Source organism: Ambystoma mexicanum, chromosome 12, assembly GCF_040938575.1.
Source record: "Ambystoma mexicanum isolate Mex_15411 chromosome 12, UKY_AmexF1_1, whole genome shotgun sequence".
Taxonomy (NCBI): Eukaryota; Metazoa; Chordata; class Amphibia; order Caudata; family Ambystomatidae; genus Ambystoma; species Ambystoma mexicanum.
Window position 1 is genome coordinate 1042648502 of NC_090936.1, and position 487587 is coordinate 1043136088.

The following is a 487587-nucleotide window of genomic DNA, read 5'->3' on the forward strand; positions in this document are numbered from 1 at the left end:
GCAAACAAATCAAAATGCAATTACTCTGCAGAATGGAATAAAGCTCAATCCCCGACAACACAATATCGACAACTCTAGGTCCTACGGCACCACTTATTTTCAGACAGAGGTGTATACCTCAACCCAGATGACACTCGAATATTTAGTGAGGAAGGGAGAGAAGAGATAGGCAGGTAATGAAGTCAACACGGTTCGTACTGAAGCAGGTAAAAATGCAAGGCAAGAAGGCATTAATCACACTAGATCATACAGTTCGGCGGCCAGGCCCACTCAGTGAGAGGTATGGCACGATGTCCTGGAAAGTCTCTATGGGTGATGCGTTCAAGTCTCAGTTAGCAGTTTGGTTAGCGACAGGTTGAACCAGTTCAGAACAAAGAGTGAATAAAGCTTGGAGGCAACCCAACGGAACGGAGAGGAATCAAATACCTCACACGGACCGATCGATAAGGGAAGCCAGGTGGTTACGGTACCTTGTTGTGGAAGACCACTCCAGCGGGGGCAGTTGTTCCTGGTGGTGGATGCACGACGGGTCTTGGCCAAGAGAAGAGATGCTCTCGTCGTCGAAGAGAAGATGTCCGGTGCACCACCAGGGAAGAAACCAGCCGCGGAGGGCTTCGTCACAAGGCACCACCTTTCGATCACGATGCCGGAGTAGTGGCTATCCGGTTGCCGGGTGCTCTGCACGGGCAATTCGACCACTGCGTCCAGGGCGATCAAAAAGCACAAAGAAGAAGAAGACTGGTTGTTCCCACCAGCCAGGGAAAGAGCCTCTCCGGCAGGGAGATCTCTTCTGTCGTCGGGAGATTGTAAGACGGTTCCGCAGGGCTCCACCGGAGGTGTCGTCGTGCAGGTCGGCTCAGCGTTACCCTCGTCGGATTTTTTAGGTCCAGTGGCGACGTTTCTAAGATCCAGTCCCAAAAAGCCCTGCTTTTATGCAGACGTCCCCCATTCATTCAGCCTAGCTTGTCAATCAATACATGCTAAGTGGTGAGCGGGAAGGCTCACCACCTGGGCCAATCACTCCAGAGTGCGACCTGAGTTGGCAAGGCAACTCGGTCCAGGGTGCCTAAACCCCCTCCCACACCCCTGAGGTAACCCAGACAGAATGGCGCCACTTTGGAGGGTCTCTGTCCAGAGGCCCGCCAAAAGTGGAACAAAGGGCTCAACCTTTGGTTTAGGAGTCACAGAGAAAAACACAGACGCCATTTTACAACCCGAGTTCTGGCAGAAAATACCACTCGATAAACCTATTTAAGATAAGTAGATCGGTGGTACGTTGGAGATTAACGAAAAACAGTATCAATCTTCAACAATGGGACGAATCCCATAGGGTTATGCTCGGGGTCGAACATAACAAGTAGTTTCCACTGCCACCAGCCAAAACTCGACGAGGAGGGACGGGACAGTGCCCCCTCGAGTAACAGATCCAGGAGTAATCGAATTACCCCTACTAGCACGTCCACAATAAGATGGTTGGTACTAGTTCTGTTAGCAAATTTAGGTCTAGTAAAGCCAATGGTGACTTTACATGCCCGGGGAGACGGTAGTCAGTCCCCGGGTATGGAGTCTATGGTGGGGGGACCAGCTAGGGTGCCCCCGCGTCACGACACGTAGGGTGCGGAGTGACACACATAGAAAAACTTATGAGACCCTATGGAGTAAAGGACCCCATAGCCCATCGAACACATTGACAACTCAAAGGAATCACACACATACATGTCCAAGAGTGAGAGGAAAAGGGTCACACTCTTGGCAGGATGGAAAAAACAAACTCCAGAAATCCAGCAAAGCTGCTGGGGGACTCACTAGGTTAGGAAATTCAGCCTAAACAGAGAATTCTCCCTAACAACATGGCACTGTCCTCTTGTTGCATTTTGCAAGTGGGTATTCATTTTAGCTGCTTGAATGTGTTTCTTCACAAAACTGCATTGGTGGTGTCTGTGTGGGTAGGGATGCACACATTGTAACACTTCCAGGTGAACAATCTCAGGCTGATATGGTTTTCACGGTTGATTCTCCAGACATTCAGGATCAGTGTCAGGTTGAGTCATCATTGATTGTCAGATGGAATGTGCCAGGGCAGTGTGCACTCCACAGGGGTGTCATTTCTATGTGAAGTAATTAGCCACTAGCTGTGTACGGGCTGCCTCCCCCGTGCCCTTTCCCCTCCCATGCGCAGCGGCTGTGCATGTGGTTGGGGATGTGGGGCCACCACCATGTCCACGGCCAGGCCCCGGCGTGTTGCAACGTTGTGCAGGACACATGCTGCCACTATGATCCTGCACACTACTGGGGGAGTGTACAACAGCTGCCCGCCAGAACGGTCAAGGGAGCGAAAGCGTGACTATAGCACTCCGAATGTGCGCTCCACTATGCCCCGGGTTGTAATGTGGGCTGTGTTATATCTTACCTGGGGTGGCGTGGTGGGGTTCCGAATTGGCGTCATCATGTGGGGGCTGAGAGGGTAGGCACTGTCCCCTGTGGAGGTGGTGATTGGTATCATTGGTGGGGTTGTGACTTTGCTCAGTATCTGACATGCATGCATGTGCAGTGGCATTCATACTCACCAAGCAGCCATGTATCGCCATGCCGCCCAGCTTCTAGGTCCCGGTTTAGGGTGGACATTCGGTAAATGAAGCTGTCGTGGGTGGACCCAGGATAGTTGGCATATACTGAGGTGATGATTCCCTTGGCATTACATACTACCTGCCTACTACCTACTACTAATGCCAGTGCTTGCGGTTCCTATAGATGTGCTCTGATGCCCTGGGGGTACGTAGAGCCACATGGGTGCAGTCGATGGCACCTAGCACTTTGGGGAATCGTGCCACACCGTAAAAATCCAGGGCGGCAGCATGCCTTTCTGCAGGTGTTCTGGGCAGGTATATGTGCCTGCGGACTGATGGCCGTGCAGTGATGATGTTCAAGACCTGGTCTAGGCAGCGTGACTGGGTGGCCTGTGATACCCCACCCACTATGGCACTTGTCCGCTGAAATGATCCAGTGGCTAAGAAGTGCAGTACATTGAGGACCTTCTCCAGGGGGCTGAGTGCTTGGGAGCACAGGGTGGGTGATGTGAGGTCATCCTCCCACTCACTCACCAGGTCCAGTATTATGTGTGGTGGAAACCTGTACCTCCCATACACCTGGTCATCAGGCATCCCGAAAAGGCTGGTTCTGGGTGTGAATATTCTGGCCCTGACTATCCTCCTCCTCCTCCTTTGGTAGCCCACGCCCACTGCTGCTAGAAACGGTATGTTCATCCTGGGTCTGAGCTTGTTATTTAGTTAGCGCGCAAATTTATGCGTTGCGCGTGTTGTAGGCGAGCGTGTGACCCGCGCACCCCTGAAATCCAGTACCCAGTCCAATAGCATGTGGAAATTCCCGCGCACCCCGGGCTACAGGTGCGCTGACGTACTTGCGTGTGTAAGTGCCCGCGCACCCCTGAAATACACGTACATAGGCCAATCGCCTGTACGCGCACTTTTGTCCAATTACACGCGATGACACTCTGACGTGCAGTCTTTCCACGTGTGCTCCGTCATCACGTGCTGTGTGGGAAACACCTGTGCGGGTCACGTCACAGACGCGCTTACGCGCTGAGGGCCTTTGGTCCAATAGAATCGCGTATGCGTGCTGACGCGCTTACGCGCTAAGGGCCTTTCCTCGAATTTCACGCTGACGTGCAGGATTTTCACGTGCCAAATCACTCCGTATCAAGCTGGCCACGCGAAAACACACGGAAGACCACGCTCCTGCCCAGAAGGCCGAATTACTGCCCCCCAGTGCCCCGAGCAGCCTCCCACGTGCCATCTGCTGCTGCCTGCCTGCCTGCCTGCCTGCTGCCACCGTGCCCTGCCATTTGGTGGCTGCACATCAGCCATCTGCAGGGGTCCAGTTGCTGTGTCCACCCCTGCTGGAACTGAAGACTCCCGACTGGGATTACATCGCTCCACAGCCCAGCCCCAGGACCCAGTTGCCCACCCACACCTGCCTCTGGGGTTGCCATGTCGGGCACTTCCACATCTGGCACCAGTGGCAACCCCAGGCCAGAGGGGCAGAGGGGCACCAGCTTCACTGCCACCGAAGTTGGTGTCCTGGTGGAGCATGTCCTGGGGCAGTATGATGCCCTCTTTGGATCATCCCGCGCCAGCAAGGAAGGACGGGAGAGGATCTGGGCCGACTGTGTGGTTGCCAGCAACGCGGAGGGGGTGGCAACCCGCGACGTCCAGAAGATCAAGAAGCGCTGGGAGGACTTGAGGTCCAGGACCCTCGTGAAGGCCCGGCGCCTCGTGGACGGGGGCCGGGGCCGCATGAGTTCCATCCAGATAAGGGTCCTGGAACGCGTACGCCCAGCGCTCCACGCCCAGATCCTTGAGAGGGAGACCCGTCTGGAGTTGAGCGGTAAGTGTCCAAGCATTGCTGTGTGAGACAGGGCATGTTGCGGTGTGCTGGTTCTCTGATACTTGCCTGTATGTGTGACATAGGCCATGTATGCATGTATGTGTGCAGGGACATCATGGTAATGCATGTGCGACCAGTGATGTGTGAACCACATGGTTGTTGCATGTGTTTAAATGCCACATGGGGAGCCCTATGCAGATTTTAAACATGAGAGCATGCCACTCTCTGTTCCTGGACATGGGTGGGGGTGAGGGATGGGTGCTGATGGCAGGTACATATATGGTAGCCATGTCTGTGTGCCTGACCTGCGTGTCTGTGACTTGTGCATGCCATGGATGCATGACACATGTGTGTGACAATGCACAGATTCACTGATGCAGCCTAGTTACCCTTGTATCCGCTGTGTTTGGGGTGTATGGGGCCAGATGGATGTGACTGAGGTGAAGTGTGTGCATGTGATAGGCATGGCCCATGATGCATGTAAATTCCATATCATTGTATGTTTCAAGAGTCCATTGGACATGTATGGAAATGTCCATGGCATGCACCATGCCTGTTACTGTGTGTGTTTTGCCTGGACTGACCCATGTGTTGTGGAGGGACATGATGGAAGTGTACTTTGACAGTGGTACTCATCTGCTATTGCTTCCTGTCTAGGGGACCCTCTACGCAGCGGCTAGTGAAGAAGAGGGCGGAGACGGCGCTGTGGAGCAAGGCGGCAGGGATGCCCCCACGGCTGCAGCGGAAGGGGTGGGTGAGCCCCCACAGGGGCCTGCTACGGTGGAAGACAGTGAGGAGCCATCCAGGTTGGTGGTTTCCACGGAGGAGGAGGCCGCCACAGGGGCACACATGGGGCCTGGTGGGGGCATCCCTGCTGGTGCAAGTGGTGCAGTCCAGGGCCAGGGGCAGGAAGCAGCACAGGTCACCATAGAGGGGCCTGTGCATGTCGCTGTACCTGACCCTGTGAGTGCACCACCATGCACCAGCAGGGTTGCCCCGTCCCAGGCCCTTCCGCAGGTAGAGGGGATGTCCATGTCACCTGACTCCCCTCCACCTGCGGACGAGGGGACCTGTGTCTGTATGGAGAAGGTCCTGATTTGGGTTGCGATGCACGCGGGTGCAATTCGTGATGACGTGCGTGCTTCCCGGGAGGAGCACGCACATCATCACGAAGAGCACCGTGCCAACGTGGCCCAATTGGGATCTTCCATGTTCGGGGGTTTCCTGCATGTGTCGGCCAATCTGGCGGCCCTCTCCTCCTCTGTGGAGGCTATACGCCGGTCGTTCTCCTTGCCGTCTTCCGGCCCAGATGCCACCAGGGCCCCCTGTGGACCTGCCCTGACCTATGCAGCCAGCTCAGTGGGGATCCCATCCCTGCCACAGTCGGGAGTCGGAGGTCAAGCAGGGGTGGACACCACAGCAACTGTACCCCAGCAGATGGAGGATGTGCCGGCATCATCAGGCAGGGCATGTGCACGACGGCGTCGGTGGATTCCATCAGCCTGGATGCCGTCGTGCTGGCAGAGGCAGTTGCGTCGGAGGCAGCAGCAGAGCCAACGTGGGAGGCATCATGGCTCGGGGCCATCAACATCGGAGGGGCAGGCATCGGCCGGAGGGCAGGAGGACCCAGGACAGGAAGTGTCTTCCATGTGGCTGCGGTTGGGCCAGCAGATAGGTGCGGAGCGGCGGCGGGCGGAAGAGGAGCGGCTCACGATGGTCAGGGCGGAGAACTCCATGCGGAGGGCCCTGAGGCGGGCCGAGTGCCTCGAGGCAATCCGCAGGGGGTTGGAGGAGCAGATGGTGTCGTCCCTGCGGACCCTCGGGGCCATGGAACAGGGCCGCCTCCGGGACATAGACGAGGAGTTTGATGATGCCCTGGCCAGGGACACTACGGAGTGAGCCGCTGGACTTGCCCGCCGCCTTTGTATATAGTTCTTTAGTTTTAGGTTTCATTTGTTTATTCTTATGATTTGGAGTCGACGGACACAGCTCCACTTTTTGTATATAGTTGCATTTTTGTTAGGGTTTTTTGTAGGTTTCCTTTGTTCAGTTGGGCTCATGGACCCTTGGATATTTTGTACATAGTTCTTCATTGGATTGTTTTATATTTTTATTTTTTATTTCTTCTCCATGGAGCAATGGTGTTTGGATTTATTTTTTTTCTGTCGGATTGATTTCATTTTTAATGTGACTTTGAAGTACATTTTTTTTGGATTTGGTGTTTTTGTTTTTTTGGGACGGACATGCACCTTTTCTTTTTTTCATTGGCATTGTAGTTTGTTTCATTTCATTTGCATTCATATTTTTTTAATACAATTTTGTTTTCATAATTCACTGTGTGGTATCATCTCATTGGTTTCATGCATGTCATGTTGGGTGTTTTCCAATTCATTTGCAACCATTGTGTGTGACAGACATGGGTTCATTTGCTTTATGTACGTTGGGGGTGTAACATGTAATTTCCATTTCCATGTGGGTGAATGGGTTACTTGGTAGGGCCTTTTGGCTGTGGAGGCTGACCATTACGCACATGGTTGGTGATTGTGAGGACCTGGGTGCAGGGGGACATGAGTGGGGGCCTGGTGGAGGGTGCCCCTGGTGGCGGGGGGTGGGGTGGTGGGAGACATGAGTGGGGGCCTGGTGGAGGCTGCCCCTGGTGGCGGGGGGGTGGGGGTGGTGGGAGACATGAGTGGGGGCCTGGTGGAGGCTGCCCCTGCACTGCTGGGGGGTGGGGGTGATAGGGGACATGGGTGGGGGCCTGGTGGAGGCTGCCCCTGCACTGGTGGGGGGTGGGGGTGGTGGGAGACATGAGTGGGGGCCTGGTGGAGGCTGCCCCTGGTGGCTGGGGGGTGGGGGTGGTGGGAGACATGAGTGGGGGCCTGGTGGAGGCTGCCCCTGGTGGCTGGGGGGTGGGGGTGGTGGGAGACATGAGTGGGGGCCTGGTGGAGGCTGCCCCTGCACTGCTGGGGGGTGGGGGTGGTGGGAGACCTGGATGTGGGCCTGGTGGAGGGTGCCCCTGGTGGCGGGAGGGTGGGGGTGGTGGGAGACATGAGTAGGGGCCTGGTGGAGGCTGCCCCTGCACTGCTGGGGGGTGGGGGTGATAGGGGACATGGGTGGGGGCCTGGTGGAGGCTGCCCCTGCACTGCTGGGGGTGGGGGTGGTGGGAGACATGGATGGGGGCCTGCTGGAGGGTGCCCCTGGTGGCGGGGGGGTGGGGGAGGTGGGAGACATGAGTGGGGGCCTGGTGGAGGGTGACCCTGCACTGCTGGGGGGTGGGGGTGGTGGTAGACATGAGTGGGGGCCTGGTGGACGCTGCCCCTGGTGGCTGGGGGGTGGGGGTGGTGGGAGACATGAGTGGGGGCCTGGTGGAGGCTGCCCCTGCACTGCTGGGGGGTGGGGGTGGTGGGAGACATGGATGGGGGCCTGGTGGAGGGTGCCCCTGGTGGCGGGGGGGTGGGGGTGGTGGGAAACATGGATGGGGGCCTGGTGGAGGGTGCCCCTGGTGGCGGGGTGGTGGGGGTGGTGGGAGACATGAGTGGGGGCCTGGTGGAGGCTGCCCCTGCACTGCTGGGGGGTGGGGGTGATAGGGGACATGTATGGGGGCCTGGTGGAGGCTGCCCCTGGTGGCTGGGGGGTGGCGGTGGTGGGAGACATGAGTGGGGGCCTGGTGGAGGCTGCCCCTGGTGGCTGGGGGATGGGGGTGGTGGGAGACATGAGTGGGGGCCTGGTGGAGGCTGCCCCTGCACTGCTGGTGGGTGGGGGTGGTGGGAGACATGGATGGGGGCCTGGTGGAGGGTGCCCCTGGTGGCGGGGGGGTGGGGGGGGTGGGAGACATGAGTGGGGGCCTGGTGGAGGCTGCCCCTGGTGGCTGGGGGGTGGGGGTGGTGGGAGACATGAGTGGGGGCCTGGTGGAGGCTGCCCCTGCACTGCTGGGGGGTGGGGGTGGTGGGAGACATGGATGGGGGCCTGGTGGAGGGTGCCCCTGCACTGCTGGGGGGTGGGGGTGGTGGGAGACATGAGTGGGGGCCTGGTGGAGGCTGCCCCTGGTGGCGGGGGGGTGGGGGTGGTGGGAGACATGGATGGGGGCCTGGTGGAAGGTGCCCCTGGTGGCGGGGGGGTGGGGGTGGTGGGAGACATGGATGGGGGCCTGGTGGAGGGTGCCCCTGGTGGCGGGGGGGGTGGGGGTGGTGGGAGACATGAGTGGGGGCCTGGTGGAGGCTGCCCCTGCACTGCTGGGGGGTGGGGGTGATAGGGGACATGTATGGGGGCCTGGTGGAGGGTGCCCCTGGTGGCGGAGGGGTGGGGGTGGTGGGAGACATGAGTGGGGGCCTGGTGGAGGCTGCCCCTGCACTGCTGGGGGGTGGGGGTGATAGGGGACATGGGTGGGGGCCTGGTGGAGGGTGCCCCTGCACTGCTGGGGGGTGGGGGTGGTGGGAGACATGAGTGGGGGCCTGGTGGAGGCTGCCCCTGGTGGCGGGGGGGGGTGGGGGTGGTGGGAGACATGAGTGGGGGCCTGGTGGAGGCTGCCCCTGCACTGCTGGGGGGTGGGGGTGATAGGGGACATGGGTGGGGGCCTGGTGGAGACTGCCCCTGCACTGCTGGGGGGTGGGGGTGGTGGGAGACATGGATGGGGGCCTGGTGGAGGGTGCCCCTGGTGGCGGGGGGGTGGGGGTGGTGGGAGACATGGATGGGGGCCTGGTGGAGGGGGCCCCTGGTGGCGGGGGGGTGGGGGTGGTGGGAGACATGAGTGGGGGCCTGGTGGAGGCTGCCCCTGCACTGCTGGGGGGTGGGGGTGGTGGGAGACATGAGTGGGGGCCTGGTGGAGGGTGCCCCTGCACTGCTGGAGGGTGGGGGTGGTGGTAGACATGAGTGGGGGCCTGGTGGAGGCTGCCCCTGGTGGCTGGTGGGTGGTGGTGGTGGGAGACATGAGTGGGGGCCTGGTGGAGGGTGCCCCTGGATGCTGGGGGGTGGGGGTTCTGGGTGACATGAGCAGGTGTGCAGGGTAGTCCCCTGTGGTGTGTGCTGCCTGCAGGGGCCGTGGAGGGTGTACAGGGAATACCTGGGAGCACACAGCCAACTCGCGTGTGGAACTTCACGCGCACCCCTGAAATCCATGTACACGGCCAAATCGCGTGTGGAACTTCCCGCGCACCCCTGAAATCCACGTACCCTGACAAATCGCGTGTGGAACTTCCTGCGCACCCCTGAAATCCACGTACCCGGCCAAATCGCGTGTGGAACTTCCCGCGCACCCCTGAAATCCACGTACCCGGCCAAATCACGTGTGGAACTTCCCGCGCACCCCTGAAATCCACGTACACGGCCAAATCGCGTGTGGAACTTCCCACGCACCCCTGAAATCCACGTACCCTGACAAATCGCGTGTGGAACTTCCCGCGCACCCCAGAAATCCACGTACCCGGCCAAATCGCGTGTGGAACTTCCCGCGCACCCCTGAAATCCACATACACGGCCAAATCACGTGTGGAACTTCCCGCGCACCCCTGAAATCCACGTACCCGGCCAAATCGCGTGTGGAACTTCCCGCGCACCCCTGAAATCCACGTACCCGGCCAAATCGCGTGTGGAACTTCCCGCGCACCCCTGAAATCCACGTACCCGGCCAAATCGTGTGTGGAACTTCCCGCGCACCCCTGAAATCCACGTACCCGGCCAAATCACGTGTGGAACTTCCCGCGCACCCCTGAAATCCACGTACACGGCCAAATCGCGTGTGGAACTTCCTGCGCACCCCTGAAATCCACGTACCCTGACAAATCGCGTGTGGAACTTCCCGCGCACCCCTGAAATCCACGTACCCGGCCAAATCGCGTGTGGAACTTCCCGCGCACCCCTGAAATCCACGTACCCAGCCAAATCGCGTGTGGAACTTCCCGCGCACCCCTGAAATCCACGTACCCAGCCAAATCGCGTGTGGAACTTCCCGCGCACCCCTGAAATCCACGTACACGGCCAAATCGCGTGTGGAACTTCCCGCAAACGCCTTGAATTCACATGCCCTGCCAATTCGCGTGTGAGACTTCCCGCGCACCCCGGTATACACGCACACGTATATTTTTGTCAGCGGGTGTCCGTTTTTGTGGGTACCCCTTTGCACGTCATTTGTCCTGGAGGGCCACAGTATAGGACATTCATCATGGCTGTATATAGGTGCTATTTGTTGGCGCACCTTTTGGCGCACATTTCTTCCAGGCGCACAGATGCTACCGCCTGCTTTCTTGTGGCGGTCGTGTTTGTGCCTGTGCGCTGGTTTGAGCGTGCGCTTTTTTGCCCTATTCTATTCCATGAATACGTGTTGTAGGCGAGCGTGTGGGCGTTCCGCGCACTTGTACCCTGTACTTCCCCCGTGACGCCCACATTTTGGCAAGTTGTTCCCCATTCCGAGTGTTACGCCCCGTGTTCCGCCTACTTTTGTTGCGTGCGCCGCGCTATGTGCGATTTTCGCTGTGGCCTGTGCGATTTTCGCTGTGACCTGGCGCACGCAGTTAGATGGCCTGTGCGTCAACGTGCGCCGCGCACTTTTTTATCGCACATCCGATGGTTTTCTCGCGCACGGCCTTCCATGAATCGATGTGCGCTGCTTTTCGTGCGATTTTCGCACTTGCACTGCGATTTTCGCTATTCCACTGCGATTCGCACGTTTTTGGCCACTTGCGCCGCGCTAATTATTCCATGAATCGGCTTCTTAATGTCATATTTCTCAGTTTCGAAAATCTAAATATCTAATGTATGCTGGACAGGGGTCAAGTCCTAAAAATTAAAGTGAGGGGACTCATCAACAGACAAATGGGATGTGACATCGCCAGAAATTATCATAGCAAGGTGAAATATGCACATTTCATTAAATTGGCTTTGCATAACCATCCAAATTGCACATGACAAATGGCATTTGGGTTTTTATAAAATCAACACATACACAAAACCAAGAGAGGATATTTTCTTCTAATAGTGTTTTTCAAAAAGTTAAAAGGTGTGCATGTTTTAAACTACAAGAACCAATACAAATGTTTTCCCTGGGACATGCAGAACCGAAATGAGACCTTTCACCTTTAGTTGTTTGTTATTCTACACCAGGTTATGTAGTGCAGTGGTGAAGTGTCCGGCCTACAAACAAGAAGACTGTGGTTTAATCCCCGAGGTTGGCCTAAATCCAAAGAGGAGGTTGGGCTAAATCCAAAGAGGACATTCAATGTTTCTCGTTTTAGCTGGGGGGGGACTGAGTCCACCCTCTGAATAAAGTGGGTGGACTCCGTCCCCGCGTGTAACCTCGACTTGAGCCCTGATGCTGGATATTTTTGACAGTGAATTTCTCGACCTAAAGAAGTCTCTCAACATCGAGTTGCATCTCAGCAGCAAATGGGTTGCTGGTGCCCTCATTATAGTTTCCTTTGATGCAGAACTTTGCTTGTGGCGGATATGCAGTGATTGCAACGAATACAAAACAGCTAATGCAATTTTAAACGAACCCAAAACATCTACAAAAAAAGTAACACATTTTTAAAAACTATATTTATATGTAGTTTGGAATGGAAATAATAGTGTTTTTTATTGTAGATGTTTTTGGTTCGTTAAAATGTATTTGTTGTTTTGTGATTCGTTAAAATCACATGTAACCCTTGTGGTGATGATGTTGATTTGATTTGATTTATTGTTTGCTTGCTAGGCGCTTACACAATGAGACACTACTGTTTCAAAGTGCCCCCAGGGCAAGGGAGGGAGCAGGGGTGGGAGGTACATTGAAATACATAAAAACACAATTTAAGAGCAGGGTGGGAGGAAAAACAGGACAAACCTACTATTCCTTGTAAGTATTCAGAACATGAAAGTGCAGCAAGGAAGAAGGCGGGGGGGGGGTTAAGCGATGGGGAGTCTGAGCTCACGGGTGAGCCACAGATGAAGTGCTTTGGGTGTTGAGTGCAAGACGGCCAGGCGCCTTGTGGGGGGAAGTGCGAGTCTCCAGGGCGGCGGGTGTAAGTGCAAGTGCAGAGGATATACTGAAGCCAGGCCAATTGGGTGGGGATGCATAAGGGCCCAGAACACCAATCACAGCAACTGTGGGATTGGCAGGGGAGAGAAGAAGGGAAGGAGGAGATAAAGAGGAGAGTCTTAAGGAGCTTCTGGAATTTAAAAAGATCCTGCTCAAGTTGCAGAGGGAGTGGGAGGCTGTTCCATAGGAAGGAGCAAGCTGAGGAAAGTGAGCAAGTAAAATGCTTTACCCACAGAGAGTTGGAGCCAGAGGAGCGTAGTGGTCTAGATGGAGAGTATTTAGCAAGATAAAGTTGAAGATAGTGTGGCCCCCGGGCCCAGACCGCCTTGTGGATGATGCAGAGGGATTTGAATTTAATCTGTGCAGGAACCAGGAGCCAGTGAAGACGTTTTAGTAGAGGAGAGATACAGTCCATGGGCTTATGGCCAAGGATATGTCTCGCTGCCCTGTTCTGGATTATCTGGAGACGTTGCAGAGTGGAAGATGGTAGATTCAGGAAGAGGCTATGGGATGATGGAGGGTGCCAGAGGGTCGGCAGGGAATTTGGAAAAGAGCTGTGCGTCGTGTGCGTAACACTGGAAGCTGGAGGAGAAGGAGGGGATGAGGCGTGCAAGCAGAGAAAGGCAGATATTAAAGATCCAGGGGGAGAGGATAGACCCCTAGGGTACACAACAAGTGGAGTAGGAAGTAGGAGAGGAGAAGGAGCCTAGGATGATTTGAGAAGAGCAGTCTGTAAGCAAGGATGTCAGCCAGTCCAGTGCCCATTCCGAGATACGAAGTATATTGTGGAGCCTCTGAATGAGGATGGAATGGTTTACTGTGTTAAAGGCAGAAGAGAGATCGAGAAGCATAAGGACAGCGGGGATGTTGGAGTCCAGAGACACAAGCAGTTCTTCAGGGGTGTTCAGAAGAGCAGTTTCTATGCCTCAGGATGCTCGGAATCAAGATTGATGGTCGTGGAGACCACCAACAAGTTCAGTGTGAGAGTTGAGTTGGGGTAAACCAACTTCTCCAGCAATTTTGTCAGGAAGTGGGTGATGGAAATAGGGCAATAGTTGGCGGGGCAGCTAGGGTCTGACAAAGGTTTTTTCAGGAATGGGCGCACAAGCGAGTGCTTATGGGAGGGGGTGCAAGAGAGGTGATGTTTTCCTTGATGGTTCTGGATGAGCAGGGGGATACCTGCTTAGAAGAGGCCTTCATGGAGGTTCCATGTGTTAAAATCGCGGCATAAATGGCCTTGGATACAAAATATTGCACAAAAAGACCATGGTTTTGCAGCCACAATCCATGTAAGGGATGCAGGGGACACCCCTGCAAGCCCCAAACCCATTATACCATTTAAGGAAGCGGGGGACACCCCGCAACCCACGCCCCCCTTAAATGGTGTAATGGGGTACACCTTTACTGGGTCTAACCACAGCATTTTTTACGCAATTTTTTGTACAGGAGACATTTTTGCCGCAATTTTATCTGCATACCTTCAAGGAGCAGACAAGTTTGGTAGCTTCTTCAGTTGTGACAGGGGTGAAGGAGGAGGATGAGGAAGGAGGGGGGCAGGGAGGTTAGGCGGTGTGGGACGGGCTTTGAGGATGTGTTGCAAGGGTGGTGAGGAGGTCCTGGGTTTTGGAGGCAAAGTGTTAGGCCAGTGTATTACAGAGGACCTGTGAGGGAGAAGGGGAGGAGGAGACTGAGGAGGATTTGGCTAATTCCCTGCAGATCTTGAAAAGTTCAGCCATGTTATTGGATGCACCGGAAACCGGTGCCTGAATGTGGGCTCTTTTCTTGGCACAGATGGAGTGTCTGTATTGCCTTTGGAGCAGGCAGCAGGCCAGTTTGTCAGTGGATGAGCCTGAGGTTTGCCATTTTCATTCTACAGCCATGCACTTACGTTTTTGGGCCCAAGTTTGGTGTCATACCAGGTCTTACGCTTAGATGCAGGTTTCAAGTGGATCCTCATGACTGGGGCAAGAATGTCAAGAGTATTGGTAATGGAAAGGTGGAAGTTGCTGAGGGCAGAGTCGGGAGTAGAGTCAGAGGTGGGGGAGAAGGGGCATGAAGGTGGAAGCGAAGATAGCCGCAGAAACTTGTTTCATCGGGCGGATGTTAGGGAAAGAGGTTGGTGGGACTTTTGGGGTGTGTGGTAACAGGGCCAAGGGGACTCAAGTGGGTGGAGAGGAGAGCATGGTCAGACCAGGAGAGAGGGGTGACTAGTGGGGGGAGAGAGAGAGGTCAGAGTGTATGAGGGCATGCAGAGTGTGTCCAATTGAGTGGGTTGGCCCAGATGGGAGAATTAAGAGGGAAAGCAAGGTGCATAGGTCAGTGTTGAGAATGGATCCAGAGGCTGGGGAGTCCAGTTGGATGTTGAAGTCACCCAGAAGGGAAGGAGGCAGTTGGATGTGGATGAAAGTAAGAAAGAGCAGAAGTCAGCCCATTCAGAGAGGAACAGGGTGCTGGCGCCTGGAGGCCGGTAAATGGTAGCAATGGTCAGGGTGGATGAGGGAGAGATGACCAACTTGCAAACCAGGCTTTCAAAGGAAGCGTAGAGCTGGGTAGGTAAAATGGAAGCAGAAACCCACTCAGGGAAGATTCAGGCAACCCCCCCATCAGTGCGGTGAGGTTGGGGCTTGTAGATGATCTTGACGCCATCAGGGAGGAGGGAGTCAAAAGCAGTGATTCAACTGGCATTGCACTATGCCTCGGTAAGAGCAAGAATGTTGAGGTCAATGTCTTTAAGAAGGAGACAGATATCAGTGAAGTGTTTGTTGGCTGAGCGAGCGTTAAGAGTTGCAAGATGGAGGATGTCTGTGCCGTTGAAGGTTTTGTGAGGTGGCGTACAGGGGAGTGGTACATCAGTCAGAGGAGGGGGAGAGAGAGTAGAAGTTGGAGATGCAGGAGAAGGAAGGAAGTTAATCAGAGAAGGCAGGATCTGCTCAAGGAGAAGGAGGTTGGGTTGTGACCCTGAACCAGGATAGTGCCAGTGTGATAGACATTAACGAATCAACGTGAGGCTGAGAAGACGGCCAAGAGGACTTCCCACTTGGTGACACCGTTAATGGTAGAGCATTTTGAGGGAGAGAGAGTAGAAATGTGGTGCACGGTCAATATATCTGGAGATGGGACAGAGAAGAGGATATCAGTGAAAACATCTCTAGACGAAGCTTGGGGAAGCGCTGACATAGGTGTCAGCGATGGGAAGTCCAGGGTTTGCACTCAAGATATTTGTTTTGTACTTTTTCATACCGTCTTTGAGATAGAGGGGGGATAGATGATAGTGTAGCAGTTAGAGAATATGGGAGAAATTGAGAGAGGACGGCAGAGGTTTGGACAAGGTAAGAGAGAAGATTGGCTTTCACAGTACAGTTCATGCTAAACTCACCAAGAGGCTTAGTAGGCGAAGTCAAATTGGCGGCACAAATAAACAATGAAATGCAGGAGCTTCACAGATGGAAAGTAAACACACCAAAGTCTGATACAGTACAAGGATGTTCGGAGAGACCTGTGGGGTGTCACAGCAGGCCCAATAAAGACAAAGAGCATTTCCTGCCCCTTTTGGCCTTTTGATCAGGGTTGGTCCTTTTTCAGTAGTCTCTGGAGGAATCTTAAAGCATTCCAAGCAACAGTCCAAAATAGACCTGAACGGTACACCCTCTATGTCTTTCAGGCTCCTATAAGACTTGTTCTGACAAATAGGGCACACCTTTACCTTGTGAGAGTCAAAGAGAAAACCCCTGCACATGGCATGCTTATTATTCCTGGACTTTCCAGCAAAGGTGGCACACCTGTCAAACAGTGACATAGTTCACTGGTTCACTGAGGTGGACAAAGAACCCAAGCTGAGACCAAATGTGGAAAACTCATACCTTCACAATACAATGCTCCTACCAGTAAAGTACTAGTTGAATATGCAGAAAATGGCTATGAATGTTGTCAAGAACAGACGAACAACCTGTGAAAAAACAGAGAAAGTTCCACATCTTACAGGGCAGAAAAAAGAGATTATAAGAATCAGAATAGTGCATGTTGTGGGCCAACTGCAGACTACTGCCTTAAAGAGACAGTTTCACTATGTTGCATGCGTTTGCATGCTTGCCTAAATGTTTCACTGTTATCTTCATTTTCTGCTGTGTTGCAATTCGTCTTTAAAAAACACTGATGTTCTTTTTAGAGGATCCATTGGCACAAACAAACACTGAAAGCCAGATGCCAATATTTGTTGTGGTATTTAATGTTTATTAAATATGCACTCCTTCTCTTAACTGTTACAATATTTTGGGATTCCACACATAGGCAAAGATATTCAACGGTTCCAAATATCCATGAAGATCCCATGATGGACAAACTCCAGCTCCAACCACAAACATAGTATCAAGTGTCATGAATAATTATTCCACTGCAAGGGGTGGCAATGTGAAGCTTTGGATTGCTATGCACACTGCTAATCCAATGATCATTTAACAGTAGTTGGTGACTGTAATGGACATTAAGGTAGGTATTTTTCTCAATCAATCTATCAAAGAGAGTAGAGACACCATCTATTCACTTGTGTTTTTATAGATCCTCAGGTCTAGGTTCTGTGTAGCATGACCCCAGACACACATCTCAACCAAATATTAAGAGTCAGACGTGAGGATCTATAAAAACACAAGTGACTAGGTAGGGTTTCTACTCTCTTTGATAGAGTGATGTTGATATAGACCCTGAGTACGAGTAGGACCCTAAGAAGGTGTAGGCCTGTTATAGAGATCTCTAGGCAAGTATTTTCTGTTATAAAACAACTTGAAATCACGGATACAGATCACATCCTAGCGCTTTTTTAACATGTGCTTATTCAAGTTTTACAGATCAACAATAGGACACTCAAGACATAACATAGGACAAAAAAAATCCAAAAGCAAAGTGTAAGGGTGCACTCCTTGATGATTTGTAAGAAAATGAAATTATTTCGGAATGTCTATATAAAGGATTTAAAAAGTCGGGGTGCTGCAGAGGTAATACAACCCTGGCACAAAGGTAGATGTATAAAGCAAAAAGTAATAGTATCCTAAGCTGTAGGATACTCTTGTCCCATGCATACCTCTTTACTGATAGTAGTCAAAATGTAAATGAAAAAAAGGAGAAAAAATAACCAAAAGAGAACGAAAAATAAAATTGATCATTGATTCCGGCCCATTTCTAATTGCACCACTTGTTCCAAGATTGCAGAATATTTATTTGCTAGTTTGTCATGTTCTTGTAATCATTTAAAAAAAAAAATATAAACTGAATTATTCTGGATAGCTATATTTTAGCAGTCACCTTGGGATTCATTTAAATCTTTTTTCACTTTAGCCAGAATACGGCCGACCCATGAAGCATCATATTCCCTCCATTTTTTGTAAAGCATTTCCACTTTCTCCTCTGTGTAGTGGAACACACCTTCATCATCAGTGATCCTCATTACAATCTTAAGCTTGGGTCGCTCCTGTTGTAAATCTCTTATTTTGTTTATTTCGTCGTCCCCAAATAAGTTCATACACAAGCTGAAAAAAATATATAACAGTCTTTTTAAATGAAGAAAAGGTCAGTTGACTGCATCAGGTCAATCAATGTTTTAAATTAGATCAATTTATAAAAAACATAGTGCTCCACCAAATTATACATTTATTTTCAGTGAAAATCAATATGTTATGAAAGTAGACAAGGATATATTTAATAAAACAAAAATTAATGTAGCAAAACCACAACACTGAGAAGCAAGACATCAGCTTCTGGAACCAGCTCATTGGTACTTCTGGAAATAGAGAGAGAGCAGGTGTACAGAGGAGCAGGGATACAAGTATGTACCAATGTTGTCATTACACTAAGAACATCAATAGTGGCCAAAGGGCACTACACAAGACCACTTACATTACATTACTACAGTGCCAACATCCCATCCAGTCCCAGGTCTGCCTGAGAGTAGGCCTGTCAGAACCAACACTGAATGATTCCCAGACCTCCTGAGAGAGCAACTAGTTAGAAACAACCAGGTCCCAAAGAAACAGGGTTTTCGTTACTGTATCGCTCAAGTTGCATTAGGTTTAGAGATCCATAACCCTGATCAGATTCTGGAGTGTCTTTAAGGGATTCAGTAAAGCTTATGCTATGGGGAAACACTAGCATGCGCAGAGAGACCCCTTTTTCGACAGCTGCAGTTCCAGGAAGGAAAGAATCTAACGTATGTGAACCGCCTGGCCCCTCCCCAGAAGCTGTGCCTGTGAAGGAGAATGTTTTTATCCCTCCCCTGCACCTGCAACATTTAAAAAGAGAACATCTGCCTTCCCCTTGTTTGGGATTGTAAGCCTATTGACCAATCAATTTAAAGATTTGCCTCAGCCAATGGGAGAATGGTGAAGGCTTTATAACTGGGTCTAAGAAACACAGACATTGGGCCTCATTACAACTATGGCGGTACGGTATCAATGGTGCTGGTAATGCTACCGGCACCGTTGCTACCGTACCGCCATAGTACGAGTTGTGCTCGCGGGTCTTGCCCTGCACTCCAGGTCGGACCTGGCAGGCAGTGCGGCACCCGCAAGCACAACTCGTGGATGCACTGGCACTGTTATGAATGGTGCTGGTGCACCCACTCTCCCCATTCCCATTCAGCCCTATGTGGTCGAATGGGGATGGGGAGCCCCTTATTACCGGCATCCGCAAATGGGCAATTATGGGGTCCGCTAAACTCGGCATGACCCAGGAATTGCCCATTTGCGTGTGCTGGTAAAATCACGGGATTGGCGGCAGTGTTACAGGCATGGCTGCGCCAAACTCGTACTGGGGCCCATTGGCTTTTGGGCTAGTAGATGGGTAGAGGAGTATGCCGAGAAAGTGGAAGAGCAGGGGAGCCGCATGAGCACAGAGGTAGAGAAGAGCATCCTGAACCTCAGAAGAGGGTTGTGCTCCAGTGAGGGGGAGAAGAGCACCCTGAAACCCAGATGATTGTCTGCTCCAGTGAGTAGTAGCTTGAACTCTGTGAACCACAGAAGAGAGTCATGCTTCAGTGAGGGGGAGAAGAGCCATCAATGAACCCCAAAAGTGGAGTCTGCTCCAGTGAGAGGGAGAGGAGCCACCTGAACCCCATAAGAGCATTGTGCTCCATTGAGGGAAAGAAGAGCCCTCAATGAACCCCAATAGAGTGGTCCTCTCCCGTGAGGGGAATACAATCCCCTGACCCTCAGAAGAGGGGGGTGAAACAGGGTAGGGGAGAAGAATCCACTGAACCGCAGAACCCCCTTGTGCTCCAGTGAGATGGAGAAGAGCACATGGATCGTAAAAAGGTGTTGTGCTCCTGCCTCTTGTGAGGAAGCGGGGAGCCCTTGGACACCAAAATAGAGGTGTGCTCCAATGAGGGGGGTGGGAGGAGTTGAGAGTCCCTTGAAACCAAAAGAAAAATAACCTGACTCAAGAGAAGAGGGAGGCTGAAACAAAAGAGACAAGCTCCTGGAATACAGGAGAGCAGCGTGATACAGTGAAGAAAGACAGAGAGAGAGAAAGAGGTAACTTTATCCCTTGGAGAGTGAGGGGGGACCTATATCACTTGGTGTGGATTAGTGGGTAGGGCACTATACCATTGGAGTGGAATGGTGAGCTTGGAACCATATGGCTGAGCAAAAGAACAGAAGGAGAGAACCCAGAGCTTCTTGACCCCAGTAGAGGGGAATGCGTTACAGGGAAGAGGGTCAACGTGAAGGAGAGGACTTTTAGGGACACCTGGCAAAGGGAGGAAGCCCTGATTCTGAGAGAGGCGGACCAGCCTTCTGGTCGCCAGAAGTAGGGATGAAGACTGAATGCTAAAGCGACCAAAACAGGATAACTTTCCGTCTGGAACCTTCTCACTGTCTTTTTGTTTGCTGTCCTTTGTTTATAATCCTGAGTTCAAGGGCTACTACTTCCCCCAAGAATGTTTAGTTTATAGAGATTCTGATCCAATTTCTATGCAATAGACTTCTGTTTTTTAAAAAATTATTTATTTAAAACCCTTTAAACTTGTTTTGGTGTCTGTATTGTGTGTTCCCTCTGCCATATGACATTTGGTGTCAACCGTGGGATTGCAGAACCGGATACAATGTTTGTCCAATGCCCCTAAAATGTTTCCCCTCCCCCTAAAGACCTAAAGACCAGAGATCAGGTTAGGTATGCCCACCTTTATTATGCCTCCCACTGACATCTTAAGTGAGCTTCCCCAAACCCAACCCTGGATAGGCATTGAGACTGCTGGGCTAGGAGAGACATCTAGAATACCTGCATTAATGTTTCACTTCCTGACCTTGCAGGCCAACATCCAAACCTTTAGCTTGTCCTGGAAGGACTGGAAGGGCTGTTATAACATATGCAGTGCTTATGTACCCTGGAAAACAGGGCCTGAAAACTGACCTGAATGAAGAGCTGCCCACCAACTTCTGCAGATATCTCATGCCTTCAGTGTCCGCTACTCTTGATAGAGGTTGTAAGATATCAACTGTATTGGTGTCTACAAACTATCTGAGCAACCAAGCTGTTCTCACTGTAAATTATTCCTCCATCCAACAGAAGATTAAGTTGGGAGATATTGCCTAATTCTACTAATACACAGTATGGCATACAGAGCCCTCCGAAAAGATGAAGGAAGAACCAAGAGGAGAAAACACTTCATTTCAGAAGGTCTCCAAACCAGAATGGAGCCAGCAGAGTCCCACTATCCAGCAGATGGCAATGAAGGAGTCCACTATTTCCTTAAGAAATTCCATCGAAAAAACTCATCAACTTTATTTTAGGGCCCCTCCCCCAACCATCCCTTTCCCTGTTTTCCTTCTTCCCCCACCCCTCTCCAACTCTTTTCATCCTGCCCCTTATATTTTGAAATTAGATTTTTTGGCAAACATTCCATCGAAAAAACACCTGTAGGCCAAAGAACAAGATACCATATGAAATGATGCTCAAACCTCTGGCATATTGGCTTAAAATTAGGAATTCTGATGCACTAACTGTTTATAGAGAGGGCATATATTATGTGCTTCATTCCAATAGTGGTAAATCCCTTACTTGGTTTAAATATGTAGAGCGTATGCTCTCGAATATAGGCCTCGAAGCACTATGGAATGACCAAACAAATAAGGTGGTCAATACAAAATTGTCTCAAGAAATGGGGGGACGCTGCTGAACAGCAAAGAACATGGCCGCCTGAGACCGCAGCTCTGCATCTCATATTATCCTCTCCTGACAAGATCATTCTATTTTGGCACAGTGGTGTGCGGCGAACCACCTGCCTGATTCCTGGGTGTAGCAGCATCACAAGGTAGACGTTTCGGGGTGAATCGGCCCTCCTGGATTTGGTTTCAGCTGCGGCAGAGAAGACTGCATCAAATCCTGTTCTGGCCCAGCAGTGTCTGCAAGACGGCGGAGCGGGGCAGCAGAGCTGTGGAGAGGGGCGGCGGCGAGAGGGGGCAGGTGTCAGACCGGCCCTGACATCCATCTCTTTGCCGGCGCTCATCCGTGGCTTTGCTATCTGCCCAGGTAGAGTGCTGAAGGATTGCCGCGGACCACATCGGCCCCTTTGCGGCCGCTATTTTGCTTATTACATAATGCCAGGTACCAGAGGGCTCCAAGGCTGGTGCTGCGGCAGAGGGACATGAGGTGGTCCCACTCCTGTACACACTAATAACAGAGCCCCGGTGCTCCTTCCCTACATATTAAATATCCAGAGGGGTTGCCAACCTCTGCTTCAGCCCACACTGACTCTACAGTTCCTGCAAAATTGTTGAGCTGGGATCTGGCGGTAACACCACACATTTTATGCCCGGAACCTGGGGCTGTGACCTATCTGCTTTGCCTGTTAGGGCTGTGGCCAGCTCTGTTTCCCCAGTATTTTTGGGCTTACACTGCTGGGGGCTGTTGACACTGCATCTGTATCGAGCTCCCATTTGATCTGGACCCCATTGATCCTTAGGCTTGCTGCGCTGCAAGCTTCTTTCATTAGTGACCCTTGAGAGTGAGACTCTCCTGAGTGGAGGTGGTGCCCCTTCCCTTCGTCAACTCCCGGTCAAGATGCCTCGAGGCAATGGGAAGGGCTTGGTGGGCCCCATGGACTCCTGTACTAGCACCCCACAAAGGGATGCCATGACATGCCACGCCTCATTGGAGGATACTGAGGGGGGTCCCCAAGCACTCCCATCATGGCCCCTTACATGTCAGCGATGCAGGCTGGCGTTGCGTCAGTGAACTCCAAACTTGACGACATTGTATCGGACATTAACTCCCTCCGAACGAAACCTGATAAGGAGAGCGGTTGGATCCCGGTGGTGGAGAAATGGGTCAGTGATCTGGAGGACATGGTTGGGGGCCATGCCCAAGATCCACAAGCCTTCAAGAAGGAGCTCCTGGCAGTACACTTGAAATATGAGTCACGCTCCCACCGAAACAACATCAGAATGGTGGGAGTTCCTGAGAAGGCTATCCATGGCCCTGTGGAAAGCATCCTACAGTATATCTCTGGTGAGGTGCAGAGCTCTGTGCAGTTCTTGGTGGAGAGGGCACACCGGTCGTTAGCGCCGGCCCCAAAGCCTAGGGGTCTTTCACGTACAATAATTGCCAGGCTTTTAAGTTATTGTGACCGGGATCGTATCCTTAAGCTGGCGAGAGAGAAGGGAACACTCAAATTTGAATCTGCGAGAGTGCACATTTACCCAGACTTCTCAGCGGGAGTCCAGACAGCGAGGAGAACCTTCGACCATATAAAACACCTCCTTCATGATAGACAGGTCCATACGCAATGATGTTCTCAGCCAAATTGTGCATACAGCATGGGGGAAGAACACACATTTTTGAAACCCCTGATGATGCTGTGGCATATTCCGAGAGGTCCTTACTCTGGTCGGAATGGTCAGGGCTCCACAGTGGCACAGCCTGCATCGGGTTATTGACTTTTGGTTCGATATACCTGGCGCTAACCCATATGGCTCCTTGTTATTCACTGCTGTGCTGCATTGGATGCTATGCTGAACATTTCTAACATTTGCAGTTTCAGTTGATGTTTGGAGTGCGCTCCCTGATGTTGCATAAGTTGAGTTGCTTGGGGTCACTATCAAGTTGGGGTGGATGGTGAGGGGAGGCCAGGATGGGAGAAGAGTTCAAAAGTTAAAATGTTTCGACAGTCATTTGGGGTGTGGCAGGACGTGGGTCACTGCTGCGGTTCATGAGAGCTTTGGTACCAGAAGTCATAGATGCCATGTGATGGGACGGGCAGGGGAGGGCTCCCGCTTTCTTTTTTAACATGGAATATACAGTGGTTGAATAACCCTGTTAACGGTCGAAAAGACCTCTTGTATATTGAAAGACATGGGCCTAAGACTATAATTTTGGAGGAAATGCATGCACTTGGGAAGGTCCATGAGACGTTTGCACACCGGTGGGGGCCCTTGCGGTTCTACACTGATTACTCCTCAAAATCGCAGGGGGTCCTTATATTAATACATCACTCCATGGGATTCAGGGTTTCCAGGAATACTGTGGTTCCCCTGGGCCTATACGTTATAGTCTGGGTAACCCTGGCAGGACATCTGGTAATGCTGGTCAATACATTTGGTCAAAATTGGATGACCCTGAGTTTTACCAGCAAATCTCTAATTTGCTGACTGATACCAAAGGGGCGATGACAATCTTGGGTGGGGATTTTAATACAATCCTAGACAACCACTTGGACAGAATGTCAGGTACTCCTCGCGTTCTGGCTAAGGCTGCTAAGACATTGCCCCAGTTGATGTTGTACTTGCCACTGGCTAATGCATGGTGACAAATGCACCCACATGAAAGAGAATACATCTACACCTCCTCAGTCCATCACTCTGGATCACAAATATATTTTTGGTTACTAACCACTGAGATGTCATCTATGGTTCAAGACTGCAGTATTTACCCTCGAACACTGTCTGATCATTCACCAGTAGTTTTGTTGTTGGTGATTGTGGATTGCCTCAGACCACACCCTCTTTGGAGAATGGCACCGGCTATGTCACAAGACTCAAATATTGTTTAAACACTACACAATGACATTGTCGGATTCTTTGCTTTAAACAAGGGCTATGTCCAGCTGCATTCTACACTGTGGGTAGCATTTAAAGTGTGGATGAGGGGGGTGCTCATGTCCACATCCATGGGAGCTCTTAGGAAGCAAGACCTGCCGGGGGTGAGTGCATTGCATTAGAGCACCTGCTTCCTGAAAAGATGGCTGCCACTGTGTCAATTAATTCAGCAAGGCCTTGCCGGCGCGAATACCCCGCCTTGCCATTACCCTGATTGGCCTTGCCAGGTCTCTAATGAAAGAGTGAGAGGGAGCCGGCAGGCAAAGCCACCCGCCTTCCAAGGACCTATTACAAGGATTGTGAATCCTGTCAGGCCCCACACCGAGATGCAGGCACTACCATTGTGCCACTACAGCCCTCTAAAACCAAGACCTACCCTGAGGTGGGTGCATCCAGATTTAACTGCCCAAGAAAAAACATCTGATGGGAACTGTTAGGGAGATTATCAGAATCTCTCTTGAGGTATTTCAAATTACAAACCCCGTCAAAACAGTGTGTGTCCACCAAGTTAGTCCAAACCTTCTAGATTGATAGTGTCCCAGAGTAAAAAGGCTTCACTGTCGGGAGGGAAATGGTCTGGATTTAAAGTAAAATTAGGCCCAGAGACATACACAATAGACTACACTACACACACACTATGCTGTACAAAATGTAAATATCACTTATTTAGTATTGTATTAAAGTTAAAAACATGTGAAGTGGCTGGAAAGTGTCTGCAGTCAGCAGGCGTTCTTGGTGGTGCTCCGTTTTTCTTACTTGCAACGTACCTGGTGTTGAGGCTCCACCCCTACCTCTTAAAACTTGGATTCAGCCACAAAGTGGCTGGGTAGTGACTGCAGTCGGCAGTTGTCTGCCAGCTGTGAGTCTTGGAGTGTCCGCTAGACTGCATATTCTGGATCACTGGGTTCATAATTAGTGTGAAGTGTGAGATGAGAGTTGGTGCTAGTAGCAGGGGCGACAAGGTTTGCGCTGAATTTCTGGAACAACCGCCTGGCACAGCTCAACCAGGGAAAGGAAACATCAATCTGATATGCAGCCCCAAGCCCCCCGCCCCCTCAATTGTCCCTGATCATGCGGCACAAGCTGAAATGCTTTCTGCAGCCCCCAGCCCTTCCTCGAGTGGCCCATATCATGTGGCACAGGCCACAATGGCATTTGCAGCCCCAACCCCCCCCCCCCACCCTCGAGTGGCCCTGATCATGCAGCACAGGCTGCAATGCTATTTGCAGCCCCCAGCCCCTCCATTGAACCACCACATCAAGTGGCCACTCCTGCTGCGATCAGCGTAACACCATTTTGGTTGCCTAAGTCCAGTCTAACTCAGGCACCCACTCGCACTATGGACACGGAAACAAATCAAGAAACACGTGTCTCCTGCATCACGTGTCTCCTGCATCAATTCACAACTGGTCACTCACCCAACGAGCACTGCCCAAAGAAACATTAGGCTCAGGCTGAGGACCTGCCCCCCCCACAGTAAGCTACCTACCTAGAACCAACAGAAACACAAATCTAGCTCACGACCTTACATCCTTCTAAGACCAGGGTATATCAAGCCATGCCCCAATACCCCTGCAACCTGAAAACCTTCATATTCAAGAAAACATTTAGGATATCCCTCCACATGACTACTCACTCACACACTAATAGCCAAAACAGACTGTCAGACCAGCTACGAATTCTGATATACCGACCCCCCTAGATGTAGTCCCTCAACTGACACCTAGCCTCTGCATGCCAAAACCACACCTATTCCTTTAAAAGGGGCCCTACTCAATGTCAGGTCCATCCATGCACATGAGCTCGACATTAACAACTTTGTTATCACCCACAACTTTGACTTTCTTGCTGTCACAGAAACCTGGCTCCATGCAGCCTCCCGTCCAGCCTTATCCCTTGCTATACCCTCGGACTATGCCATATACAGAAACAACCGACCCAGAGGAGATGTTTCCCTCATAGCAAAAGGGTCCCTCTCCATTAGACCCACATCTACACACATGGAAGGGAACTGCAACCTACTCTCTGCCAAACTGACCTTCTCACACAATGGCACTATCTCCATCCACGTTGTGTACCGCCCACCAGGTCCTATCCTCACTTTTGAAGACGATCTCCTGCACATTTTGGGACCCAACATTAAACCTAACTCAAAATCCATTCTTCTAGTTGACTTGAATCTGGGCCTGAATTACCCTTCCTACCACAATGCCACTGCAGTAGCCCACACGCTTAGCTCTCTGGGCTTCAAACACAACATTAACGACCCAAAACACTCTAAAGGCCGTACACTAGATTGGATTGCGGGCATGAACTGCCAGATACCTATCTCACCAATACTCCCTGTCCATGGTCCAACCATCATATTGTGCCCTTTACCGCTCAGTCCTCTAAGGACACAACCCACGTCGCTGAGACCATGCTGCCTGTACTCGCCTGCAGCACCCCTAAAATCACCAAGGACAGCATTGAATCCCTGCTTCCTGCACTCCAGCCGCAGTACCTCCACACCAATGACCCTAGCCTACTTGCTGATCTATATATATAAGGACACTAACCTCAGCTGTAAAAACTGTCACCCCTCCTCATGCCACAAAATGCCAAAATGACTAGGCACAACAACTGCTGGTTTACTCCAGCTCCTAGAGATGCATAAAAAAACACCTCGCTGAAGCCTGATGGAAAAATCCCCCACTAGCCCCAACAAGCATCCCTTCACTGCAGAAGCCAGACTTTACAGACAAGCCATCATCTTGGCTAAATCTGTTTCCTATAATGTAAGAATTGCTAGTGCCAACTCCAACACAAGTGAGATTTTCCCTATCCTGAAGGAACTAGAAACCCCAGCCATGCCCCCCCAACCACCATTACCAGAAATGAGCTACGGTGCACCAATATCCAAAAGGCCATGCTGGATGAAATAGACACCCTACACAAAAAGATTTACATCAAGAAATCTCTTCTCAGCTCACCCCTTATTCCTCCTCCAGCATGCTCACCATCACACCCTGCAGACTCTCCTAGCCAAGTCCATGTGTTTCACTTCAGCTTGATCTCTGAAGTCAAAACAACCACCATCCTGAAGAGCCTTAAACCGTCTAGGTGCAAAGGTGACATCTGCCAAGCCAATATTATTAAAGACTGCTCAGAAGCACTGATCCCCTTTATTACCAGAAGTATCAATGCCTCCTTCTCCTCAGGCCTAGTACCATCCAGCGTTAAAGCAGCCTGGGTACTCCCATTGGTAAAAACCTGTGCTTGGCCCCTCTATTCCCAACAACTAACAACCCATCACTACAGTCCCCTTCCTGCTGAAAATACCGGAAAGAACAACATTTTAGGAACACGCCAGTCGGGTTTCCGGCCCTGCCATGGCACAGAAACCCCACTGCTCGACCTCAAGAACCAGCTTGATGAGTACAGAGATCTTATGTCACTACCTCTGCACAGCTGCTAACTTCTCACCTGAAGTGACTAATTGGATAGCATCCTTCCTAGAGGTTAGATCCATGAGAGTTTGTGCTGTAAACGCCAGCAGCCGCCCAGACCCCATTTCCTGTGGAGTGCCTCAAGGCCTGTGTGTTTCCCCCACCCTCTACAATATCTGCACTAGGCACTTATTTGACTTGCTGAACTTCATTGGCATATCATACACCAACTATGCCGATGACACTCAAATCCACCTGCCCCTGTCCGGTAACGATTTCGAGGATGCTTGCTCACTAAACAAAGTTTACACCACGATCCAAGCCTGGATGGATAATCACTGCCTCTGCCTAAACGAAACAGAGATTCTCCTGGTTGGCCCCCCGGCAGTGATTAAGACACTCGATTACCAATATGAGTCCTTCCAGATCCAAGGCAACCTAATCCCGGTCTCCTCCTCAAAAAAGACGCTTGGAGTGTATCTGGACGCTACCCTAGCACTCACGTGCCAAGTGAACATCATTGTCTGCTCTGCCGCATACTCGTCCAAATTGATCAATGCATCAGACCCTTCCTCTCACAGGACAGTTGCATGACCATCGCCCGAGCCACTATTGGATATAAAGGTTTATAGTCATAAAATCGAAAGGAATAATGTCGAAAGTCAAAAAATCGAAAAAATATTGTCAAAAAATAGAAGTCGAATTTCTTTTTTATTATGTTTTTTATTTGAAATGGGGGGGTTCCCCCCAACCCCCTTTTTTTTCTTTTTTTTAATCTTTTTTTTTACATGCGGAAACCAAAAACAATATATAAATAAAAAAATAAAACATTTGACTTTTTTTTCTACATTATTTTTTCGAATTTTTTGTAATTCGACATTTCTTATTCGATTTTATGACTGCACACTGGATATAAACTAGACTAATGTAATGCCCTATTTGCTGGCACCTCTCTTCATAACATCCAGAAGATGCAGGTGATACAGAATAACGCTATCAGAGCTGCTCTTAACATTCCCAAACGAGAGCACATCACAGCAGCAAGAAAATCTGCCCACTGGCTACCGATTCGTGAACAAATCACCTTCAAGACCCTGTGAATCATAGATGCCTCTCCAACACAGCCCCTTCCTACCTGCCTATCCAATCAGATAGACCCACGAGAGCGGCTTACACCAATAGTGTTACAACCGAAATGTAAACGAACAAATGCTGGTGTGGCGAGCTTCCCTACCTTTGCAGCCAAACAATGGAACTTGTTCCCACCCACCATACGAGCTGAGCAATCATACTGGGTGTTCAGGAAAAGTCTGAAAACCTGGCTGTTGACATACCTGCAAACCTGCTTCCCCACACCAGCCAGCAGACTGACGGTATTCACTATGCTGTGTCCTCTAACTATGCGTCTGTGTACCTGGAACCACAACAGCGCCTTGATGCCTCTGGGTAAATAAAATAAATATCTGCGCCGATTTGGAACATCTCCCAAAAAATTACTTGACGGAGCAGTTGCATACTCTGGTGATAAAGCTTTTTAATTCAAATTCTCTTCCTCATCATGTATAATTCACGAAGTACAAATCTTCCTGATGACCCCTTTGCATAGTAGGCTATGTTAGAGATCCTGGGAGGGGGGCCACAAGTCTAGCACAGCACTTTGATGAATACATACTACTCCTGTGCAACACCATGAGAAATCTCTCAACCTAGTATCCAGTCATGTTGCAGGTTCCATACATCGTAGTGTCCTCACAACAGTTCCAAATGACTATACGTTCTCATCCACTAAAATTAAAAAGAAAATAACTGCTGTTTTCTTTAAAGGTCGCAGGATTAGTCTGGGATATTTGTGCACAGTTGCCGAGCCGATAGCTACTCTGGTAAACTTCGAAGCAGATAATGCATATTCTTTTGATCCAGCTTCCATGCAGCAGGATATCTTATTATCACTTTCGGATCCCGTGAGTGACCTAACAATTAGTGCATTATCTGTGACTCCAGCAATCTTTGACAATGAAGAACAGTCTGCTGGAGAATACAGTAGTGAGGAGCCACCTTTATTAACTGATTTTGCACCTGCCACGCACTATCAATCAAAGTAGGCTGCTAGTGAGAGCACCTTGACTGTCCTCAATGTTGTTCTTAAATCATTGGTAAAGGTATTTCAAGTATTGAAGGGTGATGCTCATGAAGATTCGGGCATATTATTAGAAATGACAACCAAACTCGGAAATAGTGACTCCTCCTTGGTTGCCTTAAAGGAGGTGATAAATAATAACATCCTCGGGGGACTGGCAGAGATGAAAGCCGAATTGTTACAACATTCAATATTAGTGTCAGATCTTAAGCAATAAGTAAAATCACAAGCAGGACATGTAAAGTTGACGATACCTGTAATCCCAATTCGAGCCATTATCAGTTTGAGCGAACCCTTAATTATACAGTGACGAGGAGAAAGATTACAATGCTTCGGATGATATGCAGCTGTTGCAATCAATTTTGGAGGAATTCTCCCTGCTCGCAAAACTTCCCTGTGAATCTGATGGACATGAACATCCTTTTGAGACTGTGAATGAACAAATAACTTTCAAGTATAAGAAGGGAAGGGGTGGTCAAAGGAAAAAGGGAGCTGATTACCAGGCACAAAAACCCAGAAATATGATGGGAGAAAGACCAAGAAAAGTTCATCTTCAAAATGCTTGCATGTACTATCATTATCAAGGAAAGAAGAGGGAGAAGGAAACAAGGGTTGACTCCATTGAAGTTATTGGTGATCCTACGAATCAATCAATCTTGGCACACATTTTTAGGAAGGCCTCCAAGGTCTCTGAGCCTGGAAGGTCTAGTAAAAAGTGCACAAGTAGTCCAGTCGAAGGGGAAGGGGAAGTGGCTGGCCAGACAGAGTCAACTCTAAGGCCCTTTGTGCAAACTCTGACAAAATAGAGGAGCCCATTAAGGAAAACATGTGTGTGGCAGTAAAGGTGCCCCAGGTTTTTGTTATTTTAACTGCAGAACTGCAGGGTAGGAATACTGGTTCTACTAGATCTCAGAAGAATGTGATGACCCAGTGTGAGACCAACTGGATGCACTCATAAGGAGCAAGATTCGGGTGAGAGATGGATCCAATTGCATATACTGCAAACCCCATTCCCATGACTAAACAACAAGACCCTGTTGATTCCAAACTTCTGACAGTGGTATGCAATCAGTTCATCATAGAAGCTGTCTTCCCTGGAGAGGATGACTTCATTATGAACCGAAGCACAATATTATCCTTGCTGCATGATATCCCGGCTTTAAGAAACATCTCAACAAAAGACATCTCGCAAGTGGAACTCATATCAGACAATAGATTGCATATTGCCGTGCTGAATATGCCCTCTAAGTTGGTGCAAGATCATGTATAAGACTATGTGGATTAATTATAGCAAAGAGGTAATGATTTAAGCACAAATGGAGTTAACAAGGCTGTGTCTGTAAATTCCTTGTCAATAACATGTACAGAGAGTAACAATCTGCCTCGCAATGTAACTCTAGATCACAATTATTTGAGCCCTTCTGTGACTCGTGGTTGGACATGGGTACCTGAGGCATTGGCAGAAAAAGACTCAAGGGCTTGAATTACTAAGCCGGGTTTTTAGCATAGCTTGTTGGAATACCCTAGGTTTTATGCATTTTACCTATGAAAAAAATGCCATCTCAAAGCTAGGAGTCATTGAGTTAATGTTTACCATGAAACAGTTTTGATAGACAAAATGCTTTTGGATAGTTTTATAGTGTGCCAACAAATGGCATTGAAAAATCACAAGGGTAGGCCTCGGGGTGGTGGGGAGATTTTGGGGACTTTTGATTGCAGCAAAGAATGATTGGGCACAATCAATTGATATCTTGATTAGTTATCCGCCATGTATTCTAGTCACTAGGGTTAAGGCCCACTGTGATTTCGGATCAATGTTGGTTATAAATGTATATTGTAACTATATATAGATGAGTCAAGATGTGCTGTTCGAGCACTTGGACTCAATCCTTTTAAGTAAACTGGTCTCTGGCGACATTAATTACGTGGTTATTGCTGGTGACTTTAACACAGATTGTTTAGCTAATCATTACACTATGGCAGCAGATGTTTGTGTGATAATACACACAGTAGTAGGGGATCGTAATGGCATAGCTATTTAAGCATTGGGACATTGTTCCTTTGAATGGAAGTGTGATGGGTGATCTGTAGTAGGCAGAACTCGAGGATCAACTTCATTTTGGTAACAGCAAAAATGTTCCAGTGCTGTGAGCATTTTAACATATGTGATGGAGATCCCAGTGTCCATTCTGTATTATTGGGGCACTTTATGTGTCCCTATTTTGTAAATTCTATATGCAGAGTCCCTTGATTGAACGTTAACAACTCAAATAATAGGTTAGGATGGAATGAAAAGAGCAATGACTAGGTTTATGAATACATTCAGAGAGGTTTGATCAGGAACGTCATTTCACCAAAATGCCAGGGGTAGCGGATGTGACATCACACGACCCATGACCCCCTTGATGACATCACAGGAAGTGATGAAAAAAGAGGGGCGAGAGTGCACAGCTTCTTTTCTTGGTAATGTATTATTCTTTCTGGTGGTTTAAAGATCTCGAAGTTTATCAATTAGTAGGGTGCAGCCCACTATCATGTGCCACCGTGTAGGGCACAGAAAGTGAACATGGAGAAAAAGAGACCTAGGCAATTGTGCCTTCGGTGTGGGCCGCACACCCAAAATTCCCACTAAGGGTTAATCAATTCCTTATAGTTTGTTGTTCAATTAATAAATTCAACTTCAATAGTGATTCAAAAGTATAGTCTTTTTTAATTTTTCAATTAGTGCGTTCCTAAACATATATAGTGCTTTATTGGTTAAACTTCACCAACAAAGCTATTTATCTCTGTTGAGGCAAAACAGAAAACCCATCCGGCTAATGCATTTCGGATTATATCCTTCATCAGAGCCAGGTTAATCCTGCACACATAATTATACGTTATTTGTTCAATGTACATTCAACAGATTCACAATGTTTAAATCATGATTTGACAGTGCAACAACGAGATTATCAATAAAAGAATAATTGTTAAACAGGGCGCCCACAAGGACAAACAAATATTTACCATAAATGTGAGAGAGGGAAGAGAAAAAAATAAAGAAAGAAATAAATGAAACAAATAGACATACATCATTATACATATTCCAAATGCAGTTTGCTCCAGGTAAATGGTTATATTCTATAGTTCATACTGTTCATAATATTTATCATCTACATTTTCTTAACAAGTTTAGCACCGTGGTCCCTCGTGTTGTCTCAAGTTTCAAAAGGTCTGACTAGCGGTGTGAACGTACTGTGCTCGGGAGTTAGATAAATGTTATTCTTAGTGCGGATAACTGTGGCTGTTTGACACTGTGTGCCTCTTATCACTAACCTGTGAGCCAATTTAGCATCAACACGTGCTGTTCGTGTGTGGAATACCTCTATGAAGCGCTACCTGGTGTGGAGAAAGCAAGAATATAAACTACTGTTAACTTTTACTATTGCAGCTGTCAGTCTATTCGCGATCGTACTCCGCATTTCTCTGTAAAGACTGCATCTCTTACCTGGAGTGTAATGAGCAGCGACCTGCTCGGTCTCCTCCAAACAACGTATGATGTTCGCGGTTCGTATCGTTGCCATCGGCAACGTTTTATAAACAATATGGCCGTTCGTATACTAACAGGACGGCCATATTGGTTGTGGCAATAATAGGTAATAATGTTTCCAATTAGTGTGCGTGTAACACAGACTATATAGCGTCCTGTTATGTGTATTATTTTCTTGAGATTATCTATGTGTGCTGCGCATGTAAAGAAATTCAAAACCTCAACGCGTCAACGCGCATGTAAAGAAATTCACAACCTCATAGCGTCAACGTGTTGTTGATGTGATAGTTAAGCGCAAATAGTATAATGGTATTTTAAGGGTCAAGTGTCTGACTGGTGAAACTAGGCTGCATAATTGGTTGTGTCTGTGGAAGTATATATGTTGTATATAGATGTACCAAAACACGATAAATAACTCATGAAAAACTAAATAAAAATAAATATAAGATATAAAAATAAAAATAAAAAATAGAAAATAAAAAATAAAAAATAAAAAATATATCCAAAAATAGATCATGACCCGACCATGGGGATACTAAAAGATCTTGAAGAACTCCTCACGAAAGCAGAAGAAAGAGACATGATAACACACAAAACAAAGACTTTTCTACTCAACTTGAAACACAACATACCCCACTTTTACTTGCTGCCCAAAATTCATAAGAGTCTCATCAATCCACCTGGAAGACCAATAGTAGCTGCCAAAGGCGGGATTTTACAACAATTAGGAACCTACATAGATTTTTTCCTAAAGCCTTTAATACAGAAGACACCTACGTATGTAAAAGACAGCACACACTTCTTGAACATTATAGAAGTTCGACTTACAGAGAATGATATCCTCTTCACCATAGACGTGGTAAATCTCTACACAAGCATCCCACATGACTTGGGACAGGAAGCCGTAGAGTTGCTCCTGCTACAAGAAGAAGAGATAGGAGCAGTAAAAGAATGTATTCTATCACTACTCTCCTTTATTGCAATGAACTCATATTTTGAATATAAGAACGAATTCTACATTCAAACATCCGGAACAGCCATGGGAGCAACAATGGCACCAGTTTACGCGAATGCATTCATGTACCAATTCGAGATGACCCATATCTTGCAAAAACCCGAATGGCAGAACAAATTGAAAATATGGGTACGCTATGTAGACGATATTTTTGGTATCTGGCAAGGCACAAGAGAAGCACTTAATGGGCCTCATTACACGGTAGGCGGTAGGGATATACCGTTACCGGTAAGGGATTACCGGTATCGGTAAATCCCCTCCCCAATTACGACCCGGACATACCGATATTAGCGGCACCGCTAAGTACGGTGGCACTATTAGCAGCAAGTCCGTGAGCGCGCGCCCCCTCAGACCGGAAATAGCGGCATAGCGCTAATATCACGCCAACACGAGCCATGCGGACATGGCAATACCGGCATGTAGTAGACCCAAAAACCCCTTACCGGCAAGGCGCTAATACCGGCATCGCGAACCACACGTTAAAAGAGCACAGCAGAGTTCCTACCTGCCACAGGTGGACAAAATCAGCACAGGTGGAGGCAATGGAGACTGGCAGCACAAAAGAGCACACCACATCCCTTCCCACACCCATTCCCACACCAAGATGGATGCAATACTAGCAGCATTACATGGGCTAGAGGACATGATTGCAGTGCAGCAGCTACAACAACAGGCAGCACAGAGGAGACGCAGGAGGAGGAGGAGGAGGAGGAGGGCAAGACAGGCGCAGCAAGCACCACCAGTGCACCTAGTGATACCACAGAGGCAGCCACCAATTCCCAGGATCAGAGCCAGTCCAGTCAACCTAACCCCTGAGCAGATACACACCCTGTACCGTCTGGACCGGGATACCATCACCACCATTGTAGACATGATATACAACGACATTGTGAGTCTCATTGACATCCGTACTGCCATCCCCCCTCTACTGAAGGTGGTAACAGTGCTCCACTTCTTGGCCACAGGCACATACCAGCATACGGTAGGTCAGATGCATGGCATATCACAACCAGTATTCTCACGCACACTGAACCAGGTGCTCGATGCCCTCCTGAAGCACACAAGTCAACACATATACATGCCACGGACTGCCCAGGAGATCTCCAACACCAAAGTTGGCTTCCATTCACTGGCAGGCATCCCAAGTTGCATCGGGCCATCGACTGTACCCATGTTGAACTGGTGGTCCCACATGCCAATGAGGTAGTGTACCGTAACAGAAAGCAATACCACTCCATCAACGTCCAAATGGTATGTGACTCCAACAAGATCATCACACATTGCTGTGCCCGATATCCCGGTTCAACCCATGATGCAATGGTCCTGCGGAACTCGACAATACCACGATACATGGAGCGACATGCTGGACAACGTTCGTGGCTACTTGGTGAGTAGCAGGCCAACCACATGTCAGTGTGATGTGGATTGTGAGTGGGGGGGGAGATGCATACTCCAACTGGGCGTGATTGGGGGGGGAGATGCATACTCCAACTGGGCGTGATTGGGGGGGGGAGATGCATACTCCAACTGGGCGTGAACTGGTGTCAGGAGAAGAATGGACATACATATTTGCATCACTGTACAGTGAGGCAGCCCACAATGGACCAGACACAAAACCACATGCTGGAAGTGGGTGCCACGACAAACATATCAATCCATTACGCCAAACAGGCCATTCCAAACAACATGCACACCGCACAACACACCATTCCCCCCATTACACAAATCAGCAACATGCATATCAAAATCACATATGAAATGTACGCTGAACAACATCAGAAATGATCCGCGCACATGAGTGCATACAAATGGATCTCCTGTAGCCATTGTAGTGAGCCACACCCGTACCCCACCACTGAATTGCCATTGAACAGCATGGGGACATCAACTAAGGAATGGCAGTGTACTAGCAGTGTGGCACTAACGTTGCCAGGGCCAGGAAACACAAATTACTTAAACTCAGGCGGGACATGGCAATCCCTGCCGTATGCATGCATGGTGCATGTCCACTTGCAAGGACCACCTCACCTTCCCACATTGCAGTTACCCTGATTGCCATGCGTGCTTGGATCAGTGGATGTCGTTGAAAATGCTATGTTTGTTTGTGTGATATGTGCAGGCTCCACTTTATGTAGACACTTACACATACCCATTGTTGCACCCATGCAGGTGATGCAGGTTATCCCCTGAAGAGGTGGCTCCTTACCCCTGTGCGGAACCCACAGAACAGGCACGAAGAGGACTACAATCATGCACACACCCGTACCCGCATGGTGATCGAGCAGACATTCGGCCTATTGAAGGAACGCTTCCGGTGCCTCAGCAGGTCGGGCGGGGCACTCCTGTACGGGCATGAGAAGGTGGCCAAGATCACCATGGCATGTGTCATGCTGCACAATATGTGTATCAGACGGAATGTGCCAATGCCCCCTGACATTGAACTGCAACCACCGTCTGAGGATGATGACGGGGATGAGGATGGAGGAGAGGGGGCTGCAGGTCATGCAGGTGGCGATGCCCATGAGGGACGTGCTGTGCGGCAGCACCTGATAGACCATTGTTTCTGATGCACATGGATTAGGAGGGTGCAATTGATGTTGAGCTCAGGGCACGGGGTGTATGGAGGACATTGACACAGTGCACCCTTCAACAATAAAGCACACATACACAATAATCAATGTCCAGTCATGTGATTATCCATGCCATTACGTGTGTATTGAGCATTATGTCATTCAAACGTGCATGTACCCTCCACCCCAAACACCCTCACCCCCCTCCCCCCACAACTCCACCAAACACCCTCACCCCCCTCCCCCCACAACTCCACCAAACACCCTCACCCCCCTCCCCCCACAACTCCACCAAACACACTCCCCCCCCTCCCCCCACAACTCCACCAAACACCCTCACCCCCCTCCCCCCACAACTCCACCAAACACCCTCACCCCCTCCCCCCACAACTCCACCATACATGGTGTGCACATCAGTGCTGCATTAGTCTCCAAGTGTCAACAGGGACAGGCTGGCCCTACTTCCCTCCTCCACTACCACCATTGGGGGGTTGTGAGTCTGACCGCCGCAAGGACCGGCTGGACCGGCGCAGGATGGTTGTTTGGTCGGAGCTAGTAGACGAGGGGGTGGCTGGTTGATCTGCTACCTGTGTGTGACGCATGCTCTCCATCGCCTCAGCAATGCGCGTTAGGACCTGCCTCACAGCGACCATCTCGTCACATAGGCGCGTTGTGTTGCTGTCCATGGCAGCTTTCATGTCCCTTGATAACCCCCGGATCTCCTCCCTGGTCGAGGCAGCCTCGCTCACTTGCCGGGCAACCAGGGCATTGAGCTTCTCCTGGCGCTGTCGTATCAGGCTCATGCTGTCGTCTGCGGCCCTGCCCCTGTTACTCCTCGGCGCAGCTTGCTGCATGTGGCCGACATCAGGTGAGCTCGCCACGGGACTGAATGACCCATCCATTAAATCTCCGGCATGCACCTCATGGATGCTGCCATTGGATGTGTTGCATGGGCTGTGGTGTGGGGACAGCTGGGTGCTGGGTGTACACTGCCCTTCCGGTGTCGGACATGGGTCGTCCACATCACTCATAGGTGCCGTGGCTGCTACTTCCCCGACGGAGCTATTGGCTGCGGACGGCGTGCCTTCTGTCACTGGCTCCTGAGTGGTGGGGGTGGGTGGTGGGGGTGCTACCACAGTGTCGGATGGCATTTCGACCCTTGGTGTGGTCGGTGCGTGTGTGGCTTTTGAACGCTGGGCTACTCCAGATATCCCAGTGCCCCTCGATGTACTGGGCCTGGTGCCTGCATCCTTTCCCTTGGCCTGCTTTTTGGGTGGTGGGGCCTGCGTTGCAGAGTCCAGCTCCTCACTGTCAGAATGTGACCATGTGGGGGAGCAAGACAGGGATAGCATCAGTGATGGGTCAACGTGCATCATGCATATGTTGTTGTTGCTGCAGTTCTTTGGATTTGGACATCTAGTTTGGGCATGCAGGTTGTTGGCCAGATGGGTGGGTCATCCGGACATGAGTCAGGGTGACACGTGTGTGAGGTGCTGCATGCATGTGGTTGTGTGGGGATGTGCACGGCATATATGCAGGGTTGTGTACATGTGTGTGTGATGACCCCATCCATTAGCTAATTCCCATTTCACATTTGGGGGAGGAACTCATGCTTTGCATTGCAGTGTTTTGCGTGGTCACTCACCTCCGTCTGACGTTGTTGCCACACCGCACTCCATTCGGCCCACTCCCTCGATGGATTCTATGCCAATGGTGCTGGCACATGTCTCCTCCCACTCCTGCATCTTCATCAGGGATCCTCCTCTGCCTCCTGTGCCCACGGCCAGGTTCCTGTTGGCCGATAAAATGCTGCGTACACGGAGGCGCAGATCATCCCACCGCTTGCGCACGTCCTTTGCGGTGCGGGGGGTGGAGCCCACCGCACTGACTTTCTGCGCCACCTCAGCCCAGATCTCCTTTTTTCTCAGGAGTGCAGGGCACTGCATGTCGCTAGCAAACACTACGTCTGCATTTGCAGCCAGGGTGTCTGCCAGCATTTTCAATTCCTCGTTTGAAAAGCGTTCTTTGCGCTGGCGCACATCGGCTTTCTTTAGGGCCTTGGGCATTGTTTGTTATTGTGGGAAGTGGTTTTGCCAGTTGTGGTGTTGCTGCAGGTCCTGAGTGCAGGGGATGGCAATGGATTGTGTTTTTAAAGATGGCCGCCGGGCTCTTTCCCGTTCCTGTGCGATGACGCTATTTCCAGTTCCGGTGTTTTACGGTGACCGCTAATAGCGGTGACCGCTAATAGCATGCAGCATGAGGGCAGAGGTGCTATCAGCACTTTGGTCGGAGCCGGAAAGGTGCTTTTGCGCCAAGGCGGTAGGGTCATTTACCGGCATGGCCCTATGCGCGTGTCCGCTTACTCGTAATGGGACGCTATTAGCGGTCTCCTGCGATGGCGGACACGCTAATAGCGCCATGACGGTAAATCGCATTTTTTACCGCCTACCGTGTAATGAGGCCCATTGACTTTATGATTCACATTAACAGCATCGATCCGCGGATTCAGTTTACCTCGGAAATTGACAACCCTGGAATACATTATCTGGACATCCAAGTTAATGTACACAACCAACAGATCACTACCTCCTTGTTCACTAAACCTACAGATAGAAACAATCTATTACATCGCATAAGTTTCCATCCACAGAACACCCTGAAGAACTTACCATACGGACAAATGTTGCGACTAAAAAGAATTATCAGTGATGAAAGAGAATACCAACAAGAACTTGAAAAACTAAGCAAAAAACTCAAAGAAAGAGGATACCCGAATGAAGATCTACAGACAGCGAAATCGAAAGTACAAGCCATAACAAGAGCGAGTACCTTAGCACCAAAGGATAAAAAAGAATCCCCAACACTGGTATATGTGTCAAAATATTCGTCCCAAAGTATGCAGATCAAAAGATGCATAAACAAACATTGGACAATACTGAAAAGTGACGAAAGAACTAAAAATCTCTTCTTGGAGACTCCAACGTTCGCTTATCAAAGATCCAGCAACCTAACAGACCTTCTTGTTAACACAAGAGATACTGGAACCAAAAGGACCAAACCTAGAAAAACAGGAACATTTCCATGTTTGAATTGCAGTAATTGCAACAATATTATCAAAGGGGGACTTGTCCAACACCCATACACGGGAGAGAAAATCATGATAAAAAGCTATGGTACTTGCAACACTGAAAATGGTATCTACTGCATACGTTGTCCATGTGGACTTTACTATGTAGGTGAAACAGGACGCAAACTGAGAATCCGGATGAATGAACATAAATCATGTATACGTAACAAAAATATCAACTCAGCAATAGCAAGACATTTTAATGAAAAACAACATAATATCTGTCAAGTCAAGTTCCAAATTTTGGAAACTCTGGAAGTGCGTAATACATATGCAGATTCGAAAAAAAGAAGGCAACAAAGAGAAGCCTATTGGATAGATCGTCTTGAAGCTTTGGCACCGCGAGGACTGAATGAGGAATTCGATCTTAACTGCTTCCTGTGATAACGCAACCATTTGTCATCCATGCAATGCCAATAATGACCATGTCATAAGGTTGTATGCTCATAATTCAAGCATATATGTACCACATAACATTTCGGTGTAATTTGGAATAGGACAGTCTGTTTCAGACCTGAAAAGGACAATTTAAATTGAGATATGTACAAGGACTACATACAACTTTTTTTTATAAACATAGTTTTCTTTGGATATTTTTTATTTTCTATTTTTAATTTTTATTTTTATATCTTATATTTATTTTTATTTAGTTTTTCATGAGTTATTTATCGTGTTTTGGTACATCTATATACAACATATATACTTCCACACACACGACCAATTATGCAGCCTAGTGTAACGCTCACCTGATTCCCGTAGAGGCGCCGGTCTTGACTGGGCGTATACCGTATCTGCAAAGGTGATGTGTAACACACGGCTGGCTCTTTGGGCTGGACCTCTGTGCACTGTATGTCTGACTTGAAGGGTAAGATGTCTGCAGATAGAAAATATGGGATTAAGGAACTGGGTTATTGAATGTCTCTCTCTTCTTCCCTTTCTCTTCTCCTGTAGAACCCCAAAGGTTAACGCTCTCACCTTAGGTAAGTGAACGCCGTGCTCTCCATCTGCCTCTGGGCAGGGTGCTGTAACCAGTTTCTTCACTGGATAAGGGGAGCAGGCCTCTTGACTTCAGAGGACTGCTGTCCGTCGTTTACTGCACGAACGGTAAGTTTCGAGTAATTCTAATGTCTTTAAAGTCTTTAGTAATGATGTTTCTTGTTTTGCAGGGTTCCGGCGATGGCGGATGACGGGCTGAAGTGAATTGAAGATGGAGCCCGTGTGATGAATAGAAGCGCCTGGAAGCACGTAAGTAAGCGCTTGTTGCCTGCTTCACGATGCGCTCTAACTGTCTTTTTATTTTGCAGGTACAAGTTCGGAGCGGCTGCAGGGTGCCGGAATACCCACTGGGTTAGATGTGGAAAGGAGTAATGGCACGTGAGTATTAAAGTTCCCCAATGTCTTTAAACGCACCTTGTTTTGTCTTTCAGATGCGGGATGCAGCGCCGAAGGCCTCCGGAGCGTGCGAAGAGTTGGTAAGCTTTTGTCTTTCAGATGCCGGAATGCAGTGTGAAGACCTCCGGAGCGCACGAAGAGTAGGTAAGCCTTTGTCTTTCAGATGCCGGAATGCAGCGTGAGGCGTTGGTGACAGCCGATGGACCAGGTAAGTGAAGAGCTGTCACTGAAGACCGTAATGCTAACCTGTTCTTTCTTGTCTTTATAGGTGTTGCTGAAGACTGGATTCAGGATGGTAAGCCTTTTTCCTTAGGCCCAGGATCAGATGCAGAAGACACGATGAGCGTTCTGCTGCAGAGGATGCAGAATAACGCAAAGCAAGATTCATCCATCGGGTGTGGTTTAAATAGCCTCCTGTAGTGCTTAGGTGTCTCCTTCCACAGCCACACCTAGGAAAGAAAAGAGTTCCTGCTTTCCAGAAGAGTTCCAGTGTTCTGAATCTAGGGAGTGGCTCCTGCCCCACCCAACAGGGAAAGTAGTTCCAAACAGAAGAGGATCAGAGGTTCAACTGGCAGGCAAGTAAGCAGCATGGTCTGCTGCAGGTAAGTCCACCCAAGCATTATGAGCCCGGCGCTTCCAGCGCTGGGACTGGGCATATTTATGAGCCTGGTGCCACTGGCGCCAGGACTGGGTCCAAAAGGTCCCAATTGGGACTGGTTGGCACTCGGAACCTGGGTTATGGATCTGCTTCCAAGGGAGTTGGGAAAACCCTGACCTTTTGGAAGCAGAGATCATGACACCTAGTTTCACGAGTAAGACACTTGACCCTTAAAATACCATTATACTATTTGCGCTTAACTATCACATCAACAACACGTTGACGCTATGAGGTTGTGAATTTCTTTACATGCGCGTTGACGCTATGAGGTTTTGAATTTCTTTACATGCGCAGCACACATAGATAATCTCAAGAAAATAATACACATAACAGGACGCTATATAGTCTGCGCTACACGCACACTAATTGGAAACATTATTACCTATTATTGCCACAACCAATATGGCCGTCCTGTTAGTATATGAACGGCCATATTGTTTATATGACGTTGCCGATGGCAACGATACGAACCGCGAACATTATACGCTGTTTGGAGGAGACCAAGCAGGTCGCTGCTCGTTACACACCAGGTAAGAGATGCAGTCTTTACAAGAGAAATGCGCAGTACGATCGCGAATAGACTGACAGCTGCAATAGTAAAAGTTAACAGTAGTTTATATTCTTGCTTTCTCCACACCAGGTAGCACTTCATAGAGGTATTCCACACACGAACAGCACGTGTTGATGCTAAATTGGCTCACAGGTTAGTGATAAGAGGCACACAGTGTCAAACAGCCACAGTTATCCGCACTAAGAATGCGGTGCTAAACTTGTTAAGAAAATGTAGATGATAAATATAATGAACAGTATGAACTATAGAATATAACCATTTACCTGGAGCAAACTGCATTTGGAATATGTATAATGATGTATGTCTATTTGTTTCATTTATTTCTTTCTTTATTTTTTTCTCTTCCCTCTCTCACATTTATGGTAAATATTTGTTTGTCCTTGTGGGCGCGCTGTTTAACAATTATTCTTTTATTGATAATCTCGTTGTTGCACTGTCAAATCATGATTTAAACATTGTGAATCTGTTGAATGTACATTGAACATATAACGTATAATTATGTGTGCAGGATTAACCTGGCTCTGATGAAGGATATAATCCGAAATGCATTAGCCGGATGGGTTTTCTGTTTGGCCTCAACAGAGATAAATAGCTTTGTTGGTGAAGTTTAACCAATAAAGCACTATATATGTTTAGGAACGCACTAATCGAAAAATTAAAAAAGACTATACTTTTGAATCACTATTGAAGTTGAATTTATTAATTGAACAACAAACTATAAGGAATTGATTAACCCTTAGTGGGAATTTTGGGTGTGCGGCCCACACCGAAGGCACTATCACAGGAAGTGATGTCATTTGACCCCACCCCCGAAGTGATATCGCAGGAAGCGATGGAACACGACCTTTCACCCGTTGACAAAACAGGAAGTGTCATCACATAGCATTGTACACTACGAAAAATATGGTTACGATATCACTATAATGTGATGTACATTTCATACAAGAATGGATCACCAAATGTATTGTTAAGATCAGTGTATAAAGGCCCATATTACCAAATTACTGTGAATGGAAGCAGACGTCCATGACCAAATGATAATGATGTGTTATTATATAGCACTCACGCTTAAGCGCTTTACATAGAAGAAATATACACCCAATACACCCAATATCACCCAACCTGTATTGGTACCCATTTATCGACCTCAGAAGGATGAAAGGCTGAGTTGAGGCGTTTAAGAACAGACTAAATCAGTGACTCACCCTTTGAAGTGTGCCTGAAATAAACCTTTAATGAATCTAGCAATTATTGTATAGAATTCCAGAAAGACACATTTTTTGGCATTCCTATTCTTTCTTATTTAGGGTCATTGCAGAAAGTGTTAGACTTGTGGCACTCCTGTTCCTATTTTTCTTATTTTTTAAAGGGGCCTGAATAAGAAAGCTTGCCACTCCAGAATTAAAGAGCCACATGGTGCTGGCCACAGCCCAGGAGCTTGCATTGCATTGCATTACATTTTTTTTATAGAGGTCGCAAGGGAGACCTCAGAGGTCGCACTTGCGACCTCTGGCGACCACCCAAATGGTGTCCTTGGGTTTGATTTGGAATCCCGGCTTGGTGATATAATGCTATCAATTACCACGCGCTTTTAAAAAAAATATTGCAAAACATTATTCTGGGCTTTAATGTTCCTGACATTAAAGCACATGTCAGGAGCAGAATCTATGTCCCTGAGATTCAGTTGATTAAGTGGGAGATGCAAAGGAATATCAGGGGGTTTAAGAAAATGGGATTGAAGGATACACAATGCTCCACCTTAATAAGACAAGACAATCTGAAATATATGTATACAATAAAAGGGATGAGAGCTATGAAGCACCAAAAGCAGGAGTAAATAAGAAATCAGACAAGCGTTTTTGGAAGTTAATCAACAAGAATGAGAAACCCTGAGTTTAATTACAGGAGAACCCTATTGCTGAGGATACCTGGGTAACCCATTTCTCTCAGTTATATTCCTCAAGGGCCGAATCAGTCCCACATGAATCAGTAGACTATCCTTGTGATCTTAATTTTGATTGTATGACTATCGAAATAATTATTAGAAAGTCTAGCCAATCTAGAGCACCATTTTGTAACGGGATCATCAAGATCGACCCAAGCATTTGTGCCTCACTATTGTGCAAAGTGTTTAGATCAGCTTTAGACAAGCTTTGGATAACTGGGAGTTACCAACTTCTTGGCACACTGATATCATTGTACCCATTTTTTAAAAAAGGTGATACGTACAATTTGCTTAATTACAGGCCAATAGTGCTTTTAGACACAGATTCTAAAATATTTGCACTTGTTCTTGCCGAATGATCATCTTGCGGGTGTGCTTGAACCTAATCAAATTGGATTAAGAAAGGGGGTGGGGACTTCTACTGCTGGTCTCATTATCGACCACTTGCAACATTCTACTTGGAAAAAGTGAAATCTATGCCGTGTCTATCCTTCATCTGGATTGTAGTAGAGTGGGGATTTCTCAACTCCTAGATGCCTTTGTTCATTATGCAGTTAACAAATTGACTATAAACACTGCATAATCTAAATCACTGGTGTTAAGTGCCCGCTGTAAGAGGGCTGATACAATCTGGAGGCTAAATTCACAACGAATAAAAGAGGCCTTTTACATAAAATATCTAGGTTTCAACATATATGGAACGTAATCGAAACAATGTTTGACTGAACATTTAATTATAAAGGCTAAGCATATGTTGTGTCAAATGAAGGCCCTTCATTACCGCTTTGGAAGGTTTTCCATTGAACCGGTGAAAACATTTTACGAATCCAAAGTGATTCCAGTCGTTTATTTTGGGCTGGAAGTGCACCACCAGATAAATGATTATACTTTTGATCTTATTGAGGGTCTTTTGTGGAAGGGCACCCTGGCCCTTCCACTAGCAGTCCCAATGATTGTTATACGGCACGAGCAGGGCCTTACTTATATCTTTAAAAACAGAGATTATGTGGAAGAAAATTCAACTATACAAAATGCCCTGTCAAACAAAATGAATGGACTTCAGACCAAAATAGCTGACAAAAGGTCACAACTCGCAGTAAACACCCCTGCACCACCCTCTACCGCACACATCAATTCAGGTTTCATGTTTAAAAAAGTCACCATACCTGAAGTTCAAAAAATCATTGCCTCTCTTAAACCTTCTAATTGTAAGGGCGATAGCTGTCCGACTCAGATTATAAAAGACACAGCTAGAGACCTAGCCCCATTCATCACCAAACTCATAAATTCCTCCTTCTCTAGTAACTCTGTCCCAAGCAACCTCAAACAGTTGTGGGTTCTACCGCTACTAAAGAAACAGACCCTCGACCCAGCTATACCCACTAACTAGACCTATTACGACGGTCCCCTTTTTGCTGAAAATCTTAGATAGAACTGCCTATCTGCAAATTCAAGATTATCTAGAAACGCACAAATTACTTGGAATCCGGCAATCCGGCTTCAGACCTCAGCATGGCACAGAAACCACCCTTGTTGACCTTAAAAGCCAGATCGATGAACTGAAAGATAAAGGCAAGATGGCCATCCTACTCTTAGTGGACCTTTCATCGGCTTTTGATTTGGTGGACCATACAACACCTTGCGAACACCTATCATCAGCAGCCCATTTCTCCAGCTCTGCAGTAACATGGATCCAATCTTTCCTCGCAAACAGAACAATGCGTGTATTCTCACTCTCAGCAGCTGCCGATCCCATTCCTATCACCTGCGGAGTCCCTCAAGGATCCTGTATTTCGTCTACTTTGTACAACATTTTTACAAAGCCTCTATTTGACAAACTGGACCATCTGGGTGTCACCTATACAAACTATGCGGTGATGATAAGACAGAGTTGCTCCTAGTTGGCTCTCCTAACAACCTTCTGAAACTAAGTCCTCACTATTCAAGCATCCTTATTGATGGAAATAGTATACCCGTAGCCAAACATGTGAAAACATTAGGTTTTTACCTCGATGCCCAGTCTAACTTAACCAAACAGGTGAACATGACCTTATCCGCCACTGCCTACTCCGGCAAGCTGATCAGAGCCTGTAGACCTCTATTATCACCCACTGGTTGTCTTACATTGGCGAGAGCGCTCATACAATCGAAATTGGATTACTGTAACAGTCTCTACCTAGGTGCCAATAAAACCATTTAAATAAATTACAGATCTTGCAAAACAATGCGCTTAGAGCAAGCAGCATTAAATATCTCCAAAAAAGAGCACATATCAGAAACTAGAAAGCAACACAAGTGGCTCTCTATACATAATGAAATTGATCTAAAAACCATTTGCCTCACTCATAAAGCGCTCAACTCACAAGCCCCTCCATATCTCACCGACAAGTTTTCATGGAAAGTGTGCCATAGAATCACCAGATCATCCAATACACCTTGCTTGGCGGTGCCCAGATACAACCTAAAAAGAGCCAGTGGCTCTAGCTTGCCGGTACTAGCCGCCCAGCTTTGGAACACACTCCCGCAGAACATTCAATCTATTCAAGTATTTGACAAATTCAGAAGCCAGGTCATCACATGGTTACTCAACAAAACATAACAATCACAGCTATTAGCCACAACGGCCCCTTTGTTGGGACTGCATAATGTGCCTGCACTATTACTATGACCCTACGCTATGACTGTATAACTTATATAATATGTATATTCCTCCGCACATATATTTCCCATACTGTAACCTTACCATAATTGTGTATACTGTATAACTGTATAACTTGTATAATATATATATTCCTCCTGTCGTATATTTTCCCATATTGTAACCGTACGTTAACTGTGTATACGCCTTGTAACCATTAATGTCTACTAGCGCCCAATTACCCTCGGGTCAGGTGCGCGTTATAAATAAAATAAACAAACAAACAACTCTGTAGGATGTTTTATCAACATCCAACAAACTCTATTTGTGAGTTGATGAATAAAGATCAAACCAGAGTTAAGAATTCCTTTGTCCAAACTTGCAGGGCCCAGCTGGATAACATTGTGTGGAGTATTGAAGAGGTTGTTAGTAATGTCTTGCGGTGAAAAAAAAGATTGTGGCATAATGATTGGGCCTTGATGTTCAAAAATGTAAACCGCTTACAGATAAAGACCTTTGTAAGAGTATTCGGAAATTTGGCAGTAGTGCACCGTCTTTACTATTGTATTGATCCTGGAAATTTGCCAGAACTATACTGCGATTCCGGTTGAACCTGTTACTGAACATGGAAAACAGGTTCTTATGGAAGGAAGATGATCTGAAAGGGCCAACTTGCCGTCATTGTTACAAACATTTGGAATCTTTCAAACATTGTTTGCTTGACTGTCCAGATTTGGTGAATATGAGAAATAATATTTTTGGTTGTGCTATTGAAGGGATCAGATTGAATCTGTGGGAATTTTTATGGGAGCGATTTTATTTGGATCATTGTCCTAGATCAATTTTAATTTCTTTATATCATTTTCTGGTACACATTAAACTTTTTTAACAGTGTTTATAAACATTTATAATGTAAAGGTAGATAGGGAATTAAGAAGATTGATGTATGTTTTGTGTCATGTTTGCTTTATCATGAAAGAATATGGATTTTATGTGATATTTCGTATTTGGTGTTAAGGTTTGTTTAGACCATGTAACACAACACAAAAAAGTTAAAAACACTGTCAAATAAGTACTTAAACAAATATACCAACACACGCATAAGCCTAAGGGAACACGACATGGGTTAATATTGATTCCTAGTCCCTCCACAAACCTAAGATAGAGAACAAACACTCAAAGGGAAGTACTAGACTTATATGTGGTTTTAGATTAGAGCGAAGTAAAAAAGTTAAACAATTCAGGAAACTGACTCAAAGAAGCAACATGTTAGGTATGTTTTCCTAGAGTCCAATTGGTATTGGACTCTACAAGACTTATCCCTCGGTTTTAGGGCCCTAACTTCTAATATAGGCCTGCACTACCCAAAGTTGGTACAGTGCCATAGCAGCCAGGCGTATCTTAGGAGGAGTACAAAAAAGGTAGCAGGCGCCCCTCTCTCGAAAGAACACGGCATGATAACCTGTTCAGTGGTTTTTAACCACTTTGAGAGTTCGCAGCCATCTGCTTTTTGCTCACTGTACATTTCACAGATGGGAAATATTCATTTGTATATCAGTCTTTGTCCCGCCCACATGGGCAGTCCAGCACCAAAATGCTATGACAATTCCCTTCTGAACAAGAGTACCAACAGCAACCCCATACACGTGTTTCAGCCTTGTTGGGCCTCATCAGTGAGGTGAAGCTGTGCCTCTGATATGCAAATGAATATTTCCCATCTGTGAAAGGTACAGTGAGCAAAAAGCATGTGCTGCAAACTCTCATCTCCGAACAGGTTATCATGCCGTGTTCATTCTGGAGAGGAGTGCTTGCTACCTTTTTTGAAGTATTTTAGGAGGAGAAATGTTATCTGTAAATCAGTACAAATAAACCAGAATATACATAGATCCAAAGAAACACTTACACACATGCAGTTATATACAAAATAGTGATTTATTTTACATATAGACAAAGCAGTTATAAAAGAAAGGAATATTGTATCAACTAGCAACAGCAACTGTACATTTAAAATATTAAGGAAGAATAAAGCAGGTGAGTAAAATGATAAATGCTTTTCTTATCCACACACAGAGTGACTTCAGTTCAGGTCAGCAAAAGTGCTTATTTTAAATTAACCCTGCATTATTAAAGTATAGGTAAGTTCAAGTACATAAAAAGCATCAATTGCAGGTAAGCAATACTTGTAGCAATTCTTACAAGGTTTAGGCAGTCTTTTCCGTAACAAGAAAGACATTTTTCAGTTCAGGTCCCTGGACGGAAATGAGCAAGGCCAAAGCAAAGAGAGTTAGAAGATTTACTGTAAGGGAACCAGCAATGCCAAAGTCAAAAGTAGAGCAATAGTTCTGATGCACGTTTGTTGGTCTTGGTAAGAGCACAGGATCTTAGGAGAAGCTTTCCTGCAGGACACAAGTTGTTAGGTCTGGGCAACTGAAAATGGATGAAGACCCTAATAGTAGAAACAGTGCTCCAAAAGCAAAGTGGTGACAAAAATTGGTAAAACGTCCCACTCACTCAGGAGAGTAAAGCAAAACATCCCAGAAGGTCAGCAAAAGTGCTGGGGGTCTCTCAGGTTGAGGGGAATTGGCACATGAAATGAGAATTCTCCCTAACACTCGTCCCCCCAGACTAATGGACAGGAAGATGTAATACACTCCTGAATGAATCTCTTATTCCAGTCAGACTTCCTGGAGAGACCATCGGCATTCTGATGATTGGTACCTGCTCTATGCTCAATGGTGAAGTCAAAGCCTTGGAGGCGTATGGACCACCTGAACAGTATATGATTCTCCCCATTCATCTGCATTAACAATCTCAAGGGTTAGTGGTCTGTTTCAATTTGGAAAGTAGTCCCATACAAGTGTGGTCTAAACCTCTTCAAAGTGCACACAATGACAAAACACTCACGTTCAATGGTTGCCCACCTTGTTTCTCTGTCTTTTAATTTGTTACTAAAAAAGCAGATGGGGTGCTCCCTGCCTTGCTCATCCAGTTGGCTTAAAACTGCCCTAATCCTGTGTTAGAATCATCAGTCTGCACTATTAAAGTCTAGGAGGTCTCAGCACTGGAGCCTTACAGATGGCATCTTTCATCCCCTTAAATGCTTTTCCACAATATTCAGTCCACTTCACTTTTCTTAGGGAATTTCGGAGCAGATATGACATTCAGAGGGGAACCTATGGACACATAGTTCTCAATGACATTTATGCATTAGCCTGTGAGGCCAGAAAGGCTCTCACCTGTGTTTGAGTAGTAGGGGTGGCCCAATCTTGTACAGCTTGTACTTTGCTGGGTAAAGGCTTGATCTCACCTCCTCCTACCTCATGCCTAATGTCAACCACTTTACTCTAACCAACTTGACATTTGCTAGCCTTGATGGTCAGATGGGCCTGTTGCATGTCCAGGGTGGTAAATATGGTCTTCCCAAGTGGGGCCGAACACTGCAAGGCCATCCAAGAATGCCATGCAGAAGTCCTCTAGCTCATTCACAACATGGTTCAACATCCTTTGGAATGTGGATGGTGCATTTTTTATTTCAAAGGGCGTGACCTTAAACTGGTACATGTCTTCAGGGTTTGAAAATGCTGTCTGTTCCTTGGCATGGTCTGTCAGGGCTATTTGTATGGCAGATCCAAGTTTGTCCACCAGCTCATCTGTCCCAGGTAATGGATAGACATCAGTCTTGGTGACTGCATTTAATGCTATACAGCCCACATAGAACCTTCACTCCTAGGTACCTGTGTTTGGTACTAGTACAACTGGACTAGCCCATGGACTTGTGGAGTAATCAATTACTCCAAGGTCAAGTATTTTGTTTACCTCTTCTTTAATGTGATTCCCCACGTGGGCTGACATTCTGTAGCCCCTGCTTTTCACAGGGACACTGTCACCAGTATCAATATCATGCTAACCCCAAGGGGCCAAGCCTGGTGTAAGTGAAATCAGAGAGGCAAACTAAGTTAACAGAGCTTTGCACTCCTCTTGCTGCTGCAGTGTCAGGTTAGAAGAGAGCCTGACTCCTTCTATAGATCCATCTGAGGGGTGTGCCCAAGATCAAGGACAGTTTCTCTCTCGTCCCCCTTTTGTTCAGAGCAAAGCTCCCATATCTGGTCTGGAGACATAAGGTGGTTGGTGTGAAAGACCCTAGCGGCCTCATTAGGGTTGCCCAAGTCCACCAAATAGTTGATCTCTCCAAGTTTGCCTACAACCTTGAAGGGACCTGTCCATTTGTCCTGTAAAACTCTTTGTTTTGTTGGGTCCTTTACAAGAAATAGCTGCCCTGGAGTAAACTCCACCATGTTATCTTTCTGGCCATGCCAATGCTTGACCAGGGCTTGACCAGATTTCAAGGTTTCTGAATCTTCAGTCATCGTCTGTTCCATCCTCTGTTTGAGGCCTAGCACAAGGTCAGTAACTCAGACTGTCTTTAAGGGAGGAACACTCTACAGCCCTTCTTTAATCAGGGCCAAGGGACCTCTGTCTGGATGACCATAGAGGAGCTCAAAGGGGCTAAAGCCCACTCAATCTTAAGACACATCGCTGTAAGCAAACAGAAGGCATGGCAGTCGAAGGTCCCACTTTCTTCTAAGAGCTTCCTCTAAAGCACCTTTCACGCTCTTTACGGTTCTATTAAACTCGTTGGTTTGGGAATGGTAGGATGTTGAGAACTTGTAGGCGACCTCACAGTTTTCCACATGGCTTGCATGTAGTGCGACCTAAAGTTTGACCTCCTGTTGGATACTACCTACTCAGGAATATCTACTCTGGTGAAAATACCAAGTAGGGCTAGGGTGGGAAGGGAAGAACAGGGTAAAAGGAGGGATATAAATAAAAGGGGGAGTTGAGGAGGGGGGGAGAGGGCAAGGGGCTAGGCGAGTGCTAAGTGGGGGCCATGAGGGCAAGTGCCAGGGATTGCAAGGGGTGCGGGGGTGAGGGACCAAATGCTAAGTGCAAGGAGAATGGTAGACTAGGTGGGGGCCTAGAACCCTGTAGAACTCATAGGGAACCAGACAGCCAGTCACTGCGGGAGACAGGGGTGTTAGCAGGGGAGGGGGAGAGGGAAGGAAGAAGAGAAAAGGAGGGTCTTGAGGAGCTTCTGAAACTTAGGAAGATCCAGCTCAAGCCTGAGAGGGGCAGGGAGACCATTCCAAAGGGTGGTTCCTGCGGAGGAGAGAGATCAATCCCCCACTCTCTGCTTAGAGAAGCGTCTCGTCTGCAGAGAGTTGGAGCTAGAGGACCGAAGGCTCTAGCAGAGAGGTATTTAGGGAGAGAGAGTTGGATGTAGTGGGGTCCCAGGCCCCAGAAAGCCTTGTGGATGATGCAGATGGGCTTGAACTTGATCCTAGCAGCAACTATTTTAGGACTGGAGACATGCGGTCCCTGTGCTTGAAGCCAAGGATAATTCTCACAGCCCTATACTGGATTAGTTGAAGGGAGCGGAGGGAGGATACGAAAGATTGAGGAAGTGGCTGTAGCAGTAGTCCATCCAAGAGAGGACCAGAGCTCTGGAGACAATGAGTTCCTGAGGGAAGGTGAAGAAAGGGAGAATGCCTCTGAGGAGGTGCAGCTTATAGTGGGCCTTCCTGGCAAGGATCGCGATGTGAGGAGAGAAGGAGACAAAGATGACAGCAAGGTATTTTGAGTGAGGGGACTGTTAGGTACGATTTTCATAGATAATGATAAATCTTCCTGAACTGTCAATCCCAGAACATTTTGCTTTACTGGTGGATTATTTTTCCTTATACCTCAGTGAGAGGGAACCTTTTTCCACACTCACAGTTATTTACTCTTTGTGTGGGTATCATTTTTTAAGTCTCTCCATAGTGCCTTTTTAATGTTATCCTCTTTGACAACTTTTTGGCGCATACTGCCTATTGTTGCTGGGTTGCCCTTTTGGCTCCCCTTTTAACTTTCTCTGGCTAACCTTGTGAGAACTGCAGTTCCCAATGGTATAAAGGATGTTTGGATCCCTTTTACATATTATTTGTTGAAACCAGCACACCCCACCTTATGTGGAGTGCTGGGGAGATACAATGTATGCCCTTTCACACTAAAACTGTAACAATTCTGTTACAGGGACAAGCTTACCTTTAATGGCTGGTGGCAGTGATACATTTTATCAATTTGGTGCACCTTTACTGCGGGCTGAGTGCCCCGGTCTTGTTTTAGTGTACCTTGTGCTTTCTTGTTCCTTCCCCTGACATCCAGGGTGGGAAATTCTTTTGTGTGATTTTTATCTTCGACGGGAATACCCTGTACTTCCCACCCAGGCTCCAGTCTGTCTGTGAAGGCAGGAAGCGAGGGAGGAGTCCAAAACTCCACAGCCCTGTGTCTTCCTCCTTGCCTGAATGGGAACAAATCCCACTGGTGGGCTGGCTGTCCTGACTGGATAACCACTCCGCCACTAGTTGTAAAATGCAGGGAGAGAATGCAGACGTTGTGCTGTAGCTCCTGTTAAAAACTCTGAACCTGGAAGCTGAAGACAAGTCGACCACTGGAACCAAAACTGAAGACAATGGTGAAGGAAAAGTGGCTGAGATGATTTCCAGCGACCGGAGAGCCTGCTGTGTAACCGGAGCCTGCTATACCCCTTCCTTCCAATCGACCTGGAGACTCCAGTAACAACGACCCTGATGCAGAGCCTGGTGAGACCCACTAGACTCAAGAACCCCTGAATTTTGAGCCATCCCACGCTGTGCTGCGACCTTGCAGGGCTGCATTACCCCAATACCCTGGGACCTCAAGCCATTGTGCGGTTCACGTTTTTCTGAATTCCGAATCTCGCTGAAACTTTGTGGGCATCCTACTGGATCTTCAGAGGCACGATTCCAGTCCAAAAAAGTCCCCTCACCAGAGTGCTGATCCTTTGTAATGACGAGAATCCGACTGCCGATAATCAACTTTTTCTGTACTCCTGAAAAGGCGCCAGATCCACAGAGCTGCATCCAGCCACGATGACAACCTTGCCTAGATCCTTCCCTGCTGCAAAGTCCCTTCCAAGATCCTGTTTTTAGTCACAATGACAAGGAATCCACCAACCAGATTTTTGGCTGTAGATCCTGAAGTCCTCTTGCTGCAACATCTTCTTCTGTCCTGAGGTACTGTGCTGGCTTGGGTATTTACTTACCTTAAGTGTCTTGTGATTCCTGTGTAGTTTTGGAGTGTTTTCTGTGATTTGGCCCCACTTGTCCAGTTCACCCAGGCTCACTGCTGGAATCCTCCTAGGGTGTCTTCTGTGAATCCCCTGGACCCTCAACTAACTCTAAAGTAAAATACTCACCTGTTTGAACAGTCTTCCTTACGAACTAAGACTTTTGCAACTTAATAACCTATCCTGACACTGCCTGTTGGACACTAGATCCTAGTGACCCCCCTTCTGCCACTGGGAACACTCATGCTCCAAGAATAAGGGAAAGACTTTTACGGGATTCTGCCTTTTGCCTAGAAAAGAGAATACTTGTTTAAAAGTTACTTACTTATAAAAGATTTGGTTGGTAACTGTAACTCTGAGAGTGAACAGTTACAAACGTTATTACTTACCTTAGAAATGTTGTGCCATTCTGAAAAGTAGACATAAGTTTGTTTTACTTACCTCAGAAATGTTGTGCCATTCTTAAAAGTATATGTAACATCTTTCTTTCCCTAGAAACTGTTTCGCCATTCTAACAGAAAGTAGATGTAAGGGTAAATTACTCATCTGTGATTTGGTTGTGCCTCTTCCCAAAAGTAACGCTGTTGGTTTCACTTCACTATTCATGTTAGGATATATGTATGAGTGTTCCCCAACTGGGTCTTGCTTCCCCTGACTTGCTGTTAGCCTGTCCAGAATAAGTCTGCATTCGTTTTTACCTACCTAGTACAACTTTGAGTCATTCATAAAGTGTAACACTGGGTTTTGCTTTTCCTGTTCTGTTTTAGACAGACACAAACACAGTCAAAGGTTTATACCTGCTCCAAGTTGCTGATAGCTCCTTGAAAAAGTATATAGGTTTTATTTACCTTGAGTTAGCTGTGTGCCATCCTTTGGTTTTACTCCCCACGAATAGGTGTGTCCTACACTGAATGTGTTTTAAAAGGTTTGACTTCCCTAGAAATACTGTTAGGTGTTCCAAATAAGGTTATGTGCTTTGTTCTGTGTACCTTCAAGCATTGTGTTGTGTTTATAATGTGTTTATGACTTTGACCAGTAGTTACCCCAAAACTTAACTTGGCATAATTGGATTTAAAATAAACCTTTATTTTTATAATACTTCTGGTTGTCAGTGTTTCTATTAATTAATTTGTGTGTTATAGATTCTTTGTACCTGTCAACAGCCCTCTCTCCTTCCTAAGATAAGCCTGGCTGCTCTTTTTATGCCACCAACAAACTCAGGTGGTACAGCCTTATACTAAGAGCCGAGTCTTGTACTGTCTCAGTTTAATGGTTTTGATGAACTTGGGTAGAACGTCAGAAAAACTGCTCTAACACAAACCCATAGAGGGCAGCCAGAGGGTAGGAGGCTCAGAGGGAGCGGGGTTCCCAATGAGAAGCATCTCAGTCTTACTGGCATTAGGGCAGAGATCATTGGCAGCACACCATACCTGAATAGCAGTCCGTGAGGGATAAGAGAGGAGAAAGAGGAGGCAATAGAGGGAAGCTTGAAGGAGAGCTGCGTGTCATCTATGAAGCAGAGGAAGTGAGAAGACAAGGAGGAGATCAGGTGGGCCAGATGTTGAAGAGCCACGGCAAGAGGATAGAGCCTTGAGGCACACCACAGGTGGAGAGTGAGATAGGAGAGAGAGAAAAGGGCTCAGTTGAACCAGGGAAGGCTGGTCGGAAAGGAATGAGGTGAACTAGTCTGCGCTTGACAGCCAGGCTGTGTGAATGGGGGATTTTCGCATAAAAGGCAGGACTCTAGGGCTAGAAGTCAGAGTCGCCACTGGAACTACAAGGAACTGAAGAGAAGCGGAGAAGAAGTCGGCTGTGTCAACTATCCCGTCCCGGTGAAGCCCTGCTGCAGTCCTGAGCTATCTACCCTTCAACGACCAGAGAAGATCCAGACCGGAGTCTTCTTCCCTTTAGCCTGGTGGGGATAACCTGCTCATCTTCTAAAGCCAGAGGATCCTCTTTGTGGTCGAAATCGCTGCACACTGCTGTAGTGGTCCGGATAGCCATCTGAAGAGCCTCTCCTGTTTTTACTGAGCGCACCTTTTATTCACTGTCGCTGCTGCCGGCTTCAGCCCTGTGTGGTGCAAACCCCTCCAGACGTCCTCCTTCTTGCCAAAGCTCCAGAGACCGTGGGTCTGCAGGAAACTACCAGGAACAACTGCCGTGGCACCAGCGTCTTCATTGAATAAGGTACTGTGTTCTGCTTGAGGAATTCGGGTGAATCCCTTTTCCTCCTCCTACAAGGCTTGTCCTTATCTTCCCTCCTTCTTATAACTTTTGCTTCCTCCATTGACAATATTTAAGTACTCCTGGCTACGTTGAATCGTGAACTGTCCGACTGTGTGATCCTCGACAACAGGAACCCGATTCCACTTGACACTGGCTCCGGCCTATTCACTCTTGAATTTCTGTCCATGAGTGTTCTCTGATTCTGTCTGCCTTGACAAAAGTATTGCCTATGATTTTTGCCCCCCAACTCTCTCTGGGTATCTCGGTGCTAAGTCTGTTTTTGCCCCGGTAACATTTCTTGCCGCGGATACGCGTTTATTTAGTAAGACCGAACTGTCATTACTGTCAAAAAGTGATTGCATATGTATTCCCGGTAACGTTTCTTGTTTCACAACACCGGTCCGTTAAAACATAGGGTACTTACCTTGAGTTATACCGTACAAAGTGAATTGGTTAGTTGTAGTTTATTTTACGTGTGGTTTTGAATTAATAGAAGTGTTGTGTTTATATTATAACAAAAGGTTTAAAAATAAATGTACTTATATGTTTTTACCTGAAACCTTGAGTCTGCTACTGCTCATATACTCTTGAGATAAGCCTGGCTGCTCCACTACTGCTACCACTTTAACATAGTAGTACAGGCTTGTACCAAAGGTAAAACCTGTATTGCCACCTGTAGTCTTAATTGTGCATAGTGGTCCCTAAGGGCACTGCACGGGATTCTGCCTAACAGTGGTCTACTGAGATGAAAGCATCCAAGGTATGTGCGGCTCAGTGCGTCAAACCAGAGGGATGAATGGTAAGGTAAAGAAAGTCACAGAGATGGCAGAAGAGTCCAGTGGCTGAATCAGGAGAGTCAAGGTGAATATTGAAGTCTCTGAGGAAAATAAGCTTGGAGGAGGAGGCAAGAAGAGAAGAGGTGAGGTCAGACCATTCAGAGAGGAAAAGTGAGACCAGACCAGGAGTCCTGTAGATGGTGGTGAGAGTCAACGAGAGGGTTGGAGAGACACTATGCCTGCAGCTGAGGAATTCGAAGGAAGAGTAGGTCTGAGTGGGAAAGAGAGAAGCAGGGACCCATTCAGGGAAGACAGGTTTGGCCTGGGCTTGGAGAGGAGCTTGTAGCCCTCAGGGTGGAGTGTGTCAAAATCAGTGACAGAGCTGGCAGTGAACCATGTCTCAGTGAGAGCGAGAATGTCAAGGTCAAAATCTTCAAGAAGGAGACAGATATCAGAGGAGCGTTTAACAGCAGAGCGAGAGTTGAGGGTAGCTAGGTGAAGCTGGCTGCCACCCTTGAAGGACTTCAGAGGAGGGCTACAGGGAAGTGCTACACCTGTCGGTGTTGGAGAAGGAGCAAGAGGGGTGGCAGACAGAGGCATAGCAGGAGAATGGAGGAAATGAATGAAAGACGGAAGGCAGCTGTCTAGAAGGAGGACGTTGGGCTGGGAGCCCTGGGCCATGACAGTGCCATTCAGATAGATATGAAAGATGCACCTAGAGTTTGAGAAGCATGCCAAGGGTACTTCCCATCTGGTGCCATCTTTAATGGTCGACAAAGAGAAAGGGGAGAGAACAGAGATCATGTCGGGTGTCCATAGGTCCAGAGAGGGAGTGACAAAAAGGATGTCGATGAGAGTCTGTCTGGAAGAAGTCTTGACGTAGGTGTCCGCGATGGGCAGGCCTGGATTGGAGACCAGGGGATCTTTTTTGAACTTTTTCCTTCCAGGCTTCGAGAGAGAGATTGGATAGGTGAGATAGTAGAAATTAGAATAAATAGGGGAGATGTTCAGAACCATTGACAGAGGGGGCAGCGAGATGGAAGGAGAGAGGGGATGGAGAAACTGCACAATGCATGAGGAAATCACCAGGCTGCCTAGCAGCAAGACAGGCGCAGACGAATCAGGTGCACAACATCACACAGGTAAGGAAAGTGACACAGGAGGGATGGACCCATTCCGGAAAACAAGTTCAAGTAGATACTTGCTTTCAAGATCTGCACAATGCTCATGTCAAGTTCCATGGTTATAAAATACCTTGGCAGTGAAAACTAATGTTAACCGCACACTTTTATTTTAACTGGCTGAGCTGTAGGCACAGTATGTCTCCAATCCCACCTCTACCACCAATGTGATTAACTGGATTCTTCCCCACAGGATACAAGGATGAGTAGGGATACAATGGCCCACTCATGTAACGCTCACCTGACTCCCACGGAGGCGCTGGCCTGGTTCGCGCTGCTGTGACCTCTTCTAAGGTGATGCGCAGGGTTTGGAAGATGGACTGGACCGGGCCCCCAAATCTGGCTTGTCTGGCTCGCAGAAGTATCCTTCTTAGGGTCTGGAAGGACGAGCTCTCCATCCTGCTTCTGATGCAGGGGCGCGTTGGTATCCAGTTACTTCACTGGATTTTCGGATTGGTGAGAACCAAACTTGCTTGGCTTCCAGGTAAGTTTTTTGATAAGAGGTTCCCCTTGTGTCCATGCATTAATGTACTAATGCTAGTGTCTTTTTCCCCATAGGGGCCGGGGTACGGAATGCCGGGGAACAGGCACCGACCCGAGATGAGAGGTGAAATCCTTGTAGAAATCAGGTAAGTCTTTAATGAGCGTTTTTTGGTAATGTCTTTTCATTCGCTCATTAACGCTGATGTCTCTTTTTCCCCTTAGGCGCCGGGGTCCGGAAATGCCAGGATGCGGCGCGGACCCGAAATGGAGAGGGAATGAATCAACAGGTAAGTCTTAACATGGAGATTTAGCTTTCCTTATTCCCTTCTCCCTCTCACCTTTTGTTCTGGTCTTTTTCTCCCTAGGCGCTGGGGCGTGACTGCGAATCCGGATGATCGCTGCTGAACATGGAGGCGCTCTGTAAAGGTGAGTGGAATGCGGCGCTGCAGCAATCGACGCGATAAGCTTTTAAATAAAAGTCTTCCTTTTCAGGATTGTCGGCGAGATGTCTCCGGGATGCGGTTTTAGCAGGTAAGGACTTTTCCTTCTTCTGTTCTCTTCTTCTCTTCCTTTGCAGGTGATCCAGGATGCTGGCAGGCGTGGCAGAAGTCAGGATGCAGGAGCAGACACGGTGAGCGTCCAGCTGCTAGATGCAGAACAACGCGAAGCACGTGTGGCTGTTCGGGTGGGGTTTAAATAGCCTTGGAAGAAGTTCCAGGTATGTATCCTTCCTCCAATCAGGTATGTATCCTTCCCCGACCACGACCGGATGGTAAATTAGTCCCACAGGTAAAGTAGTTCCTTTCAGGCCTCAAGGAGGCCGGGATCCTGCAGCATGGTCTGCATCAGGTAAGTGCACCCAAGCACTCCCATAATGAGCCTGGCGCCTATGGCGCCAGGACTGATGTCTTTTATGAGCCTGGCGCCAAAGGCGCCAGGACACTGTCCAAAGGGCCCCTATATGGGGTTGCTGGGTCCTTCCTTGGGGACTGGATGTCCGCTTTCGGGGACGCAGGGCTTGAACCGGCTCCCCGGGAGCGGGCATCATGACAGCACTCCCCCCCCAAGGCCCCTCCCAAGGTTGTTCCCTCCGGGGGTTTTGGTCTGTCTGGGAAGAGTCGATGGAATTTCCTGACTAATTGAGGTGCATGCACATGGTCGCTGGGTTCCCATGACCTCTCCTGAGGTCCGTACCCCTTCCAATCAATTAGGTAGAACAGTTTTGACCTAAACATTTTTGAGTCTAAAATGTTCTTCACTTCGAATTCGGGCTCCCCATCTATTAGAATAGGTTCTGGAGGTTTGATTAGTCGGGTTCCGGGTACCACTGGTTTCAGAAGTGACACATGAAAAACAGGGTGAATTCGCATACTAGCTGGTAAATCAAGTTTAACAGCCACTGGGTTAATTATTGCCGTAATAGAATAAGGTCCCAGATATTTTGGGTTAAAAGTTCGAGGCCCTTTGAGTGGTAAATGTCTGGTAGCTAACCACACTTGATCCCCAATCTGATACGGAGGTGCTTCACTCTGATGTAGATCAGCATTCTCCTTGTATTTTCTCTTGGCTTGTTGTAAATGCGTAGTTGCCTCTTTAAAGGCTTGGGTAATTGTAGAATGCAGATGTTCTACTGCAGGCATTCCAAGGTTCTGAGGTGAGTCAAGGTTTGAGGTTCGAGGGTGATGCCCAAACAAATTATAAAAAGGACTGTGGCCAGTTCCAGAGTGTACCGAATTATTATATGCGTATTCGGCTATCCAAAGAATGTCTTTCCAGTTGCTTTCAGATTGCTGTAACATACACCGTAAGTACTGCTCAAGGGTCTGATTTGTCCTCTCGGTCTGACCATCGGTCTGAGGGTGGTGACTGGTCGATAATCTTACGTCGATCTGCGCCATTTGACAACATTTGCGCAAGATGTGGGAAATGAATTGGCTTCCCCGGTCAGAGATTAGTATAGATGGGAATCCATGTAGCCGAACAATATTTTCGAGGAATTCTTTGGCTAGGACAGAAGCTGAAGGTAAACCTTTCAAAGGAATAAAGTGGGCCATTTTGGAAAACAAATCCACAATTACCAGAATAGTATTGTACCCCGAACAAGGAGGCAGGTCTGTAATAAAATCCATTGATAGGGTGTGCCAGGGTGCTGGCGGTATGTCTAGAGGTTGAAGGAGACCGGCTGGTCTTTTCTTTTGACTTTTATTTTGGGCGCAAACACCACAGGACATCACAAAAGATTTAACATCTTTTCGCCAAGAGGGCCACCAAAATTGTCGTTTCACCTTTTCCTCTGTCTTGGCAATACCGGGGTGTCCCTCTATTAATGTATCATGATAACCGGAAATAACTAGTTCGTGTAATTCCTTATGTGGCAGGAATAAGCGTCCTTGGAAATAAGGTAAACCATTATCTATGGTAAAGTCTGATCCCTTTTGTATCCAATCCTGTAAGGTTGTAGGGTCCAGGAGTTGTTTCACTCTGGCTTGAATGTCTTCAAGCGTCTGTAACGAAGTCATGCCTAGAATCCTCTGTTCGGGAATTATTGGTACTGGTTCTGAATTTGTATCAGATTCTCCCATTCCAATTCGGGATAAGGCGTCTGCTTTGCCATTCTTGCAGCCAGGTCGATGGGTAATCACGAAATCAAATTCAGCGAAAAACAAAGCCCATCGGAGCTGCCGTGATGACTGAGCCTTGGCGGTTTTCAAATACTGTAAATTCCGGTGATCAGTGATCACTGTGATGGTATGTCGAGCGCCAAGCAGATAATGCCGCCAGGCTTTAAAAGCGGACTTAATGGCTAACAGTTCTTTGTCCGTGATTGCATAATTAACCTCGGGTGCTGAGAATTTTGTGGACCAAAATGCTACGGGATGCAGTTGGTTGGTTTCGGATCTCTTTGGGACAGGACAGCTCCCATGGCTAGGCTGGATGCGTCAGTCTCGACGACATAAGGGAGATCTGGACGCGGGTGTTTCAATATAGGTGCGGAGGTAAACTTAGCTTTTAAATCCTGAAAGGCCTGCTCGGCTTCTTCAGACCATTCAAAACATTTATTTTTCCTCAAGAGTGCAGTAATGGGTTGTACCACGCGTGAAAATTCCGGGATAAACCTGCAATAGAAATTGGCAAAGCCGAGCATGCTTTGAACCCCTTTTACAGAGCTAGGTGATGGCCATTTGAGGATGGCATCCACTTTTCTTGAGTCCATTCGGACTCCTTTGGGTGTCAGGATGAAACCTAGAAACTCGACTTCTGTGGTATGGACAACACATTTCTCCAATTTAGCAAATAGTTTGTGTTGGCGCAGTTTTTCAAGTACTGCCCTGACGTGTTTTCTGTGATCAGATTCTGAAGAGGAGTACACCAGAATGTCATCGATATATACGACAACACAAACATCGATGAGTTCCCGAAGGACATCATTCATGAAGTATTGGAAGGCAGCCGGCGCGTTACACAATCCGAAAGTCATCACCTGGTACTCGAATAATCCGTATTTAGTACGGAAGGCAGTTTTCCATTCGTCGCCTTCTTTAACTCGTACCAGATGATAAGCCCCCCGGAGATCTAACTTGGTGTATATGCAAGCGTCCTTCACCTGGTCAAGGAGTTCAGGGATCAGAGGCAGAGGATAGCGGTTTTTAACCGTTATCTGGTTCAATGCGCGGTAATCGATACAAGTTCTAAGGTCGCCTTCTTTTTTGGGCACGAAGAACAAAGCCGACGATGCCGGGGACTTTGACGGGCGAATAAAACCATTAGCTAGGTATTGATCCAAATATTGTCTCAAATGCAGATTCTCAGGTTCGGTAAGGGCATAAATCCTGCTACAAGGGGGTTGTGCACCGGGCACCAGATCGATTTGGCAATCGTACGATCTGTGAGGAGGTAACGTGTTGGCCTGTTCCTTTTGGAAGACGTCCTGAAAGTCTTGGTATTCCGGAGGTAGTTGCATGGAGGCAGAGGTTACAGATGCTAGATTAATCTTCAGGTTTTCTGGGTAGCAGGTGTGTGTACAATCCGGGAAGGTTATTCTCTTAGCTCGCCAATCAATTCGAGGATTATGTGTCTCTAACCAAGGGATTCCAAGAATAACCTGAAACTGTAGAGCCTTGATTACATCAAACACAACACCCTCCCGATGGCCGTCGGGACCAATAAGAGTCACCTCAGTAGTGGAATGTGTTACCGGTCCAGAGGCAATTTCAGTTCCATCGACTGTGGTGATGACATCTTTGCTGGTTTTAGGACGGAGAGGGAGGTTAATCCTAGAGACCAATTCACGATCCACATAGTTTCCAATAGCCCCACTATCGATGTATGCCTTTATTGCATGCAACCGCTTAGGCTGTTCTGGATCTACGAGAACCATTGGCACAATGAAATGCGAGGTCTGAGAGTTAGTTTTCAAGCTCGGCAAGCGGACCCCTACACTTGTCGGGCGGAGTCGTTTCCCGAAACAGAGTCTTCATGGTTTTTATCAGCGGCTCCTACCACCTTTCGGGGCGGTTTTGCCGGGCAATCTCGTAGAAAGTGTCCAGAATTCCCACAATAAAGACATAATTTTAACTGCCGCCTCCTTTCACGTTCCTTTTCAGTTAAGGGTCCTTTAACCCCTCCAATTTGCATAGGCTCAGAGACATCAACTCCCTTGGGATTAGCATGGGTCTTGACCAACACCCGGGTCTCAAACCTGGACCGATCTGCTTTTCTGTTTTGAAGTCTGTGATCCAATTGGACCACTAAGTCTATATACTCTGTGCATTCTTGGGGCGGATTTACAACTTGGGCCAAGACATCTTTAAGTTCTCCGCGTAGGCCTCGATAAAACAACGTGACTCTTTTATCCTCTGGCCATCCCGTTTCCACAATTAGTCTATTAAAGATTGCAATATAGGATAGGAGGTCCTGATTGCCCTGTCGCAGGGATAGAAGTTCGGCATCCAGAGCCTGCCCCTGAGACTGTCGAGCAAATAACCTTTCCATGCTTGCTTGAAACCTTTGAAAATCACGGAGAATCGGGTCATCTTGAGTAACCAGTGGAACTGACCAATCGGCAGCGCAGGCGCTGAGATATGACAATACAAAGGCTACCTTGGTCTGATCATTAAGGAAGGCCCCAGGTCTGCATAGGAAGTGCAAACGACACTGATTCATGAATACGGCGAATCGTTTGGGGTCCCCAGCAAAGCGTTCGGGTGGGGCCAGCGGCATGTTTCCAGGTAGATTAATCTGCACAGGGTTACTGGAAACCACAGGAGCGGGGTTCCCTCCGGAACCGGGTAGAGGAGTTTGCCCAGCTTGACCTTGCAAAAGCTGTCTGGCCAGGTCATCAGTTCTTTCCTTTGATATTATTAATTCCCTCCTGAGGGCATTAGTCTCTTGACGAGCGGCATGTACTTCGGCCCGTAATTCCCCCAGTAATTGGGCCAACTGATTAGTCTCAGAACTTTCCATAGCGCCTGGGTGGGAATTTGCAGGAAGGCTTTGCGTTCTGTAACGCTCACCTGACTCCCACGGATGCGCTGGCCTGGTTCGCGCTGCTGTGACCTCTTCTAAGGTGATGCGCAGGGTTCGGAAGACGGACTGGACCGAGCCCCCAAATCTGGCTTGTCTGGCTCGCAGAAGTATCCTTCTTAGGGTCTGGAAGGACGTGCTCTCCATCCTGCTTCTGATGCAGGGGCGCGTTGGTATCCAGTTACTTCACTGGATTTTCGGATTGGTGAGAACCAAACTTGCTTGGCTTCCAGGTAAGTTTTTTGATAAGAGGTTCCCCTTGTGTCCATGCATTAATGTACTAATGCTAGTGTCTTTTTCCCCATAGGGGCCAGGGTACGGAATGCCGGGGAACAGGCACCGACCCGAGATGAGAGGTGAAATCCTTCTAGAAATCAGGTAAGTCTTCAATGAGCGTTTTTTGGTAATGTCTTTTCATTCGCTCATTAACGCTGATGTCTCTTTTTCCCCTTAGGGGCCGGGGTCCGGAAATGCCAGGATGCAGCGCGGAGCCGAAGTGGAGAGGGAATGAATCAACAGGTAAGTCTTAACATGGAGATTTAGCTTTCCTTATTCCCTTCTCTCTCTCACCTTTTGTTCTGGTCTTTTTCTCCCTAGGCGCTGGGGCGTGACTGCGAATCCGGATGATCGCTGCTGAACATGGAGGCGCCCTGTAAAGGTGAGTGGAATGCGGCGCTGCAGCGATCGACGCGATGAGCTTTTAAATAAAAGTCTTCCTTTTCAGGATTGTCGGCGAGATGTCTCCGGGATGCGGTTTTAGCAGGTAAGGACTTTTCCTTCTTCTGTTCTCTTCTTCTCTTCCTTTGCAGGTGATCCAGGATGCTGGCAGGCGTGGCAGACGTCAGGATGCAGGAGCAAACATGGTGAGCGTCCAGCTGCTAGATGCAGAACAACGCGAAGCACGTGTGGCTGTTCGGGTGGGGTTTAAATAGCCTTGGAAGAAGTTCCAGGTATGTATCCTTCCTCCAATCAGGTATGTATCCTTCCCCGACCACGACCGGATGGTAAATTAGTCCCACAAGTAAAGTAGTTCCTTTCAGGCCTCAAGGAGGCCGGGATCCTGCAGCATGGTCTGCATCAGGTAAGTGCACCCAAGCACTCCCATAATGAGCCTGGCGCCTATGGCGCCAGGACTGATGTCTTTTATGAGCCTGGCGCCATAGGCGCCAGGACACTATCCAAAGGGCCCCTATATGGGGTTGCTGGGTCCTTCCTTGGGGACTGGATGTTCACTTTCGGGGACGCAGGGCTTGAACCGGCTCCCCGGGAGCGGGCATCATGACAACTCAGCCCTGACACGTCTAAAAACCAAAACCCAATGTAATCATAAAGGTAAAACAGGGACAGTTAAGATGTATACCGCCTTCCCCTTTTCTGGTAACATGGGCCGAGTGTCATGGCCACGGGCCCCAGAACACAAAAACCACACCATCTAGTGACAGAGGCAATGGGTCACTTGACTCACTTATGTCCCTTTGGGACACATAAACACAGGGGGCCCTGGCTGGACTCAGTCCTGGCACCTTTGGCGCCAGGCTCATATAGAGATGTGAACAGGAACACTTTATTTCAGTGCAGGAGTGCTTTTATTTTACTTCAGTACACACTTTATTTCAGTGCACGAGTGCTTTTGTTTTACTACAGTGGTGAAGTGCTTTTATTTTACAAGAACTTTCCAGGTGCTGGAAGCCTTTATTCCAGAGAACATCCCCATGTGCTGACTCATCAGGCGTGGCTCCCTAGGCCTGGTCTTCAGGTGCTGACTCATCGGGTGTGGCAGGGCGTGGCAGCAGGCAGGACAGAGCTGCTGGAGGTGGCCGGGAATAAGACTATATAAACCCACTGATCCCTCAAGCAAACGCTTTGCGTTACTTTGCACCTCCATGCAACGTGACGCTCACTGCTGCCTGGACCAGCCACTTACCTCATGATCCTGCAACAACAGCATCCTTACATGGACCCTGGCTTGCATCTCACAGCAATGCTCCATCTTCTTGGCAGATCCCGAATCGATGCTGCAGCACCTGCGCTCTCTGTCCCACGAAGCCGAAGTCCTAAAGCGATAAAAGAAGACAAGACAAGGTTAGAACTCCCGAAAACACCCAACCCAGGGTCGCGCCGCATTTAAAACCCAACGCGCACCCTAAGGCACCATTAAAGGCTACTTACCAGCTGTTGGACCATCTCAGCCCTACTCCTCTGTACCACCGGCTCCGTTTCTTCTACCGCAGCTACCGCCGGCACCGCTATACTATCTGCAAGGGGAGGGAGCAGAGAAAAGAGACATTACATACAAAAGACAGAGAACGAACTTTACAAATACAATTACAACAGTGGGAAGACAAGTAGGCAAGTGGAAACAAGGGAAGTGGACTAGTCGCAGCTGGCCTGGACTTCCACAACAAGGGACCAGTGAAGAAACTCGGTTCCCTTCAACAAGCGCGCCTGCCAGAAGCAGCAGGACGGAGAGCTCATCATCATCATTCAGCAGGAACCGCACTGCTCATCACTGCAGTTCCCCACACAGACGCAGAGGGAGGAACAGACAAGAGGAGTTTCATCCCTGGGAGGGCGGCGACCGTCCTCCAACGCCTCTGCAGAGACCAGGTGAGCGTAACAGAACGCGAGGCCTCCTATGAATCTCTGCCTGGGCATTATGGAAATTTCAGAAACTGACCAGTTGGCCCAGTTACTGGGAGAGTTACAGGCTGAAGTTCATGCCTCAAGACAGGAAACCAATGCCTTAAGGAGGGACCTCATTGGGAACAAGAACGCACGGACGATTTAGCAAGGCAGATGCTCCAAGCTCAGGCTGGCCAAGCCCCATTACCGGGGCTGGCCCACTCTATTCCGCCACCACAGTCAACACCAACGCCCATACGGGTGCTTCTTCCAGGGGCGGTTCCCTTAGCTCCGCCCGAACGCTTCACTGGTGATCCAAATAAGTATGCTGTATTCATGAATCAATGCCGCCTTCATTTCCTGTGCAGACCTGGGGCCTTCCCCAACGATCAATCTAGGGTGGCATTTGTACTTTCATATTTGGGAGGAAGTGCGGCGGACTGGTCTATACCCTTGGTAACTCAAGATGACACCTTGCTTCGGGACTTTGGGGGTCTTCAGCGAGAAATGGAGGAACTACTTGCACGGCATGCCCAAGGTCAGGCTCTGGACAACAAATGATTGTCACTCCGGCAGGGTAACCAAGATTTGTTAACCTACATCGCTTCCTTCAACCGTTTTATAGTCCAAACAAATTGGCCAGAGGGAAAAAGAACTATGCTCTTTCACCGTGGATTACGAGGGGAGCTTAAGGACGTTCTAGCCCAAGTAGTAAATCCCCGACAGGGGTGTGCTGAATATATTGACCTAACAGATCAACTCGATCATAGATTGCAGAATCGGAAAATGGATAGAGCCAGAGCTGAAGGGTGTCGGTCTATGTGAGACCCCGCGAGAATCAGGCCAAGCCGCATGAACGGTCGGAACCAAAGCAATCGGGGGCTTGAGGAGCCCTCTCACCAAGGCGGGAAGAGAAAGAAGAAGACAGCAACAGCTCAGCTTGTATTGTGGCAAAGCAGGACACTTTCTCTGAGAATGTCCGGTGAAACCACCCAGGAGAACAGTCGTAGCAACTGACAAGAGTGAAGAAGAAGAACTGGACTCGGGAAACGCCAACACCCGGCAAGCGAAGGGGTCCACTGGTCGAGCGGTGAAAAGGAACCAATACAGACCTCACACCTAGGCATCCTGGTGTTCTTGGTAGACCACAAACACCCATCGAAAATGCATGCTTTAGAAGAATATATTGACAGTGGAGCCGTGGGGAATTACATTGACCAAGATTTGGCTATCCGGATAGGTCTTCCTCTCCGACAGAACAGATCGGAAAATGTTACAGCGGTTGATGGATCTCAGCTATCATCTGGCCCAGTGACGCATTATACCGAAAAAGTTATGCTTCTGTTTCAGGGAAGTCACCAAGAGGACATCATCTTCGATCCGGTTAAGCCGGTGTCCAGTCATTATCTCGAAAACAAAATGTCGAATTACAATAATGTCGAAACAATAATGTCGAAAACAAAAATGTCGAATTGTTTTTTTTTTAATTTACATGTTTTTTTGGGGTTCCGGTGGTAAAAAAAAGGGGTAAAACATAAAAAATAAATTAAAAAAGGGGGTTTGGGGGGGGATCCCCCCCATTTCGAATAAAAATCAACAAAAAAAAGAAATTCGACATTTTTGTTTTCGACTTTATTTTTTCGACATTATGACTTTCGACATATTTGTATTCGAGATTATGACTATAAACCGGTTAAGCCCGGCTGCGGTGACAAGGGCGGTGTGTTTCAGACTCCTGTGCTGTTTTGCTGCTGTTTGGCTCTGGAGGCTGCAGAGGAAAGGAGACACAGTAACAGCTAGCCTCCACTCCTGCATATCTTTACATTGAGGACTTGATCTGCCTTTTACCGCGGTAAGCAAATCACTCAGTTCTTTAGAATAAACTAGGGAAAAAGAAAACTGTGCATTTATATGTCACGCTAACCGTGGCGTTAAGGCCGTTAAGGGCGTCTGTGCAACTTGGCTCAACTCTAACATTTGTTTTGACGGAGGTGCCCTGAAATTCACTCTACTGAGTTTAACTGTACATGTTGCACACAAGATAAGGCTGTTCCTATATGGCCTGTAAGGAGTCTGGTGCTTCTGTTTGCCAGTAGCTCCTTGGCCCGTGCGGGAGTCTGTTGGAGGTCTGTCTTCTTTGATCCTGCATTTTTACTTGGGGGCTGTGGGGAACTGCTCTGTGGCATTTCCCTTTGACCCAAGTTGGATTTGGTGCTTGATTTACTTCTAACTTTCAAGGGACACAGTGCCTGTGGGCTTTTTGCCTTTGAGCTGTGTCTTTTGTTTGAAATTTGCTGCTTTAAACATTGACTTTCTTCTTTTTTATTTTATCTGCTATGGTTACCCTGCGAAGTGGTTTCGGGGCGAGTACCTGCAATATGGAACATGAACCAGTGCAGAATTTGGGACATATTACACACCTTAATGTTGAAATAACACAGGGGGCCTTGCCTGTACGTTTATCTGTGGCCAATGACAGTACAAGGACCCCAGATGTTGCTAAAAAGATACTAGCCGGAGGTAATGTGTCTCCAACTGGTGCTACAATCAACCCTGTACAGGCGGATGTGCCTATGGCTGAATTACCTCTAACTTTACTGCCTTCACATGATGGGACTCTGGATACTTCAGTTAATGCTCCTTTAGATGTTGGCTGGAATTAACTGATGCTGAGTGCCTCCAAGAAATTGTTGAGATGGTAGCTCCTCTGGCAATGAGGAAAATTGTTAGATTTCATGCTTCCACTCCTCAAGCCATTGGGTCCTTTAAGAAGTCTAGTGCCCTTATTGAAAACCGTGGAATTACTGGTGGGTTGGGGGGATCATTTTCGGGTTGGGTGCCTCCAAAAATTCATCTAAATGTTCTGGATCTAATGTGTTTGTTTTTGGAAAGTCTAACAAGGGTGTACCCGCTAGTAATGTGCATCATCTTTTGCCTGTAAGCGATGGAGGTTACCTAAATCAACATGGCCCTTTAGGAGGCTCTTTTGTTACTTCACAGCAGGACTTAACTCAGGAAAGCTGTTTAGAGGATTCTTTCCATAGGGCGGTAAATACCACTAGGGAGTTGATGCGTGATAATATTGATCTGGACTCATCACCTCCCATGCCTTTTCATGGGAAAGTCTTCCCTAGTTCGATTACAACAATGAACTCCCCCATTGGACCGTGTGTTCCCAAAATAGGGTTACCCTCTGAATCTCAGCCTATGAAGGAGGTTCCTATTGGGGTGTCTGAGAAGGGGATTTGTGAACTAATTTCCCCACTTTTGTCTAACCTACACATTAGTCTAAACTGGCACTTAAGGTCTTATGCGATACTCAGGAAAATCTGGGGGGAGACTATGGCTGCTCAGCAGAAGGCATTTAATGATCTTACTTTACGCATGGCTGGATATGAGAATCTACTCAATAATGTGAATTTAATGAATAGGTACGTTGTTGTGGGAACCAACTCTCATGATGATTTCAATTCTTGGTTGGAGAGGTTGGATGAGAAAATGTCTGTTATTTTGGAGGCACTCTCAGTCAGACCCCAGGGAGACCCTGTAGAGAACTGGCCCAATGTTGGGATATGTGATCAAGCTGAAAGCAGTGTCAATCCTTTGCCAATGGATAAAAGGGCTGTGGAATGCTCAGACAGTCCCTCAGTTCTGATAGAAGCAATGCAGAACAGGAGGCAATTCTGGGTGATGATTTCAATATTTCGATTATTGAAAATTATTTGGATATACATTCAGTGACCACTAATCCTATTAGGGGTAAAAGGCGTAGGAAGAAAGCATCAAATAATTTTACAAAATCCAAGAATATTCCCTCTGTGTAGACCAGGGGGAGTAATTCCAACCTCAAGGCTATTCGTAAATTAAACCATCACGAGATAGCTGATAAAGTGGGTTGTGCTGAACAGGCTGATGAAGGATCAGTGGCTGAAGTATTGGAGAATTGCGCCGGACAGGTCCAGGATACTACTAAAGCAGATGGATCTCCCTTGGAGATCAAGGTACCTTTAGGGGACCTAAAAAGGGGGTCCAGGGTAAAAATGTGTTAGAATGGGTGCAAACTAAACAGACAAAAATGACAGCATTTGGTAAAGTGATTAGGACCATGCATGCTCGTACGTCCACTGGCCATTTACAATCTGCTGCACCTACCAATGTTAAGTCTACTGGTCATTTACAACCTACTGCACCTACCAATGTTACCAATCGGGTGGCGGCTACAGGTCTTTCTGTGTTTACTCAGGAAGATATACAAGTGGAACAAACTATGAGAGGTCTGCTAGTGCCCAATGTGGGGGTGGGGCACTGCGGTTCTCTGGCGGGTAGTACTGCCCCCCCCTCCAGCTCTGACACAACATTTTGGTGGAGTAGCCCCTGCTCAAATCTTGGATGGAGCAGTACCGGTGCCTTCTGTTCCAGGTTTGGGCCTACAGGCTAGTGTGGGGTCCTCTCAGGGTGATACTGGGGCTGAACCACGTCCTGGCAGTAAAATCATAGGTTGGATACCTACTGAGAATGGCATAAAGGGGAACAGCCTTAATAGAGTCAAGTTACTGGCTTTTTGTAAGGGGATTCTACTCCTCATATCAATAACTACTGATGAATTAGATGCCATATCTCTCCCTAGAGTTGCTAATGGCAGAGTGGTTAGCTTTTTTCATTCAGGTATGGTTGCTTCCATGGTTTGGGACCAACAGTGCAATGTAATATCCATGGGATTTGACCTGGTGGAATTGCATGATTCTGCAGAAGCAAAAATATTTCTTTCCTTTGTACAACCTGTGTTGACTACCCCTGAAATAGGTGTGGGGATTATCCCTGTGCCTATGGTTGACTCTGGAAATGCTGTATCTCTTATTTCTAATCTCTTGGGTAGTGGCCAGGATTGGTCATGATACAACCTGCACTTAGATCTTTACAGAGTCTAGGGCTAGTTACGATACATGCATGACAGGATAACTATTGATGTCACATCTTGGAATACTTGTGGCTGTTCTAACCTGTATAAACTATTCCATAATTTGTCCTGTACTAGTATTCCTAGAATATATTTACTACAGGAGACTATGCTGATGGTTGAACCTTCTCTAGCAGGGTATAATACTGTTTCCTGTCCTGCGGTTAGGGGGGATGAAGGGCGTCCGAGAGGAGGTCTTACTACTGCCATAGATTGCAGTCTGCGGTTTTCATGGGAAATTCGGTGCTGCCTGGAATGGCTCTTGGCTATTGAGTTAAATTTGGGTCCTGATTTCTCTCCGATATTGATACTTAATCTTTATTGGAACCCTATCCGAGTTAATTTTGAAACCGTTGAGGCGGGGAAAGGAGAGATTTTGTTTGACTGGGTACAGAGGGGCTGTGGTTTTCAAGTCATCTTGGGAGGGGATTTGGAGTGCAATAACAGGGGGAAAAGAGTTAAGTGGAACAAGAATATTGTATTTAAATTCAATTAACTTCTTTCTATGTTGCTCCAAAGTTCTGGTGGTGTTCTCTATGGCCATGATACTGAGGTCGGTGATGGTATCTCCTCTTATAATATCATCTTGGCCTGTAGTCGTAAAATTAGGTACTCTATTGGCTCTGTGAATCCCCATAAGAAATGTGTCATAAAAGATGACAGAATTCTATCTTCTAAGGCCCGTAAAAGAAAAGAGCTTGATGCTTTGAGGAAGGGTGGTCTTAAACCCGCTGACTATGGGAAACTCAAACGTTCTATTATTTTGAGGCATAAGGATTACGTCAAATCCCTTAAAATGCACGCCTATTCTCTCTGCCATCAAAATATGTTGGAGCTTTTGTGTAAGGGGAAAGATGGCCATTTCTGGTCAACTGTTAACAGGCTTTTGGGGAATGTTAAAGGGAGTATTGATTGCCCCATAGATTCTGCTTCTTGGGTATCCTTTTATACTAAGAAATATGCCTTGCCTGATGCCTTTAGAGTATTGAAGGATTTTGATTTGGGTTCATCTGAGAAGGGTATCTGCAATTGGAACAAGGAGGATATTGCATGGGCGATTGCCCAATTTAGGGCCCCTGGACCTGACAGGATTCCCCCCTTTGTTCTTAAAGAGAACCCTGGAATTTGGGTTGAACTGTTAAAACCCATGTTCGACCACATCTTTTTGACTCACACAGTGCCTGTTTCCTGGTCTAAATCCATTATTGTTCTCATCTTTAAAAGGGGCGATAGATTGGATTTGTCCAATTACAGACCCATAGCTCTAACGGAGCTACAAGTAAGGTTTTTTCTATTCTGTTATTAAGGGACCTCAATCTTGTTATCAGGGAACATAATCTTCTGAGTAGGTTCCAGGTGGGGTTTCGTGTTGAGCTTGGTACCTCTTTGAAGGCGTCTATTCTTTCCCATTTTAGACATTATGTCCACCACTCGCATGTTGGGGACGTGTATTTGGCATCACTGGACATGTCTAGTGGCTTTGATGGGGTGATTAGATCTAGGCTCTGGAACAAAATGATTATTCTGGGCATTCCCTGTAATATGGTCCAGTTGATTGCTTTGTTGCACTCTAATGCATCCATCTGTGTATGTCTATCCGAAGATGGTGTTCTTTCCTCTGAGATACCCACCTTCACAGGAGTTAAACAGGGAGGCACTCTGGCCCCTACACTCTTCAATCTCTATACGTGCGATGCTGAGGGACTTTGGCAGGCCCTTCCATTGCACCAGCAAGATTGGGGAGTGTAGGGCTGGAGTGAATGGCCTATCCGGACGACTTCATACTGTTCGATAAAACTCTGCGAGGACTTAGGCTTAGGATGCAGCTTTTCTATGAATATGCAGTGGCAACCAATTTGTTTCCTAATGCCTCCAAATCTAAAGTCCTGGTTCTAACTAAAAGGAAAAAGGATATCCAATATACATGGACTATGGGAACAGATACTGTGGAGCAGGTCAAGACCATAGTGTACTTGGGATACTACTTGGCTAACAGGGTCAGCATCGAAAATTGGAAATCTAGTCTATATGATAAAGCCAAGAAACGTACTGCCCATATGAAACTTCTAAAGCAGAAAGTATGTAAATTCTCGCATATTCCACTGAGGCGATACTATTTGCCCAAATTTGAGGCTATTATCCTCTACGGACTTGACCTCTGCTCTCAGAAATGGGTGACCTTCTGAATATTATTCAGGGAGTTTTATGGAAGAACGTACTTGGTCTTTCTATGGCCATTCCAAACGCCATCATTAGACACAAGTTGTGTCTGGTTTCTTTAAAGGCTAGGTATGTGTGGAGACAGCTGTCTCTATTTAGGAGAAATATCGCTCCGCCCAAAAACTCCCTCTATGAGAGTCTAAAGGCTGCCATGTTTGCAGGCTCAGTACCATCTCTAAGAGAGTTTAACGAACGGATGTGCTCTGTGTTGGTCCATATTTGTTCATCTGAAGAGGACTTGATCCTCAGACCGGGGCATGTCAAAAAGATCTTGTTCAGGTCCGACTGGGCCGAGACGGTTGACTGCATTGATTCATGTACAGGATTTGTGGAGTATTCAAGGTTTATACATACTAAGGAATGTCTTCCGCTATATATTCAAAAGTTTCCTTGTCCTATCATACGCATGAATTACATGTGTTTCAGGTTAAACCAACTACCTGATTTTGAGAAAATTAAAAGCTGGAAACCATGAATATGAATGAGGGGCCAAGCGTAATGGATAAGGTATGTAGGTTTTGTAGGGTAGGCAATACCCGCGAGACTCTGAAACACTTGGTAGTAAAGTATACATTTTCTGGTGCAGAACGACTTAGGTTTTTCAAGGACTACACAACTGATTGTTCAGAATCTAGAAATTTGTTTTGGTGTCGTTGTATGTGGGGTTCTGCTATTTCCTTGGTTTTATCTCTGAATCGTTTTCTTATATTGCTTATTTCTGAGTTGAATAAGAAAAAATTCGTTTTGGAAGGGAATTATTCTTTGTAAACTGAAGTTTTTTCTTGCTCTACTTATATTTGGCTTTTTTTTTCTTCCCTTCCTTCTGATTTTTTATAATATGAAATTTGATTAATTGTTTTTATATTTTGCTAAGTGTATTTTGTTGTGTATGGTTTTTTGTAAACTGTAAATGCAACAATAAAAAAAAAAGAAGCAGAGATTGGAACATGTTACAGCGGTTGATGGATCTCAGTTATCATCTGGCCCAGTGATGCATTATACCGAAAAAGTTACGCTTCTGTTTCAGAGAGGTCACCAAGAGGACATCACCTTCGATCTCGTTGGCGCTCCTCAGTTCCAAATGATATTAGGGATGCCTTGGCTGAAAACCCATAATCCCAAAATTGACTGGTGTAAAAGAGTTCTGACTTTTCCCCCAGACTGTGCTAACGCCTGTTTCAACAAAGAATTCTTAGTGAAAGATCACACTAAGCCAAGTTCAAAGAAAGGAATCCTATTAGGTCTCACCAGTTCTTTACCCTCTGAATACATGGATTACCAAGATATATTTCAAAAGGAGCAAGTGAATACCTTACCCCCGCACAGAATGTACGACTGACAATGACAAATTGATCTTGTACCCGGAACCCAGGTTCCTTGCAGTCGGATTTACGCCCTAACGGAGCAAGAAAACCAACATTTAAAAACATACTTGGATCAGTATTTAGCCAACTGCTTCATTCGCACATTTAAATCCCCTGCTTCCTCTGCCTTATTTTCGTGCCTAAGAAGGAGGGAGACCTGAGAACTTGCATTGACTACAGAGTCCTCAATCAGATCACGGTAAAAAAACGGTACTCGTTGCCACTCATTCCAGAACTTCTGGATCAAGTAGAAAACGCGCAAATTTATACCAAATTAGATTTACAAGGGGCCTACCATCTGGTAAGAGTCAAAAAGGGGGATGAGTGGAAGACAGCCTTTCGCACAAAATATGGCCTTTACGAATATCAGGTTATGCCCTTCGGGCTGTGTAATGCCCCCGCAGCGTTTCAAAATTTTATGTACGACGTGCTCCATGAACTATTGGACGTGTGCGCACTTGTCTATATTGACGACATCCTCATTTACTCAACCACCAAGGAGGATGATGTCAGACATGTCCGGGCTGTTTTAGAAAGACTTTGACAACATCGGCTGTACGCCAAGTTGGAGAAATGCTTCTTTCACGTGACAGAGGTTGAATTCCTCGGGTTTAAACTCACACCACGAGGGGTAACCATGAACACGCACAAAATAAATACTATCCTCCAATGGCCCTCACCAACTTCCACAAAAGGTGTACAAAGTGTGCTTGGGTTTGCCAATTTTTATCGTCGGTTCATCCCAGGATTCTCTCAGATTGTTCACCCCGTCACATCCCGGCTCCGAAAGAACAAACGATTTCAGTGGACCACAGAAGCAGAAGAAGCCTTCCAGACCCTAAAACGAGCATTCACATCAGCACCCATTTTACGGCATCCCAGACCCAAATTGCCATACATCGTCGAAACTGATGCTTCCAACATAGCAATGGGAGCGGTTTTGTCTCAGCGAGATCCCGAAACAGGACAATTACATCCCGTGGCTTTCTGGTCTCATAAGTTCTCTGCTCACGAATTGAACTATGTGATCACAGGTAAAGAACTGTTAGCAATAAAAGTGTAATTCAAGGCATGGAGGCATTACCTTCTTGGAGCCAGACTCACAGTCACCGTCATTACGGACCATCGTAACCTACAATATCTGAAAACCGCAAAAGCACAATCATCATGTCAACTCCGCTGGGCTCTCCTTTTTGTGGAATATGACTTTGTCATTACCTACAGACCCAGAGTACGCAATGGAAAAGCGGACGCCCTATCATGAATAAAAGACGAAAAGGCGTTCACCACACCAGATCCCGTGGCATCATCCCTTAAGAACGAATCCTGAACATGATTGCAGCAACTGCCACTTTGGATGACTTAAAAATTTACCTTCAACACTTGATGAACCAATGAGAACAGCAGGAATGGCTGTCAAGAGGAGACCAATACACTATCGTGAACAATCTACCACACTTTCAAGGGAGACTGTACGTTCTGGATAAAGACCTGCAAAAACCAAATCATAGCAAACTACTATGACTCTTTAATAGAACGACATCCAGGAATGGCTAAAACCCAAGCTAAGATAAAGAAAAATTACTGGTGGCCCACTTGGCGAAAAGATATTGCCCAGTTCATCACGACCTGTGGTGTTTGCGCTCAGCACAAGTCTCAAAAACAAAGTCCTGCAGACCTTCTACATCCTTTGATGGTGGCCCCGGCGCCTTGGCATACGCTTTTTATGGATTTTATTTATTGTGGACCATCGACCTTCGATTGTCCACAGGTCATCATCCCCAAACCGATGGCCAGACCGAACTGACCAATCAAACTCTAGAGCAGTACTTAAGGTGCATGTTAAAACAAACCGAAGATACCTGGAAGGACATACTCTGGTTGGCTGAATATGCATACAACAATTCCATCCACACCAGTACAGGACAAACGCCATTTTACACAGTATATGGTCGACATCCACAAACATCTGTCTTTGATTCGCTTAAAGCACTGGAGATGCCAGTGGTAACAACCTTACATGAAACCATCACTCGAGTCTTTACGCAGGCAGCAGAACATTTGACCAGAGCCAAAGAAAAGCAGAAACAGTTTGCAGACCAACACCGAAAGGAGGCTCCAAATTATCAGGTCGGGGACAAGGTTTGGTTAGCTTCCAAAAACATTTCTCTGAAGGGGCCACAAATCTTCCTTCGCAAATACCTAGGACCCTATTCCATCAAAGCCGTGATCAACCCTGCGGCCATGAAATTAGAATTACCGTCCCACATGCGGATCCACCTGGTGTTTCATGTCTCCCTCCAAAAACCATTGAGACCAGGTACACGGATCGATACTCCACCGGATCCCGAAATAGTTGAAGGAGAACCGGAATACAAAGTTAAAAGGATCCTAGACTCTAAGATGGTCCAGTCCAAGCTATACTACCTTATAGGCTGGAAAGATTATGGACCCCAAGATCAGACCTGGGAGCCCAGTGAACATGTCCATGCTCCACGATTAATCAGGCATTTCCACCGCAATAACCCCACTAAACCAGGGCCAAGGGGAGAACCCCCCCTTGAGAGGGGCCTTGAGGGGGAGTGCTGTCATGGCCACGGGCCCCAGAACACAAAAACCACACCATCTAGTGAGGGGGGCAATGGGTCACTTGACTCACTTATGTCCCTTTGGGACTCATAAACACAGGGGCCCTGGCTGGACTCAGTCCTGGCGCCTTTGGTGCCAGGCTCATATAGAGATGTGAGCAGGAACACTTTATTTCAGTGCAGGAGTGCTTTTATTTTACTTCAGTGCTGGAGTGCTTTTATTTTACAAGAACTTTCCAGGTGCTGGAAGCCTTTATTCCAGAGAACATCCCCATGTGCTGACTCATCAGGCGTGGCTCCCTAGGCCTGGTCTCCAGGTGCTGACTCATCGGGTGTGGCAGGGCGTGGCAGCAGGCAGGCCAGAGCTACTGGGCATGGCCGGGAACAAGACTATACAAAACCCACCGATCCCTCAAGCAAACATGACGCTCACCACCGCCTGGACTAGCTACTTACCTTTTGATCCTGCAACAGCAGCATCCTTACCTGGACCCTGGCTTGCATCTCACGTCAATGCTCCCTCTTCTTGGCAGATCCCGAATCGACGCCACAGCACCTGTGCTCTCTGTCCCACGAAGCCCAAGTCCTGAAATGAGAAAAGAAGACAAGACAAGGTTAGAACTCCCAAAAACACCCAACCCAGAGTTGCGCCGCATTTAAAACCTAACGCGCACCCTACGGCAACATTAAAGGATACTTACCAGCTGTTGGACCATCTCAGCCCCGCTCCTCCATACCGCCGGCTCCGCTTCTTCTACCGCAGCTACCGCCGGCACCGCTACACCACCTGCAAGGGGAGGGAGCAAAGAAAAGAGACATTACATACAAAGGACAGAGAACAAACTTTACAAATACAATTACAACAGTCGGAAGACAAGCGGGAAAGTGGAAACAAGGGAAACACTTACCCACAAGAGAAGTGGACTAGTCGCAGCTGGCCTGGACTTCCACGTCAAGGGACCAGTGAAGGAACTCAGTTCCCTTCAACAAGCGCCCCTGCCAGAAGCAGCAGGACGGAGAGCTCATCATCATCATTCAGCAGGAACCACACTGCTCATCACGGAAGTTCCCCACACAGATGCAGAGGGAGGAACATACAACAGGAGTTTCATCCCTCGGAGGGCTGCGACCGTGCCCCAACGTCTCCACTGAGACCAGGTGAGCATAACACCGAGGGAAGGCTATGCTCTTAGGAGGGGTGCAAATGTGATATATAGTGACCAAACAACAAAGTAACACAGTCCAAAACAAAGGGAATGGCCGATCAAGGTTCTATAAAAATATATATACTTTAATTAAACACACCATCTACAATTGAACAAAAATAGAAATACCGTACAAAAAGCCACCCCTGTGAAAGACAAAGAGAAGCAGCAGAGTGGAGAAAGTAGCCTTCTGAGCATAAGTACAGCAAATACCAACCACGAAAGAATATGTCTTAGGTGAAAGAAGGTACTGAGGAGACCTAATCAGTGTCGAGGGTCCCAGTGAACCGAGGAGTCGGTTTGTGGTCAACAGCACCTGGTTTTGGTTCTTGGGTGGGTTCAGGGATGTTGAACCTGGTGTCGAAGGTAGATGTGAGCGGATCAAGCTCAGTTCGGGCATGTTGGATCGTGTGAGCCCAAGCAGAAAGAGGGCATTGAGTAGGAGCAAATTGAGTCGCTCTTTGCAGTTTAAGGGGGACGCTCCACGCTGCAGTTCCCAACATCTCTTTGCAGTTGTGTCAGACCGAGTCAAGCTTTAGCCACTGGGAGGGGTCGATGCATGATGCTCCGGCGGTTCTAGTCGGCGGGCAACAGTGATCGAATTGGTGATCTTGGGGATGTCAATTTGCAGGTCGGTGAGGTGGCCGTTCGAGGGCTAGCTGGGTCGAGCCATGGTTGTAACCCCTGGTCAGACTTGGCGTGTGATGCGAAGTTCGGTTCGAGTCCCGCCCATTGAGCAGTGGATTGGTGCAGCTTAACAGGGAGCTTCCGCTGGTTTGTTCCTTCTGGCTGCTGTCAGGCCTACTCAGAGGCACTCAAGGACTGAGGGGTTCTGTTCAGGATCTTCTCTCCCAGCTATAGGAGATTCTGATGCAGAGTGGTAGGTCGTGGTCCACAGCAAAAAGTTACCCACAATGTTATGTTATAATTTTTCACAACCTCGACAGATGTGTAGCGCAACCAACCCCCAAGGCAACTTGGCGCTAAAACTGAAACCAACAACTACATGAAAAGGACGGAAAGGGACACAGAAAACCAAATAATGTCCAGTGGGAGTGGGTAGGGGGTAGATCTCTCTTCTGCCTTGGATGGCTCCTCCTTTACCCGAGGCTGAAGGCTTTAGAAAGTGCAAAATTCCCAAAGGAAGTCCAGTGAGTTCTTCTCAGGTGCTTCAGAGTGAATCTTAGTGTCTACAGAGGATCTGGGGAACGGGTGGGTAACTCCTTCTTTTAAAGGCAAAAGTCTCCAGTTGATTGCACTAAAGATAGCCTGCCTTAGTGGTCCAATCCCTGCTCTTGAAGAGAGAGGACTTTGACCTTCTGAGGTCACACACAAAGTGATTTGCTCCAGAAGAAGAGAAGGGGACATTCACCAGAGCACTTCTGTCTACTCTAATACCACCCCCTTCCCAGCTCACTGAGAACAAAGGCCTTCAGAGATGAAGCACCCTGGTGTGAGACTACTCCTTTTGAATGGGTGTGCGCCTTTGATGCCAGGGCACAGGAAAGTTGCCTGTTGTGCGGCTGTCTCTGGCGAAGGGTGTTACCTGTTCTCACAAAGAGATCAAGGAAGAAGCCCGGTCCTCCAGGTTCCGGTTCTGCCATTTGACATACTCCACCCGGCTGACCAGAATACACATCACCTTCCACAGCACAGCTGACTCACAGGAGCTGACACATGTGCGATATCAATTGTCGTCCATGATCATAAGTAGTATCATGCACCATGCCTAAACTCAGGAATAGCTTTATTTAGAGATTTCCCTGCCACCAGCATGGGTTAGTTATAATCATTGTAGTTTCGGTACAAGGGGGCATACCTTAAATTCCTCCCTTGCGCTGCAGAGGCTTGGCTGTCGCTGCAGCTGTCAAGTGGTCCTCTTGTGACCTTTGAACCTGCTCTGCACCAGTAGAGCAGGTGCTGCGGATCAGGCTGCTGATGCAGCAGGGCATGACTATTTATTTATTTATTTGTACATTTGTAAATCACACTAAACCCATAGGCATCAATGCGCTGGTTGCTGTACATGTTACACAGTGGGCACTCACATAGTCAAAGCAGTACTTTCGCCTAGTTTGCTAAGTGAAGAGCCAAGTTTTCAGAATTTTGCAGAAGGACCAGTATGATTGCCGGGATTTCAGGGCTGGAGGTAAAGTGTTCCAGAGTTTCACTGCAATGACAGGGGAATCTTGAACTGCATGCTTTTGGCATTGTGTTGAGGAAAATGGGACTATGGTTAGCAGCTTAATCTTTTGGAGATGGAATTACCCACATCATTTTATTTATCAATACAAACCAAAAAAGCCAGTGCTCTGCACCCTTGCCAAATGGCAATTTCTCGCAGTGTGTGTTATAAATGTGCCCTAACAGCACATCTGATGGCAGCACGCGCAATAAAGGTTTGTATCATATAAGTGTCGTAAGAGTGTATTGTAAGAGTGTGTCATAAGAGTATGTGTCGTAAGAGTGTATGTTGTCAGAGCAACTGTCAGAGGAACATGAGTCGTAAGTGTGAGTGTCATAAGGGTGTGTACTGTAATTTCCAGTGTCGTAAAAGCAAGTGTCTTAAGAGCGTGTGTCGGAGGTGTGTGTTTTAGACGAGTGTGTGTCATAGCAGCATATGCTGTATGTGTCATTGGCGTGTAAGTGTCTGACATGCGAGTGTGTGGTGTATAAGTAGCGTGAGTGTTTGTTATGTTTTGTTTTATTACTCATGGGGTAAAATGTATCTATTTGACAAATAAAGAAAGTTAAAGAGTGAGAGAGCGAGAGAGAGAGAGAGAGACAGAGATGTGGCCTTGGGAGCTAGAGAAATGGGACCTAGCTGCAAAGGCCAGAAGTTGTTTTGCCTTCTAAGGCCTATTCCCGCCTTCCCCCAACTAACCAACTATCCTCTAAGATCTCCTTCCACCTTACTCTACACACACAGAATCCCCACAGAAGGCCACCATAGGCTTATCCATTAGCATATCAACACTATCTGAGCCCTGACTAAGCTCTTCTCTTTACCCCTGTCGCACTCTCCCACATCAGCGGCTAACCATACTCAAAAAGGTGTAGTCTATCAAATCCTGGGCTCTTCCCTACAGATAACATACTGCGAAGTTTCTTCCGCAAACCCATAGAAAGCAGATTGGAACTGAAGAACTGTGTACTTCTGACAAACAGGTTTTGCATCTGCCTTTCCCACTTTACCACTCAGGAACACCAACCCCCATTTTTGTTACAGAGCCATGTGCGCAAGGCTACCAATAGTGGCCGACAGGCACTATTTAAGATCATTTACATTACATTAAAGTCATAAAATGCACATGTCAAATATGCCTCCTATATGCATGAAAACTTACATTGAAGTCAGGTTTGACATTGATGTGAGTTTCAATATGTACAATATATTATTATGTATGAGCTGTACAGTTTGTACATGTACACTATCTACATATCAGAGTCAGTTCTGACTTTCAAGTGAGTTTTCAGACGTGCATTAGCTTACTTGTATGAAATTTACATTTCCTGCACATACTTGTAGAGTTTGCATAAACAATTTACATTTGTTCTGCTAATGTATTGTATCCCTCTTATACATATGAAAGCTCACATAAAAGTGAGCGGTAACTTTGATGTGAATTTTCAATACGTACATGATGGATATATGAAATGTACAGCTCCTACCAGAATGCAATTTATTTCTCTTGAATTTATTGTGAGTTTTCATACGTATAGTTGTGAACATGTGTGTCATGTACATTATCTACATGTACACTTTGTATAAAAACTCTACACTGATTTTGAGCGTGTGCAATATACATATTGTACATGTACATTTTGTATATTGTATAAACCAAATCATAGCAAACTACTATGAGTCTTTAATAGAAGGACATCCACGAATGGCTAAAACCCAGGCTAAGATAAAGAAAAATTACTGGTGGCCCACTTGGCGAAAAGATATTGCCCAGTTCATCACGACCTGGGGTGTTTGCGCTCAGCACAAGTCTCAAAAACAAAGTCCTGCAGACCTTCTACATCCTTTGATGGTGGCCCCGGCGCCTTGGCATACGCTGTCTATGGATTTTATTTATTGTGGACAATCGACCTTCGATTGTCCACAGGTCATCATCCCCAAACCGATGGCCAGACCGAACTGACCAATCAAACTCTAGAGCAGTACTTAAGGTGCATGTTACAACAAACCGAAGATACCTGGAAGGACATACTCTGGTTGGCTGAATATGCATACAACAATTCCATCCACACCAGTACAGCACAAACGCCATTTTACACAGTATATGGTCGACATCCACGAACATCTGTCTTTGATTTGCTTAAAGCACTGGAGATGCCAGCGGTAACAACCTTACATGAAACCATCACTAGAGTCTTTACGCAGGCAGCAGAACATTTGACCAGAGCCAAAGAAAAGCAGAAACAGTTTGCAGACCAACACCGAAAGGAGGCTCCATATTATCAGGTCGGGGACAAGGTTTGGTTAGCTTCCAAAAACATTTCTCTGAAGGGGCCACGAATCTTCCTTCGCAAATACCTAGGACCCTATTCCATCAAAGCCGTGATCAACCCTGCGACCATGAAATTAGAATTACCGTCCCACATGCGGATCCACCTGGTGTTTCATGTCTCCCTCCCAAAACCATTGAGACCAGGTACATGGATCGATACTCCACCGGATCCCGAAATAGTTGAAGGAGAACCGGAATACAAAGTTAAAAGGAACCTAGACTCTAAGATGGTCCAGTCCAAGCTATACTACCTAATAGACTGGAAAGATTATGGACCCCAAGATCAGACCTGGGAGCCCAGTGAACATGTCCATGCTCCACAATTAATCAGGCAGTTCCACCGCAATAACCCCACTAAACCAGGGCCAAGGGGGGAACCCCCCCTTGAGAGGGGCCTTGAGGGGGAGTGCTGTCATGGCCACGGGCCCCAGAACACAAAAACCACACCATCTAGTGAGGGGGGCAATGGGTCACTTGACTCACTTATGTCCCTTTGGGACTCATGAACACAGGGGCCCTGGCTGGACTCAGTCCTGGCGCCTTTGGTGCCAAGCTCATATAGAGATGTGAGCAGGAACACTTTATTTCAGTGCAGGAGTGCTTTTATTTTACTTCAGTGCTGGAGTGCTTTTATTTTACAAGAACTTTCCAGGTGCTGGAAGCCTTTATTCCAGAGAACATCCTCATGTGCTGACTCATCAGGCGTGGCTCCCTAGGCCTGGTCTCCAGGTGCTGACTCATCGGGTGTGGCAGGGCGTGGCAGCAGGCAGGGCAGAGCTACTGGGCATGGCTGGGAACAAGACTATACAAAACCCACCGATCCCTCAAGCAAACATGACGCTCACCACCGCCTGGACTAGCTACTTACCTTTTGATCCTGCAACAACAGCATCCTTACCTGGACCCTGGCTTGCATCTCACGTCAATGCTCCCTCTTCTTGGCAGATCCCGAATCGACGCCACAGCACCTGCGCTCTCTGTCCCACAAAGCCCAAGTCCTGAAATGAGAAAAGAAGACAAGACAAGGTTAGAACTCCCAAAAACACCCAACCCAGAGTTGCACCGCATTTAAAACCTAACGCGCACCCTAAGGCAACATTAAAGGCTACTTACCAGCTGTTGGACCATCTCAGCCCCGCTCCTCTGTACCGCCGGCTCCGCTTCTTCTACCGCAGCTACCGCCGGCACCGCTACACCACCTGCAAGGGGAGGGAGCAAAGAAAAGAGACATTACATACAAAGGACAGAGAACAAACTTTACAAATACAATTACAACAGTCGGAAGACAAGCGGGCAAGTGGAACCAAGGGAAACACTTACCCACAAGAGAAGTGGACTAGTCGCAGCTGGCCTGGACTTCCAAGACAAGGGACCAGTGAAGGAACTCAGTTCCCTTCAACAAGCGCCCCTGCCAGAAGCAGCAGGATGGAGAGCTCATCATCATCATTCAGCAGGAACCACACTGCTCATCACGGAAGTTCCCCACACAGATGCAGAGGGAGGAACATACAACAGGAGTTTCATCCCTCGGAGGGCTGCGACCGTGCCCCAACGTCTCCACTGAGACCAGGTGAGCATAACACTGAGGGAAGGCTATGCTCTTAGGAGGGATGCAAATGTGATATATAGTGACCAAACAACAAAGTAACACAGTCCTGAACAAAGGGAATGGCCGATCAAGGTTCTATAAAAATATATATACTTTAATTAAACACACCATCTACAATTGAACAAAAATAGAAATACCGTACAAAAAGCCACCCCTGTGAAAGACAAAGAGAAGCAGCAGAGTGGAGAAAGTAGCCTTCTGAGCATAGGTACAGCAAATACCAACCACGAAAGAATATGTCTTAGGTGAAAGAAGGTACTGAGGAGACCTAATCAGTGTCGAGGGTCCCAGTGAACCGAGGAGTCGGTTTGTGGTCAACAGTACCTGGTTTTGGTTCTTGGGTGGGTTCAGGGATGTTGAACCTGGTGTCGAAGGTAGATGTGAGCGGATCAAGCTCAGTTCGGGCATGTTGGATCGTGTGAGCCCAAGCAGCAAGAGGGCATTGAGTAGGAGCAAATTGAGTCGCTCTTTGCAGTTTAAGGGGGACGCTCCACGCTGCAGTTCCCAACATCTCTTTGCAGTTGTGTCAGACCGAGTCAAGCTTTAGCCACTGGGAGGGGTCGATGCATGATGCTCCGGCGGTTCTAGTTGGCGGGCAACAGTGGTCCAATTGGTGATCTTGGGGATGTCAATTTGCAGGTCGGTGAGGTGGCCGTTCGAGGGCTAGCTGGGTCGAGCCATGGTTGTAACCCCTGGTCAGACTTGGCGTGTGCTGCGAAGTTCGGTTCGAGTCCCGCCCATTGAGCAGTGGATTGGTGCAGCTTAACAGGGAGCTTCCGCTGGTTTGTTCCTTCTGGCTGCTGTCAGGCCTACTCAGAGGCACTCAAGGACTGGGGGGTTCTGTTCAGGATCTTCTCTCCCAGCTATAGGAGATTCTGATGCAGAGTGGTAGGTCGTGGTCCACAGCAAAAAGTTACCCACAATGTTATGTTATAATTTTTCACAACCTCGACAGATGTGTAGGGCAACCAACCCCCAAGGCAACTTGGCGCTAAAGCTGAAACCAACAACTACATGAAAAGGACGGAAAGGGACACAGAAAACCTAACAATGTCCAGTGGGAGTGGGTAGGGGGTAGATCTCTCTTCTGCCTTGGATGGCTCCTTCTTTACCCGAGGCTGAAGGCTTTAGAAAGTGCAACATTCCCAAAGGAAGTCCAGTGAGTTCTTCTCAGGTGCTTCAGAGTGAATCTTAGTGTCTACAGAGGATCTGGGGAACGGGTGGGTAACTCCTTCTTTTAAAGGCAAAAGTCTCCAGTTGATTGCACTAAAGATAGCCTGCCTTAGTGGTCCAATCCCTGCTCTTGAAGAGAGAGGACTTTGACCTTCTGAGGTCACACACAAAGTGATTTGCTCCAGAAGAAGAGAAGGGGACATTCACCAGAGCACTTCTGTCTACTCTAATACCACCCCCTTCCCAGCTCACTGAGAACAAAGGCCTTCAGGGATGAAGCACCCTGGTGTGAGACTACTCCTTTTGAATGGGTGTGCGCCTTTGATGCCAGGGCACAGGAAAGTTGCCTGTTGTGCGGCTGTCTCTGGCGAAGGGTGTTACCTGTTCTCACAAAGAGATCAAGGAAGAAGCCCGGTCCTCCAGGTTCCGGTTCTGCCATTTGACATACTCCACCCGGCTGACCAGAATACACATCACCTTCCACAGCACAGCTGACTCACAGGAGCTGACACATGTGCGATATCAATTGTCGTCCATGATCATAAGTAGTATCATGCACCATGCCTAAACTCAGGAATAGCTTTATTTAGAGATTTCCCTGCCACCAGCATGGGTTAGTTATAATCATTGTAGTTTCGGTACAAGGGGGCATACCTTAAATTCCGCCCTTGCGCTGCAGAGGCTTGGCTGTCGCTGCAGCTGTCAAGTGGTCCTCTTGTGACCTTTGAACCTGCTCTGCACCAGTAGAGCAGGTGCTGCGGATCAGGCTGCTGATGCAGCAGGGCATGACTATTTATTTATTTATTTGTACATTTGTAAATCACACTAAACCCATAGGCATCAATGCGCTGGTTGCTGTACATGTTACACAGTGGGCACTCACATAGTCAAAGCAGTACTTTCGCCTAGTTTGCTAAGTGAAGAGCCAAGTTTTCAGAAGTTTGCAGAAGGACCAGTATGATTGCCGGGATTTCAGGGCTGGAGGTAAAGTGTTCCAGAGTTTCACTGCAATGACAGGGGCATCTTGAACTGCATGCTTTTGGCATTGCGTTGAGGAAAATGGGACTATGGTTAGCAGCTTAATCTTTTGGAGATGGAATTACCCACATCATTTTATTTATCAATACAAACCAAAAAAGCCAGTGCTCTGCACCCTTGCCAAATGGCAATTTCTCGCAGTGTGTGTTATAAATGTGCCCTAACAGCACATCTGATGGCAGCACGCGCAATAAAGGTTTGTATCATATAAGTGTCGTAAGAGTGTATTGTAAGAGTGTGTCATAAGAGTATGTGTCGTAAGAGTGTATGTTGTCAGAGCAACTGTCAGAGGAACATGAGTCGTAAGTGTGAGTGTCATAAGGGTGTGTACTGTAATTTCCAGTGTCGTAAAAGCAAGAGTCTTAAGAGCGTGTGTCGGAGGTGTGTGTTTTAGACGAGAGTGTGTCATAGCAGCATATGCTGTATGTTTCATTGGCGTGTAAGTGTCTGACATGCGAGTGTATGGTGTATAAGTAGCGTGAGTGTTTGTTATGTTTTGTTTTATTACTCATGGGGTAAAATGTATCTATTTGACAAATAAAGAAAGTTAAAGAGTGAGAGAGCGAGAGAGAGAGAGAGAGACAGAGATGTGGCCTTGTGAGCTAGAGAAATGGGACCTAGCTGCAAAGGCCAGAAGTTGTTTTGCCTTCTAAGGCCTATTCCCGCCTTCCCCCAACTAACCAACTATCCTCTAAGATCTCCTACCACCTTACTCTACACACACAGAATCCCCACAGAAGGCCACCATAGGCTTATCCATTAGCATATCAACACTATCTGAGCCCCGACTAAGCTCTTCTCTTTACCCCTGTCGCACTCTCCCACATCAGCGGCTAACCATACTCAAAAAGGTGTAGTCTATCAAATCCTGGGCTCTTCCCTACAGATAACATACTCCGAAGTTTCTTCCGCAAACCCATAGAAAGCAGATTGGAACTGAAGAACTGTGTACTTCGACAAACAGGTTTTGCATCTGCCTTTCCCACTTTACCACTCAGGAACACCAACCCCCATTTTTGTTACAGAGCCATGGGAGCAAGGCTACCAATAGTGGCCGACAGGCACTATTTAAGATCATTTACATTACATTAAAGTCATAAAATGCACATGTCAAATATGCCTCCTATATGCATGAAAACTTACATTGAAGTCAGGTTTGACTTTGATGTGAGTTTCAATATGTACAATATATTATTATGTATGAGCTGTACAGTTTGTACATGTACACTATCTACATATCAGAGTCAGTTCTGACTTTCAAGTGAGTTTTCAGACGTGCATTAGCGTACTTGTATGAAATTTACATCTCCTGCACATACTTGTAGAGTTTGCATAAACAATTTACATTTGTTCTGCTAATGTATTGTATCCCTCTTATACATATGAAAGCTCACATAAAAGTGAGCGGTAACTTTGATGTGAATTTTCAATATGTACATGATGGATATATGAAATGTACAGCTCCTACCAGAATGCAATTTATTTCTCTTGAATTTATTGTGAGTTTTCATATGTATAGTTGTGAACATGTGTGTCATGTACATTATCTACATGTACACTTTGTATAAAAACTCTACACTGATTTTGAGCGTGTGCAATATACATATTGTACATGTACATTTTGTATATTGTATAAACCAAATCATAGCAAACTACTATGACTCTTTGATAGAAGGACATCCACGAATGGATAAAACCCAGGCTAAGATAAAGAAAAATTACTGGTGGCCCACTTGGCGAAAAGATATTGCCCAGTTCATCACGACCTGTGGTGTTTGCGCTCAGCACAAGTCTCAAAAACAAAGTCCTGCAGACCTTCTACATCCTTTGATGGTGGCCCCGGCGCCTTGGCATACGCTGTCTATGGATTTTATTTATTGTGGACAATCGACCTTCGACCCAAACCGATGGCCAGACCGAACTGACCAATCAAACTCTAGAGCAGTACTCAAGGTGCATGTTACAACAAACCGAAGATACCTGGAAGGACATACTCTGGTTGGCTGAATATGCATACAACAATTCCATCCACACCAGTACAGGACAAACGCCATTTTACACAGTATATGGTCGACATCCACGAACATCTGTCTTTGATTCGCTTAAAGCACTGGAGATGCCAGCGGTAACAACCTTACATGAAACCATCACTCGAGTCTTTACGCAGGAAGCAGAACATTTGACCAGAGCCAAAGAAAAGCAGAAACAGTTTGCAGACCAACACCGAAAGGAGGCTCCAAATTATCAGGTCGGGGACAAGGTTTGGTTAGCTTCCAAAAACATTTCTCTGAAGGGGCCACGAATCTTCCTTCGCAAATACCTAGGACCCTATTCCATCAAAGCCATGATCAACCCTGCAGCCATGAAATTAGAATTACCGTCCCACATGCGGATCCACCTGGTGTTTCATGTCTCCCTCCTAAAACCATTGAGACCAGGTACACGGATCGATACTCCACCGGATCCCGAAATATTTGAAGGAGAACCGGAATACAAAGTTAAAAGGATCCTAGACTCTAAGATGGTCCAGTCCAAGCTATACTACCTAATAGACTGGAAAGATTATGGACCCCAAGATCAGACCTGGGAGCCCAGTGAACATGTCCATGCTCCACGATTAATCAGGCAGTTCCACCACAATAACCCCACTAAACCAGGGCCAAGGGGGGAACCCCCCCTTGAGAGGGGCCTTGAGGGGGAGTGCTGTCATGGCCACGGGCCCCAGAACACAAAAACCACACCATCTAGTGAGGGGGGCAATGGGTCACTTGACTCACTTATGTCCCTTTGGGACTCATGAACACAGGGGCCCTGGCTGGACTCAGTCCTGGCGCCTTTGGTGCCAAGCTCATATAGAGATGTGAGCAGGAACACTTTATTTCAGTGCAGGAGTGCTTTTATTTTACTTCAGTGCTGGAGTGCTTTTATTTTACAAGAACTTTCCAGGTGCTGGAAGCCTTTATTCCAGAGAACATCCCCATTTGCTGACTCATCAGGCGTGGCTCCCTAGGCCTGGTCTCCAGGTGCTGACTCATCGGGTGTGGCAGGGCGTGGCAGCAGGCAGGCCAGAGCTACTAGGCATGGCCGGGAACAAGACTATACAAAACCCACCGATCCCTCAAGCAAACAAGACGCTCAAAACCGCCTGGACTAGCTACTTATCTTTTGATCCTGCAACAACAGCATCCTTACCTGCACCCTGGCTTGCATCTCACGTCAATGCTCCCTCTTCTTGGCAGATCCCGAATCGACGCCACAGCACCTGCGCTCTCTGTCCCACGAAGCCCAAGTCCTGAAATGAGAAAAGAAGACAAGGCAAGGTTAGAACTCCCAAAAACACCCAACCCAGAGTTGCGCCGCATTTAAAACCTAACGCGCACCCTAAGGCAACATTAAAGGCTACTTACCAGCTGTTGGACCATCTCAGCCCCGCTCCTCTGTACCGCCGGCTCCGCTTCTTCTACCGCAGCTACCGCCGGCACCGCTACACCACCTGCAAGGGGAGGGAGCAAAGAAAAGAGACATTACATACAAAGGACAGAGAACAAACTTTACAAATACAATTACAACAGTCGGAAGACAAGCAGGCAAGTGGAACCAAGGGAAACACTTACCCACAAGAGAAGTGGACTAGTCGCAGCTGGCCTGGACTTCCACGACAAGGGACCAGTGAAGGAACTCAGTTCCCTTCAACAAGCGCCCCTGCCAGAAGCAGCAGGACGGAGAGCTCATCATCATCATTCAGCAGGAACCACACTGCTCATCAAGGAAGTTCCCCACACAGATTCAGAGGGAGGAACATACAACAGGAGTTTCATCCCTCGGAGGGCTGCGACCGTGCCCCAACGTCTCCACTGAGACCAGGTGAGCATAACACCGAGGGAAGGCTATGCTCTTAGGAGGGGTGCAAATGTGATATATAGTGACCAAACAACAAAGTAACACAGTCCAAAACAAAGGGAATGGCCGATCAAGGTTCTATAAAAATATATATACTTTAATTAAACACACCATCTACAATTGAACAAAAATAGAAATACCGTACAAAAAGCCACCCCTGTGAAAGACAAAGAGAAGCAGCAGAGTGGAGAAAGTAGCCTTCTGAGCATAAGTACAGCAAATACCAACCACGAAAGAATATGTCTTAGGTGAAAGAAGGTACTGAGGAGACCTAATCAGTGTTGAGGGTCCCAGTGAACCGAGGAGTCGGTTTGTGGTCAACAGTACCTGGTTTTGGTTCTTGGGTGGGTTCAGGGATGTTGAACCTGGTGTCGAAGGTAGATGTGAGCGGATCAAGCTCAGTTCGGGCATGTTGGATCGTGTGAGCCCAAGCAGCAAGAGGGCATTGAGTAGGAGCAAATTGAGTCGCTCTTTGCAGTTTAAGGGGGACGCTCCACGCTGCAGTTCCCAACATCTCTTTGCAGTTGTGTCAGACCGAGTCAAGCTTTAGCCACTGGGAGGGGTCGATGCATGATGCTCCGGCGGTTCTAGTCGGCGGGCAACAGTGGTCGAATTGGTGATCTTGGGGATGTCAATTTGCAGGTCGGTGAGGTGGCCGTTCGAGGGCTAGCTGGGTCGAGCCATGGTTGTAACCCCTGGTCAGACTTGGCGTGTGATGCAAAGTTCGGTTCGAGTCCCGCCCATTGAGCAGTGGATTGGTGCAGCTTAACAGGGAGCTTCCGCCGGTTTGTTCCTTCTGGCTGCTGTCAGGCCTACTCAGAGGCACTCAAGGACTGGGGGGTTCTGTTCAGGATCTTCTCTCCCAGCTATAGGAGATTCTGATGCAGAGTGGTAGGTCGTGGTCCACAGAAAAAAGTTACCCACAATGTTATGTTATAATTTTTCACAACCTCGACAGATGTGTAGCGCAACCAACCCCCAAGGCAACTTGGCGCTAAAGCTGAAACCAACAACTACATGAAAAGGACGGAAAGGGACACAGAAAACCTAACAATGTCCAGTGGGAGTGGGTAGGGGGTAGATCTCTCTTCTGCCTTGGATGGCTCCTTCTTTACCCGAGGCTGAAGGCTTTAGAAAGTGCAACATTCCCAAAGGAAGTCCAGTGAGTTCTTCTCAGGTGCTTCAGGGTGAATCTTAGTGTCTACAGAGGATCTGGGGAACGGGTGGGTAACTCCTTCTTTTAAAGGCAAAAGTCTCCAGTTGATTGCACTAAAGATAGCCTGCCTTAGTGGTCCAATCCCTGCTCTTGAACAGAGAGGACTTTGACCTTCTGAGGTCACACACAAAGTGATTTGCTCCAGAAGAAGAGAAGGGGACATTCACCAGAGCACTTCTGTCTACTCTAATACCACCCCCTTCCCAGCTCACTGAGAACAAAGGCCTTCAGAGATGCAGCACCCTGGTGTGAGACTACTCCTTTTGAATGGGTGTGCGCCTTTGATGCCAGGGCACAGGAAAGTTGCCTGTTGTGCGGCTGTCCCTGGCGAAGGGTGTTACCTGTTCTCACAAAGAGATCAAGGAAGAAGCCCGGTCCTCCAGGTTCCGGTTCTGCCATTTGACATACTCCACCCGGCTGACCAGAATACACATCACCTTCCACAGCACAGCTGACTCACAGGAGCTGACACATGTGCGATATCAATTGTCGTCCATGATCATAAGTAGTATCATGCACCATGCCTAAACTCAGGAATAGCTTTATTTAGAGATTTCCCTGCCACCAGCATGGGTTAGTTATAATCATTGTAGTTTCGGTACAAGGGGGCATACCTTAAATTCCGCCCTTGCGCTGCAGAGGCTTGGCTGTCGCTGCAGCTGTCAAGTGGTCCTCTTGTGACCTTTGAACCTGCTCTGCACCAGTAGAGCAGGTGCTGCGGATCAGGCTGCTGATGCAGCAGGGCATGACTATTTATTTATTTATTTGTACATTTGTAAATCACACTAAACCCATAGGCATCAATGCGCTGGTTGCTGTACATGTTACACAGTGGGCACTCACATAGTCAAAGCAGTACTTTCGCCTAGTTTGCTAAGTGAAGAGCCAAGTTTTCAGAAGTTTGTAGAAGGACCAGTATGATTGCCGGGGTTTCAGGGCTTGAGGTAAAGTGTTCCAGAGTTTCACTGCAATGACAGGGGAATCTTGAACTGCATGCTTTTGGCATTGTGTTGAGGAAAATGGGACTATGGTTAGCAGCTTAATATTTTGGAGATGGAATTACCCACATCATTTTATTTATCAATACAAACCAAAAAAGCCAGTGCTCTGCACCCTTGCCAAATGGCAATTTCTCGCAGTGTGTGTTATAAATGTGCCCTAACAACACATCTGATGGCAGCACGCACAATAAAGGTTTGTATCAAATAAGTGTCGTAAGAGTGTATTGTAAGAGTGTGTCATAAGAGTATGTGTCGTAAGAGTGTATGTTGCCAGAGCAACTGTCAGAGGAACATGAGTCGTAAGTGTGAGTGTCATAAGGGTGTGTACTGTAATTTCCAGTGTCGTAAAAGCAAGTGTCTTAAGAGCGTGTGTCGGAGGTGTGTGTTTTAGACGAGTGTGTGTCATAGCAGCATATGCTGTATGTGTCATTGGCGTGTAAGTGTCTGACATGCGAGTGTATGGTGTATAAGTAGCGTCAGTGTTTGTTATGTTTTGTTTTATTACTCATGGGGTAGAATGTATCTATTTGACAAATAAAGAAAGTTAAAGAGTGAGAGAGCGAGAGACAGAGATGTGGCCTTGGGAGCTAGAGAAATGGGACCTAGCTACAAAGGCCAGAAGTTGTTTTGCCTTCTAAGGCCTATTCCCGCCTTCCCCCAACTAACCAACTATCCTCTAAGATCTCCTACCACCTTACTCTACACACACAGAATCCCCACAGAAGGCCACCATAAGCTTATCCATTAGCATATCAACACTATCTGAGCCCCGACTAAGCTCTTCTCTTTACCCCTGTCGCACTCTCCCACATCAGCAGCTAACCATACTAAAAAAGGTGTAGTCTATCAAATCCTGGGCTCTTCCCTACAGATAACATACTCCGAAGTTTCTTCCGCAAACCCATAGAAAGCAGATTGGAACTGAAGAACTGTGTACTTCTGACAAACAGGTTTTGCATCTGCCTTTCCCACTTTACCACTCAGGAACACCAACCCCCATTTTTGTTACAGAGCCAAGTGAGCAAGGCTACCAATAGTGGCCGACAGGCACTATTTAAGATCATTTACATTACATTAAAGTCATAAAATGCACATGTCAAATATGCCTCCTATATGCATGAAAACTTACATTGAAGTCAGGTTTGACTTTGATGTGAGTTTCAATATGTACAATATATTATTATGTATGAGCTGTACAGTTTGTACATGCACACTATCTACATATCAGAGTCAGTTCTGACTTTCAAGTGAGTTTTCAGACGTGCATTAGCGTACTTGTATGAAATTTACATCTCCTGCACATACTTGTAGAGTTTGCATAAACAATTTACATTTGTTCTGCTAATGTATTGTATCCCTCTTATACATATGAAAGCTCAAATAAAAGTGAGCGGTAACTTTGATGTGAATTTTCAATACGTACATGATGGATATATGAAATGGGGAAAAAAAGGGGTTTGTCAGCTTGCCAATCAGGGCAAGACAGAACAACTAATGGAAATGCTTGAGCGGTGGTCCTGCTCTCTTGGACACAGGGTAGAAAGCTGATCTGGTGTTCTGTTGAGACACCCAGGCCCCACCGGTCGAGAGCCGGGGGGTAGGGGGAGGTGTCGTGTGGGATATCTAACCACAGGCGATGATGGACGTGCTGCTTGACTGGAGGGCAGTCTAGCTGGTGTAAGTGGTTTTTTGATCACCAACAGCCTGACAGATGGAAGGGAGGGGGGGCAGGAATGGGGGTGGGGCAACCAGCACTATTATATAAAAGAGTGCGAGAGGGGGATTAAATCTCGTGATCTTGGATCTAGATGACTAGGAATGACAAGTGCAGAAATGGAGGCATCAGGATTTTCTTATGATTTTATTCACCCTTGTGACTCGAAAGTTCCTTGCAGATGGATGGTTGCCCGAAGGGTGGATTGAGTGATACCAAATTTTTACTAAAAATGCACTGTCCCACTAGCTAGGGGATGTGCTGGAAAAACCCATGCTTTCTGGTTTTTTTTGCAATTTCGTGCAGTAGCCCTTGTGGTTTTGGGGGTATCATAAAATGTTGTGGTGGAGCCACAACAGGTGAGGTCGACCGGTTGCGATGGTTTGTTAGTGATTACCGACCATCTTCTTCAGGACAAGATTAATCTTCATGTGCTACTGAATAGTGTCTGTCCTCATAGTAGGGCAGCGGTGGCAGGCTGCATGGGGATCCTGGAATAGGAGACACAAGAAACACATTGCAGAGAGGGCATGAGTGTACCTTTAACCGCAATGTTGCAACAATGGTGCATCCAGAACACAGCTTGAGAACCTGTTACAAAGCAAGTGAATCCTATCACAAAAAAGGAAAGGTTGCTCACTAATTGAGAGCAAAAAACCACTACAATGGTGGCTAAAGCGTAGACAAATAAACCCCAGTGAGGGGAAGGAGAGGATAGAAGGAAAGGAGGTGGGGAAGTAGGCAAGGACCTGTGCATGTGAAGGAGAAAAGGGGGGGGTGGGAAGGTGGGGGGGGGGAGCGAGCCGTGGGATGTGCTGGAGGAAAAGCCAGTTGCAGGAGCCTACCTGGGTAGGGTAGCTGTACTGTCCAGGAGGTCCGCTGGGAGCGAAAAATGGGCTCTCTGCAGGAGCGTGCCTGTAGAAGAAAGCGTGAGCAGAGCGGTGAGAGGCTGGATACGCCTGTGTTGGGAGACGACACTAAATGGGGAGAGAGGGATCACATACCTGAAAAGGTTCAGGGCGGACACAAACGCTGCAGCCTGCTCAGTCCCAACGCTGTAGGCATAGTGAGCGGCTGCAGCGGTTGTTAAATGCCGCGTATGACGCGGCATAGGGGCGTGGCAGCACCCTGTCACAGGCGCATGGGCCAATCAGGGGTTGCCACGTAGCAGTTGTGTCAGCTTGCATGCGGCCAATCATAGCGCGGCCCATACGGGTGTGTGCGCCGCGTTAGGCCAATCAAGGCACACACATCAGTGGGTGTGTGTGCTGCAGGGCTAGGGCCAATCAGGGGTTGCCACATGATGAGTGAGGCAGCTGGCATTTAGCCAATCGTAGCGCGGCCCATAGGGATGTATGGGCCGTGCTTGTCCAATCAAGGCACACGCATCAGTGGGTGTGTGTGCTGTCGGGGCTAGGGCTCGTGTCGGCGCGAGCAGGGGAAAAGGGGTGTGGGGAGACAAATCCCTGGATGGAAAACGCAAGGGAATATTAAAAGCGTGAAAGGGGTTCCCGTGCCAAAAGAAATATGTTGAATATATGTATGTATATATATGCTGGGTCAGAGCAGGCTCAGGAATGGAGGGGGGAGGAGGAGGTTTGGGGTTGCCACATGAGTTATGCATGGTCAGAGCAGGCTCAGGAAAGGGGAGTGTGGGAGGGGGAGGCAGAGAGGCACAAAAGGAATGAACAAAAAATGTTGTGTATGGAATACACAGTAAAGCAAAATAAATGAAACGAGGCAAAGGACAGAAAAGATTTCATAAAGAAGGATAAAGTAATGGAAAAATGAAACGAGTATAAAGAACAATAACAATAAATGGAGAAGATGAATGGAAGAGAAAAACATCTTTTGATGGAACAGAAGAGCATATAGAAGATGAAAGCGCATCAAGTGTTTCATGTGTAGTCCTGTTCATCGCACAGGTACATCTGCCAAAGGCAGTGATTTGTGGGATGTCAAGGTTCAATGCTGTAGCACTGCAAGTTCTTGCCATTGCATTGCTTCATTTAACCCTTGCTTGCAGGTATTCAAGTGAAAAATCCACTTCTGTTCTTGGGTGAAGAGTATTGCGTGATAATTGCCTCCTCGCTTCAGGCGCTTGATTTTTTCCAAAATGGTCCATTGGAAAACTCTGCTGTGTGGCCTTCCGCCAGGAAATGGGGAACCATGGGTGCTGTTAGTTTCTTGGTGCGGATGCAAGATCTATGTTCAATCATCCGTTTTTTTACTTCTCGGGCAGTCATCCCAATGTATCGCAAGTGACACGGACAGGTGATCATATATATTACTCCTTTGGTATTACAGTTAGTGAAGAATTTCTGAACCCATGGAGTGGTCCAGCCAATGTCCAAAGTGGTGCTCCGAGCCGTCTGGATACACATTGAACACAAGCCACAGGGACTATGACCCACAGGATGGGTCTGGTTCCATAGGGTGACCTGTGTGTTTTTAACAGTGTCAGTATCTGGACGCACCGTATTAACGAGGGCGTCTCTCAGGTTGCGTCTTCTTTTTAGTGCAAAACGCGGCATGGGCATGTTAGATGCACCAGTGTTGAGGATAGGCCATAAAGACTTTATTTCCTTTTTGATTTTGTTAAGTAGAGGGGAGTAACTCAGTACTGCCGTGATGGTTGTGGCATCTGAGTCCTTCTGATGTTGTTCAAGGGTACACGCACGTGGGATGCATTTGGCCCTTCTGTATGTATTCTGGACAATCCTCTGCGGATAACCCCGCTGGATGAGTTGCTTTTTGAGAGTCTTGGACTGAGCAGTGTAGTCTTCCGTCCTACTGCAGAGACGTCGGTAATGCAGAAATTGTCCAAACGGTAGGTTGTCTCTGAGAGATTGAGGGTGGTAACTCGAGTATGTAAGGAGGGAGTTCTTATCGGTGTCCTTGCGGTAGACTTTGGAGATGAGCCCGCCTTGTGAAGCCATAATGGCTAGGTCGAGAAAGTGGGTTTCTCTTCTATCTTGTTCCATGGTGAAATGCAGATGGATGTTACGTGTATTGAGCCATTCGTGAAATGCCAGGAGTTCTTCGTTGGAGCCTCTAAAGATGATGAAAATATCATCTATGTAGCGGCGCCAGATGAACAAATTGTCACGAAAAGGGTTAGTTGGAGGATATATATGCTGAAGCTCGAAAGAGTTGACATAAAGATTAGCCAGACTGGGTGCGAAGGTGGCACCCATTGCGGTACCAGAGTTCTGTTGGTAAAATTGATCGTTGAACATGAAATAGTTATTCGTGAGGGCTATTTCAGCCAAGGAGGATATGAAGGTGGAGGGCACCTCATGGAGGTCAATGCCTGAGTCCAGAAGATCTTTCAACATGGTAAGAGTTTCTTGTTGCAGAATCTTGGTGTACAGAGATTCGATGTCAATGGTGACTAGCCAGTCAAGTTCAGGGTTGAATTGCACAGAGTCAAGGAGAATGAGCATTGCTGTAGAGTCTTTTACATAGGATTGCATTTTCGGAATTTCGTCCTTAATAAAAAAGTCTACGTATTGGGATAAAGGTTCCAAGATCGACTGGATCCCTGAGACAATAGGACGGCCCGGCGTGGGCAGAGTGGCTTTGTGTATTTTTGGTAGGGCGTACATGGCTGGAGTCCTTGGATGCGATGGCATCAGGAAAGCTGCTTCCCTTGAGCTCACGTATCCTTCTGCTTCCGGTTGTTCAATGATGGTGCTATCAAGGCCTGCAGGGAAGCTGTTGGATCGCTGCGGAGGAGGTGGTAACTTGAAGTGTCACAGACCAGGGCTTCCACCATATTGATGTAGTCATTAGTATTCTGAATGACAATAGCTCCCACTTTGTCTGCCGGTTTGATAGTTATAGCTTGATTTTTGGCAAGAACAGAGAGAGCTTCAAGTTGGATTTTAGTACAGTTGTTGTGAACGAAGGGAATGCCAGCTTCAATTTCTGAGAGTTTCTTCATGAGTGCTTGCTCAAAGGTAATAGATTCGGCCCTGTAGGCACTTGAGGGTACGCAGAACTGAGAGGTGGATCTCAAGCCAGTGACGTCCTTTTGTGGATTAGATTTTTCTTCAAAAAATTGCTGTAGATGTATTTTCCGAAGGAGTTGGTTACATTCAATCCGGGTTTGGAAAGGATCGTATCTGGCTGTGGGTATAAATGAAAGGCCCTTTTGTAGGATCTCTTCCTTCGGTCGAGTCAGTTGATATGATGATTTATTCATAATCAGGGAGGTGGAAGGATCGTTGCCTGTCCTCTGCTGCGTGTTACAACCTGTCAGGTTCCATAGTAAATAGGTGGTAATTAAAGAATTATTATCCTTATGTTCTTTGTTTATTTCATTGTTAGGTTTAAAAACTAAATATAGTCCTTTCACTGTTAAAATGGTTGGGCCTTAACTTCCATATTCAGAGTACTGCAGATACCCCAAGCCAAGATGGAGGGCAGAGGCAGGAGTTCTGATTGGGTGGCAGGTTGACAATGGTGTGACTCCCAACATTCTAAACTGCCTTTCATTAGTTTAGTTTCCTGAGCTGGTCATGTTTCTGTTTATCTCCTATGTTTTGGGCCTTGGAAATCTCTTAAGAAAATATCTTCAACACTAAAAGAAAAAGAAACAACTCATTCAAGTTACATCTACTCTAAAGAAATTAATTTTCCCTGTGGAAGAAAACGCTGAGAGGTCTTCTAAAGCAAAAAATAAGCTAAGTACTTTTTATGTAATTAATCTAAATGAACTGCCAAAGTTAGCCTTATCTTCTGTTATTTTCTCCTCTGAAGTGCAAGGATTAAAAGACGTTGTGTTGTGAAGCCAGTGTTTTTACATGGCAAACTCATTCATCAGAGATTAAGTCATGAAAACATGATATTTAAAGGCTATTAAAGTTAATGACTGCACAGGCAACCTTGTTTTTTAAAAGCAGCTCCTGCGTTGGATGTGGATATTACCAGCCTGACAGAATGAAAGGCCCAAGTAGTTAACTTCGCCTGAGCTGCTGAGACCACTTCCCAGAATAATTATGGAAGCCTTGGGGGATATGATTAAGGAGTTGAGGGAAGAATTAAGGGTTTCTATAAATGAGAATGTCCTTTTAAATAAAAAGATTGAGGAGTTAAATATTAAGGTAACACATATTCAGGAAATGTCAGAAGAAAGGTTGGTAGGTAGGAGAGAAGAACAGATTTTGGAACCTCCAGTTCTGGAAAGGGAAGGTTCTAGACAGAGAGGAGATTCTGGGTTAGGAGCAATTGGAGGTTTAAAGTCTTTAATTTTACCGGTGCCTCTGGCACCACCTGAACGTTTTTCTGGTGAGGCTAAAAGATTTCAAACATGTTTCACTCAATGTGAATTACATTTTTTAAGTAGGCCGGAAGTGTTTTCTTCTGATATGTCAAAGATAACATTTATGATATCTTATCTTTCAGGGGAGGCTGCTAGTTGGGCAGGAGTGTTGGTTAAACAAAAAGATTTAGCTTTGTATGATTTTAAATTATTTAAGGAGGAGTTCAGTAAGTTATTTGATAAACGTCAGGAATCCTTACAAGTTGATGGTGAACTGCTTGAGTTAAAACAGGGGAATCGAGAGTTAGTAAGTTATATTACCCAATTTAAGACTCTAGTTGTTGAAAGTAACTGGCCAGAAGAGAAGAGAGCATCCCTTTTTTACAGAGGTTTAAGGGATGAATTGAAAGACGCCTTGTCTGGGGTGGTAAATAGACCAACTTCTTGTGACGCCTTGATGGATTTAGTTGTACAGTTAGATTTTCACCTCTATGAAAGAAGATTGGAGCGTAGGAGGGGAGACAATAAACAAGAGAATAAATCTAATCCTAGATTTGATAGACCTAGGCTGGAGTTTGTAAATAGAGATTTTAGGTAAAAAAATTCAGAAAGTTCAGGAAGAATTAGAGGACCTCTTTCTAAGGAGGAAAGAGATAGGCGAAGAAATAATAATCTCTGTCTTTATTGCGGAAGGAGTGGACATTTTCTTGGGAACTGCCCTTACACTCCAAAGAAAGTACAAAATCCTGACGGCAAGAATCATCAAGTAGCCAATACTCTTCAGGCGGCAGTTCCTCACATAACAATTAATGTATCCTTGATTTTTGAAAAGAAATTGGTGGGTAGTGGTCCTGTGATTTTTGATTCAGGAGATACTGGGAATTTTATGGATTGGGGAGTAGCAAAGAGTTTAGGTATTCCCTTAGTGAAGAAGGTTTTATCTGAGCAGTTTAGTTCAGTGGATGGATCAGAATTAACTTCAGGACCAATCACACATGAAACTTCTCCCTTACTAATGATTATGGCAGGGAACCATGGAGAGGAGTTGATTTTTGAGATTATCGATGCTCCACAATTGAAGATTATTTTAGGCATGCCCTGGCTTACACATCATAATCCTTTGATTGATTGGGGCAGAAGGGTGATTGAATTAAATTCCAATTTTTGTAAGGAACATTGTTTTGAAGGTAAATCCCTTGAAGATACTCAGATTGATGATGTTAAGGGTGCAAGGTTCTTAGGAGAGGTTGGAGCTCTTTTTCACTCTCATACTATTGGAGCTGTTATGGGAGAGTTACCTGATTGCTACAAAGAATTCAGTGATGTCTTTGATGAGGTAGTGGCAGGTGGTCTTCCTCCTCATAGACCATTTGATTGTAAAATAGAACTTGAACCAGGAGCCACTTTACCTTGTAGCAGGGTTTATGCACTTACTGAAAAGGAAAACGATTACCTTAAGGAGTATTTAACTGAAAATTTAGCAAAGGGTTTCATTAGACATTCCAAGTCCCCGGTGGCATCTCCTTTATTTTTTGTGCCTAAAAAAGAGGGAACATTGAGGACTTGTATTGATTATAGAGCTCTAAATAAGGTAACCATCAAAAACAGATATCCACTTCCTTTAATTTCAGTTATGTTAGATCAGATACAAGGAGCTGAAATATTTTCTAAATTGGATTTGAGAGGTGCTTATCATCTTGTTAGAGTAAAAGAGGGAGATGAATGGAAGACAGCTTTCAAGACTAAGTATGGATTATTTGAATATTTAGTGATGCCTTTCGGATTATGTAATGCCCCAGCTTCATTTCAGTTTTTTATTAATGAAGTTCTACGTGAGTTTCTGGACATTTTTGTTGTAGTCTACATCGATGATATTTTGATTTATTCACAAGATTTGAAACAACATCAAAGTCATGTAAAATTGGTCCTACAAAAATTGAGAGAAAACCATTTATTTGCAAAATCGGAAAAAAGCCAATTTCATACTTCTTCAGTTGAATTCCTTGGTTTTGTGATTACTCCTGGTGGGTTGGAGATGGATTTAAAGAAGATTAAGGCTGTCAAAGACTGGCCATCTCCGACTAAAGTTAAGGAGGTGCAGAGTTTTTTGGGCTTTGCCAATTTTTATAGGAGATTTATCGAAGGATTCTCTCAAATCATTACTCCTATTACTAAACTTCTTAAGAAAGGAGTAAAATTCATTTGGAGTGAAGAAGCTGAAGAGGCTTTTCAGGTTTTGAAAGATCGTTTCATTACAGGACCTGTGCTTTTACATCCTGATCCTTCTAAACCTTTTTTTGTTGAGGCAGACGCCTCCAATCTGGCTATGGGAGCGGTTTTATCTCAAAGGCATGAAAACACTGGACAATTGCATCCAGTTGCTTATTTTTCCAAAAAATTTTCTTCAGCTGAAATCAATTATACCATCATGGATCGTGAGCTTTTAGCGATCAAGGCAGCCTTTGAGGAATGGCGCCATTATTTAAATGGAGCTAGACACACTGTGACAGTTTTGACTGATCACCGAAATCTTTTATTTTTAAAATCAGCTAAAACTTTAACACCCAGACAATTAAGATGGTCAATATTCTTTTCAGATTATGATTTTGTAATTACTTTTAAACCTGGAAGTCAAAATGGAAAGGCAGATGCTTTGTCTCGTCACTTTCCTGGTAGTGAACAATTGAAGGAGATTGATCAACAACCTGTGATTTCCTCTGAATATTTTATTGTGGCGGGAGTTTTTGATGAAGGAAGTTTTTCTAAAGAAATTCAAGACTGTATGACTTCTGAACAAATGGATGAATGGGTGAGACAGGACCCAGTGAGAAAAATTAAAAATGGTTTACCATATTTCGACACTAGATTATATCTTCCTTCAGAGAAGCTCCGTGAAAAAATTTTGATTGATTGTCATGAATCAAAACTCTCAGGTCATCCAGGGTTTAGAAAAACTTTAGAGTTGGTCAGGAGGGAATTTTGGTGGGATACAATGAGAAGTGACATTTTAAACTTTGTTAAGACTTGTGAGACTTGTATTAGAGCCAAGTCACATGTGGGTAAACCAATGGGTTTATTAGAACCTCTTCCAATTCCGCCGCATCCGTGGCATACTATTTCTATGGATTTTATAGTTGATCTCCCTAAGGATCAGGGTTGTTCTACAATTTTGGTTGTTGTTGATTTACTTACTAAAGAAAGTCATTTTATTCCAATTAAAGGGGAAGTTACTGCAGAAAGTTTGGCACAGCATTTTTCTCAAGGCATTGTTCGGCTGCATGGTTTACCTAGTCAGGTGATTTCCGATAGAGGTTCTCAGTTTATTTCAAAATTTTGGAGGGCCTTTTGTAGAACTCTTGGTGTGGAAGTTAAATTAACATCTAGATATCATCCCGAGACTAATGGTCAAGTGGAACGTGTTAATCAAGAGTTGGAAAAGTACTTAAGATGTTACTTGCAAGCAGGAGACAGTTGGGTAGATCTAATTTGGATAGCAGAATTTGCATATAATAATTCTATGAAGGATTCTACTTCTATGTCACCTTTTTTCTGTAGTCGTGGTTTCCATCCTCGTTTCCTTAGAGAACAGATAGAGAAAGACATTGGTAGTCCAGCAGTTGAGATTAGATTACAGACTATGAAGGAAAATTTGGTACGAGCAGTCAAGGCACTTCAATTAAGCAAGGCTAGTTATAAGAGATTTGCTGATGTTAAACGAAAGCCTGGGCCAGAATTTTGTGTTGGGAATAAAGTCTGGTTGTCTACCAAGAATTTGAAAATCAAGTGTCGAACTAAATTTAGTCCAAGATTTATAGGTCCTTTTGAGATTGAGACTGTGATAAATCCAGTTGCAGTTAGATTGAAACTTCCCGAAAATGTAAAAGTACATCCAACATTTCACATTAGTCAGTTAAATCCATTTGTTGATGGAACTAGATTAGGAGTTCCTCCTAGTCCAGTTTTAGTGGAGAATCAATCTGAAGAATTTGAGGTCAGAGCAATTTTGGACTCTAGAAGAAGTCGTGGAAAACTTCAGTATTTAATAGACTGGAAAGGTTTTGGGCCTGAGGAACGCTCTTGGGAATTTGCTAGTGATGTCCATGCTCCAATTTTTGTCGCCAAATTTCATAGGAAGTATCCTTTCAAGCCTGGTCCGGGAGGGAGGGCTTGGAGAGGGGGTACTGTCAGGTTCCATAGTAAATAGGTGGTAATTAAAGAATTATTATCCTTATGTTCTTTGTTTATTTCATTGTTAGGTTTAAAAACTAAATATAGTCCTTTCACTGTTAAAAAGGTTGGGCCTTAACTTCCATATTCAGAGTACTGCAGATACCCCAAGCCAAGATGGAGGGCAGAGGCAGGAGTTCTGATTGGGTGGCAGGTTGACAATGGTGTGACTCCCAACATTCTAAACTGCCTTTCATTAGTTTAGTTTCCTGAGTTGGTCATGTTTCTGTTTATCTCCTATGTTTTGGGCCTTGGAAAACTCTTAAGAAAATATCTTCAACACTAAAAGAAAAAGAAACAACTCATTCAAGTTACATCTACTCTAAAGAAATTAATTTTCCCTGTGGAAGAAAACGCTGAGAGGTCTTCTAAAGCAAAAAATAAGCTAAGTACTTTTTATGTAATTAATCTAAATGAACTGCCAAAGTTAGCCTTATCTTCTGTTATTTTCTCCTCTGAAGTGCAAGGATTAAAAGACGTCGTGTTGTGAAGCCAGTGTTTTTACATAGCAAACTCATTCATCAGAGATTAAGTCATGAAAACATGATATTTAAAGGCTATTAAAGTTAATGACTGCACAGGCAACCTTGTTTTTTAAAAGCAGCTCCTGGGTTGGATGTGGATATTACCAGCCTGACACAACCATAGATTGTGGCGGTGTGCGCCATCTGGGTCCGCGTTGCCCTCTGCCTCGCTGGCCTAAAAAAGGTACCGCAGGGGTGTTGTGTGGTGCGGCGATGTTGTAGTAGACTCTTTGGCCTTGGCGTCCATAGCTGCCAGAGCTGTTGCGGGAGTTAGAGCTGGAATTGGACCATGACCTGTTTTGGCCTCTCTGAGAGTTCTGAAAGCGCAATTGTGCTGCATCTCTCCTTGATTGTCGTGCCTCATCAGTGAAATACTTGTCAGCGACATATTTGGGTAGACTTTTACATGTGTAAAATTCTGCAAGTCCTTTTTGAGTTTCAGAATTTTCCTGTTTAGATTGATGTCTTTAAATTCTTTCAAAGATGTTTCCAGAAGAGTTAGTTTCGCTGTATATATGTCTATTGCAATTTTAGTCTTGAGAGTGTCGCTTTTAAGCGTGAGTTCTGCTATCAATTTATCAGTGACTGATTTGGCTGTGTTGATGATTAGAATTAGCCAGTCTCGAGTGCACTTGTTCGCAATGAAGGACCAATCTTTTCTGAACTGAAGGTTATCTAAGAAAATCCGTGGTTCTATGCGGATGATTAGTCCATTTGGGGCGGTATGGGCCCTCAGGTATTCTGTCATGAGAGCTCCATGGAGTTCGGAGCGGATGATCTTCTTTTTAAGGATTTCTATTTCGTTCCATTCATCGGTGTTACCATTGATGTTTGGTGCCAAGTCGATCCCTAGCAGGGATGGATTGGCCAAGATGCCGTCAACTAATTCTTCGGCAAAAGCTAGGTAATGACCTTCTGCCATGGTGTGCTAGGGGTAGGTGAAGTGGACGGAAGGGAAAGGGGGTTTTATTTGTCTAAAGGCGATGGATAAACAAAGATGTCGAAGGGCTGGAGGTGGTCCTGCCTTTCTGCTACTTGAATAAATCAAACCCAACAACTGCATCCAGGTGTGCGAAAATCAGAAAATAACAACAGGGTAAATTAAAGCTCAAAGAGCTGGAGTGGCAACTGCCTTCCCAAACCGTAGGGAGATACTAGTACACAGGGGACGGTTTGCTGGGAAAAAAAGGGGTTTGTCAGCTTGCCAATCAGGGCAAGACAGAACAACTAATGGAAATGCTTGAGCGGTGGTCCTGCTCTCTTGGACACAGGGTAGAAAGCTGATCTGGTGTTCTGTTGAGACACCCAGGCCCCACCGGTGGAGAGCCGGGGGGTAGGGGGAGATGTCGTGTGGGATATCTAACCACAGGCAATGATGGACATGCTGCTTGACTGGAGGGCAGTCTAGCTGGTGTGAGTGGTTTTTTGGTCACCAACAGCCTGACAGATGGAAGGGGGGGGCAGGAATGGGGGTGGGGCAACCAGCACTATTATATAAAAGATGCGAGAGGGGGATTAAATCTCGTGATCTTGGATCTAGACGACTAGGAATGACAAGTGCAGAAATGGAGGCATCGGGATTTTCTTATGATTTTATTCACCCAGGTGACTCGAAGGTTCCTTGCAGATGGATGGTTGCCCGAAGGGTGGATTGAGTGATACCAAATTTTTACTAAAAATGCACTGTCTCACTAGCTAGGGGATGTGCTGGAAAAACCCATGCTTTCTGGTTTTTTTTGCAATTTCGTGCAGTAGCCCCTGTTGGTCTTGGGGCTATCATAAAATGTTGTGGTGGAGCCACAACAGGTGAGGTCGACCGGTTTCGATGGTTTGTTAGTGATTACCGACCATCTTCTTCAGGACAAGATCAATCTTCATGTGCTACTGAATAGTGTCTGTCCTCATAGTAGGGCAGCGGTGGCAGAACTCACGCTTAAAAGCGACACTCTCAAGACTAAAATTGCAATAGACATATATACAGCAAAACTAACTCTTCTGGAAACATCTTTGAAAGAATTTAAAGACATCAATCTAAACAGGAAAATTCTGAAAATTCTGAAACTCAAAAAGGACTTGCAGAATTTTACACATGTAAAAGTCTACCCATATGTCGCCGACGAGTATTTCACTGATGAGGCACGACAATCAAGGAGAGATGCAGCACAATTGCGCTTTCAGAACTCCCAGAGAGGCCAAAACAGGTCATAGTCCAATTCCAGCTCTAACTCCGGCAACAGCTCTGGCAGCTATGGACGCCAAGGCCAAAGAGTCCACTACAACATCCCCACACCACACAACACCCCTGGGGTACCTTTTTTAGGCCAGCGAGGCAGAGGGCAACGCGGACACAGATGGCGCACACCGCCACAATCTATGGTTGTAACACGCAGCAGAGGACAGGCAACGATCCTTCCACCTCCCTGATTGTGAATAAATCATCATATCAACTGACTCGACCGGATAAAGAGATCCTACAAAAGGGCCTTTCATTTATACCCACAGCCAGATACGATCCTTTCCAAACCCGGATTGAATGTAACCAACTCCTTCGGAAAATACATCTGCAGCAATTTTTTGAAGAAAAATCTAATCCACAAAAGGACGTCACTGGCTTGAGATCCAACTGTCAGTTCTGCGTACCCTCAAGTGCCTACAGGGCCGAATCTATTACCTTTGAGCAAGCACTCATGAAGAAACTCTCAGAAATTGAAGCTGACATTCCCTTCGTTCACAACAACTGTACTAAAATCCAACTTGAAGCTCTCTCTGCTCTTGCCAAAAATCAAGCTATAGCTATCAAACCGGCAGACAAAGGGGGAGCTATTGTCATTCAGAATACTAATGACTACATTATATGGTGGAAGCCCTGGTCTGTGACACTTCAAGTTACCACCTCCTCTGCAGCGATCCAACAGCTTCCCTGCAGGCCTTGATAGCACCCATCATTGAAGAAGCGGAAGCAGAAGGATACGTGAGCTCAAGGGAAGCAGCTTTCCTGATGCCATCGCATCCAAGGACTCCAGCCATGTACGCCCTACCAAAAATACACAAAGCCACTCTGCCCACGCCGGGCCGTCCTATTGTCTCAGGGATCCAGTCGATCTTGGAACCTTTATCCCAATACGTAGACTTTTTTATTGAGGACGAAATTCCGAAAATGCAATCCTATGTAAAAGACTCTACAGCAATGCTCATTCTCCTTGACTCTGTGCAATTCAACCCTGAACTTGACTGGCTAGTCACCATTGACATCGAATCTCTGTACACCAAGATTCCTCAACAAGAAACTCTTACCATGTTAAAAGATCTTCTGGACTCAGGCATTGACCTCCATGAGGTGCCCTCCACCTTCATATCCTCCTTGGCTGAAATAGCCCTCACGAGGAACTATTTCATGTTCAACGATCAATTTTACCAACAGATCTCTGGTACCGCCATGGGTGCCACCTTCGCACCCAGTCTGGCTAATCTTTATGTCAACTCTTTTGAGCTTCAGCATATATATCCTCCAACTAACCCTTTTCGTGACAATTTGCTCATCTGGCGCCGCTACATAGATGATATTTTCATCATCTTTAGAGGCTCCAACGAAGAACTCCTGGCATTTCACGAATGGCTCAATACACGTAACATCCATCTGCATTTCACCATGGAACAAGATAGAAGAGAAACCCACTTTCTCGACCTAGCCATTATGGCTTCACAAGGCGGGCTCATCTCCAAAGTCTACCGCAAGGACACCGATAAGAACTCCCTCCTTACATACTCGAGTTACCACCCTCAATCTCTCAGAGACAACCTACCGTTTGGACAATTTCTGCGTTACCGACGTCTCTGCAGTAGGACGGAAGACTACACTGCTCAGTCCAAGACTCTCAAAAACCAACTCATCCAGCGGAGTTATCCACAGAGGATTGTCCAGAATACATACAGAAGGGCCAGATGCATCCCACGCGCGTGTACCCTTGAACAACATCAGAAGGACTCAGATGCCACAACCATCACGGCAGTACTGAGTTACTCCCCTCTACTTAACAAAATCAAAAAGGAAATTAAGTCTTTATGGCCTATCCTCAACACTGGCGCATCTAACATGCCCATGCCGCGTTTTGCACTAAAAAGAAGACGCAACCTGAGAGACGCCCTCGTTAATACGGTGCGTCCAGATACTGACACTGTTAAAAACACACAGGTCACCCTATGGAACCAGACCCATCCTGTGGGTCATAGTCCCTGTGGCTTGTGTTCAATGTGTATCCAGACGGCTCGGAGCACCACTTTGGACATTGGCTGGACCACTCCATGGGTTCAGAAATTCTTCACTAACTGTAATACCAAAGGAGTAATATATATGATCACCTGTCCGTGTCACTTGCGATACGTTGGGATGACTGCCCGAGAAGTAAAAAAACGGATGATTGAACATAGATCTTGCATCCGCACCAAGAAACTAACAGCACCCATGGTTCCCCATTTCCTGGCGAAAGGCCACACAGCAGAGTCTTTCGAATGGACCATTTTGGAAAAAATCAAGCGCCCGAAGCGAGGAGGCAATTATCACGCAATACTCTTCACCCAAGAACAGAAGTGGATTTTTCGCTTGAATACCTGCAAGCAAGGGTTGAATGAAGCAATGCAATGGCAAGAACTTGCAGTGCTACAGCATTGAAACTTGACATCCCACGAATCACTGCCTTTGGCAGATGTACCTGTGCGATGAACGGGACTACACATGAAACACTTGATGCGCTTTCATCTTCTATATGTTCTTCTGTTCCATCAAAAAATGATTTTCTCTTCCATTCATCTTCTCCATTTATTGTTATTTTTCTTTATACTCGTTTGATTTTTCCATTACTTTCTCCTTCTTTATGAAATCTTTTCTGTCCTTTGCCTCGTTTCATTTATTTTGCTTTACTGTGTATTCCATACACAACATTTTTTGTTCATTCCTTTTGTGCCTCTCTGCCTCCCCCTCCCACACTCCCCTTTCCTGAGCCTGCTCCGACCATGCACAACTCATGTGGCAACCCCAAACCCCCGCACCCCCTCCCCCCTCCATTCCTGAGCCTGCTCTGACCCAGCATATATACATACATATATTTAACATATTTATTTTGGCACGGGAACCCCTTTCACGCTTTTAACATTCCCTTGCGTTTTCCATCCAGGGATTTGTCCCCCCCCCTTTTCCCCTGCTCGCGCCGACACGAGCCCTAGCCCCGACAGCACACACACCCACTGATGCGTTTGCCTTGATTGGACAAGCACGGCCCATACATCCGTATGGGCCGCGCTACGATTGGCTAAATGCCAGCTGCCTCACTCATCATGTGGCAAACCCATATTGGCCCTAGCCCTGCAGCACCCACACCCACTGATGTGTGTGCCTTGATTGGCCTAACGCGGCGCACACACCCGTATGGGCCGCGCTATGATTGGCCGCATGCAAGCTGACATAACTGCTACGTGGCAACCCCTGATTGGCCCATGCGCCTGTGACAGGGTGCTGCCACGCCCCTATGCCGCGTCATACGCGGCACTTAACAACCGCTGCAGCTGCTCACTATGCCTACAGCATTGAGACTGAGCAGGCTGCAGCGTTTGTGTCCGCCCTGAACCTTTTCAGGTATGTGACCCCTCTCTCCCCATTTAGAGTCGTCGCCCAACACAGGCGTATCCAGCCTCTCGCCGCTCTGCTCATGCTTTCTTCTACAGGCACTCTCCTGCAGAGAGCCCATTTTTCGCTCCCAGCGGACCTCCTGGACAGTACAGCTACCCTACCCAGGTAGGCTCCTGCAACTGGCTTTTCCTCCAGCACATCCCACGGCTCGCTCCCCCCCACCTCTCCACCCTTCCCCCACATTTTCTCCTTCATGTGCACAGGTCCTTGCCTACTTCCCCACCTCCTTTCCTTCTATCCTCTCCTTCCCCTCACTGGGGTTTATTTGTCTACGCTTTAGCCACCATTGTAGTGGTTTTTTGCTCTCAATTAGTGAGCAACCTTTCCTTTTTTGAGACAGCATTCACTGGCTTTGTAACAGGTTCTCAAGCTGTGTTCTGGATGCACCATTGTTGCAACATTGCGGTTAGAGGTCCACTCATGCCCTCTCTGCAATGTGTTTCTTGTGTCTCCTATTCCAGGATCCCCATGCAGCCTGCCACCGCTGCCCTACTATGAGGACAGACACTATTCAGTAGCACATGAAGATTGATCTTGTCCTGAAGAAGATGGTCGGTAATCACTAACAAACCCTCGAAACCGGTCGACCTCACCTGTTGTGGCTCCACCACAACATTTTATGATACCCCCAAGACCAACAGGGGCTACTGCACGAAATTGCAAAAAAACCCAGAAAGCATGGGTTTTTCCAGCACATCCCCTAGCTAGTGGGACAGTGCATTTTTAGTAAAAATTTGGTATCACTCAATCCACCCTTCGGGCAACCATCCATCTGCAAGGAACTTTCGAGTCACCAGGGTGAATAAAATCGTAAGAAAATCCCGATGCCTCCATTTCTGCACTTGTCATTCCTAGTCGTCTAGATCCAAGATCACGAAATTTAATCCCCCTCTCGCACTCTTTTATATAATAGTGCTGGTTGCCCCACCCCCATTCCTGCCCCCCCCTTCCATCTGTCAGGCTGTTGGTGACCAAAAAACCACTCACACCAGCTAGACTGCCCTCAAGTCAAGCAGCACGTCCATCATCGCCTGTGGTTAGATATCCCACACGACACCTCCCCCTACCCCCCGGCTCTCCACCGGTGGGGCCTGGGTGTCTCAACAGAACACCAGATCAGCTTTCTACCCTGTGTCCAAGAGAGCAGGACCACCGCTCAAGCATTTCCATTAGTTGTTCTGTCTTGCCCTGATTGGCAAGCTGACAAACCCCTTTTTTTCCCCAGCAAACCGTCCCCTGTGTACCAGTATCTCCCTACGGTTTGGGAAGGCAGTTGCCACTCCGGCTCTTTGAGCTTTAATTTACCCTGTTGTTATTTTCGGATATATGAAATGTACAGCTCCTACCAGAATGCAATTTATTTCTCTTGAATTTATTGTGAGTTTTCATACGTATAGTTGTGAACATGTGTGTCATGTACATTATCTACATGTACACTTTGTATAAAAACTCTACACTGATTTTGAGCGTGTGCAATATACATATTGTACATGCACATTTTGTATATTGTATAAACCAAATCATAGCAAACTACTATGACTCTTTAATAGAAGGACATCCACGAATGGCTAAAACCCAGGCTAAGATAAAGAAAAATTACTGGCGGCCCACTTGGCGAAAAGATATTGCCCAGTTCATCACGACCTGTGGTGTTTGCGCTCAGCACAAGTCTCAAAAACAAAGTCCTGCAGACCTTCTACATCCTTTGATGGTGGCCCCAGCGCCTTGGCATACGCTGTCTATGGATTTTATTTATTGTGGACAATCGACCTTCGATTGTCCACAGGTCATCATCCCCAAACCGATGGCCAGACCGAACTGACCAATCAAACTCTAGAGCAGTACTTAAGGTGCATGTTACAACAAACCGAAGATACCTGGAAGGACATACTCTGGTTGGCTGAATATGCATACAACAATTCCATCCACACCAGTACAGGACAAACGCCATTTTACACAGTATATGGGGCCACGAATCTTCCTTCACAAATACCTAGGACCCTATTCCATCAAAGCCGTGATCAACCCTGCGGCCATGAAATTAGAATTACCGTCCCACATGCGGATCCACCTTGTGTTTCATGTCTCCCTCCTAAAACCATTGAGACCAGGTACACGGATCGATACTCCACCGTATCCCGAAATAGTTGAAGGAGAACCGGAATACAAAGTTAAAAGGATCCTAGACTCTAAGATGGTCCAGTCCAAGCTATACTACCTAATAGACTGGAAAGATTATGGACCCCAAGATCAGACCTGGGAGCCCAGTGAACATGTCCATGCGCCACGATTAATCAGGCAGTTCCACCGCAATAACCCCACTAAACCAGGGCCAAGGGGGGAACCCCCCCTTGAGAGGGGCCTTGAGGGGGAGTGCTGTCATGGCCACGGGCACCAGAACACAAAAACCACACCATCTAGTGAGGGGGGCAATGGGTCACTTGACTCACTTGTGTCCCTTTGGGACTCACAAACACAGGGGCCCTGGCTGGACTCAGTCCTGGCGCCTTTGGTGCCAGGCTCATATAGAGATGTGAGCAGGAACACTTTATTTCAGTGCAGGAGTGCTTTTATTTTACTTCAGTGCTGGAGTGCTTTTATTTTACAAAAACTTTCCAGTTGCTGGAAGCCTTTATTCCAGAGAACATCCCCATGTGCTGACTCATCAGGCGTGGCTCCCTAGGCCTGGTCTCCAGGTGCTGACTCATCGGGTGTGGCAGGGCGTGGCAGCAGGCAGGCCAGAGCTACTGGGCATGGCCGGGAACAAGACTATACAAAACCCACCTATCCCTCAAGCAAATATGATGCTCACTACTTACCTTTTGATCCTGCAACAACAGCATCCTTACCTGGACCCTGGCTTGCATCTCACATTAATGCTCCCTCTTCTTGGCAGATCCCGAATCGACGCCACAGCACCTGCGCTCTCTGTCCCACGAAGCCCAAGTCCTGAAATGAGAAAAGAAGACAAGACAAGGTTAGAACTCCCAAAAACACCCAACCCAGAGTTGCGCCGCATTTAAAACCTAACGCGCACCCTAAGGCATCATTAAAGGCTACTTACCAGCTGTTGGACCATCTCAGCCCCGCTCCTCCGTACCGCCGGCTCCGCTTCTTCTACCGCAGCTACCGCCGGCACCGCTACACCACCTGCAAGGGGAGGGAGCAAAGAAAAGAGACATTACATACAAAGGACAGAGAACAAACTTTACAAATACAATTACAACAGTCGGAAGACAAGCGGGCAAGTGGAAACAAGGGAAACACTTACCCACAAGAGAAGTGGACTAGTCGCAGCTGGCCTGGACTTCCACGACAAGGGACCATTGAAGGAACTCAGTTCCCTTCAACAAGCGCCCCTGCCAGAAGCAGCAGGACGGAGAGCTCATCATCATCATTCAGCAGGAACCACACTGCTCATCACGGAAGTTCCCCACACAGATGCAGAGGGAGGAACATACAACAGGAGTTTCATCCCTCGGAGGGCTGTGACCGTGCCCCAACGTCTCCACTGAGACCAGGTGAGCATAACACCGAGGGAAGGCTATGCTCTTAGGAGGGGTGCAAATGTGATATATAGTGACCAAACAACAAAGTAAAACAGTCCAAAACAAAGGGAATGGCCGATCAAGGTTCTATAAAAATATATATACTTTAATTAAACACACCATCTACAATTGAACAAAAATAGAAATACCGTACAAAAAGCCACCCCTGTGAAAGACAAAGAGAAGCAGCAGAGTGGAGAAAGTAGCCTTCTGAGCATAAGTACAGCAAATACCAACCACGAAAGAATATGTCTTAGGTGAAAGAAGGTAATGAGGAGACCTAATCAGTGTCGAGGGTCCCAGTGAACCGAGGGGTCGGTTTGTGGTCAACAGTACCTGGTTTTGGTACTTGGGTGGGTTCAGGGATGTTGACCCTGGTGTCGAAGGTAGATGTGAGCGGATCAAGCTCAGTTCGGGCATGTTGGATCGTGTGAGCCCAAGCAGCAAGAGGGCATTGAGTAGGAGCAAATGCAGTCGCTCTTTGCAGTTTAAGGGGGATGCTCCACGCTGCAGTTCCCAACATCTCTTTGCAGTTGTGTCAGGCCGAGTCAAGCTTTAGCCACTGGGAGGGGTCGATGCATGATGCTCCAGCGGTTCTAGTCGGTGGGCAACAGTGGTCGAATTGGTGATCTTGGGGGTGTCAATTTGCAGGTCGGTGAGGTGGCCGTTCGAGGGCTAGATGTGTAGCGCAACCAACCCCCAAGGCAACTTGGTGCTAAAGCTGAAACCAACAACTACATGAAAAGGACGGAAAGGGACACAGAAAACCTAACAATGTCCAGTGGGAGTGGGTAGGGGGTAGATCTCTCTTCTGCCTTGGATGGCTCCTTCTTTACCCGAGGCTGAAGGCTTTAGAAAGTGCAACATTTCCAAAGGAAGTCCAGTGAGTTCTTCTCAGGTGCTTCAGAGTGAATCTTAGTGTCTACAGAGGATCTGGGGAAGGGGTGGGTAACACCTTCTTTTAAAGGCAAAAGTCTCCAGTTGATTGCACTAAAGATAGCCTGCCTTAGTGGTCCAATCTCTGCTCTTGAAAAGAGAGGACTTTGACCTTCTGAGGTCACACACAAAGTGATTTGCTCCAGAAGAAGAGAAGGGGACATTCACCAGACACTTCTGTCTACTCTAATACCACACCCTTCCCAGCTCACTGAGAACAAAGGCCTTCAGAGATGCAGCACCCTGCTGTGAGACTACTCCTTTTGAATGGATGTGTGCCTTTGATGCCAGGGCACAGGAAAGTTGCCTGTTGTGCGGCTGTCTCTGGCGAAGGGTGTTACCTGTTCTCACAAAGAGATCAAGGAAGAAGCCCGGTCCTCCAGGTTCCGGTTCTGCCATTTGACATACTCCACCCGGCTGACCAGAATACACATCACCTTCCACAGCACAGCTGACTCACAGGAGCTGACACATGTGCGATATCAATTGTCGTCCATGATCATAAGTAGTATCATGCACCATGCCTAAACTCAGGAATAGCTTTATTTAGAGATTTCCCTGCCACCAGCATGGGTTAGTTATAATCATTTTGGTTTCGGTACAAGGGGGCATACCTTAAATTCCGCCCTTGCGCTGCAGAGGCTTGGCTGTCGCTGCAGCTGTCAAGTGGTCCTCTTGTGACCTTTGAACCTGCTCTGCACCAGTAGAGCAGGTGCTGCGGATCAGGCTGCTGATGCAGCAGGGCATGACTATTTATTTATTTATTTGTACATTTGTAAATCACACTAAACCCATAGGCATCAATGCGCTGGTTGCTGTACATGTTACACAGTGGGCACTCACATAGTCAAAGCAGTACTTTCGCCTAGTTTGCTAAGTTTTCAGAAGTTTGCAGAAGGACCAGTATGATTGCCGGGATTTCAGGGCTAGAGTTATAGTGTTCCAGAGTTTCACTGCAATGACAGGGGAATCTTGAACTGCATGCTTTTGGCATTGAGTTGAGGAAAATGGGACTATGGTTAGCAGCTTAATCTTTTGGAGATGGAATTACCCACATCATTTTATTTATCAATACAAACCAAAAAAGCCAGCGCTCTGCACCCTTGCCAAATGGCAATTTCTCACAGTGTGTGTTATAAATGTGCCCTAACAGCACATCTGATGGCAGCACGCGCAATAAAGGTTTGTATCATATAAGTGTCGTAAGAGTGTATTGTAAGAGTGTGTCATAAGAGTATGTGTCGTAAGAGTGTATGTTGTCAGAGCAACTGTCAGAGGAACATGAGTCATAAGTGTGAGTGTCATAAGGGTGTGTACTGTAATTTCCAGTGTCGTAAAAGCAAGTGTCTTAAGAGCCTGTGTCGGAGGTGTGTGTTTTAGACGAGTGTGTGTCGTAGCAGCATATGCTGTATGTGTCATTGGCGTGTAAGTGTCTGACATGCGAGTGTATGGTGTATAAGTAGCGTGAGTGTTTGTTATGTTTTGTTTTATTACTCATGGGGTAGAATGTATCTATTTGACAGATAAAGAAAGGTAAAGAGTGAGAGAGCGAGAGAGAGAGACAGAGATGTGGCCTTGGGAGCTAGAGAAATGGGACCTAGCTGCAAAGGTCAGAAGTTGTTTTGCCTTCTAAGGCCTATTCCCGCCTTCCCCCAACTAACCAACTATCCTCTAAGATCTCCTACCACCTTACTCTACACACACAGAATCCCCACAGAAGGCCACCATAGGCTTATCCATTAGCATATCAACACTATCTGAGCCACGACTAAGCTCTTCTCTTTACCCCTGTCGCACTCTCCCACATCAGCGGCTAACCATACTCAAAAAGGTGTAGTCTATCAAATCCTGGGCTCTTCCCTACAGATAACATACTCCGAAGTTTCTTCCGCAAACCCATAGAAAGCAGATTGGAACTGAAGAACTGTGCACTTCTGACAAACAGGTTTTGCATCTGCCTTTCCCACTTTACCACTCAGGAACCCCAACCCCCATTTTTGTTACAGAGCCAAGTGCGCAAGGCTACCAATAGTGGCAGACAGGCACTATTTAAGATCATTTACATTACATTAAAGTCATAAAATGCACATGTCAAATATGCCTCCTATATGCATGAAAACTTACATTGAAGTCAGGTTTGACTTTGATGTGAGTTTCAATATCTACAATATATTATTATGTATGAGTTGTACAGTTTGTACATGTACACTATCTACATATCAGAGTCAGTTCTGACTTTCAAGTGAGTTTTCAGACGTGCATTAGCGTACTTGTATGAAATTTACATCTCCTGCACATACTTGTAGAGTTTGCATAAACAATTTACATTTGTTCTGCTAATGTATTGTATCCCTCTTATACATATGAAAGCTCACATAAAAGTGAGCAGTAACTTTGATGTGAATTTTCAATACGTACATGATGGATATATGAAATGTACAGCTCCTACCAGAATGCAATTTATTTCTCTTGAATTTATTGTGAGTTTTCATACGTATAGTTGTGAACATGTGTGTCATGTACATTATCTACATGTACACTTTGTATAAAAACTCTACACTGATTTTGAGCGTTTGCAATATAAATATTGTACATGTCCATTTTGCATAAAAGCTGTACATTTATTCTTAACATGTGTAATGTACATATTCTACATGTACATTTTGTTTAGAAGCTGTATATTTATTCTGAGTGTGTGTCAGAATAGCGTAACAGAGCTTTATGTAAGTGTAGAAGTCGTAAATTTGTGCCGTAAAAGCATGTGTGGTAATAGCGTGTGTTTGTGTGTGTATGTCGTAGGAGCGTGTGTTGTAAGAGTGTGTGTCACAAAGAGTGTTTGTTGTAAGAGGATGTGTTGTAAGAACATGTGTCCTAAGTGTGAATGTTGTAAGTGTGTCATAGGTCGTAGGGACGTCACGCATGTCGTAAGACCATGGTGTAAGGCATATGCACATGTACATTTTGTATAGAAGCTGTACATTGATTATGAGCATGTGTAATATACATACTCTACATGTACATTTTGTATAAAAGCTGTACATTCATTCTTAACATGTGCAATGTACATTTTCTACATGTACATTTTGTTTAGAAGCTGTATATTCATTCTGAGTGTGTCAAAATAGCGTAATAGAGCGTTACATAAGTGTAGAAGTCGTAAATGTGTGCCATAAAAGCATGTGTGGTAATAGCATGTGTTTGTGTGTATGTCGCAGGAGCGTGTGTCGTAAGAGTGTGTGTCACAAAGAGTGTTTGTTGTAAGAGGATGTGTTGTAAGAGGATGTGTTGTAAGAACATGTGTTCTAAGTGTGTTATTGGTCATAGGGACGTCATGCATGTCGTATGACCATGGTGTAAGGCATATGCACATGTAAATTTTGTATAGAAGCTTTACATTGATTATGAGCATGTGTAATGTACATATTCTACATGTACAATTTGTATAGAAGCTGTACATTGATTATGAGCATGTGTAATGCACATATTCTGCATGTACATTTTGCTAAGAAGATGTACATTGATTTTGAGCATGTGTAATGTAAATATTCTACATGTAAATTTTGTATATAAGCTGTATGTCGATTGTGAGCATGTGTAAAGTAATGTACATATTCCACATGTCCATGTGCATTTTGTATAAAAGCTTTACATTCATTATGAGTGTGTGTTGTAATAGCTCACCAGAATGTGGCATAAGTGTATGTGTCATAAGTGTGGGTGTAGTAAAAGGGTAAGTGGTAAGACCGTTTGTGTGTGTGTGTGTGTGTGTATGCGCGCACGCCATAGGAGGGTGTGTCATAGGAGCATGTATCATAAGAGTATGTGTCGTGGGAGTGTGCATTGCAAGAACATGTGTCATATGTGTAAGTATTGTAAGGGTATCGTAAGCCCATGTTTTGTAAGACTGCAGTATAAGGCATATGGAATGTATATGTACCTTTTGTATAGAAGCTGTACATTGATTCTGAGCGTGTGTAATGTATATATTCTATATGCAAATGTAAATTTTGTCTAGAAGCTGTAATTTGATTCTGAGAATAAGTAATGCACATATTCTACATGTACATTTGAATAGAAGCTGTACATTGATTATAATCATGTGTCGTAATAGCGTAACCGCATGTGGTGTATGTGTCCATAAGTGTGTGCTGTAAGAGTGTGTGTGGTAAGAGTTTGTGTTGTTTGTTTGTGTGTGGTAGGAGTTTGTGTCATAGGAGCTTGTGTCACCGGAGTGTGTGTCATAGGAGCATGTGTCTTAAGTGTGACAGTCTTAAGTGTGTTGTAAGGCAGATGAGCATGTGCACGTGCATTTTGTATAGAAGATGTACATTGATTCTGGGCATGTATAATGTGCATATTCTACACGTACCTGCTTATTTTGTATTGAAGCTGTACATTTATTCTGAGCATATATTGCAAAAGCATAACATCACATGGCATAAGTGTATGTGTCATAAGTGTGTGTTGTAAGAGCATGTGTGGTAAGAATGTGTGTTGTCTGTGTCTGAGTTTCATGTATTAAAGTCCTTCTATATGTATGAATTTTCACATTAAAGTGACCTCTAACTTTGATGTGAGTTTTCAATACGTGCAAGAGGAGCATATGAGTTGTACAGTTCATACATGTATGCAATTTACATCTCGTGAAAACGGACATAAAAGACTTAGATGTATGTTTTCAGATGTATTAGTGTACATGTATGAAATGTACATCTACCACATGTACATTTAGAATTAAAAAATGAATGTTCATTCTGTTCTAGTACTATAGGTCAACTGTATGTAAAAAAAGCTCATAATGATGTTTTATGTAGTGCTTTCACCAAAGTGCTTTACATAGAATATATTTACATACAATACCACCAAACAGAAAATGGGACTCATTTATCAACCTTGCCAGGATTCAAACCTGCGACCTGCAGACCGCACACAGATGGCAGTAGCAAGCAATTAACCTGCTGACCTAGGGGGCTTCAAGTACTTTTACATTGCATACATGTATTTAATTTAAATCTCTTATATATCTTATATACTAACATCAAATTGAGTCCTAACATTGATGTGATTTTTCATAAATATAGTAGCGTACATTACATCTTCTACACGTATGAAAGAAGCACATTTGTTCTGTGCATGCATCAAATATAGATCAATCTTAAAATGTTACTTTCTCAAAATGTGGCCGGCTCAATTTTCAAATTAATTATTATATCTAAGTGCAGGCCAAAAATCTTGGATCCAAGTTGCCAATTTTTATATAGTAGGGCCAAACAAATAGTTCTTACTATTATAAACCCCATTTTAAAAGTTGTTTGAAACACAATCAAAATAAATTACTTTAAAAATATAAAGCTATCCATGAAAAATTCTGAAATTTTTCAAAAAGGGGCTTCTATTTCGAGATTTTACTGTGGAATTTGTAAAGTTTTTTCATAGAAGGGTACAATGGTTATTAAGAAAATGTATTTTGTGAAACTTCAAAGGCAATCCCTCTTAACTTTAACTACGCTATGCACTAGTCCAATGGTATATATACGGGTACGTTGCGAAACGCATCATAGTTGTGATGCCACCATTCCTTGGCTATACTTTGGGATCCAAAGATTTGAATAAATAAAGACTTTATGTTTACTTTGTGACTGGGACTCTGGTCAATTCATGTGCAAGAAAGCCTTGCTGGAGTGCAACCCAATCGCTGGTGATGCTCACTGGTTGGATGAAGACATGATGTGAATGGCAGAAAGGATTTGGCAAAAAACCAAATGACGACGGCACTCGCTTCAGCTGTTATTTAATAATGGTCCCACTCTTCCGGGCCTTAGTTTATCTGCTTTATTGGCTTTAAGGTAAATGTAGATGACAGACCAGAACAACACTTCGTTTCACCCTGAACGGGCTTCGTCAGATTGTGTGGATAAAAATTACAAAGACACATTTATAATATATATATTTCTGAGGTTTGTGGAATCTGCTTAGATCACATGCTGTGCATAGGCCGACATCTAGTGGAAGCTGCAGTGTATTACAGTTGTTGTTTTTTAAACTCGAAAATGGACGTCGAATAGAGCGTGCCAGTAATACTATCCCTAGTGTGACGTCCCCTGTAGCCATGATCGCTCACGCGTGTAGGTCCCTCAGATTGTTTTTCCGCCTTACTAGTCCGACGCATGTGTGCAGAGTTCCTTTCAGCATGTAGCCTTATCTATATTTCAATTACTGTTAGATCTCTTCCTATCCTTTATTCACCGAACGCAGAAGAGCGACGCCGGTGACGATCGGAGAGACTTCTGTCGAAGACTGCTACGATGGACCCCAGGCCTTGGAAGGCCACCCCGGGCCTCGACCCGGTCAGTAGGGAGAGTGGGGGGAGGTCATACATATATAGATATTCCCCTTTTCCTACATATATTCGCCCCGCTGCCATAGCTTGACCTTATGGAGAGTACTCTGTTTAAATTCTGCCCCAAATGTAACAAAAAGTTCCCCTTGCTGGATAAACATACTGTTTGCAATTTGTGTCTCCCTCGGGACCACTTTGAGGCCTCTTGTCGGGCCTGCCTATTATTTGAGCCTAAAAGACCGCTCCACTAAGCGCTGGGCCCTCTACACCAGGCAGCTTGAAGCCATGGACGTAGAGGGAACATTCAGCGATGGCAGCAACGCCGCCGAATCGGATGGCGAGGGTGACAGGGCGGCTTCAGCTACCCAGGTGCAGACTCCTGATCCCAGATGACTGGCCAGCGGCCATGTTGTGGGGACCACATCCGGCAGCAAAAGCACAACACGTACATCCACCACCAAGTACATTAGCGCCAGCCAAGACTCGACACGCGTGTCGAGCAATCGGCAATGGTCGAAACCTACAGAGCGGTCCACCGAATCCTTGTTTGCGTTCCTGATCACAGTCGCCTCATGACGATACCCACCCATCCTCGGATGGAAAAGGTGTCGTTCATCAAACCACCACCGAGACCTGGCCGTCCGATGACGACACTGTGTCTCGACCCACTACCGAAACTGGACACTCTGCGTCTAACCCTACACCCGAAATTCGATGCTCCTCGTCGGATCATGCCTCTGGGAGTCAATGCAATGCATCAGACCAAGCAGAAGGCCACAAAAAGTCTAGTAAGACCACTTCTAGCCCCCTCTCGGGGGAGGGGGTGAACACCTCAAAAGCCATCTAAAGATACCCACACTCCTAAAGAGAAGCATAGGGAGGACAAGGCTGCTAAAAAATCTAAAAAACCTCAGTCAGCCCCCAAGACCAAACTTACACCTCCCACAGATGAGGACATGGGCCTTACCCCTCATTCTGTTATTATACCAAGCTCCAAAGAATGGAGCTCTCAGGATATAGACAATGAAATGTGATAGAAAAGGATATAGAGTAATGAAAAGGATGACCTTTATGGCAGATTTGTATGAAAAAGATCCAAACTATTTTCAGAGTTATAGGAACACCCCTCCCACCTCAGCTCCTTCTGGTTCCAGTGCCACTCCTGTGTCTTCTCAACCCCTTCCTAAGAGGGCTTGCTCTGATACTCCCTTTCAGGACTTATAGACCCCTTTGTAGTGGAGCCGTATGACCCAAATTTTTACCATGAAGAACCTGACCCTCAATTCAAGGAGGAACAGGCTTCCGAGCCTTACTACGACAGGGATGATGAGGACCAGGATGCTGAAGATGAGGCGGAAGCTTACACCTTAGACTCCAAAATTCCTAAGGACCCTCCTGTTAATGATTCTCCAGTCGATAACAAGCCTCTCCTTAAAGAGGTGTTGGCTAAGGCTGCTGAACACTTCTAGATAGATACAAAGGAAGTTCAAGAGGACAGGGATTTCGCAGAGCAAATCCTGGCAGACAAAAGGGCAGTAACTCAGTCCATCCCGTTGCTAAAATAAGTTCAGCGCAGAATTCTGCCTTCTTTGCAGACACCTAACCTCACACGTGCAGTAAATCCATGTGTTGAAAAGTTACTTCGCGCTGCCCCTCTGACCCTTTATATATCAGGGGACAACTAAAACCAGATTCTCTGGTTGTTACCACCACTAGAAAGAGAGCAGGAACCCCATTTGCTTCCTCTGAGGGTCCTCCAGAAAAGGAAAGCAAAAGAATCTATGGTCTAGGGAGAAAAGTCACTTCATCTGTGACATATCAGGCTAGGATAGCCAACAGTGACACCCTCTTAGCAAGTTATAATTGCCATAAGTGGGAGGAAGTATCTGCTTTGCTTTCCTCCGCACCTGAACCTAGTTAGCGCAAGTGGCAGCTGAGGGGAGGGCAGTGTCTGGCTGCCTCCTGAAAACTAACTTTGACGCGGCTGAGAGACTTCTGTCGAAGACTGCTGCGATGGACCCCAGGCCTTGGAAGGCCACCCCGGGCCTCGACCCGGTCAGTAGGGAGAGTGGGGGGAGGTCATACATATATAGATATTCCCCTTTTCCTACATATATTCGCCCCGCTGCCATAGCTTGACCTTATGGAGAGTACTCTGTTTAAATTCTGCCCCATATGTAACAAAAAGTTACCTTTGCTGGATAACCATACTGTTTGCAATTTGTGTCTCCCTCGGGACCACTTTGAGGCCTCTTGTCGGGCCTGCCGATTATTTGAGCTTAAAAGACAGCTCCACTAAGCGCTGGGCCCTCTACGCCAGTCAGCTTGAAGCCATGGACGTAGAGGGAACATTCAGCGATGGCAGCAACGCCGTCGAATCGGATGGCGAGGGTGACAGGGCGGCTTCAGCTACCCAGGCGCAGACTCCCGATCCCAGAGGACTGGCCGGCGGCCATGTTGTGGGGACCACATCCGGCGGCAAAAGCACAACACGTACATCCACCACCAAGTACATTAGCGGCAGCCAAGACTCGACACGCGTGTCGAGCAATCGGCAACGGTCGAAACCTAGAGAGCGGTCCACCGAATCCTTGTGGGCGTTCCTGATCACAGTCGCCTCATGACGATGCCCACCCATCCTCGGACGGAAAAAGTGTCGTCCATCAAACCACCACCGAGACCTGGCTGTCCGATGACGACACTCTGTCTCGACCCACTACCGAAACTGGACGCTCTGCGTGTAACCCTACACCCGAAATTCGATGCTCCTCGTCGGATCACGCCTCTGGGAGTCAATGCAATGCATCAGACCAAGCAGAAGGCCCCAAAAAGTCTAGTAAGACCACTTCTAGCCCCCTCTAGGGGGAGGGGGTAAACACCTCAAAAGCCATCTAAAGATACCCACACTCCTAAAGAGCAGCATAGGGAGGACAAGGCTGCTAAAAAATCAAAAAAACCTCAGTCAGCCCCCAAGACCAAACTTACACCTCCCACAGATGAGGACATGGGCCTTACCCCTCATTCTGTTATTATACCAAGCTCCAAAGAATGGAGCTCTCAGGATATAGGCAATGAAATGTGATAGAAAAGGATATAGAGTAATGAAAAGGATGAACTTTATGGCAGATTTTCATGAAAAAGATCCAAACTATTTTCAGAGTTATAGGAACACCCCTCCCACCTCAGCTCCTTCTGGTTCCAGGGCCACTCCTGTGTCTTCTCAACCCCTTCCTAAGAGGGCTTGCTCTGATACTCCCTTTCAGGACTTATAGACCCCTTTGTAGTAGAGCTGTATGACCAAAATTTTTACCATGAAGAACCTGACCCTCAATTCAAGGAGGAACAGGCTTCCGAGCCTTATTACGACAGGGATGATGAGGACCAGGATGCTGAAGATGAGGCGGAAGCTTACACCTTAGACTCCCCAATTCCTAAGGACCCTCCTGTTAATGATTCTCCAGTCGATAACCAGCCTCTCATTAATGAGGTGTTGGCTAAGGCTGCTGAACACTTCTAGATAGATACAAAGGAAGTTCAAGAGGACAGGGATTTCGCAGAGCAAATCCTGGCAGACAAAAGGGCAGTAACTCAGTCCATCGCGTTGCTAAAATAAGTTCAGCGCAGAATTCTGCCTTCTTTGCAGACACCTAACCTCACACGTGCAGTAAATCCATGTGTTGAAAAGTTACTTCGCGCTGCTCCCTCTGACCCTTTATATATCAGGGGACAACTAAAACCAGATTCTCTGGTCGTTACCACCACTAGAAAGAGAGCAGGAACCCCATTTGCTTCCTCTGAGGCTCCTCCAGATAAGGAAAGCAAAAGAATCTATGGTCTAGGGAGAAAAGTCGCTTCATCTGTGACTTATCAGGCTACGATAGCCAACAGTGCCACCCTCTTAGCAAGTTATAATTGCCATAAGTGGGAGGAAGTATCTGCTTTGCTTTCCTCCGCACCTGAACCTAGTTAGCGCAAGTGGCAGCTGAGGGGAGGGCAGTGTCTGGCTGCCTCCTGAAAACTAACTTTGACGCGGCTGATAATGCTGGTAGAATAATCGCTGAAGGTACGATCATTAAGAGGCATGCATGGTTAAGACAATCAGGATTCAAGCCAGAAACTCAGGCGACACTGATAGACATGCCGGTGGAGCCTAACGTATTATTCGGCAAAGCCGTTGAAGATGTACTCAAAATGGCGAAAGATGAGTACGACAACTTAAAATCCCTTGGTCAACTCACCAACAAACCCTCTGGACAGAGGGGAAATAGTAATTTTCGCTGCTTTTGAGTCCAAAATTCCCAGAGAGGGTCAAACTATAGCCAAAACCAGGGCTCATCGTTGGGGAATTACCAGTCACAATCTTCCCAGGGCTACCTAAGAGGGCACCGCAGTGGTCGTGGGCGTGGAAGAGTCAGCCCCGCTAGAGGTGGTACGCCACCTGCCAAACAGTGACATTCCGCTTCAGGTCCCCTCCCATGCATCCCCAGCAGGGGGGCGCATTACCAACTTCACCCACGCATGGGAGGGGAACACCTCAGACAGATGGGTGCTGTCCACAGTGTCCCGTGGCTACTGCATCGAGTTACTAGAGCGCCCCCACAACTATCTTCCATGACAGAAAGTACACTCGCAGGAACATTAAAAAATCCTCCTCGAGGAGATCGCAACTCTGCTATCAAAGGACGCCATAGAGGTCGTCCCGGCAAATTAGGTAAACAGGGATATTTATTCAACCTACTTCCTTGTGCCAAAGAAAGATCTCACAATGCGCCCAGTATTAGATTTGCGCCCTGCAAACAAGTATGTCAAGCCACTAAAGTTCTGCATGACTACGCTACAAGAGGTAATCCCCCTACTAAAAAAGGGGGATTACATGGCAACACTGGATATGAAAGATGCCTATTTTCATATTTCAATGTTCCCAGCGCACAGAAGATTCTTGCGTTTCAAGATAGCGAACCAGCACTACCAATTCAAGGTGCTGCCCTTCGGAATAGCCTTGGCTCCAAGGGTATTCACCAAGGTACTGGCGGTGGTGGCAGCGCACCTGCGCAGGGAGGCAATCCCAGTGTACCTATACCTGGACAACTGGCTCATTACAGGAGAGTCCCCCCTAATCTGCAGACAAAACATCCAAAGAACCATCAACCTCCTCTTTCAATTGTGCTTCCCCATCAATGAGAAAAATTCAAGCCTCGTGCCAAGCACCTCCAAACAGTTCCTAGAAGCTGTCCTAAATACTCAAGAAAAGTTGGCCTTTCGGTCAGAGGAAAGAATTCTAAATTTGTTGCTGCAAATTCCTCAATATCAAGCCGGTCGCCAAATAAAAGGTGCGCAAAGCAATGCGTTTGCTAGGCATGATGGCGTCTTGCATTTACCTGGTTCCCCATGCGTACCTGCGCATGCGACCCATGCAGGAGTGGTTGGCGAAACAGTGGTCTCAGGCAAGTGGTCAGTGGGATGATCTAGTGGCCGTTTCGCCAACACTAGTACAGAATCTTCACTGGTGGATGAGAGAGAATCTAACGAAGGAAAACCCTTCTATGACCCAGAGGTTCAGGCCTTCGTCACAACAGACGCCTCCTTAACATGATGGGGAGCTCAATACCTTCACCACACAGCTCAGGGTATGTTGTCTCGCAAGGTTGCTCAGACCACATCAATCTGCTGGAACTTCTAGCAGTATTCAGAGCGCTTTGGACATTCAAACCCCTCTTATCGAACCAGTCAGTGCAGGTCCTTACAGACAGTACAACTGCCATGTGTAACATAAACAAACAGGGGGGCACTCGTTCTCAAAATCTGTCCAGGCTTGCCCAACAAATTTGGAAATCGGCACTCAAACTGAAGATTTACCTGTCAGCCCAACATGTTCCAGGGGAACTCAACTCGCTAGCAGACTCTGAGCAGAGATCCCCTTCCAGAGGAACATGAATGGCGACTACCCAAAGACGTCATAGAACACCTCTTCTCTCAGTGGGGTTTCCCCACAATAGACCTATTTGCCACAGCCAGGCTCCAAGGGGAACGCCCTATGGATGAACTGGTTAGGGATATTTGCCTACGCTTTTCCAGCAACCCCTCTAATGAGGAAGGTGGTGAACAAGATACACAAGGAACCGATGACGCTTATCCTAGTTGCTCCTATGTGGGCAAGACAACCATGGTATCCACATCTGCGCAAACTGGCGATGTGCGATCCCATCAAACTACTCACACAGCACGAGGGACTAACAGCATGGCTCCTGAGGTCACTGTTACTTTGACAAATGGAGAAGATTCGTAATTTGGTGCCATACTAAACAAATCAACCCTATAGAATGTACTCCATCACACATTCTAACTTACATGCTCCATTTGCTAGATGCAGGGTTAGTATTTAACTCCCTAAAGGTCCACCTCCCGGCTTTGTCAGCCTACACAACCTCTCACAATAAGATCTCATGGTGGAAAGTACCAGTCATCAAAGCATTTATGGAAGGGGTAAAGAGACTCCACCCTCCAATTTCTAACACGCCACCAGGGTGGTACCTCAATGTGGTACTCGCTAAGCTCATGGGACCGCCTTTCGAGCCTATGCACAAGTCTAGTCTCAACCACCTGACTTATAAAACTGCCTTCTTAGCGGCTATCACTTCCATAAGAAGGGTCAGTGAAATTCAAGCTTTGTCAGTGCAGGATCCTTTCTTTGTTGTACACAAAGACAAGCTGGTTTTTACGTACTCACCCGAGATTCTCACCTAAATTCATCTCCAAATTTCATGAAACCAGTCGATTGAGCTACCGGCTTTCTTCCAAGAACCCAAAAGATCAGCTGAGGTAAAACTCCACACACTAGATGTGAGGAGAGCGGTCAACTACTACGTAGACAAGACCAGACTGCTAAGGAAAACAGATCAATCAATCAGGCAGAGAAGGTGACCACATTTCTAAGAATGCTATCTCTAGGTGGATAGTCAGATGTATCCAACTGTGCTATTCCCTATCAGATAAAGCATTGCCTTTTACACACAGGGCTCACTCCACAAGAGGTACAGGAGCCACTCTGGCCTTCATTGCAAATGTCCCCTTAGACAGTATTTGCAAAGCAGCTACATGGAGTTCTGTACATACCTTCACTCAGCACTACTGCATTGACACTCATTCCAAGACAGATACACAAGTGGGACAAGAGGTTCTAAGACATTTATTCGCTCATGAACCTCCTCATATCCCACCTCCTTCTTCTTCCACTGCTCGCTAATCTATGCACAGCATGTGATCTAAGCAGATTCCACAAGCCTCATAAAGGATACATTACTCACCGTAATCGTATTTCTGATGGTTGTATCTGCTTCAATTCACATGCGCCCGCCCTTCCTCCCCTCTGAGAGAAGGCACATAAACTTGTGAGCTTGTCTATCGTATCTGCTTGGATACTTCTGTACTCACGCTACTCCTCATGCTACCTCATGTCAGAAAAATACAATCTGAGGGACCTACACGCGTGAGGGATCATGGGTACAGGGAATGTCACACTAGGGATAGTATTACTGGCACGCCCTATTGGACATCCCTTTTCGAGTTTCGAAAACAACAACTGTAATACTCCGCAGCTTCCTCTAGATGTTGGCTTATGCACAGCATGTGAACCTAAGCAGATACAAGCATCAGAAATACGATTACGGTGAGTAATGTATCCCATATTTGTGTATGTATGTATATATATGTAGGATAATCCATTCGAGCCAAACCACACGTGCCAGAATACCACCTAGCAGCCAACGCTGGAAGTTCACCTCCAGTCCAGCGAAACAAATATAGTTATTAATCAATGAACTATTTCACAATTAATAAAAAATGGATTAGGGAACAATTGTCTTTGGAACATTGGTATATGCACTATGTCTAAGCATTTCAAGGATCTGCTATACGAAGAATCATTTATGCACAAAAGCACTTTTATTATACGGAAAAGACATGAAGACCCCAATATCAAAATCATGGAATGATTCAGTTGAAAATCTTATATTTAATGTTCTATTTCTAGAAAACATAATGCAAGCAATAAAATATATTGCTTTCTTTTTACACGAACTCTACAAATGTGTTGCTCAATTTGTGAAAAAACAAAAGAATTGCTATATAAATTCTTAATGAAATGTGTATTAACATCCACACAATTTGGTAAATTGGCTTTGGTGATATTTTTGGGGTATGGGTCTGGGTCACGGTCCAGTTCCTCGAGTGAGGTGAGCTTTTACCTCTGGTTCAAATGGGCTTGCCGTATTTCGGGGCTCCAGGTGTGTTGGCAGCAGAGGAGTTTGAGAAAATACCGGGGAAGGTGAGTCAGCATTTTAATGTACTGCAGCTTCTGGGCCCCACAAAAGATGACAACCTTACAATAGCACTGTAGCAGCATTTATTACCCCCAGTGCACGATAGAAAAATAGCAATTCTGGGACACAAACAGAATTCCAGCAAAGGTATAAAAGAGATGAGCTAACAATGCAATGCTCTGTGCCTTCTTCTTGGACAGCTATATGAAATTTGAGGATGATCCCCTTGTGTAGGGGACCTGTATGCCCAGGGGTCAGCTATTTCCAAAAGCACTATTTACATGATCCGTGCTGGGTTGACACAGGGTTTAAACCTTACCCCCTTCCTAATAAATGACTATACAAACGACATCCCCACAAATATCCACAACACAGACCTGTGTAATCTACACTGATTATGTTGCAGTTCTCTCTCAGTGAAAAGGAAAAGGCTATGAACCTTCCGTCATGTCCTGATAATCTCTTTGCATAGGTCATTGACTGGCAGCTAACACAGAACTCTAGCAAGACCACAGCTAGTCGGCGCACCCGAAAAACATCAAGGTGAACCCTCAAACCCCTCTCAACGGAGAAGTAATCAGATGAGAAAAAATGTATTCCTACCATGTCAAGAAGCCACATTCGGAAGACTTAACCGAGGGTTTCGGACTAACTTGTGGCTCTAACACACCCTTAAAGAGAAACGTCATTTCTATTCTCAGCAGCAACAACGTCATCAAGGTGATTAAACGACACATTTTTTCAAATGACTCTTCAGTTTGATGTACCTGTCTGGAGCAGCATGAAATGTCTCTTCAAAAAGTGCAGCAAAGGCCCTATGGAGAGCAGCGGGCACGCAACGCTCACATGAAATCCACAGAGAATTGTGCTCCAAACTATATAGGGTTGATCACAAAACATGGTAGTTTTAGGCTCTAGGGTTGGAACCTGCCAGTGCTGAGCTCCAGTTATATTGATCATGAGCAAGATCACAGGAGTAATTGTGGGGGTTTAGCCCAAGCCCCTGTTTGGTTGGATAAGAAAAATGGTGGTCTCCTGGTTATCTCGCTTGGAAGTTAGTGAAGTAATTACTGTGACACTTTGGGGCCGATTCATGGAACAAACGTGCGCCGAAAATCTACGCGCAAGCAGGCGCAAGGAGGCGCAAGCAGGCGCAAGCGGAAAAAAAGAGGCGCACGCGCACGCGTGCGATACATGGAAGTCCCTGCGCGTGTCTTCCTCGGGATGTGCGCCAAACCCGTGCATGGCGCACACGTCACTGCAACATCCCGAAAGACGTGCGCGACGCGCACAGTGAAAGCGCACAACCTCTGCGCATACACTAGAAAGTGGGCGGAACACGGGGCGTAACGCGCGGAATGGGGAACAACTTGCGAAAACAAGGGCGTAACTGGGGATGTACTGCAGGGAAGCAGAGGGAACGCCCACACGCACCCGAACCACACGTATTCATGGAACCGAATAGGGCAAAGCCACGCACAGCGAAAGACACGCACAAGCCGATACACGTCCGCCACACGAAGGCAGGCGGTAGCGTCCCTGCGCATTACAAAAGTGGCAACATACAGCAATTGTGCGAGCGGGGCACGTGTATTTCGGGGTTGCGCGGGAAGTTACACACGCGATTGAGCGGGATACGTGTATTTCAGGGGTTCGCGTGAACTTTCTCACGCGATCGGGCCTGGGGGAGCGTGCTACGTGTATTTCAGGGGTTCGCGTGAACTCTCTCACGCGATCGGGCCTGGGGGAGCGTGCTACGTGTATTTCAGGGGTTCGCGTGAACTTTCTCACGCGATCGGGCCTGGGGGAGCGGGCTACGTGTATTTCAGGGGTTCGCGTGAACTTTCTCACGCGATCGGGCCTGGGGGAGCGGGCTACGTGTATTACAGGGGTTCGAGTGAACTTTCTCACGCGATCGGGCCTGGGGGAGCGGGCTACGTGTATTTCAGGGGTGCGCGTGAACTTCTTCACGCGATCGGGCCTGGGGGAGCGTGCTACGTGTATTTCAGGGGTTCGCGTGAACTTTCCCACGCGATCGGGCCTGGGGGAGCGGGCTACGTGTATTTCAGGGGTTCGCGTGAACTTACCCACGCGATCGGGCCTGGGGGAGCGGGCTACGTGTATTTCAGGGGTTCGCGTGAAGTTTCTCACGCGATCGGGCCTGGGGGAGCGGGCTACGTGTATTTCAGGGGTTCGTGTGAAGTTTCTCACGCGATCGGGCCTGGGGGAGCGGGCTACGTGTATTTCATGGGTTCGCGTGAACTTTCCCACGCGATCGGGCCTGGGGGAGCGGGCTACGTGTATTTCAGGGGTTCGCGTGAACTTACCCACGCGATCGGGCCTGGGGGAGCGGGCTACGTGTATTTCAGGGGTGCGCGTGAAGTTTCTCACGCGATCGGGCCTGGGGGAGCGGGCTACGCTTATTTCTGGGGCTCGCGGGAAGTGACACACGCGATTGAGCGGGGTACGTGTATTTCGGGGGTGCGCGGGAAGTTACACACGCAATTCCATCAGGGTACGTGTATTACAGGTGTGCGCATATCAACAGGGTACGTGTATTACAGGGGTGCGCGGGGAGCAGCACACTTGAATTGCACGTGTGGGTCCTCCCAGGTGTACCCTCTACACCCTCCACGGCCCCTGCAGGTGGCTCACACCACAGGGGCCTACCCAGCACATGTCATGCAGGCACCCCACCCACCATGCCCATGCCCACCAGCCAACCCACATGTCAACTTGCACTACTCCCCCCCACTGCATGTGACCCTGCACCCCCAGCCACCAGGGGCAGCCTCCACCAGGTCCTCACAATCCCCAACACACATGCACGTCAGCGTGTAATACGAGGAAAGGGCCATGCGCGTAAGCGCGCATACGAGGAAAGCCCATGCGCGTAAGCGCGCATGGAAACTGCACGTCCGCGTGTAATACGAGGAAAGAGCCTATGCGCGTAAGTGACGTGACGCGCGCGTGCGTTTCCCTCAGCACGGGTTAAAGGTGAGCGGGCCCAGCAGTTCGCTGTACGTGCCTTTCGTGGAGACCGACGTGTGTTGCTGCTTCCTGTTGTTTCGCGCGCCATCACAACTTCACAGCTCTCAAGGACGTATCTCTTCTTTTGGCGGGGGTATTGGCTACGCGTGTTTTTCTGCATCGCGCTAGTCAGACGGTGAGTCACACACGCTCTTTTTCCCACTGCGGGTGCCCCTGTGTATCGCACCCATTTTTGATGTCATAGTAGCCTGCGTGTCCCATGCGTACGCGTTATTCGTGTTACTGGGTGCCACCGCGTACTGCGGGAGGTCCAATCCACGCACGTAGGCTGCAGGGTTGCGTGCACGGTTTTACTGCAGTTTTGGGGTGCCTGAGCGTTGCGTGACCCGTCACCACATCACCGGGGTCACATACAGCCTTGCAGGTGCAGGGGGGCTGTTAACATCTTGCTTCCCACCCCCTTCACCCCAATTGCCCAGGTCAATTGTGGTGTACACCTCCCATTGGCACCACTCCATCTGTGCCAGCACTACTACATCTGTGCCATGGTTGGGAGGCCACCAAAGGTGAGGGGCGCCTCAGCTGGGCGTACTCCTCGTGGCGGGCGTGGTCGGGGACGTGGCCGTGGTGACCAGGGAGTAGGGGGACTCCAGGGTGTCCAGGGCAGCCACAGAGGGGGAAGAGGCAGGGGTGCGCCACTTGAGCACAATGTTGTGCCATGTGTCGGTGCAGCCATGCCACCACCTCCTGTGGTTCCGGGGGATGCAGCTCCTGCATCTGGCACTGGCACCCATATGACCCGGCAGTCCGTTCCATCGACTGCCACGGGCCCAAGGGTGGTGGTAGCTGCAGGTGGAGCTGTGGACACCGCCACCCAGGCTCAGGGTCTGCCAGCGCAGGCTGCGTTGGCACTTGAAGAGCCCTTGGTAGATCTCCAACAGGCCAGGGGGGAAACCATAGGGGCACGCTGGGCTGCTCAGACCAAGACACGTGTCCCTGGGGCAGTCATGTCATCTGCTGCCCCGAACAGCCGGGTGTTGGCAAGTGCAGGGGCAGATGCACCCAACAGCACCCCGGTTGTGAGCCTGCCAACCAGGACCGTTGCGGCCAAGCACCCTGCCACAGCTGATGTTGCTGCGCAGGGTCCATTAGTGGGCACCCAGCTGCCACTGACACAAGTCAGGCCTCTGGTCATCCCTCCACCTGCCACTCCCTTGGCTCAATCCACCGAACCCACTGGCCATGCTGGTCAGGGCGGCATTAGCCAGCCAGGGTCTGCGCCACAGTCCAAGAGGAGGAAGGTTGCACCTGCAGCACAGGCTGCGACCCCACACACAGCCACGACCTCCTGCACGTCGAGGAAGAAGCCTTTCTGTAAGCAGGAACTGGACTTCCTCGTGGACTACGTGCGGGGCCACAGCCGTGACATGCTAGTGGGTGCCAATAGTCAGACCACGGCTGCCCAACGTGACACCCACTGGAAGCATGTTGCGGAACATGTCAGTTCATTCGGCCATGAGGTGCGCACGGCGCAGGAGTGCAAAAAGCGTTGGAATGACATCAAGCGCAGCACTAAGGCCAAGCGTGCCTCAAATTACAACTTGACTCTGGTGACTGGCGGTGGGCCTGCACCAGAGGAGGAAGAACTCACTCCGCATGAGGCTCTCGTTGCGGAGTTCATACCACCTGAATTGGTCGAAGGAGTGGGAGAGAAGCTGGACTTCGATGCCCAGTCCAGTGAGTGTTGATGCGTGTTTGTTGAGGACGTGTGTGGTTCACTTGTGGGATGTGTTGTGCATGATTGCTGCTACATGTGACGTGTACATGGTTCTGATGTGTAAGTAATGCAATGCTAACGTCATGCATGTCTCCTCTGCCTGCATGCGGGACTCCATGTAGGCATGCTCCCTTGCCCCTCCTCCGCCACTCTGCACCCCAGTTCCACCTTTGCACTGGTCTGCTCCAATCTTGCCAATGTGTAGTTTCTTTTCCATGTGTCCTGTGTAGATGCTAACTTCCAGCGTAGAATCTGCCAGACATATGCCATGTCGTACAGCCTTAGTACTCGATGCAGGGTATCTCACTTGTACTGTGCATGGGTCAGATGTCCCGCAGGGACATGAGTGCCCATTCATGCTCCATGTGCATTGCACGCATGCCCCTATGTGTCCTTGACTGGATGATCACTGTAATATCAGTCCTTGGTTACATACATTGCCTGCCATCTCATCAGCCTTCCCATGTCAACTGTGCCTCAGTCCTGCGTTGCACACATGTTTAGGCTCTGACAATCTGTGTGGCTCACAGGCCTCAGCCTGTTCAATGGCCAATGACTCTGTCCAACTCTTGTTGTGTCTTCTTCACACGTGGGCGGCCTCCGGAGTTTCCATCATGTGTCCTGCCCACTGTCCCAGCATCATTTGCAGTGTTGTCATTTGAATCACATGAAGCTGTTGATGCCAGTCAACACTGCCTGTCAATACACAGGTGTATGGTCAGCCTTTTGATACCATGATAGGCATCCCTGCTTTGGTACTGGGGTGGAGGGGTGCTTGGCTTCTGGACATGGTACACATTGAATGCACAATGCACGTGATGTCTGATTTTGACATTGCACTGCCTTCACATTTCCTGGCACACACCATGTAGTGCTTGTACATGTAGGTAGTGAGTGGCGTACACATTTTCTGCACTGCATAGACCCACTTCCATGGAAACTGCCACCTTTCAACAGGTCTGATCACAGAAGCTATTCAAAGTAGACCCAGCATGCATGCCAGGTCATATGTTGTGTGTCACATGTCTGCCTGATGCCTTTGCTGTCGGTGTGTGTGTGTGTCGTGTGCTTCTGACATGTGTATTGACCTTTTCCCCTCTATTTTTCAGGTGATGACGCAATGGAGGCAGAGGATGGTGTTGTCATGCCAGACACAGGGTTGGTAACGCCACATCAACCCGGCACTAGTGTGGGTCGTGGGGTGGTAGGCCACGAAAACCCCCAAGTGCTGCAGTCCATCTTGTCTCTGGCTGCCTATGAGTCCAGCCTTGATGACGACTCTGACGTCCATGTTGAGTTGGATGACCATCAAGTCCATGTGTCAGGGGTGAGTGATTCTGATGTGGACACTCCTCTGTCTGCGACACCTGCACTGAGGGATCAGACAGTCTTGGTTCCTCCGCCCGTGGTGGATCGGGACGCAGGGTCACCCTCCACACCAGTCACTGATGTGCCTGGGACATCACGTCGACGGGGGCATGTAGTCGTGCAGCCGCAGGCGGTGCCAACACAGCGAGGACCCCCGGTCCTTGGGTCCCGCAGGGGTCAAGCCCGGCAACGCGGTCGCCGCGCGCAACCGCTGTATACTGAGTGGGAGCAAGACATGACTGCCAATTCCGAACGGCAGGGGGCAGCAATGGAGAACATCGCTGAGAGCATGGAGCGTGTGGCCCAATCTGTGCTTCCCCCTGCTAGGCAGGTGCTTCTCCAGCAGCAGGCGGCACGGTCCACGGCCCGCTCGCTCAGGCTGGGCATGGCGGCCTCAGACAGGGCACGCCAGGCTGAAATGTCGTCTCTGCGTCAAGCAATTGCTGCTCACGCAGAGGTGCACATGGATGCCTTGAGGGAGGAGTATGCTTCCCTCAGATCCACTCTGGGTGTCCTTATGATGTCCCAGAGGCAGCGGGCAGAGGAGCGGTTTGCACAGCTTGAGTGTACCATCTCGGCTGAGCTACAGGCTTGCCGGGAGGTGCAGCGGTTGTCAAGCCAGGCCTTGCAGGAGGAACTCCGTGTTACACGTGCTACCTTGCAAGAGGAAGCACGTGTATCACGGGAGGTTCTGCATGCAGACCTACGTCACATCGCCACACAGAACCAGGCTCACCCATCCGGCAGACTTGCTGCCGACGAGGGGCAAGCTGCGGCTAGGCGTGGCCAGGCTACTGTGCCACGTCCTCCTTTCCAGGATGAGCCAGACTCGGACGACCATCTATCTCCCACATAGGTCGTGCTGTGCAGGCGTTGAGCCCATGGAGGTATTTTTTTTTGGCTCAGCATCATCGCATGTGGATGTTGAGCAGCACCCTGTACCTCCCCCCTCCTGGGTGCCTCCCCTCCCCCCCGGGTCGTATGTGGCCATTTTTGATTTTTCTTCTAGTTTAGTTAGTTAAGTTTCTGTTTGATAGTTAGTTTAAATAGGTAATGTAGGTTTTCCATAGTTAGTGTAATTAGTTAATAGTTGAGTTAGTTTAAAATTGCTAGTCTATTGTGCTTTCATGTGACGGTGCGGTGCTTTGTGGCTTTTGAAGGCATCCACTGTCTGTTCCAGCTGGGCCCTTCATGGTTGTCTTGTGTATGTGTTTGCTGCTTGGGTTCCTTGACTCACATATGCCACTCCTGCCTCCCTTATCCATGGGCTCGCAAGGATGGTTCGGTGTTACAGCATTTTACACAAGGGCATTGGACTGTCATATCTGTGGCATGTCTGGTGCTGTGTGACTTGTGTTGACACCCCTAGTGGGGATGATTTAGGTGTCATTGTCCACTGTTCAGCTTTTGCTAGATGGGGTGTATCATGATTAATGTGGACATTGATTGCTATGCATTGTGTAGTATGTTTCATTTCTTTCCTGTACATGTGCGTGTTGCTATTCATGCTGTAGATAGTGTTCCACACTTTGTAGGTGAAAGACGGACTGATGGTGTGATTTGTGATGTGACTCTCTGACATGGTCAAGTAATGAGATGCCTGATGAGACACACACAGATTACTTTGAAGCATTAATCATGTGTTACATGCCCTTTCTGCAGGGGGATGAGCCTCCAGAGCACCTTTGCCAGCAGACATGTCCCATTGGACGACGGAATTCTGGACCCGTTTGTTGGTGCCCACATGCACATGTGTGCAGGAGCAGAGGCACAGTGATTGCAGACCCACATCCTAGTACTGCTGACATGTTCCAAGGAACTCCAGGCAAGGTGAGCATCACAGGGGGGCCACGACACAGCAAAGCTTGCACCAGGCGAGTTGCACATGCAGGCTTAGTCACAGCACTGAGGGTGAGCTTAGACGAATATTGGTGTTGAAGCACACAATGCAGCTCAGATGTGTTTGTGGACTGATGGCTGCTGATAGTAGGGTTGTCTGGGACACATGCAGGGGCAGTGGCACATACCCTCCGGTACACCAAGGTCCATTGAGCCACTTGTATCAACCATGTAGCCTTCCGAGACATGGAAAGGGGCAGCTCACAGGGACATGCAGCAAGGGACATACTCGGGTGCAGTGCATGTCTTTTCCACGTACTTCATGATAAATGCACTGCCAACTTTGTTTCGGTCATGGTGGTACACAACTTGCTCTGTAGTCATGGCTTGCAATATGGGTCTGTCTGCTTACCCAGGGAACATTGCATGTTGTGTGAATTGTGACACATTGGTGTTCCATTTGCCACGCACCCAGCAGCGGCTGCCTTACTGCATTGACTGTGTATGACCCGTCACAGGGGTGATGTTATATATGGGTACGAAGCATCAACCACAGATTGTCTGTTTGTAGAGTAGTCTGTTGCTATGGGGCATGTTTGGTGTTGTGTTTTTGTGCAATTGGCACATACAGGTTGTTGACTGTGTCTCTCTTTGCAGCATTGCAGTGCTCCTGTAACCGGACCTGAGAGTGCGCAGGCAGGAGGCCAGCACTCAAAACCAGAGCTAAGTGTCTTGTTGTTTTTCTTACAAACTGCTCTGCATAGGCTTGCTGGGGAGTGTACTGATGCATGGATGTATGTGTGGTTCAATTTGGTATGTTATTTTCTCCCTAATCACCCGTGATCCTATGCAATTTTGAAACCTGTACCCTCTACCCGGTGTTCCTGCTTCCCGTGCCTATCCAAGCAACGTTCCCTGACCCTCTTTCCCCACTGGGGTTGCGGATGCCTGTGTAAGCCCCGAACTTGCAGGCGCCAAAACCCTAGAGGGGGTGGTGGGTTCGTACCACTCCTGAGCCTGGACTACAGAAGGCCATGACAATGATGTCCAAGTCTGTTTGGATTGTGTATGTGTTCATGCAGGTTGTACATTTTCGTGCATTCCCTAGTTTCATGTGTCATTCCACCTCCCCTCTCCTGCCGCTCATTCCAGTCATCCAGTGTGTCAACACCTGTCCCGACTGCATATCCCTGAACCTCCTTCCCCACCAGGGTCTCAGGGGCCTGTGTGAGTTTGACCTTGCAGGCACCCGGGACATGGTGGGGGTGGTTGTTTCGTGGCACTCCCGCGCCTGTACAGGGGACCTGTGACAGTACACATCCATTCATGGTGCATCATCCGATGTCATGTACCACACATGTCTCACATCCTGTCGTGACATTGTTTTGCTGTGCTACCTTGGTTGTTGCATCATTGTGGTAGTACTTGGCCTTTGTGAGGTACTGCTACGTCAAGTCATCTACTGGAGGGTGTTTGGGTTCGTTTTTATGCCTTGGATTTTGTGTTTCGGAAATGAGTGTGTATTCAGGGGGTTCAGGCATCTTTTTACACACAAGGTGGGAGATGATGACGAAGGGTAAAGGTGATCCTGTGGCCAGGTGGAATTGAGGTTTGGGGGCTCCATGACCCAGGTGCAGTTGTTCAGTGGGTCATGGTCATTTGTGAGGGAGGGGGGGGTTGTTGTTGATTGTTGCCTTGCCCTGCAGTGTGATGGGAACTCTGACATAGTAATGGTGGTATCCCATGTACATGTTGTGTTCTGCTGATCAATGCCTGTTCATGTGTTGTGTTTTCCTTTCAGGTGCGAGGGGATAGTTGAGGTTTGACATGCTGGGGTGTACACATGGTGGATGTTCACATGTGATGTGTAGGGAACACTGATGGTCACTTGAGTGCACATGCATATGTGGAGTGCATGTCCTTGCAGAACCACACACTTGCACTCTGATGCACTACATGTACTCCCACCCTGGCATATACACATGTACACTGTTTGCCTTCTGGTGCCCACTGTGTCCCGGCAGCACATGTTCTGTGACCGATCATGGATCCAGTACATGCCTGATTTGATGTTTGACGTGGTCTGTCACTTAGATTTGATGCTCAGGGTGTGCATCACACACAATGGCTGTTCACTGTGCTGTGCGCTGAGCAGTGTGATGCAGGAGTAGGACACTGCACACATGAGCTGCAGTGTTGATTTTGCAATGCATGATGTGCATGTAGACAGGCATTCATTGTGATATTACGTCTACGACTGTTGTAATGCATTTTGAAATGACTTATTTTGGGTGGGAGGTTGTTGGTCTGTCATTTCATCTGATTCCGGGTCAGCCAGCAGTGTCCGATGCCACTGTGCATTTAGGACATGGCAATGTGTACCTTATCGTTACTGCATTGGTGTATGGGTATTGCGTGCCATGACATGTTGATGTTTGGGAGGGTTTGTGTGACATGACAGTGATGGCCATGGCCTGGTTTGCAGGTGTGTGTGATGCACACCTTGCATGTCCGTGTCATCCGCTTCTCAGAGCAACTAGCTGGGGGTAGATTTCTCTCCGCAGCAGGGCCCTCCCCCTGGAACAGACTTCCGGCCTGACTTGAACTTGAGGGGAATCATCTCCAGTTCTGGAAGCACCTCATGTCCTTCCTCTTTGCTTCTGCTTACTCTCTGCCTCTCCCTTGCAGAATTCTCCACTGGAACTGCACAGGAGCTGCAACTGGGCCACTCTCACCGACCTTGGTCCCTGGCCCAGCCACTCTCCACTTGCACTGCCTCCCTGGCAACCCCTGCACTGCAGTACTGTCTCTCTATCCCTACAGCCCTCCCTTCCCAGCACTTGAATGCACTCACCTTTGTAGTTGCCACCAGGTGACCTATGTATTATTTTTTCGGGCTACTTCCCCTGTACTGGACTCCCCCCCACCCTTCCCCTTGCACTTTTCCCATTCCCCCTACCCCTGCACTTGCACGATCCCAATGACACCTGGCCTAGTAGTACCGTTCTCTGTGTTCCCTTGTTCCCCCCTCCCTGCCTCATTGCGCCTTGGAATACTTGTGTATGGCCCATATCATGTCATATGTCATATGTGTGCCTTTTGGTCACACAGGATAGCTTGTGTTTAAGTAGCTAGGGATGCAGACGATGTGGCACTTCCATGGCAACTATCTCAGGGTGGTAAGGTTGTGACAGTTGACTGTCTCTTTGTCATCATCGATTGTCACCTGGTATGTGCCAGGCCTGTGTGCACTCCGCAGGGGTGGGAGTTTAGGTGAAAAATGTGGCCACAAGCTGGGTCCGGGCTTCCTCGCCACGTGCCCTGTCCCCTCCCATGGGCAGCGCCTGTGGTTGGGGATGTGGGGGCACCACCATGTCCACCGGGACGCCCTGCCGTGTTGCAACATTGTGCAGGACACATGCTGCCACAATGATCCTGCACACTACTGGTGGTGCATAGAGTAGTTGCCCGCCAGAGCGGTCAAGGGAGCGGAAACGTGACTTGAGCACTCCGAATGTGCGCTCCACTATGCCCCTGGTTGCAATATCGGCGGCGTTGTATCTTACCTGGGGTGGTGTGGTGGGGTTCCGGATTGGCGTCATCATGTGGTTGCTCAGAGGGTAGGCACTGTCCCCTGGGGAGATGATAATAGTTGAGATAATTAGGGTTTGGATATTTGTCTGTGTGTGACTTGCATGCATGTGCAAGGGCATTTGTACTGACCTAGGAGCCATGTGTCGCCATGCTGCCCAGCTTCCAGGGCCCGGCTCAGGGCGGACATTCTGTATATGAAACTGTCATGGGTGGAGCCAGGGTAGTTTGCATAGACAGAGGTGATGATTCCCTTTGCATCACATACCACCTGTACATTGATGGAATGCCAGTGCTTGCGGTTTCGGTAGATGTGCTCAATGGCCCTAGGTGGACGTAGGGCCACATGGGTGCAATCTATGGCACCGAGCACTTTGGGGAAGTGTGCCACCCTGAAAAAATCCAGGACAACGGCCTGCCTTTCTGCGGGTGTTCTGGGCATGTATATGTGCCTGCGGACTGAGGGGCGCGCTGTCATGAGAGACCCCCCCCACTATGGCAGTGGTCCGCTGAAATGACCCAGTGGCCAGAAAATGCAGGACATTGAGCACTGTAGAATTGTTTTACCCCTGACGCTCCAGCGCTAGCACCAATCCAAACGGCCATCATGGGCCTGGGGAACACAAGAACTTCAATCAAGCGCTTGATGTTCATCCAAACCCATCCTTACTCATTCAACGTCTCATCTCGGATAATCCATCATACAGATAAAACGACCCAAGCAGTATAAAACACACATGGCCATGGACAACGGCACGTGATGTGATTTTCATATTGCACTGCCCATCAAAAGGCAACCACAACACAATTAGGAGCAGACTCGGCACGGGTGGGATTGTCCATGGACCCAGGAGACTTAGCACAGGGCACTATCTGTATCCGCTGAGCCGCAGTACAAGCTCACTACTTTTACTTTCCTGCAGGGCCCAACAGGAGCCTGGACTGCCGTAGGGACAGTCCACATTCCAACAGAACCCCACAGAGGGCACACACCAGAATTAAATGGTAAGGGGTTATCCTCCCCCCCCCCAATTTTTCACATATTAAATGAAGCTTTCATTCTCTACCAGTTGCTCACCTCTCCTTTCTCTTCCTTTCCTCCTACAATACAATGTAAAAATGTTTTGCCTAAACATCAATGTTTTTGATGTCAATGTCATATATTGTCACAATACTTACACATCACTTTCACACCACAAATGAATTATTGCAATATGTCACTATATTGTCACATAACACCCCACACTTGGCACCATGACCATTGCTCAGCCTTGAGAAAGACCGTACGGGTCGAAACACGTGTCGGCTGACCTAACTTGCTTATCTAGGTTGAAACAGTGTTTCTCAAAAACAACTATGAGTATGTAATAACTCAATGCAAGTACAACCACCACTAATAAAAACGAACCAATTCGTATGGAATAAAGTGTCACAGTAATTACTTCACTAACTTCCAAGCGAGATAACCAGGAGACCACCATTTTTCTGATCACAAAACATGCTGCCGTTGACATGGCTCTGACACTCTAAAACAACTTAACTGTGAAAATGTAACACGGATGAAGATGTAAATTAACTGTGTGCACTCAACTTCGTGTAATGAAGTTTAAACCTTGGCATCCAAAATTTGTCAATGCCAGAATGAAAATGGCAATGGAAACAAACTCTTGCTACCATGTGCACTGCAATGATATTCTCAGGAAACAATTCAGTCTTTGTTCCTGTTTTCTTGCCTTGGATGTGAATGTAAATCCTGAGCACTAGGTTGTGTGCCATTCAGGGACGTCATTTCACCAAAATGCCAGGGGTAGCCGAAGTGACATCACACAACCCTTGACCTCTGATGACATCACAGGAGGTGATGTCATTTGACCCACCCCCCAAAATGACATCAAGGGAAGCGATGGAACACAACCTTTCACCCCTTAACAAAACAGGACGTGGCATCACATAGCATTGTTCCTAAGTACACTATGAAATATATGGCTATGATATCACTATCATGTGATATACATTTCATACAAGAATGGATCACCATATGTATCGTTAATATCAGTGTGCATAGGCCCATAATACCAAATTACTATGAATGCAAGCATACGTCCAAGCTCAAATGATAATGATGTGTAATTATAAATCTATCACGCTTAAGCGCTTTATATAGAACAAATTATGGAAGTGATAGCCGCTAAGAAGGCCGTTTTATAAGTCAGGTGGTTGAGACTAGACTTGTGCATAGGCTCGAAAGGGGGTCCCATGAGCTTAGCGAGTACCACATTGAGGTCCCACCCTGGTGGCATGTTAGAAATTGGAGGGTGGAGTCTCTTTACCCCTTCCATAAATGCTTTGATGACTGGTACTTTCCACCATGAGACCTTATTGTGAGAGGTTGTGTAGGCTGACAAAGCCGAGAGGTGGACCTTTAGGGAGTTAAATACTAACCCTGCATCTAGCAAATGGAGCATGTAAGTTAGAATGTGTGATGGAGTACATTCTATAGGGTTGATTTGTTTAGTCTGGCACCAAATTACGAATCTTCTTCATTTGTCAAAGTAACAGTGACCTCAGGAGCCATGCTGCCAAGTTCATTGAGTGCGGCTGCGGGTGCACTGTTAGTCCCTCGTGCTGTGTGAGTAGGTTGTACCGGTACGGGAGTTTGATGGGATCGCACATCGCCAGTTTGCGCAGATGTGGATACCATGGTTGTCTTGCCCACATATGAGCAACTAGGATAAGCGTCATATCACCCAACCTGTGTCGGTACTCCATTATCGACCTCAAATGGTTGAAAGGCTGAGATGAGGTGTTTAAGAACAGACTAAATCAGTGACTCACACCCTGAAGTGTGCCTGAAATAAACCTTTAATGAGTCTAACAATTATTGTATAGAATTCCAGAAAGATAAATTATTTGTTATTCCTATTCCTTCTTATTTAGGGTCACTGCTCAAAGTATTACACTTGTGGAATACCCTGTTTTTTTAAGAGGCATGAACAAGAAAGTCAGCCACTCCAGAAACAAAGAGCCACATGGCGCCTTCCACAGCCCAGGAGCTTACATTTAAAAAATTATACCAATCTTCTCAATCTTGTACATGCAGATTCCAGTGCCTTAGGCCTGCAGTATGCCTTGCACCTTCTGACTTCTTTTTTCTCAAGTGTCACCATTTCTTTTCCTCTATGAAGTTGTAGTTTGCCACCTATACTGGAAACACTTGCTCCCCTTCCCTTTTGTTCTATGATAGGCAAAGTGTGACTTCAAGAGGCGAAAAGTCATTTCTCATTAAATCCAAACTTTAGACAAGCATTCTTGCGAGATCTGCAATTCACAGATTGGCTGATGTGTGTGTGGAATCAGGTATTAAAAAAGGTCTCCATGCAGTGGAGGGGAGTATGTACAGACATATGTATGTATTTTGATTTTTATAGTGTGCAAACCTCGATAACATGCAATAGAGTTCTGTTTTGCCTGAGCGGGGAACCATTTCAAATTGTGTTCAGAGGCAAATAAAGACAACATAAAGATGAAGAGAAGGGAGAAGCAGATGGCAAGGTCATGGTGCACGAGTGGGTCATTGAGCACAAGTTACCAGTGGCATTGCTAGGGCAGGGCTGGGGGGGCTCTGGCCTCCCCAGAAAAATGTTGTATCCCCCCTTGTGCCCCGCTTACCCAGAGACAGATGTCTGAGGACCTGCCCTGAGAGTGTTGCCATGTCCGCTTAAAGTGGGCTTGTTGACTTTGCAGCAAAGCCCATTACATCTCGCAGCTGAACAGAGCTCCTTGACTGTCCTGCACATAGCCCTGCCCTTTATCGGGGCCTTAATGGCCTGCAATTACTCCTTTCTCTTATGTCTTTTCTGATGGTTTCTGTATTCCATCTGAGAGACTCCTAGCAGCTGGCGTACCTAGTACATGGGTGTACACTTACAAGATAATTAAAGTTACACAAAAATGCTTACTTTTTCAAAGTTAGTAACTAAATATACTACTTTAACATGGAAACATAGGCTTTTTTCAGGCTTGCATTATTTTGCATTCTGCTATTTGTATTTTTCCTTTCAGGATGCGGAAAAGAAAACTAAAACAATATTCTTTTGGCTTAACATGTTTCACTAAGGATTTGCATATTATATGACATGATATGATATGATAAGGGTTTATAGTCATAGCATCGAATGCCAAAGCATTGAGTGCCTTACCATCTAAAAAAAGCATCGAAAACAAAAGCATCTAATGCATTTTTTTTTATGGCTCCCCCCAACCTCCCTTTTTTTAACCTGTAAAACCCCAATACAATTAAAATAAACCCTTTACCTTAAAAAAAAACTGCATTAGTTGCTTTTTTTTCGAAGCTTTTTTTTTTAGATGGTAAGGCATTCGATGCTTTGGCATTCGATGCTATGACTAGATACCTATGATAAGTCATTTATAACAAGCCTGTACACATGTTTTTTAGGCGCGACAAGACAAAGAAGGGAGGACAGAGGGAGAACAAAACAACAATCTTACTAGGCCTTGTGTCATTCAGAACGTGCAAGTGCGTGGGGGAGGGAGGGGTATTAGTGCGGGGGGTGTGGGGGGAAAGTGCAGGTAGCTCATAAGTGCTGCCGGTAAGTGGCTCATGAGTGCAGAGAGTCTGGGGGACTGTAGGGCAGCAGATACAGACCCGTAGTTCAGAGGGTGGCCAGGTGACCAGTGTGCAGAGCAGTCAGGGACATCAGCAAGGGAGAGGGAGAGAGAACACAGAAGTGAAACGGAAGGTCTTGAGTTGCTTCCGGAACCGGAGGTGGTCCTGCTCAAGTTTGAGAGAGGCAGGGAGGCTGTTCCAGAGGGAGGCCCCAGCAGATGAAAGAGATCTACCCCCACTCTGCCTGGAGAAGTGTCCGACCCTCAGAGAGTTGGAGATGGAAGAGCAGAGGGATCGAGAAGGAAGACGCTTAGGAGGAGAAAATTGGAGGTAGTGCAGTCCCTGGCCCCAGGAAGCCTTGTGGACGATGCAAAGGGTCTTGAACTTGATCCTTACAGTCACAGTTAGACAGTGGACAGATTTCAGACCTGGAGAGATATGATCCCTAGGCTTGAGGCCAATGACAAGTATTGCAGTCCTTTTCTGGATAAGTTGTAAAGGGTGAAGAATAGAGGGAGGTAGATTTAGAAAGATGCTGTTATAGTAGTCCACCCTAGAGAGCGACCAGGGCTCTGGAGACAGTGAGCTTCTGGGGGAAAGTGAGCAAAGGAAGAATACCTGTGAGGAGTTGCAACTGATAGTGTGACTTTTTAGATACATCGGAAATGTGAGGCGAGAAGGAGTGGGTGGAGTCGAAGGTGGCCCCAGGGTTCCTAGACCTCACAGGAAGGAGCAGGAAGAGGGTCCAGTGTGGGCAACCAGAGTGAGTGAGAAAAAGGAGGGAGCAGGTGTACCAATGAGAAGGATATCAGTCTTACGGGCATTAAGGCAGAGATCATTGGAGGCACACCATTCCTGATTTGCTGACAGGAAGTCTGATAGGAGAGAAGGAGCAGAAATGGCTGTGGGACCCTGAAGGAGAGCTGAGTGTCAACCGCATAACAATGAAAGTTAGAGCAAAAGGTATAGATGCAGTAGGCAAGGGGTGCCAGATAGTTGTTGAAGAGCCAGGGAGAGAGGTTAGACCCCTGGGGAACACCACAAGTGGAAAGAGAGATAGAAGAGAGGAAACACCCAAGTTGTACATGGGAGGGTAGATCAGTGAAATAGGAGGTCAACCAGGCCAGGTCCTGACCAGAGATACCCAGGTTGTCCAGGAGGTGATTGAGCAGGATGGCGTGGTTGACTGTGTCGAAAGCAGAGGATAGATGAAGGAGAATGAGGACAAAAGGAAGGTTATAGTCAAGATTAGGAAGTAAGTCCTCACAGGTGTTCAGGAGAGCCGTTTCCATGCTTCTGGCTGCTCTGAAGCCAAACTGGTGGTTGTGGAGACAACCAACAGATTCAGGATGTAGATTAAGCTGGGAGATGGCCAGCTTTTCGAGGGGTTTGCCAGGAAAGGTGTGATGGAGAATGGTTGATAGTTTGCTGGATAGGAAGGATCAGCGGATGGCTTCTTAAGAAAGGGGTGCAGAAGGGAGTGCTTAAGGGGGAAAGGTAATGTTCCAGTGGCAAAGGAGTGATTGCAGAAATCGGCCAAGGCTGGAACAAGGGTGTTGATGTAGTCCATGATGGTTCTAGAAGAGCAGGGGAGCACCTGCTTTGATCAGACTGATCTATAAACATCGTCAGGGGTGAACAGAGGAAAGGAAGAGAAAGGAGTAGGAGAAACGGCCGAAGAGGGGCCAGAGGTGGTAGAGGGAGAAGAAGAGGGGGTAGAGGAAGAGAGAGTGGACATGATGTCCTGAGTTCTAGTGGTGAAATGAGATGTCAGAGCCGTGTAAAGGGCCTGGGAAGGAACACGAGAGGTAGAAACTGCAACAGGATTGGCCAGCTCCTTGCAGATTTTGAAAAGTTTGGTTGAGTTGTTTGAGGCCGCCGAGAAGCAGGCTTGGATGTAGGCTATTTTCTTTGACAGGACATCGATTCTGTGATGCCTTTGACGCAGGTGGCAGGCCAGTATGTCAGAGGGTGCACTTGATGTCCTCCACTTCCCCTGAGCCCCCCTACACTTGCGCTTAAGAGTGGCGAGGTCGGAATCGTACCAAGAGTTGCACTTGGATGCAGGCTTCAAACAGATCCTCATGACAGGGGCAAGGACATCAAGAGTGTTAGAGATGGAGAGATGAAGGTTGGAGAGGGCTGTGTCAGAGGGTGAGTCAGCCAATGGTGTAGGAGGAGAGAAAGTGGTGACAAAAGCCTCCACTGACACACGCTTCATGGGCTGAATGACTGAGAAGGTGGGTGGCACTGCTAGGGTCGGCTTAGCCTGAGGAGTAGAGAGAGAAAGGTGGGAGGAAAGAAGAAAGTGGTCACTCCAAGAGAGAGGAGTGATGAGAGGGTTGGAGAGGGGGAATTCTGAGGAGATCAGAACATCCAGGGTGTGCCCTGTAGAATGAGTCTGACCAGAGGGAAAAACAGAGTGAGATAGAGAGTCGCAGAGGTTGCGTAAGAGCCCCGTAGAGGGGCTAGTAGCTTCCAGGTGGATGTTCAGGTCTCTGAGGAGGAGAAGTTGAGAGGTAGAGGCAAGGGGGGAGGAGGAGAGGTCAGCCCACTCAGAGAGGAAGAGGGCGACCTGGCCAGGTCACCTATAGAATGTGGCCACAGTGAGGGAGAGATCGGGAGAGATGAAGAGCCTGCAGACCAGGCATTCAAAGGAGGAGTAGTCCTACATTGGAATGACAGAAGCAGGGATCCACTCTGGGAAAATCAGAGCTACACCACCGCCGTGACAGTTGGTTCTGGGTTGGGAGAGGATCTTGTAGCCATCAGGAAGGAGCGTGTCAAAACCTGTTCCAGAGCTGGTCGTGAACCATGTCTCGGTGGGACCGAGTACATCCATATCAAGCTCTTCCAGGAGACAGCAGAGGTCAGAGGAGTGTTTAACAGCAGAGCGAGAGTTAAAAGTAGCGATATGGAACAGGTTGCCACCTTTGCAGGACTTCTGTGGGGTGGTACAGGCATGAGGTACGCCCTGTGGAAATATTAGAGGTGCCCCAGAATGGGCAGAGGAGGAGGGAAGAGAAGGCAGGGTAGTCAGAGAGGAAGAAGAGAGTGCCAGAGAGGTTCGCTGAAGGAGGAGACTGAAGAGGGAGCAAGAGAGGTGCTGTAGGACAGAGGCAACAGGGCAGCCAAAGAAGCAGCAGAGGGTGCCAGAGAGGTGGTGGAGGAAGGAGGTGGCAGAGGAGCCAGAGAGCGGTAAATAGGGATAGCAGGAGACGAAAGGAAGTTGATAAGGCGCGGGAAGCAGAGATTGGCATGAGGGCCCTGGCCCATTTAGGTAGACATTAATGATGGTCTTAGAGGAGTGGAAGGGGGTCAGGAGGGCCTCCCACCGGATGCCACCATTAATGGGAGAGGAGGAAAAAGGAGAGAGAACAGAGCCCATATGTTGGGTCCATAATCCTGGAGAGGGAGCAACAAAGAGGATGTCGGTAAGGGTCTGTCTGGAGGAAGCACTGATGTCGGTATCAGCTATAGGGAGACCTGGGTTAGAGACCAGGATGTCTGTTATGAGCTTCTTACTGCCAGACTTAGTGAGAGGGATAGGGTAGTCGATAGAATAGCAGTTATAGAAGATAGGGAAGACAGAGAGCACCATAGAGGGTGTGGGCGGAAAGTAGAGGGGAGGGGCGGGGGAGCCCTAGCAGGAGGGTGGGGTCACACTCAAGGGGCAGACAGGAGGAAGGTACATGGGGGGACACAAACAGAGAGGGGGAGCAAGCACTATAGATGGTGCGAGGCATAAAGTAGAGGGGGCAGGGAGGTTATAAGGTTACCAAGTTATAAGGTTACCAAATTATAAGGTTATTTTAATTTGAGATATATGTATTTTGCAAGTAAACTATCAGAACTCTCAAGTTTCCAGTGCCAATGCATGAGAAGTGTTAAGAAGTGACTCTCATACCTTCTTAAATGTACTTGTAAGGTTTATTCCAGTTTCTTGTGACACCTTGACAAGCAGTTACATAAATTCTTAGATAAGTTACATAAAGGACATTAACACTGGCAGCCCATCACCCAGGCAGGGGGTTCACCAACTGACCAAGGCTGGAACCTTCACTCACACATTCCAACACTCAGACATCAACACTCCACATGACATCACAACATTCCTGCTCACCCAGGCCAGACATATACAACACATCTCCCCACCCTTTACATTAACACACTACACACATTAAGCACTACACACAACACACCTCCCCTCCTTGCACTTATCCACAACATGCAAAACACCACGGGACACACCTCCACTCATACCAACACACCCCATCCACACAGACTCGTATGACCAGGGCAGGCACACCGCAAGTGCTCAAACACTCTGACTCTCATCTTATTCCAGTGCACTGGCCAGGCACACCGAGACCTAAAAACTAAATACAGGCACACTCAGGACCCTGAAAGATGGAGCGATTCTTCATTAGGCATGCAGTGCAGCCAGGAACAACAGCCTGCGCGCAGTGAAAGAAAAACATTAGTGGTACACAACCACAAGATAGAAGTACATGTGTGACCTTTCATGCCCATCACCAACAAACATGCTCCTACAAACACTGGGGGCGCTACCACCCGCACACATACCTCTTTACCCATGTGTGACTGTAATACAGTCACACCCCATCCAACTGGGGGCGCTACCGCCAAGCACAATAGCTATAACTCAAGCAGGACTGTACTCACAGTTGCACCTTGTCTGGATGGGGTTACTACCACTCAGAATAGCTATTAACCCTGCATTACTATAAACACAGTCACGCCCTCACTGTAATGGTGGCGCTACCACCATGCACAAATATACGTGGCCTCACCATGCATCTCAATTATTGCAGACACTTCCACACAGAAGGCGTGGCGCTACCACCACAATCCAATGTATACCGCTAACCCATGTACGCCCCTACCACAGACGCACCTATACCATACTTAAAACAATGCTGAGATCATAACCCATCTCAGCATATGGTAGGTCAAACATGTCAGCTAGGCACATTCACCATCAGCCAAAGCATACTCCTATCATGTCAGCCAGGCACACTCACCATCAGCCAAACTATGCTACTAACATGCATATAAGCACCATCCACAACCAGGATTGAAAGCACTCATAACCACTCCCACCCATGCCAAACCCAACCGTACATAATATAACACAATTGCGTGTCAATTAAACCATGACAAATGACGAGCACATACCCAATCCAACCCAAACTTAAAAGACCATGTCACGGATATGTGACTTAACCACTGAAAATTCCTCAAACTGGTCATTCTAGGCACTGCATCCATATGTTATGAGACCCATTCCAAAACCATATTGCACTTGTCAAGCATAAATGACTGCAAAAACCTAAGAGTCCATGTATATAAGGTATAAGACCCTAACCAAGTCCCATCCTAAAAGTCCATGTTGCATCAACCATCTTAAAATATAATTCAATAAAATTGAATACACCTATACGTCCCTGTTGCATCGTTGCAACATAAATCCCTGCAAATCCTCAAAAGGGTTAGAACTACAACCTGCATGCATTTTCACGCACTACGCCCTCCTTGCAGCCCAACCAACATCATTTACTGCACACTAAAAGTCCATGGGTAGTCCGTACCCCCTATCCTGCAAATCCTCAAGCAATTATGGCTAATGCACAAAAAGTCATAACACATAAACTGTCATACTACACAACTGTGTATTCCACTCTGCACTTTACCAACCATGCTTTGTATTTCATTGTGGAGTAAACATTGCCCTTATCTCAATCACAGAAAAAGGATATGTCCACGTAGTCTCTGCTTCGCGAAGCCAGATCTTTGCCATAATACTCTATCCATACCATCTTTTGCAGGAAAGCCCTGATCATACCACTATCCACTTACCGCAACATTCCCGCTATAATTACCCTGTGCGCAGGTACTACTGTAAGTTTTACAAGTGTTCGACCTTTCCATCCTGCCGGCAGAACCGTTGCACCTGCTCTGCTTGCTGATCCGACCTCGGTTAACAGAATGTTCAGCTCCCACCATCCATTATGTACAAGTGTAACCCTTCGTGTCATCCCGTTCAATCCATGCTCCAAAGAATCTCCTACGGATGTCATAAAGGGGCATGGCTCCTTTACGCGACATGAAAAGCCTTTGCACCCATTCCCCTCTATGAGCATGCGACACTCGGAGAACTTATTATTCAGCGATGCACCTCCACACTTCCTGGTCACGTTCAGCAATGTTTTCGCAGGTTCTTTCCTCGAACGCGTCCTGATAATACTACGGCAACAGCCTCATACAGCACAGGTGCCGTAGCAGAGTTCTAACTACAGCGGTGTTCGATTACAATCGCTAACACCCCCTGCAGCAGGGTAAACGTCATCATTTACTCAGCTCCCGCCGCACCTCTAAGAGCTCTGCAAGTCCAACCGCCATCCTTGGGCGAGCGCTCATCTCACCCTCAATGTTCAAAGGTGCTTGCTCATTTCAACTAAAGTGAATAACGGGGACATCTCTTCCAATGCCCATAGGAGAACTGCCCATTCCTGGCACTTCTGATTCACAAGCTCAACCCTTCCTGCCATAGCGCTCGTGTGGAGCTTACTTTGCACAATTCCCTTACGGCTTAACACCTGCTGTCTTTGGCCGCCAAACTCTCTGCTCCATAATATTACAGCGCAGTCAGCTCCATATATGTGTGCCTTCTTAGGTAATATTTGCCCATCTGAACAGGTGATCATGCTGAAAGCACCTCCCTTTCTGTGGCTGAGTTAAACCAAACATAATGGGGCTATTTCTTTCTCCTTCCTCTCCTTCCCCTTCCTGCCCTGGGCGATGGGCCTTACTTGGTGTGGGGGCAGTGTTGTCCTTCCCCGTCCTCCTGCATCCCCCGGAGCAGGTTCACCAGCTTTCCTTGCGCAGATTCTTTGGAAGACCGCCTCGTCGCCATTGTTAAGAAGTGACTCTCATACCTTCTTAAATGTACTTGTAAGGTTTATTCCAGCTTCTTGTGACACCTTGACAAGCAGTTACATAAGTTCTTAGATAAATTACATAAAGGACATGAACACTGGCAGCCCATCACCCAGGCAGGGGGTTCACCAACTGACCAGGGCTGGAACCTTCACTCACACATTCCAACACTCAGACATCAACACTCCACATGACATCACAACATTCCTGCTCACCAAGGCAATACATATACAGCAAGAAGGCCATCCAGTCCTATTTTTCCTCCTCTGGATTCTGGGACGAAATTTAGGAAAACTACACATCTCACAATTACAAGCATAAACAGAACTGGGTCGCCTTCTCACGCATGGCCATGGGGAAACTTGAGCACTCTGTCTATCAGGCAGCATTATTGTAGACTTTGAAATCCTAAATGTACATATTTGTAACAAGTGAAGCTTGAAAGTTATGTGTTCAAATGCCTAAACTGTAGATTGGATTAAGATCCCAGTTTTACTGTTTAACCCTAGTGTGTGATCCTTGGCAAATAATGTAATCTCTTCATGTATAGTGGACTGACCTCAGCAGAGGCAACAATTATAACCTCCTCTGTTGCTGCCTTTCACCAAAATGGTGTGGGCCGTCCATAGTATGGCCCCAGAGGAGAAGAAGTGAAACATTTTGCTATGCCCTGCTATGCTATATTATTGAGTTTTGTATAATACACAGTCCACCATTTTCACGGTTTCTTTGATTTTTAGGAACTTCAAGAGGTGGGGTAGGAGAGTAATGCAGAAGAAGGGGAAGGTTGTTTTGTTGCCATATTGATGTGTGCATGATCTGAAAATGTAGGATTTTCTGTGGTGTGCAAGTTTGATATATGTTGCGAGTTGTCTGGAGCATTAGTTAATATGCGCTGCAGGTTGGCAACTTAAAGTGTTTATGTGATTATTGTGTCTGTCCTTGTGGTATTTAAGGAGAGTGGGGAGCTGTATAGGTGTATCTGTGGTAGGTTAGTGTGCTATTTAGGGCATTTCTTCAGGGCGTAATGTCTATTAGTACCCAGCGAGGGCGCAATCAGAATGAAAGAGCCATTCTGATGGGCCCTCGCCGAGTCATTACCAGGCCGGGAATCCCTCCGTCGGGATTCCATGGCCTTTGTCCCCGGCGGGGTGCGTGGCTGCCCCTCAGCCAATGAGGTGGCTCAAAGCGGGTCCAATCCCTGCTCCGAGCCTCCCCAAGGCTGAGAGGCTACCTTCGCCCCCCCGCCGGGGACTCGGGTAAGTCTTTTTTGTTGTGGGGGAAAGGATGACAGATTTGGGGCTTGTGGTCTGGCCTATGGCTGTTGAGGAGGCAGTATTCCAGGTAGGGGGCTTGGGTTCTGGTGGTGGGGAAGCAGAATGGCAGATATGGGGCCTGGGCTATGTTGATGGGGAGGCAGGATGCCATGTACAGGTCTGGACTATGGTGGTGGGGAGGCAGGATGCCAGGTATGCAGCTTGCCTGCTGGCCTCTGGCTGTTGAGGAGGCAGGATGCTAGGTATGAGGCCTGGGCTATAGCGGTGGGGAGGCACAATGACAGGCATGGGGCCTGGGCCCTGGGTAATGGGGAGGGGAAATAGACCAGGTATGGGGTCTGGGATGTGGTGATGGGGTGGCAGGATACGAGGTATGGGGCCTGGGCCCTGGTGGTGGGGACACAAAATGCCAGGTATGTGGCCAGGGCTCTGGGGAGGTAGGATGCCATGTATGGGGCCAGGGCTCTGGGAAGGCAGGATGCCATGTATTGGGCCTGGGCTCTGCATGGTGGGGGTAGAAGGATGTTAGGTAAGGGGTCTGGGCTCTGGCAGTTGGGAGGTGGGATGCCAGCTATGGTGTTTGGGTCCTGGCGGTGGGGAGGCAGGATGGCAGGTATGGGGTCTGGGGTCTGGTGTTAGGGAGGCAGGATGCCAGGTATGGGGCCTGGCCTCTGGTGGAGGGGTAGCAGGATGCCAGGAATAGGCCCTGGGTTCTGGGTGGTGGGGGGAAGGATGCCAGGTGTGGGGCCCGCATCAATTTGGAAAATGCATATTAATAGCACTTTTATAGGCTGCCCCCTTTCCTTTGCATGTGGCCCCTTCTGTGCCCCTCCTAAATTTGATTCCTGGAGATGCCACTGCAAGTTAATAGCAGGTAAATGTAGGTATAGTCTTCATTTCTTTTCTAAATTGTAGCAGTTTGGGTGCTACTGGGAAATGTTGGGGGCAGGTTGGTATATATTGTTAGGGGTGTCACAAAACTGAGTGCAATCAACACCAGACCGATAGATAAATAGATTAAACAGAGGTTTGTTAAGGGTAGTTGCAATGTGGGCCCAAAACTAATATACTGCTCTACAATCACTTCGCAGATAAAGATGGCTTTTCTGGAGTAACTAACACGGGAAATCAGCAGCATGTTTTCTCTTGGGCCAATTAAACTCTGTATTTAAGAACCAGATTGGCTTCTACTTAAATTTTAAGCATCAAGTATCTGTATTTTGTAACCCTTCTCAGGCGGTGCTGTTACTTCACGCAAGTGAAAATGTAGCTCAACAACAGGATTCTTTCATCTTGATGTAACAAAGCCTTCGGATGGTCGTAATGTTCAATCTGGGAACCCCTTCTCAGGATATGCCCTCACTTCTCACTTACAGTCTTGGGGATTGAGTGTCCTTGGACTTTTTTCTTAGCTCCTTGTTCCATTTGATCAGGTCCAGTGAATCTCATCCTGGACTCCTGGAAGACTCATCTGCCTGGGTCTCGTGCCCACTGTGTGCCTGCGCAGTAGGCCTGACTGATGGAAGGGCGAAGTAATACCAAGTTCAGCCTCAGAGCTTCCACCAGAATGCCAGCCACCTGTGGTTCTCTACACATTAGCTCTGGCTATGTTCTTATCCTTTCTGTCTTGCGGTCCTGGCCACTCCTCCTGTCCTCTCCTCTCCATTTTGCTCCTCTATCAACTCCTCTTCCACCACCTCAATGTTCTGCCTCTACCCCCCTCAACTTCCTCTGTTATGCTTCAGGTTTTCCAGCTCCTTTTCCACAGATCCTTCAGCCTCTTCTATGCTGTTCCACCGCTTCCTTTCTTTGCATTGCTCTTCTCTCAACTTCTTATTATCTCCCAACTTCTTCATCCTGGTGTCGCCTCTGTCAGCCTCCTCCATACTCCCCAACGCCTTCCTCCAGATGTCTTTCCCAACCTCCGTCTAACCATCCTCCACCTCTCCTCCCATGATGTTTCATCCAACCTCCACTAGAATACACTTGGTGCCTCCTACCTTGCTGCTCTCCAACCTCCACTATATTCCTATCTCCCTCCCTTCCTCCTTTAGCTCACCCTCCCATCTCCTCACTTCTGCTGATGTTCTGCTTCACTGCGTCCTCATCCTTGTAACCCTCCTTATGTTCCACTACCTCAAACCTCCTCTGGCCTCCTCCCTCCTACCTCCTCACACCTGTTTCTGCTCTAAAACCTTTTAATATCCTCCTGTGCCTACAAACACTCCCTCCATTATGGAAAGCAAGTAGATTATATAGTGGCCCAGCCTGTGCCTAGGGAGCACACTCATTTAACCCCATTCAGAGGTCTGTGTTTCTCAGACTGAAAATTGGCTTATGTGGTACTCGTACATGGTTTATAAACCATCTCTGTGGCACCACCCCTTTCTGCTTAGAAAAGTGGTCCGAGCCATGATGCTGGATGTCATTTTTGAACTCCACCTTCTGCATGCACAGAGTGAGCTGCTGCTGCAGATCTCCCTGCTTTGCAATCACATACAGGATTTGTGTGAAAAGACCGAAGAAAAAAGACTGTGACCCAAAAGCCTGAATTGTCTTTTTCTTTTTTCCCATTTGTCCACAGATATATATCCAGGGGGGAAACTCCCTGCGGCCCCCACCTTACCCCTATACGTTTTTTATTAACTTTACCCCTCAACACGCATATATATATATATATACATATATAACATATAAAAAACTTTGTTAACGGGACGTTATGGTTAAGTTGCGCTAATAAAAACCCATGAAATTCAGTAAAAAAACTTTGTTAAAGGGACGTTATGGTTAAGTTGCGCTAATAAAAACCTATGAAATTCAATGAAAAAACGTTGTTAAAAGGGACGTTATGGTTAAGTTGCGCTACTAAAAACCTATCAAATTCAGTAAAAAAACGTTGTTAAAGGGACGTTATGGTTCAAAGTAAAACCGAAAACCCCCTGAAATTCGGCAGTTATGGTAAGATAAGCAACCATAACTCGCGCCACCGTGCACTGCTAACACTAACACTCAGGACATCAAAGATGACATCACAAATGTCATTGATGACATCACTGATGACATCACATGTGCATTTACTTTTCATGAAAACTCTGTAGGAGGGATTCTTATAATGTTGACCAAAAAGTGTCAAGGATCATTTGAATAAATATCATGAGCTAATTAGTGCATTAAGCAATGCATTGATATAAATAGCATTCTATTATGAAGTTCTATCCAGTATACTAAGCAACTCATGCAGAAACTTAGGCAGTGTGTGCAGTATACATGATAAACGTGCAATATTCATAATCTTGCCATGTAGAATAATGAAATGATAACTGCTCTCTTATTAGAGTTTTGCGTGCTGTGAAACATGTAATAAGTAGCTAATAAAACCCGCTAAATACATAATTACACTTAATACAAACAAAACACAAAGAGACAACAACACATACAAATATGAGTATATACAGGGACAGAGAAGTAAGCAAACAAGCAGAAGTAGTAGCAGAAAGAGTTCATGAACGAACGGATTATCTTTATGCAGAGAAATGATTGCTCTGTTTCAAAGCTGCTACTTACTGTATGTATGTGTATCAAATGATGTCAGTGAACCCTAAGGAAAGGAGTGTGAGTACAATGTATACAAATATGAGCATATACAGGGAAGGTATAGTAATACAAATAAAACTATGAGAAAGTGCTGATAACTCTAATGATTATCTTCATGCACAGAAAGGATTGCTCTCTTTCAAGCCTGTGTCTTCCGCTATATATATGTTTCATATGATATGACTTGACCCTAAGTCTACAAATATAGTACCTTTTCAATTTTTACTTCCTGACTGTTACTGAAGAAAACTATGTGGCTTAGATATGTCAGTAAAGGAAAAAAAGGGAGAGCCAGCCATGTGATGTCATCAGTGATGTCATCAATGACATTTGTGATGTCATCTTTGATGTCCTGGATGTTTGTGTTAGCAGTGCACGGTGGCGCGAGTTATGGTTGCTTATCTTACCATAACTGCCAAATTTCAGGGGGTTTTCGGTTTTACTTTGAACCATAACGTCCCTTTAACAAAGTTTTTTCACTGAATTTGATAGGTTTTTAGTAGCGCAACTTAACCATAATGTCCCTTTTAACAAAGTTTTTTCATTGAATTTCATAGGTTTTTATTAGCGCAACTTAACCATAACGTCCCTTTAACAAAGTTTTTTTACTGAATTTTATAGGTTTTTATTAGCGCAACTTAACCATAACGTCCCGTTAACAACGTTTTTTTACTGAATTTCATAGGTTTTTAGTAGCGCAAATATACAATATACAAAGATGGAGTGTAAAAAGCAATTTCTCAGGGATGGCTTTACACAGAATGTTGCAAAGTAAGAATTTATGCTCGTTCACAGTGAAGGTCAGCTGCTTCCATTTTTTGCTCGCGGGCCGGAGTGGCCCACGACTCGCACTATAAGGTTCTATTGTTTTTTGACCTTGACAGACAGGGATCGTGCCAAAAGACTTCTTTTGAAGGAGGGGTGCAAAAACGTAAGAGACGATAAGGATGAAATTTCTGAAACGAAACCGCTTTTATATATTATATCACTATGAGAAAGATCGTTGGCACAGACGGAGTCGTATTTAGGGACTGCATTACGCGTAGACAATGGAAAATGGCAATATAATGTAAGTAACCCTTTAAATTATTTTATACCGGAATATAATAACAATAGCGTGGCGTTAAAGCCCGGTTAAGTTGTACTTGTTCGTTCAATGTGGCATATTGTTTTGTACCGCACACTATCACCGCCGAAGTGGTTTGCTGGCGCTCAGACGGCTCTGCAAAAGGCACAGGAGAGAGGGTGGGTTAGTGGGAATAAGTTAACATACTCCGTTGCACTATCCTCGCTAGCAAATAGTTTCACGCCCTAATAAATAAAACTAATATTTTTAATGAAGATCGGCTTGTGAGACTAATTTATGTTTTTAAAACAGGTACATCCTTCCCTACTGTCAATGCCACGATTTTCAGACCCCGGCCGATGCATTTTTTAACTGCCAGGTGCAGCTCCTAGTAAACAACTTCATGACCCTCACCATTTTATGGGACAATCGCCAAGGACCAATATGCCCTTACGCGGTACTAGCGGCTAGAAGCAACCTACCAACCGTTATGGTGGTCTAATGCCTCGTTGTTGGAACAGCCTTCCGATTATCAGTGCGACCACAGTCCTTCTTTTATCATAAACCAACACCCTGTGTAACGCAAAGGAACAGCACGTGACTCAAGATGAACTTTTGCAGATTGACAGCAAAGACAAATGCAAATCGCTGAATATTCTCTAAACATTTGATGTCAAATAAATGTACTTTACGAAATGTACAATCTTGCTGTTTGCTTTTAAATCACAGTTTCATATTCCGAATTGTGGCGCGCTGTGTTGTGAGATGATCTGTGTTGTTTTCCAGATTCTGTATGAAGTTGCGTAGGAGCAGTGTTGGCAACTCCTTAGTAAGAAAAGTAGCTATTGGCCGTCATAAAAGTAGCTAGAAGTAGCTAAATGACGTCATAACCTAATTTGCATAATGCACCAGGTGCATGATGGGTGATTGCCGAGGGCATGGTTGTTATAGCCTCTCATTGAGCGCACCCCTTTTTTGTAATGAAAGTCACGAATGCACAGATTCAAACTCATTACATACATATGCATACATTCACATGCAAATGCACTAGTATTTAAATAAACCCCACAATGATTAGGTTGTTCTGTTGTCGCTTCTTAAACGTGTACTGCCATTTTTAATATGCTAGTATTTTATAATCCATAATGCCTCGTTGTTGGAACAGCCTTCCGATTATCAGTGCGACCATAGTGCTTCTTTTATCATAAACCAGCACCCTGTGTAGCGCAAAGGAACAGCGCGTGAGTTAAGATGAACTTTTGCAGATCGACAGCAAAGACAAATGCAAATCGCTGAATATTCTCTAAACATTTGATGTCAAATAAATGTACTTTACGAAATGTACAATCTTGCTGTTTGCTTTTAAATCACAGTTTCATATTCCGAATTGTGGCGCGCTGTGTTTTGAGATGATGTGTGTTGTTTTCCGGGTTCTGTGTAAAGTCGCATAGGACTGGAGACGACTGGGCGCGTTAGGCTACGCACCCTTTAACGTCACGGAGAGAGGCGGGGAATATCAATGCTTTAATAATGTCAGGCTTAGGGGCGGGAGATATGATTTAGTGTCGCCAAAACAGGTCAGCCAGTTCGATGGGGCAAGTGATAGGATTATCACATAATGTCGGCGCACAGCAGCCTGATTTATCATTTGTTTAGTGGACAAAAAGTCGGGTAAGGCCCATAGGAAATTGTAATGTCAGCGGACATAAGGAGGGTTCTTAGAACACTTTCAACCTGACAACGAACAATACGAACAGCATTCTCAGAACACCCCCATTTAGTTTAATTGCAAACATTTCAGCACCGCGAGTGTTCTTAGAACACATTCAACTTGCCAGAATACAATACGGACAGCGTCCTCAGGACACCCCCATTTTGTTTATGTACCAACATTTAAGGACACCGCGAGTGTTCTTAGCTCAATTTTAGCTTGCTTACGGACAAACAAAACGGACACATACTCTGTCCTCGGAACACCCGACCATTTAGTTTATATAGAAAATTTCAGAACAGCCGTGTTGTCCGCAGACAAAGCGAACACAACAAAAGCGTCTAGCACATAAAAAAAACAGAACATTGAACCTATCTCATACTCCCCCACCCTCCCCAAACACTTGTACACACCAACACACTCCACTAAATACAATTTTTAATCCAAGTATCACTGCGCTGTCTGCGGTCGTCGGCGAATGCAAGATGGCGGGCGCCACAAAAAATCTGACGTGCTTCACGCACCACGCTGTCCAATCAGCGAACACGTCGCATGTCCGCGTACATCACGCAAGCCGCTTGGCCAATCGGGGCGCTGTCCGCGGAGTGAACAGGGAAGTCTGTCTGCGGAGCGAACGGAGATATCACACATTTTTTTGCCTTACATTTTGGTCATTTTTTAAAAAAAATGACTGGACGGATTTACACCAAATTTGCAAAAGCACGCTTTCGGGACCAAGCCCCCGCTCCTGCCGCAAATTTGGTGTAAATCCATCCAGCGGTTTGGGTGTAGACGTGCGCAAAGTTTTGGGACCCCCCCTATAACTTTGCCCCCCTGGACCAACCCTCTCCAACCTTTGCAAAACAATTCAGAGTGGGCCGTATACTTTTATTGCAAAGTTTGGTGAGGATTCGTCCAGAGGGAGCGAAGTTATAAGCCACCCAAAAAATGCTCTTCCTATGGAAACACCAACTTAACCATAACTACATGGACGCTACCGCGTCCATGTAATATATATATATATATATATATATATATATATATATATATATATATGTATATATATATGTGTGTATATATATATATATATATATATATATATATATATATAGACAAATGGGGTCGGGCTTTTAGGCTTCGGCCTTTTTGCCCTCAGACTTTTCGCACACCTATGGTCACAAACACTGCAGTGCATCCTGCCGGGTCCTCATAAGCCTCTTAAACTCCAGGGGGTTTGGCCAGGTAATCTAACTCGCAGGATGTCTACTACGGCGCCAAACAGCCTCCTGCGGGGTCCTCACAGCTCTTTTAAGCTCCATGGAGCGTGGCCAGGTAATCCAACTTGCAGGATGTTTCCTATGGCACCAAACACCGTCCTGCAGGGTCCTCACAGCTCTTTTAAACTCCAGGGAGCGTGGCCAGTAATCCAACTCGCAGGGTGTTTCCTGTTGTCATGTGACCCTCCTATGTGTGTTGCCCCTTTAAGGGGATCTGTCCCTCCCACGTGTATGGCCCAAGCTAATAAAAGGAGCTCCTGCAGGCACGTGCAGTAGAACGGCTGCAGACTCCAAGATGGAATGACCTGAATCTGTGTCTCATTTTAGGCCTGCAGGCCCACACCGTACCAACACGGGCCTGCAGGCCATGTTGCCATGGGGCCTGTTAGACAGAATCCACTGCAGTTCCCTTGGGGTGCACTACAGCAGATTAAGACTACAGGTATATGCAATAAATTCCCTTTGGTATCAGTCTGTACCACAAAGATGTAGTTGGTAGCTGTGGCTGAGCAGTCAGACTTATCTCAAGAGGAAGATGAGCAGTATTCAGGGTTTACACATCACGACTACAGTACTATGGTACAAGGAAACACTGACCAAAGCTTTGTATTAAAAAGAATATATATTTATTTTACACTGTTAGGGAGAGTTCTCATTTTATGGCTAATTTCCCTTACCTAAAGAGTCCCCCAGCAGCTTTGCTGGATTTGAAGGGTTTGTTTCTTTTTACCTGCTAAGAGTTAGACTCTTTTTACCACTCTTAGGCATTTTTGCTATGTGTGTTCTAGGCTTTTTTTGTGTTTAATGCTTATGGGATCTTTCTCAACCCCATAGGAACCATCTTTATTCACATGTGTTACACAGCACCCTCAGTGCAGTGACACAGGGGTGTCGTAGCGACCCCCAAACATAGACTCCATACCCTGGGACTGACTACTGTCTATCAGGGCATGTAAAGTCCCCATTGACTTTACTAGTAAAATCCTATGAACTAAACTAGTACAACCCATCTTACTATGGAGGTACTGGAAGGGGTTAATAGTTTTTCCCTTATGTTCATTTTCGAGAGGGTACCCTACAGTCCCTCTCTCAAAAGTTTCTGGGTGGTGGCAGTGGTTACTACCATAAATATTGACCGTGAATATTTCCCTATGGGATTTTCCCATTGTTCGAGGCTACCACTTTTTCTGACAGCCTCTAACATACTGCCGGTGCACTTTAATATTAACTTTGCTCCGGTAGGTTTTATTTGCCAGAACTTTAACATAACTTCTTTCTCGTGTCTTTCTCTAAACTCCTAACCCAGGTCGGGGATCTTTTGTTCGTCCTTTTGGCGGGCTTCTACCGAGAAGCCCTCCTTTCGGCGCCACTGAGTCTGGGGTGGGTCCATTGTGTGGAAGGGGGAGTAGGACCCCTGGACAGGGTTGATTCAGCAACCCATGTCGCACTCTATCCTGATAGGCTGGAAGGTCTCCCGCCAAGATGACCACTCTACTGTGTGAGTGACAGCTAGGCTGTATGAATGGGGATCTTTTTGCATAAAAGCAGGGTCCTGAGGACTGGAAGAGCAAGACGTCGCCACTGGAACTAAGAAGCCAAAGAGAAGAGAAGCCAAAGACATCTGCAACGACTGAACCACCGGTGAAGCCCTGCTGCAGCATCTCACCACATTTCTCCACACGACGAGAGAAGATCTTCACCTGCAAGAGCCTTTTTCCCTTGAGCTGGTGGGGCCAACCAGTTTGCCAATTGCCTTCCCGGACCTGCCTTGGTCGAATCTCCCGTACCCTGTACTCAGAGGCCGGATAGCCAGGCACCAGTCCACCCGGACCGCGATTTAAAGGAGCGTACCTTTTATTCGTCGGGCAGCACCGCGGCTGGTTTCATCCCTGGGTAGTGCAGTAACTCGAACCTTCCTCCACGATGAGATCATCTCTTCCTCTGCTGGATCACCCGAACTGCAGGTACTACCAGGAACAACAGCCACCGCAGGAGCCACTTCTTCATTTTAAGGTACATTGTTCCGCCAGGCCATCCTTTCTTCGCGGTAGTGCTAAAGGTGTTTTAAATCCTTTACCTACCTGTTGGGTTGGCCACCCCTCTCTCTTAACATTGTCTTTTCAACTCCTGCAACCACCTTTTCAAATTCGTTAACCAAAGACTTGACTGCAGCTACAAGAACATTTTGCTCCTGGGCCCTTGCCCTGTACCACTGACTCTGGCGCAGGCCTACTGGTCACATTTGTTAGATCTGCTTTCGTTAGATTGATTCTCATTGAGAACTGTTTGGTGCACCTATTTCTTTTAACTACCCTTTCCTTCCCATTCTTAAACATTGTGAAATGCCATTTTGCTCAGTTTTCATTTTAACTACTGCCTATACTGATGCACTGTCTTGCTGAGCTGGTTCACAAACTGATGGGAAGTGTTACTAGGGTGTATAAGAAACTATTTCTAGATAACTTGTGTTTTCCCTCCCTTGTGAGGAATTGTTAGAGAATCCCTTGTGTGTAGTTTTCACTGTGCCGTTTTGCTCAGTTTTCACTCTGGTTCACTTGGTCTACAATTCAACTTGGGAGTGTGTATATTTTTCCTTGGACTTAATTTAACTTGCTTGATGACTGTGATACATGTGTTTTATTAGAAGTGTATAAAATAAATATATATATACTTTTTAAATACAAAGCTTTGGTCAGTGTTTCTTTGTACCATAGTGCAGTAGACCTATTGTGTAAACCATGAATACTGCTCATCTCCCTCTTGAGATAAGTCTGACTGCTCAGCCACAGCTACCAAGTAAATCTTTGTGGTACAGACTGATACCAAAGGGGATTTATTGCTCTCACCTGTAGTCCTAATCTGGTGTAGTGCTCCGTAAGGGAGCTGCACTGAATTCTGCCTAACACTGGTGGCAGAAGTGGGATAAAAATATTGGATTTACATTTTAGAGTTCTGCCAGTGCGTTGGTTCAAATAACCACAAGGCTAACTATCACAACAAGTTTATTTTAAACAAAAGTCAAAATTATGGAAAGTTACAGCCAGGAGACCCTCCTTACTAATACTGCTGATTATTTAAGGGATCTGTGTAGACAGAAAGGTCTTCCTGTCAAAGGCAAGAAACAAGAAATGGTTGATAGACTGTTAGAGAAACAAAGTCTGGATAGTGGTGCTGTAGTGCCCACTACTCCAGCAAATGTAGAAATCAGTAATGAGGATAATGTTGAAGATGTTATTGTTGAGACAGATGAGGAAGAGAAGGATAACAATGCCACCCCCTCTTGCCCTTTACCTGCTCAAATGCCTCAACCTGTGGCTACTGAACCCTTACCAGGTCCCACATTAAGTCCTGAATTTATCTCACTAGAAATAATGAGACTTGAACTTGAATTCAAAAGAATTAGTGCCCAAACTGATCAGAGACATCAGGAACTAAGGCTCAGAGAAATGGAGCTCAACCATGAGCTTGAGATGAAGAAATTGTCTTTGGAAAATGCTTCTCTCCCCGAATCTTCTAGATCTTCCAGTCCAAAAAGACCCCAGATGCCTAAAGAGATTGTGGGTATGTATGAACCGAAGTTGGATGTATTAGATTTTCTTGCTATGTTTGAATATAATCATGGGCTCCAGGATATCACAGGGAATCAGTTGATCCCCCGGTTATTCTCTAGGCTCCCCCCTGTTGCATCTGATGTGGTAATGGAGTTGGGGGAGTTGGATAGGATGGATTATGAATGTGTAAAGCTAGCTTTGATAGCTAGATTTGGGAAGACTCCTTCACAGTACCTTAAGAGGTTTAGGAGCCTCATAAAGCATGATAGTACCCCATGGGCTACTTGGGTGAATGAGTGTTTGAAGAACTTAGAGGGATGGATTAAGGGTTATAGAGTTAACACTTATGAAGGAATGAGAAATCTTGTCATGATGGAGTCTATCTATGATGCCTGCTCTCCTGAGCTCAGACAGCACTTGGCTGATTCAAAGGAACTTGATTCTAAGAAGTTAGCTCAGGCTGCTGACTTGTGGGTTGCCAACAGGGCTACTCACAAGGATTCAGGGGTAACTCAAAAAAAGGATGAGGGAAAGCAGCCAAAGAAAGACAACAAACAGAATTCAAATAATTCCAATTCCAAAGAGGGCCCCAAACAAAATGCTAAGGGTAAGCCACAAGGGAAACCTAATCAGGCTAGTGAGAGTAGTCAGTCCAGGATATGGAGTCTATGTTTGGGGGTCACTATGACACCCCTGTGTTACGGCACTGAGGGTGCTGTGTAACACATGTGCAAAAAGATGGTTCCTATGAGGGTGAGATAAACCCCATAGACATTAAACACAAAAAATAGCCTAGAACACACATAGCAAACATGCATAAGAGTGGGAAAAAGAGTCTCACTCTTAGCAGGAGAAAAAAACAAACCCTTCAAATCCAGCAAAGCTGCTAGTGTACTCTATAGGTAAGGGAAATTAGCCATAGAATGAGAATTCTCCCTAACACTCGCCGCCCCCAGACTAAGGGACAGGAGGATCTAATCCACTCCTGGATGAGTCTCTTACCTCTTGTCGGTTTAAAACATCCTAGAGAGACCATCAGCATTTTGGTGGTGACATCCCGACCTGTGCTCATTGGTGAAATCAAAGGTTTTCCTTTGAAAGCTATAGGACCTACATACCCTTTGAGAAACATCTTTCGTTTTAAATCTATAGGGGATCTGGTTGACCAGTCCCTCAGAAGTTGGTACAACTCCGGAACCTGTGATAGGCTTTTTCAAGAGGTCCCTATAAGGGATCCTCTTAGATCTAGGGGGTCTCCAGGTTTCCTCACCACCTCCCTTTTGGGAGCAGGTTGGGTCTCAGGCATCTTGGTTGGAGGGGCTGGGGATAAGCAAGGTATATGCTTCCCCTTCCTCTTAGATATAACCTTACCTACTTTATGAGTTTTCCTCCTAATATTAGGATTTTGGTTGGAGTCTTCTGTAGAAGGTCCAACAGTCTGAAGGTTTTTGGCCTAAGACTTTTCTTTTCTGGTTTAACACCAGCACTGAGAATTACCAGTTCTCTTAGGCCTAGAGAGGGGCCCAGTTGGTCTATCCACCTCTTCCTCAGAAGCAGGGGGAGTCAGAGACTTTGAAACTGGGGGAACAATGATGGAGCTTGGTTTGGGCTCCCATTTCCCAAACATACTAGCCTGAAATTTGCCTGGGTTAGAGGTCAACTTTCGAAAACCAGGACTTGTAGTGGGGTTCTCTGTAGAGGTTCCAACAGGCTCAGAGGGGTCACTTAAGGTTGCCTCTCTAGCCAATTTGGTTTGGTCCTGTGTCTCTGTACTGAGAGGCCTGGGGGTACTGGATACTACTCAGAGTTTTTAGATCATTCCCCAACAGGACTCTCCCAGGCACCTCAGTCTGAACACTGACAGGAGTTCTCACTGTCATGGTATTACACTGCATGAGGGCTGGTAGAATAGGAACCAACTGGACAGGACCTCCAGAAAATTTAGTGGGACCTTTGGGTGCCTTAGCAACATCCTCAGGTTTGAAAAAGCTTTCATCCACTACTGTTTTGCTGGCCCAGTGTTTCTCCTGGCAGGAGTATCCTGGCCATTGACAAGAACACTGTCCATGTAATATACTTTAGAGTTTTCTGGAAGGGAGTCATACACACCCTTATTCTGTTTGCTACCAGACCCATGGATCTAAGGATACAGTTGCTTGAAGACCCAAGGGTTCTTCAGCAAACAATTAATAATGTGCACTAGCCATTTGTACTTCCTCCTCAGGAGCGAAGGCTAAGGAGACTGTGCTGATCCCTGCAGGTTTATCCTTGCATCTGGGATCACCCTTTACATGATCAGTAGACCCCCCACAAACATGGCATTTTCCAAATGCTCTCAGGAATGGGGGTTTCTGCTTACCTACATCTGGTTGGGCCCCAGAGGGTTCACTAGCCCTATTTGGTTTCCCAGGTGGCTTTCCCTGGCTATTTTGTTGTTTGTGGCCCTCTTTGGGATGGGAGGTATTAGAATTCCCTTGGTTCTCTTTAGGTGGCTGTTTTCCCTCATCCTTTTTCTGAGCGACCCCAGATTCCTTGTGAGAAGCCCTGTTGGCAACCCACAAGTCAGCAGCCTTGCCTAACTTTCTAGGATCCATTTCCTTAGAATCAGCCAAGTGCTGTCTGAGCTCAGGAGAGCAGGCATCATAGATAGACTCCAACATGACAAGATTTCTCATTCCTTCATAAGTGTTTACTCTGTAACCCTTAATCCATTCCTCTACGTTTTTCAAACACTCATTCACCGAAGTAGCCCAAGGGGTACTATCATGCTTTTTGAGGGTCGTAGACCTTTTTAGGTACTGGGAAGGAGTCTTCCCAAATCTAGCTATCAGAGCTGGTTTTACACATTCATAATCCATCCTATCCACCTCCCCCAACTCCATTACCACATCAGATGCAACAGGGGGGAGCCTAGAGAACAACCAGTGGATCAACTGATTCCCTGTGATGTCCTGAAGCCCATGATTGTATTGAAACATAGCTAACCAATCTAATACATCCAACTTAGGTTCATACATACCCACAATCTCTTTAGGCATCCAAGCTCTTTTTGGACTGGAAGATCTAGAGGATTTGGGGAGAGAGCATTTTCCAAAGACAAGTTCTTCATCTCTAGCTCATGTTTGAGCTCTATTTCTTTGAGCCTTAATTCTTGATGTCTCCGTTCAGTTTGGGCACTAATTATTTTGAATTCAAGTTCAAGTCTAATTTTTTCTAGAGTGATGAATTCAGGACTTAATGTGGGACCTGACAAAGGTCCAGTAGCCATAGGTTGAGGACTTTGAGCAGGCAGAGGGCCACAGGAGCTGACATTGTTATCCTCCTCTTCCTCATCTGCTTCAACAATAACATCATCAACATTATCATCCTCAATGTTTGCTACATTTGCTGGAGGGGTAGGCACTACAGCCCCACTCTCCAGACTTTGTTTTTCTAACAATCTTTCAATCATTTCTGCTTTCTTGCCTTTGACAGGAAGACCTTTCTGTCTACACAGATCCCTTAAATAATCAGCAGTATTATTAAGGAGGGTCTCCTAGCTGTAACTTTCCATACTTTGAATTTGTTTAAAATACTTTTTGTGATGGTTAGCCTTGTGGTAATTGAACCAAGGTACTAGCAGCACTCTAAAATGTAAATCCAATACTTTTATCCTCACCGCTGTACACCAGTGTTATACAGAATCCACTGCAGCTCCCTTGGGGAGCACTACAGCAGATTAAGACTACGGGTATATGCAATAAATTCCCTTTGGTATCAGTCTGTACCACAAAGATTTAGTTGGTAGCTGTGGCTGAGCAGTCAGACTTATCTCAAGAGGAAGATGAGCAGTATTCAGGGTTTACACATTAGGACTACAGTACTATGGTACAAGGAAAAACTGACCAAAGCTTTGTATTAGAAAGAATATATATTTATTTTACACACTTCTAGTTCAACACATAAATCACAATTATAAAAGTAAGTTAAAACTGTCAAGAAAGTATATATAACTCCCTATTTAAATTATAGACAAGTTTGAGCAAGAGTGAAAACTGAGCAAAATGGCACAGGGTCAACCAAGCAAAAATGTCACTCTAGTAATTTCTCAAAAGGGAGGGAAAGGACAAGTTATACAGAGTTAACCTCTTAGACACACTAGCAACACTTCCCAAGTGGATTGTGAACAAGTTAGGCAAGGTAGCACTTTAGCAATTGTCATGCATAGGTGAAAACTGAGCAAAATGGCACTTCAGCAATACTTAAGAGGGAAGGAAGAGTGGTTATAAGAGTTTTGGTGCACCAACACAGTTGAGGGCTAAAAAGCAATCTAGTGAAGGCAGTTGTAACAGATTTAGCCAAAGTCAGTAGTCCTGTGCCAGAGTTAGTGGTACAAGGCAATGTGCCCAGGATCAAACTGTTCTAGTAGCTGCAGTCAAGTCTTTGGATTATCGATTTGAAAGGAGGGTGCAGAAGGTAAAAGATAATGTTAGTCGATAGGGGCGGCCAACCCAGGAGGTAGGTAAAGGATTTCAAACACCTTTAGCAGTGCCCCACGAAACGGGAGGCCTGGCAGAACAATGTACCTGAAAAAGTGGAAGCGGCTCCTGCGGTGGCCGTAGTTCCTGGCAGTTCCTGCAGTTCGGGTTGTCCAGCAGAGGAAGAGAGGCTCTCGTCGTGGAGGAATGTTCGAGTTACTGCACTGCCCAGGGAAGAAGCCAGCCGCGGTGATGCCAAAACGGATTAAAAGGTACGCTCCTTTAATTCGCGGTCGTGGTGGACGGGTGCCTGGCTATCTGGTCTCCAAGTGCAGGGCACTGGCGATTGGACCAAGGCAGGTCCTGGAAGGCGATTGGCAAATTGGTTGGCCCCACCAGCTCAAGGGAAGAAGGCTCTTGTAGATGAAGGTCTTCTCTCATCGTGTGGAAAGAAGTGGTGAGACACTGCAGCAGGTCTTCACCAGTGGTACAGTCATTGCAGATGTCTTTGGCTTCTCACCTCTTCGGCTTCTTAGTTCCAGTGGCGACGTCTTGCTCTTCCAGTCCTCAGGACCCTGCTTTTATGCAAAAAGACCCCCATTCATACAGCCTAGCTGTCACTCACACAGTGGAGTGGTCATCCTGGCGGGAGACCCTCCAGCCTATCAGGGCAGAGTGCGACTTGGGTTGCTTAGGCAACGCTGTCCAGGGGGCCTACTTCCCCTCCCACACAATGGGTCTACCCCAGACTCAGTGGTGCCGAGAGGAGGGCTTCTTGGCAGAAGCCCGCCAAAAGGACAAACAAAGGATCCCCGACCTGGGTTAGTATCATAGAGAAAGACACGAGAAAGAATTATTATAAAAGTTCCGGCAAAAAAAACCACTGGATTAAAGTTAATAAAAATATAAAGCGGCGGTTCGTTAGAGGCTGCCAGTAAAAGTGGTAGCCTCGAGCAATGGGAAAATCCCATAGGAAAATATTCGTGGTCGAATATTTATGGTAGTAACCACTGCCACCAGCCAGAAACTTTTGAGAGAGTGACTGTACGGTACCCTCTCGAAAATAAACATAAGGGAAAAATTATTAACCCTTTCCAGGACTTCCAGAGTAAGATGGTTTGTACTGGTTTAGTTCATAACTATTGACTAGTAAAGTCAATGGGGACTTTACATGCCCTGTGAGACAGTAGTCAGTCCCAGGGTATGGAGTCTATGTTTGGGGGTCACTATGACACCCCTGTGTTACGGCACTGAGGGTGCTGTGTAACACATGTGTAACAAGATGGTTCCTATGAGGGTGAGATAAACCCCATAGACATTAAACACAAAATATAGCCTAGAACACACATAGCAAACATGCCTAAGAGTGGGAAAAAGATTCTCACTCTTAGCAGGAAAAAGAAACAAACCCTTCAAATCCTGAGGCACTGGGCATCCGTGGTGCTGGTGTTCCATAGCACCCACAGGGTGCCGGCTTGATGCCAATGGCCGGCCTCCACAACATCTCCTATGGTGCCAAACTGCAGTGCTCCCTTGACACTGCGGGCTACGAAGTGTTGTATGATATTCTGCATCCCCATGGCAGAATAATGGAGTTTAATCAAAAAAAGTGCCATGTGCACTTTAAAAAATAGATGATTAAAAATGTGCAAACATGTTTTTGAAACATGATGGGGAAAAAATCAGCTTTGTCTCCGCTACTGCCCCTGATCTCGGCATACACACACCCTTCTCCTGCAGACCGCAATTTATTTCACGCGGTGTCAATCGAAACTAGGTTCTGAAGGAGGGCAAGGCTACCCTTTGCCAAAAGCCTATCTGGTAGCCTCACCCACCTTTGCGACACGCCTACCTGGTAGCCTCGCCCACCAGGGCCAGGGCGAATGGGCAAGCATGGCTGCAAGACTGCCGAACACCAGTCCATCATTCTGCCATGGGGATGCAGAATATCATACAACACCGGAAAAACTTGCTTCCCTTCCCTTTTAATCTGGGTTCTGGGACAGGCAAAGGGTGACTTCAAGAGGCGAAAAGTCCTGTCTCATTAAATGCAAACTTTAGACAAGCATCCTAACGAGATCTGCAATAAACAGATTGGCAAATGTGTGTGCAAACATGTATCAAAATGTGTCAGTGCAGTGGAGGGGAGTATTTAAGGACACGTGTATGTATGTCCTTTTGTATTTATCGTGTGCAAACCTCGATAGCATGTAGTAGAGGCAAATAAAGAATACGAGAGGGGAGAAGCAGATGGCAAGGTCATGCTGTCCGAGTGAGCCATTGAGCACACGTTACTAGTGGGGAAATGTCAGGCGAGTCTTCATTTCTTTTCTGAATTGTAACAATTTGGACGCTACTGGGGGCAGGTTGGTATATATTTTTAGGGGTGTCACAGAACTGAGTGGCATCAACACCAGACCGATACATACATAGATTAAGTGAAACACTTGTGTATAGGCGCGTTATAAATGCCATATCATATCATGTAGAGGTTTGTTAAGGGTAGTTGCAACGTGGGGCCAAAAGAAATATACTGCCCTACAACCGCTTCCCAGAAAAAGATGGCTTTTCTGGAGTAACTAACACAGGAAATTAGCAGAACATTTTTTCTTGAGCCAATTAAACTCTAATTAAGAACCAGATTGGCTTCTCCTTAAATTTTAAGTATCACGTCTCTGTTTTTTGTAACCCTCCTCGGGAGGTGCTGTCACTTCTCACAAGTGCAAATGTAGCTCAACAAGATGCTTTCATCTTAATGTTTATCCGACATAGTCTCTGGGTGGCCGTAATGTTCAATCTGGGAACCCCTTACCAGGATATGGCCTCATTTCTCAGTTACTTATCGTCTTGGGGTTTGAGTGTCCTTCTTGGCACCTTCCTCCATTTGATCAAGTCCCCGGAATCTCATCCTGGACTCCTGGTAGACTCCTCTTCCTGTGTCACGCCCCCACTGTGTGCATGCGCAATAGGCCTGAGTGATGGCAGGCAGAAGCGTGACATAGTGCCATGTGGAGCCTCAGGGCTTCTACCAGAATTCCAGCCACCTGTGGTTCTCTACAGGTTAGCTCTGGCTATGTTCTTATCCGTCCTGCCTTGGGGTCCTGGTTGTATTTCCCAACACCCCATCCACATCTATTGTCTCAAAGAAAAGCAGTGGTCTGGTGCCTAAGGAGATCTCTCCTACTCCTCCTGTCCTCTCCTCTTGCACCATCTCAATTTTCTGCCACATGCTCGTGCTTCTAACCCCCTCAACTACCTCGCTATTAGGCTTCATGTTTTAGAGCTCCTTGTCCTCAGATCCTTTAGACTCCTCTATACTGTGCCGCCTCTTCCTTTCTTTAACTTCCTCTTCTCCCAACTTCTTCATCCTGGTGTCTCCTCTGACAACCTCCTCGATACATACACCCCAACACCTTCCTCCAGATGTTCTTCCCATCCCCTTTGGTATCAGTCTGTACCACAAAGATTTAGTTGGTAGCTGTGGCTGAGCAGTCAGACTTATCTCAAGAGGAAGATGAGCAGTATTCAGGGTTTACACATTACGACTACGGTACTATGGTACAAGGAAACACTGACCAAAGCTTTGTATTAAAAAGAATATATATTTATTTCACACTGTTAGGGAGAATTCTCATTTTATGGCTAATTTCCCTTAACTAAAGAGTCCCCCAGCAGCTTTGCTGGATTTGAAAGGTTTGTTTCTTTTTACCTGCTAAGAGTGAGACTCTTTTTACCACTCTTAGGCATTTTTGCTATGTGTGTTCTAGGCTATTTTTGTGTTTAATGCTTATGGGATCTTTCTCAACCCCATAGGAACCATCTTTATTCACATGTGTTACACAGCACCCTCAGTGCAGTGACACAGAGGTGTCGTAGTGACCCCCAAACATAGACTCCATACCCTGGGACTGACTACTGTCTACCAGGGCATGTAAAGTCCCCATTGACTTTACTAGTAAAATCCTATGAACTAAACTAGTACAACCCATCTTACTATGGAGGTACTGGAAGGGGTTAATAGTTTTTCCCCTATGTTCATTTTCGAGAGGGTACCCTACAGTCCCTCTCTCAAAAGCTTCTGGGTGGTGGCAGTGGTTACTACCATAAATATTCGACCGTGAATATTTCCCTATGGGATTTTCCCATTGTTCGAGGCTACCACTTTTTCTGACAGCCTCTAACATACTGCCGGTGCACTTTAATATTAACTTTGCTCTGGTAGGTTTTATTTGCCAGAACTTTAACATAACTTCTTTCTCGTGTCTTTCTCTAAACTCCTAACCCAGGTCGGGGATCTTTTGTTCGTCCTTTTGGCGGGCTTCTACCGAGAAGCCCTCCTTTCGGCGCCACTGAGTCTGGGGTGGGTCCATTGTGTGGAAGGGGGAGTAGGACCCCTGGACAGGGTTGATTCAGCAACCCATGTCGCACTCTATCCTGATAGGCTGGAGGGTCTCCCGCCAAGATGACCACTCTACTGTGTGAGTGACAGCTAGGCTGTATGAATGGGGATCTTTTTGCATAAAAGCAGGGTCCTGAGGACTGGAAGAGCAAGACGTCGCCACTGGAACTAAGAAGCCAAAGAGGAGAGAAGCCAAAGACATCTGCAACGACTGATCCACCGGTGAAGCCCTGCTGCAGCGTCTCACCACTTTTCTCCACACGACGAGAGAAGATCTTCACCTGCAAGAGCCTTTTTCCCTTGAGCTGGTGGGGCCAACCAGTTTGCCAATTGCCTTCCCGGACCAGCCTTGGTCGATTCTCCCGTACCCTGTACTCGGAGGCCGGATAGCCAGGCACCAGTCCACCCGGACCGCGATTTAAAGGAGCGTACCTTTTATTCGTCGGGCAGCACCGCGGCTGGTTTCATCCCTGGGTAGTGCAGTAACTCGAACCTTCCTCCACGATGAGATCATCTCTTCCTCTGCTGGATCACCCGAACTGCAGGAACTACCAGGAACAACAGCCACCGCAGGAGCCACTTCTTCATTTTAAGGTACATTGTTCCGCCAGGCCATCCTTTCTTCGCGGTAGTGCTAAAGGTGTTTTAAATCCTTTACCTACCTGTTGGGTTGGCCACCCCTCTCTCTTAACATTGTCTTTTCAACTCCTGCAACCACCTTTTCAAATTCGTTAACCAAAGACTTGACTGCAGCTACAAGAACATTTTGCTCCTGGGCCCTTGCCCTGTACCACTGACTCTGGCGCAGGCCTACTGGTCACATTTGTTAGATCTGCTTTCGTTAGATTGATTCTCATTGAGAACTGTTTGGTGCACCTATTTCTTTTAACTACCCTTTCCTTCCCATTCCTAAACATTGTGAAATGCCATTTTGCTCAGTTTTCATTTTAACTACTGCCTATACTGATGCACTGTCTTGCTGAGCTGGTTCACAAACTGATGGGAAGTGTTACTAGGGTGTATAAGAAACTATTTCTAGATAACTTGTGTTTTCCCTCCCTTGTGAGGAATTGTTAGAGAATCCCTTGTGTGTAGTTTTCACTGTGCCATTTTGCTCAGTTTTCACTCTGGTTCACTTGGTCTACAATTCAACTTGGGAGTGTGTATATTTTTCCTTGGACTTAATTTAACTTGCTTGATGACTGTGATACATGTGTTTTATTAGAAGTGTATAAAATAAATATATATATACTTTTTAAATACAAAGCTTTGGTCAGTGTTTCTTTGTACCATAGTACAGTAGACCTATTGTGTAAACCATGAATACTGCTCATCTCCCTCTTGAGATAAGTCTGACTGCTCAGCCACAGCTACCAAGTAAATCTTTGTGGTACAGACTGATACCAAAGGGGATTTATTGCTCTCACCTGTAGTCCTAATCTGGTGTAGTGCTCCGTAAGGGAGCTGCACTGAATTCTGCCTAACACTGGTGGCAGAAGTGGGATAAAAATATTGGATTTACATTTTAGAGTTCTGCCAGTGCGTTGGTTCAAATAACCACAAGGCTAACTATCACAACAAGTTTATTTTAAACAAAAGTCAAAATTATGGAAAGTTACAGCCAGGAGACCCTCCTTACTAATACTGCTGATTATTTAAGGGATCTGTGTAGACAGAAAGGTCTTCCTGTCAAAGGCAAGAAACAAGAAATGGTTGATAGACTGTTAGAGAAACAAAGTCTGGATAGTGGTGCTGTAGTGCCCACTACTCCAGCAAATGTAGCAATCAGTAATGAGGATAATGTTGAAGATGTTATTGTTGAGACAGATGAGAAAGAGAAGGATAACAATGCCACCCCCTCTTGCCCTCTACCTGCTCAAATGCCTCAACCTGTGGCTACTGAACCCTTACCAGGTCCCACATTAAGTCCTGAATTTATCTCACTAGAAATAATGAGACTTGAACTTGAATTAAAAAGAATTAGTGCCCAAACTGATCAGAGACATCAGGAACTAAGGCTCAGAGAAATGGAGCTCAACCATGAGCTTGAGATGAAGAAATTGTCTTTGGAAAATGCTTCTCTCCCCGAATCTTCTAGATCTTCCAGTCCAAAAAGACCCCAGATGCCTAAAGAGATTGTGGGTATGTATGAACCGAAGTTGGATGTATTAGATTTTCTTGCTATGTTTGAATATAATCATGGGCTCCAGGATATCACAGGGAATCAGTTGATCCCCCGGTTATTCTCTAGGCTCCCCCCTGTTGCATCTGATGTGGTAATGGAGTTGGGGGAGTTGGATAGGATGGATTATGAATGTGTAAAGCTAGCTTTGATAGCTAGATTTGGGAAGGCTCCTTCACAGTACCTTAAGAGGTTTAGGAGCCTCATAAAGCATGATAGTACCCCATGGGCTACTTGGGTGAATGAGTGTTTGAAGAACTTAGAGGGATGGATTAAGGGTTATAGAGTTAACACTTATGAAGGAATGAGAAATCTTGTCATGATGGAGTCTATCTATGATGCCTGCTCTCCTGAGCTCAGACAGCACTTGGCTGATTCAAAGGAACTTGATTCTAAGAAGTTAGCTCAGGCTGCTGACTTGTGGGTTGCCAACAGGGCTACTCACAAGGATTCAGGGGTAACTCAAAAAAAGGATGAGGGAAAGCAGCCAAAGAAAGACAACAAAAATAATTCAAATAATTCCAATTCCAAAGAGGGCCCCAAACAAAATGCTAAGGGTAAGCCACAAGGGAAACCTAATCAGGCTAGTGAGAGTAGTCAGTCCCAGGGTATGGAGTCTATGTTTGGGGGTCACTATGACACCCCTGTGTTACGGCACTGAGGGTGCTGTGTAACACATGTGCAAAAAGATGGTTCCTATGAGGGTGAGATAAACCCCATAGACATTAAATACAAAAAATAGCCTAGAACACACATAGCAAACATGCATAAGAGTGGGAAAAAGAGTCTCACTCTTAGCAGGAGAAAAAAACAAACCCTTCAAATCCAGCAAAGCTGCTAGTGGACTCTATAGGTAAGGGAAATTAGCCATAGAATGAGAATTCTCCCTAACACTCGCCCCCCCCAGACTAAGGGACAGGAGGATCTAATCCACTCCTGGATGAGTCACTTACCTCTTGTCGGTTAAAAACATCCTAGAGAGACCATCAGCATTTTGGTGGTGACATCCCGACCTGTGCTCATTGGTGAAATCAAAGGTTTTCCTTTGTAAGCTATAGGACCTACATACCCTTTGAGAAACATCTTTCGTTTTAAATCTATAGGGGATCTGGTTGACCAGTCCCTCAGAAGTTGGTACAACTCCGGAACCTGTGATAGGCTTTTTCAAGAGGTCCCTATAAGGGATCCCCTTAGATCTAGGGGGTCTCCAGGTTTCCTCACCACCTCCCTTTTGGGAGCAGGTTGGGTCTCAGGCATCTTGGTTGGAGGGGCTGGGGATAAGCAAGGTATATGCTTCCCCTTCCTCTTAGATATAACCTTACCTACTTTATGAGTTTTCCTCCTAATATTAGGATTTTGGTTGGAGTCTTCTGTAGAAGGTCCAACAGTCCGAAGGTTTTTGGCCTAAGACTTTTCTTTTCTGGTTTAACACCAGCACTGAGAATTACCAGTTCTCTTAGGCCTAGAGAGGGGCCCAGTTGGTCTATCCACCTCTTCCTCAGAAGCAGGGGGAGTCAGAGACTTTGAAACTGGGGGAACAATGATGGAGCTTGGTTTGGGCTCCCATTTCCCTAACATACTAGCCTGAAATTTGCCTGGGGTAGAGGTCAACTTTCTAAAACCAGGACTTGTAGTGGGGTTCTCTGTAGAGGTTCCCACAGGCTCAGAGGGGTCACTTAAGGTTGCCTCTCTAGCCAATTTGGTTTGGTCCTGTGTCTCCGTACTGGGAGGCCTGGGGGTACTGGATACTACTCAGAGTTTTTAGATCGATCATTCCCCAACAGGACTCTCCCAGGCACCTCAGTCTGAACACTGACAGGAGTTCTCACTGTCATGGTATTACACTGAATGAGGGCTGGTAGAATAGGAACCAACTGGACAGGACCTCCAGAAAATTTAGTGGGAACTTTGGGTGCCTTAGCAACATCCTCAGGTTTGAAAAAGCTTTCATTCACTACTGTTTTGCTGGCCCAGTGTTTCTCCTGGCAGGAGTATCCTGGCCATTGACAAGAACACTGTCCATGTAATATACTTTAGAGTTTTCTGGAAGGGAGTCATACACACCCTTATTCTGTTTGCTACCAGACCCATGGACTCTAAGGATACAGTTGCTTGAAGACCCAAGGGTTCTTCAGCAAACAATTCATAATGTGCACTAGCCATTTGTACTTCCTCTTCAGGAGCGAAGGCTAAGGAGACTGTGCTGATCCCTGCAGGTTTATCCTTGCATCTGGGATCACCCTTTACATGATCAGTAGACCCACAAACATAGCATTTTCCAAATGCTCTCAGGAATGGGGGTTTCTGCTTACCTACATCTGGTTGGGCCCCAGAGGGTTCACTAGCCCTATTTGGTTTCCCAGGTGGCTTTCCCTGGCTATTTTGTTGTTTGTGGCCCTCTTTGGGATGGGAGGTATTCGAATTCCCTTGGTTCTCTTGAGGTGGCTGTTTTCTCTCATCCTTTTTCTGAGTGACCCCAGATTCCTTGTGAGTAGCCCTGTTGGCAACCCACAAGTCAGCAGCCTTGCCTAACTTTCTAGGATCCATTTCCTTAGAATCAGCCAAGTGCTGTCTGAGCTCAGGAGAGCAGGCATCATAGATAGACTCCAACATGACAAGATTTCTCATTCCTTCATAAGTGTTTACTCTGTAACCCTTAATCCATTCCTCTAAGTTTTTCAAACACTCATTCACCGAAGTAGCCCAAGGGGTACTATCATGCTTTTTGAGGGTCCTAGACCTTTTTAGGTACTGGGAAGGAGTCTTCCCAAATCTAGCTATCAGAGCTAGTTTTACACATTCATAATCCATCCTATCCACCTCCCCCAACTCCATTACCACATCAGATGCAACAGGGGGGAGCCTAGAGAACAACCAGTGGATCAACTGATTCCCTGTGATGTCCTGAAGCCCATGATTGTATTGAAACATAGCTAACCAATCTAATACATCCAACTTAGGTTCATACATACCCACAATCTCTTTAGGCATCCGAGCTCTTTTTGGACTGGAAGATCTAGAGGATTTGGGGAGAGAGCATTTTCCAAAGACAAGTTCTTCATCTCTAGCTCATGGTTGAGCTCTATTTCTTTGAGCCTTAATTCTTGATGTCTCCGTTCAGTTTGGGCACTAATTCTTTTGAATTCAAGTTCAAGTCTAATTCTTTCTAGAGTGATACATTCAGGACTTAATGTGGGACCTGACAAAGGTCCAGTAGCCATAGCTTGAGGACTTTGAGCAGGCAGAGGGCCAGAGGAGGTGACATTGTTATCCTCCTCTTCCTCATCTGCTTCAATAATAACATCATCAACATTATCATCCTCAATGTTTGCTACATTTGCTGGAGGGGTAGGCACTACAGCTCCACTCTCCAGACTTTGTTTTTCTAACAATCTTTCAATCATTTCTGCTTTCTTGCCTTTGACAGGAATACCTTTCTGTCTACACAGATCCCTTAAATAATCAGCAGTATTATTAAGGAGGGTCTCCTGGCTGTAACTTTCCATACTTTGACTTTGTTTACAATAAACTTTTTGTGATGGTTAGCCTTGTGGTAATTGAACCAAGGTACTAGCAGCACTCTAAAATGTAAATCCAATACTTTTATCCTCACCGCTGTACACCAGTGTTAGACAGAATCCACTGCAGCTCCCTTGGGGAGCACTACAGCAGATTAAGACTACGGGTGTATGCAATAAATTCCCTTTGGTATCAGTCTGTACCACAAAGATTTAGTTGGTAGCTGTGGCTGAGCAGTCAGACTTATCTCAAGAGGAAGATGAGCAGTATTCAGGGTTTACACATTAGGACTATAGTACTATGGTACAAGGAAACACTGACCAAAGCTTTGTATTAGAAAGAATATATATTTATTTTACACACTTCTAGTTCAACACATAAATCACAATTATACAAGTAAGTTAAAACCATCAAGAAAGTATATAAAACTCCCTATTTAAATTATAGACAAGTTTGAGCAAGAGTGAAAACTGAGCAAAATGGCACAGGGTCAACCAAGCAAAAATGTCACTCTAGTAATTTCTCAAAAGGGAGGGAAAGGGCAAGTTATACAGAGTTAACCTCTTAGACACACTAGCAACACTTCCCAAGTGGATTGTGAACAAGTTAGGCAAGGTAGCACTTCAGCAATTGTCATGCATAGGTGAAAACCGAGCAAAATGGCACTTCAGCAATACTTAAGAGGGAAGTAAGAGTGGTTATAAGAGTTTTGGTGCACCAACACAGTTGAGGGTGAAAAAGCAATCTAGTGAAGGCAGTTGTAACAGATTTAGCCAAAGTCAGTAGTCCTGTGCCAGAGTTAGTGGTACAAGGCAATGTGCCCAGGATCAAACTGTTCTAGTAGCTGCAGTCAAGTCTTTGGATTATCGATTTGAAAGGAGGGTGCAGAAGGTAAAAGATAATGTTAGTCGATAGGGGCGGCCAACCCAGGAGGTAGGTAAAGGATTTCAAACACCTTTAGCAGTACCCCACGAAACGGGAGGCCTGGCAGAACAATGTACCTGAAAAAGTGGAAGCGGCTCCTGCGGTGGCCGTAGTTCCTGGCAGTTCCTGCAGTTCGGGTTGTCCAGCAGAGGAAGAGAGGCTCTCGTCATGGAGGAAGGTTCGAGTTACTGCACTGCCCAGGAAAGAAGCCAGCCGCGGTGATGCCAAAACGGATTAAAAGGTACGCTCCTTTAAATCACAGTCGTGGTGGACGGGTGCCTGGCTATCTGGTCTCCAAGTGCAGGGCACTGGCGATTGGACCAAGGCAGGTCCTGGAAGCCGATTGGCAAACTGGTTGGCCCCACCAGCTCAAGGGAAGAAGGCTCTTGTAGATGAAGGTCTTCTCTCGTCGTGTGGAAAGAAGTGGTGAGACACTGCAGCAGGTCTTCGCCAGTGGTACAGTCATTGCAGATGTCTTTGGCTTCTCACCTCTTCGGCTTCTTAGTTCCAGTGGCGACGTCTTGCTCTTCCAGTCCTCAGGACCCTGCTTTTATGCAAAAAGATCCCCATTCATACAGCCTAGCTGTCACTCACACAGTGGAGTGGTCATCCTGGCGGGAGACCCTCCAGCCTATCAGGGCAGAGTGCGACTTGGGTTGCTTAGGCAACCCTGTCCAGGGGGCCTACTTCCCCTCCCACACAATGGGTCTACCCCAGACTCAGTGGCGCCGAGAGGAGGGCTTCTTGGCAGAAGCCCGCCAAAAGGACGAACAAAGGATCCCCAACCTGGGTTAGGATCATAGAGAAAGACACAAGAAAGAATTATTATAAAAGTTCTGGCAAAAAAAACCACTGGATTAAAGTTAATAAAAATATAAAGCGGCGGTTCGTTAGAGGCTGTCAGTAAAAGTGGTAGCATCGAGCAATGGGAAAATCCCATAGGAAAATATTCGTGGTCGAATATTTATGGTAGTAACCACTGCCACCAGCCAGAAACTTTTGAGAGAGTGACTGTACGGTACCCTCTCGAAAATAAACATAAGGGAAAAATTATTAACCCTTTCCAGTACTTCCAGAGTAAGATGGTTTGTACTGGTTTAGTTCATAACTATTGACTAGTAAAGTCAATGGGGACTTTACATGCCCTGGGAGACAGTAGTCAGTCTCAGGGTATGGAGTCTATGTTTGGGGGTCACTATGACACCCCTGTGTTACGGCACTGAGGGTGCTGTGTAACACATGTGTAACAAGATGGTTCCTATGAGGGTGAGATAAATCCCATAGACATTAAACACAAAAAATAGCCTAGAACACACATAGCAAACATGCCTAAGAGTGGGAAAAAGAGTCTCACTCAGGAAAAAGAAACAAACCCTTCAAATCCTGAGGCACTGGGCATCCGTGGAGCTGGTGTTCCATAGCACCCACAGGGTGCCGGCTTGATGCCAATGGCCGGCCTCCACAACATCTCCTATGGTGCCAAACTGCAGTGCGCCCTTGACACTGCGGGCTACGAAGTGTTGTATGATATTCTGAATCCCCATGGCAGAATAATGGAGTTTAATCAAAAAAAGTGCCATGTGCACTTTAAAAAATAGATGATTAAAAATGTGCAAACATGTTTTTGAAACATGATGGGGAAAAATGCAGCTTTGTCTCCGCTACTGCCCCTGATCTCGGCATACACACACCCTTCTCCTGCAGACCGCAATTTATTTCACACGGTGTCAATCGAAACTAGGTTCTGAAGGAGGGCAAGGCTACCCTTTGCCAAAAGCCTATCTGGTAGCCTCACCCACCTTTGCGACACGCCTACCCGGTAGCCTCGCCCACCAGGGGCAGGGCGAATGGGCAAGCATGGCTGCAAGACTGCCGAACACCAGTCCATCATTCTGCCATGGGGATGCAGAATATCATACAACACCGGAAAAACTTGCTTCCCTTCCCTTTTAATCTGGGTTCTGGGACAGGCAAAGGGTGACTTCAAGAGGCGAAAAGTCCTGTCTCATTAAATGCAAACTTTAGACAAGCATCCTAACGAGATCTGCAATAAACAGATTGGCAAATGTGTGTGCAAACATGTATCAAAATGTGTCAGTGCAGTGGAGGGGAGTATTTAAGGACACGTGTATGTATGTCCTTTTGTATTTATCGTGTGCAAACCTCGATAGCATGTAGTAGAGGCAAATAAAGAATACGAGAGGGGAGAAGCAGATGGCAAGGTCATGCTGTCCGAGTGAGCCATTGAGCACACGTTACTAGTGGGGAAATGTCAGGCGAGTCTTCATTTCTTTTCTGAATTGTAACAATTTGGACGCTACTGGGGGCAGGTTGGTATATATTTTTAGGGGTGTCACAGAATTGAGTGGCATCAACACCAGACCGATACATACATAGATTAAGTGAAACACTTGTGTATAGGCGCGTTATAAATGCCATATCATATCAAGTAGAGGTTTGTTAAGGGTAGTTGCAACGTGGGGCCAAAAGAAATATACTGCCCTACAACCGCTTCCCAGAAAAAGATGGCTTTTCTGGAGTAACTAACACAGGAAATTAGCAGAACATTTTTTCTTGAGCCAATTAAACTCTAATTAAGAACCAGATTGGCTTCTCCTTAAATTTTAAGTATCACGTCTCTGTTTTTTGTAACCCTCCTCGGGAGGTGCTGTCACTTCTCACAAGTGCAAATGTAGCTCAACAAGATGCTTTCATCTTAATGTTTATCCGACATAGTCTCTGGGTGGCCGTAATGTTCAATCTGGGAACCCCTTACCAGGATATGGCCTCATTTCTCAGTTACTTATCGTCTTGGGGTTTGAGTGTCCTTCTTGGCACCTTCCTCCATTTGATCAAGTCCCCGGAATCTCATCCTGGACTCCTGGTAGACTCCTCTTCCTGTGTCACGCCCCCACTGTGTGCATGCGCAATAGGCCTGAGTGATGGCAGGCAGAAGCGTGACATAGTGCCATGTGGAGCCTCAGGGCTTCTACCAGAATTCCAGCCACCTGTGGTTCTCTACAGGTTAGCTCTGGCTATGTTCTTATCCGTCCTGTCTTGGGGTCCTGGTTGTATTTCCCAACACCCCATCAACATCTATTGTCTCAAAGAAAAGCAGTGGTCTGGTGCCTAAGGAGATCTCTCCTACTCCTCCTGTCCTCTCCTCTTGCACCATCTCAATTTTCTGCCACATGCTCGTGCTTCTAACCCCCTCAACTACCTCCCTATTAGGCTTCATGTTTTAGAGCTCCTTGTCCTCAGATCCTTTAGACTCCTCTATACTGTGCCGCCTCTTCCTTTCTTTAACTTCCTCTTCTCCCAACTTCTTCATCCCGGTGTCTCCTCTGACAACCTCCTCGATACACCCCAACACCTTCCTCCAGATGTTCTTCCCATCCTCCTAACTATCCTCCACCTCACCTCCCATGATATTTCCTCCAACCTCCACTAGAATACACTGTGTGCCTCATCCCTTGCTGATCTCCAACCTCCACTATATTTCGATCTCCTTCCTCTCACCTTTAGCTCGACCTCCCATCCCCTCACTTCTTCTGATGTTCTGCCTCACTACCTCCTCATTCTTGAATCCCTCCTCATGTTCCACTCCCTCTAAGCTCCTCTACTGTTCTCTGGCCTCCTCCTTCCCACCTCCTCATGCCTGCTTTTGCTCTAAAACCTTTTAAAGAACTCTCCTCCTGTGCCTACACACGGTCACTCCAGCCTGTCCCCAGGGAGCACACTCATTTAACCCCATTCAGATGTCTATAATTCTGAGACTGAAAACTGCCTACCACGTCTATGGCCCCACCCCTTCCTGCTTAGAAATGTAGTCCGAGCCCTGATAAAGGCTAAACGTCACCTTCAAACTCCACTTGTGGCATGCAAGGAGTGATCTGCTGCAGCGGATCTCCGTGCTTTGCAATCACACACATTATTGCTCATGCATGTATGCAGATCAGAAAACTGAAGGTTTGTTATTGTGAGGTTGCATGCGCATGTGGACTGACTGCGAGCGCCAGACTCCTCTATACTGTGCCGCCTCTTCCTTTCTTTAACTTCCTCTTCTCCCAACTTCTTCATCCCGGTGTCTCCTCTGACAACCTCCTCGATACACCCCAACACCTTCCTCCAGATGTTCTTCCCATCCTCCTAACTATCCTCCACCTCACCTCCCATGATATTTCCTCCAACCTCCACTAGAATACACTGTGTGCCTCATCCCTTGCTGATCTCCAACCTCCACTATATTTCGATCTCCTTCCTCTCACCTTTAGCTCGACCTCCCATCCCCTCACTTCTTCTGATGTTCTGCCTCACTACCTCCTCATTCTTGAATCCCTCCTCATGTTCCACTCCCTCTAAGCTCCTCTACTGTTCTCTGGCCTCCTCCTTCCCACCTCCTCATGCCTGCTTTTGCTCTAAAACCTTTTAAAGAACTCTCCTCCTGTGCCTACACACGGTCACTCCAGCCTGTCCCCAGGGAGCACACTCATTTAACCCCATTCAGATGTCTATAATTCTGAGACTGAAAACTGCCTACCACGTCTATGGCCCCACCCCTTCCTGCTTAGAAATGTTGTCCGAGCCCTGATAAAGGCTAAACGTCACCTTCAAACTCCACTTGTGCCATGCAAGGAGTGATCTGCTGCAGCGGATCTCCATGCTTTGCAATCACACACATTATTGCTCATGCATGTATGCAGATCAGAAAACTGAAGGTTGCATGCGCATGTGGACTGACTGCGAGCGCCAGTATTTATGCAGCTGGACTCTATTTCCTAGAATGTAGCACCTCTGATATCATTCTAACTTTGTGGGGAGAATTTGTCAAACCCGCATGCCAGAGGTAATGACATATCACCAGAATTTACCTTGGGAGATGGGGGTGCACTATTCCCATATGGAATGACTTTTAGGCATCATTATGCTGAAAGAGCGCTCTGTCAAAGATGGTCTATTCTTGCTGAGAGCTTCCTTTAAAAGGACAGGAACATGTTCTCGCTCCTTGTGACAAGACCCTGACAATGATCGGGGCACAATGGGTAGGTCAGGGGATGCTCCCTACAGAACCCCAGGATCACAAAGGGAGTGGAGGCACCCATCCCCCTGTGTTTACTGCACTCTTTATCCCAAGGGTCACGCAGGGGACCGTATCATAGTGGGTAGCTCCAGAAGGTCTATCTCCATGTTTTTTTTTAGTTTGTGCACTTTTTGATTTCAAGCCAGGTTATGTTGCTACTTCCTGTGCTGCATTAGCCTCCTTAGATAATTAAGCTGTCTGCTAAGTAGGAAGATGATTTCCTGAAGATGTCTTTATAGATTGATTCTAATGCGAGTATGGCTATTACAGGCCCTGATAGGAGTTGCAGAACGTGCAGCTCCAGAGAGACACCATTCGACAGAACCCTAGCAAGGAGCAATGGCAGCACCGTAAGTGAGCATCTCCGGGCACTAGAAGCTCAGGGGATTAACTTTGCATTAGCAGCCGGAGTGAGGGGAGCAACCAATCAGGTTGCTTGGATCGCGGGCTGAATCTACCAATCCAAGCCCACATTCCATGCAACCTGATGGCTGCTTCCCCTGCCCTGCCATCTTACCCCTACCCCACCTTCATTTCCCTTCACATTTTCCATCCCTCCGACCCCCACTAACGTGATTACTTCAGTGGCGGCAGTGTATGCCACTTCCTGATCCATGGTGGCCATCTTAAGTAAGTGTTTTGATTCAATGAACAAGTATGCTGCGAGGCCGTTCTGTTCATTGAATCAAAATACTTTCCTTTTAGCACCCCGGTTTCCAGATTACAAACCCGGGGTGCTAATAGCAATAATACCCAATCTCACGTGCCGGATCGGGTGGTAACGGCACCGGGGCCCAACCATAAGATGCTTGCTGAGCTCGGGCCTGTACCTTCGGCCCTGGGCCGTTACCAGCCGGATTGGGTTTTATTGCTAAAGTGAGCTAGTAAAATGAAACCCCTCTGAGTCTAGAAGATCTTGCAGTGCTGTAAAGGCGGTGCTAGGTGAATGAGCAGAGCAGACGGTCAGTGCGATGCATTCTCTGGGCCATGTGGGGAGTAACTCTGAGTGTTTTGGAGAGTAGCAACCTGACCCTGGCTTGTTCAGGTATACAGATTCAGAGGCTGACCTGGGGCAGACTACCAAGGAAGGCTGTGAATGTTATCAGAGGTGCTTTTCTAAGTCAGGCGAGGATTCCCATCAGCCTGGAGATTGATATTTTCTGCTCCATTCATACTTCATGCTCTTCCACGATTTCTTTACAAATGTGGTCTGGAGGTCAGTGAACGCGGCAGTGCTCCTTTTTCCTGCTGGAGAGACTGGCTTGTAGTCTACTGACCTTAAATCTCAACTAGCAAGGTGGAGGCACTGTACATTGGGTCCTTAGTCTAGTTTAAAAGTGAGGGGTACACCAGGCCATAGCTTGCCAACCAGCAGGTATGACCTCCCAGATCAGTCAAATCCCCACACGATTCCGAGCCATCTAACCTAAACGTCCATGGATACATGTACTCTGCTAGACGTAATGCTTTAAAGAAAATCACTATGATGAGCTGGGGAAAGGGATGATTTATTTTGGAGAAACCACTGGCAGTCACAAGGTTTCTGTAGGTGTAAATGAAGATCCCCTGGTATCACCAGGGTTCTTGATTCAGGAAGCTGTGTTCTTTAGAGAAACTGTGTTGTTTTCCATGTGTTGTTATCTTGCCACGCAATGTGTCCTATTCCAATGTTGGCATCTCCTCCTAAGAATCCTGCCCAACTTGTTATTAACTACCTAATGCGCTTTGCAAACTGCCTCGCATAACCACATCAGACAAAAAGAAACGGTTGCTTAGCAGCTCTCAATGACTTATCAAGCAATTGGAATGCTTAAATGACAGTTCACAAGCATAGTTATGCATTTGCATTTTACAAGCCGTTCATGTATCCTCTATCCATTAGGTTAACGTCTTAGAAATGTTGACTGACTGTTTATTTAGCTAATTTACATTTATTTGTTCCTGCCCTGTGGATGCCTAGGTATGGATTAGCAATGCTTGATTAGGGCATTTTGGAAGCAGTGCGCATGCTCAGTCATTGCTTAAGAAATGCCTTTCATTTTTACTAGGGATTAACTGCAGTCACATAGATTTGGGTGTAGGGAGGGTGGTTGGGATGTGCGTTTTAGTGCTGAGGAGAGGGGAAGCATGACTGCGTCAGCTGCCAATTGGCAAACAACATTGATAACCCACTGTTACTGGACTGTTTTGATCTTGTGGTGAGGCCTGTAAAACTTCTTTGTGTAATATTTGATTGACGCATTGTTTCTAGTAAGATCGCTAATGAGTGCTCATTTTTGTAGTGAAAATATAAATGTGTTTCATACCTTGAGGTGTTTGCCTCTTCTACTTGCTCAGCAGTACAACAAATATTGGAGGTCCAAGAACTATTGCAAAAAAAACAGACAATAACAAACACAGCACCGATCTGCTCCCATCTTCCCCTGCAAAACACACAAACACAGTGTTGGTACATTATTGCCTTCAAAGATTATAACACTTAATGTCACACAACTGTAAACGGGCCTGCCAGCCTTCAGCTGCCCCCTCCCCGTAGCCCATCAGGTACCCTGCCCTTCTTTCCCAAGCCCGCTCATCAGTAATCTGCCCACATCACTGAGAGGAAGCACTTTAAAATGCTCACTACCACCTTGCTTCGAAGCCTCAGCCAGGAATACAGGGCTTGAATGAGCTCTGGGGCTGAACATGTGGGTGATGCTGAGGCAACGGATATGGCTGTGGATTTTTGCTATCAGTCACCTTTTATGGCCTATGCATTTGCACCTTAGAAATGCACACATGCACATTGACACGTTGACTCGTTGACTGATACAGTTCAGTGTGTTCTGTGCAAAGTATGCCTCACACTCTCATTCACTTAATATAGTGCAATCCCCTCAACTTTGAGCACTTGTCTGGTGGTAAGTAAATATGCACATGGTGAGCGAGATGACGGCAGCAGTCTTTTTATGGGACAGGACAGGCTGTTTCAGGCTTGCGGCCTATATCTGCAATGGGTTTTTGTGCATCTTCGGAACCTCTATAAAGAAAGTTGCAGTGGTGATTCAGCTCCCGCTCCCTGCACTGCACCATCATCCCTAAATCTCTCTGCACATGTGCAGGCGCCACCCTAAAATCTACAATCTTTCCCTACATCCTCACCCCTCTGTTTCCTTCTAACCACTGTCCTCGCTTTTGCCTGTTTGATATGGGGCCATACAGCTACAAAGCACTTTGTGACAATGTAAATATGCAGAAATGTAGAACGAAAATAGTGAGATCATAAAAAATGCACATGCGCAGAAATACACAAGTTAGTTGCCTCGCTGGAGGTTCATTAAGAGATTTGTATTTTCCTCTGAATTACTGAGGTAAAATATAGTGAATTATGATAGAAGATGCAAAAGTAGATATTAAAAAGTGAGCTTCTTGATATGTTGAGTTATGGTACTATCATGCAAAAATGCAACAGTAGATTTGCAGAGAAAAGGTACAATCACAACTTACTCAAGGATTCCCTGAATAAACACACATGCATTTTTGTTAACTATTCGGAAGTTTTATATACAGCATTATTAGAGCACTTGACTTTGTGCATACCACATGATGGTAGCAGCTGCAGATGAGGGGGGCCACACCTTACTATATGGTAACTATACACCGATAAGGTGGTATAATAAGGGCATTTGAGGCCTGCTCTTGACATATGACAGCCAAAACCTAAATATTTGCCATCGCTTGTTTTAACATTTTCATAGTTTTTTCATTCATAAGTATAATTTATGTTAGTTCTGGACCAAATTGATAAGAGGTTGATGTGAATTTGCTATGGAAATTATCTTGTAATTCACACTATATGAAGTAATGTCCTATGGTCGCTAGTGGTAAATACTTCTAAGGTTCCACATCATCTGTATTCTTCTTGTTTTGACCATTGCTTGAATATCCGTGGAACAAGGTCATCTTTTATAAATCGTCCTAATGATATGAATACTAAAATGAACTGTTTGCAGGTTGGTACGTTTCCTCGTTTTATCAATAGAGCCCAATCACTTGGGTCCCCACTATAGCTTGCCTCAGCAGGTAGGGAAGCAGTTGTTGTTTACGTCATGAAACAGAGTTCTCGCTACAGTTGTTGCATCCCAAACATCGATGGGTGCAAATGAGATGGAGCAAATATTGCTGCCTCTTTAGTTGTCCAGGAATCCGATGAACATAGCTCAAGAAACTCCCAAACTCAACATAACATGATAAACCCCCTTGACTATGGTCTACTGATTAACAATGACATTAAATTTACTTGAACAGAGGTCTTCATTTTCAAAAATATTCACGGGCAGAAGTGAATTACTGGAAATTAATAAACAGGCAGGAGAATTTGCAAATTAACTGCCAGGAAAACCCAATCTTGGAATCCATATTGGTAGTGCATTTTTCATCTTTGTTTAAACAACCAGTTTGTGGGAAGAATGAGGTATTGAGTAGTGTACCATGGGCTCTCTCTTTTGGCCGGCAGGATGTTGTGTTGATGATTTAACAAAGTAATGATTACTGAGCCCCAGGCCATCGCAGCCTTTGTAACCATTCTTTAAAGATGATCCTAAATTGTGGGCCATTTACTTGTACACCCTAGTTAAACAAATATTAGTACTCCAACAGCTCCTGGAAATTTGGCACTGTGCACATGTAATTCCCATTTACAAAAAGGGAAAAAACTTGATCCTTTTAACTATCGTTCAATTGCTTTTTTGGACGCAGATGCAAACATTTTTGCATCCCTGGTTTTGAGAGATCTTAACCATTGGGCTCAGCAAAAAGGGATTCTAATGCGCTTGCAAACGTAATTAGGAAAGGGGTGGGGACCCCCTTGCCAGGAGTAGCAATGGACTGTTTGAAACATATGCCAGTTAAAAGGGCTTCTTCCCCGATATATGTGGCCAGTATCGATCTGTCCCTCGCTTTTGATACTGTTAACCGACAGGACCTGTGGTAGAATCCTAAATTGTGGAACATTTCAACTCCTTTCTCAGCATATTGAACAGTGTACATAATGATCCAATAGTAAGACTTAGGCTCAACCTTCAAGGTGATCTCTCACAGCCTGTGAAAACATTTAACTGTTTAAGGCAAGGATGAATCTGAGACCCACTTGCATTTAATGTCTATCTATCAGACATGAGGCAGCATTTAACCCTTGTATCTCTTATATCCCCACAGATATTTGATGTAAAGGTTTCCTGCCCCTTATGCACAGATGCTATTGTTCTGTTGGACTGTACATGTCTGAGGCTACAGAGACTCCTCAATGCTTTTTCTTTCTACGCCCAACAGCATAATCTCGCCATTAACCAAAATAAAACACATATTTTGCAGTTTACTTGATATAAGAGCAAACAGCCAAAGAATTGGAGGCTGATGGAACAGAAATTGGACAATGTGGACGAGCTCTCATATTCGGGACTTAAAATCCAGTCCCGACCTAATAAAAAAACTATGATGATATCGATTAAAAGGAAAGCAAGAGCCTTTGGTTATGAAATGAGACATTTTTTAAATAAATGTGGGTAATTTACTATTTTATAAGTAAACATTTTTTTACATGGGAAAAGTTATTCCAGGTCTGTTATACGGTCTAGAGACATACCAGTCTCTCTTTTATAATGATGTTTACTCCCAAAGAGAGACTTTTAAAATTATTTTTATTTGTATTTGGTTTGTACCAAAACCTTTACAAAATAGTAGAATTGTAGTAACAAAAAAATAGAAATAGATACAATTCATCTACATAACAATACATCTTACATATTTACATTGCGATTATTGCAAAAGATTGTCACATGGTTCCATGTTATAAACCGAGTTTAAGCAATTCCACAACAAAAGCTTCATTTCCTCCTTGAGATTAAGCAAGATTTCATGCACCATATATAATTAAAATGTAATTCATCAAATAGACCTTTACAATTTGCGATTTTACTCATCCTCAGCCTTCGATCGACGCAATTCCATGTTAATGATTGTCAAAAAGTGAGTAAGAGCAAGTATCATCAACTGGTTTTAACCCCACATGGACCTCAACCAGAAGAAAATCCTTGAGTATTCTGTTTTACTGACATTCTCTAGACCAAATGTTTTAGCCTTTCAAATTCAAAATGAGGACATGTGGTGTTGAGATGTTTTAATGTTTCCATTTGAGTCACATTCGAGAAAAATCTTGGCCCTTTCACCATTGAGGCCCAATGTTTTGTCTGCTCTTTTGTTTTAAAATGATTGAATTTAAACCTCATTTAAGCGCACATGCTTTGTTGCATGGAAATCGCATCAGATATGTACAACGCTGAGATCATATGCGTGGAAAGCATGCGTATTCTTGATGCAAACTATAGTTACCCAAGGAATAACTATAGTTACAGACCAGTCATAACTGTATCTTTTTTTTAACACTCACAGGTCTTGTAATTAGTTCTTCATTTGCTTCAATATTGATCAGTAAGGATTGCATTCTTAACTGACATTTTCCTACAGAAAGAGGGGGGATGTCCCTTAACATATCATTGAGATCTTCATATAAAGAGTGACTGGGTGGGTCTAGAAATTTGGAGTTATTAAGCAGTAGCCTCCATAGATATCCAGATTATAATGAGTTTAACCCCAGTTTATGCCTAGCAATCACATTAGGTAAGAAACTAGAAAAACATAGGACCTCCATCCAGATGCACCCTTGAATACCATTCCAAAATTCCCCCATGTCCAAGAGGCACATCATACCTTACAACAGTATTGGTTCAACCTTGGAAATATAATATTCAATAGCTGGCATCAGAGAAAATTTACAGTTTGTTAAAAATAAATTTCATCTGTGACAGCAATGGCCTTAATTTGTGTGTTAAGGAGTCCCTCCACATCAACTGAGAGGAGATGTTACACAAGTTGTAGCCAAGGTATCATAGTTGCGATACATGTTCGATGTGTTCACCTCCCATGGATCAGGTCATAGTTTTTCTTTTTTTACAATCCGAAAATACAACAATTTTCGATTTCTCTGCATTCGCCTGTAAATTATGTTTTAAAGCGTAAACCGTAAAGAGCTGTAGTTTAGTGTGTGGCCCATATGTCATTCTATCAAAGAGTATGAGGTCGCAATTGCCTAATCTTACGGGAGTGATCCCCTGACCTTGCCATATTTCATCAAGATCACACAAGTAGAGATTAAACAAGGTGGACGCCAAGTTACATCCCAGTTTGACCCCAACATGTGTATGTATAGCACCTTTGAGCGAGCCCTCCTGGTTGATGCGTCCTCTATATGTTGTATTCTGATGCAACACGGACACAAGCAAGATATAGTTAGCAAGTATACCATATTTTCCCATCTTTTGCCATAAAATGGCATGAATAACACAATCGAACACAGATGTCATATCCAAAGAGGCCATAAATATTGGCCCAATTTAGCTGCGTTTGACAGTTTCTAGCAAATGGGACAGGATGGTGGCATTTAGTGCGGTGCACATTCTCTTCCGAAATCCGACCTGGAATCAGGAGAGAATGGCAGATTTTCAAATAATATTTTCAAAATCGTTTAAAGGAATAGTGTTCGGGCATGTGTTTTTAAGCATACGTTGATCGATCGTAAAAACATTTTCAATGCACCTTACCGTAGTTTTCCTCTTTTGTACACATGCGAAATCAGGCAGCAGGGTGCGGCCATCTTGTGATAATCTGACCCGTTGCCGCATCGCCCAAGGTGGACTGCCCTGGCGGCACTAAATCATATCCCCGCCCCTGAGGCTGAGATCACTAGACGCGTACCGCCCATTTCACAACGCCAATGCACGTCTCGTGTCAACATTCTCTGCGCTTCAGCTAATAACGTGTCTCCATGGAAATGGCAGGACGCCTCTTTCCTCAATAAGTATAAACAGACTGCTTCACAACAGACATCAGATTTGCTTTTCCATTCCTTTCACTGTCTTTTTTTGAGTATTCTGTGCCCCATTTCTGTGCTCTGGTCAGCTACCTTTTTTCCCCATAATGGGAACAATACAGCCCTACCAGTACGAGCTGCAGTATTCCGAGGCAGAATTACTCGAAAGAGAAAGATGCGCAAACGATGGGGCTTCGGACGACAGTTGGGAGGACGATTCAACAGATCAAGCCTAGTCACATGGATGGCGTTTCCACCTGGTGTAGCTGCAATCGGTGCACGCTAATGCCAACCGAGGAGGAGAACTCCTGCTGCCAAGAAAACTCTGGATGCTTGTCCTACATATTGGAAGGCGAGACACGGCCGCAATGCGTTACCAAGCTGCCAGACTTCAGGGCAGCCTGCCTCACACGGTCTGTGTTGAGGATTATGATGGTGCTTATGCACGAACTTCGCGCAACAGTTTGCCCTCGCAATCCAAGCAACGAGTAAGTGTACTCTAGTTGGGATGTCACTTAGGCCACTACCATTTCATGATTGTCTCCTATATTGTCGTACCTTTGATCTATCATTGCCAAACGAATGTAGTCTTGCAATTCTATACATCACTCGCAATTTGGGGAAATCATAGTGGTCTCCTTATGTTTATTTCATGTACAGCCATGAAGCAATATTTCTTTGTGCCCCAAATGTAATGAAGTACATAGACGTTCAATATTGTACAGTGTCTAGGTAACATTTGTACTGGCAACAATGCCATTGGATACAAGAATTGTCATTGGCAACTAAGGTTTAATACACTTATCTTGTTCATTTAAAAACAGTTTGTATCTTTCTTTTTCACAGGTGGTACAGGCTGGTGGCCTATCGTTCGTTTACATGGTGGCTTCATGGGAGGCTTGGACACCGCGTCGACGAGTAATACCCGCCTGTGTCGTTGGTGCCATTAGAGAAACTTTCCCCAGTGACAGTGGTCAGTTCAGGGGATTTTCCCTCACTGTGCTGCAACCAGAACTTTATAATGTGTAGTACATTTGTGCCATCAAAATCAGCAACAAAATAAAACACAACAGAACTATCATCAATGGTTGTTTCAATTTTTCAGTGATTCAAGTGTGTCTCCATTCAGCAGTGTTCCGGGCCTTGTCTGCACGCCTCAGGCACATCCATCCCCCTCCATTATCAAAAGCAGTTCGCACCAGTGGATGTGCGTTGCCAAAGGGGGCTGGCAGGGGTGGGAACGGCCAAGGTGCCAAACACCATGTACACTTCAAAGGTATCTTACGCGCAGGGGTCATTGTTCACATGCCCTCCTCAGAGCCCGTGTCCCCAGGCAGGATCCCCTGAAACAGGCCGTGCATTTACAATCCACATAAGTGTGTCTCTCTTTCAGCACTGTTCCGGGCCTTGTATGCACGCCTCATGCCCATCCATCCCCCCTCCATTATCATAGGCAATTCGCACCAGTGGATCTGCGCTGCGAAAAGGGGCTGGCAGGGGTGGAAACGGCCAAGGTGCCAAACACCATGTACACTTCAAAGGTATCTTACGCGCAGAGGCCATTGTTCACATGCCCCCCTGTTAAGACGGATTTCTGAACTCTGTCCTGGTGGCGCAGAAGTTCAGAAGGCCAACCTAATTACTTGGAACAGGGTAACCTCTGGACGAGCCAGACCAATCAAGGTAGCGATCGCGGCGGTCAAGACTAGGTCTCAAGAGGGGTGAGGGTGACTGAAAGCCCGCAATGAGCACACAAAGCAAGAGCGCTTACAAACTACTCCAAACAGTTGTTATATCAAAAATATATACACATTTATTTTAAGGCCTTTAAAACAATGACCGTAGCGAGAAAATCACAATATCACAATATTAAACCAACACATACCATATCAACACAATATATATACAAATACAACAGTCGCTAGCGTTATAAGCACGAAATGTGTAGTCCACCTGAAAGGGAAGGAAAACAGGCAGTGCGATAACGCTTTAGACTCAGTTCGCCTTCAGAGGCACCTAACTAGATGGAAGTCCGAGCCCTGCGAAGAGTGGAGCCTTGTGCTCAAAGTACCTGCCACGCCGGTGCCAACGGGCAAAAGGGGAAGCTCTTCGGAGGAAGTCAGGCAGTTCGGGTTAGTGCCCAGCAGAAGGAGAACAGGTTCCGCAACTCAAGCGCAGCCTCCACAGCAAGCAGAAGCAGAGCGCGAGTACGGACAAAAGGGTGCTGTTTTTACACAGCGGGGAAAAGCAATGGGCTACTGCAGGAGGGCGACCAGATCCTAGCTAAACTACTCACCGGTCCCCGAAGCAAGCAGACCCAGGCTTCTCCACGTTAGTTTCAGCAGCTGGCAGGTTCAGAAGAGCAGGGAACGCCTCGTAGTCGTGTAGAGCAAAAAGACGTCCCAATCGACGAAACCAGCACAGTTTGTTGCCGCAGCAGGACAACGGAGCGGCCGTGGGTATCCGAGCCAAATGTACACTCCTCCCTTCAGACTTGGGAACGCCAAGTGTACGAAGCGTGGGAGAGTGACCAGGACTCGAAATACAACACAACCTGGCGGCGGTGACAGAGCAGGACTCCCTTGTAAGCTGGTCAGTCAACTGGATGGCCCAGAGACACTTCCGAAGGCTTACTTGGCAGGAGATGATGAAGTCGCCGGGAATAGCTGTTCCTGCTATTCCAAAGGTCGAAGCACCAGTACAGGCCTTCTGGTTCGATCAAAGGAGGAAAGGGTTTCACAGGACGACAGCAGTGCAAAGGAGGATTCCTTCAGCGGGTCACCAGCGATTCCTCGGTCCAGCCTCTTGGTTGCAGGATACTTGGCTCCTGTATTCCTTCGTTCGTGAGAACTCAGGAGATCGACATGGTAGTGGTGTTTCCAGCCCCCTCTTATCCACGGTTCCCTTCGCGCCAAAACGGAGGGGAGCCAATGGGAGATCCGCTCATCAACACACATACCATACGTGGACCAATCACGGACCACGGTGGTCCCAGGCATTCACACTACCCTAGACTCTCTGGCACCCAGGATGTGTATTGGGACCAGACATCCCAGCCCACACCCTGGAGGCACACAAACGACATGTAGAAGCCCGCGAAAGCAACCACGTTTCGCGGGAAAGTACATGCCCAAATAAGGAAGGCCCCGGGTCTCTCGACCTGGGGAAGGTGAAGGGAGCAAGACGGTCAGTGGACAAGACAAAGGAGCCTCGTGGTCTGGCCATTTTGGGAGCCAGGCCACCATTTTGGGTTCAGTGCGAAAAACGTGCTCAGAACGCCAAAAGGAGCTCAAAATAAACAAAACGATCGCTGCCACCATTCGAGTCCCTGAATGACTTGCACCGATCAAATACCATCCTAAAAGAGTATCTAGGGCCTGTAGAAGGCTAGAGACCCAAGAGAGCTGTAACTTAGCTTACAGTGCCCTCTTGTGTCATGTTGCACGAAAGTCGCAACACGATAAAAGAAACTACGGGAAACAGCGTTCCCCGGTACTGACTGTCTTAAGGGCATGTCAGTTTCCCCGTAAGAAGGAGCGAAAGCCCAGAGGAGTGCAGCAGAAGGCTGCACTTCTCTGGCAAAGTCAAGAACAAGGTGCAAAACAACAGCAAAAAGTTTAGGGGTTGCCACATGGAAGGAAAATTACCTACAATTATGAAATCTTTCCTAACACTCGCCCCTCCCAGACTATGGACAGGGGGAACTAATCCACCCCTGGATGAGTCTCTTGTTCAGGTCGGTTAAACATTCTGGACAACCCATCAGCATTGCTATGTTGGACACCTGGCCTATGCTCAATAGTGAAGTCGAAGCCTTGTAGACTTATGGACCACCTAAGCAACTTTGGATTCTCCCCCTTCATGTTCATTAGCCACTTTAACGGCTTATGGTCAGTCTGCACAGTGAACTGGGTCCCATAGAGGTAGGGCCTCAGCTTCCTTAGGGCCCACACAACAGAGAAACATTCTTTCTCTACCGTGGACCATCTGAGCTCTCTGTCCTTAAGCTGGCGACTAATAAAACCGATAGGGTGTTCCTTACCCTTCTCATCTACTTGTGATAGTACAGCTCCTATCCCAGTGTCAGAGGCATCCGTCTGCACGATAAAAGGTCTTTGATAATCAGGGGCCCTGAGGACAGGGGCCTGGCACAAGGAGTCTTTTAAGCCATTGAAGGCCTTCTCACACTCGTCGGTCCAAGTTACCTTCTTGGGTTTCTTCGGAGTTGTGAGGGCAGTCAGAGGAGCAGCTATGGTGCCACAGTCTGCCACAAAATTGCGGTAATACCCCGTGAGTCCTAAGAAGGCTCTCACTTGGGTTTGCGTAGTGGGGGTAGGCCAGTCTTGTACTGCTTGTACCTTACTGGATAGAGGCTGTCTCCTCCCTCCACCTACTTCATGTCCAAGGTAAACCACTGAGCCTTGTCCATTTTGGTGAGGGGCCACTCGGACACCCTCAAAAGAGCTTTCTGAAGGACTGCTTTTGAACAGGTCGGGGAGAGGTTCAGACTCCTCTTCCTCAACGTCTGAAGCCAATAGCAGTGCTGCGATTTCGCCGCTTGGGACGAAAGCCTTCAGCCTATTCACGTGAAACACTTTTGGAGCCTGTCCAGGCCTTCCAAGGTCCACTGAATAGTTAACCTCACCCAGGGGCTCCACCACTGGGCAAGGGCCTGACCATTTGTCCTGTAAAGCTCGAGGCCTTATGAGATTCATGATCAGGACTTGCTGACCAAGTGTAAAGTTGATGAGGGAAGCTTTCTGGTCGTACCAATGTTTCACCAGCGCTTGCCCTGCCTTCAATTTATCACTAGCCAAGCCCATCAGAAGTACCATCCGTTTTCTGAGCCCTAGCACATAATCAACTACATTGGTAGTAACAGGGGGAGTGGGCATCTCCCATCCCTCTTTGACGATGGCTAAGGGTCCCCGCACGGGATGACCGAACAGAAGTTCGAAGGGGCTGAAGCCAACACCCTCCTGTGGTACCTCTCGGTAGGCAAACAGTAAGCATGAAACAAGAAGAACCCATTTTCTTCTCTGAGGCTCCTCCAGAGCCCCAATCATGCTCTTTAACGTCCTGTTGAAACGCCCCCCCAGACCATTGGTCTGGGGGTGGTATGCAGAAGAGAACCTGTAGGTGACCCCACATTCTTTCCACATAGCCTGCCTATACTTCGACATAAAGTTGCTGCCATCATCCGGCACAACTTCTTTAGGGAAGCCAACCCTAGTAAATATGCCGAGTAAAGCTTCTGCAACTGACTTGGCAGTTACAGTTTTCCATGGGATGGCCTCAGGATACCTGGTTGCATGGTCGACCAGCACCAGGATAAACCTATTGCCCGAGGATGTTTGCGGGTCAAGGGGACCAACCATGTCGATCCCTACCCTTTCAAATGGTACCCCCACAACTGGGAGCGGTACCAACGGAGCTTGGATTGTCGCGCCAACCTTACCAGACAACTGGCAGGCGGCACAACTCCTGCAGTGACTTTCTACTTGCTCCCCCATCTTGGGCCAGTAGAAGTGCATGGATAACCTTTGCTTGGTCTTCCTCATACCGAGGTGACCAGCAAGGGGAACTTCATGCGCCAACTGCAGGAGGAAGGGCCTAACAGCAAGGGGAACCACCAACCTCCTATGGTCTCCTTCTGTAGACTCTGTGGGCTCACTATACAGGAGTCCACCTTCCTGGTAAATCCTATGCATCCCAGGAGGCTCACCCTCAAGGTGGGAGCAGGCCTGTCTCCTTAGGCCTTCCAGAGATGGGCACTCACGTTGGCCTTTACTGAATTCATCCCTATCAGGACCTCCTTCAACTAACAAGTCTTTTAGTTCAGGATGATCGTTGGGGTCGAATACTTCAGGCATCGCCACCTCCTCGTCAGGCCCAGGCGATTGACCAACTTCCTCCACCGCAGTGGTAGGCGAGCTCGGGGGAATATTCTCTTTCCCTCGTTTTGACTTGTAGACTCCTTTCGCCTTGGGTTTCCCCTTTGGCTGGGGCGGCGTATTGGACTTGGCCAATGCTGCCCGTGCTTGAGACCGTGTGTAGGGTCTTTCGGCAGTGTCTCCTACGAGCCCTAAAGCTCTGAGATCATTACCCAACAAGACCTTTCCCGGGACGTTTCTCTGAATGCTCACTGGAATCCTGACTGCTGTACCATTTAAAGTAAGATTTACAGGTATTACTGGAAACATACGGAGGGGGCCGTCAGCCAACTTAGTGGGCATCAGAGTAGCTCTGGCAACTTCCTCTGAGTCTACCAAGGTAGAATCCACTACAGTGCGGCTGCACCCACTATCCCTAAGAGCTGGAGTATCCACTCCATTGATCAGCACACTGTCTTTAAAGTAGTGCTTGGTATTATCCGGAATCCTAGCATAAGCCTCTGCGACTTTAGGCTCCCAGGAACCCAGGGACACTAAAACTACCTCAGCCTCTATTCCGCTGGGAAATGAGTCTGAGGAGAAGGATGCTCCTGTAATCTCTTCTTCCTCGTAGGAGGAGAAGGCCAGATTAGCGGAGTGGACCCCCAAAGGTCTAACCTTACAACGGGGATCCCCCTTCACGTGGTCAGTTGCTCCACAAGAAAAACAAGCCCCAGTGGGTCTGTTTACGTAGGGAGGCTTATTGTAACCAGAGTTCTGTTTCGGAGGCTGACCTCCACTACCCTGTGAGTTCTCTTGTGTCGTACCCTTGTTTTTCTTTTTGTGGCCCTTATGGGAAGAAGATTTAGCAGATTCCCCACCCTCCATATCTTTGGACTTTTTCCCTTCCTCCTGCTTACCAGGATGAGTTTTGTCCTTATGGGACACTCGATGTGACACCCATAAGTCTGCTGCAATGGCCAGCTTCTTAGGATCTATCTCCTTCGAATCGGCCAAATGCTGCTTAAGCTCCGGGGAAGAAGAAGCAAAAATGTGTTCCAGCATGACAAGATTTATCATGCCTTCGAATGTAGAAACCTTATAACCTTCGACCCAGCCAGTTAAGTTTTTCAAGGATTCAGCGACATAAGATACCCAAGTACCACCTTCCTTTTTCTTATACTCTCGAAAACGCTTTAAATATTGGGCCGGAGTCTTCCCAAACTTTAAAATGAGAGTTTGCTTTAACATTGCGAAATCAGCTCGCTCAGCCTTTGACATTTCCATAATGGCACTACAGCCAGAATGGGGCAGTCTACTGAGCAACCACGCAATCTTATCAGCATTGTCAACTTCTTGAACCTCGCATGCATACTCAAACGCATTCAGCCAGTCCATAATGTCATTCCTCTCTTCATACACACTGAGCAGATCTTTTGGAAACCGTGGATGAGAGGAAACCCCAGACCCATGTCCAGGACCCTTGGACCCATTTGCAACCTGAAGCTTGGCCAGTTCCAACTGGTGATCCCTGTCTTTCTGTTTTTCTGCCTGTTCGATTTTTAGTTTGGCTATGCTGAATTCAAGCTCCTGCTGCCTAAACCGCAGCTCTTGCTTCTTGAATTCAAGCATAGCCTCCCCATCAGCACTGGCAGAGGAAACATTAGACATTACATCCTCCCTGTCCTCGTGGTCGCGATGGATCAGTGCAGCGGCAGAACCGTCGGTTCTACCAGTGAGAGCAGCCCCACCACCTTCTGCACTGTCCTCAGAAGTAATAGCGTCAAGCTGCGCTTCTTGCCACGCCACGATTCTTTGGATCATTTCCAATTTAGTGCCTTGAGAGGAAACCCCTCTCTCCGCACACATCTTCTTCAATGTTTCTGATTTGGAAGCATTTAAAGTTAACAAGGTATTTGTTTCCATACTGTTTGATAGGACTATGGCCTTTTTAAAGTTATACTACAACAATTCACTACGTGTACTGGTTGGAATAACCTGAAATGCCTTAGTTCGAGCGCAACACTGGATACCTTCAGTCGTATCCCACCGCTGTACACCAATTTGTTAAGACGGATTTCTGAACTCTGTCCTGGTGGCGCAGAAGTTCAGAAGGCCAACCTAATTACTTGGAACAGGGTAACCTCTGGACGAGCCAGACCAATCAAGGTAGCGATCGCGGCGGTCAAGACTAGGTCTCAAGAGGGGTGAGGGTGACTGAAAGCCCGCAATGAGCACACAAAGCAAGAGCGCTTACAAACTACTCCAAACAGTTGTTATATCAAAAATATATACACATTTATTTTAAGGCCTTTAAAACAATGACCGTAGCGAGAAAATCACAATATCACAATATTAAACCAACACATACCATATCAACACAATATATATACAAATACAACAGTCGCTAGCGTTATAAGCACGAAATGTGTAGTCCACCTGAAAGGGAAGGAAAACAGGCAGTGCGATAACGCTTTAGACTCAGTTCGCCTTCAGAGGCACCTAACTAGATGGAAGTCCGAGCCCTGCGAAGAGTGGAGCCTTGTGCTCAAAGAACCTGCCACGCCGGTGCCAACGGGCAAAAGGGGAAGCTCTTCGGAGGAAATCAGGCAGTTCGGGTTAGTGCCCAGCAGAAGGAGAACAGGTTCCGCAACTCAAGCGCAGCCTCCACAGCGAGCAGAAGCAGAGCGCGAGTACGGACAAAAGGGTGCTGTTTTTACACAGCGGGGAAAAGCAATGGGCTACTGCAGGAGGGCGACCAGATCCTAGCTAAACTACTCACCGGTCCCCGAAGCAAGCAGACCCAGGCTTCTCCACGTTAGTTTCAGCAGCTGGCAGGTTCAGAAGAGCAGGGAACGCCTCGTAGTCGTGTAGAGCAAAAAGACGTCCCAATCGACGAAACCAGCACAGTTTGTTGCCGCAGCAGGACAACGGAGCGGCCGTGGGTATCCGAGCCAAATGTACACTCCTCCCTTCAGACTTGGGAACGCCAAGTGTACGAAGCGTGGGGGAGTGACCAGGACTCGAAATACAACACAACCTGGCGGCGGTGACAGAGCAGGACTCCCTTGTAAGCTGGTCAGTCAACTGGATGGCCCAGAGACACTTCCGAAGGCTTACTTGGCAGGAGATGATGAAGTCGCCGGGAATAGCTGTTCCTGCTATTCCAAAGGTCGAAGCACCAGTACAGGCCTTCTGGTTCGATCAAAGGAGGAAAGGGTTTCACAGGACGACAGCAGTGCAAAGGAGGATTCCTTCAGCGGGTCACCAGCGATTCCTCGGTCCAGCCTCTTGGTTGCAGGATACTTGGCTCCTGTATTCCTTCGTTCGTGAGAACTCAGGAGATCGACATGGTAGTGGTGTTTCCAGCCCCCTCTTATCCACGGTTCCCTTCGCGCCAAAACGGAGGGGAGCCAATGGGAGATCCGCTCATCAACACACATACCATACGTGGACCAATCACGGACCACGGTGGTCCCAGGCATTCACACTACCCTAGACTCTCTGGCACCCAGGATGTGTATTGGGACCAGACATCCCAGCCCACACCCTGGAGGCACACAAACGACATGTAGAAGCCTGCGAAAGCAACCACGTTTCGCGGGAAAGTACATGCCCAAATAAGGAAGGCCCCGGGTCTCTCGACCTGGGGAAGGTGAAGGGAGCAAGACGGTCAGTGGACAAGACAAAGGAGCCTCGTGGTCTGGCCATTTTGGGAGCCAGGCCACCATTTTGGGTTCAGTGCGAAAAACGTGCTCAGAGCGCCAAAAGGAGCTCAAAATAAACAAAACGATCGCTGCCACCATTCGAGTCCCTGAATGACTTGCACCGATCAAATACCATCCTAAAAGAGTATCTAGGGCCTGTAGAAGGCTAGAGACCCAAGAAAGCTGTAACTTAGCTTACAGTGCCCTCTTGTGTCATGTTGCACGAAAGTCGCAACACGATAAAAGAAACTACGGGAAACAGCGTTCCCCGGTACTGACTGTCTTAAGGGCATGTCAGTTTCCCCGTAAGAAGGAGCGAAAGCCCAGAGGAGTGCAGCAGAAGGCTGCACTTCTCTGGCAAAGTCAAGAACAAGGTGCAAAACAACAGCAAAAAGTTTAGGGGTTGCCACATGGAAGGAAAATTACCTACAATTATGAAATCTTTCCTAACACCCCCTCAGAGCCCGTTGTCTCCAGGCAGGATCCCCTGAAGCAGGCCGCGCCCCTGCAATCCACATAAGTGTGTCTCCATTCAGCAGTGTTCCGGGCCTTGTCTGCACGCCTCAGGACCCTCCATCCCCCTCCATTATCAAAGGCAGTTCGTACCAGTGGATGTGCGCTGCCAAAGGGGGCTGGCAGGGGTGGGAACTGTTAGGCAGAATTATATGCAGTACCCTTTGGGAACACCACACACAATTAAGACTACAAGTGACAGTACAAATTCACCTTTGGTACAAGCCTGTACTACACAGTAAAGTGGTAGCGATGGCTGAGCAGCCAGACTTATCTCAAGACCAAGTGAGCAGTATCAATAGTTACACAAAGGACAGCAATTACTATGATTCAAACAAACAGTAAAAGAATATACATTTATTTACACATCAGTTGTATAACATCTCACTAAAGTAAAGCAGTCGAAAAATCAAACTCTTAATACACCACACCCCTCCCAATAGATTCTGGACAAGTTAAGCTCAAAAATGAAGTGTGAGCAAAATGGCACTTCAACAATTTAAAAAGGGAGCGAAAGACAAAGTTAGATACAAATTGAGCAGCACCAACAGATAAGTAAGCAGGGTAATCTAGAAAGAGGAACTACAGTGATGGAATCAAATCAAAAAGACTTAGGGCCCAAGTCAATAGGACAAATGTCTTTTGCTCAAGATCACACAGTTCAGGGTAGTTCGCGGTTAAGTCTTTGCCAAGAGTTCCGGACGAAGTTGGTCGGCAGAAAAGTTAGTTTAAAGAGCAGAGAAGGACAAGCCCTTGGATTGGCGAAAGGTTTCACACACCTTCTCCGCGGCTGTCCGAAACGAACAACCGGATTTGCACAGTACCTTTAAATGGAGAAGAAGCTGTAGCTGAGGCGGACGTTCCTGGCAGCTCCTGCAGGCTCATGGTTCCTGAAGCGACTGTCGGACTGACATGAAGTAGGAAGGTTGGAGGGTCTTGCACTGCCCAGGGAAGAAACCAGCAGCAGAGCAAAGCAACGAATAAAAGGTGCGCTCCTTGAAACCCAAGCAGGGTCCGACCTTCCTGGCTATCCGGTTCACTGTAGCTCTGTACAGCAAATTCGACCAGAGGAGGGAGTCCTGGCTTGCAGTTTGGGAGAACTGGTTGGTCTCACCAGTTCAGGGGAAGAAGATTCCTGGTAGATCTTCTCTCTCGTTGGACGCTGAAGATTCGGACCTGCAGCAGGGCTTCACCGGGCGGTTCAGTCGTTTTAGGGGTCCTCTTCTGTCAGCTCCTCATCGGTTTCTTTCGTTCCAGTGGCGACTCTGCCTTTCCAATCCCAGAGACCTGCTTTTTATGCAGTTTTCCCCCATTCACACAGCCTGGCTGTCAATCACACAGCAGGGTGGCTGTCCTGGCGGGACAGTAACCTAGCCAATCAAACAGGAGTGCGACTTGGGTTACCAAGGGAACCCATGGCAGCGGTCCTAAAACCCCTCCCTCACATCCTGCCTACCAAGACTTTCAGGCACCTAAGGAGGGCTTCTGCGGAGAAGTCCGTGAAAAGACGGTGAACAAAGGAACCACAACCTGGTTTGGGGCGCAGAGTAAAAGACGAGAAAGACATTTTCAAAAATAAATGGCTAATAAACCCAGCCAGAACCGTATAAAAACGTATATGGTCCAGCGGGTTTAAGTTCGAGGCTACCAAGATAGCCTAAAACAATACCAAGGTAATTTAAGATAACCGTGGTAGGAAAAATAGGGTAGTTACCACTGCCACCAGTTGAGTCTTGATGAAAAGGGAGCGAAACAATGCTCCAAGAGAAACAGACAAAAAGGGATAAGTATTAACCCTTTCCAGTACTCTATGTAAGATAGTTTGCACTGGGTCTGTGGATTTTAAACAGACTAATAAAGTCAATGGCAACTTTACATATTCTGGGAGACAGTAGTCGGTCCCAGAAAATGGAGTCTGAGTTGGGAAGTCTAAAATACAACCCTGTGTCACTACACTGAAGGTGGTGTGTAACACACAGTAAAAAGATGATGCCTATGGAGTAGGTGAGGCTCCACAGTCTATGAACACAAGAATGTTAAAACACATACAGCAAAACACATGTAAGAGTGGGAAAAAAAGGCTCACACTGTTACCAGGTGAAACAAATTAATCCTAGAAATCCATCAAAGCTGCTAAGGGACTCAGTAGGTAAGGGAAATTAGCCATTCTGGAGAATTCTCCCTAACACTCACCACCCCCAGACTAAGGGACAGGAGGATTTAATCCACTCCTGGATGAATCTCTACCTCTAGTCGGTTAAAAACATCCTAGAGAGACCATCAGCATTTTGGTGGTGTCAAACTGCTCTGTGCTCAATGGTGAAATCAAACCCTTGCAGGCAGATTGACCATCTCAGAAGTTTTGGGTTTTCCCCTTTCATTTGCATTACCCATCTCAAGGCTTGGTGGTCTGTCTGAATCACAAAAGTAGATCCATACACGTATGGTCTAAACTTCTTCAGAGACCACACAATGGCAAATCATTCACGCTCTATGGTTGCCCACCTTGTTTCTGGTTCCTTCAGTTTCCTACTGATGAAGCAAATGGGGTGCTCCCTACCTTTCTCATCCAGTTGACTAAGGACTGCACCTATACCTGTATTGGAGGCATCTGTCTGCACAATGAAGGGGTGGTGATAATCAGGTGCTCTTAGGACTGGAGCTTGACAAAGGGCTTTCTTCAGGTTTTCAAAGGCTTGAGTGCACTTCTCACTTCTCACTTCTCACTTCTCACTTCTCATTCCATCTAACCTTTTTTAGGGAATTTTGGAGAGGAGATCAAATTCAAGGGAGAAGCTATGGTCCCATAGTTCTCTATGAAATTTCTGTAGTACCCAGTGAGACCTAGGAAATCTCTCACCTGTCTTTGAGTAGCAGGGGTGGCCCGGTTTTGCACAGCTTGTACTTTGCTAGGCAATGGCCTTATTTCACCTCCTACTACCTCATGACCAAGGTCAGAACAAACCCCCATTCATCAAGACATTTGGGAAATGTTATGTTTGTGGTTCAACTGACCATGGGAAAGGGGATCCTAGATGTAAGGGTAAACCTTCTGGGGTCCACACTGTCTCCTTAGTCTTCTCCCCAGAGGAAGAAGTACCTATGGCAAGTGGAAACTTTCACCTACTGGCTGATGAACCCATGTGAGTCTCAGCTAGTGTTTCTTTAGTGTCCCTGGGCTTGTGGGAACAAAAGAATTTAGATGTCTATAATTCCATCCCAGATAATACTAAAGAGAATTATAAAGATAGTGTTCTTGTGAATGGCCAGGAGACTCCTGCCATCAGAGACACTGGAGCCAGAAAAACTGTGGTGGATGAATAATTTTTCAAGGTGGAGGATGTTGCTAAGGCACCCAAACGCCTCACCAATTTAGCTGGAGTCCCTGTGCAAATGCTTCCCCAGTTACCAGCTCTCATCCAGTGTAATGATATGACTGTCAAAATACCTGTTAGTGTGCAGAGTGAAGTGCCTGGGAGAGTTCTGTTGGGTAAAGACCTGAAAACTCTTGGAGTTGTGTCGTCCCAGTAAGAGGAGACAGGAGCTCACTAGGCCTGTCAGGGAGAGGACCTTAAGAGGCTCTCCAGAGGAGTTGATAGAGGAAACTATCACTTCCACTCCACAGGAGTTGCTCAGTGATATTTCTGGAATGAAAGAGGTAAAGGGGAAACCCAAGACCTCAAGGAAAAAGTCAGACAGCACCCCTGTGCTACCAACAAGGACATCCCAAGATTGTCCAAGATCACACCTGTGATCCCTCCAACTGCTGAGGCAGAGAGTGAGGTACAACCTTGTGTGGTTGAGCCAGTTTCTTTAGAATCAGATCTGGAAGAAGACCCTGTTTTGGTTGGAGATCTTGACCCTGTTGACCATCCTGAGCTGCAATCTTTACTGGCAGAAGGTGAACACAACAGGGCAGACTTCAGCAGAGGACAAAGAGAGTGTCCTACTCTCGAAGGTCTTCGACAACAGGCTGCTAACCAACTTGATGGGCAAGAAGTTGGAAAGCACAGGTTAAGCTGGGAAGATGGCCTCTTCTACAGTGAACTGACTGAGTCCATCCCTGGGGACTGAAAAATAACTGTAGTGCCCCTTGCCAACAGACTCCAGTTCCTACAGTTGGCCCAGCAGATACCTTTTGCTGGTCATTTAAGTTTCAAAAAGACCAAGGAAAGGCTCTCCTTATACTTCTACAGGCCTAAAATGGGTTCAGAAGTTGACAAATTCTATAGGAGGTGTCACACTTGCCAAACCTCTGGCAAGAGTGGAGCCAAGAATGTGGCACCCCTGGTGCCTCTCCCAGTGGTGGGAGTTCCTTTTGAGAGGGTGGGCATCAACATTGTTGGTCCCCTTGACCCTCCCACATCTTCAGGGAACAGGTTTATCCTGGTTGTAGTAGACCATGCTACAAGATACCCAGAAGCTATACCTATGAGAACTGTTACGGCTCAGGCTGTGGCTAAGGCTCTACTTGGTATTTTTACCAGAGTAGGGTTTCCTAAGGAAGTGATATATGACAGGGGATACAATTTTATGTCCCACTACATGCAAGCCATGTGGAAAAATGGTGGTGTCACTTACAAGTTCTCTACAGGCTACCATCCACAGACAAATGGACAGGTAGAGAGGTTTAATCATACTATGAAGAGCAATATAGGTGCTTTAGAGGAACCCCTTAAAAGAAAGTGGGACCTTCTACTGCCATGCCTTCTCTTTGCTTATAGAGAAGTCCCTCAGTAGGGAGTTGGTTACAGTCCATTTGAGCTTCTCTATGGCCATCCAGCAAGAGGTGCATTGAACCTGGTTAAGGAGGGGTTGGAGAGTGCTCCTTCCCCCAAGCCAGTCAGAGTGACTGACTATGCGATAAGTCTCTGGAGGAGAATGTCACACATGATGGCAGAAGCTAGTGATAACTTAAAAGCAGGTCAGGCTCTGGTCAAACATTGGCATGGCCAGAAGGCCGGCATGGTTGAGTTTACTCAAGACCAGCTTGTATTAGTTATGGTGCCAACAAGGCAGAGGGTCTTGCAGGACAAATGGATAGGACCCTTCAAGGTTGTGGGCAAATTTGGAGAGATGAACTATTTGGTGGACTTAGGCAGACCTAAGGAGGCTCCCAGAGTCTTTCACACCAACCGTTTGAAGGCATATGTCTCGAGACCAGAAGTGGGAGCTTTGCTTCTAGCTTCAGCTCAAGAGGAGGAGGAGAGTGAACCTCTACCTGACCTCGTCAGAGGCCAACCTTTGGATGAGAAAATAGAAGGAGTTAATCTCTCTTCTCAACTGACTTCTGAGCAACAGGAGGAGTGAAAAGTTCTGTTAAATCAGTTTGCCTCCTTGTTTTCACTTTCACCAGGCCTGACCCCTTGGGGCCAGCATGATATTCTCACTGATGACTGTTTACCTGTGAAAAGCAGAGGTTACAGAATGTCAGAACATGTGAGATCACACATCAAAGGAGAGGTCAACAAGATGCTTGATCTCAGGGTTATAGATCCATCTACAAGCCCATGGTCTAGTCCAGTTGTCCTAGTACCAAAGGCAGGATTCAAAGAGTTGAGATTCTGTGTGGACTATAGAGCTCTAAATGCAGTCACTAAGACTGATGCCCATCATTTACCAAGGACAGATGAACTGGTGGACAAACTTGGTGCAGCCAAGTACCTCAGTATATTTGATCTGACATCAGGCTATTGGCAAATAACCCTGACAGACCATGCCAAGGAGAAAACTGCATTCTCAACCCCAGCAGGCCTCTACCAGTTCAAGGTTATGCCTTTTGGACTAAAGAATGCACCTGCTACATTCCAGAGGATGGTCAATCAAGTTCTGAATGGGATGGAGGACGTCTGCATGGCATACTTGGATGACATTGCAGTGTTCGACCCTACATGGAAAGAACATATTGACCACTTAGGATATGTTTTGCAGGCTCTTGAGCAGGCCCATCTGACCATAAAGGCAGGCAAATGTCAAATTGGTCAGAGCAAAGTGGTCTACCTTGGTCATGAGGTAGGAGGAGGTGAAATAAGGCCATTGCCTAGCAAAGTACAAGCTGTACAGTACTGGGCCACCCCTACTGCTCAAACCCAAGTGAGAGCTTTCCTAGGTCTAGGTCTCACTAGGTACTACAGAGAACTAGGGGACCATAGCTTCTCCCTTGAATGTGATCTCCTCTCCAGAATTCCCTGAAAAGATTAGATGGAATGAGAAGCGCACTCAAGCCTTTGAAAAGCTGAACATAGCCCTTTGTCAAACTCCAGTCCTTAACTTTATTAGCCTCTGTAAAACCACAGACCCAGTACAAACTATCTTACCTGGAGTACTGGAAAGGGTCAATACTTATCCCTTTTTGTCTGTTTCTCTTGGAGCATTGTTTCACTCTCTTTTCATTAAGACTGGGCTGGTGGCAGTGGTAACTCCCCTATTTTTCCTACCGCGGTTATCTTAAATAACCTTGGTATTGTTTTAGGCTATCTTGGTAGGCTCGAACTTAAACCCGCTAGACCATATATGTTTTATTACGGTTCCGGCTGGGTTTACTCGCCATTTCTTTTTGTAAAAGTCTTTCTTGTGTTTTACTTTGCGTGCCAAACCAGGTTTGATTCCTTTGTTCACCGTCTTTTCGCAGCCTTCTATACAGAAGCACTCCTTAGGCGCCTTTATGTCTGGGGGGGACAGGATGTGAGGGATGGGTTTAGGACTCCCTGCACAGGGTCTCCTTGGAGACCCATGTTGCACTCTGAAATGATTGGCTGTGGGACCGGTGGGACAGTCACCCTGCTGAGTGATTGACAGCCAGGCTGTGTGAATGGGGAAAACTGCATAAAAAGTAGGTCTCTGGGTCTGGAAAGGCAGAGTCGGCACTGGAACGAAAGAACCGATGAGGAGCTGACGGAAGAGGACCCCTACCATGACTGAACTGCCCGGTGAAGCCCTGCTGCAGTTCCGAATCCTCGAACTCCAACGACAGAGAAGATCCTCCAGGAATCTTCTTCTCCTGAGCTTGTGGGACCAACCAGTTCGTCCAAACTGCAAGGCAGGACTCCCTCCTCTGGTCGAATTTGCTGTACAGAGCTACAGTGGGCCGGATAGCCAGGAAGGTCGGACCCTGCTTGTGTTTTAAAGAGCGCACATTTTATTCATTGCTTTGCTCTTCTGCTGGTTTCTTCCCTGGGTAGTGCAGAACCCTCCAGTCTTCCTACTTCGTGTCAGTCTGACAGTCGCTTCAGGAATCCGTGAGCCTGCAGGAACTACCAGGATCGTCCGCCTCAGCTACAGCTTCTTCTCCATTTAAAGGTACTGTGCAAATCCGGTTGTGCGTTTCGTTCAGCCTCGGTGAAGGTGTGTGAAACTTTTCGCCAACTCGAGGGCTTGTCCTTCTCTTCTCTTTAAACTAACTTTTCTGCTGACCAACTTCGTCCGGAACTCTTGGCAAAGACTTAATCGCGAACTACCCTGAGCTGTGTGATCTTGAGCAAAAGACTTTTTTCCTATTGACTTTGACCCTAAGCCAATTTGATTTGGTTCCATCACTGCACGCCTCAGGCCCCTCCATGCACCCCTCCAAAGTCATTGACTGTCAGCACCTGGTCAAAGGTATCTTACGCGCAGTGGCCATTGTACACATGGCCTAGCCAGACCTGTGTCTCCATGCAGGCTCCCCTCGAAGCAGGCCACGCCCCTGCTATCCACATAAGACCACACCATACACACGTCATTCATTCACATAGACACACACTTTTCTAATTCTTAATAAACCACTTGATATTTATCATGAGAACATCTTTGAGCACTGCAAGTCAACTCGTGAACGTGCCACCTGAGAACTTCTGTGACCACTGTGAGTCAGCTCCTCATCGTGTGTTAGGGAGAATTCTCCAGAATGGCTAATTTCCCTTACCTACTGAGTCCCTCAGCAGCTTTGCTGGATTTCTAGGATTTATTTTTTTCACCTGGGAAGAGTGTGAGCCTTTTTTCCCACTCTTACATGTGTTTTGGTATGTGTGTTTAACATTTTCTTGTGTTCATAGACTGTGGAGCCTCACCTACACCGTAGGCATCAACTTTTTACTGTGTGTTACACAGCACCTTCAGTGCAGTGACACAGGGGTGTCTTTTTGACTCCCCGTCTCCGACTCCATTTTCTCGGGCTGACTACTGTCTCCCAGGACATGTAAAGTTGCCATTGACTTTATTAGTCTCTTTTTAAAACTCACAGACCCAGTACAAGTTTAGTTTAGTTTATTCATTTATATTGCATTTATACAAACTATCTTAAAGAGAGTTCTGGAAAGGGTTAATAATTATCCCTTTTTGTCTGTTTCTCTTGGGGCATTGTTTCGCTCCCTTTTCATTAAGACTTGGCTGGTGGAAGTGGTAACTACCCTATTTTTCCTACCGCAGTTATCTTAAATAGCCCTGGTATTGTTTTAGGCTATCTTGGTAGCCTCGAACTTAAAACCGCTAGACCATATACGTTTTTATACGGTTCCGGCTGGGTTTATTCGCCATATCTTTTTGTAAAAGTCTTTCTCGTGTTTTCCTCTGTGCGCCAAACCAGGTTTGGTTCCTTTGTTCGCCGTCCTTTCGCGGGCTTCTACACAGAAGCCCTCCTTAGGCACCTGTATGTCTGAGGGGGACAGGATCTGAGGGAGGGGTTTAAGACTCCCTGCACAGGGTCTCCTTGGAGACCCATGTCGCACTCTGATCTGATTGGCTGTGGTGACTGTCCCGACGGGACAGCCACCTTGCTGTGTGATTGACAGCCAGGCTGTGTGAATGGGGGAAAACTGCATAAAAAGCAGGTCTCTGGGGCTGGAAAAGCAGAGTCGCCAATGGAACGAGAGAACCAAAGAGGAGCTGACAGAAGAGGACCCCTACCACGACTGAGCCACTCGGCGAAGTCCTGCTGTAGGTCTGAATCTTCATACTCCAACGACAGGGAAGATCTGCAAGGAATCTTCTCCCCTTGCGCTGGTGGGAACAACCAGTTTACCAAACTGCTTGCCAGGCCTCCTTTCTCTGGTCGAATTTGCTGTATAGAGCTACAGTGAACTAGAGAGCCAGGAGGAGCCGCACCTACTTGCGTTTTAAGGAGCGCACCTTTTATTTGTTGCTTTGCACTGCTGCTGGTTTCTTCCCTGAGCAGTGTAGGACCCTCCAGTTTTCCTACTTTGTGTCAGTCCGACAGTAGCTTCAGGAACCGTGAGCCTGCAGGACCTGCCAGGAACATCCGCCTCAGCTACAGCCTTCTTCTCCATTTAAGGCACTGTTCAAATTCGGTTGTTCGTTTCGTCCAGCCGCGGTGAAACATGTGAAACCTTTTGCCAATTCGAGGGCTTGTCCTTCTTCATGCTTTAAGCTAACTTGTCTGCCGACCAACTTCGTCCTGAACTCTTGGCAAAGACTTAACCGTGAACAACCCTGAACTGTGTGATCTTGAGCAAAGACTTTGGTCCCTTGACTGTGGGCCAGGACCCTTGAATTTGATTTCCTCACTGTAGTTCCTTTTTCTAGATTGCCCTGCTTACTTACTTGTTGGTCCTGCTCAATTCTTGTCTAACATTGTTTTTCCCTCCCTTTTAAATTGCTGGAGTGCCATTTTGCTCACACTTTATTTTGAGCCTAACTTGTCCAGAATCTATTGGGTGCGGTGTAGTGTATTAAGAGTGTGATTTTTCAACTGCTTTACTTTAGTGAAATGTTTTACAACTGATGTGTAAATAAATGTATATTCTTTTACTCAGAAACCTTGAGTCAGTGTTTGTTTGAATCTTAGTAATTGCTGTCCTTTGTGTAACTATTGATACTGCTCACTTACTCTTGACATAAGTCTGGCTGCTCAGCCATCGCTACCGCTTTAATGTGTAGTACAGGCTTGTACCAAAGGTGAATTTGTAATGCCACTTGTAGTCCTAATTGTGTGTGGTGTTCCCAAAGGGTACTGCATATAATTCTGCAGAACACCTGTTCTCCTGCTACTAACTACCCTGCTTGCTGAATCTAACTGTTTGTTGGTCAAGGTAAGGGCAGGTCACCTAATCATATCTCCTTGATCTTTACATTTCTATCTATTTCGAACGAACGTACCCAGTAGTGCAATGTTCATTCATCTCATTGCCATTGACTTGATTTTAATTTGTTATGTTATCGATATATAGCAATTGTCATCAGTGTCAATTGGGATCGAATTGCATCCTTCGCGGACAGTGGCCCTCATTACGACCCTGGCGGAAAGTGACTGACCGGACCGCAACAGCGTAAATAGCGTTTCCGCCATTGCACGAAGGAGCAAAGTGCGGCTAATCACGACCCATCGGGCACGAGCATTACGCCATGGCGGAATCCGAAAGGCTGCGATGGCGGAAATGACCCCAAAACGGCCCTTACCGCCGCCGTACGCTGCACCAGGTGCAATACCGCCACCCATCTTAGCGGTCACCGTAATGAGCGGTCACCGTAACGAGCGGGCACCGCAAATTACGGCCACCGTAAATATACGGAAACGGAAGTAAAAGCATGTGGCCGGAACGGGAAACAGCACGCCGCACAACTATAAAATCCGAATCCCAACACAACCATTAAAAATCCGACCCTGACACACATCCCAACCCGTTAGCAACCCCAGTTAAAAAAATAAATATGGGAAAGGTAGCCAAGAAAGCGTGTGACCGCAAGCGGCAGGTACACTTCTCCCGAGAGGAACTGACCGTGCTCACCGAGACCCTCCAGGAAAATGCCGCCGTCGTCTTCTCCAGTCAAATGACCAGGACGGCCCTTGCCAACAAGAAGGCCATATGGGCCCTGGTGGCACAGCGCGTAAGTGCGGTGGGGACAACACCCCGCACGCCACAGCAATGTCGCAAGCGGTGGGACGACCTGCGGATCCGCGTACGCAGCATACTTTCTGCGAACAGGAACATCGCCACAGCTACCGGGGGGGGTTCAGAGTCGCCCATCAAGTTGACCCCCTGGGAGGAAATCTGCGCCTCCACCATAGGAATGGAGAGCATAGAGGGAGTCGGAGGGATGGAGAAAGGAGTGCCGACATCCGGAGAATCAGGTAGGTTGGCCAAGAGAAACAATGCGAAATCCACAAACCACGAACATGTGCAGTACCATGTGACCCCATAGTGCAATACATACTTTGCCCTGACAGCGCCCTCTAAAAGTCAGAATGAACAAACAAATCAATCAAGAAGCCATAAACAACCCCTACATGTGCAGCATGCACCCCCTAACTGCAGGCAGCCAAATGAATGCATCCTCAATCCACACGAAAATGAGACCACCTCCAAGGCCCAGTCCCAAATCAGCCTCATGTACCACCCCAATGCATTTGATACGTTGCCATTCCAAATCCGACAGACCCATAACTAACGCTCGCCCCTCTTTACTCCACCACAGGGTCCGATACCAACGACGAGCTGCAGGACACCCCTACCAGCACGCCTGCAAAGAGGGCCAGGACCAACGTCCCAAGAGCCTCCACCTCAGGTGCAAGGATCAAGACACGGCAGCAGCAGGAATCAAGTGGCAGCACACTGGAGGGGACTGCAACAGGCACCCCAGCAGCCAGCAAGTCCACAACCCCAGCACCACAGGTCCCCCCAAAGAACGTATCTGATGGCACTGCCTCTGGTGGTAGCAGCACCATAGGTGACACAGCTGTCATGCCAGCATGCTCCGACACGGAAAACAGTGCTGGCGACGTAGGTACCATCCATGACCTTTCCCAATCCCCCTGCATGTTCCATCCCCTACACCATGACGAAACCACGCAGGGGCACCCTGAAGACGACGACTGGCCAACCCCCACAAGTCCTGTGCCAAGGCAACATGTGTTGAGCAGCCCCCCTGTCACACCACCGCAAATGTCCATGGCCCAGCAGAGGCAACAGTCCCTCGACCTGCTGATCGAGCAACAGCAGGAAGTGTCCACGCTACTCAAGGACCATGCAAATGAATGCGGGGGTTCCAGGGCAGCCATGGAAACATCCACCGAGACACTCAGGGCACAAATAGAGAAAAGTAGTGAGAGCCTCAGGGGAGAAATGGAGAGAAGCACCGAGAGCCTGAGAGCACAAATGGAGAAAAGCACCGAGAGCCTGAGAGCACAAATGGAGAAAAGCACCGAGAGCCTGAGAGCACAAATGGAGAAAAGCACCGAGAGCCTGAGGGGGGAACTGCATGCGACGTCCAAAGACGTTTGTGCTGAACTTGCTGCTGTGCGCCGTGTGCTCTCGGAGCTCTCACAAACCCTCAGAGACATGCATGGACGCGAGCAGGCAGAGACATCATCCGTGGCAAGTTCCGTCCAGGGCAGCCCCCAACGCAGATCTGGCAGGAACCTGCGCTCCACGGGCAGGGGTGCCCCTGATACCCGTAGAGGGGGCTTGCAATAGCGTCCAACCACGGACAGCATGCATATTTGGACACTGGTGTTGGGGGGTGAGGTAGTAGGGTGGAGGGGGTGTGTTGGGCTTCACTGGGTGGCGGGTCCATAGGGTGTATAAATCAAATCACATTAACAATACAGCATCTCATAATCATCCAATGACATGTGTGGACATTGATATTTGCGTACGAGGCCTTCATAGGCGTACAGTCCACAATGTGCCTGTACTACACACACACAGTGCCACAGGTCCCCTTTCCGTGTAATAGGCACCATGCGTGGTTGCTAGAAGCATGCATCTATGATGCTCTGTCGGATTGCACGTGCATCCTGTGCCTCATGGACTCCTTGAGGTGCCTCCACATCCCCACCCTCATCATCATCATCATCTTCAGGTGCATGCAGTACAGCGTCAGGGGGCATGGGCACATTCCTACGTATGCACATGTTGTGCAGCATGACACATGCCATGACCATCTTAGAAACCTTCTCATGGCTGTACATGAGTGCCCCGCCAGACCTGCTGAGGCTGCGGAAACGAGCCTTCAGTAGGCCGAATGCCTGTTCAATGACCACACGGGTACGTGAGTGGGCATGGTTGTAGTCCTCCTCATGCTCGTTCTGTGGGTTCCGGATTGGTGTAAGGAGCCATCTCTTCAGTGGATACCCGGCATCACCTGTATGAGACGAATAAAGGGTGTCAGTGGAATGATAGTGCTAAGTAGCCCCCCCCCCCCCTGCAAGGTCATTGACGCATCAAATGGGCCACGATGTCATGCATGGAATGAGACTCACCGAGTAGCCAGGATCTGTGCCCTGCGTGTCGCTCCATGTAGCGTGGTATTCTTGTGTTCCTCAGGACCATAGAATCATGGGTAGATCCTGGAAATCTGGCACAACAATGCGTAAATATCTTGTTGGAGTCACACACCATTTGCACATTGATTGAATGAAATTGTTTCCGGTTGCGGTACTGGACCTCCATGGCATGTGGGACAACCAATTCAACATGGGTGCAGTCGATGGCACCAATGCAACCCGGGATGCCGCCAAGTGCATGGAATCCCACTTTTGCGTTGGTAATCTCCTGGTACGTGCGTGGTAGTGTGATGTGGTCGTCGGCGTGCTTCAGGAGGGCATCGTGCACTTGGAAGAGTGTCCGTGAGAACAGTGGCTGTGAAATGCCATGCAACTGTCCCACTGTGTGCTGGTAGGTGCCTGTGGCCAGGAAGTGGAGTGCAGACACCACCTTCAGTAGGGGTGGGATGGCGGTTGGGCTATCTATCATGCTCACGAGGTCAGCATGTGTCATGTCCACAATGGCGATTATGGTGTCCCGGTCCAAACGGTAGAGGGTGTGGATCTGCTCAGCAGTGAGGTTGAACGGATCGGCTCGGAGGCGTGGGATTGCGGGCCGCCTGCGTGGTGGTAGTGGCAGTGCTTGTGGGCCTTGCTGACCCTGCCTTGCCCTCCTCCTCCTCCTTCTCCTCCGTCTCCCCTGTGCGCCCGGTTGTTGTACCTGTTGTTGTTCGTCGTCTTCTTGTAGTTGTAGCACTTGCAGTGCTATCTGGTCCCCCAGGCCCAACATCGCTAGTCCTGCCGGTAGCATTTTGGAGTGGGAGTGGTTGTGGGAGGGGTTTGGGTCTGCTATATATGTGCTGTCGGCCTGTATGGCCTCCACCTGTGCTGATTGAATGATTCTGTGGCAGATGCTATCCCTTCTGGCCGAGCACGTCCCGCACGTAAGGCTGCATTTGGCCGCATGGCATCTTGGGATTGGAATCATGTATCTAATCCCGATGGCAGTGTGATGTACTTTGACTGATCTTCATGGTATGCTCCCATTGTTACACATGCTATGATTGCAGCCGCTTACATACCTGTGAAGAGTCAGTGGTATGTAGGGCTCGATCGATGGCCGACCCTCATGCAGCACAGTAACGTACTTCACCGACGGGCGTGGCGTCCCATTTGTGATTGCAGCCAGTTAGCATCATGACACACAGCCGCACTACATTGATGTAATTGTGAATGCAAGCGTTCACAGAAGCCTTTTCGACGTAATGTTGCAAGTGAGGAATTCGAAGGCCAGCATTTTGGGTTTTGAAGTAGCGGCGAGGATACGCCCACAGGTCTGGCTGGAAATGTAACGTTCTATTGTAGAATGTCCTTGGGACATGGCCCATAACGAGCAGGCAATGAATGATATGAATTGAATGGGATGCGCAATAGCGTAGTGGACGATAAGGCAGGACGTTCCCAAATCCATCTTGCTTCACAACACTACAGATCCGGCCAGGGGCACAGTGGTTTTTGCGGACTGCATTACGCACAGACGCGATGGAAGTTTCACATATTATGTGAGTGAATATTCATGCGTTTTCATTGCGGGATGAGGGAATGATGAATGGATGCATGGACTGATGATTCCGTTTAGGGTCTGCCATGTACATGGGTTTTTTGATTCACTCCCCTTCCCCTGCGTTATGTGATGCAAGGCTGCCATAGTGGGACATACGTCTATCTGCCCTTGTCGGATCCTCCCTGTCTCAACGCGCCTTCATACACTTGTGTCTAGGCACGTTACTAATCCCATGTCATGGGTTCTATCTTGACGGACGCATGCACAGTAACCGACGTTGCCAATGGTGTATTTAGCTCGATTGGTTTCGTTATGATTCGATACTGATTTAGGGGTGTGTATATTCCTTTGGAGTGGGCTAGCATGCATATGGGTGTGGATTTGGTGTGTTGAATGAAGATTGTAATGCATCATGAGTCCCGTAATGCAATCGGTTAATTTGTGTTTCTTTTGGGTGACAGGTATCTCCTGCCCTATTGCAGATGCCATCTCTACGCCACTCCTCCAGATGGTTTTTACTCTCGACTCCTGCAGCTTCGGGTGAATCAGTGGAGCACCATTTCGATCTTATGGGACGATCGCCAATGGGCCACATGCCCTTACGCTGTACTGGTGGCTAGGTGCAACATTTCGGCCTTTCAGCTCGACTAGTGCCTGCCTCATGGGACGGACCTGCGGTTCTTGCCGCTTCCATGTTGCCTTTTGGAACGTTGATGTAGGCCCTGTGTGCCATGATGGTACAGGGCGTCACACAAGTGGAAGCCGGTCAATTATTGCAGATGCAGCCCTCGGTGATGATGGTTGTTTTGGTGGTATTTTGCAAATTGCTGTGGGGCCTTTGTCATTTGGATGTGCATTTAAATTGTATTCCGATATTTGTCGTGTTGCGTTGTTCTTTGCAGGTGATGTGGCGATTTTCGCTTTGTGGCGGTATGTATTGCGAGATGATCTGCATTGTGTTCCGCCTTCTGAGTTGAGTTGTGTGGTACAGTACTGGCCGCGTTTGCCTACGTAGCACAGTATGGTCACGGATAGGGGCTGCCATTGTGTCTGTTTACATGATGTGCTGTTCAGGGGCGGGGGATTGGCTTTTGGCCGACTGGTGCCTGTCAGCCAGGTCGATTGGTGGAATGATGGGTTGTTCAGAATGTGGCTGGTCACAGGTGACTGTGTTTGCGTGCGTTTGTTGGAGGGGGACTGGGGTCATGTCCATTGGAATAGCTTCTGTATTGATGCCATCTGTGCCCTGCAGCTCCCATCGGCCCCTCTTGGGATGAGCCTGGCTGCTCAGTCACTCTGCCAACTTGTGTGGTACATGCTTCTGCTGATGGTTGGTTTGTTTACTGGCATGAGTACAGGGCTGGTGCAATCCCCCTCAGGATGCTGTTTTGGATGTTGCCTTGCGCTGGTGGCAAGCGATGGGGGACTACTGTTGTTTTGTGTCATGTGTTCTTGATTTTCATTTTGATGTATTGTACCTTCACATGCCTGTGCTGCGTCAGTACGGCTATGGTGACATGCCGTACATGGATGCCCACTCACGGGGCGCTTTGAGCCCCTGCATGCTTTTCTACGTTGGCATGCATGGGTGAATTGTGGATTTCACTGGTTGCATAGTGTGAGTACATTGCGCCTGCCAGGAGTTGTGCAATGTGGCCAGGGAGTGGAGTACAGGCACTCAGTGGGCCATTTACGGTTGGTTCACGTTGCCGTATTTCTCGCCATGGCGGAATGGTACTTTACGACGTGCTTGATGGCGTTCAGTACATGTCCGCTAGGGTCAGAATTCGCGTACCGTTGCGCCATGGCGGTGATTCCGGTTTTGCAAGGCGCGCGTGCGCGTACTTGGTGCAGTTAGCGTTGCCGTTCACTGCGGTGTCGCTAATGGCATCGTACTTTACGGTGACGGGTCATGATCGCAACGAGCGGTGTTCGATGGCGGTATTGCATTTCCGCCATCATTTTTCCATTTCCGCAAGGGTCGTAATGAGGCCCAGTGTCTATAAGCTTGTTTCCTTTTGATTCACGATAGTACATTGCGTCACATCAATGAATTGTTTATGAAAGTTATCCTATAATAGAGCCGGCTACGCTACATTGGTTTTGCTTTGATGACCAAAACATAGATTGCATAGAAAAAAATGTATGGTATAATTCCATCTTTCTCACGCTTTTATGCAAAGTAATTTTCTAATAATGTTGACCTTATTTTTTACAGAATTTCCAACAATGCCTACATGTACGGTTTACGGTTGCCGTTCTAAGACCCATAACAAACCTAAAGGCACTACAATGCATGTATTCCTGAGGAATATAGATCTAATAAGAGAATGGGTCAGATATTGCGGATTTGCGCCGGAAGAGCTTGAAAGTAAAGCCCATGAAGTCTTGGGGGACTCGAGGGGTGATCGATTCCGCATCTGCAGCCTGCACTTTGCCACGAATATGTACGACCAATCGAAGTACACAAAGAAGCATCGACTCACATCGTCTCGTAAATTGCTTCCAAATACAATTCCCACTCTATTCATGCACAGGCCGCCTCAGGTGAGTCATGGTTCTTGATTTAGCTGATTTATCCGGTTGTGCGTTTCGTTCAGCCTCGGTGAAGGTGTGTGAAACTTTTCGCCAACTCGAGGGCTTGTCCTTCTCTTCTCTTTAAACTAACTTTTCTGCTGACCAACTTCGTCCGGAACTCTTGGCAAAGACTTAACCGCGAACTACCCTGAGCTGTGTGATCTTGAGCAAAAGACTTTTTTCCTATTGACTTTGACCCTAAGCCAATTTGATTTGGTTCCATCACTGCACGCCTCGGGCCCCTCCATGCACCCCTCCAAAGTCATTGACTGTCAGCACCTGGTCAAAGGTATCTTACGCGCAGTGGCCATTGTACACATGGCCTAGCCAGACCTGTGTCTCCATGCAGGCTCCCCTTGAAGCAGGCCACGCCCCTGCTATCCACATAAGACCACACCATACACACGTCATTCATTCACATAGACACACACTTTTCTAATTCTTAATAAACCACTTGATATTTATCATGAGAACATCTTTGAGCACTGCAAGTCAACTCGTGAACGTGCCACCTGAGAACTTCTGTGACCACTGTGAGTCAGCTCCTCATCGTGTGTTAGGGAGAATTCTCCAGAATGGCTAATTTCCCTTACCTACTGAGTCCCTCAGCAGCTTTGCTGGATTTCTAGGATTTATTTTTTTCACCTGGGAAGAGTGTGAGCCTTTTTTCCCACTCTTACATGTGTTTTGCTATGTGTGTTTAACATTTTCTTGTGTTCATAGACTGTGGAGCCTCACCTACACCATAGGCATCAACTTTTTACTGTGTGTTACACAGCACCTTCAGTGCAGTGACACAGGGGTGTCTTTTTGACTCCCCGTCTCCGACTCCATTTTCTCGGGCTGACTACTGTCTCCCAGGACATGTAAAGTTGCCATTGACTTTATTAGTCTCTTTTTAAAACTCACAGACCCAGTACAAGTTTAGTTTAGTTTATTCATTTATATTGCATTTATACAAACTATCTTAAAGAGAGTTCTGGAAAGGGTTAATAATTATCCCTTTTTGTCTGTTTCTCTTGGGGCATTGTTTCGCTCCCTTTTCATTAAGACTTGGCTGGTGGAAGTGGTAACTACCCTATTTTTCCTACCGCAGTTATCTTAAATAGCCCTGGTATTGTTTTAGGCTATCTTGGTAGCCTCGAACTTAAAACCGCTAGACCATATACGTTTTTATACGGTTCCGGCTGGGTTTATTCGTCATATCTTTTTGTAAAAGTCTTTCTCGTGTTTTCCTCTGCGCGCCAAACCAGGTTTGGTTCCTTTGTTCGCCGTCCTTTCGCGGGCTTCTACACAGAAGCCCTCCTTAGGCACCTGTATGTCTGAGGGGGACAGGATCTGAGGGAGGGGTTTAAGACTCCCTGCACAGGGTCTCCTTGGAGACCCATGTCGCACTCTGATCTGATTGGCTGTGGTGACTGTCCCGACGGGACAGCCACCTTGCTGTGTGATTGACAGCCAGGCTGTGTGAATGGGGGAAAACTGCATAAAAAGCAGGTCTCTGGGGCTGGAAAAGCAGAGTCGCCAATGGAACGAGAGAACCAAAGAGGAGCTGACAAAAGAGGACCCCTACCACGACTGAGCCACTCGGCGAAGTCCTGCTGTAGGTCTGAATCTTCATACTCCAACGACAGGGAAGATCTGCAAGGAATCTTCTCCCCTTGAGCTGGTGGGAACAACCAGTTTACCAAACTGCTTGCCAGGCCTCCTTTCTCTGGTCGAATTTGCTGTATAGAGCTACAGTGAACTAGAGAGCCAGGAGGAGCCGCACCTACTTGCGTTTTAAGGAGCGCACCTTTTATTTGTTGCTTTGCACTTCTGCTGGTTTCTTCCCTGGGCAGTGTAGGACCCTCCAGTTTTCCTACTTTGTGTCAGTCCAACAGTAGCTTCAGGAACCGTGAGCCTGCAGGACCTGCCAGGAACATCCGCCTCAGCTACAGCCTTCTTCTCCATTTAAGGCACTGTTCAAATTCGGTTGTTCGTTTCGTCCAGCCGCGGTGAAAGCATGTGAAACCTTTTGCCAATTCGAGGGCTTGTCCTTCTTCATTCTTTAAGCTAACTTGTCTGCCGACCAACTTCGTCCTGAACTCTTGGCAAAGACTTAACCGCGAACAACCCTGAACTGTGTGATCTTGAGCAAAGACTTTGGTCCCTTGACTGTGGGCCAGGACCCTTGAATTTGATTTCCTCACTGTAGTTCCTTTTTCTAGATTGCCCTGCTTACTTACTTGTTGGTCCTGCTCAATTCTTGTCTAACATTGTTTTTCCCTCCCTTTTAAATTGCTGGAGTGCCATTTTGCTCACACTTCATTTTGAGCCTAACTTGTCCAGAATCTATTGGGTGCGGTGTAGTGTATTAAGAGTGTGATTTTTCAACTGCTTTACTTCAGTGAAATGTTTTACAACTGATGTGTAAATAAATGTATATTCTTTTACTCAGAAACCTTGAGTCAGTGTTTGTTTGAATCTTAGTAATTGCTGTCCTTTGTGTAACTATTGATACTGCTCACTTACTCTTGACATAAGTCTGGCTGCTCAGCCATCGCTACCGCTTTAATGTGTAGTACAGGCTTGTACCAAAGGTGAATTTGTAATGCCACTTGTAGTCCTAATTGTGTGTGGTGTTCCCAAAGGGTACTGCATATAATTCTGCAGAACACCTGTTCTCCTGCTACTAACTACCCTGCTTGCTGAATCTAACTGTTTGTTGGTCAAGGTAAGGGCAGGTCACCTAATCATATCTCCTTGATCTTTACATTTCTGTCTATTTCGAACGAACGTACCCAGTAGTGCAATGTTCATTCATCTCATTGCCATTGACTTGATTTTAATTTGTTATGTTATCGATATATAGCAATTGTCATCAGTGTCAATTGGGATCGAATTGCATCCTTCGCGGACAGTGTCTATAAGCTTGTTTCCTTTTGATTCACGATAGTACATTGCGTCACATCAATGAATTGTTTATGAAAGTTATCCTATAATAGAGCCGGCTACGCTACATTGGTTTTGCTTTGATGACCAAAACATAGATTGCATAGAAAAAAATGTATGGTATAATTCCATCTTTCTCACGCTTTTATGCAAAGTAATTTTCTAATAATGTTGACCTTATTTTTTACAGAATTTCCAACAATGCCTACATGTACGGTTTACGGTTGCCGTTCTAAGACCCATAACAAACCTAAAGGCACTACAATGCATGTATTCCTGAGGAATATAGATCTAATAAGAGAATGAGTCAGATATTGCGGATTTGCGCCGGAAGAGCTTGAAAGTAAAGCCCATGAAGTCTTGGGGGACTCGAGGGGTGATCGATTCCGCATCTGCAGCCTGCACTTTGCCACGAATATGTACGACCAATCGAAGTACACAAAGAAGCATCGACTCACATCGTCTCGTAAATTGCTTCCAAATACAATTCCCACTCTATTCATGCACAGGCCGCCTCAGGTGAGTCATGGTTCTTGATTTAGCTGATTTATCCGGTTGTGCGTTTCGTTCAGCCTCGGTGAAGGTGTGTGAAACTTTTCGCCAACTCGAGGGCTTGTCCTTCTCTTCTCTTTAAACTAACTTTTCTGCTGACCAACTTCGTCCGGAACTCTTGGCAAAGACTTAACCGCGAACTACCCTGAGCTGTGTGATCTTGAGCAAAAGACTTTTTTCCTATTGACTTTGACCCTAAGCCAATTTGATTTGGTTCCATCACTGCACGCCTCGGGCCCCTCCATGCACCCCTCCAAAGTCATTGACTGTCAGCACCTGGTCAAAGGTATCTTACGCGCAGTGGCCATTGTACACATGGCCTAGCCAGACCTGTGTCTCCATGCAGGCTCCCCTTGAAGCAGGCCACGCCCCTGCTATCCACATAAGACCACACCATACACACGTCATTCATTCACATAGACACACACTTTTCTAATTCTTAATAAACCACTTGATATTTATCATGAGAACATCTTTGAGCACTGCAAGTCAACTCGTGAACGTGCCACCTGAGAACTTCTGTGACCACTGTGAGTCAGCTCCTCATCGTGTGTTAGGGAGAATTCTCCAGAATGGCTAATTTCCCTTACCTACTGAGTCCCTCAGCAGCTTTGCTGGATTTCTAGGATTTATTTTTTTCACCTGGGAAGAGTGTGAGCCTTTTTTCCCACTCTTACATGTGTTTTGCTATGTGTGTTTAACATTTTCTTGTGTTCATAGACTGTGGAGCCTCACCTACACCATAGGCATCAACTTTTTACTGTGTGTTACACAGCACCTTCAGTGCAGTGACACAGGGGTGTCTTTTTGACTCCCCGTCTCCGACTCCATTTTCTCGGGCTGACTACTGTCTCCCAGGACATGTAAAGTTGCCATTGACTTTATTAGTCTCTTTTTAAAACTCACAGACCCAGTACAAGTTTAGTTTAGTTTATTCATTTATATTGCATTTATACAAACTATCTTAAAGAGAGTTCTGGAAAGGGTTAATAATTATCCCTTTTTGTCTGTTTCTCTTGGGGCATTGTTTCGCTCCCTTTTCATTAAGACTTGGCTGGTGGAAGTGGTAACTACCCTATTTTTCCTACCGCAGTTATCTTAAATAGCCCTGGTATTGTTTTAGGCTATCTTGGTAGCCTCGAACTTAAAACCGCTAGACCATATACGTTTTTATACGGTTCCGGCTGGGTTTATTCGTCATATCTTTTTGTAAAAGTCTTTCTCGTGTTTTCCTCTGCGCGCCAAACCAGGTTTGGTTCCTTTGTTCGCCGTCCTTTCGCGGGCTTCTACACAGAAGCCCTCCTTAGGCACCTGTATGTCTGAGGGGGACAGGATCTGAGGGAGGGGTTTAAGACTCCCTGCACAGGGTCTCCTTGGAGACCCATGTCGCACTCTGATCTGATTGGCTGTGGTGACTGTCCCGACGGGACAGCCACCTTGCTGTGTGATTGACAGCCAGGCTGTGTGAATGGGGGAAAACTGCATAAAAAGCAGGTCTCTGGGGCTGGAAAAGCAGAGTCACCAATGGAACGAGAGAACCAAAGAGGAGCTGACAGAAGAGGACCCCTACCACGACTGAGCCACTCGGCGAAGTCCTGCTGTAGGTCTGAATCTTCATACTCCAACGACAGGGAAGATCTGCAAGGAATCTTCTCCCCTTGAGCTGGTGGGAACAACCAGTTTACCAAACTGCTTGCCAGGCCTCCTTTCTCTGGTCGAATTTGCTGTATAGAGCTACAGTGAACTAGAGAGCCAGGAGGAGCCGCACCTACTTGCGTTTTAAGGAGCGCACCTTTTATTTGTTGCTTTGCACTTCTGCTGGTTTCTTCCCTGGGCAGTGTAGGACCCTCCAGTTTTCCTACTTTGTGTCAGTCCAACAGTAGCTTCAGGAACCGTGAGCCTGCAGGACCTGCCAGGAACATCCGCCTCAGCTACAGCCTTCTTCTCCATTTAAGGCACTGTTCAAATTCGGTTGTTCGTTTCGTCCAGCCGCGGTGAAAGCATGTGAAACCTTTTGCCAATTCGAGGGCTTGTCCTTCTTCATTCTTTAAGCTAACTTGTCTGCCGACCAACTTCGTCCTGAACTCTTGGCAAAGACTTAACCGCGAACAACCCTGAACTGTGTGATCTTGAGCAAAGACTTTGGTCCCTTGACTGTGGGCCAGGACCCTTGAATTTGATTTCCTCACTGTAGTTCCTTTTTCTAGATTGCCCTGCTTACTTACTTGTTGGTCCTGCTCAATTCTTGTCTAACATTGTTTTTCCCTCCCTTTTAAATTGCTGGAGTGCCATTTTGCTCACACTTCATTTTGAGCCTAACTTGTCCAGAATCTATTGGGTGCGGTGTAGTGTATTAAGAGTGTGATTTTTCAACTGCTTTACTTCAGTGAAATGTTTTACAACTGATGTGTAAATAAATGTATATTCTTTTACTCAGAAACCTTGAGTCAGTGTTTGTTTGAATCTTAGTAATTGCTGTCCTTTGTGTAACTATTGATACTGCTCACTTACTCTTGACATAAGTCTGGCTGCTCAGCCATCGCTACCGCTTTAATGTGTAGTACAGGCTTGTACCAAAGGTGAATTTGTAATGCCACTTGTAGTCCTAATTGTGTGTGGTGTTCCCAAAGGGTACTGCATATAATTCTGCAGAACACCTGTTCTCCTGCTACTAACTACCCTGCTTGCTGAATCTAACTGTTTGTTGGTCAAGGTAAGGGCAGGTCACCTAATCATATCTCCTTGATCTTTACATTTCTGTCTATTTCGAACGAACGTACCCAGTAGTGCAATGTTCATTCATCTCATTGCCATTGACTTGATTTTAATTTGTTATGTTATCGATATATAGCAATTGTCATCAGTGTCAATTGGGATCGAATTGCATCCTTCGCGGACAGTGTCTATAAGCTTGTTTCCTTTTGATTCACGATAGTACATTGCGTCACATCAATGAATTGTTTATGAAAGTTATCCTATAATAGAGCCGGCTACGCTACATTGGTTTTGCTTTGATGACCAAAACATAGATTGCATAGAAAAAAATGTATGGTATAATTCCATCTTTCTCACGCTTTTATGCAAAGTAATTTTCTAATAATGTTGACCTTATTTTTTACAGAATTTCCAACAATGCCTACATGTACGGTTTACGGTTGCCGTTCTAAGACCCATAACAAACCTAAAGGCACTACAATGCATGTATTCCTGAGGAATATAGATCTAATAAGAGAATGGGTCAGATATTGCAGATTTGCGCCGGAAGAGCTTGAAAGTAAAGCCCATGAAGTCTTGGGGGACTCGAGGGGTGATCGATTCCGCATCTGCAGCCTGCACTTTGCCACGAATATGTACGACCAATCGAAGTACACAAAGAAGCATCGACTCACATCGTCTCGTAAATTGCTTCCAAATACAATTCCCACTCTATTCATGCACAGGCCGCCTCAGGTGAGTCATGGTTCTTGATTTAGCTGTAGGCCTTGGGGTAGTGAACAGGTAACTAAATGGACGGATTGGTGTTTTATGTGTAAATGTCCCTTATAATACTTTTCATATTTACGAGATTGTATTGCTTTATAACTAAACCCCATTTTGCTAAACATCTGTCCTTGGTTTTAGGAGCATCATAGAAAACGATTTATGGGCACAGAGTACCATGCTCTAGTGCTATTTGAATTAAGCATCATCTTTTCGTAATCTGTCTCTTTACATGCCAATTTTTAAGATTGGCATTTCTAAATCAAATCAAATTTTCCCTTTACAACTCCATGACTATGCACTGAATATGAAGGAGCAAGATTCTGCATCCATGTCTTGCCTGGAGTCAACAACAACTTCGAGCGCGTATCAGGTAGTTTTATTTAGCTATTCAGTTCCAGAAATGTTTTATGCATGGATTTTGAGATAATATGATCAAATTTATGTATTGTGTCGTTCGTTTACACAATGTTTAATTTATGGTTTTTTACTGATATGTACCATTGTCTGCGTCACATTGTGTGTGTTCAATTTCAATTTTTTCATCCATACTAAAACAAGTACTGTGTTACAGGGAGATGCTGATACTTCGACTACAATGACATCATCCCTCATAGTTGATCCAGAGCCAGAGGTATGCGTACTGACAGTTCCCTAGAATGAAAGAAAGTAGGTCCTAGATCTCATACTATTAGACAGTGACATTATTATAAACGAGCAGCTTTTGCAAATTGCTTGAGTGCAACATTTCAATCAGTGTGTTTCGCACAGTCATCTTTGATCGAGTAAACTAGCCATCAATCAGGTGAAATTCGAAATGTATATTTTTACTAAATGACCTACACGGTGTACGAGTGTATCTGTGTAAGCCATGTGTGCGATGGAATAATTTTGATTTAAAAAACAAATTACTTATTTTTAATGGATACTCTTTTCTAGGGATGTATAAAAGATCGGGATATAGAAGAGGAGGCATGTGGATCCGAGTCGGTGGACCAGCTTGCTGATGCTGTTGTTACAGTAAAGAAGAAGGATTCACAGAAAAGCAAGAAAGATACAGTAAGTTATAAACGATTTCATTTTCAAACAGTGTTTTGTGCTGGTGCCTTCATAACATGCTTTTAAAAAAATCTAAGTTGTCCAATACTGTATGTTGGATTAACATTGAACATGTTTTTCCAACGTGTCTTCTAGTTGCCCGATGCTGTACGAACTATGCAGACACAGACAGCGACAGAAATCAGAGATGCTGCTTGCCAAACTGATTTCACCATGGAGCAACTATTATTTGAGGCGCAGCTTGTTCAGATCAATAAGCAGACTCGAGATGCTTTTGCCCAATTGCCAGAAAATAAATTTCATGTGACCGGCGTAGCCAGCAAAGTGTTGTTGGACCATTGCTACAATGTGACTGCTCCACCAGATGAAGATGAAACTGAATGTAATAAAGATGCTTTTGAATTAGTCACAGACCACTTGACGCAATCGACACCCGCCAAAAAAGGGGCACCAAAAAACCAATCGACATTGATGTTTTCTCCGATTCATGTTCAAGTAACAGACGCTAAAATGACAGAGACTGAAGCATCAATACAATTGCCCGAGGAACTAGACAAAGATTTCGACTACAGTATGTCCAGTTTGGCTGATATGTCAACCACAGTTCAGTCAGAAACAACATTAATGCAGGATGATAGTCTAATAAAGGAGCCCAAATACATTGTATTCAACAGCTGCTTGATTGAGATTATAACGATGCTGAAATGTGTGCATTCAGTGAGAGGGGAAGTATGTGGGAAGCCATTGGTGAATGTAACTTGTGCATCACAAGGCAGTAACCTCAAAATACATGCCCCCTGTGAGATGCTCCATGAAAAACTTTCATGGTCCGCTCAACCGATGCTGGGCAAACTGCCAGCTGGGAATCTACTGTGTACAGCTGTTTTACTTTTCAGTGGCTCTAGTTTCAGTAAGTTGTCCAGTTTCTGTCAATTTGTGGGACTCCATTTCCTTTCTAAAATGCAGTAGTATAAATATCAACGTCAATATCTATTCCCTGCCATTTGTGAAGCTTGGAAAATTGAACAAATGTCTATTCAAAGTACAGTCTCCGAAAAACGGTTCAGGCTAGCTGGCGATGGACAGTGTGACAGCCCCGGATTTTCAGCAAAGTACTGCACATACCACTTTCAGGAAATGGAAACTAAATAAATTGTGAGTTCGGTGGTCGTGCAGGTGTCCGAATGTAAATTCTCAGTGGCCATGGAGAAACTTGGTTTTATAAAATCACTGGAAGATCTCCAATCGAGGGGAATGCAAATAGACCTCATAGCCACGGACAAACACGTTTCAATAGCAAAGACGATGAAAGAGCAGTTTCCAAATATTCACCATCAATTTGATGTATGGCACGTTGCCAAATCAAACAATAAAAAAATCTCAGCTGCAGGGAAAAAAAGGTTCTGAAAATATTTTACAGTGGTCCCAGTCTTTCAGCAACCATCTTTGGTGGAGCTCCAAAACTTGTGATGGGTCTGTGGAAATTCTACTAGAAAAATGGCGGTCGCTAATGCACCACTGTTCCAATGTTCACTCTTGGACAGAAAACCAACATTTCCACCAATGTGAAAATGGCCCTTTGTCGCCGGAGCAGGAACGGAAGAAGAAGTGGTTGATTCCATCTAAATCTCCACACAAAGCCCTTGAGAAGATTGTGTTTGATAAAAACTCTATCAAGAGATCTGAAGGGACTCACAGAATTCTGTCACACAGGAGATGTGGAGGTGTTGCACAATATGTGCCTAAAGTACAGGCCAAAGAGATTGCATTTCGGCATAGACGGGATGAAATATAGGACATTACTAGCGGTATTAGCGCATAACGAGAATGTAGGGCGTGAACAATCGAGGACTGCGGGAAACATTGGGATACTTCGCTACACAATGGCCTTTATGAAAAGAAGCAAAAAATGGGTGGTCAAGCCAATATATTAGGAAATGGAGTTCGATTTTGTGAAAGATCTTATTATGACTGTCTTGGAGATACATACTCACGGAATCACGCGCAATTTTGTTCCGAGGACACATACATTGCCACAAAATATTGCCAACGTGCCATGTCCACCTAAAGCAGAGCTTGTGGAACAGTTCACTTGCAGGTTCAAATGATTACCATCTGTTTTTTTGATCAACAATGTTTTTATTAAGTGTCCAAATAAAGCATCCAATTTGTCTTTTGAAATCTATCCTCTTTGTCAATTTTTTTTTCAACAAATACCATTTTTACGAATGCCATACAATGTAACGCTGTGCTTTCACGCTTCCCAGTTTTGTCGAGCTACTGTGGGACCTTCACTGATCGTGGGAGGGCCAGATGGATAACAGTATGAAAGCAACTTTGGGGTTCTGCAGTTGCCTTACCAAACAGTTGCCCAAATAGCTGAATAACTACTCGTCCCACAAAAGGGATGAGACCTAGGCTAGATAAGATACTCGGCACGCAAGAACTACTGACTGTGAGCAAAACATTTTCTGTAACCTCGACTCCAACTTTGGACTAGGCCACATTCTGTCATTGCGAAGTTTCCTCTACCACTCAGCAGCGCCGCAAACAGCGAGCACTGACAGTCCCCACAATTTTCCTCCTGTTCCTGTGCCTCACATGTCCCTTTCTCATGGATGCACTGAGACAAGATGTTGCAAACTAAGAATGTATCTTCATTCTGAGTGAAGGTCAGCAGCTTTGAATTTTTGCTTGCGAGCTCAGCAAGCCCACGCATCGCACACAGTATAAGGTTCAATTGCTTTTTGACCTTGATTCCGAAAATATGATAAGGTACACCATTCCAAAACTGGACAAAGGAACATGTACTTTCATTTCATTAAAAATCGTTGATCTGAACGGAGTCTCTGCGTTACTCCAAGAGAATGGAAATGCCGAATATAATGTAAGTTTTACTTTCGCCGATTTTATAGACCAACGAGTCAACTTATCATTAGCCAACCATTATTTCTGGGTTACATTGTACTGGGTTGTTCTTTGTGGCATATTGCAATGAAACGCAAGTACAACCTGTGTGTGTACTTGTCTTTGTTCCCGGGCACATGGGCAGTCCAGCGTCGAGATACATGTAGACCACCACTCGGTTCCCCCAGGTTCAACGCTAATATTTAATTAAAATGCCGTTTATGTGTTCTTCGAATTGTAGCGTCAGCTTCCGCTTCCCATTTGGAGCTGAAAATAATCATAGCACTAACCTCTGAAGCAAATTGTAGACTACTTTCCACGTTGTTTTCTCTGTGTTCCCAAATTTTCACATCTGTGTTCATCATTAGTTTTAACACGGGGCCGAATTAATGGGTAAAATGATAAATTGTAATAAAGATCGGCTACTGAGACACATTTCTGTTATTATTTTCAAACAGCTACATCCTGCCTTTCTGTGATTGTCATCGATTCCAGGTACCAACAGACAGGTTCTTTAACCGCCAGCTGCAGATACTTTTGAATGGCTGGATCACAATGACCCTTTTTTGGGATGATCGCCACGGGCCGATATGCCCTTACGTGGTACCAGCTATAAGGAGCAACCTGACATCGTTTACGGTGGCCTAGCGCCTAGCTGATGCCCAAGCCTTGCGATTCACGGTGCGTCCGATGCGCTTCTTATACCTACCCAAACGGAACACCGCGTGACTCACGAGAAACATTTGTGGACGGGGAAAAAGAAAAAAATTACCCATTTGAGTGAATATGTCAATCGCCGGATGTTCTCGGAGCGTTTATTGTGAAATAAAAGTACTTTACAAATTGTACAGTTTTGCTATTTCCTTTTAAAGTATAGTTTTATATTCCGAATTGTGACGCGCTGTGTTGTGAGTTGATGTGTATTGATTTTCGGGTTCTGCGTCACGTGACGTAGGTGATGACGGGGTATAACGCTCACCTGACTCCCACGGAGGCGCTGGCCTGGTTCGCGCTGCTGTGACCTCTTCTAAGGTGATGCGCAGGGTTCGGAAGACGGACTGGACCGGGCCCCCAAATCTGGCTTGTCTGGCTCGCAGAAGTATCCTTCTATAGGCGAAAATAGGGGATTAACTGTCTGCGGGGTAATGCAATCAGCCTCCCACTTTCCCCTCTCACCCTCCTCGAAACCCTTCTGTGATTCCTCATAGCGTCTCACCTTAGGGTCTGGAAGGACGAGCTCTCCATCCTGCTTCTGATGCAGGGGCACGTTGGTATCCAGTTACTTCACTGTATTTTCGGATTGGTGAGAACCAAACTTGCTTGGCTTCCAGGTACGTTTCCAGGTACGTTTTTTGATAAGAGATTCCCCTTGTGTCCATTTTTTTTTTGGTAATGTCTTTTCATTCGCTCATTAACGCTGATGTCTCTTTTTCCCCTTAGGGGCCGGGGTCCGGAAATGCCAGGATGCGGCGCGGACCCGAAATGAAGAGGGAATGAATCAACAGGTAAGTCTTAACATGGAGATTTAGCTTTCCTTATTCCCTTTTCTCTCTCACCTTTTGTTCTGGTCTTTTTCTCCCTAGGCGCTGGGGCGTGACTGCGAATCCGGATGATCGCTGCTGAACATGGAGGCGCCCAGTAAAGGTGAGTGGAATACGGCGCTGCAGCGATCGACGCGATGAGCTTTTAAATAAAAGTCTTCCTTTTCAGGATTGTCGGCGAGATGTCTCCGGGATGCGGATTTAGCAGGTAAGGACTTTTCCTTCTTCTGTTCTCTTCTTCTCTTCCTTTGCAGGTGATCCAGGATGCTGGCAGGCGTGGCAGAAGTCAGGATGCAGGAGCAGACACGGTGAGCGTCCAGCTGCTAGATGCAGAACAACGCGATGCACGTGTGGCTGTTCGGGTGGGGTTTAAATAGCCTTGGAAGAAGTTCCAGGTATGTATCCTTCCTCCAATCAGGTATGTATCCTTCCCCGACCACGCCCGGATGGTAAATTAGTCCCACAGATAAAGTAGTTCCTTTCAGGCCTCAAGGAGGCCGGGATCCTGCAGCATGGTCTGCATCAGGTAAGTGCACCCAAGCACATCCATAATGAGCCTGGCGCCTATGGCGCCAGGACTGATGTCTTTTATGAGCCTGGCGCCATAGGCGCCAGGACACTGTCCAAAGGGCCCATATATGGGGTTGCTGTGTCCTTCCTTGGGGACTGGATGTCCGCTTTCGGGGACGCAGGGCTTTAACCGGCTCCCTGGGAGCGGGCATCATGACACTGGGTGCGTTTGGCTACGCTGCCCAGTAACGTCATGGAAATAGGCAGAGAATATCACTAGGTTTGGTGATGTCAGCCTCAGGGGCGGGGGATATGATTTAGTGCCGCCAGGGCAGTCCACCTTGGGTGATGCGGCAACGGATCAGATTATCACAAGATGGCTGTGCCCTGCTGCCTGATTTCGCATGTGTACAAAAGAGGAAAACTATGGTAAGGTACACTGGAAATGTTTGTACGTTCTATCAACGTATGCTTAAAAACACATGCCCGAACCCTGGGGACAATATTATTTCTGAGCGCACTATTCCTTTAAGAGTATGATGGAGAATACTTTTGATGTGGCGTCAGTTAGGGAAATAGGTCTATAGTTTGAGGCATTCAATGGATCACCTTTTTTTTAATAAATTGGCACAATAAGAGATTGCGTCTAAGATTTAGGAACACAGTTGGTTTGGAAAATAGTCTTGTATTTAATTTTTAAGATGGAGGCCTACAGGCTAGGGTCAGATTTTAGTACACATGCAGGTATGCCGTCAGTCCATTGGCTCTTGAATTGTTTCATTTTGAGATAGCCCACTCAATGTCTTTGAGTTCCCAAGTGCACACGCCAGGAATAGATCTTCCCATATGAGGATTTATTATATGCATGAAAGATGTGGGCAAATGATATTTTTGTGTAAAGAATTTAATCCACGCCTCCTCAGTGATTGAGGTGTTGGGGACAAACTCCCAGGGAGGTTCGAGGGCTACTAGGAGTTCGCAGACTCAGACCCTTGGAAGGCCCAACACCTTCCCCCAAAAGGAACGCAGGCCCATTCAGACAGCAAGTTCAAACTGCAGTTTATTACAGCCAAAACCAACAGGGATCAGTACGAGGATCGTAGAAATCCAAGAACCACTCAATGTTTCCTGGCTCGCAGGCCAGTTTTGTGCCCTACTGACATCAGAGTGAAGCTACAACCTGGGTCCCTCTCCAGAAAACCTATCATCATCTGGGATTGGACATTGAGTGATAGTCCACCTATAATGGACCCTATACATGTTAGTCAACTGGCTCGCGCATGTCAGGTGGCTGGCCTGGTCCATCCCCTATTTTGCGGTGTGAGGGTTTTACCATTGGTTCTTGCCCATTGCTACCCACCCCTAGGATGCTGAACTGTGGTTGGCCAGAGCTGACCTCCCCAGGACTGGGACCCAAAATGATTCCCAGCTCTTGGCGTACCTTTTCAAGGTAATGAGAATAACTATGTGTCTGCATTGTAATTTGTGTGTACCACCATAGTCTATGAGAGTGCCCGTTCACATTGTGCAACATTTGTCTCTCGTTGTAACAACTTTGTTGCAAGCTTCTGTCTGGCGGCATGAGACTGACTCACTTTCCCAGCTGTGGTTTTGATTCATCATCCGAGTCGGCCGGGTCACGTGTCCGGAGACCGTGATTTAGTCTTCTGTAGCTCTGAATTACTCTGAATTATGAAGAATTATTCGCATTTTCTGCAACCAGTGTTACTGTCATTCAGGGAATGGAATGTTGTTCGTATCTTGTGGCCTTGGCAGTGGGCTCTGTCTCACACGTTTGCTCTGTGTTCAGTCTGAATTCACCTCAGCTCAGCTCGTGATGAGGGCTTGTGGCCTACTGTAATTTCCTAAACCATAACTCACCTTCTACATGTTTGTGCTACTCTATAGTGTCCATATATTAGTCACAGATGGCTCTATCAGGTGCCATAGGTGCTCCTGCAGTTTCATAAGGTTATTTGCATATAAGCATCTGCAAACTCGTTCAGGATCTCTTGCTTCTTGCGGTTTCTGCGTTGCTGCGTTAAGCTAACGACAAAATAATAAAAGCAATTGCGGTGTTTATATGTATCTGTCCTCTAAGTTATAGAACTGTTACACATGTGTTATTCATGTATTTGGGTGCTTGTTTATGTCCCGCTGTGTGGATGGCACGTGTGCTTCCTGTCTAACGCTGCTATGTCGTGGTGTCTCTAACAACATCAGCACATGACTTCTTAGCACTTTTATCTATATCGTCAATTGAGGTCTCCTTGTTCGCAGCCTGAGGCTCTTCGTTCTCTCTGGGCAAGGTTTGTACTGCTCCTACTCTGTAGGACTGGCTGAGTGGGTACCTCTCGACATGCTGATCAATCATGGGAGCACTGGTAATTGGTCCAAAATAGTATGGGTGATCATGGTATCTCCTGTTCTTCTCCCACATCATGTACTTAGAGGGAGGGGGAGGAGGAGGTGATTTTTTCATGCCTTGTCAGTCCCCCCTCTGGTCGACTTGTCGACCACATTCTTATATGGCCGTCCTAGTACTCTGGGCTGCCATATCTTTGTTATTCCTCTGAGGTGTCCATAATAATTTCTCATACACCTTCAGCGTTGCACCAAACCCACTTTCCTTCGTAGAACTTCAGATCCTGGGGATTATCCAGCTTTATTGTTCCCGCCGGGAGGAATAGTTTGCATTGAGTAATCTTTGCAATTAGCTTTTCTCGTGTGCAACAATCTCATCCTTTGTTCCACCTATATTCACGTCCATTAGGATCTGTATTCCGATAGCCTTTTCTGCTGTTTTCTTGCACCTTCCGATACAGATCTTTATCCCACATACTGATGCTTCTCCCAGTATGAGGGCTCCAGCTATCACCTTCGGTCCATCTGACAGCCATGATGGCATCCATTACCATATATATGCTAGCCAGCTCTTGTCCTTCCCTGTTCCTCGTGCTTCATCCTCCATCTTTGCATGCATCTGTGCCAATTGTGCTACTGCATCTGAGAGTGTTCCATTATCTTCATTGTTAGCTGGTTTAAATGTACAACATGAACTCCCTATCTTTGTGCAAACTCCTCCTTCCATCACAGTGAGGAGATCCAGAACATATCTACTCTGGAGCGCCACCAACCTTATTGCTCAAGGCTCTTGTTTTATGGCATTGAACCCATTTACTGTAGAATTAATCATTACCAGCAGCTCCCAACGAGTGATTTATAACCATTTGGCATTTGTGTATGTCTGTATTCCTGGTATGATTGATGCAAAGAACATCTGTGTTATGCTGAACAATTTGTGTTCTGCTGGGATCTCATCTAGTGCCGTTTCTGATGTTTCTGAAAAATCCCCCCCCCTCTTTTCACTCTGCTCCATGTGACCGGTTTCTCCACCTTCTCTGCCTGGGCTGTTGGTGTTATCTCAGCCGATCTCTTCTTTCGTCTGTTGTTATCCATTTTCGGGAACTCATGAAGCTTCACATCTTTCTTGGGTACGGCCAATGAAGACATGTTGATGTGTACCAGGGAGGATACTCCTCCACAATCAGGTGGCAGTTTTTCACATGCCTTTGATCCGCATGCCCAGTAGTGATCCATCAGTACTGCCGTTCCTGCTTTCATTGCTGGAAGCTGTTTAACTGTTTTGCATCCTATGTTGTCAGCAACCTCGACATCACCTTTGTTCTGATAGCACATAGGGCTGGCGTCTTCAGGGGAATAATTGGCATTTGTCCAGTTTCGTTCTCCACCCATGTTAGCAAATTTGCACTCGTATCCCACTCTTTCAGGCACTTGTCATTTTCTTCCTGCACCTTATTATCTGCCGATTGCGCCAGTTTCAGTGCTTTGCTTCCCACCACTCCATCTTGCCAGTCTTCATTAGTGTACACTTATCCATACACTAATATATGTGGTCTTTCCCAACATCCTGGCTCTCCTCCTATCTCCTTTACTCTTGTCCAGGGACATGGCAACTCCTTCAGTGTGATAGTCTTTGTCTCTCCTTTCTCAGGTCTGTCAGTATGTACTGCAATTCTTCATCTAGCTGCCAATAATTGTTCATCATGTATAGTGTCTTTATGTAGTTATCTTCATAGGGGAAGGTCCCTTTGGACATCCATCTCAATGTTGCTGTCATCCATTGGAATCGTTCTTGCATCTGCACCATCATGAGATACATCAGGCATTGTGCTGTTGCTGTGGGTATTTCAGTTGCTATGAACATTTGAGAAGCACTCATGGCGTAAGGGATTAAAGAGCAGACAAAACAGCTCTCCCCGGTGGTTTCCTTACCTACTTTGGTCATGTGTTTGTGCCACATGTTATTAGATACTCATGCTGTGTCAGTGAGATACATATCAACTCCGTGCATGTCTGTGTCAACACTGTGCTAACCTCTTCTTACATTAACAGCAGTGTCTTCTTGTCCACCTGACATGGTTGTCCCCACTGCTGAGGCCGGGGTAATGTTAGTAGGGGGTACATCAGTAGTGATAACGGCTACATAGAGTTGCCAAAACACAATTCCCATTAACCCACTGGGAAGTAATAAACACACCATGATGATACTGTTCTTTATTGTTTCCTTCATACCCACTTACGCTGATGGGTCATTATCAGCCTGATGAGATGATAAAGTTGCCCGCTTGAAATTCGTGAAGAAAAGCATTATTATGTTAGTGCTTGTCAGTACCCTCAACCTCTGCGAACGAAATAATCCATTATTGCAAAGGCAAAGACCTCCTCCCAGACTTTCCTTACTGAGGGGTCTCTCAATGTGGCCAACACTAGGAACACTCTGTGTTCAAGTTGTGGGTATGTTTGGGCCAGATATTCTCAAAATCTGAGGACACTTCCTCGTCGATCTCCTCACCTTGCTCTTCAGAGGATTCCTATGGAAAATTCACTCTTCTTCTTCCGCCGTCTGGATTCAGTCTTCTTTTCTTTTTTCTTGAAGAGATAAGGGTGAGCTCCTCCGGAGGCCACTTTGCCTGAATGACCAACACGCCAGGCAGTGTGGACTCCGATGAGCCAACCCCTGACCAGGAAAAAAACCTTAGGGCAGAAAAAACCCTAGAGGTCTTTATCAAAACTGGAAAGATCTTTGGGAGGCTTTACACTGGGAGGTTGAGGTTCCAGGTCCCAATGCAATGGGATGTGGAATTGCAGGAGAGAGGAGCGAGGTCAAAGGAATAAGCACCAGTCTGAATGGTGAGACACAACCACGGAGTGTGAATGGTAACACAGCTGTAGGAAAATGAGCTGCCTCCAAGGAGGGAGCACGGAAAGAGGAAAGAAAAACAATGCTACCAGCAAGATGGGAGGAGGCACAGCTGAATGAAGGGCAGATGCCTGTGGTAGCGTGTAGTGACAGAACAGCAGGAAACGGGGGATACCGCTATGTGCTGTGAGATGTCTGCAAAGGAGAATGAAAAACTGCTGTGCACAGAAAAGGAGCAAGCTGGAAAGGAGTACACTGCTGTGCACTGTGAGATGCCTGCAAGGGAGGAGGGAAAGCTGCTGTGCATGGCAAGGAGCCAGTGGAAGAGGAGCACCCACTGCACACAGAGTGTAGTGGGCAGCACAGGAATGCAGGGCAACAAACAGCACGGATAAACAGAGCAGGGAAAGAAGTGAACTACAAGCATCTTACCCCAGAGAGAAAATGAGGGTTGCAACGCTCCGACTGGTGGATGTGCTGCCAGTATAAGCCTGCGTCAGCCATCTTGAAAAAGACTAGACCACTGCACAATGCGGATGGGAGAAAGTGGAGTGACAAACAGAGCCCCCAACGCTTCCATAGTCTCCAGGGCTGGTGCATGACAGATATTCTACAAAGACAAGGTAATATGCTGAAGGGGATCGGGCTCCGAATCGTCTGGGTCTCCTTATATAGTGCACTAACTGATTGGAAATTGCTTTCAGCTGATGAATGGGAGGTAACATCAGGACAGTTCCCTAAACAACCCTCACAACATTTACGTAGACCTGCATGCGCGGAAATAAAAAGTAACAAATAGACAGTGTTTTATTTGTCCCTTTGTACAAGTGTTTCTATTGCACCTGCTACTTGTGATAGTCGAACCATGGGATGTTCTTATCTCCCTAACTCTGTAATGTCCACTCGCACTCATAACTCATCAAGGTCTTGAACGTTGGCCTTGTTGGTCACTGCAATTATGTTGCCAGGTGAGGCCCCTGCTTTGTATCTGCTACTGCCCCAACCACATGAGGTCTGGTAATCCGTGGTGCATTCCAATTCCGAATAAAATTCTGGAGAAGGACAATGTCCCCCACCTTCACTAACTGTTTAAATTCAAGTCATCGCAGTCAATGTCTTTGTTGTCTTCAGGCCTGCCCTGGGTCTGCTGTATCTGGTGAGATATAAGAAGCACTAGAAACCAGAGAAGTAATATATGCATACATTTTGTGACCTAGCACATTTGGTTGCGGGGGATACACACAGGCAAATGTGTGTTTAATGCCTAGCAGGGTTGTGATGTAAAGACAAGTGTGTGGAGCTACGAGCTCCATGCAAACAAAGAAAAGTGCGTGGTAGCAGGCGCCACGCAGCCCTGTAGTCAGGCAGGCCCAGCCAGGCAGTGAGCCATGCGCTTGCAAGCTGCAAGCAGAGAGAGAACAAACAAGCAAACAGATTCCCATGTCGTGACGGTGTCCAAAAAAGAGTGCCGGTGCTGCCCACCAGCCCAAATTAAGCACTGCTGTGCACTCAACTTCCTGAAATGAAGTTTAAACCTTCAGCATCCAAAATTGTTAATGCCAGAATAAATATGTCAATCGGAAACAAACTCTCGCCACCATGTGCACTGCAATGCGCTTTGCTATATTCTCAGGAAGCAATTCAGTCTTTGCTCCTGTTTTCTTGCCTTAGATGTGTATGTAGATCTTGGGCACTAGGTTATGTGCCATTCAGGGACGTCATTTCACCAAAATGCCAGGGGTAGCGGAAGTGACATCACACAACCCGTGACCTCTGATGACATTACAGGTAGTGATGACATTTGACCCGGCCCCAAAATTACATCACAGGAAGCGATGGAACACGACCTTTCAACCCTTGATAAAACAGTATGTGGCATTATATATCATTGTTTCTAAGTACACGAGGAAAATATCACTATCATGTGATATAAATTTCATATAAGAATGGATCACCATATGTATCGTTAATATCAGTGTGTATAGGCCCATAATACCAAATTACTATGAATGCAAGCATACGACCAAGCCCAAATGATAATGATGTGTAATTATAAAGCTCTTACGCTTAAGCGCTTTATATAGAACAAATATACATACAATATCAACCAACCTGTGTTGGTACTCATTTATCAACCTCAAATGGATGAAAGGCTGAGATGAGATGTTTAAGAATAGACTAAATCAGTGACTCACACCCTGAAGTGTGCTTGAAATAAGCTTTTAATGAGTCTAAGCAATTATTGTATAGAATTCCAGAAAGACACATTATTTGTTATTCCTATTCTTTCTTATTTAGGGTTACTGCTCAAATTGTTCCACTTGTGGAACACCCTATTTTGAAGAAGCTTTAACAAGAAAGACAGCCATTCCAGAAACAAAGAGCCATATGGCGCTGGCAACAGCCCAGGAGCTTACATTTAAAAAATGATGCCCTTCTCGTCATCAATCTTGTACATGCAGATTCCAGTGCCTTTGGCCTGCACTATGCCTGGCACCTTCTGCCTCCTTTTTTCTCAAGTGTCACCATTTCTTTTCCTCTATGAAGTTGTAATTTGCCACCTATCCTGGAAACTCTTGTTCCCCTCCCCTTTTGTTTTAGGACAGGCAAAGTGTGACTTCAAGGGGCAAAAAGTCATTTCTCATTAAATCCAAACTTTAGACAAGCATTCTAGCAAGATCTGCAATATACAGATTGGCTGAGGTGTGTGTGGATGCAGATATTATAAAAGGTGTCAGTGCAGCGGAGAGGAGTATGTACAGACATATGTATGTATTTTGATTTTTATACTGTGCAAACCTCGATAACATGCAATAGAGTTTTGTTTTGCCTGAGCGAGGAACCATTTCAAATTGTGTTCCGAGGCAAATAAAGACAACAAAAAGACGAAGAGAAGGTAGAAGCAGATGGCAAGGTCATGCTGCACGAGTGGGTCATTGAGCACAAGTTACCAGTGGCATCCTAGGATAGGGCTGGGGGCTCTGGCATCCCCAGAAAAATGTTGTGTTCCCCCTTGTGCCCCCCTTACCCAGGGACAGATGTCTGAGGACCTGCCCTGAGAGTGTTGCCAAGTCCGCTTAAAGTGGGCTTGTTGACTTTGCAGCAGCAAAGCACATTACATCTCACTGCTGAACAGAGCTCCTTGACTGTCTAGCACACAGCCCTGCCCTTTATCGTGGCCTTAATTGCCTGCAATTACTCCTTTCTCTTATGTCTTTTCTGGTACATTCTGTATTCCATCTGAGAGACTCCTAACAGCTGGTTTACCTAGTACACGGATGTACACTTACAAGATAAATAAAGTTACACAAAAATGCTTACTAGTTAGTAATTAAGTCTACTACTTAAACATGGAAACATTGGATTGCATTATATGGATAGTTAAATGTTCTTTAAAAGTTTTACAGCAAGCTGGAAGTTTGTGACAAATGTAATATTTAGACTAGTGACTTTACTACAAAACCTTTTTTAGTGAGTTTTAAAGTGAGAAAAGTACAGTTGTGTAAAAGGTAGGCTTTATTCAGGCTTGCATTATTTTGCATTCTGCGACTTAAATATGTTTCCTTTCAGGATGTGGAAAATAAAACTACAACAATATTCTTTTGGCTTAACATGTTTCACTAAGGAATTACATATTATATGATATGATGTGATAAGTCATTTATAACGCGCCTGTACACACGTTTTTCTAGGCGTGACAAGACAAGGAAGGGAGGACAGAGATAGGACAAAACAGCGATCTTATTAGGCCTTTTGTCATTCAGATCGCGCAAGTGAGGGGGGAAAACGGGGGTTAAGTGCCAGGGGGATGGGGGAAAGTGCAGGTAGCTCATAAGGGCTGCTGGTAAGTGGTTCATAAGTACAGAGAGTCTGGGGTACTGTAGGGTTCCAGATACAGACCTCTAAGTGCATGGGAGGCCCGGAGGCAGTGCAAGGGCAAATGGACATGCAGGAGCCAGGACCCGAAGTTCAGAGGGTGGCCAGGTGATCAGTGTGCAGAGCAGTCAGGGACACCAGCGAGGGAGAGAAAACGCAGAAGCGAAAAGAAAGGTCTTGAGTTGCTTCCGGAACCGGAGGTGGTCATGCTCAAGTTTGCGAGAGGCAGGGAGGCTGTTCCAGAGGGGGGGGGGGGGCAGCAGATGAAAGATATCTAGCCCCCACTCTCTGTCTGATTAAGCGTCTGACCCTCAGAGAGTTGAAAATGGAGGAGTGGAGGGCTTGAGAAGGAAGACGCTTAGGAGGAAAAAGTTGGAGGTAGTGCAGTCCCTGGCCCCAGGAAGCCTTTTGAACGATGCAAAGGGTCTCGCACTTGATCCTTGCAGTGACAGGGAAACAATGGACAGATTTCAGAGCTGGAGAGATACAATCCCTCAGCTTGAGGCCAATGACAAGCCTTGCTGTCCTGTTCTGGATAAGTTGTAAAGGGTGAAGAGTAGAGGCAGGTAGATTTAGAATCAGGCTGTTACAGTAGTCCACCCTAGAGAGGACCAGGGCTCTGGAGACAGTGAGCTTCTGGGGGAAGTGAACAAAAGAAGAATACCTCTGAAGAGGTGTAACTGATAATATGTCTTCTTAGAGATGTCAGAAATGTGAGGAGAGGAGGAGAGGGTGGAGTCCAAGGTGGCCCCAGGGTTCTTAGCCACAAAGGAAGGAGCAGGAAGAGGGCCCAGGGTGGGCAGCCAGAATGAGAGAGGAAAGGAGGGAGCAGGTGTCCCAATGAGGACGATATCAGTCTTTTGGCATTAAGGCAGAGATCATTGAAGGCACGCCATCCCTGAATTGCAGACAGGCAGTCTGGTATGAGAGAAGGACCAGAAATGGCTGCGGGAGCCTCAAGGAGAGGTGGGCGTCAACTGCATAACACTGAAAGTTAGAACAGAAGGTAGAGATGCAGTGGGATAGGGGTCCCAGATAGTGGTTGAAGAGCCAGGGAGAGAGGTTAGACCCCCGGGGAACACCACAAGTGGAAAGAGAATTAGAAGAGAGGAAAGACCCAAGTTGGACATGGGAGGGTAGATCAGTGACATAGCAGGTCAACTAGGCCAGGTCCTGACCAGAGATACCCAGGTTGTCCAGGAGGTGATTGAGCAGGATGGTGTGGTTGACTGTGTCGAAAGCAGAGGATAGATCAAGGAGAATGAGGACAGAAGGAAGGTTATAGTCAAGATTAGGGAGTACGTCTTAACGTGTGTTCATTAGAGCAGTTTCCATGCTTCTGGCTGCTCTGAAGCCAGACTGGTGGTTGTGGAGACAACCAACAGATTCAGTATGTAGATTAATCTGGGAGATGGCCAGCTTTTCCAGGAGTTTTCCCAGGAAAAGGAAGGATCGGCAGAGGGCTTCTTAAGAAGGGGGTGCACAAGGGAGTGCTTAAGGGGGAAAGGGAAGGTTCCAGTGGCAAAGGAGTGATAGTAGAAATCGGCCAAGGCTGGAGTAAGGGTGTCGATGTGGCCCTTAATGGTTCTGGAAGAGCAGGGGCGCACCTGCTTTGACGAGACTTTCATAGATCAGACTGGTCTATAAATGTTTTGATGGGTGAACAGAGGAAAGGAAGGGAAGGTAGTAGGAGAAATGGCCGAAGAGTGGCAGAGGTGGTAGAGGAAGAGGAGGTGGAGGAAGAGAGAGTGGACAGGATGTCCTGAGTTTTAGTGGTGAAAAGAGACACCAAAGCCGTGCAAAGGGCCTTGGAGGGAACATGAGAGGTAGAGACTGCAACAGGATTGGCCAGCTTCTTGCAGATTTTGAAAAGTTTGTCTGAGTCGTTTGAGGCTGTCGAGAAGCGGGCTTGGATGTAGGCTCTCTTCTTCGAGAGGACAGAGAGTCTGTAATGCCTTTGGAGCAGGTGGCAGGCCAATATGTCAGAGGGTGAGCTTGATGCCCTCCACTTGCTCTCAGCCCCCCTACACTTGCGCTTAAAGGTGGTGAGGTCGGAATCCTTCCAAGAGTTGCACTTGGATTGAGGCTTCAAACGGATCCTCATGACAGGGGCAAGGACATCAAGAATGTTAGAGGTAAGTAGGGGGTTGGAGGGTGGAGGTGTGGGTAGGGGTAGGGGTGGGTGGGGGTGTGGGTAGGGGTTTGGACAAGTCGGTAATGTTCAGGGGAGAAAAGATCTAAGATTATTTCAAAAAAATAATCTTCGGTCTTTTCTCCCTCGAACATTTTGACTTTGGTAAAACAACTCCAAATCACTGAGAAGGTGGGTGGCAGTGCTGGGGTCAGCTTATCCTGAGGGGTAGAGAGAGAACGGTGGGATGAAAGAAGAAAGTGGTCACTCCAAGAGAGAGGAGTGATGAGAGGGTTGGAGAGGGGAAGGTCTGAGGAGATCAGAACATCCAGGGTGTGCCCTGCAGAATGAGTTGGGCCAGAGGGAAGAATAGAGTGAGAGAGAGAGTTGCAGACGTTGCGAAAGAGCCCAGGAGGGGGGCTAGTAGCATCCAGGTGGATGTTCAGGTCTCTGAGAAGTTGAGAGGTAGAGGCAGGGAGGGAGGAGGAGAGGTCAGCCCACTCAGAGAGGAAAAGGGCGACCTGGCCAGGTGGCCTATAGAGTGTGAACACAGTCAGAGAGAGGCCAGGAGAGATAGAGAGCCTGCAGACCAGGCATTCAAAGGAGGAGTAGTCCTGCATTGGAATGACAGAAGCAGGGATCCACTCTGGGAAATTCAGGGCTATACCCCCACAGGGATGGTTGGTTCTGGGTTGGGAGAGGATCGTGTAGCCATCTGGAAGGAGAGTATCAAAACTTGTGACAGAGCTGGCCGTGAACCATGTCTCGGTGAGACAGAGTACCTCCAAATCAAGCTCTTCCAGGAGACGGCAGATGTCAGAGGAGTGTTTGACTGCGGAGCGAGAGTTAAGAGTAGCAATGTGGAACAGGTTGACACCTTTTCAGGACTCCGTGGAGGTGTACATGATGAGGTATGCCCTGTGGAAGTATTAGAGGTGCCCGAGAATGGGCAGAGGAGGAGGGAAGAGAAGGCAGGGTAGTCAGAGAGGAAGAAGAGAGTGCCAGAGAGGTGCCTGAAGGAGGAGGCAACAGGGTGGCCAAAGAAGCAGCAGATGGTGCAAGAGAGGTGCGGAGGACGGAGGCAACAGTGCAGCCAAAGAAGCAGCTGAGGGTACCAGAGAGTTGGCGGAGGAAGGAGGTGGCAGAGGAGCCAGAGACGGGTAAACAGGGATAGCAGAAGAAGAAAGGAAGTTGATAAGGTGCGTGAAGCGTCTATCAAAAAAAGGAGGAGATTGGCTTGAGGACCCTGGACCATTTAAGTAGACATTAATGATGCTCTTAGAGGAGTGGAAGGGGGCAGGAGTGCCTCCCACCGGGTGCCACCATTAATGGTAGAGGAGGAAAAAGGAGAGAGAACAGAGACCATATGGAGGGTCCATAGTCCTGGAGAGGGAACAACAAACAGGATGTTGGTAAGGGTCTGTCTGGAGGAAGCACTAGTCTCGGTATCAGGGATAGGGAGGCGTGGGCTAGAGACCAGGATGTCCCTTTTGAGCTTCTTCCTGCCAGACTTAGTGAGAGAGATAGGATAGTCGATAGAATAGCAGTTTGAGAAGATAGGGGAGACAGAGGGTAGAGGGTGCGTGCGGAAAGTAGAGTGCGGAGGGGCGGGGGAGCCCAAGCTGGAGGGTGGGGTCCCAAACAAGGGGCAGACAGGAGGGGCACACAGGAAAAAACACAAACAGAGAGGGGGAGCAAGCACCATAGAGGGTGCGGGCGGAAAGAAGAGGGGTGCGGGGGAGATTATAAAGTTACCAGGTTAAAAGGTTACCAAATTATAAGGATACTTTCATTTGAGATATGTGTATTTTGCAAGTAAACTATCAGAACTCTCATGTTGCCAGTGGCCAGGCATGAGAAGTACAGTAGAACAGAAATTGAGTCAAAAGCTACCCTAACCAGAGGTGTATTGAGCTAGCAGCCTTCTAGCTCCACTGCAAACTCGGTGACCCCATGTCACGCCTCTGGTTAGGGTAGCTTTTGACTCAATTTCTGTTCTACTGTACTTTTCAGCCTCTCGAGTCAAGCCCCCATACAAAAAAGAGGGTACACCCACCTATCTCTCATCCCTTCAGGCATGAGAAGGCCATCCAGTCCTGTTTTTACCCCTCTGGATTCTGGGACTTGCCTTTTTTTCTATCCCATTCGAAATTTAGGAAAACTACACATCTCACATTTACAAGCAGTAAAAGAGAACTGGGTCGCCTTCTCAAGCATGGCCATGGGGAAACTTCAGCACTCTGTCTATCAGGCAGTATTATGGTAGGCTTTGAAATCTAAAATTTACATATTTGTAACAAGTGGAGCTTGAAAGTTATGTGTTCAAATGCCTAAAATGTAGATTGGGTTACAATTACAGTTTTACTGTTTAACCAAAGTGTGTGATCCTGGGAAAATAATGTAATCGCTTCATGTATAGTGGACTGACCTCAGCAGAGCCAACAATTATTTTCTCCTTTGTTGCTGCCAGTCACCAAAATGGTGTGGGCCATCCATAGTATGGCCCCACAGGAGAATGAGAGAAACATTTTGCTATGCCCTGTTATGCTATGTTATAGAGTTGTGTATAGTACACAGCCCACCATTTTCACGGTTTCGTGGGTTTTTAGGATCTTCAATAGGTGGGGTAGGAGATTAATGCAGAAGCAGGGGAAGGTTGCTTTGTTGCAATGTTGAGGTGTGCATGATCTGAAAATGTAGGATTCTCTGTGGTGTGCAAGCTTGATATATGTTGTGAGTTGTCTGGAGCATTAGTTAATATGTGCTACAGGTTGGCAACTTAAATTGATTATGTGATTATTGTGTCTGTCCTTGTGGGCAGCTGTATTGGTGTATCTGTGGTAGGTGAGTGTGGTATTTAGTGCATTTCTTCGGGGTGTTATGTCTATTGTGTAATCCGTATTGGTTCAGTGAGGAGTTGTATGTGAGGATGGGTTGTTTATTAGGGGGGTGTAGAGTGATTTTCAGGTAGTTACTGTTACCATACATTGCTCAATAGACCACCTGATAAGAACTGGGAGAAACCTTTTTCACTTTGGAAAAATCACAGTGATTTATTTGCTTATATAAATGGAAAACATTATTATGTGTCTTAGACTCCGGTGTTGTGGGGGAAAGGATGACAGGTTTGGGGCTTGTGGTCTGGCCTCTGGCTGTTGAGGAGGCAGTATTCCAGGTATGGGGCTTGGGTTCTGGTGGTGGGACTGCAGAATTGCAGATATGGGGCCTAGGCTATGTTGATGGGGAGGCAGGATGCTATGTACGGGCCTGGACTATGGTGGTGGGGAGGCCGGATGCCAGGTATGCAGCTTGCGTTCTGGCCTCTGGCTGTTGAGGCGGCAGGATGGTGGGTATGAGGCCTGGGCTATGGAGGTGGGGAGGCACAATGACAGGTATGGGGCCTGGGCCCTGGGTAATGGGATGAGGGGTAATAGACCAGGTATGGGGCCTGGGATCTGGTGGAGGAGAGGCATGATACCAGGTATGTGGCCTGGGCTCTGGGGAGGCAGGATGCCAGGTATGGGGACTAGGCTCTGCATGGTGGGAGCGAAAGCATGCTAGGTATTGGGCCTGGGCTCTGGGGAGGCAGGACGCCATGTATGGGGCCTGGGCTATGCATGGGGGGGTAGAAGGATTTTAGGTAAGGAGTCTGGGTTCTGTCGGTAGGGAGGTGTTAGGGTTGCTTCCTCCATGTGTGTTTGAGGTGTGTTTGTTTGTTGTAGGAAAGGAGGTGTTAGGGTTGGCTCTTATACTTGCATGTGTGCTGAGCCAGGATTGATGTCATCATCGGAATGTAGGCTTTGAGTGTGGAGTGTGAGATTAGAATGTTTAGAGTTGAATGGGGTCTAACCCAGGCAGTTAGATTATGTGAGCCTGGGTGGTGGGAGCCAGTGGGCTACTGTCCCTGTCCCTGTCCCTTTCCTCTTCACTCCTAATAACTATGACATCTGATCCTTGTAACAGAAGAACCCTAATAAAGTAGCCACTATGCGTACCTGGCCTGTGTATCCTGAGTGTCCCTTGGAGTGAACCCTATGACCAAGAGCCGGTCATAACAGGAGGTGGGATGCCAGCTATGGTGCTTGGGTGCTGGTGGTGGGGAGGCAGGATGCCAGGAATAGGCCCTGCGTTCTGGGAAATTTGTGGGGGCAGGTTGGTGGAGGCTCTGTGCATTGAATGCTTTGTCTAGTTTAAAAGTGAGGGGTACACCAGGACATAGCTTGCCTTCCAGCAGGGTAGGGTCTCCCAGATCTGTGAAATCCCCATAGGATTCAAAGCTATCTAACCTAAACGTTCATGGATTCATGTACTGTGCTAGACGTAATGCTTTAAAGAAAATCACTATGATGAGCTGGGGAAAGGGATGATTTATTTTGTAGAAACCACTGGCAGTCATAAGGTGTCTGTAGGTGTAAATGAAGATCCCCTGGTATCACCAGGGTTCTTGATTCAGGAAGCTGTGTTCTTTAGAGAAACTGTGTTGTTTTCCATGTGTTGTTATCTTGCCACGCAATGTGTCCTATTCCAATGTTGGCATCTCCTCCTAAGAATCCTGCCCAACTTGTTATTAACTACCTAATGCGCTTTGCAAACTGCCTCGCATAACCACATCAGACAAAAAGAAACGGTTGCTTAGCAGCTCTCAATGACTTATCAAGCAATTGGAATGCTTAAATGACAGTTCACAAGCATAGTTATGCATTTGCATTTTACAAGCCGTTCATGTATCCTCTATCCATTAGGTTAACGTCTTAGAAATGTTGACTGACTGTTTATTTAGCTAATTTACATTTATTTGTTCCTGCCCTGTGGATGCCTAGGTATGGATTAGCAATGCTTGATTAGGGCATTTTGGAAGCAGTGTGCATGCTCAGTCATTGCTTAAGAAATGCCTTTCATTTTGACTAGGGATTAACTGCAGTCACATAGATTTGGGGGTATGGAGGGTGGTTAAGGATGTGCTATTTAGTGCTGAGGAGAGGGGAAGTGTGACTGCATTCATCTGTCAATTGGCAAACACCAATTATAGCCCACTGTTACTGGACTGTTTTAATCTTGTGGTGAGGCCTGTAAGACTTCTTTGCGTAATATTTGATTAACGCATTGTTTCTGGTAAAATGTCTGTGTGGCTCATTTTTGTAGTGAAAATATAAATGTGCTGAATGGATCTGTTGTAGGAGACATTCCTCCTTGAGGCACTTGGCACAGAGCCTCACAGAAGGCCACACTAGATTATGTATTTAGTGATAAGAAATTTGCGAATTTAGTTACCTCATTAACCATTAAAACAACGGAATTGAGTGACCATCATCAATTATGTCTTATGTGGACTTGGCCATCGTATCAAATGAATCAGCATCGCAACACGCATACAATTCAAGTTGCTGTTAACAATGCAGTTAATCGGATGCGGTGGACAGCAAACAAGCTTGTCCAACTGGAACAATCCCTTACAAATGCTTATGGTAGATCAAACCTTTGCGATGAAGGTTGTTATGTCAGACCGATGCAAAGGTTTGCGCAGGGCAGGGCGCCCGACGGTCAACTCACACAAACACCTGCATGCTTTTGATATAGAATTAAAGGAGAAGACGGCCCAGTTAAGGCAAACGACCCGAAGCCTCAAAAGTGAACCTTCAGCCACCAGGGCCACCTACATTAGGCACCTGAAATCTGTATATAAAAACTGGTTGCGTGGCAGAAAGGCAATTCAGTATTAGAAAGATGGTGAAAAAATGATCCACCAAATAATGACGAAGTCAACGGGGGGAATATGGGCCCTTCTGAACGAAGTGCAACATAAAATTCAGACCTCCGTTCAAATAAATCCTATTACCGAAAGAGCATGGAGAGACTATTATGGTGAAGTCTATTGATCGCCCTTCCCTGGATGTGAAGTCAATTAATAATAAATCTTGATCATGAACTCATATTTGATAAGGATGATACACTGTATATCTAAGCTGAGTAGATCCAGAGCTACAGGGCCAGACGGTTTTCATAATTGTGCTTTGAAACAAAACCCTCATGCATGGGCCTCTATTTTATATGTAGTGTACAAGCACATTATGAGAACCGGCAAAATACCAATTTCCTGGAAGAAATCAATAATCTTGCCTATATTTAAAAAGGCAGCTAGATCGGATCCAAAATCATATCGACGTATCGCCCTCCTGGATTGTCCAGGCAAGATATTTGCACAATTAGTATTGACGGAATTCAATAAATGGTTAACAAATGCATAACTCAGGGATCCCATCCAGACAGGTTTTCTTCCAGGTCTGGGATCAGCCATCAATTTGGTGACATTAACCTCAATTATACAACATGCAAAACAATGTAAACAGCCCATCTATGCAGCTTTCATAGACTTCCGCAACGCTTTTTATGCCGTCCCTAGAGAGCTATTATTAAAAAAATTATCAGGTTATGGCTGTCCAATGGCTCATTGACCTGCACTCGGACACCAGTATTCAAGTCTGTTTAAGTTGCGATCTACCTCAATTCAAACAGACTGAGGGCTAAAGCAAGGGTGCTTACTAGCCTCAGCAGTGTTTAATGTCTTCATTGCTGACATAGGTGTGTGTATCAAAGGTCTACTAACCGACGCACCGAGATCAAAGGGATCTCCTATAAATTGGCTCATGTACGCAGATGACATGATTTTGATGTCTAAAACACCAAAAGGCCTGAAAATAATGCTAACAGCGTTGGATATCTATTCCCAGAATAATTGCATAACAATCAATACAAATAAAACTCAAATTATACAATTTGGAAATTTGAAGCAAAGAAATATCTACCACTCTTGGCAGCTACAAAACATCAAACTACAAGTAGTCCCACACTACACTTATCTAAGAGTCATTGTCAACAACCATCCATTAGATAAACCATACGAGGAAAATATAAAACACAAAATATCTATCAACAGCAATATCCAAAATAAAAATCAGTATAGCAAAATATTGCAAATTTACGATTGGACCAATAATAACATACTATAAACAGAAAATGACACCGATACTACTCTATGGTACAGAAACCATATTGGTACAGAAACCATATTCCCATTGGGCAAAATTTTAAGGATTATACTGGAAAAAAGCTCTCGGTCTACCCATGTCTGAATCGATTGCAGTAATTAGGCATGAACTAGGCTTAATATCCTTATAGGCATTGTATATGTGCAAATTATGCTCATTGTATCGTAAATTTATTATGGTTGAACAGACAAATAGACTCCTATTGTTAAGGTTCCATGTAATAATGTCCCCTCAAAAATATCGCCATGCAAAAATGTGTTACGCTCACCTGGTCCCCACAGGGGCGTCGATCGGACCCGGACAGCTGCTGTCTCCACCAACGTGATGCGTAGTGCTGAGATGACTGTCTGGACTGGTCCGACTAATCTCGTCTGCTTGATCCGTAGAAATATTCTCCTGCAAGTGGAGAAAGGGATTTAACCACCCGTGGATTTCAGTACGGCCCCCTCCCACTGTTCTCCCTTCTGGTCACCTCCGATATCCCCTTAAGAGCCTCACCTTATGTTTTTGAATGATGAGCTCTCCATCCTGCATGGATTGCAGGGGCGTGTTGAATGCCAGTTATTTCACTGGTTTGTTGAAGGCGTGGAAGAGTTTCCGCCGAGTATTGACTCCTAGGTTCCTGGCAATATCCAGTAAGTATCAAGTTCATAGAGTTCAATATGTCCGATGTTCACTCTTGTCCCCCCTTCTTTGTCTTGCAGCTGAGATCGTGAGAAGATGCTCTTGTGGCAACTGGTGGCGCTCAGGTAAGAGTCTGTATTACCCGGCGCTGTCCGGTAACTGTTGCACGTGTTTGACGTGTTGTTTTATCTCCCTTTGCAGATGCGGCACATGAAGATGTGGGGAATTATAGAATAATGCCTCCGGTGGTAGATCAGGTAAGTCTATGGTGATAATAGTTATCTGTGTTGGTTTTCTCGGCTCACCTTGTTGTTTTCTTTTGTCCCGCAGGTGCCAGAGTTCGGCTAAGAGATGATGGAGGCAGCGCCTAATCGAAAGATGCTGTGAAGACTGGTGAGTCTGGCGCGGCGCTGCAGCTGGGGATGCGGCGCGTACAGAAATGATGCTCTTTCCAGGTCCGGAGGCGAGATGAATCCGAAATCAGGTGAGGAATTAGAAAATAGTTCGTTTTAACCTTGTCCTTCTCTTCCCTCTTTGTTTTAGGAACTCCAGATGCGAGGCGGGTATGGCAGAAGACTGGATGCAGACTGCAGGCACGGTGAGCGTTACGCTGCTGAATGCAGAATAACGCGAAGCATGTGCTGCTGATCGGGCGTGGTTTAAATAGCCTCCAAAGTAGTTCCAGGTAAGAAGTTCCCAAGAACCACACCCGAGTAAAAAATAGTTCCTATAACAAAATAGTCCCACCCAAGCCTCACGTTGGCTTGGACTCACTAGCAGCATGGTCTGCATCAGGTAAGTAAAGTTTATGAGCCTGGCGCCTATGGAGCCAGGACTGATTTCCATGATGAGCCTGGCGCCTAAGGCGCCAGGACTGATCCCAAACAGCCCCCAGCCGGGGCTGTTGGGGTTTTAGTAAATATCTGGATGCTTGCTCCCGGAGCTGATGGGCTTGCTCCTGATGCCCGGGGGTAGGCATCATGACAGCACTCCCCCCCAAGGCCCCTCCTAAAGTTGTTCTTCTCCTTGGTCCTGGTTTGTCTGGGAAGTCCCGATGGAATCTCTTCACCAACCGAGATGCATGAACGTGGTCACTAGGCTCCCATGACCTTTCTTGTGGTCCGTAGCCCTTCCAATCGATTAAATAAAAAAGTTTTGATTTAACCATCTTGGAGTCCAGAATATTTTTTACCTCAAATTCAGGTTCTCCATCTATCAAGATGGGGTCGGTGGTTTGGTTAATCTTGTTCCTGGTTGAACTGGTTTTAAAAGTGAAACATGAAAGACAGGATGAATGCGCATATTAGAGGGTAATTCCAATTTGACGGCCACTGGGTTGATAATGGCCTTAATGGAGTAAGATCCCAAATATCTAGGGTTAAAAGTCCGAGCTCCCTTCAGAGGAATGTGTTTTGTAGCCAGCCAAACTTGATCCCCAATCTGGTATCGTGGAGTTTCACTTCTCTGTTGATCAGCATTTTTCTTATATTTCTCTTTTGCTTGTTTCAAATGTTCTGTCGCCTCCTTAAAGGCTTGTGTAATAGTAGAGTGCAAATGACTAACTGCGGGCATTTCTAAATGCTGAGGTGAATCTAGTTCTGAGGTTCGAGGATGATGTCCATATATGGTATAAAAGGGGCTTTGTCCGGTAACTGAATGTACAGAGTTGTTGTATGCATACTCGGAGATCCATAAAATATCTTTCCAATTACTTTCGGTCTGGTGTAGCATGCAATGTAGGTACTGTTCAAGGGTCTAGTTGGTCCTCTCCGTTTGACCATCGGTCTGGGGGTGGTGACTGGTTGATAATCTCACGTCAATTTGTGCCAATTGACAACATGTCTTCCAAAAATGTGAAATTAATTGACTACTTCGGTCAGAGACCAATACGGAAGGAAATCCGTGTATTCGAACAATGTTTTTGAAGAACTCCTTGGCCAGAATTGAGGCAGATGGTAATCCCTTTAAAGGAATAAAGTGGGCCATCTTGGAAAAAAGATCTACAATAACGAGAATGGTGTTAAATCCATTACATGGAGGTAGATCTGTAATAAAGTCTAAAGATAAGGTGTGCCATGGTGTAGGTGGAATATCCAGAGGTTGTAAAAGGCCAGCTGGTTTTTTCTTCTGACTTTTATTTTGGGCGCAAATGCCACAAGACATCACAAATGACTTTACGTCTTTTCGCCAGGTGGGCCACCAGAATTGTCTCTTAATTTTAGCCTCTGTTTTTGCGATGCCTGGGTGTCCTTCCATCAGGTTGTCATGATAATTGGAAATAACGAGTTCTTGTAGTTCCTTGTGTGGTAGAAATAGTCGCCCTTGATAATAAGGTAGGTCATTGATGACTGAGTAGTCCGGGCCTTTCCTTACCCAGGCCTGCAGGGCTGTTGGATCGAAAGAGTTGTTGGATTTTTCCCTGAATATCCACTAGTGTCTGTAGAGTAGTTATGCCAAGAATTCTTTGTTCTGAAATTATAGGCACCGGTTCCGGGTTCGCATATGCTTCACCCATTCCTATTCGGAATAAGGCATCTGCCTTGCCATTTTTACAGCCTGGTCGATAAGTGATCACGAAATCGAACTCGGCAAAGAACAATGCCCATCGAAGTTGGCGCGACGATTGGGCTTTGGCTGTTTTTAAATACTGCAGGTTCCGGTGATCGATGATTACAGTAATGGTATGCCTGGCACCGAGAAGGTAATGCCGCCAAGCCTTGAAGGCGGATTTGATGGCTAATAACTCTTTATCGGTAATCGCATAATTTAACTCGGGTGCCGAGAACTTTCTGGACCAAAATGCTACTGGGTGAAGTTGACTGGTTTCAGGATCCTTCTGGGACAGGACAACTCCCATGGCTAAACTGGATGCATCAGTTTCAACTATGTATGGAAGTTCAGGGCGTGGATGCTTTAAGACAGGTGCAGACGTGAATTTTGCTTTCAGCTCTTGGAAGGCCTTTTCAGCTTCTTCAGTCCACAAGAAGCGTTTGTTTTTTCGCAAAAGTGCTGTGATAGGGTGTACAACATGTGAGAAATCCGGAATGAATCTGCGGTAGAAATGAGCAAATCCGAGCATGCTTTGTACCCCTTTAACTGAACTGGGTGGTGGCCACTTGACAATTGCGTCCACCTTTCGAGAGTCCATTCGGACGCCTTTTGGAGTCAGGATAAATCCAAGGAATTCAACTTCCGTAGCATGAAAAACGCATTTTTCCAATTTTGCATATAACTTGTGCTGGCGTAGTTTCTCAAGGACTGCACGAACGTGCTTCACATGGTCTGATTCTGAGGAGGAGTACACTAGAATATCGTCTATGTATACGACGACACAGACGTCAATGAGTTCACGAAGGACATCGTTCATAAAATACTGGAAGCATTGCACAACCCGAAGGGCATCACCTGGTATTCGAATAACCCGTACTTAGCGCGAAAGGCAGTCTTCCATTCGTCGCCTTTCTTTACACGTACCAGATGATATGCCCCTCGGAGATCTAATTTAGTGTAGATGCAAGCGTCCTTTAGTTGGTCTAGTAATTCGGGAATCAGAGGCAATGGGTATCGGTTCTTAACCGTGATCTGATTTAGTGCGCGGTAGTCTATGCACGCTCTGAGGTCACCTTCCTTTTTTGGCACGAAGAACAAAACTGAAGGTGCAGGGGACTTGGATGGCCGAATGAAGCCATTAGCAAGGTATTGGTCCAAGTATTGTCGTAGATGAAGGTTTTCGGGTTCCGTAAGGGCGTAGATCCTACTACATGGAGGTTGTGCACCAGGTATGAGATCGATTTGACAATCGTATGATCTGTGAGGTGGTAAGGTGTTTGCCTGTTCTTTTTGGAAAACATCCTGGAATTCTTGATATTCCTGAGGTAACTGCACGACTGGAGTAGTGACTGTGGCCAGGCCTTTGTTCACGGGTTTTTCCAGATAACAAGTATGTGCACAATCCGGGAAGGTTATTCTCTTCTCTCGCCAATCAATACAAGGATTATGTGCTTCCAACCAAGGTATCCCCAGTATTATTTGGAACTGCAGGGCTTTGGTTAAATCAAACACAATAGTCTCTCGATGCCCATCCTGACCCAATAGTGTCATCTCTGCGGTGGAATGAGTTACAGGCCCAGAGGCAATTTCAGTTCCATCGACTGTGGTGATGACATCTGAAGTTGTCTTTTTGCAAAGAGATAGATTCATCCTAGTAGCCAATTCGTGGTCCACATAGTTTCCTATGGCCCCGCTATCAATGTATGCCCTTACTGCGTGCAAACGTGATGGCTGCCTTGGATCCATGAGGAACATTGGTATGATGAAGTGCGAGGTCTGAGTATCCTTCTTCAAGCTCGGCAAGCGGACCTCTACGCTTGTCGGGCGTGGTCGTTTCCCGAATCAGGCCCTGTTTGATTCTTATCAGCAACTCCGACTACTTTTTTGGATGGTTTTATAGGGCAATCCCGTAGAAAATGTCCCGAGGCCCCACAGTACAGACACAATTGCATCTGCCGTCTCCTTTCTCTTTCCTTTTGAGTTAAGGGTCCCTTGACCCCGCCGATCTGCATCAGTTCTGATGCATTTGTTCCTTTGAGGGTCACATTGGGTGTAACCAATACCCGATTCTCAAACTTAGCTCGATCAGTCTTTCGATTCTGAAGTCGGTGGTCTATCTGGACCACTAAGTCTATATATTCTGCGCAATCCTGGGATGGGTTCACAACTTGGGCCAAAACATCTTTGAGTTCACCCCGAAGTCCACGATGAAATAATGTCATTCATTTTACCTCTGGCCATCCGGTTTCCACCACCAACCTATTGAAGGTTGCGATATAGGTTAGTAGATCCTGGCTACCTTGTCGTAGGGATAAACGTTCGTTATCCAGGGCCTGTCCCTGTGAATGTCTGGCGAATAGTCTTTCCATGCTCAAGTGAAAACCCTAAAAATACCGAAGAAGAGGGTCATCCTGGTTGACTAGTGGAATTGACCAATCCGCTGCGGTGCCACTAAGGTATGATAGTACAAAGGCTACTTTGGCTTGGTCGTTCGGAAAGGCTACAGGTCTGCATAAAAAGTGCAAGCGGCATTGGTTCATGAATGCAGTGAACCTTTTCGGGTCCCCAGCAAAACAATCGGGTGGAGCTAAAGGAATGCTGCCTGGTAGAACCATTTGCCCAGGATTGCTCGATGAAACAGGAGTTGAATTCCCCCCGAGTCCAGGTAATGGTCTTTGCCCAGCTTGGTTTTGCAGCAATTGCCTAGCAAGATCATCAGTGTGCTCCTTTGACACAATCAGTTCTCTCCTGAGGGCATTAGTTTCTTGGTGCGCGGAGTGCCCTACGTTCCCCTAGCAATAGGGCTAGTTGGTTGGTTTCTGAGGTTTCCATTACGCCCGGGTGGGGATTTGTAGAGAGGCTTTGCATTCTGTTACGCTCACCTGGTCCCCACAGGGGCGTCGATCAGTCCCGGACAGCTGCTGTCTCCACCAACGTGATGGGTAGTGCTGAGATGACTGTCTGGACTGGCCCGCCTAATCTCGGCTGCTTGATCCATAGAAATATTCTCCTGCAAGTGGAGAAAGGGATTTAACCACCCGTGGATTTCAGTGACGGCCCCCTCCCACTATTCTCCCTTCTGGTCACCTCCGATATCCCCTTAAGAGCCTCACCTTATGTTTTTGAATGGAAACATTGCAGGGGCGCGTTGAATGCCAGTTACTTCATTGGTTTGTTGAAGGCGTGGAAGATTTTCCGGCGAGTATTGACTCCGAGGTTCCTGGCAATATCCAGTAAGTATCAAGTTCATAGAGTTCAATATGTCCGATGTTCACTCTTGTCCCCCCTTCCTTGTCTTGCAGCTGAGATTGTGAGAAGATGCTCTTGTGGCAACTGGTGGCGCTCAGGTAACAGTCTGTATTACCCGGCGCTGTCCGGTAACTGTTGCACGTGTTTGACGTGTTGCTTTATTTCCCTTTGCAGATGCGGCACATGAAGATGTGGGGAATTATAGAATGCCCCCGGTGTTAGATCAGGTAAGTCTATGGTGATAATAGTTATCTGTGTTGGTTTTCTCAGCTCACCTTGTTGTTTTCTTTTGTCCCGCAGGTGCCAGAGTTCGGCGAAGAAATGATGGAGGCAGCGCCTAATCGAAAGATGCTGTGAAGACTGGTGAGTCAGGCGTGGCGCTGCAGCTGGGGATGTGGCGCGTACAGAAATGATGCTCTTTCCAGGTCCGGAGGCGAGATGAATCCGAAATCAGGTGAGGAATTCGAAAATAGTTCGTTTTAACCTTGTCCTTTTCTTCCCTCTTTGTTCTAGGAGCTCCAGATGCGAGGCGGGCGTGGCAGAAGACTGGATGCAGACTGCAGGCACGGTGAGCGTTACGCTGCTGGATGCAGAATAACGCAAAGCGTGTGCTGCTGATCGGGCGTGGTTTAAATAGCCTCCAAAGTAGTTCCAGGTAAGAAGTTCCCAAGAACCATACCCGAGTAAAAAATAGTTCCTATAACAAAATAGTCCCACCCAAGCCTCATGTTGGCTTGGACTCACTAGCAGCATGGTCTGCATCAGGTAAGTAAAGTCTATGAGCCTGGCACCTATGGCGCCAGGACTGATTTCCAGGATGAGCCTGGCGCCTAAGGCGCCAGGACTGAACCCAAACAGCTACCAGCCGGGGCTGTTGGGGTTTTAGTAAATATCTGGATGCTTGCTCCCGGAGCTGATGGGCTTGGTCCTGATGCCCGGGGGTAGGCATCATGACAAAATGTTGCCGAAAAATGGCCGTTTTTTGAGGGGACATTATTGCATGGAACATGCGGGGGACACCCCTGCAACCCCCAAACCCTTTTTTTAAATGTTTTCTTTTTTTTTGCTGCCCCTATCCCCATATATATGGTCACCCATATAATATCGCCACGACCTTTTCCCGGCGATATTATGTACGGCGACCATATATATGGGGATAATATTACCTGATACCATTGTTAATAGCAGATTACTTGCAAACATCAACTGATCATTTTCCAAAGTTATGGTGAAATAAAGCACAGAGAATTTTGAATGATGCAGATATTTCTACCAGCCTCTTAATTGAGAACCCGGACAAAGCCAAACAGAAGTTATGGAAGTATGACAGGATTCAAACCAGAGAGCATTGTATGCAGTATAAGAACATTAAACAAAATCCTTTTGCCCACAAAAGATTTGGAGTAACAGCAGCATATTTGATAAAGTCGCCAAACCCACAGCATCGTTCAGATTTTCTTCGCTTTAGATTGAACTTGTGGCCAACTAAAGAAATACTGTGTAAATGAAGAATTGAGCTAAGCACAAATATACTGTGTCGTTTTTGTCATCGAGCTCCTGAAACCCTAAGACACTTGATGATAGAGTGTCATGAACTGTTATCCCAAAGGTGTAATTATTTTGATGATAGACTGTCATGAACTGTTATCCCAAAGGTGTAATTATTTTAAGTCCCATTTTGAGGCATGTGTAGATTTAACCCATCATCAGTTATGGCAAGCGTTGTTCCACGCAGATAGGAGACTGATCAGATATGCTATTGTTAACTATTTACAAAAGCTGAATCTAAAGGGATTTGTATAACAACTGGCAATGAAAACTTTAAGAATATCTCAGTGCCAGTGATTTGTAAAATCATGAAGAATTTCTTTTAAGTAGTGACACCCATTGTAACCACATAGTTGAGAATTTAGATGGAACATATATGAATTTTATGCGTTATTGTTCACATTTTATTTTAAATTTTTCTCTTTAGATATGTAAATATTGTATATAAATATTGATGTATATTCAGCCAAACAACGATAACAATAACAAATAATAATAAATGCATTTCATACCTTGAGGTGTTTTACATATTACAAATGCCAACATGATTGCTAAAGGAGAGCATATTAACAAATACAGCAGCCATGAATTCTTCTCTTCCGATCTGCTCTCATCTTCCCCTGCAAAACACACAAACACAGTGCTTTGGTACATTATTGCCTTCAAAGATTATAACACTTAAGGTCACACAACTGTAAACGGGCCTGCCAGCCTGCAGCTGCCCCCTCCCCGTAGCCCATCAGGTACCCTGCCCTTCTTTCCCAAGCCCGCCCATCAGTAATCTGCCCACACAACTGAGAGGAAGCACTTTAAAATGCCCACTGTCACCTTGCTTCACAGCCTCAGCCGAGAAAATCAAGGGCTGAAAGAACCCTGGGGATGAGCGATGTGGGCGACGTGGAGGCAACGGATATGGCTGTGGATTTTTGCTATCAGTCACCTTTCATGGGCTATGTATTTGCACCTTAAAAATTCACACATGCACATTGACACGTTGACTCGTTGACTGATACAGTTCAGTGTGTTCTGTGCAAAATATGCCTCACACTCTCATTCACTTAAATGGTGCAAGCCCCTCATCTTTGAGCACTTGTCTGGTGGTAAGTAAATATGCACATGGTGAGCGAGGTGAAGGCAGCAGTCTTTTTATGGGACGGGACAGGCTGTTGCAGGCTTGCGGCCTATATCTGCAATAGGTTTTTGTGCATCTTCGGAACCTCTATAAAGAAAGTTGCAGTGGTGATTCAGCTCCCGCTCCCTGCACTGCACCATCCTCCCCAAATCTCTCTGCACATGTGCAGGCGCCACCCTAAAATCTACAATCTTTCCCTCCATCCTCACCCCTCTGTTTCCTTCTAACCACTGTCCTCTCTTTCCCTGTTTGATATGGGGCCATCCAGCTACAAAGCACTTTGTGACAATGTAAATATGCAGAAATTTAGAACGAAAATAGTGAGATCATAAAAAATGCACATGCGCAGAAATACACAAGTTAGTTGCCTCGCTGGAGGTTCATTAAGAGATTTGTATTTTCCTCTGGATTACTGAGGTAAAAAATGTGATTTACGATAGAAGAAGATGTAAAAGTAGATTTTAAAAGTGAGTTTCTTCATATGTTGAGTTATGGTACTATCAGGCAAAATTGCAACAGTAGATTTGCAGAGAAGGGGTAACTTGTCTCAATCACAACTTACTCAAGGATTCCATGAATAAACACACATGTATTTATTTTCGTATTTAGAAGTTTTATATACAGCATTATTAGAACACTTGAGGTTGTGCATACCATATGATGATAGCAACTGCAGTGTGGGGGGTCACACCTTACTATATGGCAAGTATACACTGATAAGGTGGTATCATAAGGGCATTTGAGGACTGCTATTGACATATGAGAGTCAAAACCTAATGACTTTGCCAGTGCTTGTTTTATAATTTTCGTAGTTTTTTCATTCATTATTATAATTCATGTTAGTTCTGGACCAAATTCTTAAGTAGTTTATGTGAATTTGCTATGGAAATTATCTTGTAATTCACACTATATGAAGTAATGTCCTATGGGTCTCTAGTGGTAAATACTTCTAAGGTTTCACATCATCTGTATTCTTCTTGTTTTGACCATTGCTTGAATATCCGTGGAACAAGGTCATCTTTTATAAATCGTCCTAATGATATGAATACTAAAATGAACTGTTTGCAGGTTGGTACGTTACCTCGTTTTATCAACAGGGCCCAATCACTTGGGTCCCCACTATAGCTTGCCTCAGCAGGTAGGGAAGCAGTTGTTGTTTACGTCATGAAACAGAGTTCTCGCTACAGTTGTTGCATCCCAAACATCGATGGGTGCAAATGAGATGGAGCAAATATTGCTGCCTCTTTAGTTGTCCAGGAATCCGATGAACATAGCTCAAGAAACACCCAAACTCAACATAACATGATAAACCCCCTTGACTATGGTCTACTGATTAACAATGACATTACATTTACTTGAACGGAGGTCTTCATTTTCAAAAATATTCACGGGACGAAGTGAATTATTGGAAATTGATAAACAGGCAGGAGAATTTTCAAATTAACTGCCAGGAAAACCCAATCTTGGAATCCATATTGGTAGTGCATTTTTCATCTTTGTTTAAACAACCAGTTTGTGGGGAGAATGAGGTATTGAGGTGTGTACCATTGGCTCTGTCTTTTGGCCGGCAGGATGTTGTGTTGATGATTTAACAAAGTAATGATTACTGAGCCCCAGGCCATCGCAGCCTTTGTAACCATTCTTTAAAGATGATCCTAAATTGTGGGCCATTTACTTGTACACCCTATTTAAACAAATATTAGTACTCCAACAGCTCCTGGAAATTTGGCACTGTGCACATGTAATTCCCATTTACAAAAAGGGAAAAAACTTGATCCTTTTAACTATCGTTCAATTGCTTTTTTGGACGCGGATGCAAACATTTTGCATCCCTGGTTTTGAGAGATCTTAACCATTGGGCTGAGCAAAAAGGGATTCTAAAGCGCTTCCAAACGTAATTAGGAAAGGGGTGGGGACCCCCTTGCCAGGAGTAGCAATGGACTGTTTGAAACATATGCCGGTTAAAAGGGCTTCTTCCCCGATATATGTGGCCAGTATCGATCTGTCCCTCGCTTTTGATACTGTTAACCGACAGAACCTGTGGTAGAATCCTAAATTGTGGAACATTTCAACTCCTTTCTCAGTATATTGAACAGTGTACATAATGATTCAATAGTAAGATTTAGGCTCAACCTTCAAGGTGATCTCTCACAGCCTGTGAAAACATTTAAGGGTTGAAGGCAAGGATGAATCTGAGACCCACTTGCATTTAATGTCTATCTATCAGACATCCCCTATCTCTTAAATCCCCACAGATATTTGATGTAAAGGTTTCTTGCCCCTTATACACAGATGCTATTGTTCTATTCGACTGTACATGTCTGAGGCTACAGAGACTCCTCCATGCTTTTTCTTTCTATGCCCAACAGCATAATCTCGCCACTAACCAAAATAAAACACATATTTTGCAGTTTACTTGATATAAGAGCAAACAGCCAAAGAATTTGTGGCTGATGGAACAGAAATTGGAAAATGTGGACAAGCTCTCATATTTGGGACTTAAAATCCGGTCCCAACCTAATAAAAAAACTATGATGATATCGATTAAAAGGAAAGCAAGAGCCTTTGGTTATGAAATGAGACATTTTTTAAATAAATATGGCGAATGTACTATTTCATCAGTAAACATATTTTACGTGTGAAAAGTTATTCCAGCTCTGTTATAGGGTCTAGAGACATACCAGTCTCTGTTTTATAATGATGTTTATTCCCATTGAGAGACTTTTAAAAAGAAATGTATTTGTATTTGTTTTGTACAAAATCCTTTACAAAATAGTCGAATTGTAGTAACGTAAAAATAGAAATAGATAACATTAATCTACATAAAAATACATCTTACATATTTACATTGCGATCGCAAAAGACTGTCACATGGTTCCATGTCATAATAAGAGTTTAGCCAATTCCACAACAAAGCTTCATTTCCACCTTGAGATTAAGCAAGATTTCATGCTTCGTATATAATTAAAATGTAATTAATCAAATAGACCTTTACAATTTTGCGAGTTTACTCATCCTAAGCCTCCGATCGACACAATTTCATGTTAATGATTATCAAAAAGTGAGTAAGAGCAAGTATCATCGACTGGCTTTCACCCCATGTGCACCTCAACTGGACAAAAACTTTCAGTATTCGTTTTTACCGAAATTCTCTAGACCAAATGTTTTTAGCCTTTCAAATTCAAAATGAGGACATGTGGTGATGAGATGTTTTATTGTTTCCAGTTGATTCACATTTGAGCAAAACCGCTACGTTGTATTGTGCGCCCCTTTCACCATTGAGGCCCAATGTTCTGTCCGCTCTTTTGTTTTAAAATGATTACATTTAAACCTCATGTAGAGCGCACATGCTTTGTTGCACGGGAAATCGTATTAGATGTGTACAACCCTGAGATCTTTTGCATGGAAAGCATGCATATTCCTGATGCAAACTATATTTACCCTAGGAATTAATATCTACAGACCAGTCATAAGTGTATAGGTTTTTTTAACACTCACAGGTTTTGTAATTAGTTCCTCTTCATTTGCACCAATTCCGATCAGTAAGGATTGTATTCTTAACTGAAATTTTGCTACAGAAATAGAGGGGGATGTCCCTTAGCATATCATTGAGATCTTCATATAAGGAGTGACTGGGTGGGTCTAGTAATTTGGAGTAATTAATCAGCAGCCTCCATAGATAACTAGATTATAATGAGCTTAACCCCAACTCATGCCTAATGATCACATTAGGTAAGGAACTAGAAAATCCTAGGAACTCCTTCCAGATGGACCCTTGAATACAATTCAGAAATTCACCCATGTCCAAGAGGCACATGTCCAGATCATACAACAGTATTGGTTCAACCTTGGAAATATAATATTCAATAGCTGGCATCAGAGAAAATGTAAAGAGTTTATTAAAAAGAAATTTCATCTGCGACAGCAATGGCCTTAATATGTGTGTTAAGGAGTCCCTCCTCATCACCTGAGAGGAGATGTTACACAAGTTGTATCCAAAGTATCGTAGTTGCAATACATGTTCGATGTGTTCGCCTTCCATGGACCAGGTCATAGTTTTTATTTTTTTACAATCCGAAAATACAATTTTCGATTTCTCTGCATTTGCCTGTAAATTATGTTTTAGAGTGTAAACCGTAAACAGCTGTAGTTTTGTTTGTAGCCCATATGGCGTTCTATCAAAGAGTATTAGGTCATCAGCGAACGCCAACCAGTTTATACGCAATTTTCCTATTCTTACGGGCGTCATACCCTGACCTTTCCATATCTCATCAAGATCACACAAGTAAAGATTAAACAAGGTGGACGCCAAGTTACATCCCTGTTTGACCCCAACGTATATGTGCATAGCACCTGTGAGCGAGCCCTCCTGGTTGATGCGTACTCTGTATGTTGTATTCTGATGCAAAAGGGACACAAGCAAGATCACGTTAGCAGGGATACCATATTTTGCCATCTTTTGCCATAAAATGGCACGAATACCAAAATCGGACACAGATGTCATATCCAAAGAGTCCATAAATATTGGCCCATTTTGGCTGCGTTTGGCTGTTTCTAGCTAATGAGAGAATCGTGAGAGAATCGCAGATTTTCGAATAATATTCTCAAAATCATTTAAGATTAGGATGGAGAATACTTTTGATGTGGCGCCAGTTAGGGCAATAGGTCTATAGTTTGAGGCATTCATTGGATCACATTTTTTATAAATTGGCACAATAAGAGATTGCGTCCAAGATTTAGGAACACAGTTGGTTTTGAAAAAAAGTGTTGTATTTAAATTTAAGATGGAGGCCCATAGGCTAGGATTAGATTTTAGTACACATGCAGGTATGCCGTTGGGGCCATTAGCTCTTGAATTGTTTAATTTTGAGATAGCCCACTCAATGTCTTTGAGTTCCCAAGTGCACACACCAAGAATGGATCTTCCCATGTAAGGATTATTTATATGCACGAAAGATGGGGGCAAATTATATTTTTGTGTAGACAATTTAACCCACACCTCCTCAGTGATTGAGGAGTCCATCGACATGGTTTTCTTGCCAACTAAAAAAGATTATTTATCATGACTACAGACATGTGTAATCATTGTCTGATTATCACTAATGTACATATACATTTTTAATGACTTAACTAAGTTCTTATGCGCTTGAATGATATTTTTTTTTGTTTGGTGATACTGGGCATCAGAGAGATTGTGAGCCAGTAGTTCTGTGCATTTTTTGTTTTTTTAATTGCTTGGAATCTGCAACGTGAAGATCATAAGTGTGTCTTTTATGTTTGGAATTTTTATGGCTATGTCAGACACACATTTTGAGACAGTGCGTGATGATTTGGTTAATGTGTTCAGCTCTTTCCGGAAGATTTAACTAAAAAATCAAGCTGTGCCAACTATTTACAACTCTCTCCTTATAACATAATAAAGTGAATGCGCATCCTTCCATTCCACCTGAACGAGATCCCAGATCGTTCGAGCTCCAGGAAGGCAAGAGTGGGATAAATCTCATGTACCAGGGTGTTGCTGTTAAGATTATATTGAAAGAACATATGATCTCCTAAACATGGATTAGTGATCTTTATCTTTTCACACATAGGGCCTCATTACACGGAAGGTGGTAAGGGTTAACGGTCACCGGTAAGAGTACCGGTGACTGTTAACCCTTACCGCCTTACTACGAGGTCCCTTTGCGGGACCCGACCTTAACGCCTGGTGTAGACCAGCCGTTAAAGTTGGGTCCCGCAAAGGGATCTTGGTGCTAATTACGGTACCGCAATTTGCGGTACCGTAATTAGCTCCTTCCCCATTCCCATTATGCCCTATGGGGCAAAAATGGGAATGGGGAAGGGCCATGGAGAAAGGGGGAATTACCGCCCGCCAACCTTGGAATGGGGTGGTAATTCCCCTTTTCTCCATGGTGGTAACGGTATGGTACCGGCGGCAACCATGGTGCTAATAGCACCATGGTTTACCGCCTTTCGTATAATGAGGCCCATAGTTATAATAGCAGCCGAAGCATAGAAGTGATCAATCTGAGATTTGCAACTGCCTCTTCACCAAGTGTATTACCCAGTCTCTTTGGTGAAGTCTAACAGAGTTATATCCCATTCTGAGGAAAATGTGTCCCAAACTTGTCCCATGCTGTAAGTGATGGTGTATCATTTTTTAGTCTTTGAATACTTGTTAATCTTGGCCCCCTCAGCACAGTTACAATTAAAATCCCCTCCTATAATGAAGAAATAGTTGGGGTTAGAACGAATTGTGTTTTCAAGCAGTCCTGTTATTTTTTTGAGAATACCAGACAATACAACTTTGATGGGATTCCAATAAAGATTTATAATCAGAAGAGTGGACTCCTCTGCATCCTTTAGTTTTAATTCAATGGCCAATAAATCATTGGATGATGACATTAACTTTGACCTAGCTTTGACGCTATTGTCTGGCAAAGGTCGTCCCATTACACCTCTATTAGCTAAGGAAGTGTACGTTACATAGCCTCTTAGGTTGAACTTTTTAATCATCATGGTTTCTTGTAGCAAAATGACGGAGGGTTTGGTAGCGAAGGCTTGATTAATAAACCATGAATACATATTCTTAAAGCCACAAGTGTTCCACAAGAGGAAGCTTAGTGTTTTTGCTAGGGTTGTGAATTCCCTTGTTGTATTGTCAAGAAGGTTTTCATCAGTGGTTGAACCCAGGACCAATAGTGTACAGTTTTTGCCAAAGTTGATAATTGATTAATCAACATTTCATTGGGTTCCGCTGTAGTATTGTCTTGTGATTGATTTATATTTGCACTAACAAATTCGTTTTTATAAGTTTCAATGAATAGTTGTGCTTTGTCCTTAGAATTCAACAGATTCACATGGTAATTCATAGAATTTCGCAGAAAAGTGTCGCAAGCGGCTGGCGCAGAGTGTCCGCGTGCGATTGACTGCGCCAGGCACGTGCGATAAAACCGATTTCCGCGCACAGCGTATTCATGGATTTCATGCTCCCAAACCAGCCGTGGCGCAGAGTATCGCAGCGACCCTGCAGCAGCGCCAGTAACGCCCCCAAGAACGCCCTCGCGCAAGGAAAAGCCAGCAAAATCGCTAAATCATCGCAAAGGGCTGCGCTAACCCTGGACCAGTTTACAGGGCAGCCAAACAAGGAACGCAAAGCGGGTAACGTGCATATCAGGGGTACACGTGAAGTCATACACGCGATTAGCCAGGGTACGTGTATTACAGGGGTACGCGGGAAGTTTAACACGCGATTAGCCAGGGTACGTGTATTACAGGGGTACGCGGGAAGTTTAACATGCGATTAGTCAGGGTAAGTGTATTACAGGGGTACGCGGGAAGTTTAACACGCGATTAGCCAGGGTAAGTGTATTACAGGGGTACGCGGGAAGTTCAACACGCGATTAGCCAGGGTACGTGTATTACAGGGGTACGCGGGAAGTTTAACACGCGATTGGCCAGGGTACGTGTATTACAGGGGTACGCGGGAAGTTTAACACGCGATTGGCCAGGGTACGTGTATTACAGGGGTACGCGTGAAGTTATGCACGCGATTAGCCAGGGTACGTGTATTACAGGGGTACGCGGGAAGTTTAACACGCGATTGGCCAGGGTACGTGTATTACAGGGGTACGCGGGAAGTTCAACACGCGATTGGCCAGGGTACGTGTATTACAGGGGTACACGTGAAGTCATACACGCGATTAGCCAGGGTACGTGTATTACAGGGGTACGCGGGAAGTTTAACACGCGATTGGCCAGGGTACGTGTATTACAGGGGTACGCGGGAAGTTTAACACGCGATTGGCCAGGGTACGTGTATTACAGGGGTACGCGTGAAGTTATACACGGGATTAGCCAGGGTACGTGTATTACAGGGGTACGCGGGAAGTTTAACACGCGATTGCCCAGGGTACGTGTATTACAGGGGTACGCGTGAAGTTCAACACGCGATTGGCCAGGGTACGTGTATTACAGGGGTACACGTGAAGTCATACACGCGATTAGCCAGGGTACGTGTATTACAGGGGTACGCGGGAAGTTTAACACGCGATTGGCCAGGGTACGTGTATTACAGGGGTACGCGGGAAGTTTAACACGCGATTAGCCAGGGTAAGTGTATTACAGGGGTACACGTGAAGTCATACACGCGATTAGCCAGGGTACGAGTATTACAGGGGTACGCGGGAAGTTTAACACGCGATTGGCCAGGGTACGTGTATTACAGGGGTACGCGGGAAGTTTAACACGCGATTGGCCAGGGTACGTGTATTACAGGGGTACGCGGGAAGTTTAACACGCGATTGGCCAGGGTACGTGTATTACAGGGGTGCGTGGGAATCATCACACGCGATTAGGCTGGGTGGGTCCTCACAGGTGTTCCCTGTACACCCTCCACGGCCCCTGCAGGCAGCCTACAAAACAGGGGACTACCCTGCACACCTGCTCATGTCCCCCTGCACCCCCACCCCCCCAGCAGTGCAGGGGCAGCCTCCACCAGGCCCCCACTCATGTCTCCCACCACCCCCACCCTCCCGCCACCAGGGGCAGCCTCCACCAGGCCCCCACCCATGTCTCCCACCACCCCCACCCCCCGCCACCAGGGGCACTCTCCACCAAGCCCCCACCCATGTCTCCCACCACCCCCACCAGTGCAGGGGCACACTCCACCAGGCCCCCACCCATGTCTACCAACACCCCCACCCACCAGCACTGTGGGGCACGTGGCCAGCAGGCAGTCAGGCAGCAGCAGATGGCAGGTGGGAGCGTGCTCAGGGCTCTGGGGGGCAGTAATTTCGCCTCCTGGCCAGGAGCGTGGTCTCTCGTGTGTGAACGCGTGGACAGCCTGATAGGTAGTGAAATCCCACACGTCAGCAAAGGCCCTTAGCGCGTAAACCCGTCAACAGCATATGCGCGCCTATAGTCACCTGCACGTGCAGGAAATTGTTGCGTGACACGTCCCAGTGTCAAAGCGTGTGATTGGTGAAAATGGATGTACACGTAGAAGTGACAAAGCGTGTGATTGGTGAAAATGGATCTACACGCAGGAGTGACAAAGCGTGTGATTGGTGAACGTACACGCCGTGTACGTGTGGGCCTGTATATAAGGTACATGTAGAACACCATTTCCTTGTACGTGCTTTTCGTGGAGAGCGAGTGGGTGAAATCTGTACTTCTTGTCGTTTCACACGCGATTTACTTCACGGCGTTTCCAGTTCGTATTCCCTGTTACCTCTGACAGCTTTTTCTCTTTTTTCTCTTTTACTGGTTTACCTGGGCCTGTTCCCTCAAACAGTGTCCCCTTCTACTGTTGTCCTGTCTTCTCAGACAGCGTACACATCTTCTTTTGGCGGGGGTTTAGCCAGCCAAACGCGCTCATTCTTCACGCTCTTTTACCTGGCAGACGGTGAGTCACGCACGTATCCAACTTCTGTGCTTGCCCCGTGTGTTGCCTACCCCTTCAGAGGTTATTCTAGGCTGCGTGTGACACGCATACGTTCATTCTTGTGTTACTGGGTGCCACAGCGTAGTGCAGGTTTTTCTTTCTGCACACGTGGTCTAGGAGGGGTTGCGTGCACGTCATCTCCCTTTTTTGGGCCTCCTGTGCGTTGCGTGACCCGTCATCTTTCCCCAGGGGTTACAATCAGCCGTGCTAGAGCACTAGGGTACAATTACCATCTGGTACCCAACCCCTTTGACCCCCAATTGCCCAGGACAATTGTCTACAGCCACTCCCATACGCACATTAATATCAGTGCCATGGCTGGGAGGCGAGGATTCCGTAAGGGTGGCAAAGGTGGAAGAGCCACAAGTGGTGGCCGTGGTGGATACGGTAGGGGACGTGGTCGTAACTTGCAGGGTGAGCCTGTCCCCCCATGTGTGGAGGACCAGTCAAGGGCACCCATCATCCACCCCCCCCCTCCCCCCCCCCCCCCTCCCGTTGAGGCTGAAGTGGCTGACACCATCCATGCTCAGCCCTTGTTGGACCAGCCCATTGTGGCACCAGACCTGGCTGACTCCATGGCTGACTTCCAGGTCAGCAGGGCTACGACACGTGCGCTGGTGCACGTTGATGCCATCATGCCACGTGGATCTGGGGCAGCAAGGTCATCCGCTGCACCAAGGAGGCAGGGCGGAGTGGCTGCAGGGGCAGCTGCGGCTCCATCCACCCCAGCCCTCACACACCCAGCCAGGACAGTGTCGGTCCTAGTCCATGCTGCTGACATTCCCCCTGACACCATCACACTCGAGCCAATGCCTGCACCAACTCCCATGCTGAGTGTGCAATCCCACACTCCTGATACAGAGTCCACCAGGGCTCCTGCCCCTAGTGTCCAGAGCGGCGCAGGACACTCAGGATCACCACCACCTTCCAAGCGGAAGAGGAAGAGTGCTCGTCCGGCACAGGCTGATGCCCCAGACACGGCTACACAGTCCGGCCCGTCCAGGAAGCCCAGCTTCACGGATGACGAACTGAATGCACTTGATGGTCATTGTTGCAGGATCCAAGACCACACCTGCACAACGCCAGGCACACTGGCAGACCGTTGCAGACATCGTAAGTGCCCTTGGAATCGTGAGGCGCACAGCCAATGATTGCTATAAGCGCTGGAATGACCTAAAGCGCAGGGCAAAGAGTAAGCTGGCCTCAAGTCATGCCGCAACTCTAGTGACTGGAGGTGGGTCTCCAGTAGTAGACATGGAACTCACTCCACATGAGTCAGTCGCTGGGACCTACGTCACGGAGGAACAGATCCAAGGCGTGGGAGATCTGGCTGATTACGAGGCATTGTCCGGTGAGTGCACATGCATGTGTGTGTCATACATGTGCATGGTGTGTGTGTGAGGGCTTCTGTTTGGGTGCCAGGTGAGAGTGTGTGCGCCTCAGTCGTATGGGTCAGCCATGTGCTTCATGCAATACTTCCTGCGCAGCTGCATTTGGCCATAGCAGTATCCCTTCTGCCAACAGTAGACATCTAGCACAACTGCACGCCAGTTGCCCTTGAAGTGTCACCTTGACACAACAGATTTGCTTATTTTTCACTGTTCATTCAGTCAGTTTGTTTGCATTCCACCACTTTCACTAGGCATGTCGCTGTCCACTAGTCACATGTCTGACATGGGTATGGTAAAGGGGAGTGACTTTGTTACCTGGATATCATTTGTACACACATGTCCCTGTGCAATTTGACCATTACAGACTGGCAGCTCCAGGTGAAAAATCTGACCTGTTAGAATCAGAAAAGCTATTACATGCGGGAACTGGACTGAATGAATAGGTGCTGCCCTCCTCTCCATCTTCACTCAATAGCAATGGTACATGCCATCTGTGTGATGGCATGTGTGTTTCACCTGCCAATCACAGGCCAATGTGTGATGCCACTGCCAGGCAGCATGCAGAAAATTTGTTCATCTTCCATCTTGGTGTCATCAGTGTGTGCCGTTTGCCTGCACTTCATACGCAGTGAGGGTGCATGCATGGGAGGGTTTTAGTCATGTGGGACATGTCAATCAAGTACTGGTTCTCTTGCTTCTCAGCCCTCAATGTGTGCCATGGTGCTAATGCCTGTTTCCATTACTTTGTTTTCATGTCTTTGCAGGGGAAGACGCACCTGATACTGCTGGGGTTGTGGAGATGGTGCAGACCCAGGAGGTGTCCCAGGGCCGACCAACCACCAGTGAGGGACGTGGTGTGGTGGTGGGGGAGAACCCACAAGTGCTGCAGGTCGTGCTCTCAAGGGGTGTCTCTGGCTGCACCTCCCCCGAGCTGTACTCAGGTGTTGATTCGGATGAGACCTACGTGCCGTCGCTGGTGAGTGTTCCAGGGAGGGATTCTGTTCTGTCTCACCCACCTGCACCAGGGTCATTACCCTCCATGGGGATGTCAGTGTTGGCAGCTACGCCTTCGGTGGTTACGGATGCAGGGTCACACTCCGCGACATCTGATCCTGTTCCTGGGCCAGCAGATCAGAGGGGGAATGCAGTCCTGCAGCCTCAGGCAGTGCCGGCACAGCAAGGCGCAGTTCGCCTTGCCCCAGACAGGTGTGGTGCCCGCCGACGTGGTGGCCGTACGCCACCTGGCAATACCGCATGGGAGCAATCCATTTACGGTATGGCTACCCAACAGGCTGCATCATCCGAGATGATGGCTCAGGCCATGGATAGGGTGGCCACTTCCATTGTCCCCCCAGAAAGGCTGATGGAGCGACTAGAGCAGGCAACTGACTCCATCTGCCAGTCACACAGGGAGGACATGTTGGGGTCCAACAGGGACAGGCGGGCGGCACTGGCGACTCTGCAGGAGGCCATCTCCATTGAGTCCCAGGGCCACAGGGAAGCCCTGAGGCAGGAGCTCCTACACCTCAGGACGACTCTTGTTGAGCTTGAGGCTTCAACACACCAAAGGACAGAACAGCAGCTGGAGCGTCTCACCCGTACGCTCTCAGCTGAGATGCAGGCAACGAGGGCGGAGGTCCGGGCATCCCGTGAGTTGTTGCATGGGGACCTCCGCACACTCATCCTCCAGAACCAGACCTACCACACCCGCATGCTTGCAGCCATGGAGGAGCAGACTAGGGCCTTGCGTGGGCTGCCTCCCATAGTGCAACCACCTCCGGATGCAGCTGCACAGGGTGATAATAGCGACAGCAGTGACACTCCCACAATAGGGTAGCCGTGTGGGCCATGAGCCCATGGAGGTGTTTTATTTTCCCAGGATCCACGCAGGTGGGTTCTGGTGTGCATCCTGTCCTCGGACCTCCTGGGTGGCCTCCCCAACCCCCCCGGGCCCATCAATGGCCATTTTTGATTGTTTCTTATTTTTATTTTTATTTTGATTTCTTTTATTCCCAATTTTTTTGGGAGGATCTGTTGGCTCCGATCTGTTGGCTCCGATCTGTTGGCTCCGATCTGTTGGCTCCGATCTGTTGGCTCCGATCTGTTGGCTCCGATCTGTTGGCTCCGATCTGTTGGCTCCGATGTGTTGGCTCCGATCTGTTGGCTCCGATCTGTTGGCTCCGATCTGTTGGCTTCCGTGGTTCCTGTGGGCATACGCTGCATTGTGGCTGGGCACATGCAGGCTTGTAATGTATTTGGTTCAGATGCTTGGGTTTGAGTCACACACACCCCTCCTGCTTCCCGTTTCCATGGGCTTGCAAAGGGTGTGCCCAAGTGACAGTGAATTACACAGTGACGTTGGACTCCCATGAGCTGTGTGGCCAGTCTGTAGTCAATACTGTGTATACATTCATAGTGCATATTGCTGTTGTGTTGTACACTGCATGTTGCATTGATGTGTAACTCTTCTTCTGTGTCTACCTCCCAATTTGCAGGTCCCTTCCTCAAGTCCACACAAGGACCTCAAGTCTGGCGATGGGGACCATGTTGGCAGCAGTGCACCTACAACTCTACATGGCGCCAACACTGCACAGTTGGTAGTGGTGGGAGTGCAGGCATTTCCAGGTGGTGAGACTACTAATATGTAACATTTTTGATGTCATGTTTATGGTACTACGTGCTCAAGTATGTTGTTGGTCCGGCATTGCTGTGAGCATTTCAGGTGTTGCAGGTTTCTAATAGTGCCACTGTACATAGTGAGAGTGATGTCATGTTGTGGGGATTACTTTGTTTACCTGCAATTAGCATGACATGGCACGGTGTGTCGCGTGGCAGTGCTGGGGTTGGGTTGGCTGACATGGCACTGTCCTCATGTTGCATTTTGCAAGTGGGTATTCATTTTAGCTGCTTCAATGTGTAACTTCACAAAACTGCATTGGTGGTGTCTGTGTGGGTAGGGATGCACACATTGTGACACTTCCAGGTGAACAATCTCAGGCTGACATGGAATTCCCGGTTCATTCTCCACACATTCAGGATCAGTGTCAGGTTGAGTCATCATTGATTGTCAGATGGAATGTGCCAGGGCAGTGTGCACTCCACAGGGGTGTGATTTCTATGTGAAGTAATTAGCCACTAGCTGTGTACGGGCTGCCTCCCCCCGTGCCCTTTCCCCTCCCATGCGCAGTGGCTGTGCATGTGGTTGGGGATGTGGGGCCACCACCATGTCCACGGCCAGGCCCCGGCGTGTTGCAACGTTGTGCAGGACACATGCTGCCACTATGATCCTGCACACTACTGGGGGAGCGTATAACAGCTGCCCGCCAGAACGGTCAAGGGAGCGAAAGCGTGACTTCAGCACTCCGAATGTGCGCTCCACTATGCCCCTGGTTGTAATGTGGGCTGTGTTAAATCTTACCTGGGGTGGCGTGGTGGGGTTCCGAATTGGCGTCATCATGTGGGGGCTGAGAGGGTAGGCACTGTCCCCTGTGGAGGTGGGGATTGGTATCATTGGTGAGGTTGTGACCTTGCTCAGTATCCAACATGCATGCATGTGCAGTGGCATACATACTCACCAAGCAGCCATGTATCGCCATGCCGCCCAGCTTCTAGGTCCCGGCTTAGGGTGGACATTCGGTAAATGAAGCTGTCGTGGGTGGAGCCGGGATAGTTGGCATATACTGAGGTGATGATTCCCTTGGCATTACATGCTACCTGCACGTTGATGGAATGCCAGTGCTTGCGGTTCCTATAGATGTGCTCAGATGCCCTGGGGGGACGTAGAGCCACATGGGTGCAGTCGATGGCACCTAGCACTTTGGGGAATCGTGCCACTGCGTAAAAATCCAGGGCGGCAGCATGCCTTTCTGCAGGTGTTCTGGGCAGGTATATGTGCCTGCGGACTGATGGGCGTGCAGTCATGATGTTCAAGACCTGGTGTAGGCAGCGTGACTGGGTGGCCTGTGACACCCCACCCACTATGGCACTTGTCCGCTGAAATGATCCAGTGGCTAAGAAGTGCAGTACATTGAGGACCTTCTCCAGGGGGCTGAGTGCTTGGGAGCACAGGGTGGGTGATGTGAGGTCATCCTCCCACTCACTCACCAGGTCCAGTATGATGTGTGGTGGAAACCTGTACCTCCCATACACCTGGTCATCAGGCATCCCGAAAAGGCTGGTTCTGGGTGTGAATATTCTGGCCCTGACTATCCTCCTCCTCCTCCTTTGGTAGCCCACTGCCACTGCTGCTAGGAACGGTATGTTCATCCTGGCGTCTGAGCTTGTTATTGTTAAAGTCCGCAATTTATGCTTAGCGCGTGTTCTAGGCGAGCGTGTGACCCGCGCACCCCTGGAATCCAGTTCCCAGTCCAATAGCGTGTGGAAATTCACACGCACCACGGGATACAGCGTGTGACCCGCGCACCCCTGGAAACCAGTTCCCAGTCCAATAGCGTGCGGAAATTCACACGCACCACGTGATACAGGTTCGCTGACGTACTTGCGTGTGTAAGTGGCCGCGCACCCATTAAATACACGTACATAGGCCAATCGCGTGTACGCGCACTTTTGTCCAATTACACGCGATGACACTCTGACGTGCAGTATCTCCACGTGTGCCCCGTCATCACGTGCTGAGTGGGGAACACCCGTGCGGGTCACGTCACAGACGCGCTTACGCGCTGAGGGACTCTGGTCCAATAGAATCGCGTATGCGTGCTGACGCGCTTACGCGCTAAGGGCCTTTCCTCGGATTTCACGCTGACGTGCAGGATTTTCACGTGCCAAATCACTCCGTATCAAGCTGGCCACGCGAAAACACACGGAAGCCCACGCTCCTGCCCAGAAGGCCGAGTTACTGCCCCCCAGTGCCCCGAGCAGCCTCCCACGTGCCATCTGCTGCTGCCTGCCTGCCTGCCTGCCTGCTGCCACCGTGCCCTGCCATTTGGTGCCTGCACATCAGCCATCTGCAGGGGTCCAGTTGCTGTGTCCACCCCTGCTGGAACAGAAGACTCCCGACTGGTATTACATCGCTCCACAGCCCAGCCCCAGGACCCAGTTGCCCACCCACACCTGCCTCTGGGGTTGCCATGTCGGGCACTTCAACATCTGGCACCAGTGGCAACCCCAGGCCTGAGGGGCAGAGGGGCACCAGCTTCACTGTCACCGAAGTCCTGGTGGAGCATGTCCTGGGGCAGTATGATGCCCTCTTTGGATCGTCCCGCGCCAGCAAGGAAGGACGGCAGAGGATCTGGGCCGACTGTGTGGTTGCCATCAACGCGGAGGGGGTGGCAACCCGCGACGTCCTGAAGATCAAGAAGCGCTGGGAGGACTTGAGGTCCAGGACCCTTGTGAAGGCCCGGCGCCTCGTGGAGGGGGGCCGGGGCCGCATGAGTTCCATCCAGATGAGGGTCCTGGAACGCGTACGCCCAGCGCTCCACGCCCAGATCCTTGAGAGGGAGGCCCGTCTAGAGTTGAGCGGTAAGTGTCCATGCATTACTGTGTGAGACAGGGCATGTTGCGGTGTGCTGGTTCTATGATACTTGCCTGTATGTGTGCCATAGGCCATGTATGCATGTATGTGTGCAGGGACATCATGGTAATGCATGTGCGACCAGTGATGTGTGATGCACATGGTTGTTGCATGTGTTGAAATGCCGCATGGGGAGCCCTATTCAGATTTAGAACATGAGAGCATGCCAGTCTCTGTACGTGGACATGGGTGGGGGTGAGGGATGGGTGCTGATGCCAGGTACATATATGGTAGCCATGTCTGTGTGCCTGACCTGCGTGTCTGTGACTTGTGCATGCCATGGATGCATGACACATGTGTGTGACAATGCAGAGATTCAGTAAAGCAGCCAAATTACCCTTGTAACCGCTGTGTTTGGTGTGTTTGGGGCCAGATGGATGTGACTGAGGTGAAGTGTGTGCTTGTGATGGGCATGAGGCATGATGCATGTGAGTTACATATCATTGAATGTTTCAAGAGTCCATTGGACATGCATGGAAATGTCCATGGCATGCACCATGCCTGTTACTGTGTGTGTTTTGCCTGGACTGACCCATGTGTTGTGGAGGGACATGATGGAAGTGTACTTTGACAGTGGTGCTCATCTGCTATTGCTTCCTGTCTAGGGGACCATTGTACAGTGCCCTGATGCTTGTGTTCTTTGTCTCCCTCTACGCAGCTGCTAGTGAAGAAGAGGGCGGAGACGGCGCTGTGGAGCAAGGCGGCGGGGATGCCCCCACGGCTGCAGCGGAAGGGGTGGGTGAGCCCCCACAGGGGCCTGCTACGGTGGGAGACGGTGAGGAGCCATCCAGGTTGGTGGTTTGCACAGAGGAGGAGGAGGCCGCCACTGGGGCACACATGGGGCCTGGTGGGGGCATCCCTGCTGGTGCAAGTGGTGCAGTCCAGGGCCAGGGGCAGGAGGCAGCACAGGTCACCGTGGAGGGGCCTGTGCATGTCGCTGTCCCTGACCCTGTGAGTGCACCACCATGCACCAGCAGGGATGCCCCGTCCCAGGCCCGTCCGCAGGTAGTGGGGATGTCCATGTCACCTGACTCCCCTCCACCTGCGGACGTGGGAACCCCTGGCCGTGCGGAGAAGGTCCTGATTGGGGTCGCGATGCGCACGGCTGTGATTCGTGATGCCGTGCGTGCTTCCCCGGAGGAGCACGCACGTCATCACGAAGTGCACCGTGCCGACGTGGCCCAATTGGGATCGGCCATGTTCGGGGGTTTCCTGCATGTGTTGGCCAATGTGGCGGCCCTCTCCTCCTCTGTGCAGGCTATCCACCAGTCGTTCTCCTTGCCGTCTTCCAGCCCAGATGCAACCAGGGCCCCCTGTGGACCTGCCCCGACCAATGCAGCCAGCTCGGTGGGGATCCCATCCCTGCCACAGTCGGGAGTCAGAGATCCAGCAGGGGTGGACACCAGAGCAACTGGACCCCAGCAGATGGAGGATGTGACGGCATCATCGGGCAGGGCACGTGCACGACGGCGTCGGTGGTTTCCATCAGCCTGGATGCCGTCGTGCTGGCACAGGCAGTTGCGTCGGAGGCAGCAGCAGGCTCAACGTGGGAGGCATCATGGCTCGGGGCCATCAACATCGGGGGTGCAGGCATCGGCCGGAGGGCAGGAGAACCCTGGAATGGGAGTGGCTTCCGTGTGGGAGAGGTTGTGCCAGCGGATAGGTGCGGAGCGGCAGCGGGCAGAGGAGGAACGGCTCACGATGGTCAGGGCGGAGGACTCCATGCGGAGGGCGCTGAGGCGGGCTGAGTGCCTCGAGGGTCTTCGCAGGGAGTTAGAGCTGGACACTGCGTTATCCCTGCGGGACCTCGGGGCCAGGGAACATGCCCGCCTCCAAGCCATTGACCAGGAGTTCGATGATGCCCTGGCCCATGACAACAACCAGTGAGCCGTCCGAATAGCCCGCTGCCTTTGTATATAGTTGTATAGTTAGGGTTAGGTTTCCTTTGTTTTTTTGAATTTTTTTTGGTTGCGATTGGACAATGCACCACTTTTTTGTATATAGTTCACTTTTTAGTTAGTAGTCAGTTAGGTTTAATTTGGTAGGGCTCATGGACCCAGGATGATCTTCTTAATTTCCTTATTTTAATAATTCAGAATTTTTTCTTGGACATTCTTCTTGTTTAGTTTGATTTGCTTTGTGTTTTTTCTTGTTTGCTGTTCAATACATAATATTTTTTTATTCTTCAATGTGTCGTATCATCTCATTGCTTTCAGGCATGTCATGTTGGGTGTTTTGTCATTCACTTGCAGCCATTGTGTGTGACAGACATGTGTTAAATTGCATTATTTACATTGGGGGTGTAACATGTAATTGCCTTTGATATGTGGGTGGGTGTGATAGTTGGTTGGGCCTTTTGGCAGGGCAGGATGGGCATTACGGACATGATTGGGGAATGTTGGGACCCAGGTGCAGGGGGGCATGGATTGGACATGGGTGGGGGCCTGCTGGCAGGTGCCCCACAGTGCTGGGGGGTGGGGGTGGTGGGTGACATGAGTGGGGGCCTGGTGGAGGGTGCCCCTGGTGGCTGGGGTGTGGGGGGGGTGGGAGACATGAGTTGGACATGGGTGGGGGCCTGCTGGCAGGTGCCCCACAGTGCTGGGGTGTGGGGGGGGTGGGGGACATGAGTTGGACATGGGTGGGGGCCTGCTGGCAGGTGCCCCACAGTGCTGGGGGGTGGGGGACATGAGTTGGACATGGGTGGGGGCCTGCTGGCAGGTGCCCCACAGTGCTGGGGTGTGGGGGGGGTGGGAGACATGAGTTGGACATGGGTGGGGGCCTGGTGGAGGGTGACCCTGCACTGCTGGGGGGTGGGGTGGTGGGTGACATGAGTGGGGGCCTGGTGGAGGGTGCCCCTGGTGGCTGGGGTGTGGGGGGGGTGGGAGACATGAGTTGAACATGGGTGGGGGCCTGCTGGCAGGTGCCCCACAGTGCTGGGGTGTGGGGGGGTGGGGGACATGAGTTGGACATGGGTGGGGGCCTGCTGGCAGGTGCCCCACAGTGCTGGGGGGTGGGGGACATGAGTTGGACATGGGTGGGGGCCTGCTGGCAGGTGCCCCACAGTGCTGGGGTGTGGGGGGGGTGGGAGACATGAGTTGGACATGGGTGGGGGCCTGGTGGAGGGTGACCCTGCACTGCTGGGGGGTGGGGTGGTGGGTGACATGAGTGGGGGCCTGGTGGAGGGTGCCCCTGGTGGCTGGGGTGTGGGGGGGGTGGGAGACATGAGTTGGACATGGGTGGGGGCCTGCTGGCAGGTGCCCCACAGTGCTGGGGGGTGGGGGTGGTGGGAGACATGAGTTGGACATGGGTGGGGGCCTGCTGGCAGGTGCCCCACAGTGCTGGGGTGTGGGGGGGGGTGGGAGACATGAGTTGGACATGGGTGGGGGCCTGCTGGCAGGTGCCCCACAGTGCTGGGGGGTGGGGGTGCAAGGGGACATGAGTTGGTGTTCATTAGTTCAAGGAGACATGTGCCTTTGCTGGGGGGCATGCCCATGGTGGGTGGGCTGCCTGCGGGACATGACCAGGGATGCAGGGTAGTCCCCTGTGGTGTGGGCTGCCTGCAGGGGCCGTGGAGGGTGTACAGGGTACACCTGGGAGGACCCACACTGTGAAATCACATGTGGAACTTCCCGCGCACCCCTGAAATACACGCGCCCAGGCTGTTCGCGTGTGGAACTTCCCGCGCACCCCTGAAATACACGGGCCCAGGCTGTTCGCGTGTGGAACTTCCCGCGCACCCCTGAAATACACGCGCCCAGGCTATTCGCGTGTGGAACTTCCCGCGCACCCCTGGAATACACGCGGCCAGGCTATTCGCGTGTGGAACTTCCCGCGCACCCCTGAAATACACGCGCCCAGGCTGTTCGCGTGTGGAACTTCCCCCGCACCCCTGAAATACACGCGCCCAGGCTGTTCGCGTGTGGAACTTCCCCCGCACCCCTGAAATACACGCGCCCAGGCTGTTCGCGTGTGGAAATTCCCGCGCACCCCTGAAATACACGCGCCTAGGCTATTCGCGTGTGGAACTTCCCGCGCACCCCTGCAATACACGCGCCCAGGCTGTTCGCGTGTGGAACTTCCCCCCGAACCCATGAAATACACGCGCCCAGGCTGTTCGCGTGTGGAAATTCCCGCGCACCCCTGAAATACACGCGCCTAGGCTATTCGCGTGTGGAACTTCCCGCGCACCCCTGAAATACACGCGCCCAGGCTGTTCGCGTGTGGAAATTCCCGCGCAGCCCTGAAATACACGCGCCCAGTCTGTTCGCGTGTGGAACTTCCCGCGCACCCCTGGAATACACGCACCCAGGCTATTCGCGTGTGGAACTTCCCGCGCACCCCTGGAATACACGCGCCCAGCCTATTCGCGTGTGGAACTTCCCGCGCACCCCAGAAATACACGTAGCCCGCTCCCCCAGACCCGATCGCGTGTGAAACTTCACGCGAACCCCTGTGATGCACGTACCCTGCTGAAATCGCGTGTTAGACTTCCCGCGCACCCCGGTATACACGCACACGTATTTTTTGTCAGCGGGTGTCCGTGTTTGTGGGTACCCCTTTGCACGTCTTTGTTCCTGGAGGGCCACAGTATGGGACATTCATCATGGCAGTATATAGGTGCGATTAGTTGGCGCACCTTTTGGCGCACATTTCTTACAGCCGCAGAGACGCTACCGCCTGCTTTCCTGTGGCGGTTGTGTTTGTGCCTGTGCGCTGGTTTGAGCGTGCGCTTTTTTCCCCTATTCTATTCCATGAATACGTGTTGTAGGCGAGCGTGTGGGCGTTCCGCGCACTTGTGCCCTGTACTTCCCCCGTGACGCCCACGTTTTGGCAAGTTGTTCCCCATTCCGAGTGTTACGCCCGTGTTCCGCCTACTTTTGTTGCGTGCGCCGCGCTATGTGCGATTTTCGCTGTGGCCTGTGCGATTTTCGCAGTGACCTGGCGCACGCTGTTAGATGGCCTGTGCGCTAACGTGCGCCGCGCACTTTTTATCGCACATCCGCTGGTTTTCTCGCGCACGGCCTTCCATGAATCGACGTGCGCTGCTTTTCGTGCGATTTTCGCACGTTCACTGCGATTTTCGCTATTCCACTGCGATTCGCACGTTTTTGCCCACTTGCGCCGCGCTAATTATTCCATGAATCTGCCTCTGAGTTGGTATCCCTACATCATGAGATCTTCTCGTTGTTCCCAAATGAGCTTTGTTATAATTAATGAATGAAATTGACAAACCATGCGATTATTGTTTTTCAACGGTAAAGTCACCCAGTCAATATCATCGGAAATCAACAATCTCAACCCAGGATTTTGCTTGAACATATCAAGCATATGCGATTGATTCTGCTGGTGCCATTCATTTTGATATTGCTTTCCCACCCTATGATGTTTGTGGCGAGAATGGTGATTGATTAGGTGATGGCAGAGTCATTGGTTGTACATTTTGTGTAAGATCTACTTTGCTGTCAGACTGTTCCTTCTTGTCATTATAATGGTTCTGGGTTAACAGAACATAACCTGAGGTTAACAGGCTATCTAGGTTCTGAGTGGTAGGATCTATCTTTACTACAGAGACTAAATCTCCTCGTAGAGATTTCTTTTACTTATGATGAAAGAAAACCTCAACATTGTGCTTTGTTTAATGCCTGTTCCTCCCATAAGTAACTGTGTGGGCAGAGACATGGAGTCAACTGACGGGATGTATGATTCTTTGTCTGTATTAACTGGAACTACGTTCGGTTGACATAATGACAGCAAGGTATTATTTGCCTGACTGATCCCAGGTAGGTCATTTGTGACTTTAACAACCTCATCAGACCATTTCTGTTTTTTGTTTGAATTCTGTTTGTGTTTCTCATTGAGATCTATAATCTCATCTTCTTTGGGCAAGTTGCATACGTTTTTAATTGCAGAATTATGTCCTAATATTTTAGTCGACTGCATATTTGTCGTTTTTTTTTGTTGTCAGAGTTATTCCTATTCCAATTCACTCTTTTTTTGTGCTCTCATCTCTTTTCGCTTTGTTCTATGTGAGGGTGGCGAACTTCAGAAATGTCGGACTAGCTAGGCAGACATTGCGTCTCCAGCACTAGCACTCCATCCTAAACCAGCAACAGCACCCACCCCTGTGCCTGACCTCCAGGCTGCTTACTGGGAGCCTAGCCAGCCCACCTAAGTCCCAACCAGGCAAAATGCACACACGCATCTTTAATGAACTCTTAGAATCCCACACACAGGGACTGCGGTCACCAAGGGTGTCCCAACCACAAAGCGCCTTGAGGCCATGCAAATGGGGAAAGGACACTATATACATGACAAATAAAATACAATACAATTTAGCATTCATCGTGTTAAGAAGCATTTCTTTTTGCAGTTTACCATCTATTGACATCAATGGAATCCCCTGAATTGTGCTGTGGTTTGATCCCCAACCTGACTTTTGTAAGTAAAATCTTTTTAATGTATTTACCTTACTCAACTAATCTCTTTTTTGATAGCCCTTATTGTTATCAGGGAAGGGGGGCACTGTCCCCTTTGCAAGCGTCCTTTGTTGCTTTACTGTTGTACATATCACCTTACAGTGAGGTGCTGCAGGGGTACTAAACATTCATTTTCATTTTCATTTGTAACTATATTTGTTACCTTTTTTGCAGTATCCAGGGCAGGCTGGTGGCAGTAGATATCTTGTACCCCGTTTTTAGTTTTTATCACTTTTATATTTTACTTTCATATTTTATTGCATAATGCAATTTTTAAGTGCCATATGCTCAAAATGTCCGTGCTGTGCATTTTTACGCCTATCCTTTGCGCAATTGTCCTTTGGTTTTCTTCCTGTCTTTTTAGATCAGGAAATACCATATATGATGAGCCATTTTCTGGGCTCTGGCTTGGGTTTACAAGGAAAAGTGGTGGTGTGTATCCTGCCCACATGTGGGACTGGGGACCGTCTTGTCCCAGTCCACCTTTCAGCCAGAGGATGTCTGTTGCTTAGCAGATGTGGCACAAGAGGGTGTCCATGATTGGACAACCCTTGCCAGTTTGAATAGTGCAGATCCTTGCCATTGGTGAGCTGGGGCAACTCCCAGCTCAAATACTGGCAAAAAGTAGGAGTCCTGCATTAATTCCTCAGAGCATAGGTGGGAGCCAAGACCACGGAGAAGAGCAGAAACACAATGAAGGCCTGAAAACTACCACTTAAGACTTAAGCCTTGCCTGCTCTAAAATGGGCCCCGGAAAAGAAACTTGTTACAAGGCTAGACCCTGACAACTACATGCTGCGCGCACGTGACAGACATAATTTATGTCAGCAGGCGTTATGGAACTGGTGTTCCATTTGAGTTTAACAATACTCGGATGGCAAACGATAGAGATGGCGAGCAAGAGCTTTTATTCCTGTTAAAAGTAAGAAACAAACCATGGTGTCTTTACTATAATGTAGAAGACACTAGGTGCACATTTAACGAGCATTATATATTGCTTTAAAACAAATATGCAATATATAAAATCGAGCATACATTTGTGTTATTATCGTCCGGCAGATTCAGCATTAACACGCCGATGCTTGCAATACAGAAAGAAAGATTTTTCTTCCGATGTCCACGCCCCATTGTCTGGACGTGCAGTCACGTTACTAGTAAGTGCGAGGCATCATTACAGTAAATAGTTGTAGTGAATGTACTCCTTGTTTCGACAATCACTTATTGATAAACTGTGTGGTGTCTCCTTCCCTCTATTACATTTATATTATTGCAGTAGTGTCAGATATTTTGGTGTATCTAGAAGAATTATGAATTTCGAGCTCTAGTTTCCAGTAGGTATATCTATCTAGCAGCAGTTTGCCCATATTAGAGGGAAAGAGGGTAGTCTGAACACACCGTGTGTTTATTCCGTTGGCATTTACAGGTATTTGTGTATTTGCAAGATACTTGACCCACCGTCATTTAACAGAATCAGTGGTTAGCGGTCCTCAATGTATTCGTTTTATGAGGTGTACTAATATATTACAAAAGCACGAATTGTAGCTGTTTCGGCACTGTTCCTCAGGTGATTCAACACCACAGTATTAAGGAATCTACATATACTGTTTGTATTCAAGAGCACTCTGATCAAAGAGAGTATTTTCTTTTTTTTTTTAAACACATTAACATTTTATGTTTTAACAAGTGCATAAATCATACATGTAGAAAATAAGCAGAGGACAAGTAATTCAATAGTGCATACTGTCATTTGACAGCAGATTCCGCCCTAACTGTGGACGGGGGGTTCCACCGGCGGGAAAGGTGGAGGAGGAGTGGGGGAAGGGGGAGGGGGGAGGGGAAAGAGAAAAAGGAAGAAAGGGAAGGGGGGGCTTTCATTGCTCGTCCATCCATTTGCCCCAGACCTTTTGGAACTTGCGTGTGCAGCCTCTTGCCGTGTAAATGCGCCGCTCCAAAGTGGCGCACCTGGTGACCTTGTATGACCAACGGACTAGGCTCAGTGCTGCAGCTGATCCCCAATTGGCAGCGATTAGTCTCTTGCCCGCCCCCAGTGCCACGGCCGTGAACAGTTTCACAAGCTTAGTGAGGCCCAGTTCTCCCCATATCCCGAGCAGTATCAACTTTGGTTCCAGTGGTATTTGGGATCCTACTATTGCAGAGATCGTGCGCACGCACCCCGCCCAGAAGGTCTGTACTATTGAGCACTCCCAGATTGTATGGAAAAAGGTACCCCTTTCGCATTGGCATCTAAGGCAGACCTCCACACCCTCCCCGCTCCATCTGGCCAATGTGGTACGGGAATAATAGGATCGGTGCAGTATCCTGAGCTGGGTCAGGCGAAGTCTCGCCTCAATACCGATTTGGCGAGGGAACATCAGGGCCTCCACCCATTCCTCCTGCTTCAGTCTGCCCATGTCCCTTTCCCATTTCCCCTTCAGTGTAGTAAGCTCTTTAGTGCCGAAGGAGTTGAGGGCCTGGTATAGCCTAAAGGTGATCTTGGAGGGAATGCGTTCCTCAAGGATGTTGGTTTCCAGGGGGGAGCAGGCCGGGACCTCCCCCAGGTCCGGAAATTGTGCCTTCATGGCGTGGGCCAGTTGCATGTATCTGAATCGGTCACCCGGGCCCAAATTAAAATGTTCCCTGAGAGTGTCAAACTCAACCATGCGCCCCCCCTGAATCACCTGCGCCAATGTGTGTATCCAGAGCTTTTCCCAGGGGTCCCATTTTGTGAATTTCAGGGAGGTATGCATTATGCCAGAAAGGTTGGGCCAATGTAGGCCTAGAACCCCAGCCTACATGTTTTTGTGCTTCTTCCCATGTACGGCGGATGTGGAGTGACATGCGTGGTGTTTTGGCCATTCCGTCCTGGGGGGCGTACAGCACTTGGAGGGGGGATAGCGGGTGCATACCGAACAGTTCCATGCAAATGTGGGGGAGTGCGCTGTCACGATGCAGCCAGTCGTTTACCACCCTGTTCTATGCCGCTAGGTAGTATGTGTGGATGCATGGTAGCCCTACCCCTCCCTCCCAGATAGAGTGTTTTAGTGTCATGAGAGCGTTTCTGGGTTGTTTCCCACCCCAAAGGAGAGTCCATATGTGTCTGTCTATTAATTTGAGGATTCCTGGGGGAATGGACAATGGGGCATTCTGCAGAACGTATAATAGTCTCGGGAGTGCCAACATCTTGAATAATGCGGCCTTACTCATTAAAGACAGTGGTAGGGGTTGCCAATGGGATATGTCTGTTGCGAGACTGTCAAGGACCGGTTGAAGGTTCAATTGGAGGAACTCCTCCAGCGAGGCGCTAATCCGTATACCCAAGTACAGGAAACGGTGAACCAAAACCGGATATGGACAGGGGTCAGAGATCACTCCCACTCCCCCCCTGGAATGGAAAGAACACTGTTTTCTGGGTGTTCACCCTGAGGCCGGAAAACCTTTAGTAGTCCGGGAGGATTCGGGACACCACTGGGCATGAGGCCACCGGTCTGCTGAGATAGATAAGAAGGTCGTCAGCATACAGCGAGACCCGGTCTTCCCTCCCCCCTGGCCATGCGAATCCTGACCATCCGTCGTCCCCTCGGAGCCTGATCGCCAGCGGCTCAATTGCGAGGAGGAACAACAGGGGAGAGAAGGGGCAGCCCTGCCTAGTCCCTCGCCCCAATGGAAATGATTTAGATTGTCTGACGTTCACCCTGACTTTTGCAACGGTGGACTCATATAGGAGCTTGGTCCAGGAGAGGAAACCGTGTCCGAAGTTCATTCTGTCTAAGATATCCCACAGGGCCTCACATCCCACCAAATCAAATGCTTTATCAAAGTCAACCGCTAATAACGCTAACGGGTCGGATATCTCTGAGGCGCGGTCCAGGGCCAATTGGAGTCTGCGTAGATTCATTTGTGTGGACTTATTCGGCATGAATCCACACTGGTCGGGGTGGATCAGGGATTCAATTGCTCCCAATAATCTGTTGGCCAGGGCTCGGGCTAGAATTTTGGCCTCCCCATTTATCAATGAGATGGGCCTGTCTGAGGCACATCTCTCTTGGGGACGTCCCGGTTTGGGTAGACCTGCGATGAGATGCAGGTCTCCCGGAGGTCCGGAGGGAGGGAGCCGGGTTCCCTACTCCAAAGGAACATGCGTGTAATTAGGGAACCGCCAAGCCGTTTCCAGGTGTTAGGCGGAATCCTGTGCAGTTCCCTTAGGGAGCACTACAGAAGATTAAGAATACAGGTATGAGCAATAAATCCCCTTTGGTATCAGTCCGTACCAGAAAGATTTAGTTGGTAGCTGTGGCTAAGCAGTCAGACTTATCTCAAGAGGGAGATGAGCAGTATTCAGGGTTTACACAATAGGTTTTGCAGCACTATGGTACAAGCAAACACTCACCAAAGCTTTGTATTAAAAAGAATATATAGATTTATTTTTACACACTTCTAGTTCAACACATAAATCACAGTTAATAAAGCAAGTTAAATTCAGTCATGGAAAAGTATACACAACTCCCAAATTACTTGTAGACAAGTTTGCGGTAGAGTGAAAACTGAGCAAAACGGCACAGTGAAAACCAACTACAAATGGCACTCTAGCAGGTTAACGCAAGGGAGGGAAAGCACAAGTTAAACCGAAATATCTTCAAACACACCCTAGCAATACTTCCCTGAAGCTTTGTGAACAAGTAATGCACAGTAGTACTTTAGCAAAAGGATATGTAAATGAAAACTGAGCAACATGGCACTTCACAAGTTAAAACAGTGGGAAGGAAGAGGTGTTTAGAAGATTCAGGCTCATCAACACATTTCTAGATGAAAATCAATCTAGTGAGAGCAGATCTAACAAATCAGCCAGAGTCAATAGGCCTGAGCCAGAGTCAGTGGTACAGGACCAAGAGCTTAGGAGCAAGAAATGCTCTTGTAGCTGCAGTCAATTCTTTGGTTAACGAAGTTCGAAAAAGGTAGATGCAAGGCGAAGGACAATGTTAGATGAAAGGGTGGCCAACCCAATAGGTAGATAAAGGATTTAAAACACCTTTTGGGCTACCACACAGAAAGGGAGGCCTGGCAGAAAAAAGTACCTTAAAAAAAGAAGTGGCTCTTGCGGTGGCGGTTGTTCCTGGTAGTTCCTGCAGTTCGGGGGATCCAGCAGGGAAGAGAGGCTCTCGTCGTGGAGGAAGGTCCGAGTTGGAGGAAGGTCCGAGTTACTGCACTACCCAGGGATGAAACCCGCCGTGGTGCTGCCAAACGAAAAAAAGGTACGCTCCTTTAAATCGTGGTCCGGGTGGATGGCTGCCTGGCTATCCGGCTTCCAAGTGCTTGGCACTGGCGATTCGACCAAGGCAGGTCCGAGGAAGCGATTGGTGAACTGGTTGGTCCCACCAGCTCAAGGGAAGAAGGCTCTTGCGAAGAAGATCTCCTCTCGTCGTGTGGAAAAAAGTGGTAAGACGCTGCAGCAGGGCTTCACCGGTGGTGCAGTTGCTGAAGATGTCCTTGGCTTCTCTCCCCTTGGGTTCCGTAGTTCCAGTGGCGACGTCTTGCTCTTCTTGCTCCTCTGTTGTACTCGCCAAACTCATGCACAAGGGCAGTAAGCAGGTCAGACCGCTGTGGCCCTGCGGGTGCACCTGTTGAGATTGTTGGTCCCTGCCTGTCCTGCCCAGCCTGCTCAGCCTCCCTAGTTGTCAAAATGGGACTAAAGTGCCCTTCCGTCTGCTCCTGACCAGACTGCTCCGGGGTGGTGGCGTGCTCTGTATCGAGTGATGATATTTGTGGGGATGCCGGTGGACTTGGCGTACGGACCACTTCCGATACATCGTCCTCAATGGGCACCCATATGTCGTCCTGTGGGTCCGCCACAGCCAGGGGTGCTGTGGCTGCCACCTCCCCAGCCAAACTGGACTCCTCTGACTGTAGTGCCTCGCCTGATTCGTCAGGATGGCCGATGGGTGGTGGTGGTGCTTCGCCCTCTACGGGCCTTGGTGGCACCGGTGTAATGGCTACCTGGGGTGTCTTGCCAGTTGGTGCACGGCGGCCCCTGGGTTGTCCCCTCCAGGCCGAAGGGCGGTTGGCATCATCCCGGGACCTCTTCCGGGGTTGGGACTGTGCAGGGGTTGCGTCCTGCCCATCGCTGTCATAGTCGGAGCCTGTGGGGGTCGAAGAGAGGGACGGCATGAGTGATGTTTTGATAGGCATCATAAATACATCTGGACAATTGATCATTCACAACATTGTTGGTAATAGGCATTTGTGTTTGGATGAGCACATTGTTTGATACATGGGTGGGTTATGTAGGCATATGTCGGCATCACTCATGTTGGCCAAGAGCAATGCTATCTGACATGCATGGTATTTTGGGCCTGCACGCTGTGTGACATCATGGCATTTACAACTTTGAGTGGTATGTGTGAGGTACGGCATTGCCTTGCAGCAGGCATCTGCATGTGTCTGTGATGCGTCCCCCTACTTTGCTGGGAGTGTGTGTGTGTTGGACCATGGCTTGACTCTTTGGACTGACATATTGGTTGACTTTCATCAGACTTGGCATTACAATGTTTTCTTAGGACACTCACCTCCATCGCCCGATGTTGTGGTGCCACACTCCATCTCGCCAACACCTTCGATCCCCTCCATCTCTATCATGCTGGCGCAGATGTCCTCCCATGGCGTGAGCTTGATTGGAGAGCTGGGACCTCCTCCTGTTCCCATTGCCTGGCTCCGGTTCACTGAGAGAATGTTTCGGACTCTCAGTCGCAGGTCGTCCCAGCGCTTGCGACAGTTTTTGATGGTGCGTGGGGTGTTCCCAACAGCACTGACCTTCTGAGCAACAAGTGCCCAGGTCTCCTTCTTCTTCAGTATTGCCTCCCTCTTCATGTTATTGGAGAATACTATGCCAGCATGTTCCTGCAGTGTGTCAACCAGCATCTGCAGCTCATCCTCATTAAATCTTTCTTTCCGCTGGCGGGCAGCTCCCTTCTTCAGGGCCTTGGGCATAGTGGTGTAATAGGTGAATCTATTAACGACAACAGCAGAGTCCAAAGGGTCCTGTGTGGTGAGGATGGCAATGGATTGTGTTTTTAAAGGTGGCCGCCGTGCTCCTTCCCGTTCCTGTGCGATGACGCTACTTCCGGTTCCGCTTATTAGCTGTGACCGTTATTAGCGGTGACCGCTAAAGGCGGTCACCGCTAATAGCGGTCACTGCTATTGTCGCGTTGGACCTTGTCGGTAGTGCTATCTGCGCTATGCTTGATGCCGCTAAGGGCATTTAAGGTGCCTTTAACGGCATGCCTGTAATGACCTTACCGGCATGGCGTAAAGCTCGTATCCGCGAAGTCGTAATAGTCCTCTATTAGCGGACTGATGACTGCACGGACACGCTATTTACGCCATGCCGGTAAGGACTGTTACTTACCTCCAAACTCGGAATGAGGGCCAGGTTATAAAATGTTGCTGGATGTTCATTGCCGGAGATGGGTCTGCTGCTGTTGGACATGTCTGTGAGTGTGGCCAGGGTTTGCAATTTGACCTCTGCAGCATCCAAGCAAACAATTGTAGGCAGGTGATTGGTCATGATTAGACCCCATTTTAGTCTGGCAGGTTCTGGGACTGTGTGTGAGTGGCTTTGCATACAGGACTCCATTTTTTCAATGGTGTATTTGGCAGGCTTGCATGGATGCTATGGTTTGTGCCAACGGTTCTGTGAGCTCTGAAGGTCCAGGTAGGATGTCTCGTTTGGCTTGTGGTGAATAGCAGTGTTTTGTGAATGGGGCCTGTCTGTGTTAGTTGCCCCTGGCTACGTTTTCGCAGGGCCAGCTGTTTGCAGAATGATGTGTATTTGCCGATTGATGGTGGTGTGATGGCATGAGGCACAAATCCTCTGTGTTGGCATGGGCTCTCAGAGAGGGTGGTATCGCTCGTAATGGTTGCGTCCCCTATGTTGCAGTCCTTTCTCCTTCAGTGTTGACTTCAGGTTTATCTGTTGTTAACGGTGCAAATCATATATTGTAATGTGGGTCCTTATCACACTCTTTAGGGGGATTGCCCTTGCAGATGCAGTTTGTGTGTTTGATGGCTCATTTCTGAGGGTGGAGTGTTTACCACTGTGTGTGAAAGTCCCAATTGTTTGTTGGTGCGTGGACTTCTCTTGTCTTTTGGCATTGTATAGACTATGGGCCTCATTACACTGATGGCGGTAAGGATTTACCGGTACCGGTAAAATACCGGTACCGGTAAATCCTTACCGCCTTACTACGAGGTCCCTTCGCGGGTTGTGGGATTTAACGCCTGCTTTTTGCAGGCGTTAAAAACCAACCCGCAAAGGGACCCAGGGAGCTAATTACGGTACCGCAATTTGCGGTACCGTTATTAGCGCCTTCCCCATTCCCATTATGCCCTATGGGGCAAAAATGGGAATGGGGAAGGGCAATGGTGGAAGGGGGAATTACCGTCCCGCCAACCTTGGAATGGGGCAGTAATTCCCCTTTCCGCCAAGGCGGTGCCAGTATTTTACCGGCATGAACCATGGCGCTAATAGCGCCATGGTTCTCCGCCATCCGTGTAATGAGGCCCTATGTATCTATCGTGCCTAAGACCATTGGGCCATAGTTTACTCACAGCAAGGGAAGGTTATGTTATGTTAATTACATTTATAAAGTGCACATTCGCCGAAGCATCCTGGCGCTAAAATTATCCAGGATTTTTTAAGGGCTGACACAATTGTTTAAAACAGATATGTTTTAGAAGCTGACGAAAGGCAAGAAGATTGTTGGTAGCGTGAAGTGTCACAGGCAGAAAATTCCATAACTTAGTGGCTTAGTCACTGAAAAGGAGCGCCCACCCGACCCGCTGTTGTGCATGGGGGGGGTGCGTCAATGGGGTTTGTGGGGTGCGGTGCAGGCTAGTAGGGACCATAGTTCCACTACTTCTTTTCGTACACTTCGACCACTGCAAGAAACATATAATCTGGCCGTTACTTGGTTGGCCCTGAGGGATTTTTTTCCATCGATTGGTCTAGGTAAAGTTTTTATGCTTTTCTGAGTGTTAACAAAGACTCTTGTGACAAAGCTGTTCAGTCATTCCAAAATGGCTGCGGTATTTCACTAAGCCACTGAAGGCCATTTCTCCTGCAACAACTACCAGTAGATTGGCAGCGCCGCACTACATCAGAGGAACCCCCGACCGGAGGCGGAAGCCGGCCTCTTTCCCTAAAGGGCCGCGCTCTTAAGGGCCTGTCTGCGGCTTTCCGTGGCCGGACACGGCGATCAGGGCCTGCCCATGCCACCTTTGGCACACCCGTAAGTACACTACTGCACATGCCTTACGACTTATTTATCAACGCCTGACTCGCTCAATTGCATAGTTGTCTGCTGCGACCTTCGCTGCAAGTGGGTGCCCTCCTGACACTCAGTCCTTGCATTCTGACTTTCGAGTGCCTAGTCTAATTGGGTGGGCCATACTCAAGCACATTTACAAGACATTTATTATCTTATGAGACCCTGAACCCCCCGCGAATGCCGTGGACCATACTAAGTCATATTCCCCACTACCATGGAGCTATTGAAATGACCCCAGCATAGCACTGCCTTGGTTATTCTTTAATATGCTTTATTTAGGTTGCAATACCCTGTAATTATGCCTGTCCATGCAACTATTACACATGTATTTACTGTACTGTTATAGGCCACACTATTTTCGTTGTTCCCCATATTTGCATATAATATAACGTTACTATATGTATGTCAGGCTTAAATACTAGCTGATCTGATGATGGTTTAACAATAACGTAGCACTAGCCTCATTTATCCCTAACAGGCAGACCTATGCCCTTTAGTCTTTGCAACCAAGCCCCTACTGAAAGATAGAGGTACGATCTAAGCAGGTGCAAATCATACTGTACTATACTGTATGCTACTTCCTCATTCACTGACTATGCTAGGCTTTATCATTGCCATCATGTTCCCATTTTGTGTTATACACAATGCCACACCATGCTCAAGAGGACTATTCATCTCACATGATAACGGCTTTTCTAAACTTGGTTGCCCACGCCACTTCTCTATTCCTTGCCCGACCCCATTCCTACCTCGCAAGGTGCCATTCCCCTTCCAAGCTAATCAAGAAACCAACCTCCACCCCAACATCACTTTTAGTCTAAGTCCTCCCACCGCCCTTCATTCATCGCATAACCACAAATCAATCAACAATGCCGCGAACAACAGCACCCCAATCCAGGGCGCTGATAGATACTACAGACTTAGGACCAGGACCAAAACCAATCACCTGAAACCCAAACATACACGTATCACTACTGAACACCTCAAAAGCCATTCTTCATACAAGGCCTACCAAACCAAAATGTCACCCATGCCACTAGGTAATGTACACAAAAATACCAGTGACCAACGGCCCTCAATCACAGTTGACAGTTTAGATTCAAATTCAAACTCCATCCCTAGTATGAACTGCGCATTGATAAACGCACACTCTCTCAGAGCTCATGCAATAGAAATACATGACCTTATCATTGACCAACAACTGGATATCCTGGTGGTGGTTACAGAAACTTGGCTTCATCCAGCCGCAGGTCCCCTGCTTGCCATCGCCATTCCCCCAGAGTATAGTATTCTTAGATCTGACAGAACCAGTTCCCAAGGTGGTGGAGTTGCCACAATAGCCAAATCCATCTTGCAAATCAGGGCCTGCCCCCTTGACGAAATACAGGGATATGAACTCCTGAGCAGTATCAACTTTGGTTCCAGTGGTATTTGGGATCCTACTATTGATGAGATCGTGCGCACGCACCCCGCCCAGAAGGTCTGTACTATTGAGCACTCCCAGATTGTATGGAAAAAGGTACCCCTTTCGCATTGGCATCTAAGGCAGACCTCCACACCTCCCCTCTCCATCTAGCCAATGTGGTACGGGAATAATAGGATCGTTGCAGTATCCTGAGCTGGGTCAAGCGAAGTCTCGCCTCAATACCGATTTCACGAGGGAACATCAGGGCCTCCACCCATTCCTCCTGCTTCAGTCTGCCCATGTCCCTTTCCCATTTCCCCTTCAGTGTAGTGAGCTCTTTAATGCCGAAGGAGTTAATGGCCTGGTATAGCCTAAAGGTGATCTTGGAGGGAATGCGTTCCTCAAGGATGTTGGTTTCCAGGGGGGAGCAAGCCAGGAACTTCCCCAGGTCCGGAAATTGTGCCTTCATGGCGTGGGCCAGTTGCATGTATCTGAATCGGTCACCCGGGCCCAAATTAAAATGTTCCCTGAGAGTGTCAAACTCAACCATGCGCCCCCCCTGAATCGCCTGTGCCAATGTGTGTATCCCGAGCTTTTCCCAGTTTCCCAGGGGTTCCATTTTGTGGATTTCAGGGAGGTATGCATTATGCCAGATAGGTTGGGCCAATGTAGGCCTAAAACCCCACCCTACATGTTTGCGTGCTTCTTCCCATGTACGGCGGATGTGGAGTGACATGCGTGGTGTTTTGGCCATTCCGTCCCGGGGGTGTACAGCACTTGGAGGGGGGATAGTGGGTGCATAACGAACAGTTCCATGCAAATGTGGGGGAGTGCTGTCACGATACAGCCAGTCGTTTACCACCCCGTTCTATGCCACTAGGTAGTATGTGCGGATGCATGGTAGCCCTATCCCTCCCTCCCAGATAGAGTGTTTTAGTGTCATGAGAGCGATTCTGGGTTGTTTCCCACCCCAAAGGAGAGTCCATATGTGTCTGTCTATCAATTTGAGGATTCCTGGGGGAATGGACAATGGGGCATTCTGTAGAACATATAATAGTCTCGGGAGTGCCAACATCTTGAATAATGCGGCCTTACCCATTAAAGACAGTGGTAGGGATTGCCAATGGGATATGTCTGTTGCGAGACTGTCAAGGACCGGTTGCAGGTTCAATTGAAGGAACTCCTCCAGCGAGGCGCTAATCCGTATACCCAAGTACAGGAAACCATGAACCAAAACCGGATATGGACAGGGGTCAGGGATCACTCCCGCTCCCCCCTGGAATGGAAAGAACACTGTTTTCTGGGTGTTCACCCTGAGGCCGGAAAACCTTTGGTAGTCCGTGAGGATTCGGGACACCACTGGGCATGAGGCCACCGGTCTGCTGAGATAGATAAGAAGGTCGTCAGCATACAGCGAGACCCGGTCCTCCCTCCCCCCGGGCCATGCGAATCCCGACCATCTGTCGTCCCCTCGGAGCCTGATCGCCAGCGGCTCAATTGCGAGGAGGAACAACAGGGGAGAGAAGGGGCAGCCCTGCCTAGTCCCTCGCCCCAATGGAAATGATTTAGATTGTCTGCCGTTCACCCTGACTTTTGCAACGGGGGACTCATATAGGAGCTTGGTCCAGGAGAGGAAACCGTGTCCGAAGTTCATTCGGTTTAAGATGTCCCACAGGGCCTCCCATCCCACCGAATCAAATGCTTTATCAAAGTCAACCGCTAATAACGCTAGCGGGTCGGATATCTCTGAGGCGCGGTCCAGGGCCAATTGGAGTCTGCGTAGATTCATTCGTGTGGACTTATTCGGCATGAATCCACACTGGTCGGGGTGGATCAGGGATTCAATTGCTCCCAATAATCTGTTGGCCAGGGCTCGGGCTAGAATTTTGGCCTCCTCATTTATCAATGAGATGGGCCTGTATGAGGCACATCTCTCTGGGAGACGTCGCGGTTTGGGTAGACCTGCGAAGCGAATCAGGTCTCCCGGAGGTCCGGAGGGAGGGAGCCGGGTTCCCTACTCCGAAGGAACATGCGTGTAATTAGGGAACCGCCAAGGCGTTTCCAGGTATCAGGCAGAATCCTGTGCAGTTCCCTTAGGGAGCACTACAGAAGATTAAGACTACAGGTATGAGCAATAAATCCCCTTTGGTATCAGTCCGTACCAGAAAGATTTAGTTGGTAGCTGTGGCTAAGCAGTCAGACTTATCTCAAGAGGGAGATGAGCAGTATTCAGGGTTTACACAATAGGTTTTGCAGCACTATGGTACAAGGAAACACTGACCAAAGCTTTGTACTAAAAAGAATATATAGATTTATTTTTACACACTTCTAGTTCAACACATAAATCACAGTTAATAAAGCAAGTTAAATTCAGTCATGGAAAAGTATACACAACTCCCAAATTACTTGTAGACAATTTTGCGGTAGAGTGAAAACTGAGCAAAACGGCACAGTGAAAACCAACTACAAATGGCACTCTAGCAAGTTAACGCAAGGGAGGGAAAGCACAAGTTAAACCGAAATATCTTCAAACACACCCTAGCAACACTTCCCTGAAGCTTTGTGAACAAGTAATGCACAGTAGTACTTTAGCAAAAGGATATGTAAATGAAAACTGAGCAACATGGCACTTCACAAGTTAAAACAGTGGGAAGGAAGAGGTGTTTAGAAGATTCAGGCTCATAAACACATTTCTAGATGAAAATCAATCTAGTGAGAGCAGATCTAACAAATCAGCCAGAGTCAATAGGCCTGAGCCAGAGTCAGTGGTACAGGACCAAGAGCTTAGGAGCAAGAAATGCTCTTGTAGCTGCAGTCAAGTCTTTGGTTAACGAAGTTCGAAAAAAGGTAGATGCAAGGCGAAGGACAATGTTAGATGAAAGGGCGGCCGACCCAATAGGTAGATAAAGGATTTTAAACACCTTTTGGGCTACCACACAGAAAGGGAGACCTGGCAGAACAAAGTACCTTAAATGAAAAAGTGGCTCCTGCGGTGGCGGTTGTTCCTGGTAGTTCCTGCAGTTCGGGGGATCCAGCAGGGGAAGAGAGGCTCTCGTCGTGGAGGAAGGTCCAAGTTACTGCACTACCCAGGGATGAAACCAGCCGCGGTGCTGCCAAACGAAAAAAAGGTACGCTCCTTTAAATCGCGGTCCGGGTGGATGGCTGCCTGGCTATCCAACCTCCAAGTGCTTGGCACTGGCGATTCGACCAAGGCAGGTCCGAGGAAGCGATTGGTGAACTGGTTGGTCCCACCAGCTCAAGGGAAGAAGGCTCTTGCGAAGAAGATCTCCTCTCGTCGTGTGGAAAAAAAGTGGTAAAACGCTGCAGCAGGGCTTCACCGGTGGTGCAGTTGCTGAAGATGTCCTTGGCTTCTCTCCCCTTGGGTTCCGTAGTTCCAGTGGCAACGTATTGCTCTTCCTGCTCCTCTGTTGTACTCGCCAAACTCACGCACAAGGGCAGTAAGCAGGTCAGACCGCTGTGGCCCTGCGGGTGCACCTGTTGAGATTGTTGGTCCCTGCCTGTCCTGCCCAGCCTGCTTAGCATCCCTAGTTGTCAAAATGGGACTGAAGTGCCCTTCCGTCTGCTCCTGACCAGACTGCTCCGGGGTGGTGGCGTGCTCTGTATCGAGTGATGATATTTGTGGGGATGCCGGTGGACTTGACGTACGGACCACTTCCGATACATCGTCATCAATGGGCACCCATATGTCGTCCTGTGGGTCCGCCACAGCCAGGGGTGCTGTGGCTGCCACCTCCCCAGCCAAACTGGACTCCTCTGACTGTAGTGCCTCGCCTGATTCGTCAGGATGGCCGATGGGTGGTGGTGGTGCTTCGCCCTCTACGGGCCTTGGTGGCACCGGTGTAATGGCTACCTGGGGTGTCTTGCCAGTTGGTGCACGGCGGCCCCTGGGTTGTCCCCTCCAGGTCGAAGGGTGGTTGGCATCATCCCGGGACCTCTTCCGGGGTTGGGACTGTGCAGGGGTTGCGTCCTGCCCATCGCTGTCATAGTCGGAGCCTGTGGGGGTCGAAGAGAGGGACGGCATGAGTGATGTTTTGATAGGCATCATAAATACATTTGGACGATTGATCATTCACAACATTGTTGGTTATAGGCATTTGTGTACAGCACTTGGAGGGGGGATAGTGGGTGCATAACGAACAGTTCCATGCAAATGTGGGGGAGTGCTGTCACGATACAGCCAGTCGTTTACCACCCCGTTCTATGCCACTAGGTAGTATGGATGAGCACATTGTTTGATACATGGGTGGGTTATGTAGGCATACGTCGGCATCACTCATGTTGGCCAAGAGCAATGCTATCTGACATGCATGGTATTTTGGGCCTGCACGTTGTGTGACATCATGGCATTTACAACTTTGAGTGGTATGTGTGAGGTACGGCATTGCCTTGCAGCAGGCATCTGCATGTGTCTGTGATGCGTCCCCCTACTTTGCTGGGAGTGTGTGTGTGTTGGACCATGGCTTGACTCTTTGGACTGACATATTGGTTGACTTTCATCAGACTTGGCATTACAATGTTTTCTGAGGACATTCACCTCCATCGCCCGATGTTGTGGCGCCACAATCCATCTCGCCAATACCTTCAATCCCCTCCATCCCTATCATGCTGGCGCAGATGTCCTCCCATGGCGTGAGCTTGATTGGAGAGCTGGGACCTCCTCCTGTTCCCATTGCCTGGCTCCGGTTCACTGAGAGAATGTTTCGGACTCTCAGTCGCAGGTCGTCCCCGCACTTGCGGCAGTCTTTGATTGTGCATGGGGTGTTCCCAACAGCACTGACTTTCTGAGCAACAAGTGCCCAGGTCTCCTTCTTCTTCAGTATTGCCTCCCTCTTCATGTTATTGGAGAATACTATGCCAGCATGTTCCTGCAGTGTGTCAGCCAGCATCTGCAGCTCATCCTCATTAAATCTTTCTTTCCGCTGGCGGGCAGCTCCCTTCTTCAGGGCCTTGGGCATAGTGGTGTAATAGGTGAATCTATTAACGACAACAGCAGAGTCCAAAGGGTCCTGTGTGGTGAGGATGGCAATGGATTGTGTTTTTAAAGGTGGCCGCCGTGCTCCTTCCCGTTCCTGTGCGATGACGCTACTTCCGGTTCCGTTTATTAGCTGTGACTGTTATTAGTGGTCACTGCTATTGCCGCGTTGGACCTTGTCGGTAGTGCTATCTGCGCTATGCTTGATGCCGCTAAGGGCATTTAAGGTGCCTTTAACTGCATGCCGGTAATGACCTTACCGGCATGGCGCAAAGCTCGTATCCGCGAAGTCGTAATAGTCCTCTATTAGCGGACTGATGACTGCACGGACACGCTATTCACGCCATGCCGGTAAGGACTGTTACTTACCTCCAAACTCGGAATGAGGGCCAGGTTATAAAATGTTGCTCGATGTTCATTGCCGCAGATGGGTCTGCTGCTGTTGGACATGTCTGTGAGTGTGGCCAGGGTTTGCAATTTGACCTCCGCAGCATCCAAGCAAACAATTGTAGGCAGGTGATTGGTCATGATTAGACCCCATTTTAGTCTGGCAGGTTCTGGGACTGTGTGTGAGTGGCTTTGCATACAGGACTCCATTGTTTCAATGGTGTATTTGGCAGGCTTGCATGGATGCTATGTTTTGTGCCAACGGTTCTTTGAGCTCTGAAGGTCCAGCTAGGATGTCTCGTTTGGCTTGTGGTGAATAGCAGTGTTTTGTGAATGGGGCCTGTCTGTGTTAGTTGCCCCTGGCTATGTTTTCGCAGGGCCAGCTGTTTGCAGAATGATGTGTATTTGCCGATTGATGGTGGTGTGATGGCATGAGGCACAAATCCTCTGTGTTGGCATGGGCTCTCAGAGAGGGTGGTATCGCTCGTAATGGTTGCGTACCCTGTGTTGCAGTCCTTTCTCCTTCAGTGTTGACTTCAGGTTTATCTGTTGTTAACGGTGCAAATCATATATTGTAATGTGTGTCCTTATCACACTCTTTAGGGGGATTGCCCTTGCAGATGCAGTATGTGTGTTTGATGGCTCATTTCTGAGGGTGGAGTGTTTACCACTGTGTGTGAAAGTCCCAATTGTTTGTTGGTGCGTGGACTTCTCTTGTCTTTTGGCATTGTATAGACTATCTATCTATCGGTGCCTAAGACCATTGGGCCATGGTTTACTCACAGCAAGGGAAGGTTATGTTATGTTAATCACATTTATAAAGTGCACATTCGCCGAAGCATCCTGGCGCTAAAATGATCCAGGATTTTTTAAGGGCTGACACAATTGTTTAAAACAGATATGTTTTAGAAGCTGACGAAAGGCAAGAAGATTATTGGTAGCACGAAGTGTCACAGGCAGAAAATTCCATAATTTAGTGGCTTAGTCACTGAAAAGGAGCGCCCACCGACCCGCTCAAAATGGTAGCGTGGGATCGGAAGAAGACAGGAGTCCCTACAGCATAGTGCACGAGATGGCACATACGGCCGAAACTTCTCTTGCAGAAAAGTGTAGAAGTGGTTGATAGGTGCGGATCGCATGGGAGTATGATTCTTGTTTTGCACTTGCACAGTGTTTTTTCCTGATGTACTCAGTGATGCGTGCTGGTAAATGTGCCTACATGGCGGAATCACCTTTATGCTTTGTGCCAAGAAACATATAATCTGGGCATTACTTGGTTGGCCCTGTGGGATTTTTTTCCATCGATTGGTCTAGGTAAAGTTTTTATGCTTTTCTGAGTGTTAACAAAGACTCTTGTGACAAAGCTGTTCAGTCATTCCAAAATGGCTGCGGTATTTCACTAAGCCACTGAAGGCCATTTCTCCTGCAACAACTACCAGCTGATTGGCCGCGCCGCACTACATCAGAGGAACCCCCGACCGGAGGCGGAAGCCGGCCTCTTTCCCTAAAGGGCCGCGCGCTTAAGGGCCTGTCTGCGGCTTTCCGCGGCCGGACACGGCGATCGGCGCCTGCCCATGCCACCTTTGGCACACCCGTAAGTACACTACTGCACATGCCTTACGACTTATTTATCAACGCCTGACTCGCTCAATTGCATAGTTGTCTGCTGCGACCTTTGCTGCAAGTGGGTGCCCTCCTGACACTCAGTCCTTGCATTCTGACTTTCGAGCGCCTCGTCTAATTGGGTGGGCCATACTGAAGCACATTTACAAGACATGTATTATTTTATGAGACCTTGAACCCCCCGCGAATGCCGTGGACCATACTAAGTGATATTCCCCCCTACCATGGACCTATTGAAATGACCCCAGCATAGCACTGCCTTGGTTATTCTTTAATATGCTTTATTTAGGTTGCAATACCCTGTAATTATGCCTTTCCATGCAACTATTACACATGTATAGACTGTACTGTTATAGGCCACACTATTTTCGTTGTTCCCCATATTTGCATATAATATAACGTTACTATATGTATGTCAGGCTTAAATACTAGCTGATCTGATGATGGTTTAACAATAACGTAGCACTAGCCTCATTTATCCCTAACAGGCAGACCTATGCCCTTTAGTCTTTGCAACCAAGCCCCTACTGAAAGATAGAGGTACGATCTAAGCAGGTGCAAATCATACTGTACTATACCGTATGCTACTTCCTCATTCACTGACTATGCTAGGCTTAATCATTGCCATCATGTTCCCATTTTGTGTTATACACAATGCCACACCGTGCTCAAGAGGACTATTCATCTCACATGATAACGGCTTATCTAAACTTGGTTGCCCACGCCACTTCCCTATTCCTTGCCCGACCCCATTCCTACCTTGCAAGGTGCCATTGCCATTCCAACCTAATCAAGAAACCAACCTCCACCCCAACATCACTTCTAGTCTGAGTCCTCCCACCGCCCTTCATTCAACGCATAACCACAAATCAATCAACAATGCCGCGAACAACAGCACCCCAATCCAGGGCGCTGATAGATACTACAGACTTAGGACCAGGACCAAAACCAATAACCTGAAACCCAAACATACACGTATCACTACTGAACACCTCAAAAGCCATGCTTCATACAAAGCCTACCAAACCAAAATGTCACCCATGCCACTAGGTAATGTACACAAAAATACCAGTGACCAACGGCCCTCAATCACAGTTGACAGTTTAGATTCAAATTCAAACTCCATCCCTAGTATGAACTGCGCATTGATCAACGCACACTCTCTCAGAGCTCATGCAATAGAAATACATGACCTTATCATTGACCAACAACTGGATATCCTGGTGGTTACAGAAACTTGGCTTCATCCAGCCGCAGGTCCCCTGCTTGCCATCGCCATTCCCCCAGAGTATAGTATTCTTAGATCTGACAGAACCAGTTCCCAAGGTGGTGGAGTTGCCATAATAGCCAAATCCATCTTGCAAATCAGGGCCTGCCCCCTTAATGAAATACAGGGATATGAACTCCTCCTAGCCAAACTCTCATCCAACCCCAAAACCATCATGAACCGTCTGATTGAATATAGGTCACCAAGCACAAATTCCCACCCAGAACTAGAGATCCCTTTATTACTCACACCTTTCATCAAACCTAATACTAAATGCATCATCCTGGGCGACTTAAATCTAGGATACAACGACCCGCGGGATCAGAAAGCTACATCCTGTCTTTCAACCCTGCAAGAAATGAACTTTGCTCAGTTAGTCAAAGCCCCTACCCATAACAAGGGGAGAACACTGGACTGGATCCTCACTTTAAACACTCAAGTCTCGATTGATTCCATCCAACCTCTTGACTGGTCAGACCACCATCTCATTAACTTCATCATTAATGCCCCAGCTACTGACCCCAACGTCTCAACCAAAACTACGACCTATGAAACTATAAACATTAAAAAACTAACAGAAGAAAGCCTCTCAGCCGCCTTAAAGAAAGAATTGGCTATTAACGCACCTAAAAGCAACAACCCTAGCTGCCTAGCAGACCACTACCAAAAATGCCTATTAAACACTATTGACTCATTAGCTCCTGTCATAACAAAAACCCGACGTTCCACTAAAAGATTGAGTTTCTGGTTCAACAACGAATTAGTTATTCTACGACGAACTAAAAGAACGCTAGAACACACCCACAAAAAAAAATAATATGCCTGAATTGGCCAATGCATTCAATAATGCCAATAAAGCGTAATAACTCAGAAAGCTGATGCTCTTAAGTTGCGCATCAATAATGCATCCTCTAATGCAAAGGAACTGTTTACTATACTTAGAGAGCTAGAAAGTCCATGTCAAGACACCACACCCGTCAATTCCAGTACAATCTGGTGCAACACTATCCAGAATGCATTAGCATCCAATAGCTCTCCTACAAACGAAAATAGATGACAAAAGAGAAGCCTTAGCAAATAAAATTGCGCCTACCCTCATAGAGGACACACCCAATGATAACCATGGGAAACTATTTTACTTTAATCCTGTTACTCAAGAAACTGTGTTGGACACCATCTCCAAATTAAAAGCCTCTAATTGCAAAGGAGATCATTTTCCAGCCCATTTAATAAAACTCTGAGCTCCCACATTGACACTGATTATCACCAACTGTATCAACGCCTCATTCCATTCCAATTCAGTCCCTGCTAGTATTAAAGAAGCCTGAGTCACCCCCTTACTCAAAAAGCCAACACTCGACCCATCTATACCTACTAACTACCGACCAATAACAACTGTCCCTTTCCTCTTAAAAATAACAGACAAAATAGCATATACCCAAATTCAAAACTACCTAGAGCAATATCACCTCTTAGGCGCCAGACAATCAGGATTTCGCCCAAACCACAGCACTGAAACTGCTCTTCTGGATCTGAAAATCCAGATGGACTCCTCAAGAGAAGCCGGCAAACTATGCCTATTAATGTTGCTAGACCTTTCTGCCGCGTTCGACCTAGTAGTCCACGAAAAATGATGTTCCACCCTAAATAAAGACTTTAGCTTCTCTAAAGATGCAACCCAATGGGTAAAATCCTTCCTAGCTGAGAGAACCTCACGCATCACAATAGGAAAAGAGTCGGCTGACCCCATACCAGTTCCTATCGGCGTTCAAGGATCCTGCCTCTCTCCCACCCTCTACAATGCCTATACAAAACTATTATGTGCAGCCCTAGATGCTATGGGTGTCATCTACACCAATTTTGCAGATGACACCCAGATCCTCATCCCCCTATCAGGTAACCATGAACAGGATACCCTACTCATTAATCAAATCTATGCACTAAATCAAAATTGGATGGCTCAAAATAGCCTTTGTCTTAACAACGAAAAAACAGAGTTGCTCATAGTCGGACCTCCAGCCAAAATAGCTACTTTACAACCTAAATATGGTGCCTTCAACATCGACGGCACTACTATACCAGTCTCCAAACATGTGAAAACCCTGGGTGTTTACCTAGATGCCAATCTAACTATGACTAAACAAGTAAATGCCCTCTCCTCAGCCACCTCCTACACGGCCAAGCTCATCTCCCTAAATCGGAAATTTCTCACTCCCAAAAATGGTATCACATTAGCTAGAGCTCTAATCCTCTCAAAGTTGGACTATTGCAATGTACTCCTCCTAGGCACTTCCAATTCTAACCTTGCAAAACTTTAATTGATGCAGAATAAAGCCCTACGGGCAGCTCTAGGAATTAAAAAATCGGACCATATTTCCCACATCAGGAGAGAACACCACTGGCTGCCTATCAAAGCAAGAATCATCTACAAAACCCTCTGCATCACACACAAATGTATCTTCAACAAAGCTCCCAAATACTTCAACAAAGTTGTCATTAAAAAAACATCCACCGGATCACTTAGATCCAACCCTAACTCACTCTTGGAAATCCCAAGATATAAAAATGAAAGAGCTGGAAGTAGCAGCTTTAAAGTATTAGCCCCCAAACACTCGAACTCCCTTCAGTTAAACATCAAAAATGAAGCAACTTTCCTTCCATTTAAAAAATCTCTAAAAACGTGGCTCTTTAACCTAGAGTAATCCATTTTACCCTGACTGCTTTTATCGTAACACATGCGCTACTGTAGATTACCACTACTGTATATGTATCCATTTATGTAACTGTCATTATTCTAAGTATGTATTATACTGTCTGTAACTACGCCGTGATACCTCAGGGTCTGGGCGTATTCTAAATGTAAATGTAAAAAAAAAGAAATGTAAAATGTCCATTGTCACACTTGACTCCAAGTCGCTGTTTCCGTGATGGGGCTACATACACGAATGTCTCCAAATCCAAATACTAGAATTGTATTTAGTAAATGTTGACATGGTGCCACTTGAGATTTCCCTTTGCTTGCAGTCTTATGTTATTCACCTGAAAGCAGTATACATTTAAGTTGACTGAGCTGGTAAGATGGCTCAGCGGGTTAAGCGCTCGTTGCTGTGATCTGTGTTTCAGGTTCAAATTCTGGCAAGGTTGACTCAGCATTTCAGACTTCCAATGTCATTAAAGTGAGTATCAATTTCCATTGGGTAATAATAATGTATGTGCTATGTAAAGTGCTTTGAATCAAAGTGCTATATAAATATCAAATTATTATTATTTCTATATGGTTCCTACTGGAGCAGGTTACTCACATGTATGTTTTTGTACATCCGGCCTGTGGGTTTTTGTACATCTCCTGAAGTTCTGCTAGCATAATCTATACACAGCTTACATAATAAATCCCACCTGTGCCGTAACGAGACTCTGCTGTCTCAGGTTTTTAACTTGATACCACAATATCTGATGGAAATGCAGCTTGGCCATTTCCAAATGCTGTCTACTGGCGACAGCTGCTGATATATGGGTGTTTGTGCATCTTCTGTACTCCCATAAACAAAGTTTCAGTGGTCATTCAGCTCCAGCTCCCTGCACTGCACCATCCTCTCTTAATCTGTCTGCACCTCCATCCTCACCCCTCTTTTTCCTGCTAATCACTGTCATCTCTTTCCCTGGTTTATATAGGGCCATTCAGCTACTAAGCACTTTGTGACAATGTAAAAATGTACAAAAGGTACTTGTGTCAATCAAGGATTCCCTTAATAAACACACGTTTTTATTTACCTATTCAGAAGTTTTATATAGAGCATTATTAGAGCACTTGAGTTTGTGCATACCATATGACGGTAGCAGCTGCTGATGAGGGGGTCACACCTTACTATTTGGTAACTATACAAAGCATAAGGTAGTATCATAAGGGCATTTGAGGCCTGCTCTTGACATATGACAGCCAAAACCTAATGACTTTGCCAATGCTTGTTTTATCATTATAGCATTTTTTTCATTCTTAATTCATTTTAGTTCTGGACCAAATTCTTAAAGTAGTTGATGCCAATTTTGTATTGAATTTATCTTGTAATTCACACATCTGAAGTAACGTCCTATGGCTCTCTAGTGGTGACTACTTCAACATCACCTGCATTCTTCTTGTTTTGAGCATTGCTTGAATATCCGGGGAACAAGGCCGTCTTTCATAAATCCTGCTAATAATATGAATACTAAAATGAACTGTTTGCAGGTTGGTTCGTTACCTCGTTTTGTCAACGGGGCCCAATCACTTGGGTCCCCACTATAGCTTGCCTCAGCATTTAGGGAAGCAGTTGTTATTTACGCCCAGAACAGACTTCGCTCTACAGTTGTGGCCGCCAAACATCGATGGGTGCAAATGAGATGGAGCAAATATCGCCTTTGCAGTTTTCCAGGAATCTGATGAACATAGCTCAAGAAACTCCCAAACTCAAGATACCATGATGAACCTCTGGAATATGGTCTACTTTTTAACAATGACATTGATTCAATTGACTTAAACAGAAGTCTCACTTTTCAAAAATATTCGCTGGAAGAAGTTAATATACTTTTTATGACAAGTCCTTCATTCACAAAGTCTTTCTGAAGTGCAAGAATGCCATTTCCTGCCTCAAAGGCTACACACATGTTGGGTTTTTCAGGATTAGCCCTCATGGAAATTCATGAGATGAATTTGCATGTATTTCGAATCATTGTATGTATATTAACTTCATGCACATGAATGAGGGATTGAAAACCTGGCATGTTTTTGACCCTCCATGCCTACATATTGACGCCCAAACATCAGCATATATTTTGCATGTATAAAGGAATTAACTTACTGTGAACCGCAAGTAGAACGTGCTGTGGTGTAAAGCTTTCCTATACAACACACTCAGTTTCAGAAAAGACATACAGGCCAACCAAAGGAAACCCCGGAAAACTTCAACGAGAACAAACATTCTCCGAAAATGAAAAAACAGACTGCAATTTGAGAAATCTCTGGATACCTTCTACACAAATCTGGACAACTACAACCCCCCTCGAAGATATTCTTTGGACCAACTTAATAGAATGCCGCCCCTAATAGGTACACCAACAATGCGGCCACTATCTCCACCAAAGACTAGATCATCTTCTCAAAGTCCAGCTGCACTTAAAGAAACGCAACCAAAAAAAGCAGACATGTGTACTCTGATGTCGGCAATAACGATCGCCTTAACACCTTTTACTAAATTGTACGAAACAATTGGGGATGCACTCAAAGATCATACATCGATCCAAGCAACAATGCTAACCAAACTGACCTTCCTCGAAGGTTATATTATGGCATTAGAGCTAAAGCAAAATCTCGCAGTCCCCGTTCCAGAGCAACAATTACCTTCAACTTCAAGTCCACAAGAAGACACATTGGTCATGAGACAATCACGTCAAACACGAGTTCCTTCCAGGTCAGAAGGCACCCAAACTCTTCTTTTTATCGACTTAACATCAACAGTGACTTCACCAACCGCAAAGCTGTTGACCCCTAAATAAACCATAGGAGTAAAACCAAAGCCTAGTGTGAAACCAACACTTGAACCTATCTTTAATCACCCGGGGATAGCAAAAGGTAAAACAACGCTATCTTCACCACTCCTAAGAATCTCAACGAAACAACCAAAGTCAAAAGTAACAGTAAGAGAAATCCAAGTCCCTACTGAAGAAAATGAGCCAATCAATCAATCAATCGCCTAGAGGGATTGAAGACTTCCAAGGAAATGAAGACATGATGAACATTACACAATATCTAACTGATTCAATCACAAGCTTACACCTGGAGTCTCAAGAAAACCTTGAAATTGCAAAAATGACTCCTCAACCTCAACTAACCTCTAACGACGATCTAGAGTACCCAGAGTCACCATTTCTCACCCTTGAACAGTGCCAACGTCGTGTGATTATGAAACACAACGATGACTCCAAAGCTCAAGTTCATCATTTCACTCCCGTCACACCTCCTAGGAAACACCACCGAAATCTAGACTCAGGAAAGCGAGACCAACCTAGACACCAGCCGAAGGAGCTCTATGAAGATAAGTCCTGTAGGAGAACCCGGGATCATCAATCCACAGAACGAGCTAAAAAAGAACTAATTCGAGAGCAAGAAAAAAGACCCTCAAAGGTCATCTACAAATCAAAGACAGAAATCTATCCAAAAAAAACCAGAAACTCGATGGATACTCAAGCTCGAACAGATCCCCGGAAATCACGATGATGTCATTCTAAACAGAAGAGCAGTAATTGAATTATTGCACCATATCCCAAAATTACGCTCAGTGAAATCATCAGATCTTCAGATCGTCGACCCAAGCCATGAGCGCTCAACGGCGATCTCTCACCTTTATATAACATCATCGACCATAAACAACTTTCTAAGAGCAGCAGCAGAAGATCTTCAAATTATGGGCTACGATTTAACGGAATCCTCCAGAAAAATAAAAGACAACAGAAACCTGGAAGTCAAAAAGAACTTGAAAACCAGACAAAAAAATGCTTAACTTAAACCTAATTTAGTGGAGCATTGTAGTACACCAAAGAGTACCAGAACTGCCTCAACGGTTAACGAGATCCACACTACTGATCACCACAAAACATCGACGGTGGTGCGTTCAAAGCCAGCAGCTCAACTATCGAACTTCGCCCACCAAAACCCAGCAAAAGCTAACATAAAAGGAACCCAAGACCCCCTCACAGACTTAAGTTCTCATTTTAAGAAACTGCACTCAGAAGAATCACTAAAAATTCTAAGGAACGTCCAGAACGAGACTTGTTCCACCACGACAAAACCAAATCAAAGTTCTTCACTCCAGACCATGTGGTCATGGCTCCCAAAAGCCCTGAAGATGCAACGCCAAAAATAGCCACTCAAGAACAAGGAAGACAACTCCACGAGCGACTTTCGACCGGCAAACAATCAGGACAATATAAAGATGTGCTCATGGAATACCCGCGGCTTTCTCGATCTAGCAGTCCCGGGCACCATAAACCTGAGTGACTACGATATTATATGTCTTCAGGAGACGTGGCTACTCCAACCCCCTATTCTTGATGGCTACGAGATCAACATAGCTTCAGCAAAAAAAGGTTCCACTGGGCGCCCCACAGCAGGATTATTAATTGCGATCCGCAACGGACGTGGCCTAACGGACATTCAGAAACGCAAAGAAAACCACTCCATGCTGATGGTGAAGATAAATTGGTCAACAACTGACGTGGTGAAAAATACAACCTTGACAAGGATGGTCGTTATTATCACCACTTATTGGAACCCTGCAGCTGTCGATTGTACAAAATTCATTAATATGATGGAGACCGAAATCGACTGGATCCAAGCAACCCACCAAGCAGACCACATTATTATGTGCGACGATCTTAGCATCAGCTGCCGGGATAACATTGAAGCCAATAAGAGCAAACCCAAGAGACCACTAACTGATCAGAGGGCAAGTAAATGGATGAAGTTGATGGAATCAAGATCTTTTTCCAACCTCGACCTGGTCTTTAATGACCCCAACAGACCTCCGACCTTGGAACGATCCAACTCGAAATCAACGATCGATCATATTCTTGTGACACGTTCCTTAATACCACAAATAACATCATTCGAAGTGGTGAGGACACCTGCAAGTGATCATAATCTCCTCCAAACCACCTGGTCTTCAAGTCCTCCAAACAATCCATCTATGATCTCGAACCTTGAGCTAAACTGCCAAGGCACAAGACTCAGAATGACTGAAAGGGCAATCAGCTCCTTAACGGAGGCTTACAAGGATTTAAAAAAGCGGGAAAATACTATGGTGGTGGATTACACTACGCTACTGAACACTTTCAAAGTCCCACAAGGAAAGAAAAAGCAATCAAAGATACAACAGAAGAACAAGTTACTTCTTACCTTGTAACGTTCTTTCGATGGGATGTTCCTCCGACGTATTCCTTATCTTAGATAATTCATCTCCAGCTTGCTGGCCTCGGAAATTTTTTCTGTAGAGGGCGCTGTGCATCGACGTCCGCCGAGTCGATGTCCCTCGACAGCCACCGTATCAGCGCCAACGTCACCACGTGCACAAATAGCCGCGCGCAGCGTCCGTTGCTCAGTTCCGTTTTGTAGCATAAGATATTTTTGTCTGAATTGGCTAATCACCTTGAAGGAGCGTGAGCTGCAACCACAAGGGAAGTATTACTGCGGGGATGGATGGGAGGGGTGATAAGGAATACGTTGGAGGAACATCCCATCGAAAGAACGTTACAAGGTAAGAAGTAGGGCTGTACCGAATAGTACATTTACTATTTGGCCGAATACCGAATAGTTGCAGAACTATTCGGTCGGAACCGAATAGTGAACCGAATAGTAGATGGAGGGAGCGCTGGATATTTTAAATTGGAGAAAGACAAGCGGAAGTCAAGAACTTTTAACGTTTCCCACACAAAGGTTAAGTTGCCATGTTTGTCCTTAGAGAAACATATGCAGCATGACAGCCTGATAGCATGTTTGTTGCCAAGGAAGAGAGCACAATATACAGTGAGTCTTTCTGGCACTGTGTCCCGTCAATCGTTACTCCCTGCTGTCCTGGCTGCCTGGAATCTATTTTTACAATCTGTTGTTCGTGTCTGAACAGCTAATGCCTCTGGGGTGTTTCTGTGGAATTTGTGACCTGCTATAGGAACTACCAGGCTCCAGATGTGAGGCCATGCAGCCCCCACCCTCCACAGCCTCAATCTCCTCTTGAGACTGCCCAATGACAGGGCGGAGGGTCAACAATGCCACCACCCAGGATCGTCTGCCTTGGCGAACAATGGGCAGTAGTGGCCTTGGCCATTTACATGCAAATGCCTAGCCCTGCCGAGAAGGCAGCTTTGAAATGCTCAATTTGTTTGGGACTGCTGTGGTGTTTCAGTGGGCAGGCTGTGGTCCGCCATGGGGGTTTTCTCAAGCCAGGGTGTTTCCAGACTGCACTGATCCTCTAATAAGCTGATGGCTGTGGCCATTTACATGCAAATCTGGAGCTGTGTGGAGGAGATGGCTTTGAAATGCTCATGCTAATCAATACAGCTGGTGCCTTGGCTTTGTCTAACTTTAATAGGGTGCATGGACTTCCCTTGAGAAAGGGGGGGGGTAAGAAAATGTACTACGAGATTAGAAGACCAGACGGACTGTATGTACTACGGCAGTTCCACAGTTGCAGAGTCATACCACAAAGGCCCGTGAGGTAATCACGGAACAACCGTGCTCAGGGAATTTCTCTTTTAAGACAAAGTCAGACAAGAACTAATCCCAGGAATGTCAAGGACAGCCGAGCAACAGGAGGTGACCGGCCAATGCTCTCGTGCGTGCTGGTACGTGCAAATACTGCACTCGCTCCATCGTTCATAGCCACTGCCCCCAGTTTTTTCATGAACACTGAATAGTCATTTATACCCGGCCATTGTTGATTTCAAATATGCCCGTGGTTTTCTTGTGTGAATGCTAGTACATTCTAAACATACGTTTAATAATAATATTGGCGCACCTCTCTGTTAGCTGAGTCTCAGAGCGAGGTGATGTCAGAGGGAGTTTTGGCTCATACCACTGTAGTCGCCGGGATGAATGTTTTTTTTTAAGATGAATGAAATTGATAGCGCAATCCAATGGATGTCTATCCGATGAATTTGGCTTGTTTAAATGATGGACTATCCAAGGAGGGTGACACTTTCCACACGAGATATCTCAAAGCCAGCATTGATCATTTAAAGCTCATGTAGAAATGTCTTTTGGTTGTCAAACATTTCACGCTGATCACCATCTTCCAGCGGCGGGTCTTGCAGAGGTTTCCCTTGAAACATTGCTGCAGTCATTAATGGCTATTACTGCTTTTACTCGATTCTCAGAAAAATACAGTTCTTGTCCTTTTCTCTGTGTCTTTGGTGGCAATTTGTATTGCAACTGTAACACTCTAGAAAGTGTAAAAAAAATGTGCATAAAGTTTATTTTAACTCTATCACGCGTTCATTTAAAAAAGTAAGTAATACGTGAGCACACGAGGAGCGAGAGGGAGCTTCTGCTTTTGCTGAAAGTTGTGCTATCTGAGAGGTGGCGCAGCAGTGGGTGGGTTCCATCATTCATGTATTGTAGAAAATGAAACAAATAAGACGTCTCGGGCATGCATTGGCTTTACTTGTACATGTAAATGAAGAACTGCAGGGCAGGACGGAGTCAGCCAGAAACACTCCCTTGTGTGGCAGTGTCTACACGACATATACATATGGCAATGCTGCCTTCCGGTGGCTCCAATGCAATACTGCACCCTACTAGTACCAAATAAAAATGGCAAGCAGATGTATATTGAACTTCGGCTTCGAGTAAATATTACATTAGCTATTCGGCCGAAAGCCGAATAGCTAATTTCAGCCGGAATTCGGCCGAATGTTTACTCGAAGCCGAAGTTCGGTACACCCCTAGTAAGAAGTAACTTGTTCTTCGGAGGGATTGTGTCCTCCGACGTATTCCTTATCTTAGATAGACTCCCATAGCAGTGTTGTGAAATCGGAGGTGGGAGTAAGAATGTCATGCTTCTCTTTTAGGAATGAACCGAGTGTAATACGGCTTTGCCAGATCTGGTCTCTTGACTGGAGGAGGAATCCAGGTTGTAAAATCTTGTGAATGTATGCGCGGATGACCATGTGGCAGCTGCACATATGTCTCTGACCAGTACCCCTCTCTGGAGGGCCGAAGAGGCTGCGATACCCCTGGTTGAATGAGCAGTAAGATTTTGTGGGGGCTCTTTCCCTGCCAGTTTGTAACACTCCATAATGGCCAAAATAATCCATCTGGAGATGGTTTGTTTTGTTATGGGAAGTCCCAACTTGTGACCTGAATAGCCCACGAATAGCTGGTCTGCTTGCCTAATCCTAGCAAGTCTGCTGATGTAAAAGCTTAGAGCTCACCTTGGGTCCAGCCTATGTAGCCTTTCTTCCTCTTTCCCTGGATGGGGAGGAGGGTAGAACGAAGGTAAGGTGATTTTTTGAGTGATGTGAAACTCAGAAACCACTTTTGGGAGGAAATTAGGCTTCACTTGCAAGACAACTTTGTCCTTATGGAAAATGGTATGAGGGGGTTTACAAGAGCTTGCAATTCACTCGCCCTCCTAGCAGATGTTAGTGCTACTAATAATGCAGTTTTAAGGGTAAGGAATCTCAACTAACAGAATGGAGTGGTTCGAAGGGAGTACACATTAGGACATTTAAAACTAAGTTTAAGTCCCATAAGGGAACTTGGAAAGGCCTTGGAGGATAGACATTAGTTAATCCCTTTAGAAATTGTATTACTAAGAGTAGTTTGAAATACGATGGTTCCTCCGCAGTGCGCTTGAAGATTGATAGCGCTGCGAGATAGCCTTTGACAGTGCCAACTTGAAGGCCTGAGTTTGCCAAGTAAAGTAGAAAGGATAACACTGTTGGTGTACCGCATGAGAAAGGGTCAATATTCTCTTCTCTAAACCAGCTGCAAAATTTGTTCCAACGGCAGAGGTATAAAGATTTTGTTGCTGGCCTTCTGGCCGAAAGCAACACCTCCATGACGTCATCTGGGAGGTCCCAATCCTTGTACTTCAACCTTTCAGAAGCCAAGCGTGAAGGTTGAGGGTTCTGATGTCTGGATGGAGAACCTGACCTCCCTTCTGCGAGAGAAGATTCTCTTTGAGTGGAAGACGGATTGGAGGGCAGATGGACATATCCAGGAGGTCCGGGTACCACGTTCTCCTGGCCCAGTCCGGGGCAACTAGGATCATGGTTTTTCGGAATCTTCTCAACCTCCTGATCATTTGAGGAATGACAGGGACTGGCGGAAACGCGTACAGAAGTGGAAAATCCCAGTCCACTACGAATGCGTCTCCTAGACCTCCTCTCGGGGGAAATTCCCTTGAGCAAAAATGAACACACTTCCTGTTGATACTGGTTGCGAACAGATCCACTTGAGGGGTTCCCCAAAGGGCGAAGATCTCTTGAAGGACTTCCTGAGCTATCTCCCACTCGTGAGAGAATGTGCTCTGCCTGCTCAGAGCGTCCGCTGTAAAGTTCTTCTCTCCGGCTAGGTGAATTGCCGATAGAGAGATCCCTTCCTGAATTGCCCAGAACCAGAGCTGCATCGCCTCTCTGTACAGTGGCAGTGATCCTACGCCTCCTCTTTTGTTGAGGTAGTGCATGGCCACTGTGTTGTCCGTCATTATCAGGACATTTCTCCCCTGTACAGATGGTAGAAAAGCCTTCAGCGCTAGTCTGATTGCTCTCAGCTCTAACAGGTTGATATGTAGTCTGGACTCCGATGGAGACCAACGACCGCTGATGGTCAAGTCATTGGCATGGGCTCCCCACCCTGTGAGTGAGGCATCCGTGACTACTGTTATCTCCGGCCATGGTTGCCAAAACAGTTCTCCTTTCAAAATGTTCTCCCGACAGGCCCACCACTGAAGGTCTCGAGCCACTCTGTCCGGAATCTGAAGGAGATCTGTCATTCTTCCTGAGAATTGTGACCACTGAGTTCTTAGTGCCCACTGAAGAGATCTCATTCTCAGGCGAGCCTCTGGCACAAGGAAGATGCAGGATGCCATGAGGCCTAGAAACCTCAAAAAGTCGAAGGCTGGGAGATGTTGGGCATTTTGAAACTTGGTGACCATCTGCAGAATATCTTGAGCCCTCACCTCTGGTGGCGAGGCTTTCCCCAGGGAAGTGTCCAGGACTGCTCCGATGAACTGGAGTCTTTGTGATGGTATCATCAGTGACTTCTTTAAATTGAGGGAGAAGCCCAGTTTGTGAAGGAAGTGACACACATAATCTAGTTGGGTCTGAGCTTGTTCCGAAGATACTGCTCTGATCAACCAGTCGTCTAGGTAGGGGTAGACGTGGATCCCTTCCCTCCTTAGACTCGCAGCCACTACCGACATTAGCTTGGTGAAGACCCTCGGGCGGAGGTCAGCCCAAATGGCAGTACTCGAAATTGATAGTGAGAATTGGCAATTGCGAACCTCAGGTACTTCCTGTGCTTGAGATGGATTGGCACATGGAAATAAGCATCCTGAAGGTCCAGAGATACCAGCCAGTCCTGAAGCTGGAGGGCCTGAAGGATCTGAGAGAGAGTTACCATCTTGAACTTGTCCTTCCTAAGGGAACTTGTTCAATTCTCGTAAGTCCAAGATGGGTCTCAGTCCTCTGTCCTTCTTCGGTATTATGAAGTAGGGGGAGTACCAACCCTTGTTCCTCTCCGCTACAGGTACCGGTTCTATGGCACCTTTCTCTAGCAGGTCTAGAATGTCCTGCAAAAGGAGCGGATCTGGAAACTTCAAAGAGTTGTTCCCCGGTCGATGACTCTGAGGGGTTCGTAGAAAAGACAGGCAGTAACCTTGGGCCGCTGTCTCCAGAGCCCAAGCATCTGACGTAATAGCCTGCCATTCCGCCAGATGATGAGTTAACCTGCCCCCTACAGGTGTCTTGTCAGGAGAGACCTCAGAGGGGTTTGGATGCGGCTGATGCAGATGCCGAGGGTAAAGAGGCACCTGCTGCTGCTGTTGCGGCTTTTGTATTTTTACCCCATCTACCTCGGGTGAATCTTCCTTGGCCTCTTTGAGCCAGCCGTCCTCTGCCTCTCCCGAATGCGGAATAATAGCGGAAGGACCTTCCTCTCCAAGAGGTTCCTGAGGGGCGAAAAAGAGTTTGGCGGATTGCATCTCCCAAGGATTTTGCTGCTGCTTTAGATGTTTGCAGCCTTTCCAGGCTATCATCCGCCTTTTTACCGAATAATGATGAGCCGTCAAAGGGCATATTCAAAAGTCTGGCTTGCACATCTGGAGCAAAGCCAGACTTTCGCAACCATGCATGTCTGCGGATTGTGGTACTTGCCGCCATGGCCCTGCTGATACTGTCAGCGGAATCGATGCCAGTTTGAAGAGACTCGCACATGGCATCTTTGCCATCTTTAATGATGTTGAGGAAAGCTTCCTTTTCTTCTCCTTCCGGTATGCAGTCAGCCGCTGATGAAGCACACTCCCAAAGTGTATGACTGAACTTGGCGAGCGTACAGGTGGCGTTAATGGATTTCAACGCCATACTACAGGCAGAAAAGACTTTTTTTGCCATAGAATCGTACCTCTTGTCATCCCTGTCCTGTGGAACAGTAGGATAAGGGGATCTGTTGCTTGATGAAGATGCCGCTTGAACCACTAGGCTCTCTGGAGTCAGATGTTTTGATAAATATTCAGGATCAGCAGAGGATACTCTATACTTTGCTGACAATTTTTTATTTACTGCCGGGATAACCTCAGGAGTTTCCCAGTTTGTTGAAATTTTCCTTTGTAATGCTGCATGAAAGCGAACCACAGGATCCTCCTGTGGACCTTTATCTAGAATGTCTGTAAGGTCATCCTGTTGAAAAACAGGTGAAGGCGCAGACCAACCCATGAATCCATAATTCTTGCCATCAAGACTCTATAAGGTGTTTCAGCATGTTCCCGTGGGTCTGGTTTGGCAAATTCCACTTCTGGGGAAGTGTCTAGGCCACTTGCCTCATGTAATACCTCCTGTAGGTCTTTCAACCTTCTTTCCTCAGAGGTTAAAATCTCTGGTTCAGGTGACGTGGTCCTCTGCAGCCCAAAGGGTCTTTCCTGATCAGAATCCTCCCTTTCTTCATAAATTGAAGATAAAGGTCTGGGGTACTCTGACCTATGAAATGGTGTAAAACCCATTTCTAAAGCAGAAGGAGCCAAACTTGTCATCACTGGCCTGGAAAAGGTCGATGTCGTCGACGCCGATGTAAAAGGCTTCGAAGGCGTCGAGAAAACTGGAAGAGGCCTCGAAGAACTCGAGAGGATCGGGATCCTGCTCGAGGATGTCGACGCTGTGTTCGGCGTCGTGCTGGAGGCTCTTGATCTAACCGTTAGCTGTGGAGTAGCCGTGGTTTTTTCTTTCATCGGCGTCGATGTCGACGTCGACTCGATCGACCGATGCGTCGAAGAATCCTTCGATAACGGCATTGATGGCGCCGATCTATGAGTCGAAGGGACTTTCGACGATGGAGTCGAAGATGCTTTGCTGCCCGATGGCCCCTGGCGCTCTCGGGTGGACTCTTTCACCGGGTGCTGCGACTCGCGGCGTTTAGATTTTTTGGGCTTTTCACCCAGGGTATCACCCTCAGCTGTCTTCGAGGGGGTCGAGGCCGCTTTCTCGAAGACGCTCAGCATCTTTTTCCTGAATTCCTCCCACTCAGCCTGAGAGCTGTGTTTTGTGGGGCAGGAGACCCTTTCCGGGGAAATAGAAGATGACGATGAAGGGGATCTTCTACGTCTCTTTTTAGAGTGTCTAGATCTCAACGAGTGGTGGGAGCTACTTCGAGACCTAGAATGGGAATGTTTTCGACGGTGAGATGACGAATGCCTCGACTCGATCGAAGAAACTTTCGAGGAGGTTTTAATGTTTAAGGTTTAACTTACCTCTCTCGAGCTTCCCCTTACGCTCCTTCAAGGCTTTCGCCGTCAATGACATGCAGTCTTCACACTCCGAACAATGGTGTTCGACTCCCAGACACCACAAACTGATCCTTTGAGGATCCGTCAACGACATTTTCTTTCTGCAGTGTCGACATTTTTTGAAGCCGGACCGTGGAGTCGTCGGTTCGGATGAGGAAGCCATCGAGTACGAGTTGGTTTTCTCGAGAAATATTAGGATATTATCTAACTGAACTGAGCAACGATATTCCGAGGCCCCACGAAGAGCGGAAAAACGGAACTGAGCAACGGACGCTGCACGCGGCTATTTGTGCACATGGTGACGTCGGCGCCGATACGGTGGCTGTCGAGGGACATCAACTCGGCGGATGTCGACGCGCAGCGCCCTCTACAGAAAAAATTCCCGAGGCCAGCAAGCTCGAGACGAATTATCTAAGATAAGGAATACATCGGAGGACACAATCCCTTCGAAACACGTATATGATAAACTGGTTGCAGAAAAAAAGAGGGACCTTAGAAGAATCATAAGACAGACACGAAAACTTGAACCTCAGACCACATTGACCATCGTGTGTGAGGCTCAAAAAACATACAAAGCATGGTTGAGAGGCCATCGCCACACATTATACCAACAAGACGCCGAGAACATTCTGGTAGCTGTAAACGGAAACCATGCAAGAGACTTCTGGTCTCTCTTACACTCAACATCAGCAGGCGCCCTTCCATCTCAACTGAACGGAATTGAAGAATCGTCCTGGGAGACCTACTTCAATACTCACTTTCAACGTCCTAAAATCACTCAAGAGGATACGAGTAGTTGTGACAGCACATGGATACGGTTAGACAACAAAGGAGACATCCTGGACCTAATAAGAAAATTAAAACCATCACGCGCACCTGGTCCGGATGGTATAACTAACCTTGATTTGAAAACTCACCCAGAAGCATGGTCATCTCTTCTAAGTGTAATCTTCAGGCGCTGTGCGGTTTCCAAATCAATCCATCCATCATGGAACTGTGCGCACATAGTTCCCATTTACAAAAAGAGAAACAGGGCTGACCCAGCAAACTATTGCACAATCGCCCTTCTAGACCCAATAGGCAAAGTCTTTGGGTCTCTTCTTCTTCAACACTTCACAACATGGGCCAATAAAGCCCCCTGTCAAGACCACCAACAGACCGGATTCAAAACGAATTTGGGCACGAATGCGAACATACTCTTCTTGAGTTCGTTGAAAAGTAAGATCTTAGAAGGAAACCCCAGAATATTCACCACCTTTGTCGACCTAACCCAGGCGTTTGATCGAGTCGATCGCTCGAGATTGTGGCAGAAACTTACCTCTTGGAAATGCCCAGAAGAATTGTTGGATCCAATCAAAGCCTTATACTCCAACACGACCAAGCAAGACCGATTGAACCAACAAGGGACTCTCTGGAAAGATCACCACTGCCAGAGGTGTTAAACAGGGCTTCCCCCTGGCCCCGGCCCTATTTTGGATGTATTTAGGCGACTTCCAAGAATCTGAAAAACTAATGATTTCCACCAAAGCTTGGAGGCGAGCAGATCAGTCGCCTACTATACGCGGACGACTTGATCCTTTTAGACCACACTCCAATAGGTCTTCAACGACAACTTAATAACCTACAGCAATACATGGCGGAAAACAATTTGGACATCAACCAAGAGAAAACGAAAATGATGGTAATTGAAAAATCAACCAAGAAGAACGAAAAGATTTCTCTTTGCTTGGGTCTAGTCACTGTTGAAAGAGTTACCAACTTTAAGTACCTGGGTGTCATACTGTATAGCTCGACAAAAGAAAAAGCTATGCAAGAGGTGCTTTATGAGAAAACAAAAAAACTTGCCGCCCAAGCAAAAGCCATTGATACTAAATTTGGACGCTACTCATCGATCTCGGTCAGAGACTTTTATAAAAAAGAAGGTTATACCATCTTTAACCTATGGTGCTGATGCAATGCCAAACCTCCCTTCTGACCTATGGCCCAAACTAGAAGCTATCTTCTGGAGACAATCTTCGGCCTACCAAAATCAACTTCGGTCACAGTGATTAGACGCAAACTCTGTCTTTCTTCATTGGAATCAACAGCAGACTCGAACAGCATTATGTTATACAGGAAATGCATCCTGAAAGACACTCCGTACGTCTACCGTTTGATAAACCAAGAAATCCGGCTCGGAACCTGTAAAATGCTGTCTAAATGGGAAACCAAGAACGTGGCTCTTCTACAATTAGTGGCAAGTTGTGAAGATGAGCTTGGAAACAATCCAGTCTAAGTCATAAAAAGGATCTGAGAACTGGACTGGATAAAGACCTTAGAAACAGCAAGTAAAAACAAACTTACCACACACCTTCCCCCGTTCTTCAAGAAATTGGATATTTTACAACCTTATCTCAACCTATTCCCGAGTAGGTCAGCTCGCAACTTTTTTCTGAAAATTCACCAGAATTTACTAGAAACAAATGAAGTTCTGACAATTAGAGGCTTAGCCTCGGCAAACTGTTGTCGTTTCTGCAGATCGACAACAACAAAGGAAACTATCCGCCGTCTGCTCTTGGCCTGCCCAGCAACGAGAGACATTCGTTCTCTATATCTGAATAATACCCTCTCTAACTTTACTCTTCAGGACGAAGAAAACTGTTGGAATAAACTGATTGGAGGAGATAAATATTCATCATGTTTCAGTTTTGTTAAAAAATCTGATTGGATTAAATACAAATAAAAAAAACAAAAAGCTTTCCTTTTCGTATACAATGCAATGACACGTGTAATGCCCAGCATCTGATGATCTCAGGTTTTTCAGTAAAAGGGATGCATTACCCTTAGGAAACTGCCCAGGAAATAGCTGGGTCCGCCCCTTGAACTCCTCAGCCTGATACTGCGGCTGGTCTGATCCATGGAAGTAGCTGTGCAGGACCTCATCACTGCCTGAGTGCTGCCAGTTAATGACAAGGCGGCCCGACTCGAATACCCCCGTATAGGCTCCATGGCAAGGCAGGAGCACCTCTCCATGTAAAACCCCAGTCAGTAAAGGGGTAGTGCCTAGCAAAACAACAGACATTAGATATAAGAGAGAGACATGCCAAATCAAGTGTTCATTACATTGTAGCAAAGATTGGATCAATGACTCATGAAATAGCTAAACCAAGCTGGGATTTGAAGAATGAACAAACATATATGCAAATATATTCACCACTAAAAATGCAGTGATGTGCATTTTTGTCAAACATATTCATGTTGTTATTTAGTGGGTCCAGGGGTCCAGACGTAAATATACGTATGTCTATGATTAATTAGAATAGCATGGACATTGCATTACATTTGATCTATTCTATATTTCCCATATTTTATCCCATGAACATGTATATTTGTAAACTTACCTATTAAGATGTTTTCACCTGTGATGATAGATGGGCTTTGCCAAATGCTTTCTTTTTGATCTTTTTTTCTCATTGGGTTTTAATGTTTCTTGCTTTAGTCTCACAGCTGATACTCTATTCCAGGGGATTTTAACCACGTAGCCCACAATCCACAGACTACACTTCCCTAAATAATAGTGCCGAACACCGTGCATATGACGCTTTTCAAGCTGGCACATTTTGGCCTCACTGGGCATCATCAGTGAGGTGCAGATTGGCCAATGAGCTTGACACATGTCTGCGTTTGCTTGTTGTCCTGAGGAATACATACAAGACCTAGCAGTGTAGGCTGCACTGCCCCTTTTGAGGTACAAGCCAGATTTGAAGATAATCTTTACCCTTCTGTAATGGCTTTGCAGGCTGAAAAACAATGGCCTGGAGGATTGGCCAGAGCAATGCCCGGGGTTATTATTAATTAAAAATCTTCCAATCATCACCCTTCAGTGTTGCTACTTGTTACAGACCACACAACACCTGGCGTGTACCTGTGCCAAAGTAGTAACATAACCGCCAAATCATGTGAACCATGTTTCTTGTTAAAGTGTAATTTGACAAGATCTTGCACAATAAGAAGAAAAGATCATTCACAATTTTTCACTGCATCCCAGAAAGCGTCAGCACTATATTCAGCTGTAGAACGTTCCTCAGGGGGCAATATTTGGGTTACGACATCGGACTTGTAGCCCTGGAACCTTTCTACAGTTTTCAGTCAAATCTGTTGCCCCATGTGGGAGCTGAAAAGCACAGATTGCAGAAAACATTAGTGACAGGGTTTTGGTTGACTAGTAGGGGTGGGCCCGATAGCATGTTTGCTATTCTTCAGAATACAGATTAGTTTGTGTTAGGAATGATTTTCTTTTTCAGCTTTCCCTCTATTGACATCAATGGAATCCTCTGACTTTTTGCTGTGGTTTGAACCCCGTCCAGACTTTTCAAGGTAAGTAAAATCTTTTTAATGTATTTACCTTACTCAACTCATCTCTTTTGGGGGCACTGGTCAGCTGTTATGGTTATCAGGGAGGGGCGGGGGCACTATCCCCTTTGCAAGCTGCCTTTGTTGTTTTACTGTTGTACACATCACCTTACAGTGAGGTGCTGCAGGGGTACTAAACATTCATTTTCATTTGTAACAATTTGCGTTACCTTTTTTGCAGTGTCCAGGGCAGGCTGATGGCAGTGGATATTCTTTAACCGTTTTTAGATTTTACCATGTGCCCTTTTATGTTTTACAGCATAATGCCATTTTTAAGTATTGTTGGGAACGAGAGTGGGTCTTCCCACCCCCCTAGGTGACTCTGAACAAGAACTAGGTGCTAATAGGGACATCCAGGAAGCAGGGGGTGCACATATAAGGGGGTGTGTGATCACCTTAGTGCATGCATTACAAGCTATACGGTAGATGCAGGTGTAAACGCCCTCTTGGCAAGCAGCAGCCATCTTAGAGGTTAGGCCCAAGCGCGTCAAACAGTATTTTGTGTCTTAGCATTTGGCCTCTTGCATGAGCGCGCACAACAACCCCATCCTGGCCAGGTCTGAGAAATTCACAACCTCCTCCATTGTTCAGCAAGTTACAGGCCCTCGCACCCTGGAAGAATGCGCCGTGCAAGGTCATGAGAAGGGAGCCAAGAGCCTCTTGGCAGCACCATCCCATGGAGCAGATGGCAAGGCCCTCCTGCCCCCAACGATCCCCACATGACAAATGCAGCTTTGCCAGACTTTCATCCCATGACCTTGTATGCAACAGCACCCCCCAAACTCAGACCACCGACCATAAAACCTTTACACCCCTCGATTGATCACTAAGATCAGAAGGCAAGGCTTTTGCACCTTCAGGATATGGGACACATGATTTGTGCAGTGAGGTACAGAGTGACATCAGAATTATAGCCTAAAACTAAGGTGGAGGACGTTGGGGGTTGCTGATATGTCTGGGAGCGAGTGAATTGTGTGTGAGTTAGTGTGACCTCAGCTCTCCCCCGAGTCCATCCATGCATCTGCCAGTTGCATTGTTACAATCATAAGAATAACATTGTGTGTCAGAGTAGCTAATTCATTGTTAGGTCAGCTCACCGCGAATGACGAGCCCAGCAGCACCTATGTGAACAAAGATGGACAGATGGAGATGGACCAATGGCCTGACATCCCATATGGAGCAGGCCCTACATCTATAGGCCTCCACCAATCCATATTGTAGATTTATAATATATGATGACATCATTAGAGATGCTTTTCGCGCTTGTAATGTACTGCACATGCCAACGGACCTCAGAACGTTCCGCAGCATTAGAGTTCTTTGCTGATGCATTCCTATTTTTGTAGAAATAAATACTTGTTATCCTTGCAAGAGTTTCTTGGGCCTTTTTCCCTAGAGGCTGCATTTTTTCTGGTGTGAGCATACAGGAGCATGCCTTCATTTGGTGACCAAGATGTGATCCCAGCGACTCCCACATTGATGGAGGCTTCCAGGCTGCTTCTCCCAAAGGGCCACGCCTACCTGCAGCGACCAGTCCCAAACGCGTAAAATCCCAGAGGTTTGCAGAATTCCTCTTTTCAGAATTCCTGTCTGCTCTTTGAAGCGTGCCGCGGCTGTTCCAGAGACAGTGCAGGCTGGTGTTGTAACCCCGTGACAGAGGAGTTTTGGTGAACACGCTTATTTGAGTATACCCTTGCAAGGGATAACAAGTAAGGAAGGGTATGTGGATAAGAGTGTGGGTTGTGAGCAAGTGGAGAACTAGGTTGTCTGTGTAGTGTATGTGTGCTTTTTATTATTATTGCATTTTTAAGGAATATATTTAGGGTTTCCTGTTTTAGGGGTTTCTTTTTTTTTTACGTCCCGGGGTGTTTTTCCGGTTTTTTAAAAAATGTCGGAATCTGTGTTTATCAGTGTTTTCCCGTTTGCCCCTTTCAAAAAATCGCGGACAACTGTTTTTCCAGGTGTAAACACAGAAATGTTATTTTATTGCTTCATTGCGTGCATATGTAGGGTAATCTCTCAATGCGAGATGTTCTAAACAATTTCATGTTAATCCAGTAATCTATTGCAATTCTACAAGTCAAAATTATTGTAATAAATCATGCAATACTTCTTCAAGGACTCTTTACCCATCCGTGCCCTTTCTTTTCTTCCCATAAAGACTTTTATTTGGGAAAAAGACCTTTCTGCTTTGGCACTGGACACGAACTTCGACGCAGGAGACAATTGGGCGCGCCCATTTTGTCACACCCAGTTCGGCGCTGCAACGTTTGGACGCAGGGATCTTTTGGCGCGGGATAGTCTCATTACTGTTTTTTTGCAGAGGTTTCTCCAGAGGTGTCATTACTGTTTTTTGCCCGAGGAGAGAGGTGGCATTATTTATCTTTTATTCTTTTTTTCAAAGTCTCATTTGGGACGGTTCAGTCTTTTTTATTGTGAAATGCTCTAATGCTCTTTTTTTTTTATTAGACTGGTGTATCATGGCAGTTAAATATGTAATTTTGCTGCTTCAGGCACAAGGGCACTTTGGTCTTGTGGTTAAGTTCCAAGCCTCACAATCTTGCAGGCCATGGTTCGTGGCTGAGCTAAAGCTTTTTATTTTATTGTATTTGCAAAATATCCCATGGCCTGCAAGACTGTGGGGTAGAGAACTTAACACAAGGCCAATATCTCCATCGAATTTACAAATACGCCACTCATATAAGAATGCAAGTGCCTGGAGGGGGTAAGCCCTGTGATGGGGAAAGAGGTGGTAGTGGGCGGGGGTTAGAGGTGGTAGTGGGCAGGTGGTGGGAGGAGAGAGGTGGTAGTGGGCAGAGGGTGGGGGAGAGAGGTGGCATCTTGCAGGGGGTGGAGGAGAGAGGTGGTAGCTGGCAGGGGTTGGAGGTGGTAGTGGGCAGATGGTGAGAGGAGAGAGGTGGTAGCTGTCAGGGGGTGGAGGAGAGAAGTGGTAGCTGGGAGGGGAGGGAGGAGAGGTGGTAGCTGACAGGGGGTGGATCAGATAAGTGGTGGCTGGGAGGGGGTTAGAGGTGGTAGTGGGCAGAGGAGAGAGGTGGCATCTTGCAGGGGGTGGAGGTGAGAGGTGGTAGCTGGCAGGGGGTTAGAGGTGGTAGTGGGCAGGGGGCGGAGGAGAGAGGTGGTAGCTGGCAGGGGGTGGAGGAGAGAAGTGGTAGCTGGGAGGGGAGGGAGGAGAGGTGGTAGCTGGCATGGGGTGGAGCAGAGAAGTGGTAGCTGGGAGGGGATGGAGGAGAGGTGGTAGCTGGCAGGGGGTGGATCAGAGAAGTGGTAGCTGGGAGGGGGTTAAAGGTGGTAGTAGGCAGGTGGTGGGAGGAGAGAGGTGGTAGTGGGCAGGGGTGGGAGGAGAGGTGGAGCAGAGAAGTGGTAGCTGGCGAGAGCTTTGACCAGTTTGGCGCAGCGGCCAGTTCGGTGCTCCCATTTTCTCCTATTTATTTTTTTAGGTGCAATTATTTTCTCTTATTTTTTATTTTTTTATCAGACTGTTGCATCATGACGGTTAAATATGTACATTTGCTGCCCCAGGCAGAAGGGCACTTTGGTCTTTTGGTTAAGTTCCAAGCCTCACAATCTTGCAGGCCATGGTTCGTGGCTGAGCTAAACCTTTCTTTATTTTCTACGTAAAATAAAAATAATGGGATATTTTGGTACTACAATAAAACAGAAAGCTTTAGCTCAGCCACGAACCATGGCATGCAAGACTGTGAGGCTTGCAACTTAACCACAAGACCAAAGTACCCTAGTGCCTGAAGCAGCAAAATTACATATTTAACCATCAAGATGCAACAGCCTGATGAAAAAAAAATATATAAGACAGAAATATAAGCAGAAAGAGCGGTACACCCTCTTTTGGCGTTGCTGTTTACATCAACCCAAAGCCACAATTCTTTTCAAATGCAATACGATAACATTTCCTGCCAACGTGTTGCATTTGGAAAGAATTATTATTTGGAATCCACATAAATAAATAAACCAGGCCTTGGCTGTGGCCTTTTAACTGCCTCTGCAGTAACAGTCCTTCACACGTCCTGCTCCTCTGCCACGGCTGTGTTTATTTATTTATTTGGACAATGTTTTTTGGGTCAGTGGACCCGATTCATTTATTTCCGCGATGTTGGTCGGGACCAACATTGCAGAAATAAATAAATTAATAGGATCCACGGACCTGACAAACATTGTCCAAATAAATAAATAAACAAGGCCGTGGTTGAGGCCTGTCACTGCCTCTGGCCATGGCATGCCACTTACACACCTGCAGAGAGGCAAAGCTGCCTACAATGCACGCCCACACCCCACTCCACCTCCCCTCCCATTACAACGCTGGCACAAAACAATTCAGTGACTAATGGCCCATCATTAGCAGTTTCCTGCCAGCATTGTGATGGGAGAGGCTAGTATTAGTTGCAGGGGGAACTGAAGTGCCCTTATTGTTGCGCTTATGTAGAAATAAGCCAACAATAAGGGACTAATTGACAGAGGTAAAAAAAAAGCAGTTCGCAAAAATGCACTCAATTCACCATTCGGCCACAAGGTGGCAATGGTGCATAATCACTTAAGGCATTAAATACAACTCATTCATAGAGCTGCTAGGTTAGCTCACTGGCAATGCTTGTGTCTTGAATACAAGACATCACAGCTTATAATCCCACTCTTTGCACATAAGAAATAAGTATTATTTAATGAATTACTGTGGTTTATGGAGTCCCCCAAGTAATAAATAAATATTAACAGGATCTAGATATGGGGAAAATCAGTAATCACCGAAAACCAGACTCCCTAAATGCATTATGGAAAAGGAAAACAGAATTGTAGGGAGCCCCCAGGAGTAAGGGGAGATGGTGGTACCACTTTTATTGTGTAACGTAGAAAAAGATAATAAATAGGAGCCCTGCATAATTAGTGGGCTTGGGAATAGTAGTGGTTGCTATTTTAGCTTGTTCTTTTAGCTTATTGTTTTCGTGTTTTTATTGTGTAGGGTGGAGGCCCGAGGAGGGGTGTTGTGTTAATAATAGTGTGTTTGGAGTGTTTGGAGTGTGAGACGGGGTGTGTGTGTAGGGGAATGAGAACAATGTGGGCTGGCAGAGGAGGAAACAACAAATAGATTTTTTGGTTGTGATTTATGCAGCGTGTGCAGCATGCGATTAGAATCGTAGGGATGCCTTACAGCACATGCATCACTGCAATTGGAGGGGAGACACCTTTAGAATACATGTACAGGGTCTTGCCCTTGTACAGGGAGAAGATCGAGATGTATCACAAACAGTGGGGGACAAAAACACGAGGGGGATGCCACGCTCATGGCCAGAGCAAGGCACCCATAATAAGGGAATCCTGGAACACACAACTACATTTCTAGCAGCAAAATACAAGGGTAAACAGGTGCAGAACAGAAAGGAGATTCTAGATTTGTGGAAGCTGATTGAGGATGTGGAGGACTCTAATGAGAGAAAGGCACGGAACACCATTGAAGGGGGCAAGCAAGCAGAGGTGGGTGGGGCACGGACAGAACACAATGAGGTATATCCATTGGCAGCGTCCCAGCGACAGGGTTCAGTAAACCCGACCTATGTGTCCACACGGGCAACGGTCCCGCCGTCCCATATATACCCGCTCCAGCAACCGCTTTACCGGAAGAGTGCGCAGGACAGAGGTAATTAGAAGGTGCGCTAGAGTCAGCGTGAGCAGAGCTATAGCGACTACGAACAGCACAGAGTGAAGCAAAAGGGAGAGGCCTAGACGAGTGGAGAGTGTGGGGACACTTTGTTCAGACTAGATAGCACAGCAATACAAGATGTACATGTAGAGAAAGAGGAGAATAGATGAGCAGCCAGCACAGGGTATGAAATATAAGGTCGGACAGAGGCTTAGGTGGAGACACGTGTGAAGAGGGGTGGAGTACAGTGGATGAATTTGAGGATAACAGTCAAGAAAAAGCACAGCAGGGAACGTAAAGGACACCCCAGGTGGAACGTTTATGGGATGAGAGGGTAAGGAGGTTTGGCCGGATGTCAGTAGCAAGGAAAAAGGGAAGTGACAAGAGAGGAGAAAAAAGTAGGGATATAATTGCCACTGATACACAAAGGCACAGGGAGGGCACAGTATGTGCGGCGCAGATGGATAAGAAAAATTCGATCAAGGCGCTCCCGCCATTAACAGCTGGGGCGGGAAAGTGGATATACGCATTTGAAAAACAGACTGCGGGTGTACCTCTCATTGTGGGTGATATGAAGAGTTTACTAGTGGCGATAGTGGGGGACCAAGTGGGAAATGTTTGGAATAAAGCAGGGTAGCCGGGAGTGAGGTTAGCCGACGATGCGTACAACAGCGCACCGATCAATAACATTAGAGCACAGGTGTGGGGCGCACTTCAGCACACCTACCCAGACATGCCCTACATACAATCGATCATGCAATATGTTATGGGTGAGGACAAAGACCCCGCGCAGTACATTATTAAGGTTCAGGAGCTGTGGAGAGCGGAGACAAGGGAACCATTGGGACCGATCAGTTCCTCTTTTCTATTTCGTTATCAAAAGGGGCTTACCGAAGGAAGTGCAGAAGGCGCTAGACAATATTGTGTGCATTGAAGCGAAGGGGTGGCCGGAAATTCGGAGTATAATAGTACACCACTGCAAGCGAATAAAGGAACGCAAAAAGGAAACAGTGCAACAATAACAGGAAAATTAGGCGAAACTGGTACAAAGGAAGTTAGCTAAAATAGCAGGGGCAGTGTCCACACCTGCACAGACAGAGGCAACAGGGAGCAAGCAGGGAACTGTCATGATGCCTGCTCCCGGGGAGCCGGTGCAAGCCCTGCGTCCCCGAAAGCGGACATCCAGTCCCCAAGGAAGGACCCAGCAACCCCATATAGAGGCCCTTTGGACAGTGTCCTGGCGCCTATGGCGCCAGGCTCATAAAAGACATCAGTCCTGGCACCATAGGCGCCAGGCTCATTATGGGAGTGCTTGGGTGCACTTACCTGATGCAGACCATGCTGCAGGATACCGGCCTCCTTGAGGCCTGAAAGGAACTACTTTACCTGTGGGACTAATTTACCATCCGGGCGTGGTCGGGGAAGGATACATACCTAATTGGAGGAAGGATACATACCTGGAACTTCTTCCAAGGCTATTTAAACCCCACCCGAACAGCCACACGTGCTTCGTGTTTTTCTGCATCTAGCAGCTGGACGCTCACCGTGTCTGCTCCTGCATCCTGACTTCTGCCACGCCTGCCAGCATCCTGGATCACCTGCAAAGGAAGAGAAGAAGAGAACAGAAGAAGGAAAAGTCCTTACCTGCTAAATACCGCATCCCGGAGACATCTCGCCGACAATTCTGAAAAGGAAAACTTTTATTTAAAAGCTCATCGCGTCGATCGCTGCAGCGCCGCATTCCACTCACCTTTACAGGGCGCCTCCATGTTCAGCAGCGATCATCCGGATTCGCAGTCACGCCCCAGCGCCTAGGGAGAAAAAGACCAGAACAAAAGGTGAGAGAGAGAAGGGAATAAGGAAAGCTAAATCTCCATGTTAAAACTTACCTGTTGATTCATTCCCTCTTCATTTCGGATCCGCGCCGCATCCTGGCATTTCCGGACCCCGGCCCCTAAGGGGAAAAAAAGACATCAGCGTTAATGAGCGAATGAAAAGACATTACCAAAAGACGCTCATTAAAGACTTACCTGATTTCTACAAGGATTTCACCTCTCATCTCGGTGCCTGTTCCCCAGCATTCCGTACCCCGGCCCCTATGGGGAAAAAGACACTAGCATTAGTACATTAATGCATGGACACAAGGGGAACCTCTTATCAAAAAACTTACCTGGAAGCCAAGCAAGTTTGGTTCTCACCAATCCGAAAATCCAGTGAAGTAACTGGATACCAACGCGCCCCTGCATCAGAAGCAGGATGGAGAGCTCGTCCTTCCAGACCCTAAGGTGAGACGCTACGAGGAATCACAGAAGGGTTTCGAGGAGGGTGAGAGGGGAAAGTGGGAGGCCGATTGCATTACCCCGCAGACAGTTAATCCCCTATTTTCGCCTACAGAAGGATACTTCTGCGAGCCAGACAAGCCAGATTTGGGGGCCCGGTCCAGTCCGTCTTCCGAACCCTGCGCATCACCTTAGAAGAGGTCACAGCAGCGTGAACCAGGCCAGCGCCTCTGTGGGAGTCAGGTGAGCATAACAGGAACCACAGATGTCAGAATAGCAGCATTTTGGCCAGAAAGTGGACAAGGGCAGCGGGGAGACGGACAGCAGTACCCCACCCAGATGTTGCCACCAGGAGATTAGCAGCACAGGAGGGGTGGTTTTAGGGGGTAAAGAGAGGGCTTTGGAGGTATGGGACTGAGAGGGGTGGGTATGGGTTCCTCAAAGTGTTGGAACTGCAGGAAGTGGGGACATTTTTCAAGAGAATGTAGAAGCAGGTCTGGGCTCGGGTACAACACGTACAATAATTATCACCCATCACTGCAGAATACACAACAAATACAGACACTAAGAATGACCTCAATACCCTGTGAGATACACCAGGCATATACACAGCTCCCACCCTAGCCGCCGGGGGCTAATCTCCAGCAGCAGCACCCACAACAACAGTACACACAGCAGCAGCACCCTCAACAGCAATATGCACAACAAACAATGCCCCGAAATGGAAATGGCAACATGAACGCACGCAACAAAGTACCGAATGGCACTATAGTGCCATACAGAGGGGTGAGCGTGATAGGAAACAACCCTTTCACGTTCCCAGGGTCAAACACATAACCGGATTAGGACAGCCTGCAGAGAGCGCTTGCATGCCCAGTCCCGTCTATGACAATCCACCCTGATGAGGAAAAGGGAATTTGTATGGTCGACATAGGTGCCACTAAATCATGCATCAGTGAGGGAGATTTCCCACTATCAGGCCACACTCTTGACATACAGGGATTCTCTGGGGCTGTCACCATAATTCCATAAAATAAAGAGGTTGACATCAAATTAGGGGGGAAGGTGGTGTGGGCCCCCCTACTATATTCTGAGAGTTTGCTAGTGAACTTGCTGGGCAGACACCTGTTCAGTAAGCTCAAAATGACGATATCATTCACAGACAATGGCATAGTTTGCGCAATGCCAGGTATATGCACCATCAGAGTAATGTTGATAATTCATGCAATGGGAGGAGAGGTGGTGGTTTGTGGAATTCCCATAGATCTGGACTTGTTTGTGTATGGAATAACAGTGCTTGTGGAGGCGGTGCCTCAGATTGGCAAAGGGTGTTGGCGAGTGCCCGCAGATTTCATTTTTGGCCCTGTTGTGTCCCCTGAAATGGTGGCAGGCACAATACTGTCCGTAGATTTACAAGGACTGGTGGTTTCAGCAAAGAGGATTTTGTGATAGGGACTGACCAGGACGGGTGCGAGTGACGCACAGTACTTTGCATACCTCTGAAGGAATTGACTGATGCAGAATTGTTCGAAGACAGGTCAGATGACAGAGAGATTGTACTAACAATATGTATACCCTGTGAGATAATGGTACAGCACAGAAAAGCTCAGTGTCCCATGATGGCCCTTGTGGCCCCACGCCAGTTCGTCGAGGCAGATTTGGAGCAAGTGCCAGAGAAGCTATGGACAACAAAGCCCCATGACGTAGGGCTCCTACAGGGAGTGATCCCAGTACACATCACATTGAAACAATACCCACTTTACAGGGAGGCAGAATAGGGAATTAAGGACACCATCAGTGTACTACTCAACTAAGGGATAATTGTACCATCTACCTCCCTGTGCGACATGGTTATCTACCCTATAAAAAAGGCAACGGGGGCCAAGTAGAGAATGATTCAGGATCTGCACCCCCCAAAAGATATTTTACAGCAAGAATTTCCTGTAGTTTCCAACCCTGCCACAATCTTGTGTAGCATCCCCAAAAAGGCAACACATTTTTCGGTGGTTGATCTCAAGAACGCATTCTTTTTTCATACCATTGCACCCAGATGGACAGTACCTCACTGCCTTTACTCATGAGGGGATGAGGTTCGAACATACAAGATTACCTCAGGGGCACTGTGAGAGCCCCAGTATTTTTAACAGAATACTCCATGCAGATTTAGGTAACATTCAAGTGTCAAGCACGATCATCCAGTATGTGGACGATCTGCTGGTATGCAGCGACACTAAGCAACAATGCAGACAAGACTTGATCACAGTCTTACAGCTTCTGGCTCGCAAGGGGTACAAGGTTGACAAGGCAAAAATGCAATACTGTCTACAAGAGGTTTTATATCTAGGGCAGTTGATATCAGCACATGGCAAACAAATAATACCTGACTACGCTGCCTCTGTACGTGCCACCCCCAGCCCACGACAGTGAAGGAAATGCAGATGTTTTCGGGGTTGTGCAATTACTGAAGGGCATGGATCCTTGACTATGTAGCGTACACAAGGCTGCTTTTACAGGGCCTCAAGGAGGCACAAAAGACTGACAACAAAAATGCATGGACTGAAGAGATGTTAAAACATTTTGATGAACTTAAAATGGTATTCTCAACTGCACCTGTGTTGGAGACCCCAGACTATACACAGGAATGGTACTTGTTCTCACACTCCAATAGCCAGATCATGACTGCTGTGCTCACAGAAAAGCACAATGGGCCACAAGCCACTGGCCTATTACAGTGGCACGATACATTCAGTAATGCAAGAGCAGTTCACTTGCGAACAGGCTCTTGCATCTGCAGCATTTTCTATTGAGAAAAGTTCCACAATTGTGATGGGCTGTTAAATTATGCTATACGTGGAACATGCCATTCTAGAAAGGTCGAAAATCTACCCTGACTACTCAAAGAGCATCTGCATACAAGATCACTCTTCTCAGCCCAAATATACACATCATACCGTGTAAAACAGTGAACCACATGACATTTATTACAGAAATGTGCACAGGTGAGGATTTGGACAGGCACTATTGTGTGACGTACAAGGGGCGGAGGATGATATCCCTAAAGCACAAAGCAGTCCACTCGAAGGAGGGTCCTATTCGTTGATGGGTCAGCAACAATTGACCAGGACACAGGAGTTAGGCATACTGGTGGAGCAGTGGTGCGCCTAGTGGATGGTGAATACAAGACATTGATTTTAAAAATAGTACCTATGCATTATTCAGCACAGGCAGCAGAACTCATTGCACTCATTAAGGTGCTACAATCATCCCAGGGGTGCCTCATGACCATTTATTCAGACTCTGCGTACGTCACTATGACAGTGCATGCCGGTCTATCGCGATGGAAAAGGAGGGGCTTCAGGAGGGCGGATCGGTACCCAATATTTATTTATTTATTAAAAATTCGTATAACTTCACGCTACATGGCCATAGGCCTCAGAGCACACACACATAGGACCACAGGACAAACAATCAGTACAAATATCATTAAAGGTGATGCGAGGAGAGAAAAACCAGGGGCGATGCTCAGAATCCAGATGGAAAACACCTAGTGTGGAAGCGTCCTAATCAGGCGGCAGATTGAAGAGAAGCGTCTTTAGCTCTTTTTTGAACTTGGCTGTTGTCTCGACAGCTCTAAGGTTCAGAGGCAACAGGTTCCAGAAATTGGGACCTTGCACATTGGAAGTATGCCCACTGGCCTTCATCAACCTAAATCTGGGTTTAACCAGTTTAAGGTGTTTTTGGAGTCTGGGAGAGCCGGAGGGAGCGTGAAGTTGAAGGCGCGCTGTGAGCTACTGGGGTGCCGTGTTCATCACACATTTGTGTGTGAGGGTTAAGATTTTGTGCCTGATTCTAGATTTTACAGGCAACCAATGTAATGCACACCTGGTCGCGGTAACATGGGCTCGCCTAGCAAGACCCGAAACTGCCCGCACTGCACCGTTCTACGTGACCTGTAATGCAGCTATGATGGAATTTGTGCAGCCACTGAGCAGGCTGTTACAATAGTCCAGCCGCGTGTTGATAAGGACTGAGGCCAGGGTTGCTAAATTCTCACGTGAGAGAAAAGGAAGAATATTCCACAGGAGCTTAGTGATCAACCCACAGGAAGATCTGAATTCAGCATCCAGGACCACCCCTAGAGATTTTACTTTCTCCGCCACCGGGATCAACGTGCCCAGATGTGAGAAGTGTTTATACTCTACTGGCAATTACCTCAACTTGATGGTAGAAGCTACAATTAAAAGCTCAGTTTTACCGGCATTTAGCACCAGGGAGTTAGCTGCCATCGACACATGGATGGACTTATAAATGATGTTCAGATTAGCTGCACCCTCAATGTATGAACCAGAGAGTTTTATGATCACCTGAGTATCATTTGCATAGTTAGCCAGCTGGACACCCAAGCTGATCGACAGAAGCAGAAAACGGGATCAGATAAACATTAACAATGTCGGGGAAATACAAGATCCCTGAGGCACACCCCAGGTAACCGTGGTAGGCTCAGAAAAAACATCATCTACGTTCACTCTCGAATTCCTGGGGCCCAAAAAGGAGGAGATCCAGCTGGCAGCTTTGGAGGAGCACCTGACCAAAGATTGTAATCTATCCTCAAGCAGAGCATGATCAATGAGGTCAAAAGCTGAGGATAGGTCCAACAGCATAAGGACCGATAAGTGCCCTTGGTCCATATTCTGGGGTAGATTGGTCTGCAGGTCGAGCATGGCGGTTTCAGTGCTGTACCCTTTCCTAAAACCAGACTGGTGAGGCAATAAAATGCCATTACCCTCCAAAAAGTTCTGAAATTGTAAATGTGCCACTTTATCCAATATTTTTAACAAGAATGGCACATTGGTAATGGGAGGATAGTTATCCAAGACAAATGGGTCCAAAGACTCCTTTTTTTAAAGTGAAATAACCCAAGCCTCCTTCAAGAAGAGAGGCACGCTACCCTCTGCGAATGAGTAATACACTTAGTCACCCAAGGGTCAATAATATCCTTACACTTTATAAACAGGCTAGATGGGAACACATCACTCTGACAAGAGGTTGGTTTCATCTCTGATATGGTTTGCATGATGAAGGATTCAGAGCATGAAGTGAAGTCGAAGACAGGGGACACTACATCAGATGGAACAGCCTCTTTAAGGACATTCACTGACACTTCTAAGGGGGTATAAATGTCCTTTATCCGTTGGATATTAGACTAGTGTAAAATGACCTTATTAGAAAAGACATTGTAAATAGAGTGCCACCATTCCTTGTCCTTCACTGGTGCTAAGGAGGCTGGGGATTTATTCTTAAACTCACGCAGAATGGTGAACAGTTCCTTTGAAGACAATTTTGTATTCTGGATCCTATGGTTATAGATGTCAGACCTTAATAAGGGCCTCCTTGTATTTTTTTACCATATGTTTATAATTAGCTAAAGTTGGGTCTTTATGCCAACTGCGTTCTGCTGTATGTTTTTTCTTCCTAATGACAAGGATATCCCCATTAAACCAGGATTTCTGGATGGTTTCAGTTTTTATATGATGAGTCTTAAGAGGCACCAATTGGTTAGTGGCGTCTGAGAGAGACTTGGTATAACATGCAGTGTTAATAGACAAGCTAATTTTCACACTGTTGCTGCCTTCTGTAGTGGCGGTCTTTAAATGCACCGCCCATACTAACAACACTAACAAAGTGTCACTCGGGAACGCCACCGCAGATGCAGCAGCAAAGATAGCAGCATATTTCCCAGTGCCAACCGTGGCGAAATATATTGTCACAACCCCCACTGCTGACCAGCAATCAGTCCCATTCAGTGTCCTGCCCAGAGCACAAATAATTGAGTTACAGGGAACGGCCCCAGAAGAAGAAAAACAGCTGTGGGTAAAAAGAGGATGCACGCCGTTCCCTACTGACTTGTTGTGGAGGCAGGAATGTACAGGAAATGCAGTGATGCCAAACAAATTGTTGATAATAGCGTTTGATCAGCTCCATCACGTCTCCAAACAACACATCACTGCTGACATACAAGAGGACTGTTTCATTCCAAACATCCAGTAACATTTAACAAGCATGGTTATTAGATGCACCACGTGTCAGAGCTTCAGCACAGGTATGACATTGAGAACAATCAGGGGCAGTTTGCCCCGCCCTGCTGGAGCATTCCGTGAGTTGCATATCAACTACACAGATATGGGTGAGAGGTGCAGCGGAACCCGGTATTTGATTGTTGTCGTTTGCCCCTTTTCACGTTGGGTGGAGGCTGGTCCTTGTGCACATCCGGATGCCAATTGCACAGCCAAATATCTGGTCCGTGAAGTGTTCCCCAGATGGGGCATGTGTGATGTGTTAGGTCAGATAATGGCACACATTTTTTCAATTAATTGTTTAAAGAGATTACTGCACTGCTTGGCATTAAACACTGGATGTGTACGATTTATCAACCCAGGCCAACAGGGTTGTTGAGAGGATCAACAGACTCCTCAAAAGAAAACTGTCAAAGCTTTGCACCACGTTGAAGAAAAACTGGGTGCATTGCTTGCCCTTGGCAATGTTTATTTTGCGGACACAGCCCAGCAAGGACCACCACTTGTCACCCCATGAGGTGGTAACTGGTCACTGCATTCACACACCAATATCACCCCTCTGGAGAGCGTCAGCCGCACATAAGGCAGCAGCTGTTTTAGGAAACAAATTCAGTGACTACTTAACAGCACTAACACAAGCAATTTTAATCAAGAAGCAAGTTCCTTTAAGTATGATTCAACAAATACTTCTCATGGCTAAATTGGAACTCATTCTTTAGGGAATGGGATATTCATATGGTGGAATTTGAATAAGGTGAATTTGACTTTACTTGGCAAAGAGGCAACCTAAAATCTCATATTGATTATTATTACATTTCTGTTCATCTATTAAATAAATGTGAAAAAGTAAAAATCTCCAATCCGATTATTGGTGATCATATGGTCATAAAACTCAATGTTAATTATAGACATTGGATACATGAAATAGACCCTGTTCTTTTGCTACTTGAAGTGGAAGGCTCTGGACTTGCCGTTAGGTGGAACAACAAAATCTGTAACCAATTTGTTGCCACACTCAGGAGTCAGTTAAAACTCAGAGAAGGAGCAACCCATTGTGTGTATCAAAATCAATTATCTGAGACCTCAATTAATTATGCAATCAGAAGTGCGCTTGATCAAGTTACTAAATTACCATGTGGTAATCATACACGTATCAAGCACACATAATTCTGAGGTTGCATTAAAGAAGATCAAAAATAAAAGAATTAGAGAACTACTACCATGTAGATTTCCTGTTGCACAGCAAATACAGTTAAAAAAACAAATCATACAAAGGCACAAGAATAATATAAAATCTTTAAGAATTGAGATGCACATTGCTACATAACCAGCAAATGGTTACAAATCTATGTAATCATCATAGAAAATCAATCTGTGATCTGATGAGGGCATCCTCTAGTTTACCGGCCGTCTCTCTGGAATCATCATTTCCCGCGGAAGCATGGGTTACGCATTACATGCAGAAATATCAACTTCCTCCTGTGTATGCTGTGGGATACATTTACCATCCCCAACAGAAATCCCCTGCATCACAGAACTGCCTTTCAGCAGTTATTCAAAAATAGTTGTGCTGTGTCTGCTGAGCACATATGGGCTGAGAGTTAAAAACAGCCACCCCAAGAATGGCTGCATGGTTGTTGTTCTCCATGTGAATCCGGAGAAAATAACTTAAAGGCAGAATGGCCCTGCAATTCTCTTCTAGCATTGAAAAACTCATGGCTGCATCTGAAAATAACCTGCATGAAGAACGGCACCACATTGGCTGTTCTGTTTTCTGACTACTAAAGCTGCACACATGACATCCAAGACGGCTTTGCAATTTGCTCATGATTTCATTTTTAAAACATCACAAAGTTGTGCTCTTCATGAAAACCCACCCTGGCATGCTTTACTTCTGCTGAATACCAAGAAGTGAGGCCATACATTCCCAGACAGCTGATGTACTGGGAAATCACTTTTAAGGAAAAGAATTCAGATTTCCATTTAAACACAGCTTGTTTTCTTTTGCTACACACCATCGCGCACAAACTGGAGTAAATGAAAGGAGTAACACAGTGTTTCTTTCTCATGTCAATTTCAAAGAGATGTTTGGCAGTATATGTTTATGTGTCCCGAAACTGACTGTATCTGTAAAAGTCCTCCAGAAGGCAAATTGAAGTGAAAATATATGCGGCAGAAGCCGCATTTCTGAAAGTGACATAAAAGGAAAATCAACCCATGTGTAAAACAGGGTTTCTGCAAAGCAGGAAAATGCCTTTTGAAAGTGAAGTGTTAAATGATGCCCTGTACTTGCACAGAAATGTGACTGAATATGGGGGGGTTGCACTAAAATGTACATTATATTTATTCCCAAAAAGACTTGGGGCCTCATTACACGGACGGCGGTAAGGGTTAACGGTCACCGTTAATGGCAACGGTGACCGTTAACCCTTACCGCCGTACTACGAGGTCCCTTAGCGGGTTGGAGTTTTAACGCCTGCTTTTTGCAGGCGTTAAATACCAACCCGCTAAGGGACCTCGGAGCTAATTACGGCACCGCAAAATTGCGGTGCCGTAATTAGCGCCTTCCCCAGTCCCATAGAGCCCTATGGGGCAGAAATGGGAATGGGGAAGGGCAATGGCGGAAAGGGGATTTACCGCCCCTCCAACCTTGGAATGGGGTGGTAAATCCCCTTTCCGCCAAGGCGGTGCCGGTATTTTACCGGCATGGTCCAGGGTGCTAATAGCACCCTGGACCACCGCCTTCCGTGTAATGAGGCCCATGGTTTCCGTGGAAAGAAAAAAAAAATTTGAAACCAGCAGAACAAGTTTGGCCCAGGCACTTACTTCAGAAGTTCCCTGCCTTCCATGGGAAAATAATTACCTCCACAAATGAACCAGCCCCATGGGCTTATTAAAGAGCCAAAGTGTGGAAATCCGCGACCTCGTCAGACTGGCTGGCATTTCTACAGCAGGGGACAATGGACCCAAGGGGAACTAGCACTGTCACAGAGAGGTGTGATTTCCTTTGACTCCCCTCCTCAGATTCCACTGCCTGGATCAGAGGATGCCATGGAAACCCTGTTGTTCAGACTGATAGAGAGGGGGCAGGTTGGCTGTGGAGATTTGAAGGATCACCCATACAGTGACATATGCCCTCCACAGACTTTAAAGAATGTTTTACATTAAGACATTTATTTCAATGCTCTGAATAAGCAGTAATGTAAGATCATAAAAGTTTTTATGGGATTTTTAGACACACAGAATGAGACTAGATGTGTCTGTGTAGTCCCTGGAGAACTGGAATGACATAAACATTGTATTTCAGTGTGAATCATAAATGGTGCAGAAATGAAACTTGAGGAAATTATGCCCTATACTAGCATGCACATATAGAGCCAGTTGCAGAATTTTAGGTGTTTTATTTCTCCTGAAAACCACGAGATGGGGCCCAAGGGCGAAGCAGCATCGTACAGAATTGGGGTTTGAACTGGCATATTCCTTGTGAAATATGGGATCTGTTGATCTGACTCATATAATGGTGATTATTGTAAATATAAAGTTGTGTTCTACAACTCTTTTTTGTGAAAAATTAGTCTTGTGGGACAAAAGGAGTCATAAAATGCATGCACCTAAGGGGAGATCACCTCCTTCAATTCAATCAGCTTGGAGGGAGGTGGCAACATTAATAGCCTGGCCTATCCTACTCAAGGGGTATGTCCAGATTACTTCCGCCCACATTGTAAAATTCTCTGACGTCAGTTTGCCTGTATAAGAGCTAGGCAGGGAGGCATAAGGAATTCAACATTCAAAATTCACCCTGCAAGATTCCAAGACTCCAGAACCAGGTCCAGAGGTAGCTGATCTAGAACCACCTATCCAGAACCAGATTCATCCCAATAATTCAGGGAGAAAGGAGGAAAGGCTGATGATTCCTTTGGGAGAATCCAGCAACTAGACCCTCTGCCCAGCTGATGCATCTTGCTGCCCACAGTGACCAGACGCCTGTTGCCCAGCTGTTCCCATAAAGGAGCGCCTAGCTGCTGCCCAGTGACCTGATCCTTGCTTCGCTGTCTAGAGACCCGGTTAGCTGTCCAAACTGCCCAACTAAAGTGCATTTTGTAAGTATCACCCTCACAAGTACCAAAAATCTGCATACCCCACTCTGTTACTTTGCATTCTGTCCAAATCCTGTAAAAATCCCATAAGAACCCTAGTAGTTTCCCAAATTGTCAGCATCTTCTGTTAATCTGGTCCTTAGAATAATCTGTGCTAGTCTATATGTGTAGCATAATTCTTTTCAAATCATTTCAGTTATCTGTTTAAGTCCTTAGTACCATTTTTGAGATAAATTAATTAATTCCCCTATAAGGAGATACGCAGCATCGAGCTAGTTAACATTGCAAATTAACCCCCTAGCGTGCAGTGTCTTTCTTTAATAATCTAACCACTAAAATATAGTCTCAGTAGAACCTGTCATTTTCCTGTCAAAACCGAATTTGCCCCGGTCTTGTGCTTTTCTCTAAAAACCGATTTGCCGTTTTCCCATTAAAACCCATAACATCATCCTTTAAGAGTATCCCCTTCCCATTAGTATCCTACCTGACTGTACCTTTGTTCTCCATCACAAAAAACAATTTCCGATTTTGACTGTTTAGCCTATTTTTTAGCTGTTTGCTTGTTTAAAGTCTGTGTAAAATAAGAAATTGCAATTCTGCCACGTGTGATTTTGCTGCAATGTGTTCTTCCCAAAATCGTATTTCTTACCTTTGTTCACGTTGCTTTAGCACCCTGCTCAGTAGCTTGTAAGAGTCCTGGCCTCTGTAGTACAGCCACATGAATCTCTGTCTGATCTATCCTACCGCATGTATAAACTGATCTATAAGTAACAAGTGCAATTTTCTTCTTTGACTTCCCATTCTGGAGTGGTAGGTCGAATTTAAAATCCGATTTTTCCCTCTTATTTCTACTCCTTGCTTTTCCATTCCATCCACACAGAATTAGTAAGCAGGTGTTTGGGGGTGGGTTGTAAGGGGAGTGCATAACATCAGTACCATCTATGAGTGTGACAAAAAGTGATCTCGCTTCCATTCAAAATGTATGTATCCAATGTCAGAAAGTTGAATCCATTGTATTATAACATTGTGCATTATATTGTCACCACACTTGTGATTGCTGCCCTAAATTTGATTTGTTTGATTTTTCATTTGAATTTTAAAAATAAATAAATATTTCATTATTACACATCGGTCTGGTTCATTGTCCATTGCAACACGGGGTGTCTGTTAAGGGGTGTATGAGACGGGTTGGGTGCCTTCTCAAAGCAGAATCCGAATTCAATAAAGTTAAAAGCGTTTATTATTGTGCGCCACATTCCTAGCCAGTAGAAAGAGTCCTGGTCTAGAGGGTGCCGTGTCGTAAATCCGTTACACAGTATTGGCTCATTTGCCAGGATTGAGATAAGTGTTTCTACCTGTGACAGCTTAACACAGCAGGCTGACCCAGAAAAGGTAGTGATACTTTTTGTGGTTAGAAAACTTTTACACAGTAAATGCACCATCCCAAAACTTAGACCCTAAGTGTCAGGCCCGTGTGTAAAAATATAGTAAAAATAACCCTGAACTAGACAAAAGCAACAGAGTACAGATTTGTCCTGATATAAATAATTTAATAAAGGAAGAACACTTTTCATAATGAGCACTGTTGAGATCAACATGGCTAGGCAGCACCTTCTGTCCAAACTATTCATTAGAGGGGAATGGGCAGAGCAAGATCAGGAAGCCTGGCTAGCCAGCATGATGCATATGACTCCATACATTAAAGAAGAACAGCTTAAAATGGTCAGACTCACTGCCTACATATATCTCCACATGGGGGTTATTGAGGAGAAATATAAAGAAAATACAAACCGTGCGCAAAATCAGTCTGATCTCTTAAACCAGACCTAGAATGAATTAAAACCAGTAGAAGAAAAACTGCAAAAAAGCCAAAATTCTGAGGTAGAATTTAAAAACAGCATCAAGCAGATAAAAGAGGAGTTGACAGCACAACAACAAACCAATATAGTGCAAGAGGCCAAATTAGATACATTAAAAGAGGAGTGTCAGGAAAAGGTTGAAGAGAGTCAACGAAAATTGAATCAACAAATAACATATAACAGAGCCTGCTCAGAGCAGATAACTATTTTACAATAACAGATTGAGTAATTGGAAGAGGAAAGCCATACATTAATTATTAAGGAACTCCATTCCCAAACAGAATTCGACCAAGAGCGCCAGAAGTTAGGCGCTATAAAACAACAAAGAGATGAATTGACTGAGCAGGTTGGCACCCTGTATCAGGAAAAAGATGCCCTATACCAGGAAGTGTGCAAATTAAAAACCGATCTGGAGAGAAGGGAGTCAGACCTTCAGGGACTGACTGACCTAAAGGAAGAGTATGAAAAATTAATGGGACATAGGAGACAAATGGAACTTGATTTAGAGCAGGCCATAGAGGCTCAAAATGTGCAGAGAAAGGAGATTCATCTCCTGCAACAAAAATGGTCTCAGTGTTCCCAGGCAATGCAGGCAGCACAAAAAGACAATGAGGCACTTTGTGAGGAGAACAGTGGACTCCAGAGTCAGGTAGCAGCCCAAGAGAAGGTAATAGAGGTCAGACAAGCCCTGATAGCGGAACAAAAGGCTGAGGTCTTTACCTACTATCAAGAGGTAGGGGCTGAGAAGGAGAAACTTGGAAGTTAGAAAAAGAGTGTGCTAGGCTGAATCAAAACTTGAGGGACCCCGAACAAGTAGAGAGTGGCAGGGCAACCCCTGATCACAGCATGATGCCCTCTGTGCTAAGGGCCTCAAACCCATTGACCCCCTTGCACACCCAAGACACTGCTCACTTCATGTCTACAGGTTCACATGAGCCAGAAACCATGAGGCGACCAGACTTAAATAGGCCTAGCATGATTGAGCTGACAGGTCAGTGTCCATCAGAGCTTGATGGGCGGACATCCCTGTACATATTCCAAAATATTATGGCTGATGTATCTGACCAGGAAAGCTCCTAAGAGGAGAAAATTAGGGAGCTAGACCTACAGAAACATCCCCTACAGAGGAACCACTTGGTTCACTTTGCATAGAAAAGGGAGTATGAGTTGAGGCCTCAAAAGAGTATTCTAAAAACCTCCACCCAATCAGGGTAGCGGGGGGAATTCGCCACCAACCCTGGAAACAGGAAGGAGTCAGAAGACTACTCTCCTGTGCGAAAGAGGTAGTCCAAGGGGAGTGACCGAGAGACCAATACACAACAGGGAAGATGAGACTAGGCCCCACCATTCTGAGTGAAACTCACAAGCTCGAAGAATCGGGGAGCGCCTAGAGGATAACAAGGGGACCTCAAATAGCAACAGCTCTGAGTCTGAGGGCGAATGGACTCAGGTGAAGTGGCAAAAGAAGGCTAATAAACAAAAAAGAGCTCTAGTGAAATACCCCATTAAACAGATTAAAGCTATTAGGAGTTTCATGACCTTGTACTACAAGAATATCAAATATTCTGTCTGGGAACATCTGGAGCTATATGAACAGATGATGACCTCTTTTGACATCAAAAATAGCCAGAATTACATAGAATTTGCCAAATGGACGTTCTCTCCAGAGTACTCCAGCTTCTTTGCTGGGCTGGAAGACCAGAACCGTTCAATGTGGTCCACCTACAAGGCGGCCATCTTGAAGCACTTCACCACACACAGAAACCCCCAGGAGGCCTGCACAGTGGCCTAAAATCTGCAGTGTGGAGAGTATCGGGCCCCAAGAGAATTTGTGCAGGAGTTAAAACGGGCAAATGCGCAAACTACTAGGCGGGTGCGCACGAATAGTAGGGAATTCATAAACACCTATTTTCATGCGCTCCCAAAATATATTATGACACAGCTGGTAAGAGATTTTCATGATGAAAGGACCCTGGACTGGGTAATAGAGCAAGCTACCCGGATCTACGAGGTCCAAAAACCTGTAGAAAACAGAAACCAAACCAAAGAACCCAAACCAACCAACACCCCCGCTGCTGCTATGGTGGCAGAGGTGAAGGATGCCCCTGTTTTGGATCTAGAAATGGGGGGGCCTAAAAATACACCTTCACAAAACCAGCCAAATCAGAGGCAAAGAAGACCTTCTGATCAATCAGCAGCAGGTGGTAGTCAGGCCGGGTACCCCACCAAAGTGCCCTCTAACTCTGCCAATTACGTTAGTCCCAGGTATAAGGTCAACAGACATATCTTGGGGTACATGTGGACTCCCCCAGCCCAAGGGGGGGGGGTCCAATCAGGTGAATACTGCCTCAGGAAACTTCCCTCCTGACTTCCCTCAGGAGGGCAGTAATCCTCCAAATACTGGGTTAAGTTTCTTCCCCCGGTACCTTCCAAACCCCAACATGCAAGACAACCCTCGCTACTCTCCCCGCTTTCAGGAGTCCATACCACCCAATCCGGGAAAGGGGAGGCCAAGGGTGGAGGGTTACCAAAGGAAACCCCAGTACCCAGGGTACTCTGGGAGAAGGGATAGTTACCCTTCCCGAGAACAAGCTAGATTTGATCAAAGACCCCTGTATCAGCCGGAGCAGGTTTCCCAATTGGAGCGCCAGGTCCAGAACCTAACTCAGGATCTGAGTCGCATGTTCAGAGCTCAGCAGAACCCTCAGATTAACATGGTGGCTCAGATCACCTCAAACCAAGGGTCTGGCACCCCAGAACAATGACCGGGAGAGAGCCAGATAACCCACCGGTTCCCAAGGAGGAGGCAAGGGAGGGAGGGGGGTGAAAGCCCTAGAGGAAGCTTCCTTCCTCACCCGTGAAAAGTCCCTAGACACCCCAGAACCAGAACTAAAATCTCTTGCCCCTGAGAATCTGCAACCCAGGGAACAGAGGGTGGGTAGGAGAAACAAAGAAACCCAAAAGGCCCATTTTGTGGAGGAAGTCAGTGTCCTCCAGTTTGAAGGGGAAGAATCCTTGGAGGATTCTGGGAAGAAAGTCTTCTCCTTCAGGGACAGGGGAATTCCTCCCAAAGAAAAATGGGACCCAAGAGACCAGAACCCAGACTGGGTAGGTGTGGGGACTGATTCAGAATCGCCCATCCCTGAACCCCAGAAATATCATCCTGTGCATGTAACTGCAACTGAGGGATCTTCCCCACAAACCGGTTCTAGTTACTGCCATCAGGTAAAGGGGGACAGCAGAGAGCTAAGGGAGAAAGGGGATTCTGAAATACCATCTATTTCAGGATGTCAAGTTTTCTTTACAGATTCCCAAACTCCGACACAGAAAACTGTCCAAAACCCCACAGTGTTGGAGTCCAAAACAAAGAAACTGACCGCCCAGCTTGCCCAAAATGCCCATTTCCTTTGCCCCTTGGAGAAGAAAAAAGGGAGGTTCTTTGCCCCCGTCCGGGTGCAAGGGCAATGTGCATTTTTAGCACTGGTGGACAATGGATCTCAAGCCACCCTTCTGTCCAAGAGGGCCTTTGAGCAGCTAAATTCAGGAAGGGGGGAGAGACACCAGATCGCTCTTACCCCTCTTCCTGGACAACTCCAGAACTTCAACGGGAATGAAATTCCCATCGAGGGGACTGCGGATCTGAAAATTAAAATTGGGCGACATAAGGTGAAGCACGCGGTCATAGTCGTGACTCCAGAGGGAACCCCATGTCTATTAGGAAATAACCTCCTTCAGAGGTTGTCTCCTTTAATAGACTGTGAACAAGGTCCTCTGGACTCAGACTAACCGGCAATAAAACACAGCATCAACTATGTCAGTTTAAATGGCACATGCCACATGGTTGAACAAAAATCTGATCAAATTGAGTTCCATTTCCAAAATAATCAAATACCTGACATTACAGTAATTGCTGTAGGACAACAAACTGGTGATGGGAACTCCTCTCCATTCTTGAAAATCAACCTTCCTTCCAGTTTCAAGTGGCATTCCACATTGGAAGGAAATACCTTGAAATGTTATACCAATCCCCAATCTGACAATCCAAATCTTGTAGACAAAAGTGATGAAAACCGAGCTCAAAGCTTGGCTGACATTCAGAAAATGTGAGAACAGCTGTTCCTCCCTATTCAGTTAAATGAGGGGAGGGAGGGAGTCTGTTCCCGCCAGAGTGTGCCTGAATAATGGAAAAAGATTCATCACCGAGGCGTTGTTCAGGAAACTTCCAAAAGATCCAGCCATTCCCTCATTTAAATTGATTGATAAATGGCAAATGGGCCTGGAAGCTCCCAAATCCAGACATCTCCTGCCGAGCAAGTGTATGCTAAAAATGTTCATAGGTGATAAAAGCATACAGCATAATTGTTGGGTCGTGCGAGATGTCCCTGCTGCATTATATCCCTGCTGCATTCTATTTAGGCAGTGACATTCTCAATCGATTTGCAATTAATTTGGACCTTATAAATTACAAGGCCTGCTCCCGACTGGGGGGCAACCCCATGGGCTATGATGATTCTGAAAAGGCATTTTGGTCAGCTCAATTGCTGCCATATGCGGTTGAAGTTCAAATTGGAGAAGAGGTCACCATCCCAGGACGTACCCGACAATTCCCACTTGACTTAAAAATTAAAAGAGGACAGAAACTACAAAATCCTGATGCATATGTACACCTCAATGCCCATCTTCAACAGCAGGGGTTGGGGTTAAACCCAACACCATTAGTCAATGTAGAACACAACAATATTACAATATTGGTGGATAAGAGCGACCCTAGGAGTATCACTCTGGGCTCAGGCACCATTATTTGAATGGCTGTTGATGACCAGCCTTTTTCCATGGACTTAAGGAATTAAATTATAGGACCAATCCCCATTGACTGCTATGACAGTGATGATGACATACCGCCAGAAACGATCTTCACCCGGCAAGGGGGGAATTTCCTGGTGTACTCTTCCTGCACTTAAGAGGTGACCTGTGACATCAGGAAGGATGAGGTGATATTCCAGGTCCACAATGACTGTCTCTCCTACCTGAAACCCTCTATCCAAGTCAACACCCTCACCAGAAATCTCTCCACACAGCTGGAGGAGGCCGCTGAGATAGCAAAACCTGAGGTCTTTCCAGGCTTCAGACAGATGGTTGAAGACCGGGTCAACCTCGCTGATGCCTGTGAGACCGAGGAACAAAGGCAAACGTTTAAACAGGTGTTTTTAGATTTTCAAGATATCTTTGCTGTGGACTCGTACTACTGCGGTCGCACCAAGATACATATTTATTTTATTTATTATACGCCCAGACCCTGACATACCACCTCAATTCCCACGGACCCTGGAATGACTCCTGTATTCCTGTAGCAATATCGCTTGCCTCTCGGGTCTATGGAGTCCCTTACAGAATTTATAAAAAACCTAGAGTCCCGTGGGATAATTCGCCCAGTCCATAGTACCTTTAATAATCTGGTACTGGGGATTTTTAAACCAAATGGCCAATGGAGATTTAGCGCAGACCTTAGGGAGCTGAACAAATGGGTTCACATGTCCCGATGGCCTCTTCCCTACATTAACCAGGGGTTGGCCCAGATCCAGGGGTCAAAGGTGTACACCACCATTGACCTGACCAATGGATACTGGACCATTCCCGTCAGTAGGGAGGACCAGAACAAGCTGGCCTTTACCTTCAGGGGGCAGCAGTACACATGGACCCGGACTTTCTTCGGATATATAAACTCTGACAATGAATTCAACATCTTCCTACACAAGGCCATGCCCGACCTGCGTGAAAGGGGTAACCTGGCCTATGTGGATGATGTCCTGATTAAAAGCTCAACTGTGGAGGAACACATAGCATAAATCCGCTATGTTCTGACCCAGTTGAGGGTTGCCGGAGCAAAACTGTCCTTCCAGAAGGCACAGTGGTGTAGAACCTGTGTCAGCTTCTTGGGACATGAAATCACCCCTGAGGGTCCCTGTCCCCAGGTGAAGCAAGTGTAAGCACTACTAAAACTGAAAGACCCCTGTGTGAGATAAGAAGCCTTCTGGTACTGACTAATTACAGTAGGAAGTTCATTGAGTATTACGCAGAGGTCACAAGACCCCTTGTTTATCTGTTGAAGGGGGGTCAAGTGGGAGTGGGGTCCAGAACAAGCCAAGGCAGTAAAACAACTCAAAAGAAGTCTCTCACAAACGCCTTGTCTAGCTTACCATATCAAAAACAAGGAGTTCTTCTTGGAGACGGGATTCTCGAATACATTCTTGACAGCAGTATTATACCAAAAGCATGACAAGGTCAATAAAGTCATCTCTTATGCAAGTAAGACTTTATCCTCTGTGGAGGAAAAATTCAACGATTGTGGAAGGCACTCCTGGCAACGGTGTGGGCATTGAAAAATTACTGCCCGTTCTTCCAGGGGGAGCACATCATAGTGGAGACTCCACACCAGCCTTTGCAATATCTCCAAAGTGACAGAATCCGAACAGGAAATGATAGTAATTCCAGAATTACCTCCTGGATTCTGTCCATGCAAGGCTTTCATGTGGAGGTCAGATATGGCCAAAACAAGACGAGCCCCCTCGCGCAAGGTCTGGCTGACTTGCATGATTGTGCCAGAGAAAAGTGTCTCGAGGACGAAAGTGTCAAAACCCAAGACAACATGGAGGCGTACCCGAATTCCGCGCACCAGGTCTATGAAGAAGACATGTGCCAGGGGATGCCCACAGTTTATGTGGACGGGGGCTCCTACCATGTTGATAACAACGGGGAAAAGGAACTGGTGAACGGCATTGGGAATGCCTGTGTGAATGATGCCCCGGAACCCTCCGCTGGGTACAAAATTGGTACATGCAGTAGTCAGGTGGAGGAGTTGATGGCAGTTCACGAGGCCATCCTCACTGCTGTGCAACACCGACTTCACAAATTGGTCATAATAACTGATTCAGATAACCACTTAAACATGGCAAGTTCATACACAATATTGATGATTGTTAGGGAGAATTCTCCAGAATGGCTAATTTCCCTTACCTACTGAGTCCCTCAGCAGCTTTGCTGGATTTCTAGGATTTATTTTTTTCACCTGGTAAGAGTGTGAGCCTTTTTCCCACTCTAACATGTGTTTTGCTGTGTGTATTTCTACTTTTTGTGTGATCTTGGGCAATGGAGCCTCATCTACTTCATAGCATAACTTTTTCATGTGTGTTGCACAGCACCTTCAGTGCAGTGACACAGGATTGTCTTTGAGACTTCCCACTGACTCCATTTTCTGGGGATGATTACTGTCCCCCAGAAAAGATAAAGTTGCCATTAACTTTATTTAGTCACTTTAAACCACAGACCCAGTACACCCCATCTTACATGGAGTATTGGAAAGGGTTAATTCTTATCCCTTTTTGTCTGTGTCTCTTGGAGAATTGTTTTGCTCCCTTTACATCAAGACTTGGCTGGTGGCAGTGGTATCTACCCTATTTTTTATACCGCAGTTATCTTAAATAACCATGGCATTGTTTTAGGCTATTATATTAGCCTCAAACATAAACCCGCTTGACCATATATATTTTATTACGGTTCCGGCTGGGTTTATTCACCATTTCTTTTTGTAAATGTCTTTCTTGTGTTTTACTTTGCACGCCAAACCAGGTTTGGTCCCTTTGTTCGCCGTCTTTTCACAGGCTTCTGCACGGAAGCCCTCCTTAAGGCACCTGAAAGTCTGGCTAGGCAGGATGTGAAGGAGGGTTCTTAGGACCCCTGCCATGGGTTCCCTTGGTAACCCAAGTCGCACTCCTGTTTGATTGGCTGGGTGACTGTCCTTGCCAGGACAGCCACCCTGCTGTGTGATTGACAGCCATGCTGTGTGAATGGGGGAAAACTGCATAAAAAGCAGGTCTCTGGGACCGGAAAGGCAGAGTCGCCACTGGAACGAAAGAACCAACGAGGAGCTGATGGAGGAGGACCCCTACCACGACTGAACCGCCCGGTGAAGCCCTGCTGCAGGTCTAAATCTTCAGAATCCGACGACAGAGAAGATCCTCCAGGAAACTTCTTCCCTTGAGCTGCTGGGACCAACCAGTTCGCCCAAACTGCGAATTCGCTGTATAGAGCTACAGTGGGCCGGATAGCCAGGAGGGTCGGACCCTGGTTGGGTTTTAAGGAGCGCACCTTTTATTCGTTGTTTCGCTCTGCTGCTGCTTTCTTCCCTGGGTAGTGCAGGACCCTCCAGTCTTCCTACTTCTTGTCAGTGCGACAGTCGCTTCAGGAACCGTGAGCCTGCAGGAACTACCAGGAACGTCCGCCTCAGCTACAGCTTCTTCTCCGTTCTAAGGTACTGTGCAAATCCGGTTGTTTGTTCCGTTCAACCACGGTGAAAGTGTTTGAAATCTTTCTCCAATCCGAGGGCTTGTCCTTCTTTTCTCTTTGAACTAACTTTTCTGCCAACCAACCTCGTCGGGAATCCGTGGCACAAACTTTACCACAAACTACCCTGAACCGTGTGATCTTGAGCAAAAGACTTTTGTCCTATTGACTTTGGCCCTAAGCCTTTTCGACCTGATTCTATCATTGTATTTCCTCTTGCTCAACAGCCCTGAGTACTTACCTGTTGGTGTGGTTCAATTTCTATTAACTTTGTCTTTCCCTCCCTTTTAAATTGGTGGAGTGCTATTTTGCTCCCACTTCATTTTGTGAGCTTAACTTGTCTGGAACTTATTGGGAGTTGTGTGGTGTATTAAGAGTGTGATTTTTAAACTGCTTAGAATAGTGACATGTTATACACCTGAAGAGTAAAATAAATGTATATTCTTTTACTTGAAAACCTTTAGTCAGTGGTTGCCTGAATCATAGTAATTGCTGTCCTTTGTGTAACTATTTGATACTGCTCACTTACTCCTGAGATAAGTCTGGCTGCTCAGCCACTGCTACCACTTTAACTGTGTAGTACAGGCTTGAACCAAAGGTGAATTTGTACTGTTAATTGTGTGTGGTGTTCCCAAAGGGTATTGCATATAATTATGTCTAACACTGGTGTACAGCGGTGAGGATCAAAAGTATAGTAATTACACTTAGAGTGCTGCTATTACCTTGCATCAACTAACCACAAGGCTAACATCACTATAAAAGCAATATTAATCATGTTTGATATGGAAAGCTACAGTCAGGAGACCCTCCTGGGTTAGAAACAAGCCTTAATATAACTATATAGGAAGACACAAAGATGAACCACTGAATAGTTACGGTTGAAGCCTAAGTGATTTCGCTATTTGTCATGGGTTTGCATTCAAACAGGAACTGCTACAACAGTAAACTGCTACAACTATTATTGCTATGCTAACCAAATGTTGGAAGTCTGCCCTGCAGAGTAGCCGTCATTATGAGGCATTGCGTGGTTCTTGATCTATCACTAAACCGAGACTATTGTTATCTTAAAGCTTTGTGATGATGACTTGATGGTTTGTTTGCCCAGGGAATTTGATGCTTTTCCCTTTACTTATATTTCTGTAGTTAAATTGCTATGTATTCCCTTTTTATGATAATTTTTATTCTTTGTATGTTTTTTTCTACGTAAAAGCTATATTAATGTGTAAGGTTTCAATGTAAACTAGATCACAATAAATATTAAATTAAATCAAGTAATTACACTTAGAGTGCTGCTATTACCTTGGATCAACTAACCACAAGGCTAACATCACTAAAAGCAATATTAATCATGTCTGATATGGAAAGCCACAGTCAGGAGACCCTCCTGAGTTACACTGCTGATTATTTAAGAAATCTGTGCAAGGAAAGGAAACTCTCTGCCAAAGGCAAAACGTCTGAATTGATTGAAAATGTGTTAAAGAATCCAAGTCTAGAAAGTGGGTCTGAAATGCCTGACTCCTTAGCAAATGTGGAAAGTATTGAGGATGATAATATGTCTGTTACTGATGAGTTGGAAGAGGCAGATATGTCTCCTAATGTAGGTCTCTCTGCTTCCTTGCCTGCTCAGCAACCTCAACCCTCGTCCACTGCGACCCCCACAGGCCCTGCACTCAGTCCTGAATTCATTGCTCTAGAGAAAATGAGGCTTGAACTGAAATTCAAACGTTTAAATGCTCAAACTGAATGCAAAAATCAAGAACTGAAACTCAGAGAAATGGAGTTGAATCATGAACTAGAAATGAAAAGGTTATCTCTTGAAAATGCTTCTCTCCCAGAGTCTTCTAGGTCTCCCAGTCCTAAGAGACCCCGTATGCCTAAATAAATTGTGGGTATGTATGAGGTTAATCTGATATTTTGGATTGGTTGGCAATGTTTGAATATAACCATAGTATTCAAGGATTTACAGGGAATCAATTGCTTCCCTGGCTCTTCTCTAGGCTACCCACTGTCGCATCTGATGTTGTGATGGAGTTGGGGGAGGTGGATTCGATGGATTATGAGTGTGTGAAGCTAGCTTTAATTGCTAGATTCGGGAAGACCCCTTCCGAGTACCTTAAGAGGTTGAGGACCCTCAAAAAGCATGATGGTACCCCTTGGGCTACCTGGGTATGTGAAAGTTTGAAAAACCTAGATGGTTGGATTAAGGGTTACAGAGTAAACACTTATGAAGGTATGAGGAATCTTGTTATGTTGGAGTCTATTTATGATGCCTGCTCTCCTGAGCTCAGACAGCACTTGGCTGATTCTAAGGAGATAGATCCAGAGAAGTTGGCTAAGGCTGCTGACTTGTGGGTTGACAACAGGGCTACTCACAAGGATTCTGGGGCTACTCAGAAGAAGGATGAGGGAAAGCAGCCAAAGAAGGATAACAAGGAGAATTCAAATACCTCCAATCCAGAAGAGGCCCCCAAACATAACCAGGGTAAGCCACATGGGAAACCAAATAGGGCTAGTGAATCCTCTGGTGCTCAACCAGAGGGAGGTCATAACAAACCCCCATTCCAGAGAGCATTTGGTAAATGCTATGTTTGTGGGTCAACTGACCATGTCAAAGGAGATCCCAGATGCAAAGGTAAACCTGCAGGGATCAGCACTGCCTCCTTAGCCTTCTGCCAATGTGGACTTCTATATATTGGCCAAACAACTCGTTCAGCCCGCGAAAGATGGACTGAACATAAATCTAACGTACGGTGCAAGAACAAAAAATCACCCGTTGCAAGACGTTTTACATTATTGAGACATAATCTGTCACAAATGCAATTTCAAATTCTCGAAGTGGTAAGGAAACAGGCAAGAGGCGGAGACTATACTAGACTCCTAGCCCAACGTGAAATGTTTTGGATCCATTTGCTGGACACGGTTTATCCCAGAGGTCTCAACGAGGAGTTCTCATTGAATTGCTTTATTTAAGAGAACATGATTTTAAGAATCTGTAAAACAGGGAACAGAATCATACACTAGCAAAAGCCGGTGTTATTGAATACATAATATTCTAGTGATTGATTAAAGGCTTCAATGTGGACCGGATGACATCACCACGTCACGGTCTCTCAAGAGCCAGTAAATTTGATTTGTGAATATTTTTGGGAATTATCTGGTTATTATTGATCTAGATACACTCCAGCACTTTAAAGATAGACTAGTTACACCAACTTTGTTGTTTCCTATAAAATACCCAATAAGTATGGGTAGACTATTCACACTGCTTTAAGGATCAACTGGTCATTTATTCTGTTAGACTATATGTCTAGCACATCAGAAGTCGGAGAAATCGGACATGTAACGCTCTAGTGGCTAATTTAAAGCTTCAACGCAGTGCGAATGACGTCATCACGTCACCCGCACATACGTATATAATCACGTGACCTTCCCAGTCACCTGATGGTAGATCGGATGTTACTGAACTACCTTTCCGGTGGATACGATTCTTCCCGCGACGCGAGATTGAAGAATCGAGACAGCGAGTGAAACCAGCACCAGCTTAGTGCATCGAAAGAGCTGTAAGACATCTTGGGTAAGCTAGTCACTTGACTCTATGAGGCATATGGATCTTTCAGAACATTTTGAAACAGATAAGAAGGGAGCGTTTCTAAATGTACTTTTGTTAAAAAGTTAAAATGGTAAAAGGGTACAGTTAATGGGTACAGTGACCAGAGTGGAGTCATACATTTAATAGCGCATCACTATGTGAATGAGGCCTCCTCTATAGATACACATGCATTTTAACACAACCTAATATCTCTTCCAGCAACAGGTGACTGCTGTGAAATTGCGCAATTGTAATGAATCATTGGCCATGCAGGACTGAGTCTCCTCGCTAGTGAATTCCAGCCGAAACCAACATAATGGGTGAGACTTATGTTACTCTTTGGAGTGGTAAAAGAAAGGTAGAGACTGCACAAATATCCCTTTATGGTTTTCTCATGATTATTTTAGGACATCAATCGTGATATTGAAGCAGTATTCAAGAGTTACAAATGGGTATTGCAACCAAGCAGAGATGAACAGTAGAGTCAGCAGCTCTTCAACTCCTTAGACAAATTACATACAGGTAGAGAATAAGTATTTTTGTTCGTTTTGCTAGTCTGAATCTGCGTAGGAGTGAAATTATTTAAATATTAGATTCAATCCTCCATTGGCACCTGGGGTGGTGTAATAATTGCAATTAATCAAATCATATATTCGAGTGTCATGTATATCTGGGAGGACAGATCTAAAATTAGATCACTTAGAGAATGGTTCTCAATTATGGTTGAATCTATGGCAGAATGAAAGGTTGGTGAATATGTCTTGTACAGTTAATTAATTCTAGAGAAGTAGTGTAAATTAATTGAACAGTGAACATGGATACTTTGTGTATTTATAGGTCTTTTCTATATATCTCAACAGATTGTGTTGCTCCTGAAGAAGGGGGTCCCACCCCAAAACGTGTAGAGCTTCAACACTGAACCTGAGATTTTACTGATTCATTTACTGTTTGTATTAAAGAATTATAGGAGAGGCCATTGATCTTCTAAGTCTGATTTATGTATCAGTGTATTGTCATTGACATTTTTGTTAATGCAGTATTGCATGAGCATGTCTTTTGAAACTTGTATTGTAAAACTGTTCATTGTCAAACAACGAAAATATATTTATTTTTTGAACACTTTAAACTATATTCTTGACTGATTTATTCAGCATTGATGGTGTGCAGGGGACGGTAGTAACTGGGATCGTGGTGCCATCAATGGTGAAGGCAGCATAATCGGGCCAAAGGGAGTTCAGTCTGGGGGCGGATCCAATTATGAGCAGCTCCGTTTTTTCGTCATTGAGAAAGAGACTATTGTGGGCCATCAAGTTTTGGATTAGAGCATACATTTGGTTAATGAGCAGAGAGTCCTGCTCGTGGTTGCCTGATAGGGGGATTAGGATCTGGGTGTCATCGGCAAAGTTGGTGTAAATGACACCCATGGCACTGTAGTATCTTAGTATAAGAATTGTACAGGGTGGGGGAAAGGCAGGATCCTTGAGGAACACCTATGTGGCCTGGCATAGGGTCAGCTGAGGCTTTGCCAATGGAGACTCTTGAAGTCCTATCTGCTAGGAAGGATTTGACCCATTTGGTGGCTTTCTTGGAGAAGTTAAAGTTGTTGGATAGAGTGGTACATAGTTTGTCGTGGTCACTAAGTGAACGCGGCAGAGAGATCTAGCGGCATTAGGAGACATAGTTTGCCTGCTTCTATGTTGGCATCCATTTGTATTTTCAGATCAAGGAGAGCTGTTTCAGTGCTGTGGTTGGGGCGAAAGTCTGATTGTCGGTTGCCCAGTAGTTGATTTTGTTCGAGGTGGTTTTGGATTTGGTTGTACACAATTATGTCTATTATTTTTAGTAGGAAAAGGACTGTTGTTATTGGGCGGTATTTGGTGGGAATGTAGGGGTCTAGTGTTGGCTTTTTTAATAGGGGGGTTTACCCAGGCCTTCTTGATGCTGATGGAGACCGTGCTGGAGTAAAAAGAGGCATTGACAAAGGGTTACTGTGGGTACACAGAGTTTTACTAGGTGTGGGGGGAATTGATCTTCTTTGCAGTTGGAGGCTTTTAGTTTGGCTATAGTATCTAGTATCTCTTTTTGGGTGACAGGGGTGAAGTGGAAGGAACTGCTGGGCTTGGTGGGTGGAGCGTCCTCTGGGGTGGTGAGAGGATTTTTGCCAGCTAATATGTGTTTTTTGCTAGCGATTTTGTTTTGTAGTAGGAGTATTTTGGAAGCTAGTGCATCTTGGATTGTGGTGCACCAGGTTTTGCTGGCGTTAGTGGGGGGTGTGAGTTGACAGGGGTTCTCTAGTTCTCTGAGTATGGAGAACAGTTCCTTGGTGTTGGAGGAGGCATTAGTGATTCATAGGTTAAATGCAGTCACTTTGTTAGTTATTATGGCTGCTTTGTAGGTTTTGTTGGCGTTGTTAAAGGCCATGACTGTCTCTGAAGTATTGTTTTTTTTGTAGGCGTTTTCAAGCGCTCTTTATGTGCGTCTTAGGGAAACTAATTCCTTGTTGAACCAGAAGCTGGTGCGTTTGTCTGTTCTGCGGGTTTTAGTTATGATCAGAGATAGAGAGGCATTTTTTGTAACACTCTGCCAGGTCGGCAGGATTGTTGCTGTCTGGGTTGATGGAAGCTAAAGATTCTCTTAGGGCAGGGGAGAGGTTTTCGGCTGTGAGTTTTTTGATATTTCTGGTTTCATAGGTTTCCGGTTTATTTGTCACTAAGGGGTCAGTGACGCTGTTATTTAGGGAAAAGCTAACAATGTGGTGGTCAGACCAGTCCGTGGGTAGGACAGATACGAGAGATATTTGTGAATTCAGTGTAAGGATCCAATCCAATATTCTCCCTTTATCGTGGGTGGGGGTATTGACTGGTTGTACAAAGCTCATGTCTTGCATGGCAGAGTAGAAAGCTGTGTCTGAGTGGTCAAGAGGGTCTTTATAGCTTAGGTTGAAGTCTCTGAGTATGATGCATTTAGTGTTAGGCTTGATGTGGGGGGCGAGCAGAAGAGGGAGGTCTACGTCTGGGTTTGTATTTTTGTTCGGGGCTCTGTAGACGACCAGGAAGTTGGTTGTGGTTTTAGGGTTGGACGTGAATTTGGCTAATAGCAGTTCGTATCCTTGGGTTACTTCACTAGGACAGGCTCTGATTTGTAGTGTTGATTTGGCTATTAGGGCGACTCTGCCTCCTTGTTGAATCCAGGGGGGGTGGCGAGAGCTAGCAGGGGGCCTGAGGCAGGGTGTAGCCAGGTTTCTGTGACCACTAGTATGTCGAGTTGTTGGTCAATGATGAGGTTGTGGATTTCAATGGCATGGGCTCTGAGTGAGCGGGCATTGATGAGTGCACAGTTAAGATTAGGCAAAGGATCTGGTGGAGAAGTTTTCGGGCTGGGCGTGGGTGATGCGGTTTTGGTGCTTCAGAGTTGTTTAGGTAGAACTCTCTTGGGGCGTTTTTGTTGGAAGCTGTTCACTGTGTTAATGGTTATAATGGGAGTGGGCAATGTGGCATTGTGGAGTGAGTTGGTACGGGGCCTGAGTCTATTGTATCTGGCGTGGCCCAGGATAGGTTTAGTCTTATTAGTGGTCTCTTTGGTGGAGGAGGGAGAGGAGGTGATCTGAGTGGAGGTGGATTCTGGGTTGGTAATGGCTTTGTTAGGTGTCATGGTACTTTGTTCAAATGGGTGGGAAAATGAGGGTGTGGTGGGCAAGAATGGGGTGGGGCAATGGATAGGGTGGTGGCGTTAGCAGGCAAGTCTAGCTAGTCCATTGTTGAATTTGAGGAAGTTGCCGCCTGTGCATGGGATGTTGTTTGGCATAATGCAAAATGGGAACATGATGACTAATAGGAGGCCTAGCATAGTAGAGGGTCTAAAGTAGGCCCGCTAGAATGTTAGCAAGGCAGTTGGAGCATAGGGCACAACACAGTGGTGTAATGATCAACTGGTGTACTGGCGCTGAGAGTTTGTGGCAGAAGGGAGCAGAGAAATGGCAATATATGTGTGAGGTCACAGGTCTATGCAGATGGGACACAAATAGAGCACTGAAGCAGTATGTCTGGCAGGCTGGAGCTAAGTTGGCAGCATGAGCAAGATGGCACAACACAAAGCTGATAGGATGCGGCTGGCGGGCTAGAACAATTTTTTGGCAGCAGGTTGGTGCTAAATTGGCAGCAAACACATGGGGCACAACACAATGCTAATAAGATGCAGCTGGCGCGCTAGAACAAGGTTTTTGAAAGCAGGTTGGTGCTAAATTGGCAGCATAAACATGGGGCACAACACAATGCAATACCCAATTCCATTCACTTAAGATAATGATGATCAAGGACATAATGATGTCTGTTTCCCTGCCCTACGAAGATCATAGATGTTGGAAATCAAGATGTTAATATTTTTAGAAATATACTTATCATACATTTGTATGCTAGCACACAAAATATGCGGATGCACAATAGCGGGATTAAATTCGACCAGCGAATACTGAGAATTAGCACCAATCGTGAGGCCTCCACATGGTCTTCCTAAATTTCCCTTGAGTGTCTTTCTTTAAATTGTGTATACCATCAGCAGCTGTTTTCATCAATTAACCATGACTCTTGTAATGAAAAAAGATCATATGTGGATAATATTTCATAACTAACGCGTGTTCCAAGAGACTATGGAGAAATCTAGAGTGTCAGCGCAAAGGGTAACCGCGCCCAATTATCTGGAGAACATTTTGTTAAAGTTATATTTGTGGTAACCATGTGCACTTTTCTCCCTCTATTGTTGCATGTATCCTGAAGTAATTGTCGTCTGTCTTTGGAGCATCGCAGTAATCATGGGAGCCATATACAAGTGCAAAACCCAATTTCTAGCAGATTAGGTGAAAACATCATGATTAATTCAGTCATTTGTGTGGAATTAAAATGTAAACATGACCTATTAATCGTAAAAGAATTAGGTAGTTCAACTAAATCCAAGTCCTTGAAAGTAACTACCCTAAGCAGAGGTATGCAATACATTTAATAAAAAAGATCAGTTCATATAAGGGCTCTGTTTTGTAGGAAAAGGATCTGTGATGGTCAATATCCTTTGGTCCACCTTACTTGATTTAGATAATTACTGAGGAAAAGGAATATGTTTTTCCGGTGCAGGGTTGGGGACAATGGCCGTCAATTTAGATGGATTCATGGGCAACAGGGATGAGGATGGGATCCCTAGATCATCAGTGTTATCGTCCAACGTCATAACAGTTCCTTCCAGTTGGGAATGTTCAAGATCTTCAAAAATTATGTTTTCTGGATATAATTCCTCTTCACTTGGACTAGGTCTTACAATCCTTTCGTGTAATGGGCCCAGTATGGGCTTTCAGTTAGAACGACTTTTCTTCTTTTTTTCTGGAAGGTCTGTTGTTTTCTTACAACTCATATTTATTGTCTGATGTCTCGCGTACTTCATGCGAGTCAGAGGAAGTAGCCAAAGATTTCTTTTTTTTCTTTGCAGTTATTCCAGAATGTGCCTTTTTTGCTTTTCTTTCCATTTTTGCCAAGTTTTTTGTTTTTGACCACGTTTCATACTGCGTGCTTTGCCACCCACTGGCAAAGTGGGAATTGAGGTAATTTCCTTCCTTCTATCACCAGTGGGCTCAAGTGCTATTATAATGTGCAGAGCATCGCTCTGCATATCCATGGCTGGTGTTATAGGTCCTTGAGATGTATTCTGTACAACAAAGGCAAGAGGTATCTCTTAGTCTCTCTGCGTCTTTGCACAGCGGGAGAGAACAGGGCAGCCATATTAGAATCATCTAAGAGGCTTCCATTCAAGGTGGAAGAATGTGGATGAGTTGAAGAGACAGTTTCATTTATCCTTTTTAAGGAAATGCAGATTTCCCTTTGTTCTTTTTGTGTTGTAGCACAAATGGTCATAACAGCTTTCAACAAAGTGACTAAGGCACTGTAATTGGCTGACGGAATGCCGGAAGAGATGGCCCTTAACAAAGAATCTTAACTACAAAGTCTCCCTTCATTTTCAACCAAAGTAGCAGGAGCAGATAAATTTGATACTATTATATTAGATATCACCTTGGATTCCTCTGCCAATATCTGCCAGTTGGGGCTCTGTTACCTCTCTCTGAAGACTATAACATAAATCTAAAATGGAGTTATTGGCAATAGGAGGTAACATCTGAGATGAGTTAGCTTGTGGGGCCAGCAAGTCAGAGTTTATATTGATCTCCATTTGCTTGTTAGAGAAAAAAGCTGTGATTTTTCCCCTGCTTTTTGCTACACCCACATATATTTGTGAGATTGTGAGTACACTACCTCTCTTCTGTTATATGCTGTAAGAGGTGGCCGTCTATGAAGCAGGCGCTAAACCGCAAGGAATTTTAGTCAATGCAGGATCACGCTCTGCAGGGTCTAAGTTATATGACTTGGATGCCATTTCGAGATCTTATCTAAAAGACAAGGCAGAGTACAGAAAAACGGCATGTCCAGAAAAGAGTAAAGGAAAGAGTCTTACCAGAGCTAGTAGCAGGCTACAGCCAAAGCAGAAAGCAGACTGCAAGACTGCTCTTTGTCGCACTTTGCGCTACTTGGCCTCACTTCTTTGTGAGGTATTAGGTGGGCTGGTCTTCCACGCCGCATAAACTTTACTGCTCCACACAATGAGGGCAACTGGCTTCTAGAGGAGGCAGATGGGATCAGCACTCCAGCATTGTCCTCCACATTCACTGAGCTGAAAGCCACCAACCCGAAATCAAGCTCTACTGCTCCGCTACTGGTAAACAACTCCAGAGAGTCACAGTGAAAGATTGCACTTTGTTGCACTTCCAGGTGGCTTCTGTGGCTTGGAAGTCTGATTGGTAATTGTATGTCTTGTGTGCCTGTAGCCAATAAAATGCACTGTGCAGGAGGTGGCCATGCTGTGGCCATTACATGGCTAGTTGAGAGCTTCATGTTGTACTTTGATCATTGTTCATTGTGCTTTTTTATGAAGCCCACGCGTACAACCCCATAGCCACACCTCCTCCCAAGCACCTTTGAAAGACATTCTTTTAACATGGTAATGATATACATTTTCTCCCATTTTATGTGCAGCACAAGGGGTGTTTGGCTCCTAATGAAACCTTTTGGAATATTTGCCAAGCTGTAGGTGGGTTGCATACTAGAGCTGTTTTGTTAACAGTTCTATAGATGTGCTATCCGGTGTGGTGAGTGCCCCAACCTTCCATGTTGCTAGGAGTGGAGTTGATCTAGCCACTACCCGATGTGCCACCCCGAGGGTAGAGAAGGTAGGATTCTGTTGCCCTGCTACCAACCCTGAGATGCAGTGTTCCCTCCCCCAAGGTCCCTTTGAGGAAGAAGGGCTCTAGGAAGTCCCAGGCCCAAGAAACAGTGTGGCAGGTACCCGCAATACGATAGCGAAACAATCAATATAACTAGCTTGTGAATCCCGCAGTCCATGAACCTGTGACATCTGTGGATGTTGGGGGGAAACAGTTTGAAAGATTACCTGGAAGAGACCCCAAGATTGCTTATTACGTAGAATGCACTTTTCTATTCCCAGAGCAAAGACAGCAACAAAGCACCAACAGGGAGACTGAGACTTGCAACCCAGTGAGGCATATAGGGAGGATGACCAAGACGGTGCCAAACACCATGCATTCCTATAACTCCTCGCCCACTCCCATTAAGACTAATCAGGCAGATCAGAGAATTAACTAATCCAACGGAGAGGACTATACCTCATTAATATGGGAGAACTAAGCACTGGTTTGGGAATAACCAACCAGGAACAAGGATTTAAACAAATAATTGATAGGATGTGAAAGAAGATACCATGCCCCTCCTAACAGAGGATAAAAGGGTCTCAGAGTCCTTGGTGCTCTTTTGCTATGAAGGGAAATACTCTATGGAACATGTGTGAGACAGAGAACAGCTTGAAACAAGGCTACCACTGTTTTAGAGATGGTGAAAAGATCCAGACCTGAAGCAGTACATACCTGTAATCCCTGGAGGGAATTGTTGACCAGGACATTGAGACAAGCACTCCCACACTCTGAATAAATTGGAAGGCCCACAGCCTTTATATCTTTCACCAGCAACCCCAAAGTAATAGTGAGAAGAACAGCACCCAAGAAAGGCGGATGTAAAAATATTGTCTGCCTGGCATGGACCTTAATGGGAGTTTAAATACCCATTCAAAGGGTTGAGAAACATAGCCCGGCAGAGATCCGCTGCAATAACGGAGCTGAGCTAAAAGTCCAGAAGGGACCTCTTCAGAACCAGAGAACTGAACCAAAGGTCCAGATGGGGCTGTCTCAGAAAGAGTAAAGAAGCAAAGATCCATGTGGCACTGGCTGAGATAGAGAACTGAACCAAAGGTCCTGGTGGAGCCACCTGACAAAGAAAACTGAGCAAATGGTCCATGTGAGACTGGCGAAGAATGTGAACTAAACCAAGTGCCAGGAGTGACCCGCTGAGGAACCAAGCTGAACCATAGGCCCAGGAGGGATATGCTGAGAAACAGTGGTAAATCCCTGGTCAAGTTGGGACCTGTGAACAAACCCAGAGACTTCTGAGACCAGGGAAGGTCTAGAGAGACTTGTTAAGAAGATTGGTGGAACCTCAAGGCAGAAATGCCCTAACAAGACTGAGAACAAAGCACAACAGTAGAAGACCCATACGCCTACCAGAGATGAAAAAAGCAATGGGCACATCTAGAGAGTATTAAGGCAGGTTATCCAAAAGGCCAAGATCAAGGGTGAAATCTTGGAAGAGCACAGGCAAGCAAAAAGGCCAGACAGGTAAGAACACACTGTGAGTACCTGTTCCAAGAGCCTACCATGAAGAATGGTTAGTTTGTTAGCTAGAATAGGGATGGATGTCTTAAGTGTATGGTTGTCAACATTTACATTGGAACAATCCTTGGAGCTTTTCTGTTGTAGAGAATAGTGTAGCTCGGAGGCTATGTAATGATTAAGATTAGGTTCTGGATTTTAAGTTGGCCATCCTTATGAGAGACTTTCTGTTTCTAGAATAGGTTGCCTATGGAAGAGACAGAGAATCATACGTGAAGGTATCATTTACATTCCCTGTGAATAAAAGCACTGGATGTGCCTGGCAACTAAGGGAACACCACTTTGTGTTGACCCAATCTATTTACAATTTAACCTAGAGAAAACCTTATTAGTTGTTGTTTTTCCGCAAGGTACTGTGGTAGTTTGTCAAATCCCTACCTGTAAAATACTCTCATTAAAGAACATGAAGGTTAATATCCCCCACTTATGTCTGGCGCATCACTGTTTGCCAACCAGAAGTGGTGTCAGAATTAGGATGGCAAGCCATGACACCATGACTCCAATTCCATGCCAGCCAATGGCAACGACTATGCGAGTAGTAAGAACCTTCTACCAAGCAATGTTACCAGTGCAAGCGACTCCTGGCTCCTTTGGCCTTGAATACTTTCACATTGAGGAAGTGGTCCTCCTAGCAGGCAGCAGTAACAATGGTAGAAATTACAGTCATCCTCACAAATTATGACCCCACCGTCTGCATTGGTGACACCATCACACAACTCATTTGTGAAGTGTTTGTTACAACTCTGGTTGGGGAAACAACTCCCTGGATACCACAAAAAGGGGCGGAAAAGGGGTTGGTTGTACCACAACTCCCCCCACGTGCTCCTGAAGAGGACTCTGACTGAGAGCAACATTTTTGTCACGCACTCGCCCCAATTTGCATGTTCCCAGTGGAGTGATCCTAGTCTGTTAGAGACCTTCACACAGGTCATACCCGAGGCAGTCAGGAAAGATTAACATGGCGCATTTTATTGGGAAAGCTGGGCTGCTCAGATACAAACAAATGCTAAAGGAGAGAGTAGAGCCTGTTACAGTTGTTCACCTTCTTCTCACGTGTTGATAATAAACTTCTGGCCAAGTGGCATGAACCACATAAAATCATTGACATGGCTAGCAACCTGAATTATGAGTCCAGCAAACAGACAAAAAAACAAATGAACAAATCGATCACGTAAACCTACTCAAGGAATGCAAAGATCCAAATGCAACACCACCATCAGTGCCTGCCCTTATATGTGCTGGAAGCACTCCTGAACTTACTCCGCGAAATCTTGACATGCATTGGCAACACGATCTAAAACACATTTTTGGTAACCAACCAGATGTATTTTCAAAATATTCTGTGCAAGTGGTTGGATTCTACCACCATATCCATACAACTCCAGAGCAGAAAATATGACTAAAATCATGTTGAGTATCCGTAGCTTGAAGCGAGATTATACGTTAAGAAGAATAAAAGATTCTGAAGCTTGGGGTTACCTTTCCAAAGCAATGGGCTTCTCTAGTTCTCCTGTTAAAGAAAAACAGATGGAACCTGGAGATTTTGTATCAACCTCGAATGGGTAAACTAAAGTTTGATCTTTGACACACCCAATGCCCAGAATAGACAATCTGGTGGAATGACTTAAGAATGCCAGATATACCTCAACACTACACCTTATAAAACAATATTAGCAGGTCACCTTGGCTCCTGTTGCTAGAGAAAAACACATACACTTTATGGTTCTACCATTTATTAATATTATTGTTATTGTTATTATTATTTGTATTATTATTATTATTAGGGAATGTATTGAGCATGGATCTAGCTTAGGGAATCAACAGAGTGCTATACAATCATAGAGGGAAGAACACAATGAGGGAAGCAGAGAAAAAGTGAGCAGTCAGCTAACATTAGGGGAGGAAGGACAATTTGCATAAAGGGATTGTGAGAAGCTAGAAGGTGTCTCACCAGCTACACCTCGGGGATCTGTCATCTAGGTGACCAGGAGACGGCCATCGCTTTTGGATCCAGTTCCTGAGGGTGGATCAGTGTGGGAGGATCACCTATGTGAGGGATCTTCACGGAGTGGGAGTGGGACACTTGATGGCGAGACGTGGTATCCCTCTCCCTGCAAAACCTTTACCCCATCCTACCCGGTAGGATATGTGGGAACTCTACCCCCCATCCCTTTCTCTTCATGAACACATTCATACGGACAGCCCGCTCTGGAAGAAAACAGACTCACACCCAAGCAGTGTACCTGACATGTCCCACTACTATAGTCAGGCAATTACTGGTAACCATTTACATCTGACTTCAATTAAGCTTCCCCACACGGATAAAAGGTGGAGCACAAGAGCACACTCTGAGCGAGGCAAAGCACACAAAGGAACAGCATTTTCGAGACAGCAGCTGAACGAGGGAAGAAAGACAGCAAACCAAGAAGGGTGCGAAAGGAGGGAGATACCCTTGACCTTTCCGGCAGAAAGATGTTACTTTCTAGAATCCTTCAGAGTAAAAAGCGTAAGGCCTGAAAACCAGACTGAAGAATCCTGCATTGTGTGTCAGAGGTACCCGGGGCCCTCCTGCACTGCTGACTAAGTCGGGGAGAATCAGCAGCCGCTGTGGTACTATCCTTGGCTCCAAGATCAAAGCTGCGCCAGAGAGATCCACACAACCGGTGAGTTGGGGAGACCGATGCAAGACCGGTCTATGTTGATGTCAAGGTTGCAAGCAGCAACATTGAATAAAGAGTGCAAGAACAAATATTGGTAACGTGTGTGATAAAAGACGCAAGGAGAACCTAATTGCTGATGGATGTTTGAACTGTAGCAAAGAAGATTTAATGTCCATGACAGAGTGGTCCGGCAATGCGAGTTTGTTCAATCGAAGGTCTCTGTGAGGTATTCAGCCAAGAAGTGGCAGAAGCGAAAGTGAAAGATAAAGAATAAGAAATGGAGTGAATCAAAGTGGTCCTGCAACGGTTTAAGCAAAACCCATCGCACAATCGAAAGTCTTTGGTTTTTGATACAAGGAGGAAAGCTTGGAAAATGAGCTTAAGTGGTCCGAGTCCGAATGAGGGATACCAATTGTGAACTTTGTGCTAAAGGGGACTGAGCCTGAACAAGGGAGTCCTGTGCTCCGAGCCCGAATGAGGGAGACCAATTGTGAACATTGAGCTAAAGGGGTCTGAGCCCGAACGAGGGAGATCAGTGGTCCGATCCCAAAAGAGGGAAGACCAGGTGCGAACCTGTGAATTTGAAAATCCTGAAGGAACTTTGGTGTTTGTTTGTTACATCTGGCCCTCTTCAATAAGAGACTGTCATTGGGACAGAGACTTTGGCAGAAGGCCCTGATATCTATGCTTTGAACTGTTTTTCTTTGTGGCCAAGAAGCCAGAGTGTATGCACAGGTCAGGCGTGCCACCTTGTCCCAGGCTGAAAACGTGGGGAAGGGACTCCAACTGCTTAACTATACTGACTTATCATTTCTTGAACACTTTTCTTTTGCCAACATTGTTGTCCCACACCATTTGTATTTAGAAGGATTTGCAATAGATTTATTAGTATAAGGCCCTTTTATTTTGACACAGACTCCACTAGGACTGCATTATTATTATTAGATGGTCGTAGCTTTCTCCCATCCTTAGATTTGGATTAGATAGGCGTTCAACCAACCCATTGAAGTTCAATAAACACCCTTGAACTGCGATCACTTGTGTCTGTCTTCACTGTTTGAAACCATCCCTTCCTTACAGGATCGACAAGCACCCAGGGGAGCAAACAGTGGGGAGCAAATCACTGAGTCTCAGATAGGGTGGGGAATGCAGGGTGTGTGGACCAAGTGTTAGGGAGGAGCCAATCCACGAAGAGGAAGGTATTGAGCACTTTCCTGAACTGTAGAAGTGATGGGGCAAGTCTGATGTTGATGAGGAAGAGGTTGCAGAGTCGTTGCACATAGACAGAGTAAGGCATGTCTTCCGGTTCTTTCCTTCCTGCACTGGAGGAGTTGAGGTCTGCACATGTTGATACTTCTGGTGGATCACAGGCCTCTGGGGATGGTGAGTTTCTCAGTGAGGTAGCTTGGGGACTTCAGGGTGACAGCCTTATAGATGATGCAACAGTACATGATTTGAAGATGATACAGGCTTGAAGCTGGAGCCAGTGCAGTTCGATGAGGGGAAGGATGATTTGGTAGAGTTTGCAGAATCCTTTGATGAGTTGTGCTGCCATTTGGCTCCCACCACTTTTGAGAGGCTTGTGGATGTTGATTTAAAACCATACCAGGCCTTCATTGGGGCATACCTCAATTATTTCATCATTAATAGCGCCACGTGTGCTGATCACATGTTCCACCTCATTGACATCACCTGAGCCCAAGCTCAGACCTAACGGCAGACCTAACTGCTAACCCTGCTGAATATCATATGCTCCAAAATGCAGTTACATTTTTGTGGTTCTTTGCAGTGAACAGCCTGATTACACACCAGGAAAAAAGGTGGAGGTTATGATGAGCCCCCTCCCGCATGTCACATACACAAAACAAGACTGTTAGGATTCCATAGATGTTTTACACTTTTCTTTTCCACTCTGGCAGCTCAGACTGATTGATAAACTAAAAAACAACTGCCCAAACATCTTAACGGTGGGATAAAAATGAACACTGTGCATTTGACCAACTAAAGGACCACCTGTCATTATTTAGGATGTGTGACTTTTCAAAACTATTCATATTGAAAATTGATGCCTACGAGGTGGGACTGTGGGCAGTCCTTCCAAAAATCCATGATGGAAAGGAACACCCATTTCAAATACAAACAGAAAACTGTTCCCAAGACAAAAAACAATATGGCACAACAGAACTGGAGACCCTGTGCCCAAAATAGGCTACAAAAGCCCACAAATATTATGTAGAAGACCACAAAGTCACCCTAATTAATGGGAATTCTCCCCTGGTAAGGTTGATATGCCAGAAAGATTCCAATGTGAGAATCATGAGATGGATTCTAGCTCTGAAACCATACATGTTTGAAGTGAATCCTCCTAAGAGCTGTGAACAAGGCAACGTTGACTACCTGAGTAGATTTGCCATTCACCATATTGATGAAAGGAATGGGTGGGAGCGTCAAAAAGAATTGTCTTAATTTCTGGTAATGATTAAGGCTCACAGTTTTATGGTATTTATTTTTTCAACCTTTATTTTTCAACATTTCCGTCTGTATTTATCCATATTTTTTCTTTAGCAATTTTCTCTATATTTATCCATATTCATATTGGCTCTGTAAAAAATAAAATTGCACCTGGTGCATGTTAGGGAGAATTCTCCAGAATGGCTAATTTCCCTTACCTACTGAGTCCCTCAGCAGCTTTGCTGGATTTCTAGGATTTGTTTTTTTTACCTGGTAAGAGTGTGAGCCTGTGTTTTCCCACTCTCACATGTGTTTTGCTATGTGTTTAACATTTTTGTGTTCATAGACTGTTGCCATTGACTTTTTTAGTCTTTTTAAATTCACAGACCCAGTACAAACTATCTTACATAGAGTACTGGAAAGGGTTAATAGTTATCCCTTTTTGTCTGTCTCTCATGGAACATTATTTTGTTCCCCTTTCTTTAAGATTTTGCTGGTGGCAGTGGTATCTACCATATTTTTCCTACCGCGGTCTATGATAACAGGCTTGGTACTGTTTTAGGCTATGTTAGTAGCCTAGAACTTTAATCCGCTGGACCCCATTTACTTTTATTTGGTTCCGGCTGGGTTTATTCGCCATTTCTTTTTGTAAAGGTCTTTCTCGTGTTTTACTCTGCGCGCCAAACCAGGTTTGGAACCTTTGTTTGCCGTCCTTTGGCGGGCTTCTGCACAGAAGCCCTCCTTAGGCGCCTGAGAGTCTAGGCAGACAGGATGTGAGGGAGGGGTTTTAGGCCCCCTGCACAGGGTCTCCTTGGAGACCCAAGTCGCACTCTTGTTTGAATGGCTAGGGGACTGTCCTGCCAGGACAACCACCCTGCTGTGTGATTGACAGCCAGGCTGTGTGAATGGGGGTAAACTGCATAAAAAGCAGGTCTCTGGGACTTGGAAGGCAGAGTCGCCACTGGATGGAGAGAACCGAAGAGAAGCTGAAGGAAGAGGACTGCTGCAACTACTGAACTTCCCGGTGAAGCCCTGCTGCGGATCCGAATCGCCTAAACTTCAACGACAGAGAAGATCTGCAAGGAATCTTCTTCCCTTCAGCTGGTGGGACCAACCAGTTTGCCAAACAACAAGCAAGGCCTCCCTCCACAGGTCGAATTTGCTGTGCACCGCTGCAGTGAACCGGATAGCCAGGAGGACCGGACCCTGTTTGGGTTTTAAGGAGCGCACCTTTTATTCGTTGCTTTGCTCTGCTGCTGGTTTTGACACTCCAGTCTTGCTTCTTCGTGTCAGTCTGACAGTCGCTTCAGGAACCGGGAGCCTGCAGGATCTGCCAGGAACTTTTGCCTCAGCTACAGCATTCTTCTTCTTCTAAGGTACTGTTCAAACCCGGTTGTTCATTCCGTCTGACCGCGGTGAAAATGTTTTAAATCTTTCGCCAATCCGAGGGTTTGTCCTTCTCTACTCTTTTAAATAACCTTTCCTTTTACCAACTTCGTTTCGAACTCTTGGCAAAGACTTAACCGCGAACTACTCTGAACTGTGTGATCCTCTGCACAGACTCTGAACCATTAACATTGACCCAGGTCTATTGATATGAATCCTCAGTGTAGTAAGCCTTTTCTAGATTGCCCTACCCACTTACTTGTTGGTGCTGTTTGATTTTGTAAAACCTTGTCTTTCCCTCTCTTTTTAAATTGCTGGAGTGCCATTTTGCTCACACTTCATTTTGAGCTTAACTTGTCCAGAATTGATTGGGTGTTGTGTAGTATATTACGATTGTGATTTTTCTGCTGCTTTACTTAGTGAACTGTTTTACAAATGAATGTCTAAATAAATGTATATTCTTTTACTCAGAAACCTTGAGTCAGTGTTTGTTTGAACCATAGCAATTGCTGTCCTTTGTGTAACTTCTGATACTGCTCACTTTACTCTTGAGATAAGTCTGGCTGGTCAGCCATCGCTACCACTTCACTGTGTAGTACGGGCTTGTACCAAAGGTGAATTTGTACTTGCACTTGTAGTCTTAATTGTGTGTGGTGTTCCCAAAGGGTACTGCATATGATTCTGCCTAACACTGGTGTACAGTGGTGAGGATAAAGTATAGTAATTACACATAGAGTGATGCTATTACCCTGGATCAACTAACCACAAGGCTAAACATCACTAAAAAGCACATTTTAATCATGTCTGATATGGAAAGCTACAGCCAGGAGACCCTCCTTAGTTACACTGTAGATTATCTGAAAAATCTGTGTAGAGAAAGGAATCTCTCTGTTAAAGGCAAAAAGTCAGAATTAATTGAAAGGTTTTTAGAGAAACAAAGTCTGGAGAGTGGGTCTGAAATACCTGACCCTCCAGCAAATGTGGAAAATGATGAGGATGATAATGTGTCACTTATTATGGATGAGTTAGATGAGGCAGATGTGTCTCACAATGTAGGCCGTACTGCTCCTCTACCTGCTCAGCAACCTCAACCTCTGTCCTCTGGGTCCCCATCAGGTCCTACACTCAGTCCTGAATTCATTGCTCTAGAAAAGATGAGGCTTGAATTGGAATTCAAACGTATTAATGCTCAAACTGAACAAAACCATCAAGAACTTAAGCTCAGAGAAATGGAGTTGAATCATGCACTAGAAATGAAGAAATTGTCTATTGAAAATGCTTCTCTCCCAGAGTCTCCTAGGTCTTCCAGTCCTAAGAGAACCCGCATGCCTAAAGAAGTTGTTGGTATGTATGAGGCTAAGCTTGATATTTTGGATTGGTTGGCAATGTTTGAGTATAACCATGGGATTCAAGACATTACAGGGAATGAGTTGCTTCTTTGGCTCTTCTCTAGGCTACCCACTGTTGCATCTGATGCTGTGATGGAGTTGGGGGAGGTGGATAGGATGGATTATGAGTGTGTGAAGCTAGCTTTAATTGCTAGATTTGGGAAGACCCCTTCCCAGTACCTTAATAGGTTTAGGACCCTCAAAAAGCTTGATGGTACTCCTTCGGCTACCTGGGTATGTGAATGTTTGAAAAACCTAGATGGTTGGGTTAAGGGTTACAGAGTAAACACTTATGAAGGTATGAGAAATATTGTTATCTTGGAGTCAATTTATGATGCCTGCTCTCCTGCTCTCAGACAGCACTTGGCTGATTCTAAGGAGATAGATCCAAAGAAGTTAACTAAGGCTGCTGACTTATGGGTTGCCAACAGGGCTACTCACAAGGATTCTGGGGAAACTCAGAAGAAGGATGAGGGAAAGCAGCCAAAGAAGGATAACAAGGAGAATTCTAATACCTCCAATCCAAAAGTGGGCCACAAACAGCAACATAAGGGTAAACCACAGGGAAAACCAAATCAGGCTAGTACACCATCTGGACCCAAACCAGATGGAGGTCAGAACAAACCCCCATTCATCAAGACATTTGGGAAATGTTATGTTTGTGGGTCAACTGACCATTTGAAAGGGGATCCCAGATGTAAGGGTAATCCTTCAGGGGTCCACACTGTCTCCTTAGCCTTCTCCCCAGAAGAAGAAGTACTTATGGCAAGTGGAAACTTTCACTTACTGGCCGATGAACCCATGAGAGTCTCAGCTAGTGTTTCTTTAGTGTCCCTGGGTTTGTGGGAACAACAGAATTTAGATGTCTATAATTCCATCCCAGATAATACTGAAGAGTATTATAAAGATAGTTTTCTTGTGAATGGTCAGGAGACTCCTGCCATCAGACACACTGGAGCCAGCATAACTGTGGTTGATGAATCATTTTTCAAGGTGGAAGATCTTGCTAAGGCACCCAAACACCTAACCAAGTTAGCTGGAGGCCCTGTGCAAATGCTTCCCCAGTTACCAGCTCTCATCCAGTGCAATGACATGACTGTCAAGATACCTGTTAGTGTGCAGAGTGTAGTGCCTGGGAAAGTCATGTTGGGTAATGACCTGAAACTCTTGGAGTTGTGTCTAGTACCCCCAGGCCCCCCAGTAAAAGGAGACAGGAGCTCACTAGGCCTGCAAGGGAGAGGACCTTCAGAGGCTCTCCAGGGTGTTAGGCGGAAACCTGTGCAGTTCCCTCTGGGACCAGTGGAAAAGATTTAGGACTACATGTGTTTGGCAGTAAACCCACTTGGTAGCAGTCTGTACCACACAGATTCACTTGGTAGCTGTGGCTGAGCAGTCAGACTTCCCTCAAGAAGAGTTAGGCAGTATGTGGAGTATACAAAATAGGGCAATTCACACAGTAGAACAAGCAAACACGGAACAAGGCTTCGGTGTAAAGATATATAGATATTTATTTATAAAAACACATCTATGAAAAACACTCGGGCACTAATACGGTAAACACTTCAAGCACAATTACTATACGAAAAAATCAATCCCCCTAATAATAGTTCGACAAGTCTAGGTTCAACGGCACCACTTATTTGCAGACAGAGGTGAATGCTTTAACCTAGATGGCACTCTAGTATTCGTTAGGACGGGAGAGAAAAGGCAGGGTATGAAATCAATTTGGTTCCAACACTTTTACGAACAAATGCAAGGCAAGTAAGGCAGGGTCTACTGTAGATCGCCAAGTTTAGAGGCCAGGCCCACTCGGAGAGAGGCAAGGCGATGTGTCCCAAAAAAGTATCACAGCGGAACTGCACTTTGAGTCTCTGTCGCAAATTGTTATTGAAAGATTGGAACAGTTCAGAACAGAAGATGAGAAAGCTTGGAGGCGACCCAACGGAGAGGCGAGGATTCAGACACCTCACACTAACCGACAGAAGGGACACCAGGCGAACACAGTACCTTGTTTGTGGAGAGACAGCTCCGGCGGGGGCAGTTGTTCCTGGTGGTGGATGCACGTCGGGTCTTTGCCAAGAGAAGAGATGATCTCGTCGTCGAAGGAAAGTGGAAGATTGTTGCACCACCAGGGAAGAGACCAGCCGCGGAGTGCTCCGTCACAAGGCACCACCTTTTGGTCGCGGTACAGGGGTAGTGGCTATCCAGTTGCCGGGGTGCTCTGCACGGGCAATTCGACTACTACGTCCTGGAACGAAGAAAAAGCAAAGGGGACTGGTTGTTCCCACCAGTCAGGGGAAGAGACTCTCCGGCGGGGAGATCTCCTCTGTCGTCGGGCGGTGGTGAGTCGATTCAGCAGGGCTCCACCGGAGGTGTCGTCGTTGCAGGTCGGCTCAGCTTTACCCTCGTCGGATTCTTAGGTCCTGTGGCGACTTCTGAGGATCCAGTCCCAAAAGCCCTGCTTTTATGCAGAGAACCCCCATTCATTCAGCCTAGCTGTCACTCAAAACACGCTAAGTGGTGAGCGGGGTGGCTCACCACTTGGGCCAATCACACCAGAGTGCGACTTGAGTTGGCAAGGCAACTCAGTCCAGGATGCCTAAACCCTCTCCCACACCCCCTGTGGTACCCAGACAGAATGGCACCACTTTGGAGGGCCTCTGTGTAGAGGCCCGCCAAAAGTGGAACAAAGGGCTCAACCTTTGGTTTAGGAGTCACAGAGACAAACACAGACGCCATTTTAAAAACCGAGTTCTGGCAGAAAATACCAACCGATAGATTTATTTAAGATAAATAAACCGGTGGTATGTTAGAGATTAACGAGAAAAAGTATTAACCTCCAACAATGGGAAGAATCCCATAGAGTTATATTCGGGGTCGAATATAACAAGTAGTTTCCACTGCCACCAGCCAAAACTCGACGAGGGGGGACGGGACAGTGCCTCCTCGAATAACAGACCCAGGAGTAATCGAATTACCCCTACTAGTACGTCCACAATAGGATGTTTTGTACTAGTTCTGTTAGTAAATTTAGGTCTAGTAAAGCCAATGGTGACTTTACATGCCCGGGGAGACAGTCGTCAGTCCCCGGGTATGGAGTATATGATGGAGGTCCGCTAGGACGCCTCAGTGCTACGGCACAGAGGGTGCGGTGTAACACACATAGAAAAACATATGAGACCCTATGGGGTAAAAGACCCCATAGCCCATAGAACACATTGACATTCACAGGAATTACACACATTCATGTCCAAGAGTGGGAGAAAAAGAGTCTCACTCTTGGCAGGATGGAAAAAAACAAACTCCAGAAATCCAGCAAAGATGCTGGGGGACTCACTAGGTTAGGAAATTCAGCCTAAACAGAGAATTCTCCCTAACACTCGCCCCCCCCCCCCAGACTAAGGGACAGGAGGATTTAATCCACTTCTGGATGAATCTCATACCTCTAGTCGATGACATACTTCCTAGAGAGACCATTAGCATTTTGGTGGTGACACCCTGACCTGTGCTCAATGGTGAAATCAAACCCTTGCAGGCAGATCGACCATCTCAGTAGTTTTGGGTTTTCCCCTTTCATTTGCATTAACCATCTCAATGGTTGGTGGTCAGTCTGAATGACAAAAGTAGAACCATACAAGTATGGCCTAAACTTCTTCAGAGCCCACACGATAGCAAAGCACTCTCTTTCGATTGTTGCCCACCTTGTTTCAGGATCCTTCAGCTTGCGGCTGATGAAGCAAACAGGGTGCTCCCTACCTTTCCCATCCAGTTGTCTGAGTACGGCACCTATTCCTACATTTGAAGCATCTGTCTGCACAATGAAAGCTTGGCGGTAATCAGGAGCTCTGAGTACTGGGGCTTGGCAAAGAGCCTTTTCAGGTTTTCAAAAGCCTGATTGCACTCCTCGTTCCATCTAACCTTTTTAGGAAATTTGGGCGAGGAGATGACATTCAGTGGAGAAGCTATGGTCCCATAGTTCTCGATGAAATTCCTGTAATACCTAGTGAGGCCTAGGAAGGCTCTCACCTGGGTCTGAGTAGTAGGTGTTGTCCAATTTTGCACAGCTTCAATCTTACTGAGCAAAGGCCTTATTTCTCCACCTCCTACCTCATGTCCAAGATAGACTACCTTACTCTGTCCAATTTGGCATTTACTCGCCTTTATGGTCAGATTGGCTCGTCCAAGAGCCTGCAAGACATCTCTCAGGTGGGTTACATGCTCTTCCCAGGAATTGCTTAACACTGCTATGTCATCCAAGTATGCCATGCAGAAGTCCTCCATCCCATTCAGAACCTGGTTTACCATCCGTTGAAATGTAGCAGGTGCATTCTTCAATCCGAAAGGCATTACCTTAAACTGGTATAAGCCAACGGGGGTAGAAAATGCAGTTTTCTCCTTGGCATGGTCTGTCAAGGCTATTTGCCAATAGCCTGACGTCAAGTCAAATGTGCTGAGGAATTTGGCTGCGCCAAGTTTGTCCACCAATTCATCTGTTCTTGGCAAAGGGTGGGCATCAGTCTTGGTGACTGCATTAAGAGCTCTATAATCCATGCAGAATCTAAGTTCTTTAGATCCGGCCTTTGGTACTAACACAACTGGGCTAGACCATGGACTAGTAGAGGGCTCTATTACCCCGAGATCGAGCATCTTGCTGACCTCACCTTTGATGTGGGTTCGTACATTTTCTGACATTCGGTATCCTCTGCTTTTGACTGGCAGACAGTCACCAGTGAGTATGTCATGCTGGCCCGAAGGGGTCAAGCCTGGCGAAAGCGAGAACAGGGAGGCAAACTGATTCAACATAGATTTGCACTCTTCTTGTTGTTCGGGTGTCAGATTTGAAGAGAGATTTACTCCTTCAATTTTTTCGTCTAAAGGTAAGCCTCTGAGGAGATCCGGAAGAGCTTCACTCTCTTCTTCTTCCTCGGATGATGCTAGAAGCAACGCTCCTACATGAGGTCTTGAGACATACGCTTTGAGTCGGTTGGTGTGGAAGACTGTCGGAGTCTCCTTGGGATTGCCCAAGTCCACCAGATAGTTGACCTCTCCGAGTTTACCCACAACTCTGAAGGGTCCCATCCATTTTTCTTGCAAGGCCCTCTGTCTTGTTGGGATCATAACGAGAACAAGCTGGTCTTGAGCGAACTCAACCATGTTAGCCTTTTGATCGTGCCAGTGCTTGACCAATGCTTGTCCAGCTTTCAAGTTATCACTTGCTTCTGTCATCATGTGCGACATTCTCCTCCGGAGACCTATCACGTAGTCAGTCACTCTGACTGGCTTGGGGGAAGGAGTACTCTCCAACCCCTCCTTAATCAGGGCCAATGGACCTCTGACGGGATGACCATAGAGAAGCTCGAAGGGAGAATAACCTACTCCCTCCTGAGGGACTTCTCTATAAGCAAATAGAAGGCATGGCAGTAGAAGGTCCCACTTACGTTTAAGGGGTTCCTCTAAAGCACCTATCATGCTCTTCATGGTTCGGTTGAACCGTTCTACCAACCCATTTGTTTGTGGGTGGTAAGCTGTTGAGAACTTGTAAGTAACTCCACAGGTTTTCCACATGGCTTTCATGTAGTGGGACATAAAGTTTGACCCCCTGTCAGAGATTACTTCCTTAGGAAACCCGACCTTAGTAAAAATACCAAGGAGGGCCTTAGCCACAGCCGGAACAGTAACAGTCCTCATAGGAATGGCCTCAGGATACCTAGTAGCATGGTCTACTACAACAAGTATAAACCTGTTGCCTGAGGAGGTTGGAGGATCAAGGGGACCAACAATGTCAATCCCTACTCTCTCAAATGGGACCCCCACGACTGGGAGAGGCACTAAAGGTGCCACATTCTTGGAGCCAACCTTACCAGAGGTCTGGCAGGTGTGACAGCTCCTGCAGTGTTTTTCTACTTCGGCCTCCATCTTCGGCCAATAAAAGTAGAGGGAGAGCCTTTCTTTAGTCTTCTTGAAACTCAAGTGACCAGCCAAAGGAATCTCGTGGGCTAACTGCAAGAACTGTGGTCTGTTCTCTTGGGGTACTACAAGTCGTTTGTAGTCTCCAGGTGCAGACTCGGTCGGTTCACTGTAGAAGAGGCCATCTTCGCAGTGCAACCTGTATTTCCCAGGCTCTTGCCCTTCAGCCTGAGCTTCTGCCTGGTGGCAAAGACCTTCCAGAGTTGGACATTCTCTCTGTCCCTTACTGAAGTCTGCCCTGCTGGGTCCACCTTCTGCTAGCAAAGATTGCAGCTCAGGATGGTCAACAGGATCCAGATCTATAAATGAGTTCCTGGCCTTCCATTAGCTCTTCGTCAGAGTCTAATTCTACCACACAGGGTTGTACCTCCCTCTCAGCCTCAACTGGAGGTGGAGTTACGGGTGTAACTTTGGACAACCGCGGGGAAGTCCTTGTTGACTGCACTGGAATGCGGGCGGCTGGTTTCGGGGTAGAAGTCTTAGGTTTCCCTTTCGCTTCTGATTTCTCCGAGACAGCGGCCGACAATTGCAGTGTAGCAGGAGTGATTTCTTTCTACATCATCTCCTGGAGAGTTCCGCGCATGGTCCTCTCTCTTGCAGGTCTGGTTAGCTCCTGTAACCGTTTACTAGGAGGTCTGGGGATATGCGATAAAACTCCGAGAGTTTTCAAATCGTTACCCAACAGCACGCGTCCTTGTACCTCACTCTGTATGCTGACAGGGATCTTCACAGTCATGTCGTTACACTGGATGAGAACTGGTAATTGGGGAAGCATCTGCACAGGCCCTCCAGCTAACTTGGTGAGGTGTTTGGGTGCCTTAGCAACATCCTCAGCCTGAAAAAACAATTTATCCACCACAGTTATGCTGGCCTCAGTGTCCCTAATGGTAGGAGTCTCCTGACCATTCACCTGGACAGTGTCCTTATAATACTCTTTAGTATTATCGGGGATAGAATTATAAACGTCTAAATTCTGTTGTTCCCACAACCCCAGAGACACTAAAGAAACGCTGGCTGAGATTCCAATGGGTTCATCAGCCAGCAGTTGAAAGTTTCCACTTGCCATTTGGACTTCCTCCTCTGGAGCGAAGGCTAAGGAGACAAGCTGGACCCCTGAAGGTTTACCCTTACATCTGGGATCTCCTTTCACGTGGTCAGTCGAGCCACAAACAAAGCATTTACCAAATGCTTTCTGGAATGGTGGCTTGTTCTGGCCCCCTTCCGGTTTGGCACCAGAAGACACACTATTCTGCTGTGGTTTTCCCGGTGGCTTACCCTTCTGGTTTTGTTTTGGGCCCTCTTTGGAATGTGAGTTATTCGAATTCTCTTTTGAGTCTTTTTTAGGCTGTCTTCCCTCATCCTTTTTCTGAGTTGCCCCAGAATCCTTATGAGTAGCCCTGTTGGCAACCCACAAGTCAGCAGCCTTAGCTAGCTTCCTGGAATCCAATTCCCTCGAATCAGCCAAGTGCTGTCTGAGCTCAGGAGAACAGGCATCATAAATAGACTCCAACATAAAAAGATTCTTCATACCCTCATAAGTGTTCATTTTGTAACCCTTTATCCATCCTTCTAAGTTTTTCAACCCTTCACTCACCCAGGTAGCCCAAGGGGTACAATCATGCTTTTTGAGGGTTCTAAACCTCTTAAGATACTGGGAAGGGGTCTTCCCGAATCTAGCTATCAAAGCTAGTTTCACACTTTCGTAATCCTTCTTATCCGCCTCCCCCAACTCCATTACCACATCAGTCGCAACAGGGGGGTGCCTAGAGAACAACCAGGGAAGTAGATCATTCCCGGTGAGGTCCTGGAGCCCATGATTGTACTCAAACAGTTTTAACCAATCCAAAACATCCAATCTCGGTTCATACATACCCACTAATTCCTTCGGCATCCGGGGTCTTTTGGGACTGGAGCTTCTAGAGGAACCAGAGGAGAGCGAAGCATTTTCCACAGACAACTTTTTCATCTCTAACTCGTGATTAAGTTCTATTTCTCTGAGTCTTAACTCAGCTTGCTTCTGCTCAGCCTGGGCATTCATCCGTCTGAACTCGAGCTCTTGGTTTCTTTCAGATTGAGCCTGTGATGCCGGAAATGCATCTGAGGGGCAGGGCCTCTGAATCCTTGTCCTTTTTCTGTTTTTACCGTGTGTTCTGTTATGTTTTCTGCCCAGGAGTCCATTTGCGACTCCTGGCAGTGCAGCTCTCTCTTTTGGTTTGGTGAACAGACCCATGGGATACCCTTATGGCACCCCTGGGTAGGGGTACAACCCTGTGCCCCTAGTGTATGTTTTTGGGCACCTGTGGGTGGCCCACAGAGCAGGGTATGGGCTGGTGGCAGCTCCATGCTGAATTTGACAGGTGCTCTGGGTGTCCTCCATTTTGGGATACCCAGGCCCTGCCATTGGAATCAGTTGATTCCTGATAGGAAACAAGATGGCCCCTGTGGCCTCTTGCTTTCTATTGCCTGTTATCTTGTTTTTCCCAAAGTCCTGGGAAGCCCTGACTCTGTCCCTTCCCCCTGACTGGCTGTTGGGTGGAAGTTCCATATATGGTGTTGTTGTAAAGGCCCAGCTAGACTGACTGGAGCCTTCCCAGTGACTGTATGTTATGGGTACCTCCTGTGGGTGGGACCTGGGTGAATGGAGTGTGTGACCAATATACACTCCTTGTTGTGGTTGTCTGGTTTCTGGCATGAGAGACAAAGACTGAGACAGCCCTGCCCGAAACTGGCCTGAATGCAGTGTGTAGTGTTGAATGGCTGGGTACTTGTCCCAATCCACATTCCTTGTTGTGAGTGTCTGAAAGGGAGGAGTGTGGCCTGAATGCACTGTGTGCCTGATTGGCTGACTGACTGCATGAATGCCCTTCTGTGTGATTGGCTGCTGTGTGTGTGCCAGCAGTGTGGATGAGAGACAGAATAGTATATCTGGGGACCTCTCACCACTGGAAATTGTTCAGAAGCATTCAGAAGCTGAGTCTCCACTCAAGAGTAACTGGATTTGCTGATCCTCGACGTCCAGCTGGAAGAAGAAGACTTGCTGTGGCATTTGCTTCGACGGAACTGAAGGTTGTCGAAATCGTCGAGGACTGACCCGAGAGAGGACCTGGTAAGGCGCCCTCTTCCCGTGCTCCGAGGGACCATCGAGCACCGCTGAATCTTCGCCGAAGCGCCCTGGAAGTCAGACCCTCGAAAGGCTGCCGACCCGAGACGGGACCGCCGAGGAGATCGAAGTGAAGCACCCGGACCTCGACGCTGTCGAAGTCCATTGCCGTCGACCAGGGTTCGCAGGTCTGTGTAACCGCTGGAGGCCCGTCGAAGTTGTGTTGCCCAGCCGTGGGAACCACTTGACGCCGTGCCGCCGACGACCGGAGCCGTCCGCTCCTTGCCTAAGAACATTTCAATCGAAGGACTCCCTCGACCGCATCGTCGACCGCTTATCCTGCCGGAGAAAGTCGAGGACGACCAACGCGCCGAGGAGAAACCTGCCGGTGGGTTTCCCGCCACCCAACGACCTCAAAGACTCGGACGACCCGACGCCCTTGCTGGGCTTCCGTCTCTACAATCTTTGCGGTCCAGAACTATTGTCATCGAGGTGCCCCGCACACCTCCGCCCTGCAGGACGCCGACGCCCCGACGCCGACGAGCACCGCTCGGACGAAGCTGCCGCCTCTTTGACATCGTTCTACCTCGTTTGTCGACGGACGTTCGACGCCCCGTGCCTCCCGCTTGAAAGGGAAGGCATTCAAGAAGGGCCGTCGATTCCCCGTCGCCGAACCCCGAGGTCTTCGACGTTTCTCGACGCCTCTCGACGATCCGTGACTCCCGCTTAAAAGGGGGTCATTCAAGAAGGATCTGTCGACGCCTCTTCGAAGAACTCGACTCCACCAGGTACATTGGGGGGGTAAAAACATTGTGGAGAGAATAAGACTGTTGAACAATATATGGACTGGGCTTGTGTCATATCCCTTTATTTTACAGGTTGCCCAGGTGGGGGGATCTCCACACAGAACTGTGTCCAGTAGCTAGGGCCAGTATTCTGCCTATTGTTTCAACCATCTTTTATCTCTCCTCTCTCTATTGCTGGTTTCCTTCTTATTGATCTGTGTGCCATTTCTACAGTATTGTGAATGCACTTTAATGAGGTCTAATATTAGGGGTACCCCTTTAGAATTGTAGATATTTACCATTGCTGATTTTCCTGAGCACAAAGTGCGTTATTGTGATAAGTGTACATAACCCTTGAATATTAATTATATAAAGACTGTGTTTTCAGTAATACAGTGTGTGGACATTCCTTTGTGGGGGCTTGGGGATACACTGTACTTAAGAACCAGCCTGCATCACCTCCTGAGAAGCTAGGCCTTGATTGCTCGTCCATCGCTACCGTATTAGAGAATCTTGGCTGGGGTCCTCTGTGCCTCCCCTCTACCATATAGAGAGCAGAAGTACAGACCCCCCCACCGGTCTTCTTTACAAAGCTGGTGGCAGCGGTGGGATGCTTATGGTTTTAAGACTCAGTGTATAACCGTGCCACTTACAAAATATCCGCACTTTATTAGATTAAGGTTTGGGTGTGTACCAAATAACTGCATTACAGGCAATGGAGCCCATTGCAAATGGTAAATTGACTCGGATGAGCTTAGAGGCTCTCCAGAGTGCTTGTGAAGCCAGGGAGTTGGACTTTGTGGATAAGTCTAGGGCTGAGCTGATAGCTGCCCTGGTGGACTACCAGACTGATGGTGAAACCCTTGATGAAGGGGGGGATGCAACCAGTGAGGACTCTGCCCCTGGGGTTGTCGCTGAATCTGTTTCTGGGAATGCCACCATTCCTGCTGCCTCTGTTCCAAACCCCAGCAATTCCATGGAACTTGAGTTATTAAGGATGAAATTGGCCTTTGAATATCGCAAGTTGGAAATAGAAGCTGAGCTTAAGAAAGAGGAGCTGGCACAGCAAGTGGAACTCAAGAATAGGGATCTTGCGCTCAAAGACAAGGACACTGAATGTCAGAGAATCCAGCTAGAGAGAGCTAGAGTGGAGACTTCAGCTAGACCAATTGAGAGTGGCAGGTCCCCAGCCACCAAGTTTATGAAAGATTTGGTTGGTGTGTTTGTGGAGGGTTCAGATATCCTCCAATGGATTGAAGCGTTTGAAATGGCTTGTGCAATTCATGATGTAGATAAAAGAGATTGGGCTAAGTGTTTGTTAAGCAGAGTGCCTCAAACTGGATATGACTGTATTCTGAAGCTGAGTGTGGAGGAAAGGGGTCAGTATGAGTGTATGAAGTCTGCTTTGATTGCCAAGTTTGGCAAGACACCTACCCAATACCTTAAAAGGTTCAGGGATTTTAAGAAAAGAGAGAATGTGTCTTGGGTTGACTGGGTGAGTACTGCGCACATGAACATGATGGGGTGGATTGATGGATACAAGGTGAAAACTTTTGTTGAGTTGTCCCACCTCTTGTTTTTTGAGCATTTTTCTGAAGCCTGTTCACCAGAGCTGCGTCAGTATGTGGCTGACCAGAACATTTTGGACCCCTTTAAGCTGGCTAGGTTGGCTGACAAGTGGGTCTCCCACCGGGTGTCCCCTAAGGACTCCAGTGGGAAGGACAAGGACAAAGAAAAGGGGACCTCTCAGAAAGCTGAGGAGTCCCAAAAGCAATCACAGTCGGGTAAACCAAAACCTTCCTCTCCTAAGACCCAAAAATCTGGTGGGGATAAGTCCTCTGTGGGTGGGAATAAGAGTAGTGGTCCACCTGCTGCAAAGCAGGTTCCCAGTGGTTCCAGTACCGTACCCCGCACTCCTGGCACTTGTTGGGATTGTGGGGCTCTGGATCACAAAAGGGGTGACCCCAAGTGTAAAGGTAAGGCACTTGGAGTACAGGCTGTCAGCCTGACCTACCCTTACCCCGTGGCTGAGGTGGAGGCCACTGTCCTCCCCTCCTCTACAGGAATCACATTTGGTGCTCCGGTAGAGATTTCCTTAGTGTCCCTTGGGGCCTGGGACCAGTACGCAGAAGTACTGGCGACTATCCCACAGAACACCCGTAGATTTTTGAGAAGTGTCCTCTTGAATGGCCAGCCTTCTACTGGTTTGAGAGACACTGGGGCAAGCATGACAGTGGTGGACAGGACCCTGCTCAAGCCAGAGGACTATGAAGGTGCTCCTCTGCAAACCACCAGGTTAGCTGGTGGGCCTCCCAAATTATCGCCTGTAGCCCTAGTCACACTCATGATTGGAGACAAGACAGCAAAGCTTCCTGTCCTGGTTCAGGACAATGTCCCTGCTAACATTCTGTTAGGAAATGATCTAGTAGAGTTGGGGTTGATCTCGGATGGTCTTCCCATGACTGCTGCTGCAGTCACTAGGTCACAGGTGACACCGGGTCTGGCTGTGAGTCAGGTATCCGAGCCAAAGGCGAGGCCTAAGGCAAGAAGAAGGAAGACCAAGAAGGCCACCTCTGTGGAGGGAACACCTTCTCTTCCTGCTGTTCCGACAGCACCCAATGGGATCCATGCTCCGGACGGGCTGGGTCCAGCGGAAAACCCAAACTCAACTCCTGTGGGAGAAGAGACAGAAGACTCTCCTGTGGGAGAGGTTCTCAACCCGGAGGATCATCCCGACCTTCAATGCTTGTTAGCTGAAGGGGGACCCTCCCGGGCAGACTTCTGTAAGGGACAGAGAGAGTGCCACTCTCTCGAGGGCCTGAGGAAACAGGCCCTGTCCCAGGCACAAGGTGAAGTGCCTAGGACATTCAAGATTTATTGGGAGGGTGAGCTCCTTGTTAGTGAGCCCACTAAGCCCGAACCTGGTGCCCGCAAGAGGTTGGTGGTACCCCAGGTTTACAGGCCCTTCCTACTGCAGTTGGCGCATGAGGTGCCCTTGGCTGGTCATCTTGGGACCAAGAAGACTAAGCAGAGGCTCTCTGCCCATTTCTACTGGCCACGGATGGGAGTAGAGGTGGAGTCCCACTGCAGGACCTGCCCAACTTGTCAGTTGTCTGGCAAGACTGGAGGCAGGGTCATTGCCCCACTGCAGCCATTACCAGTGGTTGGCACACCATTTGAGAGGGTGGGCATCGACATCGTCGGTCCCCTTGACCCTCCCACTTCAGGTGGACATCGGTTCATCCTGGTCTTGGTAGATCATGCCACCAGGTACCCTGAGGCAATACCCCTTCGGACTGTTACTGCCAAGGTGGTTGCCAGGGCTCTCCTGGGCATTTTCACCCGTGTTGGATTCCCCAAGGAGGTTGTCTCTGACCGAGGATCCAACTTCATGTCTAGTTACATGAAAACCATGTGGAAAGAGTGCGGGGTAACCTACAAGTTCTCCACCTCTTACCACCCCCAGACCAATGGTCTGGTTGAGAGATTTAACAAAACTCTCAAGGGCATGCTAGGTGCTTTGGAAGAGCCCCTAAGGAGGAAATGGGATCTCCTCCTGCCATGCCTGCTGTTTGCTTACAGAGAGGTACCTCAAGAGGGTGTTGGTTTCAGCCCCTTTGAGTTACTCTTTGGACATCCCGTGAGGGGGCCCCTCGCCTTGATCCGAGAAGGCTTGGAAGCCACCCCTCCAGGTCCCGCCAAGCAAGTGGGGGACTATGTGTTAGGCCTCAGGCGGAGGATGACACAAATGATGGGTCAGGCAACAGCAAATCTCAAGGCCAGCCAGGAATTGAATAAGTACTGGCATGACCTGAAAGCTTCGCAAGTGGATTGGACTCCGGGACAGGAAATCCTTGTGATGGAGCCTACCAAGCCTAGAGCTTTGGCAGACAAGTGGACTGGACCCTTCAGGATCATCTCCAAGATGGGCGAAGTCAATTATCTGGTGGACATGGGAGCCTCTGGGGTAGCCCCCCAGGTATTCCATGTCAACAGGCTCAAGCCTTTCCACAGGCGAGCAGAGGTCTCATGTCTCTTGCTAGCTTCAGGGCAAGAAGAGGATGAGAGTGAGCCCCTTCCTGATTTGCTGCATAGCAACCCTCAGGATGGCTCAGTGGAGGGAGTACAACTCTCTCCCGATTTGACAACAGAGCAGCAGAGGGCCTGCCGGGCTTTGCTCCAGCAGTATGCCCCTCTGTTTTCACTGACACCGGGCCTTACACCGTGGTGTAAGCACGAAATTGACACTGGTGACAGTGTGCCTGTCAAAAGCAGGAGCTATCGTATGTCAGATACCGTCAAAAACCACATCCAGGCTGAGGTCGCCAAGATGTTGGATCTGGGTGTTATTGAACCCTCCACCAGTCCCTGGTCCAGTCCAGTGGTCCTTGTCCCCAAGGCAAGTTCCCCGGCGGGTACCAAGGATTGGAGGTTCTGTGTGGACTACCGAGGAGTCAATGCCGTCACCAAAACTGACGCGCACCCATTGCCCAGGGCTGATGAGCTCGTGGACACTATAGGTGCTGCCAAATTTGTGAGCACCTTTGACCTTACCTCAGGCTATTGGCAAATAGCTCTGACGGACCATGCCAAGGAAAAGACGGCATTCTCCACACCTGAGGGACTCTACCAGTTTAGGGTCATGCCCTTTGGGTTGAAGAATGCCCCTGCCACCTTCCAGAGATTGGTCAACCATGCGCTCAGTGGGCTGGAAGCCTTTTGTGTGGCTTACTTAGACGACATTGCCGTCTACAGTTCCACCTGGGAAGAGCATTTGACACATCTGGATAAGGTGTTGCAGGCCTTGAAAAGGGCTAACCTCACTATCAAGGCCACCAAGTGCCAGATAGCTCAGGGGAAAGTTACCTATCTTGGTCATGAGGTAGGAGGGGGTCAAATCCAACCTCTCTCCAGTAAAGTACAGGACGTACAGAACTGGGAGACTCCCACTACTCAAACCCAGGTGAGAGCCTTTTTGGGCCTCACTGGGTACTATCGCAATTTCATGGCAGACTATGGAACCATAGCTGCACCCCTGACAGCTCTAACTTCACCCAAACAGCCTAGGAAGGTTAATTGGACTGAAGACTGTCAGAGGGCCTTTGATGGCTTGAAAGAAAGTCTGTGTAGGGCACCTGTGTTGAGTGCGCCTGACTACAGCCGACCCTTTATCGTCCAGACGGATGCCTGCGACACCGGAATTGGAGCTGTCTTGTCCCAGTTAGATGACAAAGGGAGAGAACATCCTATCATATTCATCAGTAGACAACTCAAGGGTAGAGAACTTAGGTGGGCTACTGTTGAAAAGGAATGTTTTAGTATAGTTTGGAGCCTTAGGCGTTTTAGGCCCTACCTTACGGGGTCCACCTTCAAGGTCCAAACAGATCATAAGCCCCTGAAGTGGCTTATGCAGATGAAGGGTGAGAATCCGAAATTGCTCAGGTGGTCGATTAGCCTACAAGGGCTAGACTTCACCATAGAGCACAGACCAGGGAAGAGTCACGATAATGCAGATGGCCTTTCCAGAAGGTATGTTGACCGTCTGGATGAGGGTGTCTATCCCGTGGGAGATTAGGCACCCTCCACCTCAGTCTGGGGGGGGCGACTGTGATGCCGGAAATGCATCTGAGGGGCAGGGCCTCTGAATCCTTGTCCTTTTTCTGTTTTTACCGTGTGTTCTGTTATGTTTTCTGCCCAGGAGTCCATTTGCGACTCCTGGCAGTGCAGCTCTCTCTTTTGGTTTGGTGAACAGACCCATGGGATACCCTTATGGCACCCCTGGGTAGGGGTACAACCCTGTGCCCCTAGTGTATGTTTTTGGGCACCTGTGGGTGGCCCACAGAGCAGGGTATGGGCTGGTGGCAGCTCCATGCTGAATTTGACAGGTGCTCTGGGTGTCCTCCATTTTGGGATACCCAGGCCCTGCCATTGGAATCAGTTGATTCCTGATAGGAAACAAGATGGCCCCTGTGGCCTCTTGCTTTCTATTGCCTGTTATCTTGTTTTTCCCAAAGTCCTGGGAAGCCCTGACTCTGTCCCTTCCCCCTGACTGGCTGTTGGGTGGAAGTTCCATATATGGTGTTGTTGTAAAGGCCCAGCTAGACTGACTGGAGCCTTCCCAGTGACTGTATGTTATGGGTACCTCCTGTGGGTGGGACCTGGGTGAATGGAGTGTGTGACCAATATACACTCCTTGTTGTGGTTGTCTGGTTTCTGGCATGAGAGACAAAGACTGAGACAGCCCTGCCCGAAACTGGCCTGAATGCAGTGTGTAGTGTTGAATGGCTGGGTACTTGTCCCAATCCACATTCCTTGTTGTGAGTGTCTGAAAGGGAGGAGTGTGGCCTGAATGCACTGTGTGCCTGATTGGCTGACTGACTGCATGAATGCCCTTCTGTGTGATTGGCTGCTGTGTGTGTGCCAGCAGTGTGGATGAGAGACAGAATAGTATATCTGGGGACCTCTCACCACTGGAAATTGTTCAGAAGCATTCAGAAGCTGAGTCTCCACTCAAGAGTAACTGGATTTGCTGATCCTCGACGTCCAGCTGGAAGAAGAAGACTTGCTGTGGCATTTGCTTCGACGGAACTGAAGGTTGTCGAAATCGTCGAGGACTGACCCGAGAGAGGACCTGGTAAGGCGCCCTCTTCCCGTGCTCCGAGGGACCATCGAGCACCGCTGAATCTTCGCCGAAGCGCCCTGGAAGTCAGACCCTCGAAAGGCTGCCGACCCGAGACGGGACCGCCGAGGAGATCGAAGTGAAGCACCCGGACCTCGACGCTGTCGAAGTCCATTGCCGTCGACCAGGGTTCGCAGGTCTGTGTAACCGCTGGAGGCCCGTCGAAGTTGTGTTGCCCAGCCGTGGGAACCACTTGACGCCGTGCCGCCGACGACCGGAGCCGTCCGCTCCTTGCCTAAGAACATTTCAATCGAAGGACTCCCTCGACCGCATCGTCGACCGCTTATCCTGCCGGAGAAAGTCGAGGACGACCAACGCGCCGAGGAGAAACCTGCCGGTGGGTTTCCCGCCACCCAACGACCTCAAAGACTCGGACGACCCGACGCCCTTGCTGGGCTTCCGTCTCTACAATCTTTGCGGTCCAGAACTATTGTCATCGAGGTGCCCCGCACACCTCCGCCCTGCAGGACGCCGACGCCCCGACGCCGACGAGCACCGCTCGGACGAAGCTGCCGCCTCTTTGACATCGTTCTACCTCGTTTGTCGACGGACGTTCGACGCCCCGTGCCTCCCGCTTGAAAGGGAAGGCATTCAAGAAGGGCCGTCGATTCCCCGTCGCCGAACCCCGAGGTCTTCGACGTTTCTCGACGCCTCTCGACGATCCGTGACTCCCGCTTAAAAGGGGGTCATTCAAGAAGGATCTGTCGACGCCTCTTCGAAGAACTCGACTCCACCAGGTACATTGGGGGGGTAAAAACATTGTGGAGAGAATAAGACTGTTGAACAATATATGGACTGGGCTTGTGTCATATCCCTTTATTTTACAGGTTGCCCAGGTGGGGGGATCTCCACACAGAACTGTGTCCAGTAGCTAGGGCCAGTATTCTGCCTATTGTTTCAACCATCTTTTATCTCTCCTCTCTCTATTGCTGGTTTCCTTCTTATTGATCTGTGTGCCATTTCTACAGTATTGTGAATGCACTTTAATGAGGTCTAATATTAGGGGTACCCCTTTAGAATTGTAGATATTTACCATTGCTGATTTTCCTGAGCACAAAGTGCGTTATTGTGATAAGTGTACATAACCCTTGAATATTAATTATATAAAGACTGTGTTTTCAGTAATACAGTGTGTGGACATTCCTTTGTGGGGGCTTGGGGATACACTGTACTTAAGAACCAGCCTGCATCACCTCCTGAGAAGCTAGGCCTTGATTGCTCGTCCATCGCTACCGTATTAGAGAATCTTGGCTGGGGTCCTCTGTGCCTCCCCTCTACCATATAGAGAGCAGAAGTACAGACCCCCCCACCGGTCTTCTTTACAGAGCCAAGAACCGTTTGTATTCTAATTCGAGCTTCATTTTTTCAAGTTCAAAATAAGCAGGGTTACATGTGGGACCTGGTATGGGCCCCGTAGGTACAGTAGGTAAGGCAGACAGAGGCTCAGAGTGGCTAACTTCATTAGGTTCACTTTCCTCTTCTGACTCATTATCAAGACTTTGATTCAGATCAATACCATTACTGTTTTCTACATTCGCTGGAGAAGTTGGTTCTTCTGAAGCAGTACCCAGACTTTGGTTTTCCAGCAATCTCGCTATCAGTTCCACTTTCTTGCCTTTTACAGAAAGATTCTCTTGTCTACAGAGGGCTCGTAAACTCTCAGTATTTTCACCCGACAAGGATTCTTGACTGTAAACTTCCATATTAGACATGTTTTTGAAAGTTGCTTTTTAGTGCTAAGCTTTGTGGTTAGTTATCCTAAAGTGTTAAAAAGCGCTCTAAACTGTAGACTCGATACAAATCCCATCACTGTACACCAGTGTTAGGCGGAAACCTGTGCAGTTCCCTCTAGGACCACTGCAAAAGATTTAGAACTACAGGTGTTTGGCAGTAAACCCACTTGGTAGCAGTCTGTACCACACGGATTCACTAGGTAGCTGTGGCTGAGCAGTCAGACTTCCCTCAAGAAGAGTTAGGCAGTATGTGGAGTATACAAAATAGGGCAATTCACACAGTAGAACAAGCAAACACGGAACAAGGCTTCGGTGTAGAGATATATAGTTATTTATTTATAAAAACACATCTATGAAAAACACTCGGGCACTAATACGGTAAACACTTCAAGCACAATTACTATACGAAAAAATCAGTCCCCCTAACAATAGTTCGACAAGTCTAGGTTCAACGGCACCACTTATTTGCAGACAGAGGTGAATGCTTTAACCTAGATGGCACTCTAGTATTCGTTAGGACGGGAGAGAAAAGGCAGGGTATGAAATCAATTCGGTTCCAACACTTTTACGAACAAATGCAAGGCAGGTAAGGCAGGGTCTACTGTAGATTGCCAAGTTCAGAGGCCAGGCCCACTCGGAGAGAGGCAAGGCGATGTGTCCCAAAAAAGTATCACAGCGGAACTGCACTTCGAGTCTCTGTCGCAAATTGTTATTGAAAGATTTGAACAGTTCAGAACAGAAGATGAGAAAGCTTGAAGGCGACCCAAAGGAGAGGCGAGGATTCAGACACCTCACACTAACCGACACAAGGGAAGCCAGGCGAACACGGTACCTTGTTTGTGGAGAGACAGCTCCGGCGGGGGCAGTTGTTCCTGGTGGTGGATGACGTCGGGTCTTTGCCAAGAGAAGAGATGATCTCGTCGTCGAAGGAAAGTGGAAGATCATTGCACCACCAGGGAAGAGACCAGCCGCGGAGTGCTCTGTCACAAGGCACCACCTTTTGGTCGCGGTACAGGGTTAGTGGCTATCCGGTTGCCGGGGTGCTCTGCACGGGCAATTCAACCACTACGTCCTTGAACGAAGAAAAAGCAAAGGGGACTGGTTGTTCCCACCAGTCAGGGGAAGAGACTCTCCGGCGGGGAGATCTCCTCTGTCGTCGGGCGGTGGTGAGTCGATTCAGCAGGGCTCCACCGGAGGTGTCGTAGTTGCAGGTCGGCTCAGCTTTACCCTCGTCGGATTCTTAGGTCCTGTGGCGACTTCTGAAGATCCAGTCCCAAAAGCCCTGCTTTTCTGCAGAGAACCCCCATTCATTCAGCCTAGCTGTCACTCAAAACACGCTAAGTGGTGAGCGGGGTGGCTCACCACTTGGGCCAATCACACCAGAGTGCGACTTGAGTTGGCAAGGCAACTCAGTCCAGGGTGCCTAAACCCCCTCCCTCACCCCCTGTGGTGCCCAGACAGAATGGCACCACTTTGGAGGGCCTCTGTGTAGAGGCCCGCCAAAAGTGGAACAAAGGGCTCAACCTTTGGTTTAGGAGTCACAGAGACGAACACAGACGCCATTTTAAAAACCGAGTTCTGGCAGAAAATACCAACCGATAGATTTATTTAAGATCAATAAACCGGTGGTATGTTAGAGATTAAAGAGAAAAAAGTATTAACCTCCAACAATGGGAAGAATCCAATAGAGTTATATTCGGGGTCGAATATAACAAGTAGTTTCCACTGCCACCAGCCAAAACTCGACGAGGGGGGACGGGACAGTGCCCCCTCGAATAACAGACTCAGGAGTAATCGAATTACCCCTACTAGTACGTCCACAATAGGATGCTTGTACTAGTTTCGTTAGTAAATTTAGGTCTAGTAAAGCCAATGGTGACTTTACATGCCCGGGGAGACATTAGTCAGTCCACGGGTATGGAGTCTAAGATGGAGGTCCGCTAGGACGCCCCAGTGCTACGGCATGGAGGGTGTGGTGTAACACACATAGAAAAACATATGAGACCCTATGGGGTAAAAGACCCCATAGCCCATAGAACACATTGACATTCACAGGAATTACACACATTCATGTAAAAGAGTGGGAGAAAAAGATTCTCACTCTTGGCACGATGGAAAAAAACAAACTCCAGAAATCCAGCAAAGCTGCTGGGGGACTCACTAGGTTAGGAAATTCAGCATAAACAGAGAATTCTCCCTAACACAGGGGAATTGATAGAGAAAGCTATCTATCACCCAAAGTCCACAGGAATTGCTCACTGCTATTTTAGGAAAGTAAGAGGCAAAGAAACCCAAGACCTCCAAGCAGAAAGCAAATCGCACCCCTGTGCTACCAACAAGGACATCCCCAAGATTGTCCAATGTCACACCTGTGACTCCTACACCTGCTGAGGCTAAGTGTGAGGTACAACCCTGTATTGTTGAACCAGCTTCTGAAGAGTCAGATCTGGAAGATGACATAACTGTAGTTGGAGATCTGGATCGTGTTGACCATCCTGAGCTGCAGTCGTTACTGGCAGAAGGTGGACCCAAAAGGGCAGACTTCAGCAGAGGGCAAAGAGAGTGTCCTACTCTTGAAGGTCTTCGACAACAGGCAGCTTCGCAGCTTGATGGGCAAGAAGCTGGGAAGCATAGGCTGCACTGTGAAGATGGCCTCTTCTACAGTGAACCGACTGAGTCTATCCCTGGGGACTGCAAAAGACTTGTAGTGCCCCTAGAAAACAGACTCCAGTTCCTACAGTTGGCCCATGAGATGCCTTTGGCTGGTCATTTGAGTTTCAAAAAGACCACGGAAAGGCTCCCCTTATACTTCTACTGGCCTAAAATGGGTTCAGAAGTTCACAAATTCTGTAGGAGCTGTCACACTTGCCAAACCTCTGGCAAGAGTAGAGCCAAGAATGTGGCACCCTTGGTGCCTCTCCTAGTGGTGGGAGTTCCTTTTGAGAGGGTGGGTATCGACATTATTGGTCCCCTTGACCCTCCCACATCTTCAGGAAACAGGTTTATCCTGTTTGTAGTAGACCATGCTACTAGATATCCTGAGGCAATACCTATGAGGACTGTTATGGCTCATGCTGTGGCTAAGGCTCTACTTGGTATTTTTACCAGAGTAGGGATTCCTAAGGAAGTGATATCCGACAGGGGATCCAATTTTATGTCCCACTACATGCAAGCCATGTGGAAAAACTGTGGTGTCACTTACAAGTTCTCTACAGCCTACCATCCACAGACAAATGGACTGGTAGAGAGGTTTAATCATACTATGAAGAGCATGATGGGTGCTTTAGAAGAACCCCTTAAAAGAAAGTGGGACCTTCTACTGCCATGCCTTCTCTTTGCTTATAGAGAAGTCCCTAGGAGGGAGTTGGATACAGTCCCTTTGAACTTCTATATGGCCATCAAGTCAGAGGTCCATTGGCCCTTATTAAGGAGGGGTTGGAGAGTGCTCCTTCCCCCAAGCCAGTCAGAGTGACTGACTATGTGATAGGTCTTCGGAGGAGAATGTCACACATGATGGCAGACGCAAGGGATAACTTGAAAGCAGGTCAGGCTCTGGTCAAACATTGGCATGACCAGAAGGCCAACATGGTTGAGTTTACTCAAGAAAAGCCTGTACTTGGTATGGTGCCAACAAGGCAGAGGGCCTTGCATGACAAATGGATAGTATCCTTCAAGGTTGTGGGAAACTTGGAGAGGTGAACTATCTGGTGGACTTAGGCAGACCTAAGGAGGCTCCCAGAGTCTTTCACACCAACCGTTTAAAGGCATATGCCTCGAGACCAGAAGTGGGAGCTTTGCTTCTAGCTTCAGCTCAAGAGGAGGAGGAGAGTGAACCTCTACCTGACCTACTCAGAGGCCAACCTTTAGATGAGATGATAGAAGGAGTTAATCTCTCTTCCAATCTGACATCTGAACAACAGGATGAGTGTACGTTTCTGTTAAATCAGTTTGCCTCCCTGTTTTCACTTTCACCAGGCTTGACCCCTTCGGGCCAGCATGAAATTCTAACTGGTGACTGTTTACCTGTGAAAAGCTTACAGAATGTCAGAACATGTAAGATCACACATAAAGGAAGAGGTCAACAAGATGCTTGATTTCGGGGTTATAGAGCCATCTACAAGTCCATGGTCTAGTCCAGTTGTTCTAGTACCAAAGGCAGGATCCAAGGAGTTGAGATTCTGTGTGGACTATGGAGCTCTAAATGCAGTCACTAAGACTGATGCCCATCCTTTACCAAGGACAGATGAACTGGTGGACAAACTTGGTGCAGCCAAGTACCTCAGTATATTTGATCTGACGTCAGGATATTGGCAAATAGCCCTGACAGACCATGCCAAGGGGAAAACTGCATTTTCAACCCCAGCAGGCCTCTACCCGTTTAAGGTTATGCCTTTTGGATTAAAGAATTCACCTGCTACATTCCAAAGTATGGTCAATCAAGTTCTGAATGGAATGGAGGACTTCTGCATGGCATACTTGGATGACATTGCAGTGTTCAGCCCTACCTGGAAAGAACATGTTGATCACTTAGGATATGTTTTGCAGGCTCTTGAGCAGGCTCATCTGGCCATAAAGGCAAGCAAATGTCAAATTGGTCAGAGCAAAGTGGTCTACATTGGTCATGAGGTAGGAGGAGTGAAATAAGGCCATTGCCTAGCAAAGTACAAGCTGTACAAAACTGGGCAACCCCTACTACTCAAACCCAAGTGAGAGCCTTCCTAGGTCTCACTGGGTACTACAGGAATTTCATTGAGAACTATGGTTCCATAGCTTCTCCTTTGAATGTAGTACCCTCTCCAAAATTTCCTAAAAAGGTAAGATGGAATGAGGAGTGCACTAACGCCTTTGAAAACCTGAAGAAAGCTCTTTGTCAAGCTCCAGTCCTAAGAGCTCCTGATTATCACCAACCCTTCATTGTGCAGACAGATGCATCCAATACAGGTATAGATGCAGTGCATAGTCAACTGGATGAGAAAGGTAGGGAGCACCCCATTTGCTTCATCAGTAGGAAACTGAAGGAACCAGAAACAAGGTGGGCAACCATAGAGTGTGAGTGTTTTGCCATTGTGTGGTCTCTGAAGAAGTTTAGACCATACTTGTATGGATCTACTTTTGTGATTCAGACAGACCACCAACCCTTGAGATGGTTAATGCAAATGAAAGGGGAAAACCCAAAACTACTAAGATGGTCAATCTGCCTGCACGGGTTTGATTTCACCACTGAGCACAGAGCAGGATGTCACCACCAAAATGCTGATGGTCTCTCTAGGATGTTTATAACCGACTAGAGTGAAGAGATTCACCCAGGAGTGGATTAAATCCTCCTGTCCTTTAGTCTGGGGGGGGGAGGTGGGAGTGTTAGAGAGAATTCTCCAGAATGGCTAATTTCCCTTACCTACTGAGTCCCTCAGCAGCTTTGCTGGATTTCTAGGATTTAATGTTTTCACCTGGTAAGAGTGTGAGCCTTTTTTCCCACTCTTACATGTGTTTTGCTGTGTGTTTAACATTTTTGTGTTCATAGACTGTGGAGCATCACCTGCTCCATAGGCATCATCTTTTTACTGTGTGTCACACAGCACCTTTAGTGCAGTGACACAGGGCTGTCTTCTTCAGACCTCCCACTTTAAACTCCATTTTCTGGGACTGACTACTGTCTCCCAGAACATGTAAAGTTGCCATTGACTTTATTAGTCTTTTTAAATTCACAGACCCAGTACAAACTATCTTACATAGAGTACTGGAAAGGGCTAATTATTATCAATTTTTGTCTGTCTCTCATGGAACATTCTTTTGTTCCCCTTTCTTTAAGATTTGGCTGGATAACAGCCTTGGTACTGTTTTAGGCTATGTTAGTAGCCTCACACTTTAATCCGCTGGACCCCATTTACTTTTATTTGGTTCTGGCTGGGTTTATTCGCCATTTCTTTTTGTAAAGGTCTTTCTCGTGTTTTACTCTGCGCACCAAACCAGGTTTGGTTCCTTTGTTTGCCGTCCTTTGGCGGGCTTCTGCACAGAAGCCCTCCTTAGGCGCCTGAGAGTCTAGGCAGACAGGATGTGAGGGAGGGGTTTTAGGCCCCCTGCACAGGGTCTCCTTGGAGACCCAAGTCGCACTCTTGTTTGATTGGCTAGGGGACTGTCCTGCCAGGACAGCCACCCTGCTATGTGATTGACAGCCATGCTGTGTGAATGGGGGAAAACTGCATAAAAAGCAGGTCTCTGGGACTTGGAAGGCAGAGTCACCACTGGATCGAGAGAACCGAAGAGAAGCTGAAGGAAGAGGGCTTCTGCAACTACTGAACCTCCCGGTGAAGCCCTGCTGCGGGTCCAAATCTCCTAGACTTCGACGACAGAGAAGATCTGCAAGGACCAACCAGTTCGCCAAACACCAAGCAAGGCCTCCCTCCCCTGGTCGAATTTGCTGTGCACTGCTGCAGTGAACCGGATAGCCAGGAGGACCGGACCCTGTTGGGTTTTAAGGAGCGCACCTTTTATTCGTTGCTGGTTTCTTCCCTGGGCAGTGCAGGACCCTCCAGTCTTCCTACTTCGTGTCAGTCTAACAGTGGCTTCAGGAACTGGGAGCCTGCAGGATCTGCCAGGAACTTCTGCCTCAGCTACAGCATTCTTCTTCTTCTAAGGTACTGTTCAAACCCGGTTGTTCGTTCCATCCGACCGCGGTGAAAGTGTTTTGAATCTTTCGCCAATTCGAGGGCTTGTCCTTCTCTACTCCTTTAAATCACTTTTCCTTCGACCAACTTTGTTTCGAACTCTTGGCAAAGACTTAACAGCAAACTACTCTGAACTGTGTGATCCTCTGCAAAGATTCTGAACCATTAACATTGGCCCAGGTCTATTGATTTGAATCCTCAGTGTAGTAAGCCTTTTCTAGATTGCCCTGTCTACTTCTTGGTGCTGTTTGATTTTGTATAACCTTGTCTTTCCCTCCCTTTTTAAATTGCTGGAGTGCCATTTTGCTCACACTTCATTTTGAGCTTAACTTGTCGAGAATTGATTGGGTGTTGTGTAGTATATTAAGATTGTGATTTTCTGCTGCTTTATAATAGTGAACTGTTTTATAACTGATGGTGTAAATACATGTATATTCTTTTACTCAGAAACCTTGAATCAGTGTTTGTTTGAACCATAGTAATTGCTGTCCTTTGTGTAACTTCTTGTACTGCTCACTTTACTCTTGAGATAAGTCTGGCTGCTCAGACATCGCTACCACTTTACTGTGTGGTACAGGCTTGTACCAAAGGTGAATTTGTACTTGTAGTCTTAATTGTGTGTGGTGTTCACAAAGGGTACGGCATATGATTCTGCCTAACAGTGCGTTTCCACATTATTCAAATAGAAAATGCAGCACGTTGATGCCTGTAATAGGTAGCTCATAAGCTTGGTTCTTGCTCATCAAGCCAAGATCCTTTTCACCTTAAAAACAAACTGCTCATTATGCCGATGTAATAAACATATAAAAACAGAAAGGAAACAGAGTGATTTCCGTCTGTATGTATGTGTAGAAATCATTAAAAATAGAAAACAGGGAGCACTAGTTAGGTTTAGGCAAAAGGTTTTATTTGCATTTGCTTGCAAGACAAACAGACAACATCCTATCCCCTAACCCATTTCCAACCACCTAACCTACCCCGCCATCGAGAACTGCTCCTTTCATTTGCTTTCAGAAGCTCCTAGCCGAATCTCGGAGAACCGCTAAGTGGGCCTTCCAGCAGAATATTCTCGCCTCCGGCACAAGCAACAGTCCCAAGGGGCTAGTCCACACTTATTGTTCATGCCCCTTTCAAATTACATGGTGGGGTTCTTCTGGGTCACAATTGTTGTGCACACGTACTTCTTACATTCTCCTCAGGCGAAGGACACAGGGCAAACATCCCTGACATTATTCAGGTGCTGATGTGAAGACCATTGACAGGGGTGGTTCAGACCATCATGATCTACTGGCACAAGCTTAGTGACCTTTCGCCAGTCACCTGAGGCAGGACAAATGTCCATGCTTAGCCATTTGGACACACATGCACAGTCGAGTTCACTTAAGGCACAGGTGACTCCTCTCGTTCTCACTTTTATTAATGGGAATATGTAGTGACTTGGTGAACGTTGTCCTGTCCTGCAGGCCATCAGTGAATGTTGATGGAATGTTGGTGCATGGTGTGACTGAGAGCTCAGGAGAATGTTAATGACTGATTGAGTATGAATATTCTGAATGGGTCAGTTGGGGGCCTGAGCTGGAGTGCATGTGGATGGCTGGAGGGTGGTCTCACAATGTATATATTCAAGAGTAACTGGAACCTATAAACCTATTTAAATATGTATAATAAAGCTTACCTGGACTTTGAAACAAGAGGCTCACAACTGGTTTGTGTCTGGGATACCATCAATACCCCTCCAGGTTCGTCCAGGTCACTACATAATTTGGAGACTAGTTAACAAGAATCCACAGAACTGCAAGCAACAAGGAAAACTAGGAAACCAGTAAGGAGAACTGTGGTGGTGGGAGCAGCGCAAAATAGACCACCCACTGACCCCCAAATGGTGTCTCCCATCCTCAATATAGAATGCTGAGGGGAAAGGGAGCCACGGATAAGGAACAGACACTTGTCTTCCATCCTCAAATCCAGCTGCACCAGAGAAAGAAAGCTCAGATAATGAAAGCTAATGTAAAGGTGTTCCATGGAAGGAAAAAGAAATAATGGAAAGGAAGCACAATAGAGACAAGATGTTAACAGGCTCTGCAACAGGTACAAGTGAACCCTACCCGGACATGGAAAACATAGCGCTCTCAGCCTCAACTGGAGGTGGAGTTACGGGTGTAACTTTGGACAACCGCGGGGAAGTCCTTGTTGACTGCACTGGAATGCGGGCGGCTGGTTTCGGGGTAGAAGTCTTAGGTTTCCCTTTCACTTCTGATTTCTCCGAGACAGCGGCCGACAATTGCAGTGTAGCAGGAGTGATTTCTTTCTACATCATCTCCTGGAGAGTTCCGCGCATGGTCCTCTCTCTTGCAGGTCTGGTTAGCTCCTGTAACCGTTTACTAGGAGGTCTGGGGATATGCGATAAAACTCAGAGAGTTTTCAAATCGTTACCCAACAGCACGCGTCCTTGTACCTCACTCTGTATGCTGACAGGGATCTTCACAGTCATGTCGTTACACTGGATGAGAACTGGTAATTGGGGAAGCATCTGCACAGGCCCTCCAGCTAACTTGGTGAGGTGTTTGGGTGCCTTAGCAACATCCTCAGCCTGAAAAAACAATTTATCCACCACAGTTATGCTGGCCCCAGTGTCCCTAATGGTAGGAGTCTCCTGACCATTCACCTGGACAGTGTCCTTATAATACTCTTTAGTATTATCGGGGATAGAATTATAAACGTCTAAATTCTGTTGTTCCCACAACCCCAGAGACACTAAAGAAACGCTGGCTGAGATTCCAATGGGTTCATCAGCCAGCAGTTGAAAGTTTCCACTTGCCATTTGGACTTCCTCCTCTGGAGCGAAGGCTAAGGAGACAAGCTGGACCCCTGAAGGTTTACCCTTACATCTGGGATCTCCTTTCACGTGGTCAGTCGAGCCACAAACAAAGCATTTACCAAATGCTTTCTGGAATGGTGGCTTGTTCTGGCCCCCTTCCGGTTTGGCACCAGAAGACACACTATTCTGCTGTGGTTTTCCCGGTGGCTTACCCTTCTGGTTTTGTTTTGGGCCCTCTTTGGAATGTGAGTTATTCGAATTCTCTTTTGAGTCTTTTTTAGGCTGTCTTCCCTCATCCTTTTTCTGAGTTGCCCCAGAATCCTTATGAGTAGCCCTGTTGGCAACCCACAAGTCAGCAGCCTTAGCTAGCTTCCTGGAATCCAATTCCCTCGAATCAGCCAAGTGCTGTCTGAGCTCAGGAGAACAGGCATCATAAATAGACTCCAACATAAAAAGATTCTTCATACCCTCATAAGTGTTCACTTTGTAACCCTTTATCCATCTTTCTAAGTTTTTCAACCCTTCACTCACCCAGGTAGCCCAAGGGGTACAATCATGCTTTTTGAGGGTTCTAAACCTCTTAAGATACTGGGAAGGGGTCTTCCCGAATCTAGCTATCAAAGCTAGTTTCACACTTTCGTAATCCTTCATATCCGCCTCCCCCAACTCCATTACCACATCAGTCGCAACAGGGGGGTGCCTAGAGAACAACCAGGGAAGTAGATCATTCCCGGTGAGGTCCTGGAGCCCATGATTGTACTCAAACAGTTTTAACCAATCCAAAACATCCAATCTCGGTTCATACATACCCACTAATTCCTTCGGCATCCGGGGTCTTTTGGGACTGGAGCTTCTAGAGGAACCAGAGGAGAGCGAAGCATTTTCCACAGACAACTTTTTCATCTCTAACTCGTGATTAAGTTCTATTTCTCTGAGTCTTAACTCAGCTTGCTTCTGCTCAGCCTGGGCATTCATCCGTCTGAACTCGAGCTCTTGGTTTCTTTCAGATTGAGCCAAGAACCGTTTGTATTCTAATTCGAGCTTCATTTTTTCAAGTTCAAAATAAGCAGGGTTACATGTGGGACCTGGTATGGGCCCTGTAGGTACAGTAGGTAAGGCAGACAGAGGCTCAGAGTGGCTAACTTCATTAGGTTCACTTTCCTCTTCTGACTCATTATCAAGACTTTGATTCAGATCAATACCATTACTGTTTTCTACATTCGCTGGAGAAGTTGGTTCTTCTGAAGCAGTACCCAGACTTTGGTTTTCCAGCAATCTCGCTATCAGTTCCACTTTCTTGCCTTTTACAGAAAGATTCTCTTGTCTACAGAGGGCTCGTAAACTCTCAGTATTTTCACCCGACAAGGATTCTTGACTGTAAACTTCCATAGTAGACATGTTTTTGAAAGTTGCTTTTTAGTGCTAAGCTTTGTGGTTAGTTATCCTAAAGTGTTGAAAAGCGCTCTAAACTGTAGACTCGATACAAATCCCATCACTGTACACCAGTGTTAGGCGGAAACCTGTGCAGTTCCCTCTAGGACCACTGCAAAAGATTTAGAACTACAGGTGTTTGGCAGTAAACCCACTTGGTAGCAGTCTGTACCACACGGATTCACTAAGTAGCTGTGGCTGAGCAGTCAGACTTCCCTCAAGAAGAGTTAGGCACTATGTGGAGTATACAAAATAGGGCAATCCACACAGTAGAACAAGCAAACACGGAACAAGGCTTCGGTGTAGAGATATATAGTTATTTATTTATAAAAACACATCTATGAAAAACACTCGGGCACTAATACGGTAAACACTTCAAGCACAATTACTATACGAAAAAATCAGTCCCCCTAACAATAGTTCGACAAGTCTAGGTTCAACGGCACCACTTATTTGCAGACAGAGGTGAATGCTTTAACCTAGATGGCACTCTAGTATTCGTTAGGACGGGAGAGAAAAGGCAGGGTATGAAATCAATTCGGTTCCAACACTTTTACGAACAAATGCAAGGCAAGTAAGGCAGGGTCTACTGTAGATTGCCAAGTTCAGAGGCCAGGCCCACTCGGAGAGAGGCAAGGCGATGTGTCCCAAAAAAGTATCACAGCGGAACTGCACTTCGAGTCTCTGTCGCAAATTGTTATTGAAAGATTGGAACAGTTCAGAACAGAAGATGAGAAAGCTTGGAGGCGACCCAAAGGAGAGGCGAGGATTCAGATACCTCACACTAACCGACACAAGGGAAGCCAGGCGAACACGGTACCTTGTTTGTGGAGAGACAGCTCCGGCGGGGGCAGTTGTTCCTGGTGGTGGATGCACGTCGGGTCTTTGCCAAGAGAAGAGATGATCTCGTCGTCGGAGGAAAGTGGAAGATCATTGCACCACCAGGGAAGAGACCAGCCGCGGAGTGCTCCGTCACAAGGCACCATCTTTTGGTCGCGGTACAGGGTTAGTGGCTATCCGGTTGCCGGGGTGCTCTGCACGGGCAATTCAACCACTACGTCCTTGAACGAAGAAAAAGCAAAGGGGACTGGTTGTTCCCACCAGTCAGGGGAAGAGACTCTCCGGCGGGGAGATCTCCTCTGTCGTCGGGCGGTGGTGAGTCGATTCAGCAGGGCTCCACCGGAGGTGTCGTAGTTGCAGGTCGGCTCAGCTTTACCCTCGTCGGATTCTTAGGTCCTGTGGCGACTTCTGAAGATCCAGTCCCAAAAGCCCTGCTTTTCTGCAGAGAACCCCCATTCATTCAGCCTAGCTGTCACTCAAAACACGCTAAGTGGTGAGCGGGGTGGCTCACCACTTGGGCCAATCACACCAGAGTGCGACTTGAGTTGGCAAGGCAACTCAGTCCAGGGTGCCTAAACCCCCTCCCTCAACCCCTGTGGTGCCCAGACAGAATGGCACCACTTTGGAGGGCCTCTGTGTAGAGGCCCGCCAAAAGTGGAACAAAGGGCTCAACCTTTGGTTTAGGAGTCACAGAGACGAACACAGACGCCATTTTAAAAACCGAGTTCTGGCAGAAAATACCAACCGATAGATTTATTTAAGATCAATAAACCGGTGGTATGTTAGAGATTAAAGAGAAAAAAGTATTAACCTCCAACAATGGGAAGAATCCCATAGAGTTATATTCGGGGTCGAATATAACAAGTAGTTTCCACTGCCACCAGCCAAAACTCGACGAGGGGGGACGGGACAGTGCCCCCTCGAATAACAGACTCAGGAGTAATCGAATTACCCCTACTAGTACGTCCACAATAGGATGCTTGTACTAGTTTCGTTAGTAAATTTAGGTCTAGTAAAGCCAATGGTGACTTTACATGCCCGGGGAGACATTAGTCAGTCCACGGGTATGGAGTCTAAGATGGAGGTCCGCTAGGACGCCCCAGTGCTACGGCATGGAGGGTGCGGTGTAACACACATAGAAAAACATATGAGACCCTATGGGGTAAAAGACCCCATAGCCCATAGAACACATTGACATTCACAGGAATTACACACATTCATGTAAAAGAGTGGGAGAAAAAGATTCTCACTCTTGGCACGATGGAAAAAAACAAACTCCAGAAATCCAGCAAAGCTGCTGGGGGACTCACTAGGTTAGGAAATTCAGCATAAACAGAGAATTCTCCCTAACACAGGGGAATTGATAGAGAAAGCTATCTATCACCCAAAGTCCACAGGAATTGCTCACTGCTATTTTAGGAAAGTAAGAGGCAAAGAAACCCAAGACCTCCAAGCAGAAAGCAAATCGCACCCCTGTGCTACCAACAAGGACATCCCCAAGATTGTCCAATGTCACACCTGTGACTCCTCCACCTGCTGAGGCTAAGTGTGAGGTACAACCCTGTATTGTTGAACCAGCTTCTGAAGAGTCAGATCTGGAAGATGACATAACTGTAGTTGGAGATCTGGATCGTGTTGACCATCCTGAGCTGCAGTCGTTACTGGCAGAAGGTGGACCCAAAAGGGCAGACTTCAGCAGAGGGCAAAGAGAGTGTCCTACTCTTGAAGGTCTTCGACAACAGGCAGCTTCGCAGCTTGATGGGCAAGAAGCTGGGAAGCATAGGCTGCACTGTGAAGATGGCCTCTTCTACAGTGAACCGACTGAGTCTATCCCTGGGGACTGCAAAAGACTTGTAGTGCCCCTAGAAAACAGACTCCAGTTCCTACAGTTGGCCCATGAGATGCCTTTGGCTGGTCATTTGAGTTTCAAAAAGACCACGGAAAGGCTCCCCTTATACTTCTATTGGCCTAAAATGGGTTCAGAAGTTCACAAATTCTGTAGGAGCTGTCACACTTGCCAAACCTCTGGCAAGAGTAGAGCCAAGAATGTGGCACCCTTGGTGCCTCTCCTAGTGGTGGGAGTTCCTTTTGAGAGGGTGGGTATCGACATTATTGGTCCCCTTGACCCTCCCACGTCTTCAGGAAACAGGTTTATCCTGTTTGTAGTAGACCATGCTACTAGATATCCTGAGGCAATACCTATGAGGACTGTTATGGCTCATGCTGTGGCTAAGGCTCTACTTGGTATTTTTACCAGAGTAGGGATTCCTAAGGAAGTGATATCCGACAGGGGATCCGATTTTATGTCCCACTACATGCAAGCCATGTGGAAAAACTGTGGTGTCACTTACAAGTTCTCTACAGCCTACCATCCACAGACAAATGGACTGGTAGAGAGGTTTAATCATACTATGAAGAGCATGATGGGTGCTTTAGAAGAACCCCTTAAAAGAAAGTGGGACCTTCTACTGCCATGCCTTCTCTTTGCTTATAGAGAAGTCCCTAGGAGGGAGTTGGATACAGTCCCTTTGAACTTCTATATGGCCATCAAGTCAGAGGTCCATTGGCCCTTATTAAGGAGGGGTTGGAGAGTGCTCCTTCCCCCAAGCCAGTCAGAGTGACTGACTATGTGATAGGTCTTCGGAGGAGAATGTCACACATGATGGCAGACGCAAGGGATAACTTGAAAGCAGGTCAGGCTCTGGTCAAACATTGGCATGACCAGAAGGCCAACATGGTTGAGTTTACTCAAGAAAAGCCTGTACTTGGTATGGTGCCAACAAGGCAGAGGGCCTTGCATGACAAATGGATAGGATCCTTCAAGGTTGTGGGAAACTTGGAGAGGTGAACTATCTGGTGGACTTAGGCAGACCTATGGAGGCTCCCAGAGTCTTTCACACCAACCGTTTAAAGGCATATGCCTCGAGACCAGAAGTGGGAGCTTTGCTTCTAGCTTCAGCTCAAGAGGAGGAGGAGAGTGAACCTCTACCTGACCTACTCAGAGGCCAACCTTTAGATGAGATGATAGAAGGAGTTAATCTCTCTTCCAATCTGACATCTGAACAACAGGATGAGTGTACGTTTCTGTTAAATCAGTTTGCCTCCCTGTTTTCACTTTCACCAGGCTTGACCCCTTCGGGCCAGCATGAAATTCTAACTGGTGACTGTTTACCTGTGAAAAGCTTACAGAATGTCAGAACATGTAAGATCACACATAAAGGAAGAGGTCAACAAGATGCTTGATTTCGGGGTTATAGAGCCATCTACAAGTCCATGGTCTAGTCCAGTTGTTCTAGTACCAAAGGCAGGATCCAAGGAGTTGAGATTCTGTGTGGACTATGGAGCTCTAAATGCAGTCACTAAGACTGATGCCCATCCTTTACCAAGGACAGATGAACTGGTGGACAAACTTGGTGCAGCCAAGTACCTCAGTATATTTGATCTGACGTCAGGATATTGGCAAATAGCCCTGACAGACCATGCCAAGGGGAAAACTGCATTTTCAACCCCAGCAGGCCTCTACCAGTTTAAGGTTATGCCTTTTGGATTAGAGAATTCACCTGCTACATTCCAAAGTATGGTCAATCAAGTTCTGAATGGAATGGAGGACTTCTGCATGGCATACTTGGATGACATTGCAGTGTTCAGCCCTACCTGGAAAGAACATGTTGATCACTTAGGATATGTTTTGCAGGCTCTTGAGCAGGCTCATCTGGCCATAAAGGCAAGCAAATGTCAAATTGGTCAGAGCAAAGTGGTCTACATTGGTCATGAGGTAGGAGGAGTGAAATAAGGCCATTGCCTAGCAAAGTACAAGCTGTACAAAACTGGGCAACCCCTACTACTCAAACCCAAGTGAGAGCCTTCCTAGGTCTCACTGGGTACTACAGGAATTTCATTGAGAACTATGGTTCCATAGCTTCTCCTTTGAATGTAGTACCCTCTCCAAAATTTCCTAAAAAGGTAAGATGGAATGAGGAGTGCACTAACGCCTTTGAAAACCTGAAGAAAGCTCTTTGTCAAGCTCCAGTCCTAAGAGCTCCTGATTATCACCAACCCTTCATTGTGCAGACAGATGCATCCAATACAGGTATAGATGCAGTCCATAGTCAACTGGATGAGAAAGGTAGGGAGCACCCCATTTGCTTCATCAGTAGGAAACTGAAGGAACCAGAAACAAGGTGGGCAACCATAGAGTATGAGTGTTTTGCCATTGTGTGGTCTCTGAAGAAGTTTAGACCATACTTGTATGGATCTACTTTTGTGATTCAGACAGACCACCAACCCTTGAGATGGTTAATGCAAATGAAAGGGGAAAACCCAAAACTACTAAGATGGTCAATCTGCCTGCACGGGTTTGATTTCACCACTGAGCACAGAGCAGGATGTCACCACCAAAATGCTGATGGTCTCTCTAGGATGTTTATAACCGACTAGAGTGAAGAGATTCACCCAGGAGTGGATTAAATCCTCCTGTCCTTTAGTCTGGGGGGGGGGGAGGTGGGAGTGTTAGAGAGAATTCTCCAGAATGGCTAATTTCCCTTACCTACTGAGTCCCTCAGCAGCTTTGCTGGATTTCTAGGATTTATTGTTTTCACCTGGTAAGAGTGTGAGCCTTTTTTCCCACTCTTACATGTGTTTTGCTGTGTGTTTAACATTTTTGTGTTCATAGACTGTGGAGCATCACCTGCTCCATAGGCATCATCTTTTTACTGTGTGTCACACAGCACCTTTAGTGCAGTGACACAGGGCTGTCTTCTTCAGACCTCCCACTTTAAACTCCATTTTCTGGGACTGACTACTGTCTCCCAGAACATGTAAAGTTGCCATTGACTTTATTAGTCTTTTTAAATTCACAAACCCAGTACAAACTATCTTACATAGAGTACTGGAAATGGCTAATTATTATCAATTTTTGTCTGTCTCTCATGGAACATTCTTTTGTTCCCCTTTCTTTAAGATTTGGCTGGATAACAGCCTTGGTACTGTTTTAGGCTATGTTAGTAGCCTCACACTTTAATCCGCTGGACCCCATTTACTTTTATTTGGTTCTGGCTGGGTTTATTCGCCATTTCTTTTTGTAAAGGTCTTTCTCGTGTTTTACTCTGCGCACCAAACCAGGTTTGGTTCCTTTGTTTGCCGTCCTTTGGCGGGCTTCTGCACAGAAGCCCTCCTTAGGCGCCTGAGAGTCTAGGCAGACAGGATGTGAGGGAGGGGTTTTAGGCCCCCTGCACAGGGTCTCCTTGGAGACCCAAGTCGCACTCTTGTTTGATTGGCTAGGGGACTGTCCTGCCAGGACAGCCACCCTGCTGTGTGATTGACAGCCATGCTGTGTGAATGGGGGAAAACTGCATAAAAAGCAGGTCTCTGGGACTTGGAAGGCAGAGTCACCACTGGATCGAGAGAACCGAAGAGAAGCTGAAGGAAGAGGGCTTCTGCAACTACTGAACCTCCCGGTGAAGCCCTGCTGCGGGTCCAAATCTCCTAGACTTCGACGACAGAGAAGATCTGCAAGGACCAACCAGTTCGCCAAACACCAAGCAAGGCCTCCCTCCCCTGGTCGAATTTGCTGTGCACTGCTGCAGTGAACCGGATAGCCAGGAGGACCGGACCCTGTTGGGTTTTAAGGAGCGCACCTTTTATTCGTTGCTGGTTTCTTCCCTGGGCAGTGCAGGACCCTCCAGTCTTCCTACTTCGTGTCAGTCTAACAGTGGCTTCAGGAACTGGGAGCCTGCAGGATCTGCCAGGAACTTCTGCCTCAGCTACAGCATTCTTCTTCTTCTAAGGTACTGTTCAAACCCGGTTGTTCGTTCCATCCGACCGCGGTGAAAGTGTTTTGAATCTTTCGCCAATTCGAGGGCTTGTCCTTCTCTACTCCTTTAAATCACTTTTCCTTCGACCAACTTTGTTTCGAACTCTTGGCAAAGACTTAACAGCAAACTACTCTGAACTGTGTGATCCTCTGCAAAGATTCTGAACCATTAACATTGGCCCAGGTCTATTGATTTGAATCCTCAGTGTAGTAAGCCTTTTCTAGATTGCCCTGTCTACTTCTTGGTGCTGTTTGATTTTGTATAACCTTGTCTTTCCCTCCCTTTTTAAATTGCTGGAGTGCCATTTTGCTCACACTTCATTTTGAGCTTAACTTGTCGAGAATTGATTGGGTGTTGTGTAGTATATTAAGATTGTGATTTTCTGCTGCTTTATAATAGTGAACTGTTTTATAACTGATGGTGTAAATACATGTATATTCTTTTACTCAGAAACCTTGAATCAGTGTTTGTTTGAACCATAGTAATTGCTGTCCTTTGTGTAACTTCTTGTACTGCTCACTTTACTCTTGAGATAAGTCTGGCTGCTCAGACATCGCTACCACTTTACTGTGTGGTACAGGCTTGTACCAAAGGTGAATTTGTACTTGTAGTCTTAATTGTGTGTGGTGTTCACAAAGGGTACGGCATATGATTCTGCCTAACAGTGCGTTTCCACATTATTCAAATAGAAAATGCAGCACGTTGATGCCTGTAATAGGTAGCTCATAAGCTTGGTTCTTGCTCATCAAGCCAAGATCCTTTTCACCTTAAAAACAAACTGCTCATTATGCCGATGTAATAAACATATAAAAACAGAAAGGAAACAGAGTGATTTCCGTCTGCATGTATGTGTAGAAATCATTAAAAATAGAAAACAGGGAGCACTAGTTAGGTTTAGGCAAAAGGTTTTATTTGCATTTGCTTGCAAGACAAACAGACAACATCCTATCCCCTAACCCATTTCCAACCACCTAACCTACCCCGCCATCGAGAACTGCTCCTTTCATTTGCTTTCAGAAGCTCCTAGCCGAATCTCGGAGAACCGCTAAGTGGGCCTTCCAGCAGAATATTCTCGCCTCCGGCACAAGCAACAGTCCCAAGGGGCTAGTCCACACTTATTGTTCATGCCCCTTTCAAATTACATGGTGGGGTTCTTCTGGGTCACAATTGTTGTGCACACGTACTTCTTACATTCTCCTCAGGCGAAGGACACAGGGCAAACATCCCTGACATTATTCAGGTGCTGATGTGAAGACCATTGACAGGGGTGGTTCAGACCATCATGATCTACTGGCACAAGCTTAGTGACCTTTCGCCAGTCACCTGAGGCAGGACAAATGTCCATGCTTAGCCATTTGGACACACATGCACAGTCGAGTTCACTTAAGGCACAGGTGACTCCTCTCGTTCTCACTTTTATTAATGGGAATATGTAGTGACTTGGTGAACGTTGTCCTGTCCTGCAGGCCATCAGTGAATGTTGATGGAATGTTGGTGCATGGTGTGACTGAGAGCTCAGGAGAATGTTAATGACTGATTGAGTATGAATATTCTGAATGGGTCAGTTGGGGGCCTGAGCTGGAGTGCATGTGGATGGCTGGAGGGTGGTCTCACAATGTATATATTCAAGAGTAACTGGAACCTATAAACCTATTTAAATATGTATAATAAAGCTTACCTGGACTTTGAAACAAGAGGCTCACAACTGGTTTGTGTCTGGGATACCATCAATACCCCTCCAGGTTCGTCCAGGTCACTACATATTTTGGAGACTAGTTAACAAGAATCCACAGAACTGCAAGCAACAAGGAAAACTAGGAAACCAGTAAGGAGAACTGTGGTGGTGGGAGCAGCGCAAAATAGACCACCCACTGACCCCCAAATGGTGTCTCCCATCCTCAATATAGAATGCTGAGGGGAAAGGGAGCCACGGATAAGGAACAGACACTTGTCTTCCATCCTCAAATCCAGCTGCACCAGAGAAAGAAAGCTCAGATAATGAAAGCTAATGTAAAGGTGTTCCATGGAAGGAAAAAGAAATAATGGAAAGGAGGCACAATAGAGACAAGATGTTAACAGGCTCTGCAACAGGTACAAGTGAACCCTACCCGGACATGGAAAACATAGCGCTGTATTTCCTGGCATGTACACCAAGCTTAGCTCCCAGGGTTTAGCTAGTGCTGTGTTTTGGGAGCGCGCCGCATTGGAGCGTATCGGGGGTGCCGGCAGCAACCTGTGTATGGCCGGTGTGGGTCTGGAGGCTGGCTGTAGGTGCCTAATTGGTGGAGTGCCGGTACAGAGCAGAATGTAGCTGCTTATAAGTGGCACCTCGATGCAGGCAGAGGGGCAAGAGGAGCGGATTGCCTGGGTGGAGTGCTAGTGGCGTAGCAGCTGGGAGCACCACAGTTCAAATGATGACGTCGCTCGAATGTGGCGCCGCAACCTCACGGTGTCAGCAAACTCAAGGAAGAATGCACGCACTGCAGAAGCAGGTCCTTGCATGGTAAATTTAGAAAAAAAAGGAAAGTAAACTGTGGAACTCCCTTCTGCATCTCGGCTAATCAGATCTCTGCTAGTATTGGGGAAAAGGGGTGCCCTGCTAAATTTAACAGAATTCTTTCTGAAAAAATGTACTATGTAACAAGCGGAACACAGCTGGTCTGTCTGGACTACCATCAATACCCCTCCAGGTTATTAGAGAATACCAGGCACGTTCAGATGGAGATGAATCATGGCAGCTTGTCGCTCAGTTTAAATAAACAGATGGTCACAGTGATAACTAAGAAAACGAATACGATACTCATATACACTCAAAAGCAACAAAAGAGAATTATTAGGGTGTATTATCATGAGGGTATTTATTGAGCATGGACCTAGCTTTGGGAAGCAATGGAGAATTTTATGATTATAGGGAGAAGAACATGGTGACGGGAGGTAGAGAAACAATGGAACAGGGAGCTAACGGGAAGGGAGAGGGCTGGCAGTTTGGTACCAAGGGATCTACAAGCAATCCAGGGAGGAAACAGTGGGGAGCAGATCACCCAGTCTCAGGTAGGGTGCGTAGAGAATGCTGCTTGAATTGACGGAAACTTATGAGACAGAAACACATGTTGGCGTTGACCATGCAAGGGTCATGTAACATTCTGTTTCAGACACGGGATTGTCTTTGTTTCTTGCTGCTATCAACATGAAATATCAGTGGCAACGCATTCGCCTTGGAAGCAAGACAACGCAGTGCAACACAGGTTCGATCCCCGGGTTCGCGCTGAGAAACCTCTGGGTATTATGTGCGTGTAAATGACTAATTATAATTATAACAGATCAGTATGAAAAGTTTGAAACATTGAAATAGTGTGCTAACATCCATCATATAGCTAAGAAAAGTAAATGGCACCACAATTCACACAAAAAGGAAAAAGAAAACTACTAATATCAAGCGGACTGAGACATGACATGATGTACCTACAAAGTAATAGCAAGGACATCTCAGACAACAATACGAGAGTGGTTTTTGAGGAAAGAAACCCCTTTAAGCAACCCCACCATGAATATATCAGAAAAGTGTATGGACTGAAACAACCAACTATACATGGACAGCAGTGCACCATTATAAAATCCGGACACTGACTCAGACCGTTCTATGTAGGGCAGGCATGTAGGCCTAGAGAAATTGGACACTTCTGCACGTCAGCACGCAAAAAACACATACATTATTTGAACCCATATACCAGACCTGCAGTAGAACACTGTGCTAGGCTAAGCAATGATGGGCTAGACAAGAGTGTGGGATTTTAACCTTTGTAATCTATGGGATTCTTGCAAGTGTCGGGCACATTCACTGTTTCACTTCCGATGGAATGTAAATTATGCCTTATTCTTATGACTTTATGGGCCAGATTCTCAAATGTTGCATCAGAAAACAGAGCAGGCTGATTCTCAAAGGGCATCTGAATGAGCGCCTCCCAGATGAGCTCATTCAGATGCTCTTTTTCACCCCTTCTGCCTATCAGGGGCCATTTCAGACTTCACTCTTGATCTTGGCCTCTTGGGCGTCTTGCCTTCATACTCACTCGTTCTGCCCATCTCTCTGGTGTTGGTCCTTTACTCTCAAGCTTTCTCAACAATGCCTCAGGGTCTAACCGTCGTTGAGGTTCCAACCAATCTTTGTAATTGGTCCATTGTAGACCTTGCCAGATCTCAGTATTCTCTGACTTTTTTTAGCAGATCCCTCTTGGACCTTTAGGTTCAGTTGTGGGTTTTTACCAGGTCCCACCTAGATCTTGGATTCAGGTCTGTTTGTCAGCAGGTCCATCCTGGCCCTTTGGGTTCATCTCGGGTTTTCAGCAGGTCCCTCCTGGACCTTTGGTTCAGTTGTTTCTCAGGTGACCAGACATGGAGATTTTGTTCAGTTCTCTGGTTCTTAAAAGGTCATCCTAGATCTTTAGCTCAGCTCTGGTATCACCACAGGCCCCTCGTGGACCTGTGGTTCTCAACACTTTGCATGATCATTTCATTCCTCCCCTCATAAGGATCCAGCCCCTCTTCCTATTATCTTGGGTTGCTGATGAAAGGCTTTTAGGCTGTGGGCTTTGGAATTCACTCAGAGTATGGGAGTGCTAGTCATTATAACCTGGTAAACCACTCCCCCCACTGAATAAATGTATTAGCTGCTTCAAGCCAGGATCTTGTCAACTTCTTGTGTAGTTCTCTTTGAAGGGATGGAGCACGAGTAGGCACATCTGCCTCCTCCAGCATCCCCTATCCAACTGATTCTTCCCAGCTCCTTTTGTCCTCCTCTGGGAGAGGCCTAATCTCTGGTTTCATCGTCCATTGGTTATTCCTCACATTTATTTGAATCATTGTTTCTGATCGGTTATTCTCTCATCGCTGCTTCATTCTTCCTTCTAGCAAATGATGGTTCTCTCCATTTGATTGGTTAATTCTCTGTTGTTCATATTAGTCTTTATGGGAGTGGGTAAGTGTTAAAGGCGTGCACTGAATCGAGTGCCACTGTGGAAATCCTTACTTTGTTCTGCGCATCTCATTCTCACTGCAGTTGCTTTTCTGCGAGCATCACGCTGGGAGCAGCAAAGTGGGCTCCGTTCAAGATGCTCTTCCAGGTAATCTTTCAATCTGTCTTCCCTGTACTCTGTAGATGTCACAGGTTTGCGCAGTGCATAATTCTTAAACCAGTTATACTGTTTTTTTAAATCCTATGTTGTGGGTACCAAATGCTTCTTTTCTTGGGCTCTGTGGTTCCGAGTTCTTCTTCTTCAATGGAACCATGGGAGAGGGAATACCATGTTTCAGGGTTGCTAATGGGCCAACAAGAGCCCACCTCATGCACTCTTGGGGAAGCACATACAACACCGTCCCTAGTTGTTCACTTCCCCCACATAGGTGCAAGGGAACATCAATGTACTCACCACATTATGGACGTGTGCAGCCCCCAGTCAATGAAACATGAAAATAAATAATTTGCAGATCATGGTGATGGGGAGAACTATGAAATGAAGGGGAGGGCCTTGGGGAATTACAATTGTAGATAAGAGAGAGACAAGGATTTTCTGCCCAATCATAAAGTCACCCGCGTACACCGAACCCTAGCATATGTTTTTGATCATTTAAGTGTTGGCAAACTTTGGTTAGGGCACCCCTTTTCCCCTATTGGCTCCAGGTATTGATGGATGCTATAATCTATCTGGACTGTCATTGTGCCCTCATGATTAACAAAGAATTATTTAAAAACTGCAAGGGTCGTAAGATTCCAACAGTAATCGAGTTTCTCATCAGTCAAACCTAAATCTAGACATTCTAAGTTACTCTTGCTATCCTTAGTGGAGCACTTCATAAGTATGTAGTCGCCATTGAAGCGCACACGAATTCAGGGTTGGTAAAAGAAGCGATTTTCGTTACAGGGATTCAGTTGCTTTTTTCAGACATCAATCTGTGAAGAAATGACGCACCAAATGAGAGAATGGGTAGGACCTTTCCCACCTTAGTACAAAACTCCCTATCAGAAATTTGACTCACCAGCTTTGTCAGGTTGTAAATGACTGCTGGCTGTTTTTTCCTCTCCACGCCCCCAGTCGCTCTAGCATCGTCTCGAGGAGAGCTGAGGGTGTAGCAACCTGACGAAAGGTAACACTACATTTACTTCTTTGTATTCGAGGGATTGCCACCCCCGCCCCCCCTAACCGTGCTGTTGTTAGAGGAAAGTACATTGTGAAACCCAGTCCTTGCTATTCCTGTTGTTTCACATTTCCTCAGACAGGAATGCATTTTGGAATGCTTAAGTGATTAAATTCCTTTAATCTGCACATTTTGAAGCTATGGTCTGGGAGGATAGCTCAGAGCAACGCGTTTGCCTTGCACAGAGCAACACATGTTCGAGTCCTGGTCCTGCGCTTAGATACTGGTCTCTGGCGTTAAGCATGTTATAAAAGACACATTACTTAATTATGGTGAGGTTCCTCTCAAGAGGCATCCCTAAGGAGAAAAGCTACACCAAAAGAAGAACATTTTACATACTAATAGCACAGATGCCAACTTTTCACAGAGGACTTAAGGGTTACTTGTGTGCTGGCTGCCCAAACTTCCATGGGTCGCACTTCAAAAATTTGCATAATTTGCATAGCTTCACCCACCTTAATAAAAGGCCAAAATGTTCTGGCAACCCACCACATTGAGGACAACTCCATTAGAATTAGAAACAAGCACAATTCAATTTTAATTACATTTTTGTAATAGTGTAGATATTGCTCCACTAGAGAGTACATTACTTGACTGTAATTTGTGATTAGTTTGACAGACAAGCACTTCATCTTATTTGCATCCCTCGGGGAAGTGTGCACTGGATTTTTCATTTGAGTTACCCTTTAAAAGTAATTCAGCTGAGAATGTGGGTTTACTATCAGTGATTTTCTTGACAAATTGAAGCATTAGTAATTAATATATGTTGATGAAACAAACATAATTATGTGGACTTAAATTAACCCCATTGTAAACACTTGTATATCTGTGCATGATTTATTTTCAGAAATTAGAATTATTTAACCCCAGCACCCGCAATAACTTTTGTACATGAAATTGCTGGCTTGTTTTGGAGATGACACAGCAAGGCTGTATTCTTCAGAGCTGCAAAATCTGCAGATTTTAGGAGGTCATAGAAGGTCAAAGCTCTATGACTCTCTGGAAGAAGCAGCCCTTTATGAAGCCACTGTATGCAGATGAAAAGACTCGCTTTGCATCTAAAAGGATCTTCACTTTAGTAACATGATGACATTGTTTCTCAACCTGCTTGCTCAAAGCTTCCCTGACACGTTTGCAACGTCGAGGGTTTGGTTTTAATTGCGGGCCAAATCCTCGAATTGCAGGTAATTTGACAGCTAGGTAATAGCCTACATGACAACATTTTCCATTCGGGAGACTACATTCCTGCTTTTAACTTTGCATTCTGGATGTTGCAGTCCTGGATTTCTGCATTATAAACTCAGGACTACAAATCCCAGAATTCAAAGGTAAAAGGTGGACTCAACTGGCGTCTCCTTTCCAGAGTGGAATGTATTATATTGGCATATATTCAATAGGGATGGGTGAAGTGTATTATGTTACTTCACATATGTATATCGCCTTGCTGCCAGGATTATGTCTTCAGAGCCCTTTGGGGCGTGTGGCCTTGTGCAGACCGTAGTCTGAACATACATGAAAATATAAAGAGCAATAATATTAGTTGAAATTAACAGTGTAGAAATGTGGGTAAGATTCTCAAAAACAAGTGCAAATTTAAAAAAGCAGTGTGTGAGCCTTTTTTATTTGCACTTGTTTGCAAAATGCACAGCTGACATTATTCTCAAAGGTGACCTGCGCATTTCAGTGGGGCTGGAGAGTAATGCAAAAGATGTACTGTCAAACCCCCTTGCATACATTAGTGTAATATCTGTGAAGTTGAAGGTACTGGGACGAAGAAGATCCTTAAGAGCACTATGCATTTACCTGACCATAGTACTGCGACAAGGTGGCCTCTAGAAGGACATAGGATTCACTTGACAGCTCTCACTGCATGTGTGGACGGTGTGCCACGGTGGAGCTTGCGAAATAAAAAGGAAATTGATAAAGGAATTGGTGTTTTCTCCTTCAGCCCGCAATGAACCCAGGAGTTTCAAATCGCGTGCAGGAAAGAAGAAACAGTTGGCACGGTGGACAGAGGCTAGCAGCCGTAGAGGCCAGGAGGAGGTCACGCAAGAGGCAACCTCCCCGCTAGCCCTGAGAAATCGTGTGGTGGGCTGGCCATCAGAAGCTGGAAGTAGAGCAGTCTTGCTGCATCATCTATAAAGCAGTAGCCCGCAGGCCACCCAACCATCTTGCAGAGAAACTCAGCATCTCCAGTGGACAGTGCACCATCAGAAGCCAGGACACATGCAGACTTGAAATCCGCTGCTGCAAAAAGGGAAAGACCAGAAATCAAGCCCTATCTGCCTATGCCCCAAGACTATGAAACATCCTCCTCATCAGCATCTGACTCGATCCCACGCTCCTACAATTCAGAAAAGAACTCAAGACCCACCTCTTCAAGGGATCTCTGCCTCAACAATGAGGCCAGCACATAACCCCTTGCGCCACCTCACTTATTAGACACCACCCACCACTCTCCTCCCTGCCACCCGGTACAGCTGTACCCTTCCTCTGTGCCCCTCTGTATCCCTTCCCTCGCTGTATAGCTGCTCTGTTGTTATCTCTGAAAAGCGCTCCGTTATGCATCTGCACTGTTATGTACCTCTGCAAAGCGCTCCGTTGCTTCTTGAAGCTAGGCCTGTGCTCGATAAATACAATAATAATAATAATAATAATAATAATAATAATAATAATAATAATAATAATAATAATAAATAGAAGAGAACCACAGACCCGAGCAGCCCATAAGAAGAAAGGCTGGTGCGGCTGTGAATACGCCCGATCCCAGGAAGGACCGGTGAGATACCCCATCCCAGTAACAGGGACAGGGGCGATCAGCTGGCCTGGGAGGGACACAGGGCAGGCGTCAAGAAGACTCTGCAGCAGAGGAGCGCTTCCTCAGCCCAGTGGAGTCACACAAATTAGTGACCAACAGAGACGGGCCTGCGACCCACAAAGAGAAGCAAGCCATCTCCCTCGCATCAGTACTTGGCGGGAGAGCGAGCCAAGCGCGTTGAGCATATGAAGGAGAGAAACGGGGATTGGGACCCCCGCCGAGAAGTGAGGCATGTCCCTCACATCAGTACTTGGCAGGAGAGTGAGTCAAGGGAGTAGAACATAATAAAAGGGAGAAACAATGGTCTGGGACGCACACCAAGAAGCGAGACATCTCCCTGGCATTAGTAGTTGGTGGAAGAGTCAGCCAACAGTACTGAACCAGGGAGAGCGAGAGAAGCAGGGGTCTGGGACCCAAACCAGGAAGTGAGGTGTCTTCCTAATGGTCCCACTTGGCAGGAGAGTGAACCAAGTGGGCCAAACCTAACAGCAAGAGAAGCCAGGGTCGGGTACCCGAAATACGCATACAGCACAAGTCATATTCCTCATCGCAGTGCTTTGCAAAGACAAGATACCAAGTGATCCACATCAAAGAAGAGAAGTTAAGAACTGTGTAATTGAAACTCAAGTGAGAGAGAGACCCCCGGACAGGAGTAATTCCCTCTGGTGATTTGGAAGTGTGCTAACAATTGAAAAGATACCAGGAGAAGGGAGTCATTCTCCTGGTGACTGAAACCAGTTGAAGGAAGTCATTCCCCCTGATTGTGTTGAAATGTCAAAATACTAGGAGTAGGGAGGCATTTTCCTAGTAAACAAGGTGAAAGCCTGAAAAGGGCTGGACCACTTATAGGAATCAAACTGCCTAACTTGAATACCTCCATGGTATTGGATGCAGCATATTCCAGTACTCTTGAGAATTCTGTTAATTACCTGGCCCCAATGAAAACACGCTTAGCAAAGATTTAGCATAATAAAAAGTGGTTTTCCGCAGATATTCAGTCATTGAAAACTGCAAAAATGAAAGCCCTAAAACAATGGAATAGAACTTATTCCACGGAAGACAAAAATACTTATTCTACTGCAGCCAGAGCATACAAAGTAGCAATCTCAAATGCTTCTATGATCAGAGAATTGCAAGAGCATCATCCAGCTCTAGAGAACTCTTTCGAGTTCTTAAAGAGCTTGAGGACCCCTGGGGATCCACATCGCAGGTCACTAAAGATTCCACATGGTGCCCATCTATTCAAGACACCATGATAAACAAACTGCTGAACATTGCAGCCAAGGGGGAATCTTGCAGAATGGCTGACATGGATTCAGCACTATCAAGGGACAATGGTCAATTCCCAAGTTTCAAGTTTCAACCTAGTAGCGAACAATACCTGGCTGAAGTCCAGAACAAAAACTTAAACCTACACAATCTAAGGGGGACATATGTCCAGCCCTCACAATCAAGCTTTGCACCCCGCAACTGGTCCCTGTAATTACTAAATTTATAAATGCATCCTTTAGGGAAAATTCCATACCTACTGACATCAACCAACCTTGGATTTCCCCTTTAATCAAGAAACCTACACTGGATACTAGCATACCAAGTAAATACAGAGGAATTACTAATGTGCCTTCCCTGTTGAAAATACTAGATAAGGTGTGGCGCATCTTCAAATTGAGGTGTTCCTGCAGCGTCATGATATTTTAGGACAGAAACAATCTGGGTTCCGACGTACCCACAGCATTGAGTCTACCCTCCTCGATCTAAAAACGAACCTTTTTAACATCCGGGGGAAGGGTAACACAGACGTGCTTATGCTTCTGGACCTGACCCCGGCGTTTGACCTAGTCGATCACTTCATACTTACATACAGATTTTATGACGCAGCATACTTCTTTACTGCAGCTGCAAGTTGGCAATCCAAGGTTGGCTGCAAGTTGGGTAAAGTCATTTCTGTCAGATCGGATGGCCAGAGTCTTCTTTCAGGAGGCTTGGGCAGAGGAGTTCCTGGTGACTTGCTGTGTTCCACATGGCTCTTGTGGGTCACCAACACTCTTTAACATCTTTACGCTCCCATTATTCAATCAGTTGGATGCAGCTTGTGTAATTTATGCACATTACGCTGATATCACACAGTGCCTTGTGCCGCTTAATGGGGACTATACCTCAGACTCTGATACTGTCAATCGCACATATGGTCTGATTCAAACCTGGATGCGAGTAAATAAGCTTGCCCTCAATGATTTCAAAACTTAACTCATGGTTGTGGGGACAATACCACAACTGCACAAGCTAACTCCGAAATACCTGCAATTTGATATTGCAGGCTGCAGACCCAGTCCAAAGTTAAACCTTTAGGAGTAACTGGGGACCAGGAGTTCTCCATGAAAGCACAGGTTAACAGCTTGGTTTCCAGCACATTTTAGCACCTGAAATTGCTGGCCCAGCTTTGTCCCTTTCTTATTAAAACCAACTGTGCCACTATTACTCACGCTGTTATAGGGGCCAAGTTGGACTATTGTGCGAGTCTCCTGCTCCGCATTTGTAAGGGAGAGCTCTCCCAGCTCCAAGTCATCCAAAATAAATCTGTACGTATTGGGGAAGAGCTGCAAAGAAGAGAGCACATTTCAATAGCCAAAAGAGCCCTGCATTGGCTCCCAGTGAGCAGCAGGATTCTGCTTCATGTCCACTGCATCACACATTGATGCCTGTTTGGGAAAGGGCCCAAGTATTTGTCCAAAAGCATCTCGTGGTTACCAGCTCGTAGAACACTATGTTCTGATAACAGCTTTCTTCTAGCCACACCACAGACCAAACTTGCATGTGTAGCACTTGGGTCCTACCCACATGCAGCCCCGTGACTGTGGAATGCTCTCCCCCAGATTTGAGAGCATGTGCATCATTCAGCAGCTTTAAACGAGGACTGAAAACCATCCTATTCTGCTAACTTCCACTACTTTACTGCCTCGGTATCTAGACCTCCTTAATGTTAATTGTAGTCTGTTCTGTTCAGCGCCTTTATGCCTCCGGGCTCATGTCTCGTGCTATACAAACAAATGAAATAAATAAATGATGTAATTTCATCAAAGTAAATTATCACTATGTAATGAACTTTGATAAAAAAACATACTTAGGCCACAAGTGTGTGTCACAATAAACTTCTATTTATTTGCTGTCACAGTTAAGGCATTTTTGCCCTGCTTTCCTTTAAGTGTTTACTACAAAATGTTAAAGCTAAGACTTTGTTTATTGGTTAACTCTTTCATTGTTTAATATTTTACATCCCAACAATATGGTTCACACTGTATGGATACAACCATCTTAAGTCAGTATATTGACACTTACCTGATGCTAACGATGTCAAAAGTGCTGCCAAGCTGAGGACTTTACTTGCTGACACAGGTGCCATTTGGAAAGTTATTTATGTAGAGGACTTGAAGTCACACAGTCTGCAACTTCTCATCCAATTTCTGTGTCTTTGCTTAGTTTGTGTCCTTGATAAGTCAAACATGCATAGCACTTGGTGTGGCTTGAAGAACTGATGTGGTTTATCTACATGGTAATCAATGGGTACACAAAATAGGTTTAATTGTTTATGAGAACTTCTTGAAGCACTTGGCATAAAACAACCCAAGAAATAAAAATCCATACTGGTCTGGTGCATGCCATAATGTGTTTATTCACATACACTTAAGTAAGACCACTACACTTCCCAGCAGTTACAGAAACCAGGATAGCAACATCATACAGTATTTATTTAATACTGTGAAATTGTTAAAACGAAATTCTGTAGAAAAAGTAACCCCCTCACTAGGATTTTGAAAAAGTGTTGACTCGCCAATTTTTTGTAGCATTCAATTTGGCAACAGCGTGCTGCTAGAGCTCATCTTCCAGAGCTTGAATTACTAGTGACTGCTTCTCACTGCTATGTTATCTTCAGATGTTCTGACATTCCTCTCATTTGTGTTGAATAGTAAATCTCTAACACTGGCTTGCGAAAACACAGGAAAACCTGGTTGACTGATTGATGGAATGACCCGCATGCAAAAGGCCACATATTAGTCCTGATCTTCCAGAGATTTAAGGGCCTGGTGGTTCTGCATCCCCATAAACTCCACTGGCCCACCCATATTCTTATTCTATAATGGACAGCCTGTATTGCCATTGGCACATCAATTCTACTGCCTAATTCTTGCCCCTTTACATGATGGGACTGCCCTCGTTGAGAAGGATCCAACTGGAGGATTACTTATTTGTTAGGCTAGGAGGATACGTTCCATAGGGGATGTTCCCTGAGTTGAACCTCTAGAACAATTAAATATTATGACTGTCTACGAGTACGATCTCTGCCTATACTAGATGGGGTGCCTAAATGACTAAAAGTTCCCTATTCCTTACTTGACGGAGGGGTGGAGTGATTGGTACCTTCACCTGCCATTATGAGGGTTGTGCGATTAGCCCAGCAGTCAAGGTATACCGTACACAGGTGTTTCCTGCAGCGCTCTACGGGGCTGAGCTCCTTGGTTGTGGAAAAATGCTCAAACCTGAAATCATTGATGGCACTGTGAAATAGTACACCAACTGTAGACCTAACATTAGAACTGGGCGTGAAAGTAGCGGATTATCTGGTCAAGCATTGCCACTCCTATTTTGGGCACATATATGCTGCAGCCAGGATCTTGGACAGACAAAGGTGGTACTGATGATGGCTGATGGAAAGCACTGGGAAAAGACTCATCCACCTACAGGCAGTGCAAACATGGTTGGACGCAGGGGTGTTGCTAGGTCTGGAAAAGATCTGGGGCTAGGCCAATGTCAGGACTGTTGGACTCAGGGCTAGCTAGCCTTTTGGTTGTAACTCCTGAGCTTTTATCCAGGGCTACAACCAAAAGACCCAGGGCTATAGCGCCTTCACCCCCCCCACTGACCCCTCCAGCAACGCCTCTGGTTGGACAGGAAGCTTAAGGCACTGGGATATGGGATGAACAGAGAGTGAACAAAAATTCGGATAAGGATCTATTGACGGGAGTGAGTAATACAGCAAAGAGGGCAGTGGTGATGATTAAGGGGAAAATAATTTCCAGGAGTGGAAACTTTAGAGATGCAGGCAACAGTGAAGACTTGCAGGGTAAAGTAAGGAAATATGATGATGGAGCACCAAGGCACCTTGTCAAAGCTGGTATGAGTGACATGCTGGAGAAGCATAATCTGATCAATATTTTATCAAAATAGAGATATCATTGCTTTAATTGGTTAATGAAGCATTTGCATAGTGTGTATATGACAATAGATGGGACACACCTGGGGGAAGATGAAGTGCGTAACGTGTTATCACTAGCACTGAACCCTGAAGACAAAAGGCCAGAGGGGAAAGCATCTTTATTGCCGATCAAGGATCAGAGTGAAGGAGGTAGAGGTCCTAAATGAAGGATCAAGCTGGAGGAATTGGGGGCGTTTTGCAAGGGTAGATGCAAGATATTGTCAGATCAAGAAAGAGTGAGAACATGTTTGAGAGAGTTGACAGATACCCAGTGAATGTAATCAAAGAAAGACAGATTCTTGGTTGTGATTGGGGATGAGGTTACATCAGGTAAAGCAGAACACCCAGCTCATATTTTGTAAAATGAAACTGGAAATAAGGGAGCACATGAATGCTACCATGGACCCAGAGAAGACAGGAAAGTCAGATGAAGAAATAGAAGCACATTTTTCAAAGAGGGTGTATGATTATTGGACTGTGACTGGGGGGGTTGTCCTTCCCTCTAAGGTTCAAAAAATGCATCAATGATTTAGGTGCAAACTGGTATTTAAACCCTTTTGGGTGCCCTTGCAGTTTGGGCAGCCATTGTTAGAAACAACAATCATGTAGGTGGAAAACACATATTGCTTACTCATATGTAAAGTTTTCAGCTTAGGTTTAATTCAAAATATTTTTTAGTAAAGGTATTTGAAAAAACATACGTCATTTGTATTTTCAACATTTTCAACAAGCAACTTGTTATTTAATCAAACGTGTCAATGCGTCAAAACACTGAGATAGAAACACAGTTAGAAGAGATATTGGGCATATGTCTCTGGTGCCCAATACTTTTTAAGGAAAAAGTGTTACAACAAACATAAACAATTTGTATTTACAACAGGCAACTTGTTGTTCAATAAAATTATGCCAATGCATCAACACGCGGTGGTGGAAATTCAGTTGGAAAAAACATTAGGCATAGGTCTCAGCTGCCCAAATACAGTTGGAAAAGACATTAGGCATGTGTCTCAGGTGATTATTGGAGGCAGAAGAGGGAGGGTGTGCCATTCAATGATTTAAAGGAAGGTGAAACAGGTAGTGAGCATGCAGGGCTGTGTGGGGGTCAGCTGTCATATCAGAAGTATTATAGGCAAAATAACAGTGGAGGAAGTTTCAAGGTATTCGAAGAAGGGGAGGTGGATATGTCAATAGAAAAGGGATAAAGGGGCTTTTTGGGGGTCATCTGTCATATCAGAAGTATTATGGGCAAAATAATAGCAAAATAATAGCAGAGGAAGTTTCCAAGTGTTTCGAGGAAGGGGAGGTGGATATGTCAATAGAAAAGGATTAAAGGGGGAGACAATGAGAGATCAGGCAAGTATTGGGCCCCAGAGCTTCATGTATCGCAAGCAAAGAATGATCTCTGAAGTTGAGGCAACAGCTGGCTCAACAGGGGATCAAGCCCTGGTGCAACGGTACCGTTATGAACGGTACCGCTGCTACCATCCTACCCATTCCCATTGAGCCCTGTGGGGGCTCAAATGGGAATGGGGACATACCGGCTCCAGCTCCCGCGCAAGGGGAATTACTGGGCCCGCCGAGGTCGGAATGGAACGGTAATTCCCCTTTCACATGCCGGTAAAAATGGATTGGCTACCTCCATCCTCGTAATGAGGCCAATTGCCTGATATAAATGTTATTTTAGATGTGTAAAAACCCTCCGGTTTAAACATTCCAGATCTTCAAATCGCTGGCTGGCCATACCAATGTGCAAGGTAGATCTTGAATATGTCCTAATGTTCTCCAGAGGAGCTCATGCCTAACATGTTTCTTAACTTAGGGTGCTGATGGAACTTCATCAAGCGTCAAATGGCATCTATTCAGGGGTAATGTACACAGGTGGGGAAAAAGATACATCTACAATAATTTGTATTAGAGAGCACTGGTCTAATAGTTTTTAAGGCTGTTTGGGAGATAGTACTTACAATGGCAGTAGTTATACACAAAGTTAATGGTGAAATTAATGACCCTACCTTAGACTATTCCAGCTCTGCAAATATTTTTATCAATGGGGCTAAATCATTCCCCACCACTGGGGTGAATAAATCATGCAATTCACTAGGGGAGCTGTGTCCTGAAGTGACTAACCTTCCTCCTCTGATTAAACAAAGACAGCTGGTATAGTATCTCTCAAGTCTCACTAGCACGCTTGAATATATTACGTAATATGTCAATGTATTTTTAATATTAATTTATCTGTCTGGAAATATGGTTTTCCAAATGATGAGGTATGGCCAGGGGAGGTTCAATCCCACATGTACACAAATGTCAAAACACTATAAAAAAAATTGTAAGATATTGTAAACGAATGGTGAACCCTAAAGGAGTGGTGGGTCCCGAGTGAAGTTAGTCAAAAGGACACAAGCCACAAGACACAAAAAGGACACAAGATGATGTGTGTGTATTTCAATATTGCACCCTAAATTCACTGCATTTGTGCCTTTCCTTTGGACCGATTTTAGCTGTGTGTGTATTTCAATCCTGCACCCTAAATTCACTGCATTTGTGCCTTTCCCTTGGAACCGATTTTAGATGTGTGTGTATCTCAATCCTGCACCCTAAATTCACTGCATTTGTGCCTTTCCCTTGGAACCGATTTTAGCTGTGTGTGTATCTCAATCCTGCACCCTAAATTCACTGCATTTGTGCCTTTCCCTTGGAACCAATTTTAGCTGTTTGTGTATCTCAATCCTGCACCCTAAATTCACTGCATTTGTGCCTTTCCCTTGGAACCGATTTTAGCTGTGTGTGTATCTCAGTCCTGCACCCTAAATTCACTGCATTTGTGCCATTCCCTTGGAAACCGATTTTAGCTGTGTGTATTTGCACTTGTGCCTCTTCCGTCGTGTTCCCCCTTTGCTACTACTAAGTCACCTGTGAGTTTAGCCCAGAACTGTGCAGTGCAGTCACCCCTCTCCTTTCTACTCCCTTCCGCCACCCAATGGCACTCACCATCTCTCCTATCTTCTCTAATTGCAACCCTCTTGCTCACTAAGTCTGGAATCAAAAAGCACAAAAAAGACATCCTGCGTGCAAACCCTGGCCTTGCAATCGCGGACACCTATGTCAATGCAACCCCCATAGAGGTCTTCATGGATATCCTTTTCTATGTCCCCTCTTCAGATCTATGGACATCTCATCTCTACTCTCTCCTCTTTCTCGTCCTCTCCCATTAATGGTGGCGCCAAGTGGGAAGTCCTCTTGGGGGCTTCTTCTCATCTCGATGCTGCATTAATGTTTATCACAGTGGCACCATCCTGGTTCAGGTCCCCCTGGCCTATCTCCTTCTCTTTGACCGGATCTTGCCGTCTCTCATGAACTTCATTCCTTCTCCTGCCTCTCCCCCCACTTCCCTCTCTACCCGACCTCCTATGACAGAAGTACTACACCCTTGTACTGCACCTCAGAAAACCTTCATAGGCAGAGATCGTCTCCATCTGGCGACCCTCAACGCCCGCTCAGCCAACAAACACTCTGCTGACATCTGCCTCCTTCTTGAAGACACTGATCATGACATTCTCGCACTCACCGAGACTTGGTTCAATGCCAGCTCAGTCACTGCTTTTGACTCTCTCTTACTTGACGGCTTTAAGATTGTTTCCAAGCCTCAACCCCACTGCACTGGCGGTGGAGTTGCCTTAATCTTTCCTGAGTGGGTTCCTTCTTCCATTTTACCCACTCAGCTCTACTCGTCCTTTGAGAGCCTGCTATGCAAATTGGTTATCGCTCCCTCCTACACCCTGACCATTGCTACCATTTACCGGCCTCCCAGCGCTTCCTCCCCATTCCTCTCTGAATGGGCTGATTTCTGTTCTTCCTTACTCTCAACTACTTCCAACCTGCTACTCCTGGATGACTTTAACATCCAATTGGACTCCACTGGCACATCATCCACTCTCTTCATTGCACATCTCTAGCCCTCTCTGTTCTCCCTTCTGGTCCGACCCACTCTGCCGGACATACTCTGGACGCCCTCATCCACTGCGACCTCCCTCTCTCATCTTCTCTGCTTCACCCCTCTCTCTTGGTCTGACCACTCTATTCTCTCCTCCCACCTGAGCCGCTATGGCTTTGCGACAACTCCTGCAAAAGCCCTGCCAACCTCATTCACGAACATCCGTCCAATGAAACGCGTGTCAGCTGCTGCCTTTGCTACCACATTTATCCCCCCTGGCCTGCGCAACCTCCACCTGTCCATCACCAAAACCCTTGACATTCTTGACCCAGTCAGGAAAATTCCGTCTGAAACCTGCGTCTTAAGCGTAACACTTGGTACGACTCCATACTTGCAGACCTGAAACCTAAGTGCAGAGCTGCTGAACGGAAGTGGCAAACCTCAGGTTCACCCTCTGACGAACTGGCCTGACGTCTGCTCCCAAGGCATTACAGGCTCTCTTATCCATACCAAGAAAAGGGCCCACATTCAGACACGGGTATCTGGTGCTTCTAACAACACAGCTGAACTTTCGAGAATCTGCATGGAACTTGCCAACCCTTCCGCAGTATCCTCCCCCCCTATCCCTTCTCAGGCCCTCTGCAATGTCCTTGCCTCCCACTTCACCACTAAAACTCAGGAAATCCTGAACAGTGTTGTCACGCACTCCCCCAGCCCATCCCTCACCCCCTTGCCTTCCTTAGCCACTCACCTTCCTCCTTCGCCCTTGTCTCACCGGAAGAAGTCACCAAAGCTGTCAACTCCATGAAGGTCTCTTCCAAACAGGTTGCCCCTTTCTCATCTAGAACCATCAAGGAGAACATTTCCTCTCTCACCCCTGCACTTGCTGATCTATGTAACCACTCCTTTGCTACTGGTTCTTTTCCATCTTCCCTCAAGCACTCCCTTGTTCACAGCCTCCTCAAAAAACCATCAGCAGAACCTTCCTGTCCTTCCAACTATTGCCCTATTTCAATCACCCCTTTCCTGGGGAATCTGCTTGAGAAGCTGGCCCTGCCCCAACTAAACTCTCACACTGAACTTGTTGGCAGTCTCCTCAAACATCAATGTGGATTCTGAGCATCCAGAGACACGGAAACTGCTCTTCTGAACACCTGTGATGAATTGCTCTCATCCCTTGATTCCAACTCCCCTGCTGTCCTCATTCTTCTTGATCTCTCCCCTGCATTTGACACGGTCAATCACTCCATCCTTATAAAAAGGGTCCATGACACCCTTGGCATCACGGAATGGGCACTGGACTGGCTGGCCTCCTTCCTAACTGATCGCTCATCCCAAGTCATCCTGTGCACCTTCTCCTCGCCTACTTCCTTCTCCACTTGTGGCATCCCCCAGGGCTCTATTATCTCACCTTGGCTCTTTAACATCTACCTTACTCTGTCGGCACGCCTCAGCTCCTCCTTCTCCCCCAACTTCCAGAGCTATGCTGATGAAACACAACTCTTTTTCAGTCTTCCTGAGGACGACTTTGAACCTTCCATCATCCCTGACTGCCTCTTTGCCATTCATAGTTTCTTCATTGAATTTCATAGGTTTTTATTAGTGCAACTTAACCATTACATCCCTTCAAAAACGTTTTTTCAGTGAATTTTATAGGTTTTTATTGGTGGAACTTAACCATAATGTTTTTAATTGAATTTCATAGGTTTTTATTAGTGCAACTTAACCATAACGTCCCTTTAAAAAAGTGTTTTCATTGAATTTCATAGGTTTTTGTTAGTGCAACTTAACCATAACGTCCCTTTAAAAAAGTGTTTTCATTGAATTTCATAGGTTTTTGTTAGTGCAACTTAACCATAACGTCCCTTTAAAAAAGTTTTTTCAGTGAATTGTAATGGTTTTTATTGGTGCAATTTAACCATAATGTCTCTTTAAAGGCATACTCTAGTAAAACATTTTATTGTCCCTATGGGTCGGCCATGTTTTTTTAAGGCTAAGTGGGTCGATTTTAGAAAACTTTCCTATGGACCATACTCGAGTTTTCGTCCATTAAACGCACGCGAAAACAAGCACCTGTGAGCCGCCATTTTCTGATAATCCTATCTTTTCCCCGATCGCCCTGGCTGACCTGCTTTTGCGGCACTAAATCAATTCCCCCGCCCCTGAGCCTGACATCAGCAGACTCGTACCGCCCATTTCCCAACGCCAAAGCACGTCTCGTGTCAACATTCGCTGCGCTTCAGCTAATGACGTGTCGCCATGGAAATGGCAGGACGCCTCTCTCCTCAATAAGTATAAACAGACCGTTTCACAACACACAGCAGCCGATTTTCGATTCCATTCCTCTCTCTGTGTTACTTTGAGTATTCTGTGACTCGTTTCAGTGCTCTGATCAGCTAGCTTCGTCGCTTGTAGCCCGTGTGAACACCTGTACCATCTCAGTAAATTATTTTACTCTGTTTACCACACAATGGCTACAATAATGCCCTACATGTACGAGCCTGAGTATACCGAGGAGGAACTACTGGAAAGGGAAGCACGCGAAAACGATGGGGATTCGGACGGCAGTTGGGAGGACGATTCAACAGATGAAGAGCCTGGGCCTAGTCGCATGGACGGCGTCTCCACCTGGTGCACATGCCATCGGTGCGAGCTAATGCCAACCGAGGACGAGAACTGCTGCTGCCGAGAAAACTCGGGATGCCTGGCCTACATTTCGGAAGGCGAGCCACGCCCGCAATGCATCACCGAGCTGCCAGACTTCTGGGCAGCCTGCCTCACACGGGCCGTGTTGAGAATCTTGATGGTGCTTATGCACGAACTTCGAGCAACTGTTCGTCCTCGTAATCCGAGTAACGAGTAAGTATACTCTGCTTGTCATGCCACTCCTATTTCATGTTCTTCTACTATATCCAAAATTACATCTGCATATCATTGTAACGCATGTAAGGCGTTGAATAGTGGGCATTGTCTAGATAGCATTTGTCCGTGTAAAATGCCATTAGTTACAAGAATTGTCATTGACAACAAACGTTTATTAAACTTATCTGGGTCATTTAAAAACAGTTTGTTTCATTCGTTTTCACAGGTGGTACAGGCTGGTGGCCTATCGTTCCTACACATGGTGGCTTCACGGGAGGCTTGGACACAGCGTTCGACGAGTGATACCCGCCTGTGCCGTTCGTGCCATTAGAGACACGTTCCCGAGTGACAGCGGTCAGTACAGGGGATTTTCTCTCGCTGTGCTGCAACCTGACCTGTATAACCTTTAAAGTCTTCTAATTTTTTTTTTTCATGAAAATAAGATTCAAAATAAAACACCACATTTATTTTAACAACATTTGTCTCGATTTTTTAAATGAATCACATATATCTATACTATCAATTACCATTGGATTATACAGGCCTTCGGGTCTTGGCCACTATAATACACTGGTTGAAGTGTGGGTCTGTGCTCACAAGAATCTGCGTTATGTGGCATTTGTTATTGATAAGCAACGATATACTATCATTCATATAAAGGCGATATACTGTATATTCATATAAAGGCGATCGCGCCGGTGGATGCTCGCTGGCATGGGGGGGGGCTGTCCGGGGCGCGAAAGGCCAAGGTGCCAAAGTACATGTACACTTCAAAAGGTGTCCCACGCCAAGGGGCCATCGTTCACATGGCCTCCTCAGACCCCGTGTCTCCAGCCAGGCCTCCCCTTGAAGCAGGCCGCCCCCCTGCAATCCACATAAGTGTGTCTCCATTCAGCAGTCTTCCTGTGCCTTATCTGCACGCCCCAGGCCCATCCATCCCACCCCCCTCTATCAAAGGCGGTTCGCGCCGGTGGATGCTCGCTGGCATGGGGGGCTGTCCGGGGCGCAAACGGCCAAGGTGCCAAACCACATGTACACTTCAAAAGGTGTCCCACGCCAAGGGGCCATCGTTCACATGGCCTCCTCAGACCCCGTGTCTCCAGCCAGGCCTCCCCTTGAAGCAGGCCGCCCCCCTGCAATCCACATAAGTGTGTCTCCATTCAGCAGTCTTCCTGTGCCTTATCTGCACGCCCCAGGCCCATCCATCCCACCCCCCTCTATCAAAGGCGGTTCGCGCCGGTGGATGCTCGCTGGCATGGGGGGCTGTCCGGGGCGCAAACGGCCAAGGTGCCAAACCACATGTACACTTCAAAAGGTGTCCCACGCCAAGGGGCCATCGTTCACATGGCCTCCTCAGACCCCGTGTCTCCAGCCAGGCCTCCCCTTGAAGCAGGCCGCCCCCCTGCAATCCACATAAGTGTGTCTCCATTCAGCAGTCTTCCTGTGCCTTATCTGCACGCCCCAGGCCCATCCATCCCACCCCCTGTATCAAAGGCGGTTCGCGCCGGTGGATGCTCGCTGGCATGGGGGGCTGTCCGGGGCGCAAACGGCCAAGGTGCCAAACCACATGTACACTTCAAAAGGTGTCCCACGCCAAGGGGCCATCGTTCACATGGCCTCCTCAGACCCCGTGTCTCCAGCCAGGCCTCCCCTTGAAGCAGGCCGCCCCCCTGCAATCCACATAAGTGTGTCTCCATTCAGCAGTCTTCCTGTGCCTTATCTGCACGCCCCAGGCCCATCCATCCCACCCCGCTCTATCAAAGGCGGTTCGCGCCAGTGGATGCTCGCTGGCATGGGGGGCTGTCCGGGGCGCAAACGGCCAAGGTGCCAAACCACATGTACACTTCAAAAGGTGTCCCACGCCAAGGGGCCATCGTTCACATGGCCTCCTCAGACCCCGTGTCTCCAGCCAGGCCTCCCCTTGAAGCAGGCCGCCCCCCTGCAATCCACATAAGTGTGTCTCCATTCAGCAGTCTTCCTGTGCCTTATCTGCACGCCCCAGGCCCATCCATCCCACCCCCCTCTATCAAAGGCGGTTCGCGCCGGTGGATGCTCGCTGGCATGGGGGGCTGTCCGGGGCGCAAACGGCCAAGGTGCCAAACCACATGTACACTTCAAAAGGTGTCCCACGCCAAGGGGCCATTGTTCACATGGCCTACTCAGACCTCTTGTCTCCAGCCAGGCCTCCCCTTGAAGCAGGCCGCCCCCCTAAAACCACGACATACATACGTCATTCAACACACCCCTGTTCCAAATACTTTATAAACCACTTGATATGTCTCATGAGAACATCTTTGTGCTTTGCAAGTCAACTCCTGAACGTGTTACCTGGCAACCACCGAGATCAACGCTAATCTGGTCGTCGTCGTGCTATCCGTGAACTTCTGTGACCGCTTAGAGCAAACCCATCAGTGTGCTACCTGTGGCTATCCACCTATTCTCCTGCAACATACTGCTCTGCTTGCTGAATCCAACTGTTTGTTGGTCAAGGTAAGGCCATGTATCCTAGTCATATTTCGCAGTTTTTTAAATTTCTATCTATTTGCGAGTAGAGTACACAATAGTGCTATGTTCATTGGTCTCATTGCTATTGACTAGAGTTTCCATTGCTATGCTATCAATAGATCTATTTATTTTCCTCTGTGTCTATTGTCATCGAATGGCATCCTTCGGGGGTCCAGTCTATAATGTAAGCATGTTTCCTTCTCGTGCAATACAGAACAGCCAAGGGATGAGTCACATGTTCAGATTTTAGTCACATCATTTATACATTTCTGCAATTTATGCAAATACTAAGCCGCACATAATGAACTGGTACAGTTCCTGCGACCAAAACAAACCTTGCATTGATCATTGTATGATTCATTTACTTTTGTATCAAATCTTTATTCTTGAAGATTGTATAATAATGTTGATATTTACTTTTCAGATTCATCAACAATGCCTGCCTGTTCGATTTGCGGTTGCCCTTCGAAGACCCATGCGAAATCTGAAGGAACTACAATGCATGTATTCCCGAAAACTGTTGATCGAATAAGAGAATGGGTCAGACATTGCGGATATCCACTGGATGAGCTGGAAAGTAGAGTCCAACAAGTCTTAGAGGACAAGAGGGGCGATCGATACCGCATCTGCAGCCGGCACTTTTCCTTGGACATGTACACAACTTCTTGGGTAACAAAGAAGAATAAACGGCGAACTACACGGAAATTGCTCGAAAACGCTATTCCCACTATATTCGTCCACATTCTGCCACCGGTGAGTCAAGTGTCCGGATTTAGCTTTAGGCCTTGCGGTAGTGTGTAGTCGAATGGACTAATAGATATTGTAGGTGTTCTATCCCTTGTAATAATTTCGATATTGATATGAGTGTATAGTTTTTTGAATAATGACATTTATCAATATATTCTTTTTCGATTTTATAACCCACAAACGCAATGTATATATATGGGAACAGGGAACTGTGCTGTATTGAGCATTTTTCAAGTATTCTGTCTGCTTACGTGGCTATTTTTTATATTGGCATTTCATTATCAATCATTGATTGACCTTTACAACTTCTTGACTATCCCTTGAATCTGAAGCAAGAACATTCTACATCCTTGACGTGGTCGCAGTTATCAACCACTTCTAGCGCGTATCAGGTAATCTTACTAGGCTAATCCGCTACATACTTGTGTTATGCATGTCAAGTAATAGTTTTATTCTATCGTGTAATTATTTTACCGAATGTTTGGTTACTGCTTTCCAATTAATATACACCTTAGTTATCGTCCACTGGTGTTTGTTTTCAGTTATAATTAGTGTTATCCATACTAATGCAAGTACTGTCTTTCAGGGAGATGCTGAAGCGTCCGCCACATCTACAACGTTTCTAGATGTTCCTCACCAGCAGGAGGTATGGATACTGACAGCTCCATCGAGCGTCATCATCAGAGCTGGAATTCCTGTCGTTTGATTGTTCTACACAATGTTTCATTCGTGGTTAGCCGTTGATATGTACCTGTGCTGTCGACCCCAGGTGTATGTTATGTTTTCACAATTGTAATCCTCACTAATGCAAGTGCTCTGTTTCAGGGAGACGACGGAGCGTCAACCCCTACACTTGATGCAGAGCCTGACATTCAAGTATACGAATCGGCGCAACAGCTTTCGGAAGTGCGCACTACATTTGCAACATCCATAGATATTCTTCACCAGCAGGAGGTATGTATACTGACAGCTCCATCGAGCGTCATCATCAGAGCTGGAATTCCTGTCGTTTGATTGTTCTACACAATGTTTCATTCGTTGATATGTACCTGTGCTGTCGACCCAAGGTGTGTGTTATGTTTTCACAATTGTAATCCTCACTAATGCAAGTGCTGTGTTTCAGGGAGACGACGGAGCGTCAACCCCTACACTTGATGCAGAGCCTGACATTCAAGTATACGAATCGGCGCAACAGCTTTCGGAAGTGCGCATTACATTTGCAACATCCATAGATATTCTTCAGCAGCACGAGGTATGGATACTGACAGCTCCATCGAGCGTCATCTTCAGAGCCGGAATTCCTGTCGTTTGATTGTTCTACACAATGTTTCATTCGCGGTTAGCTGTTGATAGGTACCTGTGCTGTCGACCCCAGGTGTGTGTTATGTTTCCAATATTGAAAACCATACTAATGCAAGTGCTGTGTTTCAGGGAGATGACGGAGCTTCCACCACAATCACAACATCTCATTTAGATGATGCAGATGTAAAGGAATTGTTGAAATAAGTAGATGAAATGTGTTCATATTTGGATTTTCCTTGATTCTTTTGGACAATGCATCTTTCGCGGTTATCTCTTTATATGTACCTGTGCGTTCGACCACAAGTGTGTGTTATGTTTCCAATATTGAAAACCATACTAATGCAAGTGCTGTGTTTCAGGGAGACGACGGAGCTTCCACCACAATCAGAACATCTCATTTAGATGATGCAGATGTAAAGGAATCGTTGAAATAAGTCGATGAAATGTGATCATATTTGGATTTTCCTTGATTCTTTTGGACAATGCATCTTTCGCGGTTATCTCTTTATATGTACCTGTGCGTTCGACCCCAAGTGTGTGTTGTGTTTCCAATATTGAAAAGCATACTAATCCAAGTACTGTGTTTCAGGGAGATGCGGATGCCTCCTCTCCAATACAACCATTCATGGCAGTCCATGCAGAGCCAGAGGTATGGATACTGACAGTTCCATCGAAATAGATCATCACTGGTCGAATACTTGTCGTTTCATTGTTGCACACAATGTTTAAATCGTGTTTGGCTATTGAGATGTACCTGTGTGTCCTCACGTGTTTTATGCGAACAATATTTTGATACATAGTAATAAAAGTACTATGTTTCAGGGAGACGATGGAGCCTCATTCCTTGCTGTCTATGCGGATACAGAAAATATAGTCCTTGCAGCGCAAGCGGAAGGGAGGACAAGCGGAAACGAATCGGAGCTACAGTGTGCAGATGTTGAAGGTCGAGTCAAAAGAGTTGCAAAGAAAAAAAAACAAAAAAAGGTTAGTTACAAACAGTTCATAACTTTAAAACAATTGTTGTGGTGGGGACTATTTTATGTTTTTTTCTATTCAATTCTACTACACTCCATCTTGTGTTTAAACTGAACATCCCTTTTCCAATCTCTCCTCCAGTTACCCGTCGGCGTCAGAACTATACACACACAGACAGTGAAGCAAATGAGAGATGTGGCTTGCCAGACCATGTACACGATGGAGGAACTATTAATTGAGGCGAGGCGTGTTCAGGCTCGAGATGCTTATGTCCAATGGCCAGAACATGAATTAGCTCTGTTTGGAGACTACAGCAAAGTTGCATTGGACCATGGCTACTGTGCGACCGGACCACCACAAGAAGATGTTATTGAATGTTTTGGAGATAGCTCGGAAGTAGTTGCAGATCAATTTACACAATCTACACCAGCCAAAAAATTGCCACCAAAAAACATGTCGACATTGTTGTGTTCTCCCATCAATGTTGAATTAGCAGATGTTGAAATGAGAGAGAATGAACCAGCCGCAGCATCCATAGACGCAACAATACTTGATAGCAGCGATATTACTTTCCAATGTGTTGACATCTCCACAACGTCAAAGGCCGAAACAACGTTGACGCAGGATGACAGTCTAATGAAAGAGAGCAAATACATTGTATTCGACAGTTGCTTGATGGAAATTATAATTATGCTGAAATGTGTGCATTCCGTTAGAGGGAAAGTATGTGGGAAGCCATTCATTAATGTGACTCGTAAAATGAAAGGCAGTAACCTTAAAATAAATGCCGCCTGTAGATTAAATCATATGTTCTCATGGTTTGCACAACCAATGCTGGGGAAACTGCCAGCAGGCAATTTACTGTGTGCAGCGGCTTTACTTTTTAGTGGCTCAAGTTTTCGAAAGGTAGAGGCTTTCTTTCAGTTTGTGGGACTCAAATTCATTTCAAGTGCGCTGTACTACACATACCAACGTGATTATCTGTTTCCGGCCATTAGTGATGCTTGGAGAATTGAACAATTGTCTCTTGCAAGTACATTCGAAGGCAAACGATTTAGGCTAGCCGGCGATGGACAGTGCGATAGCCCTGGATTTTCTGCCAAGTACTGCACCTACCACTTTCAGGACATGGATAGTAAGAAAATTGTGAGTTCCGAGGTCGTGCAGGTAACACAATGTACATCCTCAGTGGCCATGGAGAAACTAGGATTTATAAAATCAGTGGAAGATCTACAATCGAGGGGGATGCACATCGACCTCATAGCCACGGATAGACACGTTTCAATTGCCAAGACAATGAGAGAGCAGTTCCCACATATTAAACATCAATTTGACGTATGGCATCTTGCTAAATCAATCAATAAGAAAATCTCGGCTGCGGGAAAAAAAAAAGGTTTTGAAAGTATTTTGCAGTGGTCACATTCTATCACCAACCATCTTTGGTGGAGCTCAAAAACTTGCGAGGGGTCATTTGAAATACTACTTGAAAAATGGCGGTCACTGATGCACCACTGTACCAACGTTCACCGCTGGACAGCAAATGAACATTTCCACCAATGTGAACATGGCCCTTTGTCCCCAGAGGAGGCACGGAAGAAGAAGTGGTTGATTCCATCATCACCGACACACAAAGCCATTGAGAAGATTGTTTTCGACAAAACTCTATCAAGAGATTTGAGAGGACTGACAGAATTCTGTCACACAGGAGATTTGGAGGTGTTCCACAATATGTGTCTAAAGTACAGGCCAAAGCGCTTGCATTTTAGCTTTCGGGGCATGAAACATCGCACCCTACTAGCGGTCTTGGCCCATAACAGCAATGTCGGACGAGAACTATCTAGGACTAGGGGCAAAGTAAGGATGCCTCGCTACACCAAGGTGTTTTCAAAACGAAGTAAGCAATGGGTGATCAAACCAGTCTATGATGAAATGCAGTTCGACTTTGTGAAAGGCCTTATTGTTGCTGTGTTAGAGAAGCACAGATATGGAATTTTGGACGTTTCTGTACAGAGCAGTGATCCATTGCCACCAAACATTGCGACTGTGCCATGCCCACCCGAAGCACAGCTGATTGTGAAGTACAAATCGCGGTTTAAATAATTGCAATAGGATTGTATTTTTGTAAATAAATGTTATTGTACAGTGTACCTGTAAACCTAAGCTGGGTGTCATCTTTGAATTCTCTCTATTCACCTCACATATGTGTATGTATATATTTTTCTCATGTCTCATCTCATGTAAATGTAAATGCTGCGCACTGTTAACGGAGGGGAGGCTTGCGTATTGCAAAAAATAAAACAAACAATAAATCTCACTTTTAACTCAACTCCTGTGGTACTTTATACTTTCCCTGACCTTCCGCAAAAAATTAAATGTCTCAATTTGGGCTGCAAAGCTCGCAGACAACGGGGAAAAAATTGGGGCACTTAGAACGCGCCAGCCAAGCAGGCCGTGGCATTTGGGAGAGAAGCCAGTTTGCATTTGCACATTGAGGCGCTCTACATAGACGGGTTCAAAACTTCAAGTTCTCATAGATGCCTATACTACGTGATGTTGCAAATAAAGAATGCGAAGGACAGTGCACAGATGAGGCCCACAAGTCGCACTGGAAGTATAAGGGTCTATTGTTTTTTGACCTTGAGACAGGGACCATGCAGAAAGAACTACATTTGAAGGGAGTGCGCAATAACGTAAGAGAGGATAAGGCAGAAAATTCAGAAACTAGACCGAGTTTCAGTTTTAGGTCAGTATACGAAAAATCATTGTCAAGAGCACGGTCCGTTTTACAGACTGCATTACGAAGAGACACAATGGAAATTTCAAATATAATGTAAGTAAATCTTTACACGCTTTTATACCAGAATGAAGATTTAATGAATGGATGCATGAATAAATGAATAAATGAAGACTGTAAAAGATGTTAAAACTATTCGTAGTGGGCACATGGGCATGCAGGATCACTGGTGTCACCGATCTCGCTGCTTGGCCCAGCCACTTTTCCCTGCACCACGGGACTGTCTCTGTACGCTTCAGCCCCTTGTCCCGGCATTTACCTTGCACTTGCCAACAGCTGGCCCAATTATTTAAATTGTATTCAACTAACCATGTACAGCCCTTCCCCATGCGCGATCAGAAAGACACCTCGCCCAGTAGGATCGTGGCCCAGTAGGATCGTTGTCTGTCTGCCCTTGTTCCCCACCTGCCTCGTCACGCCTAGAAACACTTGAGTATACGCGCGTTACAAATGCCATATCATATATCATATCATTCCTCATGCATGTAGAGTGTCGTTTATCATTGTATGTTGCCCTCGATTTATCTCGTTACTTTTCGCATTTATGTTAGAGAACAACATACTCCATTGAACTACCCTTGCAAGCAAATAGTTTCTGATCGGCCGTAATAAATGAAATGAGTAATATTAATGAAGTTCGGCTAGCGAGACTAATTATCTTTTATTTGTTTTCTTAACAGGTATTTGATCCCTTTCTGCAACTGCCACCTGTTTGAGACACCGGCGGACGGATTCTTCAGCAGACACCTGCAGCTTCGTGTCAACAACTGGAGCACGATCACCATATTATGGGACGATCGCCAAGGGCCCACATGCCCTTACGCTGTACTAGTGGCTAGAAGTAACATAACGAACTTTAGGCTGGACTAGTGCCTAGTTGATGGAACAGCCTTGCGGTTCACCGTGCTTACAAAGTGATTCTTTTTACGAAAATGAACACCCTGTGTGCCATAATGGAACAGCGCGTAACTCAAGATTAAACGGAACAGTTATTGCGGATACAGATAAAAGAAAATAAATGGCTTTCGGAGTTCATATGGCAATTGATGAATATTCTCTAAACATTTAATGTCAAATAAATGTACTTTACCAAATGTACCGTGTTGCTGTTTCATTTTAAAGTACAGTTTCATATTCCGAATTGTGGCGCGCTGTGTTGTGAGTTGATCTGTGTTGGTTTCCGGGTTCTGTGTGGGGTCGCGCAGAAGACGACTGGGCGCGTTTGCCTACGCAGCACAGAAACGTCACAGAGAGAGGCGGGGAATATGAATGTTTTGATAATGTCAGGCTCAGGGGCGGGGGAATTGATTTAGTGCCGCAAAAGCAGGTCTGCCAGGGCGATCGGGGAAAAGATAGGATTATCAGGAAATGGCGGCTCCCAGGTGCTTGTTTTCGCGTGCGTTTAATGGACGAAAACTCGAGTATGGTCCATAGGAAAGTTTTCTAAAATTGACCCACTTAGCCTTAAAAAAACATGGCCGACCCATAGGGACAATAAAATTTTTTACTAGAGTATGCCTTTAACAAAGATTTTTCTGAGAATTTCATGGGTTTTTACCAGTGCATGCTATTTTCCTACAACTTACTAATATCATACTTACCCCAATATAGCAGCATTTGTGTCCAATTTACAAAGTTTCACCTTAATACTCTGCCATTTCCCACCTACTAGCATCATTTTTAACACTTCTATACATTTTCCACTGTTTTTGCTTCCTTCGACGCCAGCAAACATCTGACATCATCAGGGACCTACCGGACAGTGCCACATGACCATGCGCTCGCGCGCAGCATGATGACGTGTCCATGAACGGGTTTGCACTTTGCGTTCGGGTCCTTACCTCGAGGACAGTTCGGAACTGCATTTTCTACTGATCTAGCTCAAAATGTATCCTTGCACATCTCCTACACCTATTCTTACTCATTATCCATTAACAATCTAGTACAAAGTATAAACTTGGAAGAATAGTAGCAAAACTGCTATTTATCTTAAAAATGTCATCAGCTATTGCCATCCCTCCTCCCCAAGAGCCACCACCAGCTGGAGGACCAGATAAACAACAAAAAAAGCACAGTATTTCCAAAGACAATGAAGAGGACCAAGAAGGTGAGGTAGGGGAAGTGCTTACCTCTAGCACCCAGAGAGAATCACGGGTGTGGCGGTTCTTTACCACTGTTGGGAATGTACCAAAGGCTAAAACTACAAAAGTGAAATGCACTGAGTGTACTCAGCCGCGGACTACCTAGACATTACTCCTACGGGACCACCAACATGCGCCGCCACACCAAATTCAACTACCGCAATGCTCTCAGAAAGATTGTTCCTTTCTTAGCAAGTAGTAGGCTGTCTTCCTCCACATCATCTTCCTCAACCAATACTGTAGCCACATAGCCTAGGGACACAAAATTCCACCAGCTACCTTGCAAGCAATAAAAGAGGCTGTTGATCCATATCATTGGAAGACAACAGTCCTCTGTATATACGGCAACACACCACTCTACAGGGGGAAGCAATTTCGAAGTGCTTTTGAAGCTTTAATCAAGAAGAAACACTGGCCACTACCTTAGAAGTAACACACGCGCAACATCTTCCCCTGTCCACCTGCTCCTCCATATTAGTGCTTGGTGCCTCTTTCCTCATTTCCCTCCCCACCTTACATTCCAACCTCTCCTGCAAACATGTTTTTTTAAAAAACAACAAAAGAAAGGTCACTTTAGGAACTACCTTTCACAGTTAAAAAATAGAACTAAAAAGAACATTTTATAGACTCCATCAACTTTACATTTCTCAGTAAAGTACATAGACTCAATACGTTTTTCCAACATTTCCATTAGCATTTTGTGTTATGCTAATGGGAATAATGTGGCGTTCATCACCCATTCCAGGGACTGGAACGGGGATAACGGCCCGGCAGCCCAAGTTACCGGCCCAAGGGAAGTGTGTCTGTGTGTGCCCTGATGCCTGCGGTCTTCGGCGCGCTATAAATAAATAAATAATGAGGCCTCCCGACCATTATCCTCCATTGCAGCCCATGCAATGGGGGATAAAAGCCATTAGCACCCCTGGTTCCCAAAGCAGGAACCCGGGCTGCTAAAAAATAGATTTTTCTTCCTACAAGATGGCCATCATAGAAAGGGAAGGCGGGGTTCCATACAGAGCCCCTCTTCCCTTTCAACCAATACCTGGCAACTCTTGCCCACTGCATTGCCATTTTCTGCTCCAATTTCCAGTGCTACGCGAATGACACCCAACTCATTTTCAGGCTTCCCTCGTCCACCTCTTCTCCTTCTCTCATCTCCAACTACCTATCTGCCATTCAGGATTGGAGCATCGCCAATGATCTCTGCCTGAATGCCAGCAAGACCGAGATCCTCCTCATCGACACACCTTCACCCTCCTTTCCTGTCACTCTTTGGCCGGCCTCCCTCGGACCTCCTCCTACCCCCACCTGCGAGGCTAAGAACCTCAGGGTCATCTTTGACTCTACGCTTTCCTTCTCTGCCCACATCTCTGATGTCTCTAAAAAAATTAAACTTCCTACTGCACCTCCTCAGAGGTATTCTGCCTTTCCTCTCCTTCCCCCAGAAGCTTACTGTCTCTCGAGCCCTGGTTCAGTCTAGGTTGGACTTTTGCAACAGCCTCTTTCTAAACCTACCTGCTTCAACTCTCCGCCCTTTAGATCTTATCCAGAACAGGACTGCAAGACTTGTCCTTGGCCTCAAGCCCTGGGATCGTATCTCTCCAGCCCTGAAATCTCTCTATTGGCTCCCAGTGGCTGCAAGGATTAACTTCAAGACCCTTTGCATTGTCCACAAGGCTTTCTGGGGCCTGGACCCAAAATACCTTCAGCTCTCCCTTCGATAAATACCTTCCCTCCCGAGCTCTTTGCTCCTCCACCTCTAACTTCCCAGGGTCAGTCATTTTTCAAAGAAACGAGCTGGGGGTAGATCTCTGTCTTCGGCTCGGGCCTCGCTCTGGAACAGCCTCTCTGCCACTCTTAAACTTGAGGAGAACCATCTCTGGTTCTGGAAGCACCTTAATACCTTCCTCTTTGCCTCTGCCTTCTCTCCTCCTCTCCCCTGTTGATCTGTTCTGTCTCGGCATCGTGCACCTGGTCACCCTCTGAATTTCGAGCCCAGGTACCTGTTCACCCTGCCACCCACCAGCACTGCCTGCTGGCAATCCCTTGCACTGGGGTCTGTATCTGTAACCCTACAGTCCCCCCCCCTGTGTTCTGCACTTACCTGGCACACCCTGTCTGTTGCCTTATACCTAGCACTTGCCACTTGCTGGCTGCACTACCACTGTTTGTTGCTCTTATTATTTATTATTGTTGTTTTATTTATTTATGTACTCCTTGCTCAGCACTTTCATCCTCGCCCCACCCCTCCCATGTACTTTCCCCTTCTTCCTCTCCCATGCACTTGCACGTTCTCAATGTCACTGGGCCTAGTAAGATTGTTGTTGTTTTTGTTTCTCCCTTGTTCCCCTCCCTTGCCTTGTCACGCTCTGAAACACTTGTATACGAGCGCGATACAAATAAAACATCAATATCAATATTAATTTCCATGGCAGCCTGCAGAAGGTGAAGACAGAACCCTATGACCATATTACCACAAGCAAATCTTTTTTCCCTTTCAAACCTATTCCACTTTCGAATAACTTTACCACACAGCCGGTGCCAGGTGGACATGGCCACTTTAACATCATTTTTCGTCCCTCGCGGTGATGGCCAGTAGCCAGATTGTCTGGGTCATGTGGCAACTGTCCATGGCCAGAGGCTATAGCTCAGTCACCAGAGGTATATCACTATTTTCTGTACCTACATTATGACACTTGTCAAAAATAAAACACGGGCACATTTGCAAAACCATGCTTTAAGGTCTTTGCCAATGCTCCTTACACGAGTTTGCTTGAAATCCGCCAAAGTTTTATTTGTTCAAAAGTGTCAAAATGGATGTACATACAATAGTCATATAACTTAGCCCCCACTTGACAAAATCCATTCAGGCTTTACACAAACATTGAAGGGTGCGTCTATAAATGCTCTGAAAACGTTTGTCCACATTCGTCAAATGGCAACAAAGTTATAAGCCATGTAAAAATGTTGAGACCCCCCTCTAATTTAGCCCCCTCTTGACAAAATCCCAGCAAACTTTACAAAAACATGTATAACTAGATTTAAAATCGTTTTCCAAACTTTTGTGCAGCTTCTTCAAATGGCACCACATTTATAAGCCTTTTATTATATTTTGGGACCCCCCTCTAAATGTGTTCCCTCTTGACAAAACAGCTCCACACTTTCCAAAACTGTTGCGAATCAAGTCAAGAATAATATTCCAAAATTTCATGCAGTTACATTTAGTGGCGCCAAAGTTATAAGCGACGTGATGTCCGCAAATCCAGCATGGCGGGCGTTTCCAAAAATCTGACACACTTCACGCTTTTCACCATCCAATCAGGGGGCCCGTCCGAAGTCCGGGGACATCACGTCGCCCTCTAGGCCAATCGGATGCCCGTCTGCGGACCAAACAGGGTAGTGGGTCCGCAGACCGGACCCAGATATCACTAATTCTTTTGACCTATTTTTTGGTCGTTTTAAAAAAAAACTACTCAACGGATTTACACCAAATTTACAAATGCACGCTTTCTGGATCAAGCCGTCGCTGCTGCCGCAAATTTGGTGAAAATCCGTCCAGTGGTTTAGGCTGTAGGCGTGAGCAACATTTCATTCCATTGCGTCTATGGAAGAAAAACAACTGTGGGACCACCCTATAACTTTGCCCCCCCTTGACAAAACCTCACCAAACTTGCCAAGAAAATTCAGAGCGGGCCAGATACTTTTTTTGGCAAAGTTTGTTGAGGATTCGTCCAGGGGGAGCGAAGTTAAAAGCCGCCCAAAAAGTGTTCTTCCTATGAGTTGAGCAACTTAACCATAATTACACGCCCGCTTCTGCAGGCCGTGTAATATATATATGATGCTCTTGGCAGAACTAGGCTTCTTGCAATGTTTCAAAAAAAGGTGTTTATCTGGCAATGTTTTCAAATATAAACAAATTAACATTCTATTCAATATATTATGTCAATAGAGTAATACAATTAATTGATTGGTCCAACACCTGTTTTACTCATAATATGAGCTTTTTCGGGGCTCAAGATCAATGATAATTTTTAGAAAACATGTATGGTCTATTGGTTCTGATTCAGACATAATGAAATCGTATGTTGAAGAAACAAAAAGTTTAAGATTTCAAATTAAATGTTTGGCAAAGAGCAAACACCCAGAAAAAATAACAACAAAAAAGAGAACACCTTTTGAAAAGTTAATTAGTTAGGAAAATCTTGTACAAATTAAAAGAGAAAAAGATGCATCAGAATGAGTAAGTAAATTAAACAATTGAGACCTGTTAGTTCCTGTTTAGTTGAGATTCATTATGTTGTATTTGGTTGCAAATAGTGCTTTTGATATAAGGTATTTGTTGCTCTGGTATCTACATGGAATATTCATGATGGTTTGATATGGTCCTAAATGAGAATTGCATTTCCATTATATTTTATAACAATACTTTTTGTACCAAATGTTGATAGAAACTTGAAATGTATGAAATTTCAGATTTATGAAATATGCCTTATCTCAATCTTACAGTTGAGTGCTATACTATGTATGTATTTAATTAATGTATTTTATGTTTTATATATGGCTCCACACACCCAAAGGTCTCAGGGCACCCAGACCGACAAACAGATAAGAAAACAAAGAGAAAACAATAAGGGAGATCTAAAGGAGATCTAATTAATTCATGCCTATATTAAAAAGAGGAGTTCTCAAACTGTTTTTGAATTTTCATAGGGCAGGAAAGATTCTGAATTTCAGGGGGATGGTCGTTCCAAATTCTTGAGGCCCATGTATCAAAAGTTGTGCCACCATATTTAACCAGTTTAAATCCAGGTTGACAAAGTAAAAGACTTTTGTTGGAGTGAAGTGTTCTGGTGACTGGCTTAACTTGTAGGAGGTCCATAAGCTATTGCGGGCCAAGCCCACAAATACATTTCTGTGCCAATGACATAACTTTATGGTGAATTCGATGTTTGACCGGAAGTTAATGAAGGGAACATCTGAAAGGAGTTACGCGTTCCTTGTGTGGCGGAGACAGCTCCATTCTGAAGAACTTGCAATTTATTAAGGTTCTTCTTAGAAATTCCATTGAGCATACTATTACAATAGTCGAGCCTGGAATTGTCTAGAGCTGTAGCTGGAAGAGCTCTATTTTCCAATGTGCGATGGTGAAGTGGGCGGGGTGAAGTAGTGTGAAAGTGGTCCTCCGTGGTCCCACAGTGTTTTTCTTTCTTGGGCGAGTCTTTTTACCATTTTCATTACCAAGGAGGAGCTGCAGCGACAGAGCCAGCAAGAACCATTTATAATCTGCAGTCAGGCACGGGGTGAAGTGGTGTGAAAGTGGTCCTTCATGGTCCCACAGTGTTTTTCTTTCTGGGCAAGTCTTTTTACCATTTTCATTACCAAGGAGGAGCTGCAGCGACCGAGCTGGCAAGAACCATATATAATGCCCAGTCAGGCACGGAGCGTGCGCAGGGTGAAGTGGTGTGAAAGTGGTCCTTCGTGGTCCCACAGTGTTTTTCTTTCTGGGCGAGTCTTTTTACCATTTTCATTACCAAGGAGGAGCTGCAGCGACCGAGCCGACAAGAACCATATATAATCCCCAGTCAGGCGCAGAGCGCCCGCGGGGTGAAATGGTGTGAAATTGTCCTTCGTGGTCCCACAGTGTTTTTCTTTCTGGGCGAGTCTTTTTACCATTTTCATTACCAAGGAGGAGCTGCAGCGACCGAGCCGGCAAGAACCATATATAATCCCCAGTCAGGCGCGGAGCGTGCGCGGTGTGAAGTGGTGTGAAAGTGGTCCTTCGTGGACACTCGCAGGCGCAGGGGTGGGCATACGTGTGCCGGGTTGGACCCCTCTGCATTCATCTTTCCATCCAGTGACCAACTTTCCACTGCAGCAACCACGCGGTAAGTAGCGTGTGCAGCGCCTTGGGTAGCGAGTGGGAGACTGCGGGAGAATTTCTCCTTTGATCCCTCGCGTCTACCCATTTTCGGCACTTACTGTCAACTGAAACTGCATGACATGCCCCCCCAAAGCAAGTATTACAAAAACGAATTATAACCGAAGAAAGAATAAGGGCAAACCTAAAGAGGACATGGCGGCCCTTGGTACTGATGGGATACCGTGTATTCCTAACGCACTGCCGAATGAACGTGGTACTATTCCGGCATTATTTCAACGTTCATTATCCATTGCCAAAGATGCAGCGCTAGAGTAGGCAATCACTCCCATACAGAACGGCTCGATTCCCATTGATACAACAAACTATGAGGACATAGATAACAACTCTTTGTTGGATCTATGCCTATCATTACAATGTTCAATGGGGTCGCAGTCTGTTAATGGAGTAGTGTTAGGCAGAATTATATGCAGTACCCTCTGTTTCTTACCCAGACCCATGGACTCTAAGGATACAGTTGCCTGAAGACCCAAGGGTGCCTCAGCAAATAGTTCAAAGTGAGCACTGGCCATTTGTACATCTTCCTCCAGGGAGAAGGCGAAGGAGGCAGTGCTGATCCCTGCAGGTTTACCCTTGTATCTGGGATCTCCATTGACATGGTCAGTTGACCCACAAACATAGCATTTACCAAATGCTCTCTGGAATGGGGGTTTGTTCTGACCTCCCTCTGGTTGAGCACCAGAGGATTCACTAGCCCTATTTGGTTTCCCATGTGGCTTACCCTGGTTATGTTTGGGGGCCTCTTCTGGATGGGAGGTATTTGAATTCTCCTTGTTATCTTTCTTTGGCTGATTTCCCTCATCCTTCTTCTGAGTAGCCCCAGAATCCTTGTGAGTAGCCCTGTTGGCAACCCACAAGTCAGCAGCCTTAGCCAACTGCCTAGGATCCATCTCCTCCAAAAATAGACTCCAACATTACAAGATTTCTCATTCCTTCATAAGTGTTCCCTCTGTAACCCTTAATCCAACCATCTAAGTTTTTCAAACATTCACACACCCAGGTAGCCCAAGGGGTACCATAATGCTTTTTGAGGGTCCTAAACCTCTTAGGGTACTGGGAAGGGGTATTCCCGAATCTAGCACTTAAAGCTAGCTTCACACACTCATAATCCATCCTATCCACCTCCCCCAACTCCATCACAACATCAGATGCAACAGTGGGTAGCCTACAGAAGAGCCATGGAAGCAATTGATTCCCTGTGAGACCTTGAATACTATGGTTATATTCAAACATTGCCAACCAATCCAAAATGTCAAGCTTAACCTCATACATACCTACAATTCGGGGTCTCTTAGGACTGGAAGACCTAGAAGACTCTGGGAGAGAAGCATTTTCAAGAGATAACTTTTTCATTTCTAGTTCATGATTCAACTCCATTTCTCTGAGTTTCAGTTCTTGATTTTTGTGTTCAGTTTGAGCATTGAAACGTTTGAATTCCAGTTCAAGCTTCATTTTCTCTAGAGCAATGAATTCAGGACTGAGTGTAGGACCTGTGGGGGTCACAGTGGACAAGGGCTGAGGTTGCTGAGCAGGCAAGGGGACAGAGAGACCTAATTAGGAGACACATCTGCCTCTTCCAAATCATCAGTAACAGGCTCAATACTTTCCACATTTGCTGAGGAGGCAGGCATTTCAGACCCACTCCCTAGACTTGGACTCTTTAACGATTTTTCAATCAATTCAGGCTTTTTACCTTTTCCAGAGAGATTCCTAGCTTTACACAGAGTTTTACAATACTCAACAGTATAACTAAGGAGGATCTACTGACTGTAGCATTCCATATCAGACATGATTAATATTGCTTTTATAGTGATGTTAGCCTTGTGGTTAGTTGATGCAAGGTAATAGCAGCACTCTAAGTGTAATTACTATACTTTTGATCCTCACCGCTGTACACCAGTGTTAGGCAGAATTATATACAGTACCCTTTGGGAACTCCACACACAATTAGGACTACAAGTGACAGTACAAATTCACCTTTGGTACAAGCCTGTACTACACAGTTAAAGTGGTAGCGATGGCTGAGCAGCCAGACTTATCTCAAGAGCAAGTGAGCAGTATCAGATAGTTACACAAAGGATAGCAATTACCATGATTCAAGCAAACACTGACTCACGGTTTTCAAGTAAAAGAATATACATTTATTTTACTCTTCAGTTATATAACATTTCACTATTATAGCAGTCTAAAAATCACACTCTTTAATACACCACACCACTCCCAATAAGTTCCAGACAAGTTAAGCTCACAATATGAAGTGGGAGCAAAATGGCGCTCCAGCAACTTTAAAAAAAGGGAGGGAAAGACAAAGTTAACAGAAATGCGACCACACCAACAGGTAAGTATTCAGGGCAATTTAACAAGAGGAACTTCAATGATGGAATCAGGTTAAAAAGGCTTAAGGCCAAAGCCACTAGTTCAAAAGTCTTTTTCTGAAGATCACACAGTTTAGGGTAGTTTGCGGTAAAGTTCGTGCCACGGATTCCGGACGAGGTGGGTTGGAAGAAAAGTTAGTTCAAAGAGAAGAGAAGGACAAGCCCTCGGATTGGAGAAAGAGTTTCAACAATTTCACCGCTGTTGAGCGAAACGAACAACCGGATTTGCACAGTACCTTAACACGGAGAAGAAGCTTTAGCTGAGGCGGACGTTCCTGGTAGTTCCTGCAGGCTCACAGTTCCTGAAGCGACTGTCGGACTGACAAGAAGTAGGAAGACTGGAGTGTCCTGCGCTACCCAGGGAAGAAACCACCAGCAGAACAAAGCAACGAATAAAAGGTGCGCTCCTTAAAACCCAAGCCGGGTCCGACCTTCCTGGCTATCCGGCCCACTGTAGCTCTGTACGGCGAATTCGACCAGAGGAGGGGTCCTGGCTTGCAGTTTGGGCAAACTGGTTGGTCCCACCACCCCTCAAGGGAAGAAGTTTCCTGGAGGATCTTCTCTGTCGTCGGATTCTGAGGATTCAGACCTGCAGCAGAGCTTCACCAGGCGGTTCAGTCTTTGTAGGGGTCCTGGTCCATCAGTTCCTCATTGGTTCTTTCGTTCCAGTGGCACTCTGCCTTTCCAGTCGCAGAGACCTGCTTTTTGTGCAGTTTTCCCCCATTCACACAGCCTGGCTGTCAATCACACAGCAGGGTGGCTGTCCTGGCAAGGACAGTCACTCTGCCAATCAAACAGGAGTGCGACTTGGGTTACCAAGGGAACCCATGGCAGGGGTCCTAAAACCCCTCCCTCACATCCTGCCTACCCAGACTTTCAGATGCCTTTAAGGAGGGCTTCTGTGCAGAAGCCCGCTAAAATACGGTGAACAAAGGAACCAAACCTTGTTTGGCGCACAGAGAAAAACATGAGAAAGACATTTACATAAAGAAATGGCAAATAAACCCAGCCGGAAACGTAATAAAATATATATGGTCAAGCGGGTTTATAATAGCCTAAAACAATACCATGGTTATTTACGATAACCACGGTATAAAAAATAGGGTAGATACCACTGCCACCAGCCAAGTCTTGATGTAAAGGGAGCAAAACAATGCTCCAAGAGGCACAGACAAAAAGGGATAAGAATTAACCCTTTCCAATACTCCATGTAAGATAGGGTGTACTGGGTCTGTGGTTAAAATGACTAAATAAAGTTAATGGCAACTTTACCTTTTATGGGGGACAGTAGTCAGCACCAGAAAATGGAGTTGGTGGGAAGTCTCAAAGACAACCCGGTGTCACTGCACTGAAGGTGCTGTGTAACACACAGTAAAAAGATGATGCTTATGGAATAGATGAGGCTCCATAGCCCAAGATCACACTAATTGTAGAAATACACTCAGCAAAACACATGTAAGAGTGGGAAAAAGGCTCACACTCTTACCAGGTGAAAAAAATAAACCCTAGAAATCCAGCAAAGCTGCTGAGGGACTCAGTATGTAAGGGAAATTAGCCATTTATGAGAATTCTCCCAAACAAGTAGTATCCAATGAGAACAAACTGATTAATCCACAAAAAGCTACATTGACAGTGGTGGCGCAGGTATTACAACCTGAAACTGGTCCGTCATTAGAGGTGGCCATGGGGCAGCTTTCATAATCTCCTAACCTTCAGATGCATATTGAGGATTCGGCTACTCTGAATGAAAGCCGACGAACCGAGGTATGCACATCTAATGCCACTGCAATAGCGGACCTACAAGCGTCCATGTCATCATTACAATTTTCCCTTAAAATCCTGCTGAAATTATGTGGAAGAATCCACGTGAACACGGTACTCCAGTTGAATTTGCCGGACTCAGGGCAAATGCCAGAGAATGCGCCTGTAGATAAAACCACAGAGGCAGCTCTGGCAAATGCAAAAGTAATTTTATCTGAAGAGACACTTGCAGAACCTAATGAAAATCTATGGCCTTCTTCTCTCGGAAACAGCGGAGAAGGGCTAAAAAGGCCACTGTAAAAAAAGCCCTGATACCTGTAGCATCACAGTCTTTGGAAAATGCTAATCTTCTATCCAAAAAAGCACAGAAAAGAGCCCTTAAAACTAAAAAACTTTGGCTAAATGTCCAGGAACACTCACCAGTTGGGTATTGGCTGAAAAGACCAACGAGATATCAGTGGTGAATAGCAATAACCAGGCCTCTGACTTTTGTGACAGCACTGATAACAGCATAAACAAATTCTCCAGCCCCTGTGGCAAACCTAAGACAAGGAAACGGGAGTACTCAGTATTGGAGGTGGAATCCCCTGGCACACCCAGGGTTCCCTCACAAGATGATAATAAAGTCTGCATAATAAAAAATCTGAATCAGAAAACGAGTGGGAAATGGCTGTCCAGGTCAGCAGTGCTTTCTTGGCTACATAAGATACCACAACTTAGAGTGATCCCCTCTGAAGATTTTGCTTTCGTAAAACCACTAAAAGGGAACAATCCTAATGTAACTGCACTCCACTGTAAAGTATTTGCGTCAGCACAGCTTATCCGGAGCCATAAACCCAGCCTGTTGCAAGTTGGACTAGGAGTGGGTGTTGATCCAGAGGCGGATGACCCCTTGTTTACTGTGTTGGCTAAAACTTCTAAAAATAATAAATGCAACAAGCCCACCCTGACGGAAGGCAAACAAGTCCAAATGAGTGACATACAAAATACCCTCAAATGGCTAGCTGATGCCTTACCCCTAGTGTTGCATAAACCTTGAGTTTGCTCCCTATTGACATGGAATACATGTAGTTTTAAACATTTGCTTTCGCAGTCTGGTTCCTTACCCCTAATCACTAACCATTCTTTTTTTTATGTTGCAGGAAACATGGTTGCTTTCTCCCGTTGTTATTGATGGTTATATGATATATCACAATTTGGCCTCTAAGGGCATGTTTGGAAGACCCTTTGGGGGCCTCTTAATAGGGGTTGAGAAAACAATTTCTTCCAGACAAATTGTTATGCCCTCTGATGAATATGTCAAGGCTGTTGAAGTGAAGTTAATGGTCCAGGGAGTATGGGAAAAAATATTGTTAGTAAATATCTATAACCCCCCGGGTGCATGCTTCAGAGAAACCATTCAAGAACAGCTAAACGATGTATTCGCTTCATGGAAGCGAGAGACAGTGGGCAACTGTATAATAGTTGCAGGTGATCTGAATTGTCACATTAAAGGGGGTGGTGGTACCACCTCAAATGAATTTCTGCAACCCTACAGTCATATGGAACATGGTATTATTGACTCTGAGGGGGATTGCTGGTCGAGTTCTTTCGGAGATTGGAATCTCGAAATAATCAACGGGTGCACATGTAGTGATTGCCCAGGTAATTATACCTGGAGTGCTGGGAGTGTACGGAGTACTCTTGACTATATATTTACTAGTGGTGAGGTTGCTATGACTGTTAAATGATTGAAGTGATCATGAGGCATTAATCCTGACGATTGGAGATACTAACCATGCACCTAGTATTATAAAAACAGGTAACCTACTAATAAACCATGCCACTACTAGAATAGTATGGTCTGAGAAGAATATAGCAAAGGCTGGCCAAACTATCAAAGTCTGGGATATGAATTACTCCAGCCTGTTTAACTCCATGCCACAAGAGGACATCGAAAAATGGATCCATACCTTCTCTGGCAATCATGCTACTTCTAGGTCCTTGCTAACGATTGGTGCTGCCCGTACAACTCAGGCATTCGATAAAGAGGTGCGTGACACCAAACGCATATTGAGAAGGAACATTCGCAAAATAAGAGTAAGTGGCAGAACCATCTTGGACACTCACAAGGAAATCAGGAAATTAAAAAACAAATATCGCCTTTGGCTAAAATTACAGAAGAGAGATAAAAAACATGAATGTTGGCATCATACCGTAAAGGTATTGTGTTCTAGGAACTCCCGTAATATCTCGGCGTTATTAGGGTCAGCACGGGGGAGTAGGATCATATCCCAGATTAATCCCATAAGTGCACAAGAATGGGAAAAATATATTGAGAATCGCAATGGTATGGGAATTGATTCTGCCCCCGCCGCCCCTTCACAGAACCATTCAAGTTATCCCTCCTTTCACAGTTACTGTGGATGAATTAATACTTACGATCAGCAAAATAAAATCCTACAGAGCCCCGGGACCTAATGATTTATCCAATATTGTGATGAAAAAGAACCCCATATTTTGGGCTAAACTCCTAAAAATCCTGATAGATAAAATATTCAGGGAAGGAAGAATTCCCGCCACCTGGTAGACAGCGATATTAATCCCTGTATTTAAAAAAAGGAGTCTAACTGAACCTGCTAAATATCGTCTTTTGTCAATGCTTGACTGTTCTGGCAAAATGTTTGCCTTTTTAATAATACAAAACCTACAAGCTTGGGTTGATAATTTGGGTATTTTGGACCATTTCCAGAGTGGCTTCAGAGCAGGATACTCGACTTCCCACAATTTGTTCATAATGAAAAGCCTTAGAGCAAAAGCACTGCAACAGCCCTCCTCTCTATGCCCTCTACATAGATTTCAAGGCAGCATTTGATGTTGTGAATCGTGATATGCTGTGGCACAAGTTAGAAATACTGCCTTGCCCTGAGGGCCTGTTGTATTATTTAAAACTACTTCAGAGTAATACTTCAGTACAATTGATACTGGATACTGGAGGCTCTATGACCAGACCTATCGGGCAGAATAGAGGTGTGAAGCAGGGATGTGTTACTGCACCCCTGCTTTACAAGTCAACCTGTTTGTCTCTGACATACCAAGATTTATTTTGGATGTACATAATTGCCCTCCCAGAATAGGTTCAAGCCACTGTGCAATAATGCTGATGATCTAGTTATATTTGATCATACATGTAGCGGACTGCTCCGCTCTGCTGAACGGCTTTGGGAGTACGCTGTGATAAACAAACGAGTCATCAACCAAAATAAGACCGAAATATTATTATACTCACATGGAAAGGTTGCCCGCCCACGTATGCGTATAAAATCCACCGAGATTCACTATACCCATTCATATAAATATCTAGGTATTGAATTTGATAACAAAGGCGACTATGAACTGCAAGTCCGGAAAATCAAGGCCTATCAGTTAACATCTATGATCTGCCAATTTACACGCACTCAGAGTGGATATTCCATCTGGGGGGCACGCCAACTGTATATCCATGTCTGGTCCCTATGAGAACCTATGGCCCCGAGTCCTTGACCAACATAACCCTAGATTGGCTTCAGATCATCGAGGGGAAGTTCTGGAGGAGGCTCCTTGGGCTCTCTCAGAGCATACCCATGGCTATTTTGAGACTGGAGCTGGGGATTTTATCTCTGAAATCTGTGGTATTGAAAAAGAGGGCCGAATTGTATGTTAAAATCTGTAATACTTCTGCTAATCCCTTATTGAAGTGTATCGAGGAAGATATTCGTAGTAATAAACAAACTAAATTTGCAACTGATATGGTTGCATTGTTTAAAGCTATAGATTGGTCTCCGAAATGGGGGGACAATTTGGAACATCTGAAACACCAATTGGGACATCGTCTGAATATATGGGATTGGCAGAACAATTTTGCTCATTTAGAGAATTTGAAAAGCTACAGCTTTGTCACACATATGTCATATACCTACAGAAAGGCCCAGAAATATTTGAACTTGTGTCCATCCGTTAATTTAAGGCGTTTTTTACTCCTTATGCGCATCAACCATTTACCTCTACTTGCTGCCACTGGTCCAGAGCGTTCAATAGCCAAAAAAGATCACTTCTGTAGAATATGTGCTAGGCAAGCTGAACCAGAAACAGCGAGACATATATTAACAAAATATACAATGATGGTTCCTATATTCACTAACTACTACGACAGGCATGTCCACAATTTAAACCACATTGGGGACAAGGGGTTTTGGCATTTGTGTTTAAATTCCCTCAGTCCCAGTCTTCCTTTGTCATTATACAGAGTGTGGTTGCATGCTGACCAACTTCTTAATAACAATGTTCATTAGGAACCTTGGATTGATGTAATGAAATTCACCTGATTCATCTATTCTATTTTTCTATATCGAACCATACTGCTGAATAACTCCTCTGGCTGTTTATGACATTCTAACATCATGTAAAGCTAATTGAGCTCTCTGAGTCCTTGTCCCTTTGAGGTGGCTAACCACAATACAATACATAATTTGGGCTGAAACATGAACCGATATGCACATATATATGTATAAAGGTCTTTATTATTTTTTCTTTCTTCTCATGTTCTTAGTCTTGAGATATTAAGTATATATTATTTGTATTTTGGAAAATGTTTATGAATGAATTGTTGATTTGTTATTGATTTATGTGTAGGTTTTTCTTTGTTAAAAAACTGTATCACAGTAATAATAAATAAATAAATAAATGTGTGATGCGGCCACATTTGTTAGAGTAATTTCTTAATATAGCCACACAAGGCCTAAGATGTGTCACATGGTCTGAAAAAAGTTGGGAGTTTATTTTGACTCCCAACTTTTTCACACAATATGATACTTTGATTGACTTCCAGAAATCACAAAGTGTTCATAGTTAGAATTCAATTTGCTCAGTCGAGGCCCTGGGCCAACAATAAATAACTCAGTTTTGTTATTGTTACGCGCAAGGGAGTTGGACGCCATCCAGGCTCGACCTTCTCATTCAAAGCCTGGGAGTCCTGGTCATAATCATTGGATAGCTACAATAAGATTTGTGAATCATCGGCATAATTGGTGTAAATAATGCTGAAGCTCTCCAACAAATCAAATAGGGGTCTTGTGTATATATTTAAGTGTTGGTGAAGTCCAAGGGCCTAGCATATGCAACACATGCAACACCCACTGCAACCCTCACTGTCTGAGGCCCCAGAAAGGACCTAATCCAGTTTGCTGAACTGGTAGAACAATTGGCCACTTCGCCCAACCTCTTTAGCAATAAGGAGTGAACAACCAGATCGAAGGCCGCAGATAGGTCCAGCAACATAAGTATGGTCATGAGCCCCTTATAAATGATCTTAGTCATATTGGCCTTTAGATAAAATAAAGCTGATTATGTTCCATGCCTAGCCCTCAAACAATACTGTTGAGCACCCAAGACATTGTGTTCCTCAACATTCTCCAGTAATTGAAGAAAAGCAATTCTATTGATAATCTTAATGAGGAAAAGGGCGTTAGTTATTGGTCAATTATTGCTTGCCACCGCCAGAACCAACTTTTCCTTTTTAAGTTAAGGAGTGATCCAGGCTTGTTTCAGAGAGGCAGGAACATTGGAATTAGCAAAAGAGGCACTGACCATTTGGGTGATCGCTGGAAGTAGGAAATCCAAACAATCCTTAAAGGCATGGTCTAGTAAAAATTTTTATTTAAAAAATAGATAGGCCACATAAAAAAAAAAATACTAGCATCCTCCGTTTTAAAACTTCCTATGTAAAATTTTGAGCTATTCAAGCTCAAAATTCGAAAAAGCAAGCACAGGGGCGCCGCCATTTTGTGAAATGGAGGCCCTCCTGTGCTGGCTTTTGCTTTTGCGGCACTAATGAAGGAAAAGCCAGCCAGCTGTAGTAAACAAAGTCTACCGCTGGGTGGCTTTCCCTTCATTAGTGCCGGGACTCGGAGGACGCGGACCGGAGACCAGAGCAGGAAAGCTGCAGCTGAATCTCGGTAAGTGCTATTTATTTTTTTTAATAAAAAATAAGCACTAGCTGCGGTTTTTTTTCTAAGTTTTCCGGGCTGGAGGAGCCCGGAAAACTTAGAAATAAAACCGCAGCTTTAAAAACGTTGTATTTATGTTGTGTCTGCCTGAATCTGCTTTACCATTTGGGGCTCGGGAGCCCGAGAGCCCCAAATGGAAAAGCAGATTCAGGCAGACACAACGCGGCGTTGCGGAAAACAACCGCGTTGTGTCTGCCTGAATCTGCTTTTCCATTTGGGGCTCTCGGGCTCCCCACGGGGAGCCCGAGAGCCCCAAATGGAAAAGCAGATTTAGGCAGACAACGCAGCATTTAGCATTTCCCATTTGGGACTCTCGGGCTCCCCCTGGGAGCACCGGAGACCCAAAGTGATAGCCACAGCAGGCAGAAACACACGCGGTTGTGTTGGAAAACGCTGCGATTTTTCTTTCCAAGTTTCTCAGGCTCCTCCGAGCCGGAGGAGCCTGAGAAACTTGGATCGAAAAACCACAGCGTTTTCTAACACAATAACGTTGTATTTATGTTTGCGGTCGCTTCAAAAGCGACCGCAAACATAAATACAACGTTTTTAAAGCTGCCTCCAGCCCGGAAAACCTAGAAAAAAAAACGCAGCTAGTGCTTACTTTTTGTAAAAAAAATAAATAGCACTTACCGAGATTCAGCTGCAGCTTTCCTGCTCTGGTCTCCGGTCCGCGTCCTCCGAGTCCCAGCACTAATGAAGGGAAAGCCACCCAGCGGTAGACTTTGTTTACTACAGCTGGCTGGCTTTTCCTTCATTAGTGCCGCAAAAGCAAAAGCCAGCACAGGAGGGCCTCCATTTCACAAAAGTTTTAAAACGGAGGATGCTAGTATTTTTTTTTTAATGTGGCCTATCTATTTTTGAAATAAAATTTTTTACTAGACCATCCCTTTAAAGATCTGAGCTGGGCAGACATCTCCTAAACATGCAGTTGCTTTAAGATTGTTTATAATGTCTTGCACGTTATCTTCAGTAACCTGGTGGTCTCATATGCTTCAGAGAGGAAATTGTCTGTTGATGTTTTGCAATTTTTTTCCTTGTATTCATTCTTAGTATCTTGGCACCATGCGTTGGTGACAACAACAGGATCCTTCTGATCTGCCTTAACCTAAGGGTAGCAAATGATTCCCTGCAACTAGATTTCGTGTTCGATATTCTGTGGTTCTAAGTTATTTGCTTGCTGGATAAAATAGGCTGTTTATAATCTTTAACAGATTTCATATATGCCCGTAAATTCTCAGTACTAGGATTCTTGTGCCAAGCTCTTTCCCGGCGCCTTTATCCCTCCCAGTACTTAAGACATCATCACTGAACCATCTACTTTTACTGGCATCCGTTTTGATTCATTCTGAATGGATAGGAGCAAGAGTATCAATTGCTCCATGCAAAGCTTGTTGGAAGCCCTCCAGAAGGTCATTAGAGTGTCTTGTAATGTGGAGTTTCGCAAGACTTTGAGAAACTAACGGTTCTATGCCTGACAGAGTGAGCTTTTTCAAATTCCTCACTTGTTTTACAATTCTCTGGTTGATGTCAACTCGCTGCACTATAGATGATAAAAGCATCTCCAAGTCAATTTATCAATTGTCAGACCAAGGGCAAGATGTAATAATTATGGTGTCTATGTTCAGATTATATGCAAGGAGACAATCGAGAATGTTACCATCTCAATGGGTTGCAACTTTAACATAATGCTGAAATCCGATTGTATCCAAGGCATTAGCAGTGATGCAGCTTGAGAGTCGGCTTGATTGTAAAGCCAGTGATTAAAATCCTCCACTAAAATAAAATGGAAATTGGCTTTCATATTGTCAGAGAGGAGGGACAGCAGTTGTCTTCGAAGTCAGATGTAACAGTGGGAGGCCTGTAGCAAAGACAAATACTGATAGAAGTGTTGTGGTCAAGATTCAATTTAACTAAAAGTGTCTCAGAGCCATCAATAACTGACAGGTTAGATCAATGGATTTTCAAAAAGTCCATGTAAATAAGAGAAATGCCCTAAACAAGGATAACATAGCATATACCTGTGCTGGATAAATGATTATGACTGTATATGCATAATAATGTATTTGGTGCTCACATTTCTGGCAAGCTTCCCCTCAATCCTGTGTCGTTTGTTTCTTGATATAAGTTGGCTGATGTAGCTTGGAAGCTTATTTTAAGCGTGCGTTTTAACTTGAATATTCTGGTTAATCTACAGTGATGAAGAGATATTGTGTGAGGCTACAATTATCATGCCTCTATGATGCAACATAGTAAATGATAATATGGACATAGGTATTTAAGTTACAAACATAGTTTCTAATTGTAGGTGTTTATAGATCTGTTAGTCTTCACACACATCCTTCCTTACAGGGTTGTTGCCTATTATTTAAGTCGTAGGAAATCAGGTGTTACTTGTAGGTTCTAGACAGACTAGTTTTGGTAAGTTTAAAGAATAGCGGTCTTATATATTTAGAAAGGATAGGCGTTGGCTAATAAGTTTCAAATCTCTTACCCTGGAAGAACCAGCTGGTTATATCCTGTGGTTCCTAGCTCACCGATTTTCTCTGGATTGTTCTTTTCCCTAAGCGCGGGTGTTCACCATTTTATGGTGGTATTCCATGATGATGTCATGACATGATGCTGCCATTTTTTTATGACAACATTCTGTAATGACATCATGACACAATGACTTACTGATGTAAATTACTGTGATCATTATTATAGTAATCTTTTCGATAATATTTACTTGATACTGACTTCCACTTAATAGATCAGTTATTGTCAAGTTGAGATGCAAGTAGTTATTGCCATTGAGTTGGTGTCTGTGCAGGGGAATTATTTCTGAATGCTCAATATTTCTTGTTAGACTCACTGAATTATCTGGGCCACACTGAGTGCTCATTTTTACTTTTCAAGTGTGTCTTGCTAAACAAAACAACATCAGAAAGAAATATTGTATCTGGATCATAATTGCAATTGATGATCAACATTTGCAACTTGAATGAATTATTATGATACATTCTTAGTTGTGTACAGTGCATCATGAAATGTGATATTCATTAATCTGGTGAAATATGAATGAATTTATAATGGGCAGGTAATATTTGCGTGCTGTTTTTAATTTGTTTTTCAGGAACTCATGCAATTCATGTCTGTGCTCTGTTTCAAAGGAACACCTGTAGTTCATCATCAATGTTAAGTCCAAACGTCAAATTATTTTAAAAACGATAAGTCTGGCCTCCTTTTGTCTTAACAGATGCTCAATATTTCATCCACTTACAGGTTGGAATATCTTCAGGATTCCAAAGAAGCGGATAACCTCAATGTTGGTAATTTGATGATTTTTGTGTGAATGGATATTTGGTGTCTGCATTCTCGATTGCTCAAAGATGCTCCATGATTCATGACTTGAGTTCTCTCTTTGTGCTGCCTAAGTAATACAATCCACATAGGCACTTAATCACATAAATAACAAGCTTGCTTTTGCAATTAATTAATTGTTTGATTTGGATCTTTTGTCCATTGCATAGCTGTATATTTTGCAATTGCCACATTTGTGAAAACCTTCTAGATTTTGATTCAATCCATTTTTGTTCTTCTTTTCATGTGCATATGGCTGAGACTGGCTTTGTTTTTGATTGTTGCATCCTTCTGTGACAAATCTGGACCATTCATCCCTTCTCACCAGATGGGAGCCACTGTCATGATTCGCTCCCTTCGCTCCCTTTCCCACCACTTGGGGGCATGATTTGGGCGTTATTCCCTACAGGACCTTCCTTCCGAAACGTGTGCTACAGTGCTGTGTTGAATTGGGAGCGCTAAATCATTATTTTCCATGCTACTTCCCTTCCGGATCCATTGTAGGTTTGTGGCAGCCTGCATGCTGCTTTAATCAAAAGACTATGGGCCTCATTACAAGGAAGGCGGTAAGGGTTAACGGTCACCGGCAAGGGTACCGGTGACCGTTAACCCTTACCGCCTTACTACGAGGTCCCTTTGGCGGGACCCGACCTTAGCGGCTGGTGTAGACCAGCCGTTAAAGTTGGGACCCGCAAAGGGACCTTGGTGCTAATTACGGTACTGCAATTTGCGGTACCGTAATTAGCTCCTTCCCCATTCCCATTATGCCCTATAGGGCAAAAATGGGAATGGGGAAGGGCCATGGAGAAAGGGGGAATTACCGCCCCGCCAACCTTGGAATGGGGTGGTAATTCCCCTTTCCTCCATGGTGGTACCGGTATGGTACCGGCGGCAACCATGGTGCTAATAGCACCATGGTTTACCGCCTACTGTGTAATGAGGCCCTATGCTTCCCAGAATGCCTGGCCCGCTGCTTCATCTCCACCCTTATAGGAAAAAGTTGGGAGGAGGATAAGCAACACCTGTGGGTGGCAGGTGCAGCAAGCAGCACACCTGAGGCGTGTGCTTGTTAAGCAGCTTTAAAAGCCTCAGTTTGCTTGAGTCCAGCGCTGGTCATAGATGCAGTGTTCCTGTTTGTGACTGGTCCCTTGTTCCTGGTTCTTAGCTTAGTGTCTAGTTCCTAGTTTCTATTTTTGTCTTCCTTTTTCCTGGATTTCGAATTTAATGTGCTTATTAGTGATATCTGCTTCCTGGATTCCCTTTCTGTCTTCCTCAGTTTTGCAGGCAGCACTTCCCACTGCTTTCCTTTTTCTGTGCAGCCCAGTTTGCCTGTGTTCTATATTTCTTTGACTTTGTCCTATTCTGCTGTGAAACCTTGATCTCCTTTAGTCTCTCCTCATTTATAGATTTAGCATTTTGCCTTTTTTCCCTGGATGGGGAGGGGGAGGTTTTGCCTTTGTAACTTCGTTTTCCCTGCTCCTGTTCCTTTACTTTCTCTTGGAATCTATTCCAGGTTTTCCCCTGCACTTCTCCATTTATTTCCTATTGATCATTAGGTGTGATGTGAATGTTGTAGCTTTGTAGCTAGCTCCTGTGTGAATGCCTATGTTTTCCTCACTATTCTGTAACTACTAGTCCTACTTCCCCTTGTCATGAGTCGTGTGTATTAAGTTATCCTCCCATTGCTGTTATAGCCTTTCTGGGTCCCAGTTTGATCAACAGGGTTTGTGGGCTTGGCTGACATTTCAGGTGGTATTTCTCGTCCTCGTGAGTATTGTCTTTAAGTTACCTTACACAATACCATCAAGATTGTTAACTAACAGATCCTGCCATTGCTTGCCCTGTATGTGGGCTTAGCGCTGTCAGTACCTGTAACAGCAATTGTGGGTAAGGAGCTTGCTGACTTTCTTTGTAATCACAAGGAGCTTCCAAGTGCTTACCCAGCATCCCTTTTCATATATTTGTTTTGTTATCCTGCTCTACCTGCACATCCTGGGCTTTAGTGTACATGTGTCTTGGTTCCCGTGTGCATGCTGTTTGACTCAAAGCTATTCACTGTGTGATCTTGTGCACATTTCCCTTGCCATATTCACTGATTTTGTCCTCTCATGACAGAATGACCAGCCCACTATTCTCATTGAATATGGTAAACTTAAGAATGAAAGGCAGCAAAGCCTCTAAGAAGTTTGTACAGAAAGTTTCCACTACATTTACCGGCAAAAATCAAATCACCAGTTCTGACATAAATGAACTCCTTGTCACGAATGGGCCTTTACGTGCAGAGTATTTTTCCCACAGGATGACAGATCTTACATTGCCAGATCCTAGTTCTGTCTTTTATTCCGATACAGATTCTATGTCAGCACAAGCCTTAGCAGCAGAAATCAACACACTGTTAGGCTTACTACACAAGAGCACCTCTGTTGTTGAACCCCATGTTTCCAGTTATGCTTCTCCTCAGATTGAACAGTTTCATGATAGAAATATAAAGAATGGAGGGGTTCCTTGCATAACTTCTGGTTTCTACCCTCAGTCTGTAGCATACTCCTCTGTACAAGAGCATACTGTAGTCCATAATGCCAACACGTCTGATGTTAATAGTTTGCTTAAGGGAAACACAGACCAAGTTGGTAAAAGAGAGAAGAAATCACAGAACCTGCAAGCAGTGAATGACAATGTGCAAACAGTGCACATCCAGATTGCTAGTGCAGGATCCAGCCCTGATGTTACCATGCCTCCCACTGTGCCTACTGATAGTGATGTACAGTTAATGCATGACATTCTAAAAGCTAAGCTTGAGGAGTTAAGACAAGAATTTGTTTCTTTACAAGAGGAGAATAAAACCTTGCAGTCTTTAATGAATACACCTGAGACCTTATCCTTTGTTGATGAAGTGAGCACTGTGCAGTCCCTGAGTGCAGAGACTTTAGTAGACCATGATATTTGTCAATATGTAAGATCTACTGGGAGTGAAAGTCTTTCTTCTAGCGCAGCGCTTAATCAGGGCACAGGGGGCCTCATTAGGAGTGTGCCGGTCGCGGTTACAACGGTGCCGGTAAGCTACTGGCACCGTTGTTACCGGACCGGCACATTCGGAGTTCTGCTGGTGGGTGCCGTCCTGCATGCCAGGTCTGACCTGGCAGACAGACCAGCACCCGCCAGCAGACTTTGACAGAAGCACCGGCACTGTTGCGCACAGTGCCGGTGCTTCCGTCCTCATCATTCCCATTTGAGTCCTATGAGATTCAAATGGGAATGGGGAGTAATATATTCCGACGCCTGGCTCCAGGGACTGCTGAGGCTGTAATGCCCAGGTGATTCCCCATTGCCATGCGCCGGAAGAAAACAAGACTCCGGCGACAGCCGTGCCATTTTTACCGGCATGGCTACAGCCGGGGTCGTAATGAGGCCCAGTGTCTGACATGCTTCCTTCTGTTTGTCACGGACTCCAGTTAGCTGAAGATGCTCTATGCAGGCCTGTACCTAAGATTTCCTGTGTAGCAGCTTGTCACAACCCTGAGCTAACACACATGCAAGTTTCTGATTTCCAAACACAATCCACAAAAGTGGCCTACATAGATTCAGTCACTACAGTAGGCTTAGGCTCTGCTCTTGGTCTAGCTGCTGAGACTGAAGTAGATGTTCTAGCGGATGTGGAAAATGATCTGTGTTCACTCTTCCTACTGCCAATTTTGGTCACAACGAACAGTCAGAGAAAGTACAGATTCCATGTTCTGATGAACTCATTCCACAGCACACAGAACCAAAAACCCGACAGGCGATTCCTGAACTGTTGATTGTTAATCTGCCACTTTCAGAGGCGAAGACAGATGAGTGGACAATTGACGAAATCTTGATCAACCGAGACTTTACTATGTTGATTCCTCTGGTTAATTTTGACGTCTACAACGAAAGAGACTGTGTCATCCACTAAGGAAAGGGACTGCAAAGGTAAAGCTCAGTCTTTGGTTACTTGTGCCAAGGAGTCTACTGCCCTAGAGGTGCCTTCCATTCCTGAGCCACCAATGTGTTTGTCGACTTCTGAGACGTCTGTCTGTTCTCCTACAGCCATTGAATCTTCTACGTTCCAGTCCCCAGCACTGCAGTCATCTTTGGCACACGTGTCTTCAATCAATGAACCTCTGCCATGTCTGCCATTTACTTAAGGGCCTCAGCCATGCACCATAGGTACTCCCCTATATAGAAGCCGTTTGGATCCTCCTTCTGGGTCATTGTTTATGGACCTGCAGCGTCTGTAAATATCGGGGAGCTGCAGGCCCTTGTCCGATTGGGCTCAGGATTGTCTTGCTATTAAGTGAAGAGGAGACATTACTGAAGAAATGCTTACACAGAGACCCAGCATTGCTAGAAAAGCACTGTTTAAACAAGACTGGATTGAAAATGGAATGCTGACATCCTATAAGGTGTTTAAACACACCATCTATGACATAAAAGCGTATGGGTCTATGAATGGTATCTTGTTAAAATACCCTGCTAAGATAATTTGTCGTACTTGGATGTTTTTAAAGTTAAATCTATTCAACACATTTGAAGTTAAAGGTACTAGAGATCACATACACAGGCAAGACAGGTGATGCCGCCATTGTCATGGTGAAATCGAAGCAATACAGCACATTTTGTTGGTTTGTCCTTGTCTTAACCGCTACTCGCGTTAATATGTTAGGTAAATCTCTGGATACAGCCAATATGATTGGCACTGAAAAGAGTGTGGCACTCTCTTCTTGTGGTGCCGCCAGCATCTTTAATGATTTCTGTGATGAGATTTCTGGTTATGATGTTTCCTGATCAACTATCCTAGTAAATGGTTTTATTTGTCTAATATCGATTTGGCCTCGTTGTTGCTTTTAGACTTTAGTTATTAATCCTGTTTTGTAGACTGCTGTCAATTTATTAACGTCTTAATGAATTAATGTAATAATATAATAATGTATTGATTTGCTTGATGAATTCAGGCTATACAGTTTTATTTGTTCTTAATTATGCCACACAATAAATAAATACAAAAATTAAAAGTTCTCTCCCTTTTCTGCCTCACACCCTTCTTATCAACAGGCCCTTCCAAGTCACTTTAGCAGTGTCCCAGACAGTACATATATCCACCTCCCAGTATCACTAACAAAGAAATATTCCTTTATGCCCCCTCAAATTCTTCCCTAAACCTCAGCTCCTTCCAAAGCGACTCATTACACTGCCAGAGTGAGTGTCAAGCACTTTACCCCAACAATTATAAATCCAGTCAAACCATGTCACAGTCCGACCAGCTAATCAGGAGTATCACACAACCCATTGCACCATCCCATAATTCTCTTGACACGGAAACATAATCAATGCGAGTATACGTCCCATGTGGCGAGAGAGTAAAAAGTGAAACTTCTATCCTGAGGATAAAATAGTTGCCACGCATTGCACAAGTCATGAGAATCCAAGCAGGCCTGCAATCCTCCACAACCAACCGGACAAGCCCTGGCATCACCAGGACATCCCCCGGTGGGCCTCTGGGCATAGTGCCTCTTTGGCGAGGAGCGGAAGGATACAAAAATAGAAGGGCAACGGTCACACGCATCGTGTGATCTGCTTGGATGATTCATATTGAATTGGCTACTGCCACCACCACCGACCAAGGTACGTGACTCTGGCAGATTTCTTTTCTTTCCCAGAAGCTCATACCTGCGCATGGTGATGAGGTGCTGGGAACCCCACATGTCCTGCCTGCTGCTACATACACATTGCACAGGTCAGGTGCAGCTGGGCGGCTAAAGTGCACTGGTGGAGTGGGCAGGGCAGCAGCCAGGCACAGGCCACAGTCAGGCGGCTGCCTGCTGCTTGTGCCTTCCAACGACTCAACGCCACGACCACTAAGGTAAGTGAAAACGAGATAATTGAGGGAGACGGACAGGCTGCACACCCTGGGCCGCCAGTGTCAACCTCAGTGCTGCTGAGTGCGCGAGAACTGAGCCCAGGTGCTGACAATTCAGTTGCGATTCGTCTTTAAATGTGTGCCGATACGATATCTGCCCTTAGACCTGTACTAAATGATGCAGCTGCATGATCCATTTAACATGTGACATGGGTCATGCAGCTGCATCATGTTATCTGTGTATTTGCAGGAGGCAGCAGCAAACCTCCGTCTCTATTCGCCTGCCTGCAATGGGCTCCTGCCGATGGAGCAGGCATGGGCACGTGATGTGAATGAAGGAAGGCCGCTCTCAGCCCAGAGCATTAACGGTGAGGTGAAATAGCGGCACCAAAAGGGGGCCAGGCCAGCGCCTCTCCCCTGCCGGAGCCCCTTTTCTTGATATTAAAGAGAGGCTCCAAAGTTGTGTTTGAAGAGGACTGCGCATGCTGGCGGTCCTCATGAGGGTGCTCAACAAGCCTGAGTGAAGCCCACCCGCCTTCACACCCTCATGTGTACATATGGTATGAAATTGCAGAGCATAATGACAGCTATCCTTATGCAGAAGCATCATTCTCTGTCTTTCAGCAGGAATTTTGATGTGTCTGTCTTTTTTTCCTATTTTTACTGCCCTGTGCCCCTCCTAGATTTCCAGGCGCGAGGCTGCACCACAATGAGGCGCACGTGGATCACACACGTCTGTATTGTGTTAGCATTGCATTGTGGGACTTGTAGTTCTGCACGGATGGTCTACTCACACACCTGGTCTGAAGGCAACCGGCAGCTCATCTTCAATAGTACACAGTAACAGAATATATTTAGTTCCCCTATTAAAACTCCCCTCATCCCAAGATATAACTACGTTTCATCTATGCCACACTAGCTGCACTTTAGATGCCCCCAGAGTGCTTGCCTACGAGTGCAGTTATGCAGGACTCGATCCTTAGCCGGTATAAAGGCTTGGTTTCAATACTTGCCATAATAGCTGGAGTGCACACCTGGCATAACCCTGATTGCTATGCCCAGTATATTAACACATGGCAGCCTGCAAAAGCCATATACCCATTTGGTCATAGCACAAGCAATCTGTCCTGCATGTGCAATACCTAGTCACGCAATACCATCTTACTGATGACCTGTTCCTAAATTCTCCCGATAGCCATGCTTTGGAGGCAAAGGGTGCTCAACAGCGCCCTGGCCTTATGGAACAACGTTCCGAGCTCCATTTGCCCAGCCACCTCCCTGCTGCAAAACAGTAAACTTGTAAGGGTTTTGCTATTCCATCAGGAGTCAGAAACCTGCCCAACAGACTATTTTCTCTACACAGTACTTTTCTCTCACCCCATTACTTTTGCAATTTCCCCCATAGCTCTCTTAGCGCTAGTACCAGCTTACTTATTGGTGCGCTCTGATGCTGTACCGTGTATCATGTATATACCTGGCATACAATGTTGTGTACTTGGCAGCACCCAGGCAACCCAGGCTGAGCCTGTCATAAAATGGCAGTGCCTCGCCCTACGAGGCTGCACGTTGTATTTGATGGCAGCACTTTTGGCTCTTTGTGATTCTGCTGTGGACTTGTAACTTTCATATTGACTATTGTGCTGCGGACATGCCACACCCTTGAAAAAAACGAATACAACTCACCATTCGTCAACTGCTAGCAATAAATGAATGGATCCCTGTCACTTAAATGCATTACGTTAACACTTAAGTGATGGGTATATATAACCATCGTCAAGGGGAAATATTATTGCTCACATTTTCAGAGTGACATGATGCCAGGGCACTGCAGCTGGAGCAGTGGGATAGCCTGCAGGTTGCTGGAAAGGGAGCCTCTGAAGGAGAAATGAACATTCGCAGCACAGCAAACAATCACTGCAAGAATTAGAACGCTGGGGGTACACCGGCCACCCCGCGCCTCATTGCTCAATTCTCAGGGCTACCTACAACCTCCTTAGTGTAGTAGGCATACTCCAATTCTCTTTATTGTGTCAGTCCTTTCCATCTTTCCTGTTCTCTCTCCCGCATAGTCTGTTTTATTCTTCCACCTGCCCTCTATCCTATCTCTTGAATTCTCTCACTCCTCTTATGCTAAACATTTCTCTCTTATCCACCTCCTTCTCCCAGACAATCTCTTTTTCTCTGCTCTCTGATTTCATCTCTCCAATATACCATTCTCTATTGTTATGCATCTCCTCTCTTCTAGAATCTGTCTGTCCTCCCTTCATCCCCTTTCTCACACGTTCTCCTCTTTTTTTGCTCCTTTATGTGTTTTGTCTCGCTTCCCCTGATATTTGTATTTTGTCACCGTTTCTTTCCTTACCTCCATTTTGAAAAATCCCATCACCATGAAGCAGGGATGGGTAGTGCTGGCCAGGACATTGCATAAGTAAATCTTCAAATGTAGTCTTCCCAGCAAAGCTTGGGGCCAAACATCTGGACAGACACAGCTAGATCATGGAGGGAAGGGAGCCGTGGAGAGTCATGCTATGGATATTTGTTATGGAGATTTACATTGTGGACTGTGTGGTTCTCATTGTATACGTATACAGATGTGCAGTGTACGGATCATAGCATCTCTCATATCATTATTGTACTTGCCTCTAAATTGTATTCACAGATCTTGTCTAGCCGATCTACTCGTCCTCCCAACATCAACTCCCTGAATCCTACTATCCACTTTCTCACCCTATGGTGCCTTTTGGGACACATAGCTTGTACATGCTGTTTGGTTATTTATCCACCCATGGCCATGTTAATCCCTATGGCCATTTCTAACTGCTTTCTGCCCTTCACCAAAAACACGTCCTCCTGGGATGTTTTTGAGCTAGCTTTACCAAGCCTTAGCATCAAAGTGTGTGCTTTAAGTGGCTGCCAGTTTTTTCTCAAAGCAGTCTTCTGAGAGTTAATGACTGAAATGGAACTATGAACACACTACTGGTAAAATAAAAATGTCAACCTGGTTTGCTTCAGGTACTCCATTTATAAGCACTACGTCTGTCCCTCACTGAAGTCCTGTTAAAAACAAGCATTGGCAAAGCCAACAGTTTAAGCTTGTGTTTCAATATTAGGCATTCACCAGGCACTGCTAAATTACCACTTTGCAGCTGCTACCATCAATGGACAGTTAATACCACTGTGGCAGTGCCTGGCAAAATACCTTTCCCATGCCTACACAAAAGCCAAAACTCTTGGGATTGCCAATGATCGTTTCTGAATGCTTTTTATCTGTGTGCCCTTCCCAGCACGGGAATAGGGTGAACTGGAATAGGGAATGGAATAGGGGTGCATGTTGTCTGGGCACTTTTAAAAATAGCTTTATTAGTTTTTCTCATCTGCTAAATGCGGAACGTCCTAGGTCCCTCTATCATTGAAAATCTACTTTGGGAGATCATGAACTTATTTAAAACATGACATTTTAATCCGTGTATGTTTAAAACATGCTTTAAGTGCAAACATTTTGATTAATTCTTTTCAAGATTTTCTTGGGGGATACTGGCAATCCCCTGATAGAAGGGTTGGGCTCACGCTCTGTGCTCGCTTGTTTGGTGAAATATGTGTCCGCTTTGAAAACATTTTCCAGGGCCACTTTTGATTCCCAGTCCAGCCCTGCCACCACCCTCACCCGGGACCCATCTATCAAGCGGTGGGTGAGCCCACATATTAAGCTCTAAACCACTATCCGATGCCATTTACAATCTCTCACAACTTTCACTATCGTTGCCCTCAAGAATCTCAAATGTCCCTGATTAGGAGCATACATCATTGCAAACGTAAGCCATACCCCCATAAAGAGTCCCGAGACCATGAGTGCTCTACCATCTCTACTTTTCCATGGCATCACCTTTTCCATCCTTAGTCTCTTGTGGAAAAGGATCCATACCCCATCCTTTTTGGAGTCACCTGTTGCCCAGTATGCCTGTCCAATAAGTCCACAAAGGACACTCCATTCCTCCCTCTGTAAGAAACCTTGTTTAGTGCAAAAAGAGGACATGCATCCCCACCGTCTGAAATTCTCTAGCCACAAACGATAATTTGGTCGGTGAGTTTAACCCCTTCACATTTAACGTACAAACCAGCAGGCAGACCTGCCTCCCACCTTATTCACATCCTGCATCGCCATAATAGAGTTGTGTCCACAAAACATTGCAACTTCAACAAAATCAACTTTCCAGGTCACAAAAGTCTCATGAAACAAATTCCCTATACCAGTTCCCACCATCCCCCCTGTCCCTCAAAGCCACCAAACTACAACCTATTTGCCCTCCCTGTGGCATCCAGTCCCTCACAGTTAACATCACTGGATCGAACCACCAAGAATTCCCGGCCACCGAGAAATTGCAATACGTCCCACTGCTATAAGAGCCCCACAGCCCCCCGCAACCAAATAATCATCAACAACACTTTTCATGAAACCTCCACCTTTTCCCGCTAACCTTGTCCGGGTCCAGCACAACTACTACTCGTGCTCCCGACTCCAGGTGTCCAATGGCTCCTGTTCCCCCTGCTTCACCAACAGACTCGTTCCCCGCTAGTCACCTTACTGACCCGCTCTGAGGTGCCACCACAACCCAATAATTATCAAATGGACAACAACGAATGAGGTGTTAGAAGCACTCGGGATAAATTGTACACAGTTGCAGCCACACAAAAAATTAAGCATCAGGGGTACCCCCCTGGGGGATTATTCCATTTCTTAAATGTGCTTGGTCCTAGGACAGGCCGGCGCCTGCCCCCTTTAACCCTCTGAAAACTGTCTCCAGCCGCCTCATTCCCCTCCTTAGCTTTGGCCTCCGGAGGCACCCATGAGTTCACTCTTGACCCTCTGGATATCGTCTTCTGTAATCAATTCATATTTATGGCCTTCATGCTCGAAAGATATAGACAAGGGGAACCTCACCGATAGCAAACTCCCTTTTCGTTGAGCCATTGGGTAAGGGAGGCACACATCCTCCATCTCTTGAAATTTCTTGAAAGTTATTTTGGAGGATGCGAGCATGACGGGGCCCTCTCTCTGTGCCTTATCAAGAATGTCAATTTTCTCCTCAAAATAATGGAAGCGGGCAAAAATAGATGTGGGGCCCCTGGCCCCTCCCCCAGCCCTATGTGCCCTGTCAATCGTGGGTTCAGGAATCATGTCATTACCAAACAGATTTATCACCTCATAGAGGACTCTCTTGATGTCCATTTCTGTTTCTCATTCTTTCTTCTAAAACCCAAAAAATCTCAGTTTGTTCCTTCTCTCCCAGTTCTCAAAAGCATCCATCTTTAAAGTCATTTCTGATTCCCATCGTTCAAGTTCCGACAACCGCATATCAATATGCACCTCCATTGTGTCCAGTAAGGATTGATTGTTCTCCAATCCTTGAAGTCTGTCATCAATATCATGTATTCGTTTGTCCATCTTGTCAAGTTTACCCCCTATGACGGAGCAAATCCCCCTGATCTCTTCCAACAGGGCGGCTATGTCTTTCTTGGCCGAGGCCATATCGTCTGGTGCCTCAGCAATGCCCAGGTAATTCACCTCCTTCATTTCCTGAAACTGATTAGGGCACATCAAGTGGAACCGCTCAGTGAGGGTCTCCAATCCATCCAATTGGAACTACCATCCCTTGTGCACCTGGAAAGGAGATTCTCTCAGTGAGGGAGAAGGGGAGGAAAACTATATAGGCACTGGATCCCGTACAAACCTCAAGACAGTAGCAGGCTCCGACAGCGGATTTACCCCTGGGTGCCCCCACTGGTCCACTCATCCATGTGGTAAAATGCAATGCCACTCGATAGCTCCCACAGGACAGGGCTGGGCTAAGCAGATGCCAAAGTTCCATTCTCCTTCACCCCTTTGGCAACCGCAATCCAATAACCAAGCTACTCTCTAACGCGCCGTGAGGCATAGCCCACCTGCCGGGCTCTCAAACCAATTCATCCCAGTGGCGCACAAGCCTCACAGTTAGGCTTCCACCATCTGCGCGCCCCTGGTGGCCTCTCCATGGCTACTGATTTTGATTGTTGGTACAGTTGGTCATTGTAAAGAAAACAATTGTTGGTCTGCAAAGTCTAACATTTCTGGTATCCGCATAAATGATCGAACAAAAAAAACGAACAAAAATAACCAAATTATTTTACCTATTTTCTTTGAAATCTTGGGTCGCTTTTAATAGAAAATAGCTGTGGGGTGGGGCAAGGGTAGGGTATTAGTTAAGGTAGTGTTTTGAGGGGGATGTGGGGGCGGCTCCCCCCGCATTCTTAGAAGAAAAAGCAATTCAGTCATTTGTCCTTTTGAACTTTTAATTTTGTTCATTTCATGGTAAACCAACATTTCTATATAAATATTACACTGTTCGTAGTATCTGACTGGCTTTCGATTGAAATAATGTTTTACCGCTGTCATAGCTAGGTTGTGATCTATTGAGGTGTAGAGAGCATTGACGTGAAGTGTGACCGAGAAATATTTTTCTCTCCAAACTATTTCTTTGAGTTTCTAAAAATGTGGATAGAATATCTAATATAGGAGTCTAGTTTGAGCACTGTTGGATGTAGAAAGGAATCTATGAATTTGGAGAGTTGTTCAGTAAAAGACCAATTCCCACTTAGTATGTGTCTAACTTGTGGTATGTTTTTCAAAAGGTATATGTAGTTTGGGTAAAAAGTATAACGTTGGAGTTCTAGGATTGAATTAAATCAAATATTGTCTTTCATCCTCATTAAAAACATGTTAGGATTCAATTCTTACAACTTCGAATTGACTGTGTAAAACAAGAAGGCACCCACCTGAAGCAGATGCAGCAGTGGTCGAAGATATGAGAATATAACTGGTCGCCCTAAACCCACCCGATGAAATGCAATGGTGTAGGCATAGGTGTCACGCCGTTACAGCGCTGGTCTCTTTGGCAGCGCCGCCGATTGTGCGGAGTAATATGCTCCAGCCTGTCCAAGATGGCTGTGGATGTCCGCACCGTAACTGCAGACAACGGGATAGACTATGCACGCTCCACAGAGACGCAGATGGCTGTTCACGAGATCCCATTTAGGGAAGGAAGTACGGCTACCCGCCGCGTCACTACTGCTGATTCCGGCGCTCTTTAAGTTCCACTACTAGGTTGCCCTTCTCTGACCTATGTGAATTCTTATTTCTGTAATATCTCTGCTTATTTGCTCTCCTTTCTATCCAGACTCTCCTCTTCTCTCTCATCTCGGTTTCGCTCAGAGTCCCGTATTTCCTCGACAAGTCTCCCGCTCCCAACTTCCACTTGGGCTGGCCGCACTCTCGACATTCCCATCCAAAGTAAGTTAGCGTTCTTTCTATACCCGCTCTCTGCACCACTTTCCCAATATTACTCTGGCGGAAAATATCTCTCTTTTCCCTAAGGGTGGGCTGGTACTACTTTCTGGACCTAAATACTGGAAACCGGTGTTCCCGATCAAACCTCCTCCAGTAAGTGTCAGGCTACTGCTCCTTCTACAATATTTCAGTCTAATCTTCACTATTGAATTCTTACCTGTCTTGTGTCTAACTCCCAGACTCCATCTTCGATTCAAGTGACTGCTACTCCGAAGACCTCGTCCGGATTCCCCGCGAGCAACATCGTCCAGGGTTTTCTTCCCCAGCGGGTTTCCCTGGGGGGTTTTGCTCCTTCCCGCTCTGGCATATTATCATTTCCAGAGAGGGGAGGGTAGAGCTATCCAGGGGAACTTTCATTTCAGCATTTGCATCTTTCATGGGAAGTCGCTGTAAGATCAGGTTAGTGACACTTTTGAGATTAAATGTTGTTACTAAGTTAACCAAATTATAACAATAGGGTTTCCAGGAAAACCCTCTGGGGAAAAAAACGCTGTTCTGGTTACTCGAGTTGATGTATTCTCCTGGTAGCTGGTTCTCAGGAGGTGAGATGGGCTGGAGGAATGTTGTCCTTCTAATGTTGCTGATAAGGCCTAATCAGTATTCCAGGTCTAACAATGAAAGCAGAGGTAGTTTAGAAAGAGTAGCGCTAGAGATTAACCAACTGGTGAAGGAATTGTGCTCACCAGGCTGTCAGCATGAGCTTGTGCTGCTACATGGAGAGGGAAGTACATTCTGCGGTGGCGAAGGGTCAACAGCAAGCTACAGGTTTCTATGGCAAGATGAGAGGATCAGATAAGAGGAGAGGTGCAGAGAGCAGAATTAGTACAGGTCGTAGAGTACTATGATTATCTAACTGGATACTTTCCTGCCGATAGCTTCGAACAACGTAGCTGTGCACGGCGCTGACGGGTCTGCAGACACGAGAGCTGACTTCCGGGTCTACGTTGCTTTGGATACCACGATGCGTCGGCTAGTAGCGGCTAAACACGGGTAAAGAAGACAATGATAATGTTCGTACACGGGTAAGACAAACATGTAAAAGTGGTCTATGAGAATGTGTAACTGTTTCCTCAAACTGAATGCTGTAACTAATCGGAGCATAGATAAGGATTCCGAGATGTCGGAGCAAGTGCAGTTGTCGCAGGTAGAAACGGACCCTGTCAGATAGAGAGCAAAAAAGTGTTAGGACAGCAAGGATAGGATTAGCATGGACAAAGGAACTGAAGAGACTAGCAACAAACTTACGTAGCGTGGCTAAGAGAAGAGTAGCAACGCGACATTGCTTGGATCCAGCAGCTTGATAATGGGTTCCTGGCAACGGAGGCGGGAACAACCTTCCCATAATCCTGTGAAAGTCTGGAGCACAGAACAAGCTCTGGGAAGCCATCTTGGTAGGGTAAAGGGACACCATCCCGACCCTGTTCCACCGCCGCCACAGGGACCAGCGGGGACGGCGGGACATGACAGAACATCTTGTTGGTACCATTTAATTATTAGTAGTTTAGGTTTGCTTTGGCTACGAGCAAGGGTTTGTTGCCTACTTTTCTGTAGCAACCTGGCATTGAGAGATCTTCTTCAGTCATTTTAATTTAGTCTAGTATTTTCATCACTACCATGTTGCCTGCTTCTTTGATTACTAGATTTTTGGTTGTTGTGATTTTTCTAAGTGCTTGTCTTTCCTGGTAGCTGAGATTGGGTTTCTGGTGTTGGATTCGTTCTTGCTAGTATCTTTAGTTTTGTTCTTATGTCTTGCGTAGCTATTTCAAAAAGCTATCTTTATGGATCTTGGTTGGTAAAAGCAGTAAATATGTGGCGGCTGGTTTGAAAAGTGTAGCTGTTGGTTTGTCTTTATAGATGGCTATGTCTCTGGCTATTCTACTTGGGGGTATGTACTCTTCCAGTTCCAATTGCATAAGAGTACTCTTGGCTTCAAAATCCTGCATGGTTAGACTAGATGTGTCCTGATGATAATCTTTATATACAATCCATGTTCTTCGTAATGAAAGAATTCCTTACGTTTCAATTTGTGAACAAATTTGAACAGATTTATATACGTGTCCTAGGTTCAAAGATAATTCCTTTGTTTAATGCTGATATGTCTTGACTTATAATCTGATAGATTGTATACAATATCAATCAATCAATTCAAGTTTATTTCAGAAAATACAAACAGGCTTTCCATAATAACATACAGCAATGTAATATGATATGATATGATAGTTTATTTATATAGCGCCTATACAGAATGTGTTTCAAAGCGCTTCAAGGCAAGGGAGGGAACAAGGGAAAATACAATGACATTCTTACAGGCCATGAACAGTAAGGATGTGAAATGAACTATAGTACTCAGCCTGACGACATTCCAGATAGTGCAAGAGCTAAGACATAGATAAGGGGGGGAGGGGGAGAGCGGGAAGGAAATGGAAACAGACAGGCGACTGCCATACCAGGCCCGACGACATTTCTGGTAGAGCCGGAGAAAAACAAAAGGTGAGGGAGAGGGGTGCAGAAAGGGAGGGGAGGAACAAAACAAGCGACTTTCGTACTAGGCTTGACGACATTTCAGATAGTGCTGGAGGAGGTGTGGGGAGGAAAAAACCAGTAAGGAGACGGGGGAGGAGACAGACAAGGTTGCTATCATACTAGGCCCAGGGACAATTCTGATAGAGTAAGTGCATAGAAGAAAGTAAGAGGAGGAGATAGGAAAAGAGAGAAGGGAAAAGAGGAGAGAACAGAGAGTTAGCAGTCAAAAGAGTGAAGAAGCAAGAGGGGAGAGTGAATACAATTGCAGAAGTCAGTAGTAACACATAATGTTGCAAGCCAGGATACAAGATGAAGATGGGAACAGCATGGCCACCACTAATATTAAACAAACACAGGAATTAATTAATACAATGACACACAAATCTCAAACTTTCAAGAGAAATAATGATAAAAACACTGTTAAATTATAACAGGCAATACATTGTCTGTCTATAAATTCTTTAAGGTGCTGATAGTAATTTCCTTCTATACCATGCACATGTAAAATATGTTAAAAGTGCCCAGCCCACCTTTGAAGAGTCATCCCAGAGCAGGTGTACTTGAGCTGGGCAATACTGTTTTAATTCAGTCTCTCTTAAAATTCGAATCAGAGTCGTTTTTCTGCTGTAGCCATAGCAGGGACAAATGAACACGAGATGCACCAAGTCTTCTATAGGCACTTGACACACCAAGCAAGATTTGTCTATGCTAATATTGCTTATCCATGTAGAGGTTATGGCTCTGAGTGCAAGGCAATTAAACCTTGCTCCAGTTATTATGGTTCTCTGGTTTGGACTAAGTGTCCAAATAAATATTTTTGCACGTCACACTCCGTTCTAATAGCATGTCTCTGGTTGAACGGTTACGAGAGTTCTAAAACCTCTTGTCTGTCCTGGGTATAGGCCATTAATCTGGTTTTTAGATTGGAATCTATGTCCGGTCAAGTGATAGGATTTAGTCCTGGGCGAATCCTTTTGCTTTTTTATATCATTGTCGCCAACACCAGATATCTATTTTGTGACCATAACAATATTGAAGTAAACTATATTGTCTCGAATGATATCTTTTGGTATGCGCCAATTTTGATACCTTTTTTTATTTGAGTGAATGTTATTAGAAAGAACACATCATATTGTCCAAACAATAGTTGTAAGCTTCAATAATACTTTATTTTTTCTTTGTTGTTGATTGAGCACAAGTTATTCATCACTTTGCTTAATTTTTCTATTTATATTGCAAGTTACTGTATTTCTTCCTCTCAACACGTGTTTCACCTTGAATGTGACAAGGCTCTTCAGGAGAGAGTCTAAAAACCAAATTTAAATCAACAATATTACATACACATTTTTGAAAGGAAGGCTCCTCTGAGCCCCTCACTTATAAGAAGCTCTTATTGTGATTGTTGAGAAAAACATTGGCTTTGTATTTCTTCTGACTCCAGACTGTTAGTTTTTTTAGACAGGTGGTTTGGGATCCTTAAATTAATCAGACAATAATGAATTTGTAAAGTATTATTATATCTAAGTAGTGTTCATATATACTAAAATATATTTTAGAAAGGATTGAGGGATGCTGATACTTGTATTTTTTATATTTTGATTATCCTTGATTTATTGATAGTCTGAAACTTCAGAGAGATATTCTTAATAGTTAATTATAATGCCCTGTAAAAGTCCTGGACCATGGCTTGCCTTTCTGAGGGTGTTCAGGGCATGTATGTGTGCCTGCACACTGAGAGTCGCGCAGTCATGATTGCCAACACCTGGTGTAGGCAGCGTGACTGCATGGGCTGTGAGACCCCCACCCCACTATGGCAGTGGTCCGCTGAAATGACCCAGTGGCCAAGAAATGCAGTACATTGAGCACCCTTTCCAAGGGGCTCAGTGCTTGGGAGCACAAGGTGGGTGATATGAGGTCATCCTCCCACTCCTGGACCAGGTCTAGGATGATATGAGGTGGAAAACTATACCTGCCATAGACCTGTTCATCAGGCATCCCAAAAAGGCTGGTCCTGGGCGAAATAATGAGGGGCCTGGCTATTCTCCTCCTCTTGCGGTGTCCCACGATCAGTGGTGCGAGAAATGGGACATTCATCGTAGCTGTATATGCGTGTTTGTTGTTTGCGCGCACTTTTATATTCTTCTGGGACGCTTCCGCCTGCCTTCGTGTGGCGGACATGTTTACGCCTGTGCGTGTCTTTTGGTGTGCGCGGGTTTCCCGTATTCGATTCCATGAATATGTGTTGCTCGCGTGCGTGTGGGCGTTCCGTGTATTTCCCAGCAGTACTTCGCCAGTTACGCCCTCATTTCCATGCGTTGTTCCCCATTCCGCGTGTTCCACCCCCTTTTTGGTGTGTGCGCCACACGTTGTGCGCTTTCGCTGTGCGTGTCGCACACAGCGTTTGGGATGTCGCTGTGACGTGTGAGCCTGTGTGCGCCACGCACGATTTTGGCGCTCATCCTGGGAAAAACACGCACAGGGCCTGCTAGTTTTTCACGCTTGCGCCAGCGTGCGCCACTAATTTCAGCGCACATTTATTCCATGAATCGGGAAGATAGTCTTTCAACAAAGACATTCTGCATTTAACTATTCCTGTTTTATCCACAAATGAGCTCTCTTACCTTAGATTCGGGAGATATGTTTGCCTCCTTTGCAGTTCATCCGCGATCTGGAAATTACCTTATTTCGCAGGCTTTTAAGCGCGTACGCATTGACGCGCACGTGACGACGTCATCGCATATCTTAGTGCGATGACGTGGGTATGATGACATCATCGCGTATCTTTGCGCGATGACGTCACTACGTTTTTCCACGTTGTGGCCATTTTGGTTAATGAGTTATTTCCTATGTAATGGACAGGGACGCACTCCTCATTTTGTGCCTGTTTTGTATTTTGTATTTATTTATTTATATTGTGCACCTAACCCCTACAGGGGTAGCAAGGCTCAGAAGCAGCAAGAGGATTGCGTAGCTTGGCTACATACAAGGAGTGAGGTCCAGCCGTGGTTACAGTCCTAGACGCGTCAAAAAGAAACAATGCATGCCGATGAGGCATGTGTTACAGAAATATACAATATAAGCAATACTATATAAAAAAAAATCAGTTGTCTCATGAAAAGGTATCTACACGGAGCAATTGACAACCTAAATGTACATATATACAGTCACAGTGGTGGAGCATCAGGGCAACGGGAGAGCAAGAGGTCGTGAATCTTGAGCCAGTGGATGGTCTTAGTTCTGAATAGGCGGTAGGGGAGGTCCTCCCTGCAAGAAGGTGGAAGGGAGTTCCAGTATTGTGCTGCTTTAACAGGAAAGCTGTTCCCACCCGACATAGAACGTTTAAACCTAGGCACCAGGAGGAGATTGGAGTTGGCCATTCTAGAGGCGCGAGAGGAAGTAGGTCTGGTGAATCTAGTGATAAGGTATTGAGGGGCTGCTTGGTGGAGGCATTTGTGGGTCAGGGAAACCGATTTGAGGAATATTTTGTCTTTGGTAGAAAGCCAGTTGACAGACCGTCTAGAATCAGAGATGTGGGCTTTCTTTGGGATACTGAGGGCTGCTCTTAGGGCGTTATTTTGAAAGATCTGAATTTTGTTCATAATATATTTATTGCATCCTACATAGAGAGCGTTACAATAGTTCAACTTGGACAGGATCAGAGCCCTGGCTAGGGTGATGCAGTTAGACGGGGAGAGAAAAGGTTTGGCTGCTCTGATGAGTTTACATGTATAGGATGTGGTGGATGCCATAGCATTAACATGTTTTTTGAAGGTGAGAGTGGAATCTAGGTAGAAGCCAAGGGTTTTGACCTCCTTGGCTACCGTGATCTTATTGTTGTCAATTACGAAAGAGGAGTAGTTTTGGTCTAGTTTGTTAAGGTTGTGTGAGGACCCTAGAATGAGGAGTTCTGTTTTGTCATCATTCAGGCATAGACCGTGTGAGACCATCCATGCCTGGATGATGAGGTACACTTTGTTGACGAAGGCCAAATCCTTGTCATAATCCCCCGTCAACGGGATGAGGATCTGGGTATCATCGGCATAATTAGTGTAGGTGATACCCAGACCATCTAGATCATCAAAAAGGGGCTTCGTGAAGATGTTGTACAGGGTCGGGGAGACGCAGGATCCCTGAGGCACGCCGCAGGTGACAGGAATTGGGTCGGCTGCTGCTAATAGGGAAAAGACTCTCATTGTGCGGTTATTTAGAAAGGATTGGATCCAATCAGTTGCCTCTTGCGAGAAGTGGGCGGCTTTTTGAAGGTGGTCGCATAGGATCTCGTGGTCGACCAGATCGAAGGCAGCCGAGAGATCAAGAAGTAACAATAGTGCCACCTTACCCTGATCTCTCAGCTCATCTATCTGTGCCTTCAAATCTATGAGTGCGGTTTCGGTGCCGTGTTGAGGCCTGAAGCCCGATTGTCTGACTCCTAGGAGATGGAAGTGCTCAAGGTGATGTTGGATTTGTTGGTATGCTATTTTGTCGAGGATTTTGAGGAGGAATGGTACTGTAGTGATGGGGCGGTAATTAGTGGGAGTAGAGGGGTCTAGATTCGGTTTTTTGAGCAGGGGGAGGACCCATGATTGTTTCAGATTGTTAGGTACGCTGCCTGATGTGAATGACGCATTTATTAGTTTGGTAATAAATGGTGCGAGATCACGAGCCGCATCCTTTATCAATTGTGTGGGGCATAGGTCCCCATGGCAATTCGAAGGTTTGAGGGTGAGAATGACCTTTTCTACCTCTTTGGTGGATACTCTGTGGAAGTTAAAATGGGGAATGTGCACAGGGGGGTGTGTCTGAGTTGGGTGTATCTCTTTACGGGTGGGGATGCTAGGTTTAGAGGAAGAGAGAAGGGAATCCTTTTTAATGTGTATCTTTGTCTTGAGAGAGGAGATTTTGTTAGCTAGGGCATTTTGTATACTCGTGCACCAGTTTTTATCCTTGAGGCACGAGTCAGGAGCTTGGATGGGAGATTCAACCTCTTTCAGTATTGTAAAGAGCTCTCTGGTGTTGGATTTGGCTTGTGAGATTCGAGTGCTGTAGGACGTTTGTTTGGCCAGGATGATTTCTTTTTTATAATGAGAGGCTAGTTTGCTCAAGTTTTCCTTGTTTTTTTCTGAGGGAAGTGATCTCCAAATTTTTTCACACCGACACTTTTCCTGTCTGAGGGCTTTAAGATGAGGAGAAAACCAGGCGTTGATGTGTTTTCTTGGTATGCTCTTTTTTAGCTTCAGTGGGGCTATGGCATCAAGAGATGAGAGCATGACCCTATTATATATGTCTACCATCAATAAGGGATCTGTGTGGTCCGGAATGGCATTCAAGGTCGGTGCGATTAATGGGATCAAATTTTCAGGGGTGATGTTCTTTTTATTTCTGGTCTGAACAGCTGGAGCTATACTGTCAATTTGCGCTGGAGTTGCCTCTAGGGTGAACGAGATCAGGTAATGGTCTGTCCAGGGCTGTGAAGTATAGAAGAGATCAGGGCTGTGCAATTGTACACAGCTAGCCAGTCCAGGGTTCTACCTTTGATATGAGTTTTAGTCCTTTTAGGTAATTGTTGTTGAATGGAGTGGTTAGTATATATTTTATCCTGGCTAAGAGAGAAAACATTTGTACATTTCACTCTTGTTTATACTGTTAAGTCTTCATTGTTTTCACATTCACTAATTCCCTAGTTTCCTAAGTAGTCAGTATGTGTTTTATCCCTGCAAGGGAACAGACATTTGTGCATTTCATTCATTTGTTCACATTCTCTAATTCCCTGGTTCAGAAACTTTCTTAAACTTAAAAATTTAAAGTTTAAGAAAGTTTCTGAACCAGGGAATTACAGAATGTGAAAATAATTAATATAGGTTCATACTTAACAGTCTAAATATGAGTGAAATGCACACATGTCTGTCTCCTTGACAGGATAAAACACATCTCTTGGATTAAGGGGAGCAGCTCATCTATTGGTGGCAGTACCTGACTGATTTGCATATGGCTGGACCCTTTTTGCAATGGTGCAGATGGGCTAAAAAATGCTAGTGAGGAAGGTTTCCCAGAGCAATGCCAGTGGTTAAAATTAATTCAAAACCTTCCACCCATCACTTTTTTGGTTTTAGTTTGTCTCTCTATGTGAGAGAGCGTGTGCCCAGACGTGGGTCCCTTGCTCGCTGCGCCATAGGGAACCAAGCTGCACCTCACTGAGGAGGCCCAACAAGGCTGAAACATGTCTGGGGTTGCTTGTGTTTCTGTGCAGATGGAGCCTGGTCTAGCAGTTTGGGCAAGGCTGCTCCCATTGGTGGCAGTACTTGACTGATTTGCATATGGCTGGATCCCTTTTGCAATGGCGCAGACGGGCTAAAGAATGGTGGTGTGGAAGATTGCCCAGAGCATTCCTAGTGGTTCAGATTAATTCAAAACATTACACCCATCACTTTTTTGGTTTTAGTTGGTCTGCCTATGTTAGGGAGGTATGCCCAGACGTGGGTCCCTTCCTCGCTGCGCGATAGTGAGCCACTAGCAGTTCGGGCAGGACTGCTCCCATTGTTGACAATACCTGACTGATTTGCATGTGGCTGGACCCCTTTGGCAATGGTGCAGACAGGCTAATAAACGGTGGTGTGGATGGTTGCCCAGAGCAATACCAGTGGTTCAGATTAATTCAAACCCTTCCACCTTTTTTGATGTTTGCATGTACAGGGCCTTGATAGGACATACATTTTTCGTTTGTGACTATGCACACCCCCCTTTGCATTGCTGTACTGTAGTGCTGCACAATGTAATTGTGTGATGGCAATAGTACTCACCCATTATCCATGTTCGTTGGCCTCTGTGCCTCTTCATGTTTGCAGGTATTGTACTGTTGCACAGAACCATGGCAGCGTGGGTGGAACCAGGGAAGCGGGCACAGCAGTGTGTGATGTATAGGTCAAGATCACAGGTGACCTGGACGTTGAGGGAGGGAAAATGCTTCCTATTTCAGTATACATGTTCATGTGCCTGAGGGGGCTACCAATGCCACATGGGTGCAGTCCAGGGCAGCAATGATATTTGACATGTGGGCAACTGCATAACACTGTGCCTTCTTGGCATTCTCCTGTGCCGGGGTGGTGGGCATGGAGATATACTGGGACACATGACACAGGATGGCTCCCACCACCTGTACAAGCACCTTCAAAAGTCTGGTCTGTGCAACGCTGGGCAGCATGGCCACGGAGTGCTGGAAGGTGCCAGTTCCCAGGAATTGCAAAACAGACACTAGCTTCAGTAGCGAGGGGCACAGCTGTGTTTACATTTATCATGCTATCTAGGTCTTCTTGGATTAAGGTGAGCAGATCAACTATGGGCCCCCTATTCACCTATTCGGTACAGGGTGACCAGTTGGTTGTCAGTGAGTGTCCATGGTGAGGGCCTGACCCGGGGTATGGGCGCTTGTCTTAAATGTCGTCTCCTCCTCCTCCTCTCTTCACCCTGTGCTGGTTTTCCTGCCTGGGTAGGTCAATGCGCAGCATGAGCAGCTGCATGTCCCAGGTTGCAATGGCTAGTGGCAGCATGGTGTTTGACAGTGTGTTTGGGGAGGGCGTGTGCCTTATGTAGCTCTCTTGAGTGGATTGGGTGCAACTGTGGCTTCATTTGTGGTACCTGTCTGCATTTACCTCCACCTGAAAGGTGGAGACAACTGCGCTGTGTTTTTGGAGCTATTAGTGCCATCTCGCAACTTTTGATATGATGGTAATACAGCGTTTGTGTTATTGACAGTATTATCACCATTTCCCAAATTTTGATACATTCAGCGGAATTACCATCGACTCATAATTCGGCAGAACGGTAATTGTGGTGGTAATTCCGCTAATGCCACTTTTATCATATGCCGCCCAACTCGTAACGACCCCCTTAGTCTAGCAATGCTTGGGATTATAAAGTTTCTTTGAGTTGCCAACTAATGAAGAACTTTATCATTTTGATTGTCTTGATAAATTGAATTCTTTTTTGTTATTTGCTTTTGTTCGTTTCTCCACTGCACCTTTGCATGCTAGATGTTTGCATTATAAACCACAACAAAAAAAGAAAAAATATAAATGAAAACGTACAAGCATTAAAATGCAATGAAAAATCCAGGACTGCATAAGGTACTTACATGCAACATGGTAAACTAGGAGAGATATGAAATGGCCCCAATGTTTTCTTTTAGCCGTATAAACCAGCCCAAACGCTTCTCACATTGGGACAACTCTAGTGCACTGCCTGAGTTAACCCGCAACATTCCACCCTTCAAATAGAAGGGCAACGAAACATAACAGCCTCCATCACCCATTACAATACGAAGAAGTGAAGCACAAAAGCAATGCTTAAAGATGGTAAAGATGTAGTCTTACAATCAGTAGAGGACTGTCAATGGAGGACTTGCTACTGATGTGAAAGTATGGCACAGCAGGGGTTTACAACATGTCATCCATGAATAATGTATCAGCTGCATGCCAGTAACCCTAAGCACCAGTTCTCATGGAAAGTGGTTGCCAGACAACCCATGTCTTCCTGAACACCAGTGAGACTGACAAAATAAGTGACTATGCCACGATGGCAACAGCATGTATCCCTGAAACTGATACAACTGCATGAAGCCAATATCTAGAGGCGGGATGTCATGCAGAGCTGTTCTATGAAACTCAGAAACCAATGTTCATCCTCACCACCTGTATCATTTACAGATGGGAAGTATTCAATATGCCTAACACAGATGGGAGGTATCCAATTATATATGCATCAAGGACAATTGTGACCATTTTCTTTCTGAGTGGTTTGGGCTAGTTCAGCAGTTTTCGGGAGAGCATTGGGATCTGAGAGATTGGAGACTTATCAGGGAGACTTGTAAAAGCTCTTCCTGGAGGTGATAACTCTGCTCCCAAACCCTTGTAGTGTCTACATTTACCATAGTTCTCGCTGAGATTGATGACGATATTGCGAAAGAGATGCATTCTTAGAACATTATAAAAATAGCTGAAGTACCTTCTGAACCAGGGTACATTCTGTATTTGGTCTACTCGTTTAACAACGCCCCAATCCGCCCCCTCTAAACTGCCATATTCCCTGCCCTTAAACGCCTTACATCAGATAATTAATTATGTCACAGGGCATTAGACAAAAGATGCATTTTCTCCAAACTTACCAACTGCAAATATACAGCCGGACGATCGCCAGTATTTTCCACGACAAAACCGAAAGTGAAACGATCACCTCTTTGTTTCCTTCCTGAACACGTTGCCATGAAACAGGCAGTGTAAGCGTTACCTATTAGCCTTGGGTAAGAACTATACCTTAGCAGACAACGCTTCTATTTTGGACAAACGAGTGCAGACTTGTTTTATTTTCACTTCTGTTGGAGTGCAACAGAACAGGGCACTCTCTATTTAAACATGAAACTGTTAATACGAATTTACTTTTGTGAAAAATATCAACATCTTTAAATATGAATAAATAGTTTTTGTGGTCTCTTCTGAATGGGCCAATCACACTGCAAGGTGCCAAAAGCGGAATCTGTACATGGGAAGTATAGTAACTAAATTATACTGCACCATAAGCCTCTGATTTTGGGAGCTGTCCGTTAAAATGAAATATGGTAATTTCTGAATATACCTAAACAAGCATTGACAAAGCCATAAGGTTAGCGTTTGAGCGAATTGCTGTTGGCTTGTCTATGTTGAGCATAAAAAGGAGTGTGTTATTTCATGTGTAAAATCATGATTATGTTAATGCAACAAACAATATTGTGTGTAATGTCTGTCCACAGGAGTGTGCCAGTGCACGTTAGGTGGTCAGTGTTGGGACGGGCCAGAAGAAATATGTAATTTTCTAGCCGGCCTAGTGTTCTGTGTCAACTCCCATGTTTTTGTGGCAATAGGGCCTTGGGTTTGGGGTGTCATTGGTTCCAGGAAGGCTATCTTGTTGGGTGTGGAGAGTGATGGTAGGGCAGGGGCAACAATAAAAGTTGGGGAAAGGCCTGTTCAGCTTTTTTGGTCATTCAGCACTCCCCATAATAAGGGGTGCCACCTGCTTTTATTTTGCTTTCCTTCCTCGCCACCCAACCCTTTGTCTCTCCAGTATATCTCCCTGCACAATGCTGGCATTGCTTTCCTGGTACTGTGCCCATCACCCTGGGTACCTGATCATAACCTGAGAATTTGGCTCACCCTTCCTTCCTATTGATTAAGGGCAAGTTGACGGTTACCCCTCCTTCTGAGGTCAGACATGTGGAGGACAAGGTGGTGCTGCAATTTTTTTTGTGTCAAATTTTGGGTGCCCAAGCATTGCATAGCTTTTGCATAGAGGTGTCATTTTTCACCTGCATAAGAAATACAAAAAATGGCCTGAATGGAATGTGGGCTTGATACCTTTTGCTCATATTTGTGGTGTTATACATGTATGCCAAGATAATGACCAGTGGCAGATTCTCTGTGTTATATACATCTTTGTCACTTTGAAATGATTTAGAATAGCCATCTCTGCCTGCAGAAAAACAACTTCCAGGATGTTAAACGGGGACTTGTGCTATAAACCCGCTCCTGGAATATCAAAGACTTTCTGTCCAATATGTCCTTTCCAGCTACTTCATTTATTGTAAAAGAGCAAAGTGCAAAGGTAATGGTCATACGTCTGCCTCCAGTTAGAGTCAATATGTATGTTAAAGTTAAATGATAAGAACTCTCCTTTCACTTTTATAACAGTTTCCCAAATGTGGCCATCTGCTGCTGCTGAATGCTGTACGTGATAACAAGCATTGGCAAAGCCAATAGTTTTGCGTGATGTTTAGTGTAGGCCATTTCATCTAAATGATAGGAGATGGTAACAGTAGTTTTTTCTTTTGTGCAGAAAAGGTAAAGCCTGGTAGAAGACAATTATTATTTTGTTTAGTAAAGAAAAACTAAAGACTATTAGTAACATGTTATTCACTATATTAGCTTGATGTGTAAAAATCGGAGGGTATAAGATGTATGTTACAAATAAATAGGGGAACAATGTCTGCCTGTACAAAGGTCAAACCTGATTTTGGGCATACCCATGTCTGACCTATGTTGATTATTTGGGAGCGTGTAGTGTGCATTGATGTGAGGGCCGGGAAAAATGGAAATATTTGAGAAAATAAAATGTTTCTCTGTTTTATCCAAACACTTTTGGGGGTGGGATGGGGGTTCCCAGTAATTTCTCCTCATCAGGAGCTGCTTAGCTTGAACATTGGGAGATGAGTATCTGTGATTTCTATTCTCTGTGACTATGTTAATTCGTTGGTCACTGATTTAATTGCAGATGCCAGGACCCATGCTGCCCTCGTTTTCAATCTTAGACCGGTCTTTATCCCAGATGCGTTTAGAAATGAAAATGTATCATTTGTCCATTTGAAGTTTACATTGTTATGGAATGAAACACTGGGATCTTTCCTCATTTTGTTTAACTGCACACTTCATCCTGCTTTCCGTGAATACTTCAACAAAAAAAACAATTGAATTGAAAATATCTCCTTAAGTAGGGAGCGCACTGTATCTTTCTTAATTGTAGCATTGCCCTTATCTGACTCGTTTAGTGCTGAAATATCTCTAGGAGTGAATAACAGCCCCTCTGAAGCAAGAGCACACCATCTGCACCCCTTCACCGCTCTGATTGAACTCCATCCTCTTTCAAGCACATCTCAGTCCAACCCATCACTTCCACCTCTCTTACTATTCTCCTCATCTACTGCTCACTGGGCACCCTCATTCTCTTCTTGACCACTTACTTGAAGCACTACCAGATGGTCTCACTGCCGTCATAATGGGTAACCTCATCCTTTCCAATATGTCTAAGGCCCAAAAGCTCCAACTTAATTCCATTCCCTCTGACAACTCACAACCTACATAAAATTCCAACCCACACCCAATACAACCCTCTCAATCTCATATACCTATCGTCTACCCTGGTCTCCGCTGCTC

The 487587-nt window shown here is 46.4% G+C and overlaps 1 long non-coding RNA gene across 2 annotated transcripts; it reads right to left on the reverse strand.

Annotated features, from left to right (window-relative positions):
* Positions 1–16621: 16621 nt before the first annotated feature.
* Positions 16622–484875, reverse strand: LOC138514226 (uncharacterized). Of its 2 annotated transcripts, XR_011281898.1 has the most exons (5): positions 484794–484875; positions 421244–421450; positions 262073–262180; positions 189298–189414; positions 16622–17931 (listed from the first exon to the last, which is right to left on the reverse strand). It is a non-coding gene; the product is annotated as an uncharacterized lncRNA (long non-coding RNA). The 2 variants fall into 2 exon arrangements; XR_011281897.1 differs by lacking the exon at positions 421244–421450 and having other exon boundaries at positions 484794–484872.
* Positions 484876–487587: the final 2712 nt, after the last annotated feature.